General features: G+C 42.8%; 1 protein-coding gene and 1 pseudogene across 1 annotated transcript; one reads left to right on the top strand and one right to left on the bottom strand.

Moving 5' to 3' along the window:
• The first annotated feature begins 29,625 nt into the window (after positions 1 to 29,625).
• Positions 29,626 to 29,743, top strand: LOC124597726 (annotated as a pseudogene).
• A 9,292-nt stretch (positions 29,744 to 39,035) lies between these two features.
• Positions 39,036 to 395,531, bottom strand: LOC124594160 (G-protein coupled receptor GRL101-like). Its single transcript, XM_047132516.1, has 28 exons — positions 395,513 to 395,531; positions 394,482 to 394,586; positions 362,865 to 362,981; positions 345,654 to 345,776; positions 312,655 to 312,753; positions 300,239 to 300,397; positions 280,158 to 280,304; positions 249,978 to 250,100; positions 249,570 to 249,686; positions 243,172 to 243,291; positions 242,903 to 242,917; positions 230,081 to 230,215; positions 219,816 to 219,935; positions 216,250 to 216,361; positions 216,023 to 216,097; positions 215,712 to 215,855; positions 215,545 to 215,616; positions 203,977 to 204,048; positions 201,349 to 201,420; positions 182,731 to 182,802; positions 166,689 to 166,887; positions 152,458 to 152,656; positions 140,290 to 140,437; positions 135,066 to 135,157; positions 114,597 to 114,817; positions 94,695 to 94,872; positions 62,155 to 62,326; positions 39,036 to 39,279 (listed from the first exon to the last, which is right to left on the bottom strand). Exons 1-28 carry the CDS (start codon positions 395,529 to 395,531, stop codon positions 39,036 to 39,038), a joined length of 3,471 nt encoding a protein of 1,156 aa, XP_046988472.1.
• Positions 395,532 to 576,716: the final 181,185 nt, after the last annotated feature.

A 576,716-nucleotide genomic window follows, 5' to 3' on the forward strand; every position in this document is an offset into this window, starting at 1 on the left:
CGCCTTTCACGTGGATGATGGCGTTTGTGGAGACGAACGTCGACCTGGTGTAGCAAAAACGTGATTCATCCGACGAGGCCACACGTTTCCACTGATCCACGGTGTAATCTGGGCGATCCCGTGGCCATTGCAACAGTAACTGACGATGTCGTTGGGCCAGCATGCGAACAAACAGGCGTCCTCTGCTGCGGAGCCTCACGTTCATCAACGGCGTGCTCCGAAAAACTTATGCATGCACCATCTTCGTGCTTTTTCTGCAGAAGTGCCACATGTCGCCACCTATCTTGCTTTACCGAGCGGGCACGCTTCCAAATGCCGCTTTCTGTGAAGAGCCGTGGACGTCCAACAACTTACAGGCCAGTATCACTTTCACTATCGTTCTAGCACTTTCTATAGATGCTCACTGCAATACCACGTAAGTATTCGACCAGCTACGGCGTTTTAGAGATACTCGTTCACAGGCTCTGGGTAGTAATAATATTACATTGGTCAAAGACGCTTATATCAGCAGGTTTCACCATTGCGGCCCGTGTCGTCGCTGGAATGGTTCGTCATCCGCCTTTGATCCACATATATACTTTCCTTACGGGTTTATGTTACATCCAGCTTCGCGGAGAGCAGTGGTGATAATTTTTTGGATTATCAGTGTATATTGTAGGTGTAGTGTAGCAGATGTTAAAGAACAGAATATAGTGCTACAGCAATAATTATGTTTGTGGACAGCGTATGGTGTTGTAGCAATAATTTTGTTTGTAACGAGATTCACACATACTTTATATCTTAAGTATTCATTGATGTAAAGTGAATAAGTCAAGTGTATTCTACTCACAAAACCTTACAGAGACTTCAGCGAATTATATTTTCCTGATTAATTTATGATTAATACTCTGATGGCCATTATAATTGCTACACCAAGAAGCAATGCAGATGAAGACCAGGTATTCATTGGATAAATATATTATACTAGAACTGACATGTGATTACATTTTCACGCAATTTGGGTGCATAGACCCTGAGAAATCAGTACCCAGGACAACCACCTCTGGCCGTAATAACGGCCTTGATACACCTGGGCATTGAGTCAAACAGAGCTTGGATGACGTGTACAGGTACAGCTGCCCATGCAGCTTCAACACGATACCACAGTTCATCAAGAGTAGTGACTGGCGTATTGTGACGAACCAGTTGCTCGGCCACCATTGACCAGACGTATTCAGTTGGTGAGAGATCTGGAGAATGTGCTGGCCACGGCAGCAGTCGAACATTTTGTGTATCCAGAAAGGCCCGTATAGGACCTGCAACATGTGGTCGTGCATTATCCTGCTGAAATGTAGGGTTTCGCAGGGATCGAATGAAGGGTAGAGCCACGGGTCGTAACACATCTGAAATGTAACGTCCACTGACCAAAGTGCCGTCAATGCGAACAAGAGGTGACCGAGACGTGTAACCAGTGGCACACGATACCATCACGCCGGGTGATACGCCAGTATGGCGATGACGAATACATGCTTCCAATGTGAGTTCACCGCGATGTCGCCAAACACGGATGCAATCATCGTGATGCTATAAACAGAACCTGGATTCATCCGAAAAAATAACGTTTTGCCATTCGTGCACCCAGGTTCGTCGTTGAGTACACCATCGCAGGCCTGTGATACAGCGACAAGGGTAGCCGCAGCCATGGTCTCCGAGCTGATAGTCCATGCTGCTTCAAACGTCGTCGAACTGTTCGTGCAGATGGTTGTTGTCTTGCAAACGTCCCCATCTGTTGACTTAGGAATCGAGACGTGGCTGCACGACCCCTTACAGCCATGTGGATAAGATGCCTGTCTTCTCGACTGCTAGTGATACGAGGCCGTTGGAATCCAGCACGGCGTTTTGTATTACCCTCCTGAATCCACCGATTCCATATTCTGCTAACGGTCATTGAATTTCGACCAACGCGAGCAGCAATGTTGCGATACGATAAACCGCAATCGCGATAGGCTACAATCCGATCCTTATCAAAGTGGGAAACGTGATGGTACTCATTTCTCCTCCTTACACAAGGCATCACAACAACGTTTCACCAGGCAACGCCGGTCAACTGCTGTTTGTGTATGAGAAATCGGTTGGAAACTTTCCTCATGTCAGCACGTTGTGGGTGTCGCCACCGGCGCCAACCTTGTGTGAATGATCTGAGAAGCTAATCATTTGCATATCACAGCATCTTCTTCCTGTCGGTTAAATTTCACGTCTGTAGCACGCCATCTTCATGGTGTAGCAATTTTAATGGCCAGTAGCGTATTACCTTGGTCAAAGTCGCTTATACCAGCAGATATCACCATTGCGGCCTGAGTCCTCACTGGAATGATTCGTCATCCGCCTTTGATCCACTTATATACATTCCTTATGGGGTTATGTTTCCCCAACGCCACCAGGCGACATCCAGCTTCCCGGTGGGCAGTGGTGATAATTTTTTGGCTTATTAGTATATACTGTTAGTGGAGTGTAGCAGATATTAAGGGACTGAATATAGTGCTACAGCAATAATCTTGTTTGTGGACAGCGTATGGTGTTGCAGCAATAATTTTGTTTGTAATGAAATTCACACTTACTTTATTTCTTAAGTATACACTGATGTAAAGCGAATAAGTCAAATGTATTCCACTCACTAAAAAATTACAGAAACTATAGCGAATTATATTTTCCTGATTACTTTATGATTAATATTTTTATCGTCTTCGCAAGTCTGTGAAAAGGTAAGGTTTCTGACGCATATTTATGAAGTGATCGTGCAGGTATAAATTCAAAAAATCTTAGTTAACTTTTCAGTTGTTATCTACTCTTAGTACATGCATAGAACTAAGTGTAGTAAACATATTTTCAAACAACCTATCACCAGATTGGTTTGGTACCACCAACTTAGGTATGACTGATCTACTTTATCTTCAAAGTGGAAACGATGGACAGTAAATGTAAAAATGCGGTATCACCGAAAGGCAATAGGATCTATTGTATCTACAGATATGATGCAGTTCTAGAGGCGGCAAGAATGTTTCAGTACAGTCATGTTAGCGTTTACAAGGCTACAAAAAGAGAACAACGTGCCTTGGAGCCCTTTATAAAGGTTGCCGACTGGAAATCAAGACACTGCTAGGGCTGAAGAAATTAGGTCGCTCATTCACCTTAGAATCAGAAATACAACAATAACAAATTGAATACATGATTGCAAGACAAGAGATGGCGTTACTGTCAAACAAATGGGGGTGATTGCATATTGCGAAGTGCAGCTCATCGGGAGACTTTTGTATTCATGGGATGGGTTCCAGTTGTCATGTCCTAGTTCATGAACCACGGGCAACGTATGACTGGCCAAGTAAGTGGTCCTGGTAGTCGGGATACCAGTTACTTTGGAATAAGGCTGGGCATCTCGGACATATTCTGAGTCGTGGTCATCTTTCCGCTCAGAAGGCAAAGACTACCAAACCCACCGGTTAGTACCTCAACCGTTAGGGGTAAAACTCAATGGGACCCGGGGCAAGTAAGGCTAGCAACCTGCTTCCCTGGTACTTTAAATATGATGCTTGCAACAATCAGAGCAAAATGGCTCGGGCCTTTGGAGGTGACGCAGTCCCACCTCTAACTGACAAACCAGGGACTCCTAAGATACGACTGAGCAAACGAATGGTAACGAGATGGGGAGCTATTAATATCAATGGGGGCTACTCTGGGAAGAAGGCAGAGCTGGCAGAGACTGCAAGTAAGATGGGGTTGGACGTTTCAGCTGTTAGTGGCATTTGGGTAAGGGGTGAGAAATAAGAGGAAATGGGAGAATACAAGGTTTATCTGTCATTGCTCAAAGCAGGAATGGGGTGTAGGGCTTTACATCAGGAAAGAAATGGAACCCAACGTAGTTGCAATAAGGTATGTAAACTAACGACTGATGTGGATAGATTTGATAGTGTCTAGCAAGAAAATTAGGATTGTCAGTATATTCGCATTGTGAAGGGACAGATCAAGATAAGATGGATAGTTTTTATGACGCACTCAGTGATGTAGCTGTTAGAGTAATGGACAAGGACAGTGTTCTGCTCATGGGTAATTTTAATGCCAAGATTGGAAATCGAACAGAAAGGTATGAAAAGGTTATGGGTAAATTTGGAGAGGATATGGAGGCCAACAGGAACGGGAAACAACTCTTGGATTTATGTGCCAGTATGGGCTTAGTAATCACAAACTCCTTTTTTAAACATAAGAACATTCACCAGTATACTTGGGAAGGCAGGGGAACCAGATCTGTCATTGACTATATCATAACAGATCAGGAATTCAGGAAGGCTGTGAGGGACACACGTGTATGCAGGGGATTCTTTGATGACGCTGATCACTATTTAATCTGCAGTGAAACTGGTATTGTGAGGCCGAAAGTGCAGGAGGTTAGGTCCATATGTTGGAGGATAAGAGTGGAGACACTTCAGGATGAGGAAATCAGGCACAAGTACATAACAGTGATCTCAGAAATGTACCAGTTAGCTGAATGTAGTCAGTTACGGTCATTGGAAAATGAATGGGCAAGGTACAGGGACACAGTACTAGAAGTGGCTAAAAAATGTCTTGGAACAGTAGTGTGTAAGGGTAGGCTGAAGCAAACAGCTTGGTGGGATGACACAGTCAAGGCAGCCTGTAAAAGGAAAATGAAGGCGTATCAAAAATTGCTACATACTAGAACTGAGGTAGACAAAGAAAGTTATGTTGAAGAAAGAAACAAAGCCAAACAGATAATTGCAGCATCCAAGAAGAAGTCTTGGGAAGACTTTGGAAACAGGTTGGAGACTATGGGTCAAGCTGCTGGAAAACCATTCTGGAGTGTAATTAGCAGTCTTCGAAAGGGAGGTAAGAAGGAAATGACAAGTATGGACAGGTCAGGAAAACTGCTGGTGAATCCTGTGGATGCAGTGGGCAGATGGAGGGAATATTTTGAAGAGTTGCTCAATGTAGGTGAAAATGCGATCAGTAATGTTTCAGATTTCGATGTACAATGGGATAGGAATGATGATGGAAATAGGATCACATTTGAGGAAGTGAAGAAAATGGTCAATAGATTGCAGTGCAATGAAGCGGCTGGGGTGGATGAAATTAAGTCGGAACTCATCAAATACAGTGGAATGTCAGGTCTTAAATGGCTACACAGGGTAATTGAAATGGCGTGGGAGTTGGGACACGTTCCATCAGACTGGACGAAAGCAGTAATCACACCAGTCTTTAAACATGGAAACAGACAAGATTATATCAACTATAGAGGTATGTCTTTAATCAGCGTTGTGGGTAAAATCTTCTCAGGTGTTGTTGAAAGGAAAGTGCGAGTATTAGTTGAGGACAAACTGGATGAAAATCAGTGTGGGTTTAGGCCTCTTAGAGGTTGTCAGGACCAGATATTTAGCTTACGGCAAATAATGGAGAAGTGTAACGAGTGGAACAAGGAATTGTATCTATGCTTTATAGATCTAGAAAAGGCATATGACTGGGTTCCTAGGCGGAAGTTATTGTGTATTCTACGAGATTATGGAATAGGAGGCAAACGTTTGGAAGCAATTAAAGGTCTTTACATTGATAGTCAGGCAGCAGTTAGAGTTGACGGTAAATTGAGTTCATGGTTCAGAGTAGTTTCAGGGCTAAGACAAGGCTGCAACCTGTCTTCACTGTTGTTCAAATTATTTATGGATCATATGTTGAAACAATAGACTGGCTGGGTGAGATTAAAATATGTGAACACAAAATAAGCAGTCTCGCATATGCGGATGACTTAGTTGTGATGGCAGATTCGATTGAAAGTTTGCAAAGTAATATTTCAGAGCTAGATCAGAAATGTAAGGACTATACTATGAAGATTAGCACCTCCAAAACGAAAGTAATGTCAGTGGGATAGAGATATAAACGGATTGAGTGCCAAATAGGAGGAACAAAGTTAGAACAGGAGGACGGTTTCAAGTACTTAGGATGCATATTCTCACAGGATGGCAACATAGTGAAAGAACTGGAAGCGAGGTGTAGCAAAGCTAATGCAGTGAGCGCTCCGCTACGATCTACTCTCCTCTGCAAGAAGGAAGTCAGTACCAAGACTAAGTTATCTGTGCACCGTTCAATCTTTCGACCAACTTTGTTGTATGGGAGCGAAAGCTGGGTGGATTCAGGTTACCTTATCAATAAGGTTGAGGTTATGAATATGAAAGTAGCTAGGATGATTGCAGGTACTAGTAGATGGGAACAATGGCAGGAGGGTGTCCACAATGAGGAAATCAAAGAAAAACTGGGAATGAACTCTGTAGATGTAGCAGTCAGGACGAATAGGCTTAGATGGTGGGGTCATGTTACACGCATGGGAGAAGCAAGGTTACCCAAGAGAATCATGGGTTCAGCAGTAGGGGGTAGGAGGAGTCGGGGTAGACCAAGGTGAAGGTACCTGGATTCGGTTAAGGATGATTTTGAATTAATAGGCTTAACATCATAAGAGGCACCAATGTTAGTACTGAATAGGGGATCATGGAGGAATTTTATAAGGGGGACTATGCTCCAGACTGAACGCTGAAATGCATAATCAGTCTTAAATGACGATGATGATGATGATGAAAAGAAAATTGTAAGCAAGAAATTGTAGTTTAGCTTTAAACGTCGATATGGGATGACTTTTTGAGTGCCGGAAGATTTCTCTGAATACCAAGCATGCGTGGCCTATTCTGTTATGATCGACGATTGTTGTGACAAACTTTCGCACGACGTAAAGAAACTTTGCTTGTCCCCTCTAAGGGACTTGGAAGATCATTTGTGGATAAAATGGGCTTCATGTTTGCCATCAACTCCAATAAGGTTGTAACTGAGATAGGAAAGAAGTTAATATATAGATGTACCTACGCAGAACCGGGAGAAACTAAGATTTTAGTATATGAAGATTGTAATTTCATCGTGGAGATTTTCTCTTCCCAGGGACTGAGTGTTGTGTTGTCATCATTTTAAGTCCGCCCCCGTTAGCTGAGCGGTCAGCGCGGCGGAATTCCATACCAAGGGGCCCGGGTTCGATTCCCGGCTGGGGCAGGAGATTTTCTCCGCTCAGCTCAAGGAATGGGTGTTGTGTTGTCGTCATCATCATGTCATCCCCATCTCCGACGCGCAAGTCACCGAATGTGGCGTCGAATGCAATATGTACTTGCCCTCGGCGGCCGAAATTCCCCGAGTGGGGGACTCTCGGCCCACAATGCCGTAACCTCATTTCCATTAAAAAAAAAAAAAAAAGTCTTCTGCTTGAATTTTAAAGTACCTTTTCTGACCTGATGGGGGCAGATGTGCTGCGAATTCCTGGACCCGGATTTCCGCGTCTCCCCCCCTTCACCCCATCCCCCCTCCCACGAATCATCCCTGTGCCAAAACCAAACAGGGGGTGCAGACCGCAAGACTTCCGGCCGTTGACGTTATTGAATTCGGATTACAAGCTGTTCGCCCGAATTCTTCGTGCTCGCTTCCTCACTATCGTCGAAGATGCCATTCACGCCGACCAAACATGTCTGGTAGGTGGCAGTAACATACACACGGCGTTAATCTCTTATAGAGATGTGGCGGCGCTCGTGTTGGCATGCCGCCTAGAAGGCGCCGTCGTGGCTGTTGACCTAGACCACGCATTTAACCGAGTTGAGCACCATTTCTTGCAGGCTCTCTTAGAGAAGATAGTACTGTCCCCAATATTGGTAGGTGTGGTTCTCCGTCTCATCCACGGAGCCCCTTCCACAGTTCTGGTCAATGGCTACCGCTCGCCACTGTTCACTATTGAGCGCTCAGTGCGACAAGGATGTCTCCTGTCAGCCTTTCTCTTCGCTGTCGCCCTCGATCTTGCACTTCATGGTCTACGATAACGTTTAGAGGGCATTCGTCTCCGCGATGTGCATTTTATATGTTGTGTCTATGCGGACGATGTAGTATTCATGGCGAGGTCGGCAGAAAATATATGTACAGCGATCGCGTGGCTTCAGTAATACAGAGAGGTGGCCTGGAGCCGTATCAACCAGTGAAAGTCGCAATACATGGGTTTGGGCAGAGGACTGCTTTTGAGTACGCCAGTGACCATTAGCAAAGTCCCGGCGATGAAGTGTTTGGGAATTACCCTTCCATGGGAGCGTGCAGAGTACAGTAGTACCTACATATCGCAGACTGCTTAATGTGATCCGCACGCAAGTTCGTCTCCACAACTTTCAAACACTTTACTTGATCATGCGGGCACATTTTGTAGACGTCTACCTAGCTCCGAAATTTAATCATTACACACACGTTCTCCCGATGACCGCTAAGGTAGCTGCCACGTTCCAGGCGGCCTTCGATCATTTCGTCAGCAAGGGTAGGGTGTTCAAGAACCGTTACGAGACGCAAACGTTGCTCACGCATGTAGGCGGCATTGGAATGATAAACGTGAACAGCAGGGGGCGCGGTCTCTTCCTGCGGGCGATGCATCACCTACGTACCTTGGACAAGGACACCCTCCCTGGTACATTGATTCAGGAGCTGGTGCCTCAGTCCCTCCGTCCAGCGATTCCTGTTAAACATATCATGCGAGCACTGTGTCACATTCGCACCTATCTGATCAACATGAGTTATCTGTTGGATGCCTTGCCGACCACGCGTGATCCTAGCGCCAAGGACTTCTACCGCTACTTTCAACGGTCGTTGCCTGCTAATGTGGTTGAACGCCGACATCCAGCAGGTGGCTGGAGGCAGGTGTGGAGTAACATACACTCCCCTTTCCTTCCTGCCATGGTCAGGGTGCTGAGGTATGTGATAACGACTGAATAATTACCCACGCGACAACTTTTACACATGATAAATCTTGCCGAGGATCCTCTCTGTCCCAGATGCGCCGCTGTCGACACCGACATGCACCGTTTCATTTGCGGTACGGCTACCGACTGCTGACTCCACACATGGCACATGTTGGCATTGTTGCTGCGACGGACGCCTCAGACCAAAGAGCCCACCGAACTGATCCATCCCGATTTCACTTACATACCTGCAACTCGTCATAACGCCATGGTGTGGGTTAAGAGTGTGGAATTGTCACACTTTCTTAAGGAGAGCGTCGCATGGTTGTTAGATTACTATCATTATTTAACGATTAACTAAACGATTTGAAGGCGCAAAGCGTCGTATGGTACGCTCTTTGCGAATTACTTGGGGTCGTTGTTTATGCGCCCTCCAGGCCATTGGGGTGTACCGGGTGTGAGAAGAGACTGAGATATCGCACATGAAGGACTGATGAGAGATCAACGGTAGTTATAGGGTGTTTAACCCTCGCTGAACGAGAAGACGACGTGGACATCCCGCTGTCTGGCTGCTGTCGACACCCCCGAGAGAAAAAATGATAGAACAAAAAGAAAAAGAATTACAAATAAAAACATAAGAACAAAATGAACAACAAATAAAATATAATAAAGTATTGTACCCTTTCCTTTATCCTTTTTTTTTTTTTTTTTTTTTTTAATAAATTGCCGGCCGAAGTGGCCGTGCGGTTAAAGGCGCTGCAGTCTGGAACCGCAAGACCGCTACGGTCGCAGGTTCGAATCCTGCCTCGGGCATGGATGTTTGTGATGTCCTTAGGTTAGTTAGGTTTAACTAGTTCTAAGTTCTAGGGGACTAATAACCTCAGCAGTTGAGTCCCATAGTGCTCAGAGCCATTTGAACCATTTAATAAATTGTTCAGAGGCATATTTAATTTTTGTTTGTGGGCGGAGCCTTAAGTGGTGGCTCACGACCGTCCTAGTTAGCTTTAGGGTGAAAGTGGCGGTGGCACTAGCTTTGTTTTGGTTTTTAGGTTACATAGTTTTTCGGGGATAGTATGGGTGAAAGGGGGCAACGCCTGAAGTGGAAGAGGTCCAATTCTATAAAAAGAAATCGTCGGAGAGAGCGTTTGCCTTATAAGCAAGAGATCCGGGATTAGAGTCCTGGTCGGGGTACATATTTTCAACTGTCCCCGTTGATATTTATCAACCCCTGCAAGCAGATAATAGTCTGTATTTCATTGTAATTTCAAGACTTTAGTAGGCTTTATTTTTGCTAACGGCAGTTGGACACCCCCATTCGTAATTTTCAAAGCTTCCCACTGGAATGAAGGTTACAAAAGGGATTCCCTACCGAAAATCCAGGTTCATCTGCCTGAAATAGATCAGCAAAGAACTATTGTTAGAATGGTTTCAATTTTTCTCTTGAATCCAACAGAACAAGACACTTGCTGTTGCTGAGGGATTCGCATAGATCACATTTTTCTCAAGAAATATTTGAACTTGCTAGTGAAAGTGACATGTATTTAATTATAATTGTTTTCTCACACTGCACACGTGCTCCATCCTCTGGACTGTGGTAATTACAAGGCGCTTAGAAATGCCTAGAGAGATGAGAGGTGAACTGCATAATTATGCCGTAAAAATCCAGTAGAGAAACCAAATAAAAGAAACTTCCACACCGTCTTTAAGATGCCGCTTGTAAAAGGTGTGTCCGATAAAAACAAAAGACTGTCTTCAAGTCTTGTGGAATGATACCCTTGGATGGAAATGCCATTCCATGAGAAAAGCTGGCGCCATCCGTGTTTACGAGTATTCTGATTCGCAGGTACGCCTAAAGGTTCCTGACGCAAGCAGATCATTCAGTGGGAGTTCAAAGGCAGATGCTGTTGAAATGGCAGTACATCTAGCAACTTCCATTTAGTAGTATCCGGAGATCGCCAGCAGGAAATGTAAGAAGGAAAATCGCAAGAGCAAGAACTGTTGACACAAAGGCTAGGCTCATAAAGTAAGTCCATATAAACCAAGAGCTCTGGCACTAAGTAGTACAGGAACTAGCAGAAGGAAAGGAAATATTGTTTGGAATTCAGATGGATGTTCTGGAACGAGGAAAACACTCGTCTCGATGCACCTGCGTGTTCGGTTTATCGAACTGTGAAACACGCGTACCAGGTCGGTCTGAGGGATAGCGGCAATAGCGTTTGCAATGTACGGCTGTAGCTCTCACAGTATGTGAGGATTATTCACCCTCCAGTTTGCCTTACAGGTAAATGTCACACGGAGCATAATCAAGTGATCGACATGGTCAGGAGGCTACACTGTCCCTGCTGATTGTCTTCACCTCACCGAACACCTAAAGCACTCGTGACAAGATTGTCAAAGCGATGTGTGCTGTCGTTCCGTCTTGTTGAAAACATCCACACAGTCGCTCATCTTCTGTGAATTGATCCACGTAAGGATTATACATTCAGGACATTCCAGCTAGCATTAACATTTTGGTGCAAGAATAGTGCTACGATACAGACAACAGAAGTTGCTTACCAAACACCAGTTTAAAGATTATGCAACGCTTCTATCACAGATCTGACGGGCATTTTCTGATATATAATGGAACATGTTCTGTGAGTTCACACGCCCTAACGCGCTGAATGAGGTATCTTCTGTAGAAATGAAAAACTGAGGGGCTGCACGCCCGGATTTCACTTCGTCCAGAAATGAACGGCAGAAGTCAACACGCGACAGGTCGTCTGGACGCCTTAACTCATGCAAAACAGTAAATATGTTCAGATACAGATGCAGATCCTTTTTGACAGTGTTTTGACACAACTAATTCCCACTTTCATAGATAAACGGTGTTGAGATTTCGTCGAACTTTGTTCTTGGCTTTCCTTCACTCGACCGTGTTTCCGGTGTTCCAATTCTTGTGGGATGTTTACGGTTTTCATTCGCTGCAGTGACAGTTTTGTGCCTTTATACTACTAGGTTTTATATTCCAGACTTTGCTGGAGATTCTGCCAAGACAGTTCCAATCTGAAACTCTTTGGAAAACAGTCCCACACACTTTCTCCACGAAAAGTGCTTCGTATAACACTCGACAATAAAAACGAACTGTTTTATAGTGAGCACCGTTTTTTGTTGCATTCAATTGGTCACAAAGCACGTCTGCTCTTTTCAATCAAACGTAATGAATACAATGGAGTACACGGGACACAGCTTTCGGGATTTGCGCATGCGCTAAAATATGACAGCAACTGATTCGTGCATCGAAATCACCATTTCCACAGTTTTCTATAATGGACACCCCTTCTGTAACTTAACAAGTGTTAATTCTGCATCAGTGTGATAAAAATTTTCTTCACCCCTCAATTTAGGAACAAAGATAAATGCAAAACACACCGGAATTTTCGTCGTGATATTGGGAGAGAAATGACATCACCAAGAATTTTAAATTACAGTATTAATAACAACTGCCAATATGGATAGCACCAAACACAGTACATAACGAACACTATTTATTAAAGAATACAAGTCATATGAATACAATGCAAAACATTTTGAGGGAAAGCAAAGTGAGGTATATGGCAATTACTGTCTTACAAGACTGTGGATATGAATTTGATTATTGGGACTCAAGTCTGGGAGCATGTGGTTCGCTGACAGGATCATGTGAAGCTGAACAGTAAGGATGTCTCAGCTGTGACTGATCGTTTGGAGCTAAATTCTTAATTACTTAAATTTCTTCTAACACAGAAGATTTCTTTCCTTTTCTTGCTTACATGTGTACTTTGTATCTACGACATTCCTTTATGAGATCTTCAGCAGAAGTGGAGTCTGGCTTATGTAATCTTCAGCTATGTTCATATCATGTCTAGCTGCTATGGCGCTGCCTGTTTCACCATTAAACAGTTTGCCACAGTCGATACAGGTGATTTTGGAAATATCTTTATTACTTAATGAATCTATTTTACCCTTGCTGTTGAGTGAGATACGACATGTTGTCCCTCAAATACAAAATTGAGCTACCAGTAAAGAACTGAAGAACTCACAGATATCATATGCATTAATTAACATTTATGTTTCATTTTGCTCGTCAACGTCTCCCTCTGTATGTAGATGTTCTTTCTGTATGGATATCCGGGTAAATTAATTAGCAAGAGTTACTCTGCCTCTATAAACTTTTGTAATAGAGTGAAGTTATGTACTGAAAACCAGCTCTTCACTGACCTAAGTAAAACTGCTAAGAGCAAACTAATTTTTTCCTGTACACAGTCATATAAATAACGTATTATATATTTCTTTACTTTTGACTAATCACTTCACTAAATATTTGTCCAGCTTCTTTTCAATGTTTTTCTTTTATTTTAAAGTTTTGTTCAGGAAGTATGATAACACTGACGCTTCGATCTTCCAGAGTATTATGTCCTCGAAATGTCCTGAATATAGTACTCGAATCGAAGGAAGCATTTTTGACAGTTAATTGTCACACCAATGTAAGCTACTGTGCACAAAATAGTAAGGGCTAGACGAGGTTAGCTTTTGACATTTAACTTAAATCGCTGGCAACAGCTGTTCGTGAAATATTTCAATGTGCACTGAAATCACTACGTTTTCCTTAATTACCCTGATCACTTTAAGGTTATTAAATACTTTATTCCATAAATAGACCTTACGCTGTTCAATATGATATCCTTCTTGCCCATTTGCCACTCTTCGTTTGGCTGATAAAACTCGGATAACTATTCCCATACAAACTGCTAATTACTTTTCTTAACTGCCCTGATTACTTTTGCCATCCGGGGTGGCCGAGCGGTTCTAGGCGCTACAGTCTGGAACCGCGCGACCGCTACGGTCGCAGGTTCGAATCCTGCCTCGGGCATGGATGTGTGTGATGTCCTTAGGTTAGTTAGGTGTAAGCAGTTCTAAGTTCTAGGGGACTGATAACCTCAGAAGTTAAGTCCCGTAGTGCTCAGAGCCAGCCTGATTACTTTATAGCACACACACAAATATTTACACACACACAAACACACACACACGAACACACACACTCGTCAGTTTTATGTCTCAATTCCCAGTTTTTGTTTCGCTATGAAAATTCGGACGAAAAACAATTCTATATTTAATAGAGAGTCTGGTTTTCACTCAGCTCAGACATTTGGCCTGTTACAACCACTAAATCCACAACTTACATTTATGAAAATTTACAAATTAAGGAACATGTACACAGTAAGTTATGACTTAAGGCCACTTAAAGCAGAAACTAACAAACAACAGGTGGAATTAGATTACTACATGCTTTACATCGTTCACATTTCAATGCATGACGGTTTAGGTATACATATTCATAAAATCTGCAAGTCCTGTTCCACACTTCTGAAAAAGGAGATTTCGACACTTATCACCGAAATGCTGGTATAAACCTTTGTTTTACTACATCTGTACCAGATTATGACGAAAGAGTCCAAACGAATTGCTGCAAATAATGTTTCTTAGTTGCTCGTTTGTGATGTGCATGAAAACGTTGCTAGGTGTTAAGTTATTCCTGCATTATTTCTAACGCCGCCTACGCTGCTCTCACTAGATCATCATTTCAGTCTTACCTGTAAGAGACTGAGCAAAAAGCTTCCTCTTCTCTCTGTTATCCATTCGCCTGCATGTACATCCCACCAACCTGGATTTAATTTTCGTGCTAAATTCAGATCAGTTTCCTGTTTCATTTGTCTGTTTTCCTGCATATCTCATTATTCATTTGTAGAGTTACCCTCAGTTTTTAAATTGTTCACGCGTTAAAGCTCTAAAGTTCGCTGCCATAAGTGGATACAGGTGACTTAGATTGTAGCCTTTCCGTTTTACATGCAATGGAAGCATGGTTTCAGAAACTCTACTAAAAAGTAACGAAGGTGTTTACTGTCTTCGGTCTTTTTCTAGTTCTGTTGTTGTCCTCAACTAACAAAGTGCGAAATTTCATCTGCTGGTTCAATGTAAAGGATGTTAGGATTAAGAAAATCTTACAGAGTTGGTCCCGAAGTTAAGTTCAGACGTAGACGCCGTGAAATTGTTAGTTCCCATGGGGTAACAATTCTGAGGGATCGCTTTAATTTGCTTGAATGTCTATGTGCTATTCGTCTCCGATGATTACAGTCTGCGAGCTGAGTCGAGGTGGGCGGCCCTTTGGACAAAGACTGGCTTCCCTCAATGTGTAAATAAATGTTTCTGAATTTGTAAACTTTTTGCCCCTTCGAAGATGTGATTTCTTTATTAACTGAAACCAGACACGCCTCTCATTCATATTACTAACTCTTGGATCGTGGACACACCGTAATTCACTTAGCATTGAAGTTTCGTGTTTGCTTTTCTTTTATCACTGAAACCTTCCGTCTCTTCTTGGTGGAACATCGCATATTCAGATATTAAAAGCAAATAAACTGAGTTTCGTTCCCCTAATATTTGTTTATTTCTGATGGAACAAGTAACAGTTAATGACAGTATTGCAAAACTATTAATAATGAACAAATGTCAATTAAACAAAGCTGTTCATCTGTTCTCACGCTCAAAAAGTCTCATTGACTATTATTTTTCGGGAATAGTTAGACTAACACGTAATAATATACTTGATCACGTTTTTCTTAAATTTTCAATATACAGTTGTTTCGAGAGTGCCAAAAAAATGCTTGTTTGACTGTTTAGTTCTTTCTGTGGTGCTACATAAAACGAGGGCTCCGAAACTGCTGCATACGTGACGAGTACAAAACTCTTTCCTGAAATACAGTTCCAATACGAGAGCGTCAGCAGATGTTTAACCTACTTTCCTTCAGGAAAAGAGATTGAGAAACACTTTTCCTGCAACTGACAGAGGATTCATAAAGCGTTCTGTGAGGCAGACGCAAGAAAGCAATAACCGCTTCAGAAGCCGCCTTGCAGACTAGAGTAAATACAATAAAGCCCGAGAAGCGGAAGACAGCCGAGAAGGGGCAACACACACTTAAACAGGTCCAGATGGGAGTACCCTGCTGTAAAATATTGTGGGACTAAATGAAATAAAGAAATGTCTGTGAAGAAACAATGACCACGAAAAACAAAACTTATTGTGGAAAGTTCGCGGAACATTTTTACTAAATTCAACTACATATACCCACAAATTAAATCTCCATCAACCTCTCTACGTAGTCTGAGGGATACTGCAACGGCACCTATCGGTTACTGCTAATGTAGTTGCTCTTCTGAACAGTATTCAATACGAGTAAACCAGTTGCGTCTTTACCTGTGGTTACTTAGGTATTTTGGCTACGCCGGGCCCTCTTTGAAAAAGAATGACTCGATGTAGTCATAGGATCGAGCCGCGCACATCTGCTTTAATACTCTGCAGCTAATATGCTGCAAATAATAACCTGTAGCTGTGATCCTGCAGTCAAATAGTCTGTACATTGGTTACAACTGTGAGTTAATAAAATACACAGAAATATAAAATAAAAATTAAATGTAGAATTTAATAACAAGGGTTACGTTTTAACGTCTGTAATTGATGTAAGTGACAGAGAATTATGTTCAACATTTACAATATCTCAAATAAACGGAAATTCTTCATACGGTATTCAGTTAAAATTTAGGCAGAAAAAAACCCCGAGCAGAAGCCGGACAGTTACGTTGAGAGCATTACGAGAATGGTAGCAAAATTCCAAACTAAATAGTCATCAAAAATATGCGACAACGAAGTCTACTTTGTAATAACAATATACGAAATATTCACCAGCTCAATACAGTTTCGAGTCGAAAATGATGATTCACAAATCAACACACACTAAACGGTAAGTATAAACTCACACTCTGCTCTCAGTTCCATAATACAAGCGGAAAATTAGAGAACATTCAAATCTGTCTAATAATAAAGTCCTTCGAGAATTTAAAGTTCTGTAGAGGCCATTCAGTGCCCAGAATCTATCAGCCACACAATCGAATTAGGGACTTTTCATAGGCAGGTCTGTCTTCTTAAATCACAAACGTAAAACGGTTCCCTGCAAGATGTAACCAGAAAGTGTTCTCAAAAACAGTGCTCTCATAGCGGCAGTTCAACGCCCAGAATTTGTCGCCGATAATCTGAATCACGCATTTTACAGCAGGAAAGTGTGTCGTGTTGTAGCACAAACATGAAAATGTCCTGAATCGCTTCCTTGAGCTCTTAACTGATGTAATTTGTTTGCTCTTAGTAGTTTTACTTACGTCAGTGAAGAGCTGGTTTTCATTAGCTTGTAGGCCTAGTTTGCAGAATCCATTTAGATTCTTCCAGAGGAGATCTCAGCTCTCATTCACCATTGTACACCAGCAGAAAACATGTGTCATAATTGCGTAACAACAGGGCTTCATCGTTATGTCTTATAAGCTATGCTTATCTGCCCGACGACCAGTTTCAGAAACGGAAAGGACATGCTGCTGTTTCCAATTCTTTGGAATTCTTCGCTGTTACAGTATCATGCGAAAAACTGTTGCTACATGAGGAGAAACTGCTTCCGTACAATTTATGTCCTGTCGTGCAGATGTCATTCTACAAGGTTCAGTAGTCTACTGTCCACTGAACGATGTTAGTTGATTTTCTACTCCGCAGTCACTTGTAGAGCGACATCTGTAATTGCGACATTCGCTTGACGATTATTAATTGGAAATGTAGCACATTGTTCCTTACTAATGGCCTAATTCAGTGTGACGCGTCTGTGTGTATCATTTCCCGTTTCGTTGCCTGTAGCATCATTCATAGAATGAACAGGACCTGAAAGTTGACAGTCACAATCGCAACTTTTGCTGCTGATTTATTTCTCGTATTCCAAATCTCTTGTACTCTGCAAAAATATGTACTATACCAAGCCATGCAATGTGAAGCCATTTTATTACAAGTCATTCCAAGAATCTCTTCAAAACCCCATTCACGTGTCAATGCCTCTATCTAACAGTTAACCAAGTAGTTTGACAAAATTAGTTAATCTCCTATCACCTAACAGAGATTGGTGAATGACAACGACGCTCTTAGAGATCAGTAATCTAAAATATTCTTCTTTAATTAAGTCAGGTTCAACTAAAAAGAACCAATGTCACAGCTCTCAGAAGCATTGACTCCATTTGATCTTGTAATTGTACAAGTATCTTCTCTTCTATTTGTATGTTATTGTCCCACTATGTCTGTCAATATTATGATCTTGATGATTTTTTTAAATTTTTGTATTCGGTGTACACATACATCTGTTAAGTATTTTCTTATCCTACTGCTGCGTCAGATTTGTGTCCTATTTATTTATTAATGTTGTTTTTTGGTGTTAGAACAGTGTGTTCATTTCCCCAGTAGACTGTAGAGCCATGATTGATTTATCTTTGTTTGTATAATGTTATGCGGTCTGTTTGGAGGTTCCTCTGCTGGTCTTCCTGCAAAAGACATTTCAAATCTGCTCTTACTTGAAAGGAAATCCGATCAGAGTCGTCTGTCACAATTACAAATTTCAGTTCTGATTTTCTTTAATTTATTCTAAATCGCACACGCGCTGCAAATATAAATTCTGTACCGAGCAATCGATTTCTGAAAACATGACTGTCTTTGACACACGCATTAGGAGTCTATTAAGAAGCACGTTGGCGAGGCAGCTACAGCAGCCAATAAGAAGTGACAATACGACATTGCATTTCCTGTGTTACTCTGGTTACGATGCAAAGTCCCTTTAGACATGCATGCATATCCAAAGGAACAGGCACTGCGGCGACTGCAGACGTTATGAAATACAGTTCACGTATTTGCAGTTGCGAATATGGACAACCATCAACTGTAGAATGTAATGACGACAATGAATATTGTGCCGGACCGGGACTCTGACCCGAATTTCCTGCTTATCTGCCGGAACCTTGCAAGCGACTTTGATGTAAGATGTCATATCTGTACGGGAACATGCATAATGGATGTACGAGTACAAATTGTGGACGTATGGTTCATGACATCTTGATGTTTGGATCTGGCCTGGAGTCGTGCACCGATAGCCAAATGGTAAGGCGACCGATCGCGATAAGTGGAAAATCAGGGTTCGAGTCCCGGTTCCGGCAGAAGTTTTCCTTGTTGCCATTCATTTCTAAAGCTGAAGGTTGTCCATATTCGCAACTGCGAATACAGTTAATGTAGTACGAAGCGAAGGTACCAAGTGTTTCTCAAGAAACGCCTAGCTTAATTACACACAGAAACAGCGAGGCATGGTCTGGTGTGGCGAGACGCTGTTATGGTTGAGTAAGATTAAAGTGGAACTGAAGGCAGAGCCAGATGTTCATTCTCCGATCTCGTGCTATAAATGTGTGCCTATGATCTGGTTCATGTCGCTAGACTTGGCTTAGTGGTATTTACAATATTTTCTAAGCTTAGCTAAAACGTTGTTTGGTTAGACGGGTAAGTACAGAATCAGGTTGAGGTTAGCACATACGGGTACTAGGCCATTTGAATTCATCATATTCCTGCTGTATGCACTTTTTTCAGTATCTTGTGACCCATATAGAATTATTCCCGTTTAAATATTTCACCTGTGATTCACATCTTTACTGCTGAGTTTCACTTGGCAATCGGCCTTGAGCTTTTTCGCGTAACGATGTGGATTTCCTGTCCTCAGCATAGATACCGGTTCTCTGAACTGTTATTACGGTCAACATTCACATTTCAATACCGTAGTGACCGCATGGGCGTCAGCAAAAAATGTATCCACGAGGGGATAAAATTCTATTACTACCATTTCTCATAATATAGTCTAAATACAGCCATACTAAGATTTTCATTATTTTTAGAGGACTTAAATCTTTCATACTGAGCGTATGTTTTAATTTCATTGCATTAGACATTGTTTTGTATTGTATGTTAACCGGGGACCTAGAAACGACGGAGAGGCTCCGTCACCACCGCAGCCGCAGTGGTCCACAACCTCACGACGGCTACCGCAGTCCACTTCACCCCTCCGCCACCCCACACCGAACCCATGGTTATTTCATTAGACATTACTACTTCATTTAACACATAAATGACCTATGCCGAAAGGATAATGTAATTTATATGTGATATTTCGTGAAGTGGAGTTATTATATATAAGGATCTTCCAACAACACCATACCATGTTAGTCAAATAACTGACTACCTGTAATGGCTTGGAAGTTTTTTAATTCTCAATATTTAATATATGCAGCTAAAAAGTTGGCTGTTTACTTTATATATTGATAACGTATCCATGGTTGCTGCTGTCACCCATGTGTAAATTGTATTTTTTTAATAGGTTTAATACAGCATGAGAACAAGACGATGTAGGCCTATCGACATAATACTTACAAGGTACAGGGTAGCATACTTTTGTGATAGTGTCGAATTTCACTTTGAAAATCAATTTTCACACCTTGGGCAAATGAAACAGTCTGAATAACTTATTTTAGTTCAGTATCGTAAGTGTTGCGCTGAATGCAAATCCTCGTATCACAATGCTTTTCACAAACAAAACAATATCAGCTGACACATGAATTCTGTAGACCGGCAATAGTGCTAGGTTGAGAGAGATTTTTGTTACTGTTTTTGTGGAAGAAAAAAAAAGTGGTTAGCGTTGAAACCCCGTAATTGCTGGATCGATGTATCCAGTCCCGTTCGTCAGTTTCTTTTGTTTCTAACACAGTCATTTTCTTTACTATTTATATTAAAATTGATATAATGCGAAAAATACGTGTAATCGGATGAACTTTTATTAAATTTACAATGTTATTTGGCAGTCTACAAATTTTTATTATCATAAATAATATAATATTCATAACTATTGACTAGTAAACGACCTAACGCATAAAGTCATACTGAAAATGTATGCTTGTCCGTGATTTGAGAAATCCCTTATACCCGGAAGGAGCCCGAAACGACTTGTTAGCTCCAAGTTTTGACCGGCACAGACGGCTTTGGAAAGATGTACAATTAATCGTCTCTTTCGACATTACGAGTACAAGTTGCAGGGTGGTATTTTTCGTGAGAAACATGGAAAACATAGAGTTAAACGGCATCAGCTGCATTGAATAAATGCTATGTTTCCGCATACACAAGATCTTTTGAGGTTTTCCGTGGAAAAACTGATGTGTTGGTAAATGTGCCAACACCTTGTAGATAGAGGAGGCCTAAATGCACGCTATTTACTGCAGACGGGCGTGAATTCTGGAACAGGATAAGTAGTGAATGGTAATAAGAAAAGTATGCAGCTTCTCGAATACTTAACTTTTATATAGTCCTTTGGTACATCGCTCTTGATAATACAACTAAGACTATCTTCAGATACGGTTAATGGCGCCTTGCTAGGTCGTAGCCATGGACTTAGCTGAAGGCTATTCTAACTGTCTCTCGGCAAATGAGAGAAGGCTTCGTAAGTGTAGTCGCTAGCAAAGTCGTCGTACAACTGGGGCGAGTGCTATTCCGTATCTCGAGACCTGCCTTGTGGTGGCGCTCGGTCTGCGATCACACAGCGGCGACACGCGGGTCCGACATGTACTAAATGGACCGCGGCCGATTTAAGCTACCACCTAGCATGTGTGGTGTCTGGTGGTGACACCACAAAAACAAACCTCGTTAACATTTTCAAAAACCTCTCTTTCAGCCGATAATTTGGAAGCAAGCCATGCGCAACGCAGAATTTACTTAAACATCTACGATGATAATTGGTCATGCAGTATCGACTGTACTTTAATATCGTCTTCATGAGAAGCAATTTCTCGTTCTCTTTCGATTAAATATGAACAATTTTGAAGACACGGGCAAGCATACATTATCAGTATTACTTTATGTGTTTGGTCGTTTACTAGTCGATAGTTATGAATATTATATTATTTGTGTCAGTAAAAATTTGCAGTCTGCCAAATAAGATTGTAAATTTTGAGAGTTCATCGGATTACACATATTTTTCCCATTATATCAATTGTAATATAAATAGTAAAGAAAATTATTGTGTTGAGAATAAAAAGAAACTGACGAACTGAACTCGAGGTAGCGATTACGGGGCTTGAACGGTAACCACCTGGCTGCCGCCGCTTCCTTGTAAAAATGGCCACGCACAGGTATATTTTTTACGACAGAAATTATCTTGTGATTTTCTCAATAACGCTTGAGAAGTACACGCTACTGCTTACACATTTTGTTGTTCTCATGGAGTACTACGAGTGTACGAAGTTTGCAGAAAATCCGCGTTCCAAACGTCGTGGCCTCCCCTTGTTAGAGAACGTTGGGAAGCATATGAAGCAAAAGAAGCAGAAGAATGCGGACTCTTCACACCCGCTTTCGCTGACTGATGTTTCTGTACAACAGGTGTGGTTGGCGGAGATTTATTCTGAGATATGTTTGACGATGTCTCGGACAAAGTTGAGGGAGCGAATACAGCTTCCAGAATAATATCCGGACTATATGGGTATATCCTTCTTGCTTTAAACTCTGGTGCCAAGTTCATCACAGCCACGGATCTCCTTCAGTCGCTAAGAAATATATTCCAAAATGTAGCTACATTTAGTTTACGTTCTGGATGAGACAACCAGTATCGCTACTTCTGTACTACATCATTCAATACATCTCTAAGGATTTGAAGACTGATTTTTATAGCTTTTGCGATTGATGGGTGATGTTACCCAGGAGACGGCACACAGTAATGTTTTGTCTCTCCGCTGCAGAAAAATACCAATATCAAGATGTGATGAAGCTCCATCAAAATAAGTAATGTTTTACTTACATTTGTTTTGTACTGTGAAGAATGGTCCATCTACTGCGTAAAAATTTCGGTCATCGCGCTTCCCCTCGGCATCATCACAACTTTGCTGCCAAAGTAAAATCCTCTTCGCACACTGGTCACAATATCTCTCCCTTGAAAAAATTGTTGTAAGGAGTATAATGTCCCAAAGGGTTTCCCATATAATCCATTACTTGTATCAGGTTGATAAATCAATTCAAGAAAACGAGCTTTATAATTTCGAATCCGTTTTGAGCTTTACGTTTAGCGTTCTGTGGTATTTCTGGGTGGCATTTTGGAAGCACTTCCATCCAACGGCGCCCTATATTATTTGTATTTCCAGTGAGTTGGTTTGACTGTTAGGGTCTGGTATTTTGTTCTCTACACAGAAGGCGTGTACTGAACGTTTCGGAATATTGTTTGTGGCAGAAGTTCCTACATCTCTCATTCTAAACTTCTACGACGTAATTAATTTCTTACTCTATAAGTAAGAGTACAATATTTGCCTAATTTTATCTCAGCTACCTCGCAAATAATGCGGTCGTGAAATGTTGGACATGGAATATGAATCATTATTGATGTTTCCATCCTGACGTGCCATCTGATACTTTGTCCACTGTTAATTCCATCAATTAAGTTCAATTTACTTACCTCACGAAGATTACAATTTATAAAAAAAAAGGTAGTGCTGAGGCTGCCTGGATTCAAACTATAGACAATTTAACCGGGAACAAGCAATGGGGGCTCGCTAAGTAATATGCTCTCCAGTCACTTTAATGCGATCACCTGTCAAATGCCGGATTAACCACCTATTGCAACACAGACCGCTACAGGAAGTGTACGAACAGAGTCAGAGAGGTTCTGGTAGGTACTTACAGGGATGTGGAGCCTTTCCGACTCCAGTGCTGTGGACAGCTAAGCTAGGTTTTTCGGTTGATGGCCCGTGGATTGAACAGCCCTATCGACGTTGTCCCACAGATTCTCGAGTGGGTTTATATTCTAATAATTTCATGGTCAGCAGAGAACGGTTAACTCATTCTGGTCTCTTCCAACCAAGCGCGTACGCTGCACGCTCTGTGACACGTTGCATTGTCCTACTCCTAGATGTCATCGTGCCGAGGAAAAAAAAAAAAAAAAAAACCACTTCATGTAATCCCCAAGGAGCATACTTGTGTTGATCCACTGTGCCTTCCAGAATGGCGAGATCATTCAGGGAATGCCACGATAACATTCCCCAGACCATAAGGCTGCCTACTAATGCCTGGATCTTTCCTAAGATTGTTGCAGGATGTTTTCTGTCTGTTCCCTGGAACTTAAGACGCCTTTCATCTGAAAATATTACCTTTAGCCATTCGCTGAACTTGTAGTTGCTGTATTGGTGTGCAAATTTCAGCCTTCGTTACCAATGAACAGCATTCAGCATGACTCCATGAACCAGGCCGCTGCTGATGGGGCCCATAGGCAGCAACGTTCGCTGAACGGTCCTAAGTAGATACTGTTGATATCCCCTTGGTTCTTCCGGGCGGCCAGTAGCTCAACAGTTGCACGTCTATTTACCCGTTCACATTTCGGGTGCCGTCGTTCATACTTATCATCTACGGACCGTGGTGCACCACACTTAAATCAGCACCGGTTTTGGATGGCGGCATTTTGCCGTATGTGGTATACTTTAACCATGGCGGCACGCTGACAGTTTACAATCTTAACCGTTTTGGAAATGCTTCCACCCCTGGCTTGAAAGCCGATCATCATACCCTTTCGAACGTAAGATAAATCGGTCCGTTTCCACATTACGACAACGACTGCACTGCTTTCCACATACCCCGACACGCTCTGTATACCCTCCGCTGCTAGTGCTTCTACCGGCCGTCTGTGAGTGGTTATTGTAGGTTGGCGTAGAACATAGACCCCTATCCATGAGATAATAGTTTAAAAACTTAGAAATTGTACACACACCAAAAAGGTTTTGCATCACCTCGGTTCCGAATGTTCCGAAACCAATACAGCAAATTGGAATAGAGCTCAACATAAACATCATCTCCGCCCTTTTTATTACTCATGAAAACCACACATTGCATGTTGGACCACCATACAGCGAGACCTTCAGAGGTGGTGGTCCAGATTGCTGTACACACACCGGTACCTCTAATACCAAGTAGCTCGTCCTCGTGCATTGATGCATACCTGTATTTGTTGTGGCGTACCATCCACTAGTTCATCAAGGCACTGTTGGTCCAGATTGTCCCAATCCTCAACGGCGATTCGCCGTAGATCCCTCAGAATGGTTAGTGGTCACGTCGTCCACAAACAACCATTTTCAATCTGTAAAAGGCATGTTCGGCAGGGTTCTGTCTGGAGAACTTGCTGGGAACTCCAGTCGAGCGATGTCGTTATCCTGAAGGAAGTCATTCATAAGATGTTCACGATGGGGGCGCGAATTGTCGTCCATGAAGACGAATGCCTCACCAGTATGCTGCCGATATGGTTGCACTATCGATCGGAGGATGGCATTCACGTATCGTGCAGCCTTTACGGCGCCTTTCACAACCACCAGTGGCGTACGTCACCCCTACATAAGGCCACCCCAAAGCAGCAGAGAACCTCTACCTTGCTGCACTCGATGGGCAGTTTGTCTAAGGCGTTCAGCGTGACCGGGTTGCCTCCAAACACGTCTCCAACGACCATCTGGTTGAAGGCATATGCGACACTCATAGGGATAAGAACGTGATGCCAATCCTGAGTGGTCCATTCGGCATGTTGTTGGGTCCATTAGTACCGCGATGTATGGTGCCGTGGTTGCAAAGATGGACCTCGCCTTGGACATCGGGATTGAAGTTGTGCTTCAGTCCGAAACCGCGCGACCGCTACGGTCGCAGGTTTGAATCCTGCCTCGGGCATGGATGTGTGTGATTTTCTTAGGTTAGTTAGGTTTAAGTAGTTCTAAATTTTGGGGGACTGATGATCTCAGATGTTAACTGCCATAGTGCTCAGAGCCATTTGAACCATTTTGGAACCCAGCTTGCAAAAGCGGCAAGTGCATAGACCCGAAGAGCCTTGCTATAAGTTCAGGCTAGGGACATATCACTGCCGACCGTGTACTGTAGGAAACAGTAATAGCCATGTAGTCAGCAGTTGCTAACGCTGTTTCTGTGTGGGTAGACAACAGGGAAAATGCTGGCAGTACGTCATTCTGACTACCACGAGCCATCACGTGTCCTTACTTAAATGTGCGCAGAATAATGAAATTATCTTCAGTACATGTTGAACTCAATCAGTAGTATCCAAAGAACATGGCAAAAATAGAAGTCAAAGTCATCAGAGAGATTCGCCAGAAACCGAGGTACTGAACGAGATGAATGAGTTTCAGCGGTGAAAGTACATCGGAAATCGTAGCGCTACCCTTAATTCAAAATTAGAAACAGGCAACCATTTCACAACAACCAGAGGTGCTCACAAAGACTAGGGAAAGCTGTTTTGCCACCAGATCTGTCCATTAGAGCCACACTCTTTGTGTTCCTTTGGCATTAATACCGGTTACATTGGACAAGGAGATGCTGTAACATCGAATAGTCGCTGAAAAACGTATCTTCGCTTATGGTTCCCAGAAAACTCCGTTTACTCGTGTCATTAGTTACTGCGCTGTGTTACAATAGGGCACGACTATTGTGAACTACAGCTGATAGACATGGTACACGGAGATATCCGTTCGCTACGTCATGAGATGAAGCGTCTTCTTCGCCTTATTACAATGGTTATCGTTACAGGGGCTTTGCAGGATGATGTAAAGATATTCTGCCACCGTGCAAAAGATGCTAGACTCCTAGGATGAGCTCTGCAAAGAGGTGAAATGTCGTCAGCAAATATCCGCACACTGCTTTAAATTACACTGTAAAATAATGCTGCTGATTTCCTGTGCGACTGGTCTGTGATTTGCCGTGACAGGAAACCTGGAAATTAATAAGCGACGACCATTAATAAGCGTAGTGGAGCACAGCCATTGGGAAACAACAACCAGGCGGGGTCCATGTATCAACAACAACGGAGAGTTTATTGTTCACTGACTGCCTGTGCTGACGAGCTATCCCTGGTCAGCCGAATAGTTTCTTATCGCTGTTCATAAAGAGGCCCAGACAAAAGCAACGATAGTCGTATCTCAGCGCAGTGTGACAGCGACGTTGCTACACTCCTGGAAATGGAAAAAAGAACACATTGACACCGGTGTGTCAGACCCACCATACTTGCTCCGGACACTGCGAGAGGGCTGTACAAGCAATGATCACACGCACGGCACAGCGGACACACCAGGAACCGCGGTGTTGGCCGTCGAATGGCGCTAGCTGCGCAGCATTTGTGCACCGCCGCCGTCAGTGTCAGCCAGTTTGCCGTGGCATACGGAGCTCCATCGCAGTCTTTAACACTGGTAGCATGCCGCGACAGCGTGGACGTGAACCGTATGTGCAGTTGACGGACTTTGAGCGAGGGCGTATAGTGGGCATGCGGGAGGCCGGGTGGACGTACCGCCGAATTGCTCAACACGTGGGGCGTGAGGTCTCCACAGTACATCGATGTTGTCGCCAGTGGTCGGCGGAAGGTGCACGTGCCCGTCGACCTGGGACTGGACCGCAGCGACGCACGGATGCACGCCAAGACCGTAGGATCCTACGCAGTGCCGTAGGGGACCGCACCGCCACTTCCCAGCAAATTAGGGACACTGTTGCTCCTGGGGTATCGGCGAGGACCATTCGCAACCGTCTCCATGAAGCTGGGCTACGGTCCCGCACACCGTTAGGCCGTCTTCCGCTCACGCCCCAACATCGTGCAGCCCGCCTCCAGTGGTGTCGCGACAGCCGTGAATGGAGGGACGAATGGAGACGTGTCGTCTTCAGCGATGAGAGTCGCTTCTGCCTTGGTGCCAATGATGGTCGTATGCGTGTTTGGCGCCGTGCAGGTGAGCGCCACAATCAGGACTGCATACGACCGAGGCACACAGGGCCAACACCCGGCATCATGGTGTGGGGAGCGATAACCTACACTGGCCGTACACCACTGGTGATCGTCGAGGGGACACTGAATAGTGCACGGTACATCCAAACCGTCATCGAACCCATCGTTCTACCATTCCTAGACCGGCAAGGGAACTTGCTGTTCCAACAGGACAATGCACGTCCGCATGTATCCCGTGCCACCCAACGTGCTCTAGAAGGTGTAAGACAACTACCCTGGCCAGCAAGATCTCCGGATCTGTCCCCCATTGAGCATGTTTGGGACTGGATGAAGCGTCGTCTCACGCGGTCTGCACGTCCAGCACGAACGCTGGTCCAACTGAGGCGCCAGGTGGAAATGGCATGGCAAGCCGTTCCACAGGACTACATCCAGCATCTCTACGATCGTCTCCATGGGAGAATAGCAGCCTGCATTGCTGCGAAAGGTGGATATACACTGTACTAGTGCCGACATTGTGCATGCTCTGTTGCCTGTGTATGTGCCTGTGGTTCTGTCAGTGTGATCATGTGATGCATCTGACCCCAGGAATGTGTCAATAAAGTTTCCCCTTCCTGGGACAATGAATTCACGGTGTTCTTATTTCAATTTCCAGGAGTGTATTTGCGACATACACTGAGGAGACAAAAGTCATGGGTTAGCGATTTGCACATATACAGATGGCGGTAGTATCGCGCACACGACGTGTTACAGGGCACTGCATTGGCGGAGTTGTCATTTCTACTCACGTGATTCATATGAATAGGTTTTCAGTGTAATTGTGTCCGCACGATGCGAATTAGCAGACTTTGAACGTGGAAGGATAGTTGGAGATAGGCGCATTAAGTATTCCGGGATCCACAGTGTCAAGAGTTTGCCGAGAATGCCAGATTTCAGACATCACTCACCACGGACAACTCATTAGACGACGGTATTCTCTTCACTACCGGGAAGAGACAAGAAGCATAGCGTGAAATAACAGCAGAAATCATTGTGGGACGTACGTCGAACATATCCGTTAGTATAAGTGCGGTGAAATGTGGCGACCAAGCGGGATTAGCCGAGCGGTCAGGGGCGCTGCAGTCCTGGACTGTGCGGCTGTTCCCGGTGGAGGTTCGAGTCCTCCCTCGGGCATGGGTGTGTGTGTTTGTACTTAGGATAATTTAGGTTAAGTAGTGTGTAAGGTTAGGGACTGATGACCTTAGCAGTTAAGTCCCATAAGATTTCACATACATTTTTGAAATGTGGCGTTAATGAGATATGGCAGCAGACGACCAGCACGAGTGCCTTTGCTAACTGCATGACATAACCTGGATCATAGACAAGTGGAAAACCATGCCCAGTCAGATGGGTCCCGACTTCAGTTGGTAAGAGCTGATGGCAGGGTTTAAGTGCGGCGCAGACACACAGCGCCATGGACCCAAGTTATCATCAAGGCACTGTGCAAACTGGCGGTAGCATCGTGATGATATGGCCTGTGTTTACGTGGATCACCGACTCGAAATTGTTATGTTCAGCTTCTTGGAGACCATTTGCAGGCAATCATGAACTTCATGCTTACAAGCAACGATGGAATTTCACAGACGAAAGTGCGCCATAATATCGGGCCACTATAGTTCACGTTTGGTTTGATGAAGAATCTCGACAATTCAAGCGAATGACCTGGTCGCCCTAATTGCTCGACATGAATCCCTTCGAAAATTTATGAGATATAATCTAGAGATCAGTTAGTGCATAACATCCTGCACCGGTAACACTTTCGCAATTATGGACGGCTATAGAGGCAGCATGTCTTAAAATTTCTTCATGGGACTTCCAACGACTTTTTGAGCCCATGTCAAATCAAGTAGCACACTACGCCGGGAAAAATGGCGCCTGACATGATACTAGAAGGTATTCCATGTCACCTCAATGTATAATCTTGGTTCTCACAAATATTTGACAATGTTTTCCCTGAAGATGTCACGATTTCCAAGGTTGAGGTAAAATTGTGATTTCATGGTTTGTTACTATTCGTGTTCTTGTAGTTAACGTGTGCACTTATATTTTTTTAGGATTTTCGTTTTTTGGCATCATATCTGCACTATTGTAAATAATGAAAAATCTTGTTATCTACAGCCAACGGCCTTGCAGCGGTGGTAACACCGGTTCCCGTCAGATCACCGAAGTTAAACGCTGTCGGGCTGGGCTAGCATTTGGATGGGTGACCATCCGGTCTGCCGAGCGCTGTTGGCAAGCGGGGTGCACTCGGCCCTTGTGAGGCCAACTGAGGAGCTACTTGATAGAGAAGTAGCGGCTCCGGTCTCGTAAACTGACTTATGGCCGGGAGAGCGGCGTGCGGACCACATGACGCTCCATATCCGCATCCCGTGACGCCTGTGGGCTGAGGATGACAAGGCGGTCGGTCGGTACCATTGGGTCTTCATGGCCTGTTCGGGAGGAGTTTGTAATCGACAAGTAGATTTGAATTATTGCAGTGCGGGACTGCAGTGCTTTCTCTCAGCGTTTCCACCTTTTTTGTGTTGCTGCCTGAACTACTGGGAACAATAACGAAGCATACATCAGTAAGCAAACTGATCTGCGTATGTCAATTTCAGTTGTCGATTCTGAGGTTTGGTGTTTATCAATTTTCTGCAGTAGTACAGAGAGCAATGCTATATGTGGGAATTCGCAAGGAATGCGCAGCATGCACCTACTGCAACAACTGTAGTACATAAGGCAACACCAAAAATAGAAATCGTATAACAAAGAATAGTACGCAAGTCCGGAGGGAAATAGCTAAAATAGAAATGCTACAGCAGACAACTACACAGAGCTACTGCAAAAACGGTAAAAATAGTGAACTTTGGAAGCCACTACTGGAATCCATCTGTATAGGTCATTCTGTTTACCAATTCCAAGATTTGCTATTTTTCGATTTTTTGGTAGTAGAACTGCATCGTTCATTCTTTCAGAAATTTTGCATGTGGTATGGTTACAATTGTCGATTCCATGTCCGTTGTTAGGTCAGTTTATATAGGTGTCGTTTGCTAAATCGTTAAGGTTTTGACTGTATTGTATCGCTCACCGTACTGCTGTAAGAACCCGATAAATAACGAACCTTGGCATCGACAAATGGTTACCGATTCCAAATTTGTTATTTATCGCAACAGTATTGAAAGCAACACCAAAAACAGAAACGCATAGATTCGAATAACAGAAGACAGTTACTTAAAAAATGCCGAAAAAAATGAAGCGCGGAATCGGTAACTGGAATTAATCCAGAAAGCTGAATTCTAGTTATTACCTTCAAGATGTGTTATTTTTTTTAATTTTAATTATCTGTGTGGTGTCTATTCTGTTAGGATTTCTGCGAAGTTTCTCCTAACTTCCTGTTTGTCCCTTTTAAGTTTCCCATATGTTACTTTTCATTTGCTTCAAATGGTTCAAATGGCTCTGAGCACTATGGGGTTTAACTTCTGAGGTCATCAGCCCCTAGAACTTACTACTTAAACCTAACTAACCTAAGGACATCACAGACACCCATTCCGTTAGCAGGATTCGAACCTGTGACCGTAGCGGTCGCGCGGTTCCATATTGAAGCGCCTAGAACCGCTCGGCCACTCCGACCGCCTTTACTCTTCATTTCATTATGTGGTTGCTGTGTTATATTTTAGTTCGTCCCCGCCCAAAACCCCCGCTTTCCGTTTTCTTCAAATATCCCTACTACGTAGAGTTGTTGGTCAAAAGCGACATTTGGAATCGGATACTAGAATTTATCCAAGGATCGAGTATGGCCTCCCTTGACAAAACATAAGATGGCCTTTAACATACAACATGACAGCTTTATTCAACGCCTACAGGGCTAAAAATTTCAACCATCGATTTGCCGGATGCTCATCACTGATTAGATCGATTTCTACGTCGCAGCTGCAAGCTTAATCGCCGCAGTAATACGTCTACTATCCTCTCAAAGGCAAAACAGTAAATGCGCAAGGTGTTGTGAACGATCCTACGTGAAGGATGTGACAGACGGCAATCAAGATTCCTCTCGACATGTTCCACTATTGCCGATGAAAGTTACAACCATCGAGGATTCAAGCCACAAGATCCTGATACTTGTTCTGGCTGCGACCAGTGTCGCTCAAGTATGCTTTAAGCTGCCGTGGGACGACCCACAATGGAACGGGTCAGTGGGAGGATGTCCTAATCATCGTGTTAGCTAGGATTAATGTGAAGACCGTATCCGTTTATTTTTGAATGCCTCATATGCTGGTAAAATATGTCATTGGCATGAGTAGTAAGAACTTTCTAGCATATAAACTGTTCTCTCTTACCGTTTTTATTTACTGCCTTTTCCAATTGAATCAACATCTAGCAAGAAATTACTCAAAATGACGCAGTTGTGGGTTAGCTTTTCTTTCTGCCAATGCTTTCAGTAGTAAGACTTGATGATGGACACCACTTCGGTCAAAAAAATTGGTTAAAGCTCCACAACGTTAGGGTTCTAAAACACTGACTTATGTAGATAATTTTTTCAATAAGCTGTATTTTGGAAGTTCAAAGTGATGAAGCATGACATAACTTGGTGATGGAAACAATGTTCTTAAACAGTACTTCTCTAGGAATGAGAATAGAGGTAGGCAGTATAGTTCTTGATCACCGTATAGCGTTCCAAAGCGCCGAGTCACTTTTCACTATTTTACATACGAAAGACATGAGATACTTACTGATCTGTTGTTCTGACGAGTCTTTAAAATAGGCAGCTCGTTTGATGGCACCGCAGAGGTTGTGTGCCGGCGCAGAATTGACTGTGACTGTTTAAGGTCACACGACGCCGCGTAGCAGTATTTCCGCACACCAGGCACAGGATACGGTCCTGCCAAACGCAACTGTGTGGGTCGTGTCGTAACATCGTGTCAGCCTACAGCGAGATGATGGTGAAGATGGTCCGACGAGCTGTTACTCAGGAACATGTCACACTCAACGACACAACTGCACGCCGTGCGTTGCATGGCAACGTGACGCCGTCGTATCCGAGACAGCTTACCGTCGGTATTTGTTGACTGAGGCGTGTCGCCTAGCAATGTGACGCCAACATAGCCGCTATACGTTTGTACCTCTACAGACTACGTCTTAAAATTGGCCGTGATAATGTAGTATATGGCGCCACATGCCAGTCTATTATTTCCATCTGGTCAAGCGTCCTATCCGATTCCGCCATTCTGCTTGGATCCATGACGTCTGTGTGACGTCATGCGTTTACGTTACGAAGGATGTAAGTGCTCTATTACTAAATATTATCAGCGTTTGTTCTGTTATTAGTGTAACCTTTGATGTCTGTGCACCATGGGAACATGTTGTTTATCCCAAATGTATCGGGGCGTACGGAGGAGTGATTTGGGTGGAGTCTGAGAGCACAGCTTAAATTGTCGGCAAAAAAATCTAACAGCGATTACATTTTTATTTTTCATTGTCCCAAGTATTTGTTTCTTTCTTTCTATGAGGTTAGGCAGGAATTTAGTAGAGTAAGTAAAGTTGTCGGGAGTGAAACGATTAGTGAATATAATTATCATGTTGTTTCTTACAATTATTCGGTTGTTTTTGTAATGTGCAGATTTGTTGAGGATGAGGTTGGTCAGGAGCCTGAGTGCACATCTAAGAAGATCGCGTGTGTAACGAATAGTAACGTTATTTTTAATTTTTGGTTTTATAGATGTCTGGCTGTTTCTTCAAATGTGAGGTCGTTGAGGCACTGTGTATACATGAAATCGGTCTTTCTTATATGGGTCGAGTAGCTACCGGTGGCACACACTCTTGTCGGATGTTTCTTTTAGTGTTGTAGTTTGTAGTAATGGTTTACCTGAACGGTATTTGTTGGTTGTTTATTCGCTTTCGATTTTGACCTGTTAAATTTCGTTTGTAGTGCGATTCTAATATTTAAATATACATTTTTCTTTTGATTTATTGTGGAGGAATTTTTGTGTGTTATTTGTCGATTAAGTCGTTGTTTTGTAGGGATGTGTCTGATATCGCTATCTTTGTTTGAGCTACACAGATAAAGCGTATGCTTGCAATCCCATGTGTGTTGATTTGCATTTTTTTGTTTGGCTTATATTAAAGGAAATGGTGTGTGCTATTTCTCGATTATGTGGTTGTTTTTTCGAGAGGTGTCTTGTGTCTCAGACTTCTTTTGAGCTATACAGGTCCAACGTACACTGAGATGCCAGTTGAGATTTTTATAGTTTATTACCGTTTATTCTGGAAGCATTTTTGTGTGTTATTTTTCGATTTTGTCGTTGTTTTGTGCGGGAGTGTCTTGTTTAGCTGTTTTCATTTGAGCTATACAGGTCGAGTGAATTATTCGATTCCAATTTTGTGTATTATGTTTATTTTCGTTCCGTTTATGCAATTATGAGTAGTTTCTCGGTTCTTTGGTTGCTTTGGAATTATTTCAAATTTATTAAAAAATTTTAGTTTGTTTCTGCCCATAACTCCCTCACTCCGGTGGTTGTTCCGTTTATTCAATTTTATTAGCTTATTAAAATACTTCTCATATTTTTGTGTTTGTTTTTGACTGTATTGGTCTATCTTGTAGTCACCATCTTGAAGAATGTAAACGGCATTTTACTAAGCTGTCTGTTTTTGTCTTAATCACTTGTGTAAAATATAGTCTTTACTCGAAGTATGACGTCATGGGCCAAAACTAATGGTTTGAATCGGACCTTGCTCTATTCACTTTTTACCTTACACAGATACTATATTTAAACCTGAATTTTAACTTCTATGTTTACAAATATTTACGTACAGGTATGTATGATCTTCATAAGTATTTTCTTAATAGTGGTACATGTTTAAGAAAGTTATGGAGTGCATTAAAGCCCCATTACTCACCTATGTGAAACATGGCATGTAGATGAGCTGATGTGAACCATATAGAACGTGACTTTGTCTAACACTGGAAAATAGGCTCCTACTTGAGCCGATACACATCAGTCGGTGCAGTCCTACAGTTTTACAGAATGCGACTACGTGGCAGTCGGCGATTATCTTTCCTGCCGGATCTCCTTCCAAAACCCGTAATGGGCAATTTATTTTTACTGTTGTCTCATGTAAGTGATGCATAAGTATTCGTTTGGGTTGAACTATTAGCACCTTACGTTTCATAGTGCAGTAAAATGATGACTGTTTAGAAGCACAAACCGGTCGTAGCCGCGCATATGTTGTGTGAGAGTTTCACTGTAACAAACGAAACATTAGTATACGTACCTTGCTGTTGCTGGTAGACAACTATGTCTAACGCGATCATGACCATAAACATAGCAGAACGTGAAGCGGAAATGGTGTTCTGTCAGGGTGATAAGCAATTACTTTGTTTTGTGTTGTACTTCCTATGATGTTGTCCACAGGTATCAACGAAGAAACACACACAAATAATACCATCGTAAAGTGTAGTACTCTATCAATTTACGTTTTAGGGTTTCGTACATTACACAGTAACTTTTATTTCGTTTTAAACAGTTGGTATAGCTTTTCACTTCTTAAATATTCAATTCACTGTACATGCGTATATCAAAGATTGATAAAGGGACGGTCACTGACAAACGAATGGCATTAACTAATTATACTGAAATTGTTAAACATATTGTAAAACAAAGTGGTAAGTGGATGGTGCTTCGTGTGTTAAACTGTAGGAAGGAAATCACTTCAACATGAAATGAGCTCGCTATGGCCTTCGGAGGAGAACAGTGAAAGTTGAGAGGGATCCGTCAGAAACATCTCATATAATCTACTGCTGTATTCACTCCCTACCTGTAGGCGAAGACATAAGCCTTTAGGAAAGAAGTGAATGGTTTTACTCTCAGCTTTTGCATAGATATTTGTGTACTTGAGTTCTTCCTACATCCTTTCCCTATAATTTAATACAGTATGCGTAACGGATGTAAGTGAATGTGAGTTTCATAAGGTTGACCGGAACTGTAGCCTGCCAGAGCATTTTTGTCAGCTATTAGTAGCATAGACGGAAAGCCATAGAGGTTTAACTGATGAGCGGGTGGTGGAAGCGGGGGCGGGAGGGCAGAGGAAGGTGCCTAGCCAGGTACTCACAGTTCACACTTAGATTGGCGGGGATGCCGTGGTACCCTTGGTGGCTAACTCCTCTTCTACTGAAAGGCGACGGCAGTTATGGTACATCTGGTGTGGGACAGTCTGAAGTTGAGACCTGTAATACCAAATATCATATTACGTATAGCGCCGCCACCATAGTAACTTCGTAAAACTATAGGGATGAAATAGGAATACTCGAAGATGTCTCATAATCCGCATTTTTCAACCGACGCTGCCCGCAAAAAGAAAGAAAAAAGAAGAAGTCACATTACTTGATGAACGCCCCGTGTATTATTAGGGCTGCCAAAGGATATCTGATCTAGTAAATTCAATAAGAACTTCAAGAAAAGTAGAGAAATTGCAATAGCAATTTTTATATGTCGACCCCTCCTGGTTCAGACAATCCAGACAGAACCAGTTAAGAGACAAAGCTGGAACATTGGATGTTTTATAGTGAAGTATAAATAAATTGAGAAATAAAGCAAGGGGCTAATGACATTTTATTTGGTTTGCATCCGTAACCGTCACGGATTTATAGCAGTCATCATCGACTATCTAGTTTTATAAGGCGGCGACAGGGTGGAAGTTTTTTCGTTTATCTTGGTTGTTGAGTAATGACTACGTGCCTTGTTTTGCTGCTTTATAACATGGCTCTAAATACGAAACTTTGAAATATGCAAATAGAATAAAAAGTTACCAAGATTGTGAGGTCTAAAATTACCTAAATTACTCGAAAATGTGAAGAAAAGTGTACTTCAGTCAGTGTGCACTGCATGGTTAACGAATGTCACACAGATAGTTTCTCTGTGTTCCTGGTAATCAGTGTAAACATTAAAGCACCATTAACTATAATCGCAATCAAAGTCAACATTTTCCTTGAATATCGGAACGGTGATTAGTATTAGCTACTGAAATTTCAGACTTTTAAACTAGATGAAACTCGACGACAGGCAGCAATTGCATATTTCAATAACAAATGTTACTCATAGAATTTTGCTCATAATCCGCTTCATTGTCAAAGAGTATCTATATCTGACACTGTGTTTTCTGAGTTGTTGTTAGATGTGACCTATTTCAACGCGAATTTTTATATTCAATGTTTACAAATTTGTGCCTGAAGCGTATCAGGCAGGAAGAGTCCATAACATTAATCGCAGACGCTCATATTAATGTTATGGTTTATAGTTATGAGTTTTCTTTGTGTATTCTCTGTACCAATATCAATTTTATGATAGTATCTGATTTCTCCTATGAATGATTTTGTCAATCAGTCCGTCTTATCCAACTAAAAATCACTGAAAAACCACAGGGAAAGTGCAGTGAGTACCATGATAAGAAAGAGGCTAGTGAGTAAGCTTTGTTTGTACTTACATGAAAATGGCTAGTAGAGCCTGTGCAAATCAGTATAACCGTCGCACTGAGATCTGCCGATAACAAGTTACCATATGTTTTACCGGGAGGCTGTTGTGGTGCAGTCTATTAAGTCGTGCTATTTCGAAAAGGTGAGATAGAAATGTGATACCTGCAGCATACTACAAGAAAGATAAAAACTCAATCTTAGTATAAACCACATTTTATTTAAGAAACATTCAGTGTTTCAGTATCACAAAAGTGAGAGATTCCACGAAAATATCACGTAAATCGATTTTTCGTAAATGTAAATCACAGGTACTTTACTTCATTAAAATTAACTAAATCAAAAGGAATGTGTACTAAGAGAGAATGGTTCATATCTCATAACAATAAAATTGGTATGTGCAAGACGGAATTCGGATGATCTTAATATCTAACGATTGAGCACCCAGACTCCCATTCACATAGATTTCGCGCGTCTGCTCCGGTTATACCACGCACTCTGATTGTTGTCATGTATGAGTGTTCGCTTTACCACACATGTTAAAAATGTTCTTGGTCTAACAGAGGTTTACGCGTCTTTGGAAGTCAGTTAGCGTCAGATTATATTTACTCCAAAAGACAGCATATTGTGGTATATGGATTAAATAAATTCACTTAAATGGATTAGACATAAGCCAGCCCGCATGACACTGCATGACGCAACATTAACGCACATGTTAAGTCAATTTGAAATTTTAAAGTAACTGATAGTGCGGGGGATAGTATCATGCCAATACACTGATTAGTGATAATGAGCACATCTTGTGCGCTTGGGAGATATTTACTCCATTTCATTTCCACAATCTGTCTCTTTCTTCTGTAAAATTCATGCTTCCTCACCATGAACAATTCGTTTTCTAATCTTCATCATATCTCAAGAAAATAAATTTCTTCAAGAGCGTGTCAATCTAGGTACTGTCTGCATTTCAGTTTTAGCAAATATTGTAGCTGTGTTGTACTTTATGCAGTCGGTGGTATGTGTAAACAGCTTTTCGATGGTGACACCGAAGTTATTCCATCACCACTGACGACGACGTATAAGAGCGCCGGTAAGACCTTCTGCTTGGGTATACAAAGTGTTGCAATTTGCGTCCTTTATTAATACCGCCAGTTAATGGTCGAGAATGTTTTTAAATCAGATTTGGAGTCACTTGTCACTTAGGCAGCTGTTGCAGTAGCCCCCATTTCCCCTCGACTGATATGGTCATAGAATGCAAGCAACGTCTCTGAAGCTGAATTTTGTCGAGAGTAGAAAAAAGTTTCATTTTCTTCTCTGTCGCTGGTTACGTGAGTGATGTTTATGTCTGACTGCAGGAGTCAGAACCAGCTTACGTCGTGGGTCCAACTGCGCTCTACCGTCGACTACTTTCGGCTGAGCCCTCTCATATGTTGGTGAATCTAGAGCGTTTTACGTTCCGTCAGTAATACCACCAACCATCCAGAACTGCAGTAAATGTACTTGTCACCCTAGTTTAGATGAATTGCAAGCAATCGACTGCAGTGGTGATCGACTTCATGATTCTAATTCCTGACAGTTATTACCCCCCGTACTACTTTTAGGTTAGCACACACACGCCTCGGCACATTTTTCATTGAGAACTCAGTCTCTGCACATCCAGAAGAAACACTTGCTAAGAATTCAAATAACCACTCCATCACTATTTGTCCGTTCGTATTCCTGAGTCTTCTACCGATATCAACGTTAGGTTTTTGCTATTTATTGTCTCTGATACTTGTATTTTGGTCTTTTGTAAATCTAAGCGCCGAACTGAAACCTGTTTCATTCATTTATCAGTACATATTCGCTATCTCCACTTACTCTGTAACCCTACACTACACGTAGGCTTTATTTGAACTTTTATAGAAACCGAACAAAACGTCGTAGTCTTCGAAATTATGACCTTCAGCTCCTCGGACGTAAAGAAAGGAATCGACACGAGTCTGCAGCCCTTATTGCAGCGTGAGCCTATCGCTGCCCGGGAACTTCCCCCGAACAACGCCTCCAGCATCGTTAGACAGTGGGCTGATGATGGTCTAGAGGCGCGCCTCAGTCGTACAGCTCGCGGAGGCGGCGGCGGCGGGAGTCAGCCGCGGGGACGGGCCCAGCCACCTGCCGCAGGGGGATGACCTCACCGCGAGCAGAGACAGCTGTGTCGACCGACGCCAGCGCCTGCTGCAGGTGTAGCTGCTGACGGTGGCGCCCCCGCCATCGGCCGGAACGCCAGTCGCCGCTAGCGCGCTCCTGGGATGACCGAGAGCACCAGCGGTGATCGTGTGCCGCCTGCGGCTGGCTACAAACCACACTGTGCATCTTATCAATGGCTTCTCGGAAAACAACCTGCATATAAACTACTGGCCATTACAATTGCTGCACCACGAAGATGACGTGCTACAGACGCGAAATTTATCCGACAGGAAAAAGATGCTGTGATATGCAAATGATTAGCTTTTCAGAGCATTCACACAAGGTTGGCGCCGGTGGCGGCACCTACAACGTGCTGACATGAGGAAAGTTTCCAACCGATTTCTCAAACACAAACAGCAGTTGACCGGCGTTGCCTGGTGAAACGTTGTTGTGATGCTTCGTGTAAGGAGAAAAAATGCGTACCGTCACGTTGCCGACTTTGATAAAGGTCGGATTGTAGCATATCGCGATTGCGGTTTATCGTATAGCGACATTGCTGCTCGCGTTGGTCGAGATCCAATGACTGTTAGCAAAATATGGAGTCGGTGGGTTCACAATTCCGAAGACGGCAAGAGCTGACAAGTGCGAGAATTATCGCACAATCAACTTAACAGCTCATGCATCGAAGCTGCTTACAAGAATAATATACAGAAGAATGGACAAGAAAATTGATAATGCGCTTGGTGACGATCAGTTTGGCTTTAGGAAAAGTAAAGGGACGAGAGAGGCAATTCTGACGTTACGGCTAATAATGGAAGCAAGGCTAAAGAAAAATCAAGACACTTTCATAGGATTTGTCGACCTGGAAAAAGAGTTCGACAATATAAAATGGTGCAAGCTGTTCGAGATTCTGAAAAAAGTGGGGGTAAGCTATAGGGAGAGACGGATCGTATACATTATGTACAACAACCAAGAGGGAATAATAAGAGTGGACGATCAAGAACGAAGTGCTCGTATTAAGAAGGGTGTAAGACAAGGCTGTAGCCTTTCGCCCCTACTCTTCAATCTGTACATCGAGGAAGCAATGATGGAAATGAAAGAAAGGTTCAGGAGTGGAATTAAAATACAAGGTGAAAGGATATCAATGATACGATTCGCTGATGACATTGCTATCCTGAGTGAAAGTGAAGAAGATTAAATGATCTGCTGAACGGAACGAACAGTCTAATGAGTACACAGTATGGTTTGAGAGTAAATCGGAGAAAGACGAAGGTAATGAGAAGTAGTAGAAATGAGAACAGCGAGAAACTTAACATCAGGATTGATGGTCACGAAGTCAATGAAGTTAAGGAATTCTGCTACCTAGGCAGTAAAATAACCAATGACGGACGGAGCAAGGAGGACATCAAAAGCAGACTCGCTATGGCAAAAAATGCATTTATGGCCCAAGAGAAGTCTATTAATATCAAATACCTGCCTTAATTTGAGGAAGAAATTTCTGAGGATGTACGTCTGGAGTACAGCATTGTATGGTAGTGAAACATGGACTGTGGGAAAACCGGAATAGAAGAGAATCGAAGCATTTGAGATGTGGTGCCATAGACGAATGTTGAAAATTAGGTGGACTGATAAGGTAAGGAATGAGGAGGTTATACGCAGAATCGGAGAGGAAAGGAATATGTGGAAAACACTGTTAAGGAGATGGGACAGGATGATAGGACATCTGCTAAGACATGAGGGAATGACTTCCATGGTACTAGAGGGAGCTGTAGAGGGCAAAAACTGTAGAGGAAGACAGAGATTGGAATACGTCAAGCAAATAATTGAGGACGTAAGTTGCAAGTGCTACTCTGAGATGAAGAGGTTAGCACAGGAAAGGAATTCGTGGCGGGCCGCATCAAACCAGTCAGTAGACTGATGAAAAAAAAGAAAAAAAAAAAAAAGGGTTCAGGATGGTAATACGGAACGCCGTGCTGGATCCCAACGGCCCCGTATCACTTGCAGTCGAGATGACAGGCACCTTATACGCATGGGTGTAACGGATCGTGCAGCCACGTCTCGATCCCTGAGTCAACAGATGGGGACGTTTGCAAGACAACCATCTGCACGATCAGTTCGACGACGTTTGGAGCAGCATGGACTATCAGCTCGGAGACCATGGCTGCGGTTACCCTTGCGGCTGCATCACAGACAGGAGCGCCTGTGATGGTGTACTCAACGACGAACCTGGGTACACGAATGGAAAAACGTCATTTTTTCGGATGATTCCAGGTTCTGTTTACAGGATCATGATTGTCGCATCCGTGTCTGGCGACATCGCGGTGAACGCACATTGGAAGCGTCTATTCGTCATCGCCATACTGGCGTATCACCCGTCGTGATGGTATAGGATTCCATTGGTTACACGTCTCAGTCACCTCTGGTTCGCATTGACGACACTTTGAACAGTGGACGTTACATTTCAGATGTGATACGGCCCGTGGCTTTGCCCTTCATTCGATCCCTGCGAACCCTACATTTCAGCAGGATAATGCACGACCGCTTGTTGCATGTCCTGTACAGGCCTTTCTGGAGACAGAAAATGTTCGACTGCTGCCCTGGCCAGCACATTCTTCACATCTCTCACCAACTGAAAACGTCTGGTCAATGGTGGCCGAGCAACTGGCTCGTCACAATACGCCAGTCACTACACTTGAGGGTCTATGGCATCGCGTTGAAGCTGCATCGGCAGCTGTACCTGTATACGCCATCCAAGCTCTGTTCGACTCAATGCCCAGGCGTATCAAGACCGTTATAACGGTCAGAGGTGGTTGATCTGGATACTGATTTCTCAGGATCTATGCCCCTAAATTGCGTAAAAATGTAATCACATGTCAGTTCTAGTATAATATATTTGTCCAATGAATACCCGTTTATCATCTGCAATTCTTCTTGGTGTAGCAATTTTGATGACCAGTAGTGTAACTAGAAGAGTAATACAGTCACACTACACAACCATTCCAGCGTTGATTTATTACTATGGTGTGCAAAACACAAAAACGGGAACTAACTTTTGCATGATGCTTTACTACCAAGGAACACAGCTCTAAGAAGCTTGGACTACACATAGAACGAAGTGCTATAGTATATTACAGAAGACAGCTGAAAGAAATTCGCAATGAGACGAACAGAAGTGACACTTTCATTTAAAGACAATAATTACATTAAAGTTACCGCGAATTACGATGGTATTGGACACTGAAACGTATCTTGCAAAAGAGTGTTTTGTTTTTGCTTTTTACTTTGTGATGTAATAAATACTCTGCATGAAAACCATGTTGTGGATTATGAATATTATAGCGTATGTAACAGAACTAATATTGGTTGGTACCCACAGACTGTGTTCACGACCAATGTCAAGGGTAATTTTCGAGCAATTTCAAGGGTAATTTTTAAATCCCTTTCAATTTTTTTTCTTAAACACAAGTTGGGAAGTTCCTTGTACTGTAGGCACTTGAGTTCTCTTTTGCAAACTCATATAAGATATGTGTGTCAGGCTCTATGTGCTTGCGTTAAACGACTAAATCTGGGAGAGATGGAACACAATTTCAAAAGCGCATATGTAAAGTCCCAGGGTACGTTTCAGTAATTTTTTTGTATAGCTAAACGCATCTGCTGTCTATACTACACAATTTGTTTCATTTCTTTGATTTTACATTGAAACATAATATTTGACGATAGGAGCATCTTTCAAATACACTACTGGACATTAAAATTGGTACATCAAGAAGAAATGTAGATGATGAACGGGTATTCATTGACAAAAATATTATACTAGAACTGACGTGATTACATTTTTACGCAATTTGGATGCATAGATCCTGAGAAATCAGTATCCAGAACAACCACCTCTGGCCGTAATAACGGCCTTGATACGCCTGGGCATTGAGTCAAACAGAGCTTGGATGGCGTATGCAGGTACAGCTGCCCATGCAGCTTCAACACGATGCCACAGATCTTCAAGTGTAGTGACTGGCGTATTGTGACGAGCCAGTTGCTCGGCCACCATTGACCAGACGTTTTCAGTTGATGAGAGATCTGAAGAATGTTCTGGCCAGGGCAGCAGTCGAACATTTTCTGTCTTCAGACAGGTCTGTACAGGACCTGCAACATGCAGTCGTGGATTATCCTGCTGAAATGTAGGGTTTCGCAGGGATCGAATGAAGGGCAGAGCCACGGGTCTTAGCAAATCTGAAATCTAACGTCCACTGTTCAAAGTTCCGTCAACAAGAGGTGACCCAAATGTTTAACCAATAGCACCCCACACCATCATGCCGGGTGATAAGCCAGTACGGCACCCAGGTTCGTCGTTGAGTACACCATCGCAGGCGCTCCTGTCTGTGATGCAGCGTCAGGGGTAACAACAGCCATGGCCTCCGAGCTGATAGTCCATGCTGCTGCAAACGTCGTCTAACTGTTCGTGCAGATGGTGGTGGTCTTCCAAACGTCCCCATCTGATGGCTCAGGGATCGAGACGTGGCTGCACGATCCGTTACAGCCATGGGGATAAGATGCCTGTCACCTCGACTGCTAGTGATACGAGGCCGTTGGGATCCAGCACGGCGTTCCGTATTACCCTCCTGAACCCACTGATTCCATATTCTTCTAACAGTCATTGGATCTCGACCAACGCGAGCAGCAATGTCGCGATACGATAAACTGTAATCGCGATAGCCTACAAACTTGATGGTACGCATTTCTCCTCCTTACACGAGGCATCACAACCACGTTTCACCAGGCAACGCCGGTCAACTGCTGTTTGTGTATGAGAAATCTGTTGGAAACTTTCCTCATGTCAGCACTTTGTAGGTGTCGCCACCGGCGCCAATCTCGTGTCAATGCTCTAATAAGCTAATCATTTCAATCTCACAGCATCTTCTTTCTATCAGTTAAATTTCGCGTGAGTAGCCTGTCATCTTCGTGGTGTAGCAATTTTAATGGCAAGTAATATATATATTGTGGGGTAAAGAAAAGACGATCAAGCGTTAACAATGTTTTTTAATGATATGTTTTTGATATATCTGACTAGTTCACGGCTTTAGATAACTGGTTTACTTTCTGCTTATGTTAAAAATATAATTTTATTTACATATTTAATGTACTTATTTTGTCAGTATGCGGTGAATAAATTTTAAGTTATTGGGAATACTGAATTCTTTAATATTCATGAGACTGAGTGAACATACTTAAAATGCATGATAAAACATTTGAAGCAAAACACAAACAAAACAGGAATGTTTTCACTTATTTAAGGCTGTCATTTGATTTGTGTGGCAAATATGCCATACGATAAAATACGCAGCATATGTACAGGATTTTATCGCGGCATGTATCGCCATATGTAGGGGATAAACGCCACAACTTATACATTCATGATATTGATATCCAAGACGGCCATACTAAATCAAAACACGCCCAACAGAACAGACTATTAACACAACTACTCAAACATCTGGAAAAATGTAACTGTTTAGCATACACTAAAAACTAATCGTGATGCTGAGAAAAGTTTCGAAGGGACATTTACAGACTTACCTCAGTTTTTCTCCCAGAGTTTATAAAAAAACTTTCTGCGTCCAAACGTAAACACATTCATTATGGTCTGGTGGCCACTGAGCAACTGCAGAACCAATATTTGCATATCGTGTCGGTGTTTGCCGAAACTAAGTGGAGTGCGCAGTATACGTCACGCATCGCCTCTCCCGGATTTACGCTCTTATTTATGGAATAACAACTGTTACTTTCCTGCTAAATATGTCTGAAATCCTAGGTACAGTTTCTTTGGCGAGAATATATTATTCTTGTTGTACGAGTGTTACGTTTCTGGAAGATATATCAGGATTGTCCACTCATGGTTTGAGAGCAGAAGGACCTTTTGCTTATCACGTCGTGTCGTTTGAGTAACACGTGCATATAAAGCCGAATCCCTGCATTTTTTCTACGAAGTTCGATTCAGTACTCATTACCACTTTGTATGAGAAAATCATAGTAGTATTTTCATGGCTAAGATGCTCCCCGACAATGGCGATGTGAAATAGTCACCAAGACCTGAGACATCAAAAAGCAAAGGATAAGAGCGTTGGCACACGAAGAGTGATGAAGCTGATGAAATACAACGTGATAATAATTCACATTTGATGGTTGTTTAAGCAGTGACAAGTTTGTGCCGTCGCATTTGTGACGCGTCCACCTCGACACAAAGCTTCCTGTATGCATTACATATTCTTACCATACTTAAATATTTCTTTCCTCTTTTATTCGGCCAGTAGGAAGGATAGGTTACTCTACAGCATTACTAAAGACGAGACATGGGTCTTAGCAGGATGTATGACCACTACTGGCTGCAATAAATGCTCTGCGACGTATTTCCATGTTGACCACAAAGTTGCCGGCCGAAGTGGCCGTGCGGTTAAAGGCGCTGCAGTCTGGAACCGCAAGACCGCTACGGTCGCAGGTTCGAATCCTGCCTCGGGCATGGATGTTTGTGATGTCTTTAGGTTAGTTAGGTTTAACTAGTTCTAAGTTCTAGGGGACTAATGACCTCAGCAGTTGAGTCCCATAGTGCTCAGAGCCATTTTTTTTTTTTACCACAAAGTTGATAAGGGGTTGTTGTGGTAGGGTTTTCCATTCATTCACCAGCGGTCGTTGGCGAATGTGGTTGCGCTGTGATACATCTCTCCGACGCATTCCCCAAGTTCGCAATGGGGTTTCAGTCGGAGAAACAGGCAGGTCAGTCTATTCGCGGAATATTCTCCCGTTCGAGGATCTCCTCCACCTGCGCTGTTCGATTGTGGTCGCACATTGTCCTCCATGAAAAGGACCTCAGGGTCGAATGCACTCCTAAAAAGCTGCACACGGGAAATCCGTATAGTCAATAACGTTGACTGGTGAATGAACTGTGTTCAAACATTTCGAGGGCAGTACATCCGTGCAACACGACGCCTCCTCACATCAGAAGACCTGGACCACTAAAACCATCAAATTAGGCCATGTTCTTAGGTGCATTACGTGTTCCCCTCTCTCACCATGTAAGTAAATGTCCATAATAGCAACTCTATCGGAATATGATCTCACCTGCGAAGAGAGAATGACCACCACTGCTCGCTGGTCCATCGCAAACAGTACCGACAATGTGTAGGTATCAAAGCAACAATAAGTACTGGTCGCACACAAACATAACTAGGTAGCATTCATTCTCGTGGTAGGCAGTGTTCATAATGTCTCGGCCCATCAGTGTTTATGTAAGAACAAATATACTATGTGCTACGAACTAACTTACACTAAAGTGACAAGGGTCATGGAATAGCGGTATGCACGTAGGTGGATGGCGGTAGTACCACGTAAACAGGATATAAAAGGGCAGTGTTTTGGCGCAGCTGTCCTTTGCACTTCTGTGATCCATGAGAAAGGGCTGCCGCCGTGATTATCGCCGCAAGATTGGAATTAACAGACTTTGAACGCGAAATTGTAGTTGGAGCTAGAAGCATGGGACATTGTGCTTCGGAAATAGTTAGAGAATTCAATATTCCGAGAGTATGTTGAGAATGCCATATCTAAGGTGCTACCTCTCACCATAGCCACTCCTGTGGCGAACGTATCCGTTAGCACATTGCAGGGAAATTTGGCGTTGAAAGGCTATGGCAGCAGACGACCGAAGCGAGTGCCTTTGCTACCAGCCGACATCGGCTGCAGTGCCTCTCCTGAGCTCGTAACAATGGCGTTAGAACCCTACACGATGGGAAAACCGTAGCCAGGTCAGGTGAGTCACGATTTCTGTTGATGACAGCTGATGGTAGGGCCAGAGTGTCGTTCAGAGTCCACGAAGCCATGGATCCAAGTTGTAAACAAACCACTGTGCAAGCTTGTTGTGGCTCCTTATTAGTGTGGGGTGTGCTTACATGGAATGGACTGGGTCCTCTTGTCCTCTTGTCTAACTGAACCGACATCTGACTGGTAACGGTTACATTCGGCTACTTGCAGAGCATTTTTAGCCAATTATTGACTTTATGTCCCCAAACAACGATGAATTTTTTATGGATGACAATGCACCAAATCACTGGACCACAGTTGTTTGTGACCGATTTGAAGAACATTCTGGACAGTTCGAACGAATGGTTTGGCCACCCAGATCTCCCGACGTCAATTCCATCGAATACTTATGAGACGTAATGGAGAAGTCAGTTCGTACACAACATCCTGTACCGCCAACAGTTTCGGAATTATGGACGTCTATAGAGGGAGCATGGCTTAAAATGTCAGCAGGAGACCTCCAACGACTTTTTGAGTCCTTGTCACGCCGAGTTACTGCACTGCGCCGAGAAAATGGGGGCTCCGACAGTTTATTGTCGCCTCAGTGAACTGATCCTCAAATACTTTCAAGACGTTGCCTAACGAAAACCTTTCGTTTCTATTGTACATCAGGAATATGACAAACATATTCTCGCCGAAAGTTTGAATTGTTCCCTGCACAGAATTTTAGTGCATGTTATGCACCCAACAGGAATCTGAAATGTATAACTTAATTAGTAAACTAACATGTAGTAACTTTCATAGTTTGCTTGAATCGACTTAGCACATGACAAGTGTTTTATTAGGAGGACCAAAGCTGATAATTACTGAAATGATATTTGAAATTTTCCCTAATATTATAAAAAAACTTAAACGGCCTAAATTTGGCCAGAAAAAAGTGGTGCGATGCTGACTCTTACATTCCTTTCAAAAAATGGTTCAAATGGCTCTGAGCACTATGGGACTTAACATCTGTGGTCATCAGTCCCCTAGAACTTAGAACTACTTCAACCTAACCAACCTAAGGACATCACACACATCCATGCCCGAGGCAGGATTCGAACCTGCGACCGTAGCAGTCGCGCGGCTCCGGACTGAGCGCCTAGAACCGTGAGACCACCGCGGCCGGCTACATTCCTTTCACCTCACACAAGACGACTGACCAATTAATTATAGATTATGCATGTTTCTTACATCACAATGCTCTCAACCGTGAGCTGTCGTGGGGCGATGAGTTGACGAGAATCACATCACATACCATTAGATACGTACATTATTTGATGGAAAGTAGCTGGACACCGCTATGTGACTCGGAACTGACCACTAGACGCCACGGGAAGCAGACCCACCAGCAGGAAAGGGGACCGAGTGTATTATATTGCCAATATAGAAGCAATAACAACAGAATGGATCGGCCAGGAGAGTTCAGTGACTAGCGGTTTGGTGTCTCCTGAGTAAAAGATGGATCAGAAACATTTAAACTCGTCCAAAGTTACACAGGTCGGCTGACAGTAATGTGACTGTGAAGTGGAAATGTGAACGAGCAAGTACAGGCAAACTGAGACGACTTATACCTCATCTAATGAGGAACAGGGTTTGCGGAGCACTGAAGAGTGATAGAAATCGCTTGAAACCAGCTGAAGAAATCACTCAGGACTGCCAAAGTGTTACTAGCATTTCAGCTAACACAGTGATTGTACGTAAGGAGTTAAAAAGCATGGGGTGCCATCGACGAGCACCTCCTCATAAATCTTAAATGTTTGTAGCCAGTGCTATGTGAAGCTCGCAATAGTGTGTAAAGACTCACGCCACTGGACACCTGGATGACTAGGAAACAGTGATTTGAGTGATGAATCACGCTATACCCTGCTGCAACACAGTGGAACGGATTGTGTGATTCTTTAGTTTCTCCTGGCGCATTTGTTGATCGAACAGTCCAGGAGTGTACTGCCGGTTCATAATGTCCAACGTGCCGTTGAACCGACAGTATACGCTTGAACTGTTCGGTCAGAAAGGATTGTGTTTTGCGAATTCCTAGAGAACGTCGCCTGCTGTTATGTGTAGTGCAACGGGGAAAATATCGGGGGACCTTCCTTGATTAGGATGTGGCCGACTAAATGCGCTTAAGCAAACGCTAAATGTGGAAGAACATGAACACATTATAACAGTATGCACTGCTTGTAGTACAGGAACAGTTCGTAGACGATGAATATTTATATCAACATGACAGTCGAACTGTGTGCAGGAGGCCAGGCACTTAGTTTGGGTGACTGGTCCAGTTTCTTTCGGAGACATCAGTTACACACTGGTATCTGCAGTAACATTTATTTCTTGTGCTGAGTTTACAGAGTTATAAAGCGTCTTCCGGGCGACGGGCGGCAGCGAAACACGATATCGCCCCGTAGTTCAGTGAGCCACGGTCACGCGCTTCGCTAATGGCAGCATGGGAACAAGTACACGTCGCCCGCCCAGACGTTCTGTGGTACGGTGCGGCTCCCACCTCTGCACTTCTGAAGACCGCCCGTCGCACGCTCAGGTGAGCACAGCTGACTGTGGTCCAGGTCGTTGGCCGTCGTGAAGATTATGCACTGGTCATCCACTGTGGATCGACGAAGACTGCAGCAGATGTTTAAGAGTTAGCAGGGGGCTGCGCGAACGCACCAGGCATGATCGGTGTGGAGATAACAACTTGCAGATTATCTGCCATGACCTATAGTGGAGGAGCGGTGGCTACTCGCCAGTCTTCTTCTCATCCACGATGTCCCATTTGAGGCAAATAGCAGACCACGACTGTGATAGTACCAGGTTGGCTGTGTCTACATCTACATCTACATCCATACTCCGCAAGCCACCTGACAGCGTGTGGCGGAGGGTACCCTGAGTACCTCTATAGGTTCTCCCTTCTATTCCAGTCTCGTGTTGTCCGTGGAAAGAAGGATTGTCGGTATTCTTCTGTGTGGGCTCTAATCTCTCTGATTTTATCCTCATGGTCTCATCGCGAGATATACGTAGGAGGGAGCAATATACTGTTTGACTCTTCGGTGAAGGTATGTTTTCGAAATTTTAGCAAAAGCCCATACCGAGCTACTGAGCGTCTCTCCTGCAGAGTCTTCCACTGGAGTTTATCTATCATCTCCGTAACGCTTTCGCGATTACTAAATAATCCTGTAACGAAGTGCGCTGCTCTCCGTTGGATCTTCTCTATCTCTTCTATCAACCCTATCTGGCACGGATCCCACACTGCTGAGCAGTACTCAAGCAGTGGGCGAAAAAGCATACTGTAACCTACTTCCTTTGTTTTCGGATTGTATTTCCTTAGGATTCTTCCAATGAATCTCAGTCTGGTATTTGCTTTACCGACGATCAACTTTATATGACCATTCCATTTAAAATCACTCCTAATGCGTGCTCGCAGATAATTTATGGAATTAACTGCTTCCAGTTGCTGACCTGCTATTTTGTAGCTAAATGATAAGGGATGTATCTTTCTATGTATTCGCAGCACATTACACTTGTCTACATTGAGATTCAGTTGCCATTCCCTGCACCATGCGTCAATTGGCTGCAGATCCTCCTGCATTTCAGCACAATTTTCCATTGTTACAACCTCTCGGTACACCACAGCATCATCTGCAAAAAGCCTCAGTGAACTTCCGGTGTCATCCACAAGGTCATTTATGTATATTTTGAATAGCAACGGTCCTATGACACTCCCCTGCGGCACACCTGAAATCACTCTTACTTCGGAAGACTTCTCTCCATTGAGAATAACATGCTGCGTTCTGTTATCTAGTAACTCTTCAATCCAATCACACAAATGGTCTGATAGTCCATATGCTTTTACTTTGTTCATTAAACGACTGTGGGGAACTGTATCGAACGCCTTGCGGAAGTCAAGAAACACGGCATCTACCTGTGAACCCGTGTCTATGGCCCTCTGGGTCTCGTGGACGAATAGCGCGAGCTGGGTTTCACACGACAGTCTTTTTCGAAACCCATGCTGATTCCTACAGAGTAGATTTCTAGTCTCCAGAAAAGTTATTATACTCGAACTTAATACGTGTTCCAAAATTCTACAACTGATCGACGTTAGAGATATAGGCCTATAGTTCTGTACATCTGTTCGACGTCCCTTCTTGAAAACGGGGATGACCTGTGCTCTTTTCCAATCCTTTGGAACGCTACGCTCTTCTAGAGACCTACGGCACACCGCTGCAAGAAGGGGGGCAAGTTCCTTCGCGTGCTCTGTGTAAAATCGAACTGGTATCCCATCAGGTCCAGCGGCCTTTCCTCTTTTGAGCGATTTTAATTGTTTCTCTATCCCTCTGTCGTCTATTTCGATGTCTACTATTTTGTCATCTGTACGTCAATCTAGAGAAGGAACTACAGTGCAGTCTTCCTCTGTGAAACAGCTTTGGAAAAAGACATTTAGTATTTCGGCCATTAGTCTGTCATCCTCTGTTTCAGTACCATTTTGGTCACAGAGTTTCTGGACATTTTGTTTCGATCCACCTACCGCTTTGACATAAGACCAAAATTTCTTAGGATTTTCTGCCAAGTCAGTACATAGAACTTTACTTTCGAATTCATTGAACGCCTCTCGCATAGCCCTCCTCACACTACATTTCGCTTCGCGTATTTTTCGTTTGTCTGCAAGGCTTTGGCTATGCTTATGTTTGCTGTGAAGTTCCCTTTGCTTCCGCAGCAGTTTTTTAACTCGGTTGTTGTACCACGGTGGCTCTTTTCCATCTCTTACGATCTTGCTCGGCACATATTCATCTAACGCATATTGTACGATGGTTTTGAACTTTGTCGACTGATCCTCAACACTGTCTGTACTTGAGACAAAACTTTTGTGTTGAGCCAACAGGTACTCTGAAATCTGCTTTTTGTCACTTTTTCTAAACAGAAAAATCTTCCTACCCTTTTTAATATTCCTATTTACGGCTGTAATCATCGATGCTGTAACCGCTTTATGATCGCTGATTCCCTGTTCTGCGTTAACTTTTTCAAATAGTTCGCCACGAGTCGGTTCTCTTTTTAACTGCTCAAGTTAGTTTTCAGATAAAGCACTTAAAAAAATTTCACTTGATTCTTTGTCCCTGCCACGCGTTATGAACGTCTGAGTCTCCCAGTCTATATCCGGAAAATCAAAATCTCCACCCAGAACTATAACATGGTGGGGAAATCTACTGGAAATATTTTCCAAATTATCATTCAGGTGCTCAGCCACAACAGCTGCTGAGCCAGGGGGCCTATAGAGACATCCAATTACCATGTCTGAGCCTGCTTTAACCGTGACCTTCACCCAAATCATTTCACATTTCGATCTCCGTCAATTTCCTTCGATACTATTGCACTTATTATCGCTATAAACACGCCTCCCCTTCACTGTCCAGCCTGTCTCTGCGGTATACATTCCAATCTGAGTTTACGATTTCATTACTATTTACGTCTGGTTTCAGCCAACTTTCTGTCCCTAGTATTATATGGGCGTTGTGACCGTTTATTAATGAGAGCAGTTCTCGGACCTTTCTATAGACGCTCCTGCAGTTTGCTATTAGCACATTAATATTGTTATTCCCTGTTGCATTTTGCCTACTCCTACCTTGCCGCGTCTCAGGATGCGTCTTGTCGGACCTAGGGAGGGAATTCTCTAACCTAAAAACCCCCATGTGCACTCCACACGTACTTCGATACCCTTGTAGCCGCTTCCGGCGTGTAGTGCACGCCTGACCAGGGGGATCCTACGTTTCTCCACCCGATAGCGGAGGTCGAGAAATTTGCACCCCAGATCTCCACATAATCGTCTGAGCCTCTGGTTTAAGCCTTCCACTCGGCTCCAAATCAGAGGACCGCGATCGGTTCTGGGAACGATACCACAAATAGTTAGCTCTGATTCCACCCCGCGAGCGAGGATTTCCGCCTTCACCAATTCCGCCAACCGCCTTTACGAACTGAGGATGACCTCTGAACCCAGACGGCAGGAGTCATTGGTGTTGACATGAGCAACAGTTTGCAGTCGGGTGCACCCAGTGCTCTCTATCACCGCCGGCAGGGCCTCCTCCACATCTCGGATGAGACCCTCCGGCAAGCAGACAGAGTGAACACTGGCCTTCTTCCCCGACCTTTCCGCTATTTCCCTAAGGGGTTCCATCACCCGCCTAACGTTGGAGCTCCCAATAACTAATAAACCCCTCCCCCCGTGTGCCTGCTCGGACCTTGCTGAGGGAGCAGCCACATGTCCACTCACAGGCAGAGCGGGCGATGCCACACGGCCAGCCTCCACATTTACCCTCCGCCTCGTGTGCCGCGAACGCCGCTGAACCCGCCACTCCCCTTGGGGAGAGGGTGGCCCAACAGCGCCCGGTACCCGCGAAGATGTCTCGACAGCAGGGACAGTGGGTGAAGCATGTAACACCTGGGGTGTACCATGCGACGCACCAGCCTCCCCACTGCCGCTACACTCCGAGGCAGCAGCCTGAGGACGGCTGACCGTGGCCATCAACGCGCTCAGCTGTTCGCGAACAGTGGCCAGCTCCTCCTGCGTCCGTACACAGCAGTCACACATCCTATCCATCCTAAGGAATCAATTTACTGTAGAGAGTTAATCAACTTTTAACTAAACTGCTAATTCACTAAAGGCGGCTGATTGTTGACTAAACTGTAATTGCTAGCCACTTCTTGTAGAAAACAATGAAAATAGCACTACCTATCTCTGGACTGTATTGAAAACAAACACTAGCACTACTGGCACTATGGTTGACTAAAGGGACTCTCTCTGACTGTATTCAAAACAAACACGAAATCTATGGAACACTATTACTAGCACTCGAAGTAAGCGCGTAGGTAGCAGGCAGATCATCATCGATCAGTTTGTCGCGGTTTCACTGAAATCAGGTAGACTGTCATTTCTTAGGTTCTAGCGACACACACAGAACGGAAGCACGACTGAATGTATCTTTGAGCTCTTAAACCTTCATTATTTAAAGGGTAGAACCTGTGCCTATGACGTATTAGCTCTTGAGTGCATGAATGCATTAGCCGTCATTTATCAGTCAGATCCACACTTCTTTCCCCGCTGTGGCATATCAGTAACTATTCTTAGTCACCGAGCTCGTGTCTTTCTGCCTATGTCTGACTCTGCATTGACTCCCTGGCGCTGAAGTTACGTGGTATTACTTCACACTACCGTGTTACGTACCAGTTCTGCATTTACGCCTCCTCTCTCCTGGCTCGGAGGTTGTGTGGTAATGTTCGCTTTATGCCCTGACGTCCGTTTCCTCGGCAGTACATTTTGTTGATATTCGATTTGGCCTACAGGTAAATAGTTGACCACATCTTTTCTGAGCTCATCCGCTAGAACATTAAAAAATTATATCGCGTACATATTCTGCTGCACAACACTCCTCCCTTGTTCCAAAAGATTCGTCCCAAATATTTTCTTTGGTTGTCCTCTGAAACAGTCTCATACACTTATATACAGAATTGTAAATTGTGCCCATTGCACTAAATTTTGAGCTCGCGAAAGCTGACTCACTAAAATTTTTTGTTTGTTTCCTAATACGGTATGTTATGTCTCGGTTAGCTGAACTCTTTTCAAGTAAGGCTACATTACTCTTAATAATTTTACTGTTTTCGTAGTCTACGTTTACTGGATTACGCCATTAAGGTTCGATAGATATCTAATGCCTAGGTAGGTCTGGAGAACAGAGACACTCCGAAGTACGCAAATTGCTCTCGGAAACATGGTAATTCTTATGGCTACCATATTTCAGCGTCGGGTCTCTTGATATTGCTGAATAAGTTGCAACATTTGCCCCATGGAAAGTTTGCCTTGCTGAGATGCTACTAGTGTGTCTAAACAGTGTAGGAGTTCAGGATTTAGGATTTTGTTAAGTTAGGTTAGATTTAGTGGGGGCAGTACTTCCAGAGCGCTCAGGCCAAATCAAACCAGATTGGGTTAATTGGATTACAGTTGTACCCATGAGTGTAGCTGGGAAGCGGAGGTTCATCCCAGCTATCTCACAAGTGTTGTCATTTATCAAAATACTACTGCTACATAACTCTAACTTTACTATTCACTTTAGTTTCCCAGTCTCGTGGGATTCATTATTACGGTTTCTGGTGCAATATCTGAGTAGATCAAATGTACTCCTACCTCCTAAAAATGAGGCTGCGGTGGAAACATTTGTTCCTCGCATTCCATTGCCTCTGCTTTCCGAAGAAACAGTAACACTTTTCATGGCTCTGCGTCATTCTGTGCTTCTCCGGCTGAACAACTGGTGATACACCTATTTCGCATAATACTGGATAAGACTGGACTGTATAAGATCAGTACTGCATTTTCATTCCTACCACAAGTAGTCAGACCTGTTCGTACAACTTCACTCTGTTGCCATTCACTTCCATGGTTGCTATATGGTGAACATAGCTATGTTATATTCAGATGCCTCTGTCACGAGTCATACCTTGACAGGAACTTTTTGTGCGTTGTAGTGGTAGTAATTCTGAACTCAACAGTCTGTTGACAATATGATAGGCCGTTTTCTGTAGTGATCCCACCCCAGTTCTTGCATTATTGAATCTATCTACTAATGACTACAATTATCTGGCTAATGCTAGTATGCTGCCCACTAGGCTCAGTTGTTTTTGTATTTCCCGCAAATCACTATTCGCTGTTTTTATTGTTTCCCAGGTGTAGTGTGGTAGCTCTACAGTTAACACATTTACCATTTGGATATTATTCAGAACGGTCTCCTCTGAATTCTGCTATGGTTTTGATAGTCTCTGACATCGTTTGCACTTTCCTAATCATGTTATTCAGCTGCTGTCGAATTGTTCATACTGTATTTATTTCCAGTGGTTGCCTATTAAATGGCCATAAGATATCAAGTCCAGTCATGTGTAAGAGTAAAGGCCTTTGGCAGTCTTTTTAGTGGGATTCTTTGATGAATAAAGTCATCCTTTTTTTCACAAGGCACACAGTCCTTCACATATTGCTCAACACCACGTTTCATTGTTCTCCACCAGAACCTTTGCACTGCTCATCTACCCATTGTTTCGTGCTCTTCATGACCTGACAACACATGCTCATCCACTCGTCTAACACTTCATCCTTTAATGCCACCAGAACCACTAAGCATCGTCTGCATTTCGTTGTTCTGCAGAGCAACCCCTCATGTGTGAGGAACTGTGGTTGTGATTTAAATGCCTGACAGTCTTTGTCAACCGCCTGTGCTCTCTGCCCTACCATTAGACATTTGCCTAGTGCATTCAGCACTGCAATCTTCCTGCTCAGAGTATATGCATTAGTATGCTTCCTACCTGGTTTGTGGATCACCTCATAATCAAACTCAATGAGTTTGAATACTCATCTTGCTACCCTATTCAATGTGCCTTTCAGCCTTAACAGCTATTTTAATGATATGTGGTCATCCATGACGTCTAGATACGGTAGTGTTTACTTCAATTAAAATTGTATTTCTTTTTCTATCCTAGGACGTCAGCTTTTATGTATGTATACATTAAAAGAGTAAGACAAAACAGTTATCTCTTTTTACATATCAGCACTGTATTTCGCGTCTGTGTTTAGGGTAACTTTTGCTTAGTGTACAGTACGTAACTTATTATCACCTCCCTTGATTGACTTCTTCACATTACTGACAATGATGATACAATGTCGTTGTGTTTATTGAAGATGGGAGATATTGCTTAGGCCAACGAAGTATTGCTTCAAGTTAATCACTGAACACCAGTTATCCAACCAGTCAGTGGGAGCGAAGATACAACAAATATGTTATACTTGTACGAGTTAATAAGTTGAATTTTAGAAGTAAGATGTCTGAAGAAAGAATTGCTCAAACACTTACTTGTATTTAATAGCAAGCGCTAAATAAACTTCTTTAGTGATTTTCTGCTACTTAACATCAGCTTTCATAAAAACGTTAAGAGGAATTCTTCTAACTATTTCAGAACAGTATTTGTTGAAAGAAATGACAATTAGGAACAAACGTTGATATTTGGTCTGCTATAAATTGCAACGTAGTAGCATGCCAGACAGGGGATAATATGATTTCTATCATGGTTCACGTAGACTACATATCTTAGTACATTTTATCACCAGATTCTTACACATCAATGTTTATAGTCTGTATCAGTTGATTGTCCCCCCCATGAACCATGGACCTTGCCGTTGGTGGGGAGGCTTGCGTGCCTCAGCGATACAGATAGCCGTACCGTAGGTGCAACCACAACGGAGGGGTATCTGTTGAGAGGCCAGACAAACGTGTGGTTCCTGAAGAGGGGCAGCAGCCTTTTCAGTAGTTGCAAGGGCAACAGTCTGGATGATTGACTGATCTGGCCTTGTAACAATAACCAAAACGGCCTTGCTGTGCTGGTACTGCGAACGGCTGAAAGCAAGGGGAAACTACAGCCGTAATTTTTCCCGAGGGCATGCAGCTTTACTGTATCATTACATGATGATGGCGTCCTCTTGGGTAAAATATTCCGGAGGTAAAATAGTCCCCCATTCGGATCTCCGGGCGGGGACTACTCAAGAGGATGTCGTTATCAGGAGAAAGAAAACTGGCGTTCTACGGATCGGAGCGTGGAATGTCAGATCCCTTAATCGGGCAGGTAGGTTAGAAAATTTAAAAAGGGAAATGGATAGGTTGAAGTTAGATATAGTGGGAATTAGTGAAGTTCGGTGGCAGGAGGAACAAGACTTCTGGTCAGGTGACTACAGGGTTATAAACACAAAATCAAATAGGGGTAATGCAGGAGTAGGTTTAATAATGAATAGGAAAATAGGAATGCGGGTAAGCTACTACAAACAGCATAGTGAACGCATTATTGTGGCCAAGATAGATACGAAGCCCACACCTACTACAGTAGTACAAGTTTATATGCCAACTAGCTCTGCAGATGACGAAGAAATTGAAGAAATGTATGATGAAATAAAAGAAATTATTCAGATTGTGAAGGGAGATGAAAATTTAATAGTCATGGGTGACTGGAATTCGAGTGTAGGAAAAGGGAGAGAAGGAAACATAGTAGGTGAATATGGATTGGGGGACAGAAATGAAAGAGGAAGCCGCCTGGTAGAATTTTGCACAGAGCACAACATAATCATAACTAACACTTGGTTTAAGAATCATGAAAGAAGGTTGTATACATGGAAGAACCCTGGAGATACTAGAAGGTATCAGATAGATTATATAATGGTAAGACAGAGATTTAGAAACCAGGTTTTAAATTGTAAGACATTTCCAGGGGCAGATGTGGACTCTGACCACAATCTATTGGTTATGACCTGTAGATTAAAACTGAAGAAACTGCAAAAAGGTGGGAATTTAAGGAGATGGGACCTGGATAAACTAAAAGAACCAGAGGTTGTACAGAGATTCAGGGAGAGCATAGGGGAGCAATTGACAGGAATGGGGGAAATAAATACAGTAGAAGAAGAATGGGTAGCTTTGAGGGATGAAGTAGTGAAGGCAGCAGAGGATCAAGTAGGTAAAAAGACGAGGGCTAGTAGAAATCCTTGGGTAACAGAAGAAATATTGAATTTAATTGATGAAAGGAGAAAATATAAAAATGCAGTAAGTGAAACAGGCAAAAAGGAATACAAACGTCTCAAAAATGAGATCGACAGGAAGTGCAAAATGGCTAAGCAGGGATGGCTAGAGGACAAATGTAAGGATGTAGAGGCTTATCTCACTAGGGGTAAGATAGATAGAGCCTACAGGAAAATTAAAGAGACCTTTGGAGAAAAGAGAACCACTTGTATGAATATCAAGAGCTCAGATGGAAACCCAGTTCTAAGCAAAGAAGGGAAAGCAGAAAGGTGGAAGGAGTATATAGAGGGTCTATACAAGGGCGATGTACTTGAGGACAATGTTATGGAAATGGAAGAGAATGTAGATGAAGATGAAATGGGAGATACGATACTGCGTGAAGAGTTTGACAGAGCACTGAAAGACCTGAGTCGAAACAAGGCCCCCGGAGTCGACAATATTCCATTGGAACTACTGACGGCCGTGGGAGAGCCAGTCCTGACAAAGCTCTACCATCTGGTGAGCAAGATGTATGAAACAGGCGAAATACCCTCAGACTTCAAGAAGAATATAATAATTCCAATCCCAAAGAAAGCAGGTGTTGACAGATGTGAAAATTACCGAACTATCAGCTTAATAAGTCACAGCTGCAAAATACTAACACGAATTCTTTACAGACGAATGGAAAAACTAGTAGAAGCCAACCTCGGGGAAGATCAGTTTGGATTCCGTAGAAACACTGGAACACGTGAGGCAATACTGACCTTACGACTTATCTTGGAAGAAAGATTAAGGAAAGGCAAACCTACGTTTCTAGCATTTGTAGACTTAGAGAAAGCTTTTGACAATGTTGACTGGAATACTCTCTTTCAAATTCTAAAGGTGGCAGGGGTAAAATACAGGGAGCGAAAGGCTATTTACAATTTGTACAGAAACCAGATGGCAGTTATAAGAGTCGAGGGACATGAAAGGGAAGCAGTGGTTGGGAAGGGAGTAAGACAGGGTTGTAGCCTCTCCCCGATGTTGTTCAATCTGTATATTGAGCAAGCAGTAAAGGAAACAAAAGAAAAATTCGGAGTAGGTATTAAAATTCATGGAGAAGAAATAAAAACTTTGAGGTTCGCCGATGACATTGTAATTCTGTCAGAGACAGCAAAGGACTTGGAAGAGCAGTTGAATGGAATGGACAGTGTCTTGAAAGGAGGATATAAGATGAACATCAACAAAAGCAAAACAAGGATAATGGAATGTAGTGTAATTAAGTCGGGTGATGCTGAGGGAATTAGATTAGGAAATGAGGCACTTAAAGTAGTAAAGGAGTTTTGCTATTTGGGGAGCAAAATAACTGATGATGGTCGAAGTAGAGAGGATATAAAATGTAGGCTGGCAATGGCGAGGAAAGCGTTTCTGAAGAAGAGAAATTTGTTAGCATCCAGTATTGATTTAAATGTCAGGAAGTCATTTCTGAAAGTATTCGTATGGAGTGTAGCCATGTATGGAAGTGAAACATGGACGATAAATAGTTTGGACAAGAAGAGAATAGAAGCTTTCGAAATGTGGTGCTACAGAAGAATGCTGAAGATTAGATGGGTAGATCACATAACTAATGAGGAAGTATTGAATAGGATTGGGGAGAAGAGAAGTTTGTGGCACAACTTGACCAGAAGAAGGGATCGGTTGGTAGGACATGTTCTGAGGCATCAAGGGATCACCAATTTAGTATTGGAGGGCAGCGTGGAGGGTAAAAATCGTAGGGGGAGACCAAGAGATGAATACACTAAGCAGATTCAGAAGGATGTAGGTTGCAGTAGGTACTGGGAGATGAAAAAGCTTGCACAGGATAGAGTAGCATGGAGAGCTGCATCAAACCAGTCTCAGGACTGAAGACCACAACAACAACAACAACAACAGTTGATTGTCGTCATCATAGTTAGGCAAATTCACAAAAGAGATACTTCTGTAATCTAAGAAATGAAGTAGTGTGACTTCCAGTCAATAAAATAACTTATAAATGCTGTCATGAGAAATACATTCAGAGTCACTGGATATCTGAATGGGAATAGTGGAGCAGTTATTTGAACATTATTTCTTCCCAGTAGGAGTAAAACGACGTTCGGTATATACTAAGGGAATTGTTGACAAATTTCGCCTCTACAATCTATTTTAAAAACGATTTATGGTTTACAGAGGAGCACAGATCGTGTAGCAGTTTCTTTTTGTGTGCAATTCATTCTAGAATCCCATACATGCATATTTTAAAACTCCATCAGTGTTCTGATTGGTCTGAAGCCATTCCTCATCACTCCCTATTTTTAGACTTTTTTTTCTACGTAACGACGTACTGGCCAGACTACATAATTTTGGTTTTGTTTTGTAGTCTTCGACACCTAAATTTGTGTTATACCTTATAGATAAGAATTGTCGAGGTACCATTTTAGCCATTTTAAAGGTTCTGTTGTTACAGGTGTCACATGCATTGTCATTTTTTCATGCAATTAATTTACTTATCTCAGGTAATTAATTTGGCTTTAAATATCGTAAAAGACGTAAACATTTCTTCACTTTACCTCCTTCCTTATTGTAGAGCAAAGCTAGCCTGCAAAACTGCCATTTCCTATGACCTAGCTTTAAATAAAAGACATAGTCTCCATCGTCTTACTGCGAAGTACTTTGTTATCCCTTTATTAATCAGTACAGGTTGTTATTCCAATACCAAAATTCATTCTAGTCAGATGCTGCTGATGATAGGCTACTGAGGCACCACTTAAATTTCTACTTACTTGGCTAAAATCTCGACATATCTTTGTTATTAACGGAAAATCCAGTTCCAGAAGTGAACAGATACATTAACTAGTACAATCAATAACTGTGCCTTCTATCATTTGGCACTTAGTTGGTCACTTTATTCCATAATTTCTTAAAACTTTTGAGACTAAACAGATATTATATGATACGAGCATTTGTGAAGAAGAGAAATGTGTAAACATCGAATGTATCTTGAAGTATTCGGAAATCTATCGTGAAACAATTTGTCTGAAGAGTAACATTCCAAGCATGAAACGTCGATGATAAAATGTTCAGGGAAGAATAGAATATACGTTTGAGAAATGAGGTGCTACAGAATGATGCTGAAGATTAGATCGTTGAGTGTGATGATTAATGAAGAGGTACTGAATGGAATTAAGGAGAAATTTATGCCACAACAGTACTAATTAAACGGATAGGTAAACAGGACACATCCTGAGACATCAAGGAGTCGCCCATTTCTTAATGATTAGAACTACGTGAGGTTAAAATTGTAGGGCAGATCAAGGAGGTTTGTTCCAAACAGATTTAGGCTACGTTAACTTAGCAGTGACGTAGAGGCTTGCACTGGATTGTTTTGCATGGAGACACACATAACACTTTTCTCCGGATTAAAGATCCCAGCAACGATACTGATGCTAACGATTTTCATCACACAGTAAGTGAATGCCTCTCAAATTTTGGGTCATTCTTTTCGCGCTAATATGCAATGTTTTCTCGTTCCATTAGTAGCTGTGGGCACATTAGCTACTACTCCGTCCTTAGCAAGCAATACCCGGTGGCTGCCAGTTTAACTGCATATTTCAGTACGACAACTATCGGCAGATGTAGAAAATGCATTGGGAAGTTACCGTCTGGTGAGCGAGAAGAGGGCGGAGTGCTGCGAGCCGTTATTGCCGTCCCCGCCAGCGAGATCACTATGCTCCGGACCAGTTGCAACGCCCCCGCCGTTCTCCATGAGGATGTTGACGTCAAGCGGGCAGTTTACGTCGCACAGGTTGCAGTTGTGGACGTGGGTCGAACCTGGGAATGAGGAACGTCGCCAAATATCAGCTGATCCCTGATGGAAGTAGCGTCACCTAGGGATAGTTGCAAACAAGCTAAGATTCACGAAGCTGCACGAGTAACTCCATAATTGTTTTATAGGTTAGTAAATGCAAGAATTTTTCTTGGTTCTCTGAACATCTTTCAGTATTTGATTCAACTAACTCAACACAATAAAAGATAATGTTTCATTAACAAGAAGAAAGGAAGAAATCCCTTCTGATAGCGCAAGGTATTTCAAACAAGTGCGAGTTCATTATCATTTCTATTGTGTGGGTTGAGGTATTATTCATGAGAGTGAAAATAGCATTTGCTTTTCATCCTGAGTGCTGATTCCTTTTCTTTTGCAGAAAAATGCTGTATAAAATTCGAAGTAAATGTACCAGGGAACAGGCAAGAAGGAATCGCTTGAGTAGGATTGATCTAGGACAGCCAAGATTCATCGATTTAGTGCTGGAGAAATTGCTACAACCGGTAGTAAATCTTACGCAGGTACGCTTGCAGGAAAACTGTGCAAGGCGGAGAAAACTAATGACGCTACCTTCATCTCGTAAGCGAAGTGGTCTAAAATGGTTCAAATTGCTCTGAGCACTATGGGACTTAACATCTGTGGTCATCAGTCCGTTAGAACTTAGAACTACTTAAACCTAACTAACCTAAGGACGTCACACACATCCATGCTCGAGGTAGGATTCGAACCTGCGACCGTAGCTGTCACGCGGTTCCAGCCTGAAGCGCCTAGAACCGCACGGCCACACCGGCCGGCGAAGTGGTCTAGAAAAAGGAATATAAAATAACAAGATCGATCACCTTTTTTTATGTATACCGCTTGCTACATATGAAGAACAGAGAAGTTTCCCTTGATATGTTTGGAATATGAAACCACCATTCTCCTATGTAATATAGGGAACCACAGGTAAGCTTCGACATTTTCCTGTCTCATACGAATGTTGATGTCTCACAACCTTGAGATCAATTTTCTTCAAATTATTTTTTGTTGCCTAGATCTTATCGAACATGTTGAAGAAGCCGTTGAATTTAATATTTCTAGTAGCAATATCAAATTTTGCTCTATTGTACGATATCTTGTCTCCTTGAAGCCTGTTAAATTAATACTGTGGATACTTTTTAGTTCTTCAAGTACCCATTTTACTTCGAACTGAGCACACATTCCTCGATTTTCGAAGACAGTTAACAGTGCGTCTATAAGAAAGATACGAAACTGTACCTTAGCAGTTAAGAAATACCGAGTTGCTTCTCAGCATTATACGCACACTGAAATGAACTAGTAAGTGATGTAGAATATTTGACATAAGCGATTACATGAGAAATTGCATTTTTGTGGCAGTTCGCCAGTACAAAGCATCTTCTCATATGCTCATACCATTAATTATTGTCTTTAACTGTCAGTCGTCCAGTACTATATCTCCCACTTCCCTCTGATTTGAGCCTCTACTGTCAAAATTGATACAAATAAAGGGCCAGTTTTTTTTACAAATTCTTAGAAACTTTGCACTATTTTACATTGGTAATAAACCATTAGATACGAATTTTGTGAGTACACAGTAACTCAGTTTATCCAGATTTATTCGCCGAAAAGAAATACACACGATAACCAATAACTTCAGGTGGAGGAGGGATGGTTGTAAATAAAATTATTCGATGTTAGCACAACGCGTACCAGAGCAGCAGACAATGTAATCGGTATCAACGCCATCTCTGTAGCGTTTTGAGATTTTCTCACCTTGGCAAGATACATATGACACTGTATTTTGTAGCATTCATTCTGATTCGTGTGGCTTTCACTACTTTCACACTGAAAACGGTGAAACGTGGTGTCGAGGTAGTTGTTGCAAGACAGAATGATAATTCGGGTGGATGTGAATTAAAAAAAAAAAAAAAATCCGTAGCCGCTGACAGCGGCTTAGCTGGAGCCAAGGCAGGCTCGTACACATCGTCTAGATTGGAATTTCAGTTTGAAAGAAGTTCCGTTACTGTATCCAGCACGGCCACAACGCCAGTTTAATTTCCACACACCACCCGAGCTGGAGGACCAAGGTGTCGATGCAGAAGGGGGCACTACGTCAATATGTCGACCAGTCACAGTAAAGTCACAAGGCGTAAGTCGTATGCAAAAGTGGCTTTACAGCACACAGATACAGCAGAAATAACGGAACTGAAGTCCTGAGAAGGAAGTGACACCACGGTGTTGTGCGGAGTGCTGACAAGTTCAGAAAACTAGGACAAATTCGGCCATTCTTCCCACTTGATAACGACATTGGGATAGACAAAATGGAACAAATACTTAGACTTCTAAGGCCCAGATATCAATTTGCAGCTGGCCAGTCCCGAGGTAGCGTCTGTGACGCTCCATTCACGATCCGCCAAGGTGAGTTCGATGTAATAGCCAGACGGGCCTGAAGGACTTTTGCTGCCATGGGATGCTGCCGCTCCGTCTTATAGTTTTGTTACTTTGGTGCCTCCTACGATCAGGTCCCCTGGAGATATAGCTGAAGGTATCTGGTGAAATGTCGAATTATCATAATACCTGGGTAGTACAATAGCTGCCGCCTCCCGACCTGCATCTATGTGGAACACTAGCGTCGCTGGAGTTCTCTCGCTGAGAGATCTGACGTAGCTCTCCACGACTACATCCACATCGTGCAGAGCTGTTGCGGGCCTGTCCCGAGGAGTCGTCTACGACATCAGCGAGAGCGCCCTAACAACCTGGTCACCGGAACCATGCAGGCCCTGTTCAAAGAGCGTTCCGTCAGCATCCTCCTGTGGGTAGCTGCGCACGGCACAGTCGCCGCAAATGCCGACACTGCGAGGCCCTCAGGGTTTCAGTGCATATCGACCTTGCGTGAGTTTCACCTGCTTGCCTGACTGTCAGCAGCCTCCGCATCCATGTGCAGTAGATGTATATTCCGTTAGTAAAGAGTTCTACAGGCGCCTTCGGGCATCCGACAAATCCTCGACTCTGCACTCCACATCACCATAACGCTATCCGGATAACCGTAGAGGACACGGCTTCGGTTCTCTAAAGAATAACCTTTTTTATTCTTATATTTTTATTTTCCATTGTTTATTTTTTTATCATTTTTTTTTGATGCGAATCTTCTGGCTGGGTTGATGCAGCCTGTCACTTACTCTTCTCCTGTCTCAATCTCCTCTGCTCAGAGCAGCACTGGCAACCTACGTGTTCAATTACTTACCGTATGTATTTCAATCTCGGTCCTTTCTTCTTGTCAGAATTTTCCATACATACATTTCCTCGACGATTCGGTGGAGAATCTCCTCCGTCCTAAGCTTATCAGTCCACCTAATTTCAACATTCTTTTCTGACACCACGTCTCAGATGCTTCGTTTGACTACCACTAACATTTTTAATTAGAATCACAGCAAATCTTGGGGAGAAACCAATTAGGAAGTTGACATGTTTTGCGTATTTTCATGCAATAATGTCATGTGGAATACTGTGCAGGGATAAATCATCTTTAAAAAAGAAAGTCTTCAACGAGGCAAAACGTGCTGTAAGAATAGTATTTGGTGCTCACTTCCGATTACGTGCGAATTATCTATATAACACGAAACTTACTAACTAAAACACAGCAATTCAAGCTTATGCCTTAGTTCAACCCACTTGCATAATTTTGAAGTTCAGCGGTAAGTGTTAGTAACTTGGGTATAGTTCCTTCGCTGATATCGATAGCTGAAATATGTGTGCTATTTTACAGAGAGTATAATAAAATTTCTCCGAAAAAAAATTTATAAGCTCCGCACCCGCTCCGCAACGAGCCTCAGATGTGTTACAAGGTAATCAGCAAAGCGCCTTCGTGACTTTCTTCCCTTCTGGTTATTTTATGCAGGTACACTTTCTCTTAATGACATTTGTAAAATTGATAGAGATCGTAATTAAGTATAAATTAATTTTCTTTGTTGTAATGCATCCTAACCCCACTTGTTATTCGTTCCACAAAAGCCATGTAATTAATATCGCGTATTCATTGCTATTGTCCTTGATGATCCGAGAGAACGAAGGAGAAACAGCGCTGTCTTGATACAAAATGAACTAATCTTTAGGTTTATTGTTTCCCTGACGTTTCCATCTCAGAATCAACGGTGGACAGGACATATGTTATACGTATGAAATCTCTATGAAAGAATTACTAAACTTGTGATCTTCCACAAGCAAAATACAATACTTCAAAGTAGCGACACATGGTGGCTTCTGTTTCTTAGTTCTAATGTGTTGCCTGTCATTACAGGAAATTATTAGTGACTGTTCTTTCGGATATACACATATAATAGTAATATCTACGCTCTGACGACATTTTATGATATATTCGGTATGGATGTATACTAGGTCCGATCTCTTGTGGAAATCATGCGAGATTCTGCGAATGATGGGGAAAACGGTCAGGGGGCGCTACGCAAGTAATGTCTGACACATTAGGACTTTGAGTTTGGTGGGAAGCTTGCTCAGAACACTGAAGCTGTAAGGTGAACTCTCGCATGAAGTGGGAAATCCGGGTTCGAGACCCTGTCGGATACAAATCTACACTTGTCGCCACTGAATAGGAAACAAATAACCTACAATTAATAAAGAAATCAAGTTAATTGCTGGCTTATTGTGGGAAGAGCAACGGAAGTTGGAACTGTAGCTAACGAGCCACTGGAGCCAGTACTGTAGTAAATTTGATTCCATAAACTTTTCGTAACGAAAATAAATCCCTTGCAACTCAAGTATAACCACATACATATGTATAAATTGTACTTCTCTTATATGATGGTGAATCTTTCTTAATAGCTATGCACGTTTCCACAACAATCAGGCTTATTGATTTTTGTGATACTGCATTATTGAATGTTAGGTCTTCAAACGAATATCCTCTAAGTAAATATGTAAGGCAATTGACAGGTGCTGTGCTCCAAACATAGATTCTCAGGAATTTATTCCTCAAAATAAGGCCTATTTTCATACTAGGATACTTCTCCTATCCAGGAATGCCCTTTCTGCCAGTGCTAGCCTGCTTTTGATGTCCTTCTTCCTCCGTCCGTCATTGGTTATTTTGCTGCCTAGTTAGCAGAATTCCTTAAATTCATCTGCTTTGTGATCATTGGCGCGTCGCAAAAGCCGTTACGCGCCGACGCCACACGGCAAGGCACCGCCGTCGGATTCGTTGCCAGCTGAGTCTCTGCGAGTACACGAATTTGCAACTCCGTCATTTGTAGCGCAACCTGCAGAGGGCCTTCACATACACTGGACGACAGTACAGAGGGCATGTAAATCAGCAAGAGAGATCGCTCATATAACGAACCTTTTGCTGCATCCACCAATGTCACGGGCAGCCAATCAGAAATAATTGTACTTCCGCCATGCGGATATTTAGGACCGCGTTCGCGACAATTACAGTATTTACGGCGTAACCAGCCGACAGAGGAAGCCTTCTCCGGATCCAACATAGTCGACCGCACTCGCCGTCGCCACCAAGACAGTAGAAACTGTGAATTCATACAGACTGTAACTTAAGTGTTAATTTGTTCCAGTGTGCTCCGCTCAAGGAGAGCGAGGACTTAAACATTTGATAGTCAAATAGTAAAGAACGAACTCTCACTATGAAGGCCTTCTTTTTGTTGTTCCAGGTACTTGCATTCAGTTGTGACCTTATTTCCCTGTTTGGAAACAGTAATAAAGTTATTTACTTGTTTGTTTTTAAGGTAAAGGAAGACCATTTACGTTGAATTTGTTGTGTTCTTAAATATAGTGGACGAAGAACATGCTCGTGTTTCTTGTAGAAGCGTTCAAAGTTCAGGATACTCATCATCAATCCTTATATTGAGATTCCTCGCTGTTCTCATTTTGCTACTTCTCATTACTTTCGTCTTCGACTCACTCTCAATCTATGCTCTATGCTTATTACACTGTTCATTCCGTTCATCAGACCCTGCAATTGTTTTTCAGTTTCACTGAGGATAGCAATATCTTCAGCAAATCTTACAATTGCTGTCGTTTCACCTTGAATTTTAATTCCACTCTTTGACCTTTCGTTTATTTCCGTAACTGCTTCTTCGATGTATAGACTGAACATGCGGGCGTGTCGCCCAAGTTCTGAAATGCGCTCCGCACCACATAATTGTCGAAGACTCATGAATTGAACACTGAACTGAAAACCCCGACCATTTAGTCGTTCTGGGTGTTGGAACCTGTGGTCGCGTCTGTCGTAGCCCGTGAATGATGTAACGTTAGACAATTTCTCTGACAAAGTGGCTCCCTGACTGACCATAACGTTGAGCTGCTTTTGATATCGTGCAATATTAGTGGCCGCCTGTGGAAAAGATTGAAGGTTGTGGCAATATACAGAGCGGTTCTTATTAACTTTCAAAAACACCCGAAGCGACGTAGATGACTCTGAGACAAGTAATTTAATACGAGACACGTGGGATTGTAAATACCCTAAGAGTGGGTGACAAATATTGAACATTTGACGCTACTAGATGACTACCTCGTCGCACGTGCATCGGTTGGGTTTGTCAATACTACGCTCGCCGGTAGGGGGCAGTGCTACACATCGCCCCGCTAGGCTTTTCTGTTTTCTTTCTTACATTATCCGACGAGTAACGATAGTACTCGCGGTAGTGCCAATACAGGAGTAAAAGGGTTTACATTTAAGGATCTTGTAGGCAAGTATCCCTCTTATGGTGCTGCTAATTCCTAAGTTCTTGCAGCAAGACGTATTTACGCAGAACGTTTCCCAGGGCGTGTTTCACCTTCTAACGCATCATTTGCGACTGTGGATCGTCGAATGCGTGAAAGGGGGAACCTTCGAGAAAGTATACATTGAAGGAAAAAAAAAGGCATTAAGGGAACGTGACACAGTAGTCTGGAAAGCTGTGTTTGGAAACCAAGCGTCATTTACCAAAGAAAACAAAGGTCATTTACTGGCAGCGACGCGTTTCGGTACGTTATACTCATTTAGTTCTGATGCAATATGTTACTGTACATTGGTATAAACCAGGAGAGTTCGCGAGACCGGTAAATAAAATAATAAAACTTACCTCAATGGAAACACGTAACGGTTCAACGAAATGCAAAATAAAATAAAAATATAAAAAATTCTGCCTGCCAGATGCAAGAATCGAACCCTCAGCTCCACGCGCTTAAGTCGCTCACTTGCGCCCATAGCCCCACCGGCATGACTTGGGTTGGTATGATGAGGTGTGACAGACCGACAGGCCCAACAGTTGCACCTGCGGAGAGGTATTTCCGACATTTGCGACGACATGTGTCCTGTATTAAATCGCTTGTCTCAGCGTCATCTGTGTCGCTACGGGGGTATTTAAACTTCAATAAAAATTATACTGTATTACACAGTATATTGACAAATGTGCGGAAATTATATTTTTATTGCGCCTAATGGCTGTAATCAAAACTCTACGATTAACGGCTTATGTGTTTGTCAGTTGAGCCCGCATGTTCAACAGTTTATTTTGCCCGATTTTCCTGTATTGTGGAAACAGAACTGTGGAAATTTCATTGAAATTTTCGGAATGCACATTCATTTTAGAAGTGTTCGAAGCCTATTGTGGTTTCCCATTCTTACTCTGTGTAAAATCAAATGAGTAAAGTAAGCACCAGAAGGAAACCGAGCAACACTATTGTTGAGGAAATAGAGGAAAATGTACTAGGAAACAGATAACCTACAATTAGTAAAGAAATGAAGTTTATTACTGACTGATTCTGGGAAGGGCAACGGAAATTGGAGCTGCAGCTAACGAACCACTGGAGCCAGTATTGCAGTACATTTGATTCCATGAACTTTTTGCAACGAAAATAAATCCATTGCAACTCTAGTATAACCACACCCATATATATAAATTCTCCTTCTCTTATATAATGGTTGAATCTTTCTTAATAGCTATGCTCATTTCCACTACAATCAGGCTTTTTGTTTTTTGTGATATTGTATTATTAAATGTTAGGTCTTCAAACGAATTTCCTCTAAGTAAATAATGTAAAGCTATTCACAGGTGCTGTGCTGTATTAACAGTACGTTGCAAATGACTGTCCTTTTCCTTAACTATAGATGTAACCAAGTTGCAAAAGTACATTAAGTGAGCGACCAGACATCCTGAGGAAGTTCCAGTAATCATTGGGCTCACTTATCCTCAAATGACGTAGTAAATTTTTATTTGTCAGTCCGGCTCTCCTCTTTTACCAGTCCTTCTTCTATCTATGCTTCCTCTTTTCCTTCCGCGAGCGTAGGGTGAGCTCAAGAGCCATATAACTGCTGGCGACAGTATCCACCATGGTTACTCCTCCAAGATTTGACATGAACATTACGCAACATCATTTCACTGTTTGGGTCCAAACGTTAATAACTGTGAAATATTACTGCCCAACATTATTGTCAGTCACGTGGTCGCGAATAGCAGGAATAAACACGCATTTCTCTGCGCAAGACTAAAAGACTATGTACACAGCACAGAAAGCACTTTCTACCCTATGTTGAAATAGAAGTATAGAAGTACTGACGTCAGCCGCAAGAGGACATTGAAACAATTCAATGGCGACAAGTGACGATTTGTATCCAACAGGGTCTCGATCCCGGATTTCCCACTTCATGTGAGAGGTCACCTTACAGCTTCGGTGCTCTGAGCAGGCTTTCCGCCAAACTTAGATTCCTAACGTGTCGTACACAACTTGCGTAGCGCCCCCTGACCAAGTTACCCATCACTCGCAACATCTCGCATGATTTTCACAAGAGGTCTGATCTAGGGTACATCCACACCGAATATATCATGAAATGTCGTCAGAGAATAGATATTACTATTATATGTGTATGTCCGAAAGAACAGTCACTAATAATTTCCTGTAACGACAGGCAACACATTAGAACTAAAAAAAGAAGCCACAATGTGTCGCTGCTTTTGCAGTATTGTATTTTGCTTGCGGAAGATCACAAGTTTAGTAATTTTTTATAGAGATTTCATAGGTATAACATATGCCGCGTCCACCGTTATTGATATTATTCTGAGATGGAAACTTCAGGGAAACTATAAACCTAAAAATTAGTTCATTTTGTATCAAGGCATAGCGCTGTTTTTCCTTCGTTCTCTGCGATCATCAAGGACAATAGCAATGAATACACGATATTAATTACATGGCTTTTGTGGAACGAATAACAAGTGGTGTTGGGATGCATAACAACAAAGAAAATTAATTTATACTTAACTAAGATCTCTATCAATAGTGCACCCGCATAAAATTACCAAAAGGGAAGAGAGTCACGAAGACGCTTTGCTGATTATTTTGTAACACATCTGAGGCTCGTTGCGGAACGGGTGCGGAACTTATAAATTGTTTTCGGAGAAATTTTATTCTACTCTCCGTAAAATACCATACATATTTCAGCTATCGATATCAGCGAAGGAATTCTACCCAAGTTACTAACACTCACCGCCGAGCTTCAAAATTATGCAAGTGGGCTGAACTGAGGCATGAGCTTGAATACCTGTGTTCTAGTTAGTTAGTTTCGTGTTATATAGTTAATTTGCACGAAATCGGAAGTGAGCACCAAATATTATTCTTACAGCACGTTTTGCCTCATTGAAGACTTACTTTCATAAAGATGATTTATCCCTGCACATTATTCCACATGACATAATTGCATGAAAATACGCAAAACATGTCAACTTCCAAATTGGTCTCTCGCCAAGATTTGCTGTGATTCTAAGTAAAAATGTGGCTGAACTAAGCTATTTTAGGAGATCCAAAATTTGATTTTTCCGATTTAAATTCTCATCAGTATGGACACCTAAAATGTATTCCACTTATCATTGGTGTAGTACCCCTAGATATGCATAACTGAAAATTTTGTCTCCGTTCAAAATTGAGTATGAGACCATTAGCAGAAAACCATTCAATGAACATTGTTTACTATTTGTTCTGTTTCTGTATGTATGCTTGGATTAATTACAATGCTAGTGTCACCTGCCAAAAGAACTAATTCTGCTTGTTGTATATCAGACAGAAGAACATAAACGTATATGATGAACATTAGTGGACCTAAGACCGAGTCTTGGGGAATCTTCTATTACATTTCTCTCCAGGAAGAATAATGTCCCCGTACTACATTGCTTAAATTATTAGGTACAACTTTCTGCACTCTTTTGATCAAATACTACATTATTCATTGTTTGTCTGTACCATCAATCTCATAAGCATTTTTTTTGTAAAACATCAATTTCTCAAGGATAATACTGTGATTTACTTTGTAAAATGTCTTAGACAGGTCGCAGGAAATACCAACCGGCGCTATTGTTTAATGCTTGTTAAATTTAGGGGATGAACGTGTAAATGGCATTCTCTGTAATGCAACTCTTCTAAAATGCAAACTGTGATTTGCTGAGGATATTACTGTTGCTCAGGTGAGATACTGTTGTAGAGTACATCACCTTCTCAAAAATTTTGGAAAACAATTTCAACAATGATACTGGTCGGTAGTTTTTGAGATTTATTCTACCACCTTCTTGGAAGACGATGTTTATGGTAGAGAATGTTAGTTAGATGCTTATCGCCTAAAACGTTCTCATAATTGTTAGCCAAAATATGTCCTCCAGGAATAACAACTACTACAATGGAACAATGGTTATCTGTGGTCCCAGCCGGTGGCAAGATGAAGCTTCGAGTCGGTGTCTTATGAGTGCTTAATGATTAAACGGTAGCGCTCTACTCATGGAAGAAAAGTATGCACTTACCGGGGCAGTTAAAGTTTCTCACATTCGGCCAGCACAGCGCACACTCCACAGAAGGTAGAAATTTGCTATCTCACGAATACTGTAGGTGACAGCGACGCGCAAAGGTCATTAGGTCGATTGGGTGCCTAGAGGAAGAACGAAGCACCAACTACTGCACAAATGCCAGAACGGGGTTTTCACACAGTCGGGCAGTGATATAATGGTCTGGCATTCAAAAGCTGGCGTCATTTTTATTGATCTGTATAGGACGAATGGAGATTAAATGGTAAGAGAATGGACTCACATTCATGAGAGAAGGTTTTCATATCCCCTTTCGGTGATGCAGGTTTAGGTGTCCCGTAGGTTTCCTAAATCGCTAAAGGCAAATACTGAGATGATTCCTTTGAGAGGGGCACAGTCAATTTCTTTCACCACACCCCCCCAAATCCGAGCTTGTCATCCAACTATCAATACCGCTTTGTGGACCGGTCGTTATACCCTAATCTTTCTTCCTTGTAGGTAGTTATTGTCACAAAGAAGTAACTGTACTATTGCTCCATGAAAATATGAAAAAATACTTTTTCTGGTGATTCTCGCTTCCTGTTACGTCATACTTTCGTATCCTGTTACATCACTGTATTATCTACCATATTACGACGCATACAAAGTAAAACCAACCTGACGATTCAATACATGTCAGCGTTCTTTTGTGCCAAGTGCGGACCACCTAGGTACAACACTAAATTGTCCTTCCTATTAGTCTCGAACGTGTAAGAGCCCTTTCAGTAAGATAACGATCAAATTTATTGAGATCCTGGCTGCCACATTCTGAGTGGGAACCTTAACTAAAACATCTACGTGTGTTATCGAGACAGCCGGAAGTTCACGTTTACCACTACTTACTCAATAGCACATATATTTTATGTGCCGGATTGTGTTGTGCCATCTAGCTTTGACCCCTCATCAAGATTATGCAGAATTTGTTGTTTCGTGCATTAATAGTAATGGTTTTCTGACAATTGTATCTTTCTTCCAGTAATAATATCCTTGCACCGTCCCTTCCACTACAGTTTTCTGCTACTATCACTACGTATACAGTAGCGAAAACAATCTTGTAATGCTACATACAACGAAGAAGGGCAACTTTATGGACATTGTTGAAAAGATACTAATTTACACTCACCTGAAAAAGCCAAGGAAACTACGCTTAGCGAGCAATCCATATTAAGGAGCATCGCGTTCTTGTAAGTCAGCCGCCCAGCTACTGACAACTTCCCTTGTAGATATCCCGCTTTGTCGCAGCTGTAACTGGTTGTTCGTAAACAAACTTTCTTAAGCAATCGACTATTCGCTCAAGCTATGCTAGAGCCCTCAGCACGTATTAGTGGTTCAAATTTTACCCGTTAGACGTCGTACCTTGACGCTCAGCATGGACATCTTGTTCACTGCAACTGTTTTACACTTTTATGAATTCCACATAATTACTTTCATCATTTTATTTGAAAAACATGAAGTTGTAACTCTGAATCACGGCAGAATATAACTCTTTTAAACTGAAGCCTCTTAGAAATTTTAATGTCTCTGTGCAATTCGTATAATTACAATACTTTTCTAATGACGTCACTGGACACGAAACTTCTTAAATCTACTTAACTTTTGCTATTTTTTATCGTTTACTATTAACATTTTACCTGAAAAACATACAAGGTAGCCGGCCTGGGTGGACGAGTGGTTCTAGGCGCTACAGTCGGGAACCACGCGACCGCTACGGTCGCAGGTTCGAATCCTGCCTCGGGCATGGATGTGAGTGATGGCCTTAGGTTAGTTAGGTTTAAGTAGTTCTAAGTTCTCTGGGACTGATGACTTCAAAAGTTAGGTCCCATAGTACTCAGAGCCATTTGAACCATGCAAGGTAATTTCGAAACACATCAAGTAACTAATTTTTAACTAAAGAAGTTTTCGATATATTGTACATATTTTGTAATTACGATACGCAAATTTTTTTTCATGCTGTCATCGGCTGCGAAAGTGCTTTTACTTTTTTATCGTTTTGACTCGCTTCAATACCGCGTAATGTGAGTTGTATATTCTTTCTGCGCTTGTACTGTGCATATATAAGCATTTTCTCTCATCTCATATTATCAAAAAGAATGCCTATATACCCATCATGTCATATTGACAGTGTCAAATATACTTGATAATGGTCTAATATACAGTCGAAACACTAACCGGTCGTGTATGCATTTAACATAGTTCCATTTAAGCAGCTGGAGCGGCTTTTTATTAACTGAATAGCAGTTGCGGAAAAAGCATCATCCAAACATGAAGAAACCATTAGTGAATTATTCCTTAATATTTGCCCCACGGTTCTATAACTTCGATTCATTGCGTTCGTTAGGTAAAATTTCTTCCCTTTAACTAATTGTGAGACTTTTTCATCCCTAATTCAGTCAGTACATCGAGTTCCAAGTAACACCAAATTCCAAGGGATTCTCGTCATTCCACTGCTGTGTTATCCATTATTCCTGTTTCCCATCCACAAAAGGATTTCCTCCTACCACAAGGTTTCTTCAGTGTTTTTCTAGTACGGAGGTTTATACATTTGGATGTTAGTGGCTGTTCCGTTTTATAGTATCTTCTAATGCTGCTATGCCTTTCTTGTGTTTTCCTTCATATATCCTGCTTCCAACATAGCAACATTCATCACCTCTGCAAGAGTTAAAATTGAGCCTTCTCATATGTCCACCCTGAGTGCCACCTGTTTATTATAATATCAGTTCTGACATTCAGAAAGCATGCCTTACAGCTTCAATAATATATCAATCTGCCTATATTGTATACTCTATTCTGCTTGCTTCGAGTTATGACGACAGGTTATTCTTTTATCACTGAACTTGAAACAATACTAGCAAATAAAGGAACACATTTTGTACCAACAGCGTTGTTAAACACCTTATTCACATCTCTGAATGCAATTTTAGGTTCCGTTATTTACCTAAATCTACCCTCTATTATTTACTGCTGTGTTAAAATTGCTTCTCCAGTGCCCCTGCTTCTTCGATAAAGAACCCTTCTAAGAATTTTTATGTATGAGATGGCAGACACTGAGCGGTAATTTTCACATCCATCCACTGTTTCTCTTCCAGAAAAGTAACAACTAGATACGTAAATTTCATTCACAAACTTGCATAGTTCTTGTTCCCCCCATCGCTCTGATGCATGCACCGCGAAAATGTTCACTGGTATTTTATCACTACCTGGGCATTCGTTCCTTCCGAGTTCCTGCAAATCATTCTGTTAAGCGACAAATTAGGAAGGAAATGGGAGAATAAGAATTTCTAAAATCGAATAGCCGACATTACTCAGTCACGTCGAAGTACGAGCAGCTGCCAGCCGGAAAGCGCAAACATTTCGACATCGATACCCGGTCAGGAAGACAGAAAACTCGGCAAACTTATGTGTAACTGCAAGCCAGCTCAGAGGTTAGAGAAGCACAGACTGAACTGCGTTCATTACTCTCTGAATATAACACTGAAGCGCGAAAGAAACCGGTATAGGTAGGTGAATTCAAATACAGAGACATGTAAACAGGAAGAATACTGAGTTGAGGTCGGCAAAGCCTAGATAACACATCAACCGTCTGGTGGAGTTGTTAGATCGGTTACAGCTATTACAACGGCAGGTTATGACGATTTAAGTGAGCCTGAACGCAGGTTACAGTCAGCGCACAAGCGATGGGACACAGCATCTCCGAGGTAACGATGAAGCGGGGATTTTCCCGCACCACCATTTCACAAGTATACCGTGAATATCAGGAATCGGTTAAAACGTCAAACCTCCGACATCGCTGCGGCCGGGAAAAGATCCTGCAAGAACGGGACCAACGACGACTGAAGAGAATCGTTCAGCGTGACAGAAGTGAAACCATTCCGCAAATTGCTGCAGATTTCAATGTTGGGCCATCAACAAGTGTCAGCATGCGAGCCATTCAACGAAAATCATCGATATAGGCTTTCGGAGCCGAAGGCCCACTCGCTTACCCTTGATGACTGCACGACACAAAGCTTTACGCCACGTCCGGGCCCATCAGCACCAACACTGGACGGCTAATGTCTGGAAACATGTTGCCTGGTCGGACGCGTTTCTTTTCACATTGTATCGAGCGGATAGACGTGTACGGGTAGGGAGTCAATCACATGAATCCATTGGCCCTACATGTCAGCATGGGACTGTTCAAGCTGGTGGGGGCTCTGCAATGATGTGGGGCGTGTGCAGTTGGATTGATATGCGACCCCTGATATGTCTAGATACGACACGTACGTAAACATCCCGTGTGATCACCTGCATACATTCATGCCCACTGCGCATTCCGACGGACTTGGGCAATTCCAGCAGGATAATGCGACACCCCACACGTCCATAGCTACAGAGTGGCTCGAGAAACACTGTTCTCACTTCAATTACTTCCGTTATTGTGGATATCTGGGATGGCCTGCAACGTGTTTTCAGAAGAGATCTCCACCCCTCGTACTCTTACGGATTGTGGACAGCGCTGCAGGATTCACGGTATCAGTTTCCTAAAGCACTACATCATACATTAGTCGAGTCCCTGCCACGTCGTGTTGTGGTACTTCGGCATGCTCGCGAGGGCCCTACACGATATTAGACAGATGTACCAGTTTCTTTGGCTCTTCAGCGTATGTAAGGGGTACTAGGTAACACGCAACATCGCCTCGCAGGAGTTTGACTAAGCAGTACACACACTGCGGTAAATCCTTCAAGCACATGTAGTGTAACTGAGAACCGATGACAACTAGAGAAGAGTAGAACTAGTCGGTCTTTAAGAATGACGACGTAGAGCGGAGCCACTCCTCGACGACATAAACGACCCACTCCTACTAGCCTAGAGCACTCGATCAGTAAAAGTGATGGCGTTCACGGCGTTTGCACTCGATTCCCCGGTTACGGTGTAACCCACTCGTTTATCCTTGAATTAGATTGTTCTAGCGTTGGTCTCACACTCGCAGCCTCATAGAAAGACCAGGGATCCATAGCCTTGATAATGATGTCCAGCAACCAGCACTGAAGTTGGGCTGTTGATAAAACGTCGACAAATCGAATATTTTCCAAACGGTATCGATGTGTACTGGCGATTATTTGCTCGGTATGTCGATACCAAAATAGCAATATCGGGTTCTGATATTTTTATTCTGCTTTATATTTCTTTCACAATTACTGGTAAATATTGGAAGTTGTTCATTTGAAATTGTAGTAGAACCTCGTACTTTCACTCTGTGAAGGAGTCTTACTAATTTTTTAGCTTTCATCCCTACAGGCTGGCAGTATGAATGAAATAACAAATTTTCCGATGAGAAGAAACAGCACAGCAGTTGAGTTAAAAAACCATTTTTAACGAAACTACTGTGTTATTTTTTCACAACAGCATTCTTCAAAACGATGACCAAAAATCGCAATGACGAAATTGGTCTTTGCGGTAGGTGTAGATGTGTGAGGGGAAATGCTGACGTAATCGGCGCTCGGTACCATCAACTGAACCGTTTATCTTCACAATCCAGTTTTGACACAACAGCTGCTAGGTCGCTGGGATTGGCAGAAACGAGAAATCAGGGAAGCCGAAATGAAGTGTTCCGGGCAGATCCAATATGTGACGAAACCGAACAACGAACCCATCCAACACCTTTTACTAAGCCACTTACATCATTGTTAGCAAAGTGGTTATCGGTAAACGTAAATGTGCATCGTTTTCATTTCAGTTCTTGCTCTAAGAGGTATAGGCCGGCTGCTAGCTTCTTGATGTACAGAATGTCTAACAACAAATCAATACTTAAATATACACCTCTAAAACCGGTAGTATATTTTTCATGTGCTGCCGATAACTTTATAGGCCAGTATGACGATATTTTCTCCGTCGATATACTTTTCCGATATACCCGATGCCCGATGCTTTTAAAAATATCAACAGTCCCATACTGAAGTCAGCCCAGCAACCAGCACTCATGAGTAGTCCAAAGGTCCTACGATCAGGGCTCCGGTCCAGGGCAGAAGCCGCCCTAAAACTCCAGCGACACACGGGTGTGATTGTCTACCATACTGGAAGGCCATGCTCAGTATTTAGTGCGACATCGCGGTACCTGACATCGCAGTCCACCTGATGGGACAACACGGACTGTGATCTGATAGGAACTGAGTACTACCCGAAACGACGTTTGAATCAAAGAATACGCCACGGTCACCACCATTTCCTAGCTGGGCTACTGATGGAGAGTGCCTACATCGCCAGCGGGGGAAAACACCAGCAACAGGGTGTCATCGACTTCCGCTCCGAAATGATTCAACGTCCTAGTCAGCTCTAAGTCCACTGTTGGGTTCAGCGGATTCCTCTACGAATTATTTAGTCACCAGAAGTCTCAGAAGACACAGCAACGACATAAATTGGCAGATATAAATGGAATAATTGCGAAAACTGTTTTGTGGCGTCCAACGATATCACCCAGGTCCTCAGTCTGCGCCCAGACAAAACAGTAGGAGTTTCCATCCTGGCAGTGGGCAACTCCTTCAAATTTTTGATCAGAAATGCTCCAGCCCAGCACCAGTAATAGTTGGGGGCAACTATGGCAGCAGTCACAGAGATTGAGTGAAAGAAGAAATTGTGGTGTCACCGCCAGACACCACACTTGCTAGGTGGTAGCCTTTAAACCGGCCGCGGTCCGTTAGTATACGTCGGACCCGCGTGTCGCCACTATCAGTGATTGCAGACCGAGCGCCGCCACACGGCAGGTCTAGAGAGACTTCCTAGCACTCGCCCCAGTTGTACAACCGACTTTGCTAGCGATGGTTCACTGACAAAATACGCTCTCCTTTGCCGAGACGATAGTTAGCATAGCCTTCAGCCACGTCATTTACTACGACCTAGCAAGGCGCCATTATCAGATACTATTGATACTGAATCATGTACCGTCAAGAGCGACGTTCACCATTAACGGATTAAAGTTAAGTATTCCACCAGCTACGTCCGTTTTTTCTAAATTCTAATTTCCTTGTCCTGTTCCAGACCTCATGCCAGCCTGCGTGAGCTAAAACGCGTGCCTTTCGACTTCCTCTAGTAACACGGTGTTGGCTCTCCTGCCAACCTACAACAGAAATATTGTAATTTGTTTTCAGAAAAAAATTGTATTCTTCACTATGTTCAGGTTAGGATTGAAAGACTTAGAGGTTATCTTGTATACACCGAGAAACCCGACAGGCTTATCACAGTTCAGGGTTAACAGTCAGCAAGATTATCCTGTTCAGACACTTTGTAATCTAACGTGACATAGTGCATCACGTGAATTTTATCAGCATGTACTGCATGTACAAGGTACACTGAAGAGCCAAAGAAACTGGTATACCCGCCTAATATCGTGTAGGACCCCCGCGAGCACACAGAAGTGCCGCAACATGAAATGGCATGGACTCAACTGATGTCTGAAGAAGTGCAGGAGGCAATTGACACCATGAATCATGCAGGGCTGTCCATAAACCCGTAAGAGTACGTGGGGCTGGTGATCTCTTCTGAACAGTACGTTGCAAAGCATCCCAGATACGCTCAATAATGTTCATATCTCTGGTGTTTGGTAGTCATCGGAAGTGTTTAAACGTAGAAGAGTGTTCCTGTAGCCACTCTGCAGGAATTCTGGACGTGTGGGGCGTCGCATTGTCCTGCTGGAACTGTCCAACTCCGTTGAATGCACAATGGACGTGATTGGATGCAGGTGATCAGACAGCACGCTTACGTACATGTTACGTATAGGAGTCGTATCTTGACCTTTCAGGGCTCCAATTAGACTACAACTGCACACGCCTCACACCATTCCAGAGCCTCCACCAACTTGAACAGTTCCCTGCTGACATTCGTGTCCATGGATTCATGAGATTGTCTCCATACACGTACCGTCCATCCGCTCGATACAATTTGAAATGGGACTCGTCCGACCAAGCAACATGTTTCCAGTCATTAGCCGTCCATTGTCGGTGTTGACGGGCCCAGGCGAGGCGTAAAGCTTTGTGTCGGGCAGTCATCATGAGTACACGACTGAGCCTTCGGCTCCGAGAACTCATATCGATGATGTTTCGTTGAATGGTTCGCATGCTGACACTTGTTGATGATCGAGCATTGAAATCAGCACCAATTTGCGGAAGCGTTGCACTTCTGTGACGGTAAACGATTCTCTTCAGTCGTCGTTGGCCCTGTTCTTGCAGGATCTTTTTCCGGCCGCAGCGATGTCGGAGATTTATGTTTTACCGGTTTCCTGATATTCACGGTACACTCTTGAGTTTGTAGTTTGGAGGAGGAGACCAGACAGTGAGGTCATAGGCCTCATCGGATTAGGCAAGAACTGAAAAGGAAGTCGGCCGTGCCCTTTCAAAGGAACCACTCCGTCTTTTACCTGGAGCGACTAAGTGAAATCATGGAAAACCTAAATGAGGATGGCCGGATGCAGAATTGAACCGTCGTCCTCCCGAATGCAAGTCGAGTGTGTTAGCCACTGCACAACCTCTCTCGGTACACTCGTGAAATGGTCGTACGGGAAAATCCTCACTTCATCGCTACCTCGGAGCTGCTGTGTCGCATCGCTCGTGCACCGACTATAATACGACGTTCAAACTCATGTAAATCTTGATAACCTGCCATTGTAACAGCAGTAACCGATCTAACAACTGCGCCAGACACTTTTTGTCTTATAAAGGCGTTGCCGACCGCTGCGCCGCATTCTGCCTGTTTAGATATCTTAATACGCATACCTATACTTTTTTTTTTTTTCTTTTTGCGCTTCAGCGTATGATCGCAAGGCAGATGATTGCGTGGAATGTTGTTGGTAACCTATTAGGCATAGGAATTAAATATAGTTGTTCTATTTCTGCAACTGTGGCTATTAACGTATAGTCGGTTGTAGTAATAGTTTGATTCATGTTTAAGAGATTTAGGTAAATTGTACGAAAATGGCAGAGCCAGCCGTTCTAACGAGGCGATAGACGCTCTTACAGAGTAAGTTTCCAAATACCTAAAGAATAATGAACAACAGAAAACACGTAATGAACAGCTAAGACATCAGTTTCAAGTTTCGTTGGCTGAACAGGAACGAAAACCAGGTTTTAATGATGTTAAAAGTCCTTCAACCGCGAACCTCGTAACTCCCTTTTCAAGGAAAGCAACAGGGGTATTACTGTATTAATAGATAATGTATTTCCCACAGCCGCGTTAAGTAATTGGTCAGATGAAACAAGCTTGCGGATGGCCAAGTTAAGTACAACATGCGAGGCGAAAACCTTTATCACGTATCATGACGTAATTGATAAAGTACCCACATTCAGTGAGTTAGCGGAGTGTTAGCGTCGTAGAAAACAGAACAGTGCACAGTTACTTAGGGAGAAACTCAGTAATTTAACAAAGATGACGAATGAAATAATGGAGCTATTTTCTTATTGAATACATTTAATGTACCGACTTAATGAGCTGACGTACAAGTCAGATGCGGATAGAGTCTTGCTCAAAGAATTGGAAAATAAAGCCCCGGACATGTTTTTCAGAGGGAACCTTCTACAGCCGGCCGGTGTGGCCGTGCGGTTAAAGGCGCTTCAGTCTGGAACCGCGTGACCGCTACGGTCGCAGGTTCGAATCCTGCCTCGGGCATGGATGTGTGTGATGTCCTTAGGTTATTTAGGTTTAGTTAGTTCTAAGTTCTAGGCGACTGATGGCCTCAGAAGTTAAGTCGCATAGTGCTCAGAGCCATTTGAACCATTTTTGAACCTTCTACATTTTTCATGAAGGATGAATGGAAATCCCCGAGTATTTAGCTGCAGAAATTTGTGTAGCTACGGATTTACAAGCAGTAGTTACTGCAACTGGAATGCGTAGTATATGGATGTATTCAGCTCTGGTAAAGAACGGTGCCGTTGAGGTCAGGAGGGGCAGTTAAAAGTACTGTAACTGCCAGTAGTTCGGACATATGGCTCCGGGTTTGTGCATCTAGCAAGTAGGACAAGCACAATGGGAAAAAACTAGTTAAACGTCGACAGTGATGTTACTCCCTTCGGGAAGTGCTCCCAGTACATGGCAGAACGGTAAAAACGTACGCAAAGATGGATAGTTGCTTTATAGCCTCGATATATAAGAAGAAGTATAAGTTTTTAGTTGATACTGGAGCACACGTACTGGTTTTGAGTCTGGACATCGCGGAAAAGAGGAAATTGAAAACGCCCAGATACAGGTTGCCCACAATAGGAAATAACAAAACAGATTCAATGAGGACAACACAGCCCAAGTTCCGCATAGAAATTCATTAAATGCATTCCCAGTTGCGAATACACACAACCATCATATGTACAATGGAATGATGACACTGAAAATATGTGCCGAACCAGAACTCGAACCCGGACTTCCTCCTTATCGCGACCGGTCGCCTTACCATTAGGCTATCCGAGCACGACTCACGGCCAAACACAAATCTCCAGAAAAATGGTTCAAATGGCTCTGAGCACTATGGGACTTAACATCTGAGGTCATCAGTCCCCTAGAACTTAGAACTACTTAAACCTAACTAACCTAAGGACATCACACACGTCCACTCCCGAGGCAGGATTCAAACTGCAACCGTAGCAGCAGCGCGGTTCCGGACTGAAGCGCCTAGAGCCACTCGGCCACAGTGGCTGGCGACAAAATTCCATGTCTCGTCAACAATTTGCCTACAACTTGAACTCCTACATTCATTATGTGTATTCACGTACAGGAGATACATTTTAACTGAAAGTCGCTTGCACGGTGACGGCGAATAAATACTATACTGCAGAGCCTGCGTTTTTCAGAAGAACGATACAGAGTTCATTTAGACATGCATGTATGTTCGAATGAACATTGCCTCACACTTCTGAAAAACACAGGTACTGAAATATTGCAGAAATTACATTTCTTCTGGAGCAAACGAAAATGTTGCCAACTGTGGGGCAAGGATTTTCTGTAATGCTCAGATATGACTTTCTGGTTGGGCATCATGCTAATATCGACCTTCGGCAACAAACAGTTGAACTTAATGGAGATTCGTTTTCTATTGATGCAACAGTTAAAAATTTTTCTGTATAACACATTACGCCCATTGATAAAGTAGTACCAACTAAACTATGTTGTTGCGTATGACCGAGTACCAGCAACTGCAGAAAGTTAATTTGGGATACGATAGACGTCGATAATCCACAACAAGCTTTATGTTTAATATAACCTCTCTTGAGTAGTGACATTTTGCTCATTAGTGTAGTTTTAACGAAGAAGTACAGCACATGCTATGGCAATAAACAGCCAAGTTACGGTGCCAGTAGTCCTGGATGATCTCCGAATGAAAGACGTAAGTCCTTTGAACAGGTTGGTAGAAGCTACAATACAGGTACTCAGTGAAACAGATGTGGATGGGTCAGACGTAGAGCATATTTCAAGAAAACTGTCTGCACGTATGCGTTACATAACAGTGTCAATTACATCCATAACACAGTATCCCATTCCAGTGGGTAGTCGTGCACCAGTGCATTGTAAGCATTATAGGCAACAAAAGCATATCCACCCATTAATGGAACTGTTCTTAGATCAACAACCTAAAGAAGGCAAAACAGAACTCAGAGACAGTCCTTGATAAGCAAGTATAGCAATCGTGCCAAAGAAGTAACCTGACAGAACAACAAAATATAAATTCTTTTGTGATTATAGGCTTGTAAAAAGTGCAGCAGCCAACGTATATCCGATTCCAAATATAACCGAGACTTTGGATAACCTGTGACAGTATCAACTATTGTCTACGATAGATTTAATGACTAGGTATCAAGACATTGAAGTGTGTCAGGAAGATAGTCCGAAAACAGCTTTTGCAACATCATTCCGTCACTGTCACTGTCGTAGAATGCTTTTCGGGTTAATAAACGCGACTGCAATATTTCAACACTTGTTAAATGGAGTCATTTGAGGGTTAAAATAGAAAAAAATACATGGTCTATTTGCATGGCATCATTTTTTCAAAAGATCTGGATGAGCACGCAGAGTGCCTAAGCCAAATATTTGACTGACTGAAAACGGCTCTCACATTAAGCATTGACAATTGCAATTTTATCCAGACTCTAATTATTTCTTTTTTGGGTCATGAATTTTCTAAATCGTTTGGTTCAGCCTGCCACGGATTCGTTTCTTGTGGCAAAGCTTTTCATTTTAGAGTATCACATGAAACCTACGACATCAGTTATTTGCTGGATGTATTCCTAGCTCTTCCTTCCTCTACAACTTTTGCCCTCTACAGCTCTCTTTAGTGCCATGTCTTAATAGGTATCCTACCATCCGGTCCCTTCTTCTTGTCAGTATTTCCCATATATTCCTTTCGTCACCGCTTTTGTGGAGAATCTCCTCTTTGCGTACCTATCAGACCACCAAATTTTCAACAATCCTCTGAAGCACCACATCTGAAATGATTCGATTATTTTCTGTTCCGGTTCTCCCGCAGGCCACGTTTCGCTACTATACAATGCTGGGTTCCAGACGTACATTCTTAGAAATTCCGTCCTCAAGTTAAGACCTATTTTTTATATTAGTAGATGTCTCTTGGCTAGGAATGTACATCTTTCCAGTATTAGTCAGCCTTATGTGTCCTCCTTACTCCATCCATTTTCTTAACGTCATCTACTTGGTGATCACCAGTCCTGGTGTTAAATTTCTCAGTGTTCTCATTTCTACTATTTCTCACTATTTTCGTCTTCCTTTGATTTACTTTCAGTCATATTCAGTACTCATTACACTGTTTATTCCTTTCAGCATATCCTGTAATTCTTGTTAACTGCGGATAGCAATTTCATTAGGAAATCTTATCATTGATATCATTCCGTCTTGTAATTTAATTCCACTCTTGAACCTGTCTATTATTTACATAATTGCTTCTTCGAAATTTATATTGAACAGTAATGATAAAGACTGCATCCCTGCCTTATACCCTTTTTAATCCGAGCACTTCTTCCTGGTCTTCCACTCTTATTGTTCCCTCTTGGCTCTTGTACATATTGTATATTACCTGTTTTCCCCAGAGTGTCGACATTTTGCACCATTAGATACAGTCGAATACTTTTTGCATGTCGACAGATACTATGAACGTGTCTTGATTTTTCCTTACTCTTGCTTCCATTATCAATCGCAACGCCAGAATTGCCCCTATGATGCCTTCAGCCTTCCTAAAGACAAACTGATAGTCATCTGACACATCCACAAATTTATTTTCCGTTCTTCTGCACATTATTCTTGTCAGCATCTTGGATGCATGAGACATCTTTCCGAAAGTCAGATGGTATGCCGCCAGACTCATACATTCTACACATCAACGCGAATAGTCGTTTTTTTGCCCCCCCCCCCCCCCCTCCCGATTGTAGAAGTTTTGATGGAATGTTATCCATCCCTTCTGCCTTATTTCATCTTAAATCTCCCAAAGTTCTTTTAAAATCTAATTCTGACACTAGATAGGCTATTCTTCCACATCGATTCCTGTCTCTTCTTCTATCACATCACAGACAAGTCTTGCCCCCATAGAGGCCTTCAATGTACTCTTTCCACATATCCGCTGTCTCCTCTCCGTGTAACAGCGAAATTACTATTGAACTCTTAATGTTACCACCCTTGTTTCTAATTTCAAAGGTTGTCTGGCTTTTCTATATGCCGACTCAGTCCTTCCTTTTTCTCGTTTTTCATGCAGCCATTTCGAGTTAGCTTCCCAGCACTTCTACTATATTTCATTCCTATGAGACTTGTATTTCTGTGTTCCAGAATTTCCCTGAATATTTTCGTAATTCATTCTTTCATCGATCAACTGATATATCTCTGTTTTTATGAATGGCTGCTTCGTAGTTACCTTCTTTGTAACTATGTTTTCCTGTCCAACTTCCGTGACTGCCCTTTTTAGAGATCCCCAACTCTTCAGCTGAAATGCCTGCTGAGCTACTCATTAGTACGTGTATCCATAGCCTTAGAGATCTTCAAACGTATCTCATCGTTCTTCAGTAAATCTGTGCACTACTTCTTTGCGCAAGTTACTTAGCCTGGGGCATATTATTAGCCAAGATAAGAAGAAGGTCCTCGTCTCACTTCAGCTATGATCTTCTTCACTAAAGTGTTTATACAGGGTGGTCCATTGATCGTGACCGGGTCAAATATCTCACGAAATAAGCGTCAAATGAAAAAACAACACAGAACGAAACTTGTCTAGCTTGAAGGAGGAAACCAGATGGCGCTGTGGATGGCCCGCTAGATGGCGCTGCCATAGCTGAAAACGGATATCAACTGCATTTTTTTTTTGTAAATAGGAACACCCACTTTGATTACATATTCGTGTAGTACGTAAAGAAATATGGAAGTTTTAGTTGGACCACTTTTTTCGCTTTGTGACAGATGGCGCTGTAATAGTCACAAAAATATGGCACACAATTTTAGACGAGCAATTGGAAACAGGTAAGTTTATTTAAATTAAAATACAGAACGTAGGTACGTTTAAACATATTATTTCGGTTGTTGCAATGTGATACATGTACCTTTGTGAACTTATCATTTCTGAGAACGCATGCTGTTCCAGCGTGATTACCTGTAAATACCACATTAATGCAATAAATGCTCAAAATGATGTCCGTCAACCTTAATGCATTTGTCAATACGTGTTACGACATTCCTCTCAACAGCGAGTAGTTCGCCTTCCGTAATGTTCGCACGTGCATTGACAATGCGCTGACGCATGTTGTCAAGCGTTGTCGGTGGTTCACGATAGCAAATATCCTTCAACCTTACCCACAGAAAGAAATCCGGTGAACGTGCGGGCCATGGTACGGTGCTTCGACGACCAATCCCCATGTCATGAAATATGCTATTCAATACCGCCTCAACCGCACGCGAGCTATGTGTCGGACATCTATCATGTTGGAAGTACATCGCCATTCTGTAATGCAGTGAAACATCTTATAGTAACATCGGTAGAACATTACATAGGAAATCAGCATACATTGCACCATTTAGATTGCCATCGATAAAATGAGGGCCAGTTATCCTTCCTCCCATAATGCCGCACCGTACATTAACCCGCCAAGGTCGCTGATGTTCCACTCGTCGCAGCCATCGTGGATTTTCCGTTGCCTAATAGTGCATATTATGCCGTTTTACGTTACCGCTGTTGGTGAATGACGCTTCGTCGCTAAATAGAACACGTGCAAAAATTCTATCATCGTCCCGTAATTTCTCTCGTCCCAGTGGCAGAACTGTACACGACGTTCAGAGTCGTCGCCATGCAATTCCTGGTGCATAGAAATATGGTACGCGTGCAATCGATGTTGATGTAGCATTCTCAACACCGACGTTTTTTTTTATATTCCCGATGCTTGCGCAGTTTGTCTGCTACTGATGTGCGGATTAGCCGCGACAGCAGCTAAAACACCTACTTGGGCATCATCATTTGTTGCAGGTCGTGGTTGCCGTTTCACATGTGACTGAACACTTCCTGTTTTCTTAAATAACGTAGCTATCCGGTGAACGGTCCGGACACTTGGATGATTCGTTCAGGATACCGAGCAGCATACATAGCACACGCCCGTTGGGAATTTTGATCGCGATAACCATACATCAACAAGATATGGACCTTTTCCGGAACTGGTAAACGGTCAATTTTAGCGCGGGTAATGTATCACGAAGCAAATACCGTCCACACTGGCGGAATGTTACGTGACACCACGTCTTGTACGTTTGTGGCTATTACAGCGCCATCTGTCACAAAGCGAAAAAAGTGGTCCAACTAAAACATTCAGATTTCTTTACGTACTACACGAATATGTAATAAAAAATTGGGGTTCCTATTTAAAAAAACGCTGTTGATATCCGTTTGACATATGGCAGCGCCATCTATCGGGCTAACCATAGCGCCATCTGGTTTAACCCTTCTAGCTAGATGAGTTTCTTTGTAGTTTTTTCGTATGATGCTTATTTCGTGAGATATTTGGCCCGGTCACTATCAATGGACCACGCGGTACAAGTAGACTAGTCAAAAATGAGTTGTCCCCAAAGATACCGTATAACATGACCTCTAGCCTAGTAATAGGCTCAGTTCGGCGAGGTAAACTAACAGCAAGTTCATTACTGATTACGTCCAATAGAGCTCACTTCTGTTGCTACATTTCACCCGCTGATCGACGTAAATCAAGTCAAGTAAGTCAAAAGTTATACTTTGGGAATAAGACCGAGTGATTTAAAAGACGAATCGAAGTGTAAATGATTGCCTGAGTATTTGCCAAAATACAGGGTGTTTCAAAAATTACCGGTATATTTGAAACGGCAATAAAAACTAAACGAGCACCGATAGAAATACACCGTTTGTTGCAATATGCTTGGGACAACAGTACATTTTCAGGCGGACAAACTTTCGAAATTACAGTAGTTACAATGTTCAACAACAGATGGCGCTGCAATTGATGTGAAAGATATAGAAGACAACGCAGTCTGTGGGTGCGCCATTCTGTACGTCGTCTTTCTGCTGTAAGCGTGTGCTGTTCACAACGTGCAAGTGTGCTGTAGATAACAGGGTTTATTCCTTAGAACAGAGGATTTTTCTGGTGTTGTAATTCCACCGCCTAGAACACAGTGTTGTTGCAACAAGACGAAGTTTTCAAGGAGGTTTAATGTAGCCAAAGGACCGAAAAGCGATACAATAAAGGATCTGTTTGAAAAATTTCAACGGACTGGGAACGTGACGGTTGAACGTGCGGGAAAGGTAGGGCGACCGCGTACGGCAACCACAGAGGGCAACGCGCAACTAGTGCAGCAGGTGATCCAACAGCGGCCTCGGGTTTCCGTTCGCCGTGTTGCAGCTGCGGTCCAAATGACGCCAACGTCAACGTATCGTCTCATGCGCCAGAGCTTACACCTCTATCCATACAAAATTCAAACGCGGCAACCCCTCAGCGCCGCTACCATTGCTGCACGAGAGACATTCGCTAACGATATAGTGCACAGGATTGATGACGGCGATATGCATGTGGGCAGCATTTGGTTTACTGACGAAGCTTATTTTTACCTGGACGGCTTCGTCAATAAACAGAACTGGCGCATACGGGGAACCGGAAAGGCCCATGTTGCAGTCCCATCGTCCCTGCATCCTCAAAAAGTACTGGTCTGGGCCGCCATTTCTTCCAAAGGAATCATTGGCCCATTTTTCAGATCCGAAACGATTACTGCATCACGCTATCTGGACATTCTTCGTGAATTTGTGGCGGCACAAACTGCCTTAGACGACACTGCAAACACCTCGTGGTTTATGGTAGATGGTGCCCGGCCACATCGCACGGCCGACGTCTTTAATTTCCTGAATGAACATTTCGATGATCGTGTGATTGCTTTGGGCTATCCGAAACATACAGGTGGCGGCGTGGATTGGCCTCCCTATTCGCCAGACATGAACCCCTGTGACTTCTTTCTGTGGGACACTTGAAAGACCAGGTGTACCGCCAGAATCCAGAAACAATTGAACAGCTGAAGCAGTACATCTCATCTGCATGTGAAGCCATTCCGCCAGACACGTTGTCAAAGGTTTCGGGTAATTTTATTCAGAGACTACGCCATATTATTGCTACGCATGGTGGATATGTGGAAAATATCGTACTATAGAGTTTCCCAGACCGCAGCGCCATCTGTTGTTGAAAATTGTAACTACTGTAATTTCGAAAGTTTGCCTGCCTGAAAATGTACTGTTGTCCCAAGCATATTGCAACAAACGGTGTATTTCTATCGCTGCTCGTTTAGTTATTATTGCCGTTTCAAATATACCGGTCATTTTTGAAACACCCTGTAGGAACGTACGTGATCAGCCATCTGAATGGGGCTGTAGTCATGTTGGAAAACAGGTATGTCCACAGCATAGTCATCATGAAGAAGTAGAGGAAAGGCAATACTTGGTAACCGAGATTGTTGAAATGAAAGAAAGGACGCTAATCGAGGTACGGAAAACGCCACCAAAACGTCACAGAGTGATCCCCGGCCTGAACTGCACCTTACATGCAGCAGTGGGCCGACAAACACGCCTTGCGTCATTTCAAGAAGAGACGAAATTGCGAACTACCTATGTTATTGGACCCATTTAAGACACACCGCTGTGTGTTGGTTCAAATGGCTCTGAGCACTATGGGACTTAACATCTGAGGTCATCAGTCCCCTAGAACTTAGAACTACTTAAACCTAACTAACCTATGGACATCACACACATCCATGCCCGAAGCAGGATTCGAACCTGCGACCGTAGCGGTCACACTGTTCCAGACTGTAGCGCCTAGAACCTCTCGGCCACGCCGGCCGGCCCGCTGTGTGTTTTTAGCAATGCCCTAAGCGAGGTATCCGGTTCTACTACATGCATCTTCCTTCCCAATGTACCTTCCTTCGCAATGTTTGTTGGGAAATCTGAGATGAACGTTCACCCCTGGCGCCAGAAATTCCTGTTTGGCGTGAAATCGACAGTCATTAACACGGCGTGACACTCATCTCTGGTCACTGTAGGTTATGATCTGTTTATAGCCCCCGTTCTGACGCCTCGTTACCTAAATGTGTACGAGTGGCACACCATTCCTTCGAGGCAAGTTGCACAGCCTGTGCTGATACGAAAACAAGTCGTACGTATCATACTTACCCGAATCTAATACGCACTTTTTTAATCATATACAGTGTTCAAGATGGGGGTGCGCATAGGATTCGGCGATGCATTACATTCTAGTACAAACTTGAATCCGTCTTCAATCGGCAACATTACTGAAATGTAGGTATTCTTCTGTACGTCACAACGTATTGTTGTAATTCTCGACCTCGCTACATTATTGTTGCCCTATTACTGCGTGGTGTGTTTGAATTGGTAATAAAGAAATGAAAGGCAAGTAGAGAATATTATCCTATGACTTTCAAGCCTAAAGTAATTCTTTATGCTGATAAATATGGTAACAAGACGGCGGTGCGAGCGTTCAGTGTAGCTGAAACTAACGTTCGCCTACGGTAAAAACAGAAATTGGCGTTATTACGAACTACCGCTACTAGAAAGAGAAAAAAAATCCTGATGTTGAAGTAAAAAATTTGGGCTTCGTCTGTGAAAGGAGGAAGGATGAGCCACCTCTGACTACTGACATCATAAGAAACAAAATAAAAGAGATGGCTGCAGTTCTTTGTATACCGAGGGACGAGCTTAAGGCTAGCTGTGGATGACTTATTCGCTTTACGAAACGGCGTGTTTATCCGTACGTCGCCGTACAAAAGTATGTCAAAAGCTTCCATAGGATTTTGAGAAAAAACTTCAAGAGTATCAGCAATGTGTCAACAAACTTCGGGAAACAGAAAAATTGCTCGATGGGCCAAGTATCCAACGCTGATGAGATACCAATTTCTACTGATCACGTAATTACACGACTTAGGAGGACGTGACAAAAGAAGTTACCATCAAAACACCAGTGTACAAAAGAGAGCTCGTAACTGGCAATCACAGCAGACGGGCGCAAACATCCCCCTTTCTTAATCACAAAGCGGATAACAAGCCAGAAACCCCCTAAAATGAAAAAAAAACTATTCCCTGATGTCTGGTCCGAAATCAGAAGAAGGCATGGATGACCAACTTTAAGGTTTGACTGGCGCCGACACGTATAGGAATTCCTTCCTGGTAGGCTTCCCAAACTACCATTAATGCTTTGTCTAGCTTTGTTTCATGATCATCTCTGTACGACGAAGAAAGAAGATACGCAGCGTAGCCAGTGACCTTGTTATTATTTCTGGAGGAATGACTTCTGTTTTACACCCTCTGGTCGTTAGTATAAATAAACCTTTCATGGGTTACGTTCAGGAACAGTAGGAAAAATGATTTTGCTAACCAAACTGTGAACTGACTCCGACAGGAAACATTAACCGTCTGCATCCCAAATTATTGCACACTGGGTTTAGGATGACTGGAAAAGCATCGAAACAATAATTATTGTAAAATCATTCATATATACGCTCATTGGTGTGTAAAATAAATTTAACCTATCAGTATTCCCGGCCGGGTTGGGGATTTTCTCCGCCAGGGGACTCGGTGTTTGTGTTGCTCTCCTCATCTCATCATCATTCAGTAAAATGGCAGGACTGGGCAGTATAGAGATTGGGAATTTTTGCGTGCGCTAGTAACCACGCCGCTGAGTGCCCCCCAAAAACTAAAATCATCATCAAACTACGGTGGTACGCTCACAAACTTTTTTATGGTTTTCCTTTTTAAAATTGCTGTTCCCATTACGTTTGTTGGAACATTACATTCAAGTAAATTCGGTAAGGAGGCGTGAACAGTGTTGTATCTTGAGTAATCACTGCGTTGCAGCGTACTCACATGAGACAGCGTTATCAGCACCTGACAGAGTTTGAAAGAGGCCTCATTGTGGGTCCCGGTTTGTCCAGCTGAAGGAATCGTGCATAACCAGACCTGTGGAGCATGCCACTGCAACAATGGCCCGATGTCGGACTCAACGGAACCTGAAGCCAGACACATTGGTCGTCTAGCTCTCGGTAGACCATGTCTGAGCAGCACAAAGGAGGACCACCATATTGTGCACCCGGCACATGTTAACTCATTCACATCTGCACCTGCCTTCCGAGAACACGAAATGGATTCTATGAAACATTCTGTGTTATCCCGCACCATAGGTCGCAGACAAGCAGCAGCCGGATTATGGGATTACCGTCCTGCCCAGGTGGCGGCACTGTTTTCATCCATGAACCCTAATTCTGAACTATCATAAGTGACCATCATCGACGAGTATGGCAGCGACCTGGGGAGGGATCTCACTTTTCCGATGTTTCGGAGAGGCAGAGAGGTGTCACTCCCGGTGTCATGGTGTGGGGAGCTATCGGGTATGATTTCAGGTCACGACTAGTAGCGATTAGGGAACTCTGACGCACACCACAGGCATGCTTCACGCTCGTGACTTTTTTACCTTCTATTCAACAATACCGTAGTGCCTTTTGTAGTACGACAGCGCTCTGAACTGGTGCACGCGTGTCCATGAAATTTCCGCGTGATGTTGAGGTACTCCCGTGGCCAACAGGAACACAGATCTCTCCCCTATATAACATGTATGGTACCAGCTCCGACATCAGCTCCTTTCCAGTGCCAGTATGCGGAATGTGAAGGACAGTTTACAGTACTTGTGGACCATTTTGCCTTGGAACGGGATACAAGGACTTTATGGCACCCTTCTCAACCGTATCACTGCATCCATCCACGACAGGGACGGTGAAACGTCTTTATAAGTGGGCTGGTACTGCAAAGTTTCCGATCACTGAAATAAAGTCACACAGCCTCTCAAGCCGCGAAATTTCATTTCGTTGCCTCGTCCTCTCATGGGCGCTTCGCTTTTTTTGAAGGCTGTATATTTTATTCAGTAAGCTTATAATTTACGTTTTGCTTTAGTTGTCTTTATTGGAAAAGTTGCTTGTCACTGACTTGCTGCGTTTCTCATAGAGTGGCAGTCTGTTAGTGAAAAGACAATGAGCAACAGTTCGGTGACTCACCCAGCGAAGAAGAGAAGGTCCTCCTCTGGTCTGCGGTGAGCGACAGCTTCCAGGAGCGCTTGAAGGCTCGCAGGCCGCGCCGGGCCGGCGTCAGGAAGGGCGCCGTCGAGATGGTGTACAGCACCGGGTTGACCGCCGCGTTCAGCGGCAGCACGAACACCGCCACCCAGGCGAACACCTGCCACCCCCACCACACACCTCACTCAACCACGACCCAGCACTGGAAAACCTCAGCATCCTAGTACACACTCCTCATCCCTACAGCTTATTTTGCGTAATATATCCTTTGCGGGACATCCACAACTGTTTCTAAATTTTTTCTTGACGAATAAATCTGCTCCGATTGTACTTGACAAATCCTTTATTTAGATAAAATCGAGCACAAGAACTGGATTTCCCGATGTAAATCATGCCGTCAGGCGGTACAAAAAACGAGGAAAACTAAGAGGGATCCTTCATAAAATCAGTTAACCATGAAAAGGACCCATACAGATGTGAACATCGGGTAAAATCCTAATTTCGTACGAGAAAGTAGTACCAGTCATGTGAAAGATCCAGGAAATTTATAGACTAGCATGCGAGATCGCGTGCGAGTGAGGCATGAAGAAGCTCTCTGAGTCAACAAGTATCTTATTCGGTGAACGGGGCCTAGCTGAAAAAAAACCATGTATGTAACATCAAATAGCCACTCTTGCCAACCTAATGTAACCTACGAACCAACTGTGAACGACTAGACATTCCGTATGGGCTTAAGAAATTAAAATTAATCCATAAATGCCGTAGAATGCCAATTTGTCAAGCTCGAAAGTACATTGAAGCGCCAAAGAAACTGGTACAGTCATCCGTATTCAAATACAGAGATATTATACCAACCAGAATACGGTGTTGAGGTCGGCAACGCCTGTGTAAGACAAAAAATGTCTGGCGCAGTTGTTAGATTGCTTACTGCTGCTACAATGCAGGGTTATCAAGATTTAACTGAGTTTGAACGTGGTGCTACAGCCGGCGCACGATTGATGGGACACAGCATCTCAGAGGTAGCGATCAATTGGTGATTTTCCCGTACGACCACATCACGAGTGTACCGTGAATATCAGAAATCCGGTAAAACATCAAATATCCGACATCTCTGGGCGCAACAAGATCTGGCCAACAACGACTGAAGAGAATCGTTCAGCGTGACAGAAGTGCAACCCCTCGGCAGATTGCTGCAGATTTCAATGCTGGACCATGAACAAGTGTCAGCGTGCAAATCATTCACCGAAAAATAATCGATATGTGCTCTCGGAGCCAAAGGCCCAGTCGCGTACTCTTGATGTCTGCACGACACAAAGCTCTACACGTCGCCTGGGCCCGTCAAAACCGACATCAGACTGGAAACATGTTGCCTGGTCGGACGAGTCTCGTTTCCAATTGTATCGTATACGGGTATGAAGACAACCTCATGGATCCATAGACACTGCATGTCAGCAAGGGACTGTTGAAGCATGTGCTGAGGTTCTGTAATAGTGTGGGATGTGTATAGTTGGAGTGACATACGACTAAATACGACTCTGGCAGTTACGATTATGTAAGCATCCTGTCTGAGCACATGCTTCCGTCCATGTACATTGTGCATTCAGACGGACTTGGACAATTCCAGCAAGGCAATGGTACACCCAACACGTCCAGAATTGCTACAATGTGTCTCCAGGAACACTGTTCTGAGTTTAAACAATTCCGCTGCCCACCAAACTCCCGAGACATGAATATTATTGAGCATATCTGGGATGCCTTGCAACGTGCTGTTCAGAAGAGATCTCCAACCCCTCGTACTCTTACGGATTTATGAACAGCCCTGCAGGGCCCTACACGATAATAGCAGTTGTAACAGTTTCTTTGGCTCTTCAGTGTAGCTTCCCTTGTAAGTGCCCACATTGCCGCATGTCGTGGAAGTCCAGCAAGTCCAGCCAACAAAATGTCGCGGGAAGCGCAGTGGGACGCCTTGTTCGCACCGCTGCTGATAGCATTAAAACCACCTTACTGATGCATGACATCACATAATATACGCTCAGTACAGTGCAAACAACAAAAGCAAGACATGCGATGTACAACGCAAAAGTCAAGAAGTAAAAATAATAAAAAGGGTTAAAGAAATCTTCAAGAAATAAAATTATTAAAACTATATTACAAAATATAAAATTAATAAAACTACAGTACAAAATATAAAGGGTCCAAACCGACACACCACAAATTACACATAATAGTGCAAGAAATGGCAATATACAGTGTACGTCAGTTAAGACTGCAAGGTTAAGGACTCATAACAGTGCAAAACAAGGTATAGGGTAACATTCACAATGAGGTCGAATAAAATATCCAATAATGGAGAAGACAGCGTGATTAGTAAACTCCAAAAGATATTAAATGTACATATAGCTGCAGAGTTATATAATAGGTACTAAGCTGAGGAACTATATATTACCGAAAAAAACATTAAAAGAACACTTGATCCTACTTTTGAAAACATGTCAACTGTTTGGTTTGGTTTGGTGATCGTATTTCATCTGTAACATCACCACCCTTGACGGATAAACGGAGGCTGTTTGGGGAAGGGGGGAAGTGAAGAGTGGGGGCAGGTGGGTGCATTGAGGAATTAACGCAATCTGTCTAGTTCCTTGTTAGTAATATATTTGTACTTCATTTTACTGTTTCAGTGTATAACGTAACTTTGCTGACTTTCATTTCTGTAGCCGACTCGTAATTCCAATAACAACCCTATTCTCGCACTTCTACTTTTTAAGTGCGTTAATGGTTTCTAATTTTATAATTTGATGAAACATACGTTAATAGCATTTGTATGTTATGGTTCACGTGGTACATTATTTACTCACTGATTTATTTATTTTACATAACTGATGTTAAACAATAAGTCGACAGGCAAAAGTTATGAGAGATTCGTTCCGTTCGTAAGAAGATGCGTAAAACATACAATTTCCACCGTCATATCTTAACGAAAGGTCTTGTCGAGAAACCGAGAAAATTCTAGTCATACGCAAAATCACTAAGCGGGTCGAAGGCTTTGAACCAGTCACTCGTTACCCAGCCTGGTAAGCTAATAGAAGACAGCAAAAGAAAAAAAAACACACACTAAAGTTCTAATTTCCCGTTTAAGATATCATTCATACAAGAGGACCGTAAAAACATACCTTCGTTTGATTGTCGCACAGACCTCGCGCGGAGGACACATAAGAAATAGGAACCTCTGGCGTAGAGAAGAATCAGAAAGGGTTGAAAACAAATAAGCCGCCAAGTCGTAATGGAATCCCAAATCCGTTTTATAGAGAGCGCAATATGGGCACTGGTCCCTTACTTATGCGGCATTTATTGCGATCCACGGAAAAGTCTTAAGCAACTAGAAAAGAGCGCCGATAGCTCCTGTGTATAAGAAAGGTAAAAGAACAGACCCGCATAACTACAGACCAGTATGCCTAAGATCGGGTTGCTGCAGACTTCTTCAGTACATTCTGAGTTCAAACATAACAAATTCCCTTGAGCTCTGTCCACAAATCAGAACGGAATCAGAAAGCAGTGCTCATGTGAATCTCAGCTTGTTCTTTTCTCACATGATGTCCTACATACCACGGCTAGAGGGCAAAAGATGGATTTCATGTTCCTATATTTCCGGAAGCGCTTTACACGGTGTCTCACAGCAAACTGTCGAGCAAGGTCCGAGCATGCAGAACAGTTTCCCAGATACATGATTGGCTCGAAGAGTTTTCAAGTACTAGAACCCAGCACGTTGTCTTCGACGGCGAATGTTCGCCAGAGACAAGGGTACCGTCAGGAGTGCCCCAGAAAAGTGTGTCAGGATCGCTCTTGTTCCCTGTATACATAAATAATCTGGTGGATTGCGTGAACACCAATTTACGGACGTTTTCTGACGAAGCCGTCGTTTACGGCAAGGTGTCGTGCTTGAGTGACACAAGACGACTTAAATGGAATTTCTAGTTGTGATGAATGGCACCCTGTTGTAAAGGTAGAAATATGTAAGTTATTGCGAATGAGTAGGAAAAACTATACTGTAATGTTCGAACAGAACATTAGCAATGTGCAGCTTGAATCAGTCTGGGGATGACGCAAAGCGATGTTAAATGGAATGAGCATGTCAAGCTGATAGACTGGAAGGTGAATGCTCGACTTCGTTTTGCGGGGAGATTTAAGGGAATGTGTAGCTCATCTGTAAAGGAGACGGCGTATGCAACGCTAGTGCGACTCATTGTTGAATGCTGCTTGACTGTTTGGGATTCCCACCAAGTTAGACTAAAGAAGAACTTAGAAGCAATACAGTGGCGTGCTTCTAGATTTGTTACCAGAAGGTTTGGTCAACACGCAAGTATTACGGAGACGCTTCGTGAGCTCATATGGGAATCTCTGGAGGTAAGATGGTTGGTTGGTTGTTTCGGGGAAGGAGAGCAGACAGCGAGGTCATCGGTCGCATCGGGTTAGGGAAGGACGGGGAAGGAAGTCGGCCGTGCCCTTTGAAAGGAACCATCCCGGCATTTGCCTGGAGCGATTTAGGGAAATCACGGAAAACCTAAATCAGGATGGCCGGACGCGGGATTGAACAGTCGTCCTCCCGAATGCGAGTCCAGTGTCGAACCACTGCGCCACCTCGCTCGGTCTGGAGGTAAGACAACAGTCCTTTCGCGAGGAGCTATTGCGGAAGTTTGGAGAGCCATCAGTTGAGGCTGACTGCAGGTCTTCTGCGGCCAACGTACATTTCGCGTGGAGTCCGCAAACGCAAAACCAGAGAAATTATGCCTCGAACAGAGGCTTACAGACAGTCGTTTTTTCATCGCTCTGTTCGCGTACGGAATAGGAAGGGAAGTGTGCAGTAGCGGTACAGGGTTTCCCCGGCGTTCATCACACAGTGGCTTGCACAGTATGTATGTACGTGTAGATGTAGGTGTACATGGACTTGTAATAACTAGTGACATGTCACATATGTATCTATTACCACAAGCATTTTGATACTGTGAGCAACGCCGCATAGTGCCAAGATTGTTTACCTTACTACATGTAATACCGCCTGAGACAGTTTTGCCAATGAAGCTGTAATGGAATCACTGTAAATGACAAGATGCTATGTATCGATGTGACAGGAATGTTAGTGAGCTTCACTGCTTCATTCATAGGCACGCATTCTACATCGTCTTATAATGTATCATTATGCCACAGGTCTGATGATGCGATAACACGAAAGGCTTCATAAAGAGTTAAATGAAGAGAAACAAAATTTTTTGTGTCTAAGACAAATGTAGAATCAGTGATTAGATTTATAATAGGAACTGTTTAAGTATCAAAAGAAAACCGTTGATTTTACTCCAGTGAAAAACGTAAAAGGTCTTCTTCGTAGCGGTAAAGACGGGTCTAGGTGTCCAAAATTGCATGCGATAGTTTCATGTCTTACGCAGTGCTGACAAGTAGAATAATCGAGGAAAAGGGCGAGGAATGTCAGTGACACATTCGACTAAAACAACGAAGCATTTCAGCAGCCGCCCAGAATTGCCTTAGGTACAATCATGAAAATAAATGCGATCAAAGAATTACTGAAGTCCAAAACGCAAAGTTTGGAGGACAGGAGATGTATGCAGTACATGGAAATAAATACCGAATGTCGGAAAACCTAGTAAGATAGAATGGAAGTTTCACTTTAACCAAGCTGCATTTCATGAGGAACCGTTGTGTTGAGCTACTGTGAAAAGTTTATAATCATGGGTGAACAAAGCAATCAGTCGCATATAAATCTGTATTTTATTGCAGGTCAAGCTAGATTTCAGCTGCAGTGCATTAAGTAGATAGCCATACAGACCCAGCAAGATTGTATAAGAACCAGTCGTTAAAATGGTCTTAAACTGTCCATAGCTCAATTCAAGCCGTAGATAGTTACAGGTTGTTTAACAAAATTTCCTGACACGTACTTTCTGGGTCCCTATGATTCGCTACTAAACGCACTGATGAGGACTGTACTGTCGAGCTGCAATAAAATACGGACTAATACGCTATTGACTGCTGTGCTCATCCCTCATTACTCACGTCACAGTCACATTAAGGTGACCGCAGCCAATTTTCGACGCCAACGTGCAATAACCGCTCAGAGACTACAGATGGCGGCACTCGCAGTGGAAGGTATGTAAAGCGTGTCGGTGGGATGCCGTAAACAGTGCGGTCGTTGTCGTAATGCGGAAACAGAGCAGTTTATCTGACATTCAAAGGAGTATGATCGTCGGCATTCCCGAAACGGTTACGTTTGTAAACTGTTAGTGTGCCAAAGTCGTTAAAATAAACTGTGTATGGCAAAACAGCGCTAACCAAAATGGCACCGAGGCAACTGTAGTGCACCATGGGCCACAAGCACAGAGGTGAACAACGGTTGCGATGATGTGTACGGGCGAAGAGGCGTGCGACTGTTGGGCAACTGACCAAATAGGAAAAACGTGGGGGCTATGAACAGTGTCTCCTCAACGACCGTTCAGCGACCGTTTCTGTCTATGGGTCTCCACACCGGATGCCTTGTTCATGCATTCGCGCTACCGCTGTTCATCGCCAACAAAGGCTGGAATTTGCACTTCACTACCGTAACTGGAAGTCCAGTGACGGGGTGACAGGTCGACTTTTCAAATGAACTTTTTATGCTCCATTGGACAGATGGCGGTTGGCGTGTACCGTCCTGCAACAACCTTTGGAGGGATCTAGGCCAGATGAAGAAGCGTTAGGTTCTGTGGATTGTATTTGTGGCATTTCTTGCGTGATTTCGTCACTGTAGAAGGCACAATGGACCAACGAAAGTATGCATGTGTTCTTAGGGACCATGTGACCCGCTGCACGCAGCTTGAATTTCCTCGGGACGATGGTATCTGCCAACAGGCCAGTGCAACGTACCACACAGGTCGCAGTGTACGCGCGTTGTTCAGAGGACACCAGGACGAGTTTACCGTACTCCCCTGTCCACCAGACTCCCCGGTTTTAACCCAATTGAGAGTCTGTGGGACCACCTCCATCGGGCGGTTCTTCCCATGGATCCTCTGCCGCGAAAGCTGGCGCAGTTGGCAACGGCACGTGGAGTGGGCATGGCTCTGCATCCTCTTCGCTACGTTCCAGAACCTCCTGACTCTCTTTCTGCACGTCCACACTGTAAACGATGGTTATTCAGGATTCTGACAGGTGATCACATCAATGTGACGGGACCGTGTGGTTCCATTTTGAGCAAAGGTTGTGAGCCCATACTCAATTTATTAAATTCTCACGAGGCATTTCGTACACCAGATTTGGAGACGTTGGGAGTGGGAGAATGTGCGTTTCACCGAATAATGGAGCGAGCTCAAAAAAAAAAAAAAAATCCATCTGAGCGTGACAGGGCGTAGCGGACGCGCAGGTCTACCTCAGTTATGAAAAGCGGCGCGATTCCACGAATACTTACAGTGTGTTTGTATTGCAAGCAGTAAGCAGATATAACGACAAAGCTCACAGCTCCTGAAAAAGACTGTTGTGTCGGGCGTCAAAGTATTGGTCACAAGAATGGAGCCAACAGTTCGGGTGAGCACATTCACTCCACCATTCCGAGAAAACCTGAGAAAACATACATCTGCTATTCAGGTACATTATGGATATCTAAGACTTCCAAAGAGAAGCTATCATACGTCTGTACTGAATGAATTTAAATTTTTAACTTCGAGAAAAAGAGCTTACACCTCCTTTTCAATCATGGTTTCAACCTTTAATGGGGTAATCAAATTCGGAGACGATGAGTGATAAGCACTGAGTAAAACTTTCACCTTCTTCATAAATATAATACGTAAAGGATATTCAAAATAGAAATGTTCGCACATTTTTACAGGAGTTAGAATTGGCCAAAAGCGGTAAAAAGTCCTATAAAAATACGCTGAAGAGCTAAAAACTTACGATCGCTTCCTTAATAACGTGCTGGTCCACTTTGGAACCCAATACATCATTGATCCTGATTTACGTATCTTATGTGTACTTCTTACTTAAATGGGAATCATTAATGGTTTATTTGTACAACTATTAATGACTGTGTAATGATAGATCAGTCTTCGTTTTAATACAGTTTTGCAAGTAAACTGAAGTTTTAAGCATTTTGTATGTAGGGAATAATTGATGCACGATCTGTTACCAATGCAGTTGATTTCCGATGAAATGTCGTAAGCACTAATTACGAATAGTGAAAAGAATTTTACACCGTACTGTTCGGCTGTGAGGATAATTTCTCAACGAGATTATTCACACTGATCCTCCGTTTTCGACTAACAAAGCAAAGATGGAGTGAATATAATAAATTTTGTTACATAGATCTGTTATACTACGAATACGCCTTTCTTGTTGATGGGTTTGCATTAGTACCTCTATGTCGTTGAACTGTTGAAATATGATATTCATCTCATATACTGCTGTGTTCGCAACTTGCAGTTACAGCCAAACAAAACATGAACGATAAACAGTTTGGATAAGAAAAGAACAGAAGCTTTTGAAATGTGGTGCCACAGAAGAATGCTGAAGATTGGGTGAATAGATTAAGTAACTAATAGAGCAGCTTGTGAATAGAGCAGGTAGTGAATAGAGCTGGGCAGAAAAGAAATTTGTGACACAATATATCTAGAAGAAGGGATCGGTTAATGAAAATATTCTGAGACATCGAGATATCACCGATTTAGTACTAGAGGGAAATCTGGGGAGAAATAATTGTAGAGGGAGAACCAGAGATGAATACAGAAAGGATATTCAGAAACATGTAAGTTGCAGTAGTTATTAGGATATGAAGACATAAAACTTGTCTTCGGAGTGAAGACCATTACAATGGTAACATCTAGAGAAGCCATAAATACAAACGTCAGATGCTCTAATTACGACTGTGTTGACTTCTTTCATCTCGTTAGCTACGAAAACCGCCAAGTTCCGTTATCACTGATTCCTTTGCTGTGATGGTCAGGCTCACAAGGCTGTAGCAAGGACTGTTACGACAGTATCACGTTTCAGTCTTAATTGACGAGATTGTTGGGTCAGTCTCCGCGCGGAATGGCCTCACGGTTTGAGGCGCCATGTCACGAATTGCGCGGCCCCTCCCGCCGGAGGTTCGAGTCCTCCCTCGGGCATGTGTGTGTGTGTGTGTGTGTGTGTGTGTGTGTGTGTGTGTGTGTGTGTGTGTTTGTGTGTGTGTGTGTGAGTCTGTGTGTTGTTCTTAGCATAAGTTAGTGTAAGTAGTATGTAAGTCTAGGGACCGATGACCTCAGCAGTTTGGTCCCCTAGAAATTCACACATTTTTTGTTGGGTCAGCACGGAAACACGTAAGGGTCGTCTGCTGCGGGACTGCATGTTCAACAACGCGCTCTGAACAGTGTGGTACGAAACATCTGTGCTGCACCAGCACAGTACTCTGACGTCTGATCTACCACATATCACCGCCTATCCTGCTTTACAGAAGGGGCATTCCTCTGACCTCCACTTTCTACGCTCAGAAATGGATATCCAACACCTTGTTTCCTTGTGGTTTGACCGTCTGTGACGGGTCAAAGGATGATATTTTAATTCTGTTGCCGTTACTGTAGTCTTGTCGTCTTAACGTATTGGTGTGGTACAGGAAATTTACGATATTATGCGTTAAATATTAGTTGTTATTTACTGTAATGTTACTTATATGTATGTGTTTAATACGTTGTCAAACACACGGCAGAAAAAAAATACTTGTACTGACGCTTGGAGCGTAATTACATCGGTAGCGCACGGCAGTAGTAGTTCGAGCGGCAAAGATGCTACGATAGTCGCAGCCGGACGACAGAACAATAGTCAACAGCCATCTGAAACAATGACTTAATTGTTAAAAGTAGTGTTATCGCTTTACTTTTTTGTGTGATTGGTTCCAAAATAATCTGACGCGGATGCTATAGTCAGTTCAGACAGGGAATTACCGTTGAGAAGTCGTGTTGAAAAGTCAACTTCACACTGGAACATCCGCTGACCCGAGGTACTTGTCTTGTTCAGCCGTGCGAGTTCCGCCAGTGAAATATTAACTAGCGGGTCCCATGGGTGAATCATTGAATTATTATTGACACAGATAATGTTTATGTAACACTAAAGACAGGGCTTGAAGATTTTATTGGATTGGATTGTTTTGGGGGAAGAGACCAAACAGCGATGTCATCGGTCTCATAGGATTAGGGAAGCACGGGGAAGGAAGTCGGCCGTGCTCTTTCAAAGGAACCATCCCGGCATTTGCCTGGAGCGACTTAGGGAAATCACGGGAAACCTAAATCAGGATGGCCAGACGCGGGATTGAACCGTCGTCATCCCGAATGCGAGTCCAGTGTGCTAACCACTGCGCCACCTCGCTCGGTCGAAGATTTTATTGGCGAGAGTAATGTTTTATTGTGGAGGCTGTCCGGTAATCAAGTATTTATTATGGAGTCGTAACTGAATTTGAGGTCACACAGCGACCCAGGTTATTGTGCAGATTCTAACTAGTGCTCCAGTGCTGCAAAGCCAGAAATGAGTGCTGCAGTGATTGATTTGGTTTATGTGGTTAGTACACTCTAATACATTCGAGTGCTCGTTGTGCTGATTTGTGGGATTTCCACACATTGGGATGATGTAGCAATGCTTTGTTGGTATAAAGCAGTGGAATGTTATTTCACTTTGAGCCATAGTGACACAATTTACTATATTTGATACTGAAGTGTCAATGGGGAATTTCGGAATGTGACTATTTATTGGTCGTACAGTGGCGGTTGACCGTAAACTGTCTAGATCTTTCCCGTAACTATAAATAGTAATCCCTTGGAGCCTTATCATTGGAACATTACTGCACTGTAATTGCTTTAGTTTGCTTAAGTGGTAAGTAACCGTTCACATCGGTACAGATAGTGGCTCGTGATTTGCCAACAGCTGGAGAGGTTTAAATTTTGCTTTGATTGTATAACTTCAGGTCTTAAAGTGGAGGTGGCACATAAGTTTTCTCTTTGTAATTTTTGTGAAAGTTAAATTGCTTCACCGGGGGATACGTTTGTACTGGCACTCGACCATTACCGTCAACTTATTATGTATGAGAAAACTTAAATGAAGCTACGGTGCGCAGGAAGAAAATAAAGACGTTCTGACCTTTATTTAAAGAGAAAGAAAGTTTTTTCCCAAACGAAACTATTTTAAAGACTAAGGAATGAAAAAGAGATTTATATGAAATTAAATGAAAGTATGTTAAACTCTTAAAATAGTTCGCGAGGAGAAAGATATTAAGACAAAGGTATTATTGGTCTGCAAGTAGTTAAGCGAACAGTGCCACAGTAAGTTTGAATTACGGCTAGCTTGTGGTTTTATCTGATCAGAATTTCAAATGGAAAGGATAAACAATATTTAAAACAAAGGACGTTTAATCTAGTAGATAATTAATATCGAAAGATATACTTCATGCTAAAATATTTTTGGAAAGAAAAATGAAATACAATCGAAAATAAAATTCTTATTCTATACCGAAATAAAACAGAGCGAAACGTTGTCGAGAAAAATTGCATAGTTGCCTAAGGGTTTAGTTATGTTTTAGGTATGAAATGCCTGGAGTTTATAAATAATCTGAGGGGACCCTGCACCATTACGTAATACAATTTACAGTTCAGTGGAAGACACTGACTAGCGGTAGTTCTGCTTTGAATCAATTATCTTTGAGTGATAAGCGATATGATGATAAAGCCGTATAGACCTCATTTATTAAATATTTGGTTGGGTACACTGGTAGATAATACGCAGTAACTAATCAGTGGATAGTTCAGATACTATAAGGCGCTGTTGCTAGGTTGAAATAATTTAAAATAAATAATAATGGATATGCGCTGGAACAAAGTAACATCAAATGCATACAAGGGCATGTATACGTAGTTGCATTTCCTCACATTCATAGGGACGACGTAACAGTTGTTTACTTATTGAGTACAAGAAGTGTGGACCACTGATGGCATCCCCTTATCGCAACATACTGCAGGTAGTGATAATCCTGAGCTGAGAGTGTGTTCACAGTAGCGACTATTTGTTTACGTAAGCACGAATGTATCTTCTGTTAACTGCAAAGAAGTGATTAGCCTGCCAAGTTATTGCTCCTTGTCGGTGAAAGAAGGGCGACCCTGGGTTTCCAAAAAGTGTTAAGCATTTCATGAAGCTTGAATTATGTATTCGGAATAGAGGATATTTCGTGCAGTTCATAACCCAGTAACTAGATAACTTCTCTCCAGCACAATTTCAAGACTTTTGTGTAAAATAAATACCATGCAATGGATTACTGGAACATTGCACGATTAACAACAGAATTACAGTGACCCCTAAAGCATAAAGTATTTTCATCTGCACATGCATGTACACTCTCCTTTTACTTTTGACCACTACGAATTACTGTAGGAGCACGGGAAACGTTTTATTCAGCAAACTGCGTGTATTGTGGCTTTGCGATTCGTCATGGAACTACACTCCCGGCGTTGTCACGAAATATGATGAATCGAAGCCGTATCGAGTGCGGCATATTCGACAGCCATCTGTCGGGAGAGCATGTCCCTCCCGGGAATTAATGCAATGCAGGATGTCTTTTGTAGCAACAAATTATTTGCACTTGAAGAAAAAGCTGTTCATTTTCCCGTCGGAGTGCGTACAGGCGCGGTATTATTGGGAAGCACTGAAATAGATCTCGCTGTTAGATTCACTAACAGTAAATTTAAGATTTACGGGGTGGTTATAATAAATTGCAATTGGTTACAAAGGTGCTGTGTGAACTGCAGGTATTGTAAGGTGCAAAACATGGTAGATATTCTAATGCGTTAACGCAGAGTCGGTATACCATGCAATTATTTTATGACATCCAAACATGATAGATATTCTAATATGTTAAGGCAGAACCGGTTTGAGCTGGAAAAAAATAGTTCCAGCTTTGGCCACCAGGTACAAATCAGGCGTTGTGAAAGTAAGAAAGACGTACAGAAATGTTTCCATATGTACTGGATTAGGAACGGGACCCTAGGAACGGGACGTGGGCAGAAAAGGTCAGACAATGGAGAAGGGCATAATGTTGTGGCTCCGTAAACCTTCCCGGCGCCTAGATGATGATATTCATATCGGGTCTCCAGCCGGAACGTAAAGTCATCTTGACGAAATATTTCGGCGTCCATCTGGCCGTAAGCCGTCTCACTAACTCGTCGGAACTGTAATCAAACCGCAGCGGCGGCTGCTTTATACACCGCCTGTAGGTCCACCACACGTGCGCGAACGTGAACTGAACGTCTAGCAAAGTACAACAGCGCTCCGGTAGTGAAAACACGGGGAAACCAAAAATCGATGTCAAACACTGTTGACACCTTTTGATGATGGTAATAAAGACCGTTGTTTTTTTATGTCAAACACGACAGGGTTCCAGCTTCTACTTAAAGGATTACCCTTTAGCCCTGTTTCTAATATTGTCAGAAGCCTGATTAGGAAACGATTCAGAGCATCTCTCCCATGTGGGCACGCCATAAACTTATCATTTCAATTGTCTGCATCCCAATATCAAGTTCACGATGGAAAACTTCCGTTTTTAGATGTCATGGCCTACAGGATGGATGATGGGACGTTAGGACATAATATTTATCGTAACCTCACCTATACGGACCGATCTCTTCATGCATCAAGTTGTCATCCATCGTTGTCAATGCAATGGTAAAAAAGCTTATGCCATCTCAAATGCAGATAGTTTGATACAAGAATAGGATCATCTCAAAGCAGTGTTCAAGCAGAATGCTTGTCACGCCAACCAGATCAGCCGTGATTTACAGACGGGACACAATCTAATTGGTAGTGCTTCTACCTTCGCGGTAAGCATATCAAATGGTTCAAATGGCTTTGAGCACTATGCGACTTAACTTCTGAGGTCATCAGTCGCCTAGAACTTAGAACTAATTAAACCTAACGAACCTAAGGACATCACACACATCCATGCCCGAGGCAGGATTCGAACCTGCCACCGTAGCTGTCCCTCGGCTCCATAGTGTAGCGCCTAGAACCACGCGGCCAGTCCGGCCGGCGTAAGCATATCTTCAAAAATAAGAAGAACTTTAAAGAGATTTGATATTAAAAGTGTATTCCGTCCACCAGCTAAGACTAGCCCGCTGCATGGTTCGGTGAAGAATGATTTCGATTTGAGGAAGCCCGATGCCTACAAAATTCCCTGCCATTGCGAGAGAGCCTATAGTGAACAGACGATTCGTACGGTCCAGTAACGGTACGTGGGGCACCATCGACATGCCCGTTTATTTCAGCCAGGAAAATCTGCATTTGCGGATCATTGTCTTACTGAAGGCCATAAAATGTTGTATCATGAGACACAAGTGGTTGCCCCTGTGTCGCGGTATTGGGGCTGTGTGGTGAATGAAGCCATTGAAACCCGGCTATCTGAAAATATATAAACATAGATAAGGGATATCCTTTAAGTAAAAGTAATAATCCTCTTTTGTTTGACATTACAAAACGACGGGCTTTGTGTCGGTCATCAAAAGGGGTCAACAATGTTTGATATCGATTTATCGTTTCCGCGAGTTTTCACCACGGGTGCGCTGCAGTGCTTTGCGCTAGAGTGCAATTACGTTCGTATGCGAACTCTGGGCCTACAGGCGGTGAATTAAAGGGGCCGCCGCCACGGTTTGATTTCCATTCCGACTAGTTAGTGTGACGGCTTACGCACCTGAAGATGGCGGCCAGGTGGAGAGCCGAAATGTTGTGTCAAGATGATGTTATGTTCCGGCTGAAGACCTGGTATGAATATCAAGGCATAATGTTGGTTTTATTATTAACCACAGTTTACACAATTGTTTCATTATGAGCACCGGAGACCTGGAGGAGATGCTGCATCCATAAAATGACGTGATCAACAGTTGCTCACAGTAGTTCCTGTGGCATTTGAGCGACGTGTTGGTAGACATGAGATCAGGTAGAGGCTGAACGTCTCCTTGGTTAACGCGTTCTTTTAGATATTCGCAGAGCCAAAAGTCACATGGGTACAGATTAGGCAACTTTACTGACCATGAATCTGCAAAAACCTCTCGAGATAACATGTTCGTGTATGACAGCATTAAGAAGGTCTTCCACTGGGCGAGCGACATGAGGTTTTGCCCTGTCTTGAATGAAAACAGTGGTTTACACACAGTTTCTCTCATTCACGGCAGCAATTACATGCTATGCAGGAAAGTCTCGATAAAGTGCAGACGGCATGGTACACAAGACAGGCCCCCTGAGTGTATTCTCTTCTAAAAGAACGAACCGAGAACAAAGGTGATCGTGAATCCACAACACAGAGTCACATACGGTGAGTGCAATCACTCTGTAATGAAAATGAACCTCGTCACTCTACAGAATATTGCACTGCCACAAATTATCAATTTTGACCCGTGACAGAAACCAAAGAGCAAATTCAAAATGTTGCTGCGGATAAAGAGGTATCATTTACAGCACCGTCAGAATCTTGTATGGGTACCAGTATAATATAGACCGTAAAACGTTTCTTACTATTGACCATGAGATCGACAGTTCTCTTGGCACTCCGAGAGCACTAGTACTAGCAACAGCAACGTCGTTAAACAATTTACAACGAGATAGCATGCCTTCGTCTTCTAGGTGCCACACCAAGTTCACCCGTGTTTTTGAATTTCATTATTATCTTCCTTAATGACAAGAGCCTCCCCTCAGACCTTCCAGTCAGCGATGCTCTCTCAGAGCAGCACCATAATTGCTGCCGTTCACAGAAAACAAGTTTCACTAACAACGCGTGGCCCCTCTTCTAGACATCCATACTGTTCACTCACATTACGGCTTGTCCAATGAAAGCGTGGATGAGATACCGTCATACACTCACTGTACAGCGCCAGATTAGCGCCTGATGCCTAAAATGGGAATTAATTTGTTTCCAGCGTAAATAGGTTGTGCCTTAACGTATTATCATATCTACCAAGATTCACAGCCTTACGATAATTACAACACGCACTGCACCTTAGTGAATAGCTAGCATCCGATAATATCAGCATTAGTAAGCAAGAATAAAGCTGTCTCTGACTATTTTACATGAGCTTGAATTGTTCAAAGATGCCTAAGCTCTGATGTAATATTACACGGAATTTTACGAAGGACAAAAAGAGAGAAACGTTTTGCTGATTACACTGCCAGAAAAAAACATTAGTACACCGATTTAGTGGTTTTCAGTTCATTCACGATTTATTGTTGCAACTGTCCACATGGAGTACATGTAATGATCACACTCACAGACCAATAACACAAGCTGTTCTGCGGTACCAGATAGCCTACCAAGCCATCCTGAAACACCCACATTAGTCCGTGATGTAGCCTCCATGTGCAGTAGTGCATGCGCTGACTCTCGCATCCAGTCGACCGGACAGTTAGCGAATACTGTCCTGTGATACGTAATGCCACATCTGTTCGACCTGTTCACGTAGTTCTGTAAGGGCTGTTGGTTAACGAGTCAAACAAGTCAGTTAGCGCCCATCATATCCCGTACATGCTCAACTGGAGGCAAGTCCGGAGATCACTCTGGACAGAAAACTTGCTTCACGTCTCGCACAGCACGTTGACTTCCACACGCAGTGTGTGGGTGAGCATTATCCTGTTGGAACAACACATCACATCACTGTTGCAAGAACGGCAAAAGAATGGGTCTAACTACATTCTGCATTTACCGAGCGCTGGTTAGCGACCGTTCGAGAAACACCAAAGGTGAACGAGAGTTATAGCTTACAGCACCCCAGACCATAAGGCCTGGGAGGGAGCCAGTGTATCTTGGACAAACGAACACTACGAGATAGCGCTCACCAGGCCTATGCCGTACGCGCAAGCGACCATCACTCGCGTGCAGGCAGAGTCTGCTTTCATTTCTGAAGACCAAGGCGAGCCATTCAGTCTTCCAAATGATCCTCTGGCGGCACCCGCCGTGCACATCGATACTGTGGCTTGAGTGGAAGTCGGACTAGAGGTGTGCGTACCTTTAGTCTGACTGCTAATAACCGGTTTGCAACAGTTCGAGTTTACACGTCTGGGCTCACGCGACCTCTTATCTGTGCTGTGGTTGCTGTATGATCTGCCACTTCTGCCCTTACAATACAACGACCCTGGTGGGCGTTATCCACAGACTCGTCAACGGATACGAGAATGTTCACTTGAGCACTGATACCAGCACTGCTGCACAACAGACGCAGCTCGTCGACTTTGTGTAGAAATTCTTAGGAAGGATAATTCCGCCACTCATAAGGTCACAATTTGGCCCCTTTCCAACTTGGCTCAGTTAGCTGTAGGAAGTTCAGGTGCATCTCCCTGGTATGGTCGCCTGCTTATTTCAGAATTTTGTATCACACTGAGCTTTCCCTATTAAAAGGTAAACACAGCTGGCGCTCTGGTAGCTATGTCACTATGCTATCTGTTAGCGGACGACGTTGTAACCATTATCATCACATCTCCCATCGTCCATCTACATCTACATCTGCATGGTTACTCTGCAATTCACACTTAAATGCCTGGCAGAGGGTTCATCGAACCATTTTCATACTACTTCTCTATCACTCCACTCTCGAATGTCGCGTGGGAAAAAGGAACACCTAAATCTTCCGGTTTGAGCTCTGATTTCCCTTATTTTATTATGACGATTATTTCTCCCTACGTAGGTGGATGTCAACAAAATATTTTCTCATTCGGAAGAGAAAGTTGGTGATTGAAATTTCGTAAATAGATATCGCCGCAAAGAAAACCGCCTTTGTTTCAGTGAATGCCACCACAACTCCGGTATCACATCAGTGGCACTCTCACCCCTATTGCACGATAACACGAAACGAGGTGCCCTTCTTTGCACTTTTTCGATGTCCTCTGTCAATACTACCTGGTAAGTATCCCACACCGCGTAAGAATATTCCAGCAGAGGACGGACAAGTGTAATGTAGGCCGTCTCTTTAGTGGGTTTGTCGCAACTTCTAAGCCTTCTGCCAACAAAGCGCAGTCTTTGTTTCGCCTTCTCTACAGTATTATCTACGTGGTCTTTCCAGTTTAAGTTGCTCGTAATTGTAATTTCTGGGTATTTAGTCGAATTGACAGACGTTAGATTTGTGCGATTTATTATATACCCAAAACTTATCGGATTTCTTTTAGTACCCATGTGGGTGACCTCACACTTTTCTTTGTTTAGCGCCACTTTTCGTATCATACAGAAAGTCTCTCTAGATCATTTTGTAATTGTAATTGATCGTCTGATGATTTAACTAGACGGTAAATTACAGCGTCTCTCCAAACAATGTAAGGGAGTTGCTCAAATTATCACCTAGATCATTTATGCTTATCAGGAACAGCAGAGGGCCTATGACACTACCTTGAGAAACGCGAGATGTCACTTCTGTTCTACTCGATGATTTACCGTCTATCACTACGAACTGTGACCTCTATGACAGGAGATCACGAATCCAGTCACACAACTCAGACGATACTCCATATGTATCAATTTGATTAATAGTCGCTTATGAGGAACGGTATCAAAAGCCTTCTGGAAATCTAGGAATATGGAATCGATCTCAGATGCCTTGTCGACAGCACTCAATACTTCCTGGGAATAAAGAGCTAGCTGTGTTGCACAAGAGCGATATTTTCTGAATCCGTGTTGGTTATGTATCAATAAGTCATTTTCTTCAAGGTGATTCATAATGTTCGAGTATAGTATATGCTCCAAAATCCCACTGAAAATTGAGGTCACTGATATTGGTCGGCAATTCAATGCACAGACTCCGTCTTCCGGCCAAAAGTGGCCCATTGGGACCCTCCGACCGCCGTTTCATCCTCAGCTAAGGATGCGGACAGAAGGTGCGTGTGGTCAGCAGACCACTCTCCCAGTCGTTACGATGGTTTTCTTTGACCGGAGCCGCTACTATTCGGTCGAGTAGCACCTCAACTGGCATCACGAGGCTAAGTACACCCCGAAAACTGGCAACAGCGGATGGCGGCCGAGATGGTCACCCATCTAAGAGCCGGCCACGCCCGATAGCGCCCAACTTTGGTGATCTGACGGGAACCGGTGTATCCACTGCGGCAAGAACGTTGCTTTAATGCAATGGCTCACTCATATTTCCTTTCTTGAGTATTGGTGTGACGTGTGCTACTTTCCAGTCATTATGAACAGATCTTCCGTCAAGTGAGCGGTTGTATATGATTGCTATGAATGGCCCTATTGTGTCTGCATACTCTGAAAGGAATCTGGCTGGTATACCATCTGCACCGGAAGACTTAACTTTTTTAAGTGATTAGAGTTGTTTCGCAACACCCAAGATATATACTTTTATGTCACTCATGGTAACAGCTGTTCTTGTTTCGAATTCTGGAAAATTTTCTTCGTCTTCTTTCGCGAAAGAATAACGGAAAACTGTATTTGGTAATGCCGCTTTAGTGACACCATCATCGGTAACATTTCCATCGTTATCGCGCAGTGATGGTATTGACTGTCTTTGCCACTGGTGTACTTTACATACGACCAGAATCTCTTTGGCTTTTCTACTGTATTTTGAGACAATGTTTTATTGTGGAAACTAATAAAAGCATGTGGCGTCATCGGATCAAAATCGACGTCGTCTTTCCTAGTATATTAACATTTTTCCCGGAAGTGTACAATTTCGGTCTTCATAAGACGTGAACTGGAAAAATAAGGAAACTACAATAAGGTAAATCCACTAATAGATGAGAAAAAGGTTTATTAAACGGTAGACTTGCGAAACCGAACTGCAAGCTCATGTGAGACCAGACAATGTGAAGAGAGAGTGCAGTGAATGCAGTGCATGGCAGAGAGACGAGAGAAGGGGAGAGACTCGCCTGCGGTGGGACGGTGATGCCCGCGAGCGAGAGCAGGCCCAGCAGGATGATGGGCATCCAGCAGGCGGCGTCGGTGGCCACGATGAGCGTCATGCGGCGCGCCATGGTGGCCGAGTCGGGCCGCTTGTGCTGCTGCTGGACGGCGCGCTGCGTGGTGCGCGCCACCGCGTACATCCACACGTAGCCCAGCGCGATCACCGAGAACGACGCCAGGTTCAGGACTGCAACAGCGCCAGCACGTCACGCTCTCTTCCAGCACTCCGTTCTCCACTGTGCGTCTGATACCTGCACATACACTGATTAGCCACAACATTACGACCATCGACCTATCATCGATACAAACCCGCACAGACGATAGCAACTTCACCTGGAGACTAAAGACTGATAATCAGATACATGCAAGATGCGTGTACACTTATTCTCATACATTGAGGATAATGTTGATACCTGGTGAAACAGCGCTCTGGTCGGCGGTTTGCGGGTTTAAATCACCTCGGGGTATGACCATGCGGTGCATTTGACCTGCGGTCGTCGCACGGTGGCGCTGGCAGCAGTCCACATACGTAGATGTGTGTTGGTGCGTGTCAGAGTACGGTGCAGCGAGTAAGTGTGCAGACGTTTTCAGACGTGCTAATGGTGACTGTGTGTTGAAAATGGCTCAAAGAACACATATTGATGACGCTATGAGGGGTAGAATACTAGGGCGGCTGGAGGCTGGACAAACAAAGCAGGTCATAGCACGGGCCCTCCGTGTGCCACAAAGTGTGATGTCACGATTGTGGAAACGATTTCAGCACACAGGAAACATGCCCAGGTGCTACAGTACTTGACTCCCACAGTGTACAACACTACAAGAAGACCGATATCTCACCATCAGTGCCCGCAGACGGCCACGGAGTACTGCAGGTGGCCTTGCTCGGGACCTTACCGCAGCCACTGGAACAGCTGTCTCCAAACACACAGTCTACAGGCCTACTGAACAGACATGGTTTATTCGCCCGGAGACCTGCAAGGTGCATTCCACTGACCCCTTGTTACAGTGGAGTCCGTAAGCTTGGTGTCAAGAACACAGTACATGGTCATTGGAACAGTCGTCCCAGGTTATGTCCACAGACGAGTCCAGGTATAGTCTGAACAGTGATTCTCGCCGAGATTTCATCTGGCGTGATCCACGAACCAGACCAACCCCTTAATGTCCTTGAAAGGGACCTGTATGGAGGTCGTGGTTTGATGGTGTGGGGTGGAATTATGATTGGTTCACGTACACCCCTCCATGACAGAGTAACCATAACAGGTCAAGTGTATCGGGACGTAATTTTGCACCAGTATGTCCGCCTTTTCAGGGGTGCAGTGGGTCCCACCTTCCTCCTAATCGATGATAACGCACGGCCCCAAAGACTTTCCATCGTGTAGGAGTACCTTGAAACAGAAGATGTCAGTGGAATGGAGTGGCCTGCCTGTTCTCCAGACCTAAACCCCATCGAGCACGTCTGGGATGCTCTCGGTCGACGTATCGCTGCACGTCTTCAAAACCCCCGGGGACACTTCAGGAGCTCCGACCGGCACTGGTGAAAGAATGGGAAGCTATATCCCTGCAGCTGCTCGACCACCTGATCCAGAGTATAGCAACCCGTTGTGCAGCCTGTTTAGGTGTGCACGGCGATCATATCCCATATAATGCGCAGGAAACAGTGGAGTTCTGGGAGTTCTGTAGCATATGTGTCGCGGGACGGTTTCCTCAACATATCACCAATACCGTAGACTGATCTGGATCGTGTGTGTTCACTATGTGCCTATGCTATTAGCGTCAGTTTTGTATAGTGCCACGTTGTGTGGCACCACATTCTGCCTTATCCTTAAAATATGAGCATGAGTGTAGTATCAGTGCGCGTGCTGTCCTTGTGCAGAACGTGGAACCAGCGAGATCTATCTGAGTCTGAGAGAGGGTAGGTTGTGATGGCCTGGAGACCTGAAACGAGCATTTCGGAAACTGCACGACTGGTCGGGTGTTTGTGGAGTGCTGTGGCAAGTGTCAGCAACAAGCGGTGAAACCATGGCCAGACGTTGTGGTATTGGACGTCTATCCCTCATTACAGATGTCAGGCTTCGTAGGCTGAGCAGTCTCGTAGAAAAGGGTAAACAGCGAACTGTGGTGGAGCAGACATCAGACTTTAATGCTGGGTATAGAACAAATGTGTCAGTACACCCAGTGCCCCAAATACTCCTAATGATAGGCATCTGCAGCCGACGACCCATGCATGTGCCAATGTTACCACCACGACATCGGCAACTACTAGTGAAATGGGTACGTGACCATCGGCACTGGACGTTGGCGCAGTGGCAGAGCGTTGCATGGTGTAATGAATCCCGATATCTTCTTCATCATGCCCATGGGAGAGCAGGAATCCGTCGTCTTCCAGGGGAACAGCTCCTTAACACACGTTCTGCGGGACGCAGACAAGCCGATAGTAGCTCCATTATGCTCTGGGGAACATTCACGTGGCCATACACCAGTCCAGTAGACTTCGTGCATTGAACCATGACGGCTAAGGAGTTGCAGACTTACGTACAGCCCTTCTTGCGATTATGTTTCCCGACGGCAGTGGCACTTTTCTCCAAGATAATGCGCCATGTCTCAAGGCCAGGAGTGTGATGGAGTGATTCGAGAAACACAATGGCGAGTTGTCGTCCTGCCCCCACCAACTCGCCAGATCTGGACCCAATGGAACACACCTGGGATGTGATTGAACGAGCATCATAGCAGCCTCCCTGGAATTTATGGGTATTAGGTGAATTGTTTGCATATATGTGGTGCCAACTCCCTCCAGCAACCTATCAAGACCTCATTTCTTCTATGCCAAGACGCATCCCGCTGTTATCCCCCCCCCCCCCCCCCTACATTGGACATGACGGCTATTAGGAAGTTGGTCATAATGGTCTGGCTGATCATTGCACATTACCTCATCAAGACTATCAAGACACTCCTACGTAATGTGGTACTGACTACTAAACCTCATACAAGGTGGACTCGCCAGAATAAAAGGAGATGGCGAGTGTTGTGTTGTCAATTGAGATAAAACAACAGGAAAGTGGGTCACTCAGGAGAGATCAGTTACATTAAACGTGGCGTAATCATTTGATGTCACCTGAGTAACAGATCCCTCGGGCTCAATTCCATCCTTCCAAAGTTGCTGAAGGTGACTGTTGTTGATGTGATTGTAAAGTAGAAACTCGAACGAGCAACTACATCTAAACCAAAATCGGAGACAGTAGAGCATTCCGGACGGTGGTTGTAAAAAAATCTTTTGAAATCAGCTACAAGTGTCACCAACATCCGTGCTAGCACAGTCACTATGCTTGGAGAGTTAAAAATAATGGGGTACTAAGGTCGACTAGCTCCTCATGGCTCATACATTTTAGGAGCTTACGCTAAACGATGCTTGAGATGATCTAAAGAGCGACGCTGGTAGACCGGAAACAACTGATTTGGGGTGATGAAGGGTTTTTTGGCACTGCCCAGTGAGGTTCAGAGAAGGTGGTGTTTCCGGATACGGGTGTTTCTCGTAACTAGGATGTGGACCCTTATTCTACTTAAAAAAATATGAAATGATGATACAGCTGTACTTGTATAGATTTTATACATTGTGTACTCTGTACAACAGACGAACACTTCAGAGTCGATCACTGAATCCGTCAACATGAGAATGCACCCTGTAATATAGAAGCATCTGTGACGCAATGCTTTGCAGACAACAACATTTCTGAAATAGACTGACCTGCGCATATTCCTGACCTAAACCAATGGAACACTTTTGGGGTGAGTCATTGCATCAACTTCATTCCAGGCCCCAGCGTGCAACACTACTACCTCCTCTTATTTCGGTTCTTAAGGTCGAATGCTCTGCCATTCCTCCACAGACATTCAGTCACCTCATAGAAAGAGGACCCAGCAGCTTTCATTCCGTCATAAAGACGGAGATTGGAAACGGTCCATATTAATGTCTAGTAAATTGTGTCGGGATAGTTTTGATCAGCTACGACGACTACTTTTACATGTATCTCATCTGGCTGTCCACTGCAGCATCAAACATTTCCACTTTGCCTTGTAATCAAAACATTTATGCTCTCCAACTTGGGTCCTGTACACGAGCACCACATACACTGAAACGACCAATGAAGTGCCAACCACTTCATACCAACAATCCCTCCATCCATCCCTATCTCTGATTTTGATTGGAGTCATGAGGGCTACCATGAACTCCTCATCTGTCCTAACCTTTTCACCTCAGACTAGCACTTCCAACCTACGTCCAAATTATTTGCTGGATGTATTCCAAACTCTGTACTACTCTACAGTTTTTTCTTTCTGCAGGTCTCTCAATAAGTACCATGAAAGTCATTCGCTGATGTCTTAACAGAAGTCCTATTATACTGTACCTGTTCTTGTCAGAGTTTTCTATACAATCCTTTACCCGCCGACTCTGCAGAAAACATTCACATTCCTTACTTAAGTGTCCACCTAATTTTCAACGTTCTTCTACAGCACCGCATCTCAAAAGCTTCCTTTCTCTTCTGTTCCGGTTTTCCCGCAGTCCATGTTTCAGTACCATACAATTCTGTGCTCCAAATGTACATTCTCATAAATTTCTTGCTCAAAATAAGGCTTATGTTAGGTGTTCGTAGACTTCTCTTGAAAAGGAATACCCTCTTTGCTAGTACTAGTCTGCTTTTTATCTCCTCCTTGCTCTGTCCATCATGCGTTATTTTGCTGCCTACGTATCAAATGGTTCAAATGGCTCTGAGCACTATGGGACTTAACTGCTGAGGTCATCAGTCCCCTAGAACTTAGAACTACTTAAAACTAACTAACATAAGGACATCACACACATCCATGCCCGAGGCAGGATTCGAACCTGCGACCGTAGCGGTCGCGCGGCTTCAGACTGTAGCGCCTAGAACCGCTCGGCCACCACGGCCGGCCCTAGGCAGCAGAATTCCTTAACATCGTCTGCTTCGTGACTGTCAAATCCGCTATTAAGTTTCTCGCGTTTCTCATTTCTACTAATTCTCATTACTTCTTCTTCTATTTACTGTCAATCCATGTTCTGTACTCATTACATCGTTTCTTCCAATCAGCAGATTGTGTAGTTCTTCTTCACTTTCAATGATGATAGCAATGTCATCAACGAATCTCATAATTTATACCCGTTTACCCTCAATTTTTGTCCCACTCTTAAACCTGTTCTTTATTTTCGTTTTTGCTTCTTCAGTTTGTACACTAAATAGCAGTGGCAAAAGACTATGTCCCTACCTTACACACTTTCTAATCTAAGCGCTTCGTTCTTGGTCTTCAGGCCTAATTGTTCCACCTTGTTTCTTATACATATTATACATTAAACGTCTCTCGCTATAACTTATCCATTTTCTTTCAGAATTTAGAACATTTTACGCCATTTTACATTGTCGATCGGTTTTCCAAGTCGACAGATGCTGTAAACGTATCTTCATTTTTTTTTAGTCTTGCTTTCATTATCAACCGCCACGTCAGAACTGCCTCTCTGGTGCCTTTACCTTTTCTAAAGACACATTGATCATCATCTAAGGAATGCTCAGTTTTCTTTTTCATTCTTTTGTATATTATTCTTGTGTGCATGAGCTGTTAAGCTGATTGTCGGGAAGTTATCGCACTTGTCGACACTTCATATCTTCGGGACTGTGTGGATGAAGTTTCTCCGAAAGTCAGATGGTATATCGCCAGTCTCATACATTCTACATACCGACGTGAAAACTCGTTTTTTTGTCACTTCCCTCAATGATTTCGATAGAATGTTACTTATCCCTTCTGCTCTTCTATCACATCATGAGACAAGTAACCCCCCCCCTTACAGACGCTTTCAATGTATGCTTTCCACATACCCGCTCTCTCCTCCGCATTTAACAGTTCAATTTCAATTAAACTCTTAATGTTACCGCCCTTGCTTTTAGTTTCACGGAAGTTGTTTTGATTTTACTATATACTGAGTCAGTCTTTCCGACATCATTCTTTCTATCTATTTCTTCACACATTTCCTGCAGCTATTTCTACTTAGCTTCCGTGCACTTCCTGTTTATTTCGTTACTAAGAGACTTTTATTTCTGCAATCCTGAATTTCCCTGCACATTTTTGAACTTCATTCCTTCGCCGGTCATCTGAAGTACTACTTTTGTTACCCCTAGTATCTTCGCAGTTACCTTCCTTCTATCCAGTTACAGTGGCTGCCTTTTTTAGAGATGTCCATTCGCCTTCAACTGAATTTCCAACTAAAACTGTTGCGTCGGCTATTGTGGCAGTCAGCATTGACACAAACAGAGGAGAAGAGCAGCGATGTCCAGTGGCGGGAATCCAAAATCATCTGTACAGAACAGTTTCCAATTAGAACACTTTGTTTCTAATAAGAAAATAAACATAACTTATGTTTATGAAGTGGCTGCCTGTGCCTCCTACTGGAAAATACTTTATCCTCTATTACCACTCGCAGAACGTAGGCCATGCATCATCTTCCCGTTACTCAGTACTGATGCTCTCGAAGAAAGTCTGCGACAGAACTGGCCGACCAGCGATGGGCAGCTAGTTAAATCATCGTTGACAGGGGGCACTGAATGCGGTCTTCCTGGAAGTGTGGCGCCGACCTCTCTTTCCATTGGCGCGAGGGTCATCTCCTTCTTGATGCCGTTTCGTGGAGCTGCGCTGAACGGTTTGCAGTCAACCATTAAGACTACTCAGAGGTATTTCTTATCGCAGTATCTACAGCCTTAAAGAACTTCAAGCGTGTCTCTTCGCTCCTTAGTACTTCCGTAACTCAATTCTTGACGCATTTATTGTTATTGGCTTTTCTCTTAACTTGAGCCTACTCTTTATGATTACTAAATTGTGATCTGCGTCTTTATTCGCCCATGGGTACGCCTTACAATCCAATATCTCGTGTCGGAATCCCAGCCTGACCATGATGTAATCTAACGAGAATACTGCTATATTTTCCTGCTTTTTTAGTGTGTATCTCCTCCTCTGGTGATTCTTGAACAGAGTGTTCTCTATTAATGACTGATATTTATTGTAGAGCTCAGTCAGTCGTAATCTCCTCAAGTTCCTACTACTAACCCCTTTTCTCTCATAACTCTTTCTTATAATCTCTGCCCAATAATCTCATTCCAATCCACTACGATTGTTAGATTTTTACGTACCGAATTACCTTTTGATTACCCTCTGCCTCTTCATCCTTTGCTTGCAGCGTTGGCATGTATACCTGAACTATTGTTGTCAGTGCTGGTTTTCTATCGATGCTGATGAAAACAACCCTTACATTGAACCGTAAACAGTAACTCATGCTCTACCCTACCTTCCTCTTCACAAGGAATCCTACTCCACTTATAGCATAATCTGCTCTGTTGATATATCCTATACTCGTCTGCAAGAAATCCTTGTCTTCATTCCATTTCATTTCACTGACCCCACTATATCTACACAGAGCCTAAGCATCTCCCTTTTCAGATTTTCTAGCTTCCCTATCTTGTTCAAACTTCTGACATTCTACGACCCTATTCGTAGAATGTTACTCTTTTGCTGGTTCTTTAGTCTTTTGTCATGGTCCATGCCTAAAGGTTGCCAAATCTTTACCTGCAGTAACTTCAACCGATTCTTACCCCCTGATCATGAAATGCACCATCAACATAACGTTTCCCACCATCCTTCCCAAATCAGTGGAATTTTGTCTGTCTCCATCAAGTCAAACTTATTCACTGTTTCTCAGTTTCTTCACATTCATAAATACCATAATCATATCCAAATTTCACACATGCATGATGCATTGCTACCCTGTAAACTGCACCTCCACGAAGCTATTCAATTTTCCATCTGTGAAGTTTGGAAGGCAGGGGATGATGTACTGGCGGAAGTAGATCTGTGCAGAGGTGTCGTGAGTCTTACGTTGATGGCTCAACTGTCAGAGCACTCGTCCGCGAAAGGCAGAGGTACAGAGCTCGAGTCTCGATCCGGCAGACTGTTTTAAAATTTTATAACCAAGACATTTTGAGACAATATCTGGTTTGCCAAGTTTCAATATTAATTCGAGATATTAAAACACTCTAAAAAATTTTCTCAGTCCTGTTAAACATCGTTCCTGTGGCTATAGTTTTGCAGAAACTGTCTGTTGTACTAACGAGCTAGAAAAACGCGATTAAAAGTGGCAAGTGCCCCTATGAAAACCTACACATTAACGGAATGTCGGCAGTAATGTCACTGTACGCATGATTCACAAAACGCCGCGTGGAGTGGACGCGCGGTTAGAGGCGCCCTGTCACGAATTGCACGGCTCCTTCCGCTGGAGGTTGGAGTCCTCCCTCGGGTATGGGTGTGTGTTTGTCTTTTGCGTATGTTAGTTTAAGTAGTCTAGGGTTCGATGACACATTTGAACATTTTTTTTATTTATGAACGGTTATTTATTCACATGTATCAACTTTGAATGAGACACGTAACTTTATTATTCTGGATCTAGATTTGGACTGATATCCAGCAACTACAGTCGTTGCTAACTGACTGAAGCTTTCTTGCGTGACAGAAAGTCGAAAACGGCAACGACGTCATCGATGACTCGGCACTAAGAGACGTGAAATATCGAAGTTTCCACCAGCAAATCTAAACTTGAAAATAAATGACGAAAATTTTTGTACTGAACCAGAAAGTCTATCATGACCACTATCCCGTTTGAAATAGCCACCAAACACGTTTAATACTCGCATGCGGTACTTTAACTCACAAGTAACAATGTCTGCATTTGTTTAATCTTGAAATGCCATAATGTAAAGTTTTGTGACAGGGACTGGTAAAAAAACAAGTGATCGAATTGTTAACAAAGTAAAATCACATGTTTCCTAACGATTTTTTTCAGCAGCAGCGAGATGCGTGAATTTGAAACGAGAATACATTTTGTTTTTATCCGACCGGGAGCCGGACCCAGCACCTACCGCCATTGTATTCTGTCCACGAATAGGCATTAGATATCGATTGTTTGTTCACCAGTAGTGATGTGTATGCATGTTTGACTCGAAATAATGGTACCTACCGTTATTGTTGATATTTTTATGCTGGACCAGCGTTCTAACCCAGACACTTACCTTTCGTGGAGACAGAGGAATTTTCTATTGCGGGGAGAAGAAATAAATGATCGAACTATATCGTTCCGTTGGGGTCAAATACTGGGACAGAGGAGACTTCATTTCGAAATGCAGCGTCCCGACTTTAAATAGAGTAAGATCTCTGTGACCTTAAATGGGCACTGGTTCAGTTAATAGAATGAATTTTTTTTAGTGAAAGAAAGTCTGCTGTTAACATTATATAATTGGTGTGACTTCCCCTTTTTTATGGTCCAACCTAAACCGGCTCTCATGGTAGTGAAGGGATATGATGTTTAATACGGGTTACGAATTTGCATTTGAATATCCTCTAGACTTGCTGTGATTCGAGTTAAGTAAGGAAAGTTAACAAATACTAGGTGTGCATCTCTTTACAAACGCTGTCAAAAGTGTGTTGTAGCGAAAGGTGATTACTTTGAACGCCAGTAAATGCATTTTGGTAGCATTTCTTTTTTCACCGAACTGTTCAGACGCATCTTCTATTTCACTGCGCTCCGCAAGCCAGCGCTATGCTCTGATGCACGAATAGGAACACCTACGCTGCTATAACACTTCACGTTTCGCTGAAGAACAAGCAGAGAATGGAACCAAAAACTGCTAACGTTAGAATGCAAACAATTCCCAGTCTCTTCTACGTAATATACGAGGCACCTATCTCGTTAGCACCAAGAAGGCACATAGATCATTTTGTGGTTTGTATAGGTAAAACAGCTTAACAAATATTAACGTCTTCTATGCAACAAGAATGACAGCCACTGCAGACGTTCTACATGTTGCAAATAGTGAAGTAATCAGCTCGCAGCAATCTTGTTTCCACTTTTCTGTAATGTACTGACTATTCGTCATTTGAATATACAGGCGCTACATTCTGATTCACATGTATTTGACACGAGTTAACACCAACACAAAACAAAGACTAAAGAAAGGATGCCACTACAGTCGCGCTACGCAGATAGCAAGACAAATGTTCGCGAATCGCACGTATTGTCTCATGAAACAATGATACACACAATTTCACCTGCAAAAAGTTTGGCAACTCCGTGATAGTCGACGGACCTCCGGGACTGGAGCTGAATGATCCTGCGAAGTTCACTAGGTATTTACGTGTAAGTTTGATGAACTGTTCTGAACAATTCGTGCGTAATAAGTGACTGAGATGGAAAATTTAAGTTTTAAGGTACGTTTCGCGAGTAAATTACAATGTGCTTCATCATTTACTTTGAGTAGACCTGCTTCTATCTGCCTTAGCCTCTGCTACAGCAATGAGAGTATGTTTACGATCTCAATGTCTCAACGGCTGCAACTGTAGTCGTCGATTCAAATCCCGTCGGAACAGTATATTTAAAGTGAGATGTCTTACCTCATTACTTCCATCTGTATTTTAACTGTAAAGGACCGTAGCGGAATTAAGTAACGGAATGCTTCGAAACCATTGAGTTCGTATAGCAATGGAACTTCTGTTATATTAAAAAGAAAGCACGAAAAGTATGGCAACGCCTTGATCTCCCACTTACTTCCGAGTGTATGCTGAACTGTCCGTCTACATTAACTTGATACTTTGTTATCATCTCGATGAAGTATTCTGAATGGCTTCCATTTAAGATATGAGTCTGAGTAAGAAAAATACGTTGTTTGAACTCAAGATTGAAGTTTGGCACCTCTCTTCTAGCACGTTCTGAGAAATCTACCTGAGAAGGTACTCTGCAGCAGTGTGTTGGTGGCTTAGCGGTAATGCTCTCCGCTTCCAGTACGCTGGTGGATTTGCATATCGGTCTGGATCTCGATGGAAATACGATGTGTTTTGTAAGTCCTTTTCTAGTTTTCTTTATTCGATCTGCCAAAGGCCAGAACGAAGTTCGGTAAAGAAATCTTAAGTAAAGCTCTGCATCCCGAGCCATATCACAGCCTTGATTCAATACAGTGAAGTAACCAGAAGTATCTGATTTGGAAATACTCCGAAAGTCAGGCTCTGGAAAGACTTAAAGTGACCATTAATGACAGTAATTTACGAGTTGTTCATCATTTAGGGAACTATCATCCAAAACAAAAGTTATGAAAGCAGTGAACACACTCAGGTAAACCTGGAGATGAGAAACGTATGGAGTAGCAGAGTTATATGCTTGTTCATACCTTTATTTTAGTATTTGCGTTAGAAGTGTTAAATTTTCCTTGTGGTTACACATTTTGATTAGGGTGTAATATACTTGAATCATTTCACAACAGTGACTGACAAAAACTGTTTACAACAAACTTTGCTAGTAATACAGATGTGGTAAAGGTATAATTCAACTGCATTTTGTGATACAGTTGTCACAAAGATTCTCAGGCCGTAGGCTGCACGAGAAATTTCCACACGAGTAACTTTGCTATACATACACTCCTGGAAATGGAAAAAAGAACACATTGACACCGGTGTGTCAGACCCACCATACTTGCTCCGGACACTGCGAGAGGGCTGTACAAGCAATGATCACACGCACGGCACAGCGGACACACCAGGAACCGCGGTGTTGGCCGTCGAATCGCGCTAGCTGCGCAGCATTTGTGCACCGCCGCCGTCAGTGTCAGCCAGTTTGCCGTGGCATACGGAGCTCCATCGCAGTCTTTAACACTCGTAGCATGCCGCGACAGCGTGGACGTGAACCGTATGTGCAGTTGACGGACTTTGAGCGAGGGCGTATAGTGGGCATGCGGGAGGCCGGGTGGACGTACCGCCGAATTGCTCAACACGTGGGGCGTGAGGTCTCCACAGTACATCGCTGTTGTCGCCAGTGGTCGGCGGAAGGTGCACGTGCCCGTCGACCTGGGACCGGACCGCAGCGACGCACGGATGCACGCCAAGACCGTAGGATCCTACGCAGTGCCGTAGGGGACCGCACCGCCACTTCCCAGCAAATTAGGGACACTGTTGCTCCTGGGGTATCGGCGAGGACCATTCGCAACCGTCTCCATGAAGCTGGGCTACGGTCCCGCACACCGTTAGGCCGTCTTCCGCTCACGCCCCAACATCGTGCAGCCCGCCTCCAGTGGTGTCGCGACAGGCGTGAATGGAGGGACGAATGGAGACGTGTCGTCTTCAGCGATGAGAGTCGCTTCTGCCTTGGTGCCAATGATGGTCGTATGCGTGTTTGGCGCCGTGCAGGTGAGCGCCACAATCAGGACTGCATACGACCGAGGCACACAGGGCCAACACCCGGCATCATGGTGTGGGGAGCGATCTCCTACACTGGCCGTACACCACTGGTGATCGTCGAGGGGACACTGAATAGTGCACGGTACATCCAAACCGTCATCGAACCCATCGTTCTACCATTCCTAGACCGGCAAGGGAACTTGCTGTTCCAACAGGACAATGCACGTCCGCATGTATCCCGTGCCACCCAACGTGCTCTAGAAGGTGTAAGTCAACTACCCTGGCCAGCAAGATCTCCGGATCTGTCCCCCATTGAGCATGTTTGGGACTAGATGAAGCGTCGTCTCACCGCGGTCTGCACGTCCAGCACGAACGCTGGTCCAACTGAGGCGCCAGGTGGAAATGGCATGGCAAGCCGTTCCGCAGGACTACATCCAGCATCTCTACGATCGTCTCCATGGGAGAATAGCAGCCTGCATTGCTGCGAAAGGTGGATATACACTGTACTAGTGCCGACATTGTGCATGTTCTGTTGCCTGTGTCTATGTGCCTGTGGTTCTGTCAGTGTGATCATGTGATGTATCTGACCCCAGGAATGTGTCAATAAAGTTTCCCCTTCCTGGGACAATGAATTCACGGTGTTCTTACTTCAATTTCCAGGAGTGTATGTCGATATTCTGTAACATTTGCGGTAACAGGTATTACGTTCTCACACCCTCCCACACTCGGTATCTCCAAGCGGGTCTGATGGATTATAGCAGAATACGAGCTGTGTCACTTTCAGTCAGATTATGTTCTTCATAGTTCCAATCACAGAATTCAAAGTAAGATGACCCGTCTGTGTTTCCATCAAACACACCTGTTTCACTTTGACTCGGTATATCATATTCTTTTTCCAAAAGGAGGGCAGCAGCATTGCCGTAGCTCGTTGGCAGTCGGTGCGACATCCAGGGGACATTTGGGCGCATAGGCGGCCAGTGGCCGGAGCCAGTGTCAGCTGTTGCTCGACTGGTAACGTACTCTAGAGCACGAAAGCGTTCAGAAGTGGGCACCCAGCCTAGAGGCCCGCCACGAAAACATGTTGCACTATACTACCATCAAAAACGTGCCAAAAAGGGGGAACTATGTTCTACTTCCGTTAGACTTATAATTTCAGTATACAGTCGAAATGCAGTATAATGCATTGATATCAGCGCGCTTCTTAGCGCCGTTTACCCCGAGACGTCTAGTAGACGCAGCATTGGATGGCTGTAGCAGATGAAAAAGTTTACTCTCCTAACTTCCCCATTCAGCAATGTGGTCAGTCTTGCAGATTTCCAGACATAGAATTCGGAGGGCGCCGCCTAACGAATAGGTTCTATCTTAGCCACTGAGAAGGCTGCAGACAGCCTTATGTTTTTGTTGAGGACTGAGCTATTTCGAAAGCTTCAGAAGTGGCATACTTCAGAGGTGAAATTTAGATTCACATAATGATTCTGATCATGTTGTTTCGCTGTCGTACGTTTTCAGTCAAATATTACACGAAACAAGTGTTTCAAAATTTTACTCTTGTGGAAGTCCAGAGCATCATTGTATTTTGAGGATGAAAATATAGATGATAGGCTGTGGACATATGGATGGTCTACGTAGGTTGTTATCTGTTTATTACTTGAGCAGTTGGCCAATTTAAACCGCGGATCATTTTCAAGCACATATTTTAAGCTTCACGCTTCATCTCACATTTTACTACTTCACTGCTACATGAGGACAGTTATACATCGTATTTCTGTGCGTATGTGGCATAAAAACAATACAACAGTGTACGTGATTACTTCTATTAGTGGATACACACAGAAAGCTGCCATATGGTAGAACACGCACAGCTGTTACGTTATAACTTCAGTTTAGGAGGTCAACGTCAGTTATAGCGTTTTATAAATACACCTTAGTTTGAAGACAAACTTAGCCTCCGGTTGATAGTTTCGTATTTTTAGCTTCCGTAGGCATCGATATTTAACTCGTTTCAACTAACAATTTTCACAGCTGGACGCACACAACTTGTGACACCTCTAAGGCAAAACACTTACACAGAGCTGTTAGACGAAAACATCGACATGGCCCACGCTTTGAGGACTTTGTTTTAAAATCGCTTCCTACCTAGACAATGAGCATTTCTTATTCAAGACGTTTTAAAAGGAAACTAAATTCGTCCAAAGACGACAAAGCTAAAGGAAATTTTCTTAACAGTAGTAAACAGTTGTTCGTGGATCGATTGCTAACTGTATTTTGTCGTATTTCGCTGGTTGGAAGTGTGGCCTTGTCCCCAGAACGAGTTATCATGCAGAAATCAGTACCTCAAGGAAGCACCACAACTAAAGAGAGTCGCTGCAACAAATCGCAGATCTAGTCACAGAAACGCCACCTAGTGTTTCGCACGCCACCGTAGTCGGAAAGTTATTTACATCCGACAACAGTGCCGCTTGCTTCATTCTCTGTTAATCAGCAATGGAAGGTTACCATCGCTTTAGACAACAGTATTATCGTCGTAGTGTAGATCCACCTGCGTGCCACTATAAGAGTCATACTGATCGTTGAGTAATGTTGAAAAAAACTATGATGTATAAGTACCATTCCGTAACGAAGTGTTAAATGTTACAAGTGTCTGCGACTGCATTAGAACCATGTCACATGTCTGAACACTACTTGTTTCCAAAGTTAAGTGTTTACCATGTTCAAGTTTTAATGAATTGCTAGTGTACTACATAGTACACTACAGGAGGGGAAAACTGATTGGCACGTTGAGAGGTCACGTAATTCTGTATTACAAAATCAAGTGAAACTAACAATGAAGTTGGCTTTACAAGCACAGTACTGGCGTCAGTGTGATTCTGCACTGCCGGGGGCCTGAATTTACACAGCGCCAGTGTAGGTGTGGAATACATATAACTGGAAACCACGGCACTACTAAATTCTGCAAACCGTACGCAGTGCTCGCACACGAAATTATTAATACTGTAGTTATAGAGTCCAATGACTCAACTGCGTATTTTTCTGTGAGGAAGAATACTGGCAAACGGTCTCCGCAACATCAGATGACTGAAACTGGTGTTCCACGGAGGCGAATAAATAAAAGGCCGCGAGATGTATGCGAGTTTTGCAGCTGTGCAATATTTTCATACACTGCCGAAGTGGATACTAAATTCACACTATCACCATGAAAATTTGATCTTCGAACACGCAGAATTCCAAAATTTGAGTTTATTGCATTCAAAACCGTAGATCTTCTACAACATTTTGTTTTTTATTCTATTTTAAATGGCCAGTGTTAGCATTTTACATGCATCGTCGATATGCACAAGTAAATGGAGAATGCAACGCGATTTTTACTGTCAAGTAACGTCTTCATCTATTAACTTACTTTTAATTTAATACTGACATAATTGGAGACATCGAACATAAGCGTGAAGAGTGTTCCCAGTGAAGGAAACAAATAAATAATACCACGTATTTGACAACTGCTTCTAAAACTCTCCAGAAACCGTTAAACGCCTCTTTTAAACACAAGTGTAGCAGCCGTGAAAATAATGACAGTAATAATTGATTTAGTTGGTAACTTCATAGTCTGCAACAGTATTTCTCGAAATAAGAAATTTCAGAATGGCTTAGAATCGGGGTTATGATGACTAGAAGCATCTTTACATCTGACTGGCTTGACCTAGCTTAATTTCCATGTCAGAAGCTTGCTGGTAATTTGCCAGTTAATAGACAGTCAGATTTTCTTCGTTGTGACTAATTTTTAGGCGAAGTGCATCTTCCGTTACAGCACAGTCATGTGCTTTCCAACTGCGGGATGCAGTCGTTTGTCACATTGATCTTATTTTGCTGGCTACAACGTACTGATTCGATTCCCATTTCAGGTGGACGTTTTCAACACACACGAACAGATCGACTTCACCTCTGGTAAAGACAAGTAAAGAATATCGTGTTGCACAGTTCTTCAGAATCCGCAATGTAAACATCACATCCCTTCGCCATCAACTGAGGCAGGGCTGGTTTAGGTTGGCCCATAACAAAGGCGGAAGTTGCAAAAAGCAGATACTGTCACCAGTAACCTTTCTTGCACTAGAAATTTTATTTGAACTTGAGATATTAAAAATTTTGGTGGTTCTGGAATGCGTTTACAATTCGAATCTCCCATTCCGCAGTATTTTACCCTCTCTGAAATATATAGTTTGATCTTTTCTTTGTGTTCTCCAAGGTTGCAAACTCTTCTCTGTCTCTGGTCCGAATCCTGGTCAAGCACAAAAGTATTCACTATTTTATTTCAAGTCCTGGTAAGTGAACTACGAACTACTAACGAAAAAGAACTTTCGTTTTCAATGTCTGTTCATGTGTTGTCAACAATAACGATGCTGATGTTATTTCCATTCAGACATCCAAATATATCACTACTCGTGAGCAAACAATTGATGCTTAAAGTCTGTTCGTTGGTAGAAAACAACAGCGTTAGGTACAGGCTTCGACTCAAGATCAGGTAAAAAAGAATTGTATCCACATTTCAGATTCAAAGATATCGACGATTTGAAGAAATTCTGTATCTAACATCTGATTTTTCTTAGTTAACCACCCGAATACTTACTGGCTATGAACCCATGAAACATATTTTTCCATCACGGCACTTCAATTTTAACCAGCAGACTAGTTACTCGTAAATGGAAGTGCCGTCTATTAAGAGTTTCGTGGTTAGCTATCAATGAGATGAGGGTATTGATAGAATTACTGATTCACGGCGAAAATTAGCGTCATTTAGTTTCCTTTCAGATTTTCTAACTGCTACTGGTGAAGATTTCGATATTTCACGTGTGTTTACGCCTAGTTAGCAATGACGATCGTTGCCCTGATCGAGTTCCGGTCAGGCACGAAAAATTTTGTTAGTTAATAACAGCTATACTTGCTTGGTTTCAATCCAGATCCAGAACAAAAAGTTCCGTTTGTCACTTAAATTTGAAACTTGTGCACAAATAATTGTTCATGATTCATGAGTGCAATGACTTTAGTAATGATACTCTGTCAATGTTGAAGATTCCATAGAGTCATTACTAGCATTATTTTAACTCGTTAGTTCACAAGCAGTTTATTAAAAATCAATGGCAAGAGAAACGACATTTAGTAGGTGTGGGAAAAACTTCTACAGTGCTAAAATAGTCCAATTGTCGTAGAACTTTAGGAGTCCAAATGTTGTCTCGATATCTTTTGTTCATAAAAATATTTAATGTTGCCTTAGGATTACTAAATGATTTATGTGTCAGGGTTAGTTGTCTCCAATTGTAATGAGTGTTGTAATACATTTCAAACGTCAGATATTGTTAGAAAATTTAGCCGAAATATACATGAAAATGCCGTAAGACGAAGCGGCCTTTTGGATGCACTTTAATACGAATAACTTTCAAATGTCTCAAGCACACTTTTTATCATTTCCAAAATCGCCTTACGTGTTTCGATATCCCGACATTTTCACAGGCTTCAAAATGCAATACAAAACTAGTATTGAAATATGTGAAAATATGTTACATTTCTCCATTAATTAGAGACATAGCGTAATGAGTGGAATATGGTTTTATAGCTTACCAATGTTATGTCAATCATATAAAATAGTTTCGTAGATACACTTTATCTCGTCAACACTCTCGTTCACGAGAGAAGTGCGAACTGGTACCAAAGAATAAATTTATAATATTGACATAAAATTGGTAAACTAGAAAACCATATTCTACTCATTAAACTATGCCTCTAATCAATTAAGAAATGTAACATATTCTCCTATCTTTTGATAACAGTTTTGTGTTTATTTAGTAGCCTTTGAAAATTATGGACTGTCGAAACGCGTAAGACGATTTTCAACTGTGCCCCATACAGCTCTAAGTCATTAAAGAAATAGAGTTGAGTTTACAAGCGTTAAGGATTGTCTCATCTCTAATTATATGTTTCCCAGTATTTTCCTGGTGTGGTGTTCCTTTACATTTAGACTGATTACCATAAATAACAGTGTTATCTAGTGGTCTCTAGTGGTACCCATTTGTATAGTCGAACGACTCTACCGCAGAGAAATTAGAGGATTTGCAGGGAGACTATGTTATGTGGGCTGTATGCAAATCAAGCGGAACGCAATTCAGGTCGCTCTGACTCTTTTGAGCGCGATAGTAGATCGTTGCACGAGCGACATGAAAGTTTATTTAATGTTTTGCGTTATATTATTGTGTGGAGCTCCTTTCACTGTAAGATCAATATAGAAGTTAATCCACAAATAAAAATGTTTTTGCTGTCATGCGTGCACAATTACAGACTATTGAGATAATTCTCAAAACAAGACATATGTTTTAGTTATAATTGAAGTATCCATTACAAAGAAAAAAGTCTATTAATGTAACTACATGAAAGCACTTACGATGTTCTCTCAGCTACAATTCCCTGTTCTATGCTGCTTCAAAGTATGATTTTTTATCATCTGATACAAAAAATGCCGTAATCTGCAAGTTAAACAACGTCGATGACAATTATTAGAGGCCGCTACTGGTATTAACATAAAAAGATGTATAATTCTGTGAATACTATGTACCGGGAAATTTCATTACTTTTATAAATCTAGACACCAAATTTGTATCACAGTGGGTTGCGTGTTTAAACTGGACCTCTCAGAAGGACTAAACGATTACAAAATTGTAGGGTTGTTCGATTGACTGATGAATAGGCTTACGTAAACAGCTGAAATGAGACAGAGATTGCAGTCATGACGCATCGTTACCTGTAACACAATGCCACTGACAACAGAGACTTGTATGTTGTAGAGACAAAGTCAACAAATCTCTCCATCGCCTAGTGTAGGGAGCTACTGGTTGTTTCTTCAAGACTGATTTGGTAAGTCTTGAATGGATGTTGGATGACTATCAGTGGTTGATGAAAACAGTAAATGCTCTTGTGATACGTTTCATGCTGCTGATGGTGGTTCTGTGTAAGTGTTAAAGGGGGACCAAATAGCGAAGACCATCAGTCTCCTATTCGACTCTTCTCCCCCTCCCTCGGGACGGAATAAGTGCATCCAGTCTGTCTACGTATAGAGTAAATTCTGTGTGAAAATGTGAGAAAATATTCTAAACGTGTGCGTAGCGTGTATCTGAGGTATTCACCTGGTGGGGTTTGGGAAACCGCCTAAAAGCCACATTCAGGTTGGCCAGCGCAAGAACCGCTCGCCGTTAACTCGTCGGGCTGATTCGATCCGGGGCTGGCTAGTACCTCATCCCGTAACCTGTCGAGTTAACGCGCGCGGCTACGTGGGCATGTCTGCCTTTCTTGAGTAGGGTTCCAAATAACGTGGACCAGTAGGATGTGAAAGATCTTCACAATGCGATTCGCAACACGGATGGTATTAAAAATGTGTGGATCCTTGACTGCCCTGCCCGGATCGATGGAGCATATCTGAAAAGCGGTGTGAATATGTACTCGCACAGTAGTACACAAGCCTCCGACCAGCAAGCTACTGGATCGGAAACAGCATGTACTTCAGGCGTGGTAAGATATTCCTCAAGTTGACGCTAAGAGGCTATTTATTTACATGTCACAACAAAATCAACAGTGAATTCGTGGCTATTCGGGTAACAACTCGTACTGATTTTTATGATGAGCATCAGTTCCGAATGAAATGAAGCCGTGATTATGTGACGAACATCTTGACAAAGCTTCATGTAATACTTTCCATTTCACTCATAATATCAGCTATGGTATCTTCAATGACAAAAATAGAAAAAAAAATTACGTTGTAAGGAAGTGAAAAACGAAAGTGTTGCATATAAAGTGAAATGATTATTTATGGCGATCTGTCCAAGACTCCTATATTTTTTATATTCCTACAAATAACTCCTATTTTTCGAGGCAGGTTTTCTACAGTACTGGGATTACACTTTTGTGTCTCGAGGACGCTGTTGATTCTCAGTCACAGACAACAATACCAAAATTTGAGAAATTTTGCTTAGCAGTCGGGGTAATGATCATCATTTGATTTGCTGCAAGTAAGAGCATTATTTCATTACAGTATTCTTTATAGTCGTAGAATATATGGTTGAAGAAACGCTTACTGTTTTCATGTTGTACAACTAGTTAAACATAAATACATGAATTTTTAATTGTGTACTTACATAAGAATACAAATACGGAGTACTCCCATCCGCTCGGCTTGTCTGGAGTTATGTGCAGGGCTAAGCAAACACCGGATCTCCCGTAGAAATTTCTTGTATAAAGGAAAACAGAATCATTGTTAATATGATAGCAAAGTAAGTCACAGACTTTTCAGTGATTTAAACTATCATGAAATGGAAAGAAGTGAACACTGGAAACCTGACTCGTTTAAAAATTAGTCGTATCGAGAGCAACGTGGATGCAGTCTTTACCAGTTGCGTGGCTTTGACAAGGCAGTGCGGTTTTGACGATATCTGTCGCGGACAGCTTGTCTGTGTTAAAACCGGGCTGCCAACCTATCTGACGGGATAATTTCAAGATTGCAACCGTCTGTTTCTATTTTCCGCACTGAAAATGATGTGTAGCAAGTAAAAATATGTAACTAAAAGCTCCGAATTTCATATATCATGTTAGAAGATATATCGGTAAATGTGTTACTACAGCTTTCTAGTTGAGATGTACAATGACGACTTCTTTAAGTTATCATAGTTCTTGACATGAGTAATTTGCTTTAAAAAAATTAGTTATTTCTCATCGCTGGTCAAATATTGTATGTATCTCCATAAATCATTGCAGATTTGAAATATTTTCTCGCATGTATCAATTTACAATGAAAAATTAAATAAGTTCCACAGATGAAAATCAATTGATTTTAACCTGAAGTATTACACGGTAAAGTAGTATACTGTAATTGGCGGACAGATAATGATACATCCACAGTTTGTTGGACACGGGGTAGCCACTCGAGCTTAAAGCAGACGCCTCAGAGAGACAAAAATCTATCCTGTCCTCCATACATACATCAAAAGCAAGACTTATGGATTACAGGTTACGAGACATAATAAATAAATAACGAAACTTTAAAATAAGGTATAGCCATGGGATTAGTAACATCGTGAAACATCCAACGCTATCCTTGAGATCAGCGTGTAATTAAAGGCATTTCGCTAAATATAATGTATTCTTACATCTAATGGAATTAGCTCACAATATTTTAAGTTAGAATATAAGTGCACTTATATTTGCTTTCTATGCTAAACATTATAGTGACAAAACAAAGAAATTAAGTTGCATAGTGCCTCTGAAGATATTTTGACAATGAAACACTTTTTCACTGATAGAACCAATTCTTGGTACAAAGAACAAAGTAAAGAAATGAGTTCTCCCTCTTACTGAAAGGTAAAGATTAACATATTATCTTGGAAGGAACTGCTTCTATCATAGTAAAGCCTAGGAACGTAATTGCTGGACAATAATAGAATAAGTTCGTGGTGGCTTTCGCCTAATTTTCCCAGCTGCAACTACATAGCGATAACTGAAAAACTTCAGACATTAAGAAGAAATGTAAACTGTGCCCTGTTAGCCACTGCTTCTACAATTATCAAGATATTTCAAGTCGAGGATTTAGATTCCAGTTAAGAATAACTGAACAGTAAACTGACACCTTGTAGTGTAGAAACAAAAAGTGACGCCAGATCAAGCCCAGAGAGCAATGTGCAGTCGACCGACCCCCGTGCCATCCTCCAGCTGCTGTCGTTATTTTGGTACGGTACTGAGGGCTATGGCGTCAGCACACTGCTCTCCCAACAGTGTCAGCTTTCCGAAGTTTAGGCCCGGCACTTCTCATTAAAGTTGCTCCTCAGTTGGTGTAATGAGAAAGAGAGTGCGCCCACCAAGGAAAAGCCCTGGCAGTACCAGCAACTGAACACGTTTCCACGACGTGGCAGGCAGACAAGCTGACAGCCCAGTACCTTGTAATGGAGCTAGTGTTGTACACGGCGTTACGTAAATGGTTTCAAGTGTTGAATAAAAGCATCAAGTGAGTAGTGCCTTTTTTTTTCAGATTGGGGGCCTATATGAGAGACAGTGTGAGTAAATTGACATCAGTGGGTATTGTCTGTGCGTGTTATCTACGTAAATAGCTTGCAGCGATTTCTCTTACCTGTTGTCATACACTTTCACTCTTTCCACGTCTCTAAGTACTCTCCTGTTTTATGGGATTTATTGAACGCGACTTACGAACGAATGAATGGCTGTATGGCACGTTTATTCGTCATCAGTGCCAGTTGTCCCACTTTTTTATCATTAAGTTATTTTAGTTTGAATTTCCTCATTGTTTTCTAACTGTCATAGAATTTATTAATTATGGTGAAAAGTACGTATTTTAATTCTGCGGTTGGGTACACTTCATGTTGCTGTAATCGTCATTTACCTTTATGGAGGTAGAGTATACATTCCACCTGTCAGTACGTAAAGCACTCCGTCTTCAGGCCACAAGTGGTCTATCGGGACCATCCGACCTCCGTGTCATCCTCAGATGAGGATGCGGATAGGAGGGGCACACTGCTCTCCCGGTAGTTACGTAAACAGTTTGTCTATTTCTGTTTTACCGGTTAGTGCGTATTGTTTTTGAGACATAAACAAAGAATCAGCCCTATGTATGCATAGACAGTGTGGCAAACTACTTGAAGCATGTACTCACACTAGCATCTTTCGGTATCGGGGGCATTATCGTAGTGAGAATATTCTACTCACTTTATGGTCACCTCCCTATCTCGTGAATTAAGGCCTTACACGCTAACCTGTGCATACAGGTAGCTTGTCTCTCTCCTTAATTTTATCTTTCACGAGTGAATCTTCTTTCAACTTTTCTTCGTTGTGATGGTCTCTTGCCTAAGATCAATAACTTTTTAATAGAGTCCTCTCAGTATGAATTTAACTTCATCTGATGTTATAAATCACTTCAGTTTCTTAAATTCTGCACACAAACAAGTACTGTAAACCTGCATGTTATTACTTTATTCGTGGACTGTGATGGGCATACGCCGATATGACAACTATTAACAGTGGTTTCATTTAAACATGTTGGTTGAATATTTCCTTTGCCATTAACGTTTCCTTTTTGTGAGCCGGCAACGTGATCTTTCGGAATTAGCAGGAACTTGTATTTCAACATACTGTATCATGAGGGATACGAGTATGTCTCACTTTTTAATTTGATGTTGTTTGGTATGTAACTCATGAAACTGTAAGAATATTCCATTCAACTATTCGATTCATCCTACGGTAAAATTTTGCCTTTTGCTGTCGAGTATCGTTACGGCAATCTTGACTATGTTTTCCCTTCGCATAATAACCTTTCATAGAAATTAGCCGATTTGCCAAAGGGTTAACTGCTCTCCGTCCCAAATATTTAATTTTCGATGTCATGTATTCTAATCAACATTTGAACATTGCTTAATATATTAAGTCGGCTTTATCTATTTAAATTTATGTATTTATCACTCTACTTTGGTAAAAGTTGGGAATTATATAAATTAACTACAATAAACATGTTTATGATACCGTTACAACATAAACAACCCCGAGGGGATTAATTACAAACCTTCAACTCTATAGCGTACTACCCATACCCACTATTACATCCGCAGTGTGGTATCCCATGTGCTGTTACCTAAATACAATAATCGTGTGAGAAGGACGTGCGTTTCCTTTTTAATTCTTGGGCAGCTGAGAAAAACTGATAAGGATTAGAGCCACAAAACGTCGCGGAAGGGGGAAATTCCTAGGTATTCCGAGAACTAGAAACCGTTCTGGTCCTTAAAAGCGAGGTATCTATACTTCCCGTCTCGAATCAGAAGAACTTTGGTACTGGAGTGTTGATAACGCCATCCCGTCATTGAGTAAAAGTGATCTCAGATATCACTTCAAATATGAAACAGTTCGAAAGGACGAATCATTAAACACGAGTGTACCAGAATTCGAACCCGACACTAGGTCTAGCAAGATGCCCATTCCCAATAAACAGTTACGATGTATTTCTTTGTAATATCGTTTCGATGATGATCGAGTTTTAACAAAACCACCGTATCAGAGTAAATGAAAAGTCAGAAATGCATCGGCACTGCTAAAGACCCAAAATATGTTAATCGTAACTACACCATTAGGCTTCCGGTGCCTCGACGGGCCTGCCCTTGGTGCTACGACGATACTGCCGTAGTGTGCAAACATAAACGCAAGCAGAGTGCCACCTGTTTCACGCCTCTAGCCATTACTATACCAGAACACGCTTCCACCAATCACGAGAACCTCTACAACACCCACTGGTCAATATATATGGCAATAGGCGTGGGAAATACTGTCCTTCAATCCCCTCCCCTCTTCCCACTAACTTCCGGCAATACGCTGACGACTCTACCTACTTACCTACTCACCACATCCTCCAACTCTTCCACGCTTCCCTCCAACGTCACATGAATCTCCCAGTCGAGTGGTGGTACGTATGAGAAGTTCTAGCAAATCCACAGAAAATCCCAGTCATAATATTCGGTTGCACCACTCGGCGTTTCCGCTGTCCAGATTTCCACCTCTCCATCTACAATCAACCCATATGTATGACTGAGGCGGTGAAGTATTTAGGACTAACACTTGACCTCCTTACAATCCAACACACAGCCCGAGCGCTGCATTAATGGCAAAGCCCAGTCCAGGCACCAAATATTTAGCCCTCTGAAAACCAATTCAGGTATCCAGCTGCGCCACTGTATCAATATCCCACCTATCATGCTCACCTTCACTCCTTGTCCTTCCTCTCCTGTCTTAATTTCAACCAACTTCCACGCACCAAAGATGAAATCCGTCATAACATACACCATTTTTTCCAACTCTAGTCATGATGTTCCATCTCATACCATTATACCAATTTCCTTTCTCTTCCTCTCACAATTTAACTGACGTTTAGTCACTACCCGCGGCTCTACGAGGCCCCATAGTCATACTTATCTTTTTACGTCCATTATGAAATTATTATCATAATTATTATTAAACCACAGCATCCTTCTCATTGTAATGAATGACTATAGTGTAACCGTTATATAAAATCGTTCAGAACGTTTTAAGGCCATAAGAGGTGCTTTTAAGAAATTAATGTATTCTATTTTAACGCGTGATATATTAGTGTGGCTTTTGGCTGAAGGTCGGCTTTATCTGCCACCAGCCCACCACTTCGAGTGAAAGAGGAATAATTTTTTTTTTTTCAAGAAAAGCGCACTTTATTGTATGGCCAGTACTGAGAAGAAAACCGAAACTACACGAATGAAGCAGTAATGACGCCCAAGAACTTTTCACATCCCAGCTACACTACGCTTACCCCAACGCAATGCACAGCCAGCGCCGTGGACTCACCTGAAGTAGTCTATCCTGAAGAGCGGCAAGCCGGACAGGAAGGCAGCAACCGCCCAGCCCGCCGCCATCAGCATGCGGGTCTTGGACATTTCCAGCCTCCGGATCCGGAACGGAAATATTATCACCAGAAAACGGTCCAGCGTAATCACTGTTCCATACAAATTTACATTTTGTTACCGATTGTCATTCCACATAACTTCAAGTACAGGAGAGAATGTACAAGGTTACTGAAGAACTTTTATTAAGTGAATTGTTATTTGGAAATGAGTAATCTATATAGAGACGGAAGCAGGAAGTTTTATAATATGAATATAGATTATATATTAGCACTGTGGCCTCCTTATTCTGCAAGTGTAATATTTAAGGCATAACCGATAGCCGAATACGCCCCACTCATGAAGAGACCGCTTTTTTGTTACGGACGTTGTCACAACTGTGATATGTTTCCGCAATCGGTCAGAGCTGTTGGTAGAGGTGGAAACTCAACTCTCTCTTTAAAAAGACCCACAGAAAAATGTCACATGGCTGGAAAAAAGGAAATCTCGTAAACCAAGACTTCAGTGAGGTCCTCTGGTGTAAAGTCTACCCATCGTTGAGGAAACAGTTCATTCAAAAATGATTTGGCATCAAAATAGAAAAATTCGCCAGGTGCGCGTAGGATTCGTGCACTGAAGTTTCTGTACAAACTTAATTATGTATAAAGGCAGTTTATCCATTCCAGGAAACAGGGATGTTTATGATTTTTGCCTTTTTTTCGACCGTAATACTGGCAAGATATCGGTCTCAGGGAGTCCAGGAGTTTCTAGAATATTTTAATTTTAAGTTCGAAGTCGGATAACAAACGACAAAAATATTTTTTTCGTGTGATATAATTCCAAAGTAGCAATTTCGGAGTTTTTCCTTCAGTTGTACTGTGAAACCTTGCTTATTACAACTTTCACGGTTGTAGGTTAACGGGAAGTACCCAAATGACCGTGTCTTTTGACTGAATAGACCAATAAGCTTAAAAATGTTACACCGGCAAGGACCATTTCCCTTAGTATGTGCCACAAATTGCAACTGATGTGCCAAACTGTTTCGTGGTAAAAGGGTTTTAACAGACGGACAAATAGACAGACGGAGAAAAATGACAAAAACTTATTTTTTCTTGTTATATAATCACAAATTATAAATTATCGGATTTTTTCCTTTTCTTGTAGTGTGAAGCCTTGCTTCTTGCCAAATTCCAACGGGAAGCATATTATAGATTTTGATCAGTCAGTTTGCGAATATCAGAAATGACAGTGTCTTGCCATTGCATTGACTTAGAAGTTTAAAGTTTTTCCATAGACTTAATATGTGACATAAATTTGAACTTGATACGTTTACTAGTTGATATGTTTACTCGTTACTGAGGAAAAGGGTGCTTAATAGTCGGACAGACAGACAGACAGACAACAAAGTGATCCTGTAATGGTTCTGTTTCTACAGACTGAGAAATGGAACCCTAAAAATTAAGTTCTGTGAGTCTCCACTAAGTTAAGGAAAAAGTCATTGCTCATGCATGAACAGGTACATTACTCCACGAACTGTTCCCTCCGCACAAAATATTGTTTGGTGATCAGGCCCAAAACACGTTTAACTTCTCTCAGTCCCTCTCACGTTACACCCGCCTAAATAGCCGTGCATGTTAAAGCACGACTAACAGGACGTGGAGGCACGCCGGCCCAACGTGGGTCCACCCGGCGGATTAGCGACGAGGGCCAATGTGCCCGACGCCCTGGGTGTGGCCTTTAGACGGTTTCCTACACCCCACTAAGTGAATGCCGGGCAGTGTTACACGATTCGCGAACATTTAGAAAACTTCCGCTCACGTTCACATCAATAACACCACACACAGACCGTTGGATTACGTATTCCATTCCGGAGGATAATGGGGGCGACAGGAGGGGCATCTGATGACTCCTTAAACTAACCACATCACATCAACACCGTTCATAACTACGCCGACCTTGTGGCTTTACGGAACAAAGGCCCAAGCAAAATAAGAAGAGGAAGAACTCTCTCTCATGTTACATCATTTCACAGTGTTTTTGCCGACCTCAATCGAAACTTCAGATCCTCTTGCTTCCAGTTGTGTTTTGATTATTAGTAACTATATTACTGTACATTTCATGAGATAAGAATTAATTAAATTGGATACGCATTTCCTGAATAATGTTGCACATAAATATTTACTTCTTACCTAAATAGCTGTGTTTATACACCGTTTCCAACCAAACATTTTAGCTACTAGGTCAGTAACAGGAACATTTAGTAAGGGAAAAAATTTATTTACGTCTGTTTTAGTAACAATTAAGGGACATCTTTGTGAAAATACTTTTCGAATAATAAATAATTCAAAACTTGAAGCAAAGGTTCCAAAGAAAGTTTTATCCACGCGTTGTACACTGATCAACCAGAACATTATGACCAACCACTTAATAGTGTGTATGTCCAACACTGGCACCGATAACAGCGGCAACGCGTCATGGTATGGAAGCAATCAGGCCTTGGTAGGTCACTGGAGGGAGTTGGCACCACATCTTAACAAACAAGTCATTTAATTCCCGCAAATTCTGGGAAGGGGGGCGACGAGCTCTGACGCCACGTTCAGTAACGCCCCAGATGTGTTCGATCGGGTTCAGATATGGCGAGCAGAGGACCAGCACATTAATTTGAACTCTCCCCTGTGTCCTCGAACGACTCCATGACACTCCTGGCCCTGTGACATGGTGCATTATCTTGTTGAAAAATGCGACTACCGTCGGGAAACATGATCGCCATAGAATGGTGTACGCGGTCTGGAGCCAGTGTACGGTACTGCTTGGCCGTCACGATGCCTTGCACGAGCTCCACTGGACCCGTGGATGCCCATGTCAGTGGGAGTAACGGTGTCAAGGAGCTGTTTCTCTGGTAGACGACGGATTCCCGCCCTCCCATCGGCATGGTGAAGGAGGTGTCGCTCTGCCACTACACCAACGTTCAGTGCCGATAGTCAAGTGCCCATTTCGGTCGTAGTTGCTCATGTCGTGGTGTTAGCTTAAGCACATACATCGGTCGTTGGTTGCGGCGGCCCATTGTTAGGGGTGCCCGGTGCACTGTGTCTTCAGACACATTTGTACTCTGTCCAGCACTAAAGTCAGTTCGCTGCCTGCCCTGTTTTAACAGTCTACCCAGACTATGACGTCCGACATCTGTAATGAGGTGTGGCCGCCCAACCCCACGACGATTGGACGTGGTTTCACCTCGGTTTCGCCAGGTGTTGAAGACGCTCTCCACAGCACCTCCAACACACGACAAGTCGTGCGGTTTCCGAAATGCTCTTCCCGAGCCTCCCCGCAATCACAGTCTGCCCTCGGTCAAACTCAGAGCGCACGCCTTCACCATTCTACACACGCACAGCACGCTCGCTGATAGTACATGCGTGTGTCTGACTAGCAGTCATTCCTCGACAGGTGACACTGCTATCACCTGAACGGCTTTATATCAATAGCAGGGCGATGACCATTATATTCTGGCTGATCAATGTGTAGCCAGCAAACCGATGGATAGATGATTTCATAGTAATCTAACATTTTCTATAATCCTCATCACAGATGAGATGTATTAAACATGTGTCAACCTCTAGTATCAACACAAATTCCAAAAAATCTGAAATCAATGGTTTTTGCCTATAGTGTGATGGATCTCTTTCTGATTCTTAGCTACTTGCTACAAGAAAACTTAAAAAAAGTAATGTTGCAAGTAATTTACAAAAGAAAATTTTTTCTTATTTCATTCTGTGTAGAAAGGTAAAAGACCTCAACAGTTTTCATGGAACGTTTTCAGTCCATATTTATCGTGGAAACGTAAAGATCTTCCAAGATAAAAAATAGAGTACTGTGTTCCGAAATTATTTTGGCTGTATACCGCAGAAGACTCTGCTCATGAATTTGTCTATCTTGCGGAAGCTTCCTGCCAGATAGTCGTTAAGAAAATAATGACATCAGTTTTGATAACCTCTGATACATGAGTATTCTGTATTTTCATAGATTCCATGTGCTGTCGTGCTGAGTTGTGCTCAGGTAATAATAGAACTATAGGATTTCAGCTCAGAGTTTCATGCTACTTTCAACTGTTGGAATTCTTTAAGCAAGTTAGGTGGTAGTGAAGTCCGAAAGAACATTTCGTTCCATCATGTCCATACACATGCATTCCATAAAAATCAGTAAAGACACACACCTCCTTCCTTCCCAAGAAAATTTTCACATACGAAAGGCATTAACACAAAATAAACAGTTGCTCAATGACCAGATAAATATTGGAAAGTAGACTCTATATAGAATAATTGATGAAATCACATGAAAATGAAAAGAGCCTTTACCATCCTTCATCTCCCCCTCACACAATCCCCTCCCCCCACCCCCTCACTCACATTCCATTTCAGCTCTCGCTCCTGCCCCTCACCTTCTCATCTAGCCTACAATCCATCACACTGCTATGTACTTATGTCCACTCATCATGGTTGCTCCTCCCCAGATAAATGAATAAATAAATCTCCATCGCTATTCCTTCTCTACTCTTACACAGTATATAACTACGTAGAAACATACTTAAATAGAATTACACACATACAATAATCAAATTTAGAAAAGATTATTTGTAGGTCAAGGACAAAGTAGTGGAAAGGGTATATTGGCAACAGTACAAAACACAAACACAAACACATACTTGAAGTACGGAAACAAACAGAACCTTTGTAGGTCAAGGACAAAGTAGTGGAGAGGGTATGTTGGCAACAGTACAAAACGCAAACACAAACACATACTTGAAGTACGGAAACAAATAGAACTCAGTGGCGTGCATAAAAGTGTGTTGTGAGAAATGCATAGTGCTGCAGAACATGTAAAAAGTAGACGAAAATTATTAGTGTCTAACACAGAAAACAACGATGTGCTAGCAGACGGCATTTCCCGATGTAAGCGAGAAAGAAGCCGAAAAATCACCGTAAGTACAAACCAACTTGTTCCTAACGAACTGTTTATCGGTCTAAAAAGCAAATCAAAATGTAAATAAATTTAATTACAGACCACTGATGATGCTTTACCTGAATAAAGCGAAACGCGTCTGGTGACAAAATCACGCTTTTTTGTATTTGCAACGACGGACGAAAAATACCCTCATGAATTATAAAGCAACTATGGACACTATGGCCACACAAATGAAGAATTGAATGTCCTTTGCTTTGGGAATCTTGGCACTCACCGCACACAAACACGTCTCATGTGTAAACTTTCTGTTACCAATGTGCGAGTGGCACAAGGTGATATTTTCGGTATTGCAGAAAGTGATCGTAAGGTTATTCGTCAGTTCTCTCTCACAATGACTGCAGCAGTAGGTCTTGTTCTTGAAGTACAGTAGTTGTAGCCCAGGTACACCTTTCTTTGAAATAAATTTTCTCCCCTGATTAAACTATTCAAATCATCTTCGAGTTGTGTTGTAGGGAAAAAAAGACTCTCCATAGGCCACCTGTACTAACGTAGAACCCTTAGATGAAGATTAGTAGTGACTGAATCAGTCTTTCAAAGCCTCACATTGTTCACTGTGTATCACCTCCATTGTTGCGGTCGGCGATACCGGACGTGTCTCATCTTGGCCATCTCTCACAGGCGCGAACCAATCAGGAGTGGAACAATGAAATTAATATGGCGTGCTTCTCACACATTAAGTCAACAGATCATAAAATTAAATTCTAACACGAGAAACTAAGACGGTTAAAAAACTTATGATCGGTCTTTATTGACTAACCCTCGTAGTAAAGTACTGAGGTAATGCAACATGATGAAGAATGTAAACTATCAAGTCATGTAAAGGTAAGCAGTGCAATGAAAATTTAGAAAATTACCGTGAAGCATTCGAACATTATTTTTAGGGTTTCGTTGCGCAATAGGCAAAAACGGATCGAATACAGAATCACTTCGTTGACCGTCTGCCTGTCTGTCGGTACGGCTGCTAAAATCTCTGTTTCACCAGATTACATTTACTTTCATTCCAATTGATCCGTAGTGAGGAGGTCCTCTAGGATGCAGAACATTTCAGAAAAATAATAATACATGACAAATATTTACAATTGAAACAAGCTAATGTACCTTCCATAGGTCCCAAGTGGAATGATCGTCATTTTTTTAATGAACACTATATGAAAGAATGATCCCAGAAACACTCATTTACTAAGAACACATTAATGCACTGAATTTAAAGTAAAAAAATGTTTTTATTTATACCTTAATAAACAAATAATGTAACTATTACAATAATTATTACAATGCACACATTACTGCACTGAAATGGTGCAGAAGTGGGATTATATATATATACAAATCAGTTAGCTCTACTGAGAAATTCATCAATGGAGTAGTAGGAGTTGGACATCAATAAATCCTTTATGCTTCTCTTAAACCGAATTTCACTGGTGTTAAGCTTCTTATGCCTGTTGTGAAGTTACTGAAAACGTGTGTTCCTGAATAATGCACTCCTTTTTGTACCACAGTAAGTGACTTTAAATCCTTGTGAAAATTATTCTTATTTTTACTATTGATTCCATGAACTGAGCTGTTGGTTTGAAAAAGTGATGTGTTTGTGATGACAAATTTCATTAAGGAACAAATATATTGGGAAGCAATAGTTAGAATCCCTAGTTTATCCATAGTTCCCTAAATAGGCTTCTGCAGGATGTTCTTGAGTTCACACCACATATAACTCTTATTGCACGTTTTTGTGCCCAGAAAACTTTAGCTTGGCTTGATGAATTACCCCCTAAAATACTCCCATATGTCATTATGGAATAAAAGTAAGCGTAGTGTGCCAGCTTTTTCATTTTTATATCCCCAATGTCTGACACAATTCGCTTTGCAAATAGAGATTTGTTAAGACGCTTCACCAGTTCTGTGGTGTGCTCCTCCCAGTTGAATTTATTATCAAGCCCATCTTTCTGGGGCTGCACTTGAATTGCTATTTAATGCAATGTTTCTATCATCAGCAAACAAAACATACCTAGCACCTGGCAATTTTACTGATGAAAAGTCATTGATATACACGAGAAAAAGTAAGGGCCCTAAGATGGACCATGTGGGACCCCACATATAATTAGTTCCCAGTTGGATGATGTCTAATAGCTTCATACATGTCTCTTTCCTAATAATGCCCTTTGCTTCCCGCCAGAGATATAAGATTTGAACCATTTTGCAGCATTTCTTGTTATACCATAATATTCTAACTTACTTAAAAAGATATTGTGATTTACACAGTCAAATGCTTTTGACAGATCACAAAATACACCAGTTGCCTGCAGTATTTTGTCTACATAATTAAGTACTTTTCACTGTAAGTGTAGAAGCCTTCTCAATATCAGAACCCTTTAGAAATCCGAACTGCAACTTTGACAGTATATTATTTGTGATAAGATAGTAATAAAGTCGATTGTATATTGCCTTTTCTAAAATTTTTGAGAATGCTGGCAATAGTGAAATTTGACAGAAATTTGATGGTATTTATTTATGTCTCTTCTTAATCAGTGGCTGAAATTCAGCATATTTCAACCATTCAGGAAATATTCCAGTGATAAAGGACTGGTTACAAAGATTGCTTAATATGTTAATTAACTCAGAATCTCATTCTTTAATTAATTTTGTTGGTATGTTTTTGATTTTAAAGATTTTATGATGGAAATTAGTTTTGCTAGGGTAGTGAGGGTCAAGTTCATATTATGGAAGTTACTTGAAATGTCTGGTTTAAGGTGTTCCATAGCAGTATATACCGAACCTGACAACAGCTATAAAATGTTTGTTGAAAAGGTCTGCAACACTATACACATCTGTCACCAATGTATCATTTACTCTTAATGCTATTTATCCCTCTTCATGTCTGGTTCTACAGGTTTTCTGCTTCACTATATTTCCTACTTTGTCTTAACTTTGTTATCTAATATGACTATCTTTTCCTTATAATATATTTGCTTTGATGTCCATATTAGAGTCTTTAATACTTTGCAGTATTTCTTGTAATGTGCCATAGCATCAACATCAGAACTGTTTCAGATTGACAGATACAGTTTTCTTTTTGTTTTAGAGGATAGCTCTATTCCTTTAGTAATCCATGGCTTCTTTGTACATTTTGTTCAAACCTTGGTTACTTTGGAGGGAAAACAGTGTTCAAATAAGGTAAGCACCTTACTAGCAGAAGTGTTATATTTTTCATTCATGCCATGAAAACTGTAAACATCACTCCAGTGGATGTCTCTGAGGGTAAAATAATCAATTTTTGACTTATTGGTTACCCTCTCAAGCTCATATTTAACAGAGTTTATATTCTGTTCAGAATTAACATTTAAAAGAAGGAACTGCATGTCATGGTCTGAGAGGCCAATGACTATTGGTTTTGTAACATAATTTTGTCCATTGGACTCTTCTATAAAATTATTATAATGGCCGTTTGTCAGCAATTGGCTACCCTAGTGAGGAACTTTACAGTGGGAATTAAGTTGAATGATAGTGTTACTAACTCAAATAAGTTATTATTGGGAGATTCTTTAAGGAAATCTACATTGAAGTCACCAGCAACCATTATTTCTTTATTTTTGGTTGTTAGAAGAACCAGTACAACTTCAAGATGGTTTATGAACAGATTAAAGTTACCTGCAAGTGCTCGATATACATTTAATATTATGAAGGATTCTTTGTGAAATTCTAGTTCTGTTGCACATGCTTCCATATGCTGTTCTAGGCAACATCTATGAATGTCCATTTTCTTAAATTTATAACAGTTCCTGATGAATGTGGCAACTCGTACTTTCTCCATTTCTGCCTTATAAAAGTCAGGTTCTAACCTAAATCCTCTAAAACTTAAAAGTTCTATACCAGTGGCCACATGATGTTCAGAGGGGCAGATTAAGTCAGCTTGAAACTTCCTGGCGGATTAACACTGTGTGCCGGACCGAGTCTCGAACTCGGGACCTTTGCCTTTCGCAGGCAAGTGCTCTACCAACTGAGCTACCCAAGAACGACTCACGACCCGTCCTCACAGCTTTACTTCTGCCAGCACCTCGTCTCCTACCTTCCAAACTTTATAGAAGCTCTCCTGCGAGGACTGTGAGGACGGGTCGTGAGTCGTGCTTGGGTAGCTCAGTTGGTAGAGCACTTGCCCGCGAAAGGCAAAGGTCCCGAGTTCGAGTCTCGGTATGGCACACAGTTTTAATCTGGCAGGAAGTTTCATATCAGCGCACACTCCGCTGGATAGTGAAAATCTCATTCTGGCTATGTCAGCTTGGTTTGTGGACTCTAAATCATCTATGCAGATAATTAATTCATTAAATTTATTTCTCACTCCTCGAATATTTTGATGCGATAAAGATAGCTGACATTCCACATTGACTGGCTTAAAACTGGGTAGAGTTGAAATTTCTGCTGATTGTTGAAAATTCTTAACCAATAGCTGTTTATGCTGATTTAATAAGCTAGAATTATATTTTTTTTTGTTTCTTTCTCAAACTGAAGGTTTGCCTCAATCCTATCCTCTCTTAAAACTTGGTTTCTTTCTGCCCTCCCTAACTTAAGAAAGGGTCTTTTCTGAACCCTAGAACCACTCGTATTTTATCACTCATGACAGTGCCTCCACCCTTTAACTTTCCTGCTATTTTACCAGCCAGTTTACCCTACCATTTCCTGTTGAGGTGAAGGCCATGCCTAGTATAATCCCACCTATTGAGAGGATCAACAGGAACCGCACCAATGTGTGACCCTGCACCAAACATAAGCAGCTGTTCCAACTCCAAATTAACTCCCTTGACAGGAGAGTTCAAATGAGGTCAGTCATAGTGCCGACGAACAGATACAAATTCAACACTAATATGCTTCGATGCTGATGCAATCTTTGCCAGATAACACTCTATACTGTACCCAGGATCTCTGTCAGTACTATTACCTGACTCACCTACTATAACCACAGTATCTTCCTTAGCGAAATCTTTGCAAAGTGATCCCAAATCCTTGGTCACCTGCTCCAGACCAGCACTAGGTTTAAGAAAATTGGTGTCGTGGTATTCTGATCCTAGCTCATCCTCCAAAAGTTGGCAACACCTCTTCCATGGGAACTTTCTTTCTCTTTACTGATTTCCCTACATTCTTACTTTTCAATTTGCTGCTGAAAGTTTGTTGTGCCCTCTCTACATCTGTATCTGCTTCACGCTCACCAGCTTCTAACTGCAGCAACAGGTCAAATCTATTTTCCACATTCACCACAAAGTTGTCAGACATAGTTCTAGGCCTGTTCCTCTTGTTGCCTGTTGCCACTTCCAACCTTCCTTTACCCTTCTCCCTCCTTAAACTGTCAAGGTCTCCTCTGGCCTTGTGTAACACAGCCTGAAAGATTTTCCCCTCCTGTTCTAGCATCTTCCTATCTCTACTACATATCTTACAAAACCATTGATGAGTCTCATTTACTTCCCCTTCTCCCACGCCACTGGAGTCACCCACCTGGAAAAAACTACAGCACCCGTTACACCAAAGTCCCGACCTAAAAATTCTACTGCAAGTCAAGCACTTTTCACTCATGATAAACGTAATAGTTTATTAAAAGTATGTCAGTTAAATTACAGAGAAACACAAAATATTATTCCACGAACATGGCCTATACCCAAGTATGTAAACAAGAACAAAAGGGCAAAGTTTCTGAAACAACAACTTAAACTTAACGCTACTTTCCGGAAATGTGAGTTAAATAATGAAGACGTACGCTACAGTTAAATTATTGGAGAGAGCAAAGAACAATTAAACGAAATTCTGTAGACTTGCTGCTGCAAAACATAAATAGAAAATACGACTGTAATGCGACTGTACGATCTTCTCGCGTTTTATGCTATATTACGTAAAGAAAAATGAAACCTTTAATGGTATGCCTATAAAACACACTTATACACCTATTCAGCACGTAATCAGTACTAAACTAAATGTTTTTATAATCTTAAATGACTTATCTTTACGAGAACACCAAAACTTGCGCTAGGCGCCTGGCTGCAGAGCTGCAGGGCAACGGATGGACGCAGCAAGCTGAAGTTTAGGCCACGCTAAGGTCTACGGACGCTTAGTAGCGTAAAAAATTGAAGCTTCTAAGTCGAAGTAATGAAAAGATGCTGCCATTTACGTGACATATTTTGATACTTGCAAATTCACTCATCTAAAATTATAGAGACTTTCCGCTGATCTAGAGTCATGAAATGCGGTACGATGCTAGGTTTCACTGTAGAAGTAAAGGAAAACTCTGAAAATAGAGAATTTGTAATTATATCATGCGAATTTCTTTTCTTCGTTTGTTAGCTGGCTTAGGTCTGCTCCTCCGTCTGTTGATTGATACCCCTTCTTTTTCAGAAACGGGTACATATGTCATTTTAAAAGTCATGCCACATACTGAAGTGTATAGTCCTTTGGTGGTATTAGGTGGTTAAGCTTCTACCTCAATGGAAAGAAAAGATAACAGCCATTTATTTCACATCTTTTGATACTCGCTCACTCACTCTTTAAAACATGTAGTGTACTTCCAGTTTGGGTAGAATCATGAAACTTAGCACGAAGTGAGGTTTCCAAGTAAAAACTAAGGAAAAAATCAGAAAGTTATATACATACTCATTTTGTATCCGGCTACAAACTTGAAAATATTCTCGAATGTCTTGGAGTCCTTGGAACCGATATCTTGCGAGTATCACTGTCGATAAGAGGCAACAAAATCTTGGAGATTTTCCATTCCTGAAATGGATGAACCGTCTACATACATAGCCGAATTTGTACGGAACCCTCAATGCGCGTCTCCTACTCGTTCCCGGCCAGCTATTAAATTCAAATACATTCTAACTACGTTTCTTGCCATCGTCTGGGGTCATAGTGATTGCCCATCAAGTGTAAATATAGTGCTCCACGTGTAGCTGCACTTCTGAGTGTAAACTGGTGAACGTTGGGTTTAGCCTGTTTCCAGAATTAGTAATTTTGTGGACATTTTTTAAAGTAGCCCAAAGACCAAATCCAAAGGGATGGAGCGTAACAGAAAGCGCCTGCTTGGATTAGTGCTTTAGGAGCAGTAATAGCGAGTCTGGTAACTGTGCAAAAAGAGAGCGTGGCTGACCTGTGAGCGTGTAGACGGAAAACTCGCTGGAGAAGGTGGAGATGAAGCCGGCGAGGCTGCAGAGCGCGCTGGAGCGCCAGTCGCGGTCGTGCACCGAGTACACGCCCCGGTAGTGCGCGTCGGCCGCCGCGATGATCAGCAGGTACGACCCCATGAACAGGTCGCCGATCGCCAGGTTCGTGATCAGGAACGAGTGCACCTGCCGCACACACACATGTGGGGGATGCTGTGCTGATCAACCTTTCGTGCTTTCAACAGATGGTGAGTGAGAAAACATGGGGTAATAAGTGGCAATGATGTGGTGCACAGGGGAATTATTAAACCTCGAATAACCAAGAGAAGGGGGTAGTGAGGAGATATTGAAGGGCTTAAGTGAGAAACCAATGCAGAGACATTGTAGACAGTGTCCCATGAAGAATGGTGAATGTGGAGGGACATGACAGAAACAATCATCCGAAGCAAAAGGTTTAGTAAACAAGTGCTCTAAAACGCATACCTTAAGAGCCATGAGCACATCTTCACCTTCGATACTGTGAAGCAAATCCCTTTTGCTGAAAGCTTGGTCCATACTAACTCCCCATTAAATACAGAAAGTAAGAATCGTATAATAGAACTGTTTTTTTTAAGAGTATAGAAGATGAAGAAGCGCTAATAACTTTTGAGGTATGCGTTTTAGAGCCCACGTTTACTGCACTTTTTGCTTCGAATGATCGTTCCTGTCGTACCCTTGAATATTGACCATTCCTCCTGGGATACCTTGTATCAGCTGGTTCACAGTAGAACGAGTGCTAAGGCATTATGGAATGGTTTACGTACGAGTGAAGTCTCTTACTCGAACGTAGCATGTCTGCAAAACCTTACACGCTCCCCAGCATCGGCTTCTTTATACAACGTGCTTACATCCTTAAATTTAAGGCTGAGTTTTTGTTCAGCAAGTAGATATAACCAAGATGAGTAATAAAGGTTAATAATAATTAATTTTTAATGTTTTGTGTCGTCGTTTATTTCTTTCTTTTATTCATTTACTGCTTATTTTGCCTTGCCACATTAGGGCCTTAAAGTCTTCTCTTACATCTGAGTAGTAACAACACTCACTAGTTACACGAATAATAATAATAAAATAGTGGAGGCATTCAGAAGGATATTGATTAGCTTACCGGTTTTGAAGCCTCGTTTGGTATTAAAAGAAGTGGAAGGTATAATGAAAGAGCAGATTTTGAGGAGAAAGTGACAGTGGCTGCTAGGAAAGAAGAGAAGCACAAAGAGTGCCCGAACTCTTACGGGAATCGGCAACGCGCCGCGAGTAATGAGTATAATGGGCGGCGGGGTCACTACGAATGAAGTGGGGGACAATACGTTGAAAATGTGGTCTTGCGGGAGGCGTGCCAGAGATAAATCCCTGCATTCGTACTATCCTCTGTGTCCTCGGTGGCTCAGATCAATAGAGCGTCTGCCAAGTAAGCAGGAGATCCCGGGTTCGAGTCCTGGGCAGGGCACACATTTTCATCTGTCCCCGTTCACACATGTCAACGCCTGTAAGCAGGTAAGGGTTTTCATTTAATTAGAATTTTACTTTCTTGAGAACGGGTATTTATACCCTTTTATTCAGATGGTAGTGTAAGGGTTGGAGATACACTGGAAGGGCCGGCCGCGGTGGTCTAGCGGTTCTAGGCGCTCAGTCAGGAACCGCGCGACTGCTACGGTCGCAGGTTCGCGATCCTGCCTCGAGCATGGATGTTTGAGATGTCCTTAGGTTAGTTATGTTTAAGTACTTCTAACTTCTAGGGGACTGATGACCTTAGAAGTTGAGTCCCATAGCGCTCAGAGCCATTTACACTGGAAGGAGTGCAACAAAAAACATAAAGTGTGATAATCTCTGCGCTTTTTCGGCCCATAGCCATGATAATTGTTCCTAGACGGAGCGGTATGGTCGAAATAGCAAACATCACAAATGTATCAGAAACAAGTATTCATCGTCAGTTTCAGCCGACGTGAGCTCTCATAAGAAAGTTCTTGGAGAGCAGGATCGCTGTACTCGAAACTGTCGAGTGTTTGTGAGTCTACGGGTCTCTTTTTAAGACCGAGTCGTTATATTTTCTTTATATTTCTGTAATGACTGACGTGTGCTGCCAGCTTTACTTAATAAATTATCTGATTGACGAATGCTGTTAAGAAAAATAATTTGCATCATCAACAAGGTCTGTTTTCCTGCAGAACAGTTTGAACAAAAATGCGTATATGCAAAGTATTTTTGTCCTTGTTGTACTTAACATTTCTGTTGTATCCCCGACCCCTGACAATACCTGACCGATATTCAGAAGAATTTCGCACTACCGTACGAAGCGCACAGGACAAATAGTCACCCCGAAGGAGACTTCCCTCTAATACTGGGTAACACCGCTCTAAACTTCTCAACGGCTGCTATTCAGAGGGTAAAGAGAGCCCACAATATCCGTCAAGCCGCTCTTAGAAGATCTGATCCCATAGAGTTACCAAATTCCGGCAGTGTTGACTAATACGTTTCATCTCCTGTTCCAAAAAATCCCAGACATTTGCTGTGGGAATAAGATTTATCAATTTAGTGGGTCAGTCGAGGCGCGATAGTTCATCTGGGTGTTCGCCAAACCAAGAAATTTACATGTGTAGCTCTGTGAACGCAGCTGCTGTTATTTCCGATTGCCCACAGCATTCTCATAACGGATATGTAAAAGAAAGGGCAACACTTCGTCGTCCAGAGTGCTGTAGCGAAGCACAGTTGTCCAAGTTAACGGTAACCCAACTGAGTGGGCTGAAGTCGTTTTACCTAAAACAGCCCCAAAACATCACAAATTCGGCATACAACTTCACCCCATGATCCATGGGTGCGTGACGTATCAAGTGCCCGCCTGGTAACAGTTTTGCGCTACCTACAGCCCTCAAATAGCTGCACTGTTATGCAATCGACAAATATCTTGCCATATACATTCAATACATTACGTGAAATACACTGATGGAAAAACCTTGCAGCACCAAGAAGGAGTTGTGCGACGTAAGCGAAAGAGGGTAGGTTTGTTTCTACATGTGAAAGATGATGTACATTAAAATTCCGCGGAAGTCCCATAAAACTGGCCCTAGTAGCGCCACTGTGAGGGTGCAAATCACATTTGTTTTAAATACTCGCTTTAACGGTCCTGATTGTGGTGTCACCGCCAGACACCACACTTGCTAGGTGGTAGCTTTAAATCGGCCGCGGTCCATTAGTACATGTCGGACCCGCGTGTCGCCACTGTGTGATCGCAGACCGAGCGCCACCACAAGGCAGGTCTCGAGATACGGACTAGCACTCGCCCCAGTTGTACGGACGACGTAGCTAGCGACTACACTGACGAAGCCTCGCTCATTTGCAGAGCAGATAGTTAGAATAGCCTTCAGCTAAGTCAATGGCTACGACCTAGCAAGGCGCCATTAGTAACATTGCATGTATCTAAAGAGTCTCACTTGTATCGCCACAATCTCCAGATGTACCAAAAGGATGGATTACAGTTAAGTATTCCAGAAGCTACGTACTTTTCTTTATAGCATTCATTACATATCCTGTTTCAGACCTCACGCCATCCGGCTTTAACTTAGCGCCTGCCTTTCGGCTTCCTCTCATTGTGTCTAGGCTGTCTTGTCTAGACACAACACTGAGCGTCACTTACCTTTGAGACTAGACGTGGTGAGTTCATGTTAGTCGAGATTGCGTTTAAGATGACAAAGACGCCGTTATCACCACCTCACTGAATTAGGACTAGATCGTGTTATAGAGTGACGAGGAATGGACGTTAATTTTCCGATACTGCAGAATGACTTGGCAGCAATGTAGCCATCGTACATGATTGCTGGCAGCGGTGGTCACAGGAATGTACAGTCGCAAGGAGACCTGTCTCCGGAAGACCTTGTGGCATTGCCGAGAGGGAAGACCATCGTGTTTGGCGTGTGGATCTGGAGCATCGTGCTGCATCTGCACCATCAGTTCGAGCAGCAGCTGGCACCACAGTGAGACAACGAAATGTTATAAATATGGTACATCGAGGACGGCTCAGAGCCAGATGCGCTGTAGCCTGCATTCCACTGATCCCAAACCATCGCCATTTGCGACTTCCGTGATGTCAATCGAGAGCTTATTGGACGGCAGGGTCGAAGTCTGTTGTGTTTTCCGATGTAAGTTCGTTCTGGCTCGGTGCCAGTGTTGGCCATGTGTTGGTCAGAAGGAAGCCAGTTGAGCGCCTGCAACCAATCCATCGGCGTGAAAGACACACTGGGCGTACATGTGGAGCTATGGTCTGTGATGCGGTTTCACATTACACTCTCCTGGTTATCCCACGCCCCCTAACTGCAGATTTGTACATCAGCCTGGTGATTCGAGCCGTCGTGGTGCCATTCATGAACAGCATTAAGGAGTGTATTCCAAAAGAATAACGGTCGCTCACATACCGCTGCTGTATCTCAACCTACTATCCAGTATGTCGACATGTTGCCTTGGCCTGTTCGGTCACCAGATCTGTCTCCAGTCGAGCACATATGAGACATCATCGGATGACAACTACAGATACATCCACAAACAGCACTAAGCGTCCATGTATTGGTCGGCAAAGTGCAATAGGCTTAGAGCTCCATCCCAAAAACTGACATCCGGCACCTGTACAACACAATTCATGCACGTTTGCATCCTTGGACTCAACTTTTTGGCGGTTACACCGGTGATTAATATACCAACATTAAATATTTACAATAGCTCTTCTCGCTTTTACGTTAGCTTGTGAACTTGCTACATTAATCACTTAAATATGTTACCTAGCGAATGTGCTCACGAAGTTTCATTACACCACATTAATTATTTTTGGGTGCTGCGATTTTTTCCTTCAGTGTAGTTTCACCGTGATATGTGGCCTGCAGATTTATGAAATGTTTCCTAAGATAGTTTCCCATAAAGTTCTGTGAATGTTACTTCACATTGGAATGTTTTGGACAGTGTCTCCATTTGGGGCACCTGGTCGTTGGAACAGCTGCGGTTTGTCACTACGTTAACGCGAATACACATAGCAGTGCAATAACATTTAATTTACTAAATCAACTGTCGGCTGCAAACTAAAACGACATACTACATTCATGACATAATACGTGCATGACCCCTACATTAAGTTCCTTAACACACTTCGAAAGGCATGTTTTCAGTCACCGTCAGTATAAACAGAAAACGGTTAATATTCTTTTTATGCTCGGATCTGTAGCTTCTTTGAATTTCATGTACAAGATCATCCTTTTTTTTTTTTACATTACATGCTTTTATTCGAAACAAATATTTTATATCACGAGCGACTGACTAATAACGACATTAGATTACATTACGCAAATGTATGATACAAGTGGCCGTAAGTCATGGTCAACACCGCATTGTGATATAAACCTGTAACAGCATTAATTCGCAGATCGTAGGTTCAGCGTCCAGGGAGAATAAGCGCAACCGTAATTGCAGGTTAGGATCTGCTGTTTGAGAATGAGGGACAGAAATATGCGGTTCTTTCTTGCTGATACCATGGTGTGCGGTAGGGTGTCGAACTTGAGGGACTGTGACCTAGACAAAATATCTGGTTGGTATGATGAGTGGTAGCTGGCTCTAAATGTAGAACAATGTACATCAATGTGGATGACTCGGAGAAACAAACCCGCAATACGCGGATGCAGTATTAGTAGTGTTCTTCTCAACAAGGGCGGGTAGCGTATAATGGTTACATATTTTAACGTCCTTCTGTTTACGACCTCTGGATGTCACATATTTTAGCTTTTGCCGTTGTAAGAACTTTGCTAATAAACGTCGCGCAACTAGGGTCAGCAGTCGCTGTGTGACTGCTACCGAGTAACACAGCAAGACACTTAAAACAAAGTCATACTCTTTAATTGAAGAAGTTTTGACGAGTTAAATAAGGTTTTAAAGCCTCTCGAGGCGGAGAAGCTGTTCATCTGCAAAGCTCGTAGAAAATTTAGTGGCGGGTACGAAACTTGAAATATGCAAGTAAATAATAAAGCTGAAAATTGTCTGGCTGAATACTTTTTACTGTTTTTTCTGAGAGCGGCTAGCTCTATGAAACACGACTGGAGTCTCGGTAATGACAAATTATCAAGAGTTGACCCCCACGCTTAGAAGGAACACCAAATTGCAAATAAAGGTCATGGCAGCTATAATACGCGGTGTGGCCGAGCGGTTCTAGGCGCTACAGTCTGGAACCGCGCAACTGCTACGGTCGCAGGTTCGAATCCTGCCTCGGGCATGGGTGTGTGTGATGTCCTTAGATTAGTTAGGTTTAAGTACTTCTAAGTTCTAGGGGACTGATGACCTCAGCAGTTAAGTCCAATAGTGCTCAGAGCCATTTGAACCATTTTTTGAGCTATAATACGCAGCTGGCCTATTGGCAAGGACAATCCCCCCCTCCCCCCCACCCCCCTCCCAAGTACTCTGGGAGAGGAAATGAAGTATAGCGTAACGAAGTGTTTCTCTTTTAAGAAAATGTCTTAACAATTGATATTACGCAGGTTTTTAACTGGGTGAGCAACAGAACTTTTTATGGCTACTTACAAGTCACCGTTCGTCTACCAAAATATATTAAAAATACTGCATACGACCAGGTCAAGACCGCCCCCCCCCCCCCCCCCATAGAAACTATTGTATAGGCGCCCTTGCCTACGTTACCTCTACATAAAATTAAATAATCTTTGAAATGGACGAAGTACTAAACAGTAGAGTGAAGTAATCAATAATTTTTGACAACATTTCTCTTGGGGAAAGACAGCGGTGTAGCCAAAATAATTTAAAACTGGTTAAAAACAGTCTTGACCGTAGTTAAATATTTATTGGTGATGGTAACAGGTTTCGGTAACAGGTTTCGGTAACAGGTGACAGTAATCAGACCATCTATATTAAAAAAGCAATACATTAGGAATTTAGACGGAAGTCTGACGATAGTAGTAAACTATAATCTACGAGTACGTGACGTATGACCAAAATTATACACATGATGGTGGGCGGTGACGAAGGACGGAGAAGGTGTTGTAGTTCCACTATCATCACGTGCTAAGGAGAACAACGGAATTGTTGCTTAAATATAGCATGTTCAGTAACATTAGTCACTGTCACAGTTTTGAAATCGTCAACCGTTAAAACGTGCCTTTCGACAATACCACGCCGCCTCCATGGTAAGGGTTGGGTTGTTTGGAGGAGGAGACCAAACAGCGAGGTTATCGGTCTCATCGGATTAGGGAAGGACATGGAAGGAAGTCGGCCGTGCCCTTTCAGATGAATCATCCCGTCATTTGCCTGAAGCGATTTACGTAAATCGCGGAAAACCTAAATCAGGATGGCCGGACGCGGGATTGAACCGTCGTCCTACCGAATGCGAGTCCAGTGTGCTAACCACTGCGCCACCTCGCTCGGTCGTCCATGGTAAACGACGGCAGTATTTTCACTTGCACTACGATGCAGGAGCAGTCTACAACATCTGACGTGCATTTCTACATGCCTGCCTGCGGGGCAGTACGTTTTTAACATCCAGTCGCTGTCGCAGTAGTGAAATTGTCTTCTGTTGGATGTCGCATATCGATATGTCGACGCCGTCTCCGTGGGAACCATTTTGAGCTGTGTAAGACTTCAGAGCAAATAAGGCAGAAGGGATAGATTACATTTCATCAGAATTTCTAAAATCATCAAGAGAAGCGGCAACGAAACGATTATTCGAGTTGGTGTGTAGAATGAACGAGTCTGGCGATATACCAACTGACTTCCGGAAAAAATATCGTCCACACGATTCCGAAGATAGCAAGAGCTGGCACGTGCGAAAATTATTGCACAATAGGCTTAGCACCTCATGCACGCAAGCTGCTGACAATAATAATATACAGAAGAATGGAAAAGAAATTGGAGTATCTGTTGGACGATGATCATTTTGGCTTTAGGAAAGGTAACGGAAACAGAGAGGCGATTCTGACGGTGCGGTTGGTAATGGAAGGAAGACTAAATAAAAATCAAGGGTTGATCATAGTATTTGTCTACCTGGAAAAAGCGTTGCACAGTGTCAAATGGTGCAAGATGTTCGAAATTCTGAGGATAATAGGGGTAAGCTATAGGGAAAGACGGATAAGATGCAACATTTATATGAATCAAGTAAGAATAATAAGAACAGAAGACCAAGAACGAAGTGCTCGAATTAAAAACGATGTAAGATGGGCGTGTAGTCTGTCGCCCCTGCTGTTCAATCTATACACGGAAGAAGCAACGATGGAAATAGAAGAAAAGTTTGGTAGTGGAAATAAAATTCAAGGTAAAAGAATTTCCGTAATACAATTCGTTGATGACATACCTATCGTTATTGAAAGTGAATAAGAATTATATGATCTGCTGAACGGAGCGTACAGTCTAAGTATAGAACATGGATTGAGAGTACATCGAAGAAGGACGAAGTAATGAGAAGTAACAGAAATGAGAACAGCAATAATCTTAACATTAGGATAGATGGTCACGAAGTAGATGAAGTAAAGGAATTCTATTACCTGGGCAGCAAAATAACCACTGACGGACGGGGGAAGGAGGACATCAGAAGCAGACTAGCACTGGCAAAAAGCCGTTCCTGTGCAAGATAAGTCTACTAATATGAATCATAGGCCTAAATTTGAGGAAGTACTTCCTGAGAATGTACGTTTTGAGCACAGCATTGAATGGCAGCGAAAGATGAGTTGTAGGAAAACTGGCACAGAAGAGTATCGAAGCATTTGAGATGTGGTGCTACAAACGAATGTTGAAAATTAAGCGGACTGATAAGGTAAGGAATGAGCTGCGCAGAATCAGCGAGGAAAGGAATACGTGGAAAACACTGACAAGGAGAAGGGACAGGATGATAGATCGTCTATTAAGACATCAGGAAATGACTTCCATGATACTAGAGGGAGCTGTAGAGGCAAAAACTGTACAGGAAGACAGTGACTGGAATACATCCAGCAAATAATTGAGAACGTAGGTTGTAAGTGCTACTCTGTGATGAAGAGGTTTGAAGGCCGTGTCCTACCAATCAGAAGCCTGATGACTCAAAAATAAACATGAAATCTATGAGTTTTCGGCAAATCCCCACAGATGGCTACCAATGCTCTCACAGCCGATTATTACTGGTTACCCCGCCTATACATTGAGGTACACATGGGGTATGTATATGCACATTTACAGTATCGCATTCATAAGGTACAAAAGGGCATTGAGTTGACGGGACTGTCATTTGTACTCATATGAGTCATGTGAAAAAGAGTCAGACGTGATTATGGCGCGCGACGGGGTTTAACAGACTTTGAACGCGGAATGATACTTCGCGCAAGAGGCATAGGACATTCCGTTTCGGAAAATGTTAGGCAATTCAGTATTCCAAGACCCACAGTGACAAGAGCGTGCCGAAAACCCCAGATTTCGGGCATTGAAATCTCACCACGGATAATGCAGTCCACGGTGGCCTTCACTTACCGACCGAGAGCAACGGTGATTGCTTGGAGTTGTCGGTGCTAACAGAACAGCTCCACTGCTTGAAATAACAGCAGATATCAATGAGGGGACTGCCAAGGGGGTGGTTATTCCGAGAAAAATCTTGAATAATCAACGGAAGGATAACGTCCTACGAGTCGGGGCGTGGAATGTCAGAAGTTTAAACGTGGTAGGAAAGCTAGAAAATCTGAAAACGGAAATGCAAAGGCTCTATCAAGATGTAGGAGGGGCCAGTGAAGTGAAGTGAAGAGAAGACAAGGATTTCTGGTCAGATGAGTATAGGGTAATATCAGCAGCAGCAGAAAATGATATAACGGAAGTAGGATTCGTTCTGTATAGGAAGGTAGGGCAGAGAGCGTGTCACTGTGAACAGTTCAGTGATAGGGTTTTTCTTATCAGAATCGACAGCAAACCAACACTGACAACGATAGTTCAGGTATACATGCCAACGTCGCAAGCTGAAGATAAAGAGATAGAGATAGTGCACGAGGTTATTGAAAGGGTAATACAGTATGTAAGGGGATATGAAAATCTAATAGTTATGGGGTCCTGGAATGCAGTTATTGAGAAAGGAGTAGACGGAAAGGTTACAGAGAATTGGGGCAAGAATTGAGAGAGGAGATAGACTAACTGAGTTCTGTAACAAGATCCAGCTAGTAATAGCGAACACTCTGTTCAAGAATCACAAGAGGAGGGGGTATACCTGGAAAAGGCCAGCTGATACGTGAAGATTTCAGTTAGATTACATCATGGTCAGACAGAGACTCCGAAATCAGATACTGAATTGCAAGGCGTACCCAGGAGCAGACATAGACTAAGATCACAATATAGTAGTGATGAAGACTAAGCTATAGTTTAAGACATTAGCCAGGAAGAATCAATACTCAAAGAAGTGGGATACGGAAGTACTACGGAATGACTAGATACGGTTGAAGTTTTCTAAGGCTTTAGGCAGAGCTAAAAGGTGGTAGGCAGTACAGTTAAAGAGGAATGGACATATCTGAAAGGGCCATCACAGAAGTTGGGAAGGAAGCCATACGTAAAAAGAAGATAACTGCAAAGGAACCATGGGTAACAGAAGAAATACTACAATTGATCGATGAAAGGAGGAAGTACAAAAATGTTCCGGGAAACTCAGGAATACAGAAATACAAGTCGCTAAAGAATGAAATAAATAGGAAGTTAAGACGAAATGGCTGCAGGAAAAATGTGAAGACATCGAAAAAGAAATTACTGTCTGAAGGACAGACTCAGCATACAGGAAAGTCAAAACAACCTTCGGTGACATTAAAAGCAAGGATAATAACACAACATAAGAGTGGAACGGGAATTCCACTGTTAAATGCAGAGGAGAGAACGGATGAGTGGAAAGAATACATTGAAAGTCTTTACGAGGGGCAAGATTTGTCTGATGTGATAGAAGAACAAACAGAAGTCGATTTAGAAGGGATAGAGGATCCAGTATTACAATCAAAATGGCTCTGAGCACTATGGGACTTAACATCTATGGTCATCAGTCCCCTAGAACTTAGAACTACTTAAACCTAACTAACCTAAGGACAGCACACAACACCCAGCCATCACGAGGCAGAGAAAATCCCTGACCCCGCCGGGAATCGAACCCGGGAACCCGGGCGTGGGAAGCGAGAACGCTACCGCACGACCACGAGATGCGGGCTATTACAATCAGAATTTAAAATAGCTTTGGAGGACTTAAGAACAAATAAAGCCGAAACGATGGATAACATTATCTCAGAATTTCTGAAATCATTGGGGGAAGTGGCAACAAAACGATTATTCGAGTTGGTGTGTAGAATGGATGAACCTGGCGCCATACCATCTGACTTTCGGAGAAGCATCATCCACACAATTCCGAAGATTGCAAGAGCTGACATGTAAGAGAATTATCGCACAATCAGCTTAACAGCTCATGCATCCAAGTTGCTTACAAGAATAATATACAGAAGAATGGACAAGAAAATCGAGGATGCGCTAGATGACAATCAGTTTGGCTTTAGGAAAGGTAAAGGAACTAGAGATGCAATTCTGACGTTGCGGTTTATAATGGAAGCAAGACTAAAGAGAAGTCAAGATCCGTTCGTAAGATTTGTTGACCTGGAAAAAGCATTCGACAATGTAAAATGGTGCAAGATGTTCGAAATTCTGAGAAATATACGGGTAAGCTATATGGAGAGACGGGTCATATACAATATGTACACCAGCCAAGACGGAATAATACGAGTGGACCACCAAGAACGAAGTGCTCGTATTAAAAAGGGTGTAAGACAAGGATATGGCATTTCACCTCTTCAGTCTGTATATCGAGGAAGCAATGATGGCAATAAAGGAAAGAAATTACAATGAAATGAACACCCTTAGCTGCTTACAGTCGTTGACATACGTCAACGGGGACAGATGAAAATGTGTGCCTCGACTGGGACTCGAACCCGGGATCTCCTGCTTACATGGGAGACGCTCTATCGATTTGAGCCACCGAGGACACAGAGAATGGCGCGACTGCAGGGACTTATCTCTGGCACGCCTCCCGGGAAACCAACATTCGCAACGTATTCGTAGTGCTGCCACCCATTATACTCATTACTTGCGGCGCGTTGGCGATTCCCGTAAGAGTTCGGGCACTGTTTTGTGCATTCGCACAGAAGAAGAAGATGGTCAAGTGGGCGGTGAGCCTTAACTATATATATACTAAGATGGTATCTGTTCTTTCGGACATGTCCGGAAGAACAGATACCATGTTAGTATACTGCAGGATTTGGGGGCTGGAAAAAGTTACCCAAAACATTCAGTTGCCCAGAAAGCACATAATCAAATTCCTGTTCATTACATTTTACAGTCACAAACGGCAGACCGGACTCGAAAGGTTTAGTAGTTTCGAATAACGGAGAAAGAAAGACGGTATGCATTTCGTCACAGATAGCGATAAGAAAAATACACTCCTGGAAATGGAAAAAAGAACACATTGACACCGGTGTGTCAGACCCACCATACTTGCTCCGGACACTGCGAGAGGGCTGTACAAGCAATGATCACACGCACGGCACAGCGGACACACCAGGAACCGCGGTGTTGGCCGTCGAATGGCGCTAGCTGCGCAGCATTTGTGCACCGCCGCCGTCAGTGTCAGCCTGTTTGCCGTGGCATACGGAGCTCCATCGCAGTCTTTAACACTGGTAGCATGCCGCGACAGCGTGGACGTGAACCGTATGTGCAGTTGACGGACTTTGAGCGAGGGCGTATAGTGGGCATGCGGGAGGCCGGGTGGACGCACCGCCGAATTGCTCAACACGTGGGGCGTGAGGTCTCCACAGTACATCGATGTTGTCGCCAATGGTCGGCGGAAGGTGCACGTGCCCGTCGACCTGGGACCGGACCGCAGCGACGCACGGATGCACGCCAAGACCGTAGGATCCTACGCAGTGCCGTAGGGGACCGCACCGCCACTTCCCAGCAAATTAGGGACACTGTTGCTCCTGGGGTATCGGCGAGGACCATTCGCAACCGTCTCCATGAAGCTGGGCTACGGTCCCGCACACCGTTAGGCCGTCTTCCGCTCACGCCCCAACATCGTGCAGCCCGCCTCCAGTGGTGTCGCGACAGGCGTGAATGGAGGGACGAATGGAGACGTGTCGTCTTCAGCGATGAGAGTCGCTTCTGCCTTGGTGCCAATGATGGTCGTATGCGTGTTTGGCGCCGTGCAGGTGAGCGCCACAATCAGGACTGCATACGACCGAGGCACACAGGGCCAACACCCGGCATCATGGTGTGGGGAGCGATCTCCTACACTGGCCGTACACCACTGGTGATCGTCGAGGGGACCCTAAATAGTGCACGGTACATCCAAACCGTCATCGAACCCATCGTTCTACCATTCCTAGACCGGCAAGGGAACTTGTTGTTCCAACAGGACAATGCACGTCCGCATGTATCCCGTGCCACCCAACGTGCTCTTGAAGGTGTAAGTCAACTACCCTGGCCAGCAAGATCTCCGGATCTGTCCCCCATTGAGCATGTTTGGGACTGGATGAAGCGTCGTCTCACGCGGTCTGCACGTCCAGCACGAACGCTGGTCCAACTGAGGCGCCAGGTGGAAATGGCATGGCAAGCCGTTCCACAGGACTACATCCAGCATCTCTACGATCGTCTCCATGGGAGAATAGCAGCCTGCATTGCTGCGAAAGGTGGATATACACTGTACTAGTGCCGACATTGTGCATGCTCTGTTGCTTGTGTATATGTGCCTGTGGTTCTGTCAGTGTGATCATGTGATGTATCTGACCCCAGGAATGTGTCAATAAAGTTTCCCCTTCCTGGGACAATGAATTCACGGTGTTCTTATTTCAATTTCCAGGAGTGTACTTGAAAATGTCGAACAGAGGCCGAAATCAAACAGAAGAAAATGTCAGAAATGTGCCGATTTCTCAACTTAGCTCTCTATTTACTAGCGTTCACAGCTCCACTCACTATCTCCAAATGACTAAATGACAATATGTCAACTCAAATAACAACAGTGAACCACAATTGAAAAAAGACTGTTAATAAGTAAACCCGTTGCAACCAGAATACCAAACATACGAAGCACCCTAATACAAAAGTGCTGTGTGGACTTACGTGTTGACGTCTTTCGGATGGGTAACGCGTGCAAAGTAGCGGTACTTGGGACTGTGTCGTGACGCACCTGGTTGGAGTGCTTGAAGCGCATGCGCCAGGCGATGACGAGCGCGTTGCCGGCGGTGGCGACGACGCCGAGCACCCACACGCAGACGCGCAGCACCAGGTTGGACATGAGGTCCTCGCACGACGAGAACTCGTCGGGCGCCGGCAGGCACCGCGCCGCGTGCCGCGCCACGCAGCAGAACCGGAACTCGTCCGTCACCCTGCGGGCACACACAGCGGCCGTCAGCGCCCCGGACCGCCTCCTGTGGGAAATCTGCTGCGGTCGCGCCTGCGGGGAACGGTCAGTTGGGACGTACTGCAGGGACGAATTCTATTTGCCGCACTTAACGGAGGTCGAGCAAATACCGACCTAGGATGTGCGGTGGTTAGACACAGCAGCCGCCTCCAGAAGAGCTGCGGTTCATCTTCCTATTCGGCCATCAAGCTTTATGCTTTCCATGCTTTCCCTGATCGCTTAAGGTAAGTTGCTGGAATGATTCCCTTCAAATGAACGTCCAGGATTTCCTTCACCATACTTCCTGCACCTTCCTTTGTGTTCCGTCTCTAATGAACTAAAGTGCGCGTCATTTACGACGGCGGCCGAGTTTAGGTTCGTTCTGCGCATCTGACGTCACAAAACACAGTCACCCAATGAACAGAGAACGACGTTGCCAGAGCTCGACTGCAGTGTAGATCACGGACGAGTGTCTTCAACTTTAGAAACTTTCAGTCATAAATAAAGTAATTGAACAAAAGCAATGTCTTGATAGCAGACTTTATTTGATAGAAAGTTTAGAAAAAAAGCATTCTTTACAGCAATTGCTTCATATTCTATTAATTAATTAAACCAAACAAGCAATAATTCAGGCGATAGCAAGGAAAGGTGTTTCTATCATTCTCACTAGCCGCTTTTTCGGATTAAAGAACAGCCATAATTGTTTATTTCCTATTGTACTTCGACGAAACGTGAGCAATTCATAGTCATACCAACAGTGTTTGTCGGTATTTTGAGTGAGAGTTTAAAGTCCTCCAGAAGATCCATTGCGACGAGCTTCGTTATTGTAATAGTTAAAGTGTCTGTCTACTAAGCGAAAGGTTCTGGGTTCGAACCTTGTACGTTTCTTAATATTTTATTTATTTAAAAACTATATCGAAGTGTCTTACTTCATGAATTTTATACGTTTGAATGTAATTTTTAGAAATTTCGAGTGGCACCTAAAGCCGGCCGGAGTGGCCAAGCGGTTCTAGGCGCTTCAGTCTGGAACCGCGCGACCACTACGGTCCCAGGTTCGAATCCTGCCTCGGGCATGGATGTGTGTGTTGTACTTAGGTTAGTTAGGTTTAATTAGTTCTAAGTTCTACGGGACTGATGCCTCAGATCTTAAGTTCCATAGTTCTCAGAGCCATTTGAACCATTTTTTTGGCAACTAAAATCGACCATACAGAAAGTATACGCTATACGCTATGGACTTTTACCTCTGCAATCTCTTCAAAACTTCGTGCTATGGTTTACTACATCTAACGCTGCACGAAACTGCGTTGATCATCGAAACAAAATGAAGTCATTTATGGGGGGAAGGTATCAGTCAAGAAGATGTGTACATATCAAATTTTTGGGCCAAATAGTTTTTGTGAAATCGAATGATAAAGTGTGTCAAAGCAGTCGAAACACCAGCTGTCTGCACAGGCGAGCAGTGCAGTGATGACAGAATCGCCCACAGCGCGGAATGCGGGGAGCACGTCTCTGTAGCGGCGAAAGGGTTAATGCGGCCTTGGCGGCTTTACTTCATAAACTGAGCGCTCCCCCCTAAACGTAAGTTTGCGAACTATTTCATGGCGCTGCTTCTCTTGGTGCGTGCAACTGGCAACGCAGTAATCTCCCGCGTCTGGGCGGGCATGCACGTACAGCCAAGATAAAAGAATTGAACTATAGTTGTCGAAGAGACAGTAAATCCTAGCCTTCTCTTCTTTTTCATTAAGACATTTTTACAAATCGGCATTTCTAGAAAGCAGTTGATTAGGAGATTCACAGCAAGAAACAGAAAACTATGAAATCATTTCGTAGTTGCGAATATGGACAACCATCGGCCTTGTAATGGATCAACGACAGTGAAAATTTTTGCCAGGCTGGGAGTCGACCTCGTCAACCCTATGTCTACAACGTACACCCATACATCCATTATGTATATATTTCCGTGCAGGGGAGACTTTTTAATTCAAAGTCGTTTGCCCGGTGTCGGCGAATAAATACGATATTCCACTGTCTGTGTTGTTCTGAAGTATGATGGAATATTCCTGTCCGCCCCCAGTAGCTGAATGGTTAGTGTGACGGATTGTCAGTCCTCTGGCCCCGAGTTCGATTCTCGGGTAGGTCGGAGAATTTTCTCCGCCCAGCGACTGGATGTTGTGCTGTCCTCATCATCATACTATCATCCTCATCGACTGCAGGTCGCCGAAGTGGTGTCTAATTGAAGGAACGGTACCCGGCGAACGGTCTGCCCGACGGGGGCAGTAAGTAAATAAATAAATGCAATGTTCCTTTGGATATGCATGCGTTCATGCAAGCCCGGAGGAACTTTGCATGGTACTTAATGAACAACACAGGTACTATAATATCGTAAACAGAAATGTACCAGCGATGAGGCAAGCAACAGGGCCATTCCCCTAATTATCTCTGTCACGTGCGTGTTGAAGGATAGTTTGACTATTTGACGATTATTTTCGTGCAGTGATTGCTACTTCATGAGTACTTGCATAAAGTGAGAGAAGTTTCATGATAACTTCATGCGATTTAAAGTAAACTGATATATTTTCCTGGTTTACAACGATGTGTAGTAAAACAAGTTTAATGCAACATTAATTATGTAAACTTACCGCAAAAATATAGTCATCGAGGAGGCATTACGGTAATAGCGTGTAACACCGCCTCTGGCCATGATAATGAACTTACTTCGTCGAGAAAGAGTCCACGAGTTTCCTCAGGTATGCCGTGTCCAGCTGAAGCCACTCACTACCTCAGTGATACCAAACTGGGTGGGGGGCGGGGGGAATGACGCTTGCTGTGTTTCACCCATTGTTCCAAATAGTCCCCGGCATTTTGCACGGAATTAAGGTCAACTGATTTAGCAGGCCGCTAGAGTTGCGACAGTGTGTCTGGGTGTTCGTCAACCTAGGAACGTTTGGGTGGAAGATGGGAGTGTAACGAAAACGCAGAAAAAATGTCGACACTTGGTACCGAAGATGTTCTACACATCTTGAATCATTTCAACGGTAACTTAAATAAGTTGTCCATTTATAGAAGTACCTCTGTCCCAAACAATCCAAATAATGTTGCATAAACGAATCATTGGACCATTATTACACTCAGTGCCATCCACAATTTATAAAGAGGCAGATCTGCGACTTGTCTCCAGTCAGTTACTGCTCAGTCTCTATGTTGTTTGACCCACTGAATACATGAAGTTTTTCTTGTCTCTGAGAGAAATGACATGTTTTAATGAATCCATTTCGTGCAGTTCCCGTCGCCTCGTCATCGTCGCACCGAAACTGGTTGAAAAGGACCTACATTCACTAATAGCAGCCATTCCTGTAGAAGTTGAAACCGATTATCATTGACAAGGCTTGACGCTAAATTTCGGTCCCTCTAGTTTATGATCTCCTAACGACCACGCCTCTTACTATAGCCCTCCTTACACTGTGCCACATGGCTCTGAATGGTACATCATTCCTTATTGATAGTTTGGACAATCTGCACTCATCAAACCACAAATCGAGCAACTTAAATCACAGTGCAGTCACGGGCACGACAAACACTGTCGCATCTCTACTACGGCCAATCTTATTGCGCTGATTCCAGACAGCCTACAGGCGCAAATACACAACTTCGTTGCCATGATTTACGTCAGTGATGGGGTGTCATATGACCGTCTGATGCCAGTGCGACACAATCAACAGCGCTCCACATTGATCACTGTGCTCTTTTGAGAGGTGTCTAATTTTTTGTTCTGCGAGCTCATTTTCTTTGTTCCTATAGTCCATCTGACAGCTCATCAGGTTTCACTTCATGACGATTTCATTAAATAAGTTTTTATATGCTTCTTTTAAATATGACCTAATTGTATCTGCCGTTAATGATCAGGAGCGAGGAGTTTAAGACTTGGACCATCTGTCCCCTAGCCGCAAGTCTAAACGCAGGTCGGTAGTGCTGATCATATTGGATGATTTGTAAGACTCCTAGTTTCGTTGTTAAATGTCATTCCGCGTTTACTTTAGATTAATTTTGCGGGTATCGCACTATCGGCTTGAAGTATGGGATCTTGCAAAGAGAACTCGCTTCATTACGAAATAAATCTGACGTGTGCCTAATAGAAACACGTACCTCTTTTACTTTTCAATTTTTGTTAGTTGCACATTTAAAGAATGAGAAATGTCACTTTGAAATAATAACAATAGAAGTCAAATGACTCTCTTTTATTGGCCGACGTGGCCGTGCGGTTAAAGGCGCTGCAGTCTGGAACCGCAAGACCGCTACGGTCGCAGGTTCGAATCCTGCCTCGGGCATGGATGTTTGTGATGTCCTTAGGTTAGTTAGGTTTAACTAGTTCTAAGTTCTACGGGACTAATGACCTCAGCAGTTGAGTCCCATATTGCTCAGAGCCATTTGAACTCTCTTTTATTGTCCCTTTCCCTAACGAGTCCCGTTTAACAGTTATGTTTGTTTCGTATTGACACTATGGAGCCATTGCTACGTTGCGTTTCCACATTAACTAAACAGGTAATCACAGATCTTGGAAGCCTTTTCATTTACATACTACTTCCCGGTATGAATTGACTGCCTCAGTGATACAGATAGCCGTATAGTAGGTGCTACCACAACGGAGCCGAAAGTGTAAACAAATGTCTAGAAGAACGAAACTGAGAGAAAATGCAAATTGGCTAAACACAAATGGCTATGGAAAACAAAGATGCTTCCTGCAGGAAAAATGAAGAGACTTTTGGAGACAAGAGAAGCAATGTATGAATAGCAAGAGCTATGAAGGAAACCCGGCAGTAAGCAAAGAAGGGAAAGCTGGAAGGCGGAAAAAGTATACACAGGGTCTATACATGCGAGATGAATTTGAAGGCATTATTATAGAAATGGAAGACCTGCTGATAGCCTTGGGAGAGCCAACAATGACAAAACTATTTCATCTGGTGAGGCAGGGGAAATACTCTCACACTTCAAGAAGAATGTAGTAATTCCAATTTCAAGGAAACCAGTTGCTGACAGGTGTGAAAATTACCGCACTATTCAGTCAACGATACACTACTGACCATTTAAATTGCTACACCAAGAAGAAATTCAGATGATAAATGGGTATTCATTGGACAAATATAATATACTAGAACTGACATGTGATTACATTTTCACGCAGTTTGGGTGCATAGATCCTGAGAAATGAGTACCCAGAACAACCTTCATACGCCTGGGCATTGAGTCAAACAGAGCTTGGATGGCGTGTACAGGTACAGCTACCCATGCAGCTTCAACACGATACCACAGTTCATCAAGAGTAGTGACTGGCGTATTGTGACGGGCCAGTTGCTGGACCACCATTGACCAGACGTATTCAGTTGGTGAGAGATCTGGAGAATGTGCTGGCCAGTGCAACAGTCGAACATTTTCTGTATCCAGAAAGACCCGTATAGGACCTGCAACATGCGGTCGTGCATTATCCTGCTGAAATGTATGGTTTCGCCGGGATAGAGCGTAGGGCAGAGCCACGGGTGGTAACACATCTGAAATGTAACGTCCACTGTTGAAAGTGCCGTCAATGCGAACAAGAGGTGACCGAGACGTGTAACCAGTGGCACCTCATACCATCACGCCGGGTGATACGCCAGTATGGCGATGACGAATACACGCTTCCAAAGGCCGCTGGGATACAGCACGGCGTTCCGTATTACCCTCCTGAACCCACCGATTACATATTCTGCTGACAGTCATTGGTCCGGCCGCGGTGGTCTCGCGGTTCTAGGCGCGCAGTCCGGAACCGTGCGACTGCTACGGTCGCAGGTTCGAATCCTGCCTCGGGCATGGATGTGTGTGATGTCCTTAGGTTAGTTAGGTTTAAGTAGTTCTAAGTTCTAGGGGACAGCAGTTGAGTCCCATAGTGCTCAGAGCCATTTGAACCATTTGACAGTCATTGGATCTCGACCAACGGGAGCAGCAATGTCACGATTCGATAAACCGCAATCGCGGTAGGCTACAATCCGACCTTTATCAATTCGCAAACGTGATGGTACGCATTTCTACTCCTTACACGAGGCATCACAACAACGTTTCACCAGGCAACGCCGGTCAACCGCTGTTTGTGTACAATCGGTTGGAAACTTTCCTCATGCAGAACGTTATAGGTGTCGCCACCGGCGCCAACCTTGTGTGAATACTCCGAAAAGCTAAACATTTGCGTATTACAGCATCTTCATCCTGTCCGTTAAACTTCGCGTCTGTAGCACGTCATCTTCGTGGTGTAGCAATTTTAATGCAAACTAGTGTAATAACACGAATTCTTCATGGAGGAATAGAAAAACTGAAAAAAGGATTCAAAGAAATGTAGGAAAACGTGAGGAAATATTGACAGAATTTAGGGAGCGCAAGGGTATTCTTAATTTGCATTCATATCAGATGGCATTTATGAGTCGAGGGACACGGAAGGAAAGCAGTGGCTGAGAAGAGAGTGAGGCACGCTTATAACCTATTTCATATATTATTAATGTAGCTTTACTGTATGATTAAATGATGATGGCATCCTCTTGGGTAAAATATTCCGGAGGTAAAATAGTCCCCCATTCGGATCTCCGGGCGGGGACTACTCAAGAGGACGTCGTTATCAGGAGAAAGAAAACTGGCATTCTACGGATCGGAGCGTGGAATGTCAGATCCCTTAATCGGGCAGGTAGGTTAGAAAATTTAAAAAGGGAAATGGATAGGTTAAAGTTAGATATAGTGGGAATTAGTGAAGTTCGGTGGCAGGAAGAACAAGACTTTTGGTCAGGTGATTACAGGGTTATAAATACAAAATCAAATACGGGTAATGCAGGAGTAGGTTTAATAATGAATAAAAAAATAGGAGTGCAGGTTAGCTACTACAAACAGCACAGTGAACGCATTATTGTGGCCAAGATAGACACAAAGCCCATGCCTACTACAGTAGTACAAGTTTATATGCCAACTAGCTTTGCAGATGATGAAGAAATTGATGAAATGTATGACGAGATAAAAGAAATTATTCGGGTAGTGAAGGGAGACGATAATTTAATAGGCATGGGTGACTGGAATTCGTCAGTAGGAAAAGGGAGAGAAGGAAACATAGTAGGTGAATATGGATTGGGGGGAAGAAATGAAAGAGGAAGCCGCCTTGCGCCTTGTAGAATTTTGCACAGAGCATAACTTAATCATAGCTATCACTTGGTTCAAGAATCATGAAAGAAGGTTGTATACCTGGAAGAATCCTGGAGATACTAAAAGGTATCAGATAGATTATATAATGGTAACACAGATATTTAGGAACCAGGTTTTAAATTGTAAGACATTTCCAGGGGCAGATGTGGATTCTGACCACAATCTATTGGTTATGAACTGCAGACTGAAACTGAAGAAACTGCAAAAAGGTGAGAATTTAAGGAGATGGGACCTGGATAAACTGAAAGAACCAGAGGTTGTACAGAGTTTCAGGGAGCGCATAAGGGAACAATTGACAGGAATGGGGGAAAGAAATACAGTAGAAGAAGAATGGGTAGCTCTGAGGGATGAAGTAGTGAAGGCAGCAGAGGATCAAGTAGGTAAAAAGACGAGGGCTAATAGAAATCCTTGGGTAACAGAAGAAATACTGAATTTAATTGATGAAGGGAGAAAATACAAAAATGCAGTAAATGAAGCAGGCAAAAAGGAATACAAACGTCTCAAAAATGAGATAGACAGGAAGTGCAAAATGGCTAAGCAGGGATGGCTAGAGGACAAATGTAAGGATGTAGAGGCTTGTGTCACTAGGGGTAAGATAGATACTGCCTACAGGAAAATTAAAGAGACCTTTGGAGAGAAGAGAACCACTTGTATGAATATCAAGAGCTCAGATGGCAACCCAGTTCTAAGCAAAGAAGGGAAGGCAGAAAGGTGGAAGGAGTATATAGAGGGTTTATACAAGGGCGATGTACTTGAGGACAATATTATGGAAATGGAAGAGGATGTAGATGAAGATGAAATGGGAGATAAGATACTGCGTGAAGAGTTTGACAGAGCACTGAAAGACCTGAGTCGAAACAAGGCCCCGGGAGTAGACAACATTCCATTAGAACTACTGATGGCCTTGGGAGAGCCAGTCATGATAAAACTCTTCCATCTGGTGAGCAAGATGTATGAGACAGGCGAAATACCCACAGACTTCAAGAAGAATATAATAATTCCAATCCCAAAGAAAGCAGGTGTTGACAGATGTGAAAATTACCAAACTATCAGTTTAATAAGTCACAGCTGTAAAATACTAACGCGAATTCTTTACAGACGAATGGAAAAACTGGTAGAAGCGGACCTCGGGGAAGATCAGTTTGGATTCCGTAGAAATGGTGGAACACGTGAGGCAATACTAACCTTACGACTTATCTTAGAAGAAAGATTAAGAAAAGGCAAACCTACGTTTCTAGCATTTGTAGACTTAGAGAAAGCTTTTGACAACGTTAACTGGAATACTCTCTTTCAAATTCTGAAGGTGGCAGGCGTGAAATACAGGGAGCGAAAGGCTATTTACAATTTGTACAGAAACCAGATGGCAGTTATAAGAGTCGAGGGGCATGAAAGGGAAGCAGTGGTTAGGAAAGGAGTGAGAGAGGGTTGTAGCCTCTCCCCGATGTTATTCAATCTGTATATTGAGCAAGCAGTAAAGGAAACAAAAGAAAAATTCGGAGTAGGTATTAAAATTCATGGAGAAGAAGTAAAAACTTTGAGGTTCGCCGATGACATTGTAATTCTGTCAGACACAGCAAAGGACTTGGAAGAGCAGTTGAACGGAATGGACAGTGTCTTGACAGGAGGATATAAGATGAACATCAACAAAAGCAAAACGAGGATAATGGAATGTAGTCAAATTAAATCGGGTGATGCTGAGGGGATTAGATTAGGAAATGAGAGACTTAAAGTAGTAAAGGAGTTTTGCTATTTGGGGAGCAAAATAACTGATGGTGGTCGAAGTAGAGAGGATATAAAATGTAGACTGGCAATGGCAGTTTCTGAAGAAGAGAAATTTGTTAACATCGAGTATAGATTTAAGTGTCAGGAAGTCGTTTCTGAAAGTATTTGTATGGAGTGTAGCCATGTATGGAAGTGAAACATGGACGATAACTAGTTTGGACAAGAAGAGAATAGAAGCTTTCGAAATGTGGTGCTACAGAAGAATGCTGAAGATAAGGTGGGTAGATCATGTAAATAATGTGGAGGTATTGAATAGGATTGGGGAGAAGAGAAGTTTGTGGCACAACTTGACTAGAAGAAGGGATCGGTTGGTAGGACATGTTTTGAGGCATCGAGGGATCACAAATTCAGCATTGGAGGGCAGCGTGGAGGGTAAAAATCGTAGAGGGAGACCAAGAGATCAATACACTAAACAGATTCAGAAGGATGTAGGTTGCAGTAGGTACTGGGAGATGAAGAAGCTTGCACAGGATAGAGTAGCATGGAGAGCTGCATCAAGCCAGTCTCAGGACTGAGAACCGCAACAACAACAACATGTTATTCAATCTGTACATTGAGCAAGTACTAAATGAAACCAAAGAAAAATTTGGAGTTGGAATTCAGGTTCAGGGAGAAGAGAAAAAAAAATTTGTGATTTGTTGGTGACATTTCAATTCTGTGAGAGACAGCAAAGGACTTGGAAGAGCAGCTGAATGGAATGGACAGTGTCCTGAAAGGAGGATATACGACGAACATCAACGACAGCAAAACAAGGATAATGAAACGTAGTAGAATCAAATCAGGTGATGCTGAGAGAATTGGTTACGAAACGATATAATTAAAGTAGTAGATGAGTTTTGCTATTTGGGCAGGAAAATAACTGATGATGGCTCAAATAAAGAGGATATAAAATGTGGACTGGTAACAGCAAGAAAAGCATTTCTCAACAAGATAAGTTTGTTAAAATCAGATGTTGCTGGTTCAAATGGCTCTGAGCACTATGGGACTTAACACCTGAGGTCATCAGTCCCCTAGAACTTAGAACTACTTAAACATAACTAGCCTAAGGACATCACACACATCCATGCCCGAGGCAGTATTCGAACCTGTGACTATAGCAGTTTTCGCGGTTCCGGACTGAAGGCGCATAGAACCGCTCAGCCACTTCGGCCGGCTGGATGTTGCTGTTGTTGTTGTTGTTGCTGTTGCGGACTTCAGTCAGAGACTGGTTTGATGCAGCTCTCCATGACACTGTATCCCGTGCAAGCTTCTTCATCTCCTAGTACGGATAAAGACTTAAATGTTAGGAACTGTTTTCTGAAGGCATTTGTCTAGAGTGTAGCCACGTAGAGATGTGAAACATGGACCGATAAACAGTACAGACAAGAAGAGAATAGAAGCTATTGAAATATGGTGCCACAGAAGAATGCTGAAGATTATATGGTTAGATCACGTAAGTAATGAGGAGGTAGTAAATAGAATTAGAGTGACAAGAAATTTGCGGCACATCTTGACTAAACGGAGGTATCAGTTGGTTGGACACATTCTGAGACATCAGAGGATCACTAAGTTATTAGTGATAGGGTATAGTTTGCAGTAGTTATTCAGAGATGAAGAGGCTTGCACAGGGTAGAGTAAGATGGAGAGCTGCATCAAACCAGTCTTCGGACCGAAGACCACAACAACAACAACAACAATTACTATCAATATGTTTTGTCCGCGGCAATTTGCTGATTCGCGAACATGAGACTGTTTTAACCGCAAATCTCATAATTAGAATTGCTCTAACCAAAAGTACTGTTCGGTAAATTTGGTTTAGCAAATAAATGATGTAGTAAATAGTGGGATTACTGGTAATATAGGCAGCGTTGGTAAGAAAAGACAATAAAAGGAAGTGTGAGGGAGAAACTGGGAACCGGTAACTTCTCTTCGTTTTTGATTTGTTTGTTTCTTCATTTTGCACATAATTAGATCACTGTGTATTTTAAAACCTTGAGGGAAAAGAGTTGCGTTTTATAACCAATAAAATTTAGTTGATTGCATAGTTTCTCCGCCTTCATGCAACCAAAGCAGTCACTTGTAATTATTTTTGATTTAAGTACAGTTTACAAGATCAAGCATAAAAGACTCTATATAATTACCATTGTTATTTTATACTTAATAGTTCTTCATCGTGAGCAAATGCAAGACCTCCTTCTATTTCTGATGAACGCGAAAGTTGTTTATGAACAACAGAAACATGTTATATATACAGTAATTTCGGCCGGCCGCGGTGGCCAAGTGGTTCTAAGCACTTCAGTCCGGAACCGCGCGACCGCTACGGTCGCAGGTTCGAATCCTGCCTCGGGCATGGATGTGCGTGATGTCCTTAGGTTAGTTAGATTTAAGTAGTTCTAAGTTCTAGAGGACTGATGACCTCAGATGTCCCATAGTGCTCAGAGCCATTTTGAACAGTAAGTTCGAGGAAGTATTGAAGCGATGTTTGATATGTTTCTGTTTTTCAGTTTTTTCTTTTAACTTTTTTAGGATATTGTTTTCTCTTGCGTTATGGGATAAATATATAATCTTTTTTATAATTTTTACCGCAACACACCTCTATTTCACCGTACAAATCAACAAGGAAACCACAATGGCACATGGACAATATCAGTTTACTTATAAATGCTGTGTATTTTTACGTAACAGACTGGAGGATAATTATTTAAATAAAAATGTTCGAGAGGTTACGTAGCTATTTTATAAATCCTCACTTAGTTTTTAAACGGTTCATCGCTGCCAGTTTGTAGGGGAACCGAGTAAGAGGCTGACTGCATATGAGAACAAAGCGATCAAAATGAGATAAAGGCGATAGGTATGTAACACACCTAACGGACAGGTAGCGATCTTAACTGACCAAAGCTACTAGGAAAAGTAACGTGTCTACGCTGAATTACGATAGGCTGCAGTAGCCCACAGTAATTTTATAACTTTACCATAATAAATCCTTCTCGCCTTTCCACAAAATAATTCAGTTACTGAAATACTTTTCTTCTACAAAGACGAAGAGTTTCAACTATTAATTTCACTTCCCACGAAATTTGTCATACTACTTATCCTCTAAGCGGCATCGCGCGATCGCTACATGCTGGATCCCAACACTGACTCTCGTCACACGCCAAGACGAAGCGTGATCACTATTGCACTTGCATTATTGTCATTACACAGCAAGATAATGCACCCTCAAAGAAAAGGCATGCTTGGCTCCGAAAGTTCCAGAAGCGATCGATAAGTAAGGAGAACAATATGGACACGTTACAACTCAAAAATAGCAGTTCTGTTTACAGCTGTTCACGGTATGATTACTCCATGGGTGCATAATTTCAGTGTACGTGAGGCTTTAAATGATTTTATACATCACCCCCGACAAATGAAGGGCCTCATGACAATCTCATTCTGTATGTGAAGCTCACGAATAAAACGAGAGAGGCTCCCGTCGAACCACTGATGTCACCTACCGCGGCGTATGGTCCCTGACGTTCACCACTCGTTCCCTCATCGATTCTTGATTTTCCGCTTCAAAAGCGAGCTAATGGAGTGTAAGGGAGGGGCAGAGAGCGGTACGTCGAAGTTTTTTTCTTGCATACTTTCCTGCCTGTAGAGTGCATTTCGTTTCTATGGCTGCAAAAACTCTTGTCCCTTCACTCGCTGAGCAGTTTTAGTTTGAGTTGTCGGGAGGAAATTGTTTTACAGATTGTGGAGTATATCGTATATTGATTATTTATGTTATGTTAAAACTGTGCCTCTGTCCACGATAGGCAGGCAGTTACAGCTTGTGCCAAACTTGAAAATCGGAGCTAATAGTATTACTTTCAGTCCTTATTGTCGCTGGACACGGAATGTCTGCTCGGAAGAAGAAGTTATGGGCTTGGAGCGCCACTGACCTCTTCAATGAGACATCTTTGCATTAAAACACGCATCCCGTCGACGGCGAGATCGTCAAGGAAAGAGCACACAGGCTCGTGTAGAGTAGAGATGTCGTAGGAAATCAGCCGCCACCATTTCAAATGAACTGTCCCGCATTTTGTCATAAGCTATAGAAAACTTCGGAAAGCCAAAATTAGGAGTAGTCTCTCGTTAACGAGTCCACTGCCGCAACGACTGTAGCTCCTCAATTGGTCTAGTACGATAAAATCACAGAGAATCAGAGTCAGAACGTCCTGATGGAAATTTGAATCCCAGTCCATCCTGATGAAATTTGAGTGCCATTAACACTGCAACACGCGCCTAAATATAATTAGGCCCACTGTCTTTGCGCACACAAACTGGACTGTGTGTAAAGTACTGAGCTCAAAATAGTCTCTAATTCCATGACGTACACAGATCAGCCGACATATTTTGAAGAAGATTTCATAGAAAACTGATAAACAATAGATGTAAGCTAAATGGTGGCCTTTCAAAACAAGACAGAATGATGGAAATATGTGTTTGATATCATATGAGTATATACAGCGAGTAGCAATTTGTGAATCCCTACGCAGTTGCTGTATTTCATTTTTAGTGACAGATGAAGGAGATTCGTAGTCGATTCGAGTAACATCCCCTGCTGTTTTATATTAGATGGAAAGATGTTGTTCCTTTTCATTACTCAGGCAGCTTTACGTGAACCTTTGTGTGAGATCAGTTTCTGCCTTCCGGTCTGCCTTTCACCAAACCACCACACCGTATAGAAGGGATGCCAGTAATTTACGCTAGTGCGGTTGCAGTCTGTTCAAAGGCTGCTGATTCTAAACCTTGTCATGGAGGCAATTTTCATCATCACCACTTTGTCGATCAAGGAAGACACTTAGTTGTAGTATAGTGGTAGTTGTAGTTGTAGTTGTAGTATAGTTACCCGCCAGAGGTTGGCACAGCAGACAATTTGTAAAATGATAATCCACGAGTCCTGAGCTCGCGTCTTTCTGCAAAACGTTTTTATTTTAAATTTTTTACGTTACTTGCGCTACAAAGAAACCGAAATAACGTTGAATACAAGGTATTTATTGATATTTTTATAAAAGGCACGATAAGGATAGGTTAACGAAAATTTAGGATTGCAAATAAGTTTCCAGGGAGGGATCGTAAAGTTGTCGCGAGAACTTTGTAAATAAAATTAGATACTTTCGTTATTTTACAGTTGTAACTTAGACGTGCTGAGGTGATGGTCATAGTAAATACAGAGGAAGCATCTAGTACACGATATAAACGCTATACTTCTATAATTACATGGTGTAATTAATGTTTTGATGGAAAACCCTACTTGCTTTACATTTATGAAAGGTTCTCTGTCATCGCACAGAGTGTCAGCAAACGATGCGTCCATGCGTGGCGCATCATTTAACTCATATTGGCAATGGAATGCATTTTGACGCTGTCTTCTCGAGATGTGACTTCTTTCTCTCTAACAATTGAGATAAGAGCAGTTTAGAAACTTTTAGTCACATTCTTTACCTGAGAATAAAAATAGGCATCGCAGGGTTACACTGTCACCTGCAATTGGAGAGCGGGAATATCAATTTTATACAGCATGATAGCAGTCCTCCTTCAACTTTAAAAATCTCGTCTTATAACTGTAATACGTTTTTCCTCCTCAAGACTCAATTAATAGAAGAAATTTTCTCTCCTGCATGGTAGCCTTGATCACATCAGTCAAAAAATGTTGTGTAGGGTTCCCGTTGCCCAAATTTTAACAAAGTAATGACTAAATTCCAGTATTTGATACGTATCCATCTATCAAGTTTCCCTTTTTCTTTCTTTTTCATGCACTTTACGAAAAGATAATAAATACAATACGTTAAGGATTATTTACGTTTATTTCGAGTGTAAGTAAAGTAAAATATGAGATGAAAAATAAAGACTCCTCACAGCGAGTCGATCCCACAATCCTTGGATTAGCTCCCTACAATATTTGTTTTTGGTGGTCTTTCTTTCGATCTGTTTCTACGTTAGCTTTACGTCAGCAGTTCTGTAGGGGTGTCACGTAACACCTTTCAAAATATGTCGAGAAGAAGTTCATTCATGCTTTTGTGTTATTATTATTATTACTGATGGTTGTCGGCCCGCGGTCAAAACGCGCTGAGCTTCAGTGTCAACCGCTGCCTGGGAACAACGCTAACACAAAGCGCTCATGTGTCACCCGCCCCGCACCATAGCTTTTTTTTTAATGCTTGGTCAACTGGAGGTCCAGTTTCTGCACGTTAATTTTTAGCCTAGCGCTGCATATACCACAAACTGGGACGAAATCGTTGACGACAGAAGGTCAGGTTCCCTTTTAAGTCCGTGCCATGCGTAAAGGCAGATTGCCACGTTATTGACGATCCGTCCAAATGGTGGAGACACTGGTGTCGACGAGGAGCTTCGAATTGTTCTAGACTAGTGAATTCAAATGTGGCTCCCTGGATTCCTTACGTCCGCAGTCTTCCGTAACATACATGCACTGTACCACATGGCACAAGCACTAAGCGCGGTCCTCCACAAGGCACAGGCACACATTCTGCCCTCTGTAACGAGACGATGGCACACTACCGTAATTCATGATTCCCGAATTGCTGTGAGCGCTCGGTTTGTAAATGGGTGTCTGTCTTGGAGTTTGATCCATCTTGCGTGCTTTATCTATCTACCTACCTTCTTTGGTGCCGAAACATTAATCTTTATTTGTTCACACAAATACAATAAGGACTAGGTGATTCCTAGTTGAATATAAACAAACAAGTGAGCCTCTGATGTTTTTATTTATTTCGATTTCAAATACCCAGCGACTGGTGTAGAGTTGGTGCTAGTCAAATTAATTTTTTTCGCTATCACTACTGTATCAAAATCTTCGCAAAGAAAGAGGTGTACTTACAGTGTTTTTAATGCAGTTACGCTTCTAAATACGTTGTTTCCAACGTTCCTGATGAAATTGTTACTCAGATCTCTGAAACAAGAAAAGAAACGAAAATTAACGCCATTATTTACAATTAAATGTAACGATTTCAATTTATAGTGATAACAAATTATTTGCAACGAATAATTGATACAGCGGGTCTTTCCATAATATACAAATAACCTCCCATCGGGCGTGCCTTGTCAAACTGATACACGCTCGATGAAATTTTCTGTCAGTAATTTGCAACATTCGACGGCAGTGACGCCTTCTCGTTATCAGCTTCCCTTCTCGGAACCCTTTTCCTTGGCATATGCTCCGGTGTTGGAGGGACTGCGGTGTTACGAGGGTATGTGGTGATAACTCAGTTATTTTTTTATCATCATATTCTACCAAGTAGTGCAAAAATACTTCGCAATGAAAAATGAATAATTTTCTGAAACGCTAATTAAATCGTTTGTCAATACCAAGTATGAAACTAGTACTTTGCACCTGATTGCATATTTTTATAGAAGCTTTATTCTTTTCGGTGGAGTACATTTTTTGGTAGGTGTATATAATGAGACATGCAATCTCTTCGACCCAAAATGTGTTGAATATATCCAAAAGGTGTTGTTCGAAGTGGCAAATAAGTAATTCAAAAATGACCTTGAAGACGAAGTAGTTAGAGAGGGTGATGACGTTGTTCGTCCTATTGTTGAGTACTGCTCATCAGTATGGGACCCTTACCAGGTTGGATTAATAGAAGAGATAGACATGATCCAGCGAAAAGCAGCGCGATTCGTCATGGGGACATTTAGTCAGCGCGAGAGCGTTACGGAGATGCTGAACAAGCTCCAGTGGCGGACACTTCAAGAAAGGCGTTACGCAATACGGAGAGGTTTATTATCGAAATTACGAGAGAGCACATTCCGGGAAGAGATGGGCAACATATTACTACCGCCCACATATATCTCGCGTAATGATCACAACGAAAAGATCCGAGAAATTAGAGCAAATACGGAGACTTACAAGCAGTCGTTCTTCCCACGCACAATTCGTGAATGGAACAGGGAAGGGGGGATCAGATAGTGGTACAATAAGTTCCCTCCGCCACACACCGTAAGGTGGCTCGCGGAGTATAGATGTAGATGTAGATGTAGAGTTCCACAGGCAGACTCAGAAACAGAGGTAGACGACAGTGATGATCGTGAGGAAGTACTTGGAAACAACCATTATTATTTTGGAAGGAACAAAGCGACAAAATAGAACAAAGTTCCACTGCAGCGAGGATACGTTTGGCACGCTGGAATTGCCTCAGAGATGACTTTTCCATTATCGTAGTTCTGTACACAAATCAGTTTAGTTACTGAAAGCTTCATGTTAACGCCATTACATGTGGTTGAATTGAGAAACTTCGTTTTTAGCTTCTGTACAGATTAAGTGTAGAGGTTCTTTGGGTATCTCATGTGGGTAGTAATTAAAAATTTCGCATCATAATGAACATAAAATTTTACCAATACATCATGCGGTGCCTTAAATTTGACAGTCGTAGGTCTATCAATTAAATGAGACAGACCAGGTAATAGCGATCCAGAAGATACACTACTGGCCATTAAAACTGCTACACCAAGAAGAAATGCAGATGATAAACGGGTATCCATTGCACAAATATATTATACTAGAACTGACATGTGATTACATTTTCACGCGATTTGGGCGCATAGACCATGAGAAATCCATACCCAAAAGAACCACCTCTAGCCCTAATAATGGCCTTGATACGCCTGGGTATTGAGTCAAAGAGAGCTTGGATGGCGTGTACAGGTACAGCTGCCCATGCAGCTTCAACACGATACCAGAGTTCATCAAGAGTACTGACTGGCGTATTGTGACGAGCCAGTTGCTCGACCAACATTGACCAGACGTTTTCAATTGGTGAGAGATCTGGAGAATGTACTGGTCAGGGCAGCAGTCGAACATTTTCCGTACAGGACCTGGAACATGCGGTCGTGCATTATTATGCTGAAATTTAGGGTTTCGCAGGGATCGAATGAAGCGTAGAGCCACGGGACGAAACACATCCGAAATGTAACGTCCACTGTTCAAAGCGCCGTCGATGCGAACAAGAAATGACCGAGACGTGTGACCAATGGCAACCCATACCATCACGCTGGGTGAGACGCCGATATGGCGATGACGAATACACGCTTCCAGTGTGCGTTCACAGCGATGTCACCAAACACGAATGCGACCATCATGATGCTGTAAATAAAACCTGGATTCATCCGAAAAAATGACGTTTTGCCATTCGTGCACCCAGGTTCGTCGTTGAGTACACCATCGCAGACACCTCTGTCTGTGATGCAGCGTCAAGGGTAACCGCAAACATGGTCTCCGAGCTGATAGTGCATGCTGCTGCAAACGTCGTCGAAGTGTTCGTGCAGATGGTTGTTGTCTTGCAAACGTCCCCATCTGTTGACTCAGGGATCGAGACGTGGCTGCACGATCCGTTACAGCCGTGCGGATATGATGGCTGTCATCTCGACTGCTAGTGATACGAGGCCATTGAGATCCAGCACGGCGTTCCGTATTACCCTCCTAAACCCACCGATTCCATATTCTGCTAACAGTCATTGGATCTCGACAAGCGCGAGCAGCAGTGTCGCGATACAACAAACCGCAATCGCGATAGGCTACAATCCTACCTTTATCAAAGTCGGAAACGTGATGGTACGCATTTCTCCTCCTTAGACGAGTCATCACAACAACGTTTCACCAGGCAACTCCGGTCAACTGCTGTTTGTGTATGAGAAATCGGCCGGAAACCTTCCTCATGTCAGCACGTTGTAGGTGTCGCCACCGGCGCCAACCTTGTGTGAATGCTCTGAAAAGCTAATCATTTGCATATCACAGCATCTTCTTCCTGTCGGTTAAATTTCGCGTCTGTAGCACGTCATCGTCGTGGTGTATCGATTTTAATGGCCAGTAGTGTATATTTTATACTTGTACAGAACTGTCATTCCTGCATTCTCGGAGGAAATGTGCCAGTATATGAGAAGCCGGAAGGATTCCATGGAGTTATTGTTTTCGCTTATACACGAGAGCTATCACTTTTGAATTTCCGATCGGTTGCAAAATGGAAACACAGTGAAGAGCAAAAATGTTTTATTTACAACATTTAGATACACCTTCCAGCAACTTTTCTGTGTAGTCGCCAATCAAACTTACACATTTATCGTAGCGTTGTATGGATCTCCCCGTACGCTCGCCACAAAAGGCAGCCCCTCGTGCTGACCGCCACTTGTCTACTCTGGTCTGCAGTCCGTTGTCTGTGCCAAAATAATGTCCTTATAGGCAGTGGTTAATGTGATCAGAGAGATGAGAGTCAGAGGTAGCCAAGTCTAGGGTGTATAGCGGGTGATCAAACACCTCCCATCGAGCACGCTGCAGGAGCATCTTTCTTACACTGGAGCGTGCGCCCGACTATTGACATGAAGAAGGGAACTCATGACCAGGATTAGAGGTGTAAGTTTCAAATGAAAAAGGGAAGGGAAAAGGTGCTCATATAAGGTAAAGAAAGGGACAAAAGATACTGGTATATTCAACGATTTCTCTTTTTCTATTCCAGTTTGTGGAATTACAAACAAGTACCTCAAATTATCATTCATCAAATGAAGGAAAAACCATGAAGCAGACAAATAGCTTCTCTAAATATTTAAAAGTAAATCTGTTTCTCTTAAGAGATAGAACGACATTAGAGATGCTAAAGCGTCTTTCGACACCAACGAAACCAGTGGAGCAAACATTGTATTCACTCGGAGTGGCAGCTCTGCAGATGTGGCAAATTCCTCAATATCTGGATTGTTCTGCAGACTACACTCAAGTTTGTCTTTGGAACTATTCCCTCACGGAAGTAAAAATATCCGATTGTTTATCCTTTTCCAAACATTTTTCTTCTAATCGTCTAATGACTGCAGTCAGGTATTTGTAGCTATAGACACAATATAGTTCTCTCTGCAAACTACATACACTATGTGATCAAAAGTATCCGGACACTCCAAAAAACAAACGCTTTTCATATTCTAGGCATTGTGCTGCCACCTGCTGCCAGGTACTCCATATCAGCGACCTCAGTAGTCACTAGATATCGTGAGAGAGCAGAATGGGGCGCTCTGCGGAACTCGCGGACTTCGAACGTGGTCAGGTGATTGGGTGTCACTTGTGTCATACGTCTGTACGCGAGATTTCCACACTCCTAAATATCCCTAGGTCCACTGTTTCCGACGTATTAATGAAGTGGAAACGTGAAGGGACACTTACAGCACAAAAGCCTACAGGCTGATCTCGTCTGATTACTGGCAGAGACCGCCGACAGTTGAAAAGTGTCGTACTGTGTAATAGGCAGACATCTATCCTGACCATCACACAGGAATTGCAAACTGCATCAGGATCCATTCCAAGTACTATGACAGTTAGGCGGGAGCTGAGAAGTCTTGGATTTCATGGACGAGCTGCTGCTCATAAGCCACACATCACGCCAGTAAATGCCAAACGACGTCTCGCTTGGTGTAAGGAGCGTAAACATTGGACGATTGAACAGTGGTTGGTTGGTTGGTTGTTTTGGGGGAAGAGACCAAACAGCGAGGTCATCGGTCTCATCGGATTAGGGAAGGATGGGGAAGGAAATCGGCCGTGCCCTTTGAAAGGAACCATCCCAGCATTGGCCTGGAGCGATTTAGGGAAATCACGGAAAACCTAAATCAGGATGGCCGGACGCGGGATTGAACCGTCGTCCTCCCGATTGAACAGTGGAAAAACGTTGTGCGGATTGGTGAATGACGTTACACAATGTGGCGATCAGATGGCAGGGTGTGGGTATGGCGAATACTCGGTGAACGTCATCTGCCAGCGTGTGTAGTGCCAACAGTAAAATTCGGAGGCGGTGGTGTTTCGGTGTGGTCGTGTTTCTCATTGGAGGGGCTTGCACCCCTTGTTGTTTTGCGTGGCACTATCACAGCACAGGCCTACATTAATCTTTTAAGTACCTTCTTGCTTCCCCACTGTTGAACAGGAATTCGGGGATGGTGATTGCATATTTCAAGACGATCGAGCATCTGCACGATCTGTGGCAGAGTGGTTACACGGCAGTAATATCCCTGTAACGGACTGACCTGCACAAAGTCCTGACCTGAATCCTATAGAACACCATTGGGATGTTATGGAACGCCGTCTCCATGCCAGGCCTCACCGACCGACATCGAGACCTCCCCTCACTGCAGCAATTCGTGAAGAGTGGGCTGCCATTCCCCAAGAAACCTTCCAGCACCTAATTGAACGTATGCCTGCGAGGGTGGAAGCTGTCATCAAGGCTAAGATGGAGATCACCCCGAACTCGTAAGTCATTTTCAGCCGGATACTTTTGATCACATAGTGTATTTTCTCCGGTAACAGCGGCAACAGAAGTTGCTCTGCCTTGGAAACTGCTAGGTGCGTCGGCTGGATCCAAAGGAAGCACAGATTCTCTAATTTTGTCAGAATTCTCACACAACATAGCAGCACACTGAAGCCAAGATCCCCAACGAGTAATGACCAAGAAATTTGGAAGGGGCAGGCAAGTGGTTTCCCTGTAGGCAACAACAAGTCCCAGAGCTTTCAGTAGTATCTTCTTCAGGGCAGAGATGAAATGACTTGCGATGTCGTATGCGTTCCTCACGTATTCACAAACCCTGTGAAGGGCATGAACCAAGCGTGGTACGTGCTTCAACTTAGGAAATAAAGTTTTAAATTGGTTAAGAGCTGAAACCATGTATGGAGCCTGGTATAACCATAAGAAGAAGTTTTTCAATCTCGATAACTGCAGGCCAGAGCTTTTGGCAGAAGTCCATAATTGATTGCATTATTGTACTGGCATTGGTATTTTGCAGCTCATACATTTTTAACGACATGGACTTAACTTTCTCCCCTGCAAAAGAAAAAACTAAATTGCTCAAAACGTATCGTTCCATTGAGCCTATGGTTTCATCCACAATGATTCCCACATTGCAATCAGATACTTTCTCCTTGATTATTTGCATGGTTTCTTGGTAAACAGATTCCATGCATTTTTTCTTAAAGTGCTCTAATCTTCGTGAATTTCTCAAGACATCCCATGAAGGCTGCATGGTTCACCTTATTGAGTGAAATTCCTGCTCGTGTAAAGGCTGCCCACAAATCAATGTTTAATTCCTTCAAATTTCGGCTTTTTGAAGAACCCTTTTGAAACGCATTTCCTAATAGATGTTGTCGCTGTTTGTTTGCTTGAAGAGTCTTCTTCATTTGATGGTAAGAGCTGGAAATATGTTGTGTGATACGATCTCACTGGTGTTTTTCATCTAAACAAATTCCTGAATCGCAATTAGTACAGTGCATAACATTACCATCAATGTCTACGAAATCTTATTTGAATTCCTGAGCCAGAGCAATAAATCGGGCGCTGGACACCTTTGATATGATAAAAATCTAGTAGTACACTCTTTTTGTAATGTAACAAAGAGCTAACACCACTTCACTTGCTGACTTAATGCGACTCTCCCACAACACTCTTGCGTCCACTCGCTCACTTGCCGTCCAGAGTCTCCTTTATAGCACTGCGACAATTATCAGAATGTTCTCAGTAATATTGGAAGTACAGTCTCAGCGATTTCTAGTACACACATCAAAAAAGATTTTGTATCACCTCGGTTCCGAGAGTTGCATGTTGTACCACCATACAGCGAGACCTTCAGAGGTGGTGGTCTAGACTTCTGTACACGCCGGTACCTCTAATACCCAGTACCACGTCCTCTTTCATTGATGCATGCCTGTATCCGTCATGGCATACTATCCACAAGTTCATCAAGGCACTGTTGGTATAATATTGTCCTACTCCTTAATGGCGATTCGGCGTAGATCCCTCAGAGTGGTTGGTGAGTCACGTCGTCCAAAAACAGCCCTTTACCATCTATGCCAGGCATATCCGACAGGGTTAACGTCTGGAGAACATGCAGGCCACTCTAGTCGAGAGATGTCGTTATCCTGAAGGAAATCATTCACAAGATGTGCACGATGGGAGCGCGAATTATCGCCCATGAAGAGGAATGCCTCGTCAATATGCTATCAATATGGTTGCACTATCGGTCGTAGAATGGCATTCACGTATCTTACAGACGTTACAGCTCCTTGTATGACCACCAGCGGCCTACGTCGGCCCCACATAATGCCACCCGAAAACAGCAGGGATCCTCCACCATGCTGCAGTCGCTGGACAGTGTGTCTAAGGCGTTCAGCCTGACCGGGTTGCCCCCAAACACATCTCCGACGATTGTCTGGTTGAAGGTGTATGTGACACACATCGGTGAAGGGAAGGTGATTCCAATCCTGAGCGGTCCATTCGGCATGTTGCTGGGCCCATCTGTACCGCGCTGCATGGTGTCATGGTTGCAAAGCTGGACCTCGCCATGGACGTCGGGAGTGAATTTGAGCATCGTGCAGCCTATTGCCCACAGTTTGACTAGTAACATGACGTCCTATGGCTGCACGAAAAGCATTATTCAATATGGTGGCGTTGCTGTCAGGGTTCCTCCGAGTCATAATCCGTAGGTAGCGGTCATCCACTGCAGTAGTAGCAGTTGGGCTGCCTGAGCGAGGCATGTCATCGATAGTTCCTGTCTCTCTGTGTCTACTCCATATCCGAACAATATCGCTTTGATTCTCTCCGAGACGCCTGGACACATGCCTTGTTGAGAGTCTTCATGGCACAAAGTAACAATGCGGACGCGATCGAACCGCGGTATTGACCGTGTAGGCATGGTTGAACTACAGACAACACGAGCCGTACACCTCCTTCCTGGTGGAATGACTCGAACTGATCGGCTGTCGGAACCCCTCCGTATAATAGATGCTGCTCATGGATGGTTGTTTACATCTTTGGGCGGTTTTTTTTTTAAGCTATGGGACTTAGCATCTGTAGTCATCAGTCCCCTAGAACTTAGAACTACTTAAACCTAACTAACCTAGGGACATCACACACATCCATGCCCGAGGCAGGATTCGAACCTGCGACCGTAGCGGTGACGCTGTTCCAGACTGAAGCGCCTAGAACCGCACGGCCACACCGGCCGGCTTGGGGGGGTTTAGTGACATCTCTGAACAGTAAAAGGGACTGTCTCTGTGATGCAATATCCTTAGTCAACGTCGATCTTCAGGAGTTCTGGGAACCGGAGCGACCCAAAACTGTTTTTTTGATTGTAGTTTCGAACAGAATCCATTGTCAGTTCTCGGAGCTACACGGTTGCGATTACTGCCGTCTCTGCGTGACCATCCTCCGCCCCACGAGAACAGATGACGTCTCTCACGGTAATAAGCTCACATTCACGAACAGCAGGCTACTGATTTTGTTGGGATAGAATCACTCACTGTCAGATGCTTTATTTCAAGCAACTGTATAGTTTTAGAGGGGTTTTGTCCAAGATACAATTATTTTACATTGTTTCAGGTGTGCTTTCAACACTCGGGTGACATTTGCTGAAAGAATGAGGTTTGCTGTTTACACGTACACACCAAGCTGAGGAGACTTTAACTGAAAGTTAAATATCTTATGTTGATTAGAAATCTTGTATAATAAATTGGAATGAAAGTTAAAAGAAGAAAGGGAATAATGGGATTATGACCATGGTTCGGGGAGAAAAGGGAATAAAAGCCACAATTAGAACAGTGTATCTTTCCAAACAGCTTTAATTTACCCTAAGAAAATAGGGGCGCACGTAAAAATCCTAACCCTGCTCAAGACATTACGTTATCTGGATTGCATGGCAGACCCCCTCAGCAGGCACTTCACACCTGGTGGGAGACTCTTGATCATCTAATGACCTTTACATGCTCACTGTGCGCTCACAACTGAAAAACGTGATGAGACGCGATCCATGAGCATTCTAGATACCCTGTGCAACACACCACCAAAAAGCTTCACAGGACTTTCACTGTGGTTTACATTTCGTGAACAATGTGAAAAAAACCAAACAAATGTTGTATAGAGTGTGTGCTCTCATGGATTCTCAGGTATCTTATTATTTGGACATATACGTTACGTTACAACCAGAAGGTTGCAGAACATAAGTGACGAATCTTCGAATGTTATTCTGCGAATGTGTGTACCTACTCGTATTTACAATACAGGTGGAAATGCAACGGCAGACAACCGATTTAGCTGTATCAGTTTGTTAGAAGAGGAAGAAAAAACTCTTGTCTTCTATGACGATAATAAAGTTAAGTGTGAAAAGCCTCTGGAGTTTATTTCCAATAAAGAAAGGGCGGTCCACTGATCACTTTTGGCTTCAAGAAAGGCTGTATTGTTGCCTACGTTTTACTCCTTCACATATTATTCATTGACGTTTACGGTTACTGATGGTCCATCACATAGTTAATTATGTGGACCCAGTTTTGCATTAAAATTTTTGATAGTTGTACGGAAAATATTTTTGTTATGTCCTAGTATGCACATACGATTTTATAGCTGAATAAAACATTTTATTCAAAACGTTAGATTGAGAAGTTAGAAGAACTTAATCTAAGATTATTTGATTTCTAATCCTTTTGATTGACTGACTCCATAAAGCATCTCCAAATGAACACGTAGCCTCTGCCTTATGACTGTCTTTTGTGCCACTGTATACTAATTGCTATTCTATTCTGATTTAATGTTAGTTCATGTATCATTTTATGTGTGTACGTATTTTATTTCATTTACACCTTGTAGTTGTACTACTACTACTACTACTACTACTACTACTAAAATATAGCTATTAGTGTTGAAGTAGTACCACTACACGGTGTAAATGAGATACAATAAACACACACGCAAAATGATACATGTAATTACATTAAATTAGAATGAAATATTGATTAGAATAGAAGGAGATGCATGTGATTTCGTCTTTTTATAGGAGCTTTATTCATTTTGGTAGGATACGTTTGCTCACGGCTGGATACAGCGAGAGGTATAATCTCCTCGACCCATAACGTGTCGAAGATCCAAAAGAAGTTGACTGAATTGGCATAAATCTGTCGATAATCAATCTGCTCGCAAAAATATCTAGGTACGTGATTTCTGGTAATATTTGCATTGTGCAGTCTTATGATCAGGTCTCCCTGCAGTTTCCCTTTTAGTATACGTAGAGTGTCTTCTCCGAAGCTATAGCAAGCTTGTTTTTCAGGCTCCACCTGCTCACCCTGTGTAGAATGCCACTAGGTTTTGGTTTCCAGTTCTCTTCTTGAGTTAGTACACAACAACCAACAGATCATTAGCGTATGTGGCAATCCCGTCAGTGTTTGTGTCCCCATCCATTTCTGTTTGGATGGGTTCGATGGAAAGATCCCAACCGAGGGGCAGACGAACTTAAACGTGCGGGAGCCCCTTTGTGATTACCTTGATCACTTTCAGTTAACCCATTCGGCGTTCAACCATTCTATTTTTACAGTAGTCTAGTACATCATTGTATGGAGTTGTTAGTACCTGCGGTTTCCACAGTTTAGTGAACATCGCAGGTTACCAGAGGATACCGAATGCCTCAGCGATGTCCCCATGCATGGTCATTACGTACTGCCAGCTGATATTGTCTGCTAATTCAAGGGACCGGTTAATTGCATCGTCACTCGTCTTAATTTCGAAGGACTCATTTGGCTAGGGCTGAACCCTAGGGGCCGCCTGTGATCCCGGACCCTAGCCAAGGCGTTGATGAAGCAAATTAGTCTATACAGTTTCACAATGGCTGGATCATTGTCTTCTGTTATCTTGATCTTGATGATCATTGCATTTGCTAAGTTCCATGCTGCAAGTCTTCCCAGTCATAGAGCTGCATTTATTACCTCAGATAGAGATGGGAAAATCTGTGGAGTTGCTCGTTCAAGGGTCTCTGAGTGATTTTCACCTGGGCCTGGTGATTTCTCAAATATTTATTTTGCTACAGCTAGCACTACCTCTCACTGCACAAATGAGCGATTGACGGTCTCAATCACGTATTCTGTTCGTATTAGAGGTCGATCTCCATTCCGATTTATAGGATGATTTGAATTAAACTCTCGCTACTTGACAAGGCCCCCATGAAAAACCATATATAACAGGACAATGAAAGATTGTGGAAACATGTGTAAGGACATGTGGCAAAGAAATAGTGAATACACCATGGTGAGAAACATACTAATTTTATTGTGAGAGAATAACATTTGTTAAATGCATGCACAGCTACATTCCTGGTTACAACCACATCTCAGTTCTGCATCCACGACAGTCTGGAAGCGGAATATAGACTGCTCTGCTGCTTCCGAAGCGTCTCAGGTGAGATGTTGGCTACCTCCCTCGCTATGCTCATCTTGTACCTCCAACATGTGTTGGTGTCTCGTTGATAAACCCTAACTTTCAGGTAACCCCACAACCAGAAAACACATGGGTTCAAACCTGGTGATCTTCATGACGGCGCAATTTGGAACAATCGGCCAGTGATTCGCTAAACTGTCACTGAGGAGACATTATTGGTAAACGCTTTGTGCATGTGGGCGGTCACTTACTCAGAAGTTTCACATCTATCCGTAGCCGTCGTTGGGCCCTGACATTTACAGCCGATGGTGCACCATTGTTGCCTCGGCGCCGGTTTTGGTTACTGCCATTTTGCCATGCACATTGTACTTTAAACTCTGGGGCGGAGAACAGTTTGAAAACTTAGCCGTTTGGAAAATGCTTCGACCCTTGTCCGAAAGTCAATGATTATGCCGTTTTGGACATCAGCTAATTCCCTACGTTTCCGCATTACGACAGCGACTGCACTGTTTTCCGCGTCCCTCCGACAGACCTTGTGTACCCACCGTTGTTAGTGCTGCCACCCGGCGTCTGTGGGTGGTTATTGCACGTTGACATCGAAAATACGCTGTTGTCACAGTAACGTGACTAAACAATTTATTTTTCCGTCGAGACTGGATAAAGTGGTGAAAGTTTAATTATGACCACCCTATGCTTCATCCCTGTGTGAAATCTCCGTCATCCCGCCTTTGTCATCAGTGTGTACGCTGCTCCTCAAAACTTTTCGCTTAATTGTCTTTGAACATACTCGTCCCAGTGGCGTTTCTTTGTCTGCATCATTAGGTCCTTGTATTGATGCTTCACCTCACTGAACTGATCGTCGTGTATGGTCTTTCTACCTGTTACTGGTCTGTGGTAGTGGTTCCTGAAACCGTTTTGAGTTTATTGAGTTCGTTCCACCACGATTATTCACTTTTACTGTTATCTGCTGCCTCCAGATTGTGAAACACTGTCCATCGGCACAAAGTCCTGTATTATCTGCCCTGTTGCTACATGTGCGGCGTGGACCCTCCTTTTTAATTATGTAAATGAGTTTTTCACTCTGCAGCGGAGTGTGTGCTGATATGAAACATCCTGGCTGATTTGAAGTGTGTGCCGGCTAGCGACACGAACTCGGGACCTTTTTATTTTCTTTCTCCTAGGTAGGACAGGACGTAACGGTGGAAGTAAAGCTGTAAGGACGGGTCGTGAGCCGTGCTTTGATAGGTCAGTTGGTAGAACACTCGCTCGTGAAAGACAGAGGTCCCAATTTCGTGTCTCGGTGCAGCACACAGTTTACATATGCCAGGAAGGTTCATATCAGCACAGACTCCTCTGCAGAGTGAAAAATTCAGTATCAAATCTTACTCTAGGCAGTGGCTATGCCGTGTCCCCATAATACCCTTTCTCGCAGGAGTCCTAGTCCCGCAAGTTTCACATGAGAACTTCGGTGAAGTTAGGAATGTAGGAGATGAGACACTGGCGGAAGTGAAGATGTGAGGAGGAGTTGTGAGTCGTATTTGCGTGGCTCAGTTGGTATAGCACGTGTAAACGAAAGGCAAAGGTCCCGAGTATTTACAGACTTTTTGTGTGTATCTTGTCATTAATGCAATGTCTTTGTGTAACTGTTCGTGATGGTTGCCGTATTGTTGATACATGCTACGATGATTAACGTTTTCTGTCTGGCATTTTCTACAGGTCTGTCTGTCCATTACCTGTGCAGAAAAACCTCATCAGAGAACTGCACATAAGTTGACGCTATTCCCACGAATCATTCCATTTACGTACTTTCACCCTAACTACGCGGTCAGAGTAGGGCTGTGACATCTTTTTCAGAGTCCACCGCCTGTTAACTAATATTAACGCAGCTTTTGGAGCGGTCCCTCCAGTCATCGCTGTTGCGTTGTTTGCGAGACCAACCAGCCATCAGTTCGCTGTGTACGGCTCATGCAAGCACACCAAGTCCAGGGATTCCTCGCCGGCGATCTTTTCTAGCTCTGCATTCACAACAGTACTTATCTTAGCATTTAGTTTTGTTATACTGCAGACAGATGTACTGGGAGAATGTAAAAAGTTTTAAGTTTAGCCCAGCCAGTGCCAAGCCGCACTAAGATGGGCTCATGTGCAGTGCCGCAGCTGGATTGACAAACAGGCGGAAGAGCAGATTCAGCAAATATCGTGGCACACAACCGAGGTCCTTGCCACACAGCGCTCGAGCGAGTTTTCTGAATCGCCAATTCAGCAATATGACCTCGCTGTCAAGAGAACGTGACATAATAATAACATGCAAGTCTTACACAAGATTGTCTTTCTTGCGGATGGCATTGCAGAAACGCCAAGCTGAATAGCTGAAAGCCATAGCTGAGACACAAATGTTGCAGTGAAGAACACTGACAAACCCAGAAAACAAGGCTACACTACATTCACTCATCCATGCCAAGACATAATATCCATGCTTCTGACTTGAACTACGAGCCCCTCTACGTTTAAACTGTAGTGAGCCGATTTCGAGGCAGGACCTGTGATGTGCTGACTGCCATTCGCAAGATGACTACTACCTTTGAGATTGCAGCTGGACTGGTCTGCTGGACTTAGCCTTTGTAAGCTGTCGATGTGAATATGGGCCTGCCGGAGTGGCCGAGCGGTTCTAGGCGCTACAGTCTGGAGCCGCGCGACCGCTACGGTCGCAGGTTCGAATCCTGCCTCGGGCATGGATGTGTGTGAAGTCCTTAGGTTAGTTAGGTTTAAGTAGTTCTAAGTTCTAAGGGATTGATGACCTCAGAAGTTAAGTCCCATAGTGCTCAGAGCCATTTGAACCATTTGTGAATATGGAGCCTTCAAGCACTAGCTTACTGGAGAAAAAACTGATAGTGCTTGAATCATTATGAATCACTATCAAGCTCTCACTGCTGCACCTTAACGATTATCTGTGAGGATACGGCCCTCCTCTGGTGGAGAAGCGATGACGTATCGCTGCCCCACCATCACCAACAGTGCAGAGTTGCTGGAAGCTTACTCGAACAGTTCCTTCGATGTCCAAGCGTGTGCCCTAGTCAAAAGCGTCGTCGCACTTTCGATAAACACTGACAGACGAGTAATAACTACCACCAGCTGGGCCAGCTTCCCTGGATGGCGACGCCCCTCCGGCGTTACTTGCTGTGGCCTCGCCGACGGCGTCGAGAGACTGTTGAGCTGGGTTCATCTGCACATTCCACTCCTGCATGCTGCGTTCTCCGCCCTTCTCGCTGCTGTCACGAAAAAGACGATCCAATCATAAAACCATAGCTAATAAATGTATAAATCACTAACGCTGTCTCATTAGGACCCAGGGTTCCTGACGGGCCTCTACCCCTGTGTTCCACATTCCGGCATCCCACATCCGAATGGATCAAAGCCCACCGACCCTTACAGTCGGAACAGTTTCACATGTGCTTGGTGGAAACAAGACATTTGATACCCGTCCTGATCGTTTCGAAGACTATGCACCCTTGCTCCCTCACAAGGCGTCTATACACTTGTTCCCCTCTTGAAATCTGCCGAAGGGGTTCAAGCAGTAAGCAGGCATTAGTCGGGAGATTTTCAGCCTTTAAGATCATTCAGCCTAAAAGCATACTGTACCCTCTTTTGAGAGCATTTTGCGTGGTTTGAAACGCTGTACTGTTTAAAAGATGTCTCGCTGTTCCAGTCAGTTAATGTACTAGTTCTCCTCTAGGATCTCGTAATCACAGAGATAGTTTTGTTCGATTTTGTGTCCACTTGTTCGCCGGCTGGCGTGGCCGAGCGGTTCTAGGCGCTACAGTCTGTAACCACGCGACCGCTACGGTCGCAGGTTCGAATCCTGCCTCGGGCATGGATGTGTGTGATGTCCTTAGGTCAGTTAGGTTTAAGTACTTCTAAGTTCTAGGGGACTGATGACCTCAGAAATTAAGTCCCATAGTGCTCAGAGCCATTTTTTGCCTACTTGTTCAGTTTCTTTCTTATTTGCATTTGGTCGATGTCTGGATTTGTGTATTGTGTCGTTCAAGGTCTGCTCTACCTGACTCTCTGCACCTGCTTGGTGCTGTTATCAGCCAATAGTAGCGAATAGTAAAAAAAAAATTTATTCGGTGCTGGTTCCTAATGTACCTTTCCATTTGTTATCATTTGTTAAAGTTTAGTAACTGCTGAAGGAGTACATACGTGCAGTAAGGAAAATGAAATTAAATGAAGGCTGTTGTAATACAACGCAATGAGCAGAAGAAAAATGACTTCCAAAACTTGCAGGAAGCATTCGTGATTGTGTCTCGCATTATACATTCAAGTAATAGGACTGTTACTGCTATTAATCAATTAATCATCTTCTCAGGTTGACAACGCAACATTACTTCACATTACTTCACTGTACAATTACAGGGTATGAAGTTTGGGGTCACTGAGGGTCGCAGCAATCTGGAATACAAGAACTGAGGCGAAGAGTTCGGAATGGTGTCGACTTTCAACGATCAACGGCTCGAGGTGTCGCCCTACAATGTCAGTATAGGATTTTGTGCAAATTCAGCCTGAAAGCATACTGTACCCTCTTTTGAGAGCATTTTGCGTGGTTTGAAACGCTGTACTGTTTAAAAGATGTCTCGCTGTTCCAGTCAGTTAATGTACTAGTTCTCCTCTACGATCCCGTAATCACAGAGATAATTTTGTTCGATTTTGTGTCTACTTGTTCGCCGGCTGGTGTGGCCGAGCGGTTCTAGGCGCTACAGTCTGGAACCGCGTGACCGCTACGGTCGCAGGTTCGAATCCTGCCTCGGGCATGGATGTGTGTTATGTCCTTAGGTTAGTTAGGTTTAACTAGTTCTAAGTTCTAGTGGACTGATGACCACAGATGCTAAGTCCCATAGTGCTCAGAGCCGAGCCCCCTACAATACTTGGCTAACTTATTTCCCATTCTCTAAATTTCTTTCTGTGTGACCTATGATACAGCAATTAAAGGACCTTTGAACGTCCACGAAATGTTTGATTCTCACTGCCTGGAAGTCCATGTATACTCACTCCATTTGGAGGAGAACGTAGTGAACTTTAGGACCGGCTTTAATGGATGTATTGGAGCCTTTTGTCCTTTGACCTTATTTAAATGGTAGCCAGACCTTTCTCGTGAACTCTTCATCTAGGTCGTCACTGAAGTTCATTTCGTATAATTCCTCGTACAAGTCGCCATCAGAAAACGCTGTCGGTATTTTATATACCACTAGCCTAACACGTGGAGAAGAAAAGACGACATCAGAAATGCAGCTTGTGTCAAGAAGTAAGGGTTCAAGAAACAAGGATTTTGCACTCACACAGTAAAAAAATAAAAAAAAAATACTGACAATGTATCGTTGCCGACAATATATCCTTACAAAGAGTCCATCTCCTATATGCACAACCTTTTCGCTCTTTCTGCGGTAAAATTCCTCACTTTTTTCCATACTCCGGTAGTGATAATGGGACAATTCACTGATAAATATTTCTATATTCTATTTTTGTTTTGCTCATATGCCATCATGGTCTTTCTGTAAAGGTAACTGCCATTTATAATGTGTTTAATTACTATAAAAAATGTGAATAAGCGATGATCAGCTTGATACACCGCATCCAATGTCACTGCTGGGAAGCCCGCGCCAAATGGAGGGTTAAATAGAGACTTGTTTTTAAGGGCTAACGAGACAAAATCGTTTTAGATTCAAAGCATCTAAATTAAATTCGCGAAGATTTTATTGCCTGTTTGATGAAGAGAGCTTGACACTTCATGATAAATAGTTTTCAAAATGCACATGAGGCAAACATGAAATGTACTAAAACTACACTCCTGGAAATGGAAAAAAGAACACATTGACACCGGTGTGTCAGACCCACCATACTTGCTCCGGACACTGCGAGAGGGCTGTACAAGCAATGATCACACGCACGGCACAGCGGACACACCAGGAACCGCGGTGTTGGCCGTCGAATGGCGCTAGCTGCGCAGCATTTGTGCACCGCCGCCGTCAGTGTCAGCCAGTTTGCCGTGGCATACGGAGCTCCATCGCAGTCTTTAACACTGGTAGCATGCCGCGACAGCGTGGACGTGAACCGTATGTGCAGTTGACGGACTTTGAGCGAGGGCGTATAGTGGGCATGCGGGAGGCCGGGTGGACGTACCGCCGAATTGCTCAACACGTGGGGCATGAGGTCTCCACAGTACATCGCTGTTGTCGCCAGTGGTCGGCGGAAGGTGCACGTGCCCGTCGACCTGGGACCGGACCGCAGCGACGCACGGATGCACGCCAAGACCGTAGGATCCTACGCAGTGCCGTAGGGGACCGCACCGCCACTTCCCAGCAAATTAGGGACACTGTTGCTCCTGGGGTATCGGCGAGGACCATTGGCAACCGTCTCCATGAAGCTGGGCTACGGTCCCGCACACCGTTAGGCCGTCTTCCGCTCACGCCCCAACATCGTGCAGCCCGCCTCCAGTGGTGTCGCGGCAGGCGTGAATGGAGGGACGAATGGAGACGTGTCGTCTTCAGCGATGAGAGTCGCTTCTGCCTTGGTGCCAATGATGGTCGTATGCGTGTTTGGCGCCGTGCAGGTGAGCGCCACAATCAGGACTGCATACGACCGAGGCACACAGGGCCAACACCCGGCATCATGGTGTGGGGAGCGATCTCCTACACTGGCCGTACACCACTGGTGATCGTCGAGGGGACACTGAATAGTGCACGGTACATCCAAACCGTCATCGAACCCATCGTTCTACCATTCCTAGACCGGCAAGGGAACTTGCTGTTCCAACAGGACAATGCACGTCCGCATGTATCCCGTGCCACCCAACGTGCTCTAGAAGGTGTAAGTCAACTACCCTGGCCAGCAAGATCTCCGGATCTGTCCCCCATTGAGCATGTTTGGGACTGGATGAAGCGTCGTCTCACGCGGTCTGCACGTCCAGCACGAACGCTGGTCCAACTGAGGCGCCAGGTGGAAATGGCATGGCAAGCCGTTCCACAGGACTACATCCAGCATCTCTACGATCGTCTCCATGGGAGAATAGCAGCCTGCATTGCTGCGAAAGGTGGATATACACTGTACTAGTGCCGACATTGTGCATGCTCTGTTGCCTGTGTCTACGTGCCTGTGGTTCTGTCAGTGTGATCATGTGATGTATCTGACCCCAGGAATGTGTCAATAAAGTTTCCCCTTCCTGGGACAATGAATTCACGGTGTTCTTATTTCAATTTCCAGGAGTGTATATTATAATCTTATGGCCAATTACTTACAATGTTTCCAGTTTAGGCATTCCATTCAAAGCTCCGTCTGCAAGGTAGAATATGTGGTTGAAAGACAGGTCACTGAAACAGTAATTTTCAAATTTATCAAACAACTGCGGTCCTTATTTCTTAGTAACAATCATTTTATGAAATGGTAATATTCAAGAAAGCTTAGAAAGCTTATACAAAAATAAGATATTTTATGTGCTGGTGTCACTTGTGATCCGTCTGTTCTGTAATCATGTGTTGTTTGTTGATGATATTACTTAGTTTTCTAATCACGTGTTGTTTGTTGATGATATTACTTACTTTTAATTCCTCTGTGTCATTTAGTTTCAACAAAAAGCAATTGAAGACAGTGTTCTTGATTTGATAGAGAATAATACACCACGACGTGAATATGTGCACTGGACTCGGGAGCGAGTATATCTCATAAACCGTTGACAGTTTCAGCCGTACATTATCGAGGATTATGCTGTTTGTAAGAGACAAGCCTGCGGCGTCTATACTGAAAACTATACTGTCATACCGACAGAGGCCAATTTCGGCTTGGAGTGTTCTTCTAGAGCACTGACTTATTCCCTGCTTAAAATACGTTGGAAACTAATTATCAACCAGAGTAGTGTGAAATTGTAATTCTGCACTTTTTAAGATTCTCTAGTGCTATTGTAACATTTCCCTTGCGGCGGGGAGGCTCCTATGTTTTGGGTATATTAAGTTATTTACCAGCTTATTTCCCGGAATTAGCTATTATTATACCTGCCTCGTGCAGCTAACACTTCACCAGCTGTTGTCAGAGCAGCACGTTTTCGTTATTTTGCTCGAGTGGTCGAATTCAAAACGCGTTCAGCTTATTATAAATATGTCAACAGCGGGCGCCATCCCGGAAAGCAGCTGCAATATTTGTTTCTGGAATTGACCGCTACGTAACTTAGAAAGTCTTTTTATTTTGTTCCGCGTAGGGGTGGCTATTCATTAGAAAAGTTTTTGCAGACAACAGGTTCACTAATTGCTCGAATTCTAAATTATATTCAAATTAACGAAAAGTGTATGTACACTTACGGAAGTTCCACTATATGTTTCACATTGCTTTGGCAACACAATACAAATCTCCTTTCACGAAACATTCTGTCGTTGGCACTGAAACAGCATGTCTGCTACGGAAATGATGCTTTCATCAAATTATTGATTCTACCAATGCCTTCTAATTCCACACTTTTAGTCTAATTCAGAAACTGACAATGGGTAACATAGATCAAATTCCAGCGCTCCCTTACTCCTAGACCTCGATTATTCCTTTCGAACATGCTGTTCTCAGTTAAACTCGATGTCGTCCACCTCATGTCCGAATTCCATACACCTAAGCCTTTTGATAACTTCTTGCCTACGACTGTAGAAAACACAGCATGACAATCATTGCCCACTCCCTTCCCTTCCCAGCTGTGGTCTCCGGCAAAGTAAAGCGAATAACACATGTAGCAGAGTTCGATATGATCTGCAATGGTACACCAGAATCTGAGTCCGTTCCATCATTCTCTTATTGTGATTCAAGTTCCGTGGTCCGTCAATATTACTCCTGTCCTACACATCGCGAGCTTGGCTTTGACGTGGAATGATGTTTGTACTTTCTAGAACATAAGCAGTTTTCTTGGGTAGAAGCCGAACTGTTTTGCCAAGCATTCCGCCTGGCATTGCTTCCCGTAGAAAACCGTTTCATCAATCCAGATTTTTTAACTAGAAATTCCACTGATATCTCTTCTTTCAAGCCACCGTAATCATTATACCGTAGCAAATAAGTTTAAAGTACCCTTTCTTCTACATTATTGATTCGTAATTAATGTTCATCTCATATTTGCTTTAACTGGTTGCTCTCCCATTAGGCAGTGTTGCACAATAAGATGTGAAAACGTTTAGATGTGACTTGAAGATGTTACACTGGTGCTTGCGATGATAATGAAATTTTTATGGTAACATCCTTACAAAGAACGCAGCAAGATACGTTTCTTAATTACCAGACTGTGTGCGAATATATTATATTACGTGTTTATCTATGGTATCTAAGAATGAAGTTATGATACGATACGTTTTACTTTATGTTGCAGCTTGTAAACTGTTTTATGATAGACTTAGCCATAATAAATTACCAGATGATGAACGAAAGACTTATACGCGCAGTCCTGTGTTCTGATAAATAATGGAAACACGAGTTAATAATACTGCATCAGTGGTTGCAGAACATAACCAGGTAGCTACATTTTCGTCACAGTCACGGAGAAACAAGAGTCAATAGGGGTCGTGGCATTTCTCATTCAGTCTATTTCAGTTTCCTATTCTTGTCTAGAAATATCTTTCAACGGAGACACTAGAATACAACGGAACTGATGTCCCACACGGGAAAAGGGTTGCTTGTTTCGGCAGTGGATTCCGCCTGTTTCGGGAGAGACTAATGAGGAATTTTTCGTACCGACTGTTATTTATGTGTATGGAATACGTTTTATTTCGAAAGTATAAACAGGAATGTTACTCATATTCAGTTTCTATGTCTCATTTCCATTATCTGCTTGTTCAATTGACAACTAAAACGTAACTAACGTTTAAAGGCAGACGTTTATGTTACATTTAGGGAGAGATACTTACAGGGCGACGAGACTTCTGAGCCCAACGAAGGCGTTGCGAGATATGTTGCGTATCCTCTGGTGTTTCAAGTCCCTGTGAAAAAGTAAGTTCAGATACATAAAAGAGCGAAACTCAGTCTGTAATTGTGCTATGTTCTAATATTGCGACATGGAGTATGATTACATTTCCGAACCTCAATTGCTGATTTTTTTGCATATTTCTCTTATTTTATCCTGTTTTACGAGTAAAAAGGGCATTAGTGTTGTAGTTACATTGTCTCCGCGTCAGGACGTCAGCAGAAGGATAGAGGTGCTTTCAGCGTCATACTATTGTGCTCAGCTCCAAATAAATGTTAAAATTATTCTCTTTTTCTGTACTTACGAAATGATATTTTGATACCCTATTGTCTTCCACGCAGCAACTTCACTGACATTCAGGTCGTCCGGCCCCAATAATCAGTCACAATCTAGATTGACATCCCTTGTCTTAATAGACATCGTTGATAAGTTTTGCTATTTCAGCACCTTATTTCAGACGAAACAGTTGCACTCTACAAGTCAGAAAAACAAATTGCAATGGCAAAACCTGTTTTCAACGAAATAAGACCACTATTACTGAAGTTGTTTAGCAGAGAAAATGAAAAGAAAATCGTCGTATGGTTCAAATATGTGATGTTTCAAAAATAGTTTTACAAACTCTGGGGACACGTTTCTCACAACAAAGCAAGAAAAAAAATTCACATAAATATATATCTTAAAATTCTTAGTTTTTTACTGATTATTGAAAACTGACGTTTAATGATTTTCCAGATACACAGCAAAAATTTCACTTATCTATGAACCCGATTGACTCAGTGTATCCCAGATCCCATTGTGTTGTAAGGTAGGTTTGTTTACATTCGTCGAAGAAGTGGCAGATAGCAGCGCAGGGTAAGTGACCGTGGCATGTGGTACATCTCCAAGCTCAATACGGAGGATATTTCACGAAGCACCTTATGTGTACGTATAATTTTCATCGTTTGCAGAGCTTTTCGCCTGCCCGTCACCCTTCACGGTAGTATCCGTTGTCTGTCTCTTCATTTTTGTTTACAGACACGGCAACGTTTTGAAGAGCTGGAATAATGAAATTCCTTCAACCAACACATATGGGCCGATCGCAGTCCTCAATGCTACAGTGTAGGCTAGACATCGGCATAAGATTAAAGTATGCTCTGGAATTGTAGGTGACTGTTTGGTAGGGCCACACTTTCTCCCAGCACGCTACACAGGTGCTGTCTACAGGGACTTAATTCAGATCACCCTAGAAAGTGAGCACCCTGCAAATAAGAGGATCCTTGTGGTTTATGTATGATGGATCTGCAGCACATTTCAGTGTTCGATATGCTCTGGCTGGTACAGGGTGTTTCAAAAATGACCGGTATATTTGAAATGGCAATAAAAACTAAACGAGCAGCGATAGAAATACACCGTTTGTTGCAATATGCTTGGGACAACAGTACATTTTCAGGCGGACAAACTTTCGAAGTTACAGTAGTTACAATTTTCAACAACAGATGGCGCTGCAAGTGATGTGAAAGGTATAGAAGACAACGCAGTCTGTGGGTGCGCCATTCTGTACGTCGTCTTTCTGCTGTAAGCGTGTGCTGTTCACAACGTGCAAGTGTGCTGTAGACAACATGGTTTATTCCTTAGAACAGAGGATTTTTCTGGTGTTGGAATTCCACCGCCTAGAACACAGTGTTGTTGCAACAAGACGAAGTTTTCAACGGAGGTTTGATGTAACCAAAGGACCGAAAAGCGATACAATAAAGGATCTGTTTGAAAAATTTCAACGGACTGGGAACGTGACGGATGAACGTGCTGGAAAGGTAGGGCGACCGCGTACGGCAACCACAGAGGGCAACTCGCAGCTAGTGCAGCAGGTGATCCAACAGCGGCCTCGGGTTTCCGTTCGCCGTGTTGCAGCTGCGGTCCAAATGACGCCAACGTCCACGTATCGTCTCATGCGCCAGAGTTTACACCTCTATCCATACAAAATTCAAACGCGGCAACCCCTCAGCGCCGCTACCATTGCTGCACGAGAGACATTCGCTAACGATATAGTGCACAGGATTGATGACGGCGATATGCATGTGGGCAGCATTTGGTTTACTGACGAAGCTTATTTTTACCTGGACGGCTTCGTCAATAAACAGAACTGTCGCATATGGGGAACCGAAAAGCCCCATGTTGCAGTCCCATCGTCCCTGCATCCTCAAAAAGTACTGGTCTGGGCCGCCATTTCTTCCAAAGGAATCATTGGCCCATTTTTCAGATCCGAAACGATTACTGCATCACGCTATCTGGACATTCTTCGTGAATTTGTGGCGGTACAAACTGCCTTAGACGACACTGCGAACACCTCATGGTTTATGCAAGATGGTGCCCGGCCACATCGCACGGCCGACGTCTTTAATTTCCTGAATGAATATTTCGATGATCGTGTGATTGCTTTGGGCTATCCGAAACATACAGGAGGCGGCGTGGATTGGCCACCCTATTCGCCAGACATGAACCCCTGTGACTTCTTTCTGTGGGGACACTTGAAAGACCAGGTGTACCGCCAGAATCCAGAAACAATTGAACAGCTGAAGCAGTACATCTCATCTGCATGTGAAGCCATTCCGCCAGACACGTTGTCAAAGGTTCGGGTTATTTCATTCAGAGACTACGCTATATTATTGCTACACATGGTGGATATGTGGAAAATATCGTACTATAGAGTTTCCCAGACCGCAGCGCCATCTGTTGTTGAAAATTGTAACTACTGTAATTTCGAAAGTTTGTCTGCCTGAAAATGTACTGTTGTCCCAAGCATATTGCAACAAACGGCGTATTTCTATCGCTGCTCGTTTAGTTTTTATTGGCGTTTCAAATATACCGGTCATTTTTGAAACACCCTGTATCTATAATGGCAGTTGGATAGGCATAGGATGACTAGACCCGGTCTTCACGTTCCCCCGATCTCAGTTCTTCAGATTATTATTTGTGGGGGTATCATAAGCAATTGATCTGTGTAACTGATCATACGGGTAGCATACACGGTTCATCAGCTTGCCATGGAGACCTGCGGAACCATTTGAAAGCGTCATTTGAAAGGTGCGACAGTCAGTGACTCGACGACTGCATGAGTGTTTAGAAGCATGATCAGGACATTTCGATCATTTATTATGAATTTCTGTGTTTATAAGCTCCAGTCAGTTAAACTGTAAACTTCCATTACTAGCTAGAAAACGAAGGATTTTCATATATCAGTTTACATTAATTATTTTCCTGTATTGCTGTAAGGAAACTCTCGCTAATGTTTGTAAAGGTATTTTTTGTAGATTGTGCTCTTGTTTGGATATGAAAGCCAGACAGTGTTGAAGAAAGAAGGAAAACCATTAGAAGCAACTTTGGGAGGACACAAAGAAAATTCAGTGAAGATGTTTTCCAAGAAATCAGGGAACGAAGGAACATCAAAGTATAAAGAAAGGAAAGCTAAACGTATTTGACATTTATTTGGACACTATAAATTTTTGAGAAATATGTGGAATGGAACAACTTGTCCAAAAACAAAGAAAGAAAGCCAAAGACACAAAATACTGTAGTATCTGACTAAAGATAGAGCTATGTCGACTAGTCATGTCTGGACATTCCTATCCGAACCGGTCATCGTGACATCCCCCAACAATGGCGTCATTTGGGTGTGAGGTGTAGTGGCGCCGGGTCTGCACAGACCTCTCCCAACCGTTGCCCGCTTACCAGACCCCATTCCAACCCCCCCCCCCCCCCCCCCCCAACCAAGGAAAATGCCTGGCATTAGCGGGAAGTGAACCACGGAGCGTTGCATAGTCGTCACACACGGTGACCACTTAACTACGGAGACGGACTAGTATAACATATATATTGGAGGTAAATAGACCTACTTGCCATAATTACCAAGAAATGATGAAGAAACAACAAAACAGAGAAGAAGTTTTGCAGCTGCGAGGCATAACGTTCAGAAGATGACGATGTTGAGACGATCATTTTTTATTCCTGAATACTTATTTATTTGTGGATTCCGAACACTTTCAGATACATCCACTTATTTTTGGGACTGCTACAATAATTTTCCCGTTACAAAAAAATGTATAGTATTGTAAACAGATCTGACTACAAACAGAAATTTTAAAATTGCTTTATCCCCCGTACATACGGGGTGTTACAAAAAACAATACGGCCAAACTTTCAGGAAACATTCCTCACACACAAATAAAGGAAAGATGTGGACATGTGTCCGGAAACGCTTAATTTCCATGTTAGAGCTCATTTTAGTTTCGTCAGTATGTACTGTACTTCCTCGATTCACCACCAGTTGGCCCAATTGAAGGAAGGTAATGTTGAGTTCGGTGCTTGTGTTGACATACGACTCATTGCTCTACAGTACTAGCATCAAGCACATCAGTACGTAGCATCAACAGGTTAGTGTTCATCACGAACGTGGTTTTGCAGTCAGTGCAATTTTTACAAATGCGGAGTTGGCAGATGCCCATTTGATGTATGGATTAGTACGGGACAATGCCCGTGGCGCGGTACGTTTGTATCGAGAGAGATTTCCAGAACGAAGGTGCCCCGACAGGAAGACGTTCGAAGGAACTGATCGGCGTCTTAGGGAGTACGGAACATTGCAGCCTATGACTCGCGACTGGGGAAGACCTTGAACGACGAGGACACCTGCAATGGACGAGGCAATTCTTCGTGTAGTTGACGATAACCCTGTCAGTGTCAGAGAAGTTGCTGCTGTACAAGGTAACATTGACCACGTCACTGTATGGAGAGTGCTACGGGAGAACCAGTTGTTTTTGTACCATGTACAGCATGTGAAGGCACTGTCAGCAGCTGATTGGCCTCCACGGGTACACTTCTGCGAATGGTTCATCCAACAATGTGTCAATCCTCATTTGAGTGCAAATGTTCTCTTTACGGATGAGGCTTCATTCCAACGTAATCAAATTGCAAATTTTCACAATCAAAATGAGTGGGCTGACGAGAATCCGCTCGCAATTGTGCAATCACGTCATCAACACAGATTTTCTGTGAAGGTTTGGGCTGGCATTGTTGGTGATGTCTTGATTGGGCCCCATGTTCTTCCACCTACGCTCAATGGAGCACGTTATCATGATTTCATACGGGATACTCTACCTGTGCTGCCAGAACATGTGCCTTTACAAGTACGACACAACATGTGGTTCATGCACGACGGAGCTCCTGCACATTTCAGTAGAAGTGTTTGTACGCTTCTCAACAACAGATTCGGTGACCGATGGATTGGTAGAGGCGGACCAATTACATGGCCTCCACGCTCTCCTGACCTCAACCCTCTTGACTTTCATTTATGGGGGCATTTGAAAGCTCTTGTCTACGCAACCCCGGTACCAAACGTAGAGACTCTTCGTGCTCGTATTGTGGACAATACGCCATTCTCCAGGGCTGCATCAGTGCATCAGGGATTCCATGCGACGGAGGGTGGATGCATGTATCCTCGCTAACGGAGGACAATTTGAACATTTCCTGTAACAAAGTGTTTGAAGTCACGTTGGTACGTTCTGTTGCTGTGTGTTTCCATTCCACGATTAATGTGATTTGAAGAGAAGTGATAAAATGAGCTCTAACATGGAAAGTGAGCTTTTCCGGGCACATGTCCACGTAACATATTTTCTTTCTTTGTTTGTGAGGAATGTTTCCAGAAAGTTTGGCCGTACCTTTTTGTAACACCCTGTATATTTCAGAAAAAACTTATAATCAGATAGTCGACTCACTCACAAACTTTATATTCTGGACAACGTATGCCTAACAGCTGGGACAGTGCTGTTGAAGGCACTAACTGAATTGCGTCTACCGAACATATGCAAAGAATTATTATATTTAGTTTTATTTTGGTTAGTTATCCATTATAGGAACCAAGAGATTGTGCGAAATACTCTGTTACATTATTCATTTCATATCACATCACAAAGACGGCGATTAGATGCATGACGTATGAGTCACTATCTACACATACGTAACTGAAATAACAATCCACCAGATTGCGATCTTTAAGGTGAATTTGTTTGACGAAGTGTCTCGAAAAAGAAAACCGACAGGTGGAAGATTCTGCTCTAGCAACGAACTGTATCTCAAAGCTTTATACTCGTAATTATTACGCTTGATATTTTTACATCTACATCTACGTGATTTCTCTGCAGTTCACAATTAAATGCCTGGTAGAGTGTTCTTGAACTACCTTGAAGCTCTCGAACAGCACATTGCAAAAACGAACGCTTACATCTTTCCATGTGAGTTCTGATTTCTCTTGTTTGATTGTGGTGATCATTTTCTCTATGTTGGTGGGCACCAAAAAGTATTTTCACACTATTGAAACAAAGTTTATATTTCATGAGACGATTCTTCCGCAGCAAAGAATGTTTTGTTTTAATGATCGGCGGTCAAATCCGCGTTTCATATCCGTGGCACTCCCTGCCCTGTTTCGGGATAATACAAAACGAGGTGACCTACTTTGAACGTTTTCGATGTCCTCCGTCAATCCAGTCAGATTCGAATCCTATGCCGCGCAGCAATATTCCAGCTGAAGACAAACAACTGTGATGCAGGCAGTCTATTTAGTAGAAAAGTTGCATTTTCTAAGTTTCTGCAAATAAATCGCAATCTTTGGTTCACTTTCTCCACAATATTATTACTTGATCGTTCTGATTTATTTGTAGCTGTAAGACCGAAGCATTTAAATGACTTCAAAGCATTTAAGTTTGTATGATACATTGAGTGTCAGAAATGTAGCGGATTCTTTTACCACTAATGTGGAGGACTTTGCTCTTTTCCTTATTTAGAGTCAATTGCCACTGTTTACAATATATAGATATTTGTCTAAATCTTTTGCAATTGGTTTTGATTATCTGATGACTTAACAGATCGCTAAATGATAGCATTATCTGCAAATAATCATGGAGAGCTGCTCAGACTCTCTCCTAAATCGTTGCACTGATCAGGAACGGGAGACAGCTTATGCACGAACTGTGGCCTTCTGACGGGAAATCACGAATCCAGTTGCACAACTGAGGCGATACTCCGTTGGCACGCAATTTGATTAGTGTATATATGTAATCAATTTGGCATCCCCAGTCGACAGCAATCATTAATTCGCGATAATAAACAGCTAGTTGTGTTCCACAAGAACGATGTGTTCTGAATTCGAGTTAGTTATTCACCAATAAATCGTTTTCTTCGATGTAATCGGCACGCATACAACAGAATGCGTATCTAGCATGTTCCAAAACACCGCGCATGAAAAAGGGATTCATCAGGGGCTTATACCTCGCGTTCTATTGATGACAGAGAGATAGGTTCAAATGTTTAGCATAACCATCTGTCTAGTAACCATTTGGTTGTCCAACAGAATAATCGTCTTAGTGTTGCTACCCTACAGTACAGAGTCAAAAAATGAATGTTACACATTTCCTCGAGCTTAGGCAATCAGAGCAAATCGATTGGTTTCTTTGCGTTTGATGCGGTTTACAGTGGACCGTACGGGGTTTATGGAGGCACGGTTAACTCATGAGTGGTCCCTTAGAGAGCCAAAAAGAACGTTCTTTTACCATTTCTTCGTACCAAAACTGAGCCGTGGATTCCAACACCCCGTAATACGTCTCCGTTATCATGAGAAGGGTTCTGGAAACCCCATTTCGTGGTACTGAAGTAGATGAAAAATCTTTCTGTACTTGAAATTCAGGCTTAGGTGTAAAATTAGTTCTACCTTATTTCAATTGCACATAACTAAACTATTAAAATTTTACTGAGGAATAGAATTCTCTTCATATGAGTGACATGAACTGTTGCAGGATTGAAAAAAAGAAAACCAGCGAAAAATGCCCCTATCAGTGGAAAAAATGCGAAGGTGTATCTGTTTATTTAAAATTTTCCAACTGAAAAGTCAGGCATCAGCTGCTTCATTCTGTATTTCATGGCACCTTCAATAATACTCCCAAAATTTTTGGCATGTGAACATATTCTTTTTGATTTTGCGCGAGATGGTGATAGTGGCAGTGGAAGAAAGACAGAAAGTAATAAAGCCTGGAAGATAGCAAACAATGGTTGTGGTATAGAAAGAGCGAATGAGACAATGGCATTGTGAAAGAAAGAGAGGGACACAGTGGCAGTAGAACATAGTAGACAGGAAAGAACAGTGCTAGAGAAAGAGTGATGGAGACAATAAAATTGGGAGAGGAATAAAGAGAAGGAAAGGTGGATGTGGTTGAGAGTCAGTAATAATGAGAGACAGAGTCTATGACAGTAACAAGTAGGAGGAGAGAGGTAATGAAAGCGAGAAGATACAGCAGCAGTGGGAATGAATGTATGAGATAGTACCAGTAAATGAGAGCAAGAGGCAGACAGTGACAATTAAAGGAGACTGTAGTAGTAGTACAGAACGAAGGAGACTGTGGCTTTGAGACAGGAGTCAATGAGAGAGAGGCACACACACGGAGATAATGACAATGAGCTGGGCTGGACAAATGACTGAAAATGGGCAAGTGGAAGTGCATGTATGTGAACGACTTTCAGCGATGAACTAATGGGTTTTAGCAAGTTGCAGTTACGAGAGCTAGAGAGAGTTTAATGTGAGTTGCGTGGTAAAAAGAGCGCTAATATATTCGCATGCCCAAGTTTTTGGTAAAAGTTTTGGAAATGCTGAGGAAGGCAGAATGAGGCAGCTGGTACCCCCTTTTCCACTCAGAGTCTTTTAAAGAAACAGGAACATACTCGCATTTTTTTGTGCTCCGACGGGAGCTTTTCTCAGATGGTTCAAATGGCTCCAAGCACTATGGAACTTAACATCTGAGGTCATCAGTCCCCTAGACTTAGAACTACTTAACCTAAGTAACCTAAGCACATCACACACATCCATGATCGCGGCAGGATTCGAACCTGCAACCATAGCAGCAGTGCGGGTCCGCACTGAAGCACCCAGAACCGCTCGGTCGCAAAGGCCGGCGAGCATTTTTCCTCTGGTTCATAATATGTTCTTTAATCCTACTGCAAATCGGCGTTGGTGAAATGGGTCTGCAATTTGGTGTAACGATTTCAGTTCTTGAGTATTGGTGAGACCTCAGCAGCTTCCCAGTCCTTAAGTAGGGGTGTTTTGACGAACAATAGGTTGTATATGATTGTTAGCTTCTGCCAGGAACTTAAATGTGAATTTCAGAGCTGTCATGTAAGTATGGAACTCTTCTACAAGCATACTTCCAAATGAACCTAAATGGTATGCAAAACTGGTGTAACTTAAAACCTAGTGCATCTGAATGTTGTATTTTCCCATTATTGTAAGATCAATAATAGAGCATTTCTCGTAATTTTGTGGATTCTATGATGTATAATTAACCAAAATAACAACCATCGTCAACATTTGTTTGACTAATTAGGTAGACTCCGTCTCCATTTAGTTATTTTTAGCAGCTCCACAGTGCCAGCCTTTAGCTACACGTGGTCTGCAAAATAAATGAAAGTTCCTGTGATTGCCTGCAATCTGATGATTTGCCTGCAGGGGTCCTAAATCTTGCTGCTGGAATAATAAATCATGTCTCAACACTATAAAGTGAGTGATTGCTATTTCTACTTTAATCAATCAATACAGTTTGATAGTTGTAACATTTAGCACACTCTGCACATAAGTTCGATTTAACAGAAGTTTACAGCCAACGTAACTAACTTTTTATGACGTTAAATATTGCTCTTATTAGACGTAAAGGTGATTTGGGGAATTTTAATGTGACATAATACTTGCACAAGTTCCGTGATACAGCAATCTCACATGCTAGTTGGCACAATATCCCACATATGTTTCGCTGGAGAGTAATCGATACTTTTTTTCTATGGAAAGGTATGTTCCTAAACTAATTTGCGTATGTAGCTCACAAAAGTGATCTTTTCGTTGCTTATAATAGAAGATTTTCACACTTACGAACGAAAATAAAACCAATTGCGCTTTAGTGGAACAGAGCGCAATTTGTTTCCTTTTCATTCGTAAAACAGTTGCAGAATTATACATGTGGTCGTGTTGAAAAGTAATGCCGCCGACATTTTATGCGGAAACTCTTAAGGCTTTCTAAATAAAATAAATGTTATTAACGTTCTACATCTTTATTCTTCATGTCTACATACTTGTAGCCCTCGACCGCTAGAGGGCTCCGAATTGTAGCCTATAACAGGGCGGTGCGTAACGTAATTACGTAGGCGCGTGAGAAGCAGTGTGCAGCAAACGTGTTTCAAAATCGAAGAGTTCGCCCACACATGGAGAACCCTCTCCAGCAGCATGACGATGGCAGACCATACATGAGCGCTGCGATATGTGCAGCAGCCCGACAGTTTGGGTTCACTGTCACCGATCATCCCTCCATACGATGTCGACTCAGCCACGACCGATTTTCATCAGTTTCTAAAACTTAAGGATCACCTTCGAGAACTGCAATCTGATGCCGATGAAACGGTGGCATCAGAGATGAGGCTGTGGCTCCCACAACCATGTCAAAAATTCTACAGTGATGGTATCACCAAATTAGTGTCCCATTGGGAGAAATGTGTTCGTTGCCAGGATGACTATGTTGAGAAATAAATACGTAGACATGGAGGCTTAAGAAGCAGAAAGTTAATAACCTTCGGAGTAAAAAAAAAAAAAACAAAGATTCGGAGGTATTGCGTTTCAGCACGCCCTCATTTTTTAACAAGTTACCGTTTCATTGATATAGGAACTTGAAACAGCACAACGAAAATCAATATTGGCAGAAATTTACTTTTCCTACGTTTTAAATACCTATGTTTGTATCTTTTCTATTCCGTTATGTCATATGGAAGTCGAAACCCAAAACAGATATCGTTATATTAAGTGCTAGTGACCTTCCAAACTTTATTTTGCCTATGAAGGAGTAATTAACCGGCCGCTACATAACATAATATAACTATGCGCAAATGAACTTGTTTACTTCTGTGTCGTTCCGTCTCTAATGATACCATTCTCGATAGCTCAGAAAATTTTAGACTTCCTTCTTTTTGTGTTCAACGAATGATTTTGTGGTGCAATATATCCCACATAGTTCTGAGTCTGTATGTACCACATCGGTGTAGTGTCTTCTGCATGATAATGTGTTGTCTAAGGCAAATGTTATTTTTGCGACTTCGTTGTACGAAATAGTTGTACTGTTGAAAAATTTTACCTTCTCATTCAGCAAGTCTTGAAACTGTTTTAAGATTACATAACCTGTATGGATTTATTTTTTAGTTGTTAGTATGTTATTAGTATGTTACTGTTTATGGACGTTCTCTAGTCATGTATACTTCCTGAAAACAGGTAGACGATTGTCACGGAGATTGTGTTTTATAAAGCAAAGAAAGGACAGCATTTACAACATGTACCAGAAGTAGATAAGCGTTCATTTAAGACTAGAGATATTATCTCACACAAATGTAGAAGGTCAGCGTGTTTTTTAAACGGAGATGTCGGATTAGATATAATAGAGAACAACATTAAATTGCCAATACTCACAACGTAGTAATCGACGAGAGTCCGTAAAAAGCCATTGGTTCTAAGACTTCTATTCCGTTACCTTGTAGATGGCTGTAAGGTGGAAGAAAATTCAATAAGTACGAGTAGTTATAATGGGAATATGGCAAACAAGTTGATGGAAAGGTTATGAAACTTATGTCACTCACAGTGTGCGCAAATCTGGCAACCCGAAGAAGCTACCGTTGTTTATAACGGAGATATGGTTATCTTGTAAGTTGAGAATGTGTAGTCGCCAGAGATTGCGGAATATCATGGCGGGAAGTCTAGATATACTGTTGTTCCTCAGATCTCTAGAACAGAATGGTTCATCAAATTTCGTATTTACATATGAAATCGTATTTATACGTTTACAGTCAATAAGTCTGTCAAATATAAAATCCCAGAGCTAATGTGAGTCATTGCGTAAATGCACATGTTATAACTCATTACCATTTAAAGTAGTTTTTCTGTTACTTACAGGTAAACAAGTCGGTCCAGTTTCGAAAATGAATCTTCATTAAGTGTCTCATTCAACAAATTGTTTGCCATATAACTGTGAAAATAAAAATTACTCCATTAATTAAGCACAAACAAATAACTGGATTTTAAGTGAGAGAATAGTGACGTTATGTAGGAAGATTTGCAAATCGCAATCGCTACACTAAATGTTCTTGAGGAACAAGTAATGTTCTGAATAGTACTTACAAGCGATTTATCTGAAATTCAATGACCGCCGGGAACTCCGTCAGGCCAAGACTGGTGCAGTTGATTTTTGTGTCGTGGCACACGCATCGAGGTTCTGTGGAGCACTGGAACGCTGAAATAAGTACTCATTTGTTTGGTGACCCCCAGAGTGGCAAAATAATATACCTTAAATTATTTGAACTGTAAACATACTAACTCACTTGTCGTTTGTTCTTGCGAACCTTTCATTAGTATTGAAATCTGCGTCGCGAATGATTATGTTTCAGATTGTTTAGAGATGAAAGTTTATCTGTATTACTACAGGGTAAACAATTATTGTTTTTTTAGGCTGAACCCCTAGTGCTGATTATCTCATTGTCATATCTATTACAGAAAAGATCTTTCGCTATGGAGCTGTATGTGCAGCGATACGAAACTTTTGGCTGTATACTGGACAGTTATCCAATATCTAAAGCTACATGACACTGCTCTTACTACTGTGTTTAGGCGTGATTTACCATCTGTCCTAAGAGCGCGGTTTCGACTTTAGGTCGCTAATCGTTTTCTCTATTAGTTTGAGAAACATTAAAATTTGTTTTAGCTACGAATCACTTGGTATTACGGGCAACCACAGCCGTAATGAAACGATTCTATTGATAAAAACCGCAGTAGCAGCATCAGAGTGATTGATTAATCACGACTGTTTTCGTGCCGCTTTTGTCACATCTTCAGGTAACAAAGAACTGACATTTCAATACATGATGTCCTTAAAACTCCGTAAGGGTAAATAGCAGAACGCGTACTTTGTAACGCCTGTGCCGCGTAGGAAGACAGGTGACTTTTTTTATTTGCTCTACTTGGGTTTTAAGGTCGTTATGTATTGAAAGGTCAACTGTTTGCTATCTGAAGGTGTGACTAAAATGTGACGAAATTAGTAGTGATTCTTAAACCATTTTGCCTCAGCTGTCATCAGTTGCAATGTGTTTTAGCTATTGTGATGAAGAGCCTGATGAACAGCCCGACTCTGAACTGACTGTTTTCGTGTAGCACTAGATTACTTTCGTTTATCAGGGTTTTTTTTCAGCTGTGTAATATAGTTCGGAAAATGGAGGATGTTCCAGCAGCACGAAAAGCAGTGCTGCCCTTTCTTGCTCTACAGGAAATTCTAAGAACTTCTGCTGCATGGTCTGAATGGAACTGAAGAGTTCCTGGGTAAAAACAAATAGAACATTTTAAGTATAATCTCGCTCCTATGTTGAACAGTTTTGACTATATTTTTATGGCCTTTAATCTGAAGAGTGGTTTAATGCAGCCTCCGCAATGGTCTTTCCAGTTTTCATCTGTGCATAGCTGTTCTGAAAATTGACATACATCTAAACCTGTTTACTGTAGTCTAGAAGTCGATATTCCACTACGGAATGGTGAAAATTGTGGTTTCCTTTACAGACTAACTTTTAAAGTTCGGAGTCTGTGGCCAAACAGACTTTGGACAGCATCGCCAAGGAATTTGGGACGAAAACCAAACTGGTAAATATAGTCAAAGAGACCTTGTCAGACATTATTAGATGGAGAGCGCGGGAGGAGGGGGGCAGCAACTATGTCCCAGAGATTCTGTAATAGTTAGAAGCTCCCAACTTCGCAGTTAGGAAACAAATCCTTAGGATACTATTCCACTTTTTGTTAACGACTTTGCGGCACTATTAAAAAATGCAGAAGAATGAACTGTAGAAGTCAACCTCTTGAAACACATAGCTCGACATATATGCCTCAGGTTCTCAGCACAAAACATCGAGCTCATGAGTAACAACAGACATGAACTAAAAATTTTCTGAAACTGAGTTAGATGTGATCCAAAAAGATAAGAATTCACTTACATTGGTAGGAATTTACAAGAGAGGGGATTAGAAGAAAATGTCGTCGAATATCGAATCGTAGGACCCGAACATGGAGTGACAAAAAACATCTACAATAAGAACTGTATCACCTAGGATGAATGCTTTTATGCCAGTGAATGCTTGAGGCGGACTAGAGTGGAAATCTAAATCTTTCTTAAGAAAAGAACCCTAAGAAGAATCATGGATACGGAAGTAAATGAAGACGATTAATGGACTGACATCCGCTTAAGTAGTAACAATGAGCTATTCACTTCAACTCGTGTTTCAGGGTGTTGAAATCGCTTCTTAAAAAAAAAAAAAAGAACATACAAAAGATGAGGAGGGGGGGGGGGGGGGGGGGGGCATGCAACACATGTGGAAGAACGATGTAGCGTGTAGAACGTAGGACGAAGCGAAAAAGAACCAAAACCGAATAGTGTACTCATTATGTCCGCCATCGAGCAGCCGCACACTGTGGACGCCACCAAAGATTGAACGGAAGGTCACGTTGGAGTCTGGAGGTGCGGAGCGGCGCAGGCGCAAATGTGTGCGAGGGGGAGAGAACTGACGTTGGTATTAACGAAGATATTGTAAATCGGGACTGACTCATTCAAGCATTACACTAGTTCAGTTAAAGGGCAGTGGTAGGCCGTCAAGAGTTATAACTCACAGTCATTTAAAAATACGTGAAGTATTAGGGAACATGGCAATGGCACATAGGCAAAATGAATGAACAGGCGGTACAGTGTGAGTACAGTGTTTGGTTTCTCTCTCATCCCATCATTCCTGACGTTAAATTATTAGGTCTGTTTGGTTATTTGGATCTCTCCTGTTTTTCTAGTCACATCCAGATGCAGTGACTTCGAGCCTTTGAAGTGATTGGCCCGACCGCTTGTAATGCATAACCAAGTACAATTAGTGAGTCTCCTTGTTTTCATAGTTTGTTCTTCTGGTTTTCCCAGATGCGTTGTGTTATATTTTCTCCGGTTTTACGTAGCTGAAAAAGGGGTTTTTACTTCCAAAACCGGTATTGGACGGAACAAATCATTATTACAGCTGAAGCGGATGTCACTCTATTAATCATGCCTTTCAGTTCTGGACGTCCTATAAATCAAATTTTGTGTAAACCAAGATGGATAGTTCCTTCCGACAAACAGATAAGTACGGGAGGGCGTGGAGAGATCAGACTGAGTAGGAGCGAATGACGTTTCTGTGCTACTTGTACCAAATCACTGAAATAAACTAAATAAATGTGTTACTACGGAAAGAAGAAGACCACCATGAAGACAGAATTCTAGAAACACTAAAGCATCGGATCCGCAGACATTAGAGTGGAGGTATATTTTTAGGGAAAATATACGTAATTTGTTGGTTTATAAACTGAGAGGCGCTATAAAAAAATGTTCGTGCTTGGACAGAAAAACAAGGTAAGCAGGTCAGTGAGCGTATGAAAGTGTATTGCAGACAGAGGAACACCTCAGATAAAGAAAATGAATGATTTTGTAGGGTGTCTGAGTTTTAATTTGGAAAAAAAAGCCTAAACAGAGAAAGAAAATAATTATTACATTATTCTGAAAGTGGTGAGCTACAACCAGCAGTTCTGTTGATTTACTGTTCCTGCAGATGTGACAACGGATAATGCCGCATCAGTACCTAACCGCTTTAGCCATTGCTTATTAACTGGCTGTTTTGAGGCAGCCAGTGTTTACTTACTGCAGCCGTCTTCGTCAACCCAAGTGTCCTTGCAGTCCAGGAAAGCGTTGCAGCGCAGTGACATGTTGAGGCACGGGCCGTTTCTGCATTTAAATGTGTCTTCAGGGCACGTCACATTCTCTGCAAAACGATTACAAAAAATAATATTTATTTCGTGAACGGGGTCTACAGAGAAGTTAGAACACTGTATCGTTCACGATTTTATTAACGTATATAACAAATCCTGAAGAGGAGGGATTATCACATGAAATTCTACGTTGGATGGTATTTTTACGACTTTCGTATAAATGCCCAACCCTTAGCAATGTTTCGAATCGTTAGTTCACCTATTGGTAATGAAGACCCTTCGGAAAAGAAAGGTTAAACACAGCATCAAATTGAAATAATGAAAACTGCAAGTACCCTTGACTTCACATCAACAATTAGCTGTGGAGGAGGACTCTTCTTGGTGGTTTCCGCATAACTAGACAGAAGCTCTAAAGTAGTCTCGTTTCCTTTGGTTTGAAAAAAAATCGACTGACGAAATGAAAATACTATAACAGGAGAAGAAGACTGGATATATTCGTACGAGCGGGATCGTAAGCAGCAATAAACAGTTTGGGTCCTCCAAGATGAACCGAAGCCAACCACAGTGGCTCGTTCGAGAATCCTTCTGCAGAATATAATTGCTTGCTTCTTTAGTTGTAACAAACATTATTTGATCAAGGGGTACTCTTATTTTTCACAAATCACCTTCAAAATCAGGAAAAATGACAGAAAAACCTACATCATTCAGTATGCAATACCAGCTGTCACACATTTGGCCAAAAATGCATTATTTGACGACAAAAATTACGATTTGCCTCATTACCCGTATTCGCTTGTTGTATCAGTTGACAACTTCTTCCTGTTTCTTATATGTAACAAATAATGTGTGACGGCAACTTTCATCAAGAAGACGTTTGTGGAATCGCTGGGAAGACCAGATATCTATGTGCTTCTGCTGAGTGATACATTACTGTTGCACCTGATGTGAGATACCTCCAAACCTGTCCCGTCTTTCAAGGATTTGATTACAAAAAAAAGTAGTGATAATCAGTCAGAAACATTGTTATTAAACTCTTGGTACACTCTGATCAAGTCACAGCCACATGCTAGCAACACCTAATGTCTATATGTGTTACTATGGCGTATGTACAGCGTGAAAGCTACAGGTCGTTCGTTGCCAACATATGGGTCCCCGTTTACTTGATAACATACTGCACTAATGTAGCCCAGTAAAGGTCTGCCCTACAATGTGAAGTTTGCGTCAGTAAAAGTCTACCTTCCACTTTTACGTTTGTGTTAAAGTAATAACCAACACCCTAGAAACAGACCCTGATATTATCCATAGATTCGGTGTTATTATTTCAAGTCTTAGTGAATGACGAAAACGAGACAACTATTTTGGTTCAAACACTTCAGAGTCAGTGATTTGATAAAGGATGACTACTATTTATATATAACTTGTCGAAAGTCTCGTATCAAAATACTTTGTAATGCACTTTAAGTATATTTTTGAAGCTGGTGCATTTAATCTGTTTGTTGAGTATAAATGTTGCAACCAAATGTATTCTTTACCATTAAGATATATAATCGATGTAAAGTGGCTTTACTCATCGTGGACAACATAATAAACACATGAATACCTTCCCAGTATGGTGGTAGCAAGTGCTCACTAAAACTGCTGAAGGAGACATTTTGCTTTTTCGTGTTGATGTAGTTCATTTCATTAGTCAAACCTTTACACAAACTGAAAAGATAAAGAACCACCTGAGGATCTTTATGCTGGATTCCATTAACAAGGTTGTTGGTAAGTTGATATGTGAGCGATGTTTTGCTTGAATAAGTAACTTAGCATGTACGAATAAAACCACAGAAGACATTGGGATCATCAGAGGTGGTTTTTATTGTGGAGAAATATTGCCTTATGTGGTTCAGTACTCCACTAAAAGCATTTATGGTGCGCCGAACTAAGCACACTGTCTAATGAATCAAAGAGAAGTTACGCTGGGGTTGCTGTTGCATTGTTAAAGAACAAGAACAAACTCATGTCGATCACGGTTTGGTCGGGAAATTGGACTTACCGTTTTCCAGTCTATTCTCCTACCATTAGCCACATACCAGTTAAGCTTAGAATTGGAAATTTTTTTGATTGTAGTAGACTGTGTATTGGAAGGTCGCTGCACATAAATTCATGTGCGTTAACGACGAGTCACTGCGGTCTGTAGTTTGAGTTATCGTGATATCTTCCTTTAATTCTCATAAGACGTTACCGGCAGTTGCAACAGCATAAAGTATCCATTACGTCGCTATGAGCTGATAGAGCTTCGTATCCCTGTAATATGGGAATCATTGTGAATACGGCAGGCTGTATACTTTCTGGGTACATCAATCCATATTTCAACCTTCCACGGCAGATATTCGCAACGTAAGAGCTTGACAGGAGACAAATTTGCCTCTGCTGAGCGTCCCTAACAGGGAACCAAATATTTCTTCCTTTTTTAAAACTCGTGTTTCCTGGAACAGCACAATCAAGGAAGCGACTGCAATAATGGATCAGCCGACTGTCATGGCAGCAACGACGAATTGCCGCCACGAAAATGGGGCGGAGCGGACGCCAAATTCTTTTCCGTCGTTAGTCGCGGGATTAAAATCCCCGCCATAGACGGTTGCTATTTGCTTCTTTTCTCATCAGCGGAATTTTCTAGTGTTTTTTAACTCTTGTCCTTCTCCACGTTTGTGGTTATTTTCTTTTCCCTCTTTCCTCTACTTCTCATACGTGTGTCATGGACGTTCGAGTGTGACGTACAGCAACCATCGCAGTCTTGCATTCTCAGATTCAATCAGTAGCCGCGCACTACAGGGTTGACAATGTAGCTTATGGATGGTCGTCTTACTAATGTCATTGCTGACAGTATAAAATTATAAAGCTTACCACATTTTCGTGGAAAAAGGAACGAGAAAGAGTGTATGTCGCAAAAGGTTGCTAGAAACCCACAATTTGACGTAGTTGGTATATTAAGAAGATTTTGTTGATGTTGACGTCTTTGACAAACTAGATTTCTACAACAACAAACGTTTTTCCCACTACATGAGATACGTTTACACGATCCAGTGTCGAAACTATCACTCTGAAGAATGTGAAGTCGAAGACTTCGCTATAATACAGCTGTAGCGATAGATCTAAACAGTCACGAAAAAATAAACAATTTCCAAGTACGACAATGCCTCCACATTACTGTCGACCTTTCCTTTGTCTGACTTCATTCAGCTTTCGTACAATGTAAAGTACTTCCTCTCCACAGAATGAGATGTCGGGATGAGAGGCTGTGAGCCAGAAGTCGATTTCCACAAGAGACCTGTTCAGGGGAACTGACGAAAATGGCTCCACGAGTCGCCCAAACATTGTGCTGTAATCAGAATCGAACAAACATATAAGCACTTCGTCTCACCGAGTACAAATCACAATCTGGTTTCATTTTATTCCCCAGAAATTCCCAGTGCTATCTTGTACATCGTTTCCTATGTACACACTGAATAGCAGTAAGGAAAATGCAATCATTTATTATTCGCTTCTTACTTACTGCCGATGGCATCACTATTAGACACAGAATGAATACGGTATGAAAAGGCGGGTGAAGTAACCACATAAAGTCTGCTAGGATTATAGTCATAAAATAAAACATACCTACGTGATTACAGTCCAGTAGCAAGGATATAAAATTAATGTACGGGACTCATACATTAAATAGGTCGCACACAATTTAACTGTGAATAGAGACGTCGACATCATGACAGAAACTAATTATATCAGACTGATATCTGGAAAAATATAAGCGTCGTAAGGAGCAAGACAAAATATGGAACGAGGATAAAACTGCTTCCCGCATTCTTTTTACGTAGTCAATCCTGGGACACTTGTCCACATAAAGCATATATGGTCTTCTTGTTAAGAGACGTCCTGGTGAATATAAAATAATGATCGAAGATGTACGAATAAATTTTTAAACGTACCTAAATGTTATGATGAAGTAAGTGAGTACAAAAGAAGTCGAAGTGATCATCTCTGCAGTGCATCAGCGAGGTAGGTTCGTCTGAAAGTATGGGGTTATAGACCTGCGAGTACGGGAGGTACCCAGACAAGCTGTTAAGGTAAAACTTCAACGATGTTGATGATGATGATGAAGTGTAAGCTTTTCATACACTGACGGAATAAATTACAACAGCAAAAAGTAATTAATGTAGAGAAATGACATCTAGGGAATGCATTTGTCTAGGTAACATATTTAAGTGTTTAACATCGCAAGACCACAGGTTGTAAAACGCGCGAGATCAGCCACTACAAATGTGATATGCTGCTACATTAATAACCAGCGTAGCTTGCAGAATTTTAAATGCATGGATGCAAACATACATGAGATGTGTGGTCCAGCTGCCGGATGTCAGTTTGTGGGGCGGAGTTCCATGGCAGTGGCACTTAGTCGGTCAGTACAGGGACGGTTAATGCTGTTTATGGATAACGCTTGAATTGTTGTCCGATGATGTCGCATTTGTGCTCGATTGGCTACAGATCTGGCTATCGAGCAGGAAAAGGCAACATGTCGAGATACTGGAGAGTATGTTTGGTTGCAACAGCTGTGTGTCAGCGAACATTATCCTGTTAGGAAACACACCCTGACGCTGTTCATGAAAGGCAGCACAACAGAGTTACGTACAAATCTCCAGTCCGGGTGCGTGCGTGGGATAACCACGAGGACGCTCCTTTTGTCATACGAAATCGCACTCCACACGTAGAGCCACGGGTCGTAACACATCTGAAATGTAATGTTCACTGTTCAAAGTGCCGTCAATGCGAACAAGAGGTGACAGAGACGTGTAACCAATGGCACACCATATCATCACTCCGGGAGATACGCCAGTATGGCGATGACGACTACACGCATCCAATGTGCGTTCACCGCGATGTCGCCAAACGCGGATGTGACCATCATGATGCTGTAAACAGAACCTGAATTCATCCGAAAATATGACGTTTTGCCATTCGTGCACCCAGGCTCGTCGTTGAGTACACCATCGCAGGCGCTCCTGTCTCTGATGCAGCGTCAAGGGTAACCGCAGGCATGGTCTCCGAGCTGATAGTTAATGCTGCTGCAAATGTCGTCGAACTGTTCGTGCAGATGGTTGTTGCCTTGCAAACGTCCCCATCTGTTGACTCAGGGATCGAGACGTGGCTGCACGATCCCTTACAGCCATGCGGATAAGCTGCCTGTCATCTCGACTGCTAGTGATACGAGGCTGTTGGTTTCCAGCACGGCGTTCCGTATTACCCTCCTGAACCCACCGATTCTATATTCTGCTAACAGTCATTGGATCTCGACTAACGCGAGCAGCAATGTCGCGATACGATAAACCGCAATCGCGATAGGCTACAATCCGACCTTTATCAAAGTCGGAAACGTGATGGTACGCATTTCTCCTTCTTACACGAGGCATCACAACAACGATTCATCAAGCAACGCCGGTCAACTGCTGTTTGTGTATGAGAAATCGGTTGCAATCTTTCCTCATGTCAGCACGTTGTAGGTGTCGCCACTTGCACCAAACTTGTGCGAATGTTCTGAAAAGCTAATCATTTGCATATCACAGCATCTTTTTCCTGTCGGTTAAATTTCGCGTTTGTAGCACGTCATCTTCATGGTGTAGCAATTTTAATGGCCAGTAGTGTAGCTACATCTAGCTCCTCGTAACCGTATTATACGACCTCGTTCAAACTCAGTGAAGTTTTGATAAAGGCGTCTTTGTCGTCTGAAAGCCATTCTTTACTAACATCACCTCACCACTTCCAATCACAAATTTCACTAACGTTCGCCACCGTTATGGCGTATATTTAAAGCAAATTTGATTTGCATCCTCATAATGGTGCTACTAACGCCACTATTATGCGAATCCGTGTAGACATCATCTTTCAATTTAGAACACGCCTACCAACATTCGTTTATGTTACGCAACTCGTTCTAGGTGATGCGATTTCTTTCTGTCAGTGGATTTCAGCCCCCACAAAGTTTTTGGAAGCACAGAGAAAATTCCTAAAATAGCACTGTATTTTTCAGTGAGGTTGAGTGTTGTACCCGTGTGCATTTATCGTACTTTGATCTCTCCTTGTAATAAAAATGTAATAAACTTTTTTAGTGTAGCATTCACTTTAAGTATGTTACATTTTGTCTGATGTACAAAGACCATTCTTGAAAATTAAGGTTTTCTCAAATGTGAATAACTATTTAAAGTACAATAGGATCCAGTACCTAGGAAAAAATATTGTATTCTATTTTAAATGCGTTGCAGTGGAGAACAATCTTGCCAATACTGTCTTTAATATTCTACATGCTACAGTATTACTCTACTGCACACCGATAGCCAGCAGGTGGAAACAAATTATGAATAAGTATGATCAAAATCCGGTTACACGTTAAAAACATTTTGAAACAGTAGCTATTAGCAGCTAACACAAATTATCATTTTAGAAACAGGGAAAAATGGCGAGACATAAACGAAACTCAGTTAATTTGCGAATATTAAGTGTTCTGCTTCAGGGTACAACATGCTGCACGACTGACGATGTGTGGGGTCACCGTCTACAGTTTTAAAGTAGTTTTAAAGTAAGTAATTTTAACATATACAGAATCTTACTGACCATAAAACATTGTAACTGAATAATTGACAGTGTCCTGTAAATCGCATTAATATCTTACAGAGGACTTACATATGATGAAGGTGTAACACAGGGCGTCTCAAAAGTAACGGTACAACTAGAAAGTCTTATAACAACATACTCACACAATATTTGGCTTATGTGACAGGCGAACGCACAAAGTTTTGTACGTGTGTGTTCCAGGTTTCGTGAGTGTAGCATAATGGGAACCGTTCAAGAAAAGCCTCACGTGTAGAATGATTCATTGACACCATGTCGGATACCTAGGTTCAAAGGAACACCCAAACTACCCTCGCGGGCTTCGATACGCCTGTGGTACAGGAATATTCTGCAGACAGGAGCGTGGAAGTGAAGCAACATATTGGAACAAGTGTAGCCAACACAGAACAGATACGGTTGGTTTTACATCGTTCACCAGGAGCTGCAAATCAGTAGGGTGGCCATGCACAGTGTCCATTGGGAACGTGTACAGATTTATCCATACCAGTTGCACACACTGAAACCAAACGACAGGCCAAAACGCACGCAATTCACCGTGGACTTTCTCCACCGTTTAGAAGAGGACAGTAATTTTATAAACAATCTAGCAGTGAAGCCACATAGCATGTGTATGGGGCATGCAATCCGAATACTGTGGTGTGGTGTTCTTTGATGGCTGATCGATTTGTTGGACTATTCCTTTTCTCAGAAGAATCATTTAAGTCTAACAGTTACCTTGATATCTTATATCGGTCTGCGTTATCGCTATTGGCTGACCACCAATACAGAGTGGTTTTCAAAAATGATGGTGCACTGTCACACTGGGTTCAGACTGAGCGAAAAGCTCTCGACCAGGTGCTTCCATATCACTAGGATGGCAGATGTGGTCTAATTCGCTGACATAGGTCACCTGAAATTTTTCTTTCTAATGGAGATACGTCAAGGAAAGAGTATGTCAAACGCCTGTCAGCCACATCAGTGATTTAAAGTACCAAATCGCAGCTGCCATCGCCACCGTTGCGCATATGGTGCGTCGAGACTGGACACAGGTTGAATACAGACTGGATGCTTGCCACCAAAGGCTCACGTAATGAAATTGATTGAATGGCTTAAAAACTTTGTGAGACAGTGTGTCACAAAGCCTAAACATGTCGTGAATATCATCATTAGTTCGAATACCGTCACAAATTATAGTTTTATTTTACGAGTTGTAGTGCTCAGTACTTACCTGCAATCTATTTTTGTAATTTCATATGGGGTTTCTTGTAGATGGTTTTGGAGATGTTACTTTAATTTTTCCACTCCAGTAGTTTGATTGAAATACTCTTGTCTTGTTTATTGATAATAAATATAAAATGTAATTAATATAAAAGTAAAGTTCTTAAATTGTAATTAGCACAAATTCTGTTTAAGAGGTTATTTCACATCTGGACAACAAAATTATGAAATTCTTGATAAAACTATTCTCTCTTAAGAATACTACTCGCACTTTCTTACGTGTATAAAGATTTATGTTTTATCTAGGACGTTATATTATCAATAAACGAAACAGGCTGAATAAAACAGTTACACATTGCCTAAATGACGGAAAACATTACGGATGAACAGATATCTTTGACGATAAAATACAAAGCTAGTATTGTATAGTACGCTGTCTCATCCACTACCCATGCTAGAAACCAGCTAAAAGGTAAAGTAACATTTAAAGTAACATCCCATAGCATATACAATGATAAGCCGAAACATTATGCTCACCGCCCACCGCGACGTTGGATTCCGCTTGGTAGGATTGAGGGAACGTGACGCGTATGTAAGCAGAGCAGAGGCAGACGGGGGATCATCCTAGCGAAGATATGGACTGCAAATGGGTAAATCCTCTGAGGTAAGGGACTTTGACAAAGGACAGATTATTATTACGCGGAGCCTGTAAACACCTCGATAGCACCGAATCGGGTAGAATGTTCACGTATTACTATCGTGAGCATCAACGGAAAGAGTGAAGCTACGACGAGGCACTAAATGGTTGGACTTCCACGATTCTTCACAAAATGTGGGGTGCAGAAGATTGTCTGCTCTATAAAGTAGGATAGATAGTGATCCGTGGTATCTGTACCGAAAGAGCACAACGCTGGTGCACGTACAAGTGTTTCGGAGCACGCCGTTCATCGTACATTGTCGAACACGGAGCTCCACAGCAGACCACCCCTACGTGTTCACGGTTGCAGTGGGCGCAGGACCATCGGAATTCGAGCTTCGATAAATGGAAACGTGTCGGCTCCTCGGGCGAATCACATTTTTGCTACAATAGCTCGATGGTCATCTCCAAAAACGCCGACATCGAGGTGAACGGTAGCTCGAAACGGGCAGCGCGCCACGGACACAGGCTGTTGGGAGCAGTAGCATGCCACGGGAGACATTCTTCTGCGCTTGCATCGGGCCCGTTGTAGTAATCGAAGACCCACTGACAACTGCGAAGCACCTGCATCCCTTCATGCTTACCGAGCGAGGCGACGGAGAGGTTAGCTTTCTAGACACGCATTCGGAAGGGCGACGATTCACAACCGCGTTCGGCCATCCTGGTTTAGTTTTTTCATGATTTCCCTAAAACGCTCCAGGCAACTGCCGGAATGGTTCCTTTGAAAGGGCACCGCCGATTTCCTTCCCCTTCCTCCCCTAATCCCATCTTGCGCTTCGTCTCTAATGGTCTCGTTGTCGATAGGACGTTAAACGCTAGTCTCCTCCTCCTCCTCCTCCTCCTCTCTCTGTGCTTTATGTCTTTCCCGACGGCGATGTCGTCTTTCAGCGGTATAATTGTCCGCGTCTCGGAGCGTATTCCAGTTATTTGAGGAGCGTTATAGTGAACTCACGTTGATGTCCCGGTGACCAGATTCACCTAACGTAAATCCTATGGAAGCCATCTGGATAGCTGTCGGTCGCCGTCACCAAGTACGCAACTCAACAAACTGTCAGTTCCCTGATACGCGGAATCAGTGATATATTGCGTTCCAAAGACAAACAAGCGACGAAGCAGGTGGTCATACTGTTTTGGCGTACTGTGTAGCATTATGTACTGTATTAATGTGTATCTCCTGGAGGACACTGGAGGACCGCTAAAGGTGGTCACGTAGTGCTACACTGATCGAGTATAAATCAAAACCAAAGAAAATTATATATATAAAATTTTCTTTGATCTTGATTTATTTTATTTATTCTTATGGCGTATTCTGTTTTAAAGTTCATTTAATATAAATTATATATTTCAATATATTACAAATAATTAAATATTTATAACAGAGAAGGAGAAACCAGCACAAAAATTGTAGGGCTTGTCTCATGGAAAGGGGGCAAAAGTCGACCCTTTACCAATGGTTGATACGAAACCGTATAAAATTGTCCAATAATATGGAACCGATATAAATGACAGATAACGAGTTAGCAGCCCGCAGCTTAGTGCAGAACTTGTGTCAGAGCATTTGTGCTGGGACGCAGGTGGAGAGCACAGCAGAGTGGCTCGCTAGAGGAGCTGGACAGACAGAGAGACAGGCAGGCAGCTTACCGCAGTGCAGCAGGTGGGAGCCGTCGGCGCAGCCGCTGCGCTCGTGGCCGGACTTGAAGCAGACGTCGGTGCGAGGCACGCACTGGCCGCTCAGGCACCGGAACTCGTCGCGGCCGCATTCCCGCCCGCGGCCCACTGTCGATCCAACCACACACACGTCAGCCACACTAGAGCCACAGGTAGCCGGCCACTCCAACTGCTACGAATACCTCTACTTTGCTATACAGAGGGGTTCAATACACAGTGACAACAGCTTAGTGGCGTGCTCTATGAAGCACAGAAAGGGATTTAACAGTTTCCACTGGTATCCATGTTCGCATAAGAGAGCTGATTATAATACGACAAAACTGAATAGGACGCGAACACAGAATTTTGTAACTTGGACATGAGTCGCATTCGTGTGAGGCAGATCGCGTATAAATTCGTCACTTCCGTTGCCTAGTGATATCGCACACAACACAGTGGCCTTTCGGAAAGCGTTCCCTTGTGGCAACCACGACAACCCTCAGACGAGAATAAAGCCACGTGAATAGGGTCGTCTCTGCTGCATTTAATGCGGAGCATGATTCATTCCTGCACCGTACCGTCACAAGGGACGAACCGTGTGCGGATCTTACGACACGAAAGAATGATTAATCATCACTGCCATCGAGCACTCCTCACATCCCCCATCGGACGAAAGACGAAGAAAGTATCGTTCTCATCGAGACCTCCTCGTATCCCCCTTAACAACATGAAAACAATTACTTTCGCGAAGCCCTGACCACAGTCTTTTGGGACAATCCGGGCGTACTGCTGGTTGATTTACTCACTCATGCAAAGACCGTGGATGCTGGAACGGCTGCAGAAAACTTTCATATCAAATAAAAGACATGGTTTCCGAAAGCAGCTGTGTTGTTCCACGGTAACGTACGACGGTGTACAGTAACAGTTATCTGAATTCTGTCGCGGGTTTCCATGGACTGCACTGGAACAACGTTCTTGCAGTTCGGATCTCGCACGAAACAGTTTTCATCTATTCATGTCGTTAAAGAAGCGTCTGTCCTGGAACCCACTTCAGAATCGATGCTGACGTGTATAAGGCCGTTTGTAAGTTGCTCCAAGATCTGTATCCTGAACCTTAATAATTTTGTGTATCTTATTTATCTTTGACATCCTGAGTAAACGTTTCCTCTCAGAGTACTCGTTACCTTATTGTTTTTGAGGAACCTTTGAACATAGGTGGGGATACAAAAAATGTTGTGTAACCAATGAAAGTATGATTAGTTCAAAGCTTTATTACCTTCTTATTAAAGTGTCATTAGAATGTTGTGGTAGATTACACAGTTCAACAACGAAATTTATACACGAGGAAAAATACCCAGTCTTTGTACACGGTCCAGTCACATTACTCTAACCACCGCGTATGTTAGACGCCAGTGTGCAATAATCACTCACAGACGGGAGGTGGGAGCACCAGCAGTGAAGGGTATACAAAGCCTGTCTGGGGTACGCGAAATACAGCGCAGTCATTGGCGTATTGCGGAAACAGTCAGATTACCTGATGTCCAGAGGGCCATGATCATTTCCTTTCGGGCCAAGGTTGGAAGAATTTCCTAAACTGCTACGTTTCCAAGCGATAGCGTGCCGCCGTGCTAAAGTATACTGTGCATGGAAAAACGGCGCTATGCTAAACTGGCGCCGAGGTAATTGTGGTGTACGACGGTCCATAGATGACAGTGGTAAATGACGACTGCTGAGATGTGTAACGGGGAATAGACATGCGACTGTTGAGTAACTGACCTCCCATATGAAAGGGCTACCAAGTGTCTCCTCCGTCCAGCAGACGTTGCTGCATTTGGGCCTCCACAGAAGGCGCCTGTTTCGTGCACCCGCTCTGACTGCTGTTAATCGGCTATGAGGGCTGGAATCTGCACGCTAATAACGCAACTGGACGTTCACTGAGTGGCAATACGCGATTTTTTCTGATTAACCATGTTTTATGCCCCTTCAGACAGATGCCCATCTGGAAGCGAACATCCAGCAACCTTGGCCGGAAGCGCCCAGGCCGGAAGAAGGAGCCTTGTTGTCTGGAGAATGCTTTCGTGGCATTCCTTGGGTGATCTCGTCATTCTGGAACGCTCAATGGATCGACTCAAGTATGGATCTACCCTTGGGAACAAGGTCTACCCCTATATGTCTTTTATTTTTCCTCAGCAAGATGTCATCTACCAGCAGCACAAAGTAACGTTTCACACTGTTCACAGCGTATGTGCATGATTCGAAAATAACCAGGAAGAGTTTACTATTCTCCCTTCGCCACCAATCTCCCCAGATTTAAACCAAGCCGAGACTCTGTGGGACCATCTTATTCGGGCTGTTCGCGCCATTGATCCTCAACCGAGAAACTTGGCACAGCTCTCCAGAATCCCGCAGACTCACTTCCTGTACGTCTTCCGCTGCAAAATGTGGTTATTCAGGATTTTGAGAGGTGGTCGTATTAATGCGACTGGGCAGTGATGATTTTGCCACACTAAGTTCTAGAATGATAAGAATTTTTCAGATCCCGTTTTCGTGTTATACGGAGATTGTTACGTCCTTATTTCTGTTTTTCAGTTATCGATTTCTTGTTATATCAGGAATGCCACTGAAATCGTACTTCAATTCTGCGTTTAACGCAGTTATAAGATAAACATAATCACAGTGAGTCGACGACCTTGACCTCATCTTCAGATATATCGATCGGTGAACACGAGCTACACGTGATATTACACCAGTCTTTTGTTTATAGCTAACAATGAGATTGACGGCCGTCAGGAGCGCTCCATTGTGTGTCGTGTATTTTACGAGAGTTTCTGAGTTATAGTGTGCAATCAAAACTGTTGTTATTCCCTGGAGATCCATTTATAACCCCAAAAATAGATCATTCTTTGCCATTTTTCATTGGTCATACATTTCAGTGTTAAATGCCATTAAATCTCTATATGACAAAAATAATGTTATACATGGATTCAGAAACCCTTAAATTGTATGAATCCATTTACATACTCGTGGCATAATTAAAATTTTTGAATAGAATACGAAAAATTTCTGCATCAATATTTCAGTGAAAATATAGACACACTGTATCTAAAAGAACTAGAGCCATCCTAGAGAAATGGAGCAATAATTGTGATTAGTGCGTGGAATCAACCCCAAAGTACAGTCAAAATTTTGATAAGAATATGGATGTTGCGCAGTTCTGCGCTTGTTAAACTATGGCCCATTATAATAGGTGAAGAAGATGAAAGTTTCAATAACTTTCAAACCTGATCTAATCTATATTTTCAAGTGTCATCTTCAGCTTGAACACACTCAAACACAAATAAATCGGCTTTTCTGGCTTTGTAAAAAACGGAAGTTTACAATTTGCTGTCTAATGTTGTGTGTAATGAAGGGTTAAGCTTCTCCCGTCTTTAAGATTCAGAATGCGGTAGGTATACAGCGGTGTGGTTGATGTTACAACTATCGATTAACGAACGTTATTTAAGTACTATCGAAACTGGTGAATGCATGGTCTGGAGGCTTCCTACGACATAGAACTCAGCATTTACTTCTTGAAGTAAAGAAATTATCAGATGTGAAACGCCGAGAGAGTTTTATAGGGACCGTTATTCCAAGTGACATAAACAGCTCATTTTGCATCACCTATACATCAATGAACACGCATCCGTTGCACTGTAGCACACTTTGGCTCTCCTTGGCTCGATTTGCCGACAGTGTGGTCGAGACATTACTGCTTGAGGCCCATCAACATTGGCCATCCTGAGGTGAGGAGGATACCTGCGGCATTGAGCAAAGCAAACATAAAGTGGTCCCATGCACGCTCAACCAGGTTCAATGACAGCATAAGCCGCTGGTAATTTCAGTCGGTTGCTTCCCACCTCCTGGAAGCAGGTGTTCACAAGATGGGTGGGAAGCTTTCGAACCTGAACGCATCGCCAAGATGATGACTATGGAACTAGGTAACAGGTTGAAGGACGCAACACAGCCCTCAAATTACTCCCCATAGTGATCAGAGTACAGGCACAGATCAAACTGTATACATACACAACTCGCTGCTGAACCCGTCGCACTTCATGGCTGCGGCGTGCATTGCTACCTGGCCACCTTAGCAGCGTTAGACAACGATCATCAAGCGTCAAAAGAATCCTGCACTCGGCTTTTTTGACCCAGATGTCCCTTTGTGTCCGTCCTTTAGCGCCACAGTGTAGATGTTGGTTTCTACCACTACTCGTAATGGGCATATAGAGTCAAACGTTTTGGTGTCTACGAGCCACAGATTGCAGACAGCAGTCATGAGCTGGTGTTACGGACCCAGAATGAACACTACAAGACAGATCTTCAGTGTTGTTTGTCTTATGATAAGAGTTGAATGTTCGAATGGAGTCGCTGTGATGTATGGCAATTCAGAGGGCAACAAGCGTTCATGGCGTCAAGTGAATATATGTTTGCAATTTCAACTTGAAATGACTTCAAGGCACGTCAACAGACAGAAAAGTGTACACAAATCGCATTGTCCCTTCCGCTATCAGAGAAATAGTAGTGATTCTCAGCAGTGAGAAGAATGCAGAGGAAAAAGGTTTCCATCCATAACTACACTCCTGGAAATGGAAAAAAGAACACATTGACACCGGTGTGTCAGACCCACCATACTTGCTCCGGACACTGCGAGAGGGCTGTACAAGCAATGATCACACGCACGGCACAGCGGACACACCAGGAACCGCGGTGTTGGCCGTCGAATGGCGCTAGCTGCGCAGCATTTGTGCACCGCCGCCGTCAGTGTCAGCCAGTTTGCCGTGGCATACGGAGCTCCATCGCAGTCTTTAACACTGGTAGCATGTCGCGACAGCGTGGACGTGAACCGTATGTGCAGTTGACGGACTTTGAGCGAGGGCATATAGTGGGCATGCGGGAGGCCGGGTGGACGTACCGCCGAATTGCTCAACACGTGGGGCGTGAGGTCTCCACAGTACATCGATGTTGTCGCCAGTGGTCGGCGGAAGGTGCACGTGCCCGTCGACCTGGGACCGGACCGCAGCGACGCACGGATGCACGCCAAGACCGTAGGATCCTACGCAGTGCAGTAGGGGACCGCACCGCCACTTCCCAGCAAATTAGGGACACTGTTGCTCCTGGGGTATCGGCGAGGACCATTCGCAACCATCTCCATGAAGCTGGGCTATGGTCCCGCACACCGTTACGCCGTCTTCCGCTCACGCCCCAACATCGTGCAGCCCGCCTCCAGTGGTGTCGCGACAGGCGTGAATGGAGGGACGAATGGAGACGTGTCGTCTTCAGCGATGAGAGTCGCTTCTGCCTTGGTGCCAATGATGGTCGTATGCGTGTTTGGCGCCGTGCAGGTGAGCGCCACAATCAGGACTGCATACGACCGAGGCACACAGGGCCAACACCCGGCATCATGGTGTGGGGAGCGATCTCCTACACTGGCCGTACACCACTGGTGATCGTCGAGGGGACACTGAATAGTGCACGGTACATCCAAACCGTCATCGAACCCATCGTTCTACCATTCCTAGACCGGCAAGGGAATTTGCTGTTCCAACAGGACAATGCACGTCCGCATGTATCCCGTGCCACCCAACGTGCTCTAGAAGCTGTAAGTCAACTACCCTGGCCAGCAAGATCTCCGGATCTGTCCCCCATTGAGCATGTTTGGGACTGGATGAAGCGTCGTCTCACGCGGTCTGCACGTCCAGCACGAACGCTGGTCCAACTGAGGCGCCAGGTGGAAATGGCATGGCAAGCCGTTCCACAGGACTACATCCAGCATCTCTACGATCGTCTCCATGGGAGAATAGCAGCCTGCATTGCTGCGAAAGGTGGATATACACTGTACTAGTGCCGACATTGTGCATGCTCTGTTGCCTGTGTCTATGTGCCTGTGGTTCTGTCAGTGTGATCATGTGATGTATCTGACCCCAGGAATGTGTCAATAAAGTTTCCCCTTCCTGGGGCAATGAATTCACGGTGTTCTTATTTCAATTTCCAGGAGTGTACATACCATACCCACGGCCTTCGCCTGCGCCAGTCGCTACTCGCATCACAGACACGGCCGACACATTGCCTGGACGCCAGACTGCAGGTGAAACTACAATGGCACACCTAGATGTCAAGAGCACCGCAAGTGCGGAGTACACATCACATAAAACTTGGTTGTGTTCAGAGCATGCCGGTCTATTTAGAAGCAGAACTCTAACCGGCACCACGGAAATCTGTGCCACTAGTTTCGCTAGGAGAGGTGCGAACCTCAAGACCACAGGTGCGCGCATCTCGGACAACAGTGCCACAGACGGGAGCACTACTTTGTCTCCGCCAATCACTCGTTCTCCAGGCATCAAGCAGATCTCACTCTGCCAGACGAGCATTAAGGGAAGCACCCAGCCCCTTTCATCCAGTTCATTTCGCTGAGCCAAAGTTCCAATGCAGAACGACCTCTTGCCTGCACACGACATGTTCGCAGCGGCAGCCCAACCTCGATGATACCACACTGCAGCCACTAGGAGCACCCAGACATTGGTCAATGAACTCTGCGTCTTCCGGCTAGGCCTCCAATGCGGGAGGTGCTCCGAGGATGGTACTCCTGTGTGGAGCTTAGACTGTTAACTGTGTCCTGTGACCAGTATAGACCAAACGAACTTAGACTTCCCATGATTAAGGGCGTAATTGGGCTTAGGATTCATTATCTCGTTCATAATTAGTTCAGTGACTCTGATCTCCTTGATCCTATTGCGCAACGCACCAGCCTTCATGTCTTTGGGTACAGACATAGACTAGTTATTGGTATATCAATCATTTGTTCATGACGAACTTCATCTGTACTGAATTAGCCAAGAAGGACAGTTTAGTTGTGTTTCGCATATTTGTGTTGAACTGGCAGATAAATGTTAATTACATACCACATGGTACACGTAGGGTACATCGACTGACATGAGATGCTTGTGTGTTACTCGAATTTCTTCACGCATATGCCCATAGTAATAGTTCTCTTTTACATTAATTCCAGATTCTGAGTGAACTGACTTCTCCTTTCATTTCCAAATGTCTGATACTGGCCCAAAGGACACAAACTTGCTCCAAGAAGGAGTATTTTCTGTTACTTTTGTTTTGCTTTACTCATCGGGACTGTGTTCTTCTTGTTCCTTCAGTGGCGTAATAAAAGTGTTGCTGGCTTCCAGTGTTTTGTCCCATCTGAGTGGGCGATGAGAAAACAGATTTTCCAATTTCGTTCCACCAGCTGGCAACGAGTAGTATAACTGGTTTCCAAGTTAGCGGTTACAACATCAGCTGACGTATCGCTTACATCCCGTGTCGCCAGTGCCTCCACACACGTTTTACGCACTATAGTGCCATTTCAGCACGTAATTTCAAGTGTACTAAACAACTTTTGTCGTTCCACCATGACAATTCAGAAGTGAGATGAGTTGACGCTGATGCTGCATGCGACTTCAGCAAGAACAGAAGACCCATCTGCAGACTATGGCACGCCAGGACGCCGCCCTACTCAAGGCTTTCCAGCAACTTCAGCGCCAGTAGGACCTTCTGCTGCTGACGCCGACATAGGCGATGACGGTCTGTCGCGTCCGTTTCACGAATTCAAGAACTCTGCCTCAATCACAACATTGGAGCGACACTTCGTGGCCTTTGCAATTCAAGGTGACACATAGCAACGGGCTTCTCTGTTAGCATGCTTTAGTGCTCTCGCCTATCAACTTCTTCAGTGTCTTAATTCTGGTATAGATCTTCACACCTCACCATACATCAGTCACAAATCCATACATACCGTCTGTTATGCTTCACAAACAAATTTCAGTTCTCAAGAGCACGTCCCCCCCCCCCCCCCTCCCAAGACGGCTTCCATGATGCTCCTCTGCTCTGCACCGCACAATATGGTTCATGCACAATAGTACTCGTGCGCACGTTTCTCACTTCCAAGTAGTCTTCCACAGCACTCCTGTGTGCTCCAATGTGAAATTCCAGTTTCGAGACGTCTTCAGTGATGAAGGTGAGATTCCCTGCCAGTCCTTCGGGCTCGAACGTACACCCACGATATCAAGTCACCTTCCGCAACACAGCTGGACTCTTGCCAGTCGTCAGTGGTTATCCGCACATTAACAATTGCGAAGCGTCTCCCATGGCACAACGGGACTCCCAGCTAGTTTTTTCCGTCTTCCCATCCTCGTAGTCCTCCGCTGCACCCTCCTCTTTCCGAGACGTTGGCTGTATTGATCGTTATCCATTATAAACCCACTAAAAGCCAGCAGCGCTTCAATCAGTACGGGCCACCATACGCCCTCCAAGTACGAAATGTTTACCACAATACATTCCAGGGTGCCTTTGCATTACCAGACACCTACAGATGAAACAACGTTCCCAGCACTCCCTATGAGGTGGAATTGGTTTGCATTTCTACGGACTTCCGTCTGCTGGTTTCATTTCTCGCCCCCTCCCCCCCCCCCCCCCCCCACCCTCTCGCCGACGACTCCGACGCACCATGATCTTGCTCTCAGGGGAAAGAATCGACAGCCGTTGCACCTCCTCACTCAAAGACTCACGAGGGCGCTGTCCATCTCTTCGATGCCATAGGCCAGCCAGCTAGTTTTTCCGTCTTCCCATCGTTTGATGTTGGCCATCATCGTGCTTCGTGTCCATACCCTTTCCTACCCAAGTCTCAAGCATCTTAAGGACACCCGTCTCCTAATGGATGCAGTCACCCCCTTCTTCTCGCTTCCACTTCTTTTAGACTGAGGACTCGGCAAGATACAGCCTTTATTGGTCCATCTAACATGAGTCCTTAACTGTATGACAACAAGGCCACGTAAGCAGTCCTTTTGTCTTTCTCAATCAGCCCATTGCTTCCCTCTGGGTAACTTATGCGAGCCAAACATGGACCAAGCGCCACCAGCGATCGGTCTGTCCACGATGAAGAAAATATATATTTCCTCTCTCCACGTCTGCAGTGGACGGTTCCTGTCCATGTCAACTCCAGTTTCTGCTGCCACAGCTAGGCTACCCATACGAGTGTTGTGAAGATTTTCCCAGCCCTTGAGTCTTCTTGTCCAGGGAAGGTGACAGAGCCATCAAGAGTGACCACACGCGTAGACATCTCAAATGATTCCAAGGGGCCTCATCAGATTGGACGCTCTATCAACACCGGGATCTCAGTCTTCGAGATGACGCCACCAATTTTTCCCTTAGTGGGTAGAGACCCGGTATCTCCATTCATATCAATATGGCTCCACCATGAATCCCTTGGGATGAGGATTGGAGGAAGGGGTGGGCGGCCTTCATCTGCAACCATGGCTATCCGCAATAAGAAAATAGTCAAAAATTTGCCTGCACTCCAGCTCCACAAGAGAATCTCCTTTGGTAGGCCCTGTTGTCAACAGTACCGTAAACGCATTGTATCCATCACAACAAGCTAGTCTACGTCCAGGATAGGCTGGTCCGGAACTGAAAAGATGACAATCTTATAAGACTATTATTGAAACTATTATTGAAATATAAGGAACATAGATAATTACTAATGCAGCGTACATAATTCAACTGGAGAGCTCATCGCTCCGCAAGACTAGCGATCAGTCGCTGCAGAACGGTCACCAAAGAAACTTATCTTGCAGTGTGTCTCCAGCACGCTTTAGCAACATGGAACAACGGATAAAAAAGACTGATACGAAACTGGGATCAGTTGAACGTATTGTACGGAAATGTAATTCAGTCACGAAGTATGTGGTTTGCAAAATCCGAGATTCATCTTAAGCAAGTTGGAGAAACAACTCAACTGTTGAGTTGATATACTGCAAGAGACATAGATGGTATGAGGAACAGCAGCGTAGTTATTCACGGGTTCGTTTATTGAGATGGAGAGTGTCACAATAATGTTCATCAGACTCCAGTGACAGGCGCTACAAGAGAGGTGTTGTGCATCAAGGACAACTCTGGTATTAAGATTCTCAGAGTCTGCATTCGAACAACATACATATGCTTCAACATATAGAGATTGTAAGCTATTACTTTTCACTGTACCAATATGGTGTAGGAGGACTCGAGACGAACTGTTTGATGCAACACACTTGTGGTCTGTCAAACCTGGAAATAACATAAAACTGCCAAGAAAAGTCGCCTAAGCTACAACGTAATCTCGCCGTGCGACATTTTCAAGATGCTCTCGCTCTGTTACGCGACGTGCATAATCGGCCACTTCTTTAACGTATTAGTTTACCATGATGGTAACGAAAGAAAGAAAACGACGTTTCAGGAAAATTGAAAATTGGATCTGAACTTAACTCTTACAAGAATATTGATTTCTGGAAAGAATAACAGACAAACAAATCGGTGTAAATGTTCATTTTATGCCTAAAATTCACAATACATAAAATCTTGTTTTACATTACGTAAGTGCAAGAACAAGAAGGTTTTAAGATTAGAGGACGTTTTGAGCCTAAATGTCTGAGGTAATGTACATTGTCTTTTGTTTGAGGCTATTTCCGGCCTCACCTACACCTCTGTGGTACGTTGTAAACAGTTACCGTTTAGATACTGTAAGTTACTAAATGACAAGGTCAATTAAATAAGAGAAACGCAAAAACCTACTGACACTGGTGCTTCGTGCCCTACAAGCAATTTTGATATTTTTAAATTTATACTTTCCTTCGAAATCATCGATTATCTAGTACAGGACCTTCGTATAACGTTACCAAGTCATCTGTCACTATCATTTAACACCTTAAGCTGGATCGTTGTGATTGTTCCAGTAAATGGCTTCATTAAACATTTAAACGGTGCGTGACTTTTGTATAAGGCAAGAATATAATTCACAATTTTAAAAGTTTTTCAAAACTACGTTTAATTAAAATAAAATATATAATGAGCAGATGACAGTGTACAATAGTTCAGGTGGAATGGGAAGAGCGCAATAAAAGAAGAGTGAAGAAATGTAATGAGCAGTCAAATGAAAACGAGAAGCGTAAAAAAGAAAGTAAACTGTTTCTTATTTCAAGGGTAATCGTAATAACTGTTACTAAGTTGATAACACTGTGAGACAAGGTGTTCAATGGCTTCATCGAATAGTGTTTGTGGTTGACTACCAAACCATATTTGTATCGATACGTCCACCTCTTCGTCCGCAGCAAACTGACAGCCACGAATAACTTTGTTCCAAAATTACGCAGATCGCATTGGGTTGGATAGGAACGGTACGAATGAGGTGTAAGGGTTTCCCAGCGAAACTTCTGCAGCGTACTCGAAACAATCTTGACAACATAATGGAGGACGGACAATCTTGGCTGTCGATTTGCTTCAGATGAAGAGGTGCGTCCTTAGTTATAATTACGGTGTCATGTTGTTGTTGTTGTTGTTGTGGTCTTCACTCCTGAGACTGGTTTGGTGCAGCTCTCCATGCTACTCTATCCTGTGCAAGCTTCTTCATCTCCCGGTACCTAGTGCAGCCTACATCCTTCTGAATCTGCTTAGTGTATTCATCTCTTGGTCTCCTTCTACGATTTTTACCCTCCACGTTGCCCTCCAATACTAAATTGGTGATCCCTCTATGTCTCAGACCATGTCCTACCAACCGATCACTACTTCTAGTCAGGTTGTGCCACAAGCTCCTCTTCTCCCCAATTCTATTCCATACCTCCTCATTACTTATGTGATCTACCCAATTAATGTTCAGCATTCTTCTGTAGCACCATATTTCGAAAGCTTCTATTCTCTTCTTGTCTAAACTATTTATCGTCCACGTTTCACTTCCATACATGGCTTCACTCCACAGAAATACTTTCAGAAACTACTTCCTGACATTTAAATCTATACTCGATGTTAACAAATTTTTCTTCTTCAGAAACGCTTTTCTTGCCATTGTCAGTCTACATTTTATATCCTCTCTACTTCGACCATCATCAGTTATTTTGCTCCCCAAATAGCAAAACTCCATTAGTACTTTAAGTGTCTCAGTTCGTAATCTAATTCCCCCAGCATCACCCGATTTAATTCGACTACATTCCGTTATCCTCGTTTTGCTTTTGTTGATGTTCGTCTTATATCCTCCTATCAAGACACTGTCCATTCCGTTCAACTGCTCTTCCAAGTCCTTTTCTGTCTCTGACAGAGTAACAATGTCATCGGCGAACCTCAAAGTTTTTATTTCTTCTCCATGGATTTCAATACCTACTCCGAACTTTTCTTTTGTTTCCATTATTGCTTGCTCAATATACAGATTGAATAACATCGGGGATAGGCTGCAACCCTGTCTCACTCCCTTCCCAATCACTGTTTCCCTTGCATACCGCTCGACTCTAATAACTGCCATCTGCTTTCTGTACAAATTGTAAATAGCCTTTCGTTCCCTGTATTTTACCCCTGCCACCTTTGAAAGAGAGTATTCCAATCAACATTGTCAAAAGCTTTCTCTAAGTCTAGAAATGCTAGGAACGTAGGTTTGCCTTTCCTTAATCTATTTTCTAAGGGTCAGTATTGCCTCACGTGTTCCAACATTTCTGCGGAATCCAAACTGATCTTCCCCGAGGTCGGCTTCTATCAGTTTTTCCATTCGGCTGTAAAGATTCGCGTTGGTATTTTGCACGGTGCCATAGACAACCGCAAACATTTTGCTTTAAGGCACTGACAGTCTTTTCTCACAGTCAGACGAATGTATTAACTGTTATGAGGATTACTTTTAAAATAATCAACAGTTTACTTACACTCTTCCACCCGTCTCCTTTTCATTTGACTGACCTTTCATAGCAACATTTAAAAAAATAAAGAAACACAACAAAGCACATGGAGCAGCTACATCTATAAATGTAGTTGCAGAAAACGTTTATTACAGCACCGTTAATTTCTCCGTAGATTAAAAAATACCTTGTCCGTAGACAGTTTTACGGAGTCTTTGTTGTCACAGTTAAGCTCTGAAAACACAATGGTGACCGAAGAGCTACAGCTAGAAACCTGACTGTACGCATGAGGAGGCCAGAGAACAGCATTACTATGGCGCGAGAGCAGGTGTCACTCAGCTGGTGCGGAGCAGGTCGGGTCGGGGAATCACGCACCGCAGCTGAGCTCGTCCGAGCCGTCCGGGCAGTCGAGGTAGAAGTCGCACCACCAGGCCCGCCGCACGCACTGCCCGCTGCCGGCGCACTTGAGCTGGCCCGGCGGGCACGGCGCCTCCTCTGCCAACACGGGAGAGCGCGCAAGGAGCCGGGCAGCTCATGCTAGCACACACTCTAAAACACAACACGCGCATTACGCGTGCTACAAAACTAAGTAGGCGGCGAGATACGCACGAAAATCACTGCCTTATCAAAAGTATCGCGGCACCTCTATGTAATGCAGAATTCACCACTAGATGTCACGAGAGGCGGACCCGCCAATATATAAGGAGGAGAGAATCACTGTGTCGTCAGTCGAGAAGATCCGCAGAGCCCACTGACTTTGAATGTGGACCAGTCATTGGATTTCACCTGTGTACAGATCCATTAGGCACATTTAGATCCTTCTAAAGCTGCTCAAGTTGAGTGTTAAGGTTGTGACTGTGAAGTGGAAACGCTAAGCGATCACCACAGTTGAACCAAGACGAGGCGGTCATCACATAGAGACGGACAGGATCCGTGGAACTTTGTGGAAGTTGGTTGTAAAAAATCGCATGAAATCAGCGGAACGACCCACTAGTGCATCTCAAACTTCTAGCAATCCTGATAGCAGTATGACTGTGCGTGGACAGTTAAAAAGAATGGCTTTAGTGATAGAGTAGCCACACATTTCCGTAGCCAATCCCAAGTAATGCTTGAAATGGTATAAAGAGTGACAGCACTTGATAGTGTATGACGAGTGACTTGGAGTGTTGAATAACACCAAATCTGATGTAACAGTTCGGGTTTGTCAAATACCCGCAGAACTTGCCAACAAGTGTACCACCAAAAGTGAAGTACGGAGGTTGTGGTGGTAGCTATGGGGGTGTTCCTTACTGTTATGGTGTCTCTCATTATACCGCTAACGAAAACACTAAATACAGAAGAAAGTGAATCATTTTACAGCATTATGTACTGTGTACAATAGAGGAATAGCTGAGAGTCTATAACTGAATCAGTCTATGCTGTCATAACGCACCATCTGTGAGGCAGTGATTTTTGGACATTAACGTTCCTGAATGAACTGGTCTGCCCAGGGCCCCGACCTGGTCCTAACGGAACACTTTTGGGATAACCTATAAGGCCGACTTCCCTCCAGGCCCCAGCATCCAACACCACTATCTGCTGTGGAGTCGGCTGTTAAGGAATGATAGACTACCACTCGTTGACAGGCATTCAGACCTCATTGAAAGTGTCCCGAGCACAGTTAAGGCTGGCATAAAGGCAAAGGGTGGACACATCCGCTATTAAAGTTCACCAATAGGTGCCCGGATATTCTTGATCAGACAGTGTTCCGCATCCACGACCAAAATACAGTAATATACAGTGACGGTATGCCCCTTTCCGTGCCGGCTGGTATGGCCAAGCGGTTCTAGGCGCTTCAGTCCGGAACCGCGAGACCCCTACGGTCGCAGGTTCGAATCCTGCCTCGGGCATGGATGTGTGTGATATCCTTGGGTTAGATAGGTTTAAGTAGTTCTAAGTTTTAGGGGACTGATGACTTCAGAAATTAAGTCCCATAGTGCTCAGGGCCATTTGAACCCCTTCCCGTAACTTTGAGCGAGGCTTCTTTTGGAATTATGTTTCCTTCGAATATGTTGCAACCAGCTGTGCACTGAGATATTGGAAGTTCACTGTACCAAAGTAAGACGTTTATCGTCGAGGCGGCAGAGAGGTCACCAGAGATGCGGAACAAGCCCAGACAAGGAAAGAGCAGACCAATAAATCGGTCATATCCATTCCAAAGTAATCGACGCGGCATTTACCTTAAAAAATTTCCGCAAACCGTGGAAAATCCACTTCAATTTCTGTCCTCCATTATAGCGACCCCATGCTATCACAAGACATCATGTCCATCGCTGCACGAGTCCGGACCAAACTCATAGTGCCAAGCATCAACTTCCGACATTTCGATCACACGTGTTAATGAAATCTCCAGCAGTTATTACCTACGATGTATTACTGTCACCAGTCCAAAAGGGCATACAAATCGGTCATAAATACCTGTATATGGTGACGTATACATAGTATATTCTTGTCCCTCCTACATCAATCTCAGAGTGAGTCATTAAGCTTGTGGCAGCTTCAGTCGTATTCGCTCGACATTTTCGGTAAATATGCTTACTGACATATAGATAGTAGAGTCTGACATGGGTCACCCAGCTTAGGTTCCATACATTTGTGTCAACATCCTATTTGTCGTCTTCTTGCCAATTTGCAACACAACTTGCTTCTTGTGCGTTAAACCATTACAGGTCACGTTTCCAAATCACTTAATTGTCTCCCATTACGACACAGAATTTTGAAATTTGGTTCAAAGGTCCCTACAACCTTCGTCTGTAAAGGTGCAAAAGCGTAACGCCCTGCGACGTCACCCTTGGGCTCGGAAATGCGAGGTGCCAAAACTTGCCCCAAAAATGTACTGAGGTCAGAAGCTCATGTGAGGTGGAACTATGGGAACGTCATTACAACCCCTTTTACCCTCCCCCCCCCCCATATCTCTAGTAAATTTTGCCCTGCAGTTTCAACTGAATTCTAAGGAAACTTCTAGCTGTGCCAGTAACTGAAGGCCATTTTGTGAAAAATGACTGCCGCTGGCAACTGTTTCTCTGCTGTTGCAAACCATGCGCATCCCGAGAGCACGTTATCTGACGTAGTGAACCACGTGGCATGATTTGTGTCCCCTAAACAAGATGGCAAAATTAATGCTTCGCTGGAGTGCTCAGTCTCACTACGTGGGTGATTCAGTATAAAACTTAAATATGAAAGAGAAGGCGCTTCACACTTTGAAAGTATTCTAAGTAGACTAATTGCATGAAAGAAATACCAACAGGTCGTTTCTACAAGTTTCTCCTACTCGTACCCACGACCACCCCTAGCGCTTGTAGAGTCATCTTAGTCCCACAGAATTTTTATAAAACAGTGAGTCGTGTATGTACCAAATTTGGTTGAAATTGCTCCCCGTGTTCTTCTGTTACGCATTTGTGTCACTGCTTTTCTGTCCATACCTTCAACAATAGATATCATAGAGGTGCCTTATTGCCAGAGTCCATTTTTCCAAATAGAAACTGATATGTGTACCATTTTCGATGGAGATTCCTTCAGGCTTTACAAAGATATGCTGATATGTCACTGTCTTCACACCTCTTTTTGGCCCTGTCTGCAGTGATGAAGTGTCAGCGTGACTATCGCCAAAAAGATTAGCTACCATGAAAACTACGGATTTTACATGTGACGTCCTCTCAACCCCATCCCCACCACGTAGGCATGATTGGGGTATATTACCCACATAGTACTTTTAATCAAATTATTATGAAAATGAGTCATGTAGACACAAAATTTTATTAAAATTGCTCGGGACGTTTCTGCGTTGAGCTTCTACGCCACCTACGCGTGGGAGACAATCAAACAAATATTCATTTTTATGCATTTGAGATCGCAATGTTGCGCAGAAGTGAACAGGCGCTCGAGACGATCAAACAACAGGACGCATTACAGTCTTTGAATAACTGTGGCGAAATCGTTATATGAAACGCAAATTACTTGTCCTGATATTCTTCGTGGTAGGAGGTATAATCGTAAGAGACGTCGCTCAACGATACCGCATTAGATATTGACAGATACGGCACCTTTGTTCATACCTCTGCAGGCACCTGTTCCGCGCGATAACTTCTGCTCATCCGCGACATACTCCTCCGTTAAATAGAATTATTTTATGGAGAAATAATGGAAGGAAGATTAAGGTTCAATTTCCTGTCGACATCGAGGTCATTAGAGACGGAGCCCAAGCTCGGACTGTTTCAAAGAGTGGAAGGAAGTCGGCCATATCTTTTCAAGGGAACCATTCCGGCTGTGCCTGGTGCGATTTAGGGAAAACACGGAAAAGCTAAAGAGGGATTGTTGAGCGCGGTTTAGAACCGTCATCCTTCCGAATGCGAGAGTCCAGCTTGCTAAATACTGCCCCATGTCAGTCGGTACACTTTTTTATGGAGAGTATATCTCCATATCAGATGACATCTAATGAAGCTGCAGGTAATCTCCCGAACTTTGCAATACCATCTACGTTTGTGTCAAAGTCATGGAAATTGTTTCTGCGCAGAAACAGCACATCAAAGATTTATAGTTTTTATAATTCCGTTTTTATAATTCCGTGGCAGAAATTCAGTTCTCTGCCACACCTGGAAACAAATTCTTCTCAATATCCGTACTAAACAGTTTGTTTCAAGCAGATTCATCCGAATTGACAAGAACTTTTACTTCCCTGTCGTAGCTAAAAGTTTAAATCGGTATGTAGGCTGCCTGTCATGTGGTCGCTGTTTGGGGTCTCTCTAGTGCAGCTAGATCTCCCGCTTTGTGGTACATTACCCGATGTTTGTATGGTCTAGTTGGCGGTAACACAGTAACAAACGGCGTTTTGCTTCTGCATTTCAACACAGATATTATTCACTTAAAACTGTGAGGTGCTATTTTCGTCGAGAGTACGGCATTGGAGTTCCTCATACGTAAGCGGCGTACGGATTTGGAATTAAGCCATCTGCAAGATTGCTTGTTCTCAGAGTAAGGTTTCTCTTAAAGACTTCTATATGTACCTTCTGCTCAAATAACTTTGAATGCAGACCGACGCAGCATGCATAAAGCAAGCGCCGTGATTGCATTAGCTTCAGACATGCTCTCACACAAGTAAGGAAAAGGTGAAACCATTGTCTAGGTGTTTTTCAGGCATTGGATGGAGGGCTAATTGAACCTTTGTGAAAAGGAAATAAAACGTAGTTGTAAAACGCCCCTCAAAGTTCCATGTGCTACCACTAAACAATATATGCAGTTCTATGCGAAAGTTACAACTCACACTAATTTTCTGTCTTCATTCACGTAGAAGTTACACTCATGTGAAATAGGATGAATCTTTTTTAAACATCTGTACTTAGGCGGTTCCTTTACTGTGTCTGCTTTACTGTGAGATACAATTATCATCCTACCTCGTAAGGGCTATACTTACATCGTGATATCGGCGTATCATGTGCCGCATAAGGTGTCTAAATTCTCAAAATTTTAGCATAAATTTGAATGATTGTCCTTCCCTTCATTTCGAAGAATTGAAGCAGAAGGAAAGTACTTGTAACAGCGATTTTTGACTCACTGCAGCGGTGCGATCCTAGCAATATATTTTTTTATGAATAACTCGCCCCGTTTATTGCTTATGCACGCTCCACAGTCGGTATCGATTATGCGTTTTTGTGATCCGAGGAGGACGAACTGAAAGAGGTACTGCACATTGTCTAATGATTAGAAACTTCCGAGTAACTACTCTATTGTGCTGGTGCATTACTTCGTCGAACATTTTCTATAGTAGACACTTAAATCTTTTAAGTTTTAATCAGTTCAGAGCTGACCGTCTCTATGGACCTTGTAGTTCGAAAATGGCTCTGAGCACTATGGGACTCAACATCTGAGGTCATCAGTCCCCTAGAAATTAGAACTACTTAACCCTAACTAACCTAAGGACTCCACACATCCATGCCCAAGGCAGGATTCGAACTTGCGACCGTAGCAGTCGCGCGGTTCCGGACTGAAGTGCCTAGAACCGCAGGGCCACCGCGGCCGGCGGACTTTGTAGTAGACGCGACGGTAAATCCTAATGCTCCTTCTTTCCTTCAGTCTATAACTGAGGGATCTATTACGATGCAAACAACAATCCCTCATGGTATTACAAATGCAAAAATAAAGTTGTGGCTCAGAGATATGCTTAATCATAAAATTGGAAAATATCTACAGCAGTGCCAATAGCATTTATGCGTTTGGAGGGAGGACTGTGGAACTGAGTGGAATGTAAAGTAATGAAGCGAATGGTTCACCTCAACGACTATTCTGTCCCGTTGAGCCTGTAGTTAGTTAAAAAATGCATGAAAAAATTGATTCTACTGACGCAGTTTAATGTACATAAAAAACTGACAGAAATTATGTTGCCAAGGAACGTATACATGTTTGGAGGCTATAAGAGCAATAAATACCAGTCTCAGAATTTTACATTGTAAAAGAAGACGCAACATGATACTTAAAATGTTTTTCAATTATTTAACAATTCAAAGTACCTTAGTGTAAGTAAAACATGTACATAAAAGCTTGTTAAATATCTAAACTCTTATGCCAGTGAAAATGGTAACTATAACGAATTAATGATGCAGAATCCATAGTAGTTAAAATATTTACAATGACACGAAGTTAACACCTCGTGATTTTTGAAATAATATAGCATTTTACACTCTGCAATCGACTTATGGGATTTGTAATGTAGTAAAATGTATCTATATGTGAGTACTTACTGCAGTTAAATTCGTCACTCTTGTCCCAGCAGTCAAATCTCAAATCACATTGGCTTTCAATAGGGATGCATTGGCCATTGCTGCACGTGAATTCGTTTTTAGAACACGGGATCCGTTCTGTAAAAAATTTCGTGTTCTGTGTTACTGTGTTAGTTTCCACTTTCACCAACTCTCGGCCTAAGGATCAACTAAATACATTACCAACTAATCACTAGTAAACATATCAGGCCATCGCCCTCGTTATTTAAGCAACTATAGCTAATGGAAAGCAATGATGGTTACCCTATGCAAACATTCAGTGTGGAAAACCGTTATTTAAGCTGTCATCATAGGAAAAGGTTTGGTCGTACTGTGCGAGTGTGTGTGCGTGTCGGTGGCAGCTCAGTTGACACAAGCAGAGAGACTCACCGCAGCCCTCCTCGTCCTCGCCCAGCAGGCAGTCCCACTTGAAGTCGCAGCGCAGCTCCTGCGGGATCATCCGGCCCTCGGAGCACGTGAACCACTGCCCCGTCAGGACCACAGACGACGACGCTGTGGGCAGTGGCACCGACACATCAAGGAAGCGCACCAGGCTGTTCTCCACACCTGGCGACTATATAGTGATCTTAAAGGACCGTTTTATTGTATTGTATTTTATTGCTTACACCAGCCTGTTCTTCATCACACGTTCTACACCTGTGTAGATTTCACTTAGAGAAATCTAGCAGGACAGTCAGATTGTAATGTCCCCAAAGCAAATACCCTCCACCACGCACCAATTAATCATTTTCTATCAAACCATCCACATTCATTTACTTTGAAAAAGTTATCTGATCTGATTTTCTCGTAATATATGCGGCGACAGCTCGTCGACGCCAAAGTATTTTCCAGTGCATTTATTCTTTGAAATAACAGAGATGCATATATGCATTCTCCATGGTTGTTAGAGTGGTAACTCGGACAGCTTCTGGAGTTCTGTCGAGGGATTGACGTGTTTATGAGAGATACATATTCTGCTTTTCTTCTCGCTAAAGCGAGCCAATTAACATTTGTGTCGTTGGTGCTTTGTTTTGAAGAGAAAGAGATTGTAAAAGGAAAATAATTAAGGCGCGGAATCACAGGAGATCTTGACATGTAATGGAGATGGATTTAATACACGATTTCCTCCATAAATAAGGCTTGTGACTTTTTTGTTCTGGAGTGAATGAACGAATGAGTTTTTTCTGAATCATTTGTTGACCACGTTGGCCCTGTAATTAGTGGGGAAGTTTCAGCTGTGTCGAAGAGAGCCTGCAATCACTGAGTCTGTGTTAAGTCGTCCAAAAAGGCTTCGTACACATCTGGAATTCGCAATCTTTCGTAAAAGGAACAAATTGTCCAAACGATTGATTCTCCCGACTGGCTGCAGTGTTTAACATTAAAAATAAATATAAAGATCTCTTACAGCAAGCCAGCCGCTGATTACCAAGACGAAGGACTACACCAAAGATTCTATTTGGTTGATTCTTTTTATCACTATATCACGTAATCAAATCTTATATTAAAAACTATACATAGATAAAGGAGAGAAAGAGAGAGAGCGAATGAAAATGGAGATAATACTAATAATCCTCCATTAGTCTAATTTTTCGCCTGTCTTATCACGGATCAGCCAAGAACTGGGAGGGCCTTACTTTATTGTATAGACTTGTGTGTGAAGGTGAAGGGATCTTAAAGACAGCAGATACGCGTCTATACAGACAAGACATTACACAGAGATAACGGCTAGCTACATTGATCATCTGTTCTTAGATTAAAAAGACAGCAACTTATTATCCGAACATTAAGATGTTAAAAGTGCTTCGGCTATCTTCCCCGGCACGGTGTTCACCTGAAACGGTAGCTCCATGCGGAGACGAGCATTCCCCTCGATAAAGAGGACTCTCGCGAACTGTTCTTCTGGACCCTGTCATATGTGTTTCCAGTTTGTCTCCGGTAGGTAGAATAATTTGTGGCTACCAATGAAGACGTGCGGGTTGAAATGTGCATTTGCATAAAAAACATAATGCCCTCCACACCAGGGTTCCACTACCATTAATGTGCGCTCCCTCTTTCTACGAGATCGAGACAGGTGGCGCAGTTTATGACACTGGACTCGCAATTGGGAGGACCAGTGCTAAATACAGAGTAGTGGACGTGAAGCTTCACTTTTTTTCCTCGTTCTGCATTTTTCCGGTACTGTTTCACTTAACTCTCTCTCTATCTCTGTCTCTCTCTCTCTCTCTCTCTCTCTCTTCCACAAACGTGTGATAGGAGGAATAACGAAGGATCATTAGTGGTTATCCGTCCAGTCGACGAAAATGACACCCGATGCATTATAAAAACTGAAACCGCACGAAACGGGCGAATTTCTGCTTAGTCGTGAGCTCGATGTGTGATACACAGACCAACTGCTCTGAGTCTCTGACGGCCAATAACTCGAGCAAGTGTAAGCTTTTCTTATGTTGTTGGAATTCACCTTGCAGTTCAAGTCTCTGACCGGGACTGTTGCGTGTTTACCCTTGGCAGATTCTGCATAGAGCCTATGTCGAACATTATCGGTACAGAATTATTCATAAGTACCTACGGGGTGTCAAAAGAACACAAACTACTAGAAACACACAAATGCCACTCTGGCTTAAATTTTAAATAGGAATGCTTGTTCATATTTGTAAGCTCATGTATTCTACTTATATGAGAGTAACATCTTTACATTAAATCGTAATTTATTATTTACAAAATAAAGGTTGCCCAATAATTGTATTTGGTTCTCCTGTTTCCTGTGGATCTGAAGACGGTGAACACTGACTGAAATCGATAATCTGACGACGACGCTGGTCATCGCGGGCTGTGAAGAGAGAAACAAATTATACGGAAAGTAGGCACATATCATTGTCTGGCGCAGCTTTCCAAAGTTTTAACTCAGACTACAAGTGCTAAGAGTGACACGATTTGTGTCGCAGAGCAGGTCCATATCTGCGTCACTGACACAGATTTATAAGAAAAGTACGACAGCAGTTCAGTTTGGAAATCTGGTCACTGCTTTGCAGGTGCGACCTAATAAATATGTCAAGATCGAGATGCTGAAATAATGTTTACAGAAAGTTGTAGGCAATGGCCACATGTTTTCCCATCTGGTTGAAAATTTTACTGTAGAATTCACTGAGACACGTGCAATTTCTTTAAATAAATAGATATGGTTAGTAATATTACTGACAACCGCACAACGGCAGGTTACCATAATATAAGGTTTTTTAATGTTTCTTTATAAGTTTTTTCTCAAAGAAGCATAACACAAGATAAGACCAAGCAAGCTGACTCATCAGTGAGTCGCCCTGTCGTATTATATTCGCAGTTTAAGTGTAATTTCGTTTCCCTTGGAATTCTGGGCTTTGCGTGCATTTCTTTAATTTGTCTCCGCGTGTATTAGCAAGCAGCATATTACTGTAATTCTCTCTTCTAGAGTTCTAGCATGCATAACAGAGAACTACTTTTATATTTAAATCAAAAAGCAACTTTGTCTTAATAAATCGGTATAAATTTTTTTTGTGTTAATCACTAACATAATAATTGCCCTGTGTTAATTACCATTTCTCGAAAAGCTGTTGACGATATTGTGAATGATTCGTGGTATGTTTGAGGTATCCACCCAACAAAGCACCTACTGCTGTACAGGCATGGAATAAAAGCTCTCCGTCTTCAAGCCACCAGTGGCCCATTGGGACCATCCGACCACCGTGTCATCCTCAGCTGAGGATGCGGATAGGAGGGGCGTGTGGTCAGCACACTGCTCACAGGCATGGAATACCTGATCTTAATGCATAGGGTTAGCAATACAATTTCTCTACTACTATGTATAAACTATTATGTTGTCACTGGCGGTCAGAGGTTGAAGAAACCATTCCGAGGTGTTTACCGCCTGTCACTTTCAGTGATGGCACAAAAAAATGTGGCCTCTATCTTATCACCATTTTACATTCGTCTCAAAGCAACAAAATTTTATTTATTTTTCAGTCTCAAATTATTTTTATTTTTAAAAAAGTATTATTCCGTGCTAGATGCCGCAGATAGAAAAAGAAAATTACACACACAGAAAAGATGACAAACGAAAAGCGTAGTATAGACGATCTGTTTTAAAATATCGAGTAATAGTTCTTTAAATTTCCAATGAATAAATAAATACCCGCGTTACGGAGTGCTCTATGTGTAAGACTTGTTTTCCCTGTAAATTCGCTATTTTAGCTACACCAATAAGTCCTGCCTTAATTACTTGCAGGGTTGTCATATCCACTGCTAACTTCTCGCAGTGCTCACGCTTTCTGACCGAGCAGTTTTCGCAGTTCCGGGAAAAACCTTACTTACAAACTCCTTTCACAGCTAACTGATACGCTAAAACAGCTGCACATGTCATTTGTGTAAGCTCTGCGAGTTTGTAACACTTTAAATTGTATGTCTCGCAATGTAAACTGAGGTCTCGAACGTAATGTAAGTACAGTAACGTTAACGGCCGATAAACAGAGAGACAGAGATAGCGTCGGCGTATGTTCGGTAGCATTATAATAGGAGCGCTGTTACGCGTTTAACTTTTAGCAACAACATTACACCTAACCGCCACTTTTTGCTCGTCAAAGCTTCCCACATTATGCCACCAGCATTTATTAACAGTCAGATATGTATCTATGCACGTCTCCTATAAATAAACTACTACCGCACTACATTCTGATGAACCACGTATCCATAAAAATCTTCGATGTGCAGTTTCTTTCCTCTTTATTGCATTTCGATTCCCCCGCCCCCACTGGCGGACTGGCAGCAGCGTAATATGCTGCTCAACAGCCTACAGGAAAGTTGAAAATACATAACGAGAATATAAACAACACAAGAAAAAAGGCGATAAAACGGTGACATTATAAAAAACTGTAAAATGGCGTCAAGTTGTGGAATTTAAAATATAAAAACACTGCGGTGACGATGCGGATGAAGACACACAATAAGTAGACAGGTACAATTAAAAAACAAAGTGACAGTCTGGTTTCTGTCCGCACGAGATGAGAAACACAACTCAATCACCTAGACAGTCTGTTTATTCTAGGAATTTCGCTGTTGAACTGTACTCTTGTCAACAAGAATTGCTCAGAGTTAGTATCTCTGTTGCTCTTTATACACTATGTGAATAAAAGTATCCGGACTACCCCAAAAACACACGTATCTCATATTAGGTGCATTGTGCTGCCACCTACTGCCGGATACCCCATCTCAGCGACCTCAGTAGTCGTTAGACATCGTGAGAGAGCAGAATGGGGCGCTCCGCGGAACACACGAACTTCGAACGTGGTCAGGTGATTGGATGTCGCTTGTGTCATACGTCTGTACGGGAGATTTCCACACTCCTAAACATCCCTAGGTCCAATGTTTCCGATGTGATAGTGAAGTGAAAAAGTAAAGGGAGACGTACAGCACAAAAGTGTACAGGCCGAACTCATCTGTTCACTGACAGAGGCCGTCGACAGTTGAAGAGGGTCGTAATATGTAATAGCCAGATATCTATCCAGACCATCACACAAGAGTTCCAAACTGCATCAGGATCCACTGCAAGTACTATGACAGTTATGTGGGAGGTGAGAAATCTTGGATTTCATGGTCGAGCGGCTGCTCATAAACCACAGATCTCGCCGGTAAATGCCAAACGACGCCTCGCTTGGTGTAAGGAGGGTGAAAAATGAACGATTGAACAGTGCAAATACGTTCTGTGGAGTGACGATTCACGGTACACAATGTGGCGATCCGATGGCAGGTTGTGCGTTTGGCGAATGACCGGTGAACGACATCTGCCAGCGTGTGTAGTGCCAACAGTAAAATTCGGAGGCGGAGGTGTTATGGTGTGGTCGTGTTTTTCACGGAGGGGGTTTGCACCCCTTGTTGTTTTGCGTGGCACTATCACAGCACAGGCCTACATTGATGTTTTAAGCGCCTTATTGCTTCCAACTGTTGGAGAGCTATTCCGGGATGGCGATTGCATCTTTCAACACGATCGAGCATCTGTTCATAAAGCACATCCCGTGGCGGAGTGGTTACACGACAATTACATCCCTGTAATGATCTGGCCTGCACAGAGCCTTGACCTGAATCGTACAGAACACCTTTGGGAGTTTTGGAACTTCGAATTCGGGCCAGGCCTGACCGACCTACATCGATACCTCTCTCCAGTGCAGCAATCCGTGTAGAATCGGCTACCATTCCCCAAGAAACCTTCCAGCACCTGATTGAACGTATGCCTGCGAAAGTGGAAGCTCTCATCAAGGCTCAGGTTGGGCGAACACCATATTAAATTCCAGCATTACCGATGGAGGGTGCTACGAACTTGTAAGTCATTTTCAGCCAGGTATCCGGATACGTCTGATCAAGTAGTGTAGTTAGCAGAAATTGCTATCTAAGAGCACACTTCATGATTTTTACGTCGTCGAAATCAGCATTGTTGTCCGCTTCTCCTTCCCATAAACAAATTTAGAGAAGATAGCAGCATTTTTCCTGACCTGTGCATCAACACATTTTCGATTACATTCTGCTTGTTCCGCGAGGCTACAGTGCCCATAACACTGATTTATCTCGGAGACTCCGCTCTTTTAGGGGCGATGGCTGTCGATGTTAACCAACTATTTTAAGACGCGTAGTAGCTGGTTATGACAGCATTTCTCGTTCTGGGGAACGCAGTTAGTTAAAAGAGTTCTCGCTATATAGCATGAAACTGGATATCACACGTTGCGCTTTCGTATTGTTGGCACATTACCGTTCGTTTGCTGGCTTGAAGCGGTTTCTCCTGACTTATTTGGTGATGTTTTGAGTATCAGAGTTTTCTCATATATACTACTTTTATTTTCAAGTAACTATTATCATACGTCATTTTATTCATGCCAAAGAATTTCAATGCATTAGTTAAGTGAGACTTTTCATATTCTTGTTTCTTTAATCTTGGTTAGTGCTGCTAACTATCGCGCATCCAGGCTATAACTAGGTTCAAATTATAATTAAATCGACGCCCTAGCTGCAAACAGGCTTTGATATACATCACTGGGGACATGTTGAAAATGTGTGTGCCCCGACCGGGACTCGAACCCGGGATCTCTTGCTTACAGGACAGACGCTCTATCCATCTTGGGCACAGAGGATACTGCGCCTACAGGGATTTACCACTTGCACGCTCCCCGTTAGGCCCACATTCCCGACATGTCCACACCACTACATACCTAATCCCCCTAATAGATGTTTGCTCATCACACTCATTACTCGTGGCAGATTAATCTACCATGTCCCGTACGAGTTTGGGCATAGCGTGTGCGTTCGCCAAGAAGGTCAAAGGCCGGGTAGCCGTATTTTAACTATATATGAAGGTAGTATCTCTTCCCGAATGAACAGGTACCATCTGTTCTTCAGGAACAGATACTATCTTCATATATAGCTACAACTAGATATTACAATTACGAACAACTTAAATTGGAAGGAACACATAGAAAATGTTGTGGGGAATGCTAACCAAGAGTGCGTTTATTGGCAGGACACTTATAAAATGCAACAGAACTACTAAGTAGACTGCCTGCACTACGCTTGTCCGTCCTCTTTTAGAATACTGCTGCACCGTGTGGGATCCTTACCAGATAGGACTGACAGAGTACATCGATAAAGTTCAAAGAAGGGCAGCACGTTTTGTATTATCGCGAAGTATTGGAGAGAGTGTCACAGAAATGATACAGGATTTGGGCTGGACATCATTAAAAGAAAGGCGTTTTTCGTTGCGACAGAATCTTCTCACGAAATTCAAGTCACCAACTTTCTCCTCCGAATGAAAAATATTTTGTTGACACCGACCTACATAGAGAGAAATGATCACCACGATAAAATAAGGGAAATCAGAGCTCGTACAGAAAGATATAGGTGTTCATTCATTCTGCGCGCTAAACGGGTTTGGAATAATAGAGAATTGTGAAGGTGGTTCGATGAACCCTCTGCCAGGCACTTAAATGTGATCTGCAGAGTATCCACGTAGATGTAGATGTAGATGTAGATGTAGATGTAGAACTTTCATTCGTTACCACGGACACCAGGTTGAGAATCATTGGGAGAGTCCTTAGAAAATGTAGTCCATCAACAAAGTTGGTGGCTTACAAAACACTCGTTCGACATATACTTGAGTATTGCTCATCAGTGTGGGATCCGTACCAGATCGGGTTGACGGCGGAGATAGAGAAGATCCAAAGAAGAGCGGCGCGTTTCGTCACAGGGTTATTTGGTAACCGTGATAGCGTTACGGAGATGTTTAATAAACTCAAGTGGCAGACTCTGCAAGAGAGGCGCTCTGCATCGCGGTGTAGCTTGCTCGCCAGGTTTCGAGAGGGTGCGTTTCTGGATGAGGTATCGAATATATTGCTTCCCCCTACTTATACCTCCCGAGGACATCACGAATGTAAAATTAGAGAGATTCGAGCGCGCACGGAGGATTTCAGACAGTCGTTCTTCTCGCGAACCATACGCGACTGGAACAGAAAAGGGAGGTAATGACAGTGGCACGTTAAGTGCCCTCCGCCACACACCGTTGGGTGGCTTGCGGAGTATAAATGTAGATGTATGTAGATGTAAAATATTTGGTGAATTTTTTTAGTAATAAAGTGGTAAAATATGTAACAGTTCACGTCAATAAGATTGCCACAAATTAGGGAAGTATTTCACCCAAACTACTGAAGATCAGAGATATCATAAACATTAATGTATTTATGAATGTCAAAAAATTACCAAGTTATTGAGCTTACCGGTCCTCATCTCAAGATTTAAATTAGTCATATATACGTGGATTGATGACTGTAAAACGATTCAGTTTCCTCCTGAGTCACGCACATTCAAATGAGAACTTGATGATGTCTAAAGTAGGACAGACCGATTTTGACAAGCTCTATAGAATTAGGCCATTTGTTGAAATTTCGATGAAAGATTTGCAAAATACTATCGACCTTATCAAAAAGCATTCAATGGAGAAATTAAGAGCTAGAAGCTCAATGGCGTAGTAAATGAGGAGAAGGGCTATGAAAGACGGTATGAAATACGGATGCTGTGTGGTGAATATACATATAATTTGAAGTTACTAATTTATACAGAAAAATTAACGAAAGAAAAACTAGAAATGTGAGTGGGAACACGGATAGTGAGAGACTGGTGTGTTCAACATGTAATGTGTCTCTTTGTCTAAAAAAAGGCAAAACTTGCTTTTAGACATTTCAGTCTCAATAATAATGTAGCTGTGAGCTGCTTGTGTAAATAATATCCTACGAAATCTTTTTCATTTCACCAGTCGCAGTCTGTCAACAAATAAATATTATGGGCGGCGGTTAACAAATGGTTCAAATGGCTCTGAGCGCTATGGGACTTAACTTCTGAGGTCATCAGTCCCCTAGAACGTACTTAAACCTAACCAACCTAAGGACATCACACACATCCATGCCCGAGGCAGGATTCGAACCTGCGACTGTAGCGGTCGCGCGGTTCCAGACTGTAGCGCGTAGAACCGCTCGGCCACATCGGCCGGCAGCTGTTAACAGAGGTAACCACAATGTAACTGCTTATAATTAAAGAAGTGGGCAAAATATTGTAAATCTACATTAAAATAAATTGTTCTGTTTGTTAAGAAGTTTTATAATTTTGAAAAATCATATCTTTTCCTTCAAAAAAATATTCTTGCCCCTCAGAGAGTTTAGGCTGCGCTTTGGCGGACGGACGTCTGCGGCCAATTATGGCCAGATAACGATTCTACTGCCTGTTACGCTGTTGTGTAATGTTCTGTGTGCTGCCAATTAAGGTGCCAATTATCTGGCGACATGTAATGTCATACGACGTTTTGATCTGTTCAGAACTACAGCGGTAACGAGTATTTGGTGCTGACTGCGAAATTTCTTAACCTCGGATTTTTGTTATTTTGGAAGATACATTTTACCGAAGGTGAAGATTCAGAGTTTGAACTTCAAACTTCTAAAATCAAAACATCTGATAGCAGCGATAACGGTGTCAGCTCTATGCTCATTTACGATGCTTTCTCCCTATCTGCCTCAGCCGACGAAAAAGGAGTGCCGCTGTTTGGTAATCGCCACATGTATGTGCGCTGTTGTGTGGATTAATAAAATTTTCTCTAAGCGCCTTATGTAAAATAGAAGAATGTATGGGATGGGGGAACTATAAATATACAACAAGCACCTTTCACGTGACGACCAGAAGATCGAAAGGTTTTCATAGCTAGTCTTTAATTTCAGTCATTCGTGTACTGTTTAGTTATTCTATGTGTAAGACATCGGCATCTGTCTGCCGCTGCTGACGATGATTAAGAGAAGTGTGAAGAAGGCATGGTCGGATGTCAGCCTACCTTCGTACAAGTATACACCATCGGCAGGTATGTATGTTGTTAGAGTTGCAACTCTCTGTGGCAGTGCATTAGTCTTGTTATGTTTAGTGCTATTACCAGCCGTGGTAGTGTATGCAAGGGACGTGACAAGTGTCAGATCTTATGCGATCACTACGGAAGAAACAGAGATGCCGCGTACTCATGTGAGGGAGCGTTCACAGCACACGACAGTGTTTGAAAGGGGCTTCATTGCGGTTCTCTACTTGACCAGCTGGTCCAATAGTGGATATCCAGATTTGTGGGGCACTCGGATGTGACAGTGGTCCGACTTCAGACTGTAAGGGAAAATGAAGGCCTACGTCCCGGTCGATCGCATCTGACAACTACAATGCAGGATCGCCGTATTGTGCTCCAAGAACATCGTAACCTCTTCGAATCTGTGGCAGGATTCCGTGCAACATTCTGTGTGTCTGAGGCTAGCAACAGTTCACTCAGAGAATTACCGTTCCTTGCGTAGCCTGCCGGTAGCACAATAACACAAAAGGCCGAGGTGCCATTGGCAGAAAGCATGGACTATTGATGAATGGCGTCGTATTCATATTTCCTCTCCCGCGTTCTGGGCGCTTCACTTTCTTTGGAAGGACATTTAAAATCCGTAAACACTGTAGAACAATGAGAAAAAGATGGAAGTGTTACTACACCATTCTCAATCTCTGTCATGCTACATGAACTGAGAAACCGGTAAATATGAAAAAACCTTTATTCAGAAGTACATCTTCAACTACATCTACGTGATTACTCTGCTACTCACAACAAAGCGCCTGGCAGAGGGTTCAATGAACTACCTTCCAGCTGTCTCTCTACCATTTCACTCTCGAACGGCACGCGGTAAAAAATTTTCTGTTCGAGCCCTGATTTCTCTTATTTTATTGTGATGATCATTTCTTCCTATGTAAGTGGGTTCCAACAGAATGTTTTCCCAATCGAGGAGAGAACTGGTGATTGAAATTTCATGAGAAGATCCCGTCGCAACGAAAATGCCTTTGTTTAATGACTGCCACTCCAATTCATGTATCATGTCTGTGACACTATCTCCCCTATTTCGCGATAATACAAAACGAGCTGCCCTTCTTTGTACTTTTTCGATGTCATCCGTCAGTCCCACCTGATGCGGATCCCACACCGCACAGCAATACTTCAGTATAGGGCTGACAAGCGTGGTATAAGCAGTCTCTTTAGTAGACCTGTTGTACCTTCTAAGTGTTCTACCAATGAATCGTAGTCTTTTGTTTGCTCTACCCACAATATTATCTATGTGATAGTTCCAATTTAGGTTATTTGTAATTGTAATCCCTAAGTATTTAGTTGAATTTACAGCCTTCGGGTTTGTGTGACTTATCGTGTAATCTAAATTTAACGTATTTCTTTTAGTACTCATGTGGATAACTTCACACTTTCCTTTACTCAGGGTCAATTGCCACTTTTCGCACCATACACATATCTTATCTAAATCATTTTGCAATTCGTTTTGGTCATCTGATGACTTTACAAGACGCCAAATGACAGCATGATCCGCAAACAATCTATGACGGCTACTCAGATTGTCTCCTATGTTGTTAATATAGATCAGGAACAATAGAGGGCCAATAACACTTCCCTGTGGAACACTGAGTATTACTTCTGTTTTACTGGATGACTTTCCGTCTATTACTAAGAACTGTGACCTTTCTGAGAAGAAATCACGAATCCAGTGGCACAACTGAGGCGATATTTTATAGGTACGCAGTTTGGTTAGAAGACTTTTGTGATGAACGGTGTCAAAAGCCTTCTGGAAATCTAGAAATGTGAAATCAATTTGACATCTCCTGTCGATAGCACTCATAACTTCATGAGTATAAAGAGTTAGTTGTGCTTCGCAAGAACGATATTTTCTGAATCCGTGCTATGTGTCAATAAATCGTTTTCTTCGATGTACTTCATAATGTTCGAATACAATATATGTTCCAAAACTCTACATCAAATCGACGTTAGTGATATGGGCCTGTCATTGAGCGGAGTACTCTTACTTTCCTTTTCGGGGTATTGGTGTCGCCTGAGCAATTTTCCAATCTTTAGGTATGGATCTTTCTGCCGGCCGGAGTGGCCGAGCGGTTCTAGGCGCTTCAGTCTGGAACCGCGCGACCGCTACGGCCGCAGGTTCGAATCCTGCCTCGGGCATGGATGTGTGTGATGTCCTTAGGTTAGTTAGGTTTAATTAGTTCTAGGCGACTGATGACCTCAGATGTTACGTAGCATAGTGCTCAGAGCCATTTTAACCATTTTTTTTATATATATATTTCTGTGAGCGAGCTGTTGTATATAATTGCTAACGATGGAGCTATTTTATCAGCATACTCTGAGGGGAGCCTCACTATTATACAGTCTGGACCGGAGGCCTTGCCTTTATTAACTGATTTAAGCTGCTTCGTTACCCCGAGGATATCTGCTTCTATGTTTCTCATCTCGGCAGTTGTTCTTGATTGGAATTCAGGAATATTTACTTCGTCTTGTTTGGTAAAGGAGTTTCGGGAAACTGTGTTTAATAACTCTGATCTAGTGGCACTATCATCAGTGACTTAACCGTGTTATCGCGCAGTGAAGGTATTGTTTGTGCCTTGTCACTGGTGTGCTTTTGTATGACCAGAATCTCTTTAAGTTTTCTGCCAGATTTCCAGACAGAGTTCTATTGTGCAAATTATTAAAAGCAAGTACGCTTTATATTTCGAACTTCTGCAAAACTTTGTCAGTCTTGGGGATTTAGCATTCTATTAAATTTGGCATGCTTTTTCTGCTGCTTCTGCAACAACGATCTGACCCGTTTTGTGTACCATGGGGGATCAGGACCATCACTTATTCATTTATGTGGTATGTATCTCTCAATTGCTGCCGATACTATCTCTCTGAAATCATTCCAAAACTTTTCTATGCTTACCTGACCAGATCGGAAGGAGTGAAGACTGTCCCTTAAAACGGCATTAAGAGCATTTTTATCAGCTTTTTAAATAGATATACTTTGCGGTAGTAGGTGTTACGGCATTCAGCCTAGCAGCAACTGCCTTGTGGTCGCTAATCCCTGTATTCGTCACGGAACTCACTATTTGTCCAGGAATATTTGATGCTAAGAAGTCAAGTATGCTTTTTCAACCATTTACGATTCGTGTGGGCTCATGAACTATTGTTCATAATAATTTTCTGGGAAAGCATTCAGTACGATTTCGGATGACGTTTCATGCCTGCCGCCGGCTTTAAACGTATAATTTTTTCCAGCATATCGAGGATAGATTGAAGTCACCACCGCCTATAATTGTATGAGTGGGGTACCTATTTGAAATGAGACTCAAGTTTGAACTGTTCACCAACTACATCTTCTGAATGGGGCATTGGGGGAGGGGGGGGGGGGGGGAGGGTTGGTAAAACGATCCATTTAATAGTTTAGGGCGATTGTCAGGTATAACTTCCACCTATCCTATTTCACAGGGACTATCTACTTCAATTTCACTACAAGGCAAACTACTTCTGACTGCAGTAAATACACCACCAGCTGTATTTAACCTATCCTTTCCGAACACTGTTAGATCGTTTGAAAATACGTGGAATCCTAAATCCAAGAAACGTCATTAATTTTTATTTTCAGTGTAGGTACTTCTATTAGACACTGAAACCTTTAATTAACGTAATTAGATTGTTTGACTACATAAAATGATAATTTTACGCAGAGTTCTTGAAACTGAGAAATCATAATTACGTAACTACTGATACAAAAAAAAAAAAACGATTTTCCAATTCTGGTTCGGACTTCGGTTCCAATAAAACCACCTTCCTTGGATTCCTCGTCAGAATCATTTTTTCAGAAACATCTGCCCAAACGATCTTTTGCAGGTGTCCTTCGCTGCCTCATACTATCATGTGGCACGTATATTTTTGTTTTCCCGACGCAGCTGAATTTTTACAGCGGCGCGGTGAGGCGGTACTTTTTATAAATCCCAGTGATCCGTAAGTAATGGACAGTAGTGTATTTATTTCGTTTCCTTTTTCCTCTATTCAACTCAATTCAGGCATGGGATTACAGAAGAAAACATGAAGAAGGACACGTGTTACTTTCCACAGGGATACAAGGATAGCGAGTGACAATGAACACGCTTTTCGTACGCTACGGTGGTGTCGCTCCGCTTGCTGCATCACGTGCCCTAGTTATAATTCCTGCGGCTGCTGCGCTGCGGTTTGCTAGGTAATGGCTCTATTGTCGCAGCTAATGCCTTGGAGATCGATCGTGAGCCTGCAAGACCCCGAGGGATGAATTCCCGTCCTCGGAGAGGGTAATCTTACTACAAATATACCTTTCACCACCTACACGACACGTGGTATGTAAACATTTTTCTTCTGAACGTGGCATACATTAAAGGTGAGTTGTTCAAATTCGCTTTCGCGTCCTGTTATTTTAGAAACCATGAATTATCAAATGACAACGTTTAGTAAGTTGTGGATGTAAAATACTGATACGAATTGTTTACAGACGAGTATAAAGATGATCAGTTTGAAATATCAAAAAACGTAGGAACACGTGAGACAATACTGACCTTATTCTTGGAAGACAGGTTGAAGAAACGCTAACTTACGTTGATAGTATTTTGAAAAAGATAACTGCAGAGAAATATTGTCGCAGTTATGACTGCAATACTTTCCTGAAATTATGAAGATAGTAGAAATACAACCCAGGGTGCGAAGCTTTCTGCAACCTGTACAGAAAACAGACTGCTGTAATGAGTCAAACGACACGAAAAGGAAACGGTAGTTGACAAGGGACCGAGCCGTGGACTTAGTGTCATTCAGTCCGTTCATTAAGCAAGTAGCTGAGGAAATCAAGGATAAATCAGGATACGAATTAAAGTTCAGGGAAGGAGATTAAAGCTTTGAGGTTGAAATGAAACTACAATGCTTTCAAGACAGCAGAGTACTTGGAAGATCAATTGAACGAAATTTTAGCGTCTTTAAAACAACTTTAATGGAATACACTCCTGGAAATTGAAATAAGAACACCGTGAATTCATTATCCCAGGAAGGGGAAACTTTATTGACACATTCCTGGGGTCAGATACATCACATGATCACACTGACAGAACCACAGGCACATAGACACAGGCAACAGAGCATGCACAATGTCGGCACTAGTACAGTGTATATCCACCTTTCGCAGCAATGCAGGCTGCTATTCTCCCATGGAGACGATCGTAGAGATGCTGGATGTAGTCCTGTGGAACGGCTTGCCATGCCATTTCCACCTGGCGCCTCAGTTGGACCAGCGTTCGTGCTGGACGTGCAGACCGCGTGAGACGACGCTTCATCCAGTCCCAAACATGCTCAATGGGGGACAGATCCGGAGATCTTGCTGGCCAGTGTAGTTGACTTACACCTTCTAGAGCACGTTGGGTGGCACGGGGTACATGCGGACGTGCATTGTCCTGTTGGAACAGCAAGTTCCCTTGCCGGTCTAGGAATGGTAGAACGATGGGTTCGATGACGGTTTGGATGTACCGTGCACTATTCAGTGTCCCCTCGACGATCACCAGTGGTGTACGGCCAGTGTAGGAGATCACTCCCCACACCATGATGCCGGGTGTTGGCCCTGTGTGCCTCGGTCGTATGCAGTCCTGATTGTGGCGCTCACCTGCACGGCGCCAAACACGCATACGACCATGATTGGCACCAAGGCAGAAGCGACTCTCATCGCTGAAGACGACACGTCTCCATTCGTCCCTCCATTCACGCCTGTCGCGACACCACTGGAGGCGGGCTGCACGATGTTGGGGCGTGAGCGGAAGACGGCCTAACGGTGTGCGGGACCGTAGCCCAGCTTCATGGAGACGGTTGCGAATGGTCCTCGCCGATACCCCAGGAGCAACAGTGTCCCTAATTTGCTGGGAAGTGGCGGTGCGGTCCCCTACGGCACTGCGTAGGATCCTACGGTCTTGGCGTGCATCCGTGCGTCGCTGCGGTCCGGTCCCAGGTCGACGGGCACGTGCACCTTCCGCCGACCACTGGCGACAACATCGATGTACTGTGGAGACCTCACGCCCCACGTGTTGAGCAATTCGGCGGTACGTCCACCCGGCCTCCCGCATGCCCACTATACGCCCTCGCTCAAAGTCCGTCAACTGCACATACGGTTCACGTCCACGCTGTCGCGGCATGCTACCAGTGTTAAAGACTGCGATGGAGCTCCGTATGCCACGGCAAACTGGCTGACACTGACGGCGGCGGTGCACAAATGCTGCGCAGCTAGCGCCATTCGACGGCCAACACCGCGGTTCCTGGTGTGTCGGCTGTGCCGTGCGTGTGATCATTGCTTGTACAGCCCTCTCGCAGTGTCCGGAGCAAGTATGGTGGGTCTGACACACCGGTGTCAATGTGTTCTTTTTTCCATTTCCAGGAGTGTATAATCGAATTCATATAGGTGCACTTCCGGAAATCAGATTAGAAAATGAGACACTAGAAGCGGAAGGTATTAAGAAAATCGTTTCTGAAAATGAGACTTTAGTTAATATCAAAAATAAAGTTAATTGTTAAGATGACATTACTAAAGGTATTCGTAGAGAGTGTAGCATTTTCGGGAAGTGGAACGTACACGCGAATAAAATAATACGAGATACGAGAAGAAAACGGCTATTTGGTAATACAGAAGAATGCTTCAGATTTGATGGATATGTAGCGTATTCGCTCAAAAAATAAGCCAGTGCGGAAATGAGTTGCAACAGAGCCAGCCGCAGGCAGGTCAGAGTGTTGCAAAGCGAAACTCGACCGATTGACGTTCGACGTGGAGCCAGCTGGGCGCGGTATAGCAACAACCGTCGCTGCAATACGCTAGTAGAATGACGGAAGCCTTTCCTTACTTTCAATCACGAAAATGTTTAGAGTACTTGCCTTATGACCTAAACGAACACTGTTTGGAGCGTGCAAGTACTAATCATTCGTGTACTAAATGAAACCCGTATCAGTACCACAGCCTAAAGCACGAGTCTTTGACACCCAACAGTCCACAGCTCGTGGTCTAGTGGCTAGTGTTGCTACCTGTGGATCATGGGGGCCCAGGTTCGATTCCTGGCTATGTTGCGGATTTTCTTTGCCTGAGGACTGGGTGTTTGTGCCGTACTCATGATTCATCATCATTCGTGAAAGTGGTCGATTGGACTGTGTAGAAGATTAGGTCTTCGTACATGACCGCGCAGTTGAGCGCCCCACAAACTAAACATCATCATCATTTGACACCCAGAGTGACATCCTGGAATGCAGTACAGTGTCCCCTGTTTGAAAAACAAACAGGGCAGCCTGCCCCGAGTCACGAGGGTGCCGCCCGCTTGCTGGAGAAAGTTCACTGGCATTATCACCTGCGCCACCGCGCTGTCGTCACAGTCGCAGCCAGGGATGTCGCTGAGAGCGGCATTAGAGTGACGCCACGCTCAGCCCCACTCCTTGACCTGTCAGCAATGCTATTGTTTTGCATTAGAGGCAGCTGGATGCGTCCACCAAGCTGTTTCTGATGCACTGTGGCCATTACTGGCATAAAGAAATTAACTGAACAAATCTACTATCGTCCTGACGTTTCATTTCAATCTCCACTGGTGACAGTCCAGGGGTCGTTTAACAGACAGACCGGTTAACTAAAGAAAAGCCGATTTTGGAGCAAATAAATTTGAGGAGCAAATTGACAAGCAGAAGAGGTCGGTATATGGGACTCATCGCGAGGCATCAAGAAATCGTCCAGATGATAATGGAGGGATTTGTGAAGAGTAACAACTGTAGAGGGACGCCACTGATAGACTACGTCATCACCTTCAAATGAATGCAAGTTTCAGGGATTAAGCAGGAAGCACCAGTGAGGACACCTACGTAAAACCAGTCATTGTACCGAGCACCACAACAATAACGTTTCCTTGAGAGCGGGAAAGAATTAGACAAATCTGGATAAGGAAATTAAACTCGGTATAGCGGTGGATGGGAAAGGAGATCAGACGATACTTTCCAAAGGTACCATAACGGATTCCACATTGAGCAATTTGTGGAAACTGGGCAAAATATAAATCTGAAATATCGGATGGCGATTTGACTCACTGTCCTCCAGAATTCGAGGGCAGTCTTGACCAATGTGCCACCTCTCTTGGTAAATAAAAAATGGTCACATCTAAAGGCAAGTAGTAGAAACACACAGATAGAGGAAAGTAACAGCAATGACAGAAAGAACTATGTTGTGGATTGAAAACATTTATTTGCCACGTGTAAAAATCCTGAGCCTATAAAAACTGTAATGGTGCTGCTGAAAGACTGGTCTGTAAGCTTTGTAGATTTAATAGGATTCTCAGTGGTGAAGCTGTGGGCCGATGACGGTGCGTAGCTTGACATTCTGACTACAAACACCACCCGTAACAGATTGAAGCTTGCGAATTTTGAGTTTCCCTCGGCTTGGAAATTGTTCAGACAACTCAAGGAGTTGCAGCCAGGTAATGTCTTCGACAATCGCCCATACTTTGTCGGTTGAATGCCCCATCATTTTCAAGTCACATATGCAACGAGAAAGCGCTATGCAAGGAAATATAAATCCTCAGACGGGTCGGGACTATGCCGACCAACAACCTCAATACAACATATGCAAGAAAAATACACACACATCCACAAACGCACACACACACACACACACACACACACACACACACACACACACACACACACACACATACGATGTAAATAGCTAGCAACACTACACAACTAAAGATGAACAACGTTAGAAGTTTTCGATAGTGAATATTAACTAACAACATGTGATCATGCAGTATTAACTCTGTCCCTCTGTTGTTTTACCAGAGAGGGAACATGGTTCAAAGCAGAACTTAAGCAAAAACATCCATTTCTATTTATGAGATCAGTTGCTAATTTAATCTTAGCTGATTCTTCAAGAACCCTATCCCAAAAGCTGAAAGTACCCACCAGAAATTCTGTGGTGTTACATGTTGTGGATGACCGAGACCAAGGCAATGTTCTGAAATGGCTGATTTGGTCGGAGATTGTAAGTGTGTGTGACGCCAACGCTCTATACATCGGTCCTCCAGGTCCTGATGGTATGAACAATGTTTGACATGCCACAACTGCATGGGGTAAGGTAGACATCCGCCTCAGGCAAACCACACCCTCCTTTACAGATCCTTAAAAGGCCGCAGTACCGAATGGTAATCGGAAAACACACTTCACGCCGTGTGTCCGGAGAATACTACCAACCCTGTAAGCAATGCTACTTACGTAAGACAAATAGACCATAGACAACCGCCACCTTAGTTATTTTCATCATTAATCCCGTTCACCGTCGGTCGATAGCGCAACGCACACCTTTTCGGTTTTTCACCGTAACCATTATGTCCGAAAGTCAGTTGAAAAGTTTTTAGGCTTTGAGATGACCCGGGCATTATTGATCAGGGTGGAAGCACCCATCATGCTGAGCCAAATGATAATTGTCAGTCTGAAGATAATCAGTGTGAGTATAGGAAACTATAAATGAGACATCCAAACGAACAGTCAACCTTCCTCTGACCAACACCTCAAGGAATGGATGACAACCACACTTTTCCACCTTCATAGTGAAGCGAACATTAAGGTGGATTGATTTCAAATTTCCTAAAACTGTGTACAATTCTCATTTTCATGAGGCAGAACAACTTAAGCATCGTCAATGTATCTAAAAAAAAAGAATCGCGCAAGTTTCCCGGCGATTCGAGGACACTTGCCTCGGAATATTCCATGGGAGATTGCCAATTATAGATTTCAAAGGGTGCCCCAACGAAATTACATCTGTCTGCTCACAGAACAGTAAATGGAAGTCAGATTTCGTAGACCAGTTAATTCTACACCAGACTTAACTTCAATTACAGTAACGAATCAGAGAAGAGCGAGTGAGAAGAGAGACCAAATCATAACTTACTAAAATATCAGAGTTATTCAGACACAGTCCTTCTAACTGACGTGAGAAATCCACTTATTTCCTAATGTGAAACACACATCAGTCTACTAATGCGTGTAACAGAATAGCAAGATATTCTGCTACACGATATATTACTGACAGTAGGCATCAGAGGGACACCTTCATTATGGATATTCTAAATGCCAGAGGGTCTAGGAGGAACAGTGCTGTAAGTGTTTAGATTAATGACAGTCTTTTGTGACAAGGAACTTCGCTTCACGGGGTTTTCTGTCGTTCTCTCAGCCCTTTTTGCCGGATTTCGGTACGCTCGATCAAATATTAACACCGTATCTTTTCAAATTAATCCAGACTGAACAATTGGTAGTGTCGAAGAGGTCACTCAGTTGCATTCCCGTAAGTATTTTGAACACATTCATATTTGATCTTGATGCTCTGAACATATCGGTGGTTTCAAACCTGTACGTGGGTGCATGAAATGAATTATATTCAAATGATATATTTTAGCGCGTACTGGAGGTGGATTATTACATTTTGTACCACAATTTGAAGCTTTTTATTTTCGAAATCGATTGCAGTTCATGTGAAAAGCAGTGGTGAAGTAGATGACGAAAACGACTGTTTCAAGGCTTTGATCTAAGTTCACGAAACTACTTATTCCGTAGTTTGGAACACAGCAATATCTCACCATTTTCTGAGCAAGTAATGTGCTTATGAACAAATGTTGTATGTGTACCTGGTAGTAGATCTGCGTGTGCAACAGCACATAGCATTACAGGTAATTTAGTTTATATTTAAACTGGTATATTCCAAAAGGAAATAGACGTCAACTTTTTTCCTTACGATGTATTGCAATTTCAGTAAAACAAAAGCAAACAATGGAAAACATTTTTCGTTAGTTTTAAAAGTAATAAAATTTCTTATATTTACGTATATTATTTTGAAAACTAGCTACCGGACTGGTTAGCGTAAAGAACAGCATGTGGTAGTGCGTTATCGTTATCGTGATGCCTGGAGTTGAAAGTATATTGTGCAGCCACTGCTCTAATGAGCAACTTACAGAAGGTTTGAAAGTATGAATAAACTTATCCTATACGTTTTATCTGATGGTTCGATACATGATGTTGGCAAGTGGTTTTTTCTTCCGTATTTGTTTTATTTTGCCTCTATGTCTTTCCGTCCATATTTTTCATTTGGGCATTCTCTACACTTCTCTTCTCATAGGTGACTGGTAATAAAATATATTAATAATTTATTAACAATCTACTTATCCGTCTCGAATGACCCTACGGAGAACGACTTTTTGTTTTTACCTGTAGACTTTAGACAGTATTTTGCTTAGATGATTTCTTCCTCACTTCGTTTCTCATCGTACCTATGATAAATATTATACCAATTGTACAAATTCGTAGGCTTCCCATCCAGTCTTATTTTTAAACGTATCCCTTTTCGTATTATGCCGAATCCTTACGAAACAATAAAAATAACTAGAATATCAATGGTTCTACCGTCTTTGCAGAGGTCTTTTTGAGGGAAGAGGGTCTCTGCAAAGAGAGTTGTTTCATAAGAATGTGGTCTAAAACCCAAAATGTTTTAGCCAAATTAATTCAGTCCTTAACTTTAAAAAGGCTGTGAGAAGAGTATTGTGACAGTGACAGAGGAAAGCTCATTCAAAAAGGCTGTGAGAAGAGTATTGTGACAGTGACAGAGGAAAGCTCATTCACGATGAATGTCAGCCGAATGGAACGAAATGTCACCGTCAAATGGTAAGCTTTCAGGTTAAACGGAATGTCAACACTATGGACTCTGGCTTAGTACAATACCGAACGTTGAAAGTACCATGCGCACCACTATAGTCGTAATACAGCATCAGAAGTAAGCGAATATCAGCTAGAAAGTTCGTAATGGGTCAGAGCAATATTCATGATTCATGTTGTGCCACAGCTTTCTACGCTGCCGAAAAGTGAAAGAATAAAAAACTGTCATACATTCATTTTAAAAGTTGGACATGTTTTTGCTCAAGAAAATATATACATGTAAACACATCAAATACTGTTAAAATTCTCTCGAGCTTCCAGCCGCGGCTAGTGGTTTCAAATTCGCGAGTTTTGGGCCGGGTACTCCTCGGCTATTGTCTAGAGGTCCCTATGTCTTTGGCTGCTGCTACTGTCCTTCTATAGCCACGCTGCCTTCTGTGACGTCACTGATGCTGTCTCCAGCGCCATATAAAGCAATGTTATCGCTGCGCGCCCTCCGCGCCCGCTCCAGCCTTTCGATGGCAGGGTCAGAATCCGTGCTTAGCTGCGGGCCGCCGTCTTCATCGAGGGTGATGACACAAATTTTTATCCCGAAGTTATTAGTCTTTGTAATAACACATGTCTCTTCGAAAGCAATACGATCACCGTTTTCTAGAGCATGCTCTACTACCGCTGATTGCTCAGGAAACCGAAGGGAAAAGTATCTCTCGTCTTCTACACAGTGCTGTTCATAAAACTGTGCACACCCACACGGTATTTTATACAAGTCTGTCGTTCTGAATCTTACGTCGTTTTTCACAGGCCTCATGAGCTGTCAAATGTTTCTTTTTATTTTTTGAGGGTCCTCTTCTGGGTCCTTGTCCTTCCGTGGTCCTGGAAAGATGAGTTGCGAAATCTAACGATTGTTGTAGCCGTTTTCCTTGAATATTTCCCTTCAGTGTCTCAGTTGCTTCGGAGTGTTTTCAGCGTCTAAGGGGGCTTCCACTCGGTGAACCAAAGTCCACAGAACAAACGTTTCTGCGACGGCTGGTGATAGCTAGTGGCGTGCAGATATTGGTCCATATGGGTGGACTTCCAGTAAACACTGCGACTGAGACACAAACTTGCCTTACGATGGGCGAGGACGTTAAGGAACGGCGAGGTACTATGCGTCTCTACCTTCGTCGTGAACTTGATATTGTCATGGATATCCTTGATGTGGTACCAGGATTCTCCCAGACATACACTTCCATGTGACCACGCAACAAACGTGTCTTCGAGGTAACGGTAAAAGCAACTAGGCTTTGCCGTGTTCAGGGCATGTTCCCAAATTACTCCATAAAACGGCCGAATATAACTGAGGCTAAAGGTCATCTCAAGAGTTCCCCACCGGAGGAGAATGACATCAAAAATCTCCGCCCATGGGGACTTGAACAATCTACGAAGTATAGCCTTCCAAAGCTTCACTAGGAGAACACACCTCTACGTCCCGCTGAGAGCACCATAGGATCGCCGAGATATTTTGGTCAGATATCATATGTCATAACTCACTCGCATCTCCATCAAGGGTACTCCCAGTTATTTGACGAAAATGTTGTAGCTTTATTTATGCACACTCGGATGTCATCGTATTTTTTGTATCTTGGAGAATATTTTAATAACACCGTTGGCGTTGCGTTGGGAAGCCCATTAGTTCCAGCTATACCCAACCTGTTTATGGAGTACTTTAAGGACATGCCCTGAACATGGCTCCTAGTTGCTTTTACCGTTAAATCGACGACATGTTCTTGGTCTGGTCACATGGACGCGAAAAGTTGGGAGAATTCTTGTAGCAATCTGCAAATTCCATGACAACATCAAGTTCATGATGTCTTGCTGTTCCTTGACGTTCTCCTCCACCGTAATGCAGATGGGTAAGGCTTACCTAGGCACACAGGGATTTAACTGAGTCGACTTGTATTTCCTTGCTGCTCGTGAGACCAAGATGGATCTTCGAAATTTTCCCTTCCTCCTCCCAGCGGAATGGGTGTGTCGCTGGAAGGTAACAACACCCAGTCTGAGGGCTCAGGTAGCAGACCACACGACTCAGCCACTTGTAACAGAACATATGCTGTTTTTCAGAATGTGTTTCTAACAGTTAAAAGAAAAGAGGGCACTTGCTATAAAATTTCACTATTTCTTGCAGAAAAAGGATTGGATGGCATTGCTGAAACATTAAAATCTGTCAAGCGCTTGCTAAATGTAAGGCTATTGGTAGGAACGCCAAGTTATCAACAAGTGAAGAACCTCCAAAAACCTCAATGCCTCGGGAAGTACGCAACTGAAACTCAACTCCACAACACTTTGAACTCCAGCAAATGTGTTGTGACTTACAGAGATCTGGTTGACATTCCCCAAGAAGAACTGAAAGCTGGATGATCCCAATAAGGCACTTTTGATGTACAAAACATTATCAAAGGGGTGAATGACAATATAATGAAATCAGACTCGTTTAGACTGACTTTCAGCAGCATGAAACCTTTAGAGCACATTAAGGCTGGCTTCCTTCACCCTAGCGTGCGGCCTTATTTCCCGAACTGTATGTTCTTTTTTAAGTGCCACAGCTCTTTGCACACTATAATCAGATGCAGGGGAGAAGCCACATGTGGCAAATGTGGGAAGGCCGCCCATAAAGGAGTTGGTTGTTCATCTCCTGTGAAATGTGTCCACTGCTCTGTGGATCACCCTGTCTGGGGTATGGACTGCATTTGTCTTTCTTGAAGAAAGGAAGATACAGAAAATAAAAGCAACTAAACATATCTCACATGGAGAGGCCAAAAAGATCTGTAAGACTGTGCAGCTCCTCGGCATTCACTACATCTTTTACGTCTGTTCTTAAACACCCAGTCTCTAAAACCATTGCCCTTGGGAGACTTTAATGCCCACCATGTCTTGTGGGCCTCGACCTCCACTTGCCCTCAGAGTCGGATTTTGGAAAGCCTCAGGACACACGAAGTGCTGTGCGCCCCAAACACTGATACTCCCACTCATTTCTGGGCCGCTACTGGGTCATTCTCAGCCACTCTCTCTGCTGTCCAGTTCTTACAGACTCTGTTCAGTGGGAAATCGTTGATTAACTCCATTCCAGTGACCACTTCCCACTCCACATTAATCTACTGGATGGAGGATTGCTTCAACAGAACCCACCAAAGTGGATGATCAGCAGGGCTAACTGAAAGCTGGTCAGCCAGGTGGCTGTGGTTGAGCATAACTACAGAATCCAGAAATGGATGGACCACATCAAATGAGTGATCCATCATGCCACTGAGTTATCCATCCCAAAGTCCTCATGTGACCTTAGGAGGCAACCTGTACCTTGGTGGACAGACGAGTACCACTCAGCAACCCAGGACAGGCAGGCAGCTCTTCGACGATTTAAATGCCACCCAGCGGGAGACAACCACATAGCCTTTCGAGTCGTGAAAGCCAAGGATCGACGCGTAGTTAAGGAGCGCAAGAAAAGGTCAGGGCAAGGGCTTCTTAACTCTATAAACCGTGCCACTTGTTCTACGAAAGTATGGAAAGCGATCTGGAGGATTTCCGTAAACACAATTTACCAATAGCAGCAGTACAGGAACTTGGGAGTCTCCAAGCAACGGCTGCAGATATCGCTCAGACGCTAGAGGAGCATTTTGCAAAAACTACTGCCAATGCAAGCCAGAATTCAGCATTTCGTCGCTACCGTTCGACTGTAGAGAGGGGCAAGTTGGACTTCACAGTTCTGTGTCCTACAACTCCACTCAATATGGGAGCTGGAATCGGCACTATCCGGGACTCATGACGCTGCTCCCAGCCACGACCAAATCTGGTACTGCAAGCTTCGACATTTGCCAGTGGCCTCAACGGAAGTCCTCCTACAATATTTTAATCTTATTTGGGAGACAGGCAACGTTCCAAGTCGTGGAGGGAGGCAGTTCTGATACATCTCCTCAAACCAGACAAAGACCGCACGTCTCCCAGTAGTTATAGGTGTAATGCGTTAAAGAGCTGGGTAGGAACGACCCTGGAGCAAATGGTTAACCACCGTCTTGTCTGGTTGTTAGAGACCAGGCAACTCCTCAGCCGTTCTCTATGAGGATTTCGGTAATATCGGTCCATTGTCGACAACCTGGCCCTGTTAGAGGCGGCTATTGAGCAGTCTTTCCTAAGAAAACATCGCTATCTTCTTTGACATCAGTAAGGCCTGTGCCACTACTTCTAGATGCAATATTCTCGCGCAACTACACCAGTGGGGCGTTCGTGGCCACCTCCACATCTTCTTACGGTCTTTCCTGTCTCAGTGGCTTTTTAGGACTCGAGTTGCTGACAGGCTGCCAGATCGATTCGAGCAGGAGAATGGTATCCCTGAAGGCAGTGTTTTAAGTGTTACCCTCTTTGTCATAGCTATAAACAATATCACATCTACGGTAAGGTGTCCAGTACAGTGATCCTTATTTGCGGACAATTTTGACGTTGTTTGTTCCTCCTCTAGCGTTGCAACAGGTATCTGTCAGGTGAAACTTACTTTACGGAGGTAAGAGGAGTGGGCTGCAAAGAGGGGATTTCATTTGTCTGCGGGTAAGTGTGTCTTTGTGCATTTTAATCGTTCTCGTCGTATTTTTAATTTACCTGACTTGAATATGAGGGACACCATCCTACGTTTTAGAGATGGAGTGAGGTTTCTGGGCCTCATTTTTTACTCCAAATTGTAGTGGTTCCCACACCTGAGAGACCTAAAAGAGAAATCTCTCAAGGCACTAGACATTATAAAGTATCTTAGCCACAGGTCTTGAGAAGTGGGCAGGATGCGTCTGCTCCAGTTTAATAGGGCTTTCGTCGTTGGCGGCAGGGCTGTGGGCGTATGGTGAATGGATCGGCGAGGCCTTCTTGTTTCAAAATCATTGACACTGTCCAAAACGAGGGATTTCGGCTGCCGACGGATGCTTATAGGACCAGTCCCACACCCAGTCGCTGAGGCCGGGGAGCCGCCACTAACCATCCGGCGGCAGCTTCTCATGGTGCGTCAGGCATGTAAGTTACTCTTGGCTCCGACTTCATCCGCATACCATACCATTGTTTGTCCGCCTCTAGAACGCAACTGGCCACGAGCCACAATACCGTTTGATCTCCGTGTGTGGCGGACGGGATAGCCGCGCGGTCTGAGACGACTTGGCAAGGTTCGCGAAGCTGCTCCTGTCAGAGTTTCGAGTCCTCCCTCCGGCATGGGTATGTATGTGTTGTCCTTAGCATAAGTTAGTTTAAGTTAGGTTAAGTAGTATGTAGGCCTAGGGACCGACGACCTCAGCAGTTTGGTTTCATAGTACCTTACAACAAATTAAAGAAAAAAATCCATGTGCAGTCACATGGAGTGGAGCAAGCACGACCCAAAGCCAGTGTTTTAACCATCTACTACCATTATTACGACATAGATCCCAGGTAATTATAGATTTGGTGCAATACAGTAAAAGTTGCTCTACTGCTTCTGCTTCCATACGTTATTTTCTAACATTTTATCTGAGCACCACGACTATGTAGCTGTATTTACGGATGGGTCGAAATAGGGGGACTCTGTTAGTTGCTGTGTTGTTTCCGCGGATCGTATCCTCAAGGTCCGACTGTCTTAAGATTTTAATATGTTCGACACCGAATTATGTGCGATCTTTCCGGCACTGGAGCAGATGAGACGTTTCTGCGGTGCTGAATTTTTGTATGTTCCAGAATATCCAGGATGCCCTCCTCCAGCTTCAACGACTGGGGAATGACGTGTCTTCCTGCTGGATACCAGGGCACGTGAGACTTGCTGGGAACAAAAGGGAGGATCCAGCAGCCAAGGATGCATTTCGCGATGCTCAGGAATTTCAGTGTGCCATCCCCTTGCAGGCTATAAACTCGGTGTTGAGTTCCAGGATGAGAGGCTGAAGTGGCAGACAGTAATCGCCGCCTAATAAAGCCTACAACATGGCCATGGCGTAACTCCTTCGTGCAACGTCGAAGGGACGAGGTCCTCCTTACTCGTGTTCGCATAGGCCTCATTCCTATGACCTATGGCTTATTGCTCTGGCGAGAGGAACCTCCAATGTGTAGTGTTTATGGCGTACGGATAACCGTGCGCTACATTTTGTTGGAATTTGTTTTATTTTCCGACGAACGTGCCGCGGGGTATTTGCGCCGGATATGCCCTCTCTTTTAAGTAATGTTCAAATGAATGTTGTTCGAGTTTTCAAGTTTTGTGAGTTGTCCAACATTTTCCCAAGATTTTATGACGATAGATTCAATATGTTAACAAGGTGACTGGCTTACCCATATTTTTGTAAGTGGTCAGCTAGTCACATCTGGCTGTGCCTTTCTTTTACTTCCATTGTCGTTTGACTTGTGTTTTAATCTTATGTATAGCTACTTTTACTCTTTCTCCTTTGTTTTAGCGCTTGTGAGGTAGAGTAATTGTGTGCTGGATTCGAGTGTATGAGTGGGAAAAATTTTCGAGGTTTTAGCCACATTCGTTTGTTTTAATGAGTGCAAGAGCGCTGATAACATCGCCGTTTAGCGCCCATATGCTCCAAACATCGTCATCATCATCCCTCAGGTATCACCATCTGCCGCAGAAACGCTTGCTCTGAGGACCTTGCTGCATCCTGCGGAATGTGTTACAAACGCCGAAAACCTGCCTACGGAACTGAACCATTTACGAAAAGTATTCAAGGTAAACGGCTATAACAACCGTGAGATTTTGCAAGCTGTCTTTCCGGAAAAACGGAAGCAGAAGAACACCGAGAAGGACTCGGGGAGCCCGATTTTTGGTCGTCCTGTGGCTCAGTAACAGGAAAGATCAGCCGTCTCCTAAAGAGGCATACAGTCAATTCGATCTTCAGGGCCCCAACTAAAATTCTACAGCTCATGAGGCCTGTGATAAACGATATAACCCTCAGAAGGCCAAGCGTTTATAAAACATCGTGTGGTTGTGTACACTTTAATGTCGGACAGACTGTGCGTACTACTGAACAGCGTTGTGTAGAACACGAGAGATGCCTTCACCATGAGTAACCAGAGAAAACGGTGGTAGCACAGCATGCTCTAGGAAACGGAGAACGTATTTCTTTCTAAGAGGCGTATGTTATTACACAGATTAATATTTTCTGCTGTAGTGTAATAAAGGAAGCGACCCCGATACAAATTTGTGACACCACTCTCAATAAAGAAGGCGGTCTGCACCTAAGCACCGCTTGGGATGCAACCATCTGAAAGTTGAAGACGGCAAGGCGGGAGCACGACGATAATATGGCCTTCTATGGGGCTGGACTGAGCACCAATAACGTCACAGACGGCATCGTGGCTATACAAGGACGGTAGCAGCGATTACAAATACAGTCGCCGCTTGACAACAGCCGAGGAACACTTGACTTAAAGCTCGTGTACTTTAAACCATTTGATGCGGCTGGAAGCTCGAGAGAAATTAATCCGTACAAATTGCTGCCAAACTATGCATTCATATACATCAAATATTGGTTATAAGGCACTGTACTGGGTCTCTCTCTACCTTATCCACTATGTTTTGTTTTCTAAGTGAAAAATAATATCGAATAGAACTGTACATTTAGAGCTCACTATTTCGCTGTCAAAAACGTTTTAATTAAAATTTCTTCATCTGCTCTATATCATTATTGTGTCGCAGTGTAAGCTTTTTCTGCTCCAAGTACAGTAAAACATAATCTTTTTCCTGTTTCAGATAGTTCACCACTTTGGGAATACAACACTTCAGGAAAAAGTCTCCATAGCAACTTGTCAGAGTGTCAATAAAACAAAGCAAACGATAATTAGAGATTGAGAAGGTGCAAGACACAAAATACATAATTACAACATGAATGTGCGTGGCGAGAATGGATTAACTGCCAAGTCAAAATTTATTTCCCTTGCGAGTATCGTTCATGTTGATGGCCCACCCCATTCTGTTAATTCCCTTTGTGAATGCCGCAATTTAGAGCACTTTGTGGAATTTTTTACGTTGCTTTCTGTTCCTTGATGTCAAGTGTTAACCAGCCTTAAGTCGAAACACTCGACGCCCAGATATATCGATCGTTTGCTTTTAACAACTGATCTCAGATTTCAAAGCTGTTGGAAACATTAACACAGTTGCCTGAAAGTTGAGATGTAGAATGTCGGAAGGTCTGTATATCCCTTATGTCCCAGCTATCTTTTAGGAAACTGACACAATTCTTACAAACGTTTTATGTAGGTCAGTGCCTGTCACTCTTTAGACTACGTAGAATGTTATTTCTGAGCAAAAACGTGAGTTATTTATGACATCAGTTATGGATATCCCGTGGGCTTTGTCGTGTCTCTGTAGAAGAAAATGTGATATACGTAAAGAGAAAATAAACATTGTCATGTTTTAAATCTTTTTGTCGGGACTTGGTACGAACATTCTTTCGAGTGGGAGCGCGCTGCGTCCAGCTGAGGATACTCACGGCAGCCCAGCTCGTCCGAGACGTAGTTCCCGTTGTGGCAGTCGTTGTGGCCGTCGCAGATGTACTCGGGGGCGATGCAGCGGTCCTCCCTGCTGCCGGGGTGCGGGATGCAAAGTAGGGTCTTCCCCGGCGTGCACACGCTCATACCTGCAAAGAAGAGCAGGTGTCCAGTGCCTGTACTTTTGTAACTCGTTAACAGGTGACTGCCAAAATAACTTCCAGTAGATTCTATCCTCTTTGCTATTAAGACATTCGAGACGGATCCGAAGAAGACTCGCGCAACGGCAGTGGACAACGCTCGAGTCTTACCCGTGGAATGCGTACAAATTCGTAGCTGCGATTACGCTTCCGTCTCTCTATAGGTGACTAAGTAGATCGCACAACGAAGAATGTCTTACATTGTATTACGACTTGATTATCGAATTCAGACCCATCTGTACTCGAAAACAGCGCCCAGTAAGTTGCTGCCCTGGGTAGCGTTGATACATCAAACAAAAGTCCTCTCTCAGCTCCTTGGACAGTGCGGCACGATAAGAGATCCATTCTTGGCCAACTCCTGGGTGGAGCAGACATATTCGGTAACATTTTGCTGTAGTAATTCATCTATTGAGAGCAAATCACACCCAACACGTGTGTGCAATAGTGTGCTCCGATGCCAGTAAGAGACAAAAAGGTAAAGAAACGCCCCTGCTGTACCCAAATTGTATGTATGCTTGATTGTTTCAAAACATACCACAGTCACACAAGCAATGCATAAGAATGGTGTCTACAAGTCTTTTTGGGAATGACAACTTGGTTCATTATAATAAAATGGTTCAAATGGCTCTAAGCACTATGGGACTTAACATCTGAGGTCATCAGTCCCCTCGACTTAGAACTACTTAAACGTAACTAACCTAAGGACATCATACACATCCGTGCCCGAGGCAGGATTCGAACCTGCGACCGCAACAGCAGCCCAGTTCCGGACTGCAGCGCCTAGAACCGCCCGGCCACAGCGGCCGGCTCAGTATAACAGCTTGTATATCTTCTAACTTTAATATCACATAATACAAGTTCCAGGAATAGATAACTTAAGTTTATTCGTTTCAATTGACGCACCACACAAATTTATTGCAGTTTTAAAGCTAATATATTCGAAAAATGTGTTAAAAGCAGCCGATGAGCTGCCTGAACCACGGTGACCGAGGCCATTCTCGAAAGTATGAACAAGGGAACACTACGAAGGCGGCAATTAATAAAATTCAAATTGATTTGAAGTGTAATACATTCTTGGATATACAAATGCCGCAAAAATTATCTAGTAAGAAGGCCATCTGCATTCTGCGTATAAGGAAAGATTATCACAGTGGACCTCTCATTCAGAAATACTATTTTAATGTAGGTTGTTTGTGACAAAATAGAGCTATGCCTCCTGTAAGAAAGATAACGTCTACCAGCACGATCGAAAATCGACACCGAGAGGATTGTGTCTTGCGGGGAACGTGGTTTATCATTTCGCGATATTGCAACTCACATTGTTCGGAATCCCACGCCTGTCACACAAATACGCAATCGATATGTCCTGGAGTACGATACTCAACGCCACGTGGGATTGCAATGGCCGCAGGCGACTAGCTTCGGAGAGGAAAGTCATATTATTAACTCGGTCATGCACTATCATACAGCCGCGTCACGCACCACAGATCGGCAAATGTGACTGTTTACAGTAAGACAAGTTTCCACACGGACAGTGCCACCGCGTCTGGAGCACCATCGATTGTCAGTACAGTGAGAACTGTGGCGGCATCTCTTGACGCGGCTGAACACAGAGGTGCGCCATTAGAGATGCGCCCAGTGTCAACACTGATCACATAAGTAGCAACACGTTGTCTTTTCAGACGAACTCAGATTCTGTGCACAGTATCATGATTGGTCGTATCCATATGCTGAGGCTCCGATCTGAACAGGCTTTGAGAGGTTGCTTTCCTCATCGTCATTTGGTGTCAGTGAGTAGACAAAAGAATCACAACTCGTTCGCATACAATGTAATTTGGATAGCAGACGTTACATATCTGACGAATGAAAACAGGTTGCTCTACCCTATCTTCGAGGTCTCTGTGACATCTTTTAATAAGACAACGCAAGACCGTTGCTTGGGCTACTCAACCTATCTAGATATTTTAAGTGATGGACTGTTGGCTTGTTGAGTACTTTTATCGGTTCTTTCACTCTTCGATAAAATCTGTTCAAGGGTTGCCGAAAGACGACTAGCACTCGAGCAGACCCAGACACTACGAATTATGAACTCTGATTAAGAAGTATGGAGTGACATATCTGTCATCCAAGCTGACTTCGATGTTCTCGTCAGAGCTAATAGCTTTGTGTACCAAATTTTACACCATGTACAATCTCTGAATACTAATCATCAACAAATTTAAAAACTTATTCTTCCGTATATACTGCACATGCACAATTTGTAACATTTCGTTATTTGTTACCCCCGTAGTGTAATTTTAACCGCTAGCAGCATAAATCAAATGGAAAATGCCTATATCAGAGAAACCAGGAACAAGCAAGAATAGCAGAAGACACAATTTATTTCCGAATGCTTACCGTACCTGACAAACTTCGTCTAGAATTGCACATTTGCTCTCTAACGTCCCTGACAGAGCATCGTCTCATTCTATATTCAGTAATGTACGTATATATTTTACGTAAATTACGGGAGGCTAGTGCCGCATTCTCTGTTACTTATCAGGTAAACTGGCATTTCAGTCATCAAACCACAATTCATATTGTTGTTGTGGTTTTCAGCCCGAAGACTGGTTTGAGGCATCTCTCCACACTATTCTGTTCCAGGCAAGCCTCTTCATCTGCCAATAACTGCTGTAACCTACATCCATTTGACCCTGATTGATGCATTCATCTTTGGTCTCTCTCTGCAATTTTAAAAAAGTAAAGGCACCAGAGAGGCAATTCTGACGTTGGGGTTGATAATGGAGTCAGGACTAAAGAAAAATCGAAACATGTTCATAGGATTTGTCGACCTGTAGAAAGCGTTCGACAATGTAAAATGGTGCGCGATATTCGAAATTCTGAGAAAAATGAGGGTAAACTATAGAGAGAGAAACGGGTTATAAACAATATGTACAAGAGAAAAGAGGGAATAATAAGAGTGGAGGAACAAGAACGAAGTATTCGGATTGAAAAGAGTATAAGACAGGGATTTAATCTTTCGCCCCTACTGCTCAATCTGTATATCGAAGAAGCAGTGATGGAAATAATTAAAATCAATGTGAAAGGACATCAATGATACTTTTTGCTGACGACGTTGCTGTCCTGAATGAAAGTGAAGAAGCATTACATTATCTACTGAATGAAATGAAGTCTAATGAGTACAGAATACGAACTGAGAGTAAATCGAAGAAAGACGAAAGTAATGAGAAGTAGCAGAAATGACAACAGCGAGAAACTGAACATTAGGACTGATCGTCACGAAGTAGATGAAGTTAAGGAATTCTGCTACCTAGACAGCAAAATAACCAATGACGGACGGAGCAAGGAGGGCATCAAAAGCATACTAGCACTGGCAAAAAGGCATTCCTGGCCAAGACAGTTCTACCATTATCAAACATAGGCCTTAACTCGACGAAGAAATTGCCGAGAATGCACGTTTGGAGCACAGCATTGTAAGGCAGTGAAACATGGATTGTGAAAAACCGGAACAGAAGAGACTCGAGATGTGGTGCCACAGACGAATGTTGAAAATTAGGTGGACTGATACATAAGAAATGAGGAGGTTCTGCGCATAATCAGAGAGGAAAGGAATTATGGAAAATACTGATAATGAGAAGGGACAGGATGATAGAAAATCTGTTAAGTCGTCAAGGAATGACTTCCATCGTAGTAGAGGGAGTTGCAGAGGGCAACAATTGCAGAGGAAGACATTGGAATATATCCAGCAAGTAATTGACGACGTTGGCTGCAATAGCTACCTTGAGATGAAGAGTTTGGCACAGGAGAAAAATCCGTAACGGGCCGCATCAAACCTGTCAGAAAACTGACAACTCAAAAAAAAAAAAAAAAGAAAAGAAAAAAGAAAGCATGAAAGCATGTAGACCTCTAGCAACTTCTCGGGCCAGCATAATGTAGGTTCTTACCACGTAAGTGTGGTCATACCATTGATCGTAGCTGTTAGACGAAATGTCGTGCCTGACGGTCACAAGTCTTTGCTCTTGTACATATTGTTTATAACCCGTAACTTCCGCTATCCTGTAATTCCACTCTATTCAAATCCGGGTTTACGTGTTTGTAATATTTTACTATGAATACTTCTGGTGAAAAAACTGAGTAGACACAGTGGGAGCCTACTCTCTGGAAACGTAAACACTGTGTTAACATTTCCCTTTGACATTCACTTTCTCTGGCTTTTCACAGGAATAATTGAACTTCACATGCCTGCACGCCAATATGTATCATCCTACTTGAGCAGATCGTTACAGTTTCCCTCTGGCATCTCTGTAGGTCTCTCAACGACAATAGAACATAGGCATCTCTTTGTTCTGTCACTTATTAAAACATCTTTGGTCCGTACCTGTACCCACTCCCCCGTACTTTCCCTCTTAACTGGATTGGCGTGTGTGGTAAAACGCAGCTACTGCAAATTTATCACTACCACCGGGAACCATTTCAGCTCATGCAACCTTGCACCATCGTAAATCATTTAAACGACGGACACGTGAAAGACTAGTGTCAAATTTCCTTCTGGTGGTTCCAATACGTGCCGTTATTCTGCTGTAAATTCCTTTTGCCTATTGCGTAGGCTGGTTAGGAATTGCTGTAGCGACAGTCATGTAGAACTTAGCTGCCCGTGAATGACATGATGCACTGCTTCTTGTAGCGTAGCTGCTTCCACCTTTGTAGCATTCAGACTATCTGTTTGCGCTTGTAGCAACCTGTTTACGGCTACTCTCCCATTCAATGCGTTAAGTCGATTTTTTCACTGTCTGCAAGTCACTGTTTGAGGCCTGCACCGTATCTAGTGTATTCTGCGCTATTTCAGCAGTTCATTCTCGCAGCTTCGTAGTACTACTTAGCACATGCTGTTCCATGTTCGACAAATGAGTGATGTGAAGTTCCACTCTAGATCTAGTAGCCTCCGCCAGTTTAGGTATTCGTCCCATTGTGTCGCTCTAATCCCGGATATCTTCGCTGTCGGATGTGCCAAAAACTGTTTTGGTAGTTTCCCACCAGCGTCTCATCAACCCCTATTCTTACGCACCAGAGTTCGTGGTACCTGGCCCATAACCTGCATAAGTTGTTCACAAAGATTTTCGTATGAGAGTTGTAAACGTTGGTATCCCCTTTTACTTCAGTCAAAATTCTCTCTTTCTGGGCTTCTCGATGCAGCTCAACAAGCACGTCTCACAATGTATACATTTCATTTCTAACCTACCATCCACTGCAAGTAAGTTGAAGCACCCTCAGATGGCGGACTAGTTTACCCTGTCGAAACTATACCAAGGTTCGAAACCCACTGATGGCGATTTCTTTTTTAACAGTTTGCGCGTGAAACAGTTATATAGGAGAACATTTTTCTGGCATGTAAAAGGACGTTTCGGAACTTGTAGCACTGTTATTTTGTGAATCTGCTTTCGCTTCGTTAGTTGGAAGTAGCAAACCTATAGAGTACATTTGTGTAGATAGGTGTGGTGCTGCCTATAAAAATATACACTATAGGTTTGCTACTTTTAACTAACGAAGCGAAAGTTGCTTGCCAAAAGAACAATCCTACAAACTCTGAAACATCCTTGTACATGTCAGAAAAAAATGTTCTCCCGTACAACAATTTCACGGGTAAACTGCAAAAAAAAAATTCTTTCAGTGAGTTTCGAATTTGGGACCATTAGTACAACAATCTGATGCTCTACCAACTCACCAACGAAAGATCTTCACACAGCCAACTCACAGACACCCATTTCCTGTACTCACTATTTCTGGCGTTACTTTTAATTACCATTTACACATGTACTGCTGGACGACAGCACACAGCATGAACTAGATTCGTGTTTTAGTTGATACTCTCTAGATACAGAACGTTTGGTACCAATCTGAGTGTCTGACAACTGGAGGTTTGGGTTTAAGATCAGCTCGTTGAGCACAGGGTGTGCACATCCTGACATGCTGCTCGACATCTCGTCTCCTAGTTCTCAGTCAGAATTTTTCAGCACTTTATCTATCAGTTTTTCTCTGTCCGCCATGGACTGGTCACGTGCTCGTGACAAGACTCCATTCCAGAAAGCTGCAGGTACCAGTACTCGTAATCCACACTTTGTAGTTCTGCAACGCAAGCTGCCGTGTGTCACAAACTGAGGTTGCAGCTTGAATTACAGTCAGTCAGCATCAGCAGTTTGAGTCTTTCACCATTCAGCAACGCTCCTGCCCAATGTTTGCTGAATTGCTATTTTTCAACTCAAACTGCCTGCATTAGCAAGCCTTTTTCCTGGCTTGTGTATTACCTCATAATCAAATTCAATAAATACTTGTTAATCTGCTGCAAGTGTTCTTGTATCCCAATAATCACCTAAGAGCAGCGTGTTCCTTCACTGCTTGAAAATCGAAAGTACATAATGTCATAAATCATTGCTAACGACTCCTACCCAGTCGTGGAAAAATTTTCTCTACTTTGTTCAACTTTCAGAATGCATAATCTTCAGGATGCTCTTTACCATCAATATTCTGCCATAGGAAAGCTCCATGAGCTGTATTAGTAGCATCATAAAATAGAATAAATTCCTTTCTAAAATCAAAGATCATTACAACTGGGTTCGATATATTTGCTCGCTTTGGAATGTAGAACATAGTCTGTCGTTCAGAACACTACTCAAATTTTGCTGCTTTTTGTAACAAATGATTCAAAGGTCCAGCAGTTTCAACAAAATCCCTTACCAATCGATAATAATAATTACAGAGAGTGATGAAACTCTGCAACTGTTTAATTGTTTCAGTGACGAACAGTTCTGAACTGCTGAGACCAAGGAAGGATCTGTTCTCACACATTTCTTGCTAATTTACTTGCCCAACATAATTTACTTCTCTTACTGAAAAACGGCATTTATCATTGCTCAGCGTTAGTCAACTCTTCCATGCCCGTTTAAAACACTGTAATCTCATCGAGATACGTCACACATTATTATAGTTTCGTTTCCCTAAATACACCAGCCAATAAACTCTGAAAGGTGACAGGTGCTTTCTTGAGTCAAAATAGCATTCGACGATATTGGAAGTGACCTCCCAGAATGGAATAAGCTGTCTTTTGTCGATCCTTTGGCACTACTTCTAGTTGATGATATATGCTCTTTAAATCCATTGTGGGGGAAATAGTTGCACTGACCAAACTAGCCGCATGGGATTAGCCGAGCGGTCTGAGGTGCTGCAGTCATGGACTGTGCGGCTGGTCCTGGCGGAGGTTCGAGTCCTCCCTCGGGCATGGGTATGTGTGTTTGTCCTTTGGATGATTTAGGTTAGGTAGTGTGTAAGCTTAGGGACTGATGACCTTAGCAGTTAAGTCTCATAAGATTTCACACACATTGTTTCGACCAAACTCTGTTAAGTTTGGTATTGGATATGGATCAGTTATCAGTTGTACACTGAAATATTAATCGCAGCAAAATCTCTGTTTTGAGTGCCATCTGGCGACTTCTTCATGACTGAAATTGCTGGTGCTTCCCAGAGACTATCACTATACTCGTACTCAACAGTATCACCAAACTGCTGGTCCATAAATTCTTCCATTTCCATACGGGTTCTTGTACACTGGAGCATTATCCTCTGTTAGTATCCTATGTTTTCTAGTGGCTTTCCTGCTAAATAGAACACTCTGATTAATCAAACCTATGAATTGCTTCTCTACCGTTTCGTTGTAAATGTTTCACTTTCTCATGTGCTGCAGCTGACAGTTTGCTTGCGACAGAGGTCATTCCTAGACCTATCCGTGTCATCTTCCCCCAAGATATCCAAATTAGGAGTCAGTAAACTCTTTGGTAGACTCACTTAATCCCTGCCAAAATTATCAAGACTGACCGGACCAATAAAATCTCCATCCAAGTCAGTGACGCGCACTATACAGTATCTCTGCGTACAGAACAGTGTGACTTTTCCAATTATTCGTTATTTTCCAGTGGCTCTACATAATGTAACACATACTTAGGTTGAATCATATCAACCCAGACCAAATTCTTTGTACCTTTCAGTACCATATCACTTAAATTGATAATTAGTGTCTGTGTCCACAGTTTATTGGGTTCCCATTTCATAATCTGTGAATTTTGCGACAGTATATCACATGTGGCTGTTGTCCCTAGTGGAAACAGTGTCTCACCAATTTCAATTATACACTGCAAAAAGTCAACTGTATGATTATTAGCAAGAAGGTCGAGTACCAGGATAGCACAATACCCCTCATCAACACCAGGCAATGCTTCTACGTGCTCTCGAAAACACTTATTTCCTACGTTAGAACTGAACAGCATTTTCAGTGACTTCACGTCATGATGGCCTACTGTGCGTAACCCATACTATGGCGACCAGAGGTTTTCTCTCCCCAAGAAATCCAGACTAACTACTGGCACGTGAGTCCCTGTGTCCGCCAGAAATTTATGTTCTCTATCATTTGCTTTGCCTAGCAAGCAACAAGCCGTCTCTGAATATGTTTCTGCAGTCTCGTGCTCTACTGGGAAGGCCGTTCAACGGTTGAAGCACCCCCATTCTTGTTTAATGAATGAATATTGAGATATTGCTTCTAACGATCAGGCGCTTAATGGCCCACTTCCCAGTATTCGTAACATTCGGGCGGCTGGCGACATTGTCACACCTAAAACACTTCACTTACTAAAAAGAACACCGCGATCACTTTGTCTTCATGTAGCAATGTCGATCTCCTCCAATTGCATGGCAATCCTGATGGCAGATGATAAGTCACTTGAGTTCCCCTTTCTGATGCTTCTCAAAATATCAGCAGAAATACTTCTTAGAAAAATATCCAGAGCCCTATTCTCTGCTTCATGCAGAATCACTTTATCGGCCTCTTCATTCTTCGTTAGTTCATACATCTGCGAGTTAAGTTCCCTAATTATGTCAGAGAAGGAATGCACTCATTCACCTTCCTTCTGCGAGAGTCCATTGAGTTTCTCCCTAAAAAACGTCGTGATGTTCTTCTTCTGATAGCGCTGTATTAGACCGTTAGGACCGTTAGTCAGTTTCTCAAATGTTTGGTACTCACTGATGGTCCTGTGGTACGTAACATACATTTTCGCTTCATCCGTAAACGTTAATCTAGCCATAACCAAGGACGTTTCTTCGGAAATTTTTGGAAATTTGGTGGAAGATTTTGCGTCACTAACAAAAACTGATACATCCACGCCTGCTTTCCACGAAAATGACGCTATAAGGCTAGTTGCTGGAGGATCAATAGAATAGCTGAGTACACTCAACACGGTTTTATTTTCATATGAATCAAGGAGTTCACGCCCCTCCAACGGCTTCCCATTGCTCTGTTCTCCTACGCAGTGCATCACTGTCTTGCCTGTGTTATGTTGTAGTTCCCAACAACGCAGCTGTCTGCCTCTTCAAAGCTAGCACCGCTTCATTCTGAGTTGCTGCTCTTGTGTCTGGCATTTGGGTAAACTCCATCTGCCGTTACACCAGAAAAGAAGGAGACTACACAAACAGCAGGCACATAAGACAAATTAAACTGCACTTAATCTTTATGCCGTATCATAGTCCAACGAGATTCTCTGCGCTGGTGTACTTCGTTATCAACCCTTCAACAATTAATATAAGTAGATGACACAGCTTGAACACATGATACGTCATACTGATATACATTACAGAACGGACACCTCAGCGGCTGCAAGTAAGTTCCCATGGAACGCGGACAATCCTGCAGGTTCCTGTAGTCTACCAAATGACACTTTTAACACACTGCAAGCGTCCTTAGCGCTGAACATGACCAAAAAAATACAGAACGAGAAAACAAACAAGTATCTATCTTTCACCACACAGGCATTGTTACAAACTCTAGCTCATAGCTGTTGATCTCACATGAGAGCTGCGTAGATGGTCGGATGCTGTTCTCCAAGATATGTGAGCGTGGCATCTGGTTTATATATCTCTACCACTGTCAAACTCTTGATGAAACCAGGTAGAAGGGTCTTACAATCATCTGGGGAGAGCCGGGCGGGATGCGGTGATGAGGGCCTAGCTACGCTCGAGAATGCAAAGAAAGCATAATTGAAGATGACATATCTGTTAAGCAGTAATACAGTATTGCTTTCCAAAGCGCCTCACCACAGCTGGGTCAACAGAGCAGCGGAATAGAAGAGAGGCGGTATGTACTTAACTTGGGGTTCCACCAGTGAAGCAAAGCATCCAGTGGCGGCGGTTACGTCACGGGGCGGCCGTCGACCCGTGGACGCCGGCAGCCTCCAGCCCTACATATCGTTCTTGAAAGTCGTCTCGTTGACTTCAAAGATGTGCACTCAAGAGTCACGCCTCCAGGTCATCTGCAACACTCGCTGACTCGCAGTGAATGGTTCTTAGCCCACGTTCAGGAGAAAGGGGCTGGCATCATGGGCGTCGGCCTCAGGAATGGGTGAGCAGCTGCAGAAGCCCTCCAACCCTAATAGAGGTGACGGACAGCGTCCTGGTCACGCAGATCAAGCCTCCAGCAGGCCTGCAGGGTGATGGCGGCCTCTGCGCCCATTATTGTTGCCTCGGAAGTTGGCAGTCCAGCTGGAAGCAGCATCGTTCTCCCACTCTAGCACTGTCAACCTCTTGATGACACCAGATATAGGGGTCCTACAATCATCGGGAGAGAGCCTGGCGCGATGCGGTGATGGAGACCTAGATACGCTCGATAACGCCAAGAAAACGTCATTGACAATGACATATCTAGTAAGCAGTAATACAGTATTGTTTTCCAAAGCGCCCAACCACATCTGGGTCAACAGAGACTCCATAGGGAATCGAAGACAGCTAGGCGTGCTGAGGGTCGACCCCCATAGCCTCCCCTCTCCGTGGATAGATGCAACAAAGTGCTGAGACTAAGCACTGGGCAGTCAGCCATTCCTACTCAGCAATCCAACATTTGTTAAGAATAGTGAAGTATTTGTGTCGGCGCTTCCCATGCGGCCTGTGGCGGTGGGGATAGCAATGACATCATGTATCCTCGTTTTCCCTCACTATTGACATGAGGTTTGACTTAAATGTCCACATTTCAGAGGCGCTTTTCTGCTGGTATAGCATTGGAATATTTACTGTTTCATTGTACCTAGTATGAGGGTAACTCTCGGTGTGCATGCTTCACTTGCAGACTTGGATGCTCTCTCGTTCTCCCGTGATGTGATATCTTCCAAGTTTGCTGGAAGTCTCTCGGTTTTTTTCCCTAACTGGCAATCTACAGGTCATTGACACAGGCGGCGCGGCGTCCGGGAGCTGCCAAGGTAGAACTTGGACGAATTTTTGGTGTCTTCTGAGGATTCTATCCTGGGGCATAACCGGCTATTATGAAATCAAGTTTGTCTTTCTGTGTCTTTTGTGATTACTCATAGAGTCAGCCCATCCACACGTGTTCCTGCATTTCTCCAGAACCAAAACTGATGTCACATAAGGTCGGCCCAAACCAGGTTTTACATTATTCCTTAAATGATTCGTTTCAGTATTTTATAGCCATTACTTGTTAAAGTGATAGTTACGTAAAATTCACACATGGCAGCACCTGCCTTCCTTGTAAACTAGATTACTACATTCTTTCTGAAGTCTGGGCGTATTTAGCCACTCTCATTTATCTTGCGCACAAGCTGGTTCTGGTTTGTCCTGGCTCGCTCTGCCAAGGATCTAAATGTTTCTGAGAGAAGGTGTTGTTTCGACTTAAGATTTTCAGTGCTCTGTTGAATTATATTTACCTTATCACACTTTCATACACATCTTCATTTAGTTCCTCTTGTATTTCTGTAATATTTCCTTCAAATTCGTTATTATTATGTTGTTCTTCTCCATATTCCTTCCGCCTTTCAGCTTTTCTTCCTTTCCTTGGTACTGGCTATCCGTCTGAGATCTTGATATTCGAACTGCTGCTTCTTTTGTGACAACGTCAGATATCTCTACGGAATAATGATATACTTTTGCACAGTTTCGTGGTTAATTTTATTCACAGTGTACTGGAAAAATTTTCTGGGAGGAAAACTTCCCGTTTTTCCTACTGAGAAGATGTCGTCCCAGAGTGGTCCCTGGGTCCTCATTGTCAGCCGAGGGAGAACGGTGGATCTCATTAGGCAGGGTGAAGATCCCCTGGGCACTGAGCAGTTTTCGCTGAAGTAAGGCTGTGGCCTGTGTAATGGGACATGCTCCTCTAGCACAACCTTTCCTCAAAATTAGTTGCCGATACTAGCATTATTTTTCGAGCTTTCGATAGGTCAGTATTATCTCAGTTGCTTTTCTGAAAACTTTCACGTAATTTTACACACACCATGTTGAATTTCAAGGTAAAATTTATGAAAAGGAATCACTTTATAAAATATTTTGGTTTCGATGTTATACTCGATAAGTACTAGTTCTGGATGTACAGTTAAAATAAATTTTTAAGAAATATTTGATATTACGAATTACTTGCACACATAAAATTTTTGTTTTGAATTACGCAACACTGTACTGTTTAACATCTTTGTTTCTGGATTCATTGATGAAATAATAATCTAAATTAATAATGTAACGAAAACTAGTAGGAATTCATTTGTTAAGAAAAATTGTAAACCATGTGGAATGTTAATACTTCGGCAGAGCGTCAGAGTCATAAGCGTGCCTCTGATGTGATCGGATCTATTTTTGTATAACAGGTGGGAACAATGCAATTTCGGCTTTGTTAATGTGAAAAATCAAAATACTGTATGATATCTAAAATGTGAGATAGTCAGTGGAAAATATACTAACGTAAAATTCTGCAACAACAATTTTCCAATTTATTTAGTTCAAATCAATCCAGAGGACCTGAAGTCAGATTTTCAGCTTCAAGAATCAGACACCTAGACAAGAAGACCTGGAGCCATCTCAACATGTCAAGCTACGTAAACTTGAAAGCTTATTGTAATTCTCGCTCCCCTCATCTTCATAAAAGACTTTGCTTATTAATTACTTGGACTGGACATTGTTTAATGTGGACAATAGATGGGGGAAGAAAGGAGGGGAGATATTACACCCGGTTCGTACTTTTTTCGGTAGAGCCGGCTCCTGTGCTAGCTAGCCCTGATCGGAAAGCACCGTACCAACACTGCCGTCCTTAGATAATAATTAAGTACGATGTATTTGCCTGTTCTGTTCAGACACCAAAGAACGAGACACCGAGATGCCGCCCAATATCCTTGAGAAAGTACTTTGATTTCGCTTCAGAAGTGGGTGTATCTAATCGAATTGAATCGCCCCATCATCGTGCTTGGAGGGTAGAATCCGATGAGCCAGTGTGACACCCATCCATCCCGTTACCAACCTCTTATTGGTTAGGTGCGTTCTGTACGCCAAGAATGGGAAGTTTCTGCAGCATTACCCCATTTTCTCATGAAGTAGTCGAATCTCTTGTCCACCATACTAGCAATAGCATTGACCCGTCCATTCCATACAGATTCTTTTTTTTTAAGTAGCCAATTTTCGAGGGAGATCTATGGATCTATGTTTCGTGATCAGTGAATCGTCACCCTTTCACCATGCGGGTCACTTGTCTTCCGGTCGCAATTCGGTGGTGATCCGCTCACTGTTGGCTGGATTTGGGGAAATGAAAGTGTTATAATTGTGGCAGCACGATCCATAGTCACAGCAGCCCATTTTTTGCTTACTTTGCAACGCAACTTGTGTAGTTACTTTGCATGGTTATCTTTGATTTCACGAGCTGCCCAGATTAGCAATCTTGTTGTGCTTTCCCCATTATGTTTCGCAAACAAATTGGCACTTCCCCATAGTCTTAGCACAGTTTTGTAATTTAATTTGTGTTTTAGAGAACATTGTTTTCTATTTATTGTTATTGTGGTTTTTATTGGTCACTAGAGCATATAAATATCTGTTAATCTCAGTCTTGAGTTATACTGTAAAATCCTTTGCATTAACCTATAAGCTTTCCAGGGTTATGTTACCCACTAATAATAAACATAAGCTGGTGGACGCCTAACTTTGTTGATCTCACAGTGTAGGCATTATCGTTGTGCGCAGTGGTCAAACTCACTGGTGTGTTATAACAAAAATTCCGAGAAAACAACGAGCATTACATTCGCTCGCCTTGTATGATCAAAAATTTCTTTTATAATGAGCACTGCACTTACTCTCCTCGACTCTGATCCAGAATATGGACTAAGCTTTCACTCTTTTATCCAAAATCTCTTAATTTTCTCATGGACAGCATGTATCCTTTCCATACTTTTGCATACTTCGACATCTTCGCGTTCTTCGCTGGCCATTCCAGCTTTGACATTTCCTACTTCCTGTCAGTCTCATTGTTTAGACTAGGTATTCCATTTTGTCTGCTTCATTTGCTGAATTTTTATTTCTCCTTTCGTTAATGAAATTAAATATCTTTTTACCTGCCTCATACTCTATTATCTTCACTATTTCACCTCTCACAGCTACTCATTCGTCCTTATTGTATTCCTTATCCCCGTTTCGGTCAAACTTTGCCTACTGCTCCGCTTGAAAGTGTCAACGAAAACTGGTTCTTTCAACTCATGAAGGCGTCAGCTCTAATTTCCTACCTTTCTGTAATATGTTCAGTTCAGATGCGAAGTTTATAAGCAAACAATTAAGGCCCTCAGTAAAGATCCGATCCCGCTTCTAATACATTCGGCATGTTTTCATTTAATGTAGACCATATTTCATTACACGCCACGACTTAAGAATATACATTATCTATAAAACAGGACAGCACTCATATTTATGGTTAATGTCACGTTTTGAAGTAATTAGGACAAACGCTATATGTTTGTAAGGCCCCTACGAACTCCATCAGTGAACACCGATTTCTGTGTTATTATATAGCTGCCCTTCTTTCATCGATGCAAGAAGATACCTTTTTGCACTTATATGCACATACATGCAAATTTACATACAGGAAAACGTAATTTGACTTTTGTTGTGGTTTATGTTCGGACCAAATATTTCAATCGACAAGCTAGCCAATGCTTCTTACCGAGTCACACTATAGTAACATGTGATTAAAGTAAAAGAAAAATGGCGTAAATGCATCAATGTGCTAAAGGCAACATGAATGCATTACTGAATGAAATACACGACGCAAATAACGATGTGGCTACAAACGTCAGTAACTCACAGATAAAATGTAATAGTTGATTAACTACGTCAGCATACATGAATTTTAAGACCTCAAGATGGGCGAACTCCTGAAACATGTTACGGCGAAATGCAATGCAAATAAATTTCTACTTGTATTTCTTGAATGGATTCAGAATTGAAAAGTTAAGGTAACTCCGTATTCTGACACACACTGTGACCGATGTCGCTAACGTGGGTTTGTGCTGTGTTGCTTGACTTGGAAATAGAAGACTGAAATCCTGGTTGCAAGAAACATGTCACCGCCAGGACCTGACCGACAGTGGCAGAAGCTGTAGTGAGGTACTGTTCCTAACCACTAATTTCTAGAGGAAACATCGTGCGTACAGTTCCTAATTTGTGGGTAGTATCTTTTTGAGGAAAGTTATGTTGATATGGTAATACGTCTTTCGAATGATCAATTTCGTGTCCTCCTTATAATTTTAGCGATAAGTAGGCAACATGCAGCCATCAGCTTTCTTTGTTTAAGTCCCATCATCATAATTGTATCGACAGCTCGAAGCTACACACGCGTACATACACGCACACACATACACACACACACACACACACAGAGGAGAGAGAGAGAGAGAGAGAGAACAGATTACGATCGCGGTACTTGATATGCAAGTTGTCTGGTTAGAGTCTGTTGAACGTCATTTACACCAAATTCTCAATCTCTCTCTCTCTTCATCTTCCTGTCTCTGATTATTTATGTCTTTCACTTTGCCTCTCTCTCTTTCTGACGTACACAAACAAACACACACACACACACACACACACACACACACACAAACACACACACACACTGTGTTCTAGGAGATTGCTACTCGTAATGAACCGTTATTAGTTGATTAATTAAACTTCGGGCAAATCACATAAGATTAGTTATTAATCACGAGTAAAACAACACACTTCGAAGAGCATTGCTCACCCTCAGATTTAGTATACAAGAGACGTCGCATAAAAAAAATGTCATGAGGATGAGGAGGGAGAAGGGCGGTGGGCGATGGTAACTGTCAGTCGGTAAGAAGGCAGCTGGGAGGAGAAGATATTCAGACAGTTGCACCAATACATTTGATCAACTGTCAGAGCTTAGTGGAGAGAAGCCACATGTAGCAGACCTCATTCTTCATAAGGACGGGGAGTATGATGTAGGTATTGACCTGGAAAAGATAGCTACTCAAACTAGTGGCTCAATTTTTCAGCGTCATGATCGGTCATTGCAGTGGTGCCAGATGAGTCGGTCAATAGGGTGGGTTTCAATGGTGACGGCCTGCACTTCAGCAGGTATGGAAGAAGAGTTTGGCCAAGGTTATAGGCGATAGTGTAGTGGGCGGGGATGGGATCACCCATGGGGAAATTCCTGTAGTGGTTGGTATTATTGCTGCGGCTTCTTTAGACTGCAGTCAGCTGATAAGTGTTCCTGCTTAAAGGAAGTCTCGCCAACCAAGGATCCACCTTCAAAGAAAGTCAGTTATCCAAGTAATGAAGGAATTACCATATTTCATCAAAATATAAGAATTATTGAAGTTAGTGAACTGCTTATAGATGTGGACTCTGAGATTATTGGTATATCTAAGTGCCACTTAAATAATGTGACAGTTAAGAGGCTTCCTTTACCAGGAAACAGATTAGCTGGCTATTTTTGAAATAGTTCTTTTCAGCGTGGGGAGTGACCATGTACGTAAAAAACAGTGTTCCATTTGAGTCCATACATGTCTCAAAGCACTGCACTGAACAGGTTTGTTGTGCAGGGGCAGTTGAAGTTAGTGAAACTAAAGCTCTAATTGTTATTTACAGGTTCCTTAACTCTGACTTCAGATCACTTCTCTTTAAGTTAGAGAGAGTTCTTGGTTCACTTTGTACAAAGTACCAAAAGTTAGTTGTATATGGTGACTTCAGCATTAATTTTGTAAGTCAATTATTCAAAATGACAGTCACAATCGCGATATTTATTTTGTCGCCAACCGGTTTCAACCCGCCATGGGGTCATCTTCAGGGCAATTTACACCATTTGGTCGCTCGCTGGAGTCGTCAACCTGCCTGTGCACGGTTGGTAGTGATAGTTACCAACCGTGCACAGGCAGGTTGACGACTCCAGCGAGCGACCAAATGGTGTAAATTGCCCTGAAGATGACCCCATGGCGGGTTGAAACCGGTTGGCGGCAAAATAAATAATGCTATTGTGACTCTCATTTTGAATAATTGATTATAAGAAAATTAATCGCTGTTTATCTCCATACAACTATGCTGTCTCAAAATTTAATTTTGTATGTGATTGTGCAGGAAAAAGGATACTGAAAGATCTCCTAAATTCATAGGACATGGTGCAGACAGTATTTTTTCCAACCAGAGTGAAGGAGAACAGTAGAGAAATCAAGGCAATACTTTTATTCATTCTTCTTTACTAGACAGCAAACTCTCGTGGAAAGCTCACTTTCAGGATCTTGTTCAAAAACTTAAAGCTGCCATTGTTACTATTAGAACAGTATCTGAGATATGAGATAGTTCGACACGAAAAGTACCATGCTTCTTTTTATTTGCTTATGACGTATAACATTACATTTTGGAATAACTCTTCCCATTCTCAGAGGGTATTTTTGACTCAGGAAAGGGCGATTCGAGCAATAAGTCGTGTTACGTACGCCAACCTCTTGTTGACCCCTGTTCATATGTCTGGATATTCTCATGCCTCTCAGTATGCATATTTTTTATTGTCGTTTCTTGTTGACAATATCAGCTTATTCCCAATTAGCAGTTTTAACTCAGTTAACGCTATGCAGAAATCCAATCTGCATTTGGATCGAAGTTCCTTGATTCTTGCGCAGAAAGGCGTGCAGTGCTCTGCTGCATCCAATTTCAATAAGCTACCACAATATTAGCAGTAATCCACGTGCTTTCAGATCCAACCTGAAGAGTTTACTAATGTCTCACTCCTTTTATTCTGTTGAGGAGTTACTTAAATAAATAAGATGATTCCTGCGTTATAATGTTTAGTATGCATACATAAACTTATAGCTTGACGTCTTTTTAGGATTCATAAATATTTTATTTTATACGTTATTACTTTTCTGTTGCAAGTTCATGACTGAAACATTCCATAACGATGGAGATTTTTTCCTGAATTTGTCTTACGAAACTAGATGTGTAAAATAATTAATAAATAAAAAGTCATCAAATATGTGTAGTAGAGAGTCTGCATCTTGATTGCACTGCCGACTCGCAACTTTGCTATGTCGGGAGGCTGATCTACGGGATCGCAAAAACACACCGTAGGCCCCGTGACAAGGGAACAGTGTGGTGGATAAAGCGAAAGGGCGCTGTGTATGAAGATAGAGGCTGATGGATCCGGTGGAGCCGGTCGCCATGACGAAGAAAGACCCGAGGATGAGAAGTAACTTCTCGAAAAACGTCGTTTGTTACGCGATTTACCGCCAGGTATATGATGTTGAGCCATACCTCTGTTTTCCATTTATAAGTCAGCAGTTATACTGAAAGTTCACTGAGGTGATAAGTCATGAGATAGCGATATGCCTATATGAAGGGCAGTTTACTGGCAAAGCTATCATTTGTACTCAGATAATTCATGTGAAAACGTTTCCGACGTGATTATGGCCGCACGACGGAAATTAATAGACTTTGAACGCGTACTGGTTGGGGACCTAGACGCATGGAACATTCCACTTCAGAAATCGTTAGGATATTCAATATTCCGAGATCCATAGTGCATCCGTTTCGAGAATACCCCGTTTCAGACATTACCTTTCACAACGGACAACGCAACAACTGACGGCCATCATTTAATGACCAAGAGCAGCAGCGTTTGACTAGAGATCTCAGTAACAGAGAATCAGCATTGCGTAAAGTAACCGCTGAAGTTAATGTTGGACGCACGACGAACGCATCCGTTTGTACAAAATGGGGGAAACTTGACGTTAATGGGGTATGACAGCAGGCGACCGACCCAAGTGCCTTTGCCGACAGCACGACATCGCTTGGAGCGCCTCTCCTGTGTTAGTGACAATATCGATTGGACCTTAGTGGTTTGGAAAACCGTGGACTGGTCAGGTGAGTCGCGATTGCAGTTGATATGAGCTGATTGTAGTGATCGAGGTGGCGCAGACCCGATGAAGCCATGGGCTGTAGTTGTCAGGTAGGCACTGTGCAAGGTAATGGTAGATCCATAATGGTGTGGGTTGTGTTTACATGGAAAGGACTGGGTCCTCTGGACCAACCAAAACAATCATTGACTGGAAACGGTTGTGTTCGGCTAGCCGGATACGATTTGTGGCCATTCATGGACTTAGTGTTCCCAAAGAACAATGGAATTTTTATGGATTACAAAGCGCATGTCACTAGGCCATAATCGTTTGTGATTAGTTTGAAAAAAACTTTGGAAAATAAGAGTGTAGGATTGGGCTACCAATGGAACATTTATAGGATATAATCGAGAGGTCATTTCGAGTACAAAATCCTACACTGGCAACAGCTTTGCAACTACTGATAGCTCAGAAAATCTTAAGGCACTTCCAGCGACTTGTTGAGTCCACGCCACTTCGAACTGCTGCACTACTTCAGGCAGAAGGAGGTCCGACAAGATACTGGGAAGTATCCCATGATTTGTTTCAGCTTAGTGTAAAATGCTACCACGACAGATCCTCTAGCGAGCGGGCGCAGCGCGTGGTGCGTTCATGCAGTGCTTGTGTGGGTAGACAGGTGTAGAGGGTACATACCGTGCCTCTGCAGGTAGCTGTGCTGGCAGCCCGCCTCGTCGGCGCACCCCTGGCCGCGTTCGGTCGGCGCGCAGTCGCAGTACGAGTCACACAGGTTGGCGCGACGGATGCAGCGACCGTTCGGACAGCGGAACTTGTCGGCGCCGTCACAGGCTGTACCTGCAACCATCGCCACGACCGCCTCACCGCAACGTCTCCTCTTCATTTAACGGCGATGTCAACAACATCGGCTAAGACAATTAGCCATTACAATAATATGACTTAGGCGCTCAGTGAATGGAGAATTACGAACTCTATTCCAGTGTGGCTGAGAGACGCCAGTAGCGAATGAAGACGTTAGTGTAATAAGCCACCTAAAGATTAGAAAAATTGACCTTCCACTGTACGAACTGGAAGTCAATACGCTGACTGATTTATTTCATTTGTGGTTCGTAATTTTACTATCAGCGCATCACCTTGTGCCAGCTGCCCCTAACATTCTATAATGACAACGATAACTAACTTAACATGTGTGCACATATTTACTTGTTTAATATTGACTCACATCACTGTTGTGTCCTCAGTCTTCACATCAACTACTGTCCGTAAAAGACACCTACGGTTCTTTCCAAAAACTGTGCACAGTCGAGTACCGACAAAAAATTGTAGCTGCCAAATATTTAAAACAGAATGCACACTAGAAAAAAAGGTGATGAAACGTCATATTCTCCACAGGTATAAAGAAGGCTGTTAATATGTGACATCTCTATTAGGAAATGGCTAACACAGTGCATAGTACATGGTGCATGGCACACGGGGCAGGTCCCAGTAGCAGGTTACTATCTAGCATTTCCCAGAGCAAAGATATTTGATTTTTCTTTGATAGAATTTAAAAACTTAAACTACTATCACAATCTAGTCATTAGGAGCGATAATGTAATGTCAGAAATTGTAACACGGTAGCTTTTATATGTCTTTAGGCAAAGTAACTCGTAGTGCACAAATTACTCAAACTATAAACATCCTGTACTTGATAATGAAAGCACTAGCGACTTCAAACCGACTGTATATATAATTTCAAATCCTTTAGAAACTCTGTTTCGCTGATAACCCCACAAAATAATGAAAAAAAAGTATGACTAACTGCACTCTTGCTTCCATGCGCTAAAACTGCTGCACCTGGCATGACATTTTAATTCGTTACTTCTTTACTATCAACTCTATTCGCAAAACCTTTTGCAGACAGCATTTACATTATTGAATGTAACTGTAAAACTGTATTGTTGTACGGCATACAGTTCGGGAAACATGATGTTTTGTGCATGGAAATTCTGTTCTTCAAGGAATTTGGGACGGAGGTTAACTGAAATGAGCTTTACTTTTTTTCTTTTCTAATAGCTACAATATCATCCGGAAACGAGGTGGCATTCTTCATAAGACTTTTATTAGCAGTTTTATTCTTCCTGAGGAACACTTGTGGTCAGTTTTTATGTGTCCTCAGCACCGGGTGAAGAGCTATATTCCCGCCCTTTTCGTGTAAAATTCATAATCAGAGATATGGTATACGGTCTATACGGTAGGTGTTTACCCGGCGTGAAAATCGACATATCTCGAAAACGTAGTCAATTACAGCTGTGAAGTCCACTATTCCTCATTCTATCAACATCTGGAGTAGGTGTCGTAAAATCTTCAATAAACGGGCCAGTCTCTGCTCTGCGTACATAAAATCATCCGACCTACGGCGTGCGTTTGGTGCCTCCTACATATAGTTTGCTGAGTAACTGCATATCTTAAAGTAGCTGCATGGTTACCGAAGAATTAACTTGCATTTTTTAATAATATGCACTCAGAATAAAAAAGAAGACACTCCACGGAGGAACTATCCTAATGAGTGGAAACCGGAAGACGGGATGTACAAGTACAGGCGAACAAATCATTCCAGTTTCAGAGAAACTAGATGATTTATTCAAGAGAGAGAGAGTCACAAATTGACCAAATCAATAATGCGTTGCTCTACCTCAGGCCCTTAGGCGAGCAGTTATCTGACTTGCCATTCATTCATAGATTTAGTGGAAACGTTGTTGAGGGGTACCGTGCCACATTCTGCCCAACTGTCCTTGCTCGTAACGGTAAACTTTTGCAAGCAATAAGTAGAAACTCTTGTCGCGTGCGGGAGGGTATTATCTTGTTGAAATGTAAGCCCAGAGAGGCTTGTCATGAACGGCAACAAAAAGGGGTGTGGAATACCGTCGACGAGTTTTCTGTCATATGAAATGGCACGCCGCACCATCATTCTTGGTTCTCAGGCCATATGGCGAGCGAAAGTGAGGTTGGTATGCCACTGCTGCTCCAGATACGTCTTCGCTGGTCATTGTGTCTCATTTTGAAGCGGGTCACAGCACTGACGACAGTTCTACCCCAGTCACTGAGATTCCAGCCTTGCGACGTGTCTGGAGGCGCCCCGTATAGCTGACTGTCGCCACCCAAACTGCCCGACGTCCAGGAGTCTGTACTGCCTGTTTCCGTGCTTGCCAAAGCCTACCGTGGCCAGCAAGGTCGCCGGAGCCCTCCCCAATTCAGAACGTTTGGAGCAACAAAGCCAGGGACCTCAAACCAACTCTCGATTTTGTCGATCTAACGCGCCAGTTGGACCGAACTTGGCAAGATACCCCTCAGGAGGACATCGAACAATTCTGTCACTCAGTGCCAAGCCGAATAACTGTCTGCATAAAGGCTAGATGTGCACAAACGCGTTACTGACTTGCTCAGTTCTAGAAGCTCTTTCTCTTGAATAAATCATCCAGTTTTTCTGAAATTGTAATCACTTGTTTGTCTGTACATGAATATCAGATTTACCGATTTCCACCCCATTCGAACAATTCCTTCATGGTACGTCGTCTTTTCTTTCATTTTCCTTTTCTTTTGTCTTAAATTGTATCATTACGATATCGACTTACCAGTTCAGCATCAAATGATTTTAATCCGTTACCTGTGAGCTTAACAAATGCCAAAGTGTGACTCTGCAACGTAAAAACGATATTTGATGACTAGCTGGTAACATGAAACTGGTAATGATAACATTTTTCTAGCCTGAAGCTGAAATATTCAACAAAATACCTCTATTAGGTGGTCCCTGTGTCTCCCTAAGGCAGTACGTGTAGTCTGTTTAAAATTTTCTTATAGATATGTGGTTATACGTCCTCACAGAGACAGCCCCTAAGAAACTGCCATAGGCTTTGTTGCTTGATCACCCGTAGGACTGTGGCGGATGTAGCGGAATGAGAAGACCTTGGTTCACATGAGAGCAACCGACAGGGAGCACAACATCCGTGTTAACAAGTTCTGTGATCTTCAGTAGAGGCACTGGAGTGACTGGTTAGAATCCCTATCGTATCCCTGTAACAGTTGAAACATCACCAATAAGCGCTCCCGCGTGGAGAGGTCGTGCACCGTTGTATCTCATCATTGAACATCACAACCATCAACCATTCCACATACAGTGCTGGGTACAGGCCCCCTTCCAGGCTACTGTGTGTCTCATTGCGTTCAGGTAGATGGATGCATTTTTCTCCTGTATGCTTTCATCATATTCCTTCTTAGCACTGGGTTACCGCCTCGGTCTTTCCTTATTCTTAGATTTCAACATATTCTTTATCCCATCCATCATACACTCGAAAACTTTCATGTCTACCCGACCTCAGTTTAATTTTAATTATAGTCACCCTCTACAATCACTAATCTGAGCCAATTCTGTTAATTCGTCTAGTCCATTAATTACCAACATAGATCTCCAGTTTATAGCTAAATGAGCCTCTGATTTTGAAATTATTCTCACTGCTATAAATAAAAACTGGTAATACACACTGTTTCTAAATCTTCCGTTTCACACACAGTTTAGTTTTGAAAACTTCATGGAAGGAGTATCAGTAAGACAGTTGTATGTGAGAATGAGCATAAATGTTGAAACGCGCTGAACGTAAAGAAACTACAAGAGCGTTTTATAGAAACACTTATGAGTTCATAGGGTCAATCAAATAAGTAAAAATTGCCTTCATGAGATAAATTACATAAGATACAATTAAACTACCTTCCTTAGTATCAAAAAGTGACGTGAATCGTCCACCTTTTAGATATTCCAAGAGGCGAATGCTATGAGAGGAAAACAGGGAGGTCAGTAGTGTTGATGAGGTAGAGAAAGACTATATGCTTCAAAACTAGCAATTTTCATTGCTCGCGTTTATGTTATTTTGTATTTACCCTTTCGAAAGTTGAAAGAGGCCTCCCCATGAGTGAGCACGACTTTATAATCTAGGCAGCTGACTCTCACAGAGATGAACTCGGAGATTTCGATGCTCTAAACGCATTAAAGACACGACACAACGTAAGGAAAGCCGACTGCACCCACCTGAGCAGTATTTTCCAATGCCCGAACCCGGCGGAAGTAGATGACAAAGACTGTACAATAGCTCAATAACTCGTGACCGCAATACAAGAGTTACAATAACAGTCATAAGACAATTGGGCTGGAATTGGGGCTGGAATTCGCAAGTACCATGGAACGAGTATCTCCATAGTCTTAGAACAGAAGTCAGAAGAATAAGAAGACGAAGACTGTACCAGAAAGGCAAGACTACGGGAGAAAGAGCCCGCCGTCTGGGCAGATACAGAGAACTTGCAGCAATTTTATAGACCACCTGCGGCAAACAAGAACAAAGCGCTGAAACCGATTCGAGGCACAGAACCTACATCTTGACCCATCGGTTACGCCGTATAAAATCGTCTGCCGAAAGATAAAATATCCGGCAATGATAGTAACTCTAAAGTGAGCAGACAGCAGCGTGATAGAAATCTGGCGCTAATCTGCACGATTGCTGCTGGACTGTCTCTTTCCAGATAATTCGACAGAAAACGAATTTGATGAACACAGAACGAAAGTGGGGAAATATACATCAGAAATGAAATTTTTCCCATTTTCGAAAGAGGAGGTTGAGGGAATAGTTCCTGAAACTGAAAAGGAATAAATCACCTGGTCTTGACGGTATACCTGCTGACGTTCTACTGACTATTCACATGGACGCAAGTTCAAGTCTATACAAATGTATAAAGCGTGTATGTTGCAGCAATGATACTAAGTATATGAAAGAACCGAAATCTGATTATTCTGAAGCAAGTTGAAGACATGACTCCTCTCGCTCAAAATTCCTACAGACCGATGAGCCTTCTCGTTGCTTTAGGTACAGTGGTTGAGAAGCAGCAATACCGTAAACATCAGAAGAATAGATCTTCTTCATGCAATAAATCTCCCACCGTATGAATTCAGAAGTGAGAAGTCATCAGAAGACTCCGTAAAGAGGCGGTAAGACTTACGCCCTTAAACATGTTGTAGCCACAATGTGAACATTGCCGCGGCTTTCGATCACTTATGGTAGCTAGCACTTCTTGCTTCTTGACCTCCTGAGGGGCTTGGACTGCCCAGCAGCTTTCTACAATTGCTTTAAGAACTATTGTCAAAACAGAGCAGCAATCACGTCGTGTCCTAGAGAGGCTCTCACAGAAGAATTTTCTAACGGCTGCCCACAGGGATCTGGTACTTGAACCTGTATTATGGAAGCTGCAGGATAACGAAGCATTCGAAGGGATAGGGCCATATACTGACAACCTGACGGTCCCTGTCAGAAAAAGCTCCAGTGAACTGGAAGAAGGATGTGGCAAGTTCCTTCAACAACTACATTGTTAAATTGTCTGATGCGACTGATAAACGTGGTAAATGTTGTTAAAAGTGAAACTCTGGTGAGATATGATCATGAAATTATGTGACAGGTCCACAAGGGGAAAATTCGCCACCAGATACTAAGGTGTTCTCTTGGACGAGCAACAAAATTATCATATTGGAGAAATAAACAAGAGATGCAGGTACACTGATAACAGAATTACTAATCTAGTCAGTTATGATTATAAACTATCAATACAGACAATGAGGACGTATCATAATGCCACCCTAACTGTGATAAAAGCGTTAGGAGGTGATGCGAGGATGCTTGGGTGCACAGGCTTCTGCTCACAACAGCAGCGCGGATAGTTAGGAGGGTGAACACGGAATACTACTTCGGTTGAGAGGCGGCTTTAATAATAATACTTGGAAAATGTCCACTTGATCTTGAGATACTGAAAAGATCGGTCATCTGTTGACTGAAGAAAGAGCATATTGAAGTCCTGCATATAATAAGAATACGAGCCATAAAGCAGTAAATTGACAATCAAAAACGGAAGGAAGATCCCCAGACAGGCAGTGCACCTGCGGTTTTCTCCCAGATGTAAAACTGAAACTGGGAATGAGGCATCTGAATCCGTCAAGAGACGTGACACACGTCTTGACGCGACAAGAGCCTTATGTAACCTGCTGGCACTCAACTGGTCGAAGACAGACCTCCAAAGTGCCATTGGTAAAGAAAGAACACCAGAACATACCATTTCTTTTATTTATTTGACCACCAGTAGTAGTCAATCTACCATCTAAATAACGTGGCTGAACTGTACGTTCAATTGTATGCAAAGAATACATAAATTCGTATTTGCTGATATAAGACCTGAAGCTGTCACAATTTTGTCCACCACAAATGGACAACAACATTTCACACCAGTATAGAAATTCCATCAAAAGAAAGACATGAAAAACGCAAACCATTACGAGCTACAGACTCTTACCAACACTTTAAAGGAAACTTACAGTCACTTTATAAAGACGAATGTCGGTAGCAAAACGAAAGAGAAGAATCTGATAGAAGGACGTGGTATTTCTCATTCATAACAATTTCTTCAGTAATCTAACCTTTCACACTGAAATTTGGGACACGAAAAAAGGATGTAGGTTACGTGAGTTTCCTATTCAGAACCAAGGTCCCATCTAAGGGAACTGTAAGTGTTGATTCGTTGTAGATGGAGAGGAAAAGAGGCATGATTGAACCAGAGTCTAACGATGGTGGAAATCGTTGATCGGTCGAAATGGGCCTTCGGAAACCACGGTTTTGTAAGAATTCGAGGCTGTAATACCGTGTAATAACCTCCTCCATTTGTTGGGACACGTTCCAAAATACTTGCCATTGTGTTTTCCGTGGCTCTGACCACCACGTAGGTAGTCAGTAAACGTAAATTTTAAATCAAAGACAATGCCACGGAGGAAGCTTGGTTCACTAATACGTCAACTTCCCCATTATAGCGGATGCCAGCGTGGGACTGCACCCACTGCAATTGGATGGTCTACCCCCTCCGTTCTGTGAACATATTCAGGACATACTAACTGGGGACCACCGTTGTACGACGATTTTACTGCTTATACTGATCGGCAGTAACTCAATCAGCACGGAACGCTCGAGTGCGTGGCGAAGCAGGGTGGCAGGTCCAGGACAATATTTTTTTAAAACAAATCGTGTTGTGCGTTACCTTGGCAACGAACCTCTGTCTGTTTCACTAGAGGAGGTTGTGACGCAGAAGACCGAGAGCAACGGGTCGAAGACATCTGAGATCAACAGTTGCAGCAGACGATATATTAGTTACGCATGCTAGACGATCACAAAAACAAGACAGAGTGGAAGCGCATCCGTGTGCCGTGCCTCTCCATCCACAGAACTAGAACACTGGCAACAGCGGCTCTCCATCGGAACAGGGGAGTCATCCCCTGGGCCGGCCGAAGTGGCCATGCAGTTACAGGCGCTGCAGTCTGGAACCGCAGGACCGCTACGGTCGCAGGTTCGAATCCTGCCTCGGGCATGGATATTTGTGATGTCCTTAGGTTAGTTAGGTTTAACTAGTTCTAAGTTCTAGGGGACTAATGACCTCAGCAGTTGAGTCCCATAGTGCTCAGAGCCATTTGAACCATTTGAATCATCCCCTGGAAGGAGAAGCTCACACAAATGGTAAGAAGCACACGCAACCACACCGCTCTCCGAAGCGCCCAGGAATGGGCAGGGAGTACATACGGGCTGGGGAGTGACGGAGTGCATTTCGGAATATGGCAGATTAGAATTGATATCATTACCGTTTATAACGTTTTTTAATATTTTATAATGCATGCTAGTGACAAATAGGAGGAAATCAGGTTTAGAGCAATAATACTGTCGGGTATATTTAGATCTGGAAGTAAGTGTAGTTTTATTAATAGTAGGAATAGTTACCTGGTGGGAATGTCTAAAGTATCCTTAGCTGGTGATGTATAAGAAAGAACTTACTAGGAAAGAACTTACTGTTGATAATTTATCGAAAACTGAATACAGCCTTTGCTTAAATTATAGACAACTGGCTATAGTGTAATAAATGAATACATAAAGAAATAAATATTTCGGTAACAAATAATTTTTTAACTTGGGTTTGAGAACAGTATTTAAAGGGTAGCCTTTATGACACCATCGCTGGAGGGTGTCACGTGTTTGAGTCCTATTCCCGTATGGATGCGAATTTATATATGTTTTTGTTGGTGGGAGTTCCTCTGGACAAGGAAGAAAAATTAACAGAAATGAGCATAGAGTCGGACTTTTGGTACGTGTTCAGGATTTGGGTCCCACTTCGCCAGACGATTTCGAAATCGAACACACCACGCTGCTAAGTGAAATGTATATAGCGGAAACAACTCTCTAGGATGCGGCCAAACCATTTCTCTATGATATAATCCTTTCCAGGAAAACTAGTTCAGCGAGAGTTTTAAAATCGGGAGAGAATGGAAAATTAAAAACCTTGACGAATGGTCATGAGTTGCACCTAGATAGTTCAATCGGTAAGTGCACTGCCCGTAAAAGAACATGTTTGGCGTCCGTGTCCCGGTCAGATACACATTTTCTTTTCTTTCACGCAACTCCAGATGAGGTTCACAAGCTCTCTTTTCGTAATCCTTCTTGCCCGAAGGTTATCTCATCTAGTCGTGTAATTGAATTCACTCCACTTCTGCAATCGCATCGACATTTAACTGAATGGGAAGGCAGAAGGCCACATAATTTTCTATATTCTGCGCTTCATATTCACACAGCACAACAGCAGAATTCCTACTAAGGATGGATTTTATCAAAAAAAGAAGACTGTTTTAGCCTCATTTCACGGTAGTCTTCTCTTCCAATCAAAGCTGTATTGATAGTGGTATTTTCATAGTCCTGGGAACAATTGAATACTCATTCTTTAAATTACGCTACATGCCTGCGAGGAAGATTTATTCAAGAGAATACGCAATTTTATGTTTTAGCCACTTTACTCTTTCCCGTGGTCGTCTTTATAACAATTCGGTAAAACAGATTGATGATAATAATGCATCCATTGCTCCTTTTGTTTGTTAGAAAATGGACTGCTCAAGTATAATTAAAATTTTATTATGACATCCGTTCCTCAGATGAGGCATGTAAATGAGAATGAGCGTGGAGCTTGAAATGGGGTTGAACAATAAGGGGCTACGAAAGAGTAACATTCACTGATGAGCCAAGGCATTCATATTAGCGACGATACTGGCCGCTGGTAGATATGTCCACTGACATGGTACAGGGAGTGGAAACGAGCAGCTCGTCAACAGCGGAGCTGGTCTACAGTCCGTGTGACACTGCCGTGAGTCTTCACGTAAGGCGGTTGAAGGACGGTGAAACAGCGAGTACCCGACAATGCGTTGGACATCCATATCTCATCCCAGAACGTGCAGATTGGTGGCTTGCCGGATCTGTAAAGCATGATAGGTGGCTATTTGTGACAGATCTGAAGATGGAATACAGTAGTGGACCGGGCACAAGTGTTTCGGAGCCCACCGTTCAATGCACGTTCTTGAACCGGGGCACCGCAGTAGACAACCCCTATGGGTTCCTACGTTGACCCAACGACATCATTAATTACGACTGCAGTTGGCACACGATCATCAAAATTGGACAGTGGATCGATGGAAACACCAGGCAACATGAGTCACTTCTTGTTACTAAAGGTTGACGGTCGTGTCCGGAACCGGCATCAACCAGGTAAACGGTTGCTCGAAACATGAACCTCGTCAAGGTCGCCGCACTGCGGGGGTGCTATAATACTATGTGTTTACTCATATAGCCTTCCGCGTGACCTGTGGTAGTAATCGAAGGCACCAGGACTACCACTAACTATGCGAATATTTTTGTGGATCAACAGCGTCTCTTCTTGGCTGGTGTCTCCGATGACGGCGATGACACCTTCCAGCACGGTAAATGTCCCTGTAATAAGACCACATTCTTGGTACAGTGGTACAGTGCTTTTCAGTGGCGTAATAAACCAAATTCGCTAAGCGCGGAGAAGCCATTTTCCCGTAACTTAGGGGAATTATATGACTCTGTGACCTGGGCTTAGGCATAAGGTGCCACATACCTCCGGAAACATACACTGAAGACCCAAAGAAACTGATACTGTATGGGGCCCCGCGAGCACGCAGAAGTGCCGCAACACTGCGTGACATGGACTCCACTAACGTCTGAAGTACTGGTGGAGGGAACGGACACCATGAATCCTGCGTTCATGCCTGGGGCGTTTCGTGGCCAGCGGAAGTGTTTAAACTCAAACAAATGTTCCTGGAACCACTCTGTAGCAATTCCGGACGTGTGGGGTGTCGCATTGTCCTGGTGCAATTTCCCAAATCAGTCGGATTGCAAAATGGACATAAATGGATGCAGGTGATCAGACGGGACGCTTATGAACGTGTCACCTGTCAGAGTCCTATCTAGACGTAACAGGGGTCCCATATGACTCCAACTGCTCACGCCCCACACCATTATGGAGCCTCCGCCAGATTGAAGAGTAACCCTGCTGACATGCAGGGTGCAAGGTTTCAAGAGGTTCTCTCATACCCATACACGTCCGTCCGTTCGATACAATTTGAAACGAGACTCGTCGGATCAGGCAAAATGTTTCCAGTTTTCAACAGTCCAACGTCGATGTTGACGGGTCAAGTCGAGGCGTAAAGCTTTGTGTAATGCAGTCGCCTAGGGTACACGAGTGTGCCCTCGGCTCCGAAAGCCCATATCGACGGTGTCTCGTTGAAGGATTTGCACACTGACACTTGTTGATGGCCCAGCACTAAAATCTACAGCAGTTTCCGGGATGGTTCCACTTCTGTCACGTTAGACGATTCTCTTCAGTCGTCTTTGGTCCCGTTCTTGCAGGATCTTTTTCCGGCCGCAGCGATGTCGGAGATTTGATGTTTTACAGGATTCCTGATACTCGCTGTATACTCGTGAAATGGTCTTACGTTAAAATCCCAATTTCATCGCTACCTCGGAAATGCTCTGTCCCAACGCTCGTGCACCGACTGTGACAGCACTGTCAAACTCACTTAAATCTTGATAACCTGCCATTGCAGCAGCAGTAACCGATCTAGCAACTGCGCCAGACACTTGCTGTCTTATATAGGGGTTGCCGACCACAGCGCCGTATTCTGCCAGTTCACATTTCTCTGTATTTGAATATTCATGCCTACATCAGTTTTTTTGGCGCTTCAGTGTATATGCCTAAAATAGCCTTTGAAAACTTTGTTTCATCTTCTTTATGTGATATTGCTCACGTTCAGGAGAAGTAACCAGTCTGGAAAGATATAAAGGAGAAATAGAAAAACAAATCGAATACTGGGATAAGACAGTTTTACCTCGTACGTAATATTTTATTCAGACGTAGATGTCCTGACAGACCTATTTGGATACTGTGCATCACAGATGAATTCGTCAACAAACACATTTGGTACACACTTCTCACTTTGGTGCTAAAGAAATTACGGGATGCCCATTATTTCAATAATATGGAAAAGCGAATTCGCGCTGTCTTGGCAAAATACAAACTTTGCCAAAAAGCGGAACCACCTACCGTTAGACACAGAACACCACTATTGCCAATCACTTCTGTGAAACTAAGAGAATTAGCAGAATCCATCCCACGCACAGTAGCTGCGCTGTATTACGCTGCAAACTTGGACCAATACGCTATTAAGCGATTGATATTAATGTTTTGGCTCATGAATGTATACGTGGAGAATGAATTGAAAGACAGAAAGGGGAAGTATAAGAAGGGACTTACGGAGAGGAAAAGGAGAGTTAGTGAGGCAGACGAAAATTACGCATTTTCAAGAAAAGAAATAATAATTTTTTGTGTTTATGTTAGTGAAATTGGGTTATCGTAACATCTATGGCCAGACGTATCAAAAGAGTGGGTTACACGTAAGCTAAAGTCGATTGTACAAATACGCACCAGGATTAATAGAGAATATTGGTAACATAATTTAGACGAACGTTCCCTGTTTCTCACACGAGTGCCACGTATCGGGCTAATAACGATGCAGTATATTTGCTTTTGTTAACATAATCCAGAGATAAACACACACAAAATGAGTTATTTACTGACAGACAGAGGATAGACGAGAACTGAATGATGAGTGCCGACATTAGTGGTGACGTCAGACCGGTACTTACAGTTCAGCTCGTCGGCGTGGTTATCAGCGCAGTGCGTCCAGTCGTCACACCAGAAGAAGCGGTGAACGCGAGTCCCGTCGCCGCATATCCGGAAGAAATCTGTGTAGGAAACATCCGGCTGAGCTGATGAAATTACTAAGAAACTGTACAATCGTATATCTGACACTTCAACCTCATTTAATTTTTATTACAACTTTTTGAACACAACTGAACTGATAAATAATTGCTAACTTCCAACAAAGTGGAGAATCTTGGAAACATGCCTAAGTCTTAATAGGACATTATAATCTCATGCAAGTCGTTATTGCTATAAGCATAATTTTTTTAACATCTTGGAATAATCGCAAAACATATTTTAGCAATATCAAACTTTAAACATCGGATTGAAATAAAAGCGAAAATGAAAGTACTCGTCTATGTAATTTCGTAAATGCGTTTAATACACCAGAATTCTCATAACAAAGTGCACATTAATTTCCTTAGTTTTTTCAAGTATTGTCACAAGAAGACGTTATTTTAAAAACAAGAGGACAAAACAGAGACATCCGTTAGAGGTTGTGATGTTATGAAAAATGTGTTAAAAATAATAAATATCGTGAACTGATAGAGGTCTGTGTTCTTTTTCCTGTTCTATTTTCCATGTGAAAACGACCGTGCTGCACGTTGCAATCGGTAACGGAAAAATTTTAAATTTTCGCTGTTTCATAATCGTTAAAACAAATTGGGAATGTTTCTTCAAAGTCAGTACCGCCATTAGACTCTTGTTTATTTACAATGTTACATTTACACTTACACAATCATGATTTCGGCTTCAACGTGTCATTATCAAGTGTTTTAAGTGTTTTACAGTGCCTAAGATGTCATGCTGTCGTATTTAAAATACACTATTGTTGAGTGGTACTTAAGTAAATAAATTAGTGAAATGAAAGTGAAGTAGAAATTAGAATATAAATGAAAAACTTAGTTTAGTTTAGAAGAATTACACACTGGCAAACAGCGGGCAGAACAGCAGAGCAGAAGAGACAATGACCATGAAGTCAGCAAGTTCCACATAATCGGACGCTGTCGATTCAGCCGTCAGGGCATCGCCCGACCGGCTCACGTGTTTCTCAGTCGTCACGTGTGATCGAAAGCCCTCGCCTACATTCCAAGAGCCAATGACCGACGTTAAGAAGATTTTTCGAGAAGCTTTTCAACGTGACAGAAGAGGCAATGACCGGTTCACGTGTTTCTCAGTCGTCACATGTGATCAAAGGCCCTCGCCTACATTCCAAGAGCCAATGACCGACGTTAAGAAGATTCTTCGAGAAGCTTTTCAACGTGACAGACGAGGCAATGACCGTGAAGTCGTTCACCTCCAGTAAACTGAAGTGAATAAATACACGAGACGCAGTGGGCCCGACAGACGAAGACAAGAGAAGAAAGTAGCAGTAGTTTTCAGTCAGTTTCGGTGCTGAAGACCGTCATGCAAGAAGAGACTACATCATACACAGACGCACCAAGACCGCCGCTGTAATGGAATAGCAAGCAGCAGCCTCGGCGCCAGAAGACAGAAGTTAAAAGGTATTTGAAGTCTGATTTTTACGTCCCCGGGTGACTCGTGAGGACGGGAAGGAGACGGCCTCACATCAGCAGTCACCTGTGAGCTGGGATGAAGATCTGACAGCCGAAGACTGGCAAGCGGGAGTCCGTTGTTCGAGTCCAGGACACTGGCCTTCCCCTGCCGCGCCGCTCCGCTGGCCGACGCGCAACACACGCGGCCGCTTAGAGAAGAGAAACACTGGGACGCCACATCCAAGGTATCACCATCCGATGCACGACTTCGCTCGCAATAATTAAATGGGCCACCTCGCGCTGTGCGTCTCTAGTCAGCTGGGCGAGACGACGACACGAGATACACACTGCCACGCGTAATCAGACGCCGCCACTGCCGCAGCAGGAGGCTTCGCAACCGACACAGCTGCCGCTCTCCGAGCCAGAACATCGAGTAAGGAAACAGTTGTACAAATCTTCAATAAACGTTATCTTATGTAAAAATGCTGTTTCATTGTACCTCATACCCGAGCCAAGGAAGACCACATGTTGTTAAGAGAGAAAAATTAATTTATTTAGTATTTTCACCCTGGCATAATGCTTTAGAATTAAATGTACATTGCAGTGATGCTCATCCTGACAATTGACTAGCATCAAAAGAGAAAATCTAGTTACATTTAGTGACATAACTGTTACACTATTAGACACTTTGTGTAAGAGTCGATATTTCTGCAGAGCCTACTGCTTTGTTTCATCACTGAGTATACCATCTTGAGTCAAATAGCGTATTTTAAATACGACAGTATGCAATCCTAGGCACTGTATAACACTTAAACACTTGATAATGGCACTTTGAAGCCGGAATCATGATTTTGTAAGTGTAAATGTAACACTGTAAATAAACAACAGTCTAAGGGCGGTACTGACTTTAAAGAAATATACACTCCTGGAAATTGAAATAAGAACACCGTGAATTCATTGTCCCAGGAAGGGGAAACTTTATTGACACATTCCTGAGGTCAGATACATCACATGATCACACTGACAGAACCACAGGCACATAGACACAGGCAACAGAGCATGCACAATGTCGGCACTAGTACAGTGTATATCCACCTTTCGCAGCAATGCAGGCTGCTATTCTCCCATGGAGACGATCGTAGAGATGCTGGATGTAGTCCTGTGGAACGGCTTGCCATGCCATTTCCACCTGGCGCCTCAGTTGGACCAGCGTTCGTGCTAGACGTGCAGACCGCGTGAGACGACGCTTCATCCAGTCCCAAACATGCTCAATGGGGGACAGATCCGGAGATCTTGCTGGCCACGGTAGTTGACTTACACCTTCTAGAACACGTTGGGTGGCACGGGATACATGCGGACGAGCATTGTCCTGTTGGAACAGCAAGTTCCCTTGCCGGTCTAGGAATGGTAGAACGATGGGTTCGATGACGGTTTGGATGTACCGTGCACTATTCAGTGTCCCCTCGACGATCACCAGTGGTGTACGGCCAGTGTAGGAGATCGCTCCCCACACCATGATGCCGGGTGTTGGCCCTGTGTGCCTCGGTCGTATGCAGTCCTGATTGTGGCGCTCACCTGCACGGCGCCAAACACGCATACGACCATCATTGGCACCAAGGCAGAAGCGACTCTCATCGCTGAAGACGACACGTCTCCATTCGTCCCTCCATTCACGCCTGTCGCGACACCACTGGAGGCGGGCTGCACGATGTTGGGGCGTGAGCGGAAGACGGCCTAACGGTGTGCGGGACTGTAGCCCAGCTTTATGGAGACGGTTGCGAATGGTCCTCGCCGATACCCCAGGAGCAACAGTGTCCCTAATTTGCTGGGAAGTGGCGGTGCGGTCCCCTACGGCACTGCGTAGGATCCTACGGTCTTGGCGTGCATCCGTGCGTCGCTGCGGTCCGGTCCCAGGTCGACGGGCACGTGCACCTTCCGCCGACCACTGGCGACAAAATCGATGTACTGTGGAGACCTCACGCCCCACGTGTTGAGCAATTCGGCGGTACGTCCACCCGGCCTCCCACATGCCCACTATACGCCCTCGCTCAAAGTCCGTCAACTGCACATACGGTTCACGTCCACGCTGTCGCGGCATGCTACCAGTGTTAAAGACTGCGATGGAGCTCCGTATGCCACGGCAAACTGGCTGACACTGACGGCGGCGGTGCACAAATGCTGCGCAGCTAGCGCCATTCGACGGCCAACACCGCGGTTCCTGGTGTGTCCGCTATGCCGTGCGTGTGATCATTGCTTGTACAGCCCTCTCGCAGTGTCCGGAGCAAGTATGTTGGGTCTGACACACCGGTGTCAATGTGTTCTTTTTTCCATTTCCAGGAGTGTATTATGACTGTGGCCCCGCATTATGAAAAAATTATTACATTGGGAATGATTGAATAATGGTTATATGACTTTAATAGTTGGGTTATGACCAGACATGGCCGTAACAGTGTGTGGATTAGCTGACCTGAATGCCAGTGGGCAATGTGTGTCTTCGAAGGTTCGCCTTCCAAGCTTAGTCTTCCAAAGTCGCTGATACGTCGGTCCTCGATCCAGAAATACTTGGCACCCGAACAGACCTTTCTTATCTAGCAAGGGGATGGGAGATGGTGGTCTGCAGTCCTGATTATAAGACGTTATGCTGATTTCCTGGGTTGTATCTGAAACGTCTGCACAAAGTCTCAAGCAGTTACAGCTACTGTTGGCGGTCCTTCTGACGACACACCAAAAGAATAAGCTATACGTATTATTATCCTGTCTTTGCTTTCGTTTCTACCGTTTCATACAGTAACCCAGTGACCACGGTAGCGCATAGGTAACTATCGCAGGTATCCACTAGATATGCTGCACTAAGGAGCAGGTTTTCCACTTCAGTACACCAGTATATGCCTCCCATTACGACAGATGTCCACCTTGATAGCTGAGCGGTCAGCGCGACGGAGTGACATGCAAAGATGCCCGGGTTCGATTCCCGGCTGGGTCGGAGATTTCCTCCGCTCAGGGACTAGGTGTTTGTGTCGTCTTCATCATCATATCTACCCTACCGACACGCAAGTTACCGAAGTGGAGTCACCTAAAAATACTTGCACTTGGCGACCGGTCTACCCGACGGGATGCCCTAGCCACACGACATTTCATTACGACAGATAAACTGTCTGCTTCATACAATGGCTAGACTGGAAAAAGCTACTTGAAAAAGCACTTTCTATTCCAAACATCTACTGCCAGTGTCCCTATCAGTCTAGTGTGACATGTATCGCGGAAATGGGAACAAACTGCAGCAACACATGGTCCGGAATTGACGTCAGTCCATAATTTTCCTACACAGGCAGCGAAAGTCAGTTAATACGTTAAATTCAAGAACTTCTTTTGATACCACGAACCCGAACATGTTGAACCTCGATGCATCACTGTTAGCAAATTTTATGGCAACATGTTTCGTATAAATGAGTGAGATAGGGTGGGCGGCAGTCTCACTGGTTCAGGAGGACGTACGGCATTACAGAAGTTTGACGGAACTCTTCTCTATGAAGGCGGGGCAACGACTTGCTACCCTGTTCTCTCGTTACCATTTGATAAAGTTCCACACATGCATCGCTGAAACTCTCTTAGTGAAGTCTTTTTAGTACCGCAGAAAAAGGATATACAGGGTGGGCCTTAGGTCGTTGCACAATTATCAATATTTATTTTACAAAAACTATAAAATATACAAATTTTTACTGTATGACAAATGGATGAACAAACCATCAAATTTAATTGCCTTTCAATTTTGCACGTAGAAGTTGAGTGGAGAGCACTACACTCGGTATCGTTATAAAATAGCTTCACGAGAGAAGAAGTCGCACTGTGTTCTGTGGTATCACGAGACAAAATCTTCAGTTAATGTGCAGCGTAATTTGCCGAGGCAATGAGGAAGAGAAGCTGCTGACTTGAGTATTGTTGTGTGGTACATGAAGTTTAATCAGACCGCCGGTGTGTTGGACCTTTCGCGAAAAGGGCGGCCTTCGGTCGGTGAAAAAAGGGTCGGAGTTACAACAGGCAACGAAACCTTTCCACATCTACTCTACGCACATCTCGTGAATCAGGGTTCCTAGGGCCACAGGGTTTCCAAATTTCACCTGCTCGCATACACTATGTGATCAAAAGTATCCGGACACCCCCAAAAACATACGTTTTTCGTATTAGGTGCATTGTGCTGCCAACTACTGTCAGGTACTTCATATGAGCGATTTCAGTAGTCATTAGACATCGTGAGAGAGCAGAATGGGGCGCTCCGCGGAACTAAATGGCTCTGAGCACTATGGGACTTAACGTCTGTGGTCATCAGTCCCCTAGAACTTAGAACTACTTAAACCTAACTAACCTAAGGACACCACACATATCCATGCCCGAGGCAGGATTCGAACCCGCGACCGTAGCAGTCGCGCGGTCCGCGGAACTCACGGACTTCGAACGTGGTCAGGTGATTGGGTGTCACTTGCGTCATACGTCTGTGCGCGAGATTTCCGCGTTCCTAAACATCCCTAGGTCCATTGCTTCCGATATGATAGTGAAGTGGAAAAGTGAAGGAACACGTACAGCACATAAGTGTACAGACCGACGTCGACTGTTGACTGACACAGACCACCGACAGTTGAACAGGGTCTTAATGTGTAATAGGCAGACATCTATCCAGACCATCAGACAGGAATGCCCTGCATCAGGTTCCATAGCAAGTACTATGACACTTGGGCGGGAGGTGAGAAAAATTGGATTTTATGATCGAGCAGCCGCTCTTGACACATCCGGTAAATGCCAAACGACGCCTTGCTTGGTGTAAGGAGCGTAAACATTGGACGATTGAACAGTGGAAAAAGTTGTGTGGAGTGACGAATCACCTTATACAATGTGGCGATCCGATGGCAGGTTTTGGGTATGGCGAACATCATCTGCCAGCGTGTGTAATGCCAACAGTAAAATTCGGAGGCGGTGGTGTTGTGGTATGGTCGTGTTTTTCGTGGAGGACGCTTGCATCTCTTGTTGTTTTGCGTGGCACTATCACAGCACAGTCGTAATTGATGTTTTAAGTACCTTTTTGCTTTCCACTGTCGAAGAGCAATTCGGGGATGGCGATTGCATCTTTCAACACGATCGAGCACCTGTTCATAATGCACGGCCTGTGGTGGAGTCGTTACACGACAGTAACATCCCTGTAATGGACTGGCCTGCACAGAACAAGTTGAAATCTGAAGGAGTAGGCTGATAGTAAAAAAATTCGAAAACTGAATGAGATCGGCGTCAAGACACAATGAGCTCAAGGAAAAAGGAAATAAAATGATAGTAATGAAGGGGGACGACAGATGTGAGTAGTTAGGTGAAGTTAGTGTATGGGAACTGGAAGAGAGAGGAGACGGCGCGAAGACTGGGAACGGTTGGTAGGATAAGACACAAGTTTGTTTGGCGTACGGAGTTATGGGAACTAATATGTGAGAATATGTGAGAGTGACGAAGGAAGAGAAATCAATTATAGGGCACTGGATTAATGATATCGACGAGAGTAATGTGGGACATTAGATATTGCACAAACCATCAATGCGATCTTGTGACTCTGTGTGCACAACCAGTAAGATTCACACAGTGTGACTCCTAAGCAGAGTGTACAATGCGGTTTGTAAGATGACAAGAGAAACACAGGAAAGAAGAGAAAGAAGGATGGACACTGATTTTAGTAATCCGTTAACAAATAGTAACAAAGGAAAGGCAGCACTGGGTTATGGTGTGGAAGAAAAGCTATCAACAACGGAAAATTCAGGATGGAATGTAACAATGTTATGAAAAGGATAGTTGCTACTTACCCTACAGTGGAGGTGCTAAGTCGCAGGTAGGCACAACAAAAAGACCGTCAGAAAATGAACCTTTGTCCAACAAGGCCTTGATCAGAGATAGAAAATGCACTCACAAACTCTTACAAATACAACTCTCTCACACACATGATGGCAAACAGCTGCACATGATGGGAGACACAGCTTTGTGGTGGGTGTCAGGAGGAGGCTGGGGTGGGGAGGGGAACGATAGCTGGGTATGGTGGGGGACAGTAAATTGCTACTTGCAGGAATATACTGGGACAAGGTGGAGAGAGGGTATGGCAGCTAGGTGCACTCACGAGGTTATGCAGAGGGTCGAGGGGGAGGGAGGGGGGAGGGTTAGTGGAAATTGAGTGATGTAAAAAGACTTTGGTGAGTTGGTGGAATAGAGGACTGTATAGTTCTGGAATGGGACCCGGGTGGAACTAGAGAGTCAGAACAAGGCTTAGTAAAGGTTGAGGCCAGGAGTGTTACAGGAACTTAGGATAAGTTGCCAGGAGAGTTCCCACCTGCGCAATTCAGAAAAGTTGGTGTTGGTAGGAAGGATGAAGATGGTACAGGTAGTGAAGCAGTCACTGAAATGAAGAACATTGTGTTGGATGGATGGCTTCACAATGGGGTGGCCCAGCTCTTTCTTTACCACAGTAAACGGTGAACATTCCTGTGGACAGACAGCTTCTTAGTTTTCATGGCCACGTAGAATGCAGTTCAGTGGTTGCAACTTAGCTAGTAGATCACATGACTGGTTTCCAAACTAGCCCTGCCTTTGATTGGATGGAGGATGCATGTCACATGTCTGGAGTAGGTGGTGATGGGAGTGTATATGGGACAGGTCTTGCATCTAGGTCTATTACAGGGATATGAGCAATGACACTTGGGGTTGCGAACAGGAGTTTGGTATGGTGTTTTGCGGATACTGTGTAGGTGTGGCAGGCAGTGCAATACCACTGTGGGAGTGTTGGGAAGGATATTGGGTAGGACATTCCTCATTTCAAGCACGATAAGATGTAATCGAATGTCTGGTCAGGAATGTGACTAATTTGCTCCTCTGTGACTGGATGGTGTGACAATGGGATGTGGTGGGTGGCTGGAGAGACAAGGTGTAGGAGATCTGTTTTTGTACGAGTTTGTGATGGTAATTATGACCTATGAATGACTTAGTGAGACCCTTGGTGTATTTCTAGAGGTACTGCTGGCAGCAGTCAAAGTCGAGGTATTGTGGAAGGTTGGAAGGTTTGACATGGGCAGAGATGCAGATGTAATCATCTTTGAGGTGGAGGTCAATATTGAGGAAGATGGTTTGTTGTGTTAAGTGGGTTAGGTGCAGCAAATTGCAGAGAGGTGAAGGATTTGGGATTCTGGGTGTTCAGAAAGGTTTCCTAGCTACCCTATTGCAGAGTATGCCACCAAACAGCATTCTTCATTTCAGTGAATGCTTCAGAGTGTGTTCCTTCTAAACAACACCAACTTTTCTGAATTGTGCAGATAGAAAGTCTCCTTGCAATATATCTTACACTGCCATAACGCTCCTGGCCTGAACCTTCGTTAAGTTTGTCCTTACCCTCTAGACCCACCTGGTTACCATTCCAGCACTACATAGCCCACTGTTCCACCAAGGAAACCCAGTCTTTTTACATCCCTCCTTTTCCACTAAACCTTCCTCCCTACTGCACCAGCCGCCCTACATTCTCTCCACCTTGTCCCTGTATGCTCCTGCAAGTAGCACTTTATCGTCCCTAACCCCTACCAAGCTATCCCTCCCCATTTACCTAACTAGTCATAGTCACATCTGTCGTTGTTCCCCCTTCTCACTTACCCACCAACGACTGTCATTACTATCGTCTTATTTCCTTTTTCTTTAATCTCGTTGTGCTTTGATGCCAGTTTCAGTTGGTTTTCGACTTTTTTTACACTCCTGGAAATTGAAATAAGAACACCGTGAATTCATTGTCCCAGGAAGGGGAAACTTTATTGACACATTCCTGGGGTCAGATACATCATATGATCACACTGACAGAACCACAGGCACATAGACACAGGCAACAGAGCATGCACAATGTCGGCACTAGTACAGTGTATATCCACCTTTCGCAGCAATGCAGGCTGCTATTCTCCCATGGACACGATCGTAGAGATGCTGGATGTAGTCCTGTGGAACGGCTTGCCATGATATTTCCACCTGGCGCCTCAGTTGGACCAGCGTTCGTGCTGGACGTGCAGACCGCGTGAGACGACGCTTCATCCAGTCCCAAACATGCTCAATGGGGGACAGATCCGGAGATCTTGCTGGCCAGGGTAGTCGACTTACACCTTCTAGAGCACGTTGGGTGGCACGGGATACATGCGGACGTGCATTGTCCTGTTGGAACAGCAAGTTCCCTTGCCGGTCTAGGAATGGTAGAACGATGGTTTCGATGACGGTTTGGATGTACCGTGCACTATTCAGTGTCCCCTCGACGATCACCAGTGGTGTACGGCCAGTGTAGGAGATCGCTCCCTACACCATGATGCCGGGTGTTGGCCCTGTGTGCCTCGGTCGTATGCAGTCCTGATTGTGGCGCTCACCTGCACGGCGCCAAACACGCATACGACCATCATTGGCACCAAGGCAGAAGCGACTCTCATCGCTGAAGACGACACGTCTCCATTCGTCCCTCCATTCACGCCTGTCGCGACACCACTGGAGGCGGGCTGCACGATGTTGGGGCGTGAGCGGAAGACGGCCTAACGGTGTGCGGGACTGTAGCCCAGCTTTATGGAGACGGTTGCGAATGGTCCTCGCCGATACCCCAGGAGCAACAGTGTCCCTAATTTGCTGGGAAGTGGCGGTGCGGTCCCCTACGGCACTGCGTAGGATCCTACGGTCTTGGCGTGCATCCGTGCGTCGCTGCGGTCCAGTCCCAGGTCGACGGGCACGTGCACCTTCCGCCGACCACTGGCGACAACATCGATGTACTGTGGAGACCTCACGCCCCACGTGTTGAGCAATTCGGCGGTACGTCCACCCGGCGTCCCGCATGCCCACTATACGCCCTCGCTAAAAGTCCGTCAACTGCACATACGGTTCACGTCCACGCTGTCGCGGCATGCTACCAGTGTTAAAGACTGCGATGGAGCTCCGTATGTCACGGCAAACTGGCTGACACTGACGGCGGCGGTGCACAAATGCTGCGCAGCTAGCGCCATTCGACGGCCAACACCGCGGTTCCTGGTGTGTCCGCTGTGCCGTGCGTGTGATCAAGGCTTGTACAGCCCTCTCGCAGTGTCCGGAGCAAGTATGGTGGGTCTGACACACCGGTGTCAATGTGTTCTTTTTTCCATTTCCAGGAGTGTATTATCGGCCTACTCCCTCAGATTTCGTCACGTTTCCCCCTACTCCATCTGATTAATCTATTCGTGGTTGCTTCCCACGTGTTTCGATGTATTTTGCGGAGTTTTTCTTACGTATTCTGCATTATTAACATATATTTACGCGTTTTTAACCACGATCGCAGATCGTTGCCCCTTTTAACGGCGTCACTACTCAAGATTTCCTCAGACCTAGCCAATACCCCATCTTATATACTGTTCCAGAATTCTTGCTTAGCTCAGGGAATGGCCTTCAAGCAAATTACCCAACTCCAGCTGCCACCCTTCCTTCCACAATGATCTCCATCTGTTTAGAAACCGCCAGTCCTTAACCACCACCAACATACTCCTGCATAATCATATTAATCAGGCCCATACCTCAATGCAACACTTCCTCTCCATCCATACAATTCTGCTGCTATACAATCACAAATTCCTGGGTCCCATATCCAACACTGGAACCGTTGCTCTCCAGAAACGACGACAACAAGCACAAAGCCACCTGAAAACACTCTCCACCCTGTTCATTTCCTACTCTTGCCTTGGACTACCACGATCCATTACCCCTACAACTAGTTCCAAACCTCCCCCCAGGGCTATGGAACCCTTCCTAGCAGACCTACTACATTTACCTGACCCTCAACGCTCCCTCCCTCCACCATCCAGAAATTAGATCCGAAACAGACCCAAAGCACAGTAATGAACCTTTCCTCAAAAAGCCTTAGCCCCACAAAAGCGTCAATCCATTTCCAAAGGCTTCCCTGTTTGCCGTGCTTCCAAATTCAGTTGCCTGGGATTTGTCAAAGTGCATCTCTCCTTCTCCCGATCCCTCCAATGAAAACACATTTTCACCAGCAACCCTATCACCCAGACTCAACTAAAGCCCAATGTTGAACCCTGCCAGACTCAGATCACTCTTCATGCAACTGTGTTCTACCCCCACTGCCCATAAACCACCCCCTGCTAACTTTTCTCAATATTTCAACCTCAAACCTTGACTCACTATCATTCCCCAAATCCCTTAACATGCAAACTAACCTCACATTCGCAGAAAGAGCCACAATCAACCACCAAAAAAATGATCTCAACCTTAGAATACTACCTACAGACAAAGGCTACTCCACTGTCATTTTGAATGCAAGGATTAGGTGGCAGAAGGACTCAGCCAGCTGTCAGTTTCAACCATGTACCTATCCTGCCACAGTGATACCATTCCAGAAATCGAGCATTATCTCTAATCTCTCCTCAAATTATTAGCTTCACCCCAGAATCCTTCCCTGAGTCTACCTCACTTCTCACCACTACCACACCACTTACACTTACCTTCTACATGCTTCCTAAAGTCCCTAAGCCCAATCACCCGTGACACCCCATTGTGGTCCTTACTGTGTACCCAATGAGAATATCTCTGGTCTCACAGACCAATACCTTCAGCCTATTGCCTGCAACGTACCCTTCTATATAAAAATACCAACTGTTTCCTCCAATGACTCTACACAGTTCCTGTTCCGTTACCACTTGGTGCCCTGCTCAATCATCCATAATTGCCATGGCCGTACCATTATTGAACACAAGCTTCCCCAACGACCAACGTATTTCATCCTACAAAGTCTTTCCTAAATGCCATGAACATGGGTATCCTCACCCACAATTACTTGCCTTTGAAGGCATTACCTACATACCAATCTGGGGTATAGCTATAGGCACTACATGGCACCATTCTATGCCAACCTATTCATGTGCCATATAGAGAAATCTGTCTTGAGCACCCAGAATCCCACATCCCTCACCCGTTTCAAATTCACTGTTTGCCATCTTCATGATCTGGTTTGAGGGTGATGACTCCGTATCCACATTCCTCCTGATTCTCAACACCACCTGGTACTACTCAACCCAACAAGCCATCTACCTCGATGCTGACCTCCAAATCAAAGATCGCTACATCAGCACCAGAAATATCTCCAATTTGACTGGTACCATCGATTTCACATGGCGGTCCTTTCCATTCAGTGCAGTAACCCATCACCATTAGATCTGTTATGTGAAGTGGTCCCTTTGTAAATGCACTGAGGGTGTCACTGAGGCCTTCAAATACCATAATTAACCTCACAACCTTGTACTTAAACAGATCTCCCATGCCATATCTCTCCAGTCACTCACCACCTCCGAAAGTCCCACCATCTGGCCACAGGCGAGCATTCCCCTGATCACTCAGGACCCAGAAGCAGCTGGAGCACCCGATTGTTGAGCACATTGCCCAACACAGCATTCATCATTTCAGTGACTACTTCACAGCCTGTGCCACCTGGATCCTTTCCATCAATAAAACTCTTTCTGAATTGTGAAGACGGGAACTCTCACAGGAGTATATTCTATGTTCCCGTAACCTTCCTGGCGTCAGTCTTCATTAGTGTCTGTCCTCAGACTCTAGCTTCTCCCCTGTTACCATTTCAGTCATTTATTTCTCCAATGCACCCTCAGTCTTTTTACCTCTCACCGCTTTTGCTGAACCCCCCCCCCCCCCCCCCCAAGCCCTCTGTCTAACCTCTTGGCTGTCCCTAGCTGCCCTACCCCGTCCTCTCTACCTCATCCGTATACCTCGTCCCTGTACACTTCCACAAGTAGCAGTTTACTGTCTCCCACCCCTACCCTGCTATCTCTCTGCCTCCCCATCCCAGCCTCCTCCTTTCTCCTCTCTCCACCCTCCACAAGGTTGTGTCTCCCATCATGTGCAGCTGCTCGTAGCATGGCCTCAGTAGCCATAGGGTGGTATCATGTGCGTGTGAGCTGCGTTTGCGTGTGTGGTTGTGTGTATGTTCAACCTCTGATGAAAGTCTTGTTGGCTCAAAGCTCAGTTTCTAGAAAGTCTTCTATTGTGCTTATCTGCGACTGAACATCTCCGCTATATGGTGAGTAGCAACTATTCCTTTCATAATATTTTAATTTATATTATACATAAACATATGTGTAATATATAAATCGGAAACGTTGTACCAAAAATCTTTGATAGTTTTTGAGTGATTTGGTTAAGACTTTGAAAGTGAGCTGTAAACTCCATTCGGACGGACAGACGATGCATATTATTTTAAACGTCCTTATTCTGGTTTTCTCATAGCACCCACTGCAAGAAAAAAGGCTCTACTTTGCTATGAAAATGGCCCATTATTTTTCTTTCTCACATTCCAACTATAACCGCAGTGCATGTAAACCATCACACAAGATGTTTCTCCTTTACGCATTGTCTCTCCTTACAATTAATTCATACTAAAATTCTATACGAAACAATGTGTTGTTTTGTTTTCCTTCTCTTCATCTGTTTTACAGGAAACACAGAGGTGGATTTATAGCATATCAGCCTATGATTGGAATATTAATATGTAATCTCAATCCTTCGAAATTTCGTAATCCTACCCATTTGCAGATTAAAAGTGTGATAAATACTGTCGTTGAAGCTATTACCCTCACAGATCGAGCAGTCGTAAAGTTTTATCTCATACCCCACATACTAATGATCCCAAGAAATTCAATCATTCTTTTTAAGCGACTGCAGTTCCCAGTCAAGGTTTCATTTGCAATAAAAAGACATGTGGCCCAAAATCATCAAAATAGGAGAGATGGTTAATTGCACTGAGAGGGAGGGGTTGGGGGGGGGGGGGTAGGGGGGGAAGAGGCGAGGCGATGCAAAAAGTGAGTGAGGAGAAGGAGGCAAGTAAAAAACAGGGGGGAGGTGGTCGTGGATAGAGAACCATTTCTGACACATATTTAGCAATTGCGAAACAATACCTGCTTCACTAGTTGTAGATATAAACATACCGAGCAAAACATTGCTCACCCATAAGAAACATCACGCTAACACCATTAACACAGCCTATAGCTCTGATAATGACCTCAATTCAGCGGTCGAGAGAGGGCACAATTTCTCCAGGTATACTATATCACGCTGATGCCTTCGATGACTATATCCCATAGCTACCAAACCGCGGGGATGCTGCTTGTTACGTTTCATCAGCGGTCCCAGATACTCCCAAATATTATGTATGGGATGTACATCGGGTGATTTATCAGACCAGTGGAGATGCGATAATGTGTGCGGGTGCTTCTGACTGCACAATGTACGCATACAGCGCTGTGAAAACGGATTTTTTCATCATAGAAAACCGGAGAGCCCATAGCATACCCATTGTGGACGTAGAAGATTGGGAAACATTTGGTAACCGAGAATTTTGAAACGAGCATCCTGCTTCATATTCACTGTGAGTGGAATGGGTGAGCTCTGGTCATGTTACAAAAGGACTCCTACAGAATTACAGAACCACCTCTGGCCTGAACAACGAGAATAACGGCTCATTAGGCCATCGCTGCATTTGACGCTGCGTCATTTGGAGACAGGTGTCATTGTGATTCGTCGAACCACATGTTACGCTACCGTTTTTCTCCAAAATTGTCCCGTAATGTATATAAAATCAGAACATAGGTATCAACTAGATCAGAATTATTAACTGACATGCAGAAAAGTGATGCATAACAGTACTAGTCATCGTTGTTATGCAGCTATTGAAATTTAAATTTTATTCAATATGCATGCTTTATATAAGCAAGAGGACTCTGAAGGATTAGGATGAGGTGACAGTGTTTGGGGCAACAGCGGAGTCATGTGCGCAAACAGAGGAAGAACTCTCTTGGAGTAGTTCTCAGAAGGACACGCCAGGAGGCTTCAGGTCACTGCCATGCAGTCCACGGGCTGTGTTTTGTCATACATCTCTTGGGTGCCAGATGCACATCAGGAAACTCTTATACGATCCCCTATTGCATAAGCCCCAGGAGCGACCGCTTTACAGCCGTGAAAGAGGAAGAATGCAACAAGGTCAACGAAGACACTATTGTAGAAAAAACGTAGAATGCTGTATTTCTTTGCAAAGCACTGGACACTGGAGATAACACGTAGGAAATGGAGTGAGAACCCGCAGTTTGAGGCGCGTGTCAGATGCTGCCCATCACTGGCTTCACATAAGGTAAATGTTTATGCATCATAAGAATTTCTAGGATTGGCTGAGGTAAATACACTTGAGGTTAGAGACAGAAACTGGACTGTGCCTAGGACCCGCCACATTTGCCACAGAGAGAAAGAGTGAGATGCATTTTTCCTTCACTAAACGGTAAGACGCGCGTTACTGGTTAATCACGAGAAGAAAAACTCAGGGAAAAGGTCTAGCATTTTCTAAGGAATATTTTTAAAGGTCTGGCCCCGGCAGGTACGTAGTCCAGCGAATCCGATCAGAGTGAAAAGCGCAAAATGCAGAAACACGAGTTTTTCTTTTCTTAAGCATTCAGTGCAAAATTACTTCTTCACTGACAGGCTTATAGTCTTTATCATGAAGAGTTTTTACAGCGGAGAGCCGTCGTTGCTTGGTCTCCGCAGTCAGAGCAGATGAGTGCGAGGACCTTAGAAAAATTTCGGGCTTATTTGAATCAACTGCGGGCGAGTGTCGTTGGTGTCCCGCCAATGGCTGATTCTGCAGTCGTTTCAGCGTTCAGCTATAGTCTGCTATGGTGAGATCGAACTACGAGAACGAGTTAATGCGCAGAGACAAGAAGGTCATTATTACACAATTACAATAATTCCAAGTTTCACTTTGAAGACTTGCTTTCATATTCTAATGGCGAATTTGCTTTGAACTCTGGCCATAGAAGTAGTGCATTTCCTTCTGTAATGCTTTCTTCCACGAAGGAGGGGGGGGGGGGAAAATTCATGTGGTAGTAAATTTTTGCACAGCGATAGGAGGAATTGCCACGATTATACTACAAACTGACCAGTGAGGCGTGGGTATAATGGTCGACACGGGGTGTTCAAAGCCCACTTTTTATGTCTTTCTTTATTAACATGGAAACCGCTGCTTCTAGACAAAATATTTCCCGGCCCAAAATTAAACTACATGATATTACCTACAAAAATGTCCTGTTCGTTTTTTCTCTGGCACTTAATAATTTCCTAGTTCCAGAGGATGGAAAAATCTGAAATAACTAAAAATAGCGTTTCAATGGTATAAAGTTAATTTTATTGTTAAATAGAATAGGTTAAGAGCAGTTGTTAAATGTGTGTGCCACGTCTAAGTGTATGTAATAGAACATTATTAACGGATAAGCAACAACTACCGTGCAGGATGACTAAGAATCAGTTCCCCTTTAGCAGTATAGGACAGTGTGCGGAGACTTACGTGGGATCTCTCATTATGCGTTTCTTGCCTCAGAATTATTACTAATCAAATTTATATTCGCTGTACTGCTAAGATATTTTGTTGGATAAAATACCCTTCTGGCGTGTCTGTGCATTGGGTCATCAGTGCTTCATAATGCATGCTGCGAAAGGACCTGTATAATTTCGTGAAGCGTCATGTGACGTAGTAGCACAAAGAGTGGTGGGACTTGCTGCTAGCTCAGCAGTTTGCAGACCAATGAAGGACGAAAGTGCAGGATCACAATCCAATCACTACCTTCCCCCTCGCGTCTACCTTACAAAGACAGAACACAGTTTTTCCCTTAATAGGCTCCTGCTGCACTTAGATATGGTACACAACTAATTAGAGCACAGTTGACTAGTTATTCATGGCCCATTTCATGTAACAATAAACATTAAATGCATTAAAACACATTTCTTAGTAAAGTGCATTTTTCTGTCCTTTGCAATTCGGGGAAACTATTAGCCCTACAGATAAAAATGAATAGGACATTTCTTGTAGGAAATTTTATGTAATTTAATTTTGCACTAGGAAATATTTTCTCTAAAAGCAGCGGTTTTCGAATTGCTCAAGAAAAATACCGAGAAAAATACAGGAACATGAACGTGAAAAGACCCACCTCCGCCTCCACCTCACACCCCCCTGGTCAGGATTTCTAGTATGTCGTTCATGGCACTCCTTCGTACCACTGCGCAAATATTTGCGACTGCACGAATTACCCCACCCCCTCATACGAATACACGAAGTGTGTTATTTGATTCACTGAAGGCGTGCAGTTTTATGTGCCGCAGTGTGGAGAAGCAATAATAGCCTTCTCTACCTTAGTCTCCCACATTTACACGGCGTTATGCACTTGTTTAGTGCCGCCTTAGGATTCTGATTACGAGAGCAGGTGTTCCCTAATGCAATTACCATATAGAGCAACTGCATGACGTCCCAGCACTTTTTCAACCAATTGACATTAATAATAACTGTATTTTTTGTAACTCTCCTTTCATTAAGTTGTATAGATGAAAAGAAATAACGTTTAACTAAATTTCTAGAAGTTGAAGGAAGGATTATAGATGTTATTCTTTGTTTCTATATGTATTTTATAGCCAACACGAAAATGAAACAGGAAGATCAAACTTGGTATGAAGACGTTACCTGTTCTCTGTAAACAACCTAAAAATTTTAATTTATAATGTCAACAAAAACTGTTCACACGTAGACTTCGATAAAATCTGTGTAAATTAATTACCTTTTGATTTAAACTTTCGATTTTGAAATTTTATACGTTGCACAGTCAAGAAATTAACGACACATTGTCGCTTTTAAACATAGACATTTACATATTTTAGCCACAATCCATATCTGACAGGATCTCTCAGAGCATGCCCGCGTTCGTGCCCCGTCTTTTAAACAATATCTTGTTTATCTGGTTAGATAGGGTGACACTTCCTCTGGAATTTACTCGGAAACGTGCAAACTTTTCAGTAAAACATTATCTGATCACTGTAAATTCGCAAATGGGGAATTGAACGTGTGCGAAAACTTTTCGGATATGTCACCTTGTTTCTCGACACGCTGCCTCGGATTTGTGATACTTCGATAAGTTTTTTAGATTTTTTTGTGCGTAACTTCGAATTTAGAGCGATGAAGGAGTTGATATGTCTTTAGTGGCTATCCTCTGTAGTGTCGTCAGCGTTTAATAAAGCGTGGCAAATGGAGTGTTTTACGTGTAATGAACTGAATTAGGCTATTATCGGTTGATTGGTGATCTCTACCTTAGCTGAGAAAGTTTCATGGTTGAACTATACCGACGACAGCTACCAACCAACTTACTCACGTTATATCAAAATATGCTTTGCAAGGTCTCAATGATCACTTTTAATAAGGAACATTTCCTTTATTTCTCTTTTAAACAAATTACAAAGTCTAGTGAATTTGCATGAATTGAATGTACATTATTAATTCACCAATATAATAATGTAAATACAAAAAAGTGTTTTGAGGCTATCAGTAAGCATTATTATTTCCCTTCCCACTATGGATTTGATTTAAAGAGATGATATAAGGGAGAAGTTGGAGCTCTCAGGAAAGACACCTGAAAGGAGCATAAAGTAAGAAGTCGTACTGGGACACTGTTCTTCAGCGCACTATTATTCAGTTGTCACAACAGTTGCTTATAAAGAGCGGGAAACTAAATAAGTATCGCAGCTGGACACTTAAAAGTATACGAACATCATTAGGCAGGAGAACTGAACCAAAAGCATTTCCGTAAGGTAAAAGTATGTTTAGCATTCAGTCATAACATCGCACTGCATTCCTGCAGCAGCAATAGCCTTTTGCAAGACACCGAACGCTAAAACTCCATTGCATGCAGTTTCTTCCGCATTGCTCGCTCGAAAACCGGTATAGATGGATCTGCATTCATTGGACAGAAACAATTACTGTCGGGTTTGAAGCCGACTGCCTATGAAAGGTAGTGACACTCGTCTCTAGACCGTGTCGGTTAGGGTATTTTTACCAACACTGTTCTTAGGTGGTGTTACACGTCTGCGAATCACGTACGTCTCCGCATAGACACGAGGGATAATCTGCATTTACATCTATACTCCACCAACCTCCTTATGGTGCGTGGCAGTTGGTATGTCGCGTACTACTGTAATTTTCTCCCCTTCCTTGTTCCATTCTCGAATGGTACATGAAAAGAATGATTGTCGGTAAACCTCCGCATGAACTCTAATTTTTCTGAGATTCTCCTTGCGGTCAGTTGACAAGACACTGTATGTCGAAGGAAGTAATATGATCCCCCACTCATCCCTGACGCACTATCTCACAATTCAATTACCTTTTTGAGATACTTGTGAATACTTTTATGTAGCCCGCAGCTCGTGGTCGCGCGGTAGCGTTCTCGCGTCCCGCGCCCGGGTTCCCGGGTTCGATTCCCGGCGGGGTCAGGGATTTTCTCTGCCTCGTGATGGCTGGGTGTTGTGTGATGTGCTTACGTTAGTTAGGTTTAAGTAGTTCTAAGTTCTAGGGGACTGATGACCATAGATGTTAAGTCCAATAGTGCTCAGAGCCATTTGAACCATTTTTAAACTTTTATATAAATTTGAAATGGTCTGTAAATATACTGTTTAAAGTTATGTCACGTTATGTTATACACGATCCTGTCACATTAATGTGTCTACCGCTCTGTTCGACGTCTACGTGCGATAACCACTCATGGACGGCATGCGACAGCAAAAATGGCTCTGAGCACTATGCGACTTAACTTCTGAGGTCATCAGTCCCCTAGAATTTAGAACTACTTAAACCTAACTAACCTAAGGACATCGCACACATCCATGCCCGAGGTGACAGCACAAGTAGTGGAAGGTGTATAACACGAGGCGGGGAGAGGTGGGCGGAGGCTTTGAAGAAGCAGTGCATTCGCTGTCGTAATACGGAAACGGAGCAATTTATCTGACGAAGGAAAGAGCATATCGTTGGCTTTAGGCTAAAGGTGGAAACATTTGGGACGCGGCTAAGTCTATAAAATCTTCGCTTGCCGCCACGGTTAACGTATACTGTGCATGAGAGAATGGCGATATGCAAAATGGGCGTCGAGGGTGCTGTGGTACACCGCGGGCCGTAAATGACAGGGGTCAATGGCGGCTTCAGGGATGCGTACGGGCGAATGGACAGCAGCTATGTAGAAACTGACCGCCCAGATGAACCAAAGCATTACCAACAGTGGCTCCACAACGACCGTCCACCGAACGTTGCTTCGTATGGCCGTCTGCAGCAGGTATGTGGTTCATGTACCCATTCTGAGTGCTGTTCATTTGCGTTGAAGACTAGAGTCTGCACGCCAATGCAACTGTCGTCCTCTGAGTGGCTTTTTTATCTCCATCGAACACATGGCCTTTGGCGTGTAGGGCCCTGCAAAATTCGTCGGAAGTGTCCATTTCGAAGGAGGGAGTGTTTTGGTCTGGCGTATGTTTCGATGGCATTCTCTGGCACTTCTAGTCATTTTGGAAGGCCCAATTGATCAACAAAAGTATGTATCTATCCTTGGGGATCATGTCGAGCAAACATGCAATCCGTTTTCCCTCGGCAGGATGGCATCTACCAGCGGGAAAATGCAACGTATCACACAGCGCTCAACGTACGGCTTGCGTGGTTCCAAGAGCGTCAGGATGAGATTATCGTACTCATCTGGCCACCAAACATCCCGAATTTAGACTCAATTGAGAATCTGCGTGACCACTTCCATCGATCTTTTGGCGACAGTGGACCCTCAGCCTTGAAACTTAGTGCAGCTACGCACGACACTGGAGTCAGCATGACTCCCCATAACTATTGGTATCTTTCAGAACCTCACTGACTCTCTTCCCGCACGTCCGCGCTACAAAAGGTGGTTATTCAGGCTTCTGAAAGGTTGCCAAATTAATGTGACTAGACCGTCTATATGTACTCAACTGTAACATATGTATCTGGTTAATGCTTAGAGAATATAGTACCGTACGTAATAAAAAAGTGGAGGGAATTCTCTCTACAACGGAGAGCTTTAGGCGGGAGATTTGAAGGCGGATAGGCGTGAGTTAAGGCGCCACACTTTTGTGTGGTTAAGAGTCTGTCGCTAACTCTCGATAAGTAGACATCCAAAGAACTCAGCGAGACAAGGATTTCTGGACAAGTGGATTAAATATGCCTCGAATGTGAATTTTTCCTATCGTTGTATCATGAAATTTATTGGGTTGTTCTGGAATTCGCATATCCGACACCAAGATGAAATGTGGACAATATTTTTGTCATGCCATGATTCCACCATACAACATTGTTCTTTCGCCATAGAAGATCGCCTCCACTAACTTTGAGACAATGTGATGATTAGTTTTGCATATACGTGCATAAACCAGGTTTTGCTAAAGTTTTCAGATTGGAATCGATGAATGTTAACTGTGTGTCACAAACTCGATTTATCTTAATCATTCACCGTTTAGTCACTTACCTTAGTATCGAGACTATTCCGAGTGTTGACACAAGCTAAAAATGTCGAACTACCTAATTTGAAGTAGTGTGAAGATGCTTGGAGCAATACTACTTGATTTTGCATGTAGTCTTTTGTGTGAAGTATTCCACGTGGTTTTTAAAATTCGTAAAATCTATTCATAGCGAAAGAACATTTACTTGAGAATCCTATAGAGATAAATAACTTTAAACAAAGATTAAAATGTTTCACACAATGTAGAATTTACTAGTACAACCTGTTAGCACCCTACTGATCCTAGACCACAGCAGATAGATGGCCTAAAGCACTTCTACTTGTTTAACATTTTTGCAAACAGTGCATGTGCATATTTACGATGATGTATTCTGGTTGGTATTATTTAACGTTGAAAACGTTAGTGAGAAACGAAGTATGATATAGAATAGTTTCGTACAACATAGTCAGGGAATCATTAAATTAGCAGTGGAAGCTAAGCGAATGTTTGTATATTTAGTGTAGTTAAAAAGTGTGCTTTGAAATACTTAAAATTAATAAATAATAAATTCAAGGTAACGTTGTACTCTTACATAACATTATCTGTGCAATGTAAGACCTCAGAAACAATCAATGAAAATAACTGGTGTTCACGGTAGAGTTCCAGAGCCAACACATTGTCAGACTGATTAGTACTGCTGCACCATTAAATAGCATTGTGAAAGCATCATTCTCTTTTTACACCTTAAAGCCGTTAGTATTTGTAACCGTGATGTAGTTGCTGCTATAACTGCTTAAACTGAAAACACATTAAGTCATGACTGTTTACATCGCTTGTACATGCTTTCTTCTTCGTGTCCGAATACTAAACCAAATTCTTACTGAAGTAAACATTTTGTAATTAAGCACTTGCTTCAATTATCGCTACACGACTTGGCTGAAATTACTCTTGTAATTTAAATCCTGGTGAAGCAGTATCATTGTAGAGTGAAACTGCGAGTACAGTATTCCCCTAGAGTGTTATATTTTACGAAACGCGTCGGTGTTCATTGAACATTTTCTATCTATTCTATTAATCCTACTTGTTAAATGAAGCGGATGAGCAATACATACGAATCTGTGAGACTGTGATTAATAGGATACTTCTTTCATGGATGAATTATATTTCCTTAAGATTTCTTCAAGGAAGCTCATGCTGCTTTTCCTACAATTTGTGCTATGTGATCATTTCACTTTAAGCCACTCCGGATGACTAGTCCTAGGAATTTTACAGTAGTTACAGTTCCCAGTGATTTGTGACCATTTGTGTTATCGTACAGTAGTAGATATCTTCTCCTATTTATGCGCAATACGTAACCTTAATTTACGTTCTATTTCACATGTCAGTTGCTGCACCCATCACTGAGCCTCTACAAGTCTTTTCTTCTGGCACTGCTGTCCCCTCAGACATACGCGTCATCTACGAACATCATGGAGCTTCCGACGTAATCCACTGGATCAATTACATAGTGTGTCAAAACACCACATATGCGAAATGGTAGAGTCCTTAGAGGAGATAAAAAGAAACCCTCTTCTGTGTGACGCAAATGTCACTGGCGCACCGTTTGGGGGTACTTGAAGGGTTTGCTGCTGGACATCTCTTGGATCGACGTTCACAGTTGTTTTGACTGTTTCGCATGTAATATGTTGACACTGGAATCTGATTTGCGACTCAGTTACGTCTTACTTCTAGGGAGGATATGTTTTCATCACTGCTAGCACTGTTTTGTCCGGGATAATTAATTATATTATTATTGTTTATGTTGGTAGAGTTTTCATGACAGTTGCTATTGTTGTTTGTAGGTTTTCAGTGGCTGAATACACTATAATCGATTTATCTAAAATTATCTGATATATGTGGAGGAACGATGCAACAGTTGAGCTGCAATGTTCTTGTATGCAGAACGATTTCCAGAGAGGACGTTATCAAATCATGTCACATTTCAAAGATTGGATGGCCATCTTCGTTATAGAAGATCCCTTAGACTTGACCGACGGGAAAATGGTACACGTCGTACTGTGCGAACTTTTCACTTTGCGGCCGGCCAGTGTGGCCGAGCGGTTCTAGGCGCTTCAGTCTGGCACCGCGCGACCGCTACGGTTGCAGGTTCGAATCCTGCCTCGGGCATGGGTGCGTGTGATGTCCTTAGGTTAGTTAGCTTTAAGTAGTTCTAAGTTCTAGGGGACTGATGACCTCAGATGTTAAGTCCCATTGTGCTCAGAGCCATTTGAACCATTTTGCACCATCACTTTGCGGTAGCTGTGTTACAGCGATCTGAGGACATCAGCAACACCAGTAACGATACATACCCCAGGAACTAAATACTTCCAACCCCAAAGTGTGGAGTTTCCTGCATAAGACAGATATGCATCCATTCAAGTGTCAGAAAGTACAGCCTATCATCTGACGACTTTGGCCTGAATATGGAATTGTGCCATTGGTGTCTGCACCGAACTGTAAACATCTATGACTTCCAAACTGGTGAAACTGCCTTCGCAAGGGAAGAAATACTTAACAGCCACTATAGCTATATGTGGTAGTTGAAAAATCCTAAGGCAATTCGTGTATTCCAGCCACCAGCGATTTATCTCAAATGTGATGGCTGGCATTGTTTGCTTTTTCCTATCAGGCTTGATGGAGGAATTTACAATTTCTTTCTCCGTAGCGTATTACAAGAAATGTTGGAGAGTCACGCAACTATTATGTTTCCAGCATGCAGGGAGCTTCATCACACTCTGTCGTTAATGTCAGAGGACATTTAGACAATATTGTTCCCAATCATAACATTTAGAGGGGTCTGTCAGTACGGTGTCTACCACGTTTTCCCGACCACGTACTATAGACTCCTTTCAGCGGAAGACATGAAGCGGTTGGAGATCGAGACACGAACTGACACACCACAAGAGCTGGTTGCCTTTTTGGTTGCTCATAAAACATTTGGTTGGCACGCAGATGCCAGATGTGTACAAATGGAAACGGATGAATTTCCAGCAACATTTCTACAACAATATCAAACGCACTCCATATCTGGACATGACTAGCGCCAAAACCTTCATGGGACCCTAATGGGGAAACGATGCACCTGTGACATTTTTGTCTCTTAAAAAGTGTGTTTCTTTCGTCTCCTCTAAACACTCTAAAATTTTATTTATGTAGTCATGTTACACCCGATAGATGTTTTAGACATATCACCGTTCCTTGCGTTACTCCGGAAATTTGTCGATCTTGTTTCCTCAAGAGCGATGTGTTTATACGCAAACAAACCGGGAAAATCCGTCGACGGTGTGGTCATGGGGACGTGCGAACATGATAATTCCTTTATGCTACCGTCATTTTCCACATTGACCCATTTTACTACACTGATTCCGTATAACAGACTGGAACATACGAGGATTACTTCACTGCCACGCTTAGGCCATATGACCGCCAGCTACCAACCCTATACCATCCACCTTACGCTCGTTCTGCACCGTCTACAGTGCTGCAAACTGACCAGAGAGAGTGTGTAATATTGTTTCCCTGCGAGTTTATTTTAAGGGACTTACAGCTTCCTCACGGAGCACAAACCTATTAATGAGTGTGAAACTTCCTGTCAGATTAAAACCGTGTGTCGGACCGAGACTCGAACTAGGGACCTGTGCCTTCCGCGGGCTAGTGCTCTACCAACTGAGCTACCCAACCACGACTCACGACCCGTCATCAGAGTTTCAATTTTGCCAGTACCTCGTTTCCTGCGTTGCTTAGGTAGCTCGTTGGTAGAGCACTGGCCCGCGAAAAGCAAAGGTCCCGAGTTCGAGTCTCTGTCCAGCACACAGTTTTAATCTGCCAGGAAGTTCCATAACAGCGCTCACTCCGCTGCAGAGTGAAAATCTCATTCTGCGATTTGTGAATATTCGTAGCAGATATTCAACAAGTGAGCCACGCACTCCTGTTCCTGCAAGTTAGACGGGAAGCTGGTGTCTGTTACAAAATGCTGGTAGAACGAAAGGAACGTTACGCAGGGTACGTCAGGAGGGAAGATACATGCTTTGAAAGGTGAGAGCATTGATTATTCCGAACAAAAAACTTCAAACATATGCCCTTTTCTTATTCGTATCCGACATATGTATGAAGAAATAAAAGAAATTATTCAGATAGTTAAGGGAGATGAAAATTTAATAGTCATGGGTGACTGGAATTCGACAGTAGGAAAAGGAAGAGAAGGAAACGTAGTAGGTGAATATGGATTGGAGGTAAGAAACGAAAGAGGAAGCCGCCTGGTAGAATTTTGCACAGAGCATAACTTAATCATAGCTAACACTTGGTTCACGAATCATAAAAGAAGATTGTATACATGGAAGAGGCCTGGAGATACTGACAGGTTCCAGATAGATTATATAATGGTAAGACAGAGATTTAGGAACCAGGTTTTAAATTGTATGACATTTCCAAGGGCAGATGTGGACTCTGACCACAATCTATTGGTTATGAACTGTAGATTAAAACTGAAGAAACTGCAAAAAGGTGGGAATTTAAGGAGATGGGACCTGGATAAACTGACTAAACCAGAGGTTGTACAGAGATTCAGGGAGAGCATAAGGGAACAATTGACACGAATGGGGGAAAGAAGTACAGTAGAAGAAGAATGGGTAGCTCTGAGGGATGAAGTAGTGAAGGCAGCAGAGGATCAAGTAGGTAAAAAGACGAGGGCTAGTAGAAGTCCTTGGGTAACAGAAGAAATATTGAATTTAATTGATGAACGGAGAAAATATAAAAATGCAGTAAATGAAGCAGGCAAAAAGGAATACAAACGTCTCAAAAATGAGATCGACAGTAAGTGCAAAATGGCCAATCAGGGATGGCTTGAGGACAAATGTAAGGATGTAGAGGCTTATCTCACTAGGGGTAAAATAGATACTGCCTACAGAAAAATTAAAGAGACCTTTGGAGAGAAGAGAACCACTTGTATGAATATCAAGAGCTCAGATGGAAACCCAGTTGTAAGCAAAGAAGGGAAAGCAGAAAGGTGGAAGGAGTATATAGAGGGTCTATACAAGGGCGATATACTTGAGGACAATATTATGGAAATGGAAGAGGATGTAGATGAAGATGAAATGGGAGATACGATATTGCATGAAGAGTTTGACAGAGCACTGAAAGACCTGAGTCGAAACAAGACCCCCGGGAGTAGACAACATGCCATTGGAGCTACTGACGGCCTTGGGAGGGCCAGTCCTGACAAAACTCTACCATCTGGTGAGCAAGATGTATGAAACAGGCGAAATACCCTCAGACTTCAAGAAGAATATAATTATTCCAATCCCAAAGAAAGCAGGTGTTGACAGATGTGATAATTACCGAACTATCAGTTTAATAAGTCACAGCTTCAAAATACTAACTCGAATTCTTTACAGACGAATGGAAGAACTGGTAGAATCCGACCTCGAGGAAGATGAGTTTGGATTCCTTAGAAATATTGGAACACGTGAGGCAATACTGACCTTACGACTTATCTTAGAAGAAAGATTAAGGAAAGGCAGACCTACGTTTCTAGCATTTGTAGATTTAGAGAAAGCTTTTGACAATGTTGACTGGAATGCTCTCTTTCAAATTCCGAAGCTGGCTGGGGTAAAATACAGGGAGCGAAAAGCTATTTACAATTTGTACAGAAACAGATGGCAGTTATAAGAGTCGAGGGACATCCAAGGGAAGCAGTGGTTGGGAAGGGAGTGAGACAGGGTTGTAGCCTCCCCCCGATGTTATTCAATCTCTATATTGAGCAAGCAGTGAAGGAAACAAAAGAAAAATTCGGAGTAGGTATTAAAATCCATGGAGAAGAAATAAAAACTTTGAGGTTCGCCGATGATATTGTAATTCTGTCATAGACAGCAAAGGACTTGGAAGAGCAGTTGAACGGAATTGATATTGTCTTGAAGGGAGGATTGAAAGATGAACATCAACAAGAGCAAAACAAGGATAATGGAATGTAGTCGAATTAAGTCGGGTGACGCTGCGGGAATTAGATTAGGAAATGAGACACTTAAAGTAGTAAAGGAGTTTTGCTATTTGGGTAGCAAAATAACTGATGATGGTCGAAGTAGAGAGGATATAAAATGTAGACTGGCAATGGCAAGGAAAGCGTTTCTGAAGACGAGAAATTTGTTAACATCGAGTATAGGTTTAAGTGTCAGGAAGTCGTTTCTGAAAGTATTTGTATGGAGTGTAACCATTTACGGAAGTGAAACATGGACGATAAATAGTTTGGACAAGAAGAGAATAGAAGCTTTCGAAATGTGGTGCTACAGAAGAATGCTGAAGATTAGATGGGTAGATCACATAACTAATGATGAGGTATTGAATAGAATTGGGGAGGAGAGAAGTTTGTGGCACAACTTGACTAGAAGAAGGGATCGGTTAGTAGGACATGTTCTGAGGCATCAAGGGATCACCAATTTAGTATTGGATGGCAGCGTGGAGGGTAAAAATCGTAGAGGGAGACCAAGAGATGAATATACTAAGCAGATTCAGAAGGATGTAGGTTGCAGTAGGTACTGGGAGATTAAGAAGCTTGTACAGGATAGAGTAGCAACCAGTCTCAGGACCGAAGACCACAACAACAACAACATCATACATAGCTCTTTGAATATCACTGGCGTCAGTGGCATGTCCTTCTGCACAACCAAAGCCACATTACGCTACGTAGTATTGGCTTTACCGTCCATTTCAATGCGCACTTCTCTTCGGTTGTATTTTAAATGTGTTTGGTCCAGTAAAGGAACTACGAATGAGCTGAGATCAGCAACACAGCAGCTTCTACTAGAGATGCAAAACGCTTTGCAATTAACGGTGGACTTTTTGAACGTCTTTTTTGAGAAAATGTACACAATTAAACAAAACATTACATCAGAACGTTTCATTAGTACTCCTGCATTTCTCCTGTCTCCCTTTGTTTTCATTAGTCTCCTCGGAAACTGTAAAAATAGGACACATGTCATGAGGATGTTTTTTATTCAAGAGTCACTTTTATCCCTCAAAGCACGTTCGTTTCTTCCTGTCTCACACTGTATAAAGAATGATTCCTGGATATTGGTACAAACTTCCAGAGGAGATGGAAGAGTGTAAATCTTGTAATTTAAGTTTAGGGGTCTTGGTCCGGTAACGTCGAAGTGGAAGCGTCCGGCGCTTCTGACAGTGCAATATATACGGGCTATCGGTACTGTTGGTGCTATGATTGTAAGGCAGGCAACTTTCAGAGGTGGTAGTATGGACCAAAACAAGGGAAAAGGTATGGGCACTAAAATACATATCTTAAGAGCTATGGGCACCTCCTCAGCAGAAAGAAAATGTTTCACAGTACCTAAGAATGACATGTGTTCGTAGCTCTTATTGTACGGATTTTACAGCTTATGCTCACCAATCTTTCTTCCTTGTTTTGATTCTCACTACCACTCTTGAAAATTATCTACCCTTCAATCTTAGCATCAACAGAACCGATACATGTATTCCACAGTCAGAGGTATCAAATTGATTTTCGCTTGTAACTTTCGACTCGTTTGTTTCCGACCAGGGTCCATTACTTGAAATTAACAGATTTACCCTTCTCCGACACCCCTGAAAGATTGTAACTTCACCATGGAATCACCCTGAATCTGTCAACATAAACTGAAACTAAATTCCAGTGTTAAAACTTTGAAGGTTGTTCAAGGGTATTTTCTGAGTATATATCCGTGATCCGGTGGTTCGTTACAAACTAATTACATTTTCGCTGATTTCGTATCCGAATTTACCTTTGTATTTTGTTCAACTGGAAATAACTGCACAACAGTGGGTATGAACACTTTGTCTCGTTTGTAAATAAAAAACGTATTCTGTTTACTCACTGTACCTGCCGTTGACAACGGTGATTTCCAGTTTACTCTTTGCCCTCATGCTTGCATTCAGTACTGGTCGATTCTGCCTCGGGTTTACTTTTTTTTCAGCACTGTTAGTTGTCTGACAATAGAGAGACATGGCTGATATTTTTAGTGATACAGAAATGCTAAAGTTGCAGCTATAAAGTAACGGTGATGTGGACTCATCGCTGTGGTTACCGTTTCGCGTGTGTCGTGCAACTCTTGTGCTGCATTCAGTCAACCTACGAGTAGCATACCGCCCAACTCCCAACGCAGTGGTTCCAAGACGATGGTACAAACTTTCAGGGATGATGGAGAAGGGTAAATGTATCAATGTAAGGTAAGGGACCTCAGTCCAGAGATGACTGGGTGGCAGTTTATAATCGAAGATCATTGTGATACCTCTCCCACTGCTAACTCTTTGTTTTCCATATTTTTGGAGAAGGCAGTATTGGCCAAAACAAGTGAAAATTGTTTAATAACATGGGTTCTAAAATGTATATATTAAGAGCTATGAGCACTTCACCTCTTCCCAAAATATGGAAAGCAAAGAGATTACAGTAGAACAGGTCCACTATCAGAGGCATCAGACTGATTTTCGCTTATACACAGATGAGCCGAAGCATGATGACCACTGGCTTAATAGCTTGTTTGCTTGCCTTTCGAACGAAATACATCACTGATTCTACGTATCAGGGATCAGACAGCATGTTCGTAGGTTTGTGGAGGTATGTGCCATTAGACGTCTACTCAAAGGTAATTCGCGTAAATAACAGGCCGCTGATCTGCGTACTCGATTACGGCGCTAGATAGCGACCCAGATGGGTGCCATAGGATTTACATCAGGCCAATTGGCCACAGAAACATCAACGTAAGTTAATTATAATGCTCCTCAAACCACTGCAGCGTGGTTCGGGCTACGGAACGTAGACATTACTATCATGTGTCCCATGACAGCGCAGCATGATGCCTCCCATAGCGTGATACTGTTCCCACCAGCCTACCTCCGTGGCGTGCTGCACGTTTCCGGCCGCCGTTCACCTCGATGACGGCGTTTTGCAGACGATCATGGACCTAGTGTAGCACAAATGTGATTCACCCGAAGAGCCGACACGTTTCCTTGATCGATGGTCTAATCACTACGGTCCCGTGTCCACTGCTGTCATAACTGTCGATGTCGATGGGTCAACATGTGAACACGAGGGGTTGATTGCTGCAGAGCCCCATGATCGACAATGTACGATGAATGGTGTGCCCTGAAATGCTTGTGCGTGCGCCAGCATTGTGCTCTTTCGTCAGAGATGCCACAGATCACCATCTGTCGTACTTTACAGAGCATACAAGCCACCGAACCCAACGTACTGTGAAGAGTCGTGAACGCCCAACCATTTAGTGCCTAGTGGTAGTTTCACTTTTCTTCTAGCTCTTTTCGTAAATGTTCGGTACAGTAGCGCTTAAAAAATCGACCAGCTTCGTCGTTTCCGATATACTCGTTCACAGGCTCTGCGTAATAATAATCTGCACTTTGTGAAAGTCACTTATCTCAATGGACCTCCCCATTTTCAGTCCATATCATCGCTAGGGTGATAGCCGGTAGATGTCTGCTCCTCTTACATACCATTTTTTCCCACGTCACGTGCCCGAATCGCCACCAGGCGGCATACAACGTCATGGATGACAGTTGTTATAATGTTTTGGCTTATCAGTGTAACTTTCGTCTCACTAGGAGAGCACATCAAATACCATAACCCAATTTCTCAGAAAATTCGGTTAGTGGAAAAGGGGTCAAAATACGTGAACACGAGTCTCGGCTTGTCCGTAGATACTCGATCTCCTTTGAAAAAATTATGGTCACAAGTATTTTACAGTTACTGTACGGACCCCTTACACTGCACAATGGTGATTAGCGTCATGGCTTCTTAATTTTGCGCTCCGTGTTTGAAACCCCATTATTACATTTTTCATTTACATACCTACACCTGTAGTAGCTTACTACACGAATGTTTTCTATTGTATATTGAGATATCATTGTCCCTATCTGTTTACTAATAGTTTGTCGGCTGAATGAGTTAAAAAAAAGCGAGAAAATTATGTGAAATAGTTTTCGATTAAGTTCTTGTGTGTGCAGTAGCTTGATTCACTATCAATTGCAAGTGCCAGTTTTGGAAGAGTGATCCGTTATGCATGATTTGCCACGAAATTATTGCCAACGCGCTAAGTCTTCAGCAACGACGTTTGCTTCCCGAGTAATATTCATACAAAAAATGTCACTGTGGCACACCTTCCCTCGGACTTAGCTCGTAATGTCCGAAACAGTTTTGTTTCGTACATTTCTATCATCGGTGTCATCCAGTGGAATGCAACTAATCTTTCTACACCAACATATGTGAATAAAATACAGTTAATTAATATAAGGATTGGTATAAGAATGAAATATTAGAGTATGAGAATTTAAAAATATTGTAACCCCCCCAACATACCATAAATGTATGACACTCTAAAATACAGTTATAATTTTACAGTTAAAATAACATCGTTGTATCCCCCAATCTCATAAGAAACTTTTGTGTAATAATCTCCTATGGAGAAAGGTAGATACATGAAGACAGCAAAAGTAAAGTAAATAATAACAACATCGGGTTTGGAGAGGTGTTACAAAATGTTGAAGCCGTGACGCTAACCATTGTGCCAAAATTCGTCCGCGGATATCGCCCGTCAGATGAATGGCTTATAAAGTACCTAGAAAATTTCGAGCGTCGTTTTTTCGGAAACTGTTGAGTATGTACGGATAAGTCGAAACACGTGTTTGCTTGTTTGGACACCTCTTGTATCTAGGGTGATTGCACTTGCCGTGTTCTCCTCGTTAGTTGTTTCCCGACCACGGTCCATCACCTCAGATTGATAGAGTTACTTTCTCCGTCACCACTGAAAGTTTTTAGTATCATCACGGAATCGCCCTGTATATTGATACCGTCTGTATTCTGTTTCTGTTCATTCGTGTTGTGACATTGGTCGCTTTGTAACGCTGTTGGATAAATTCTTTTAGTCTAAGGCAATAAAGAAATGGGTTGCGTGAATGGAAGCCGTACAGGGAGGGAGACAGGTGGAGCCACCAGGCAAGCGGGAGCAGGTAGAGGGGAGGCCGCCACTGACCTGGCGTGCAGTGCGCCTCGTCGCTGGCGTCCTTGCAGTCGACGACGCCGTCGCAGACGTAGCCGGGCCGGATGCACTCCCCGTTGTCGCACCGGAACTCCGAGTTCCAGCACGTCCGGTGCGCTGGAACCACAACGGGCACACCACACGTTAAGGCGCACACGGCTGTTAGGTGAAAAACCCACATTCCTAGTTTAGAGTGTTCTCCCTTATCGTAACATATTTTAGACAGAAAACAGTGGTAACGTCAGCTTCCTCAAAACGAAGCGCAAGTAGTCTCTCTGCCATCGACATGGAGCGAAACGAGCTGTGTAGACATTATTTTATTAAAAAATCTATGTACAGCTACAATTTGTAATAAAGAACGGACTTAAGCAGGGAGATGCCCTGTCTCTGCTACTTTTTAATTTAGTCCTAGAATATATAGTGCGAATGGCAGCAGATAATTGAGAGGGTGTGGAGTTAAATGGAAATATTAAGATATTAGGGTATGCAGATGATCTAAACATCATTAGCGATAGGAAAGAATCTGTAACAGCAAATGCGAATGCGTTAATCAAGGCTAGTGAAGATATAGGTCTAAGGATAAGTGAAGAAAAAACTAAGTACCTGGTTACTACTAGAGTGCCAACAGCAGTAGATCAGGAAATGTCAAGAGTTGGAGACATGCAGTTTGAAAAAGTGAACACATTTAACAATGTAGGCGTGGACATCACTTCAGGAAATGAGATTGAATCCGGACTGATGAAGAGATTACGGGCGGGAAATGCAGGCTACTTCTCACTGAATAGATTACTTTCATCATTGATATTGTCTAGGAATTTAAAGATTAGAATATACAAAACTATTAATCTACCAGTTATGCTGTATGAGTGTGACACTTGGTCTCTCACTGTGCAAAGTGAAAAGCCGTTTCGAGTATTTGAAAACAAAATATTGAGGAAAACTTTCGGAGCAAAAAGGGATGACATTAGCGGAGAGTGGCGAAAACTGCATAACGAAGAGATTCACGAACTCTATTCAAGCCCTGGCATGATCAGTATTATTAAATCACGTAGGCTGCGATGGGCAGGTCACGTAGCTCGAATGGATGAGGGCCGGGCAGCGCGCAGAGTACTGGTAGGGCACCTAGAAGGATAACGTCCTGTGGGGAGACCGAGACGTAGATGGGAGGACAATCTGAAGGCTGATTTCAGGAGCCTAGAAGGTGAATAGAAGGAAATAGCCCAAGACAGGGACAGATGGTGAAAATACGTTGCTACGATAATGGACTCTCGAGTCCGGTATGACCAGTGAGTAAGTAAGTATGTACAGCTACAAACTGTCGCTGGTGTTGTGCGGTGTTATCTGAAGTTTGCATAGAATGCCAAAAGTCGGTTCATAGGAAACTATAAAATAAATATTATTCTGGAACATAATTTGTATTTCAATATTTATTATGTCTATGTTCATCCAAGTACCGACGGAATATTCCATAAACATGAACAATTTATATATCGGTGTGTGCTTGCAAACTGCCCAATTGTGCCTTAAATTTAATACAAGTAAATAAATTTCATGTGCCATTACTCTCGTACACGTAAAAAAATAAATTTCACAACGTAGTTAACATATTTTACTACTGTGCTACACATTCTCCCCGTGTTTCATTAAATATTTACCTGTGGAACAGAACGAACTGTCCAGAAGGAAAAAAGTACTGCATTAAAAAGTTTATTTGTTTTCTCTTTCAAATTTTATGATGTGGCCAAAGTTCCAAAGAGCTGTGAAGCTGTGTATTTAAGTAGTTCCAAGCATCTCACAGCTACATTAATGAGAAGAGAACCTCATTTCTTTTATTAGTGTAGTACCTGAAGCCTTTCCAAGTAGTGATAGTGTGGTCAGGATATCTTGGAGAGGCTCGTACAAATTGACTGTAGGTGAAACCCGCATCCAGGCAGCTGAGCAACTGACTGGTCATCACCTTTGTGCCAGAAATGTTGATGTTTGGTATGGGTTGACATCAGTCACTTTTCGATACTCGTAATCGTCCATGAAATTGTGAACTATCGTAAAATTTGTAAGCCGTGGGTAACATGTCAGCTCACAGGCAAACATGAAAAGGAACCACCGAGTGAGCTGCAGAGCATAGAGTGCAAACATCCATCTGCACCTGTAGCACAAGGTCCAAAAATCAATCTTCAGCAATGGAGCTGATGTGAAAGAGTTTTGGGATGTATAACGTCCGCTGGTGATTCATTACACGCCGAAAGATTAGGCAGCGAATAGTGAGAGCTACTACGGGATCTCGTACCCTACATGTAGTTTGCAGCAGGATCATGCCCGCCGTCATACAGTTGGGACAAGAAACCAGTGAATACCTCCTTACGTTAAGAAGATGTGACTGCTCACAATGGTAGTTCCAGAACCGTGTAACCGTTTAATAATGGGTTTTTTGCCTATCTGTTCGCAATATGCTACATTATTGTTCAAAATGAAAGTCAGCTCCCTATTCACGCACCAAACAGTTGCAATAGTTAATCTACTAGTCACGCATTAAAGAGGTACGAGCATCAAATCCCATATCGACCACACTTAAGGCGAATAAAGTGATGGTACATTTGTAAAGATCACGTCCAGTTTATTGCCCGTGCTCTGTCTGCAATGGTCGCGAACTAAGACCAGAGTGATACTCCCAACCAGTATCGAGAGCCATGCCAGAGATGGACAAATATTTACAGGGGGTGGACAAAAATATGGAAATGGAAACACGAGAAACACAGCACATTAGCATTCATATTCCACGGGAAACCCGATGGCATACAAAGCAGCTTCCAGTCGACTTGGAATGGATAGGTAAAGGTCCTGTATGGTTTTCAGAATAATCTGATACCGCAAAATGAGGGTAAGTCCAGGTAACGATGATGGAGGTGGATCGCGACTAAGCAATTTTCTCTTCAAAGTACACCACGAGAGCTCAATAATATTGAGGCCTGGTGATTTTGATGGTGAGGAGAGGTGCAATAGTTCACACTTCTGCTCCCTAAATGAGTCCTGCACGATGCAAGTTGTGTACATGAGGGCGCAATATCACCACAGAAGAACAAACATTGTAGCATGGGATGGACCTGATTAGCCAAACTGGACACATAATTCTTGGCAGTAATACAGCCTGGCGGAATAACCATGCGGCACGTGGAATACCACATTATGGCTTCCCAGATTGTCACTCAACCCCTGCCATGTTTCATTTTTGTTACGTAAATTCGGCCAGTAAATAGTGTGCAACAAGAATCACCCGATTATATGCAATATTTCCTTTACTTCATGGGTCAGGTTTTACGCCCTTGGCACGACGTCTTCCTGTTACGGACATCTGCATCATTAACGAGTGGTTTTGTAATTCCAACTCGTCCTGCATGTCACTGCTTAAGGGGCTCCGGAAAGGCTCAAAATCATGAAAAGTTCAATTTTTACTTTTTTGCGTTTTCTGAATCTGCAGACTATTACCTTTTAATAGATATATAATTTATTCAATTCTGAAGACTACAACTATTTTTAAATGTGTTTTTAAATGTGTTCTACATGGGCGTGACCCACTGTGGCGCTGTTAAACTGCTGTCAAATGGTGTTATTATTAACGTCCGTGTTCATCAGGTACATTTTAGTGATGTGAGATAAAGTATGTGTTGTGGCTAACCTGAGATGGTTCAGTATATATCGCTGGTGTGATTGTCGATTGTTTCATGTTTATTTACGCTGTCGTTATCTCGAAAATATTCGTAATTAATTCTGTTTCTTGAGTCTCTGTTTTGTTGAAGTATAATAATGAGTAAAAGTAAAGTTATTAGAAATCCTCTGAAGGCTTTTAAGAAAAGGAGAAATGTTGGAAAGCCAAAGGTATGTGTTATTACTGTAAACAATAAAGACGATAACCAAGTGAGTGAACGTAACCTCTCAAGTACACCTGCCCATAGCAGTCAAAGTGGGAAAGAAAATACTTCACAGAAGAAGCTTGATTCAATGAGTGAAAACTATGAATGTTTTATGGGCGAATCGGATGTGAATGAAATATTTGATATGTCGGTTCTCAAAGGAATTTTTTCAAACTGTGTAAGATGTATTCATTGTAGTGAAGTTGGTCTGGAACTCTCCATAATAAAGCACGTTGGACTTGCTAGTGAAATACAACTGAAATGTGATAAGTGTTCATACATGACCACCTTTTGGAACAGTGTTGCAGTAACTGCAACTGAAGAAAATGGTAGCAAAATCTACGAACACAACAACGAGCGATGCTTGCTTTAGACAAGGAACGCCTTCGGGTTGCAGACAGGGCTGTAAAGAGTCTAGAAATACAAGCAAGAGTAAACAGGAGGAGGCACAAGGGGAAGCTGGAGGAGGAGTTTGCAGAGGATGAAGATAATCCATCCTATGGACCTGGAATGCACTAAAAAGTTAATCCAATCTTTGTCGCTCGATTCCCAAAACTTTTATTTTCTCATACTAATTACATGTTTTCTAAGGATCTTCCAAACATATTTATTTCAAACTTTCAGTAAATGTTACACAGTACCTACCGCATAATTTAACACAGCCTTCTTCCAAAAAACTGTATATTTTTGAATATATAAATAAAAAATTGCAAAAAAATGTTGTGAATTTTCATTACAATTGAAAAAAAATCATCTTTAATAACTGAACTAAAATTTTGTAAAATCCCTGTGTTAAGTTGTAGCCCATATTCCAATAAATAATCTGTAAAAAACTTGCTGGCAGATTAAAACTGTGTGCCCGACCGAGACTCGAACTCGGGACCTTTGCCTTTCGCGGGCATGTCTCCGCAATATCCTTTCTTTCAGGAGTGCTAGTTCTGCAAGGTTCGCAGGAGAGCTTCTGTAAAGTTTGGAAGGTAGGAGACGAGGTACTGGCAGAAGTAAAGCTGTGAGTACTGGGCGTGAGTCGTGCTTCGGTAGCTCAGTTGGTAGAGCACTTGCCCGCGAAAGGCAAAGGTCCCGAGTTCGAGCCTCGGTCGGGCACACAGTTTTAATCTGCCAGCAAGTTTCATATCAGCGCACACTCCGCTGCAGAGTGAAAATCTCATTCTGGAATCTGTAAAAAGTTCTACTTCCTACCTCAAATACTTTGTGAGGAAAGATGTAATTTATAAGCGTTATTTTAACATTGCAAGTATAGGGCGTTCCGGAGCCCCTTAAGGAGTTCCCTTCGTGTTATTTTGGTGCTGACAGGGTTCGCATGTGCAACATTTCGTTCTGCGTCAATTTTCAGCTGTTGTCCATTTACGTTTCTCCACAACTCTCGTCACTGCCTGTCTGTCGTGATAACAATCAGTTTCGTCTGGGTGGATGATATTTTCCCACCTTCGATTTCTGTGCATCGTGAAGCACCAAACACTTCACCTACCTTGATTACGGAACACCCGCCATACGAGAACCAACAATTTGCCCACTGTTCGAATTCTCTTAGTTCCGAGATAACGTTCTCACGACTACACAGAATGCTGTTTTGTCCACGACTCACACGTACAGCGTACAACATTCCGAGGGCACTGCACAGCTGCCGGTCGAGGTGAAATACTACAGCGCAACGCACAGTCATTTATGTTGAAGTATGCGTCTCTCATGGTGTTGCCATATTATTGTCCAGCCCCTGTATTTGAATACTTGGAACGGCCTACATGGAGAAACCATCCTTGTAATCTCCTGAAGAGATTTAGTTTCAGTCATGGAAACTTAAGTGAAAGTGACAGGACCGAGAAGTGACTCTTGCTGCTTTCGAATACATGTCCAGTTTCGTTCGCATCATATCTTCTAGCACGGTGAATGATCCGGATATTGAAGCAACATTACAAGGAAAACCCATTGCCCTATGACAAACATAGGATTAAAATCTCGTCTAATCACCGCATGTATTCACGATACTGTAATACTACTGCGGGAATACTTTCTTCTTTTCTTTCTCCTGTGCCTTATTCTTACCTTTTTTTCTGATATTGTACAGTCTACCGACGGGAAGTTGTGATTCACTAAACACCCTTGTACCATATCCCACAATATGTAATTAGGGAATCAGAAAATTGTGAATGTCAACATGCTTTAACGCAACTAAAATACTGCAGTATTCGTAACTTTAACTTTTAACATCAGCTTGGAAAGACGAAAAAGACTGTGTAATAAAGAACATCTGAAAATTACGATGCAGAGAAAAAATAAAGCAATATGTTTTTTACCCTGGTCTCTTTATTTCCGGTTGCAGAAGTAAAATGTACTTCTTTCAGAACTTGTATAAAATTAAGTAATATGCAAAAATAGTTAATACGCATAGAGAGGACATTACTATACCGTTTTTGCTGTATTTTCATCATTTCCTCTACTACATTCATGTGTAGCAGGACTCATAAACAAAATCAGGAATAAAATTCCAACGTTTTAAATCATATGAGGGACAGTCAAATGAAATCTAGACAGATGGGAGAAAATAATTAAAATGTTTGTTATTTGAAACACAATCGCCATAGCAGTTAATAAATTTACCCCTTGGTCAGACAAGATGTCAACTGCTTCGTGGAAAAATATTTGCAGTTGTTTACGGAACTTTAATTTTCGTTCCTGCACTCTTTTCTCCTTTACAAATTCAACAACAGAGACTTTTAATTGTTAAAATCCTTGATGAAAACTTCAGCTGTCATTTATTTTTGACAGTTCGCTACTAGTTTGGCTCAATGACCATTAAGCTTCGACTAAAAGGAATAAATCAAACCACTATAGATTACACAGCTTACAGGGAAATATGAGATTAAATACTATTTCACTTACTGGCATAACCGGCAGGAAAATTATACCATAATTTGAAGAAGCCCTTTAAGCCCACCATAGTACGTAAAAAATTTCCCACAGTATTAACAGTGTACGATAATTTTTGGGAAGAAGCAAATCCTCATCGACAGCTAGGAACACACTAACAGATGTAACTAGGCCAAACAGTCAAGGATACAGTCAAAGACAATGCGATGTCAGAGACAGACTATAGTACATGTTAGCAATTTACTAAAAGGTATATTATAATCATTGGTGCCACGTAAACTCTGTGCATTAGGAAGTTAGATCGTGAAATTCCATATTAACAAATGCAACACAAATATGATACACTGGCGACTTTGTAATCTAAAATACATCGTAACTTAAATCAGTAAACCAAACCACAAGTCAGTCAGTTCTTTGTGTGCATTTGAATGACTTGCAACACAATACAACAGGTATCTTCGATAACATGACATTATTACATAGGGGAGAAAAGGGCTATTTTTTGAACGCTATTGAAGAGATTCTTTGTGGCTTAAGATTGTACCCTAACATGATTCCTAACGAACAAAAAGATTTCAAAACCAAAGGCTTCTACGAAAAGTTTGTAAATATTTGATGTAAGCTGTAACATGATCCCATTTTTAATCAAGTGGGTACTTCGTAACCTATATGATGAGATAAATATGTGCCATCTCTGAGTATTAGGCTTTACTTTACTCTCTTCAGTGGGCTACATTTCGTACTCGGTGCAAGTACAATGTTATGAAATACATCCCAGTCATTGTTATTGTTGTTGTCTTCAGCCCTGAGACTGGTTTGATGCAGCTCTCCATGCTACTCTATCCCGTGCAAGCTTCTTCATCTCCCAGTACCTACTGCAACCTATATCCTTCTGAATCTGCTTAGTGTATTCATCTCTTGGTCTCCCTCTACGATTTTTACCCTCCACGCTGCCCTCCAACGCTAAATTTTTGATCCCTTGATGCCTCAGAACATGTCCTACCAACCGGTCCCTTCTTCTTGTCAAGTTATGCCACAAACTCCTCTTCTCCCCAATTCTATTCAATACTTCCTCATTAGTTATGTGATCTACCCACCTAATCTTCAGCATTCTTCTGTAGCACCACATTTCGAAAGCTTCTATTCTCTTCTTGTCCATGTTTCACTTCCATACATGGCTACACTCCATACAAATACTTTCAGAAACGACTTCCTGACACTTAAATCAGTACTCGATATTAACAAATTTCTCTTCTTCAGAAACGCTTTCCTTGCCATTGCCAGTCTACGTTATATATCCTCTCTACATCGATCATCATCAGTTATTTTGGACCCAAAATAGCAAAACTCCTTTAATACTTTAAGTGTCTCATTTCCTAATCTAATTCCCTCAGCATCACCCGACTTAATTCGACTACATTCCGTTATCCTCGTTTTGCTTTTGTTGATGTTCATCTTATATCCTCCTTTCAAGACACTGTCCATTCCGTTCAACTGCTCTTCCAACTCCTTTGCTGTCTATGACAGAATTACAATGTCATCGGCGAACCTCAACGTTTTTATTTCTTCTCCATGGACTTTACTACCTACTCCAAATTTTTCTTTTGTTTCCTTTACTGCTTGATCAATATACAGATTGAATAACATCGGGGACAGGCTACAACTCTGTCTCACTCCCTTCTCAACCGCTGCCTCCCTTTCATGCCCCTCGATTCTTATAACCGCCATCTGGTTTCTGTACAAATTGTAAATAGCCTATCGCTCCCTGTATTTTACCCCTGCCACCTTTAGAATTTTGAAGAGAGTATTCCAGTCAACATTGTCAAAAGCTTTCTCTAAGTCTACAAATGCTAGAAATGTAGGTTTGCCTTTCCTTAATCTATTTTCTAAGCCTCTACATCCTTACATTTGTCCTCTAGCCATCCCTGCTTAGCCATTTTGCACTTCCTGTCGATCTCATTTTTCAGACGTTTGTATTCCTTTTTGCCTGCTTCATTTACTGCGTTTTTATATTTTGTCCTTTCATCAATTAAATTCAATATTTCTTCTGTTACCCAAGGATTTCTACTAGCCCTCGTCTTTTTACCTACTTCATCCTCTGCTGCCTTCACTACTTCATCCCTCAGAGCTACCCATTCTTCTTCTACTGTATTTCTTTCCCCCACTCCTGTCAATTATTCCCTTATGCTCCCCCTGAAACTCTGTACAACTCTGGTTTAGTCAGTTTATCCAAGTCCCATCTCCTTAAATTCCCACCTTTTTCATGTACTCTTCGATAATTGTCAGTTATTTATGTAAAATTATCGTTTGCTTTATATATCTTATGACTCTTGTAAATGATTTTATATGAATTACTCTCTGGTTGTACACGATGTTTCTCCAGAGCTCCCTCCTCCTCGCCACACTGGTATTAATGACAATGCAAATATAAATGTTAGGTATGTCATATTGTAGATTCCTTTACTAATTTTGTAATTTGAGTGCTAGTGTAAACCTTCTGTGACATGAGTTGATAAGTTTCACTCAAAGTGAGTGTCCCTATGGAAAATGTATTGTACATTTGGTATGTTAGATTTTCTACTGTAATGATTGGACGTTTGGAGGTTGGTTGGTTAGTTGGTTGATTTGCGGGAGGGGAGCAAACAGCGAGGTCTTCAGTCCCATTGGGTAAGGGAAGGATTAGGAAGGAAGTCGGCCATGCCCTTTCAAAGGAACCATCCTGGCATTTGCCTGAAGCAATCTAGGGAAATCATGGGAAACCTAAATCAGGATGGCCAGACGCCGGTTTGAACCGTAGTCCTCCTGAATGCGAGTGGATTGTGCTAACCATTGCACCACTCCGCTCGGTTGGAGATCGGTGTTCTCCCTTACCGAGGCAACTTAATGAATATAAGTTTTTATACATAGTTCAACGCCTGTCAGTCATTTATGGAAATGTCACGTACGCTTTACATTTCTAGGTTCTTATAATTATCATTTATTATCTTAAATGTTTCACTCTCCAGATGTACAATTATTTTCCTTACCCCCTTATATTCTTTGCAGATCCAATAGTAATGACAACGCAAGTATGACATTGTATGTGCTTTTGAGTTATTATAACTTGTTTTTTTAATGTACCAACTCAATTCTGATATGATTTTATATGGACTGCGCAAGATGAATTGTATTCTCGGTACGAAGTCTATGTTTGTGAACATGTTTTCTTTGTTCTGTAAGGATGGAGTGTTTGGAGACTGATGGTCAATCTGTTTGGGCACCGTTACTGAATATATGTTTTTAAGTACCCACAAATGCCTGATAGTTATTTCCGGGAATTATCATGTATATTTTATAATTTCTACGATCTTATAAATATTTTTCATTATCTTAAATGCATTTCTCTTTAGAGGTGAGGCCTCCCCCCCCCCCCCCCCCCCTTTAGTATATCCAAAAGAGTGAAAATACAAATATAAAATTTTGTGATGCTGTACTTTCTCCAGTAATACTGTAATAGGGTCCTAATGTACCAAACCATTTCTGATATGGTTTTATAATATCACTTACATATGAAGCCTGTTATGTCGGATTTTTTCCCTGCAGTTATGGAGATGTTGGGAGATCAGGATTCTCTCTTACTGGACCTCAATGTTGAACAATAGTTTTAAAAAATCCGTGCGGAGTGGCCGCGGGGTTTGAGGTGCCATGTCACGGATTGCGCCGCCACTCTCGCCGGAGGTTCGAGTCCCGCCTCGGGCATGGGTGTGTGTATTGTTCTTAGCATAAGTTAGTTTACGTTAGTTTAAGTAGTGTGTAAGTCTAGGGACCGATGATCTCAGAAGTTTGGTCCCTTAGGAATTCATAAACACACAAAAAACTGTTTCCTCCTGCTTTCTCTGAAGTGTGTTCTATTCTCACATTCATCAAAATATCTACTGTTTAATTTCTATGCTCACATTCATGATCAAATAATTTTTAATGTTTAGAAACGTCCTCCCCCACAACTGCCCCCCCCCCTGCCCCACCCGTTTTCCATTGGGTACGTGGCATTAAAAGTGTAATAAAATGTTACCTCTATGTTCAAGAGGAATAAATGTTACTGTTATATTCTGCTATAGAATACTGTGTGAAGTTGGGTTTCCTTTTTAAAATTAGTTCTAATGGCTTTGAGCACTATGGGACTTAACAAGTGAGGTAATCAGTCCCCTAGAACTCAGAACTACTTAAACCTAACTAACCTAAGGACATCAAATACATCCATGCCTGAGGCAGGATTCGAACCTGCGACCGTAGCAGCATCGCGGTTCCGGACTGAAGCGCCTCGGTCTCAACGGCCGGCCCTGCAATAGGATATTCCCATTTCTGCGATAGCAGCTTTACTCTCTACTTTCACTGTATTTAGTTTTAATTATCAACTATTCTGTTCATTTGATGAACAAAATTAAAATACTTTGTTTAGTTTTTATTTTGAGATACCTTGTGCAGTTCAAATGGTAGGTGCCTATGTTCACTAAGCGATGAGCTGACCTCCTTCAAAGGCTCACGCCTTGGTGTTTGCTACTCTTTACGCATGGCAGAAAGTATTTTTGGAGCAGTTTGTTACATGAGAAATTTCTAGTTGTTTCTGTGTAGTGCATGGTGACAAAATGTCCCCTTGATTCTTAAAGACGTCCACTTTCGTCTTAGTAATGTTATTTTGTCTGAAGTGACTTTATATTAACCACTGGCAAAATACCGGACTGGGCACTGTATGAGCTTTCGCCATGTGAATAATGCTACCATCTTTAAAATTTATGGTTTACTCACAAGGTTGACAGCGAGGTTCCCTTCATTATTTTCCTTTAGGTTATGACGCACCAAGTACAAGTACATCTCTCATATCTTTCTGGAAGGCAATAACAACCACTCCTTCATCGTTCGTTACGCACGCCGCCACCATGAGGATAACGCGGCAGGGCTTAGGTAAAGATATATTACTTGTGGTACGAGGAAAAATGACAGATATAAGACTTCATGTATTTTTTTCCTCGCTTCTCCCGGGGCCATAAATTGGGCGGCAGAATGGGGAAATGCGCATTTACTGCAGGTGTAAGGGGCACTGAGGGCCGGGTGTCGGGTAAGAGATTGCCTCTCGCGGGGTGAGGGCGACGGCGGCGGCCATATGTGGAACTGTTCCCCTACGTCAGCCGCGTGGCCACACCCGCCCACACGCAGGAGCGTCCTGCCGACAGCCCCGCTCTTCACCCATGTCCCAGGAGATGACCTGTTCCTTGTCTTTCTCATTACCATAATCCGTCTACTGGTTTGATGTGTCCTTACATTAATTGTATCCTGTGGCAATATTGCCCTCTTGTTTTATCAGCTACTACTAGCGTTCCTGCAGTCTGAATTACCAGGGTGTTTCCTTCCTCTGCGGCTATTAACTCCCAACTTACTTACTAATGCTTATCATTTCACGCATTCGACAAGCGACCACCCCCCTATGTAAAGGACTTACTGTGGACGTTTTTCGTCCACAATTTCATTTAAAACTTCTCCAGGTCTTACTTAATTTGCCCCATATATTCATGTTTTTAAAAATGTATTTAGGACATTTCAGATGTTTTGAGGTATTTGACTCTCACAAGATCGTTAAACTGTAATTTAACGTATGTTCGATGTCTGCCACGACCTGTGGCAATTTTAATAAAGTGAGTCACTCGGCCTGAAGAGAATCGCTGCAAAGCCGGTAAAAATGTCTGCATTTGAGTTGTTGTTCGGTTTCGCAATGACGTGGTCAAATTCCCAAAATAATTTTATTGCAATTGAATGTTTAATTTTCTTATTCACAGAACAACCAAACATGACTAAGCAGTGCAGTACTTGCTGTTGACCCCATTCCCTGACTTCGGATGCTCTCGCTCCCGACCCTGTGACGGTGAAAACCAGGAACGCTCGCTGCCTGAGAACTTAAGTTTAATTACGAGTAGCGTTCAATAAGTAATGCAACACTTCTTTTCTGAAAGCAGATTGGTTTTGTTCAGGATTCCAATACACCATATTATTCCCACTGTTTGGCTACAAAACCCTATTTTTCAACGTAATCTCCGTTCAATCCGAGGGCCTTATGCCACCCTACTGCGCAGGGAGGGTCCATATGCCCGCTTGGTACCATTCTAATAGTCGACGTTGCATCATCCACATACAGCTTCCCACGGAGTGTATCTTTCATTGGGCAAAACAGATGGATATCGAAAGGTGCTGTAGGATGGATGTGGAAGATCAGTACAATGAAGTTTTGCGAGTTCCTCTCGGGTGCGGAGAATTGAGCAGCGAGGTGTTTGATTGTGATCGGTCGATCAGCCCGAATGAGTGTGTTCGCAAGTTCCAACATTGCAGGAGTCACCGCTGCGTGCAGCCGGCCGGCAGGCGGAGGATCGGACTAGTTTGCGAGGCCTTGTTGCAAATTTCAAAGTCGCCTCGGCCAACGACTCACCTCGCGTTTGTTCACTGCCAGGTATCCCCAGACATTCTTCAAGCTCCTATGAATATCTACTATCATCTAGTTTTCTGCCAAAGGGATCTCAATGACAGCTCTCTGCATAGAACTTACCTTCGTTACAGACGACATTTTGATGGCTACGTATAGCATTGCCACATAACGGAACTTCATAAAACCCTAAGAGCTGAAGGGGGAATATTCGACGATATCCCACAACAAATTCCACATTTTTAACAGAAATTGGCCTAGAAAAAAGTCAGTTGTATTACTTATTGAAAGCCACTCGTATATGAGAAAGCTGAGGCCAAAGTGATATAGGCTAGGCGGTAAATATTTCATACAGCCTGCACCTGTTCCCTTTCGTTTGCTTTCGTTAGCAGTATTTGTCAAAGTGTTTGACTGAATTTTACAGCACGTTGGAGGGGGTTGGGTTGGGTTGTTTGGGGAAGGAGACCAGACAGCGAGGTCATCGGTCTCATCGGATTAGGGAGGGAAGTCAGGCGTGCCATTTCAAAGGAACCATCCCGGCATTTGCCTGGAGCGATTTAGGGAAATCACGGAAAACCTAAATCAGGATGGTCGGACGCGGGATTGAACCGTCGTTCTCCCGAATGCGAGTCCAGTGTCTAACCACTGCGCCACCTCGCTCGGTACAACACGTTGGCTTGCGAATTGTTGTCCACTAATATTTACAATGTTAACGCGGAAACATTACCAGACACTATAGTTCCTATATGTGTATGAAAGTAATGGAATGGAAATGGAAATGCCGTGTGGTTAGGGCCTCCCGTCGGGTAGACCGGTCGCCGGGTACAAGACTTTCGGTATGACGCCACTATGGAGACTTGCGTGTCGATGGGGATGAAATGATGATGATAAGGACAACACAACACCCAGTCCCTGAGCGGAGAAAATCTCCGACAAAGCCGGGAATCGAACCAGGACATTTAGGTATGACATTTCGTCGTGCTGACCACTCAGCTACCAGGGGCGGACAGTGATGGAATATGTCAGCATATTAACGATTAATTGGATGCTATATTGACGTGGTCAGCACACGATTCTCCCAGTCACTGTAAGATTTTTTTTTTTTTTTTTTTTACCTTGGAACCGCTACTAATCGGTCTAGTAGCTCCTCAGTTGGCGTTAAGAGGCTGAGCACAGCTCATACCAGCCCTGTCACCAAGAGAAAATACCTGACAGTACCGGCAATCGAACCCGATTCGTCCGCATGGCAGCCAGGCGTGCTGACGACGCAGCTACGGAGGCGGATGATGTCCAGAGCAGCCACAGATGAAACCGTCCGTGAGTCAAGATTGGTATCAGTCACAACATACAAATAACTGTGGCTAATATTGCTTGGGAATGCGAAGCGTTATGGTCATACCGGCGCTGTTCGAACTGAGACTAATGCCACTATTCACTGATATGATACTGGCCACGCTGATGTTGGTATTATGAACGAAATTCCTACGAATCGCTCTTATCCTACTATCATCCTCTACGGCAATTATCCGATATCCATCTCCTCTTCGAAAAGCTTGTCCTCCAAAATAGTTTATGTTTGAACATCTCGAGAAATGTAAAGAGATTCATTACATAACCCCGCACAGAGTTTTAGCCTCGCATTTACACTTTAATTCCGATACGTTGCAGAGGAAATAAGTTAACCGCCCGACTCCCATTGACTTTCAGTGCGGCTCTATTCAGATGAATTGTATCTGACTTCACCGTAACTCCATATGTTCGAGCAAAGCTGGTACATAACGCCAGCTCACAGAAATAATATGAAATTGGTATGGACCAGAAAAGCGTGCGAAATTTTACCTGAAATAAAATTCCAATTTTACTATGAATTACATGTTCTGTTCCAGCTTTTGACGCGACGTACCTAGATATTACGCAAAAATTTTCCTGGGAGGGTAACTTGTGAAGTAGTCCTATTTTAACTTGCTGGCCGCCAAATCTGGTCTTCTTCCATAACGATCCCCCTTGGTCCGAGGAATGGGAAATGATCCGATCTCATCTCCAAGGCAAAGAGTCTCACCAGTAAGACTTAGAAGTTATTGAATATTTAAGTAACGAAGCGTTTCACTTGTAACAAAAACTAGAAACATTAAAAAAGTCACATAGTTCGTCAATGTGAAGACAGCAGTACGACAAATATTTCATATTGCAATATAGCTCAAAGGAATGAAGGGAGAAAATAGCATTTTACTTTGAACAAAACAGGTATATGAGCGGTGCTGTTGGATAGAAACACATCGTGACCAGTTATTCACAAAGTGACATATCAACTCATTGGTACAACAGCAACGATATACATTTAATTCGCTGGACACTTAATAATACATTTCTTGCGCGTGGTAGGAAGACAGAAAAAGCTAGCTCTCATAATTTCAATCTGTAGTCCCACTATTTCTAGTGACGTATATTTCGTTTCTCCCCAGTTAGATTCGGTACCTCTTCATTAGTTACCCAAACCACACAACTATTTTTCAGAATTCATATGCAGCATCATATTTCAAATTTTACTATTCGCCTCCCATCTTTACTGCTAATTTTCCACGTTTCACTTATGAACACTGCTACACTTCAGGTCAATACTTTCTGAAACGACTTTTAGATGTATATTCGATTTTAATAATTGTCTCTTTCTCAAAAATGCTTTTCTTTCTACTGACAGTCTGCTTTTTACATTCATTATCCCTCCCTAGGCTATCATCACTTGTATTGCTGCCCAAAGAGTGAATCTCATCTGCTACTTTTAGTGTATCAGCTCCTAACCTACATCCATCAGCGTCGCGTGATTTATTTCGACTGCATTCTTTTACTCTTGTTTTACATTTGCTGTTATCCAATTATTATACGGTTAAAACTGATATTCAGAAATTGTATCTATCAAAGGCTACGTGGTTGGTCCTTAACTAAATAATTTCTCCTATCATGTATAAGACACAAAAATTTGTGTCAAGTAGGATGAACAAGCAAAATCAGTAGTACGACGGATAAATGTAAGACTAAGATTTATTTGGAGAATTCTAGGAAAGCTTAGATAGTGCAAGCTCAGATTAAAGTAGCCTATGAAAAGGCTCTGGTTGACTCGTTAACGGTCAATTCAGTCGGAATGAGAGCTTCATGCACGTGTTTAAGGACTTCCCATGGAAATTGGATGAGGAAACACGTTCATTTCGTCAAAACCATCCATATGTTTGAGAACAACAATGTATGAGACAAACTGTAAACGCTACTATCGATTCCACAGTCTATCCCTCGAAAGTATCGTAGAAACAGGATAAGAGAGATCACGGAGCATATTGAAGCGTGCAGATAATTATTTTTCTGTACTGGATTTTTTGGTAGAATAGAAACACTTCGAGAAATGAAAGTTCGCGTACTACATAGTTAGCCTGCTTCAAGAGTATTTATGTAGATAGCGCTACTAAACGTGTCGTTATAAATTGAGATTTTCGTCTACACAATCAGAAAGATTCAGCGCAGACACTTTAAAAAAATTTTTTAATTCGTTTCTACAGGTCGTGCCCCTTCGAAGCGGCATACCATGGGACTGAATGAAATTGATATTTGATAGAGCTATGATCACAAAAATAATAATAATAGTGTAACAGTTATCCACATAAAAAGGTTTATTAACCTGCAGTAAATAACTTAATGACACCCGGCGTTTATCTATGGCGGTTCTAAGAAAATCTATGAGAAGTAGGAAAAACAAGTATAAAGACTCTGATGAGTCGACATCTTGATTAACATATATCTACCCCGGTTGAGATAAGATATACGTTTGATATAAGGAATCAGTCTGAAAGAGAAACACAGTTTTCCAAATAAAAACGTAAGCAAAACTTCCATAGTTCGATACCTGCAAGGCTGATGTTCTAATTCATTAACGGTCTACTTCTGTACAAACGCAGGAAATACTTTACTCACAGCAATTTTGTTCGTCGGACCCATCACCACAGTCATCCTCAAAGTTGCACACGGCGTCCTCTGGGACGCAGTAGTGATTGGCACACTTGAAATGCGTCACAGCACACACGAAGGACTCTGAAATAAAAATGTTCGAAAGATTAAACAGTAATTTAACATAAATTACAAACAAACTTCATGGGCATGCAATGTCATATTGAACTGATGACAATGGCACTGTCTAAAAGCGTCACAAGATGTATCAAAAGCCTCAAAAGCGAAAATTGTTTCAATATTTATTATAATCAAAGTTAAATAGGCAATATAAATGTACGTACAAAAGGATGAGAGAAACAGAAAGAAATGATAAATGATATAATGGAAAAAGTTTGCATAAACAAACAGAGTAAGAACGCAGAAACAAAAGGCAGAACCAAAGTAAGACGGGATAAACGAGGAGGAACTGAAGATAACAAAAGGCAAAAGAAATAGAAGAAGGAAGAAAGAAGTGTAGAAGTAACAGCAGAAGATAGAAGGGAATAAGACGGATAGCGATGAAAGAGAGGAAACTAAGGTAAAGATTGCTACGTGGTGAATTGTAACGTCCTGTGTTTGAGAAGTCGATTTTTCTGTGCGAGATGTTGATAGCATTGACTGTTGTATACTCAGAAGATGTTAGCGATGTTATCTGCCGGTTGGACCTAAGGAATGAGTAGGACTGATTGTCAAAATATGTCTGTATGTGCGTCATGATGACCCTACGATCGATTGAGCTTAAGTTGAACTACTTATTCGTATTTCCGGCTAGAGAACAGATTCTTTTCGGAATGTAACCACTACACGATAAATCGACTAAAATACTGTACTGTTTGTGGAAACTGTGATGTCACAATCTAAGAAAGCAAACTAACATAAGTAACTAAATGTATTGTTTTGAAGAAGACCTGTATGAAATTGTCCTGTATTGATGACCAACATAACTACATAATAGGTCCCCTGAATTACTACAGCGGACAGTAGAGCTCTGTAACGTTATTACTGCCCTTATTAAAGCTGCACGTACAAAAGTATGGTGTTTAACATTTATTGGAAAGTGTTTAGGAAAATACGAAAGATATCTATTAAGAAAAAGATAGCGCTCTACACCAAATAATAAGTAAGTAAGCAGAAGTAGTAACTGAAATAAATAGTAACTTTGTCGTGCTAATAGGGCGTAAAATAATTAGATGTATATAGAAAGAAAGAGTAGTTAGTCATATTATGTTGATATATCCATGGGTTGATCAGAATACTCGAAACATTCATCGTTAACTAGCAACTGACTTGTTAATCTCCACACAATTGTGCTAGCCGATAGGTCGCTACTTGTCTGGTTACATCTTCAGGAGGACTCGATTGTGTGCTATCCATGCAGGTCAGAGCTTTCTATTGTAAAAGAGACGCCTACGATACAGTTACTACTAGAATTTTCTGTTGCCCACTTATTCATGCCAATCAAATTACTAATGCTTATAACAATCTGGCTAAAAACACCACTGAATTGATACTACGATTAAAGAGATAGATAGACTGGTGATAAACACATTATGACCACTGTCCTCAGTGACACTGAATGCCGTCTGCTGGCATTGCGGGCACGTGACACGGCAAGGAAACTATACAAGAGGAACGGAGACGAATTGTAAATCATTCTAACGACGATACGGGCCCCAAGTGGGGCAACTCCACTGATAGCAGCGGCTTCAACGAAGTGTAGGTCATTATGTTTCGATGCCTGGGAGCAAATATGTCGGAAACTCCGAAGTTGGTCGGCTGTTCTCCTGCTACTATCGTGAGGACTATGGAATAGGCGACAAAGCTTTGGACATCTTATCACGGAACGTGGAGGGCAGAGGTTTCCCGGCTTTGTAAAGCAGAGGATGCAGCGATCATTAGCAGATCTGTGAATTCCGGTGCAGGCACAAGTGTTTCCGACCACATTGATCGGTGCACATTGATGAACACGAGGCTCTGCCAGAGACGATCCGTACGTGTTCCCATGATGACCCAACTATACCGTCAGTTACGACTGGAATGGGCACGGAGTCACCGAGCTGGATTGTGGATGAACGGAAAACGGTCGGATGTACCGCGTTTCTTGCCACACCAGTCGATGGTCGTGTCCGTATATGCTATCATCCAAGAGAACGGCTGCTGGAAACATGCAGTGCGCCACGGACGCAGGCTGGTGGGGCAGCAACCTACGCTATGAGGAAGACCTATCTGGACTTCCTTATGACCCGTGGTAGTAATGAAAAGCGCCATGTCAACGTGAAAATACTGCGAACGGCTTGCAACTTCTTGTACCTACTGAAAATGTCATTTTCCAGCAGGATTAGTGTCGGTGATACAGCTGTTTTAAGAGCATGATAGTGAACCCATACTGATGTTTTGGCCAACAAATTCGTATGATCTTGACCTGAGGGAGCACATCTGGGACACCACAGAGCACCAGCTTCACGTCCACAAAGCACAGGCCCGCCATTTACGGGAACTGTGCTGCTTGTGCGTAGGTAACTGGTACAGATACCTCCCGAAACCTGTCAAGAACTTACTGAATTCATACTGTACCTGTTCATTTATAATTTGACATCATACAGAGCATTCAATCAGGGGCCCAAAAATGTTTGATCACATAGTGATAGAAACCACATCTGAAACAGAACAGACTGTATGTACGTCGTCAGCATCACCATCCTTGTCGTCGTCGTCGTCGTTTCGCCCTCATCGTCGTCGTGGTTCATTGATGGTATTGATATCAACAAACATTAGTGTTTTTGGCTGTACGCAACAGGCTCCTCCAACTGTCTGTTAATGTCATCTACCCAGCATCTATTAGCTCGTGGCCTTGTACTTTCTTTATCTTGTAGAATACAAAAAACTACTTCCATGCACCTTGTGCGATACACAGAATGCAGTCACATGAATGAATCACCGCCTATGTTGGACGACAACGTGCAATAACTACTCACAGAAGGCTGATGACAGCACTATCAGCGGATGGTATATGTAGAGCGTCTAGGAAGGATGTGGAAAACAGCGCAGCCTTTATGGGTAATGCGAAGTCGGAGCGATTTATCTGACGTCCAAATGAGCATCTTCAATGGCTTTCGGGCAAATGGTGGAAGCATTTCTGAAACGGCTGAGTATGTAAACAGTCCGCGTGCCGCTGTGGTTAAAGCATACCATGCATGGAAAAATAGCGCCATCCAAAATTGGTGCCGACGCAACTGTGGTGCACCAAGGGTCTAAGATTACAGCGGTCAACGACGTCTGTGGAGATGTGTACGATCGAAAATAAGTGCAGCTGTAGAGCAACTGACGGCCATATGAACCCAAGGGCTACAAAGAGCGACTCCTCAACTACCGTTCAGGCAACGTTCCTTTGTATAGGTCTCTGTAGCAGGCGCCTGGTTCATGCACCCATGCTGATTTCTGTTCATGGGTGACGAAGATGGTTCTTGCACCCCATTACCCAAGTGGAAGTCCACTGAATGTGCCCTTTTCAGATGAATCACGTTTTATGCTCCCTAGAACAGATGACCATTGGCTTGTACAGCGTGAAACGTCTGAAAGCAGACACCTATATCTACATCCATATTCCGCAAGCCACCTGACGGTGTGTGGTGGAGGGTACTTTGTGTACCTCTATCGGTTCTCCCTTCTATTCCAGCCTCTTATTGTTCGTGGAAAGGAAGTTTGTCGGTATGCCTCTGTGTGGGCTCTAAGCTCTCTGATTTTATCCTCATGGTCTCTTCGCGAGATATACGTAGGAGGGAGCAATATACTGCTTGACTCCTAGGTGAAGGTATGTTCTCGAAACTTCAACAAAAGCCCGTACCGATCTACTGAGCGACTCTCCTGCTGAGTCTTCCACTGGAGTTTATCTATCATCTCCGTAACGCTTTCACGATTACTAAATGATCTTGTAACGAAGCGCGCTGCTCTCCGTTGGATCTTCTCTATCTCTTCTATCAACCCTGTCTGGTACGGATCCCACATTGGTGAGCAATATTCAAGCAGTGGGTGAGCAATTGTACGTAACCAACTTCCTTTGTTTTCGGATTGCATTTCCTTAAGATTCTTCCTATGAATCTCAGTCTGGCATCTGCTTTACCGACAATCAACGTTATATAATAATTCCATTTTAAATCACTCCTAATGCCTACTCCCACATAATTTATGGAATTAACTGCTTCCAGTTGCTGACCTGCTATATTGTAGCTAAATGATAAAGGATCTTTTTTTCTACGTATCCGCAGCACATTACACTTGTCTACATTGAGATTCAATTGCCATTCCAAGCACCATGCGTCAATTCGCTGCAGATCCTCCTGCATTTCAGTACAATTTTCCATTGTTACAACCTCTCGATATACCACAGCATCATCCGCAAAAAGCCTCAGTGAACTTCCGATGTTATCCACAAGGTCATTTATGTATATTGTGAATAGCAACGGTCCTAAGACACTCCCATGCGGCACACCTGAAATCACTCTTACTTCGAAAGATTTCTCTCCATTGGGGATGACATACTGCGTTCTGTTATCGAGGAACTCTTCAATCCAATCACGCAATTGCCCCGATGGTCCATATGATCTTACTTTGTTCATTAAACGACTGTGGGGAACTGTATCGAACGCCTTGCGAAAGTGAAGAAACACGGCATCTACCTGGGAGCCCGTGTCTATGGCCCTATGAGTCTCGTGGACGAATAGCGCGAGCTGGGTTGCACACGATCGTCTTTTTCTAAACCCATGCTGATTCCTACAGAGTAGATTTCTAGTCTCCAGAAAAGTCATTATACTCGAACATAATACGTGTTCCAAAATTCTGCTACGGATCGACGTTAGAGATACAGGTCTATAGTTCTGCACATCTGTCCGACGTCCCTGCTTGAAAACGGGTATGACCTGTGCCCGTTTCCATTCCTTTGGAACGCTATGCTCTTCTAGAGACCAACGGTACACCGCTGCAAGAAAGGTGGCAAGTTCCTTCGCGAACTCAATGTAAAATGGAGCTGGTATCCCATCATGTCCAGCGGCCTTTCCGCTTTTGAGCGATTTTAATTGTGTCTCTATCCCTCTGTCGTCTATTTCGGTATCTACCATTTTGTCATCTAGAGAAGGAACTACAGTGCAGTCTTCCTCTGTGAAACAGCTTTGGAAAAAGACCTGGTAGCAGGTGGGATTATTTGGGTCTATACTCCCTTAACCATCAAACTCCCCTGATTTAAACTCAACTGAAAATCTACTGGACCCCCTCGATCGGGCTGTACGCGCCATGGATCCTCTGCCGAGAAACCTGGTGCAGCTGGCCACGGTAATGGAGTAGGCATGGCTTCACATCCCTGTAGGTACCTTGCAGAGCCTATTCACTCTCTTCCTGTCGGCCTCACTTTGTAAAATGTGGTTACTGAGGCTTTTGGCAGATGGCCACATTACTGTGACTGGACAGTGTGTTTTCGTGGGCAATATCCCACTAGCTTACATTACATCTTCATTATCACCATCTTTCACTCGAGTCTGTTCCTCGATAAATTTGCTTATATTCTTGTTCCTCCTAGATTTTAAAATTGCATTCGTATTAAAACTCAGAATCTCACTGTCATAAGCCAGAACTGAAGGTAAACATAGCGTCTGCAGTCACATCGAGATGTCATAGTTGAAAACCACTTTTAATTTATTAAAATAACTACTCCTTAACTTCAATTCGTTTGCTGTCATTGTCATCAACAGTGATAAACAGAAACAATCATAAATTCTATATGTAATTACATCATTAATTAATACAGTTCCTTCCTTATTTGGTGATTGTATATTACGAGGACTAGTCAGAAAATAAGATCCGATCTATAGCGAAATCAAAACGACACTGAAAATCCGATGAAACTTTGCACAGGAGTGTTAGGCAGTGTCTCTAGTATGCCCGTGGATCGCGTCACGTCGCTCTTTTCAGTTTTGAGCACACAGTGAGCACGTAAAGATGCCTAGAAAAGAGAGTCTCCCGCCAAGTGTGAGGGTCTGGTGAGAGATTTCGCCTGAAGCTATTCAGCCCACATAACGTGACTGTCATGCATTTCATTCTTCATGACAATTCTCGCCCGCAGTCTGCAGGGGCAATGAAGATGCTCCTGCAACGTTTTCGATGGGAAGTATTTGATTACCAACGATACAGCCAGTAATTGGTTCTCACTGAGTTTCGCTTCTGCTCACATGAACGGCTGGCTATAAAGACAACACTTTGACACTCGCGTAGAGATTAGGTGGAAAGAACAGGCGGCTGCCTTCTATGCCGAGGGCATTGGAAAGATGGTAGAGCGCTACGACAAATGTTTAAGTCTGACCGGCGGTTATTTAGAGAAATAGATGGAAGATTTAGCTAATTGTTTCAAATAAAACATTTTTGAATTGCACAGTGGTTCCCATTTCCCGACCGATCGAACCTTACTTACCGAATAGCCGCCGTATTTTAACCTTACAATAAGGCCTACTATTCAACTTCCTATGTTAAGTATTTCCATCAATTGAAGTTTATTTTTATTATAGGAGGAAGCACCGTGTCGCCAAAAGGTGGTTACGACACCAGGAACACTTTTGATTTATTCGTTTCTCCATTTAAAATTTCTTAAAAAAAAAGGGTTCAAATGGCTCTGAGCACTATGGGACTTAACATCTGAGGTCATCAGTCCCCTAGATCTTAGAACTACTTAAACCTAACTAACCTAAGGACACCACACACATCCATGCCCGAGGCAGGATTCGAGCCTGCGACCGTAGCGGTCGCGCGGTTCCAGACTTAAAATTTCTTAAAACAATTCTTAGCCGATCTAGAAAAAGAGGACTTTGTTAAACTATTATCTGAAGCAACTATGCTGGCACTGCCGGTAACTTGATCTACAAGCATTTTTTTTTTTTTTTGTCTAGATCAATTACATATTTGTATGAAACTCAATCGCAGAGTCTTTGTAGATCAACAAATGCTAAAATAAGACGGTTTGCCTTTTAATTTGCACGATTTTTTTCAATAACTGCGACTGATTCATGATGGATCTGTATAGAATGCATATTTTTGCTCTTTTATAACTTAATTAAACTCATGATGATATAAAAATCTGCTAATTATCTATTTGAGTGGTGAATAGCATCTTCTCTCTCTCTCTCTCTCTCTTTCTCTCTCTCTCTCTCTCTCTCTCTCTCTCCCCACACACACACATCTTTTTAAAATATTTCTATCATGACACCTCACATTTAGCAGCTCTGACTCATATCTTGTCACGCAGTTAAGCAAAAGATGTGGCATCCAGTATATACATAATAAACCCGTTAACAATCTCTATGCAGATGTTTGTGTGGTTAGAGAGAGACCTTTGACGAAAGTTGAAAAATTGAGGTATCTTAATCTTTCCTTACAATGAAAGAGGGAACTTATTGTTGAAGTTCTCTGAATTTCTTCTTTTCAGTAGTATATTTCCATTACTATGAAAATAATAGCCTTACAAAGTATCAAGTAGACACACTTTTGTTAACGTAACAGAAATGAAAAGCTCAGGAGTATCTGCGTTAATCAAACATAAGTTAATGGCCTCTCTTCATACGAACTGACGTTTATTATTCACTGCTGGTGGTCATTGCTTGTTTAGGGTGTAAAACTGCACGGCTAATAGCACGTTGACTACTGACGGCCAGCAGAGAAAACTGGAATTAGAGTAGTAATTACATTCAAATCGTCATTCTTTAGCAGGAACGGTGTATTGTCCAAACAGTTAGGGATTAGTTGGAAAAAACTGACAACGAAAATTAGTTTGCGGCTGTGCATCCAGTACAAATGAAAAGAAATCCTGGTCTGTAGTTGACAGCGGAATTACGTCAAACGGCGAACAAACAGAAGATTAAACGTTAGTCAGAAGCCTGAATTCTCGCTGATTGCCGGATATTGTGGAACAAGGTAAAATAAAATGCGCCCAGTTAGTTAATACAAAATCACTTTTTTTCAGCCGGGGGAAGCGAAATCGGCCGCATTCCTCTTCAGAAATAATTGCTCAATTTGATAGTCGGAGAGGCACAGTGAACATCGCTTTTTAATTCGTCGCAGATTAATTCTATGCCCCTCTTACTGGTTCTATATACACGTGTATCGAGCGAGGCTGCGCAGCGGTTCATGCACACCGATTCCGTAAGTGGGGGGTACAAATCCTTTTCTCCGCTGCCATTTAGATTTTTCTTGATTTCTCTGTGCCTACCGAGGCAGATGACAAAGTTTCTTTGAAATGGATGCGGGCGATTTACGGCATCTTCCGTGAGAGACCGCCTTCCTCGTCGGCTGGCCATTAAAACACATATTCATTCCTTGAAAAGCTCGTGTTTGCTGATACTATCAGCAAAGCAGTTATGAAAACCTTCAAGCGATAAAATTTAAGATACCGAACCTGTATCTCTGTTACTGATATGTTTTGCAGTTTTCATTTTATGATTATCGCCGAAGGAAGTTTAATACATCCCTTTCCCAGCAACAATTGTTCTCAATTGTAGGTATTGAAGGTCGTTCAGATTTCGTAGATGTCACTAAAGGCATGAGTTAAATTTTCGTGTTTACGGAATTTACAAATCGTTATTATTGCAGCGTATTTAATGTAATGACATATTCCTTGATTTTACAGCTTGGTATTACACTACTGGCCATTAAAATTGCTACACCACGAACATGACGTGCTACAGACGCCAAATTTAAAATGGTTCAAATGGCTCTGAGCACTATACGACTTAACTACTGTGGTCATCAGTCCCCTAGAACTTAGAACTACTTAAACCTAACTAACCTAAGGACATTACACACATCCATGCCCGAGGCGACATCGCGGTGAATGCACATTGGAAGCGTGTATTCGTCACCGCCACACTGGCATATCACCCGGCGTGATGGTATGGGGTGCCATTGGCCACGTCTCTGTCACCTCTTGTTCGCATTGACGGCACTTTGAACAGTGGACGTTACATTTCAGATGCGTTACGACCCGTGGCTCTACCCTTAATTCGTTCCCTGCGAAATCCTACATTTCAACAGGATAATGCACGACCGCATGTTGCAGGTCCTGTACGGGCCTTTCTGTATGCAGAAAATGTTCGACTGCTGCCCTGGCCAGCACATTCTCCAGCTCTCTCACCAACTGAAAACGTCTGGTCAATGGTGGCGGAGCAACTGGCTCGTCACAATACGCCACTCACTACTCTTGATGAACTGCGGTATCGTGTTGAAGCTGCATGGGCAGCTGTATCTGTACACGCCATCTAAGCTCTGTTTGACTCAGTGCCCAGGCGTATCAAGGCCGTTATTACGGCAAGAGGTGGTTGTTCTGGGTACTGATTTCTCAGGATCTATGCACCCAAATTGCTTGAAAATGCAATCACATGTCAATTCTAGTATAATATATTTGTTCAATGAATACCCGTTTATCATCCGTATTTCTTCACGGTGTAGCAATTTTAATGGCCAGTAGTGTAAAAGGAATGTTTTACATATGCGTAAAGATCAGCGTCTAATAGTAACTGCACGACTGAAGTGAGATGTCAGGTTAAATAATTGTTAATCAGACAATTAAATTAGACAATGACAGCAGTACGTCGTACCTGAAAATATGTTGTGTCAGAATTTCATTGGGGCTGCTCATAGTTTCTTTACTGATATATTAATAACGTCTCGTACATTCCGCCTTCCAACCAATAATATCTTTTCCTCTAACTCTGAGTTAAATAATGATCTGAACTGTGTGTCAAAGGCTTGAAGCTTAATGCGAATAAATATCACATAAAGCGTATTTTGCGCTCCATCCGGAGTGTTGAATGTATAACTCAAAGCAACCCAGCAACGTAACCCTGACATTTTCAAGACACAATCGAAACGAGAGTCTTTCGGTTTCCTTGTTGGCATTGCGAGAGCTTTAAAATGTCATACACAGTAATCTCTCTTTACACCTGGTCCTTGGAAGGTACAGGGTTTTCATTTGTGGACACATAAGGCTGTAGTCGTAGGCGTTGTCCGGCGTCTTACCTCTACGTCATTTTAACGAATCAGATACAGTTCGACAGCATAGCTCCTGATATTCTTGTGTAGGTAGCCGAAAAATTGAGCATTTGGTTTGCCGAATATGTTAACTGCCTACCAGAACGAAGGAAAATTTTTCGATACAAAGAACGCAACATTAATTGTGCTTAACGCAGATTTCAGTTATACCTTAACTGACGACCTTCGATATACGGAAAAGTAAAAAGTAGAGGAGAAGATGAGAAAAGTGATAGTACTGCACGAGTTAAAAGGTATCTGATTGATCCACAGCAGACTTGTAAGCAAAATATTGCTTCTCCTTCTTTTTTTTCTACTCTTCTATACTCTTTTTTATTTCTACCAATAACATCCTCAGACATGAATGTACACAAGCTAAAATTAAGGTTAGACTATGTGGAAGTGTATTAAGGCATGGGCGACTGCTTCGAATGCAGAATATCACTGATTATATTTACGACTCGTAAATTATGATTTATATAATTCCTTGTTGCAGAAAGAAAATTATAGTCACCAATAGCAACCTTGTTTCTCTAGTGTCTCATGTCTACAGAGTATAACTGCTTTACACCAATACAAATGGCCACATAAAACGTTTCCTTCAGTGTCTCCATACTTCAGTTTGTTGACAGTGAGTTCGCAATGAAATCGAAACTGCGTGGAGAAAATCCGCCATCGACAGCCAGTAAAGCAAATGTGTGCAGTATTCAGATATTTTATAGTGCTGTAACTCCTTTTTTAATAACTCTTAATGTATTTCTGTTTATGTAAAACGTATCCTCCATTAAGAGCAATGGGCATGACGGAACGTCTCAAGTAAATCTAGTATACCTTGACGATGGAGCTCCCCTTCCGAAATACCCAATGAAAATAAGAATCTCAAACAACAAAATTCAGACATTCGAAATATTTTCATCCACAAATATATTACTTTATGACATCTTGTGTGTCGCATTTCGTTAAAAAATGTGAATATCACCTATTCAGCGGACAGAGATTTTAAACTTGTTTCTGGTCGAAAATGCTTTGATGTACTACTTGTTCACATATTCTTTTGCGTTAAGTCACTCCCACGGATTAATGGAAATTTTGTAATGTTATGAAACAAGTAATAAGTCAATAACTGAGTATAAATTGTAAGTATGTGTAAAACCTAGCACCGCACACAAAGAGTGCACGTTTTGAGAGTATTATCTTATCAGTAATCTAAACTCTTTTGTATGTCTTTTAACACGATTATAAGCAAGCGAAATACTAGTCAACGTTTGGACGCAAACCAATGATAAATAGAGAAGCAGGAGCAATTTCTTTAGGAAGTTGTAGGCACTTATTATTTATTTCCCCATGTCCGTCGCTATGAACGTTATTAAATTATTATTGCTACTGAAAACAAAATTGTAGTTGGAGGATGTTCTGTAAGTAATTTGATTCGAAACTTGTTGGGAGCTTTAAAATTGCTGATCTTACAGACAGTGAAGCAACGGTAGTGTAATTCCTTGAAGCTATCACGCCTCATAGTGCAGTCATGATTCTATGAGAATCCTGGCAACCGACCTGTGCAACCAGTGATAGTACGGGTTTATATTCCGTTACAGCGTCTAGTCTCCTTATTAGTTTATAGATGCTGACTAACTATCACTGACTTAGGCTTATAAGTAACGATGTACAGTCCATTGTTGGCTTCATTTATCGTGCCTGTAGTGGTATAATCACAGACAAAATGCACGAAGTTACAGTGCCAAGGCTTTTGTGATAGTCCTGTCAGCAAAACTGAAGAGTTTCAGTAAGCAAGTTGACAGCGTGAATCACACCCTCTATATTTTTTCATCGATGAGTGGACGCGATATTCACTTTCGAAAGTCGCCAGCAGCTATTGTGATGGTGTTATGGGCAAGGTTGAACAGGCAGCATAGGACGGGTGGCGTGCTTGCGAACTACGAGCAGCACTGTCGCTTGAGACTCCAAGTTCGCGCGGTTTTGCTTTATCCGAAGATGTGTTTCGCTATTGTCTGTGCTTATTTTGTGAGTGTATTTATGGTGTGGCGAGTGAACGTTGAAGAGTTGAAGTCTGTGGTAAATAAGTGGTGTTTAGGGTATAGTTACTGGTTTTTGAAGAAGGATAAAAAAATGCCGTCTTGTTTCGTTCCAGCGTGCAGATCTGGCTACTGAGAAACTAAAGGTAAACATTTTCTCAGGCCTCCAAACTCGGATGGAGTTGAAGTCTTCCAAGACTGCCCGGAAACTATCAAAACTAGCTAAAAACTGATGCTTACTGAGGTAAGTTAATTAAATCTATCTACCTTTCATACGATTACATAAATTTTATGAATGAATAAGTTCGTGTGCAGCGTTTGGCGCAATAACATGTATTTCCGTGGGTCACAAGCGGAGCAACTGACATCTCGCGGCGGAACCTATGAACTAGCGGAGAGGGCACACTTTTTCTTCTACTCGCTATGGTGGATGTTGAATCTAATAAGCAATTTTGTTGGACGTTAGCACACATGGAACATCATCCTACTATGTAAGTCCTTCAATGATTGTTAGTATGTGTTCCGGAACTTATGACATTTACATCTACATCTACATACATACTACGCAATCCACCATACGGTGCGTGGCGGAGGGTACCTCGTATCACAACTAGCATCTTCTCTCCCTGTTCCACTCCCAAACAGAACGAGGGAATAATGACTGCCTATATGCCCCTGTACCAGCTCTAATCTCTTCACTTCATTTTATTATAGCTCATTAAAGTGTATCACAATAATTAAGAGTAAGATTAAATTTTTGTTTAGTGACCATCAATTTGTATAATATTTGAATATGATTATCAAGTTCAGGCATGGATTATTTATTCAATATGTTGTTCTGTATACGAAGGAGGTTAGCACTACCAAACTTCTTTCGTCATTTCTACGAGCTTAGTCGTCATATCACAACGAAATTAGGCACGTCAGATGTCAGATGACCAGCAACTTGGAGTGCGATTCGAGAGACTGGCTTACGAGAGGCTTTCAGGAAGCAATGCATCACTTCTATTCTAGAGACAGGCTTACCTGGGGCTTTCAAGAAGTAGCGCAACACATTTTTTCTGAAAGCAAGTTGGTTTTATTCAGGATTCCAATACGCCATATTATTTCCCATCATTTTGGCTGCAAAAGCCTATTTTTCAATATAATCTCCATGCATTGAGATGGCCTGACGCCATTTTGCTTGGGCGGCCTGTATTGTCGCAAGGCATCATTCAACTGGGCCATGTCGGAGCCAACGTCTTGCTGCATCAATAATCTCCCTGTCATTCACCTACTGCTTCCCATAGAGTGCATTCTTCGTTGAGGCAAACAGATGGAAGTCGTAAGATGCGAAGGCTGCAGGTTGAACGACGAACAGCAGTCCAGTGAAGTTTTGTGAGCTCCTCTCGGGTGCGTAGACTTGTGTGAAGACGTGTTGTCTTGGACAAAGAGAAGTTCGTTTGCATATTTGTGGAGACGAACACTCTGAAGTCGTTTCTTGAATTTACTCATGGTGGAACAATACACTTCCGAGTTGATTGTTGCTCAATGAGGGTGGACGTCAAACAGAATGACGCCTTCAGAGTTCCACAAGACCGTAGCCATGACATTATGGGCTGAGGGTGCGGCTTTGATCTTCTCCATCGGAGAAGAGGTGATATAATGTCACTGAAAGGATTGCCGTTTTGCTTCCCGTCCGAAGTGATGAAGCCTTGCTTCATCCCTTGAGACGATGTTCGACAAAAATTGTCACGAGCAGCCTGCTAACGCGCAAGCAATTCCGCACAGATGGTCCTTCGTTGCTCTTTATGGTCCCAGCCTGCACACACGAGTACCCCTGTCTGGTGGAAGGATGTGTCAGCACTACCAACAGAGATTCCCAGTTATGCAACGAGTTGTTTGATTGTGTTCCGGCGATCACCTCGAACGAGAATGTCCGCGCGTTCCAATGTTGCAGGAGTCACAGGTGTGTGCTGCCAGCCGACACGCAGGAGATCGGACAAGTTTGCGCGAATTTGTTGCAGTGATAATAGACACCGCGCCCAACGATTCACCGTGCTTTTGTCCACCATGAGCTTTGCGATGCTCTGATTTTCCGGCAAAGGAAACTCAAGAACTGCTCTCTGCTTTAAACACATCTCCGTTGCAGATGCCATTTTTAAGGTTACTATAACACTGCTGGCCGAGCGGTTCTAGGCGCTTAGTCCGGAACCGCGCGACTGCTTCGATCGCACGTTCGAATCCTGCCTCGGGTATGGATGTGTGTGCTGTCCTTAGGTTAGTTAGGTTTAAGTGGTTCTAAGTTCTAGGGGACTGATGATCTCAGATGTTAAGTCCCATAGTGCGCAGAGCCATTTGAACCATATACCACAGCCACCTATCGGATTTTCATGAAATTATAGGGGCTGAAGCGGGAATATTGCATGACGTCACACAGTAAACACCACATTTTTTCAATCGAAACTGGCGGAGAAAAAATGTGTTGCATTACGTATTGAATTCCCCTCGTAAATACATCCTGAAGAGGTTGCGGTTCGATCTGTCAGGTCTTAGGAGCCGGTGCCTAGAGCCAATTGCTACTGGTCGAATGTACCGCCCAGGAATTGCAGCTGTCAAGAGTGCAGCAGGTATTCTGAAGGATTACTGCCATTCGATTTTCTTCGGGGAATATCCATGCGGAAACAGAGTAAAGGCGTTGCCCGGAGAAGCGGGAGCCGGGACTGGTCGCAACTGCTTTCGCGGCTTCGCAGTGGTAGACATCTAACGAGTAGAGACACAGAAAAGTTAATGGTACCTTCTAAAATAGCAAAACAAGAAGAGGATGCACATACAGAGATTCACTCAGTGAAATAATTTGTTAATTGGAGGAGTTGAAGGGTGTAACTTTCCCTTCCTAGGTAAAATAACAATTTGCAAAGCTATATACCAATAAGACAGTCTTATCTGAGTAAGCTTGAGCAATGCTAACGATGACAGAAATACGTATATATAATACAATTTGAATGAAAGCCAGAGAATTGATACTGATGATTAGTAGCTAATTAAAGTGAACCCGAACCTGCATTTAAAAACAACCGTTACCACGGTAGCTTGTGGAACGATAAGAGAATAGCAATGTTTAGGTATACTATTTGCCTTACATTTAAGTAAATAATTAAGAGACTATAATTTTTTCAGATTGAACCCTGCTATAGGCAAATTACTCCTATACGAAGTGCCTCAGCTGGAAACTAATAAGAATACTACAGAAAAGGTAGTAAATTTAAATGTGACACGTATGGCGGAAACGAAGTGTAGTGTGTTATTTACTAATGAAAAACTCCGTATGTGACGAGCTATAGTTTTTGTCACGTAATTCACCGGATATCTTAATGGAAATGTCACATTGTCAGATACCCTTTGAATCTGCCCATGGGTGTGTGAGGACTGCAAATATCAGAACCAAATTTCATTATGTGTAAATTTGGTTTAGTAAATGGTCGAAATGGCTCTAAGCTCTATGGGACTTAACTTCTAAGGTCATCAGTGCCATAGAACTTAGAACTACTTAAACCTAACTAACGTAAGGACATTACAAACATCCATGCCCGAGGCAGGATTCGAACCTGCGACCGTAGCGGTCGCGCGGTTCCAGACTGTAGCGCCCTAGAACCTCTCGGGCACCCTGGCCGGCTTGGTTTAGTAAATCTTAGAATTTATGTTTGAAGTTGTCTATAAATTGCGTGTCATTTGCTCGCTGTCGATCTTCCACTGTAGAATCCAGCTAATTCATGAAAACTGTTTTATAAATTGTGGTTACGGGTCACGTATTTTCCTCCAGATCCGCATGGCCGATAGAACAGAATCTGCCAGATGCAGCATTCCCAGCACTCTTGAATATATAGCACTATTTAGTCTCTGTCTGGTCTCAAGCTCAATTTCCTACAACACTGAATTAAATGGACCCGATTTCTTTGCCTCTTCAGCTGCAGGCTGTTTAAAAGTTTTCCGTGCTGGTTCCGGCTGGCGGGGACGGCTGGGAGATTAACGGCCTGCCCTGCTTCCCATGCAGGCCACCGCACGACAGTCTTCACACGGCCCACGCAGTCGGCACAACACATACGAGACTGCAGCTATGGCGGAGATGCCGCTCGATGGAGGAAACGCAACGCAGGAGTAGCGGGCGTCCTGCATACAGTGGGAATGAGGGCTAATTGTAGGAAGCACTTCATGGAACGCAATGGTGCGTTACGGGATGTGTTACCTTCATTTACAACTTTACTTTTGAATACCCACAAATGTTCTGTACAAAGGAACAGCAGCTGAGTACTGGGTACAGCACTTCTGTCGTGCGGAACCTTTTTGCACTGGTTCTCGTGGAAATAATGGAAGTATTTCCATCTCTTGATGTACTCCGTCCCATTTCATTTCTTTGCACTGAATGTAGTTACGCAGATTTCCAAATATAAGAGAATAACAGCAGCTGATCGAGAACAATGGCACCAAGATAAAGTGAAGAATATATTGTCTATGAGCATCAAAATATTTTGTGTAATTTTTTGTTATTTCAATTAATAATTTCTACATGTAATTGTATTATAGCAGCTGAGAGAGAAAGATGGCAACCAAGATAAAGTGAATAATATATTGTCTGTGAGTATCACAAGATTTCATGTATTTTTGTTGAGAAATAACATTCAAAAATATACAACTAGCACTCTTCTGGAACGTGTTACTAGCTAGCCAGTGGCATGTGTCACATTTTTAAAGCAAACAAAATCCAACATAAAATTTTCACATTCAAATGTTAAACACAATGACATAGATAAATATATTAATAATAAATTCCGTACACTGGTTTTCTTCCAAGGAACATATATTTTGTTATATAACTATTGCCTAATCTTCGAAATTACCTGAGGAAAATAAAGTAAAAATACGAGGGTCGTTTGATAAGTCTGGTAATTTCCATGAAAGAATGAAACATTATTGTGTCGCCTTCATGGTTGGTAGCCTGATTATTCCAAGGATGGCATAAGTAACTTCAACAATGTGCAGCATACTGCTCACTGTTGACAGCCGTCTGAATTGGTAAGTGTGTCGACCGCGACTGAAAATGAGTAAACTGTGTTTCGTGCTGTTACCAAGCATTTTCATTTGAAGGATTGGACTGCCGCGAAAATTAAAACAGAATTGGCTTATGTTCGTGCGTACTCTACACCACCAGTGAAGAATATTTACTTTTGGAGTAATGCATTTGAACGTGGTCGTACAAACACCGCAGATGAAGCGCGCTCCAGACGCCCAGTACAGGTCACCATAAAGAAAATCATTGGCAAGATCCATGGTAAGGTATTGCAAAACTGCCGAATAAAAATTTGTGAGATTGCTGAGACTGTAGGCATCTCAACTGAGCGAATGCCTAATATCCTGCTCGGAGAACTGCTTACGAAGAAGCCATGTGCTAGGCTGCTCATGTGGCATAACATTTCAATACAATGTCTCGTGATGTTTAATCGCAATCCGCTACACCTTTTGAGTCGATTTTGACTGTTGATGTAATCTGGGTCCATGATTACACACTAGAGTGGAAACGGCAGTCAAAACAATGGACAAACGCTGGTGAAACAGCATCGAAGAAGGCAAATACCTTTTGTCATCTGGTAAGGTGATGATCATTGTTTTTTTGGATTCGATACCAATGGCGAAAGCGCACTAACTGGGCTTTTAATTGATTCCTCATCCCTTCTATTCACCAGACGTAGCTCTAACTGACTTGCTCCTGTCGCCTAACTATTTGGCTTTGCTAGAAATAAAATTTCATGAAGTGAGGAAGTGATAGTTGCAATCAGCGATTATTTAGCAGAGTTTGACAAAACCCATTTGCCGATGTGATGGAAAATCTCGAGGATCATGGGACCAATTGTATATTCCTCAAAGGAGACTATGTCGACCAGTAAGGAGAGTTGTTTACGAAATAAACATTTTTTCTTCCTTTTTTACCAAACTTGTCAAATCACCCACGCACTGTGGAATGTAAATATATCTTTTTGAAGCTGAATATGCAAATCATTGTGACCGTTGTCCACAGTGAGATCGATTGCCAGCTGGTGGCGTTTTGGACATCTGATGCAAAAAGGAGGAAGTGCGTAGGTGGAACAAATGCGAATAGGAAATAATTCTATCGTCGATACGTGATGAAAAGTGGGAAAAAACCAGTGACTCTGACAAAAGGCAGATCGTCTCAGCTCAGCGCTTGGGAGCGAACGTCTCGAAAACAGCGAAGCTAGCCGGGTGTTCGCGTGCTGTTGTCGTGAGCAGTTATGGAAAGTGACTGAACGGCTGTGAAACATGAGAAACATCAGAAACCGTAACAGGGCAAATCACGGTAATTTCTGGAACATGAGGTACGCCTTAGAAAATGTGGTATGATATAAAACACTACAACAGAAGAAATTCAAACGCAAGACACATAACCACTACCAGTTCATATTACTTCGTTGTTGCTGTCGGTCGGTTCAGAGGTTTTCGACAATGCGCTTATTTGTGTCCAGTGCGAGATTGTATGTGATCACATGTTCAAGTTCAATAAAATTGCAGGTAAGCATACCTGAAAAATAGATAAGTTAAGTTCTATAAGAACATAAACATAACAATGAAAGTATAGGAACTTTAGAAAGTACGAATATTTATTTGCCTGAACCACCTTCATTAACGAACTGTTTGTGCCTTGCCTGTTGTGCAGAATAAAAGATGTTCTTCTTCATTTTTTGTGCCTTTGTCCAGAATCGGCACAGGCTCAGCAAGTTTATTAACATATTCGTCAGGGATACTTGAACGGGTGGCCTGATGCCTTTCCCGTCGCCAGACACATACACCCCCGGACGGAGTGTTGTACCGCAACTGCCGCCGCGCCGTGTTATTCACGTTGGTTATTTAATATTTCTCTCGTTATTGTCTCCCCATTGACAGTCCTTTCCCGCAGATACGAACTGGGGACACATGTGGGATCTTTTTTCCAGTGGGGTGATAATTATGACACTTTTTCAATTACAGGCCGTATGTCATGTGCTTATCCTCTGTGTTCATTTCATTCAGTTGTTTCTAATAACTTCTCTCTCCTGATGCCACTTAATCATTGCTGAATATTTCGCCTTTTTGAGGCAGTTTCGCAATATCAGGGCATGAGGTTGCTCTGAAACCCCGTCCAAATCAAAGATATTAACTTACCACAAGCTATTCTGCTTTCTATGTCATTAATCCAGGGTAATTTTTTTTTTTCATTTACGGGAGAACGACGTTTCAAACCCGCATCCGGCCAACCAAATTTAAGTTTGGCGTGATTTCCCTAAATCACAATAGGCAAAGGCCGGGATGGTTCCTTAGAAAGGGCACAGCCGATTGACTTCCCCATCCTTCACACCATCCAAGCTTGTGCTCCCTCGATGTCGACGGGACGTTAAACCCAGTATTCCTTCCTTCCTTCTTCCTATATGAATATATACTGAAAAGCACACAAATGAGAAAACGCCAATGACTGCACGACATAAGCATTCTGATTCAGCATTTAATGAGAGGCAGCTTGATTCTAATTGAAAGAAAGGTGCTGCCGATGATCACTTAACTGGCTTGTATAGCCATGCGTGCTACAGCGCCGCTTTCGAGACGGAGAGGCGCGCAGGCCCCGAATCGAATACGTCCAGCTGAATTACGGCAAGGGTGGGTGTGCAGGCCACTCTGGAAGTGTTTTTAGGTAGTTTCCCACATCCCACTAGATGAATACCGGAGTGTTATTCAATACTTGTCTCAGTTTTACGACATACAAATTTTCGAGACAAAGGCACAAGAAAAAGCACCAGTACTGCACATTGTCACTTAACTTGTGACTCTGAAAAATATAGATGATGAAAATAAATTGCCATGCTGCTAGTAACGCAAGATACATGGAGCGGAAATTACGGCTGAACAGGGTCATATGCATAACAGTGCGGGCTGTATGCTTATATCGATAACATTTCTAAAACAAAATTGGCATATAAAGTACACTAGCTAAGTAATAGCAAAATTATTAATCCACAAAGAAATTACGAAATACCACAAGCAACGGAAATATTAAGAGGTAACAGCGTATCTAATCCATGAAACATTAGTGTAAAGAGTGAGGAAATTATAGTACCCACTGTTCATACACGTGGGCTTCAGTTCCACAAAGGACAACCCACTACTTGCAAACTTTTACAACACTCGATGATAATGAAAATCTCATTCTCATACTCGATGATAATGTTCGACAGAAAGATATCCAGTCAATTAACTGATTTGATTCCAGCTGAGAGAGGCTACGTAAGCATTGTACAAAGAGAGATCATGAATGAATGTATAATCTTCACCCACATGGGTACGAAGCTCAACTCCATTCCCATAACACTGAGATATCGGTCAAGCAAACTTTCTATAAAATGAATGAATTTATCACCCAGTACTGCAACACAGGAAGTTCAGTGACTTCATCCAAGTTAACGTAGAAAAGTACAAAGGTAATGTGTTCCCTACACGCAAGACAATCGAGCGACCTCGCCATTTAAGCAGCATGCATCTTTTATATCTGCGTTCACCCCGTTTAGGAATTCTACACAACTGCTTAAAATGAAATCCAGTTCTTTCAAAATTTCATCGGACAAGTAGTGATTAGCCGCCACTCCACAGCACTCCATGTGACATTACTGTCAGCATGCCGTGTGTCATCTGAAGATATCTACACATGTCTGACTCTTGCAAGCAGTTTTGGAAATTTCGTTTCACTTAACAACTGCGGCGGTAGTAGGAAACAAAGCGAAATAGCAGTCACGTTTCAGGATTAAACGTTAGCCTTTGATACTTCATTTCCTCATCCTCATACACGAACGACAGGTGCGATGTGGTCTGATCCCCAAGAAAAATTTCCGTGTCCATCTCCGACTCTAGTTCCACTTCTTGACAAATCTGATAACATTTCTGTATAAATGTCAAACGGAGCCAAAGAATGGGATCCTTAGAGGATGTGCACAATGTTACAAGACAATGAAAACACAAAGTCCTCTCCTAGACTCTTTACTGTAGGATCTACTGCATACCACGGAAAGGAAATCAGGTGCACACCGACCCACAGAAGAAACATAAATAACCCCACTGAAAGACGCCGTACAATACTGTTACAGAAAATCCCAAGAGAAAAAGGAAGATTAGTCCCAAAAACAAAAGCACATTATTGTATCATTGAAATCTGTACTGTACTTCCTGAACTGAAAAGGTGATCACCCCACAGGAATGAAATGAAATACATCTTCACGCTCAGGCAAAAGAGAAAAAATTAAATTACCTATGATACGCAAGCTGGAAGAAAGCAATGATAATTACTCCATGAAAGGCAGTTTTTAAGGATAATTATGCTGTACCAAAGCTCTCTAGACTCCTTACTGATAACCAATGAACAGGAATAAATTGATGACTATGGATCATGACTGAACGAGGTTAAACAGAAGAATGTAGATAGCTTTCTCATAACTATCGAAAGTTCAGAGAAAAAACTTTAACTCTCCCTGACTTGTCCTCTTGACACCAAGTAAGTTTCACGCGGATGTTCGTCACAGTACATATGCAAAACAATAGTGCTCTCTAAAGACACGCAATCACACATTACTCATTAATCATCCTAACTAGTGGAATAATTCACTGATTGGCTTGCAACTGTGAGACGTTAAATAAGCATTATACACGGAGATACGATGAATGAGTGATCGGATATCCTCGCCCACATGGGGACGAAGACGAACTCCATTCGCATATTACATAATCAAGCCCTTGCTCAAGCTGAACGTGATGGTCAGATACTACTACCACAGTACTGTGTAACGGTGAAGAAATATATTGCAATGTTGAAAAATTTGGTTCCTTCTAACTAAATACAAAAAAAGGAGACAAGACGCAGTCAGAGGTTCTGGGTGCTCAACAACTATAACAAACCTTTAATGACAGAAATTTTGTCCGCACTACTTCTAGCCTTTTTTTAAACTATACCTCCCCGTTTTGTGATTTTTGAACTGTGTACTCGCTATTAGTAGCTAAATGTAATGCAGAGCTACGCTACTATTTGTCCCCTCTCACTCCTACTATCAAGCCGATATTGTGCTTTAAGTTCATCCATAGGACTTTCCACTACTATAGCGTTTCAATCAGTCATGGTTGTTAGATTTTGATCTCCATTTACGGGAGATATTATATTCAATATCCTTACACAGTTTTTCTATCTCTTCATCTTCTGCATGTGACGTCTACATCTACATCTACGTGATTACTCTGCTATTCACAATAAAGTGCCTGGCAGAGGATCAATGAACCACCTTCAAGCTGTCTCTCTACTGTTCCACTCTCGAACGGCACGCGGGAAAAACGAGCACTTAAATTTTTCTGCGCGAGCTCTGATTTCTCTTATTTTATCGTGATGATCATTTCTCCCTATGTAGGTGGGTGCCAACAGAATGTTTTCACAATCGGAAGAAAAAACAGGTGATTGATATGTCATGAGAAGATCCCGTCGCAACGAAAAGCGCCTTTGTTTTAATGATTGCCACTCGAATTCACGTATCATGTCTGTGACACTATCTCCCCTATTCCGCGATAACACAAAACGAGTCGCCCTTCTTTGTATTTTTTCGATGTCATCCGTCAGTTCCACCTGATGCGAACCCCACACCGCACAGCAATACTCCAGAATAGGGTGGACAAGCGTGGTGTAAGCAGTCTCTTTGTAGACCTGTTGCACCTTCTAAGTGTTCTGCCAATGAATCGCAGTCTTTGGTTTGGTCTACCCACAATATTATCTACGTGATCGTTCCAATTTAGGTTATTCGTAACTGTAATCCCAAAGTATTTAGTTGAATTTACAGCCTTCAGATTTGTGTGACTTATCGCGTAATCGAAATTTTCTGATTTCTTTTAGTACTCATGTGAATAACTTCGCACTTTTCCTTATTCAGGGTCAATTACCACTTTTCGCACGATACAGATATCTTATCTAAATTATTTTGCAAGTCGTTTTGATCATCTGATGACTTAACAAGACAGTAAATGACAGCATCATCTGCAAACAATCTAAGATGGCTTACTCAGATTGTCTCCTATATCGTTAATATAGATCAGGAACAACAGAGGGCCTATAACACTTCCTTGGGGGACGCCGGATATTACTTCTGTTTTACTCGATGACTTTCCGTCTATTACTACGAACTGTGACCTTTCTGACAGGAAATCACGAATCGAGTCGCACAACTGAGGCGATACTCCGAAGGCACGCAGTTTGGTTAGAAGACGCTTGTGAGGATCGGTGTCGAAAGACGTAGACATGTATAAATGATTTATTCCTGTAGGTAATGTTGATGAGAGCACCCCTGTCACTGAAATGTGCGCAGCTGGTCCCTCTCTGCCCTTTCTGCCCATTCATAACGAATACTGCTCCCTTTATGCAGTTTTCTCCTGCCGTTGAAATTGCTTTGTGTTCGTCTCAATAGAAATCGTTATTTTCTTTCCATTTCACTTCACCAGCACTCACTATATCTGCAAGTGGCGTTAAAAAGTAATGCAACAGTTTCTTTCTCCGCCAGTTTCCGTTGAAAAGATGCGGAATTCGTTGTGGTACATCGTGGAATATTTTCGCTGCTAGTTTCATGTACCGTAGATATCGGCGCTATATTTAGCTTTCAAAATGGCGTATATAACGGAGGGGCGTTCCAAGCATAGACTTGTTATTGACTTCCTTTTCGCGAAAAAGCAGAGCGTCACAGATATATTTGTAGGCGCTTGCAGAATGTCTGCGGAGAGCTGATACTGAACAAAAGCATGGTGAGTCGTCGACAGAGGCATCTGTCGTCATCTCTACAAGGTCACGCAAACCTGTCCTATCTCCCGCGTACCGGCAGGCTGCACACAGCTGTGATTCCTGCAATGTTCGAACGTGGGGACACTCATTCGAGGGTGATCGCTGGATCACAATCAAAAGCCTCACTGAAGAAGTGGACGCCCCTGTTGGTAGTGCAGACACACTCGTGTAACAATTGGACTACTCAAAGTGAAACGTCCCCTTAGAAAAATTTAATGAACTACTATGCAGATAAACCTCTTGCATTATTTGATTTCCAAACAGCTGAGCAGATCTGAACGTACTCAGACATTTCGCTCTTTACCTATTCTGATCAACACTAAACTGACACACAATATTTTTAGCGCAACGCAATCTGACTTTCAATAATCCCTACAAAAGAATGGCCCTGACTAACATTAACCTATACCTTTCACAAATCACTTACCTCACAAAATCTTCGTTACTCGAACTACTGCAATACAGCGAGCGCCACTACTGCCAGCCAAATAAAAGATTCAAACTACTGAAGGCACTAACTACTGATAGGCATAGTTAAAAAATGAAAGATTTTGATAGAGAACAAACAATGTATTTACCTTAAAAAAGTGTTCAAAAGTTATAATATATATAGCAGTTCATGACATCCAGTCTTACAAATTTACTGTGTCTCTGATGAACACACGTCCAGATCATCCGCTCTCAAAACTCCGCCATTTCTCTCCCCACATCCACCACTGCTGGCGGCTCACCTCCAACTGCGCAACGCTACGCGCTGTTAACATCCAGCTGCCCAACAATACAATAGCAAACAACAACGCAAACCAGCCACAGACTGCACACAGCACAGCCAGTGATTTTCATACAGAGCGCTACGTGGCGTTACCAACATAAAAACCTAAACAGTCTTCCTACAAAAGGTGTGAGCGCACTGTGTTCCTCACTGTCTAACAGAAGACAATAAAGGTCAACGAAGGACCATCTGTTTGATCCAATGAAGCATATATTCCTCGAGAAGCAGTTCGTGAATGACGACGATGATACTCATGCAGCAAGAGGTTCATTCCGACGTCGCCCAGTACAGTGGTACAATGCGGGCATACAGGCCCTTCCAGTAAGGTAGCGTAAGGCGGACGCATTGAGCAGAGATTTATGTTGGAAAACAGTGTTTTCTAGCCAAAGGAGTGCGTAATAGTATGGTGTACTGGAATCCTGAATAAAACCGACCTGCTTTCAAAAAAAAAAAAAAAAAAAAAAAAAAAAAAGAGTTGTGTATTAGTTGTTGAATACACCCTCATACATTGATCCTTCGCATTTCACTTTCCAGTTTTGTTAGCTTACCTACCACAGATTTCTTACATCCCACACTTCATCTTACCATATCGTTGGTTATTCAAACTTCTTGTCATGCTCAACATACCTTGGGCAGTCACCTCCCGGAGATCCCAACAGATATCTAATCAGGAATATTTTGTGAATAGAGGGACCATCATATCAGTTTTCAGGTGTATACTACACACATCAAAAAAGTTTTGCATCTGCTCGATCCCGAGGGTTCCGGAACCTGTACAGAAAATTGGTTTAGAGATCAACATAAACATCATTTCCGCCCGTATGATTGCTCATGAAAACCACACATTGCGTGTTGTACCACCGTACAGTGTCCAGATTGCTGTACGCATCAGTATCTCTAATACCCAGTTGCACGTTTTCTTGCATTGATGCATGCATGTATTCGTCATGGCATACTATCCACAAGCTCAACGAGGCATTTTTGGTCCAGATTGTCCCACTCGTCAACGGCGACTCGGCGTAGATCCCTCAGAATGAGCGGTGGGTCACGTCGTTCATAACCAGCCCTTTTCAATCTATCCCAGGCATGTTCGATGGGGTTCACGTGTGGAGAGCATGCTGGCCACTCTAGTCGAGCAATATTGTTATCCCGAAGGAAGTCATTGACAAGATGTGCAGAATGGTGGCGCGAAATATCGTCCATGAAGACGAATGCCCCGCTAATATGATGCCGATATGGTTGCACTATCGGTCGGAGGATGACATTCACTTACAGTTCAGTCATTACGGCGCCTTCCATGTCCACCAGCGGCGTACATCGGCCCCACATAATGGCACTGGATGACAGCAGGGAAGCTCCACCTTGCTGCACTCGCTGGACAGTGTGTCTAAGGCGTTCAGCCTGACCAGGTTGCCTCCAAACACGTCTCCGATGATTGACTTGTTGAAGACATATGCGACACTCATCGGTGAAGAGAAGTGACACCAATCCCGAGCGGCACATTCGGCAAGCTGCTGGGCCCATCTGTAGCGCGCTGCATGGTGTCGTGGTTGCAAATATGGACCTCTCCGTGGACGTCGGAAGTGCAGTTTCGCATCATGTAGTCTATTGTGCACAGTTTGAGTCGTTACACGACGTCCTGTGGCTGCAAGAAAAGCATTTATCAATATGGTGGCGTTGCTGTCAGGGCTCCTCCGAACCATAATCCGTAGGTACCGATCATCCACTGCAGTAGTTGCCCTTGGGCGGCCTGAGCGAGGCATGTCATCAACAGTTCCTGTCTCTTTGTATCTCCTCCAATTCCGAACTACATCGCTTTGGTTCACTCCGAGACGCCTGGATTCTTCCCTTGATACGAGCCCTTCCTGCACAAAGTAACAATGCGGACGCGATCGAAACGCGGTATTGACCGTCTAGGCGTGGTTGAACTACAGACAACACGAGTGTTTACCTCTTTCCTGGTGGAATGACTGGAACTGATCGACTGTCGGACCCCCTCCGTTCAATAGGCGCTACTCATGCATGGTTATTTACATCTTTGGGTGGGGTTAGTGACATGTCTGAACAGTCAAAGGGACTGTGTCTGTGATATAATATCCACAGTCAATGTCTATTTTCAGGAGTTCTAGGAACCGAGGTGATGCGAAAACTTTTTTTGATGTGTGTATATATAAGGAAAGATTTTGTGGCATGTTTCTCATTCAGAAGTAATATTTTTAATGATTGTTGTGTCTGTAAGATGGGACAGCGTCGTAGCTTCCCGTGATTTCAGTTGCTCACATTGGTTCGGACTGTCATTTCAATATGGAATCGATGGGTTCAAGGGAGCCATGACCAACAACATGCAGGATCTTTATGGCCACAAGTGATTAGCATGCAAAAAGACCTACATCGTCACACTCGATCCCAAGCGACTAGCACGTGGAAGACCGACATCATGTTCGCCACACTGTTCAAGATCAACCACGCACGTCGTGCACATTGTGTTAGGCAGTGGTCTTGTGTGTAGCTAAACTAGTATCCACATGGAAGGCGATATGACGTCTGGTGCATCACAGACAGTCAACATGGCGACGACTGTCACTGTAGCACAGAACGGGACGACGGGAGTGGTGCAGCCAATTATAGCACTCCAACCTGTAGTGGCACTACACCGTCTTTTCAGTCAAATTATGGTTTTTCGCACGTCATCGCCATTATCTTGCAATGTATGCAGAGAACTTCTGTGAGGCTTGGATGGTTGGAGACAGGTATTGGCTGCAGTGAAGTTGTGAGAATGGGTCATGAGTCAAGATGAATAGCTCAGCTGGTAAGAAACTTGCCAACGGTAGACAGATGAAATCTGCAAGGAAGTTTCATGACGGCGGGCACTCCGCCGACAAGGGTAAAGATTCATTCTATAAAGTGATGCTGATCAAACAATTCAATAGCAACGCGAGATCAAACGATAGAATTCAACTGTAAAACAAGTATATGAGCCGGCCGCGGTGGTCTAGCGGTTCTAGGCGCTCAGTCCGGAACCGCGCGACTGCTACGGTCGCATGTTAGAATCCTGCCTCGGGCATGGATGTGTGTGATGTCCTTAGGTTAGTTAGGTTTAAGTAGTTCTAAGTTCTAGGGGACTGATGACCACAGATGTTAAGTCCCATAGTGCTCAGAGCCATTTGAGCCATTTTTGAGCCAAGTAAATGAATCCAGCTTATATTGACAACAGCAGTCGACTAGATATTAAACGTGCAGTATATGGAGAAACTGGCCTTAAGAAGTGAAATAAATTTCTATGATATGCAGCTATTGGACGGTATACCTCGACGGAATAAATAAAATAGAGATTTATAGGCGATAAATATGCGTATATGGAGAATAGCCACAAAAGGATTGAAAGAAAGTCGAGTGATTCAGAGTTGAAAAGGAACTGCTAAAAAAGTATCAGTGGTATGATCTTCAGCAATTAATATCGGAAGGTCCAGATGACTGGAAATGTCATCGGTAAAAGATGACGATAATTTTTGATAACATTATGAAGACCTGGCTATCCACTTGAAATCGTCTAATAAAAGAGATTATCAAAACGGACAAATTACCGGCAGTCAGCTATATGGTCTACATTTGAATGAGTTCAGCATAGTCGCTGTCTGCCCAAATTAAAATATTCTGCCAACGATTCTGGGCAGTTAATAATCTATGTGGCGGACGCTTTTCTTTCTTTAACGAATATCGATGTCAACGACATAACAAATTTCAGATCTTGCTTGTAATTTACAGATTAAACTAATGTTTAATATTCCTAAAACATATGTGTTTCGGTTCTAGGCGCTTCAGTCTGGAACCGCGCGACCGCTACGGTCGCAGGTTCGAATCTTGCCTCGGGCAGTGATGTCCTTAGGTTAGTTAGGTTTAAGTAATTCTAAGTTCTAGGAGGTGGATGACCTCAGATGTTAAGTCCCATAGTGCTCAGAGCCAATAATCTATATGTTACAAACTTACATCGTTCCTTGAAAACGACGTAAAACGACGTAAATATCGACCTTTCGCAAAGAAATATCCCTCGCCATAGCGTTGGGTGAACACAGCTCATTACAATAAAACATGATAAGTTAGAATCAGTGGTACACGATCTAATGCGTCGGAATATTACCATTGTTCTGATTTGTGGACACGATTTAATAAGGACATGAATATATTCCAATAACTTATCTAATTTTTGTTGTTTTTCTAGATAAATCGCTAACTGGACGGGAAAAGAAAATATTAAACTAATATTGCTTCCATGCAGTATGTTGTCATGAAGACCTTTCAGAGAACTCTAGCTATATTATTGATCATGTATGTCCGATACTCAAACGATCATTGTCTCAAGGCGATTGGAAGAATTCGTCCATCGTAAGTCAGGCGCCTAAAGAAGATGGAGGAAGGATAACGACCGCCGCTAGTTTTACCAAGTCTCTGTTCGCTGTGGGGCACCACCTTTCGCGCCCCAGTGAGAAAAGGGCCGCTCTGCTCCATACGTCATGCTAGAGGTATCCTAAGGGCAGTTCTCTTTGCAATGGTTTGAAGGGCACGGGCGTTGACATTTCCGGGGAGTTGAAACAGCTAGTTACAGCCGTAAGCCATGACAAAAGCAAGCAGTTCGAGTCCGTAAATATCACGTTTGCAACGTTCATGGATCTGTGTAATTTACCGCGCTGGCTAATATTGGAAAGACGACTTCTTCCTCTACATGAAGACCAGCTGATTATACAGGTTGACTGATTCATTGGTTTCTACCACTAAGTAGTACTTCGTTTGCCACCATACCATGTACACAAGACGCAAGTCGCATTGCACTAATAACGGCTGCTGAACGATATAGGTAAGTTACGCTAAGCTTACACACACGGCTTCCTGTACGTAGTACCCTTCCTGATTCCAAACAGATTATGCACGTTCTCATTAGGTCTAGCAGTTGACGAAATCACACACAGTGGGACTGAATATTGCAATAGAATGAAAGACTCAAGAGGGTGCAAAATGTACGTCACATCCATGTACATTAAAAAATGGATCCATACGTATACCCGTGTATGTTCCACATCTCCTCCTATACCCCTGGGACAATTTCAAGCAAACTTTGTATCGCTTACTGTCTGGAAACAGTTGCTCTCGGTGTAAGAACCACCCACCTCTCATGACGTCATAATCAAACCGATACATGAAAAACCGCCGCATCATTTATGATGCTTAAATTTATTACTTCTGTGCCACTAATTCTGTGAGAAATAAATTTCGCAGACAGTATCCTGATATTCGTGGGGCCTTTATGGTCTGAGGAACGTTTTCGTGGCGGTCTCTGGGTGATCTCATCAGTCTGAAAGGCTCAATGGATGAACATACGTATGCGTCTATTTTGGAGACCAAGTCCACCTCTACATGCAGTTTGTTTTTCCTCTGCACGGTGGAATCTGCCGGCAAGGGCTTGAAACGTGTCACACGGCTCGCAGGAGCGTTTACCGTACTCCTCTGACCACCAAACCCTCGGATTTAAACTTAATCGAGAATTTGCGCAGTACCTCGATTGGGCTGTTCGCTCCTTAAATCCTCAACCGTGAAACCTGGAGCAGCGGGCCACCTCACTGGACTCCGCAACGCTCCACATACCTGTCAATGCCCTCCAGACCTTCATCCACGCTCTTCTTGCACCTATCGCATCTGGCCGCGCTGCAATAGTTGGGTATTCAGGCTTTTGACGGGTGGGCAAATTAAAGTAAGTGGAATGTATAGTAGGAATCTAGCTTTCGATAAACGGATAGGGTATTATGAACACACCGTCCCTTGTCTTTTCAGTCACAATATGAGTTGACAAGTTTGTAAATATTTTGTAGCGAAAGTGTTGGAACTTAGGTATAGCGCAGCATAAGGTAAACGAGAGTCAACAACTCATCGAATAAAAGTTCACATTTCTACCAGGTTACCCGTTCAACTTTTAATTGGTATCTTCTCTTATCTTCGAATCAAATGGGGGCTCTTTGACTCTAAAACAGTATTACATTCGTTCCTAAAGAGGAGAAGACGATTGGAAGTACACCTGTAAATTCTCATTGTTAAACGAGTGACAGGGTGGGATAATTTGAATAGTAGCCCATAGTAAAGCTTTGCTATGTTTACGCCCTCAAATACGATTTAATCGAATAATATTGGACAGGATGTTCTCCAGCAATGTGGCAGCGTGACACAACGCTTATCCGGTTCATCAGGGATTTGGCACGATTCCGGCGATAATGCCGGCCGGTGTGGCCGAGCGTTTCTAGGCGCTACAGTCTGGAACCGCGCGACCGCTACGGTCGCAGGTTCGAATCCTGCCGCGGGCATGGATGTGTGTGATGTCCTTAGGTTAGTTAGGTTTAAGTAGTTCTAAGTTCTAGGGGACTGATGACCTCAGAAGTTAAGACCCATAGTGCTCAGAGCCATATGAACCGGCGATAATATGTGGATGTAATACGTAATCTCTATGACTGATTATGAACAAAGTTAGTGGATATATTTGCTGGAGTCGAAATATCAGTTAAATGAAGCTACTTTGCACATTTAATGAAGAGATACTATCGACACCATTATTATATGGGTTTAGTGTGAGTACAAATGATTTTGTTTGTTCGTTTACATTATAAACTGGAGAGGAATGGTTAATAAAATATGACTGTGCTTTGTTGACACTTAACTATTTAACGAAGAAACCAAGTCTATTGAGAGCAATAAAGCCTCCTTTCAAATACCAAAAGTAAGGCAACACGTAACTACATCACACTATTGTTCCAGCAGGGGAGCGGCAATGAGCGTTTGACGGCCAGGTGCAGAATGTGTATGAAGGTCTGGATACTCACCACAGCCGGTTTCGTCCTCCTGATCAGGACAGTTGGGTTCGCGATCACAGCGTCGTACCAGGTCGATGCAAGAGTTACTGCACCGGAATTCATTTGGGAGGCAACCTGAAAGCAAAGAAGAAGAAACACTTGTTACGGTGCAGTATATTACATCAAACAAGTTACAACTGTTTAAACAAAAACAACAATTAAACAGAATAAATGCCACAGAGGCGGAAAAGGTGTCAAGAGTGAAATACAAACAAAATCATCAGAAAATGTGCGGAAGGGCAATGCATTCTGAGTACTACATCGATCGCCCTCTGGTTAACCATTTACTAATGCTATACGATATTGCAGTGTCTGTGTTTCTGATTACGGTCCAAGGTTTGTGGTTAGCCATTTATTAAGACTATATGATACTGCAATGCCTGTGTTATTCTGATCACGATGCAAGTTTCCTTTGGACATGCATGCGTCTGCCGCTGCCGTGCAATCGACTTTCAAGCAAAACGTCAGACCTGTTCGGGAAAATACAGGATGGTCCATTGATCGTGACCGGGTCCGAATATCTCACGAAATAAGCGTCAAACAAAAAAACTACAAAGAACGAAACTTGTACAGCTTGAAGGGGGAAACCAGATGGCGCTATGGTTGGCCCGCTAGATGGCGCTGCCATAGGTCAAACGGATATCAACTGCGTTTTTTTAAATAGGAACACCGATTTTTATTACCTGTTCGTGTAGTACGTAAAGAAATATGAATGTTTTAGTTGGACCACTTTCTTCGCTTTTTATTTCGTGAGATATTTGGCCCGGTCACTATCAATGAACCACCCTGTACATAATGGATGTACGAGTACAGGTCATAGACACATGACTGACGACATATGGAGGTTTGGGCCTGCACGCGAGTCGTGCACGGGTAGCCAAATGGTAAGGCGAGCGCTCGCGATAAGCAGGAAATCCGGGTTTGAATCCCGGTCCGCCACAAATTGTCTACAGCTGATAGCACTCCTTATTCTCAATTGCGAATTCATTTGATGTATCTACTGAGACATCTTCGAAACATGTCCGTGTGTGTGTGGGATGGGAGTCGGGCAGTAAAGGGGAAACGGGGACTACATGGCATTAATTTTGAGCGGTGACGTCCCTAAATGACGGGCAAAAAGTTCTCATTACTTTCATCTCGCCCATATTGCCGAAGATATTCGTCTTAGTATATGTGTTCATATGTAAGCCCATCATAGTACAGTAAAGAGTGAAAAATGGTGTCAAATCATTCGAAAGACAGTAAAAGATTACATTAACATTGACGATATCCGCTTGCAGAAAAAGGAAAAACAAATTATGCCATTATCGAGGAAACACCTCACAATATAAATATTAACTTCTTGTTTCACTATCTTCATTTCAAATCTTGTGCCGCAAGCGTTACCTGTGACCAGCTTTCCGAGAGAAATGAACTCAGCCCGCTGTTATAGATGTATGATTAATAAAAGTTTACGCTCGTATACAGGTTTACAAAATCAGTCTTATTTCTCCGTAGACACCTACCGAAATGAAAAGTACTTTCTAGTCTTTATGGAAGCGTTTCTCTAAGAAAGCTATGAATAGTAGCGCAAAATACGAGGCACTTTTTCTTTAATTGTATGGCGAACTTGAGTCGTGTTGAATTCAAGGAACTACTTTGCATTACTTCTCCATGGTCATTCTCTACACCTTGTTGTCGTTACCCGGAAAGGACGTTTATTTTCTCGAGGGGAAGTAAGTCTAAGTGTTTCTTTCCTAGAAGCGAAAAGCATCAAAGAGAGATATTGTCGTCTCGGTCGGAAGCCGTTAGAAGGATTCCGGAGACGCAATCACAAGTCTGGAGATCTGACAACAAGTGAAGCACGATGAGAAGAGATCGCTTCTTAAATGATACTCGGAATAACAAGTTCAGAGAAGCGACAAGACGTCTTACGATCTGCAGCCAATTTTGTTATCTCAACATCCACATACTTGGATCTCCAGAGACTGTAACTGCTGCATACAGTGATAGAGGAAACTGGGTAATTTTCTGCAGTCGTTATGTGTGCGTCCGTAAAGTCTTTGTAATAGCTGTCAACCTGCCTGTTGTTGATGAAGAAACAAACTGTCAATTAGACAGTTCAATGTAATATCGAGCGCAGCAGTTGTGAAATATTAAGAACATTACCTCAAGTGGCTTAGGGACACTCTGCAAACTTAAACTAGTATTATTAGGCTGGAATTTTAACCCTCTTTGCCACTCAAACAAGTTCATTAGCCCTCGTACCATATCTCCAGAGCAGGGGGCAGCCCGTTGCGTGTCTGAGAAACGCTGCATGCTATGATACCGTCCACCTTTCGGCACTCGGTCCTAGATGGGTATATCAGTCTCCTAACAGTTTACCTTTTATTGGTACCTGTTGTTTGTTTTCCCATGTTTTCTTTCTCATTTATTAGGATATTTAGTCCAGCAGACCACAATCGGTGTTTTTTACAGTGCTTGAGAGCAGTAACCGTATCATGTTTACAGACATTGCACGGAGTTTGATCTACCCGTATTGAAAAGCTAGCAAGGCGAAAAAGCCCATTTGAAGGGGCATCTTATATAGAAGTCCTTAGTGTGTGAGACATTTCATGAATTGATGATTGAATCTCTACGATTCAATGCGCTACATCACCGTATGTTTCAGAATGTTAGCTTCCAACATCAGATGAACAACTTAAATGTTTCGACTGACGTATAAGCAACTTCTGTTTGCTGCAGAATCTTTGAACATATTCTCAGTTCGAATATAATAAACTGTCTTGAGACTAAGAAGCTTATACGCACGAATCAGCATGGTTTTAGAAAGCATCGCTCGTGCGAAACTCAGCTTGCCCTTTTCTCACGATGTACTTAGAACTATGGATGAAGGGCAACAGGCTGATTCCATATTTCTAGATATCCGGAAAGCATTTGACGCGGTGTCCCATAGCAGGCTGTTAACGAAGGTACTAGCATGCGGGATAAGTTCAGAAATATGTGAGTGGCCTGAAGACTTCTTAAATAATAGAACCCAGTACGCTGTCCACGACGGTGGGTGTTCATCAGAGACAAGGGTATTGTTAGGAGTGTCCCATGGAATGTGATAGGACTGCTATTGTTCTCTACATACATAAATGATTTGGCTCAGAGTGGGTAGCAATCTGCTGTTTGCTGATGATGCCGTGGTGTACGGTAACGTGTCGAAGTTGAGTGACTGTAGGAGGATACAAGACGACGCAGACGAAAATTCCCGTTGGTCTGGTGAATGGGAGCTAGCTCCAGATGTGTAAAAATGTGCGTTAACGCAGATTAACAGGAAGAACAAACCTGTAACGTTCAGATGCGGTATTACTAGGGCCTTGTTTGACGCAGTCAATTCGTTTAAATACATGTGCATAACGTTGCAAAGCGATATGAGGTGGAACAAGCATGTGAAAACTGTGGTAGGGAAAGCGAATGGTCGGCTTCGGTTTACTGGGAGAATTTTAGGAAAGAGTGGTTCACTTGCAAAGGAGACTCCATATAGAACGCTGGTACGACCTGTTCTTCAGTACTGCTCGAGGTTTGGGGAGCCGTGCAAGGGGGAAGGGATTGAAGGAAGTCACCGAAGCAATTCAAAGGTGGGCTGCTAGATTTGTCACCGGAAGGTTCGAACAACACGTAAGTGTTCCGGAGATGCTTCGGCAACTCAAATGGGAATCACTGGAGGGAAGGCAACATTATTTTTAGAGAAACACTATTGATAAAATTTAGAGAACCGGCATTTGAGCTGGCCGCGGTGGTCTCGCGGTTCTAGGCGTGCAGTCCGGAACCGCGCGACTGCTACAGTCGCAGGTTCGAATCCTGCCTCGGGCATGGATGTGTGTGATGTCCTTAGGTTAGTTAGGTTTAAGTAGTTCTCAGTTCTAGGGGACTGATGAACACAGCTGTTAAGTCCCATAGTGCTCAGAGCCATTTGAACCTTTTGAACCGGCATTTGAAGCTGACTGCCAAACAATTCTACTGCTGCCGACATACATTGCGTGTAAGGACCACTAAGATAAGGTACGAGAAATTAGGGCTCATACGGAGTCAGACAGTCATCTTTCCCTCTCTCTGTTTGAGAGTGGAATAGGGAAGGAAATGACTAGTAGTGGTAAAGGGTACCCTCCGCCACGCACCGTACGGTGCCTGGCGGAGTTTCTCTGTAGATGTAACTGCAGAAGTAGTTAACAAGGGACAATTTTTTGGAGCCTCGCTATGAAACGTAAGGTGAAGCATAGTGCGAGTAGGCCAGTTTTTATTATCTCGATGTGTCCAGAAAAATTTACCACGCAAAATGTGACAGTAAGCAAAATAGACTACTGCAAGCGCCACATCATAACTTGGCGAGAAGAACAAGGTGCTTCGGCAGTTAATATTGGAGAACCTGTAGGTCATTTATATTGAGTTAATGAGTGATCCTGTATTATTCACTGACCTGTAGCAATCTGTTGCAGTACACATTTACCGCTCAAGAAACAAGTAAATTGTTTCAGTTGGAAGCTATTTTATACCAGAATTGAAAGACTAACACTAAAAACGCATTCCTTTTTGTCATATAACCGTATGTGCATTCTGCAGGCTCCAAGCCACAATATTATTCTAAGGTTCACCACGGTCTGAATAATTTACAAATTAAAGAAATATTTCACTACATATGAAAGTTGTTCACAGGCACAGCTGAACCTGACACTTTATTGTAAGTAGGTCTTCAGCCAATTATCGTTTTACTTTGTATTCTCAGTATCATGCATTAAAAGCACAAGAAATCCTAGTCTTGGTGTACGGGGAATTTATGGATATTTCATAAACAGGTCGTCTGATCTTTTCATTAACGAAGTATCATTAGAGCTAGACGACTGTTCGTAATGAGAATGACTGGCTACTTTTTAATACTACAGGCAACAAAATAATAATTTTGAAACGTGAATATTTGCTTGCTTCACTTCTGCTAAACGGCTTTACATACGTGGCTCTGAACCAATATCCAAATAAAATAGAATGACATTGATTTTAAGAAGATTGTATTAAGTATTACCTGCTACTGTGATCTCTAAATACCGCAATTAATATCAGCTGAATAAAGTAATAAAACTGAAATAGTTCTACTTCCAATACTAATAATACTCTGATAATTCTTCTTCTGCAAAGTTTGTTCATCTACATGTTATATTGCACACATGTTAATGATTGACAAATACATTGTTTTCTTCGCTTATGTTTTCGGTGTAGTCTCTGGTTTAAGGCTGCAAACATCTTGTAGTACATTGCCCATAGTTCAACAGAAAGCTTTCAGTGATGTAACTATTTCCTGAACCACCACTCACAGTACGTTTTCACATTCGGTGTACATTTTTTCGTGCGTACTGCATTATCTGACTCAGTGAAATTAGGGTTTGTAGAATAGTTAAAGTTTCTAATTCATCTTTTAAAATCTAGATAACAAATTAAATTTCAGTTGTGCACCTCTTACAGAACCCATGAATATCTCAGAATATGGTCTACCAATGAGCTCGAATGCAATGAGAATGCCTGCAACAACGTTCCTTGTGATATCAATAATAAATTTTTTGGTGTTGGGTTTCAAATGTAGCGAGCTCCGTTGGATTCAATAAACGTGGGATGAAGCATTCCGTTTAAGATCGAAACAGAAGCCATGGAATGAAAATATCTGCAGTCTACGCGACACCATGCAAGAGAAAGTAATTGAGCCTAGGCATATTCACATGGACTGTACTCCGTCTGCAATCATAGCGGAATGTTTGGAGTCCAACTATAGCGATTTAACATCTACATCTACATCTACATTGATACTCCGCAAGCCACCCAACGGTGTGTGGCGGAGGGCACTTTACGTGCCACTGTCATTACCTCCCTTTCCCGTTCCAGTCGCGTATGGTTCGCGGGAAGAACGACTGTCTGAAAGCCTCCGTGCGCGCTCTAATCTCTCTAATTTTACATTCGTGATCTCCTCGGGAGGTATAAGTAGGGGGAAGCAATATATTCGATACCTCATCCAGAAACGCACCCTCTCGAAACCTGGCGAGCAAGTTACACCGCGATGCAGAGCGCCTCTCTTGCAGAGTCTGCCACTTGAGTTTATTAAACATCTCCGTAACGCTATCACGGTTACCAAATAACCCGGTAACGAAACGCGCCGCTCTTCTTTGGATCTTCTCAATCTCTTCCGTCAACCCGACCTGGTACGGATCCCACACTGATGAGCAATACTCAAGTATAGGTCGAACGAGTGTTTTGTAAGCCACCTCCTTTGTTGATGGACTACATTTTCTAAGCACTCTCCCAATGAATCTCAACCTGGTACCCGCCTTACCAACAATTAATTTTATATGATCATTCCACTTCAAATCGTTCCGCACGCATACTCCCAGATATTTTACAGAAGTAACTGCTACCAGTGTTTGTTCCGCTATCATATAATCATACAATAAAGGATCCTTCTTTCTATGTCCCTGATTGTATTTCGCAAAGTGTTTATTTTGATCCTCTTATAACACTACTGCTTCACTTGTTATACCAGCATGAAGTTTAGCCTAGTGACGACAAGATTTATATCTGTCACAAGGCAGTCACGTATAACGCTACTGCCGTAGTAAATTTGCCAAATATGGCCTTAACTTGCAGTACATGTTAGTTTAGAAAACTGACCGAGTTTACCTAACGGAAAGATTGGCATTGAACCTTAATTTCGTAATAATAGCTGTACGTAGACAGAAGAAAGAAACAATTTTGCAAGAAGTAACAGCAACTGATTACTGGTAAATGAAATAGTTACACGGTCGCCAGCCTAATTAGGCATAATAATGTAAAAACCTTATTTACAAAGAACCTATTTTTACTAATTCAAAAAAATGGTTCAAATGGCTCTGAGCACTATCGGATTTAACTGCTGTGGTCATCAGTCTCCTAGAACTTAGAACTACTTAAATCTAACTAACCTAAGGATATCACAAACACCCATGCCCGAGGCAGGATTCGAAACTGCGACCGCAGCGGTCGCGCGGTTCCGGACTGTAGCGCCTAGAATCGGTCGGCCACCCAGGCCGGCTTACTAATTCAAAACAAACTTTCATTAAATACTGTTCTGTGAAGTGCAATGAACACACGCAATTGGACAAATTACACAGTGTATAGCTTTAGCAGTAAAGCAGTCACGAGATTTGCAAATGAGCTCTTTCTCTTGTTTACTTTAATAATTGCTTTTGCCTTTAACTAATATAATCTAAACTTGCTCTTCACAACCCACACAAGACCAGATAGCACATGATAATAGTCAAGTAGAATTAATACAAACATTTACAATACAAAAGCTATAAGGAGACACAGCATACAAACCTTCTACCTTTGCTTCTCAGTAATCATTTAAAGATTCACCAGCTAGAAACCTACTAATCTGATTTATCCTACCTCTTGTGAAGCGAGTAGTTTTGAAAACAACTTTAAAGCAACAAACATTAGAACACTTTTGTTTTCAAAGTAATACTCTTTCCTAAACTGATATTTAAGTTCAATTTCTAGTTAAGTTTCAAAATACTCTCTTTTATATGTATGAAAAACAAGTAAATTTTACCCTGCACATTAATAGTACTGGCATAACTTTGCCACACATAAAACAAAACGCACTGTAAAACTGTTAATGCTTTTCATGCAAAGGACACTCTCGGATTTCATCACTTAAAGGAGAGGGTCCTACTAGGATAAGTGCGTAGGACGGACACATTGTTCAAACACATTTCGAATATTAGTATTATATTTACTCAGAACCAAACACAACATTACTGTAAGCGTAGGCTTCCGCGGCCGTTGACTTCTTCAATAAAATTCTTCAGGGTATCAGACCGCATCGTCATAATTTAAAATGCGCCAACGTTTCGACCAGCGTTGCAGCTAGCCTTCATCAGGGCCTTACGTTAACTGCTAAATGAACACACTAGATTCCTTAAATAGCTGCACGAGAAAACCGTGTCGTTACTTGATTGGCTGTAGAGGGAGGAGGGGTGAAAGGTATGCTTTATTGGTGTTTCCTTTGTTATCTGTCATTGGCTGAAATAGCTGTTTTCTATTGGTCTTTATATTAATCCACCCCATTGGAGGAGACGGACGAATAGCGAACAGGTGATGGCTGTGACGTCACACTGTTTCCATGCTGTCCAGAAGCCGGCTGCGGCGTGCCATTGCTTTGTGTGCTCGCGACCACTACTGCGGCTCTCCGCGTGTCTGCATGGGCCGCCACGGCTCTGCCGCCGCTCCGTAGCCCTGCTATTGCAGGCAGCCAAGACCTCAGAAGCTTGTACCCGTCCTCTCTATTCATCTTGGCGGGTCTTTTGGCTATTTCTATCGCCTCTCTAATCTTTCTTTTGAAAGTGAGAGGCTGTTTCGCCAGAACGCGGGCTTCTTGAAAAAATATTGGTTTCCCGCACTCGTCTCGGTGTTCCGCCACTGCTGACTTAGTGTGTTGTTTCAGGCGGATATATCTTTCATGTTCCGAGAGCCTTGTGCTAATCAGACGTCCCGTCTCACCTATGTAGACTAATCCACACGCACAACCAATTTCATACACGCCAGCTGCGTGTAGTTTGTCAATTGCATCCTTGGTAGAACCGAGCATGTCTGATATTTTGTTTCTGCTTCGGAAAATTGGTTTCATGTCGGCTTTTCGTAGAATTTTGAGAATACGTTCGGTGACCCCTTGTACATATGGTAACACAGCAATGCTCTGTGCCTCCTTCTCCTCTTCCCTATTAGTCTTCTCCCTTGTCGACATGGTGCTGTCTATCATCTGCTTCCCATAGCCATTAGTTCCGAAGATGGACCTGAGGCGTTCAAGCTCTGTCTTCAGATGTTCTTCGTCGCTTATCCTGTACGCTCTCTTCGTTAGCGTGTGCAGGGCGGACTTCTTCTGCGTGGGGTGATGGTGGGAGGAGGCGTGAAGGTACCTGTCCGTATTGGTTGGTTTCCTGTACACTTTGTGGCCAAGTTTACCATCAGGTTTTCGATAAACTTCCACGTCGAGAAAAGGCAGCACCCCATTCTTCTCTGTTTCCATTGTAAACTGAATTTTCCTATGCTGTTGGTTAAGGTGCTTGTGGAAGTTCTGTAACTCCTCTTCTCCGTGGGGCCAGATGACGAAAGTATCATCGACATATGGAAGCCAACAATTTGCGCGTAATGGTGCGGACTGGAGGGCTGTTTCCTCAAATGCCTCCATGACAATTTCTGCTGCGATAGGTGATAGGGGTGGGCCCATAGCTACGCCGTCAGTTTGTTCACAAAATTGACCTCTCCACTTGAAATAGGTGGTCGTCAGACAGTGGCGCACAAGCTCACATATATCAGGTGCCACGCGTTCTTCTAGGATGTTCACAGTATCTGACACTGGGACATTCGTGAATAGGGATTTGACGTCGAAACTAACCATCAGATCTTGGTCCGTAACACGCATTTCCTTTAGGAGAGACACGAAGTGAGTGGAATCCTTAACGTAGGACTCGGTTTGGTGCACTAGGTGTCGGAGCCTAGGTGCCAGTTCTTTCGCTAGGTAGTAGGTCGGCGAATTTATACTGTTTACTATGGGCCATAAGGGGAAGTCGGTTATGTGCTGATCTATGGATAATGTACGTTGACGGGAAATACGTTATGAGATTGCTTGTTTGTTGATAGTACTGTTAGCGAACATTATGATTATTAAGTTAATATGTCTGTTTTCTACCCTACTCTACATACCTGTACTGTACCCTGTTGTAGGTGGATGAAATGCTGTTCAGGCAGAACGACTGTACAGAAGACGATTCCCTGACAAGCCATCGCCTTCACGCCGGATGTTTGGTCGTCTCACATCTCGTCTACGGGAAACGGGGAGCTTAAATCCAAGACCTCGACATCGTCCTAGAACACGCACAGATGAACGTGCTGAAGTTGCTGTGCTCGCTACCATAGCTGTGAATCCTCAAATCAGCACACGTCAAACTGAACGTGAACTTGGTGTGTCGAAATCAAGTGCACAGCGTATTCTTAAACGTCATAAATTTCATCCTTACCATGTTCATTTACATCAGGGTCTTCATGGAAATGACTTCCGCAATAGGGTAACATTTTGTCGGTGGGCTCAGCAAAAACTTCTGACTAATCCAAATCTTTTTGCAGATGTTCTCTTCACCGACGAGGCATCATTCTCCAACAAAGGAATTGTCAATATGAAGAATATGCACTATTGGTCCGCTGACAATCCAAACTGGCTCCGTCAGGTAGAGCATCAACGTCCGTGGAAAGTTAATGTTTGGTGTGGGATTATTGGAGATACCATTATCGGACCTTTCTTTATAAATGGCATCCAAAATGGCAGACAATACTCCAGATTTATACGACACAATCTTCCTGTTCTCTTGGACACCGTACCTCTGAACCGGAGAATGGTCATGTGGTATCAGCATGACGGATGCCCTGCACATAACGCCTTACGGGCACGACGACTTCTGAACCGTAAGTTCCCTGGTAGGTGGATTGGACGAGGTGGCCCAGTTAGGTGGCCTGCCCGATCTCCGGACCTTACACCGCTGGATTATTTTCTTTGGGGAGCAGTGAAGGATGCTGTTTACCAACATGAACCAACAACACCAGAGGACATGAAGCTACGCATTATTGATACTTGTACAGCCATCAAAGAGGAAACAGTAGCACGAAGTAGGGCATCCTTCATCCGCAGAGTGACCCTATGTATGCAAGCCAATGGCCATCACTTTGAGCATGAGATGTGAACGCTGTGTTTAGTATGTAGTGCTGGTATCACAGTGGAAGTTCCTACAAAGGGCCATTTTACCCAGTGACGTTAAGAAACATTTGTTTGCACCAATTTGTCATTTAACGCATTAGATAAACATAACATTGATAATTATGTGATAACAAAACTAATTGGTTAAAGATGTTTACATACATCTTCTATGTCCTACCTGAACTTCCCAAATCAAAACAATTTTACCTTTTTTTTTTTTGTCATCAGTCTACTGACTGGTTTGATGCGGCCCGCCACGAATTCCTTTCCTGTGCTAACCTCTTCCTCTCAGAGTAGCACTTGCGACCTACATCCTCAATTATTTGCTTGACGTATTCCAATCTCTATCTTCCTCTCCAGATTTTTCCCTCTACAGCTCCCTCTAGTACCATGGAAGTCATTCCTTCATGTCTTAGCAGATGTCCTATCATCCTATCCCTTCTCCTTATTAGTGTTTCACATATTCCTTTCCTCTCCGATTCTGCGTAGAACCTCCTCATTCCTTACCTTATCAGTCCACCTAATTTTCAAGATTCGTCTATAGCACCACATCTCAAATGCTTCGATTCTCTTCTGTTCCGGTTTTCCCACAGTCCATGTTTCACTACCATACAATGCTGTACTCCAGACGTACATCCTCAGAAATTTCTTCCTCAAATTAAGGCCGGTATTTGATATTAGTAGACCTCTCTTGGCCAGAAATGCCTTTTTTTTCATAGCGGATCTGCTTTTGATGTCCTCCTTGCTCCGTCCGTCATTGGTTATTTTACTGCCTGGGTAGCAGAATTCCTTAACTTCATTGACTTCGTGACCATCAATCCTGATGTTAAGTTTCTCGCTGTTTCTCATTTCTACAACTTCTCATTACCTTCGTCTTTCTCCGATTTACTCTCAAACCATACTGTGTACTCATTAGACTGTTCATTCCGTTCAGCAGACCATTTAATTCTTCTTCACTTTCACTCAGGATAGCAATGTCATCAGCGAATCATATCATTGATATCCTTTCACCATGTATTTTAATTCCACTCCTGAACCTTTCTTTCATTTCCATCATTGTTTCCTCGATGTACGGATTGAAGAGTAGGGGCGAAAGGCTACAGCCTTGTCTTACACCCTTCTTAATACGAGCACTTCGTTCTTGATCGTCCGCTCTTATTATTCCCTCTTGGTTGTTGTACATATTGTATATGACCCGTCTCTCCCTATAGCTTACCCCTACTGTTTTCAGAATCTCGAACAGCTTGCACCATTTTATATTGTCGAACGCTTTTTCCAGGTCGACAAATCCTATGAAAGTGTCTTGATTTTTCTTTAGCCTTGCTTCCATTATTAGCCGTAACGTCAGAATTGCCTCTCTCGTCCCTTTACTTTTCCTAAAGCCAAACTGATCGTCACCTAGCGCATTCTCAATTTTATTTTCCATTCTTCTGTATATTATTCTTGTAAGCAGCTTCGATGCATGAGCTGTTAAGCTGATTGTGCGATAATTCTCGCACTTGTCAGCTCTTGCCGTCTTCGGAATTGTGTGGATGATGCTTTTCCGAAGGTCAGATGGTATATCGCCAGACTCATATATTCTACACACCAACGTGAATAGTCGTTTTGTTGCCACTTCCCCCAATGATTTTAGAAATTCTGATGGAATGTTATCTATCCCTTCTGCCTTATTTGACCGTAAGTCCTCCAAAGCTCTTTTAAATTCCGATTCTAATTCTGGATCCCCTATCCCTTCTAAATCGACTCCTGTTTCTTCTTCTATCACATCAGACAAATCTTCACCCTCATAGAGGCTTTCAATGTATTCTTTCCACCTATCTGCTCTCTCCTCTGCATTTAACAGTGGAATTCCCGTTGCACTCTTAATGATACCACCATTGCTTTTAAAGTCACCAAAGGTTGTTCTGACTTTCCTGTATGCTGAGTCTGTCCTTCCGACAATCATATCTTTTTCGATGTCTTCACATTTTTCCTGCAGCCATTTCGTCTTAGCTTCCCTGCACTTCCTATTTATTTCATTCCTCAGCGACTTGTATTTCTGTATTCCTGATTTTCCCGGAACATGTTTGTACTTCCTCCTTTCATCAATCAACTGAAGTATTTTTTCTGTTACCCATGGTTTCTTAGCAGCTACCTTCTTTGTACCTATGTTTTCCTTCCCAACTTCTGTGATGGCCCTTTTTAGAGATGTCCATTCCTCTTCAACTGTACTGCCTACTGCGCTATTCCTTATTGCTGTATGTATAGCGTTAGAAAACTTCAAACGTATCTCGTCATTCTATAGTACTGCCGTATCCCACTTCTTTGCGTATTGATTCTTGCTGACTAATGTCTTGAACTTCAGCCTACTCTTCATCACTACTATATTGTGATCTGAGTCTATATCTGCTCCTGGGTACGCCTTATAATCCAGTATCTGATTTCGGAATCTCTGTCAGCCCATGATGTAATCTAATTGAAATCTTCCCGTATCTCCCGGCCTTTTCCAAGTATACCTCCTCCTCTTGTGATTCTTGAACAAGGTATTCGTTATTACTAGCTGAAACTTGTTACAGAACTCAATTAGTCTTTCTCCTCTTTCATTTCTTGTCCCAAGCCCATATTCTCCTGTAACCTTTTCTTCTACTCCTTCCCCTACAACTGCATTCCAGTCGCCCATGACTATTAGATTTTCATCCCCCTTTACATACTGCATTACCCTTTCAATATCCTCATACACTTTCTCTATCTGTTCATCTTCAGCTTGCGACGTCGGCATGTATACCTGAACTATCGTTGTCGGTGTTGGTCTGCTGTCGTTTATGATTAGAACAACCCGGTCACTGAACTGTTCACAGTAACACACCTTCTGCCCTACCTTCCTATTCATAACGAATCCTACACCTGTTATACCATTTTCTGCTGCTGTTGATATTACCCGATACTCATCTGACCAGAAATCCTCGTCTTCCTTCCACTTCACTGACTCCTACTATATCTAGATTGAGCCTTTGCATTTCCCTTTTCAGATTTTCTAGTTTCCCTACCACGTTCAAGCTTCTGACATTCCACGCCCCGACTCGTAGAACGTTATCCTTTCGTTGATTATTCAATCTTTTTCTCATGGTAACCTCCCCCTTGGCAGTCCCCTCCCGGAGATCCGAATGGAGGACTATTCCGGAATCTTTTGCCAATGGAGAGATCATCATGATACTTCTTCAAATACAGGCCACATGTCCTGTGGATACACGTTACGTGTCTTTTATGCAGTCGTTTCCATTACCTTCTGCATCCTCATGTCGTTGATCATTGCTGATTCTTTCGCCTTTAGGGGCAATTTCCCACCCCCTAGGACAAGAGAGTGCCCTGAACCTCTATCCGCTCCACCGCCCTCTTTGACAAGGCAGTTGGCAGAATGACGCTGACTTCTTATGCCGGAAGTCTTCGGCCGCCAATGTTGATTATTTATCAAAATTTAGGCAGTGGCGGGGATCGAACCCGCGACCGAAGACGTTTGATTACGAATCAAAGACGCTACCCCTAGACCACGGGTACCTCCCTAACAACGGCAAAACTTTCAGTCCACTTGCTGGTTTCACTAAAACCATCAACATAAATTTTACTATTACGAGTGAATGATAAACTGTCACTTGCGCTAGATCTACAGTAAAGTAAAGTTTTAACGTTGAACGGCATTACCTTTTTAGTAACGGATTAGCGATAAGCGAAGTTAACTTTGTGACTAACGTTGCGGTACACAGATATGTTACAGAACCGCATTACCCCTAGCCTGTGGGATAAATACCTGATGGAATGTACGACGTTAATGCAGGATGGCAACAGACCGTATTATTCGTTTCGGACCTCTTGATAAGTATGGAAGTGTTATTACGCATGTCAATCACATCGCGATTACGGGCAGCATGGGGTTCACGCCTGAGCCTCAGGACGTGCGCTAGCAGCTCATGTCGGGTGTTTCAAGCGTCAACTTCGCGTTTTAATATCTCGGGATGTAATGGGAATATTGCGATGCAGTCAACGCCATTGTGTATGTGCTTTGTCATGCTATGCATTGCTGAAGAAAAAATATAGCAGGTCCATTTAAAGAAACATAAGTTTGTGTTAAAAAACACATATGCTTTCGTTTTAGAATGTTTCCAAATACGTATATTCATGGGCCCCAGCCCTACATTGATACCGGTGAAAGTCGTTTTCCAATAGCTGTTATTGTTCCAGAGATATTTTGGGTGGACAAGATAGCTGGGACACCATATATATATATATATATATATATATATATATATATATATATATATATATATATATAGGGTGAGTCACTACCTATTACAACCTAGAATAACTACGAAAGCATGAGCACGATAATATCCGTAAAATTTGCGGGACAAATGTTGCATGAGATAAGGGGAGTCATAATATGACATTGGATTTTTGTTGCTGGGTGGGCTCGCTTCAGAGATATGAAGGTCAACTTTTTTTTTTTAATGGGATGCTATAGATTGGTAGTTATTTTCTGATAGCGCCTATAAAGACGCTTATGTCTTTTAGCGAATCTGCGACCATGTTTGCCACAAATAAATCACTCTTGTCTTAGTCATCACTGTTTCTTTTTACTTTTTACCCCTCATGGTATATTGCGCCTCAGTATAATCAGATCTATGGCACAAACAGCAACAGGAGAAAAGAGGGTAAGGTATTTTTTGTACAGTAACGCAATATAAAAAATATTACGTAAAACGAGATGTGGAAACAAGTGTCTGTACGTGTCGCAATGCGTTGAGTTACATACGTCAGTGGAGACATCGTACCTAGTGAACGAGAAACATTCTTGACAGACTGCCTATTGGCTTCTGTCTCGGGTTCTTCGGCCGACGTTCATCTAATGATTTTTCTGACGTTTCGCCAGCACGAGTGGCTGCCATTGTCAAAGCTTCACCCTCCATTGCCGGTGGTGAACTGGAGCCGAGCTCGCGGGCGCAGACTATATGTACCTGGCGCGCCAACGTCCGAGGGCTTCTCCGCGGTCATTTCCGGTGCGGTTCTCCTCTTGCTACCTGCGACGGTCGTTCGCTGCAGTACGGGAAGCCAGGATCCGTTGACCTTAAGGCTTTCCTCTTTCTTGTTGAAACTGTTGGCGTGTTTTTGTATTTCTACAGCTTCTCTGAACAAGCGCGTGTGATAGTGCTTCTCTACAGCCAGAACTTCCGTGTCGGCGAATTTTATTACGTGGTCGGTCTCATTGAGTGCGTGCTCCGCCACGGCCGATTTCTCCACCTGCCCCAACCTACAATGTCACTTATGCTCGTTGATCCTGGTGTTGATGGATCGTCCAGTCATTCCGACATAAACTTTTCCGTATGTACATGGTGTACGGTATATTCCCGACATTGCAAGTGGGTCTCTTTTCTCCTTCGTCGATCTAGGACACTCTTTGATCTTCCTTGTCGGTTTGAAAATCGTCTTTACGCCATGTTTGCGCAATATACGGCCGATTCTGTCCGTCACTCTGGGAATGTATGGCAGAAAGGCCGTACCCGACATTTCTTTCTCTGGTTCCTTACTTCGCCGGGTGTTTGGCTCTGTTACACTTCTAATTAATTTTTGGAGTACCCATTGCTCCTCAGGACAGTTTCCAGGTGTTTCATTTCTTGTTTGAGGTGTTGCGGCTCACATATTCGTGCTCCTCTCGTTACGAGCGTACTAATCATGCCTATTTTCTGGCTCGGTTCACTATCACCTAAGCACATCGTATCTACGACAGAATGGAACGAGCTTTTCTTCGTGAGCGAATACATACAACACGTAGAGACCTGGCAAGAACGGATCAGGAACTTCTAGACATTTTCTTTCAACTAATTAGCAGAATGCATCGAGACGACTGGGACAAGATCGACAGCATCACTCACAGTTTCAACAAGAAGGAGGAAAGCCTTAAGATCAACGGATCCTGGCTTCCCGTACTGCAGCGAACGACCGTCGCAGGTAGCAAGAGGAGAACCGCACCGGAAATGACCGCGGAGAAGCTCGGCTCCAGTTCACCACCGGCAATGGAGGGTGAAGCTTTGACAATGCCAGCCTCTCGTGCTGGCGAAACGACAGAAAAATCATTAGATGAACGTCGGCCGAAGAACCCGAGACATAAGCCAATAGGCAGTTAGTCAACAAGTGGCCACGAAAGCCTTAACAATTTTGAAGAAACTTTCTTCTTCAACATCGGTGACGGAACTGGCTCTTGCCATTCTGCATTTTATAAAGTAAACGACTTCTGCTTGACATCAGATATTTTAAATTACAGTACTTTGTCAAGACGTCAAGATACGCATGGATGGCTATTATCAATACAAGAGGGAGAAGGAACTTTTGTTACAAAAACCTGCAATGTTAACTAAAGTGTAAGGGAACAGTAACCTTTGTTATGACTACCTATTGGGAAGATCTTCTATGTCAACACGAGTAATGTGAAACATCTGGTATGCTGTCAGCAAATTAGATGAAATGTCACGCAAATACACCCCATATTCAATGTCAGGTACTGAAAAATTTACACACTATAACAAAACTAGTTTTATAGACTAGATACTGTTTAGTCAGTTCATACTTAAAGGTATAGTATTAGCTAACCTTTGTTTCAGTTGATATTCTCGTATAGGATGTGCTCTATGCTGTCGAATTGTAAACAATATTTGTTACTTCATTGACACTTATTTTATAGTTTGTAGACTAAGCAGTGCATATAGGGTAGTGGTGTGGTGCTCTGGCCTTACGTGGCTCTGTGGAGGTCAATTTCTGTGTATAACTGTCTTTCAGAGCAGTAGTTTTTGTTGCTTAGAATATTAGGATTTTCACCATTAGATGATATGTTTGACGAGGATATTGGTTCGAATGCACTACGCCGCTTGCTTAGTTAATTCTCTTCCACCATGCCTCTTCACACCCTCTCTATTTCTCTCCCCCGCCTCCCCCACTCTCTCTCCGTCTCCCTCTCCCTCCCTCCCGCTCTCTCTCTCTCTCTCTCTCTCTCTCTCCCTCCCTCTCTTTCTATGCTTGTCAACATGAAAACCGCCGAAATGCAGCACTGTGCTGTCTCTGCCGATATGGAGATAGTTCATCTGTAATCGGTCAGAAAGGAATGTGCAGGTTGTTTCACACAAGAATGTTCAATAGATTCTCAACCGCATATACTACGAGCTCTTTACCAGATTATCTGGAATATAGAGTGTAGTTCTGGAGATGATGGAACTTCCACGCCTTTCGTGTTGTATATGAAGCCAGTCACTTCTGAGCCGCTTCGCGGTTGTCAGCCGGTGGACTGATGTGGTGAACTGCACTCTATGAAGGAGGGAGCTGCAGAGTACAGTTCTCTTTTATGTGGAGCCTTTTCGACGTCGTATTCAATGTAATCCCGGCTATTAACATGTGTCGAGCTGACGTTGCAATTCTGCGCTGCAACTGCCAAAATTTTAGGAATGTGGGACAGTTCGAATCACATCGGGTTTCTCGCTGTCGTCCGATTCTGGGGATTTTAATGGTAAACAAAAACAGCAAGGATTTCACCGTCATGGCGGCATACGAAGTGTTAAAAAAGCTCTTAGCTGTAGCATGTATCAAATAATCCAAATAGAAATATCGGCGTCACCTATACGTCAGGTACATGTTCCGGCAGTTGCTCGAAAAACGAAAAGTGCGGATCCTGTTTTCTTTTATTACGAATTTAGAGGCTGTGGATCCATACAGAAACAAAATTTTAAGAGTCCTATATGTCAGAGAGCATTAACTAGTCGTTCCACCTTGAGAAATTCTGTTCGTTGTCTTACGGACTTCTCAAAAGGCGATAACAGTATTAAATATACTGAAACCTGTGTCTACATGTAAAAATGCCACTAAAGAGGCACATGTTCACAGTTGTAATTTTTATTTCCTTGAAAGATGGAACTGGCAACGGCCTTGCCGCAGTGGTTACACCGGTTCCCGTGAGATCACCGAAGTTAAGTGCTGTCGGGCGTGGTCGGCACTTGGATGGGTGGCCATCCAGGCCGCCAAGAGCTGTTGCCATTTTTCGGGGTGCACTCAGCCTCGTGATACCAATTGAGGAGCTACTCGACCGAATAGTAGCGGATTCGGTCAAGAATACCATCATAACGACTGGGAGAGCGGTGTGCTGACCCCACGCCCCTCCTATCCGCATCCTCCACGGGGATGACACGGCGGTCGGATGGTACCGGTAGGCCACTCATGGCCTGAAGACGAAGCGCTTTTTCTTTTTTTTTTTTTTGAAAGATATAACACGCAAATTATGGTAGAGACGTTGGAGGACAATTCACTACCAACCTCCTACACTTACAGAATTTCCTGTAATTTATTTATAGATGTAGAAATACAAAGTATAAATTATGCAGGTGTTACTGAATGTAACGATGACCATTGGCAGAAAAATATTTGTACCGGTACACCAATTTCGAGGTTTCCAATTCGCTCAAGTTTATTGTTGCAGCAGTGGATATAGAGTACATAAAACGATTACATTTACAGATTAAGCAAAATTGGATTTGAAACACCTAACACAGCCTCCACGGTCGCTCTGGCATCCAGTCTATCGTACAGATAGCGAATACTGTCCAGGGATACGCTTTGCTCTATGTTTTCACGTAGTTCTGTAATAGCAGTTGGCTGTCGGCTCGCTGAAGACACTTCTCGTCCCATCATATCGCACACGTGCTCGATAGGAGACAAGTCCAGAGATCGTGCTGGCCAGTGAAGTTGCTGCGCGTCTTGTAGAGGACGTTGAGTTTCACAGGCAGTGTGTGGGCTAGCACTATCCTGGTGGAACAACACATCACTTTGCTGTTGCAAGAACGTCAAAAATACTGGTCTAACATCACTGTGGTTAGCGGACCCTCTAGAAACACCGAAGGTGAACGAGATTTGTAGCTTATCGCACCATAGACCATAACGCTTGGGATGGAGTCGTTATATCTTGGACGAAAGCATTCTGCGAGACAGCAGTCACGAGGTCTATCTCGTACTCACAAATGATCATAACCTGCATGCAGACAGAATCTGGCTTCATCGCTGAAAACCACGGTGCGCCACTCCATCTTCCAAATGATGCTCTGGCGGCAGTTGTCGAGTTCTGCGCGTCGATGCTGTCTGGTGAGTGGAAGAGGGGCTACAGGTATATGTGCCTATAGTCCCACTGCTAATAACCAGTTCGTTACAGTTCATGTTGACACGTCTGTGACAAACAATCCCTCTTATTTATGCTATGGTAGCTGAACGATCTACCACTTCTGCCCTTACAGTACAATGATCTTGGCGGTCGTCTGTGCTGCGTTGGTCGTACAGAAACTCTACTAGGGGTGTGAGAACGTTCACGTGACTACTGATGTCGGTATCGTTGCACAGCTGATGCCGCACTTCCAGCTTGTGTAGCACTTCTCCGCAAGGACCGTCTTGCTTCCCGTAAGGCCATGATGTGACCCCTATTAAACTCGCTCGGTTGGCTGTAGGAAGCACGAGTGCGTCTTCGTGGCATTGTTACCTACTTGCTTCACACGTCTGCATCAGACTGAGCCTTCTGGCCGTGAGAAATCTCTGTTAAAGGATGCACACAGATGGCTCTCTGGTAGGTATGCCACTACGCTATATGCTGGCGGAAGCCGTTGAAACCATTGTCAGTAGATCTACTATTCCCAGGTGGTATATGCTGCCAGAGGATCAAAATCAACGTCGCCTATCCAGGTGTCCTAAATTTTTCAGGCTGTGTATATTGCCCACAGTAAACTAACGGTCTGCGTATGAAACTAAAGAGGAACAGTAAAAATGTACTGGTATGCTATAAAATATAGGGTAGATATCCCGTTCGACAGTCAATGCCCCAGTAGCTTTCGTGACCGTAATAGTATAGCGCGGGCTATGCCTGTGGTTTCGTCAGACAAAGTGAAGCTCTCGCGCTGACATACCAGAAATCAGCGCATTTTAAACAACTGAGGCAGGCGCATGGATTGTTTTCTGAGTCGTGCAGGCATCAGTTAGCTTCCTGCGCATCGTTTCTAGGATATACCGATGGTACTGTATGTTCTTGCAACCGGCGCTGTTGTTGTCAGTTGCTGAAGCACGCAAAATGGCTACAAGGTTTCGGAATCGGATTTCTATGCCTGTGATCTCAGATACCCAGGTCATTCGTTAGTTCCTTACTAGATTGCAATGACATTTGAACAGCACGAACACTGCATGAGCATCACCTCCTTGCGGAATAGTTGCCACAGTTGAAGTGCATCCGCTTTTAGTGCGCCGATAGGTTTCATAAGTCGATCCAGATTAAGCTGCCATACTCGAGAAAGCCGGAAGAGATCTACATAAACGGAGAAATAAATAATATTTTGTGGACCTGAGTGCATGGTTTCTCATTCTTGTTCCTTTATCACAGTAGTAACCGTAATTAGGCCAATATCTGAACTACCTTCGATACTTCCACCAGTAGGTTCAAAGTAACTGAGTAGTCTGTGTTTGATTCTGTGTTTTGCACACATAGTCTTTGGTCGAACAAGTATTCAAGGTATTCATTCAGCCGATCAATAGAGACGACATAGGGGTCGTCTGCAGCGGAGCTCCATGCTCAGCAATGTACGCGGACTGTGTACACCGAAACACGCCTGCAGCAACATCGCACTCTGTCGTCATATCTGCCACAGATGGCCCCTTACCCTGCTTCGCAGAATGAACAAGCCTCGAGCCTCCAAGTTCTGTCAGGAGGCATAGTCATCCGACACGTTGTCAACTGCTCGCCGTTTCACCGTCCTTAACCAATTTCCGCAGAAGCTGGCGACGTAGAACACCAACACTTAAACAGTTTCGCTATTTCTCAAATTCTCGTTGTCACACTGCGACCCATAATAAGCTGCCGTTTTCATAGTCGCTACTGTCAACTAAATTCTCCATTTGCGGCTCGTATATTTATAAGACAGACTGGCGTGAAATTGACCCTTCCTAATAAACAGTCTAATTAACCATCAGCGAATATGCCGTAAACCATAATTTCGGTACACCAAACAGCTGCTGACATATGCATACCCATGCATACCTCCTGCATGTTCTGCCTCGATTACTTCACCATGTCATTACGTCTGAGCGAGTAGGAGGAGCAACCATTCGTAACAAGTTGAATACAACACCAAATGGCGCTCTCGATGATAAACGTCGTTTACATTTTCGAATGTTATGGGAAGCACAACTAGTGGAAAACATTTGAAAAATTGTTTGTACAAGAGCTGAAGACTGGAAGTGTTTTGACAAAACAACCAGCAAAGTCTGCAATGCAAAACTCACTGGCAGCATGGTGCAGAACAGGCTCTGTATCGAATGGAGGCCATAACTATCCATCAGGTGTTGGAGTAAAAGAAAATATTTCTCTAATGTAGAAACGCTTGGAACAAACACTGCCGAAATTTCAACCTCCTTTATCTATACAATTGTCGTTCCTAAACACGACCTAAAACTGCTTCAATCTGTACCCTCAGAAATGAACTATTTTGCAAGAGATAAAGAGTACACGTGAAATTTCGCCTTTTGAGTTCTGTCTGAGTAAAGTGGAATCGGGACTTTCGGATCCTAAGTTTTTTATTTCCTCGGATGGGGCTTTGTGCAACGTATCAGGGCGTATGAACTCACAGAACATGCGCCATTATGCACCATAAAATCCCCATCAGTGCTTTGTAGAGCCGTTTCATAATCTCGCGGCCGATGTGTGATTCTCAGTGTCTGCTGTCCAAGTCTTAACATGATTCTTTCAGTAAACTGTTAATGCTAATCGGAATCATTACTTAATCCGTAAGTAGATCAACGACTCAAGGGAGTATTCAGCAAGACGGAGAGACAACACTCTCCTTCTTGACGGCCTTGTCACGAGTGCATGATGTGTTCGCTGGGGAGAGGACATTCACCCGAGGCAGGGCAACCTCCAGTCCACCTCGCTCGCCTGGTTTCTGTCCCTGTAATTTTTACATGTGGAGCATACTGTAGAGTCAAGTGTACTCTAATAATCCTGGTACAATGGAAGTGCTGCAGCTAAACAATGAAAGCGTCATTACTACCAACCTTCAGGCAGAGTTGCTACGCTTGTCTCACAGTCTGATTAATCAAGCACAGAGCTGCATCGACGTGGCCACGTGGTCATTTCTATCACCCTCTGCGATGTTCCTGAACAAGGGTCAATCCCGCGTCACTCTTACTGTAAATAATTTCCGATTTCATTTCTACCACCCTATACTTTTCTTAACGCATAGACGTACGCGAGGTCCCTGAAAGCATTCAGTGGTTGGTTCGTTGATTTGGGGGAGGGGACCAAACAGCGAGGTCATTGGTCCCATCGGAGTAGGGAAGGATGGGGAAGGAAGTAGGCTGTGCCCTTTCAAAGGAAGAATCCCGGTATTTGCCTGAAGCGATTTAGGTTCAAATGGCTCTGAGCACTATGGGACTCAACTGCTGAGGTCATTAGTCCCCTAGAACTTAGAACTAGTTAAACCTAACTAACCTAAGGACATCACAAACATCCATGTCCGAGGCAGGATTCGAACCTGCGACCGTAGCGGTCTTGCGGTTCCAGACTGCAGCGCCTTTAACCGCACGGCCACTTCGGCCGGCAAGCGATTTAGGGAAATCTCGGGAAATCTGAGTGAGGATGACCGGACGCGGGTTTGAACCTTCGTCCTCCCGAATCCGAGTCGAGTGTGCTAACCACCTCGCTTGATAACATTGAGTGTCGCGGCAGGCAGTGGTCATATTCTTTTACCTCAACGATGTAACTATAACTGCATTTTACAAATCGCATACCAATAGCTACAACTTATTCAGATTCAGTATAACTTTGCATGGGAGCTTGTAGAAAGAAGTGGACTGTCTAACTGAAACAGGCTAGACAGCCTAAACCATAAAGTAGTTGACTGTAATAACTAACCGTCATAAAACATTAAGTGTGCTAGGAGCGATGTCGGTAGTTGACAAAAGCATACAATTTGTTACGAATGGTGGTAATCGGAACGTTCCTTAACATCGGGAAACTACGAAAAATAAGTTGCTAACACATCTGATCTTTGTCATTGGATCTAATGAAGTAATGAAACTGAACAAATGATCTGACGTTAAGCCAAAGCACCAGTAAATTGACCAGAACCATCAAAGTCTTACTTGCGATCAAATGAAAAGCTGTTGTCATCTAAAATGCTCAAAAAAGAATGGAAAGCATTGACATCTTCACATCACGCACCATGTCTCCTTCAGAAACGTGCCAAACGAAGCCGAAAAATTAAGCTTTCGTTTATTGTTCTTGAAACCCCTGTAAACTAAGAGCAAAGTGCTGTAATTTTTCAGATCGCATGGCTATCAGGCGTAGTATTCTAAATATAAGAGGCAGTCAAATGCAAACGAGACACACGGAAAACTAAGGAAACTATTTTTTATTTCAAAAGAAATCGCCGAAATTGTTAATACATTTGTCCCATTCAGAGACAAGACGACCAATACCTTTCTAGAAAAAAGACGGGACCACGATTCTACCCAGTCGTCCGAAGCAAATCGATGGCGACAAATGTCTTTTTCGAGAGCTCCAAAAATATGGAAATCGTATGGGGAGATACCGGGACTGTGTGGAGGTTGGGTAACGACTTCCCAGCGAAACTTCCGTAGCATAGTCCAAACAACAGGTGCGTCAGCTCCGGGAGAGTCATGATGAATTTTTCCTTTCACTGCAAGGGCCCGTTGCTCATTGACTTTCCACACATGAGGCCCCAAATAACGCGCAGCAATACAGGGACACTTTGCAAAAACTGAAGAGTTTCCCCAAGTCCAAACGCCTAGGAATGTTGAAAGGCGGCATCATTCTGTCGCAAGATTATGTCTACCCACATGTTGCCAATGTAGCTTCGAGTACACCCAGAGGATCCGTTACGAAGTCCTTACACATATTCCATGCAGTCCCGATGTTTCCTTGCAATTTCCGTAGTGTTGGAACTATGAACAAAATTATTCGTGGCTTTTGATTTACTTGGGACGAAGAGGTACAAGCCTGAGTACAAACGTGGTTGCGTAAAAGACTGCAAACTTTTTCCATGAAGGTACTGGCCGCCTCATCTCAGAGTGGGATAAATGTGTTAACTACTATGACAATCACCATTGAAATAATAAACACTCTACTTACTTTTCCCATCTGTCTCCTTTCTTCGTTTGACTGCCCTTTATACGGTATTTCTATAGGTGACCGAAGACGGTGTAGTAAAAAACATTACATCAGTATTCATTTCATTTGCAAATTAATAATTATACCTTTTAGGAGTAGTAAGTGTTTAGGTTGGTTAGTACCTCAAAGTACATTTGGCGGGAGCAAGTCATTAATGCTTATTTTCCCCTGGCCAGCAGATCAGATGTTGAAATGTGAACATGTGGACCCAAAACGGTTACTCAACACTGGCAGGCGTAGTCCACTTAGTGGTCCACCTACGGCCACGCAGAACACATCAGGTCGTAAAGTTTGCAGCATATTTGCGGGAAGACTATTCGATGCAGAGAAGAAACATTCAGCACACTGCTGTGTGTACATGTTAAGGTACCGCATATAAAAATACGCTACTGGCCATTAAAATTGCTACACCAAAAAGAAATGCAGATGATAAACGGGTATTCATTGGACAAATATATTATACTACAACTGACATGTGATTACATTTTCACGAAATTTGGGTGCATAGATCCTGAGAAATCAGTACCCTGAACAACCACCTATGGCCGTAATAACGCCCTTGACACACCTGGGCATTGAGTCAAACAGAGCTTGGATGGCGTGTACAGGTACAGCTGCCCATGCGGCTTCAACACGATGCCACAGTTCTTCAAGAGTAGTGACTGGTGTATTGTAACGAGCCAGTTGCTCGGTCACCATTGGCCAGACGTTTTCAATTGGTGAGAGATCTGGAGAATGTGCTGGCCAGGGCAGCAGTCGAACATTTCCTGTATCCAGAAAGGTCCTTACAGGACTTGCAACAAGCGGTCGTGCATTATCCTGCTGAAATGTAGGGTATTGCAGCGATCGAATGAGGGGTAGAGCCACGGGTCGTAACACATCTGAAAGGTAACGTCCACTGTTCAAAGTGACGTCAATGCGAACAAGAGGTGACCGAGACGTGTAAACAATGGCACCCCATACCATGACGCTGGGTGATACGCCTCTATGGCGATGACGAATACACGCTTCCAATGTGCGTTCACCGCGATGTCGCCAAACACGGATACGACCATCATGATGCTGTAAACAGAACCGGGATTCATCAGAAAAAATTAAGTTTTGCCATTCGTGCACCCAGGTTCGTCGTCGGGTACACCATCGCAGGCGCTCCTGTCTGTGGCGCAGCGACAAGGGTAACCGCAGCCATGGTCTCCGAGCTGATAGTCCATGCTGCTGCAAACGTCGTCGAACTGTTCGTGCAGATGGTTGTTGACTTGCAAACGTCACCATCTGTTGACTCAGGGATCGAGACGTGGCTGCACGATCCGTTACAGCCATGCAGATAAGATGCCTTTCATCTCAACTGCTAGTGATACGACTCCGTTGGAATCCAGCACGGCGTTCCGTATTACCCTCCTGAACCCACCGATTCCATATTCTCCTAACAGTCATTAGATCTCAACCAACGCGAGCAGCAATGTCGCGACACGATAACCGCAATTGCGATAGGGTACAATCCGACCTTCATCAAAGTCGGAAAGCTGATGGTACGCATTTCTCCTCCTTACACGAGGCATCACAACAACGTTTCACCAGGCCACGCTTGTCAACTGCTGTTTGTGTGTGATAAATCGGTTGGAAACTTTCCTCATGTCAGCAGGTTGTAGGTGTCGCCACCGGAGTCAACCTTGTGTGAATGCTCTGAAAAGCTAATCATTTGCATATCACAGCATCTTCTTCCTGTCGATTAAATTTCACGTCTGTAGCACGTCATCTTCGTGGTGTAACAATTTTAATTGCCAGTAGTGTATCTACATAGTTATAACCCTGTATATAGCGAAAATGATTACTTTGGTTGCACTTATGTACCAGAGTGACTCCTGTTAAGGCACTTAATCATGAATAAAATAGAATACTGTCTTGTGAAGCATCGATGGTACATCTTACCTGAAGTAACTGTAACCAACAGAAAATTACCTATATTGTACACACAAAAAAAATATTTTCTCCTCAGTTCTCATAAATTTGTTTCTCCGTACAGTATTTTGAAAGCATCCGGCTACCCTTACTGCCTTTGTCACTTGCTGTTTCACTTCCATTGTACATTGCAAAGCCTTTTTAGCTGGTGATTACAATCCACAGTCACTTGTTCAGTTAACACAGTATCTACTTCGAATTTACAACTTACCGTGTTTTTATTACCACCATGCTCTTTGACCTCTTAGATGAGTTTTCCAGGCTATAATGCTTATCTGTTTCATTGAGTTGGTGAAGTAGCCTTTGTAATTTATCCACTTCATTTCTTACCAGTGCAGCATCATCTGCCTAACATATAATATTGATCATTTTATTTCCCGTTACGCTGGTTTCTTTCTTACGGCATCAATGATAGACTCCATTATTAATTAGAAGAGGAGTGAGGTTAATGAATCTTGTTCTCTAACTCCTTTACGTCTTATAATTTCATTTGTTAGTCCATCGTGTTTTTCAACTTCACTTTTATTACCAGTATTTATATCTTCTACGATGTGACTATACCCATTGGCAGCCTCCTGTTGATTAAGGTCTGAATTACATCATTTCTGTAATCCTGTCAAAGGCTTTTGATAAGTCAACAAACCACAAGTAGGCTGGTTTATTAAACTCCATGTATTTCTTGACAACCTGTCGCAGCGCGAAAATACCATGCATTCTGCTCCTGTTTTTCGTGAATCCTTGACGTTCTTCAACTATTTTTATATCAGTCTGTATTCTGTTTCTAATTACTGATATTAACAATTTTAAGTTGTTATAGGGCAGGGTGATTTCCCGGTAGTCTCCTTGTTTATACACTGGAACAGTAATACATTCGTTCCATTCTCTTGGTCTCCTTCCTTCCTTGATAAGGCTGTTAAATAAAGTACTAAACTGTCGAAATAAAACTTGCTCCCCACACTTTATTAATTCATTATACGAGGGTTGGAACTGAAATGGTGGCAACTACACTCCTGGAAATTGAAATAAGAACACCGTGAATTCATTGTCCCAGGAAGGGGAAACTTTATTGACACATTCCTGGGGTCAGATACATCACATGATCACACTGACAGAACCACAGGCACATAGACACAGGCAACAGAGCATGCACAATGTCGGCACTAGTACAGTGTATATCCACCTTTCGCAGCAATGCAGGCTGCTATTCTCCCATGGAGACGATCGTAGAGATGCTGGATGTAGTCCTGTGGAACGGCTTGCCATGCCATTTCCACCTGGCGCCTCAGTTGGACCAGCGTTCGTACTGGACGTGCAGACCGCGTGAGACGACGCTTCATCCAGTCCCAAACATGCTCAATGGGGGACAGATCCGGAGATCTTGCTGGCCAGGGTAGTTGACTTACACCTTCTAGAGCACGTTGGGTGGCACGGGATACATGCGGACGTGCATTGTCCTGTTGGAACAGCAAGTTCCCTTGCCGGTCTAGGAATGGTAGAACGATGGGTTCGATGACGGTTTGGCTGTACCGTGCACTATTCAGTGTCCCCTCGACGATCACCAGTGGTGTACGGCCAGTGTAGGAGATCGCTCCCCACACCATGATGCCGGGTGTTGGCCCTGTGTGCCTCGGTCGTATGCAGTCCTGATTGTGGCGCTCACCTGCACGGCGCCAAACACGCATACGACCATCATTGGCACCAAGGCAGAAGCGACTCTCATCGCTGAAGACGACACGTCTCCATTCGTCCCTCCATTCACGCCTGTCGCGACACCACTGGAGGCGGGCTGCACGATGTTGGGGCGTGAGCGGAAGACGGCCTAACAGTGTGCGGGACCGTAGCCCAGCTTCATGGAGACGGTTGCGAATGGTCCTCGCCGATACCCCAGGAGCAACAGTGTCCCTAATTTGCTGGGAAGTGGCGGTGCGGTCCCCTACGGCACTGCGTAGGATCCTACGGTCTTGGCGTTCATCCGTGCGTCGCTGCGGTCCGGTCCCAGGTCGACGGGCACGTGCACCTTCCACCGACCACTGGCGACAACATCGATGTACTGTGGAGACCTCACGCCCCACGTGTTGAGCAATTCGGCGGTACGTCCACCCGGCCTCCCGCATGCCCACTATACGCCCTCGCTCAAAGTCCGTCAACTGCACATACGGTTCACGTCCACGCTGTCGCGGCATGCTACCAGTGTTAAAGACTGCGATGGAGCTCCGTATGCCACGGCAAACTGGCTGACACTGACGGCGGCGGTGCACAAATGCTGCGCAGCTAGCGCCATTCGACGGCCAACACCGCGGTTCCTGGTGTGTCCGCTGTGCCGTGCGTGTGATCATTGCTTGTACAGCCCTCTCGCAGTGTCCGGAGCAAGTATGGTGGGTCTGACACACCGGTGTCAATGTGTTCTTTTTTCCATTTCCAGGAGTGTATTTACTCGCAACTGATACAAAAGAGTCACGTTTTAGCATCCGTTACTGTCCTTCAAAGTAGTCACCATTGTTGTGTAGCACCCGTTTCCAGCGATGTGGAAGGCTTAGTATACCGTTATCGGAACGCGTTCTGTTGATGGTGCGAATGGAGCATTCTACTGCCTGTCGAATCTCTGGAAGGCTTCTGAAGCGAATGTCACGAAGTGGCTCCTTCATCTTCGGAATCAAATCAAAGTCACAAGAACTTAAGTCCGGGGCGTATGGTGGATGGTACAGAACCTCCCAGTCCCATTGCCCAAACAGAGCAGCCACAGCCTGCACTGTCCTCGCCCGTGCATTGTCGTGCCACTGTTCTGCACGGCAATGCCGATTCCCCGCACGTCGCTTGAAGACCTTGATGACACTGACGTGCTGTACGACCTCTGGCACATTCATTCCTGATCCAACTTGGTAGTTCCTGTTTAGAAAACATAGTGACGCCGTTACGTTAGACCGTTCGCTCACAAGTGACAGTGTTTCCCTCGATTGTGCGTACACCGGTGACGGGGGACGGGCGAGTCCATTTGCTCGGAGGTGAGGTAGGTGTGTCAACTACGTGTGCTATAAGCGACGATAGTAAATTCCATTGCATAGTGTCTCCACAGCAGTGATGCCACTGTTTAAGTTCCAACCTACGTATGTACCATCTGGTCCTGGAAAGTTTCTATTTTTTATAATTTTAATTTCAGTGCATATTTCTGCCACTGTTAACTTTATTTAGTTGTAATTTTCTGTGCTATGGTGTCTAGTTTCCATTTCCACATTTGTTACGTCCTTATATGGCAATTTAAAATAATTTTCACGCTGAATTTTGCTTATATTATGTATCTGAATGCGTTCATTAACGTCTTTATTTTGCTCTTGTGGCCTGTACCATACGTTCTTTTGTGTTCCATCAAGGTTTCGTTCCCTATCTTTCGTATATCGTTCCAAGTAAGCCTTTTTCATTTTTCTAATGTCGAATTCAACCTATTACGAATGATCTTATATTCCGTGTAAGTGTCTTGACTTGGACTGGCTTCGTATTTTAGGAATGCGTACAAAAAAGCGTACTTCTTCTTAATTGCTAATTCTTTAACATATCGGCTGAGACATGGTGACGCGTATGCAGTCCTGCCTCCTATCACATTCAGTCTTTTCGTACATAAAGCTTCTCCTGCTGCCTCTTTAATGTTCGACCTAAGAGTTGTCCACCAGGCTCCTACGTCTTGTTCGTCTAGACATAGGTTATTAGGTTTTTTTTTTACTTTAATCTATTTTGATGCAACATCTTAGTACTTCGACTGTAATCGTTTCTTCAGTCAGCGTCTTCTTCTTTCTTTTTTTCGGTTCAAATTTCAGGTTAAATATACGGATCACCAACCCATGATCCGATCCTACATTGTTAGACGTTAACTTTCTCACGTGTAATATTAGACTTGGATGTACATCTCTATTGACATGGCCTCTTGTGTTACTCCAGGTGTATTTAAGCTGCTACTTACCGTCAAAATATGTGTTGATAATACGTAGTGAGTTCAATGTCCTAAAATGAATTAGGTATTCTCGACTTTCATTATTTCCATTTTATTAAATATTTCTTTAATGTAAGAACTATTCAAATCGCCAATACGTCCATTGAGATTTCTCCTTCTGAGAATTCCCCCTTCGAGAGCAGTGTTGATTATAGATAGTAGATCATTATAAAATATTTCTTTCTTGATTAGGTCTTCTCACAAAAAATGGCTCAAATGGCTTTGAGCACTATGGGACTTAACATCTATGGTCATCAGTCCCCTAGAACTTAGAACTACTTAAACCTAACAAACCTAAGGACAGCACACTACACCCAGCCATCACGAGGCAGAGAAAATCCCTGACCCCGCCGGGAATCGAACCCGGGAACCCGCGCGTGGGAAGCGGGAACGCTACCGCACGACCACGAGATGCGGGCTAGGTGTTTCTACATCAGGTATCTATATAGAAAGTATGTAAATTATAGATTCATCTACCTCCATTATCATCTTGATGACCCTTTCGTTCACATAACTAATGTCAGTATTCTTAATATCAAATTTTAGGAAAACTAGGATCCCCACTCCAGCAAGTGCTCGTGTAGGTTTGTCAGCTGCTCAGTACTGTAGCGTGGAACTTCATCTTACTACCGGACACGTCTCTCTTTTTTTTTTTTTTTTAATTACTACAGTCACTATACATGTTTTACGTTCTTCTATGTCAGTAATAATTTACTGAGGTTTATTATTCGATAACACTGCGTTCCATGTTGCATATCTTTATTAATACATTATTCTCCGATTCTCTGCCTTTTCTGGGGTCTTATTGTCGTGATTTTACTCTTCTGTTCCCAGGCTTACTTTTATTTCTGTGAGAAGCCCTAGACCGTCTTATCGCAGGCAGCATGCTAATCTCATCCGGGAACGCCCATCCTGGAGGACCACGCTTTTGTTCATGGGGGTCTCCTTCCTTCAGGCGGGCTGTTCTCCTACGGTTCTCGGAGCCCTGCCTTCTCGGAAAGCAGATAATGAGGAGGATAATGAAACATACCTATGTAAGACAGCCTGAGGCCACTCTCCTGATATCTTTGGGGTCGAGAAAAAAAAAGAGGTGGCTAAGTGAGGTCTATAGGAAAGACAACAGAAGGAGCCTGGCGCAAGAACTGGAAATACGAGTAATTTCATACTTAGTAGGGGCCCATGTGACGGCCACCAACCTACTCCCAGGAAGGGATCTCACGGCCTGATCAATCTGGCATGGGTGATCCTAGAAGACGTACTGCTGCCGCAAGCATAGCTCAGTGGATGATTCTGGCCTTCTTACCGCGTTAAACCGGTAGCCCATGGGGACTCTGAACATACTGATAAACCAAAATAAAATGAAAAAATAAAAATAGAGTAAGAGCACACATTACTTCCAAAACATGTAACGTACATATATCAATTAAACGAGAGGGTACTGATGTAGCGCAAAGTGGAACCGAAATTAGGGTCATACGGAAGTGGGAAAAGGTTAGAGTTGAGCGTCCCGTTGACGTTTTTCCGTCACCACATGCCATTTACTCCACACCGAATTTCACTTCCTTTAATGAAAGCGGCGAATCCTAATCTGGACAGAATGATTAAAATGGTAATGAGTGAAGCAGTAAAAGCGCCAACTGAGCTGTTTACTGTGTTGGTGCTATCTTCAGAGTTCATTGTGCAGATACGCCTGTGAGTGCCGAGTCATGCCGTCCAATCAATATGTCCTGCAGGAAAAGAGTAAGAGCGATATGCGAAGGGTGCTCAGCGTTTTGACTAAAGAGCAAGAACTGGTGTAATGATAAAACATGGGATAATTTATGAGAGCCATATAACAATCCTGTGATTTTTGTTTTCTCAGACAAGGTCATAGAATGTTTAATCTTGCGTCCTGTTCCTACCAATCTTTTCAGAGTCCCGTCAGTTGCTAAACGTCTTTCCTTCGGGTCCTCCTCTAATGTTTTCAACACTTCTGCACGTAAGTTATCCGCTTCTTAGAAAATTAGTCGTTTTTACGAGAAGCGATTCCGATGTGAAACACTGACATTCCTGACGACAACTGAACTCAAAAGTTCACGTTGAGATTATGCGCCAGTGTGGCATGTGACAGGTAGGTTAGAACAGAAAGTTCCAAAAAACTTTAATGTAATATTACAGTGACAAAATTAAGACTGTATCGATTGAAAATATAAAAACGAAGGAGGGAAATAATAAAGGTTAAGGTTTTAATGTCCAGTAGGAAATGAAATTACAAGTGATGCCCCTTGGGTGGGATGGACAACGAGGGGAGAGGAAATGAACTTGACAGAGGAAAAATCATAGAATTCGGCTGATGTGATTAACAGTTGGAATTCTGAATTCAAGTAGTTTCACCGTCCGTCCACAAGGTTCCAAGACGGATTTTATCCATGACTTACAAGTGACGTCAGCGCACTAACAACCGTGGCAGCTTGAATTAATAACGTTACCGTAAACAACAAATGTGCATTCGACCACTTACTTCCAAGCTGACTGTGTTACGCAGTGGACGAGTGACCATAGCGTGTAGGCGTTGATGTGTGAGAAATCACAGTGCAACAACATCTCTAAATCACGAGTTCAAAACATTCTAGAGAATCTTTTGAAGTAGAGTAAAGTGTGTGCAAAGTTTGTCCCTCAAACTCTCACTCCAGAACAAAAACAAGGGGACGTGAACGCCTTTCGCGACTTGATTGAAAAGCAAAACTTGGACAGTTCCGTTTAGGCTGACGAGACCTGGAAATATCAATACGAAGCTACCACAAAACGACAACGTGTAGAAATTCGCGTGAAAGATCAACGCTTTGACGACATAACCGACATTCAAGCAATAGAAACTGAACAGTATCCCAGAGAAGGACGTTTCTGACGGTAAAAGTCTTGAATGTTTGGTGCTCTGCAGCTTTCAGATATTTATTAAAGGACATCTTCTATACACCATGAGCTGCGTTAGATATGACTTTTAGGTTTATAACCCATCATCAGGGGGTTGTGATACGGAGAAACCAATACCTCTGTGCAAGTTGATTTCTACAAAATGACAACTGTATATACAGTATCAGTAATATAAGTGTACACACATTATTTAGGCCTAAGTCTGTAGCAGTGACATGAGTGTCAGTCAACAGGCAGTGACAATTCTTGACAACCGTTGACATAACTGTCATAAACATTGAACATACGGGTCAAACAGCATACGTTACCTGCCTCTTATTATATATATATATATATATATATATATATATATATATATATATATATATATATATATATATATATGTGTGTGTGTGTGTGTGGGTCGCAACCATTCATATATGTAAATTACAATTTTTCAGCAGTTACTTTATGGAAAATGCTAATGTTCCTGTTAAAGTTATCAGCCGAATGCTTGTATTCTCCTAAACGAGCACTGAATTTAGATTTGGAGTCCACCTGCTGCGTGTAAAACTCTCTAATTAGATATTACATGTTGGACTATTTTGCAGTTTTACACCTTTCATATATTCTACCTTGATACACGAATTGTTGAAAAACTGAATTTTACATACATGAATGCTTGTCACACATGTGTAAATATGATCTGTGAAATAAGAAAAGCTAGGTAATATAGACTCTTTGACCTGCCAGTTGCATGTTTACATTGCATGACAGTTACGTCAAACATTATCAATAACTGTAACTATCTAAGGTTTGAGAGCAGTAACATACATGACGACCTGTATACTACATTATAGACCAGATTTTAAATCCTATCGAATTAAACAGCAGACATGTTACTGCTATGTAGGTAGGCGTACATAATGTGAGTAGTCTCATGTTACTGCTATTATACATGCAGTTGAACGTTTGTAGAAATCGATGTACATACAGTGTTTGTTCCTTTGTATCAGATGCCACTGATGATGGGTTATAAACCTGAAAACCAGTTTTGGCAAATAATCGTTTCTATTTAATATCATGGACACAGAAATTTCTGACCGTTTCACACGGCTGTGTGAACGCTCTGTGCGTTATACTCAAGTGCGTGCAACCATGCAGAACACCTCACGAATTAAAACCATCATTTTAACGTTTCCTTATGTTTTATTACTACTGCCTCCAAACGGTTTGTATGGCCCAAGTAGCTTCACAGATAGGAAGCAAAGAAATTTTCTTTTTATTATACCCATCTTCCCCATTTACAACCTTGAACGAAACGAAACCCTTGTTTAGTGAGATATCCATATTTCAAATTACTTATTAGCTTTCTTGTGCAGTCCTTGTCTAAAGCCGTGCCTCCACGTTCAAGTCTCTACGTTATCAGTTCATTCACTTTTGAAGCAGGTGCCAAATTTAAGTGTTTGCTAGTTCAGACTTTCCAGAATCTCAACGAAGCTCTTCCATAACCATACGTGCTGCCCTTACCTGTTTAAGTTCGATATCCCTTGACATGTCTATCTGGTATGGATCTCACCCGTTTCAGTAATATTCTAGTATGAAGTTCTATGTAGATTTTCACAGTATCCAACGAAGGAACTGAAATCAGCCACTTACTTTACCTGTGGTTGTGCACTTGATCATTCCATTTTATAGCTAACTCCAGTTGTGGCTTATTGATATTGAAGTCATAGGATGCAACTGTTTTTTTTACTTGTGTCATGGATAATTTTACATTTGTGAACAGTTAAGGTGCGTTGAGGAATGATTGACCCACTTCTAAATCACATCAAAATCTGCTGAATGATTGTGCCCCGTTTTCCAGACAGCAGTTCATTACAAATAGCATCTTCAGCGAAATTTATGAGGATACTATTAATATTGTTTACCACGTTATTAATGTAAAACATGATCAGCAAACATACGAAAACAACCGAATACACTTCCCTCGAGTACGCTAAAGCTATCTCTACATCTGTCGATGTCTCTCCGTCCCAGGTAATGTGCCGTGTCCTCCCCACCATGAAACCCTCAGTCCTGTCAAAAATTTGGTTAATACTTCGTATGATGGTAGTTTCGTCAATAAGCATTTGTGCGTATCGTATCAAAACATTTCGGACGTAAAGATTTACTACATGTACCTCAACTGTTCTGATTCATGACTTTTAGGACATAGTGTGAGAAAAGAATAATTTTCAGGTAGTTTTTATCATGACCGATATTTTAGGAATCCAAGCGGTTTGGCATAAACGACTAAATTCTGTTCTAGATAACTCGTTCTGTTTGATTAAGATTATATCCTAAGGTTCTACAAGAGATGGATGTCAAAGATATTGGCTGAACATTTTGTGGCTCACCTTTGATACTCATCTCGTAGAACAGGTCACAATAATGACCTGGTCCTTCTGCCAACTATTGGGCATAGTCTTTTTCGAGGAATAAACCATATACGAGTAATACGGTTAAAAGAGAGGCTGATTCATCTGCACATTCTGCATAAAATTTGGTAGTGATTACATAGCACCTTCCACCTTAGACTAATTTATTTCGGTTCACATGTTTGTCAACACAGCTGACAAAAATATCAGTAACCTTTGAAATAGTGCGAGAATTAAACTAGGTCAGTAGTTCTGGAATATTCTTTCTGAAGGAACATTTCAAAATGGAGTACATCATGTCAGCTTTCCTTTGCCGCGCTTCAATTCAGGTCCTGTGTTATCCAAAAGTGTCTGGCCTTTACACATGATCAGAACTACTTTGGGTGTTACGAGAGGTATTTCAGTAAGATTCTGCTACGGTAGTCGTTGACAACGCATCGATTTTTTTGCCAGCCAACGGCCTTTCATTTAGTATTTCTCCATCTACAGTCCCATGCTTTGTCGAACGTTTGCTATACAGTAGTTACCATTTGTTTGGGAGTTTCTTCACAGAAAATGTGTATACTTACCATAGAAAGCACCTCCCATCATAAACTGCTCTACCAGGTACCTGTCTAACCAGTGTCTGGTCAACTATTTTTTTAAACTTGAGTCTCAGTTCCTTTATATTCCCTTATTCAATGATAAATATTTCCTGGTCCTCACTAAAAAATGACACCATTGCCTCATTATCTAGTCTGAAAATTAGTACATCTTTCTGCTTCTTTTGCTTGCCCTTTGTGCGTTGACAATACCTGTTTATCCAGTTGTCTTATGGTCACTGATGACCAGTTACGGCAAGGACATCTTCGTAGAGATTTGTTACTATCAGAGCCCATATAGTTGCATCGTGAGTGGGCTTCTGAGCTACCTGTTCCAGGTAATTTTCAGAGAAGTTATGTGTTACGGCTTCCGTGAGGTTTTATTATCAGCCCTCCAACAGGAAAACTGTAATTACTCCACTTGATTGCTGGATGATGATATTCGTTGGAGCGTACAGATATTGCAATAAATCTTACCTTCTGGGTTCACTAACTTATGTTATCGAAAAGTGGAAGAGATTCCATGGCAACAAGGAATTTTTTTCTCTTCGTAGCCTTGATCTCCTTCTACTTCCTGAAATGGAAATTCAAATTCCGTTATACTGATGTAGAGTGGGTTCTGATGCTCTAAGAGACTTTATTTAGTTATTGGTACTTGCTTTTGCCACATCGTGGAAATCTTCAGGCCTCATGGAGAAAACGTTAAATAATAGTGTGCGCTTTGCTTCTCGTATGATAATTATAACAGCTAAAAGCATTATTATTTTACACACCGTCTTGATTTCCTGAATAATGTCAAAATCCTTGTCAAAAGACTTATAAAACTTCCAGACGTAAGTTTCAAACAAGTACCAAAATAATCACGAAGCTCTTGTTTAGTTGAGCACCAAATGAGCAGGTACATCCCGATAAGACAATGACTTTTAACAGACAAGATGTAACCAAGTTACCATCAGTTGCAACTATGCCCTCGTGCCACAAATACTTGAAACTTTTTCCAGTATCAACAAGCGCTTTGTGAAATCACGGGAAACTTAAATGTGAATGACCAGGCGTGGATTAAACCGCCGTTCTCTCGACTTCAAGGACTTTAGTGTCTCTCTCTGCTGTGCGTTGATGTATTAGGTCATGCTGATAGTAATGCCTCCGAATTTTTTATTTGAAAACTCTTAAAGCTCTTTGTGTAAGACAAACTTTTATTAACTCCCTTTATTCTTCATGTTTACATATTTATTTCTCAACATAGCTACAAGTGCGATGAACACAATTCTCCCAACGAAATGTCGGTTTGTTGATACCATCACGGTGGAATCTTCCACTCCGTTGACGGAGCCACTACCTCACCTCTACAGGCATAGCTTCATCGCTGTCAAAGCCAACTCCTCGAAGGTATGGAAACAAATGAATATCGGATGAGGCCAAGTCGGGACTGTATGGAGGTCGATGGTCGACGGCGAGCCCAACGCGTCGGCTTGTTTCAGACGTCGCAGCGCTCATGTCAGTGTCGCAGTGGTAGGCTGAAGGAGAGGGCGCTCCATGTATAGACGAACACTCCGAATTTCTGCATTCAGTTTCCTGAGGGATCACAGCTGGCTTTTTCTTACGCAGCAACATAGTTACTTCAAACACCAACGTGTTACGCGCTGCTATTCGGAGGTTCTAGCGAAGGACGGTTGCAACCTGCTTCAGCGAAGCTGGAAAATCAACCGATTAATATGCATGACGCGTAATATCTCACTCGATATTGAGAACTTTTCAGCAAGCCCTAGTATTTGGTTTTTATCTAAACACTTCAGGGTAAAAAGAAAATATCATTTATTTTCCAATCCAGTTTTTGCAAAACTCACTATACGGTTTACGTCAGTGGAACTTTTTAATGTCTCGCCACGTGTAGTGACATTTATAGACAACCTAACAAAATGTGACACAGAAATGAAGGGTGACGGTAAAAAGGCTCTCGTTACTACTTCGAACGGAATCATTTTTAATGATATGTTGTCCACTTAGCCAAATGACTAAATGGTAGAGTAAGAACAATGCGTTGGAATTTATGGTTATTCATGGAGAACGAGTCCCTCTGAAAAGTGAAGAAGGTGCTGCTTTTATTAAGACTGAATACAAACATAAAAACAATGACGGCCATAGATTTTTGCATTTATTGTCATTTTCAAGGCTGTGCCGTAGAAGTAGAATTCATGGGAAGTTCACAGTAATAATCACTATATACTGGGTCCATTCTCGTGATTTTGAGTTATGCGCATAATTAAGGATCCTAATTTTTAAACTAAGTGGCATACTGCACTTCTGGCCCTTAAAATTGCTGCACCAAGAAGAAATGCAGTTGATAAACGGTTATTAGTTGGACAACTGTATTATGTAAGAACTGACATGTGATTACATTTTAACGCAATATGGGTGCATAGATCCTGAGAAATCAGTACCCAGAACAACCACCTATGGCCGTAATAACGGCCTTGATACGCCTGGGCATTGAGATAAACAGAACTTGGATGGCGATTACTGGTACAACGGCCTATACAGCTTCAACACGATACCACAGCTCATCAAGAGTAGTGACTGGCGTATTGTGACGAGCCATTTGCTCAGCCACCATTGACCAGACGTTTTCAATTGGTGGGAGATCTGGAGAATGTGCTGGCCAGGACAGCAGTCGAACATTTTCTGTATCCAGAAAGGCCCGTACAGGACCTGCAACACGTGGTCGTGCATTATCCGGCTGAAATGTAGGGCTTCGCAGGGATCGAATGAAGGGTAGAACCACGGGTCGTAACACATCTGAAAGGTAACGTCCACTGTTCAAAGTGCCGTCAATGCGAACAAGAAGTGACCGAGAGGTGTAACCAATGGCACCCCATACCATCACATCGGCTGATACGCCAGTATGGCGATGACGAATACATGCTTCCAATGTGCGTTCATCGCGATGTCGCCAAACACGGATGCGACAATCGTGATGCTGTAAACGGAACCTGCATTCATCCGAAAAAATGACATTTTGCCATTCGTGCACCCAGGTTCGCCGTTGAGTACACCATCGAGGGTGCTCCTGTCTCCGATGCAGCGTCAAGGGTAACCGCAGCCATGGTCTCCGAGCTGATAGTCCATGCTGCTACTAACGTCGTTGGAACTGTTCGTGCAGATGGTTGTTGTCTTGCAGGTGTCCTCATCAGTTGACTCAGGGATCGACACGTGGCAGCACGATCCGTTACAGCCATGCAGATGAGATGCCTGTCATCTCGACTGCTAGCGATACGGGACCGTTGGGATCCAGCACGGCGTTCCGTATTACCCTCCTGAATTCACCGATTCCATATTCTGTTGACAGTCATTAGATCTCGACCAACGCGAGCAGCAATGTTGCCATACTATAAACCACAATCGCGATAGGCTACAATTCGACCTTTATCAAAGTCGGAAACGTGATGGTACGCCGTTGTCCTCCTTACGCTAGGCGTCACAACAATGTTTCACCAGGCAACGCCGGTCAATTGCTATTTGTGTGTGAGTAATCGGTTGGAAACTTTCCTCATGTCAGCACGTTGTAGGTGTCGCCACCGGCGCTAACCTTTTTTTAATGCTGTGAAAAGCTGATCATTTGCATATCACAGCATCTTCTTCCTGTCGGTTAAATTTCGCGCCTGTAGCACGTTATCTTCGTGGTGTAGCAATTTTAATGGCCAGTAGTGTTTTAAGTGGATATTTTAATTTACAGATTAGGGCATAGCTATGTTACAGCTATCCTGAAATCCCTTCTCATTTCATGTAATCTAATTCGCCTTCAGACGGTAGTTATAACCGGACTTAAGAAAATTATTAGTGCTTCTCCTGCTAACGTTTCCATAGAAACATAGATTGTAAAGTCGGTGTGTAAATATTTGCTGATAAACTACAACACTAGCAAATCAAGAAGGAATTCAGGACTTTAAAATGGATTTGAAAAAAAAAAAAAGTCTGGGAAAATGTACATAACACCTTTGGTGTCGATAAAAATGTAATGAATTCTGCAATATAATCTACAGTTCCTAATAAGAGCGTTTAAAAGCAAATTCAATAACATTACCGTTATTGAAAAAAATGTTGTTTTGCAAGTATTAGCGAACACACGGGGATCAACTATCACTGCTATTGTAAACAGCAGTTCTTTATCCATAGGAGAACTTGGCGACACAGTGGCATTCGAAACAGTGGTTGAAATTGCTTAGCATATCTCTCTAGCAACCGATTGCAGGCGATATAGATGCCATCTTTGGAGAGCTGCAGAAACTAAACTATTCCATTTAGCCATTTATTAACATCTCAATGCCACTGGTAGGATCAATAATTTTAGTTGACAAAATATTTATATGATTTACTATGTGAATTACATACCTCCTATATAATCTACAATACTAATAAATGAACTATGACATTGCCATGGACTTCATTATCCTTCACCCTGGCGTCGTATATGTAATCTATTACAGTGTACCGTTATCCATATTAGGCAGTGATCCAGTAACCAGTAGTCAGCTAGTTCGCACGTCGACTGAGTTTAGAGGGTATTTCGCTACCATGGAACAACATTCCCCACTGATTATAGCCACAGTAGCATACGAATGGACAAAATCTGTTTCAGAGATTCACACAAGATATATGTTTGTTATAGCTATGTCACAGCAGTTATTGTAGTGAAAATTATGTGGCCCGTGGGTCTAATTTCATGTGTTGAATGTTCTCCTGTTGGAAATTTGTTCAACAATTTGCTGAATGTTAATCCAACTCATCCTATTACCAACGGATCACCCCACCCGTACTGCTATGTTTGCTTCACACTGATCTTTCACGATACTAATTAAAGTTTCCCTCGCTATGCAACAGTATAACAAGCAGAAAAATATATAGAATTATTCTTGATGTGGTATCGTTATCAATATTATGTTCCTAACGACTTAATAATAAGTGAATATCGTGTGATGAAACGGTGAAGCCACTTTGTTAGATCCATTCAGTTACCTATCATGGGAGTTTGTTTGCTTTTAGCGATAACATGCTGCCTGGTTGTTTCATGCTGAGGCCGCTTTACAATTGTGGGAGTATGTTTTAGTACTTGAAATAGACGAATGTGATACTCCCTCTCAGTCGTTTCCTGACATCGAACATTTCTGTGTCCACGACGTTACCTGTGTATCTTAAATATCACACTCATTTCTCGTAGGCAGTGGACTACGTCATGATGCCTATGAACAACGTGTGATGTACTACTAAGTCAGAAATGGATATGTTGACGCGGCAATCACTTTTATTAAAAGCTGGCAACCTTGTATCACAGAGTAGCAGTGAGATAGTCTAATAGAGACGAAAGTCGTTCGATTAACGTCAGACGAAAGAGAGTTAGCTTTTGTCATACAGTAGACGCCGGAGAACTGGAGATATAATCTGACTCTTGGTGCCACTCTTCCAGAGCTGGTGAGTGCATCCAACTGTCGTCCGCTGGAGTTTGCTTGTTAATATAACAATCGGAGATCTAGTGACGTTAGTTCCTTGTTGATAACATTTTGTGTGGTTAGACTGAATTCGGTGATATCCATACGCATGCCTATTCGATTGTTATTAGAACTACTCATGTATTACCGATTACTCCAGTACGTTAGACCTTAACTGCCAGTATTGTCATTATCTACAGCCCGTGAGGCGAATGATTGGCGAACACAGCTCATCGACCAAGTGGCAATGTTACCGTATTTGATGTACGGTACCATACTCCCTGCGATTTGCATGCGCTTGTGCAAAATGAAATACGCTACATCATGCAAATCCTCGTATATATGCACGCAACTTAATTCACAGTTACTAATTCTCAAACACAAACTCGCAAAACTGCGAAAGTACTGTTCAGTACGCCAAAATATGTTAGTTATTTGATGAACTTCTGAATGAAAATACATACCACATTCGTAATATTGTAAATTATTTACTGATTTTTCGTTCATTAACAGCTTGTCCAACAACGAGCGACCAAAGAATCTGTGAGTATATTAAAATTATACAAAGTGACAAAAGTGACCACAGTGCGATAATCCGTCGATGACACCCTCTCTTTTCACATCCCTGACTACCTTGCGTTTATAGTAATGGAAAAAATCCACTCACGTCAACGCCACATGTAAATGCCACCGTTTTCTTTGCACCGCTCACATAATCACCGCTACCTACCACATATGTGACTGAATTTTTCACGCAAGCTTTCATAGCTCCATCGATCTTGGCTTCGTAATTTCTAACTCATTGCAGTCCTCTTAACAATAAGTAAGGGCTCCTGTTCTCCTTTTGTTTCTCAAAGCATTCCCTCATCAAACGTACTAATTTGAAAGTCTGAGTGTACAGTTAAGTTTCTTTGTTTCATTCACGTGTTGGGTTTGTCCCACTTGCCACACTGGGCGTAGTGTGAGACGAAACAGACGTAATAATTAAAGACGCCAAGAACAAATTGTCTTGTCGACAAGACGCAGCAGAGCAACGCCTCTGAGGAAGTCCAGCGCAGTCCTGGACGAAACGTAAGGAGCAGAAAAGTTCTTGGACCACGACCTCACATCCCGGAAAGTATATCAACAGCCAAATACATTACGGTTCAAACGAAGGGAATCGGTAGCGTTAGTTACACAAACGAAGCTCACTTCCACTTTTACGTTTACGATAAGAGCGCGTTAGTTTTGCAGGATGGCAAATTGACTCGTAGTACCTGCACAAGCGATTTCCGTCGCTGCCTGAGCTCCTATGGTTACTAGGCAGCAAGACGATGCTACTTAGCTGTCATTACCAGAGACTAGTTTTTCAGACTTCAGCAGATCAGGATTGACCTATTTAAAATCTATAATTAAAATATGTAAAGAAACGCTGTTTCAATACACTCCCAAAAGGCAAAACGTAGACTCTTGTCATACGATAGGCGAAACGTACATTCTTTTCACTCCAAGGGCGAATTGTCTCTGGAGTAAAAAATATTAACTTTGCAACACGACCGAGGTCTTTAATTTGTAAACGTACATTAAACACAATACTAAGTTTTCCTATAAATTAATATTTCATACGAATAAAAATCCTTGAATCAATGGACGGCAACAGAATACGATATAGATACTTGGAAACTGGGAAAGTAAGCGAAAGAACGTTGCTGTCTCGAAAGTTAGGTTACCCATAACCGTTGGAAGAAATATAATAAATGCGGTCACAAGCGAGGGAAGAGCTTCGACAAAAGAAATCCGTCGGAGATAATATTAGATTACGCATCAGGAGAATTCGGCGGATGTATAAACGAATAAAGTGCGCGCTCTCTTCTTTGTCGTTCGAGACATCGCCGTACGCCGCAGATTTCTTAGGTCAAACCTCGCCAAGCGAGAAAGCTTACCATTGACAAGGTTAGGCTTAATTCAATAACGTATTCTATTTCAAAATTAATTTACAACATTTCTTGGTGTGTAAAGCGAAATCCATGTCAAAAATATGCGTTGTGACGCCACAAAAAGATCAAAATTTCTGTCTGTTGGGTTAATTAAGTCAAAGAAGAGAAAAATTCTGAAAAAGACATTGACATATATTTAAATAAGTACTATACGCAGCCTAACGAATCCGTCCTCGACATTCGTGAAGACGACGATTCAAATCCGCGTCGAGCAATACAGATTTATGATATTCGAGATTTCCCTGAATCGCTTGATGCAAATCCAGGAATGGTTCCTTGGAAAACACATGGCCGATTTCCTTCCGCATCCTTGCCTAATCTGAGCTTTTGCTCCGTTTGTTACGACCTCGCTGTCGATGGGACGTTAAACAATAATCTCTTCCTCCTCCTCCTGTTCCGTCCTCGTCGACGATAGCTCTTCTCCAACGTTATTCGATGGTGCACCGAAGTTCGAGTCCTAGTGTTCTAAGAATCATTCGTACGCCGTATTTGTTCTGAGGGAGGATAGTTTCTGGTCACCATACTGTGTGGTAACGCCTTTTGTAAAAAATCTCAAGCAGAGCTACGTCAAGTGACGCCATTAAGGGGATACGTTTTGAACGATAAGCCTGTGGTCACTCCAGATCCACTGGAGAGAGTGTCACATGACAGTGTAGGCTGTATCCCTTCTCTCATCCTCTGATTTTCAGGAAGACCACATGGCACGAGCACACACGACTTTTACTTATATTAGTGTCCCCCTCATTTTTGTAAAAGCCATCATTGTGGTATTTAGCCCAGTCAACGAAGACCAAAACAGGTGGAACGTAGTCGAAAATTTTTGTGGTATGGTCGGAGATATGGCATTATCCACAAACTGAAAATTCTGACAAACTGTGGTGAAATGGGGAGCATCGTTTAAAGGTAATTTTTCATTTTTTTCTGGAACTAATCGGAACCCCCGACCTCCAGCCGAAACGTTTCCAAGAAGAAAAGTAAACTAATTTCATATTGCTACAAAAAAGATCGTGTTTTTTTTTTTTTTTTTTTTTTTTTGTCTAAGACTACTGATTAGGACGATGCGGGGAATTGAAAAATCGCAGATTATTAAAAATGGAATGTAAGGGGTACAAAATTAATGTTTGTTGTTAAATGAAGTGGGTTAGGACCAAATATAAACGGCTGCACCACATCTAAGTGCAGTAGAACAATATTAAGGAAACTTTACTCTGACAGCAGTTCATGCACATGAGGACAGTAAGACTTAGGAATCTGTCACCTTTTATGACACCTTTTAAGAAAGTTGTGGACCGGTACAACCAAAAATATCAAGTTGTTCTGATTGGTGACCAAAATGTAATGATAGGAAACAATTCAATAACTTATTTTGTTGATATGGGCGGAGAAATAACTTGTAATCAGAATAGGTTGTTGCTGAATAATTTTTCCGCTTTTAATTATTTAATAGTAACCAACATATTTTTAGGAAAGACGATAGAAGTATGCGTGGACTAGTAGAGGACACAAGTCAGTTACAGATTATGTAACCGTGCATACAAGAATAAAAAATGAAATGAAATGTAAAAGAGTGTATGGAAGTTCTGATATCGGAACGTTTCACTATATTGTGATATGTCTAATTGCCAGTTCTCGTAAACGGAAGTTGAAGGAGCTATTTGCTACGCAGAATCAGGAAGAGGTCTGTAAAGTACTGTGGTGGGGCGGGGTCGGTCGTCTTCGTTCTCTCTCTGAATTATCGAAAGTCCACCTTAGCTCGATATTCCTTCCTTCCGACGTGCCTTCACTCTGTAGTAACAGATACGTGCTAGGACGCTGTAAAGCAGCGTTGATGAAACCACTATCTAATACCTACCACACAGAGGCCGCATAACGCGCATTGAAAGTCAGTTCCTGAAAGTTCATTTTAAAAAAATCGGGCGTTCGGAGGATCCAGTCAACTTGCAGAAAGCATTTAAAATTAGATTGAATCTACTTTTTATTCATATGGAAACACATTAAATGGCTATCAAGTCCCTATATATTATGGTAATACTCTATCACACAACGTTCACTGTGTGTACAACATAGTTTCACTCGAAAAGCAGCCAGAATTTCTGCAAGTCCGACCCGACTAATTTTCACGTTCTAACAGTCACAGACCCACAACTATTCGCGAGTTAAACATTCGGTCGTTTCAGAGGTCTTCTTAGTGAGAAGTGCTCGCCAAAGTAATCCGTACAGAGCACAAAACATGCCACGCGGAATTGTTACTTCGACCAGAAAGTTCACACGCTCATAAATCTCCAATTATTTAATTAAGAAACTCCAAACGTCATTAAAATGTTCGCACCTCCATTCGCTTCAGCAACGACGTATTTGAACCGCAATTAACACACTGTTTCTTCATTTTACAGAGTATTTTTACGGAGCTATCTAACATGGTGTTATCCGTAAGCCGATTAGCAAGGGACTATCTCGAGCTCCTCTACTCTCTACCCACCTCACTATATTCGTGTGGGAATAGCTTAATTCCGATTGGCTGTTTATCTAAACGACCAATCAGAATGTTCCTTCTAAATCGCTCTCACCGCAAAACTTACTTATCCAATGATAAACTAATAGTAATTAATATCATTAAACTTCATTTTCTAGTATATTGTTTAATTAAAATAAGCGAAGTTCAAAGTATTCTCCAAACTTATAAATAAACTTATTCAGCCTCTAACTTTCATTCTGGCTGCTTTTATACAAAAGCAAGCTCACACCGATATACGTCATCTGAATTGTGGTTCTACCATAACTTCCCCACGGTTCGCTTGTACAAGGTCTTACATAAAATGACATATTAAGTTTTAACGTAAGTCTCACATACACTCTCTCAATCATTCTCATGCACTCACACAGATAAAATATAAGCAAATAATAATTTTGAGCCATGTTTGTATTACATAATATAAAGTAATTAAAGTTTTGAAAAGAAAATTCTAATTAATTGATTTTATGCACTGATAACTTTGTAAAGACTACAAATGATAATGGAAGTCAATTTGTTAGTTCCTAACTGGATTTTAAAACATAAACGTCGGTTTTAGGACTTTTAGGTAATTTTCATTATCTCCAGAACTATAACAAATAAAAATCTGAATTTTTGACAGCATCATTCCATTAATAAGAAAAGGCTGTGTACCAAATTTGAACAAAATGGAATAATAATTAATATGGATTATTTAGATTCGTAGAAGGTATTAATTTTCGTACTGACTGAATGTTACTCTATGCAGTTCTCACAGGAGGCAGCGTCAGCTAAGCTGTGAGCAAAGCGAAAAAAAACGTAGCCATCCTGCAGCCACCGTAACAAACGGCCGAGTGCCTTACTGCAACGAATGTCATCTTGTAATAACTTGCTACGTTACAGTACATTTCTTTCAGTATGAAAGTGTTAACTGCCTGTATCAGCACGGAGTAAGAAATAAGCTACTTGGGACACTATTGAAGAAGAAGGAACAGGTACTAAAAAGCTGTAAAAAGTGAAAATGAAGCATTAGAAAAGAAAAGGCAGAACCACAGAAGACATGGATTATTTTGTCAACAGAAATTGCCGTCGCAATACATTAGATACTAACACCGTAAAAAACTATATTTCAAAGCTTATCGTGAGAAATAAATGAAACTATTAACAAAATCGGAATTACATTAAAGTAATGGTGAAGAGAGCCCATGAGCAAATCTAGGACAGATATATTCGTAATATACACTGGAGGAGTAAAAAATCGCAACATCAAGAAGCAGTTGTGCGTGTTTTTACAACTGAAAGAAGACAGATAGTCACTTTTCGCTCCAGTCGCATTACGAGTGGCGCTAGTAGAGCCAGTATGAGGATAAAAATCAGGTTTGTTTCAAATACACGCTGTAGCGGTCATGGGCGTTAGTTAACTTTGAGATTGGATGCTTTGAGCAGATGGTAATCAAGAATGCTTTAAGGCGACGAAGAGCCCATTAGCAACAGCTCACTGAGTTTCAAAGAAACAGTGTAATGGAACCACGAGGAGTTGTATGTTACTTCTGCAACAATGCAGAAAGAATAGGCAGTAATGTAGCCACTGTAACTAGCTGCTGGCACTGCTGTTCACGGAAACTATGATGTATCATGCACCGTAACTTGCTCTGACAGTGCGAGAGAGAGAGAGAGACAAAGATATTGTTTATTACTCTATGGTGGTCAGCGCTCACATAATTATTCTTAGGATATAGAGCTTTTGTTCTTGTTAAGAGTAATTTTACAAGAGGAGAGCCATTCTCGAGAGGAACTGAATCTGTTACTGTTAGTACAAAATAATGCAAGTAGGTGGAATAGCACCGATGAGGAACAAAAGCAGTAAGTGGCGCAGAAGTAGTCTGACTGGTAAAAAGCCACTCGGATTGTATGCAATGTGATATGCGATCAAAACTTCTTACTGATTATTTCTCTTTTGCTCACTGCATTGTATTGCAACAGCCTTAACTAATTTAATGTTAGTTGCTACAAATAAGTGCCACATTTTAAGATGACAACCTCTTAAATTCATTTTCACGAATCTGTATTATTTCCGTGTCAGAAGTTATACCACAGCAGGTGACAGGTAAGAGACGCGGACGGCCTGAGCTGACAGTACTTTTGAAGATAAGTAATATATACTCCTCATTTATTTGTTGTCAAGAAGTGGCAGCAGAGCCGGTTCTATCCACGATCCGGTTATATCCCTACCAAATCCTCTATTCCCGCAATGATTCTTCTGCCCCAGAGGTAAGCTGCCAACTTTACATAGGTCACCGCCAAATGCATCAACATCAATCGCAATGAAGCTCATCATAAAATATCACTGTCTCTATAAGTCCTTATGTCTGTTACTAGGCTGGAAAGCCACACTCTTTAAGAAAATCTCTACGTTAGTTGACGTTCTTGGGTTCGGCTGTTAGTTGCTACAGAACCGCGGACAGCACGAATACCGCGTGCCGCAGTTTGACGACTACTGCTCTACACTATCAAACAAGTGATTGTTTATTTCATCACAACAATACAGTCACGTATTTTTATGCATGTAACACAGGGACTGCTTTCGTCAGCGAACTGTAATTTCACGTTCTATTGGTATGGTAACTGCTAACATCTGATTTCACTAAGGGGTAATGTCTTAGAAAGTTTGGGAACCACTGACTTAAGTACTATTTGTCGTATCGTAATTGAGCATAACTGTTCTTATGCATTCTTGGTTTCCCCTAGAAGCTATAAACGGCAGAGATCCAACAAATCATCATGCAAAACGATATGCAGTAATTTTTTTAGCAAAGAAAGGTGCGAAGATAAAAATGTATGACTTCTATCTTTTCCTAACTTAGAGCGTCATTAACTGGACTTTCTTGTTAGTATATAAATTTACTGCGTCAGTCTCGATCCATTTAGACTACTCTCTCACTAACAATCTCATCGATGGTATTTCAAATCCTTTTGGGTACACGATAACTTCTATCTGAATGCAAAGCACGTCTACAGTAAATTGCTCTTCTGCTACTTCCAATTTGATAAATCAATACGAACTATCATCTAGTCGCAAACCGTTGGGAAAAAGTCTACAGTACGACAAATAGTTCTTTACTAATGGATAAAGTCATATTTATATATTTATCAGGCATGATACATGCTTTAGTATAGATTCTTAAGATACCCATTGGTCTGGAAGTTGACATGGGTAAGCTGAGCAAGGTTAGATGCAAATTCGGTTATGGCTGCCAGTGTCTGTTGAACATCTGGTTTAGTTCGCCCTAAGAAGGGCATATCAGCAGTGAGCGTATATTTCGTGAATGAGAAGTTTATATTCGTGGTCAGTGCATTGTTAAGCGACAAAAAAGACGAAGAAAGTAATTTTGAAAAAAGGGTGTGGTTCAGCAAAATTTTGGAACATTTTGAGTTGCCGGCCGGTGTGGCCGTGCAGTTCTAGGCGCTTCAGTCTGGAACCGCGTCACCGCTACGGTCCCAGGTTCGAATCCTACCTCGGGTATGGATGTTTGCGATGTCCTTAGGTTAGTTAGGTTTAAGTAATTCTAAGTTCTAGGGGACTGTTGACCACAGATCTTAAGTCCCATAGTTCTCAGAGCCATTTGAACCATTTTGAACACTTTGAGTTATTGAAGTTAGAAAACGGATGAAATTTATGCAAGGCTCCGAATACGCAGTCTTAAACATCTAAAAGTTATTAAAACAGCCCCACTAGAATGTGCAATTGTAGCTTAATGGCGAATGTAGACCCTGTAGTACACGGAGAAAAATATATCGCTATATTGTGTGATGAAATATTCACTTATTCGATAGTATATTAGCGTATTATAACATAATATATAAAATTCACCGAGAACAAACAGAAGTTAAAATTATTTTTTGATAAAATGCTGACACTGAAATAAACATATTTTTTCAGGCAGATACTAATCCTTCTGGGAACTTACAGACGAAGACAGGTGATGCACAGAACGATCTTTGTGTAAAGTCTGTACTGCAATCAGGAACAGAGAGCTCATTTTGTTCTCTGACTTTGGGCGTCTGCCTTACTCTATTGAGCAACAATTAAGGGCCGGCCGCGGTGGTCTCGCGGTTCTAGGCGCGCAGTCCGGAACCGCGCGACTGCTACGGTCGCAGGTTCGAATCCTGCCTCGGGCATGGATGTGTGTGATGTCCTTAGGTTAGTTAGGCTTAAGTAGTTCTAAGTTCTAGGGGACTGATGACCACAGCTGTTAAGTCCCATAGTGCTCAGAGCCATTTTTTGAACAATTAAGGACTGGGTACGTACCAAATTATACCTTCATCTGTCACAAATTAAGTACACAACAAAACATCATTATAACAGCCTCGCTCAGTTACATAACAAGAGTTCAATGTCTGACAGGTATGGAAAACAAAGTGGATAGAATCATTCATCCCGTCACCCTGGGTTCTTTTGATTGGACTCTGAGAGGTTCAATAATGTCAGTGTCTTGAGCGTTTATCACCACCTGACATCTGCGTAGCACGCTCTGTATAAGTCTACAGAGGTCACCCTGTGGTACCCGTTCCCACTCTTCAGTGAGAAACCTTGAGAATTCTTGGAGATCCTGTGACGGAACAACATGACCACGAACACTTCTGTCAAGCATGTCCCACACATGCTAGATGGGGTTCAGGTCGGGACTCATTACCGGCCTTCCATTGATGCTATGTCCAGGCTTCGCAAGACATCCTTACTGACGCCTGTCACACAGGTCCTGGCATTATCGCGCATGAGAATGAATTCAGATCCACCACCATATGCAGCAGTCACCACATGGTCCAAGAGGATCTATTCGATGGGAGTGCCTGGCTGTAAAGCGATCACGGACAACGGCAGGATCCGTACGGCTATCAACACTGATGTCTTCACCGCAGTCACAAAACCCGTCAATTTCCTGGACAACATTTGGCATGCACCGCTCACCATGGAGTTTCCATACGCAGTACTGCAGTCACCTTGCATCAGTGTAAATATGGACTCGTTTATCAGTGTCATGTTTGGCCGATGATGACGTTGTCAGTTAAAATGAGAACGAAACAAGCAGCCAGATGTTGTCGTTTCACGCAGGGTTCTCGAGCAGGACGTTTGGGTGGTAAAGTCCTGTCTCCTAATGTGTTCTTTAAAGTAAGATCGGGCACAGCGGCTACAGTAGCCCTTCTGTGATCGTCTTTCAGTGCTCTGGTGGCAGCCGTACGACGCTCCAACGCAGTGATGTTTCACATGGGGTTTTAATGCGTCGGCGACCTTTTCCAACCCGTCTTTTATACTGACCTGTCTCTCTGTAGCGTGTCCCCAGTCTGTGGATAATAGATGGAGAGATATAGGCATCTGTAGCAACATGACGGGAAGATTTGTCCTTCTTGGATCAAACAGAGTGCCCTTGCAACTTACACTGCATTAAGAGGCCGCATTGCATGCGCCTGGTTCAAAACAACGTCCACAAATGACAACTGTCGTATGTGTACCTCAGTAGACAGCACTTGGACGTCGGTGATTACTTCCTTCTGAGGGGTCAGCTGATACTGTAATGCGTAACATAGGCAATAGAATGCGAGTGATTTAAGTTGTTGCGTACATTGAAACGAATATCTCAGACTATCGAATAAGGACACAGGTACTACTTGTATCCGAACAGGTTTAAAGTAGCAGCCGTTGATACACGTTATTTTCAGAAGTGTAGAACAAAGAAGATACAAACACATCTCCAGAAAAAAACACTTCTTTCTATTAAATGTGTCGAGAACGGTCAGTACTCAATGGTGCGGTTGAAACGGCACGAAGCATAAGAATGGGATCGTGGAAGGAGCTGGTTGTTTTATACGACAAATTTGACCTCATCATTTATTAACAGAAACCGTAATTTGTACTTTGTACATAATAGTAAGAGCGACTAAATCTGCTCTTAAGAGCTTGATCTCGAACTATTTTTTGATCACATTTAGATAAATACAACAACCTTTAGCCTTATAACTGATAATATAGTGTAAGGCTGTAATATCCGATGAATGTTATATTAAAACAACAAGTAACATACTGAAGCAAACATTTACTGGGCGATTCAGCTGCCCTCATGGTTTTATGTAGCTACAACGCCTTCAATGACCACACGCTATATTGTCATATTCTCGTGCTCCCTATTCTGACACTTTTAGTCCTATAGAAAAAGAGAATAGGACCTTCTTGTGGGAAACTTACAGTACTTAAATTTTGTGCTCGGATGCGTTTTCGTTCGAAACCACTTCTTTCGAGTTATTTACAAACAAAATGTTTGAAAGTAACTTTTGTAAGTTTTTCTCAAATAGTTCCAGACATATAACTACATTAAATATCCTACAAAATTGCCCTACACATTTTTTCTGTATGACTGACAGTCTGCGTGTAACGAGCCAAAGAATATGAAAACCTTGCACGTTTATTTGAAGGCTCTGCATTTTGCATGAAAGCGATAGGTACAGGCGGATGAATCACCCTATAGTTTCAAAGCACATTGATCCACGGATGGTGATAAAATGAGGCTAATGACCGATGTTAAAACTCAAAATAGTAGCATAAATATTTCAGCAAATTCTTTAACATGAGAAAATGGTTCAAATGGCTCCGAGCACTAGGGGACTTCATATCTGAAGTCATCAGTCCCCGATTACTTAGAACTACTTAAACATAACTAACCTAAGGACATCACACACATCCATACCCGAGGCAGGATTCGAACCTGCGACCGTAACGGTCGCGCGGTTCCGGTCTGAAGCGCCTAGAACCGCTCGGCCACACCGGCTGGCCTTTAACATGAATATCAACGCAAAATTTTAGCCAAGAACATGCATGGCGTGTATGACCGTTCACTTGAAACACATCGTAATCCTTGCTTACGTGGTCTCGATTTACACAATAACGTTTACAACAATTAGCTTGACACACATGGAAAACCGATACTCCGTTCAAGAACATAAACACATGATTACAGACATAAATAAACAACAATCAGCAATTAAAACTGATTTTAACGAACGGGAGCGAACGAGAACATTACTTGACATGGCATAATAGGACCCACACTGACATCAGAAACGAACGAACTGACATACACAGTTTAATCAGACAGAAAGTCACTCGTGGTAGGCAACTGCAAGGGAAATCAATGAACAATACAAACATGACACAAGACACCTAAAAACCACAAAAAACATAATACCGTACTATCCATAATGCTCGAAAGAACAACGTCGCCGACGTGTAGCAGCCTTAGCTGATCACCACGGCATGGCCTTCCCCGGCGTCATATTCCAGACACACATAGCAGCGAGGAAATGGCTAACCGACAGGTTACACCCGTTGCTAGTGAATCCACAGCGCATGTCTGGGCGCTGTCTTCGGTGCGTGACACCGAGAAGTGACAGACAAAAAATAACCGGCACTGGGTGCGCGCAGCTCAGGACTGCTCAGCGGTCGCGCCCACGACTTTTGTACAGATACAACCGACCACCTGGGGCATGTAGTGGACTATGTGTTTGCTTTCTTGTTCACAGGCAGACTCATGAATGGGACCGTACGCCAGCCAGTGCTGTCCTGACTTCTGACTCGGCCACGGATTAACAGTGCCGCAGCGTACTCGCAGCAAACCTCTCTCATATCGATTGCCAGAGACGTGCTGGTATGACTCAGTAGTGACTTTTATTGCTCATTTCTTATTGGTTATGTTCTTCTCTGTACTTAGTCCCCTGGCTAATTACTGCTGGTCACTGAGCAGATTATCCAGATCTACATTTTTGGCAGATATTTTTGTTTTTGCTTGTTGATATCTGCTCAGAAAAAAAAGTTGTTGGCAAGCTAATTTCCGCTTACAGGCTGTGCTCCGGGCAAGCAATTTGACATTTTATCCTGCCGTCTTCCGACATACTGATCGTATCTTACAATAGTATCAGGTAGCGCACTGGTCGCAGAGTCCTGAATTACCGGCCGGATAACCGGATCGCTGCTATTCTTTTCACGTTGTGTTGGTGTCAGTGCAAGATCAGTAATTCACTGGATGTAGAACCACGTAAACAATGAAATGGTGGGAAGCGGTGCACTTGCTGTGGTTTGGCCAGTGATGTTCATCGACAGGTGAGTGTCGTGTATCAACGCATTCCGCTTAGGGAAAGTGTTAAGGAGGGTCTTCCGAAGAATTACAAAACACAGCTTCGTTCGCAACAAGGACTATGGATAGTGGTGGTGCTTGCAATTTGGACGCCAGATGTTTGGATGTTGCAGCGAGTACAAGATGATCTCGGAGGAGCTGTACCAAGACTTGCAGCTGCTGAAAGCATAAACCATGCTCTTGTTTTGTAGTCACTTTAGCCATATCACTTATTACATGCGCGTGCTTCAGGCGTTCATACCTGATTACAGTTCAATCAATCGATTATGAGGCTCAATGCAGAAGATTTAACTTCAGGAAAGAGTCTGTTCCTCAGACGCGTGAATATTATGGTACGCTCCGCTCGATTACTGTGGACTGGCCGACCAGAGTGGGCGAGCGCTTCTGGCGCTACAGTCTGGAACCACGCGACCGCTACGGTCGCAGGTTCGAATCCTGCCTCGGGCATGGATGTGTGTGATGTCCTTAGGTTAGTTAGATTTAAGTACTTCTAAGCTCTAGGGGACTGATGACCTCAAAAAGTAAGTCCCATAGTGCTCAGAGCCGATAAAATGGATGCCACCGTTTAGGATATTCAGTAAATTGGGTGAAAAGTCAAATGACATTGAAAGCCCTCACACCGACTGACAGAGAGAATAGTCTTGTCAAGTACGATTCTGGTGTGAGGCCGGCGGGACGCTACACTAGTCGCTCCCGCCGCAGCTGCCGTAGTAGGACACAGAGACCGCGCCGGATATTGGCGGCCAGTGCAGCGGTCGTTCACGAGGGCGGCCACATCACACTTTATAACTCCAGCCCAATCTACACACTCGCTCTCCACCGACACCACACTGTCGCTCTCCCGTCACGTTGATTCATTTTCATGATGTGCAAATGATGGATTGTCGTTGTTTAAAGACATAGCTGTTATTGTTTTCCTCTAGTCTGATACCATTTGTCCTGCCCCACGCAAGATATATCAGAAATAAGAGAAAGAAGACAGAAGCTATCAGCAATGATCAACGCAGTGAGAATGCAGAAAGCAAGAGAAACCCTGACATACACGACGTCCATTTACAGGACATGAAGTCCTCTAACATGATCTCATTATGGCAAGTTTCTCTTTGAAAATTACGGAGGTAAACTAGTTTCCTGTTCGAGCACCTGCGGGGAGAACTCAAGACTGGGCTATCAAACGGACGAATCGGAGCGTGGAATATTAAACATCTGAATGTTTTAGAGGAACAGAAAGAACTAAGTTATAGGCTGGCTGAGGTAGGTTGTTACTAATGCGAAATGGAAAGAGGACAGAGAACTCTGGTCTGATGAGTACAGGAGCATAACAGTAGCATTGGGAAACACTGTACTAAATAGGTAACAGTGGAAGTTACTATGAGCAATGCGATGGGCGTATTATTTTTTTAAGTACTGAAACCAGGGAAAGACCAAACACCGCAGTACACGTTTAACAACCCAGTCACCAACTAATAATGAGCAATAGAAGAACTGTAGGACAAAAGAGATAATTTGGTAAAAGAAATAAGAGTTGAAGAAATTTTCTAGTCCTTGGTCATTGGAACGCCATAGTAGGAAAAGAAGCAACATTATGCCAGAATATGGACTGCTGGCACGGAATGACGGGGCAGAGAGGTCTCTTTTAGTTCAGCCAGAGCTGTCAACTCGCTGCAGCGAACACACTGTTCCAAAACCGAACATCAGCACAGTAAGTGCCAATTGAACAACTTCGTAGTTAGTAAAGATCAGGAAATCACTTTCTGGGCTGCAGAAATACCCTGGTGCAAATGCATATTCAGGTTATAGGTTTAAATTCATGAGGACACAGAAAAAGACGTATTTGTCGAAGTGGATTATTGGAATTTTAGGACAGAATGAGACGAACTGGAAATTTCCTGACACAATGACGACTGGTGCAAGTAACAGCAAGGAAAGTAGTTTAACGGGATTCGAATATTTTATAGAAGAAAATTAATGCAGAAGAAGAATCCATACATATAGTGGATCGGGAAGCGAAGTAACTGTTGATAACGCAGGAAATACCAGAGCTAATGCACGGAAGGATAAGCCATGATAATTTTCAAACTGGGGTAGGAGAGCAGAAATGAAATTAATAGGAGTTGCAAGCAAGATGAATCAGATGAGATGGACTTGTCAAGATATTCAGAAAGAAATATCTGTAGGAAAAATCGACGAAGTTTACAAGACAAGTAAGCGCGACTGCGGAGAAATAAAATGTAAAGATGTCAACAAACGAGATGTACATTTATAGCTTCTATTAAATGTCGAAAAAACGGCACGCGTGTGGCAGGGGCATATCAATGGACTGTACTGTGGAGAAGAACTGCCGCGGAGTGTGATAGAAAAAGTGGAGAGAGTCAATATGGAAGAAATAGATGGTACAGCAATAAGGTTAGAGCTTCACAAGAATGAAATGATCGTATGGCATTGTTGGCCGGGAGGCCCCATGCGGGGAAGTTCGGCCGCCGTATTGCAAGTCCTTTTTAGTTGACGACACTTCGGCGACTTGCGAGTCAATGAAGACGAACACACAACACCCAGTCATCACGAGGCAGAGAAAATCCCTGATCCTGCCGGGAATCGAACCCGGGACCCCGTGCGCAGGAAGCGAGAACGCTACCGCAAGACCACGGGCTGCGGACAGAGCTTCACACAGCTTAAATGAACTGAGCTTAACAATGGTAGCAGGAGTCGATGATACAGCTTTGAAGCTACTGAAATCTATATGCGGCTGAAGAAGCTAGAAAGTACACATAGTAATGAAAAGACAACTGAGGAAAATTACGTCCTAGCAAGGTTCGATCTGGAGCAAGTTTTGGATAACGCTACAATACATGGAGAAAAGAGTAAGCCACAATAGCTGCAAAACCCAAGTGGACGAAATAAATACGGAAGGACAGAAAGACGAACTCATGTTGCGGCATTTGCTTAGCTTACATGTCGGAGAAGCATTGGAGGAAAGGACAGAAATTTTCTAAGGTGGAATGAAAGCAAAGAGGATCTGATTCCAATGCGAAGTCTTGCAAGCGAGGAACCTTTCGCCAGAGGTAAAAAAGACTTCGAATACCAGATGAAAGCAATGGAGAGGCAGGACTAATGAAAAGTATATTTGAAACCGCTCTTCCTGCCGTAAATGTTCACTTCTGAACGATACTTAAGTTCCAAGCTAAGTGCGAATCTACAGTCAAAAGTAATGTGAAGGGTGCCCCCGAACTTTATGGTGAAATTTGTAGAGATATTAGGAAACCCTTGACTGAGCACTATAGGATACAGAATAAATGGTTGGAAAGGTGTATTTACCTCTCTGCTGACAAAAGCAACTTACACTTGACAGCAAACATTTGACAGCTTTTCTAAGAGATAACAGACAGTCTCAGTATACTTAATGGTATCTAAAATTTGGCATAAGCTCTGAAACATCCGTGCTGTCTGTTGCATAGTCAGACAGACAAGTAGAAACTTGTCAATAAGTTCTTATTAGTTTCTTCTGGAGTATCATACACAAATGACTTCACGTATTCTCAGTTTGCAACTAACCAAAGATCAGGCGACCGAGCTAGCCGTGGGACAGGACGTCTCCCTCTGAACCAATGATTCGGATACCTGTTGTTTAAGTGCTCACAGACATTAACGTGGAAGATGTATGGTACACCTCTGTGTTGCAATTACAGCCTCACGCAGAGTTAGATACAGTTCTCTACGAAAAAGGTAGCACATCCCGGACGAATATCAAGTAATGTGACCATTCAAGCGGAGCGGCAGGAAATAAGGTCCTGTTAGTTGATCAACAATTCTTTCCCTCAGACTGAGATATAATCTACTGAGCCTGACAGAACTTGGGAGAAGAATTTTCGTCACTCCAGATTCATCTATTGCAGCGTCTGAAAACACCATTGCAGTTAATAGAAGCACATCTATAAAACAATTAAACCTCTTTTGAAGCTGAAGCACTGAACCTGATAAACGACTGCGAAATGAACTCTTGGTTCAAAATTATTTGGCTACAGTATTTGCGGGCTTTTCGTCAAAAGGGTGTCTCGCCGGTACTCCTCACACTGTATTCTTCGATGTGTGCGTTTCACACAGTGGTTGCCGGCTGATGACTAACGAATCTCTTCCCGCACAATACAACACCATCACCTCAAATTCTACTGTATTATGAAAATTTTCTCCGTAACTAGCGGTAATCTCTGCCGCAGACACATCATAGGTGATTGTGTATTGTTTCTTAAGCAAGCGCAGTGACATCGGAGGCGTTGTTTGTTACGAAACATAATCAGTCTACAGACCTCAGCTTCACACGCACAGCTTGTCCAAGTACTCGTTGGTTATCTCAAAATACCCAGCGTCTCTGCTGTTTCGACTTAAAGGGTTTGAAACATCCTGTGCAATTGTAGAACTACACTACTGGCCATTAAAATTGCTACACCAAGAAGAAATGCAGATGTTAAATGGGTATTATTTGGACAAATATATTATACTAGAACTGACAAGTGATTACATTTTCACGGAATTTGGGTGAATAGATCCTGAGAAATCAGTACCCAGAACAACCACCTCTGGCCGTAATAACGGCCTTGATACGCCTGGGCATAGAGTCAAACAGAGCTTGGATGGCGTGTACAGGTACAGCTGCCCATGCAGCTTCAACACGAAATCACAGTTCATCAACAGTGGTGACTGGCGTATTGTGACGAGCCAGTTGCTCGGCCACCATTGACCAGACGTTTTCAATCTGTGAGAGATCTGGAGAATGTGCTGGCCAGGGCAGCAGTCGAACATTTTCTGAATCCAGGAAGATCCGTATAGGACCTGCAACATGCGGTCGTGCACTGTCCTATCGCAGGGATCGAATGAAGGGTAGAGCCGCGGGTCGTAACATATGAGGAATGTAACGTCCACTGTTCAAACTGCCGTCAATGCGAACAAGAAGTGACCGAGACGTGTAATCAATGGCACCCCATACCATCACGCCGGGCGATACGCCAGTATGGCGAAGACGAATGCACGCTTCCAATGTGCGTACACCGCGATGTCGCCCAACACGGATGAGACCATAATGATGCTGTAAACAGATCCTGGATTCATGCGAAAAAATGTTTTCCTATTCGTGCACCCAGTTCGTCGTTGAGTTCACCATCGCAGGCGCTCCAGTCTGTGATGCAGCGTCAAGGGTAACCGCAGCCATTGTGTTCGAGCTGATAGTCCATGCTGCTGCAAACGTCGTCGAACTGTTCTGCAGATGGTTGTTGTCTTGCGAACGTCCCCATCTGTTGACGATAAACCGCAATCGCGATAGGCTACAATCCGACCTTTATCAAAGTCGGAAATGTGATGGTACGGATTTCTCCTCCTTACACGAGGCATCACAACAACGTTTCACCAGGCAACATCGGTCAACTGCTGTTTGTGTATGAGAAATCGGTTGGAAACTTTCCTCATGTCAGCACGTTGTAGGTGTCGGCACCAGCGTCAACCTTGCGTGAATGCTCTGAAAAGCTAATCATTTGCATATTACAGCATTTTCTTCCTGTCTTTTATTTTTCACGTCTCTAGCACGTCATCTTCATGGTGCAGCAGTTTTAATGGCCAGTAGTGTAATAGATGATTCAGGGGAACAAGAGATTCAGACTTTCGACTTAACAGAAGTTGAATTGCATTGCTAAACCGATACCCTCAGGCAGACACTTGTGGTTGAATGCTTTGCAAGCGATGCCCCTCTGTGGACAGCGCCTTCTTGCCGAGTACATTATGGCCACACCGACCGGTGAATCGCTCCAGGATCCAAATGATACAGTATAATACCTCGGTGATTTGTTGAAGAGCAACACATAAATTGACTGTAGTAATTTGTGGAAACCATGGGAAAAACTACATGGGTAACATGTTTTGAAAATGACCCCTGTAAACTATCTATTAAACCCAATTTACTGTTCCAATAGAATATAAAGAGTTAGAAGAAGAACATGTCCTGTAGACATAGTCCAAAAGATAACACTTCGTTCGTTTTACAAGTCAGGTGTAACAATCAGTAGAACAACCCTTATCTGCAGGAGCACAGAGGAGTGTGTTTGGGCCCTGAGCTTTAAGTCATATAAATACACGGTGACAGTGTGCTGAGTATAGAGCACACACAAAGCAGGTCGATGCAACACTCGATGAATCTACAAAAATAGAAAGCGGACGTGTATTTGATTTTTGACTCCGTTTCAGTACAGTCTCCAGACGATCAACTATCATGTTTTTAAATCGGTTCACAAAGTTTTTATAAGATGTACAATCGATGGTAATAAAACTGAAAATACCTCAACTCATCACTTAATGAGTATTCAGCGAATGGTGGTATGACGCTCTGCTGTTAAAAATCTTAGATGCAGTACCCAAAATTCTACCTGAACAAGTTATAAAAACTAATACTATGTAATACTGCAACTTCATCAAAAACAGTACCATGTCAACAGTATTATAGAAAACAATCGACGTAAGAGATCAGGTGTGGAAGTATCTGGTCAGTGACCTCTTAATACATAAAAATTAATGGAATCCCGAGAACATTTTACGACATTCATATCAAATAAACTCCGAAACGATGAGAGGAATTTGAAAAGCACAGCTGCCAACCATTCTCCAAGCACACGTGTTGAAACAATAAAACAAGAGTGAATGTAGACAGCAATGCCAGTTTCAGAAAAGAGTTAAAAAATCAAAATATAAGCTAAAACAATAAACACACATGCAGGTCATAAGTGGAATGAGTCACCCTTTAAATATGGTGAGAATAGTGTAATAAGCCCCTCACATTAACAAATTATAGTCCAGTCATGAAGTTAGAATGCGCTACTTCAGTGCATTGCAGATTGCAGTAAATGTATGTAAGTAAATAGTAACCGAATTTAAATACGGTACTGGCTGTTGAAACTATCAGGATAGTAAATAACGACCAGGAACAAGCTGGAGCGAGTTCATGGATGTGTTCAAATGCTCAAATGTGTGGGAAATCTTACGGAACTTAACTGCTAAGGTCATCAGTCCCCAAGGCTACACACTACTTAACCTAAATTATCCTAAGGACAAACACACACACCCATGCCCGAGGGAGGACTCAAACCTCCACCGGTACCAGCCGCACAGTCCATGGCTGCAGCGCCTGAGACCGTTCGGCTAATCCCCCGCGCGGTCGAGTTCATAGAAATAAGAAAAATTTTTAAGTTTCACACGGTTTGCTGATTCAGAAGACAGTGCGTTATAATTATAGCTCATTTTGAATAAAACATTGTTAAAAAGCGGGCCTTAAACACGGGGAAAGTAAGCTCAACACAGAACTGGAGCACGACAAGTAGTCCAGGACGGTCGTCTGCATTACCGTAAGGTGGTAATTAGCACATCCTCCTTCTTTCGTATGTAGTTCACAGCAACGCTTGTTGCAGATGCAGTTAGTAATAGCTGGCTCCGGATCACGGCAGGAATATCGTGACTTCACAGTTGTTCAAGAATAGCTCTCTCCGTATAATTCACTGCGGGAAACTACCTTATGCTACTCCTCGTGCGCTTCGAAGTACGAACTGTGAACTGCAAGTGGGTGAATTATCTAAGAACGGTAGTTATATTCAGGTCATGTCCTCACATTGATACAATACATATTTTAGTATCCACAAAGGGATTGTATTTAATAGCGCTTATGTCGATAGGTTATATGTTCATGAATTTTGGTTGGATATCAGGTCGATTTTACACTGTATACAGTCTACCTGTTGCGGCAAACTCGTATACTTAAAATTTCATGGTGCATTAAAGCTGTGTGCCTGACCGAGGCTCGAACTCGGGAACTTTCCTTTTCGAAGGCAAGCGCTCTACCAAGTGAGCTACCGAAGCACGTCTCTCAAGCCGTCCTCACAGCCTTCCTTACTCGAGAACCTGATCTCCTACCTTCCTAACTTTGCAGAAATTCTCCTGCGAAACTTGAGGACTAGCACTCCTAGAAGAAGGGATATTGTAGAGACGTGGCTTAACCACAGTCTGGGGGGTATTTCGAGAACGATTTTTCACTTTGCAGCGGATTGTGCGTTGATGTGAAATTACGTGACAGGTGATGACTGTGTGGCGGACCGAGATTCGAACTCGGGATATTATCCTTTCGCTTGAACTACCAACTGAGCCACCCAAGCACTACTCGCGACCCGTCCGCACAGCAAACTTCACACGAATTCTGCTGCGTATACTGTTACGTGTTACTAATAGGCTCTCAGTCAGTGCGACGTATGAAAACAACAACAGTAGAAACGTGCTGCGCATAGAACCTTGTATATCAAGCACCATATGATACACGATAGCTTTAAGTAATCCGAACATTTTTATTTCGTGCAGTCAATATTATTAGCCTGGAACACCTAATGAAATCATTGTTTAACGCTTATGCGTTACTTCACTACTGTGCTATGACATGGAAGCGAATATATAAATATTTTCATAGCTAACCTTGAATGTTCAAGCTGAATAACGGAAAGGTTTGGAAGTCAAATGGCATTATCAGCAGCAACTGCTTTAAGCTTTTAGGGTGTCATCATCATCGTCCACTTTTCCTACACTGTTGACGACTCATTTTTATCGTCTTCAAAGCCTTTCCCTAACGGATGGACTTCAGCGGTTATTTCCATACGGAATCTTCCATCAATTCGTCTGGCTACGTTGTAAGCGTCAGTTTATTCGAAATCATTGCCGTAACTGTCAAGTTTGTTTATCTATTCGGTGTTAAAACTCAATTTTTACATTACTGCTGCAGTTAAGTAGCACTGCTCATTGCTGCAGCTCCTTTTACAAAATTTGCCAAATAAATCAGAAGGCATTTTCATTCTCTTGCCTTTACTGTACAGTACCTGCTACCTAATTTTAGATGCTGCAATTACCGTAATTGTTAATTTCCACTGCCAAAATTTTTCCCTTCCGAATATTAACTACACATCATTTTTGTCAAACTAAAGTTTTTTCATAGCTCATACGTCTTTGTTTCCTCTCAGAATCTGAAATGTTTCATTGATAACTAGTTCAGTAGTTAAATTTATGCAGCAGTTTTTGTAATTTCGCGCAAAGATCAGTTTCTTTGTCTGGGTAAAAATTTGTAGTACTTCTAAAGAATTCTATTTTTTATTCAAACTTAATTCCACATACACAACTGTGTTTACAATTTCCTTGTTAAGTGACTCTTTCGTCTGTACTTCGCTGAAAGATCTTTCTCCAACTAGTGAAAATCAAAGTGCCAGCTTTTCACTATTACTAATTTTCATTATTCCATAGTTTGTTATGTCTATAAGGAATGTGGAAGAAGCAGTTGAGTTTGTGTGTGCACTTTAACCATACCCGTTACACACGAGCCATGATACCGACCTAGCCTAGAGCTTGCACGTCATATTAAGGCTGCTGGTGCAGCTCTCTATAATTGACTAGCTTGAGTGGTTCGTAGACTTTGGTTAGTTATGTCATCAATTATAAATTCCGGCCTAATGGGGCTGTCAACACGCAGAGTCAACCCCTGCACGATAAATTGTCTGCTTGCGGAACATGTACTTTCAAAAGATGGTCAGCGCTGGCCACTAACAGTACACTTTAGAAGACAGTGCGACTTGTGTGGCAGATTGCATATATTTCTATGTGAGTACTCCTGTTAACGTAAAAGTCAACTTGCAGATAATAACATGAGATTTTACGTGCGCTAGTCGAAGAAACCATAAGTATCAAAACATCAAATTCAATACGATATCATGAAGCTATTTGATATGTACGAAATATTCTATGCATAACTTCCACAGTGACACTTAAGTGAAGTACTTAATAACATCACTGGTTTTAAGAAATAAGGGGTCGTACATCCAGACTCAAACGCATCGGAAATGACAGGATACGAGAAATTATAAGAGAAATAAAGGCATTACCCTCGATGAAATACATAGCAAAATATTAACTTGGTACGGCCACCCCAACGAATGGATAGTAGACTATGCCCGAAACGAATTTATGAATGGACACCAGCTTAGTTAATAAAACAACCAAGACCATCTAGAAGGTGGGAGCAAGATGGTAAAGATACGACAAATGAAGATGGGAGCAAGATGGTAAAGACATGATAAATTAAAGGGCACATCAGGAAGAAGATTGAATGAATAGCAAACAGCGCATGTTGAAAACCGGAAGACAACGACCACACTTCAAAAACGTGTCCTGCTGTCAAGGGAAAAATAAGCGTTAATGGCTCGCTCTTGCCACACGTACTTGGACGTACTAATCAATCTAAAAACTTACAACTTTTAATAGCTATAATTATTAGTCTGCAAATGACGAAAACACTGATGTAATGTTGTTCAGTAGACAGTCCTCAGTCACCGATAGAAATATCTGCACTTACAGCCGTTGCTCCCAGTGTAGACAGGGCATGAGAGGTCTACGTGCAGATATTGTGATCATTGGTAGCTTAATATGTACCTACTTTAGAGTGTTCTCTTCAGTCATCTCACAAACACGTCACAAAATTTAATACCTGAAGTGTTCTGCACGGTCACAACTCCACCACTAAGTGGATTACGACTGTCAGTATAGACTAACCGTTTCTGTCCTCCTTTCCACACTGCAATACCTGGAGGTACTAACCAACCTAAAAACACACTACTCCTAATCGCAATAGTTATTAGTCTGCAAATGAAGTAAATACTGCTGCAATGTTGTTCAGGACAATGTCCGCAATCGCGAAAAAATATCTGAACTATACCTCTAACATCCCGTATATATATTCACAGCACTAGTGTCCGCTCATACTAGTAACAGTTGGTTTTGCCTAAGCTATTTTTTGTTACAAGGTTTTTCTTTTTATCGACAGGGGATCCTGTTTCTCTGCGGGAGGAAAAGTATCTGGGAATTGTAGGAGAGGAAGCCATGACTAATGATGACCTGTTATCCCGGAAACAGGCTATCGGCTAATAGCTTGGCGGGCTCTGTAACGACCACAATAAGCCTTGCCGCTTGCACGATCTGCCAAGAGACATGAGATAGGGTCGAGGCGGTACGGCAATAAGAGCTTACAAAACGCACTGATACTCAAATGCGTCGTTTCTGCATAACATTGCATGCCGCTGCACACGAGATCACGGCACTGCAGAGGCAGCGTTTCCCAATACTAGACACACTTGTAAATGACTGGCTGACTATTTGCTCGCAGTACAGTGACCTGTAAGAGTAATACTTCGTCCGATGTCTCCAACTTGCAGTTAACAGTAACAGTAACAGTTAGCTTATGTAGCCTATGAGTTGACGTATGGCAGGCTCTTTGTGTATCGTTGTCCAAGATATGTCATGTATGTGTGGAACGCCAACGTTCCATACCAACACAGTTTAATCCCCTCCGCCCCCCCCCCCCCCCCCCCCAAAGTAAGAAAAACTCTAAGATGTTAAAATAATCTTATGTAGATGTATAGTACATCAGCTGTAATGAATATAAAGTCACGTTACAAACAATTGCAAGATTTGATTATTTAAGAAGCGATCTTCGTAAGAAAGAGAACTAATAATGCGTCAAAATTTTGGGAAGACAAATAATACTAATAACACTGATTCGATTTTATCTAACGAATAGACGAGAAATCATTGAACTGAAGTTTATATGAAGCTGTAGACTCCGATACGAGACACCAATATACTACTCTCTCATCCACTGGCTGCAACCAAAATCAATGATTATATAATTATTGAAGGAATTGGATATATTTTCAAGAAGGAATTAAAATAGATACTTAGGGATGAGATATAATACAAAGTATAGTCATGTAGTAAATGAGAATTGATGCAAAGTCCCTTGCAATGCTTCAGTATCGTAGCAGAAAAGAGTTCGTTGTCACGCAGTACGAGGTGACAGCTGGTTGTGCCGAATGGTTACAATAAATTAATGAGCCAGTTGTGAGGTCTCTACGTAACGTATCCCTTCAATAGTTTTAACCCCATTGTACAGTACCTTTGTCGTAAATCTTCTCATAAAACATGAAATAATAATAGTAAAGTTTCGATAAAACTTCATAGCTCTGACTTCAATGATTACCTGAATATTCAAATCTACTTAAAAGAAATTTTTATCTATTACGTACGTGAGACACACTTTTGGTGATGTAATATAATAATCCAGGCAATTCATAAATGGTAGTGATTTATTAGTCTAGATATCTGAAAATTCTTATAATAGTTAGAGTTCCGCAGAATGGCTTAATTTCAATATGTAGCTATGTAAGGGAAGTTTAAGTAAAGTGTGCGTTTCAACAGTAGATATAGTTCAGTGTGCGTTAATGAGTTTCTAACGTTTTGCTGTCGTATGAAATGAGTTATTGTACTGCATGGTAAGAAAAAGGATTGTAATGCTGTCAGAATTTATATTATGTTAGGAATATCTTTACTTCTGCTCGGCAAAACTGTAGAGACCGCAATTGTTAAGCTTCCTTCGATTTCTGAAAAGTTCGATTTCCGTGAAAGTTTAATTTTATTTAAGCAAGCATCTTGGTTGTGCGAGGGAAATCCCTCATTAAGAGTGAACAGGGACTTGAGCCAATTGATTGCAGATCCGTACTAGACAATGAGAATCGAGCATAATCCCGCGCTACGTAGTGTCTTAAGGCAAGCGCAGGGAGTAGCAGCCATGCACTTTTAACAGCAAGGCGAATTTCTTGCTGTTTCAACTATCTTTTCGAATTACGACACGAGTAAGTGGTCCAAGGAGAATCATTTTGTCTCGTGGGAATGTGAATTAACAGTGTCAAAGCTTTTATTCATAACTACTTTTTGAAACTAAATGTTTTGAGTAATTAGTACTGCTTCCATGTGGCGTGTTTCGTAGAGTTCGCGGCAGAGGAAAAATCTTTCTGCTCAGATCACTTCTACATTATATCTAAGCAAGTAATCTAAATTATGGGGCAGCATGTGAACATTTATTTAAGAAACTAAAAATTATTTTCCGTGAATGTTACCAGGAATTTTGCCAAACCGATATAGATTCAGACTAATCGTTTAAGTGAATTTTGTATGCCACTGCACAAAACAACTGAATGATGAGATGGGATAACATACAACGAAAAAATGTTTGTCGTAATAGCTTATATGGTTTACAAATGTTTGAAGAAATAACACATTACGCAGCAACAGAACCGGCAGATAATATAATGGATCGTTACGCAGCTGGAGGGTAGTGTACATAGGAACTCGTGATTCTTCCCGGTCGGTGTGGTGGCCGCGCACTAGAGACAATCATAAGAACTGCTTATTAAGCACTTGCCGGCATTTTGTACTGTTTTAACTTCTCTCCCCATTAAACTGTAGTTACATTATTATGACTGAATAATATGTAGTTACTTTAATGGAAACATTTGGGCGAATTATAAATTTAATTCCTATTTGAATTCACCTGTCCATAAAACAAAACGATTAGAGAGTTACAGTTCATAATCATATTGTATCTGCCTCTCGAAGTCAGCGCATGGGATAAAATTTCTGTGGCTCTACAGAATTCCAGCGATCGTCGACTCTGAAAATTCTTATAATATTCAGAAACACAATAGTACGCCGTGGGGAAGCCGTCTTGTGAGCTATGAAATACTCACTCTCCAGCATGGGAATCAGTGTCCAAGTTGTGTACTCATTTCGATAAAACTCCAAAAATTAATCTCTCGAAATAGAGCATAAACGACCGTGCTTCAGGCTTTGCTGATTTCCTACAGGTTACGACACAAAAACTAACGTCCCGGGCGACAGAAAAGGGGGAATTTTGAATAACCAAAGAGTTAAACGTACTTTATCCTTTCATGACGTTATATTGTTCTTCATAGCTTCAATTCAGGATACATCGCCTCTTATATGAGACGAAATGTTGTCATAATTAATCAAATTACATTCCATATTCAAAATAGCAACTTCGAATAATGTCGCTAATTACAGTCCCCACCTGTTCGTACCCTCCGCAGTTGCAAAATCAGAAGTAACTAAGTCCATAGAATACGTAATGTTTTACACACTATCCACAGACCTTTTATATCATTAGTCAGAGATAATCTCTTTCTTTATCGCAGTCGTAATGAGACTTTGATCCATATAGGTCACTTGCGCAGTCACGCATAAACATTAGCTCTATAAGAGAAAAAAGTTATCCAAAAAGGGTGATACTACACTGTTCTAGTTACTTTGAGACATGAGGTATCTTGTACAGCGTTTCTAAGTATTATGTGTTCTATACCTTTGTGCTGTATAATATATTGAAGGTATTTTGAGGATATAATTACTTCCTCAGTTTACATCGTCTGAACAGGCCTTGAAGGCGCAACGGTACCGACCGGCCGCCGTGTCATCTTCAGCCCATAGGCGTCACCGGATGCGGGTATGGAGGGGCATGTGGTCAGCATACCACTCTCCACCCGTTGTCAGCTTTCGAGACCGATGCCACTGTTTCTCAATCAAGTAGCTCCTCAGTTATATTCATGAAGGCTGAGTGCAGCCCACTTGCGAACAGCACTCGGCAGACCCAGATGGTTACCCATCCAAGTGCTAGCCAAGTCCGACAGCGCTGAACCCCTGTGATCTGACGGGAAACAGTGTTATCACTGTGGCAAGACCATTGGCATGTCTCCAGTTAAAAAGTTTTATGATGAATGGAATTCTATATATTTTTAAAATAGTTACACAACGTATGGCGGGTTAAACCATACTTCGTCAGTCGTCCGCCAACTTGTACCCTGAAATAGAAAGATTTTTATCATAGAAAACGTGGCACTTGGAAATGAAGTGTTTGTTTTATGTTTCAACAGTTATGCTTTCGTTTTAGAATGTTTCCAAATATGTACTTTCATGGGCCCCAGCCCTACATTGATACCGGTGAAAGTCGTTTCCCAATAGCTGTTATTGTTCCAAGGTATTTTGGGTGGACAAGATAGCTGGGACACCCTGTAGAGGAGGCGGTAGCACCGTGTACACAAGTTAAAAAAACGGCAGCGCGTTGGTTGAGCTGTCATTTGTACCCATGTGATTCATGTGGAGAATTTCCCACGTGGTTATGGCCGCTCAGAGTTAATACACTCCTGGAAATTGAAATAAGAACACCGTGAATTCATTGTCCCAGGAAGGGGAAACTTTATTGACACATTCCTGGGGTCAGATACATCACATGATCACACTGACAGAACCACAGGCACATAGAAACAGGCAACAGAGCATGCACAATGTCGGCACTAGTACAGTGTATATCCACCTTTCGCAGCAATGCAGGCTGCTATTCTCCCATGGAGACGATCGTAGTGATGCTGGATGTAGTCCTGTGGAACGGCTTGCCATGCCATTTCCACCTGGCGCCTCAGTTGGACCAGCGTTCGTGCTGGACGTGCAGACCGCGTGAGACGACGCTTCATCCAGTCCCAAACATGCTCAATGGGGGACAGATCCGGAGATCTTGCTGGCCAGGGTAGTTGACTTACACCTTCTAGAGCACGTTGGGTGGCACGGGATACATGCGGACGTGCATTGTCGTGTTGGAACAGCAAGTTCCCTTGCCGGTCTAGGAATGGTAGAACGATGGGTTCGATGACGGTTTGGATGTACCGTGCACTATTCAGTGTCCCGTCGACGATCACCAGTGGTGTACGGCCAGTGTAGGAGATCGCTCCCCACACCACGATGCCGGGTATTGGCCCTGTGTGCCTCGGTCGTATGCAGTCCTGATTGTGGCGCTCACGTGCACGGCGCCAAACACGCATACGACCATCATTGGCACCAAGGCAGAAGCGGTGCGGTCCCCTACGGCAATGCGTAGGATCCTACGGTCTTGGCGTGCATCCGTGCGTCGCTGCGGTCCGGTCCCAGGTCGACGGGCACATGCACCTTCCGCCGACCACTGGCGACAACATCGATGTACTGTGGAGACCTCACGCCCCACGTGTTGAGCAATTCGGCGGTACGTCCACCCGGCCTCCCGCATGCCCACTATACGCCCTCGCTCAAAGTCCGTCAACTGCACATACGGTTCACGTCCACGCTGTCGCGGCATGCTACCAGTGTTAAAGACTGCGATGGAGCTCCGTATGCCACGGCAAACTGGCTGACACTGACGGCGGCGGTGCACAAATGCTGCGCAGCTAGCGCCATTCGACGGCCAACACCGCGGTTCCTGGTGTGCCCGCTGTGCCGTGCGTGTGATCATTGCTTGTACAGCCCTCTCGCAGTGTCCGGAGTAAGTATGGTGGGTCTGACACACCGGTGTCAATGTGTTCTTTTTTCCATTTCCAGGAGTGTATATGTAATTAATAGTCGTCCCGTTGTTTTATGATAGCTTTATCCGTTGCCAAGATGTACACAATATGATTCGAAAGACAATAAAAAAAATCTATAAAAGATCAGTCGTCGCCCGAGTCAACAAAAATCTACACCGGCTGCCAGGCTACGGCCGTCTAATGTCAAAATTGTGGTAGAGTAGAAGTTATAGTGCAAACTGAGAATATGAAGAGAGGTACTAAGTTGAGACACATTCAGATACATTTGGAGAGTCTTGCAGCAAGCTGACTTATACACCGAGGAGCAGTTGACACCTAAGTACAACACATTCTGTCTAGCATTCCCATCTTCAACAGTAGGTGTGTTAGTGCAGTAATTACTAACTGCGCCTAGTGGTGCTATTTTAAAATTAACAGCTCAAGAAGCATCACAGGACGTATTTCTAAAGCAACAAAGTGATGCTGCGGAGTGAGAGTAGATCTGTGGTATTGTTTATTGTAAGACAGGGGGAGCATTGAGACACAGATGTGCTGTTCATGATTTTGGTAACTCTATCATTCCAAGATCAATGAAAGTTCGTTGAAGGGTGGTGTACCTACTCCAACAGGTGTTGCAGGCAATAAATGTGGAATTCAAATCATACAGAAATAGTTACTAGTGGAATGCTGTTCGATAGTTTCCAAATGCCAGTCATTGTTATTCAAGTACAGTGATGCTAGGACTGGTACTCCCTCCAACCATTAACAAATGTTCCATTAAAACTAGACTCTTCCATGCCGTATACATGCAAATGAACTCCATCCTGATTTCAAAATGTAATCTGTGTATGATGAAAATACAGCCCATTTAACGAAGCAATGCAATGAGATGCCTGTACAATAGTTACCAAATACCATTCGGGACTATTGAAATAAAGTGATGCTGTCTGTGGTACTTCCACCCACCATTAACAAATGTGCCAATAAAACTACAGTCTTCCACGCCCTATGCATGCATACAAAATGTAATTTGCTTATGAAGAAAAAAAGAAATATGCAGTATCCCAGAGTTGTAATGGAATGAAATGAGTGTAACTTAATCTCCAAACATCTTTCATGATTATTTAAATACAGTGATGCTATTTGTGGTACTCCTTCGCACCAATAATAAATGTTCCATTAATACGAAATGATTCCATGTCACATAAATTCATATAGATTCGATTCTAATTTCGAAAAAAACATCGCAGTAACCCTAGGGTGTATAGGAAACAGCTGCATGTAACATAGTTTCCCAACGACTATCAGCGCTACTTAAGTACAGAGACAGAGTGTAAAGTACTCCCTTCTATAATTAATAAATGTTCCATTAAAGCTACAGCCTTCTTCACCATATAGACCATGTGTTAATTTTTGAAATGTACTTCCGAATCGCGAAGGGATCAAACTTCAAACATTCCATTTCCCTAGTTTTAAATCAGAGCTTAAAAACCAGATTCCTTTTAACGGGGGGATCTTCCTATTACATTCCTACAAAAGTGGGAAGAGTGTGGGACGCATCAATGCCAGGAACGTAAATTTCCGATGAGGTGGTGACTATATGCCACAGATTCTAAGAACATAAGTTGAACTTATAGCAAAATAATTGTAAGAACTGATAGCAACTGCATTATTGCTGACAGCTGCTCCACCAGAATACCAATTTTGACATCAGCTATTTCCAACAAGTACGGTTTATTCGCGAGTCTTTAGATGCTTACTTCCTACCACATTTGACATGAGGTGGAATTTAACAGTTCAGCTGTTAGTATGGCAGACAGAGTTATTATTTTTTCTGGCGCGCTTTAACATGCGACATTCCAAACACTTAGGTGAAGCATTCTGTCTCTGACGTACATCCACCCCTATAACACTGCCTGTCTGAGCTCTACCATACGAGATATATTTCCTGGTATGAGTTCTCACAGTTTCTGGCAACGTATCAACATTATCAGGTATCTTCCTATTGCAGCCCTACAAAAATGGGAAGGGTGTTTGACATATTCGCTGTCAGAAAGGCGGATTTCACCACTTCCATCATCAAATTCATGTGAATTCGGCTACGCAACAATTCAGCGCCCCTGTCAGTTTTTTCGAAAGTGGTACTGTGAACATCTCCCACATGATACTAGATTCAAGAAACGACGGACTATAAAATTATCTTACGAGTGTAGGTAAGAAGGTATCAAAATTGAGCAATGTCAAAGAGTAGCTTAGGCCAGCTGAAGGGATGCAGGAGAATTGTTCTAGAATAACGTAACACAGAATAACACTCATTTAATGCATAATACTGAATCTGAAGAATGGGAATATGCATGGGAAACCATATTTAAGCGCTAGAAGTTACCAGCAGGTGTAGGTATGGGGAAGGAATAGAGGTATCTGAAGTGATAAGCATCAACGAAAAGCTTAGCCGAGCCTAATGGTTTTCGTACATGAACCTGACTTTTTTTAGCCATCCGTAACGAGTAGTCTGGTACTTCGCTATTGTTCCAGGTGGCCAATCTTTCCAAGAAATACATTCAACGGCTTTCGGGAAGCGTCCTGTTCTTGAATCTTTTGTTCATCTATGACTGATTTCTGCAGACAGGAAGGGGAAACCTCTTGTTCCACTGTGTGGTGATGTGTTCAGTGACGTCATACATGTTTATTGGGGCTGTACTGAGGCAAGTCGTTACAAGTCTCTCTCTCTCCCCATCCAGGAGGTCGGAGAGTTCCAGTAGCCTATTATTTGACTGTGAGGTATAATACCATTCTATACATTTCCTATTTTTATTTGGTTGAGAGAATATCTATTCTAAAGTGTTGTTCACATCGAGATGATGAAACGCCGGCGGAAGAGATATTTGCTGGCTCTACACTTGAGAAACACACGTGTTTTATGAATATTAAACATTAGTTGACTCTGTAAATTACAAGCATTATCTGAAATCTGTTATGTCGTTGACATCGGTATTCGTTAAAAAAAATATGAGTGAAACTACCAGCTTCCTCTGTTTTCGAGGTTTCATATAAATATCTTCTCAGACGAGATAAGTCTCTAGTTATTCAGTTGTTTGCAGGACGTCTGACACTAAAGGTTCGGCTTTCTAAGGATATAGTTTCCACTCTTTATCTTCAGAATTTTAATGTGCAGGTGATCGGTTGCATAGTACAATAGGGCTGATATCGAGAACAGTCACGTAAATGGTATGACATTCCGGCAATCCATGTGAAAATACATGCTACTCAATGATTTCAGCATAAAAGCGACGCAAATATCGTCGTTTCTTGGCGTGTAAAATCAGATATTGGAGCTGATATCGGTTTCGAGACAGGTAAATTAATTCGCGATTATCAAAGCATTTCTCGTCGACAGTACTCAGGAAGGAAATATTCTTGTAATCCCAGAACCAGGAAATAGTCGCAACACGTTGCAGAAACAACGGCAGCAAGCAGGTCTGGCTGTAAACAGTGCTGTTAGTAGACGCCTTTGTAAATTAGTTTGGAGATTTTCCCTGTGTGTGGAGTATCCCCCAATCACACATCAGGCCAGTGCATGTAGGGGCAGTTGCCTCGTGACTGTTCGCCGCATTGGATGACCGACGTACCTCACGGGAAATATCTAGCACTGTGACTCGTACAGTGCAAGTGCTTCTGTTTCTTAGACCTGTGTGTCTTCACAGTATACGAGGTGCGGCTAGAAAAAAACCGGACTGATGCTGGAAAAAACGTTTATTTACAATTATTTACAATTTCATGTTATCTCCTTCAATGTACTCTCCTCCTCGGTCTCTACACCGCTCCATACGAATTTTCCACTGTTCATAGCAATGCTGCAGATCATTTTCGGTAAGTCCATACATTACTTCCGTCGCTTTTTCTTTTACTGCTTCAACAGTCTCAAATCTAGTTCCTTTCAAAGCTGACTTGACTTTAGAGAAAAGAAAAAAGTCACAGGGGGCCAAATCAGGTGAGTAGGGTGGATGATCTAAGATGGGAATGTTGTGTTTTGCCAAAAACGTCTTCACTGACAACGCACTGTGAGCTGGGGCATTGTCTTGGTGAAGGATCCATGACTTTTTTCTCCACAAATCGTTCCGTTTTCTCCGTACTCGCTCACGTAGGGTAGCCAGGACGCTAATGTAGTAATGCTGATTCACTGTTTGTCCCTCTGGTACCCAATCAATGTGCACAATCCCTTTGATGTCTAAAAAAACAATCATCATTGCCTTGAATTTCGATTTTGACATTCGTGCTTTTTTTGTCGTGGAGAACCAGGAATTTTCCAATGCATCGATTGGCGTTTAGTTTCGGGATCGTAAGTAAAAAACCACGATTCATCGCAAGTAATAACATTTTGTAAGAAGGTGGGATCACTTTCAATGTTTTCCAGGATGTCAGAACAAATCATTCTTCGGAGTTCCTTCTGTTCAATTGTGAGACACTTTGGAACCATTTTTGAACACACTTTGTTCATGTTGAAGCTTTCATGAAGAATCTGCCTAACACTTTCCTTGTCAACTCCTGTTAACTCAGACACTGCTCTGATTGTTAAACGGCGATCTTGTCGAACAAGTTTACCGATTTTTTCAATGTTTGCATCAGTTTTTGCTGACAATGGTCTGCCAGTGCGAGTGTCATCACTGGTGTCTTCGCGGCCATCTTTAAATCGTTTAAACCACTCAAACACTTGTGTTCGCGATAAACAATCATCGCCGTACACTTGTTGTAACATTACAAACGTTTCACTTGCAGATTTTCCTAGTTTGAAACAAAATTTGATGTTAACACGCTGTTCTTTCTGTACACTCAACATTTTCCGACGCACAGACAAAACGTCAACTACTTAAATCAGACGCCACGGGCAGACTGAGTGCAGGAGGCAGATGAAACTCGAGCAGTAGGCGGAGCGAGAGTCACGTGACAGGCCAGGCGACTTTCAGCCTTATTGCATTCGTTTTATTGTTTCACCAGTACTAGTCCGCTTTTTTTCTAGCCACACCTAGTATGTAGCAGCGCCTCGTGGTCGATAGCTATACGCAGTATGAGGACAAGATAGTGATGATTTTATGGTGCTGCGTATGAATTGTGTTTGCTACAGTGATGTAGTGATATGGCATGGTGGTACAATCGCTTGTGGTGATATAAAACGGTTGGAAATCGGTTTCACACCGAAATATTCAAGCTTTCCTCGATAGTTGCAGAGCAATGTAATTGACTAAGTGTCCACAATAATTTACTTATTTCATGATCGGTAGAAAACTTTTGCAGAGTTTTACTGTCAGTACAATATGAGTGTTGTGCTTTTTTCCTATCTGTACAAAAATAGCTTTCTGCAGAAATTCTCGTAATTTATCCATCAGTAGGAAGTGATGGAAGGCACTCCCACGCCAGAAGCAGCATTTAGGTGGGTAATGTCAGTAAGAACCAGTAAGGTTCCATGACGACTGCGAGTCACAAGACACGCTTTGTGGGAGGAATAGGAGTCTTTACAGGCTCGTTCAGACATGACAGTGGCAGAAAAAGGCATCTATAAAAGCTCCCTGAGGTCAGAGAGTCATGAGATATCATCATTGTTCGAGTGTTCAGAGATACGTTCAGGCCGACCAGCCTCCTCTGGTTCAGACAGGTGGGATGCTGTGCCCCACCTGTCATTGTGGCTTTAGAGCACAACCAGGCCAGTTGTTGTAGGACATAGAAAATTCACCGAAAATTCCAGCCATTTTTCTTGTCTGTAGGACAGTGCTTCGAATTCTAGGAGAATCTTTGAATCTGATCTGTTGTATCTGTGTTTTTTTCCCCGAACTGTCCTGAGTTTTGAAATATCTCATGAACTGTTAGATATGTAACTATTCTAATTTTTGTGTCTCTGCTTAGACACCAGTGTGGGTTTCCCATTGTAGAACTTTGCTTCCAGAAGTCAGGAGAGCAAAAAATAAGTGCTTTAACATCCCTGACTACTGCAGCAAATATTAACTAATTCCATTCAATTATTTCGGAACAGTGATGAACACCACAGTAGTTGTAGGAGTCTGAAATTCTTTTCTCTCTGACAGTGCCTCCAAACAAGTAGCTGAAACTCGTAAAGGGTGGTCGGGGATGGACGGAAAGTGGGGATGGCTATGGGGTGGTTTCCAGAGCCCTCTGGTGGCGGTATTGTGGACTATGGCAGTCCACCTTCAAACTTCAAAGCAAACATACACATACGAGATAAAAAAAAAGCGATGGTGCGGTGGTAGATGTTGGGAGAAAGTGGTGGTGGTGGTGGGGGGGGGGGGGGGTTGGAAGAATGGGGAGGACTTACTCATCAGGATAACACCACCAAGTACACATTGCCCACCAGAAATTAATAAAGTACACTAACCTATCCTTCCTCTGCAGCAGGTGGACAGAGAGTGTCCATTTCTCATTATTTCCAGGGGTGGGGTGGTGTTGGAGAATAGGTGACGCCATCACAGTTGTGGGAGGGGTGGGGAGGGCTAGGTTAGTGTAGATACCCCAATTGCCCTATGTCTCACCAAAATTCGAATTTCCCACTATGACATAAATACGAATTTGCCACATCTATCGCCACCATCTCCGATTCACGATCTTGGATAAATTTGGCAAAATCGCAAGCTGCAGCAGAAACTGCTTAGCCCCACTACTATCAAATACATCAAGAACTATTAAATATATCGAGGTTCGGTTTTCGCAGTGTTATAGTGGACAATATAGCCAATTTCCAGACGTACGCCAGTAAGTTTTATCTTTTACAGTCGCCGAATTAAGAGGCCGATTTTGTTGTTTACCTAATGAATCTATTTACTTTTTTGCGTGGCATTTAAAAGAAACTTCTAAGAGAACTTCAGTGGCATAAAATGAATGGGACTTCACCAAATACAAGATAACAACGCAGCAAACCACTGTCCCTCAGTCAAAGAAGAGGTTTCACAAACACGTAACTCAGATACGGTTCGTGTGTTTATTATCACGGCTGTCATACCAAGGGCTCAAAATGTTGACCTTGAGCATTGCTGTGCGCTATAAAGCGAGTATGAAGAACCAACACTGCCCGTTGAATTTAATCTGGCGTTGACAGCAGCATGGGCCCTTGTTATAAAGCTTTTCACGTCTTTGGGAGTCGTTGGCGTTAAAAGACGTTAGCATTTATTTTTGTCAAAGATTAAAGTATAGAAATATAAAGTCCAATTTGCATTTCCTCAACGACCGTTCCAATGGTCTCCAACGGAAGATAAGGAATATCCGTCATGGTACGTTCCACACTGATTGCCTTATGTCCAGTGGATGTGTTTCAATAACGATGACAGCAACATACCTTAGGAAGTCGAGATACTTGAGTGTACTGAGATTCCCATCAATAAAACAAGGACCAATGATGAGAATTTTGAAAAAAAGGCACCAAAATTGTGTTGCTTTTATCCGCTTCTTAAGCCATCGTGGATTTTCAACAGTTATTACATATAGCGAAGACTGACTTGCTCATGGTTTGTGAACGATACTTCTTCTTTAAAAAAAATATTGGGTAGATATGCCGCATCACTTTGCACTTTTCGTAGATAAAGTTCCGGGAACTGTAACCGATTTTGGAAGTCGTTGCCATGAAGCTGTAGATGCAGTCAAATATGAAGAGGATGAAATGTGATAGAATGTAATTTCCGCATAACACTCATTTATTTGAACCCACTCGTACCTCCGAGAAGCCTTTTACAAGGGAATAGTCCAATCCGACATGTCGAAACCTACCCTGAAATTTTTCACACAGTAAGGGTGCAACGAAAGAAATGCATTCGTAAATTTTTGTCAATTAAGGTGCATTAATAGTGTTCTTAAGAAGATGTTAAAGTTATCAATTTTTTCTACACAAAACCCGCTTATAACAGCGACTTGTACAGCCTTTCCTGCATAGCATGTGAATCGGTGGAAGAGCAGGCGCAGCTGTGTCGAGAACGTAGCTCTGCGAATTTTAAGCATTTAAACCGTATCAAAAATGCCTGAAATCATAACTTTTTAAATCACTTGCAGTTCATATCGACGCCGGCCGGAGTGGCCGACGGTTCTAGGCGCTACAGTCTGGATCCGCGCGACCGCTACGTTCGCAGGTTCGAATCCTGCCTCGGGCATGGATGTGTGGGATGTCCTTAGGTTAGTTAGGTTTAAGTAATTCTAAGTTCTAGGGGACTGATGACCGCAGATGTTAAGTCCCATAGTGCTCAGAGCCATTTGAACCATTATTCATGACGCTTAGCAGGTAGTATCAAAGGCTTTAAACAGCAAGGACACGATTCGTTTGACTAATATTACGAAAGAGGAGTGGGTTAAATACTGTAATAACCTATGGTATGACCCTAAGATAAAAGGAAGAAAGAGTAAGGAAACTGATAAATACAAATAGAAGGCCTGGAAGACAACCTCAAGAAAGAGACCGAAAATCAATTGGTATTAAGTCACATTGACTTCCAGGTTAATTTCACATCATAATGCTCAAAGCCATTTGAACCAGTTCATATCGACAGATGAAATATGTGTGGATTTAAATGTTACACAAATGAGTAGTAGAAGAAAGTAATCAAGGCAGTGAATGATGTTACATTATAGATGCGTTCCATCAGTCGGCACTTTAATTTGCTAACATAGAATATTTTATAAAAAGTCGTGAAGCAATATCTTATTATGATTTTTCAGTAACGTATATGTTTCTAACGATTAAACAGTTCCTGTTTTATTCCCTGTCGTCGCCGCAACAAAAACGCTAAGTGTCTATTGACTGACGAAAGATGCTGTTGCCGAAAATCCCCGTTGGATAACTTATCGAACCGATATTCGGAGAGTAGTGTGGAGCCATTCTGAAGCCACTGAGGTTATCTTGCGAAGGGATCACGATGAATAATTTAGGGCTCAATATAAGACAATTCGTCATTTATCGGCAGCTCTCAGGTGACTGGAACAAGGCAGGAAATTGATAATAATACTAGTAGGCAATATCCTCTACCATGCATTGTAAAGAAACTTGCGGTGAAAATACGTGAATGTTGAGGGAAAAATGCAAAACAGTAATATCTGGGTGTTGTTGCAACGTACATTTTAATTTTAAGGGATATTAGTAATCACCGCCGTTATGGCCACTGGGGTTATTTGGATGCGGTATGGAGGGGTGGGAGTCTGCAGACCGCACTAACGGCCGTTGTGCGTTTAGCAGACAGGGTACTGCTACTACTCTGGTAAGTAATTCTTCAGTTGGCATCACTGAGACTAAGAGCGCCGGTTTACAACCCTCCCACCAAGGAAAAATCTTTGGCAGTATCGGAAATCGTACCCTGATGCTCCTCACGGCGGATAGCCACGCTCACCATTCAGCTACAGAGGCGGACTCTTTAAAGGATGCTGTTTACAATAATCACAACGCTTGAAGTAATCGGTATTTTCTTCTAGAACAGTTTGTAAGTAGGCGGTTTAGATTTTTATGTTGGTAACGCCACGTAGCACTCTGTATTAATATTGCTGACTGCCCTATGTGCAGTCTGTGGCTGGTTGGACTCGTTGTTGAAAGTTAATCGTGCAGTGTTGGGCAGTTGGAGGTGAACAGCCAGTAGTGTTGGGCTGTTGGCGGTGAGCCGCTAGGAGTGGTGGATATGGGGAGAAAGATACCAGAGTTTTGAGAGGTTACTGTGGGCGGACGATCTGGACGTGTATCCGTCAGAAAAAGGAAATTTGTAAAACTGGATGAATTCTGAACACTATTAAGGTAAATACATTGTCTGTTCTCTATCAAAATCTCTCATTTGCTAACTATGCCCATCTGTAGTTAGTGCCTTCAGTAGTCAGAATCTTTTATTTAGCTGGGAGTATTGGCGCTCGCGGTATTGCGGTAGTTCAAGTAATGAAGATTTTTGTGAGATAAGTGATTCATGAAGGGTATAGGTTATTGTTAGTCAGCGCCTTTCTTTTGTAGGGGTTACTAAAAGTCAGATTACGTTGCGCTAAAATATTGTGTGTCAGTTTAGACATGATCAGAATAAGTAAAGATAAAAAGGTTTCAGTACGTTTAGTTTTGCTCAGCTTTTTCAGAATCAGATAACGTAAGAGTTTTTCCAGCACTGTAATTCTTAATTTTCTAAGGGGATGTTATAAGCTATGCAGTATTCCCACATATTTTCACATTTTTATCTTACACAAATGAGTTTTCTTTTTTTTGGGCAACAACATAACTGAACATGGTCGAGGTAGAGAGGCTATAAAATGTAGCTTGAAATGGCAAAAAAAAGTTTTTGAAGAAGATCAATTTCTTAACATCGAATATAGATTTAAGAGCCAGGACGTCTCTTCTAAAAGTATGTCTATGGAAGTAAAACATGGACGATAAACAGTCTAGAGAAGAAGAGAATAGAAAAGTTTGAAGCGTGGTCGTACAGAAGAATGTTGAAGATTAGAAGACAAGTAATTAATGAGGGGATACTCAATAGAATTGCGGGGAAAACAAATTTGTGGCACATCCTGCATAGAAGAAGGGATCGGTTGATAGGACACCTTCTGAGACATTAAAGGGTCACTAATTTAGTTTTGGAGGGACGTGTGTGTGTGAGGGGCGGTAAAAATCGTAGACGGAGACCAAGATATGAATACAATAAGCAGATTCAGAAGGATTTAGGTTGTAGTAGTTATACGGAGATGAAAAGGGCTGCGCAGTATAGAACAGAATGGAGAGCTGCATCAAATCAGTGTTCGGACCGAAGACCACAACAACAAAAACATCTTACACAGGGATATTTTACCTTCGTTTTCTATGCAGAGGGCTGGAATTCGTGTTTCGCTCTTGGAGTAGGATCAGTATAGGTCAAGGATGCCACATGACATAAACAAAAAGAAAACAGTAACTAACAGGAAACGTTGTCTCAGAAGGCCTATGTCACATATACTGCTCCTACGACAATATCTGATTCTCCCATTACATTCCAGCCTCTTGCGCTACAGAGAGAAAATTCTGCGCTCTGTTTCAGGTCAACGTGCAAGAACACAAGAAGGACACTTTACTCGCCCCCTGTGGTATACATAAACCGCCGAGATTGCAGTGTGCCCCGCTCGTCCCACTTGCCACCACAAATTCCTCAGATTCCAGAAGCTCACTATGCGCCACTGTTAGCCCTTACCCTTGTTAAGAAGTCAACTATAGCTGTATTACCGCCTGACGTTGGTGAAACTCATCAACCACGTTCTTGTGCGAACCGAGTAGCCACATGGAAATACAGAGAATGAAGATAACTCGACACTCGTGAAAGGTAGTGACGTGACAGTGTTGGCTTGTTTTTCAGGCAAACTGCGGGCGTCAGTAAACTTTCCGGCAATGCCAGACAATGGTTTCTACGCAATGTATTGGGCAGTGTACTGCGGAAGTGGCCCCGCTGTTTAGCTGTTTAGCACCGCAGGACGGACGTTAAAACGACCGGAACGCACAGAGCAGTTGGTGCCCCATTTGCATCGACAGAGTGTTATCTTCATGAAAGCGGGATGCAACTTCCGTCTGCATTCATCCATTGCTTCAATATGAAGCGTAAAACCTTTGTACAAACTTCACTAACAGTAATCACCATCTCTGAACGCCAATTGAACACGTTTCGATAACTTATCGTAATACAAAATCCCAAACAGCAACATTTTTTACCCTTTAGGGCGATCGTATTTCACAAGTATTAACTGTCCCCTGTATACAGCACACCACGAAGCTCGTAGTTTTCCGGGCCGACATGAAAAAACGCAATAACGTTAAGGGAGAGTTCTCAACATAGTCGTCAAAAAAGCACAGTTTGCTGTAGTTTAGTTCTAACTTGGCACTGCATACAGTAACTTTTCTACGTGGACGCGTGCTTTACAGTATTATCAATGATAATTTAGCGTTGTATATAGATAAAGTCCCCGAACAAGATTGAAGACACTATTCAGCACACGGTTTAAATTTTGTTTTTCACATAAAAATTCCGTTTGTGACCGTCGTCTCTGTTGCAAAGTCTAGATAAAAGAAGAATAATCACTGTTGCAGTAGTCACCTTCTGAATCATTCCGATATACCATATCTTTTCGTTGCATTTTGTGTTTCAGTCAATGTTGATTACACCAGTCGTAACAGTCACTGCTCTAAAATGCACTACATCACATTTATTGTTTCCTTTCCTTCATTCTGTCAGTGATTTCGAGTAGAACTTACCTGAAATGCAGACCAACTGCACTAGAAACACACGTGCGCACAACTAAATAGCTCTTTTTAAGTCCCTTTTTGGAAAATCCGATGTTGTTGGCCACCAGAATCAAGTCTTATATACAGTAATAATAGCGGTATCAACTTTATTTGCTGGTTTTATTCATTGGCACCCGGTTTCGGTAAAACAATACGCTTCCTTCAGGCCCTTCCCTGACTCTAGGATATCACGTTGATGCCATGTTCGGGCGCATGCATACCTTCAATACTGTCACTGCATCAGAAAACATAAGTGGACATGTTTGGCTGTCATGACGTTTCATAAAACACGTTCAATAGGACGCCCAGACGCTTCTTTATTCATTAACCAACGCAATCTAGAGACCTTGGCTCTTTGTTTATCAGACTTATGACAGTGAGGGACAGAGACCAGAAGAAGAAGTTGGATAGACTTTTACGAGAAGTGGGATATTAGTGGCTGAAAACAACATTAGTATCAAGTAATTTTCTTACATTTCACAAAGCTTGGAGTGCGGTGAACTTCGATCAATATTTGTAGTTTACTCAACGGTGTGGTCTTTAGAATCATTCGTGAATGTCAGCCACATCACTTTGGCTGTCTCACTGCAGTGTTGTCCACAAGCAGATCTCATACAGCTGCGCTTATATTCCTGAACGGCAGAGGAAAGAGCAATGTGTGCGGCCACAGTTGTACCATGTGTCAGTGATTCCCTGTCTCAGCTTGCCATTAGCAAACAGCATTGCTATAATGGAAACATGTTGGCCCGATTAATGGTTCGGAGACAGTGCACCAATCACACGTGATCTTTAGAACAGATCTGCATCGGGTCAGAGAGATGCATTATGGACTGTCTCACCAGATGTTTCGATTCCCAGTTTCGGCAAGTAATCGATTTCTGAATGCGGTTTTTGAATTTAAAACATGAACTGTAGGTCTTTAGCACCTACATGTCCGACCCCGGTAGCTGAGTGGTCAGCGCGACAGAATGTCAACCTCAGGGCCCGGGTTCGATTCCCAGCTGGTTCGGAGATTTTCACCGTTCTGGGACTGGGTGTTGTGTTGTCCTGATCGTCATCACTTCACCCCCATCGACGCGCAAGCCGCTGAAGCGGCGACAAATCAAAAGACTGGCAAACGGTCTACCTGATGGAAGGCCCTAGTCACACGACATTTACATTTTTAGCATCTACATCAGACGAAATACCGTCAAGCACATCCTGTAGGGAAGCAGCCTACTCACGACTTACAAAATTCACATCAGTCTTTCCATTGTGTGCCAGCCAGTCCGCTGTAACTAGCTCTGACGTCATAAATGTTGCGCAATACTTTAAAAATCAAATAAATAACCTGAAACGTTTCTAGCAGGTCAGGAGTAATACTAAATCAATATGTGTTGAACATCAGTTCAATAACTTTAACCATTTTCGAAATTTGGACTTTTTCTGTAAGAATCATTGACGCAACAGAAAAGAGCTAGAAACTTAAAAATTTATATTTAGATTCCTTTTGCATAACAATTTAGTAGAAACAGTATTCTGGATCTCACAAATTAAAACTTTAGTTGAAAACCATGATTTTCTGGTTTTTGTCTTAGAAATTAAGGGAGCAAGATAGATTAAGTAGGCGAATAAATAAAGCTAGAATGTTTAAATTTAAGTAGAAGGGAGATCCGCTATAATCATAAAAATGTGAGAAGTTTCAACAGAATAACTGTGCAACTATAGCTATAGCGTATCCCCAAAGAGCAGGTTCAGAGCTCGTCTACTGCGTGTAGTGTAATTAAATTAAATATCTCGTCCAAAACATTTGACTTAGCCACGTCAGACTTTTATTACGATTACTTACCTGTGTGCTGATTGCACATTTAAATTGAGAGCTTCATCGGCCATCAGGAATGGAAGCAATGATTTATTCGATAACTTAAAGTGGTGCATTACTAGCCCAGCGGCTAGTCGGGAGAGCAGATTTGATCAGGCGTTCCCTTAGCCGTCTGCACCGCGGCTTTATATAGATGAACGCTGCGCGAGAAAAGAAAGGCCCCAGTTCTCTCCAGACGCTGAATAGCACACCACCTGTGCCGGGAGTCGCGTCGCAAGTTACTCGGGATACGCGTAACAATGAAATAGTTTTCGAGTGAAGTGTTAATTTTGGGATGACGTTAATGATCTATCTTTAGTTTGTGTATGTCGTATTTTCACGTGCCGCCGCAGGACCGACATTCCATTATTTAGCGTGGCATATGGTGAACATTATCATCAAATTATGGCGAGCATGCACTTAAACATTTAATTTGAACAGTTATAGTTGCATCAGCGCATTACACTCTGAGCTGCTCTGGTAGTTGGATTGTGTGGATTCTTTTTATTCTGTGACTTTCAGAATATAGTGAACATTTTAGAGAGAATGGTTTTTGATTATGAATCCCAGACAATCTCCTAATTCCTCAGAGCTATAAGCTGTAGCTATAAATGTATTTCTCAGATGAAGTGGGCACTAGGAATTCTAATTACAGGCTTCACGTTTTGCTAATCACTTTCTGGTTGCCAATATTGTAGTTAGAGAGCCAGTGTTGAGAATGGCAAACAACAGTATTAAATAAATAATAAGAACACTAACAATAAATCCACCCGCCGCCCCACAATGCGGTGCAAGAAGACAACTATACGCAGTGCAGGCCTTATTACAAATCTTCCAACAGCAGCAGTATACTTACAACAAAGAAATGTTAATATAAAAAATGGCTCTGAGCACTATGGGACTTAACATCTTAGGTCATCAGTCCCCTAGAACTTAGAACTACCTAAACCTAACTAACCTAAGGACATCACACACATCCATGCCCGAGGCAGGATTCGAACCTGCGACCGTAGCAGTCCCGCGGTTCCGGACTGCAGCGCCTAGAACCGCAAGACCACCGCGGCCGGCTGTTAATATAAAGATCCAGTGATTCTGGCCACATAAACGTGTAACAAAAAATGGAAAATTTCCACGAAACTCGACACGTTCTTATCATTCGGTGCCGTCATGGCGAAAAATACACATTATAACTCGAAATATCTTTATGTTAATGGTTTCCACGAAACTCGACACGTTCTCATCATTCGGTACTGTCATAGACGAAAAATACACGTTGGAACTCGAAATGTCTTGTTATGATCAAAGTATCTGAACTTATGCGTAATGGACCACTAGATATCACCAGAGGCGGCACCAACTGTATAAGAAGAGGTGGGAAGTATTGCAATGCGGAAAGAGAAGCAATAACATCAGAATTGGTCGATCAGGGGAGCTCAGTGACTTCGAACACTGACTAAACATTGGATGTCATTTCATTAACAAATCCATCAGGGATATCTCAACCGTTCTGAAGCTGCTCAAGTCGACTGTTCTTGGTGTGGCTGTCAAGTGGAGATGCGAAATGAACAGTCACAGATAAACGAAGTCCAGGCAGGTGCCATGCATGTACTGTCGGATAGGAACCGTCGAGATCTGCGGAGACTGTAAAAAATCACATGAAACCTGCCGATGGAATCACTCGTCAGTTCCAAACTGTCACCAGTAGTCCAGCTAGAACAATGACTGGGCCTAGGTTGTTAAAACAGTTACAAAGATTGGGGCACAGCAGTCGAGCAACACCCTCTAAGCCACATATTCCTAGACAATTCAAGGCGACACTTGAGGTGTGTAAAGAGCGCCACTGGACGGTGGATGACTAGAAACGTGTAGTTTGGAGCGATGAATCACGCTGTTCCATACCGCAATCCGATGGACCGATTTAGGTTGGACGAATGCCTGGAGAATATCAGATGGTGTATATCATCCTGCGGTCGCTTGTAAATATTGTTTTGTGACAGAGCAATACTATCGAATTCAAACAATGAAGCTGAAAGGTAGCAGAATTATAAAACAATGATATCTAAGTAAATGTCAGTATTTTGATGAGAACCAAGGTATGTAACGTTGTGGTTTTAGGCCTACACCTGTTACCTTCAATACTGTTAATAGTGTATCAAGTCGATGTTGTCAGAAGCTTTCTCTGAATCTGCTAATGCCATAAAGGTAGGTTACCTTTTATTTAACCTGCCTTCTAACGCCAGTCGTAGGTAATCTGTTCTTCTCCTAGATTTTTCCATTCTTCTGTAAATAATTCATGTCAGTATTTTGCAAACATGACTTAAACTGATGGTCCCACAATATTCACACTTATCAGCACCTGCCTCTCTGTCAACTGGAATTTCACATTGTGCTTGCTATATCAATTTCACCTCTTTCATTTATCTAGCACACTAGATGGAGTGGTTTTGTCATGGCTGGCCCTGCCATAGATCTCAATAATTCTGTGGCAAAGTCGCCTACTCCAGAGCTTTTTCCGAATTAAGTCTTTAACAGCTCCGATAGATAATTTTTGCCATTTAATATCTTCCGTCTCTTCTTCATTTACTTCCTTTTATCTTTCTGTAATATCGTCTTCATTTTCCTTGTATAGCAATTTTATAGATATATCCACTTTCCTGGTTTCTTTTCCTCTCTTTGGTCTGGATAGTCATTTGAACTTTTGATATAGATCTGCTTCTCTATTCTTCAAATGCCTTTTACATTCTTCTATAGGCGACATCTGTCTTCTCTCCACTTATGCATGTTTCTACAGCCAAATAGTTTGTCCTTTAGTGATACCTGCTTAGCCATCTTCTACTTTTGTCACCATAATTATGTGACTGACAAAACTAAAATTTAGTTCTATGTTTACTTGTGATATCTATAATTTATGTTTAATTGTGGATTCACTGGCTACTTAAAAGAATGCAATAATACAAAAAACATATTTCTTCTATGAGCGTAAGACGAAAGACGCATTAAACACTAGCGATATTACTTCATCTCTCATTGCGTTAGTCTTCCAGTTGCCTTACGATTAGCTTATGAATTTAACGTGGTGATTGGTAATTCAGGAAGAAATAATTCTCGTAGAGAGAAAAAATCTGAAGCCGAGACCACTCGGACCGCGCCATGAAAAAAGTTACGTGTACCGCTGCGTATCCGTTGTGGAAATCAAACCACGCTGCTCTGGCCAATTAACAAGCAACGCACGGTGTCGGTACATCAAAGGAAATATTGGTTCCCGCGCGCACTATGTGAACGGCGTTGCTCGTTATACATTTTCATTCACCCGCGCGAGTGTACAATGAAACATTGCTGGGCGCCTACGAACACTTGCTCCATCATACGCAATTTTAGCCTGGTTCGTGTCGGTCTGAGCTTCTGTATGCCATGCGTTTGTGCGCTGCGCTACACGGCGGAAACCCGGAGCAGGTATTCTGCGCGTCCTGTGTGGACGTCAAACTCCGATGCTCTGCGCAAGGACGCACAAATTACGTGCTGCGTAGACACACGGAAGAAACGGCTCGCTCGTGTGCGTTCTATTTGGGGGGGGGGGGGGGTTTCTCTCTACCGAGCCAGAACGAGACGAGAGTGTATGGACAGGAGAGTGCAAATGACGTTATTAATGGATATTAAGTCGTAGCCTGTCTGTGACCGTAACTTCTGGGGCAGAGATGAATTAATTAATAATATCTCGCCTTCAGTCACAATATTTTTTATTTTATAATTACTGTCCAACGCGTTTCGGAGCTACACCTCCACTTTCAAGGACTATATAGACTTAACTGGCATTACACCTGCTTCAGTTTCTCACCTGCTTAATATTCGTCTTCTACAATGGTGGGGAACTTTCACCTTTGTACTTATGTTTTTGAGCAGTTTATCATATTTATGAAAATATTGTACTGTGAGTCACGCCTTTAAAAATATATGTGCAACAATCACTGACATGCTTCGCTACGACGCTCTGAAGAAATATATCAAATTTGTAAACAAACAAAAAAAGGAAACAAATACGATGTTTCACCGTTCTCTCTCACAATCGTACTGCGTTTCTCTAACTTTTTTATTTTTTTCATTTTAGTGGTTCAATCACACAGGTGAAATGTTCGAAGTGTTCTGCTGACGTACAATAGAGATGTTCAAACTTCCCATAACTTTTTGTGGGAATCAACCAACTTCAGACTAATTCGTTGCGGTCTACAACGAATTGCTCTCCTATGTCAACACCTTCACCGTCCCGGAGTAACACTTGCATCCAATGTCCTCATTCATTTCTACATCTACATCTACATGGATACTCTATAAATCGCATTTACGTACCTAGCAGAGGGTTTATCGAACCACATTCACAATTCTCTATTATTCCAATCTCTTATAACACTCGGAAAGAATTAACATCTATATCTTTCCGTACGAGCTCTAATTTCCCTTATTTTATCGTGTTGATCGTTCCTCCCTATGTAGGTCGGCGTCAACAAAATATTTTCGCATTCGGAGGAGAAAGTTGGTAATTGAAATTTCGAGAAAAGATTCCGTCGCAACGAAAAACGCATTCTTTTAATGATGTCCAGCCCAAATCCTCTATCATTTCTGTGACACTCTCTCCCATATTTCGCGATAATACAAAACGTGCTGCCTTTCTTTGAACTTTTTCCATGTACTCCGTCAGTCCTATCTGGTAAGGATCCCACACCGCGCAGCAGTATTCTAAAAGAGGACGGACAAACGTAGTGAAGGCAGTCTCCTTAGTAGCTGTTACATTTTCTAAGTGTCTTGTCAATAAAACACAGTCTTTGGTTAGCCTTCCCGACAACATTTTCGATGAGTTACTTTCAGTTTAAGTTGTTCGTAATTGTAATTCCTAGGCATTTACTTGAATTTACAGCTTTTAGATTAGACTGACTTATCGTGTAACCGAAGTTTAACGAGTTCCTTTTAGCACTCATGTGGATGACGTCACACTTTTCGTTATTTAGGGTCAACTGCCACTTTTCGCATTATTCGGATATCTTTTGTAAATCGTTTTGCTGTTTGTTTTGATCTCTTGATGACTTTATTAAGGGATAAACGACAGCGTCATCTGCAAACAACCGAAGACGGCCGCTCAGATTGCCTCCCAAATTATTTATATAGATATGGAACAGCAAAGGGCCTATAACACTACCTTGGGGAACGCCAGAAATCACTTCTGTTTTACTAGATGACTTTCCGTCTATTACTACGAACAGTGACCTCACTGACAGGAAATCACAAATCCAGTCACGTAACTGAGACGAAATTCCATAAGTACGCAATTTCACTACTAGCCGCTTGTCTGGTACAGTGTCGAATGCCTTCTGGAAGTACAAAAATACGGAATCGATCTGAAATCCCTTGACAATAGCACTCAACAATTCATGTGAATAAAAAGGCAGTTGTGTTTCACAGGAACGATGTTTTCTAAACCCATGTCGACTTTGTGTCAATAGACCGTTCTCTTTGAGGTCATTCATTTGTTGGACATATTCCAATCTCCGTCCACCACTACCTTTTTACCCTCTACAGCTCCATATAGCACCATGGATGTTACCCCCTCATGTCTTAAAACAAGTCCTATCAACCTGTCCCTTCTTCTTGTCGATGTTTTTCACGTGTTTTTCTGCACATGTGATTCTGCAGATAATCTCCTCATTCATTATCCCATCGGCCTACCTAATTTCAGCAAGCATCTGTAGCACCACATCACAAACGCTTCAATTCTCTTTTCGTATGGTTTTCCTACGGTCCATAATTTACTTCCATAGAGTGCATGTACCCAAAGCCATTTTCCTGAAATTAAGGCCAATGCTTGAAACTATTAACTTTTTTTGGCCAGGAATGTCTTCTTTGGCTGTGATAGGCTATGTTTTATGTCCTCCTTGTTTCGTCCGTCGCGTGTTACTTTGCTTCCACGACAAATCATATCTCACTTCGTATACTTTGTGATCCCCAAATTTGATGGCAAGCTTCTCACTAACCTCATTTCTATGTTGCACATTACTTCTGTTCTTCCTTAATTTTCTCACGATCTTTAATCCAATCTCAACGGGTTGTCTATTCATTTTAGTATCTTAAATTTTCTTCGCTTTCACTGAGGACAGAAATGTACCCAGCGAAAATTATAACTGATATCCCTCGACTTTTCAGTTCCGATGTCACCCCGTGACGACGTTTTTTTTTACGTCTCTCACCCTTGAGCTTATTATAAACAACTATGAAAAGCAACACTTCCAGCTCTCAGTTTCATGTTCCCTTTCTCGTCAAACGAATCGTGTAAGCATTTGTTGGCCTGTACGCGTGAACTACGTTATTTTTTGTTTTCCGTCGTTCGTTACCAGCTTCAAAATTCATAGAGATATGTTCCGCCTTCTAAACTAAATGAAAGGCAGTTTGCTATCTGAAATACTCGTTTAGCTTCTTTTATTTAGGAAGCATCTTCAGTGGGCTGCAATGCACGTTTGTCCATATATATATATATATATATATATATATATATATATATATATATATATATATATATATATATATATATATATATATATATGCGGCCAATTATGGTTTGGTGTTACTTATGATTTCCAATTTTGTTAATCCATGTGTGTCGTCTTGGAGATGTATTTACTCAATCCTCATACTCCAGATGGCAAATTTTCAGCGTTCTTTCGACGACATTTACACTCCTGGAAATTGAAATAAGAACACCGTGAATTCATTGTCCCAGGAAGGGGAAACTTTATTGACACATTCCTGGGGTCAGATACATCACATGATCACACTGACAGAACCACTGGCACATAGACACAGGCAACAGAGCATGCACAATGTCGGCACTAGTACAGTGTATATCCACCTTTCACAGCAATGCAGGCTGCTATTCTCCCATGGAGACGATCGTAGAGATGCTGGATGTAGTCCTGTGGAACGGCTTGCCATGCCATTTCCACCTGGCGCCTCAGTTGGACCAGCGTTCGTGCTGGACGTGCAGACCGCGTGAGACAACGCTTCATCCAGTCCCAAACATGCTCAATGGGGGACAGATCCGGAGATCTTGCTGGCCAGGGTAGTTGACTTACACCTTCTAGAGCATGTTGGGTGGTACGGGATACATGCGGACGTGCATTGTCCTGTTGGAACAGCAAGTTCCCTTGCCGGTCTAGGAATGGTAGAACGATGGGTTCGATGACGGTTTGGATGTACCGTGCACTATTCAGTGTCCCCTCGACGATCACCAGTGGTGTACGGCCAGTGTAGGAGATCGCTCCTCACACCATGATGCCGGGTGTTGGCCCTGTGTGCCTCGGTCGTATGCAGTCCTGATTGTGGCGCTCACCTGCACGGCGCCAAACACGCATACGACCATCATTGGCACCAAGGCAGAAGCGACTCTCATCGCTGAAGACGACACGTCTCCATTCGTCCCTCCATTCACGCCTGTCGCGACACCACTGGAGGCGGGCTGCACGATGTTGGGGCGTGAGCGGAAGATGGCCTAACGGTGTGCGGGACCGTAGCCCAGCTTCATGGAGACGGTTGCGAATGGTCCTCGCCGATACCCCAGGAGCAACAGTGTCCCTAATTTGCTGGGAAGTGGCGGTGCGGTCCCCTACGGCACTGCGTGGGATCCTACGGTCTTGGCGTGCATCCGTGCGTCGCTGCGGTCCGGTCCCAGGTCGACGGGCACGTGCACCTTCCGCCGACCACTGGCGACAACATCGATGTACTGTGGAGACCTCACGCTCCACGTTTTGAGCAATTCGGCGGTACGTCCACCCGGCCTCCCGCATGCCCACTATACGCCCTCGCTCAAAGTCAGTCAACTGCACATACGGTTCACGTCCACGCTGTCGCGGCATGCTACCAGTGTTAAAGACTGCGATGGAGCTCCGTATGCCACGGCAAACTGGCTGACACTGACGGCGGCGGTGCACAAATGCTGCGCAGCTAGCGCCATTCGACGGCCAACACCGCGGTTCCTGGTGTGTCCGCTGTGCCGTGCGTGTGATCATTGCTTGTACAGCCCTCTCACAGTGTCCGGAGCAGGTATGGTGGGTCTGACACACCGGTGTCAATGTGTTCTTTTTTCCATTTCCAGGAGTGTATTTCAAGACTTCACTTCCACATTTCACTGTATTCAATATGTGTTGGTTAGCAGTGTGTAATGTTTCCAACTGTCGCTGTGTGTTTACCTTTTGTCTTTTATTAGTGTTGTGTACGTGTGGTTTGATATTTGTCCATTTGTCATATGTGTGACTGTGGTGTGTATGTGTGTGTGTGTGTGTGTGTGTGTGTGTGTGTGTGTTGAGACAAAGAGAGAGAGAGAGGGAGAGACAAAGAGAGACAGACAGAGATAGAGACAGAGAGGGACGGAGAGGAAGGATTAATTAATTATTTAGTCTTCTATGTTTTACGTTTCTCTTTCTTATTGTTTCAGTGGCTAACATGATGGGTTACTGCTTATATTGATTTGGTTATTGATTATTTTTCATTACAAGGAATCTTTATACGTGAAAGTTTTCCTATGATGTCAGAAGTTCTTTGTTGTAATTGTTCACTCTAATGATTTTCACGTCCAGGTTCATATTCATGTTTCTTTAGGTGTTTGGGAAAGGTAGGTTGGCTACTTTCTTACGACTAGCTTTTTATATGTTCTTTCTATCTGGTCCTGAAAATCCTGTCCGTCATTCCAAATTACATTGATACAAATTCTTGACATTTTAACTGACGTATATGTTGATATTTAAATTATTGTTTGTAAATGTCATTTAATTTTTGTTGGAGCTACCTACCGAATTAATCAAGGCGAAAGCATTCGAATTGTTCTTATTATTCAATGTGTTAGTTTAAATCACCCCCATGAACCATGGATCTCGCCGTTGGTGGGGAGGCTTGCGTGCCTCAGCGAAACAGATAGCCGTACCGTAGGTGCAACTACAACGGAGGGGTATCTGTTGAGAGGCCAGACAAACGTATGGTTCCTGGAGAGGGGCAACAGCCTTTCCAGTAGTTGCAGGGGCAACAGTCTGGATGATTTACTGATATGGCCTTGTAACACTAACCAAAACGGTCTTGCTGTGCTGGTACTGCGAACGGCTGAAAGCAAGGGGAAACTACGGCCGTAATTTTTTCAGAGGGCATGCAGCTTTGCTGTATGGTTAAATGACGATGGCGTCCTCTTGGATAAAATATTCCGGAGGTAAAATAGTCCCCCATTCGGATCTCCGTGCGGGGACTACTCAAGAGGACGTCGTAATCAGGAGAAAGAAAACAGGCGTTCTACGGATCGGAGCGTGGAATGTCAGATCCCTTAATCGGGCAGGTAGGTTAGACAATTTAAAATGGGAAATGGATAGGTTAAACTTGGATATAGTGGGAATTAGTGAAGTTCGGTGGCAGGAGGAACAAGACTTTTGGTCAGGTGAATATAGGGTTATAAATACAAAATCAAATAGTGGTTATGCAGGAGTAGGTTTAATAATGAATAAAGCAATAGGAATGCGGGTAAGCTACTACAAACAGCACAGCGAACGCATTGTTGTGGCCAAGATAGACACGAAGCCCACGCCTACAACAGTAGTACAAGTCTATATACCTACTAGCTCTGCAGATGACGAAGAAATTGAAGAAATATATGATGAAATTAAAGAAATTATTCAGATAGTGAAGGGAGACGAAAATTTAATAGTCATGGGTGACTGGAATTCGACAGTTGGAAAAGAAAGAGAAGGAAACGTAGTAGGTGAATATGGATTGGGGCTAAGAAATAAAAGAGGAAGCTGCCTGGTAGAATTTTGCACAGAGCATAACTTACTCTTAGCTAACACTTGGTTCAAGAATCATGAAAGAAGGTTGTATACATGGGAGAACCCTGGAGATACTAAAAGGTTTCAGATAGATTGTATAAGACAGAGATTTAGGAACCAGATTTTAAATTGTAATACATTTCCAGGGGCAGATGCGGACTCTGACCACAATCTATTAGTTATGAACTGTAGACCGAAGAAACTGCAAAAAGGTGGGAATTTAAGGAGATGGGACCTGGATAAACTGAAAGAACCAGAGGTTGTACAGAGTTTCAGGGAAAGCATATGGGAACAATTGACAGGAGTGGGGGAAAGAAATACAGCAGAAGAAGAATGGGTAGCTTTGAGGAATGAAATAGTGAAGGCAGCAGAGGATCAAGTAGGTAAAAAGCCGAGGGCTAGTAGATATCCTTGGGTAACAGAAAGAAGAGATACTGAATTTAATTGGTGAAAGGAGAAAATATAAAAATGCAGCAAGTGAAGTAGGCAAAAGGAATACGAACGTCTCAAAAATGATATCGACAGGAAGTGCAGAATGGCTAACCAGGGATGGCTAGAGGACAAATGTAAGGGTGTAGTGGCTTATCTGACTAGGGGTAAGATAGATACTTCCTACAGGAAAATTAAAGAGACCTTTGGAGAATAGAGAACCACTTGCATGAATATCAAGAGCTCAGATGGAAACGCAGTTCTAAGCAAAGAAGGGAAAGCAGAAAGGTGGAAGGAACATATAGAGGGTCTCTACAAGGGCGATGTTCTTGAGGACAATATTATGGAAATGGAAGAGGCTGTAGATGAAGATGAAATGGGAGATATGATATTGCGTGAAGAGTTTGACAGAGCACTGAAAGACCTAAGTCGGAACAAGGCCCCGGGAGTAGACAACATTCCATTAGAACTGCTGACAGCCTTGGGAGAGCCAGTCCTGACAAAACTCTACCATCTGGTGAGCAAGATGTATGAGACAGGTGAAATTCCCTCAGACTTCAAGAAGAATACAATAATCCCAATCCCAAAGACAGCAGGTATTGACAGATGTGAAAATTAGCGAACTACCAGTTTAATAAGTCACAGCTGCAAAATACTAACGCGAATTCTTGACAGACGAATGGAAAAACTGGTAGAAGCCGACCTCGTGGAAGACCAGTTTGGATTCCGTAGAAATGTTGGAACACGTGAGACAATACTGACCCTACGACGTATCTTAGAAGAAAGATTAAGAAAAGGCAAACCTACGTTTCTAGCACTTGTAGACTTAGAGAAAGCTTTTGACAATGTTGACTGGAATACTCTCTTTCACATTCTGAAGGTGGCAAGGGTAAAATACAGGGAGCGAAGGGCTATTTACAATTTGTACAGAAATCAGATGGCAGTTATAAGAGTCGAGGGTCATGAAAGGGAAGCAGTGGTTGGGAAGGGAGTGAGACAGGGTTGTAGCCTCTTCCCGATGCTGTTCAATCTGTATATTGAGCAAGCAGTAAAGGAAACGAAAGAAAAGTTCGGAGTAGGTATTAAAATCCATGGAGAAGGAAGGATATAAGATGAACATCAACAAAAGCAAAACGAGGATAATGGAATGTAGTCAAATTAAGTCGGGTGATGCTGAGGGAATTAGATTAGGGAATGAGACACTTCAAGTAGTAAAGGAGTTTTGCTATTTGGGAAGCAAAATAACTGATGATGGTCGAAGTAGAGAGAATATAAATCGTTGACTGGCAATGGCAAGGAAAGCATTTCTGAAGAACAGAAATTTGCTAACATCAAGTATTGATTTAAGTGTCAGGAAGTCGTTTCTGAAAGTATTTGTATGGAGTGTAGCCATGTATGGAGGTGAAACATGGGCGATAAATAGTTTAAACAAGAAGAGAATAGAAGCTTTCGAAATGTGGTGCTACAGAAGAATGCTGAAGATTAGATGGGTAGATCACATAACTAATGAGGAGGTATTGAATAGGATTGGGGGAAAGAGAAGTTTGTGGCACAACTTGACTAGAAGAAGGGATCGGTTGGTAGGACATGTTCTAAGGCATCGAGGGATCACCAATTTAGTACTAGAGGGCAGCATGGAGGGTAAAAATCGTAGAGGGAGACCAAGAGATGAATACACTAAGCAGATTCAGAAGGATGTAGGCTGCAGTAGGTACTGGGAGATGAAGAGGCTTGCACAGGATAGAGTAGCATGGAGAGCTGCATCAAACCAGTCTCAGGACTGATGACCACAACAACAACAACAACAACAACATTAGTTTAAATATTAAAGTCGTGGGGGTTTACAGTTTGTTATGCATTCACAGTTCAAGCAAATAAATTTCTTGAAATTGCTTTAATATACGAGTGCTTAGGATACCATCAGATATCATCGTCATCATAAGTCGTTGTGCTCACTGCTGAGCGTCGTGACTCCACGAACCAAGCGTCTCCATCCCAGACGGTTGCCAGATTCTCTTAGAGCCTGCTGAAGAGGTAGACCGGAGATCTTGATTTGATCCATCCATCTGCTCGCTGCTCTTGCTTTTGGTCTCGCGCCTTCGTTCTTACCTTGCAAGATTATATTCTTTCACTTTTCTCCATCTCTTCTCACAATATAGCCAAAGAACTGGAGAATCATCTCGGTGACTCGGGAAGGAAGGCGTCTGGAGATATCGCGTTGTTCAATAATGGACTCATTTGTTCTATTTTCGATCCATTTATGGGTAGCATCCTACGCCAGCACCAAAGCACAAACGCATCAATGCTCTCTTTGTCTCTGGCCTTGAGTGTCTATCCAGCCGTTGTGACCGAGTGGTTCAAGGCGCTTCAGTCCGGAACCGCGTGACCGCTACGGTCGCAGTTTCGAATCCTGCCTCGGGCATGGATGTGTGTGACGTCCTCAGGTTCGTTAGGCTTAAGTAGTTCTAAGTTCTAGGGGACAGATGACCTCAGATGTTAAGTCCCATAGTGCTCAGACCCATTTTTTTCCATAATGGAAGACAGAAAACACAAGTGTTGCAACTAGCCGGATCTTTGTGCTATTTGCTATTGCTCCGCTCTGCCAGATTTTGGTGAGCTTCTTCATAGCCACTCGCCCTAGCTTGATCCGTCTTCTTATTTCATCTGCACAACTTCCCGTGCTGCAGATGGTTGACCCAAGACAGATGAAGGACTGCACGACTGTCAATTCCTTTAATCGACCTATGAGCTGGATATGTTCTTCTCGATCAGTTATCATGATTTTCGAATGGTGATGTTGATGTCTAATCCATATGCTAGACTAATGTTCTTTATTCTTGTTAGTAGCTCAGCAAGTTCATCTTCGCAGTTAACTAAAAGCACAGTGTCATTAGCAAAACATAGGCTGTTAATAGTTCTCCCACCAACTGAGATGCCTTTGGTCCTACCACCAACAGCTGTCCTAATGACATGTTCTGCATAGATGTTGTACAGTTGTGAGGAGAGGACACAACCCCGTCTCACACCTTTTGATACTCTGAAGGAGTCGGACGTGCCATCACTTGTCTTTACAACTGCGAAGTGATTATTGTATAGAATTTTGATCATCAAGTGGGGTGGGACACCGTACGCCGCTGGCAGCTGCCACAACTTTTGCACACAACACTGTCAAAGGCTTTCCTATAGTCACGGAAGCAGATGAAAACAGGAACACAGCACACTCACGATTTTTCCATTATTTCTCCTATATGAGGGTCTGTTCACGAGTTCCTTCCACTCCAACAAAACCTGCTTGTTCTGTGGATATATGAGGCTGAATGCACGGCTTCAAACGTTGGTTTAAGATGTAAAGCAAAATTTTACTTGCGTGAGATATGAGGGCAATAGTTCGGTAGTTGGAGTAGTTCCTAATACGAGGGCTCTCCAGAAAGTAAGTTACGATCGGTCGCGAAATGGAAACTACTATAAAAATCCGATAAAGCTTTGCAAAGATGTGTTGGGCAGTGTCTCTAGTATGACTCTAGGTAGAATTATGTCGCTCTTTTCATTCCTGACCTCTTAGTGAGCGCGTAAAGATGTTATAGAAAATAGTGCCAAGTACGAGGGCCTGGTGGGAATTTTCCCCTGAAGCTATGCAACCAACATTACATAACTGTCGTGCGGTTTCTTCTTCAAGACAATTCTCAGCCTCATTCTGCAGGGGCAATGAAGATGTTCCTGCATCGTTTCAATTGGAAATGTTTTGTTACCCACAATACAGCAAGTAATTGTCTCCCACTGAGTTTCATCTCTGCTCAAACGAACCGCTGGCTATGAAGACAACATTTTGGCACAGACAACGAGCTTTAGGCCAGCGTAGAGAATTGGCGGAAAGTACTGGCGGCTGCCTTCTATGATGAGGGTATTGTAAAATTGGTACAACGCTACGACGAATGTCTGAGTCAGAACGGCGACTACGTAGAGAAGTAGCTGAAAGGTGTAACTAACTGTTACAAATGAAACATTTCAGATTTTCACTGTGATTTTCATTTCGCGATCAATCGTAACTTATTTTCTGGACAGCCCTCGTAAAACCTTTCTTGTGTAAGGGGATGAAGAAAGACTTCGACCAGACATCCGGACACTCCCCAGTTTCCTATATTCTTTTACACAATGAATGCACCACATCAATACCTTCTTGTCCCATTTCTTTGATCATTTCTCCAGATATGCCGTCTACACCAGGGGCTTTATAATTCTTCAGATGTTGAATCGCATTCTCTATTTCACTGCGGAAAATTGTAGGTTCCAAAGTTAGTTACTCAACTGCTTGATTGTCCGTACTGTTGTTAATTCCAGAGTATAACTTTTCACAGTACTTTTTCCACCTCGCACCAACGCCTTCCTTGTCTCTGATAGGGTTTCCCTTCTCGTCATCTAACACCCACTTATGAGGATTAAATTCACAAGTGAAGGCTCTCACCGGATGTGCAATTATGAGACAGTTCTATTTCATTACAGATACCATTAATGAATTGTGCTTTGTCCTTTCTACAATTCATTGTATTACTCTGCACAGGTTTTTGTATCTGTCTTGGTTCTGGGTAGCGTGGATATCAGTTTTCTTCAGATGCCATCAGATATACACACATCAAAAAAAGTTTTACATCACCTCGGTTCCGAGAATTCCGGAACTTGTACAGAAAATCGGAATAGAGACCAACATAAACATAATTTCGGCCCATTTTATTGTTCATGAAAACCACAAATTGCATCTTGTACTACTATACAGTGAGGCCTCCAGAGGTGGTGGTCCAGATTTCTGTACACACCGATACCTGTAATACCCAGTAGTACGTCCTCTTGCATTGATGCACACCTGTGTTCGTCATGGCATACTGTCCACATGTTCATCAAGGCACTGTTTGGTCCAGATTGTCCCACTCCTCAACGGCGATTCGGCATAGATCCCTCAGAGTGACTGATGGGTCACGTCGTCCATAAACAGCCGTTGTCAGTCTATCCCAGGCATGTTCGGTAGGTTTATGTTTGGATGATATGCTGGCCACTCTATTCCAGCGATGTCGTTATCTTGAAGAAAGTTATTCGCAAGATGTGCACGATGGCGGCTTGAATTGTCGTCCATGAAGACGAATGCCTCGCCAATATGCTGCCGGTATAGTTGCACTATAGGTCGGAGGATGGCATCCACGTATTGTACAGCGGTTACGGAGCTTTCGATGACCACCAGCGGCGTACGTCAGCCACACACAATGCCACCCCAAAGCGTCACGGAACCTCCAACCTGCTGCACTCGCTGGACAGTGTGTCTAAGGCGTTCAGCCTGACTGGGTTGCCTCCAAACACATCTCCGACGATTGTCTGGTTGAAGACATATGCGACACTCATCGATGAAGAGAACGTGATACCAATCCTGAGCGGTCCATTCGGCATGTTGTTAGGCCCATCTGTACCGCGCTGCATGGTGTCGTGGTTGCAAAGATGGACCTCACCATGGACGTCGGGAGTGAAGTTTCGCGTCATGCAGCCTATTGCGCACAGTTTGAGCCGTAACAAGACGTTCTGTGGCTGTACGAAAAGCATTATTCTACATGGTGGCGTCACTGTCAGGGTTCCTCCGAGCCATGACCCGTAGGTAGCGGTAATGCACTGCAGTAGTAGCCCTTGGGCGGCCTGAGCGAGGAATGTCGTCGACATGGTTGTTTACATCTTTGGGCGGGCTTAGTGACATCTCTGAACAAAGTCAAAGGAACTGTGTCTGTGATACAATATCCACAGTCGACGTCTATCTTTAGGAGTTCTGGGAACCTGGGTGATGCAAAACATTTTGATATGTGTATGTACACTCATCAAAAGTAGCATAATAGTCTAAGGTGAATTGAATTAATGTCCGATAATGTTCTTCTTGAAATATTAGTACTCGGTATTATTTTTATAGTAGGATTAATTGCACAACAATCATTTATTTGATCTCCGATAGAAGCGAATATGCCAGCAAAAATCCTCCAGCAACCGTTGCCGAAAGTAAATTTTTGTAAGTCTTATTATCGTGGAATAATTGGAAGCCCCTTATAGCGATAAGTAACGAAGTTGTTTAAGTCAGAAAATTTACATGTCCCACGGTACAACGGTAATAATCGTGCAGCCGGAATATTTCAGGGACTGAGACTCTGCAAACTAGAGAATTGTGAATCTGTCAATTTCTCTTCATCAATCTGCCGGCTTTGTTTGCTTTCACTATACTGTACGGATTCAGAATGCTGACTTTACCTTACTGCACTCATTCAGTCTTGGACAGCGACGATTCTTCTGCCGCCAAATGACCGAGCAATTTATGGTACTCTTTCTGTCTTATTAATATAACCTGATTCCGGCAGTGGGAGCTTACACACACACACACACACACACACACACACACACACACACACACACACATTCCGGAAAACCGTTATCTCTCTGTGATCCAGTGTACTGTACCAACTGTCTTTAGCTGTTGGTACTTATTTAGAGACAACATTGTTGCAGTCATATGTATTCAACATTCCTCGACCTCACGTTGTTGTGACAGTCGATGACATATCTGCATAATTAGAGAGATCTAATAGAGCTTGGGGATCGTAAAAGAAAGAAATGTCCTTTACTAGCGATTTTAGGGGTGCTACAACGAAAGTTTGGTCGAAATTTTTAGTTGGGTAGACTCACAGACAACATCGACGAACTCCTGAACTGAGGCGTTGTCATAAGAGCTGTTTGTTGGAACATAAGATGTGATGTCAGTTACAGAACTTAACAGCCATTCAGCAGTACGGTTAACAATCACAGTATGATGAATATGCTTCAAAATAACAAGGCCGCCTCCAGATTTCTGCGACGCAGATTAAAATTTAGCAGTTGAGCTATCTGGCCTAGCTTGAGCTATCTGATCTAGCCTTGCGGCTACTCGATAAGTGACTGGACCTGTGTGAAGGCAGACCAGAGTTTACATCTCCTTCCAGCCATCCAGATTTGGGTTTTACGTTGTTCCCCTAAAACGTTGAGGCAGATACCGTGACAGCTCTTTCGAAAGGACGTCGACAATTTCGTTCCTTGTTATTCTCCATTACGAGGTTGTGCTGCGCCTCTAAAGGTGACCACATGCCACTCTACATAGCATCCGATATCTCCATTGGCAGAGGATGGCACGGCGGTCGGTCGGACTGATTCGCCCGTCTAGGGTCAGAACACGGAACTTTACTTTCAGTTTCTAGGAACTCGGACACTCTCTATTTGCTGGGAATTCTTTCTGTCATTTGGATTACATTATCTTTCCGTCGCAGAGTGCAGATTCGGAAAGTCATGGATGTCAGCAGCTTTAAAGACCCAGGTTAGCTAACGACGTTCATTCATGGTGTACTCATTAGTAAACGCTCTTTTTTCGTGTATAGCACTGTTCATTGACAATGAGGATCGATAAAGCAGCTAACATCGAAAGAATAGTAAGGTAAAGTGCCCATATTACGTGTAGCTATCTAATTCCGGGTAGCTGAATACCTCCCCTACTTGGTGCTGCACTGCATAGGTCCCTCCGTCAACAAGTAGCGAAGGCTGTGCTGATACGCCATTGTGAGTTTGGTGTCGGTGTTGTTAACTTTTCGTTCTCCACAGCTATTTTTGCATTGTGTTCAAGTTTCCACAGAGTTGAGTTGTAGGTCCTTCCGCGAGCCTGGTGAGACGTACTCTCAAAATATTTAATATGAGTGAATAGTGCGAAGCAAGCACTTTCCTCCCCACAAACAATCCTGTTAATGGTTGTTGACAAACAGTTAAGTAGGACCCGAACACATATGAAGGATGGCACTGTTCCTTGCACCCGAAATTTGGCGTCAGTTTATGCAAACAGATATGCCGAATGCTATTCCAGATGCCAAGTTTCCAATGTCTGAGAGACAAAGATGTTGGGCCATTGATGGATTGAGCGTACTGCAGAGACGCAAGAAATGAAGTGGGCAAATTGTTTCAAGAAATGTGACATCTATCCTTGTGATCCGCTGGTTTCTTCATCTATGGTCAGTAACCTGCAGCAAACATGGATAAGGTCTTAGGCGCCATCGCAGGGCTGTTGTCAAAAACAGTTAATGCAATGCAAGAAACAGCGGTTTATGCTTTTGAAATCAGCTCATCTCCTGTACTTCGACCATAAGACCTAAAACCAACATCAAGTAAAACAGTAGTGTTGACATTATCTCCATGTTTACCCATCATCTGAATATGAAGAGGACCAGGTGTGTTTTTAAAGCGACCGACTATCGTCAGCTGCTGCATCTAAATAGACCTGGATTAAATGCATCGGTTACTTTCGCTGGTAAGAGCTTTGTCCACGTGTCAACGATGATCCTTGGAACGTTTTTAATTGTGACTTCTGTTTCAAGAAGCACAAAGACTGAGCTTTATCCTTATTATGGCTGAAATACCTGCAGAGTAACGGCCAGTAATGCAGCACTCTTTACTTTTGAAACAAACATTTGGTGCTATGCTAGTAATTCAATAAATTTAAGCGTTTATCTACACCAGGAAACCTCATATTAGCAACCACGTACCCGAGAGGTAAAAATTACTCGTATTAATTCTTATTTCCGCCAGTACAGAACGAGACAATATACGGACGATTTTTTGCAAGTATGGTATTTCAACATTCCCTGCTAATGGTGTAGCACGTTTTCCATAATTCAAAGACTGATGATTTACTAGTGATTTTAAATTCAGAAACAGTACCGGATAACATGGCGCTTTCCTCGAACTGCCACTAAATGAGCAATCAAAACATGTTGGACTTCAGAATTCTACACTACTGGCCTTTAAAATTGCTACATCACGAAGATGACGTGCTATATACGCGAAATTTAACCTACAGGAAGAAGATGCTGTGATATGCAAACGATTAGCTTTTCAGAGGATTCACATAAGGTTGGCGCCGGTGGCGACACCTAGAAAGTGCTGACATGAGAAAAGTTTTCAACCGATTTCTCATACACAAACAGCAGTTGACCGGCGTCGCCTGGTGAAAAGTTGTTGTGATGCCTCGTGTAAGGAGGAGAAATGTGTACCATCACGTTTGCGAATTTGATGAAGGTCGGATTGTAGCCTATCGCGATTGCGATTTATCGTATCGCGAGATTGCTGCTCGCGTCGGTCGAGATCCAATGACTGATAGCCGAATATGGAATCGGTGGGTTCAGGGGGGTAATACGGAAGGCCGTGCTGTTTCCCAACGGCCTCGTACCACTAGCAGTCGAGATAACATGCATCTTATCCGCATGGCTGTAACGGATCGTGCAGCCACGTCTCGATCCCTGAGTCAACAGGTGGGGACGTTTGCAAGACAACAACCATCTGCACGAACAGTTCGACGACGTTTGTAGCAGCATGGGCTATCAGCTCAGAGACCATGGCTGCGGTTACGCTTGACGCTGCATCACAGACAGGAGAGCCTGCGATTGTGTACTCAACGACGAACGTGGGTGCACGAATGGTAAAACGTCACTTTTTCGGTTGAATCCAGGTTCTGTTTACAGCATAATGATGGTCGCATCCGTGTTTGGCGACATCGTGGTGAACGCACATTGCAAGCGTGTATTCGTCATCGCCATACTGGCGTATCACCCGGCGTGATGGTAAGAGGTGCCATTGGTTACACGTGCCGGTCACCTCTCGTTCGCATTGACGCACTTTGAACAGTGGACGTTATATTTCAGATGTGTGACGACCCGTGGCTCTACCCTTCATTCGATCCCTGTGAAACCCTACATTTCAGCCGGATAATGCACGACCACATGTTGCAGGTCCTGTACGGGCCTTTCTGGATACAGAGAAGGTTCGATTGCTGCCATGGCCAGCACATTCTCCAGATCCCTCACCAACTGAAAACGTGTGGTCAATGGTGGCCGAGCAACTGGCTCGTCACAGTACGCCAGTCACTAATCTTGGTGGACCGTGGTATCGTGTTGAAGCTGCATGGGCAGCTGTAACTGTGAACGCCATCCAAGCTCTGTTTGATTCAATTCCCATGCGTGTCAAGGCCGTTATTACGTCCAGAGATGGTTGTTCTGGGTACTTATTTCTCAGGATCTATGCAGCCAAATTGCGTGAAAATGTAATTACATGTCAGTTCTAGTATAATATGTTTGTCCAATGAATACCCGTTTATCATCTGCATTTCATCTTGGTGTAGCAATTTTAATGGCCAGTAGTGTATTCCCTTCATTCGTTAGAGGCCTCATGTTATGAGCAGAGCTCCTTCCGTTCTCCTAAAACATTTAATTTGAATCGCGGGCCTTCTACCCACACTGGTTCCGCCTTATTTCACAAGTTGTACCTGTGTTAGATGCCAACTTAGAAAGAAACGAAATGAAACACCACTTAGCCTTCGACATTAGACGAGGGCTCTCAACCAGTGCTTCAGGTGGCGCTGGTTTTAGGAGGGTGGTATTTCCTCGAGGCAAATGTCCCCCGCCGCAGAGATACGGCGCAGGGCCGAGAGGCGAACCTCGGCTCACGCTTGCAGCTTTAAGACCAGATAAGAGGGTGGGGGTTGGGGGCGGCGCGTCGTGGGTCTCAGGATGCGGCAGACCCTCGCGCCAGCCATAATTTTCTTTCGGCTGTGGGTAACGGTCGTCTGGCGTGGTCGTTAACCAGCATCAGGTAGCGAATCGGGACCGGACGGAGCCGCAGGCTGTTCCGCTAGCGCAAGTGCAGCTTGTAACCGCAGCGGAGCGTATCACGTTCCTTTTCCGACGTGAGATCGTGAGATTGTCTTTCAACAAAGCTAACCTGCAAAGTAGCGCCAGTTATATTGTCAATTGCAACTGATAACGTGGGATGCTAATAATTCATTACGTATTTCCGATTGTAATGCATCAGTGAAGTGAGATGATTCGCCGATAAACTGTTTTCTTTCCAGACGCTCACCTAGAGGTAACACAGAAGAAGCTACCTTGACTATACGTTCACGGCGTGGAGTCACCGCGTAGTTTGAGGAGCCACGCCACTGATGGTGATGCCGCTCCCACCGGAGGTTCGAGTCCTCCCTCGTGCATGGGTGCGTGTGTTGCTCTTATCATAAGTTAGTTTAAGTCAGTTTAAGTAGTGTGGAAATCTAGGGACGGATGACCTCAGCAGTTTGGTGCCTTAGGAATTAACACACATTTAAACATTTTGAACTAAACGTTCTGCCGCAGTACCGAATGGCGTGGTCCTTCCAGTGGCTACAGTAGCTGTGTTCACGGTCGCCTGGACATGTTATGTCTCTTGAGCGTCTATGTCCAGGAACTCGGAATGATAAATCTGCCATCCAGATAAATATATTCTTTAATGCATTTGTTGTTCTGTTCCAAGGAATTCCAAGGAAATCATGTGCTGACAGGTGTGAAAATTACGAAATTATCAGTTTAATAAGTCCTGACTACAAAATACTATCACGAATTCTTTACAGGAGAACCGAAAAATTGATAGAGGCCTACTTAGGGGAAGATTGGCTTCGATTCCGGAAAAATGTAGGAACACGCGAGGCAATACTGACTCTACGAATTATCATACAAGACAGGTTAAAGAAAGGCAACCCTACGTTTATCGCATTTGTAGACTCACAGAAAGCCTTTTACAGCGTTGATTGGAATACTCGCTTTCAAATTCTGAGGTATCAGGGGTAATATACAGGGAGAGAAAGGCTAATTACAACTTGTACAGAAACCAGAGGGCAGGTATAACAGTCGGAGACCGTGAAAGGGAAGCAGTGGTTGCGAAGGAAGTGAAACAGAGCTGTACGCAATCCCCAATGTTATTCAGTCTGTACACTGAGCAAGCAGTAAAGGAACCAAAGAAAATGTTAGAGTAGATATTAAAGTTCAGGGAGAAGAAATAAAAACTTTAAGCCGATGACATTGTAATACTATCAGACTGCGAACGACTTGAAAGATCCGTTGAACGGAATGGACAGCGTCTTGAAGGGAAGCTATCAGATGAACATCAACAAGCTACAGTAGCTGTGGTGACGGTCGCCATGACGTGTTATGTCTCATATGTTTCTGTGTCCCTGCCGTCGAAGCAAATATACCCTTCTATCGCATTCGTTGTTCTGGATAACGACTCATTCGAAAAGAACATTTCATATAAACAACTTTACTTGCATTAATCGCTGCGGTTTCTGTAAATCGACTAAGGTAAAGGACAAGAGTATCCCTTCGAAACGGAGATGCTGACTTCTACCTTATCCTTCTTCAGCGCTTCTGCTTCGTCTCTGACGTCATTGACGAACAGGCTTTTAGTCCTAGTCGTTGTTCCTGCCTTATCACTGTACAGAATGGTGTTCACTGCACTGCAGGTTACCTTTTCGGTAGGTCTCCAGTGACAATGAAAAATTCGATTATCCTCGAATTTTAAAGGCTTTTATCCGGCAAACTCCTAGTTTCCACTACAAGAGTTTTTGTAGTTTACCGCAATTTCATGTAATGTTTAGTTATGTTTATTATAGGCCGTCGTTTGCTTTCAAATTTATTTTATATTGTTTAAACTTTTCAAATTTTATTTAGCACTCTGTGAATTGTACTATGAATCGTTCCGTGATTAATAGCTTAAACGTTCATGGTCTCATGAAAAAAAATAATAATAATAAATTGTGGAGCATTATGAAATGGCTCTGAGCACTATGGGACTTAACATCTGTGGTCATCAGGCCCCTGGAACTTAGAACTACTTAAACCTAACTAACCTAAGGACATCACACACATCCATGCCCGAGGCAGGATTCGAACCTGCGACCGTAGCAGTCGCGCAGTTCCGGACTGAGCGCCTAGAACCGCTAGACCACCGCGGCCGGCGAGCATTATGAAACAGCGAGAGTTGAATTTGTGAATGCTGTGCTATGCACAGGGGCTTGGTGAGGAACAAATAGCTCAGACAAAAAAGTGAATATTATAGCCAAAATGATTGTAAACCTCTTTGAGGTCTTTGGATGGCTGACTAAGGAAATAATAAACAAATGGTTCAAATGGCTCTGAGCACTATGGGATTTAACATCTGAGGTCATCAGTCCGCTAGAACTCAGAACTACTTAAACCTAACAAACCTAAGGACATCACACACATCCATGCCCGAGGCAGGATTCGAACCTGCGACCGTAGCGGTCTCGTGGTTCCAGACTGAAGCACCTAGAACCGCTCGGCCGCATCGGCCAGCAAATAATAAACCAAAATATCTCATATATCATAGAAAAATCGATCATCGAGTGATCTGTGATTTGGGGCTCCAAAAACTTCCATATGGTAAGTGATGCTTTTGACTAAGCTCTCTATAAAAATATGACAACTCTGTATCTTATCTCGCACCTTAAGACTGCCAATCGCGACTCTCAAAAACAGATTGGTCTGTTATGCGAACGTCGCCGCTGGTCTCCACGTTGCAGTTTTGTTTAGTGCTCCTATTATGACAGTATAACATTAGTGTCAATAACTCTATGTCTTGCTGAGTAACTCCTATTCTGCTAGGATTTCCTTAATCTATATTATCATTAACTAATATTTACGTCTTCCGTATAAGCAACAACACTTTCATAGAGAAGAAGAAACAATAGGTACTTCGTATTTAAATATTCAGCTAATTTCCTGTAGAGCTCAATTTAAAAAAAAACTCTGATAATTTCATAATGCTCGCAACATTTCCAAACAATTCACAGTTTTTGTGCAGCTGCATTAACATTAGCAGCTTCCTTTTTGTGTTGACAACGACTAAGGTAGTTACTTGATAATTCAAAAATTAGTTCTTGTTTATTTTATGAGTGTGAAGAAGGGAATAAAGCTCAGAGGTTACCGTCAAATGGACGCCGAGTCCGTCAGGGTCGAAGAACGAGCACAGTTTGACGACAATGGGTTAAGGAAATCAACCACGAAAATATCCTTAAACCAGCTGCACTTTGTGGGAAAACTAAGTGGGACCTTCTCAACCGTTGCGCCACTTGGCACAGTTTTCAGTACGTTTTTATTGGGTCGCTATCTAGGCTGTGTCTTCGGTACAAACTGTAGAATTGACTTTAAACTGAATTCCTGAAGAGGTAGACACTTTAAATTCTAATCACAGCTCATAACTGTATGACAATGCAATATTAACTTTCTCGTTGGTCTGTTCGCTGGTGGTGAGAGAAAGGGGAGTGGGGGGCTAAAAAGACTGGTACCGCTTGGAGTTTCAGCCGCCTCGCAGGAAAGACGTGTTGTGCGAGTAACATCGGAATATGTTGGAGGTGGATTGCGAGCTGAGGCCTCCGTCTGAGCAAAGAGAGGGGGAATAAAAGAGGCAGACTGATAGGAGGAGGATACGTGTGAAACATCTGTGACACAGGCGTACGTAAGTGAAGTAAAATCTCATCAAAATATTTATAATCCATCTGCAAGATTAAAAAGCGGAAAATAAGTAACGAGGGGTGCTTACAACAGATAATATTCAAGTATGAATTATGTATTGTATGCACTCCACGTTTTTAGATATAAACCTTACAAGTATTGTCGTAACTATTAAAAATTCACAACCTCAAATGTTCAGAACTGAGGATGATTAGGAATCTGTATGGGACTAGGATAAAATATGCCTTTTAGTCTGATTTAAGAAGCTGTTACGTTGAAAATTTTTTTTTATGTAATAATTTTATTAATAAGGTTGCATTACCATTGAGTAACTATCCCGTTGTTGACTGCCCGTCTGTGTCTGCTGGTATGAGATTGTATTATCAATAAAGTTTCAAAATAAATAGAGAACTGCCCATTAATAATCGTGTTTAGCATCATTAAAGCCGAATTTGTTCAAAAAGGCTACGACTGAGCTCCTCATGTAAGACAGTCAGAAGTGAACTACTACTTCTTCATTTAATGACCTATCTGCGTAAAGGGACAACTGTTGCGATAATGGTGCGTACAGCAGGCGTCAATTGAGAGCATTGACCCGCCATAGGACTACGAACCGACGAAACATTGACAGCCAGAGCAAGGCGTAGGCCGCATTCGTGGTAGCGTGCTACAACGAAGAGCTGTCATGAGTGACAAATTGGAGTCTAGCAAACATTGTAAGAAATAACGGTCGTATTGAAGTGATTTACAGTCCGTTTGTACTTCTGCCAATAGACGTCCAGCGTGGAGCTGAGCAGTCGGGAGAAGGGGCAAATATCTATGTATCATTCTCGCGCAACAGATTGCATACGGAAGGTTAAGGCTTCGTAAACAGATCTCAACAGACGAGACTATCAATTCGCTATCTGTTTGGAGAAAGATCATATAATTGATTTTGACTAAAATTAATTGTACCGTTAGCTATTTCTAGCGAAACCTGACCAGTATTTAACCATTCACCATGAAATTAACACACCTCAGCTCCATCACCATCGCCACAGAATGGGTCCTGGGATGTTTCACGTAGACTACCTCTACTCGCTGTTACAATCACCATTCCCACAGGCACTGTTCAAGAACATGGTTGAGTACTCTGGCGAAACGCGAACGGTACAAAAAAAGATCGCTAACAGTGGGTGGAGACAGGGGTCACAAACTCACATTGCACCGACCTCGCTGCTTAGGGAAGGCAGAACTCTATCAGCCAGCCAGAACAGAATACCTGGCATACAGAAGAGGATTACGTAATTGGCCAGTTATCTCTAAGGGGCTGTAGAACGTCACACAACCAACAAATTCGTAACCTGATTAGCACGGTAGAGCACCAAACGCCATTAGGTGGCTACAAATGCTGGCGGAACAACTTTTTTTCTTTTTAAATTAGGTCGAAATAAATTTTCTGAATGAGAATAAACCTGACGTTAGCGATACTAGGTACTGGTGTTATACTACTTGCTTGTGACATACCAAAATTTGTGCCGGACTGAGACTTGAACCAGGATTTTCCGCTTATCCCGAGCTTTCGCCTTACCATATGGCTATCAGCAGATGCCTCCCAGACCACCGCAAAGGTCCGCATATGGTTTAAATGGTTCCAAGCACTATGGAACTTAATATTTGAGGTCATCAGTCCCCTAGACTGGGAACTAATTAAACCTAACTAAACTAAGGACATCACACACATCCAAGCCCGAGGCAGGATTCGAACCTGCGACCGTAGCAGCAGCGCGGTTCCGGACTGAAGCGCCTGGAACCGCTCTGTCACAACGGCCGACTCCATATGTGGGTCGTAGAGAGCGTGACATATGCAAGTTTAGGTCATTCCGGCAGGCATGCACGGATAGCCTAAATGTTATGTCGACCGATCGCGACAAGCGGGAAATCCAGGTTGTAGTCTCAATAGGACACAGATTTTCACACGTCGCCAACAGCCAGTATAACATCTGCAACCAATACATCTGATGCCAATTTATTCGCATTAAGTGAATTCATGTCGGTATAAAAATACTCTTTCTGTAACACTAACGACATATTCTTTTGTGTGTTTCAAATCTATACCAGGACGACCGCCTGAAAAAGAAACAGTAATATTGGATCAACGTGATTGTCTGAAGGGACAGCCTTCACAGAAAACCTGGAGTGAAAGAATGTCACCAAGACTGTCTCGCAGTTAGCAGGCAGCCAGCCGGAAGAGAGAGAGCAGTTGGGCAGACAGTTGGAGGTTGATGGTGCCAGCCCCTGCCAACCTAATGGCGCACCCAGTGGCCGCCAAAGCTGACTCACATGTATAAGGTAACCCCAAAACTGAAGCGGTGAAACCTAGTCTCTCTTTCAAATTATTCGGGCATGGATGTGTGTGATGTCCTTAGGTTATTTAGGTTTAAGTAGTTCTAAGCTCTAGGGGACTGATGACCTCAGAAGTTAAGTCCCATAGTGCTCAGAGTCATTTTTTTAAAACTATGTGGTGTATTTGTAACTGAAGGTTTGCTTTAGTCCAGCGCAGCTAGGCAAAGAGAACCTTCCTTCATCTGTATCATCTGCAGACGTTGTTCCACACACAAAAATCGTTACATAAAACTGCATAAGATCGTCAATGGAATGGGTTGGTGCCGTCCTTGAGTGGCTAGCATGAAGGTCGTTGTGAGAGCTTGTACGTAGGTTCTGTTTTTAGACTAAGATATTTGTAGTCGTCTGCTGGACGCAGTACAGGTTCATTTCTGATTCAAAAACATATTTTCAGTGCAATTCTTGGAAAACTGCTGTGAATATTGAACGTTACTCTTGTCTTGTTGGTCTTATTACTCTGTAAATAATTCATCATCAAGTGATTCAGTATGTGGTTTTATATACAGTAGCTCTTAGAGTTTAATTAACAGCATAAAAGTCAGCATTTAGTTTGCTTTTAACTCTGCTTTCTTTATTTTCTGTTGGGAGGTCGACCAACTTGGCAGTTTTCATACACTATGTGACCAAAAGCATCCGGACACCTGGCTGAAAATGACTTACAAGTTAGTGGCATCCTCCATCGGTAATGCTGGAATTCAGTATGGTGTTGGCATACTCTTAGCATTGATGACAGCTTCCTCTCTCGCAGGCATACGTTCAATCAGCTGCTCGAAGGTTTCTTGGGGAATTCTTCACGGAGTGTTGCACTAAGGAGAGGTATCGATGTCGGTCGGCGAGGCCTGGCATGATGCCTGGCACGGAGTCGGTGTTCAAAACCATCCCAAAGGTGTTCTATAGGATACGGGCCAGGACTCGTGCAGGACAGTTCTTTACAGTGATGTTATTGTCGTGTAAAGACTCCACCACAGGCCGTGTATTATGAACAGGTGCTCGATAGTGTTGAAAAATACAATCACGATGCCCGAATTGCTCCTCAACAGTGGGAAACAAGAAGGTGCTTAAAACATCAATTTAGGCCTGTGCTGCGATAGAGCCACGCAAAACAACATGGGGTGCAAGCCCCCTCCATGAAAACCACGATCACACCATAACACCCCCGCCTCCGAATTTTACTGTAGGCACTATACCTGCTGGCAGATGACGTTCACCGGGCATTCGCCATACCCACAGCCTGCCATCGTAATGCCACGTTGTGTACCGTGATTAGTCACTCCACAAAACATTTTTGCACTGTTCAGTCGTCCAATGTTTACGCTCCTTACACCAACCGAGGCGTCGTTTAGCATTTACCGGCGTGATGTGTGTTTATGAGCAGCCGTTAGACCATGAAATCCAAGTTATTTCACCTCCTGCCTAACTGTCGTAGTACTTGCAGTGGATTATGATGATCTGGGTAGATGTCTGCCTATTACACATTATGACCCTTTTCAACTGTCGCCGGTCTCTGTCAGTAAACAGACGAGATCTGCCTGTACGCTTTTGTGCTGTACGTGTCCCTTCACGTTTTCACTTCACTATCACATCGAAAACAGTGGACCTAGGGATGCTTAGGAGTGTGGAAATCTCGCGTACAGACATATGACACAAGTGACACCCAATCACCTGAGCATGTTCGAAGTCCGTGAGTTCCGCGGAGTGCCCCAGTCTGCTCTCACAATGTCTAATTACTGATGTGGAGTACCAGGCAGTAGGTGGCAGCACAATTAACCTGATATGAAAAATGTGTGTTTTTGGGGGTGTCCGGGTACTTTTGATGACATAGTGTATAAGATGACGCTGCTTCTCATGTTTCATACTCCGTTGTTTGATGGGGCAGAGAGATGAAGGCAGTGGTGGGCGTTGTTTCCTCAGTACAATGTAAAGCCAGATGATGCATATTGTGAAGCATGCTGAGATTAGAGTAAACATATGCCATGCAGTACACCTGTTCATAGAATCTATTACCAAGCCAACGTACTATTACTTTCTATACGCTATGTAAGTTAACCTGATCTACGTTAATGGATGTGGCTAATAATTACTCCTGTTACGTACGTGGTGTTGTGCGTAATACGAGATCCCATGTTTGATTTGGTACCTCACGACGGAGCTACAAGCTGAAGACAGTCGCTGCCAGAGGCAGCTACGAATGGAAGACGTCGGCGAAGACGTGCCCTCAAGTCGTTCCGTACGCCGCGGCTGCTTGAAACCTTCTTAGCTTGCGCACAAAAAGAAAGCGGGCTACCTACGTAACGCCACCCAATGGGAGACGGCTTCAACCATCGCTGAAAATATCCCCTTGGTGTCTAATGAGGCAGCACACAATGGCTCCCGGTTGGCAGCGCCCAGCCTGCATGAACAAGACGTTCTTTGTTCGTTTCCGGCGTGCTGGTTAACGATGCTCTGCGCTGACAAAATAGAGACGCGCATTGTTGTTCCTGTCTCAAACGATTTCACATAAACTATTTGGTAAAGGAAGTTATTTTGTATCAGCTTCATGGTGAAGAGCCCAACATTTCGTTAATTGCCGGAGTTATTGTGATATTTTATCTTGTAGCCTCCCCACAGAAATTTAGAAAAGCACAATAATAAATGAATGGGAGCCAAGCGTAACCTCCCTAGCAATTAAATTTAATGGCAATAAAAATGAGAATCGCAATCTGACTCAAGGTGTAAGCTCTCACGAAAATAATGAAAAACAATTCAGTGCTAATGAGACTTCAGTGACAATGTAAACTCAATTAAACCGAAATATCGGTCTGTGGCCCTGTGCAAAAAATCATAATTAATTTCTTACCTCATTCGAAACTGCATGTCAAAGTTCTGCTCTTATTGTTGGGCACGGCTTGGAGGAAATGCATTGCAAGTATTATTTTTTATATTTTGAAATTTAACTGAAACTTTTCTTTAAAGGAAATGGAAGGAAATCGTTGGTTCAATTAAATGGTTCTTTTGTTAAAAATTGCTTTGAAATCAAAATTATTATTGGGGCACTTGTTGAAAATTAATTACAATAAATAAACTTTACATTATCTGATGTGCGCAATGCAGCTTGGTTACCATAATTAACAATATACCTCATTCAGCATCTTGACCAGAGACCCATGTCGACGCCCGCGGACTGCGTCCCGCTCGCGACCCCCTCGCGACCGTATAACACCACTAGGACTGCACTGGCCTACTGCTACCGACAGACTACTGCACTCGACTGCTACTGACAGACTGCTCTGGCCTACTGCTACCGACAGACTACTGCTCGCAACACTCGCGCTGTCAAGCGCACACTAGGAATGACAAATAGCTCTCTGGTCAGAGACTCTGCAATGCCTCGCCATCGCCGCCACACAACATACGTGTTTCATAACCCTCCACTGGGGGGGCAAAAATTTGGCAGCGATGGTGAGTCATTTGGACTTGCCAAGCGCGGCAAAATTTTTTCTTTAATTAATCAACTTCTACAATTTACAGAATATTTAGATGTAGTACATGAATTAAATGTTGTGCACATGCACCGAGTACAAAACATTTCAGACAAAGACAAAATGTGAGTACAAAACATAGTAGCAAATCAGAAAACTGTATATACAAATTATTTGACAGATAACAAAGTGCACACGCACTGAAAAAATTCTTTAGCATTTTCAGAACAAATAAACAGAATGGCAAAAATCATGTTGACAAGTGACATGAGTGCACATGCACTGCAGTTGAGAACATATCAGCAAATGACGAAATGTATATACAATGAGCAACAAATGACATAAGTGCATACGCACTGAAGTAATGAACATATCAGGAAATCATAAAAGGTATACAGAATGAGTACAAATCATATTGAAAAATGAGAAAAGTGCACAGGCACTGCAGTTCAGTAGAAAACATATTAACACATAACATAAGTGCACATCCACTGAAAAACTTTTGAACATTTTCATAACAAGTAAACGCAAAGGTAAAAAATCATTTTGACAACTGACATGAGTGTACATGAAGTGAAGTTGAGAATATATCAGCAAATCACAAAATGTATTAATAAACGGCAAAAAAAATACACACGCACTGTATACGACTTTTTCATTTTACAAGAATTAGGGAAGGAATAGGAAGGATTGCATCATGGTTGTAGCACTTAGGTTGCACGAAGCTGCACTAAAAGTCCATATCTTTCCACAGAAGTACAACACCAAGTGAGACAATTTGCAGTTCTTGTCCCAGAAGTATTTATCAGCGTATTCAAGACACTGAAATGTCGTAGTAATATTTCCTGTTATCATTTTGGCAGTACATCAGGTACACCAAACAGTGGGACCATAATAACGTCTTCATCGCTCACGGTGGTGGACAGCATGTCGTGTCAACACCACGCTCTTACAAGGCACACCAACGTAGAATTAGTGCAAAAACCAAATATAGTGCTCCATGAACATGAGGATGGACAGGACAAATGGATATTGCAGTAATTCAAGGTAGTTAGCTCATAAGGTGAAGGACATTAAGTCACATAATAGGCTTCATTGAGAATTACAGTAGTAGTTTGCGGCATTCATAGCCCAGTTATTGAACATTTCTGTACCAAGTATGTAGTATTACAGAATAATGTTCATAAAATTAAATTATTGGCATCATGGGTAATCGTATTACAATAAACAGTGGCAGTCCTTGGCCAGTTACAAAGCATATTTAGTATGACAGAATAATGTTCATCAGAAGTCTTCATTGAAAAGGAGAGTCAATTACCTCCCCACCGAATATTGTATGTCTGAAATATTAAATGACTGGGAGCCTAGCGTAACCTCCCAGCAATGAAATGTACTGACAAAGACAATTAAATGTGAAATTCGCAATCTGACCCAAGGTGTTAGCTCTCACGAAAATAATGAAAAACAATTCAATGCTAATGAGACTTCAGTGACAATGTAAACTCAATTAAACCGAAATATCGGTCTTTGGCCCTGTGCAAAAAATCATAATTAATTTCTTACCTCATTCGAAACTGCATGTCAAAGTTCTGCTCTTATTGTTGGCCACGGCTTGGAGGAAATGCATTGCAAGTATTATTTTTTATATTTTGAAATTTAACTGAAACTTTTCTTTAAAGGAAATGGAAGGAAATCGTTGGTTCAATTAAATGGTTCTTTTGTTAAAAATTGCTTTGAAATCAAAATTATTATTGGGGCACTTGTTGAAAATTAATTACAATAAATAAACTTTACATTATCTGATGTGCGCAATGCAGCTTGGTTACCATAATTAACAATATACCTCATTCAGCATCTTGACCAGAGACCCATGTCGACGCCCGCGGACTGCGTCCCGCTCGCGACCCCCTCGCGACCGTACAACACCACTAAGACTGCACTGGCCTACTGCTACCGACAGACTACTGCACTCGACTGCTACTGACAGACTGCTCTGGCCTACTGCTACCGACAGACTACTGCTCGCAACACTCGCGCTGTCAAGCGCACACTAGGAATGACAAATAGCTCTCTGGTCAGAGACTCTGCAATGCCTCGCCATCGCCGCCACACAACATACGTGTTTCAATCTCTATGTAATATACTAGCTAAGATTCGAAAATGGTGCTACGAAAAGTAGTGGTAAATTTTAGACAATATATCGCTGCATATGAAATGTGGCTAACAATCTAATTTTTTGTTTAACTCATACCTCGAATCTCATGAAAATAGATTTTATGTAGCGCATTCATGCGAGAGTGAAATATGCGTAACATTCCACACAACTCCTACAGCTTTCGAAGTCTCGGAACGAGATTTTAGCAACTGAGAGCACACAAAGAGGATATTATTTCTCCATATGGTCAACATACAGAACTTTCTTGTGTACGACGATATCGTAGACGGTAAGGTCTTCTTATTTTCAAACCAATACAGTAATTTTCTGAGTCATCGACTGCCAGTGGACAGTGAATACGCTACATGAAAATAAGCAGCAAGTATATCCTCTTATATTACTGCAAACCGACACAATGAGGTTCTCCTAGCTATTGACCTCTCTGGTCGCCAATTGCTTGTTTAATGAGAAACACTGTTTCAGGATTCTCTTGAAACAGCTACTGCGAGGTAAATTTATACAAATTTATACTGTGTTTTAGCAAAAGAAGCAAACTGAAACGTGTCAGCAAGAGAAATGTAGCCGTTATTCGTCACTGATGATCATTCTTCAAATGAGAAAGGTGAACGGTTCAGAAAAAAATTAATCACAAGTTCTGCTGCAGTTTTTTACGGAATCCCATAACCCAACACGTTTCTAATAGTGAAAGATAGGAATGATAACTTGACAAAGGATTTTCTTCCTGTTATTCATCTGAGAAATTCTAGAATGATTCGCAGCGAAGAGTGCACCACCTTTTTGTTCCTGTCCCTATTCAGAATGAAGTGGTGTACTTCTTCACCTTAATTATCTTTTGACGTGTTAACCTATTTTAATCTTAATGAGTACTCTCAACTGGTTCGTAGAGTAATGACTGTCATGTTTTCGTAAGCTTTTTATCCATGGATAAACAGGAATCAATTTTTTTTATTTCTGATACAACAGAGCTACATTTTTGCTGCGGGGTAGAACTCACCCAATAAAACTCTTTCATAGTTATGAAGCTGTGAAGACAGTGAGGACTTGTAGAGCTTGCCAGCTATTCCTTAAAATTAATAACGCTGATGAATGACAGGATATTTGTAGTAGGAAGGTTCACTCCCTCACTCTGTAGCGTGGCAGGAACGGAAAGGTTCAAATGGCTCTGATCACTACGGGACTTAACATCTTAGGTCATCTGTCCCCTTGAACTTAGAGCTACTTAAACCTAACTAACCTAAGGACATCACATACATCCATGTCCGAAGCAGGATTCGAACCTCCTACCGTAGCGGTCGCGTCCTTCCAGACTGATGCGCCTAGAACCACTCTGCCACACCGGCCGGCAGGAAAGGAAAGATGGCATTCTATACTCAAGTTTGGAAAGATAATACTTCTTTTCAGTTCCAGCTGTTCATTAATAAACATACACTGGCCTACAGGATTTCCCTAATATTAAAACAGAATTGACGGTTTATTTTCACCTGACTTGTTAAACATTTTTTCTTCAGAGGGTCTCATCAACGACGAGCTTTGAATAACAGATACATTTATCTAGTTGTAAATTTTGCTTCTTCTCCCAAAACACAACAGAAACTGAAAAGAAAGCTTAATGACTAGAGGCACGAATGGAGAGATAATGCTATATAATGATGGTGCAAATATTTTTTTTTACTAAAACATTTCTTTAAATCACCAGAACAAGGTTGTGCAGTGGGCTTTTAGTCAAAAATCGCCATATATGCCTCTTTTCTGAGAAAAGCTGAAAAGTTACGAAAAAGTAAATCGCTCCTTTTGTTGCAATTTCAGCTGAGTCTTCCAACATAGGGTGTTTTTGCTAAGGCGAACTGAAATTTGACAAAGGATTCTCATTCTGGACATTAAAATTCCTCAAAGGTAATTTATTGAGTGCGGAATTGAGGAAAGTCAGGTCGATAACTTATGAAAAAAAAACACTTCTTTCGCGTAATAACAAATGTTTATTTTCTTCACTTGTGTTTTCCAGAGCCACAGTAATACTCATTATAGCAGCTATTGATAATCCTGAAAAATTACATTATTCCACAGAGAAAGTCTATAGTTACTCGTATACTGCTACAGATTAGAAAGTTCTGCATGTTAACGTTTGGCTAAATTCTCTGCTCTTGTGTCCTTCTTTCTCGACGAACTAGAATATTTAAGACATGTTATAAACACATAAGCTGTCATCCTACTCATTCTTATTGTCTGCGATTAAAGATTTGTCAGCACCCCATAACATTAACGAATTAAGGATGTACATGGAATTTAGTATATTGCATTAAATTTATTGCAAACTTTGCATAAATTGCTGTTCCGCTGCATCAGCTGCGCCAGAAAGGCTTTCCCATTGTGTTGTCCGAACAATATCAAGACGCATTTCAGCAATTGGAGGACGCATTGTTAAGTCGTCGTTGTCAAATTCATTTAGATCCAGCTAACTCTATTGTGTTATTGTGGATACATCTTCTTACGGGACTGGACTTGTGCTGTCCCATAGAATGGTTTTGTCTGACATTCCCATTGAATTTGCCTCAAATACTCTCAGCAAAGAGCAGTGCAACGACAGTGAGCTTGAAAAAGAGGACTTGCCATTGTCTGTGATGTTTCCAAGTTCGTCAAATATTTGAACAACGTTAGGCTCCGTTACTGGCTAATTATCAATACAAATTGCTGTACAGTCCGCTGCACAACACTCAAACACCGACTTGTCTGCCTTACCGGTCGGTAGCAACACAGCGTTTAATTTGACTAACGAATCATTTTATCAACTTGACACTCAAGTTTTAGGAATTCCTCAAAATTTTTCCCTCGATTTTCTGCGAAATGCTGAAGCAGCGAGGTCTTTAAGTAGTTTTTGCAATACATAGGCCATGGAGGGCCAGGTAGTTTTGAAGAAATTCCCCACCCAGTGACACGTCAGTACTTTTCGTGTCGTTATGGGCTATCCGCGCCGTCAAGTGATCTGCTGTTACTTACAGAAAATGAGGATGCACGGTTTGTGATTCTTTAACCCTACCAGTAGGCAGTTTTGTCATTGTTGCAGCAATTTCACTGGGGTGGCGTTTGCACAAAGCAACTCGCCCCGCGTGATTGTACTTGGTAGGGCATAGACGCCCAAACTCAACAAATGAACTCTCATTGCACACTTTGTGCGGAGCATCTCTCTGCTCTGCCTCCACAGTTTTCCAGTGTCCACGACCGGTCAAGACTGTGACAACACATACCCATAAATTTCATGTGCCCACTGTGGAACACGCAATGGTTGTTGGAGGCTGATGCGTACAGTAGATTTTCGTTTGTCGTTCCTACCGCGTCCATCAGTACTGCTAGTACTACTATGGGCTTTGTCTTCTTTTTTGGTCTTGAAGGCCGTCCTGAGGTCCTTTTCTCGGACAATGAACAACAATTAACCTCAGCTCACTTTAAATAGTTTTGTGTTGATAACGTCATACATTGCTCCTTTTCACCCTCAATCTAAGAGTGTTGACGAATGGTCCGTTCCAATATTCAAAAGTCAAATGAAACTCTGTACCACTCACACGCAGGAGCTAGCCTTGAAGAAATTTTTCTGCCCTCCTATCGCTCCTTGCCACGTGGCGGAAACTCGCTGGCAGAATTACTACATGGTCGTCGTCGCTGTTCCCTGTTGCATCTTCTGAGGCGGCAACGGAAACAGTTCGTTCCGCCACCTCAATCAAACCTTAACTGCAGGACCAAGTTTTTTTCGGGGCTTATGGCAAGAAACAACGTTAAGGGCCCGGCGTCATCATACAAGAATTTGGCTGTTCACTTTACGTCGTTGTAGGGTACTCTGGGCTGCAGCAGTGTCGACAGAACCAACTGTGGCGCTCTTACGTCAGTGCCCCCACAGACCCAGTACGCCACTGGGGTCTGCAGCAGGAGTCATCTCCTCGTCTCCGCCAGTCGCGGTCGGGGCCGTACAGAGTGGTGCCGATGGAGATGGACGTCGCACCGCCGCCGCCGCCGCCGCCGCCGCCGCCGCCGCTGCCGTCAACGACGACGTCACCGCCGGTGAGTACCGATGTCCACTTAGGCGCCGCCCACGAGTAGTCGGAACGACGCCCCTGGAGTTCTGCCTGCTGTCCTTCCGACCACAGCTTCAGTGCCCCTGGTAGCGGGTGTGCACACTGCGGCCAGTTTTTCGGCCGGTGTTCCCGGTCACTCAATGTGGATACCGGGTTGTGGACAGGGAACTGCCATCGGCTGTCGATGCATTCCCTGCCTCCTAGTCTACGCCAGTATTCAGGCCTCACGCCCTCTCACTCCATCGTCTCGTGACTTACCACCACACGGCAGCAGTATTGGGGGGGGGGGGAGGGGAGAGATGTGGTGTCTTTCAAAAAGTGATGTCCCATGTTGAGGCTGGCACCTCACGACAGAACTACATGCTAACGGCACAAACGAGAGACGTCGACGAAGACACGCTCTCAAGAGGTTCCATACGCCGCCTCTGCTGGAAGTCTAGTTACGGCGCGGTGCAGCTCGGACCATTCCGTTATAGCCGACTACGATATCAGCGTCATCATAGCTCAGATCTGGCGGAATTGTCTACCAGAGCTATAGTTAATTGAATGTGACCTTTGACTGTCAATCAGTATCCTTCATAGTCATATTTGTTGTATTCTGCGACCGTACCTTAAAAATATATTGTCGTTCATGTGGGCATGGATTTCATGCAGGTTGACTATTTGATATATGAAACCTGATTGGTAGGTAACCAGAGAGCGCACTGGGTAAGGTTAAGGTTGTGGATGGAGCCGTAAACAGTTACTGTGAGCTGCACAATCCAACACACAATTTTATTTTTCTAAGAACCACTTATTTACACATTGGTTAAAGAAAACTTGAGATGCCTTAGGACTGAAGGCCAAAAACCACACAGAAAACACAAGAAAGGCTGAAGGTCTGGCTTAGAAATCAAAAGCAATTAAAAATAGAAGGTAAAAAAATTAAAGAAAAACTTGCAATGAAAACAATGAGTGGCTGAAGGTCTACACTACACGTCTGCAGGACAACTTTAATTAAGGCACATTAATAAATATTTTACCGAGCGCTGTGGCGCAGTGGCTAGACACTGGACTCGCATTCGGGAGGATGACGGTTCAATCCCGCGTCCGGCCATTCTGATTTAGGTTTTCCGTGATTTCCCTAAATCACTCCAGGCAAATCCCGGGATGGTTCCTCTGAAAGGGCACGGCCGACTTCCTTCCCCATCCTTTCCTAATTCGATGACACCGATGACCACGCTGTCTGGTCTCCTTCCCCAAACAACCAAACCAAACCAATAAATATTTTTTAAGCAAGAAAATTTCGTTTTAAACTCACAACAGAATGGCCGAATACTGATTAACTTATTGCACGGCTGAAGGCCAGAAACAAATTTGAAACTTTGGCTGAAGGCCTTATTAAGGGATTCCCGCAAATCCTCGGCTGAAGATCACACATAACACATGGAACAACTAACGGCTTCGGTCCTGGATTACAAACCATTTCAGATCGAACAATTCCTAAGAATAAATTTTTTTTCTAAAACAATCAATGCTCAAAATTTTAATTTAACACGGCTGAAGGCATTTGTGCAAAATCAAAAAAAGCTGAATTAATACATGACCAAAAGCCTCGCACAATACATCAACTAAAATGAAAATAACAATGTCAAACAATCACAGCAAGTGATGCTCAGAAGTGTTCCAAGCTCAAACGTAAGGTGAGGTGAGACAGGTAGCCAAGAGATAAAGTTAGGTAATGGGATGGCAACGCAAACTAGTGATGGACCAAGGACCGACCAACAATTTGACCAATCTGTCTGACGAACGACGCGACGATGGAGAATATCGGCTGAGGGCGAGAATACGAACAGCACTACGCCTCTAGAAATTGGCGTCTAAAAACAGCCAGGGGAACAATAACCACTCTAAGCAAATATAAACGAAAAAACTTAAAAGGCTGTCGAACTACACGGTGTGCTGGACAGCAACAACATGACGGGGAAAATGCACACTGCCTACAAACTACGCTATCGACCAGGGCAGGTAACTGCAGCATTAACGGCCACAGGGCAGAAAATACCGCTGGTACACTTCACTGATAAGTAACAGTCAATTTAATAATTAATCACAACATGGGAAGGCAGCTGCAAGATTTCGCCGACTCCACATATCATACAATGCTGCTAGCCCAAACGGCCAAGGGGGCAACAACCCGGAAATGAGCAAAGAGGTGTCACAATAGTTGAGGTTTCGCTCAACTTCAGCGTCCTGGTTCAGTGGGCAGCGAACTTGTCGCTCTCGAAGCTAGCGCCTCACGATCGGACAGCCCGTGCACGCTGCCTGCGGATCCGGTCTGGCCAAGCGCTGTGGAGACTTGCTTGCTGCTCTGTCCCAACCGACTCACTCCATCCAGCTCGCAGACAGCATTAAAACCACACAAGTCACACACAGTTAAGCGAAACTCTTCCACAAACAACTCGAACAATACTAAAACCAGCCACTGTTGAACAACAATGATGAATCACAAGTCGACGCACACAGAGAACGCAGAAGCTGTAGGCGACCAAATACACATTGTCGGATGAGACGACCGACCGAACGACCAACCACGGTCGTCCACACTCAAGTCATGTGTGTTGGCAACTATCGGGCGAGACATAGCTATCCGGACCTCACTGCTGCTCCGTGCCGACTCCCTTGATGTCCGTTCGCAACTCGGACAAAGGACGACCCGGAGACATTGGCTCGGACCCAACCATGCACAGCGAACACTTGCCCATTGGCCACCTGACTTCTCTGCACAAGGAAGGAACCGACCCACGTCCCGCAAGATGACCAATTGAAGGGGCCCAGAAGCGGTCAGAAGACCAAATACACGTCGCCTGCTGAGACGACCGACCGATCGACCAACCAAAGGCCGTCCCTGCTCAAGGTCTCCTTCCGTTGGACAGTGCATGTGTGTCGCCACCGGTCGGGCGTGTACTGGCTGTGCAGACCTCACTGGAGCTCCATGCCAACTGAACTCACCACACACCACGTCCCAGAAATACTAGTGGTCGCTCCAAAGATAGTACGACCGTGCTCTTAACGATAGTGCTACTGCTGCCACTCACGGGCTGGCAGGCCAGCAACTTAGTGACGCCAGCAAATCTAATAAGGTACGGGACGGCAGTACCGCAAAGGCATGAAAAAAACGGCATGAACACGAGTAGCGCACGGCTCAGTATTAATGAGTTCTACTAAAGTGATATGGTATTCTTAATGTGCGCTTTAGCTCCTGTCGATATTCTCCAGAAGTAAGACTCTAGTACTGTCATCTAAGTTTGCTACAACTTACATCAAAAAATCAGCTTGACTCTCGGCTGCTCTCATGGGACTTTTGTTTCGTATCAGGCACATCCACGTGCAACACACAAGTCATTTATTCCCGAAGAGTTTTGGTCACGAGCATCTACGGTTGCTATAAGAGAGAGTCTTTTCAAAGCGTTGTGAGGTATGGTCGCTTGCAGGACTTTCACCTGTGATGGTCAATGAAGATGCGAAGTGGCAAAAGCTGTTTCTGCAGAAGGTCATGTGGACGAATAAAACATTACTCTCGTCCCTGCCTCGGTTGTCTTGTACGTTTCTAGATGGGTGCATTCAAGCGGCCGCTACAAAACATTTTGTGAGGTGACTAGATTCATTAGTGTATTTGCCTTACATCTACACTACCGGGGTTTTCGTATTCTTTAATACAACGTGAAATCTAGCCAACGCTGCATGCCACATTTGTTTCGAGTTTTTGTCTATATCTCAAACCTTTATACTCATTCGATTTCAGCAGGGCACGTGGTAACCAGGATCTCCAATAACCAGGATTAGATTTTAGTTCAAACATTTGCGGATGCAGGTGACTTCTCGTCACTCTCTCTCACTTGCAAAATCATGATAGACAATTTCGTAATATTATTTTGAATTTTCTTCTAGTGACAACGCGAAGACGGAATGCTAGAAGTGTCAGATCTGATCCATTATACGCCCCCTACTACGGGTTTTAATTCTATGTGTTACTTTGATCATTCTAACACTTCCCGTAATTTTAGCATCCGTGAATTTATTGCTTTCCCTATTTCCCTTCGTATAAGATTCCAACAGCGTGTTCGTCACCAGATCATAAGTATTTTCAGTGATACTTTGAATTATCCACTTGGGTAACAGCATTTAGTTACGTACTGCTCTATCGCATGATTTTGTCAGCACTACAACTAAGGCTACTTGACGCAATACTACGAGGTATGCAGAAACGGTGTTACCGGATTTCACGTTCTTCGTCACATCAGATCGTAGATTAATAGCTTTTTTTCAGGCAGTATAGCTCACAAATGGCGAGTACACGTGCTGCACAAGTCGAGCTTATAAAGTACCGCTTAATGCACGATGAAAAACCATTATTCAGTGTTAGTAGTCAACACTGAAATTAGTTGCATTTTCGAGAGTTCTGCTTTCCAAAATGGTTCAAATGGCTCTGAGCACTATGGGACTTAACATCTGAGGTCATTAGTCCCGTACAACTTAGAACTACTTAAACCTAACTTACCTAAGGACATCACACACATCCATGCCCGAGGCAGGATTCGAACCTGCGACCGTAGCGGTCGCCCGGTTCCAGACTGAAGCGCCTAGCACCACTCGGCCACACCGGCCGGCAGTTCTGCTTTCATCGATATACAAGCAATCCAGTCAGATTGCGTTTCCAATTATTATGTTCAATATTTTGAGAGCTTCAAGGCAAAAGCACGTTACAATTACTCACGAACACAAACGTTTAAAATTTACAAGGCGTAATAGGATTTTAAGGTCTTCCAGTAACATTCAGCAAACGTATTCATTGCGTATCTCTGATAGTCTTACTACAGCCAGTGGCCAGTAAGTCTCCAAGAGCGCCTTTAGAGAAAGTTTTCTGCAAAATAATGAAACGAGCTCCTTTGAGAAGCCATCATCACGTCAGGTACAGGTTGTTTCACAGTTTCCATCAGAGGAAAGCTAGATAGTCTGCGACATGGACTAAGGTCAGAAGAAGCAAAGAAGCGAGGAATAAAAGAAAGTCCAAGGCGAGATTAAAAGACTAGATGAGATAAAATAAGAAATTCATGACAGGGATTTCAACTCAAAGGGAGGAAGAACAAATTGACACTTTCGTTTGCACTCCTCTTTCGTTTCTACAAATGAGACTTCCTGTAAAAGACATAGGGTTGACCTACGTAAGTAAAGCAGGCGTTAAAAAGTGATGAATTCGTTAATTTAGAACAACTCTCACAGAATCGTATTCAATAAGTACTCTCCTTAATCCTCTAGACGTTGAAAGAAATCTATTAAAATCGAAGTTCCTTCAAGGTCACGGAGAGAGCACAGCATAGATTTTCGATCATCTGATTCCATGAAGAGAATGGTCAATAATATTTTCAATAAAAGCTTTGTTTCCTCATTGTCACTATCTTCAGTGACATGTTGTATGAAATAGTCACTTACGCCCACAATAACCTGTCTAAAGTCTCTGCGCTACACGAAGTATACTGTGTCTCTGTAGTTAGCAATGTGAACCAAGTAAAATAAGCTGTGAACAATCTTGGCCTGACGAACTTCTTCCGGAGTGATATGCATAATTGGCTGTAATCATTAACACTCATGGTTGGATGTATTATGTGCAGAACAGGAGGATTACAATCGTATTCAGGAAATTAAAATAAACTGCCTTAGGCCTAGTGCGATGCGAAAGGTAACTGCACCTTTAAATCGCTAAGACAGCGAATGTAGAGCAACATGATTTATCGCTCACTACCCGGGATAAAAATGGTATTGAAACTGCTGTCGGTGTGGCAGATACTGAAGAACGGAACAAGGAAAGGATCGTCGAACTTACACGACTTCCAACGCTCTGACGTCCACTGTAGACAGATGAGCAAGTGCTCATGAGTCAGCATTGGCTGAAAGACGTCCCGTACAACTCTGTCTCTGGCTTTTCAAATAAAAATTTTTGTGAGACTACGTCATGGTGTCAAGTACTGGTGGGCTAGTGTTATTGCAGGCGGTAGATGCTACAAATCCAACGGAAACAGCCTTAATAAACTGCTGCATCTGCCTTACTCTGGCATCACACGACAGAATGGCGTTAATCTAGTGTTGTGCCCGGGAGATATTATAGCAGGAAGGTGAGGGATTATTGCGGTGAAGAGTAAAATTTTGAGACAAAAAAGAGAGAGGTGGAAAAACGTAAGACTTGTTCACAGCAGCGCAGATTTGTTGCAATTGTGCAACATGCTAATTTTCTGGTGTTCTGTATTATGATAAATACCGCAGTACGTTGAAAGTATTCGGAGGGTCCGCGAATTTTCTGGAACTCAGGTATAAGTTCTGAACTACACTCCTGGAAATGGAAAAAAGAACACATTGACACCGGTGTGTCAGACCCACCATACTTGCTCCGGACACTGCGAGAGGGCTGTACAATCAATGATCACACGCACGGCACAGCGGACACACCAGGAACCGCGGTGTTGGCCGTCGAATGGCGCTAGCTGCGCAGCATTTGTGCACCGCCGCCGTCAGTGTCAGCCAGTTTGCCGTGGCATACGGAGCTCCATCGCAGTCTTTAACACTGGTAGCATGCCGCGACAGCGTGGACGTGAACCGTATGTGCAGTTGACGGACTTTGAGCGAGGGCGTATAGTGGGCATGCGAGAGGCCGGGTGGACGTACCGCCGAATTGCTCAACACGTGGGGCGTGAGGTCTCCACAGTACATCGATGTTGTCGCCAGTGGTCGGCGGAAGGTGCACGTGCCCGTCGACCTGGGACCGGACCGCAGCGACGCACGGATGCACGCCAAGACCGTAGGATCCTACGCAGTGCCGTAGGGGACCACACCGCCACATCCCAGCAAAATAGGGACACTGTTGCTCCTGGGGTATCGGCGAGGACCATTCGCAACCGTCTCCATGAAGCTGGGCTACGGTCCCGCACACCGTTAGGCCGTCTTCCACTCACGCCCCAACATCGTGCAGCCCGCCTCCAGTGGTGTCGCGACAGGCGTGAATGGAGGGACGAATGGAGACGCGTCGTCTTCAGCGATGAGAGTCGCTTCTGCCTTGGTGCCAATGATGGTCGTATGCGTGTTTGGCGCCGTGCAGGTGAGCGCCACAATCATGACTGCATACGACCGAGGCACACAGGGCCAACACCCAGCATCATGGTGTGGGGAGCGGTCTCCTACACTGGCCGTACACCACTGGTGATCGTCGAGGGGACACTGAATAGTGCACGGTACATCCAAACCGTCATCGAACCCATCGTTCTACCATTCCTAGACCGGCAAGGGAACTTGCTGTTCCAACAGGACAATGCACGTCCGCATGTATCCCGTGCCACCCAACGTGCTCTAGGAGGTGTAAGTCAACTACCCTGGCCAGCAAGATCTCTGGATCTGTCCCCCATTGAGCATGTTTGGGACTGGATGAAGCGTCGTCTCACGCGGTCTGCACGTCCAGCACGAACGCTGGTCCAACTGAGGCGCCAGGTGGAAATGGCATGGCAAGCCGTTCCACAGGACTACATCCAGCATCTCTACGATCGTCTCCATGGGAGAATAGCAGCCTGCATTGCTGCGAAAGGTGGATATACACTGTACTAGTGCCGACATTGTGCATGCTCTGTTGCCTGTGTCTATGTGCCTGTGGTTCTGTCAGTGTGATCATGTGATGTATCTGACCCCAGGAATGTGTCAATAAAGTTTCCCCTTCCTGGGACAATGAATTCACGGTGTTCTTATTTCAATTTCCAGGAGTGTATGTTTCCACTGCACTGAATTAAACTGATATTCTGCCCATAATTTTAACTAGATTTTTCAGAGTACCTATGCGTTGTTTGGACTTCGTGGCAGACTTAATTATTCTGCTATTGATAACAATAAATTTCACGGCGCGACATACTGAAGACACAGATGCTCGCACATCGCCTGGATCAAAGACTATCAATCGACTGTCACTGTTTTCCAAAGACGTAGGCGAAATATAGTTTGTTTACTGCAGGGTGCACTGTCACAACTCATCTCTAACGTACGAAATCGTCTGACCTGTACGTAAGGGAACACTTGGTTCGCAAACGAAATCATTCGCAACTGAACGAGTGTCAGGAAGTTTCCCGGTTATAAAAAGCATATAAGTAGAATTGTTTAATTTCCAGGGAAAACTATTTCAGTATCGCGTGAAGTAACATAACGGGGCTTGGTTTGGAAATATAAGTTAAAAATTTCTTAAATCACAGAAAATTTTTCAATTATAAAAAGCAAAATGGGAAATTCCAACTAAATAGTTTCAAGATCTTGTCAGTGGAATCCCAAGGTGACTACTTCTAATATTAACATAACAACAAATAGGCAATGCACATTTATTACGAATAGGTTACGGCGAATTGTATCGACGACTGAACCTTGAACTTCAATAATTATCCAGGTGTTTTAGTGATTACATGCTTCAAAATTAAGTCGCTGACAGCGAATTCCTTGCCGTCAGCTTTTTTATGTATAGACCTACTGCATAATATTGGCATATGAAAATTTGTGCGGGACAGGGACTCTAAGCTGGATTTCTTGCTTATCGCAAGCAGTCGCATTAACCTCTTCAGCTTTTCTTTTCTTCTTCTGTTCCTGGCCTTGAGTGCTCCGTGGACGAACCAAAAGTTTTATATGACACACTGTCTGCATCCTTACATCGTACTCCTCAGAATTCATTACCTAATGCTCGCAAAATTGCTTCGATTACCGCAACAGTGAAACAAGACCGATGTTTTTATCATCGTGTGCCTGTTTAGGCTTGAGATACTTACATGCATTACCTACCAAGAAAAATATTTCAACTTAGTTTTTTCAAATTTTTTTTTTTTTTTTTTGCTCCTGAACGGCAAATCTAGATGCAATAAATTTAGTGACATCAAATCTGAATTTTTCTGTTGTTGCTGTGTTGTTTCGAGCGACGCTCTACATACTAGTGCATGCAGTACACACTGGTAAAATGTTTCTCACGACTAGAAGGAACTTGATAATTTATAGCGGCTAGGACATACTTGATAATTTTTTGGAACAGACCACTGTGTTTGCTGGTTTTCGTCTTTGGGAAACATGCTCTAGTTCCTTTCGCAACGTATTATTAGTAAAAAAAGAAAAATTCGCAAAGTTTTTATCAATTGGCGCACTGAAAGTATTATTACATTAGAGAAATAGCAATGATTTTGCTATGAATATTGTCAATTTCAAATCATTATTATACACATTGTCGGAAGGCTGTACACAGTTTCACTTTTTGTCAAGACAGATATGTTCGTAATAAAAATATTGTGTACAAAGCAGTAGAGGCAGCAATCCATGCAACTGTAGCAATTCATCCCAGTTATTATCAAACTCAGCTGTACATGTCCTCCTGTAAATGGATTTCGAATTAGTTCTCTGCAAACCTGACTACCTCCAGATGAAAAGAATTCACCAATATCTTTACCGAACGAAAAGATGTTTTAATGAAATTCATCTGGCTACATCAGCGTTGGCAGGTAAACGAGTAGATCACAACTGGCATCAAACTTGCTTTTTTGTTAAAGTGACATGTCTATATAAACTTGTAAATGAAAGTAAGTTCGTTACCGGCTGCGGCATAAACCAAAAATAGATTTCGAAGAAAGACGTTAGATCCTATTAATTCTTCATTTCAACAAGGTGTTTGTTAACCGCCTGGAACACAGTATATAAATTTGGCTATTACGGGTTTCAGATTATTAGAAAAAACCCCTTCAGACCCTAGCACACCCCCAACTACGAAAGAAGTAGGCCCATTCAGTGAGTACGTTGTATGGTATGTTACATCAGACAGTATTACAATTGGGCGTATTTACAAACAAATATTGAATTATGAACTGATGTTAACAAACCCTACAGGGGGAAAGAAAGAGAGACAGTCGGAGGGAGAGATACGCGCTAACAGCAGTAGAGGTATCGATGTCCGACCGCTGCTATAACGCAGGTGTCGGCGCCTGAGCAGAAACAACTGTTAAACACTAAAGTTTAGAGAATAGATTAATTGCTCTTAGATAGGCCCTTGGCAGTAGTCCGGCGCTGTTCCACCTCCACTAGGCCAACATTCATTTTGGCCAATGTGATCTGACATGCAGTAAGCTGCACGTTTGGAAAATCTGTTTACATGACAATCTTATATTTGTTCGAAAATCTGTTGTTTCCACTGCATTAAGACTTAATACAATGAGCGAATGTCATTGACGGTACCAACAAGGGCGCAGTTTAATACAACAACAAAAATCTTTAAAAGAAGAATCACACTGTAAGTTCATTAAACAGTGTCAGTACTCACATTTTGATTTTTTTTAGTGCCTTTTGTCGTTGGCTTATCCCTCTCAGTTACTATATAAAAGAGATTACATATCAATGCAGACACATGAGTGCTGACAACCACCAATCGAATATATAAACGAAAACTCTTCATATGAATGGTTTTAGCATTACGTATTGGAGTGGTTATATTAATGAAAATGTGGATAATAACATTGCAGAAAAGGTGTAAGTAGGCTCTTCAGGTTTTTATGTTGGTAACGCAACGTAGCGTTCTGTACGAAAATAACTGATTGTGCTGTGTGCAGTCTGTGGCTGGTTTGCATTGTTGGAATATTCGCTATTGTAGTGTTGGGCAGTTGGATGTGAACAGTGTGTAGCATTGTGCAGTTGAAGGTGAGCCGCCAGCAGTGGTGGATGTGGGGAGAGAGATGGCAGAATTGGAAGAGCAGACGATCCGGAAGGCTGGATGTCATGAACTGATATATATATTATGACTTTTGAACACTATTAAGGTAAATACATTGTTTGTTCTCTATCAAAATCTTTCATTTGCTAACTATACCCATCTGTAGTTAGTGCCTTCAGTAGTTAGAATCTTTTATTTAGCTGGGAGTATTGGCGCTTGCTATATTGCAGTAGTTCAAGTAACGAAGATTTTTCTGAGGTAAGTGATTTATGAAAGGTATAGGTTATTGTTAGTCAGGGCCATTCTTTTGTAGGGATTATTGAAATTCAGATTGTGCTGCGCTAAAAATATTGTGTGTCAGTTTAGTGTTTATCAGAACAAGTAAGGAGAGAAATGTCTGAGTACGTTAAGTTTTGCTCAGCTGTTTGAAAATCAAATAATGTAGAGGTTTATCAGCATAGTCATTTATAAATTTTTCTAAGGTGACATTTCATATGGCGACCCTGCCAGGATACCGCACTGGAATCTCAGATTTTTTCTTGTAGTTTGTGTAATTAGTGTAGCTATTGTTTATTGCTAGTGCATAATTGTAGAGAGAATCTTCTTTGTACTTGTAGTTTTTCACTATTGTACAGTAAAATAGTTGTGGCATGCATGTAGATTTGCACCAAATATTTTTCAGCTGTGCTTGCGATTAATTAGGCTCAGTCCGGCACACAGTTTTAATCTGCCAGGAAGTTTCAATTAGATATTATTTTCAGTGCTGTTTTAAAGTATTTTCTTATTTTTGCTCTTCAAATTGTGCTTTTTTGTTATCGTGTGCAATACATGATAATTATGGAATGTGGAAAACGTAACACTAGGCTCCAAAGTAAATTGAGAGATGATAGTGATGACGAGCGTAGCTTATCAGCACCACCTTGTATTGAATTACCAGACATTCAAAGTAGTAATTTGGTAATTGTGAATTGGAAATGGAGCAGGCAGCAAATAATGGTGTACATGGTGAAGCAGCTAGTGAAGAGGGTATTACTGTCGATCGATCAGTCGGCAACAGCTCACCTCAGGATTCCGAAATGACAGGACAAAATTTTGCAAATACTGTAGATTCAGGTTTTGTGTGCTCACCTTCTTCTCAATTAACTCAAGACACATCTTCTGCTTTTCAAAATGCGAATGTTGGCAGCGCAAATGCACTGCCGAAAAGCATAGAGGAACAGAATACATTGTTATTGCAATTAATGCAACAAATCAAAGAAAATCAGAGACAAACATAGCAACAGTTTCAAAAGTTAGACACACTGGAACAATGCCAGAGACAAACACAGCAACAGTTAGACACAATGGAACAAAACAGAAACAAATTAAAGAAACACTTCAACATACACGTGAAGATTTAACTACTGAGTTACATAACATCGAACTGAAATGTCAAAAAGTCTGTAATGACGTAAAAACACAAATTTGTGAGCGTTTTCAACCTATTTTCTTTTGTGGCATGACAATGCATTACAGAATCACGAGGCAGCCACAAAAGAACTGCAAACTGTTGTTCATGAAAATCACGAGACTTTGCGCGCCATCATTGACTCAGTTGCATCTACCGATTCAGTTACACAACTTAATAAAGCTCAGGAAAACTTAAAGGACATAGTAGATTCTCTGAAAATTGGTTGAGAAAGACTCATGGAGGAAATTAGTTCATTATGAGAGAAAGTAGTCGAACTTTCGGATCAGCTAAATAATTTATCTGAATGACACAAGATCGGTAGTTTTTAATGACACAGAAGAGTACGAACAAATTAGGAAATTCAAACAAAATCAGACTCAAATTAACATGCAACACAAAAGAGAAATCTGGAAAGTACAAGATCAGTGGGCACAAATAATATAAGAATTACATATTTCAGAGGAGACTCGCACTCCAACATGGGAAGAGGGACTTAGAAATAGGGACAAGCCACAAAATAATAACACAGGGCATTTGGGAAATTATGAAAGAAATTGAAAAAGTGCACCGAATTTTTAGATGGAACCGCTGACACGACGTAACAATGACCCATATGCGACACTCCAACACGATGACTTTGACTATAAGCTGTTCATTACTACACATAAATTCAAAACGTTTAAGAATACTGGCCACGACATTGATCCACAAACGGGGCTTCATCAATTCTCTCATTGTTTCCTCCCAACTGGTCATTAGAGCACAGATCAAAACTTATGTGTGGCTATTTAGAGAATGAACCAGCTGTAAGAGTATGATCAGTCATTCACGATTATCACAGTGAAGGAGAATTTTATCATGCCTTCCTCTCAGCATATTGGTCTCAAGCTACTCAAGACCGAGTAAAACATAGGAAGATAATGATGAGACACTTTGAACAATCTGAATTTTCCAGTCTTGTCAAATATTTTGAAGACATGTTGCACAAGAATCAGCACCCGTCAAACCCATACAACCCCTCAGAACTCATCTGCATTTGCTTAATCAAATTGCCTGAACAGACATATTATTTTGGCAGGACGTTCAAAAGACGACATCGAAGCTTTTCAGGGACTGTTACAAGAATTGGAAATTGACAATGACAATCGCGGGACGCGAAAACAGGAACACAACAATGACAGGTCACATCCGTCACAATTCCGCAATGACAGAAATAATAACTGGACACGACAAGGCTATTCTGACACCGCAAATCGTGACCAAAACAGACACCACCCGTATGACAACCGTTGGCACAGTAGTAATAATCACAGAGAAAGACCACATTTACATAGTAACGAATAATAATTTGAATCTGATTTTGTTTGAATTTCCTAATTTGTTCGTATTCTTCTGTGTCGTTAAAGACTACCGGTCTTGTGTCATTCACATTATCATCTACCTTCGCAGATAAATTATTTAGCTGATCCGAAAGTTCGACTACTTTCTGTGATAATGAACTAATTTCCTCCATGTGTCTTTCTCAAAATATTTTCAGAGAAACAGACAATATGGGAACCAAAATAATTATTATCAAGGGAGACAGAATAACTTCAGACGCAACGGTCCACCGCGCAGTTACGATTCATGGAGAAATTCTCCACCATGTGACCAACAAGAAAAAAATTACAGAAATTACCGACATGACGACAGACGATATAATCTTAACGACAGACCAGAATTTAACCAGAACTGGCGCGATTCCAACAGGGCAGGGCCCTCTCGACAAGGTGAATTAATAGAAGTCAGATCTCCAAATCCCATTAACGATGCACAACAACAAAAGTAACAGACAATGACTCACACCGCAGGCAGCCACGTGCGCCGGCTGGCTCAGAGACAAATAACATAGACTCTAACCTTGAGAAAAATTTGAGAATTCTTTACCATACCACATGATAATTGCGTTGAAGCTGAAGCTCTGCATACTAGGAAGACTAAAGGTTTACACCACATTTCACATGTAAAACCATTTATTGAGAGATGATCTGCTTTTTAACTTAGTCTTTGCCAAAAAATTTTTCACTTCATGTACTAGTACACTTTGTCAAACTGTTAACATGCAACAATATTTTAAAGTTAACTATCCAGTCAAGAACCTAGGGAACTTATTTAGACAATAATTACGAATGTATTGTTATAGTGAACAGACAACACAGTGTTACTGTGTGTGTATATTTCTGCTTGTTATTTGTACAATTATGTAATGACTATAAGGCTTACATACTAAGAAGATACACTTCTAATGCAACATTTTGGTTTACTTGAAAAGACATTCTGGATTGAAAGTCATTTCTAAGAGTTAACAGATGACACAGTGGTTAGTTTATTTCACAGCTACACGATTATATCACGACACTACTAATGTGTGACACAATTTACATTGTTGCTTTTGTGCTGAATCTGTTCTATATCTGCACAGTTTTTCTGAATTCTTCTGGAAAGTAAAACATGTTTTAGTAGAAACTTCCCCATCGACGCACAAGTCGCCGAAGTGGCGTCAAATCGAAAGACTTGCACCAGACGAACGGTCTACCCGACGGGAGGCCCTCGTCACACGACATTTCATTTCATTTCAGTAGAAACTTTTGTGGTATAGCTACAATGAAACAGGCGTTCTCATTACACAACAAGACGTTACAGTACAGTACTTCTTCGTCACGGTAATGTATGTAATAACTACGATATCTATATGCATAGCCTTTTACTTTTGTTTATGACGAGGTAAGTCCATTGACTTCTACAGAACTTTGCTTACAGATGAAGATAATAACGGTACTTGGCACATTTTTAATGTTAAGTAATTACAGAGATTATCTTACAACAAGACGCACAGTTAAGCGCTACACTACACGTATTTGTGTGATTAATATTGCATTTAAAACATTAATTCTTATGAATTTTTGAATTACAAAGATACAAAGGTTTTCCGTGATACATTTCATTTCATTGCTGCAATCTGTAACACCTTAGAGTATAATTACATTAATCCTCAGGGGGATATATCCTACTTAGTGTACTTAACATGTGGCAAGCACAAGGAGCCCTAGCTAATATGGTATTTGCTTATACAACTTTACACATCAGTACCATATTTCTCTAACACGGAATTACACAGCTATCTGATCATTTAACTGAGAGAGAGAGAAACATTTTTCTTTCACTATGTCAGCAACACATGTTTACACAGTTATGCAGTTGGATAACTTCACACTTATGAAATTGTGTTTTGTCTCTACTTTGTCAACTGTTCATATTTTTTCGGGACCGTTGTGATACTATGAGACCTTTGAATGATGTATTTGGTATGGGATCATGATTTTTGAAATACGTTTGAGGTAGATGACTTTACTGAAACGAGCAGAGAGCATGTTTTTAAAGGTTGTGAGATAATTGAAGAAAGCTACGACGTTTTTGAGATTTGAATGAGGTGTTATTATGTTATTATTGCGACGACGATGTATTAAGCTGTTGAGATAAGTTGATGATGTATGAGGAATGTGATTACATGTTTATATGTATATGAATGATGAGGTGTGGTTAGGGACTCTGATTTGTGAAAAAGATGTTGGAAACCAAGAATCGTAGTGTAAGTCATGCATGTATGTGAGTATCACAACACTGCTATTCATGAGATTTTGTTTCTAAGCATTTCCACTGTAATTTTTCGATCTGTGAAATTTTTAATATGGGACTGTCACTGTATCGGAAACTGCTGTCGTAAATATTTCGGTAAGATAGCTAAGTGACCTTGACGTAATGTGCTGTAGGTGCACAACTACATGACAGTTGCCTGGAAAAAAGGCCATGCCATTCAGAGGCACAAACAAAAAAAAAGAGAGGCCATTAACCTCGCGATTGACATTTATTTGTAGAAAGCATCGCAAATACGACATGTTCATACTTGAAAACATATGATTACACTTTGGAGCTCGTAATTTCTGATATTTGCTGAATTACCTAATGAAATGATGAGAAACATTGTATGTCTATTTTCTTGCTAGTTGAGAGATTTGTTTCTGCCTTATGAAATGTCACATGGCTAGTGAATGACGTTTCACGCCTTGCTTTATATATATATTTGCTCATTTTGTTTAATATCTAGTTTCTAGCTGCACTGCAGCATTGGTTAAAATAAAATTTAATAGATGTACTAATAGAAAAGTTTTCTGTCTAAAAAACCAGTAAAGAATGATTTTATGATCTACTTTCTTAGAAAAGGGAGCACAAATAGACATTTCCCGTCACAGGAATCGCATACATAATTTTTTCAACGATTTGCTAACCTTTTTGGTAGAGTAAGTTAAGGTGATGCAACGCTCTAGTTTTAAGATCTCACTTAGGTATAAGACATTTCCTATCTTTACTGTAATATTCTTTCCGCTTGACATTTATCATGTTTAGGTATAAGTTATTGCATTTGTTGCTGCTGTTTGCCAGGCACAGTTCTACTGAATTTTACATTGTATTAAGCCAGTTTTACTACTGATTTATTTTTCTTGCTGCTGCACATTGGCTCATGTTAGTTGTAATGTTGCATTTGCTTTGGTTATTTAGATATCCTTCCGCTTGCTTTGCCAATTTACATTTTTTTTGTCATTGCTGTTTGTGTTAATTTGTTATGTGCTGCTGTATTGCCTCGTCCCTTAGTATATATATGTATATATGAGCTCAGTAGATTTAAGTTAGCTTAAGAGGTGGTAGGATATATAAGAGAATGAGTTGTAATGAATTGGAAGAAATGCATTGAGAAGTTATACAAAAAAAGGTTCAGCTGAAAAAATTTGTGCACAATGTAGAATAATTATTTTGAAAGAGGATATCAACAAAACAGTAGGGTTTAGGGACAACAGGTATAGATAAGACTTGTTGGGGATAATGATAAACTGAGAGAGATCTTCAAGAAGTAAAGAAATTTTGTTTGCAAATCAAATACTATAAATACTGCAGTAAAACATACCCTGTCCTTTCCTTTTATGTTATTCCGCTATGTGCTTGTGTACCACCCTTGTGTATTTGTGTACTTCATGTCTTTATGTGTTTATCTGATAAGAGTTATGTTGTAGAATTTTTTCAATACTTTGTTATTTACATTGTAAAGATGTTTAGGCATTATTTATTGTGTTCTGTTTTAATGCTCATGTGTGAAAATAATGTTTCGAAAGCTCTTCTCATGTTTTTATTTTTTTAGTTATGTCATAATTCCTGTAACACTGATGTATATGTTTATTTCTATTCCTTTGTAAAGCCTGTATTACTACAAATGTTATATGTATTATTATGGTCTTTAATGATGTTTTCTGTCCCTTTGTAATTGTATTCTCATGTTATAAAATTGTAATTGACACCAGTTCATCAAATTGTAGGCATTCATTTCAGTGCACACATTTCTGTTGGTCGTAGTATATGCACAATATGTGGAAAAAGGGACTGTTAGTGTTTGCACGTGTGTTGATTATTGAGCAAGGGACTGGTTAACAGCGTTGCTGGTTCTAAGGACAATTCCATAAAGTTTGTGAGTGCACAAGTGTTGGTTTGTGGACTCGTTATATTATCCGCAAGACTCTTCAATGGTGAGTGTGCAACCACACAGCTGCAACAGATGGTTGCTGGCCATCTTTACGAGGACTACAGTGGGTCTAAACCTTTGATGGCCCACCGGTACGATATTTATACAAGGACTGCAGTGGGTCTGAACCTCTGGTGGCCCACCAGTACCATAATCTCTACTAGGACTACAGTGGGTCTGCTCTGTGATGACCCACCTACCAATATTCTTCAAAACTTCGACTGATCCTGCTGGATGTTTGCTCTGTTGTGGCTCATTACCTGTCTGCATGTCAAGAGTCAGCACTGTCTTTCTGTTGGATGGACAACACTACTTCTTCAAGACTGCATGGAAATCCACTACTTCTGTGTGCATTTTCGTTTACTGATCACCCTTTTTGCAATGTAATTACTACTGTGATGAATGATCAGGACTGTTTTTATGGACAGTGGGCAATTTTTGCTTTTGACCGACAGTGTATCAAAAATTGTGTACATTTGATATAATTATTAGCATTAATATAAAAATATTTTAACAAATATAGAGTGGCCATTGCCCAAAAAAATTTGTAAAATTTTTTGTGGCGAGCATGGGGGCTATCTAAGTAGGTTGTTCAGGTTTTTATGTTGGTAACGCCACGTAGCGCTCTGTTTGAAAATCACTAATTGTGCTGTGTGCAGTCTGTGGCTGGTTTGCATTGTTGGAATATTCGCTATTGTAGTGTTGGGCAGTTGGATGTGAACATTGTGTAGCGTTGCACAGTTCGTGGATGTGGGGAGAGAGATGGCAGAATTTTGAGAGCGGACGTTCTGGACGTGTGTCCGTCAGAAAAAGGATATTTGTAAGACGATGTCATGAACGTTTGAACACTATTAAGGTAAATACATTGTTTGTTCCCTATCAAGATCTTTCATTTGCTAACTATGCCTATCAGTAGTTAGTGCCTTCAGTAGTTAGAATCTTTTACTTAGCTGGCAGTATTGGCACATGCTGTATTGCAGTAGTTAGAGCAATGAAGATTTTTGTGAGGTAATTGATTCATGAAAGGTATAGGTTATTGTTAGCCAGGGCCATTCTTTTGTAGGGATTATTGAAAGTCAGAGCGCGTTGCGCTAAAAATCTTGTGTGTCAGTTTAGTGTTGATCAGAATAAGTAAAGATAGAAATGTCGGAGTACGTTCAGTTTCGTTCAGCTGTTTGGAAATCAAATAACGTAGAGGTTTATCAGCATAGTCATTTATAAATTTTTCTAAGGGGACGTTTAAAAGGTACTTCTCAATACATGGTATTTTGGGTGAATTACTAGAATTAAAAGATTGATTTTCAGAATCGTTTTATTTTTTCAGTCATTGAAATATTGATGATTTTAAATTTATATCGAAATAACAGTTCAATCACAGGCAACAGATTAATGCCAGCTTTATTCATTTCAATATACTATCAGTTGTTATTGCACTGTAAACACAAAAGAGATATCGCATTTCAAAAGTTGTTATCAGGAGAAAGACACAGCGTTCGGTCGCACCTGATTGGTTGATCTTGGGACAGAACGGCCGTGACTATTTATGAGGGGTGAACAAAACAGTTTTTGTTCTAAGGATGATTCGGTATGAGAATCAGGTAAAATCACCATCACTCAGACCATCACTTCCCGAAGCTGGAGGTGTGACTAGGGCGTCCCTTCGGGTAGACCGTTCGCCGGGTGCAAGTCTTGCGATTTGACGCCACTTCGTTGACTTGCGAGTCGATGGGGATGAATGATGATGATTAGGACAACACAACATCCAGTGCCCGAGCGGAGAAAATTTCCGACCCAACCGGGAATCGAACCTGGGCCCTTAGGATTAACGTTCTTTCGCGCTAACCACTCAGCTGCCGGGGGCAAAGCAGTTGGATGTAACCGTTTGGCACTCGTAAAACATCGCCGCCACCTGTGTAAAGATGTCCGTAACTGCATACAGCACTTCCTCGTTCGCCAGGAATTGTCGGCCTTTTTTGTAATGGACCGAAGGCGTGATAATCGTGTTGGGAGAGATCAGGACTACACGGCGATTGCTCGAGTGTCTCCAGTTTGGTGCAGCGTTAACTTCTGCGTTGCGACATCTGCGATTTGGGACGTGCGTTACCATGAAGCAGCAGTACCTATGCCATAATGGTAGTTTTAGACATACAAACTGCCCCATACACATTCTTTAGTGTCAATGAATCTCTGCCGGTGTTTGCCGTGTGGCAGTTAACAAATGAATAATAGCACTTTCGTCATATTTGGACGCATTTGGTAGTAACATTTCCACAGTTCGCCACAAATGCCACACTAATCCATGGGCTAAATGTCGGTACTTATATACCCGCAACGGAGTCGTGCTACGTTGCATATGCGCTGAAACGGGAACTTTTTGATGCCCCTTATACAGTGTGAACCATGTGAGATATAACACCCCTTTCATTTCGTGAACGGTTACACAAATCGAATCGCGGTTTTGGCATGCATTGGAGCGTCGAGGAGGACATATGTTTTTGTTTGGTTAATGTTGTAAGCGCCGGTATCAATAGATATATTGAAGCAAGTACTTGTTTTAATGGAACTGTATACTTTTTATAGCTGCATTCGACAGCTCTTGAGAAGACAGTTATAGTGATATAGTATTTGTTGATGTTGACTTTGAAACCTGTTGTAAACAAATTCGAGAAATGTCCTAGAATGTGGCCGGAAACGGCATTTGCGGCACAAACAGCACCAAGCACGCGTCTCGGATCAGGCTGCGTAGCTTTTTACCGTAAGGTGGGCCTGCGCTACAAGTTGAAATATTGATTTCCCCTTGAACCACCTTAGGACATAGATGAGGGTTCAACTATGAATGTTATACATGGAAATGCGACATAGGCTGAATCTAGAGTGATACAGAGGGCTTAGGAAATCTATTTCACATTTGCATATCCCCTCAGATTTACGTGAGCTGAAACAGGGAAATCAAGTACATTGTTCAGAAATAAAGAGGTTTTATACCTGCAAAAAGCAACTACTGTATTAAGCATCCAATGTTAGATGAAAAATTTGACCTATTTTCCTGTGTTTTTCTTAGAGGTAAAATACATGCTGTCAGACACCTGTCACTATCTACACAGCTCTAAATTATATCATATGGGATTCATTCGTTGAACTATTTTGTTAAACATACTAGGGTGACCACCTGTACACTCCAAAATAAATATTCTTCTTGACGAAATGTATTTTCATGCTGAACACATGCGCGTAATGACAGTGCTACCAGCTACGTGCAATACACATGGTCAATTTATTTGATATTTCTGTGCATTTTTGTACACACGTAATTGAAATAAAGAATTTATTAACAATGATTTGGTAACAAGCAAGTAACATGAATTTTGTCCTGCGAAAAAATAACTTCATCCTTTATTTAAGAATGTGTTGGAACTGTTGACTATGGAGTGAAAGGCTTATTTGCAATCAGCGCTCGAAAGAACGATGAACCGATGTACTTACTGTGGATGATATGGTAGATCATGCACTCTCGATTCGACGGCACATATCGTCTGGCGTAGTTGGGGCTTCGTCATAGACAGCATCTTCGAGTGCTCCCCAAAGAAAAAAATCAAGCGGAGTGAAATCGCGAGACCTCGCAGGCCATTGGACAACAGAAATTCGTCCTCTCCAAAGTCCAGGGAAGTTCTAATTTAGTATTTGCGTTGCAACACGGGAGAAGTGAGATGAACAGTCATCGTGTTCCAACCACATACGTTTTCGAACAGCCTGTGGTACTTCTTCTAGAAGAAGTGCCAGAATGTTCGTTAGAAATTGTGTATAGGAATGTCCATTTAGACAGCCTCACATGAAATAAGATCCCACAATGTAATACCCTATGATGCTGTCCAATATTTACGCTCCATGGCCGTCGATGTTGTACCTGACGAAGTTTTTCGGCTGATGTTATCGTGGTTGGTAAACGTTGCCTCATCGGTAAAGTTCACACGTTGGAAAAACGTATGATTGTCTCTCTGTTGCTGAAGGGAGAACCAACAAAATTCTGTACGACTTTCGAAATCACAGTTGTCGAAAGGCTGATTCGACATTCCTTGGCAATATGTCTCGTACCACTATGCGGATTTATTAGCGTCTTAGCCAGAACAGCTTCTTCGTGTTCATTGTCAGCTGCAGTGATGTTCCTTGTACTCTTTTTGGCGTTCAAGTTGCCTGTCCGCAATAGCATCTCAATAACTCGAGCAGTTGCCTGACGCGTCGGACATTGGCGATCCTCATAAATAGTCCTATTCCTCTGTATTGATTCAGCGGCGTTTCTTTTACGTTCAGTATATAAAAAAAGTATAGCCAACTTCTCCTCATCGATGCACATGGCTGCAGACAATGAACGATGAAGCAGATATGAGCGGCCTGAAGTGCAGACAATAACAGTCAAATGTGTTGATATTGTGGCACGGCGTAGCACTAGTGCTCTGCTTGGCGGTGTTTGCAGACCCAATGCCGATTCAGATCACCCCGCTCTCTAATTTTAAGACATTTCTCGAATTTTTGTACAACAGGTTACAACGTTCGCTACATCATTGTAATTTACTTCTCACGAGGTATCGAATGCAGTTATAAATATAATACGGCTTCATTTGAATAAAACGTACTTGCTTCAGTATTTGCGTTGATACCAGTGCTAAAAACATTAAGCTAAAAAAAAAAGAAACAACTGCCGAAAACCACGTTCCGATATGTGTAAACGTTCACAAAATAACGTGACTCACCCTGTACACGAGGGACATTAAATAAACAATGGATTAAATTTTTTTCTGGAATCAGGTTGGCTTTATCCAGGTTTTCACTACATTATATAATTTCCCATTCTTGTGGCTAGAAAACGAAATTTTTCAATATAATCTCCACCCAATACAACGCGCTTACTCCAAATTACTGGGAGGGCCTGCAAGCCCGCATGGTATCACTCTACTGGTTGAACGACACGAGGAAGAACATCAAACAGAAACTCTCCTTCAGAGTTCCAGAAGGCCGTCGCCATGACTTCGCCTGCTGAGGATTCGCCTTTCAGCTTTTTATTCAGAGTAGAGGTGGTGTGGCGCCAGTCCGTGTATTACGAGTTTGTTTCCATTTCGAAGTGATGAACCCATGTTTTACAGCCTGTGGCGACGTTCAACAAACAGTTGTCAAGTCCAGCCTCGTAGGACGCAAGCAATTGCGCCCTTTATGGCCCTCTGTTAGGGGTGAGGAACCCAGCGAGCACACAGTTTTTATCCCAACTTGTGGACCAGTGTGTCAGCACTGCCTGCAGAGACGTCCAGTTGTGCAGCGAGTTGTCTGATTGTGATCGTTCGAGTGAAAGTGTCCACACATTCCAATACTGCAGGAGTCACTGCGGTGTGCGGTAGCCCGGCATTCGGAGACAGATTTGCGCGACCTTGTGGTGGGTACAGACGCCTCGCCCAATGACTCACCGCGTTTCTGCCCGCTGCAAGGTCTCTGTATACATTCTGCAAGCGCTTATGAATATCTGCCATGCTCTGGCTTTCCACACAAAAAAAAGAGAGATCTCTGCTTGGAATGCATCTCCGTTACAGACGCCATTTTGAAGGCTGCGTATAGCGACATACTTATGGGAACGCTATGAAGCTTTAGGGGCTGAAGAGGGAATATTCCACAATGACCCACGACAATTTACACATTTTCCAACCGAAATTTACTAAGAAAAAAAAGTGTTGCATTACTTTTACAACGGCCCTAAAAATGTAAATCTCACGTGACTGGGGCCTCCCGTCGGGTAGGCCGTTCGCCGGGTGCTTTCGATTTGACGCCACTTCGGCGACTTGCGCGCCGATGGGGATGAAATGATGATGATAATTAGGACAACACAACACCCAGTCCCTGAGAGGAAAAAGTCTCCGACCCCGCCGGGAATCAAGCTCGGGCCCTTAGAATTGACATTCTGCCGCACCGACCACTTTTTTTTTTTTTTTTTTTTTTTGCGCGCGTTGTACTTTACCGTTGCGGACATCACATGACATCCGTTGAAAATCGTTGTTGATCCCTTCACTCTGCTTTTTTATTACAGGGACCAGCAAGCTCTCTGACCGAACACGCTGAGCTCATCCTCTCAGCTACTGTAAACGGACTTACAACGGCCCTAGAATACTCGTATGCTTATAAGTCAAAAACCTATGAAAGTTGACAAGCCAAAGTTTCGCATAGGGTTAGAAAAATATATAGTCCAGTTTGTGAGTGGCCTAAGCTGGAAATGCGTGATTTGCACCGTGAGCAAACAGCATTGCGGTTCCCCCGATGTTAGAGCGGTAGTTTTATTGCCCGTCCTCGTCTGTGTATTCGCGCTAAGTGGCTCCTCATGGCTAATGGCTTTCGTTCGTTATTCTCAGATGCCAAAATTCATCCATATTTTCTCCAATTATCAATCTCTCTAGAGACTGGAGGAGTTATCGTTGCTTCTTGTTTAATTCTACAGTATGTCTGTCTTACACTCGATTCTCAGAAACAGTCCGATAAGCTTGTAAGTGTGTTGCAGGATAGATTGTTCTGAGAAATAACTGCTAAAGAAAAAAGGGGCGATACTTTTCATCGTTTTTGAGTTAATTACCATTAAAGTTAGCCAGTCAGACCGTTACGCCCGCAAATTCAAGCGATCCTCCAAACACGGTGTCGCCAGACGTGCTCTCCGTACAGCTTCCTAAAACCGAACAAGAGCGCGATACGAAATTTTGTAACGGATGGCAGTAAGGATCGAACTCGAGCCAAGGGCACAACAGTCTCTGAGACTATCGTCTACTCCATGAGAACAACAGACTAATTCTATCCGGCGAGTCGCTTGAATTTGCAAGCGCAACGGCCTGATTGCCCAAGTTAAATGCTAATTAACTCAGAATCGGGGCAGCGTATCGAACGTTTTTCGTAACTCTTATTTCTCATCACAGCCTATTCTCCAACACCCTTGCAAGTTTTTCAGCCGGTTTCTCACCATCCTGTACACATTTTGTTTGAGCTACATCTACCTCTCGCCTCGCTATATAGCCTAGAATTGTGGGCGCGCTAAATCACGTTCTTTTTTTTTTACGTGGTTTCTTTCATTTGTGTGTTTCTACACAGAAATATTTGCTTTCATCACAGTTCTCGGTCTGTTACTGGTCTATAGTTTCTCAGCGGTTCGAATCATTAATCAAGTTATTTATTTTGGCAAAATAATTCCCCGCCTTAGGTGAAGCAGTTAAATGTCTCCATAGTCCAGCGAACAGAAGACCAGCAGGTGAGAGCGTCATTATCTGCTGATAGGGGAAGCAGGGTGAGACATAAACTGCCATTTACATCCCGCCAGGCATGTACGCCTATGTTGGTCGTGACTGTAACGAGATTCTTGACTTCGCCGCATTCTGCTCTGTTCTGACGCTCAGGAACTGTTAACATGGATTTCCGTTGCAGTTACAACAAAATGTATGCGACCTTAAAACTCGGAAATTTGACATTGTATGGTCATTAAATAAGCATGTAAATTAAGTTATTGCAAGAACTAATTTAAGAGTATTTTACGTCTTCTGTAAATACAGATAATAACTGATATCATAAAATTCCTGTACCTATATCTGATGTAACGTAACAGGATCTTCAGAACTTAAATGAACAAAAATTGCAATACTGAAAATCAAAGAACATTCTTCAGAAATTTGTCTTTATGTTTCAGTGCATCCGAAATCATAGCTTGTCTTCAGTTCCTTGCACAACCACCCTTACTTCGACAGATTATTTTGTGCGAGTATCACGGACAACCACAGCCGTAAGTAGACATCTTGAATAATACTCGCTTGGCTGCTCTCGTAAATAATTTATATAAAGATCGGTTTCGTAGCCTAGAAAACACATTATCGTATTACATCTGTTAAATTACAAAAGGTGTTCACTACAATTGCGGTCGAATTATAGTTACAATAAATAGTAAGAAATAGAGCAAATTACTTACATGGTGAATTATGACATAACAGTCGCAACATGGTCGGGACCGAACATTCCTAGTCTATGAGCAAATTAAGCAGTAAGCTGATCGTAAGGTAGGCAGGAACTATAGGCCAAATACTAAAAACGCCTACAATGAATCCAAACGGACGACAGCAGGCTGAAAATAACCGCTTTCATAATACAAGATATTTTTAGCCAAGATTGTAATGTTTCAGCAATGTGTTATTATTGCCCGCTAAAATGTTCAGTAAAATGTTTTGTTTACTTATCATTTATTTCTTACAATATGCTCAAGTAAGAACGCCTCAGATAGTAATTTGTATGTTTATTTTATGGTAATTATTTTTACCTGAACTATTTTCAGTAAGTGGTTACTTAACACATGACAAAACGATTTTTTTTTTGTACTCATGGTTCTTTCTGTCACCCGTATTTGTTCTGTTGTATTACTCGACCATAACATTTTTTGTCTACAAATCCGACCATGCCACTCGAATTGCACCAGTACGCATTGTAGACTCTATTTCCGCCGCCGACACGGCTTATCGCCGGCCGAAGTGGCCGTGCGGTTAAAGGCGCTGCAGCCTGGAACCGCAAGACCGCTACGGTCGCAGGTTCGAATCCCGCCTCGGGCATGGATGTTTGTGATGTCCTTAGGTTAGTTAGGTTTAACTAGTTCTAAGTTCTAGGGGACTAATGACCTCAGCAGTTGAGTCCCATAGTGCTCAGAGCCATTTGAACCATTTTTGACACAGCTTATCGGTCAGTCCATAGCTGGCCGTTTTCGCGCTTGCATCCCTATGCATTGCGGTGAATTATAATGTATGGTATGTCATTTTCACACACATTTCCCCGTCAGTTATCATCTTTGGGTTCTTGTAGATGCTTCCCACATTTTCATTAACTTTAAGGCAATCTAAATGGATTGTGCCCCCATTTCTATTGGTTAACCGGTTATTTTCAGCTTACTGTCATCTTCTTGGATTCACTGTAGGTGTCTTTAATTTTTGACTGGCTGTTCTAGCACATTATCAGTCTTTTATCGCATTACGTGGAAAGGATATTTCTGGACAGTTCTTATGGTTTTATAAAGTAAATTGAGTAACGTCTGTGTGACCGTGAACCTTGCCAAACGATCAACTAATTTCATTATTTATTCATAGGGAAGGAATATTCGATCCTGTCCATGTTCCAGCTTTCACATCATCACTCACCATGTAAGCAGTTTTCTGTATTTCTCGCTATTGATTGTAACTATAATTCCACCGCAACTGTAGTGAACACTTTTTGTAATTTGTTGCAACTTGAAATCCATGATTAACCACCTTAGGAATCTGCCTTGTTTCTCCCTACTGATTGTAACTGTTCCAATGGCTCCAATAGCTCTAAGCACTATGGGACTTAACCTCTGAGGTCATCAGTCCCCTAGACATAGAACTATTGAAACCTAATTAACATAAGGACATCACACACATCCATGCGCGAGGCAGGATTCGAACCTGCGACCGTAGCAGCAGCGCGTTTCCGGACTGAAGCGCCTAGAGCCGCTCGGCCACAGCGGCCGGCGATTGTAACTGTAATTCGACCACAATTGTAATGAACATTTTTTGTAATTTAAGAGATGATGTGGTTTCTAAGCCACGAAACTAGTTGTTAAATAAACCACTCACAAGGGGAGCTACGCGATTATTATTCAAGATATTCTGAAAAAAAGCTTCAACATTTGCGAAGCACTATACCTCAGAGTTTCAGCCAGTGGATATGTGGCGTGACCTCTTCTGTACGGAATTTTAGGGGACTTTTCCATCTTGTGAACGTCACACGAGGAAACGTTAGTGTAACATGACTAAGAGAGTTCGGCAGGTTACCCGAATTTAGCGGGTCTCCCAGCGCCTCCGTGGCACTATGCTGGCAGTGGTTTGTTCTCTCGCAGGCAGCTGTTTGTTTGGGGCGGCGTGAGATGTGCTCGCAGCGCAGGCCGCTACCCCGCTGACGAGTCAAATGAAAGTGCTGGCCGGGTGCGCGCATAGGCGCCGACCGTTTACGCGCGCTGCCGATGTTTGACAGGGGCGGGAGGAGGCGCCGCTGGAGAAATACGCCGTGGGACCGCTCGCTGCGTGACGAAGCGCAGACACTAAGCCACATGCTTAGCGCAGAGCGCGTCGAACATCTGTGCCGCTGCGCGCGAACGTCGACGTGGTCTCTGGTGAAGTAGGTCAGCGTAGCTGAAAAGCCTGTCTCCCTCTGACGTGCATTCTACATTTATCGTTATCAGACGTATAAATTATCGCATCGTGAATGTTTAATTGCTCCCAGGTCGAAGACAATGAAAAAACATTTTCATCGTTTGGTCCTTGATTTTCGATGAACAGATCACTTCGATGCGCTCATTCCCAAGGACGATCACCACTGTGCATCAACAGGTGTATAGATAAAGCTTCCATAATAAAATTACCTGCCCCTTTCCAAGGTTACTGTTTGATTTGTTATACGGACACGTCCTACTCATTACCTCTGTTTGTCTCTCTCTCTCTCTCTTTCTCTCTCTCTCTCCTCTTTCTCTCTCTCTCTCCTCTGCCGCTCACCTACTTCATCCAAGTTAATGCATGTAGCTAATTACCTCTCTCATCAGTTTCCTGCGTGTATTACACATTGCGGTGGTAGAAGTCATGGGTACGTCCGAACATCGTGTCGGACCTCCTTATGCCCAACGTAGTTCACTAACTCGACGTGGAATTGACTCAACAAGTCCTTGGGAAGTCCTCTGCAGGAATACTGAGCATGACGCCTCCATAGCCGTCCATAAATGCCGAAGTGTTGCCAGTGCAGAATTTTGTGCACGAACTGCCCTCTCGGAAGTGTCCCACAAATGTTCGATGCCATTCACTTCAGGCGATCTGGGTGGCCAAATCATTCACTCGAACACAAATGTTCAAATGTGTGTGAATTCCTATGGGACCAAACTGCTGAGGCCATCGGTCCCTAGACTTACACGCTACTTACACTAACTTACGCTAAAGACAACACACACACACCCATGCCCTAGCGAGGACTCGAACCTTCGGCGGGAGTGTCGATCGAACTGTCCAGAGCGTTCTTTAAACCAATCGCGAACAGTTGTGGCTCCGTGACACGGCGCTCTGTCATCCATAAAAATTCCATCGCTGATTGAGTTCATGAAGTTCATGAATAGCTGCAAAAGGTCCCCAGCTAGCCGAACATAACCATTTACAGCCTCAATGATCGATTCAGCTGGACTAGAGGACACTGTCGAGTCCTTGTAAACACAGCCCACAACATTGTAGACCCACTACCAGCTTGCACAATGTCTTGGGTCCATGCCTTTGGATGGTCTGCGCCACACAAACGCTACCATCAGCTCGCAGTAACTGAAATGGAGACTCATCTGACTATGACAAGGTTTTCCAGTCGTATATGGTCCGATTTCGGGCTGTTAGCAAGGACATTCGCGTCGGTCGTCTGCTGCCACAGTTCATTAACGGTAGATTTCATTGCAATGTCCTAACGGATAAGTTGATTTCTACTGTTACGCCATGCAATGTTGCATGTCTGATAAAACTAACAACACTTCGCAAATGTCGCCGCTCTCGATAGTTAAGTGAAGGTCGTCGGCCGCTGCTTTGTCCCTAGTGAGGCGTAACGCACGAAATTTGGTACTCTCGGATCTCGGAATGATGAATTCCCTAACGATTTCCGAAATAAAGTGTCCCACACGTCTAGCTCCAGTTACCGTTCCATGTTCAGAGTCTGTTAATTCCCCTCACGCTACCATAACAACATCGAAAATCTTTTCTCATGAATGCACTGTCCTTTTATACCTAGTGTACGAGATACTACCGCCATCTCTGTATGTGTATACCCCTATCCCATGACTTTTGTTGCCGGCCACCGTGGCCGAGCGGTTCTAGGCGCTTTACTCCAGAACCGCGCGACTAATACGGTCACAGATTCGAATCCTGGCTCGGGCATGGATGCGTGTGATGTCCTTAGGTTAGTTAGGTTTAAGTAGTTCCAGGGTCTAGGGGACTGATGACCTCAGATTTTGAGTCCCATAGGGCTCAGAGCCACTTTTTTGACTTTCGTTACCTCAGCGTATAACGCGGCCTACCGTTTACTCACTATTGGTCCTGTTGTCTGTGGCAGGAATGACGAACCTTTGTACATGTAGGTGCCATTTTTTCCACAGAAATGGTTAATACGTCCATGGTGCGTCATCAATTTAATCGTAGAACTAAATTTTGGTATAGCCTGTCACTCTTTTCTCTAACTTACACTACTGGCCATTAGAATTGCTACACCAAGAAGAAATGCAGATGATAAACGGGTATTCATTGGACAAATATAGTATACTAGAACTGACATTTCATTACATTTTCACTCAATTTGGGTGCATAGATCCTGAGAAATCAGTACCCAGAACAACCACCTCTGGCCGTAATAACGGTCTTGATACGCCTGGGCATTGAGTCAAACAGAGCTTGGATGGCGTGTACAGGTACAGCTGCCCATGCAGCTTCAACACGATACCACAGCTCATCAAGAGTAGTGACTGGCGTATTGTGACAAGCCAGTTGCTCGGCTTCCATTAACCAGATGTTTTCAGTTGCTGAGAGATCTGGAGAATGTGCTGGTCAGGGCAGCAGTCGAACATTTTCTGTATCAAGAAATGCCTGTACAGGGCCTTCAACATGCGGTCGTGCATTATCCTATTGAAATGTAGGGTATAGCAGGGATCGAATGAAGGGTAGAGCCACGGTTCGTAACACATCTGAAATGTAACGTCCACTGTTCAAAGTGCCGTCAATGCGAACAAGAGGTGACCGAGACGTGTAACCAATGGCACCCAGTACCATCACGCTGGGTGATACGCTAGTGTGGCGATGACGAATACACGCTTCCAATGTGCGTTCACCGCGATCTAGCCAAACACGGATGCGACCATCATGATGCTGTAAACAGAACCTGGATTCATCCGAAAAAATGACGTTTTGCCATTCGTGTACCGAGGTTCGTCGTTGAGTACACCATCGCAGGCGCTCCTGTCTGTGATGCAGCGTCAAGGGTAACCGCAGCCATGGTCTCCGAGCTGATAGTTCATGCTGCTGCAAACATCGTCGAACTGTTCGTGCATGGTTGTTGTCTTGCAAACGTCCCTATCTATTGACTCAGGGATCGAGACGTGGCTACACGATCCGTTACAGCCATGCGGATAAGACGCCTGTCATCTCGACTGCTAGTGATACGAGGCCGTTGGGATCCTGCACGGCGTTCCGTATTACCCTCCTGAACCCACCGATGCCATATTCTGCTAACAGTCATTGGATCTCGACCAACGCGAGAAGCAATGTCGCGATACGATAAACCGCAATCGCGATAGGCTACAACCCGACCTTTATCGAAGTCGGAAACGTGATGGTACGCAATTCTCCTCCTTACACGAGGCATCACAACGTTTCATCAGGCAACGCTGGTCAATTGTGTTTGTGTACGAGAATTCGGTTGGAAACTTTCCTCATGTCAGCACCTTGTAGGTGTCGCCACCAGCGCCAACCTTGTGTGAATGCTCTGAAAACCTAATCGTTTGCATATCACAGCATCTTCTTCCTGTCGGTTAAATTTCGCGTCTGTAGCACGTCATTTTCGTGGTGTAGCAATTTTAATGGCCAGTAGTGTATTTTATTACTGTTTGAACATACGATAATTTGATGGTGCACAGGTATATGGGCTCTAGTGATCAACGGGAAAGAAGAAATACTAAGTACTTCCACATTAACTGTCTTTATTTGCAACCAGAAAAAGACCTTTCTTTACAGCACTCATTAATTTAACGCTTTTTGTTTACCTAAATGAAAGAAAAATTTATGTTACTTACGTCGTTGCAAATTGGATGGCATTTACATTAGGTGCATACTTTCTATCGTTTAGCAGAAGACAGGTGACATGCGTCACGTGACAAATGGTTACTTAGCGAGTCTTTGATGTTATTCATTTCAAAAAATAATGACAGGAGTATTTAGATGAAAGTATTGGGAGACAGCAAACGCCAGCTTCTTTAGACAGCTGTTTGTATTCAAATTGAATTTCACATTTCCATATTTTTAATGTCGGCATTTTTGTACATGTTGCAGGATAGTCTTCCTAATCCGTTTACTCCGAATTCTTTTTTTATTTCGATATATTTTTGAGACCACACTGAAATAGACCGCAAATTACTCAGCTGTATTTAAATTTCTTCAATTTCCACCCAGTCAAATTTAGACATGTTCAGTTTATTCAGCAAAGTCACGCCTGGATGCATACAAAACTGTATTGTTTCTCATTACACTTGTGAACTGAGAAAATCTCTGTGAATGATCTTCGTTTTAATAATGTATTACCGAAAAAAAATCGTCAGTGACTTTTTTTTGGCTCGCTTTTTGTGTAAATCCAAAATGCTAGTAAATTACTTCAAATTTTGGTATACTTGTAGTTTTTGAGAACAATATTGGCCTTAAAAAGCTTGCAGTTTAGCGTCAAAAGCGTGAATAACATCCATCATAATAAAACAATAGTTTTGTTCTTGGCTTGAAGTTTTACTTTAAAATCATTGAAATGGGGACACATATCCGCCAAGAACATCAATTCTGGAAACCACGTGACGTCCATTAACTGTGAATGCTGGATAATTTTTCCCTCATTTTCCAAAAACACTCTCATTTCTTCCAAACACTCCAGAAGTCTTTGTATTAGGTTGCCTCCGCTCAATCAGTGAACATTGTTTCACATCACTAAGCAATTGTACAACGAGTTCACTTCATCTAACAGTGCTTCGAACTTTCTTTTATTAGAAGCTCACGATGATGTATGATTTAGTGTTTTTATGATTACGGCCAAGGAAACGAAACCCCCTTTGCACATAAGGTTTGCTGTTGTATGATGCAGAGGTTTCACGAATAGAGTTTCCAATGTGTGCTTGTGATAAAAAAATGAAACCATTACCTTTTCCCGCTGCATTGGGAACACCATCAGTCTTTATCGAAACAATTTTGCTCAGTTCTCTCTATTTTTCAGAAACTGAATTTTTAGCAGCCGTACAAATATCTGTGCCTTTTGTAGTTGCTGGCAACGATATTATCACAATTAATTCTTCTTCGAAGTCTTTTACCATGTAAATCACACGATCACGGCTGAACCGGCAGATTTAGTTACTCACATACAAGGAGAGGACGTGGGGTCAGTTTTTCTTGTTAATTTTCATTTACTGTCAGATTTAGGTTTCTTTTATTGTTTTTCGGTAAAGGAATATCTTCGATGCGCTCATTTATCTCACCTTTATTTTCCAAATCCCAAAAAAAAATTATGGGGCACATGGTAACCAGACTTCCTTCAAAAATTTTCAGCCGCCAATAGATTTACCATGCCGGGAAGTGACATTTGAAGCCAAACTTGCGGAAATATTATGAAAATCCTTGATAACATACTTAATCATAGATTTCGACAATCTATTCCGTCTTTTACAGCACATCCAATGAAATCCTTTAGCTCTGCTTGAATTTTTTGAAAAAGAGATTTATGATTTGTTTCATAGTGTCGTTTTACAAAAGGTACTCTACGTACTAGTGTCCCGGAATATAAAATACTCACAGCTTTATTGCTTTTAGTAAGCTTGCGATGTTCAAATGTTCAAATGTGTGTGAATTCCTCAGGGACCAAATTGCTGAGATCATCGGTCCCTGGAATTACACACTACATAAACTAACGTATGCTAAGAACAACACACACACCGAAGGAGGACTCAAACTTCCGGCGGGAGGGGCCGTGCTAGCCGTTGCATGGCGCCTCGAACCAAGCGGGCACTACGTGTGGCAATCTTCCCATATTTCTCTGTCCACCTAGTTTGAAATTCTACATTACACTTAACTTGCACATTTTGTTTCTTTGCCAAACTAGCCATGCTAAATAATACTTACAAGTTTCAAAACAGTACTAACTGTGTGTAACACAGCATCCGACGTAAGCGCGCAACAACCAAACTCAAACCGTTGAGTAATGTTTCGCCACGACAATATTTGGCAGTACGGTGCTAGTCGGCAGAGGTCGGAAGGCGTCGTTGTTGGAACAGCTGTCAACCTATGCAATCTAACAGTGGATTACAATGTGTTATGGAGTTCGACATGACTGATAGTGAGCACAAGCGAAGATCTGTCATCCACAAACTCTACGACGCCTCGTCAACGATAGCCCGTTGACGATGAACTTTGGTACTATGACTTCAAATGCAGACGAACAAAAAATTATTTTTAATAAGTAGGCCTACATCCGTTACTCATTTATTTAGTCGCACTTCGGTAACGGGATACGTGCTATTGGTTCACCAACCCCAGGTCTATGGTATAGCACAAAAATGTTCCTGTGGTACGCATTCGAGGTGTTATATACCTCTGCTCTTTTTTGTCATTTGGAGAGAGATTGTTAATTTTACCTCAACAAACCGTTTACTTATATTTGTTTGTCCTAAAAATATTCCTTTGGCGTTTCGGACCGTTGATACATACGATAAAAACTTGGATCGCTACCAACAATACGGAAGTGAATCAGTGAATCGGCCAAAGTAACAAATGGCAATTTTTTGGTTTGTTCCTGAACGTTGTGAATCTCCTCTCCGTCCATAGCCATCTGCTTCTGAAAATAATCTCTTAGAGTGAGCCTGTGTATGTGAGTACTGAAGTAATTCCTAACAGAAATATCGTGGATATCTATTTGATATATACCAGGTTCAGAAGTATGAAACCAGAATTTGGTTGCAATAATTACTCGCGCCCGGGTTCCCCGGTTCGATTCCCCGCGGGGTCAGGGATTTTCTCTGCCTCGTGATGACTGGGTGTTGTGTGATGTCCTTAGGTTAGTTAGGTTTAAGTAGTTCTAAGTTCTAGGGGACTGATGACCATAGCTGTTAAGTCCCATAGTGCTCCGAGCCATTTGAACCAATAATTACTCGTCTATAGTTGGAAACTCCCCCCCATGAACCATGGACCTTGCCGTTGGTGGGGAGGCTTGCGTGCCTCAGCGATACAGATAGCCGTACCGTAGGTGCAACCACAACGGAGGGGTATCTGTTGAGAGGCCAGACAAACGTGTGGTTCCTGAAGAGGGGCAGCAGCCTTTTCAGTAGTTGCAAGGGCAACAGTCTGGATGATTGACTGATCTGGCCTTGTAACAATAACCAAAACGGCCTTGCTGTGCTGGTACTGCGAACGGCTGAAAGCAAGGAGAAACTACAGCCGTAATTTTTCCCGAGGCCATGCAGCTTTACTGTATGATTACATGATGATGGCGTCCTCTTGGGTAAATTATTCCGGAGGTAAAATAGTCCCCCATTCGAATCTCCGGGCGGGGACTACTCAAGAGGATGTCGTTATCAGGAGAAAGAAAACTGGCGTTCTACGGATCGGAGCGTGGAATGTCAGATCCCTTAATCGGGCAGGTAGGTTAGAAAATTTAAAAAGGGAAATGGATAGGTTGAAGTTAGATATAGTGGGAATTAGTGAAGTTCGGTGGCAGGAGGAACAAGACTTCTGGTCAGGTGACTACAGGGTTATAAACACAAAATCAAATAGGGGTAATGCAGGAAGAGGTTTAATAATGAATAGGAAAATAGGAATGCGGGTAAGCTACTACAAACAGCATAGTGAACGCATTATTGTGGCCAAGATAAATACGAAGCCCACGCCTACTACAGTAGTACAAGTTTATATGCCAACTAGCTCTGCAGATGACGAAGAAATTGAAGAAATGTATGATGAAATAAAAGAAATTATTCAGATTGTGAAGGGAGACGAAAATTTAATAGTCATGGGTGACTGGAATTCGAGTGTAGGAAAAGGGAGAGAAGGAAACATAGTAGGTGAATATGGATTGGGGGACAGAAATGAAAGAGGAAGCCGCCTGGTCGAATTTTGCACAGAGCACAACATAATCATAATTAACACTTGGTTTAAGAATCATGAAAGAAGGTTGTATACATGGAAGAACCCTGGAGATACTAAAAGGTATCAGATAGATTATATAATGGTAAGACAGAGATTTAGGAACCAGGTTTTAAATTGTAAGACATTTCCAGGGGCAGATGTGGACTCTGACCACAATCTATTGGTTATGACCTGTAGATTAAAACTGAAGAAACTGCAAAAAGGTGGGAATTTAAGGAGATGGGACCTGGATAAACTAAAAGAACCAGAGGTTGTACAGAGATTCAGGGAGAGCATAAGGGAGCAATTGACAGGAATGGGGGAAATAAATACAGTAGAAGAAGAATGGGTAGCTTTGAGGGATGAAGTAGTGAAGGCAGCAGAGGATCAAGTAGGTAAAAAGACGAGGGCTAGTAGAAATCCTTGGGTAACAGAAGAAATATTGAATTTAATTGATGGAAGGAGAAAATATAAAAATGCAGTAAGTGAAACAGGCAAAAAGGAATACAAACGTCTCAAAAATGAGATCGACAGGAAGTGCAAAATGGCTAAGCAGGGATGGCTAGAGGACAAATGTAAGGATGTAGAGGCCTATCTCACTAGGGGTAAGATAGATACCGCCTACAGGAAAATTAAAGAGACCTTTGGAGATAAGAGAACGACTTGTATGAATATCAAGAGCTCAGATGGAAACCCAGTTCTAAGCAAAGAAGGGAAAGCAGAAAGGTGGAAGGAGTATATAGAGGGTCTATACAAGGGCGATGTACTTGAGGACAATATTATGGAAATGGAAGAGGATGTAGATGAAGATGAAATGGGTGATATGATACTGCGTGAAGAGTTTGACAGAGCACTGAAAGACCTGAGTCGAAACAAGGCCCCCGGAGTAGACAATATTCCATTGGAACTACTGACGGCCGTGGGAGAGCCAGTCCTGACAAAACTCTACCATCTGGTGAGCAAGATGTATAAAACAGGCGAAATACCCTCAGACTTCAAGAAGAATATAATAATTCCAATCCCAAAGAAAGCAGGTGTTGACAGATGTGAAAATTACCGAACTATCAGCTTAATAAGTCACAGCTGCAAAATACTAACACGAATTCTTTACAGACGAATGGAAAAACTAGTAGAAGCCAACCTCGGGGAAGATCAGTTTGGATTCCGTAGAAACACTGGAACACGTGAGGCAATACTGACCTTACGACTTATCTTAGAAGAAAGATTAAGGAAAGGCAAACCTACGTTTCTAGCATTTGTAGACTTAGAGAAAGCTTTTGACAATGTTGACTGGAATACTCTCTTTCAAATTCTAAAGGTGGCAGGGGTAAAATACAGGGAGCGAAAGGCTATTTACAATTTGTACAGAAACCAGATGGCAGTGATAAGAGTCGAGGGACATGAAAGGGAAGCAGTGGTTGGGAAGGGAGTAAGACAGGGTTGTAGCCTCTCCCCGATGTTGTTCAATCTGTATATTGAGCACGCAGTAAAGGAAACAAAAGAAAAATTCGGAGTAGGTATTAAAATTCATGGAGAAGAAATAAAAACTTTGAGGTTCGCCGATGACATTGTAATTCTGTCAGAGACAGCAAAGGACTTGGAAGAGCAGTTGAATGGAATGGACAGTGTCTTGAAAGGAGGATATAAGATGAACATCAACAAAAGCAAAACAAGGATAATGGAATGTAGTCTAATTAAGTCGGGTGATGCTGAGGGAATTAGATTAGGAAATGAGGCACTTAAAGTAGTAAAGGAGTTTTGCTATTTGGGGAGCAAAATAACTGATGATGGTCGAAGTAGAGAGGATAAAAATGTAGGCTGGCAATGGCAAGGAAAGCGTTTCTGAAGAAGAGAAATTTGTTAACATCCAGTATTGATTTAAGTGTCAGGAAGTCATTTCTGAAAGTATTCGTATGGAGTGTAGCCATGTATGGAAGTGAAACATGGACGATAAATAGTTTGGACAAGAAGAGAATAGAAGCTTTCTAAATGTGGTGCTACGGAAGAATGCTGAAGATTAGATGGGTAGATCACATAACTAATGAGGAAGTATTGAATAGGATTGGGGAGAAGAGAAGTTTGTGGCACAACTTGACCAGAAGAAGGGATCGGTTGGTAGGACATGTTCTGAGGCATCAAGGGATCACCAATTTAGTATTGGAGGGCAGCGTGGAGGGTAAAAATCGAAGAGGGAGACCAAGAGATGAATACACTAAGCAGATTCAGAAGGATGTAGGTTGCAGTAGGTACTGGGAGATGAAAAAGCTTGCACAGGATAGAGTAGCATGGAGAGCTGCATCAAACCAGTCTCAGAACTGAAGACCACAACAACAACAACAGTTGGAAACTGATAAACAATAGCTTATTCAAAACCTCCATTGCTAGTTATACATTTCTACCACCTCTCCCGCAGCCTATGAATGCAAAAAAAAAAAAAAAAAAAAAAAAAAAAAAAAAAAAAAAAAAAAAAAAAAAAGAGAGTCATTTTCGTACATTTTCATACGAACTGAACCGTTGTTCAGCAAGAGCGGGTCCCATTGATGAAAACAGATGATAATCGGACAGAGCCATGTCTGGAGAATAAGCCACATGCCCTAGTATATCCCAATTGAGCGTCTCTATCGGTTCCCTGACCCGTTTTGCTGTGTACGACGGGGCGTTATCATGGATTAATATGGCTTTGTGTTGCCTTTTTCCATGTTCCGGTCGTTTCTCACATAGTGTTCGTTTTAAATCGATAATCGGCTGTTGGTAGGGATCAGTGTTAACGGTTTCACCAGGTTTCAGCAGCTCATAATAGATTACATCCTTCTGATCCCACCAAACACAGAGCATTGTCTTCATTCCAAAGTGATTTGGTCTTGCAATGGATTCGATGGTTTGCGCAGATTCACCCATGATTTAAGACGCATAGGATTCTCAAAATATATCCATTTTTCATCACCTGTCACTATTAGAAGGGGAAACGACTTTCATCTGTACCTGGCGAGCAGCATTTCACAAGTGGTCTTTCGACTTCCTTGCCGCCTTTCATTCAGTTCATGCGAAACACATTTTCCCAATTTCTGCACTCTTCCCATAGCCTTCAACCGAAGAGAAACGGCTTCCTGCGTCGCATTGAGTTGTTCTGCGAATTCCTGTTGAGTTTGAGTATCATGTTTATCCAATAAGGCCTGCAATTCGTTGTCTTCGAACTTTCTCGGTGGTGTCCCTCGCTCGTTGTTTCTCACGTCAGAATCACCACTTCTGAATTTTTTGAACCCCTCGAAACACTGTGTTTTCAGAAGAGCATGTTCGCCGAAAGATTCGAGAAGCATTCTATTCGATTCTGCAGCAGTTTTCTTCAAATGACAACAGAAAACCAATGCTGTCCGCAAGTCGTTGTTCGTACTCAGAAAAGTCGACATGGGTACGGATTTTGAACAGATACCGACGTATGGAACATAGGTTGCTGTGTGTTGACATTAGTCGTCAGCCGTTGCAGGGAGCAGATGGCTCTGCAGACGCGGTCTCACGAACACTACACTGACGGCTAGCACCATCTATAGGGAAATTCCGGTTTCATATTTCTGCATCTGGTATAAATATTGAAACTTTATTACTTTTCTCAATACTATTTGTGTTGTACATCACAGGCGATACACTTAAAGACGGAACAACATTTCCTTTTCATTTCCTGATATATGGTGATAGCACGGAGATTTTACTAATTTTCGTCTACTTTATGTTCCTGAGTTTTCTTCTTTTACATTCATTATATGTCTAGTGCGTTGATTACGTCGTTCACATCTAATGGATGCAGTTTTGCGATACCTGCAGTCGGTGTGAATACCGAGACACACCAGGGGCCAACTGTGGCGACAAAATTACTTGGCCAACCAATAATCCATATGATACTATAAAACCCTATTCTGAAAATAGGTGGGTACAGCTGTGAATGCCAAATAATTTTGTACGAGTTTGAAACTGCGATCAGAACTCGAATCGAATTCGAAAGTGCTTCTTACAGCAAGGTTCGTCTCGGCGTACAACCATCTGCAAATACAATTTTTTTCTTTCACATGAGGGATCTATAGTGTTTTTGAAAACTGCTGCAGAGATAGGATGGTCGCACAAATAATAGTATCGATATAAATTGCTCAGATGATGATTATATCTAAGAAATTCAACTGCCTTCGCAGGTTACGATAAAGGTCTCTCCGCAGATTTAATAAACAAGGAATTTGTCAGATTATGAGGTCCTTAGTCTTAACCGAGGGCTGTGAGATTTACTCTTAAGAGGGCAACAGTACTTCCCCTCCGTAATATATTCCTGGACTCAGAGCAACTCGCCGTTAAAGCCTAAGTGTCGTACGAGGCAAAGATTAAGGGCACTCGAATCTTAGCGTCAGCTAAACTGCCCTTCACTTAGTACCTGCCGCCGCATTTAGACCCAGCCTTATCTCTAAAACAGCACGCAAACCTCCTAGCCTCAACGCAAATCCAGCCCCCGTATGTCAGCGTAACTCCCTTTCTACATCATTCTTAATTTAAAATAAGATTCAACGCAGACAAATTCGTTGATTGTAACATAAGTATGTATGGTTTGCGGGGTATACATTAAATTTGAGAATGGGAGAATTGTTACATAGGTGAAACTACGCAATAGAAAATTAAATAAAGGGATCGTTTATTCTTGACAATAAGAATCAGTGCGGTGAATTAATATCACTGAAGAAACGGTAATTTCCACTGTATTATCTTGTCGCCAGTATGCAGCATCATAAGACGGTTTGCTTGGTACATAGAAGTTATTACACCGCAACGTCGAAGTTCATTAATTGAGTTTTTTCGTCAGATGTACGCTCTATCATGTGAAACTTAGAGTAACAAATTTAAGACATACATAAAAAACAGTCACATCATAGAGCTTGGTTACAGTAAGAACGTAGGATATCAAGTATATCCTTTCCGCGCATTTTTACAAAAGTATATTTGTCATTTGCTTATTCCAATTCTGCCAGTTTCCATCATTCAGTTCCGTTTCGTTAGCAAATTATTCGGCACACCTCCTGAATCAGATGGAAGACCCTCGGAGGTATGGTATTATTCAAATCATTCGGCCAGAACGTTCACCTCCCTTCATTGCTATTCAAATCCTTGATATTGAGAAAACTTTCTTTAGGCAATGCACAAGTGGAACCCAATGACATTCTGGGTATTTTTTTCCATTCTAGTTATTTTCTCGTTAATTTGATTTCACTGATGTTTGCGTGTACTCTTGTAGTCGACATTTATTCTTGAGTCCACAGCTCGTGGTCGTGCGGTAGCGTTCTCGCTTCCCGCGCCCGGGTTCCCGGGTTCGATTCCCTGCGGGGTCAGGGATTTTCTCTGCCTCGTGACGACTGGGTGTTGTGTGATGTCCTTAGGTTAGTTAGGTTTAAGTAGTTCTAAGTTCTAGGAGACTGATGACCATAGCTGTTAAGTCCCATAGTGCTCAGAGCCATTTGAACCATTTATTCTTGAGCAGGCGAAAATTTTTATGTCAAATACGTGTCTTTTCCACCTTGTTCATTCGGAACGGCAGTAAATTCTCAAGATATGGAAACTGTCGTTACACTTATCACTCAAAATTCAATCCAAAGACTCTAACAACCACAGAAAGAGGGGACTGATAAAGACAGTGGGCGTATTGCAGGTGACCTAGGTTGATAACTATACACATTGATGTTTAATTTATGGGGTAGGTGTGTTCTATACGTGAAACAACCTTCTCGAATGAATATTACTATTGGTAAACAAAACGCAGAACAGAAAGATAAAATATCTTTTTTCCCGTCCAGTGCACCACTTTCCATACAAGTTCCGAGCAACGTGGCACAGCGTATAATGTACTGGACTCTCATTTTCGGGAGTTCATTTTCTGGTTCAGACATTGAGATTTAATCTTTCCGGAAGATCCCCAAATCTCTTCCGACGAAGTTTTTGTGGAAAGATCACAATCGATCTTCTTCTCAACCCTTCTCAAATGCGTAGTTGTCACTGATGACCTCTTCCTTTCCTTATGAATACCGGGCTAACGAGTCTGGCCGGAGATCAAGCATCGAATACATGTATGGCCACTGCTCTAAATAGCAGGAGAATACGACTGTCTCAATCGTTGAAATATTGTGTGCCAGCTCGTTTTGAATTCCAAAAATGTACTTCAAATCAGTTAGGGTACGAATAACATTGCTGTTCATCACCGTCACACACTTACCATCATCATCATCATCATCATAATCATCATCCACCAATGAGTTAGACTGACGAAATCAAGTAAGAAATCAATGAATCATAGAATGTAAAGGATATAAAATCCGTGACGTCATTCAGAAACTGGTAATATCGCAGTTTCTAAAGTTTTTTTGGGCACCTGAGTGAAATGTAAAAAGACTGCGAATTAAAGAAACTCAAGTGTGCGAAAAAGTCTAACATCTGTGCAAATCGTTCAGTAGACTACAACAACATAAAAGCTATTGAAAACCACCTCTGAAACTGCTTTATAGCTGCTGACGAGTATTTTTCACTTGGTTTTCTAAAATCAACCCTCAACCGCACATTAAACTGAGAAAATCTCGAAATGTTCAGAGTAATTTACATACATACACCTACTTAAATTATTAGGTTGTTGCATCCACTCGTAGCGTTTTTGTTTTGCATGTTGATATTCCGATGGCTGTGGGTTTATTTATAAATTGTCATTTTTTATTTGTGATTCTTTGTTGCTATTTGAGTTTAAATATTGTCGTTCTGTGATCTGGAGATAGCAAGTGGAGCTCTGAACGACAGAAAATGGAGTTCTGAGTGGAGAAATCGTAACATTTCCGTATTCTTCTGTTTGAGTTCAATAGAGTGGTAACAATAGGGGCCAGAAAAATTTGCACCGTGATGTGGGGATAATGTCATTGGACAGAGCATGGCAAGAAAATGGTTTTCTCGTTTTAAGGAGGATAATTCTGATATTTGCGATTCTACACGTCCAGGAAAGACTTCGGAGTTCGATGAAAATCATTTAAACACATTAATCGACAATGATTCATATCAATAAACTCGAGACCTGGTTTATTCCCCAATCGCGTAATATACGAATGCAAGGGGGAAAGTTCAAAATTCGGGTGTAGGGTCTATGGGTCCCGCATGCCGATGACATTGTAATTATGTCAGAGACAGCAAAGGACCTGGAAGATCAGCTGAACGGAATAGACATGGTCTTGAAAGGAGGATATAAGATGAACATCAACAAAAGAAAAACGAGACTAATGGAATGTAGTCCAATGAAATCGGGTGATGCTGCGGGAATTATATTAGGAAATGAGATGCTTAAAGTAGTAAAAGAGTTTTGCTATTTGGGAAGAAAAATAACTGATGATGGTCGAGGTAGAGAGGATATAAAATGTAGACTGGCAATGGCAAGGAAAGCATTTCTAAAGCAGAGAAATTTGTTAACATCGAGTATAGATTTAAGTGTCAGGAAGTCATTTCTGAAAATATTTGTATGGAGTGTAGCCACGTATGGAAGTGAAACATGGGCGATAAATAGTTTAGACAAGAAGATAATAGAAGCTTATGAAATGTGGTGCTACAGAAGAATGCTGTAGATTAGAGGGGTAGAGCACATAACTAATGAGGAGGTATTGAATAGAATTGGGGAGAAGAGAAATTTGTGGCACAACTTGACGAGAAGAAGGGATCGGTTGGTAGGACATATTCTGAGGCATCAAGGGATCACCAATATAGTATTGGAGGGCAGCGTGGAGGGTAAGAATCACAGAGGGAGACCAGGAGATGAATACACTAAACGGATTCAGAAAGATGTAGGTTGCAGTAGGTACTGGGAGATGAAGAACCTTGCACAGTATAGAGTAGCATGGAGAGCTGCATCAAACAAGTCTCTTGACTGAAGACCACAACAACAACAAGGGAAAGAAAGAAGTAATCGAGCCCAAACAAAGCAGCAACTCCCCGAAAAAAATGATGCAAGATGACAGGCCCTCCGGCCTCTTCGTACACTTATTAAGGGCCATCAAACCAGACTACCTTGCACTTCTACAATTTTAATTTGCGTGCATGCAAATTAATGTCATTTTGCTACTATATAGCTCCGTCATGCAAAGTAGGTAATCGGATGCAATGTAACAGCATGTACATGATCGGGAGTAGGATTCATGAATATTACGATTCTGTTCATTTCATGTAGGAGTGGAGAGGGAACTTTTGGGCTGTGAGGAGACCAAACACTCACATTAGCTGTAGGTGGGGGACTTCTGGTCTCTGGAAATTGTGGATGGAGCCCCGATCCATGGCTGGCGGCTTTCGCATTTGATATCAGACCTCAAGGGCCAGAACGACGGACGCTGGCTGTTTTTACAATGGCTGGCGGTAGTGTTCTCGGGAGACCCTCATGTTCTGGCCAGGAACGCGCCAGCTCGGTACCTCGGCTGTGTTATTATTTGGGGCGTTTTGGAGGAATACATGAAAACTGCGTCCAGTGAAATTTGCGCCCAATACTTGCTCCCTTCATGCCACGCCTTCCTGCGCCCGGATTGTCTAAACTACCTGCTCCCCAGACACGCCTGAACTTCGCCCTGATAGACCTCCTCTACATAGTAGCCGACTGTTTGAACAAACAGCCTTAGTACCGTTCCTAGCTCTCGTAGAGTTCACAAAGCGTGGCTTGTGTATTTCTATCACGGTAGTTCCGTTATGTAAGTTTCAGCGACTATTTGCGATAAGCTATGCTGCCACTATGAAGGTTATTCTTACATAGTAAGAGAACGAAAGAAGACGTGGCGCTGTAGAAGACTGAAAGCAAAAGATTGCTGAGGAATACTTGAAACCAAGGATTCGGTGATTTTTTTCATCCGAGCATCAATGTGGTGCTCCGAATGAGCTGGTTTGGAAGTATGGGAGAAACTGAACCAACCAAAGAAAAGAGCACTAGAGGAAGAGACTTCTAATTCCAAAATGTACTCGGAGGAGATGGGACGCCTGCTTAATCGACCGTACATTTCGAATCAGTAGCGATTTCTGTGGCTGAAGTTTTACTACAGACAGCCGAAGATTATGGATGTTACTTCCACATGAAAAAGTCCCTCTGGAGAAAGGTGCAAGACCTATGACTTACACATGGAAATAAAGAAAATAAAGACATGAGACAACAAATTTGCGTATGTAGTGGGCTGGCGTTTCTATGGCCTGAAGATGTATTTGATGGCTGGCTCGAGATTCATACACAAGCACCTGGAATCCGCAGGCTTTCTGAGAGTTTTTTCTCTTTTTTGACTACTTTGTAGATAGATGGTTAGAAAATGAAGAAAACCCTATCTGACTTTAGAGTTCCTACAAACTTCGCTGTCGAACGACCAACGTTGTAGAAAGACGGCGGCACAAAATTAATAACATGCTTGCTAAACCAAATCCTAAATTAGTGACATAATTAGGCGTATGAAAAGAGAAGCCGTAAATCCAGCATTCGCGTTAATGATGGCAAAGATGAGTATGGGAAGGAAAAAAGAAGAGAGTCATAATGAAACTGGGAAACGTTGGAAGTAGTACTAAAAAAGTACTAAGAGTATGGTGAGATTGAGGCTGAAACGTGACTAAATTTATCAGAAATATATATATATATGTATAGCAACTTATAAACAAAAAATATTTGAATATGATGTATTGATGATGCTTATAAACTATAAAAATACCTAAATGACAATAATTAATATTTCCATTAGCCTGTCGAAGACCTACGATGGAAATCTGATTGTTTTTAAAAATCTGGGCTCAGTTATACGGCTGGCCATTCCAAATTTGGTTTTCACTTTTCAGATCATACCACGCAGATGTTGGGACGGCTCCTTAAGGAGGCCATGGTTTCCTCCTCCTCCTCCTATAACTACAAATCCGAGCGAAAGTTAAATCTCTCATGATAATCAGTGGAGTGTAAACTTTGTTTCTGCGAGCGAGCTTCTCTTTCAATTTATAAAGCTTCTAAAACATACACACAAATTTTAATGACCAAAAGATAAGACCCATGAGCTATTTAAACGTCATCTAATGTCTTGGTGATATTTGCTGTGATCAGTTTCGAAGTTTTACAGAACTAGATACAGAATTCCTTTTTTGGTTACCTGTTGTTGTGTCGTTGTTGTGTTCAGTTCACAAACTGATGTTATGCAGCTCTCTTTGCTACTCTATCGTATGCAAGCCTCTTCATCTGTGAGTAACTATTGTAACCTACATTTGTATGTAACCATTCATCTCTGATCCCCTGATGCCTCAGAATGTGACCTACCAAGCGATCCCTTCTTCTGGTCAGGTTGTACTACAAATTTCTCTTCTCCCCTATTCTGTTCAGTACCTCCTCATTAGTTACGTGATCTAAACATCTAATATTCAGCGTTCTTCTGTAGCATAACATTTAAAATGCTTCTAATCTCTTCGTGTTTAAACTGTTTATCATCCACTTTCCACTTCCATACATGGCTACACTCCATACAAATACTTTCAGAAACGACTACCTCACAGTTACATCTATACTCGATGTTAACAAATTTCTCTTCTTCAGAAACGCTTTTTTTGCCATTAACAGTCTCCATTTTATATCCTCCCTATTTAGACCACCATCAGTAATTTTGCTTCTCAAATAACAAAACTCATTTACTACTTTAAGTGTCTCATTTCCAACTCTAGCAGCGCCGGGTAGCCGCGCGGTCTCAGGTGTCTTGTCACGGTCCGCGCGGCTCCCCCCGTCGGAGGTTCGAGTCCTATCTGGGGTATGGGGTATGTGTGTCGTCCTTAACGTAAGTTAGTTTAAGTTACATGGAGCAGTGTGTAAGTTAGGGACCGATGACCTCAGCAGTTTGGTCCCATAAGACCGTGACACAAATTTCCTCAAAATTTTTCCTACTCCAATTCCCTCAGTATAACCTGATTTAATTCGACTTCATTCCATTATCCTAGTTTTGCTTTTGTTGATGTTCACCTTATATCTTCCTTCCAAGATAATGTCCATTCCGTTCAACTACTCTCCCAAGTCATTTGCTTCCTCTGACAGAATTACAAATGTCATTGGCAAACATCAAAGTTTTTTCTTCTTCTCCCTAGACTTTAATTCATACTCCAAATTTTTCTTTTGTTTTCTTTACTGCTTGCTCAATATACAGCTTGAATAGCATTCGGAGTAGGTTACAACCCTGTCTCACTCCCTTCTCAACCACTCCATCCATTTCGTGCTCATTTGATTACCTACACATCCAATATTTTACTCCCGTTCAGAATGACGTTTCCGCAGTGGCGTAGCTGGGTAGTTTGGTACCCAGTGCAGAATTTTAGTTTGTCACCTTCCAACCCTCCCCCCCACCCCCCACCCTTCCATGAAACTGCCACTCACAAAAGCAATGCATAAAATACATTTGTGCATAAACGTTTTTTCACATGCGTACTTAAGTAATCAAAGTATAATTTTAACTACTTCGCAAACAGTTTTTTATGGATGAAGACGAATAAGTAAAACGCGTTAAAAACAGTTTAACTGATTATTCAAAAAGCAAAACAAATAACTGAAGATCTCAGTGACAGTTGACTAGTACGCAGTTCAGAATTTCTTCCTTCTTTTTCGACTTCAGATTTCGAAATTGCATCATCAATAGCGATATCTTTAGCTAGTTCATTTTTTTTGTTGACTACCCGCCTAATTAGCCAGTCGTACTTGACTCATAACGGATCAAAGGTAATTTTTAGTTAATATGACCTTTTTTTAAAACACAATTATCTTACGTAACGTTATCGAAACACACAAAGTTCGGAAAAACGTTAGTTACAAACTAAAGTTTCGGAAAAAGTCCTCTTAGTAGTGAAATTAATGCAAGGATAATGAATCTCAAGATATGAACCAACTCATGTTCGTATAATCGTGGGAAGTTTCGTCTCTGAAGTTTTAATCAAATGACTAGCACCTAAAACAGCATCTGTTATGTGTTCCATGGATTTGTAACATGTATCGATTTCTTTTGGAAAACTGTCGATGCGTTCGTAACATTGATATTCTCAGTCCGTAGCGTTCTGCATGGTATAGCTTGAAAATGCGAGCTCGAAACCTCTGGGTACCATCCCTCAGCTCTTCTATCTGCCGGGCAAGGGTATTAGCGAACTCTTCCTAGACCCTTTAGAGGCGAAAATTTCACTGGGCTCAAATTTTAGTGAGTGCAGTTTTCAGTACACCGTTTCGGAGAAATGGTCGCCTAAATTCGACAAAACGGCGCCATCATTTTCCGTTGGCGCCCATCGCGAGAAAGCTTCCCGTGCAAAGTCCTGGCGGGGGCTCTGATAGGCTGCCCGACTGTTACGTCAGCACAGACTTGCAGTCATCATCGAAAAATGGCGGAAAGGAATGGTATTGGCCTCTAGGTTGACGGAGTACGTTTTGGGTGCTTAGACGAACACACTACTGGCCAATAAAATTGCTACACCACTAAGATGACATGCTACTGACGCGAAATTTAACCGACAGGAAGAAGATGCTGTGATATGCAAATGATTAGCTTTCCAGAACATACACACAAGGCTGGCACTGGTGGCGACACCTACAACGTGCTGACATGAGGAAAGTTTCCATCCGATTTCTCATACACAAACAGCCGTTGACCGGCGTTGCCTGGTGAAAAGTTGTTGTGATGCCTGGTGTAAGGAGGAGAAATGCGTAGCATCACGTTTCCGACTTTGATACAGGTCGGTTTGTAGCCAAACTCGATTGCGGTTTATCGTATCGCGACATTGTTGCTCGCGTTGGTCGAGATCCAATGACTGTTAGCAGAATATGGAATCGGTGGGTTCAGGAGGGTAATACGGAACTCCGCGCTAGATCCCAACGGCCTCGTATCACTAGCAGTCGAGATGACAGGCATCTTATCCGCATGGCTGTAACGGATCATTCAGCTACGTCTCGATCCCTCAGTCAACAGATGGGGACGTTTGCAAGACAACAACCATCTGCATGAGCAGTTCGACGACGTTTGTAGCAGCAGGGACTATCAGCTCGGAGACCATGGCTGCGGTTAACGTTGACGCTGCATCACAGACAAGAGCGCCTGCGACGGTGTACTCAACGACGAACCCGGGTGCACAAATGGCAAAACATCATTTTTTTCGGATGAATCCAGGTTCTGTTTAGAGCATCATGTTGCTCGTATCCGTGTTTGGTGAAATCGCGGTGAACGCACATTGGAAGCGTGTATTCTTCATCGCCATACCGCCGTATCACCCGGCGTGATGGTATGGGGTGTCATTGGTTACACGTCTCAGTCACCTCTTGTTCGCATTGACGGCGCTTTGAATAGTGGACGTTACATTTCAGATGTGGCTCTACCCTTCATTTGATACCTGCGAAACCCTTCATTTCAGCAGTATAATGCCCGACCGCATGTTGCAGGTCTGGTACGGGCCTTTCTGGATACAGTAAATGTTCGACTGCTGCCCTGGCCAGTACATTCTCCAGATCTCTCACCAATTGAAAACGTCTGCTCTATGGTGGCCGAGTAACTGGCTCGTCACAATACGCCAGTCACTACTCTTGATGAAGTGTGGTATCGTGTTGAAGCTTCATGGGCAGCTGTACCTGTACACGCAATCCAAGCTCTGTTTGACTCAATGCCCAGGTGTATCAAGGCTTTTATTACGGCCAGAGGTGGTTGTTCTGGATACTGTTTTCTCAGGATATATGCACCCAAATTGCGTGAAAATGTAATCACATGTCAGTTCTAGTATAATATGTTTGTTCAATGAATACCCGTTTATCATCTGCATTTCTTCTTGGTGTAGCAATTTTAATTGCCAGCAGTGTGTACTGTAAGGCCACAACTGGTGGGAGTTTTGTTTATTGGCGTCAACTGGCCGACTTCTGGCACAGCGGAGCGGTCCCTCTCTCGGCACGGGTCGGATGAATTTTTTGGGATGAGTTGGTTCCTGGTCGCTGCAGGAGTCGACCGCGCTTTTTGCCACCCTCGCTGTAGAGTAATTTCATTCTCAGTTCACTTGCCCGGCCACACGGGCAAACAGTTCTGTTTTTCGCGCTCGCGCTTCGATCAGTCTCCCAGGTGGTGCCCACCTCCATGCAGCGGAGCCGACCACGAATAGCAGCCGTTGTCAGCACGCCGTCTTGCGCCTTATTGTCGGTAACATATGCAGCTCTAGCCTCTAGGGTTTCAGGTGATTGGGAGGATTCCCAGCGGTAGCATTCACAGAACCACTTGGCGTTGGTGTATATCGTGGTGTTGCGTCACATTATCCACCATTTTTACCGATATTATACATTTCACCAGTTGTCTTTGCTCCCCCTCCTCGTAGTAGAGAAGCGCACTGGATTCCGTGTAGTATAGTTGATACTAAGTTCTTGCCAAAACCTCTTCCACGTGACGATTGTTTACACATTTGGTTTACTTTAATATACATGATGGTTCCTTGTACAAATTTAAAGAAAACAAACGTAGTTGTCAATTTTTAGGATGGTACTCACCAGATATACACTCCTGGAAATTGAAATAAGAACACCGTGAATTCATTGTCCCAGGAACGGGAAACTTTATTGACACATTCCTGGGGTCAGATACATCACATGATCACACTGACAGAACCACAGGCACATAGACACAGGAAACAGAGCATGCACAATGTCGGCACTAGTACAGTGTATATCCACCTTTCGCAGCAATGCAGGCTGCTATTCTCCCATGGAGACGATCGTAGAGATGCTGGATGTAGTCCTGTGGAACGGCTTGCCATGCCATTTCCACCTGGCGCCTCAGTTGGACCAGCGTTCGTGCTGGACGTGCAGACCGCGTGAGACGACGCTTCATCCAGTCCCAAACATGCTCAATGGGGGACAGATCTGGAGATCTTGCTGGCCAGGGTAGTTGACTTACACCTTCTAGACCACGTTGGGTGGCACGGGATACATGCGGACGTGCATTGTCCTGTTGGAACAGCAAGTTCCCTTGCCGGTCTAGGAATGGTAGAACGATGGGTTCGATGACGGTTTGGATGTACCGTGCACTATTCAGTGTCCCCTCGACGATCACCAGTGGTGTACGGCCAGTGTAGGAGATCGCTCCCCACACCATGATGCCGGGTGTTGGCCCTGTGTGCCTCGGTAGTATGCAGTCCTGATTGTGGCGCTCACCTGCACGGCGCCAAACACGCATACGACCATCATTGGCACCAAGGCAGAAGCGACTCTCATCGCTGAAGACGACACGTCTCCATTCGTCCCTCCATTCACGCCTATCGCGACACCACTGGAGGCGGGCTGCACGATGTTGGGGCGTGAGCGGAAGACGGCCTAACGGTGTGCGGGACCGTAGCCCAGCTTCATGGAGACGGTTGCGAATGGTCCTCGCCGATACCCCAGGAGCAACAGTGTCCCTAATTTGCTGGGAAGTGGCGGTGCGGTCCCCTACGGCACTGCGTAGGATCCTACGGTCTTGGCGTGCATCCGTGCGTCGCTGCGGTCCGGTCCCAGGTCGACGGGCACGTGCACCTTCCGCCGACCACTGGCGACAACATCGATGTACTGTGGAGACCTCACGCCCCACGTGTTGAGCAATTCGGCGGTACGTCCACCCGGCCTCCCGCATGCCCACTATACGCCCTCGCTCAAAGTCCGTCAACTGCACATACGGTTCACGTCCACGCTGTCGCGGCATGCTACCAGTGTTAAAGACTGCGGTGGAGCTCCGTATGCCACGGCAAACTGGCTGACACTGACGGCGGCGGTGCACAAATGCTGCGCAGCTAGCGCCATTCGACGGCCAACACGGCGGTTCCTGGTGTGTCCGCTGTGCCGTGCGTGTGATCATTGCTTGCACAGCCCTCTCGCAGTGTCCGGAGCAAGTATGGTGGGTCTGACACACCAGTGTCAATGTGTTCTTTTTTCCACTTCCAGGAGTGTATATACATTGATTAATTTCATGAATAGATTGTGTGAGAGGTCAGCCTCCCCATGTAGGACTTACATTAAGGCCGCCATAAACTGCGTTACACACCTTCTGCAGATTCTGTATAAACCTACTTGGGTGTGATTGACTTAACGTCGAGATTATGTCTCCTAACTTGCATATCAGTTAAGAGTCGCACGGTAGCAAACACGCAGTTAGTTTCCTGTGTTATGCATCTGGTGGAACAGTGACGGTGTTGCGTATTAGCGATTGCTCCCCTGAGGTGTAACCATCGCTGCTGAAATTTATTGTCAACAACTCAGACGTTCAAGAACAACGACAGAGAAGGCTGCATGAAGCGATGATACTACACCATAAAGCCGTCCCGCAGTTTGATTGACAAATAACACTATTCGGGGCCGTGCGGTTCTAGGCGCTTCAGCCTGGAACCGCGTGACCGCGGTCGGAGGTTCGAATCCTGCCTCGGGCATGGGTGTGTCTGATGTCCTTAGGTTAGTTAGGTTTAAGTAAGGATTATTAAGTTTTGTCAGCTGACTAGCCTGCACAAATAAAATACGTTTAGACTTTTGCGTGATTGTGAATGTTAAGAAGTTAATAGCAGCTTGTAATTTGTTTATAAATAATAGTTTACTTGGGAATACATAAAAAAGGAAGTTCTCCATTTTTAACCTTTTTTAAATGTCCACAACTACTACTGAAAATAAATAATGTAAGCTTTAATATGAGGCATTAATGAAAAGAGCAGGTAAAATCGTGTCACACTTTTAGCAGGAGAAATTTCTTATGTGAAAGCAAAAACTGGAAATATGATTAGGTCGGCAACCGCTACTTCAGTGTTACACAGTGTACGGAATGGAGGCTATGACGTAATTTGAGTTCGCAAAAACATCAAGTACAGCAATACAAGGCTGCGGGAAGTTAACCTGGTCGACTGCATCTTTTATACAGTAACCACTTTTCATCCAGTCTTAGCAACAGCAAACAGAATGTGATGTAGTAGCCCTAAGAGTCAGAACAACGCTGTACTACCAAAATCGTTTCTAAATCACATTCTTAGGTATCAGATGCAAACGTAAAATCTTTACTTGGAGTGTGGATGACTGGTCATGGTGCCGAATGCTGTTTTACTTTCAGTCTGTGAAAAGATAAGATGAACAGCTGAACGGAGCTCCTTTGCGTATAAAGAATTTTCTGTATGTACTGATTCTTGACCAACTACGAAAGGTGTTCCGCGGACCATAGAACAGGATTCATGATGTAATTTGGTTGACTTGAGGCTCGAAATCCACAAAACCACCAAGTTCCGTTTGGGTTTCCTCAGTATTATCGAGGGAACTAAATCCTGGCTAAGGATTAGTGTCGATATACATATATGACTTTTTTTGTCCAAAGATATTTATTATTGTTGTTGTTGTCTTCAGTCCAGAGACTCCCCAGACTACTCATCCTGTGCAAACTTCTTCATTTCCAAGTAACTACTGGACCCGAGATTCTCCTGAATCTGCTTAGTGTATTCATCTCTTGGTCTCCCTCTACAATTTTTACCCTCCACACTGCTCTCCAGTACTAAATTGGTGATCCCTCGATGCCTCAGAACTTGTCCTACCAACTGATCCATTCTTCTCGTCAAGTTGTGCCACAAATTCATCTTCTCCCCAATTCTGTTCAGTGCGTCGTAATTAGTTACATGATCTACCCATCTAATTTTCAACTTTCTTCTGTAGGACCACATTCCGAAATCGTCTATTGTCTTCTTGTCTCAACTATTTACCGTCCATGTTTGACATCCATCATGGCTACACTCCATACAAATACTCTGAGAAAAGACATCGTGACACTTAAATCCATACTCAGTGTTAACATATTTTTCTTCTTCAGAAACGCTTTTCTTGCCATTGGCAGTCTACATTTAGTATCCTCCCTACTACAACCATCATCTGTTATTCTGTTTCCCAAATAGCAAAACTCATCTACTACTTTAAGTGTCTCGTTTCCTAATGTAATTCCCTCAGCATCACCTGAATTAGCTAGACTACATTCGATTATCCTCGTTTTGTTTTTTTTTTTTTTTTTTTTTTTTTTTTTTGTTTTCATCTTATCCTCCTTTCAAAATACTGTCCATTCCGTTCAACTGCTCTTCCAGGCACTTTTCTGTCTCTGACTGAATTACATCTTCGGCAAACCTCAAAGTTTTTATTTCTTCTCCATGGATTTGAATTCCTACACCAAATTTTTATTTTCTTTCCTTTACTGCTTCTCAATGTATTGATTGAATATGATTGGGAATAGCCTTCAATCCTGTCTCACTCCCTCCCCAACCACTGCTTCCCTTTCATGCCCCTCGACCCTTATAGCTGCCATCTGGTTTCTGTATAAATTTTACATAGCCTTTCGTTCCCTGTATTTGACCCCTTCCACCTTCAGAATTTGAAAGACAGCGTTCCAGTCAACATTGTCAAAAGCTTTCTCAAAGTCTACAAACGCTGGAAACGTAGGTTTGCCTTTCCTTAATGTATCTTCTAAGATAAGTCGTAGGGATAGTATTGCCTCACGTGCTCCAACATTTCCACGGAATCCGAACTGATCCTTCCAGAGGTCGGATTCTACCAGTTTTTCCATTCGTCTGTAAAGAATTCGTGTCAGTATTTTGCAGCTGTGACTTATTAAACTGATACTTCGGTAATTTTCACACCTGTCAACACCTGCTTTCTTAGGGATTGGAATTATTATATTCTTCTTGAAGTTTGAGGGTATTTCACCTATCTCATACATCTTGCTCACCAGACGGTAGAGTTTTGTCAGGGCTGGCTCTCCCAGGGTTATCAGTAGTTCTAATGGAATGTTGTCTACTACCGGGGCCTTGTTTCGACTTAGATCTTTCAGTGCTCTGTCAAACTCTTCACGCAGTATCATACCTCCCATTACATCTTCACCTACTTTCTCTTCCATTTCCATAATATTGCCCTCAAGTACATCGCCCTTGTATAGACCCTCTATAAACTCCTTCCACCTCTCTGCTTTGCCTTAATTGCTTAGAAACGGTGTTCCGTCTGGGCTCTTGATATTCATACAAGTGGTTCTCTTTTCTGCAAAGGTCACTTTAATTTTCCTGTAGGCAGTATCTATCTTACCCCTAGTGATATATGCTACATCTTTACAATTGTCCTCTAGCCATCCCTGCTTAGCTATTTTGCGCTTCCTGTCGATCTTACTTTTGAAACGTACATATTCGTTTTCGCCTGTTTCATTTACAGCATTTTTATATTTTCTCCTTTCATCAATTAAATTCAATATCTCTTCTGTTACCGAAGGATTTCTACTGGCTCTAGTCTTTTAACCTACTTGATCCCCTGTTGCTTTCACTGTTTCATCTCTCAAATCTACCCATTCTTCTTCTACTGTATTTCTTGCCACTGTTCTTGTCAATCGTTCTCTAATGCTCTCTTTGAAACTCTCTACAACCTCTGGTTCTTTCAGTTGGTCCATACCCCACCTCCTTAAATTCCCATCTTTTTGCAGTTTCTTCAGTTTTAATCTACAGTTCATAGCCAATAGATTGTGATCAGAATCCACATCTTCCCCTGGAAATGTCTTGGAGTTTAAAACTTGGTTGCTAAATCTCTGTGTTACCATTGCATAATCTATCTGAAACCTTCCAGTGTCTCCAGGTTTCTTCCACGTATACAAACTTCTTCCATATTTCTCAAACCAAGTGTTAGCTATGATTTAGTTATGCTCTGTGCAAAATTCTACCAGGTGGCATCCTCTAACATTCTTTACCCCCATTCCATATACACCTACTACTTTTCCTTGTCTTCCTTTTGCTACTATCGAATTCCAGTCCCTCATGACTTAAATTTTCTTCTCCCTTCACTATCTGAATAATTTCTTGTATCTCATCATACATTTATTCAGTCTCTTCCTCGTCTACAGAACTAGTTGGTATATAAACTTGTACTTCTGTGGTAGACGTGGGCTTCGTGTCTGCCTTTGCAACAATAATGCGTTCACTATGGTGTTCGTAGTAGCTTACCTGCGCTCCTATTTTTTATTCATTTTTAAACCTACTCTTGCCTTACCCCTATTTGATTGTGTACTTATAAATCTGTATTCACATGACCAGAAGTCTTGTTCCTCCTGCCACCGAACTTCACTAATATCCATTGTATCTAACTTAAACCTATCCATTTCCTTTAATTAATTTTCTAACCTATCTGCCCGATTAAGTGACCTGACAGTCCACACTCCGATCCGTAGAACGCCAGTTTTGTTTCTCCTCATAACGCGCCCTCGTGGGTAGTCCCCGCCCGGAGATCCGAATGGGGGACTATTTTACCTCCGGAATATTTTAACCAAAAGGACGTCATCACTATTTAACCATACAGTAAAGCTGCATGTCCTCGGGAAAATAGTAGTAGTTTCCCTTCGGTTACAGCCATTCACAGTACCAGCACAGAAACGCCATGTTAAATAGTATTCCAAGGCCAGATCAGTCAGTCATCCAGACTGTTGCCCCTAAAACTATCGAAAAGGCTGCTGCCCCTCTTCAGGAACCACATGTTTATCTGAGCTCTCAATAGATACTCCTCCATTGTGGTTGCACCTACTGTGCGGCTATGGTATCTCTGAAGCACGCAAGTCTCCCCACCATGGGCAAGGTCCATGGTTCACAGTTTAATGTTAAGAGTAAGAATTTGGTGCAATATACATCAACATGTCCCTAGCAAATTTCTCTACGTAGTCTCCATCACTTTCTATGCCAGTACGCGAACGTTGTGGAAGAGCAAGTATATATCCTGTTGGTTAAAGCCCGTATCCTGTAGGCGTAGCTATGTTTGCACTTTCACTGACACTCTCGTTTGTTGCCAGTAGAGAATCCTTAAGCGTCCCAAAGAGATGGAAGTCCAAGGGTGCCAGGTGTGAACTGTAGGGTGGATGAGGCAACGTCTAGAGCAGTGGCTGTGACAGGACGTCCCGAGCGTGGTTGATCATGGAGCTCTGTTTCTGCATTTTCTGAGAATGTAACTTTCTTTACCCATCGCCCAACAGTTCTCCCATCAACCGTAGCTTCGCCATACACTGCACACAAACTTTGAATATTCACCGCGGATTCTTTTTCTGCACACAAGAATTCAGTAACAGCACGCTGCTTGTGTCTTGAGTGGCATATAGACGTCATTTTGATGCTGCACTACGGCTCTGCCATCAGCCAGAACGGTTCGAAACTTCGCCAGCGCACAGAAGAAACATCAAATGTGAAGGACCAACAAGGACGTTGGTCTATGTACATTAATAGCTTTATATATATATTTATATATATATATATATATATATATATATATATATACAGTCCATATTATCCCGAAAGACATAAACACACACACACATACAAACACACACACACATATATATATATATATATATATATATATGTGTGTGTGTGTGTGTTTATGTCTTTCGGGATAATATGGACTGTGACTGTGGCCTGTTTTTATAAACCAAGAGTTTCTGGTGGCCCGCCGGTATAGCCGCGGGGTCTAACGCGCTGCTTCCCGAGCGGGAAGGCGTGACGGTCCCCGCCACGAATCCACCTGGCGATTCCACGTGCGCGTACACCATAATTACTCTACCACGGAAATATTTGGGGTACACTCGTCTTGTGTGAGACGTACCTAGGGGAAGGGAGGGGGGTCCACTGGGGGCCGAACCGCACAGTAACCCTGGGTTCGGCGCGGGGCGGCGGTGGGGTGGGTTGACTGCTGTGGGCTGTTGTGTGGTTGTGAACCACAGAGGGCTACGGCGGAACGAAGCTTCTCCGTCGTTTCTAGGTCCCCGGTTCAGTACACAATACAGAAGAGTATCTAGTTCAAATGTGGTGCTGGCCAAAGACGATTAACGGATATTAAAAGAATTCGAGCATTCAGAGAATGTGCAGTGTCGACCAGAATACTCGAACAGCTTACCTCCAGGGATTCCTTTCAAATCGTGTATGGAGTTCGTGCCGCGAGAGGTCGAACGGGACGGGCCATTTGATTAACGAGAGCGCCACCACAGCGGAGCTGGGAACAGGCGTGAATGGCGGCTCGTAGTGAGATGAAGCGATCGGAACTAACAACATCTTCCTCGAGCCATCGCCGTATCTGCGGTCGTTGCCTGCGGCGCGTCGTCGGCAGTCAGCACGTGGCATCGAGTGTTGTTACAGCGGCTAAGGATGGGGGGTCGGGCTGTGTTTGGGGAACTGTACAGGATACGAACTTCACGAGGCAGTGGCGTGGTCAGTGCCGTAAGTTACAGGAAGCAGCGAGTCTCGGGCAGGGCAAGTTCTAGGGGCCGCTATACGTGTTGTTTGTTTAGGACAGTTGCCGGTACGACACGACGGGCAGCGTGGATGCGGCTGCCGTGTAAACCAACAACTGGGGTCAGAAGTTGCTGTCTTTACCTGGCCAACCGTACAGCAGTTTAAGAGGACACGAACGAACGGCGTATTTAGGTCAAGGGGAGCATTGCCTGTGTGTTTTCGCAACTAAAGGCGGTAGATTGGTGGCTGTGAGACTGAAGCCGTGCAACATATTATGTGCCAACTTGATTCGAGTGCAGTCACTCATAAAACAGTTTCCTGAACCGAAGTATGAGAGTACAGTGGTTGGTTTGTATTTTTACTATGCGACGCGTGCGGTAGTGTGTGAACGCACCCATGAAGGCACCATTAAATCGCAAAGTGCCTAGATGTCTACCAAGTGAAATTAAGCAGCCAATGGGACAAGCTAAACACTGCACCCAAATACAGTGAATAAATGCGAGAAGCCTGCGAAAGTTGGCGTTGTGTGATGTGATACATGGCAGGCGTAATTGTATCAGTACACGCTGTGGGTTTATGTAAGCAGTTTAGAAACAAGCTGGTTGTTTTATTCGTGACGACCGTCACTCAGCTGTTTATTAAACATTGAATTCCTGTAACTGAACATGTGATTCACTGCTGTACATTAAGGTTTTCTTATGTTATTTCTTTATGGGAATGAGTTGTCATATATGTAATGAATTGACAAATATTATGCGTTGTACAAGAAGTTATTCAGACATACGACTCGAGAGCATGGTAGTTTTGTTGATACGTTATGTGTTAGTTGTCTGGTGACGACAATGAGAAAAGATCAAGGCGTAGTTATAAGCTGTTGTACTGATCCTAAGAAAGATTAGTATTTTTAGCATCAATTGTGTTTGTCAATTCTGATTGTGGCAAAGTGTCAGACGTTTTTACGTGTTTTTTGTTACATGGTGGCCCGTTATATGGCCAAACTGAATTTGTTCCAGATTTAACCGTCTTCATTTGTGGTCAGAAGGGTATTTCGTGTATTATTATTTCAGCCCTACGTCAGTTCTTTCTGGATACGGCAAATTATGTACATTTTATTTTAGGTTGTTTCTGTTCTCTTAATTGAAATTGTTTGTGGTAAATAAAACAACTGTTAAACTGAGTCCCACGTCTGCACAACCCCCTTTCAAGCCCACTCCATCTAAATACCACGCTACACACCGAGCATGCTGTAACAAACTCAAAAAATTAATTTGTTGATTGCTGATGCGATGCGAGAGACAAAGATGTCAAAGAGGTCATTCAGGATCGGTTTGAAAGTTAGTTAATAAGATTGTTGATCACATAAAACAGTTGGACACGAATTAAGTGATTTCAGATTCATATAACGATTTTGTAGTGGTTACTATATTGGCTACAGTCAGGGAGGCTAATTATGTAGTGATCCAGTGGCCATCTATCCTGTCCAGTTAGCCACTGGAATAATTGGTGGTCACCAGACTCATAAAGAAAAGCGACAGCGATCTAATTCATAAAATTGGAAACAAACTGCATGAAGAGAAATGATATTTTGAAACAAAGAAATACACGATAATAAACAATTGTCTGACGTATATCATTCTGTGTTACAGTTTTAGGCCTGTTATTTTATGTGAGCATCTGAATATAGTTGCGTCAACAGGTTTTCTATGTTTCACAAGCGCCTATGTGATGCTGGTGGTAATCTCCTGTTAAGAATGTTTACGTACGGTGTTATCGGGCAACTGAACTCTCTGCATTCGTGTTTCATTACAGAACTATACAGGCACTGCGATCAACTACATTTGTTGTTCGCCTGCAGTACCTATGCCTGCAGGAGGACAATGTACCATACCATCTCTTTCCAACTGTGTTAGAGTGGTCTGAGGAATCAGCTATGATGGTGCTTGGATAACAGTCCCACTGAACGCACAGTGTCGTTACTAGAGTTGCGCACGCTTGTAACTCAGCTCCATCTGGGTTGTCGTTACCGGTGAGTAGCTATTTGATTACGATGATTACCAAAGAGATTCGGTGTCTCATGGAATCAACTCAGCATCAGGGATAAATGTGGTGCTATACGGCTCTAGGTAGGTTTCTCTGGTTC

The sequence above is a fragment of the Schistocerca americana genome, chromosome 2 (genome assembly GCF_021461395.2).
Source record: "Schistocerca americana isolate TAMUIC-IGC-003095 chromosome 2, iqSchAmer2.1, whole genome shotgun sequence".
Taxonomy (NCBI): domain Eukaryota; kingdom Metazoa; phylum Arthropoda; class Insecta; order Orthoptera; family Acrididae; genus Schistocerca; species Schistocerca americana.

Excerpts from the sequence above, each read along its gene's own strand:
- LOC124594160 (XM_047132516.1), bottom strand. Across the intron at positions 345,777-362,864 it reads GTCCGACGAACAAAATTGCT|CGCACCGGACGTGCTGGAAC; the intron begins GTGAGTAAAGTA and ends TTGTGGTTCCAG. Across the intron at positions 250,101-280,157 it reads CTCGGACGAGCTGGGCTGCC|CGTCGTCGTCTGTGGTCCTG; the intron begins GTGAGTATCCTC and ends CACTGCCCACAG.